Below are 496,387 nucleotides of genomic sequence, written 5' to 3'. Positions count from 1 at the left end.
AGGAGCCCTGCGTGTCAGGGACCGCGGGTCCAGGATCCCCACCCCTCCCTCTGACTCTCCGCCCACACCCCCGCTGCTCCCCGGCCGCTGACCCGGCGCTGACTCCCTGCTGAGCGCAGTGGCCCGGAGCCTCGTAGCTGCAGCGCGGCTGCGCGGAGGCGAGCACCCAGCACTTTTGGGGGTCGAGGATGTGCGGTCTGGGTGGTAAGGCAGTAGGACTAAAGTTGAGGGGATAGGGGACGCGTGCACCAAATCCCTGATAATTCCCTAACGGTTCCAAAGCACCTCCTTTGGCCACGGGATGGCAGGAGGGCCCAGCAGGCCCAGGCGCAGTCGCTGTCTGTGGCTGCCTGCGAAGGGCCCGCCACGGAGTTGCAGCAGGAGTGTGCCGAACCCACAGTCTCCGAGCCACCTCCTCTAGTCCCTCCCCTCCCCCTCGCTTCCACAGGGCTGTCCCCATCGCTGCCTGCCGGCGCCCTGCAGTCAGGGGCCTCCCGGTTGCCGACCGGGACGCTGTCACCTCCCGGAGCCTCAGCAGATCCCGGGGGCGGCTGCTGCGTTCCCCGAGGCCTGCTCAGGGAGCGCGCGCGGCCGGGCCGCGGGAGAGCCGGAGCAGAGAAAGGGAGCGTGGGGGAGCGACCCCGAATCACACCGGCACCGGCTTGGCGTGGGAGGATTCCCTCCTCGGTGGCCGCGTGGGCGCGGTGAATCCCGCGTCCCCCCCCTTCCCCACGCTGGGGAGTCGGGGTTGGGGGAACGTGCATTTCTCAGGGGGAGTGGGAGTGTTGACAAGGAGGAAGAGAGGATCCCCGGGCCTCACTCCGTGGGAGGGCCACGCGGGCCGGGGACGTGTGGGAGGAACTCCCGAGCTGCACATCGTGGTGGGGGTGGATGACAACCTCGCTCCCCTCCCCTCCGCGCGGCGGAGAACTGGGGGTGGGAGGGTCCGGCCTCCCCCGGATCTTCTCTGGTTCTTGGTAAAGGAGGGATTCCCGCCGCCCGCGAGCCCCCTCACCCCACCCCTGCTGCCGCTCCCGCCAGGCTCCCCACACCTATCCAGGGGAGGCGCTGCGCCCCCGGGCTCTCCTCCGCCCGCGCGGCGCGGGGAGGGAGCGCTCTGCAGCGGTCCCCGGCTCCGGCCGGAATCAGGGCATGCAGCGCCTCCCGCCCCCGGCTCCCTCCCTAGGGGGGCGAGCGGCCGGCCCGGGGGCGTGGGCGGCAGTGTGAGCCCGGCTGGGCGCGGGAGGGGCCCCGGCGGCTGCAGGGAGGGTCGCGGGGCGGCGGGCCAAGCCGGGAAGAGCCATACAAGGAGCGGATCCGGTGACGCGCCGGCCGCGCCCCTTCTCCTCGATTTGGCTGCCGATTCCGGTCCCCGGATTTGCATATTTTGGCATCCAGTGGAAAAGGAAAGAAGAACGGAACCCGCAGCCTTTAAAGGAACCGCACAGACTCTAGCGTCACCTAGGGAGGCGGTCTGGGGGGCGTGAAAAATTAGCCAGCGGCTCTGGCCTCTGGCCGCGGAGCGCCGCAGCCTGGGAGCAGCGGCGAGCGGCGGTGACTAGCGAGGCCCGCCCGCACCTGGCCCCTCCGCGGCGCTTCCTGCGGCGCGGGCACCCGGAGGCGGCGGGGGTCTCGGTGGGTTCCCGCCCGGGGCCAGGGGACGCCGCCGGGGCGGCGCGGCCTTGCGCGAGCGGCAGGCCACGGTAGTGACTGCAGTGGCCTTATTTCCCCGCGCGAGGCACAGCTCAGCCTTCGGGGGTAGCGGGAAGGAAGCGGGAGACCTCCGGGCGGCCCAGCTCCAGTCCGGAGGACCCTGCCGTGATGCACCCTCCTCCCCCTCGGCCCAGACCTCTCCCCAGAAGAGGAGAGTGCGGAGCTGGAAACCCCAGTCCTGTTATATAGGGGCCCGCGTTAGGAAAGGCAGAGGCAGTGGGAGAATTTGGGATCCTTGAAGGCTTCCAGGACCCCCAGAGACTGTGGAGGAGTGTAGCCCCTCCCGAGAGGGGTCCCCAAACACGTTTAGGCTAGCTGCACTTGTTGCATCGAAGAGAGGAGCAAGTAGCAGACCTCCGAGGCCTGCTCCACCGCCTGCTTACTTGTTGGTGAGACTGGATAAGAGGCTTTGGGGGCAAATTGCCTGCCACCTGCTTCCTCCTAGTTTTTGACAAAGAATGGGAGCCTTCAGTTCAATTAAATAAGCATTCATTAAAACTTCAGTGTGACCTGGGGCAAATTTCTGAATTTCTTTCTTAGCCTCAGTTTCCTTATTTGTAAATTGGGATAATGATAGTACTTATGCCTTAGGAAGCTTTAAATGAAATAATCCTCATAGAGTACTTATGCCAGCCCCCTTGAAGGTACCCCGTAAAGGGCAGTTAAATATTTATTTATTTTTTATGATAGTCACAGAGAGAGAGAGAGAAGCAGAGACACAGGCAGAGGGAGCCTGATGTGGGACTCGATCCCAGGTCTCCAGGATCATGCCCTGGACCAAAGGCAGGCGCCAAACCGCTGCACCACCCAGGGATCCCTAAAGGGCAGTTAATACTGGTCAACTATACTCTCCCCTACTCTACTGGGTATCTTAAGGGTGCGTATAAGTGATGCAGGGAGTACCGAGGGCCAGATATCCCCTATCCATGTGATCATATATACAAGAAGCATTGGGGTTTATTTTTTAGGGGAGAAAGAATGTCCTGTTCGTGCGCCAGGTACCTGCTGGGCACTGTGCCAAGGTTAAAGAAATGTCCTCACTCTGCAGGAGCACCAGCCCCCAGCGCTGGGGGTGACATAAGACAGGGTACAGAGAAGTTACTCGGTTGCACTTCAAGACGCTGGCACATCCTTCTAGACTTTTTGGAGGGTGGCTCTGGCTCCTGGGGTGAGGTGGGGGACTCATGCCTTTCCGTCCCTCCTCTGCCAGGGAAGGAGTCCTGCCATGGAAAGGCTGCCTCTGTAAGCAGGGGTCATTCTTGCCTGACTCCTCTTCAGGTAGGAGCCCCCACAGGTGTCCCCTGTTAGCCTGGATGATGGTGGCAGATGGAGGCCAGGGTTCTGTGGCAGGTGGGGACAAGCCTGGGTATGAAGTGGGTGTGGGGTGTTTGGAGTGACTGCTTATAGACTAATAGCCTTCTCCCTTCTGGTCGCCAAGCCTTGCATCCAGCAGAGAAAAAAATTTTTCCTCCTTTCCTCCCCCTTCTCTCCTCTCTCTCTCCTGAGCAGGGGCCGAGGGCAATTGTCTCAGGTTTATTGGCGGGCTCAGGTGAGAATGCCAAGGGCCTAATTACCTGAACTCCAAGCCCCGGACTTGTTGGGGAGCGAGTAGGCACTGGTTCAGGGCGTCCTGGGCCTGGAGATGGTGAAAGGCAGGCCCGGCCCCTCTGCACTAGGGCCAAGGCCTCCCAGCCCCTGGTTGCTCTCTCCCACCAAGCCCAGCTCCCTTGCCAGCTGCATTTGTGGGGACAGCTGCCACGTATGGGGGCAATAGGTACGTTTGTCTTGATGGAAGGCTGAAGGAAGGTGTCCATGTGGCCCTAGGAATTCAGCCCCAAGAGAGGCCAGGTGGTTGCTCTGTCTTGCTCCTTAGTTCTGCAGTCACCTCCAAACTTTAGCTCCCTTCTGCTAAACATATCCAGTCTTTCTCTGCAATCTTACAACAACCCCCTCCCCCCAATTAATTCAATCTGGGGTGTTAGCAATTATAGCACTGCTCTTCTCAGAGGCAATCTGCATTTTCAAAGAAAATGCTTAGAGAGGGTAGGAAATCACTCAAAGGAATGAAGCCCTGTGCTTAGCATGATCCCTGGAAATGGTAGGTGCTCATTAATACTGGTGGAATGAGGTGACTGTGGGTAGCAGGCCCAGGGACAAGCAGCGGAAGGGCCGGCCTTCAGAGAGTGGGCTCCTCACATCATTCCAGGCACCTGTGTGGGTACAGGGCCCACCCTGGCGGTATTGCTCTGGATTGACACTTGTCTCAATGTAGTTGCTTTCCATCTTGGGGTGCCCCACAGGATGTGCACAGGGGACAGACAGGTCACTGAGGGAATCTCCCTGGCCATCTCTTCCTGGTATTCTAGAGGTCATTGCTATTTGTTCAATGACAACAGCCAGCTGAGGCCAGGTGGGTTTGGCCTAGAAGCTTTTGGAGGGGAAATAGTGTTGGTACCCATGAAGACTTTTGAAGGGGGTGCTCCTCCTGAAGCCACAGAAGACGCGGCCATGGGAGCCCCGTGGCCGTACTTCATTGCTTCATTGTCCTCATTCTTCACAACAATCCAGTGAAAAAGTTTTTAGGGCTGCCCCCTTAACATTTTGCTTTTTCAAAAAATGGAAAGTGTCCGAATTGTTCATTGGAGGATACCCAGCCAGGAGGCGGCTGAGCTGCCATTTGAACTCAAGGCCTTGTGACTCCAAGCTACTGCTCTTCATCCCCACCTTTGTCTCCTCATGGCTGCCAGAGAAAGAAATAAGTGGCAGAGCTGGGTAATAGGACAGATAGGTATAGAACTTGTGGAGAAGGTGGTGGGTAGAAGAAACGTTCCTTGGAATGTTGCCTCCCAGCAGCTACTTGGACCCAGTGTGTGGTGGGGGAAGAGCCCCTGCCCAGGGGACAGTTGGAGGCTACCCACTCAGGGGGGTGGGGGTGGGTGGGCAGCGTTTTAGCAGGGCTCTCAGTAGGTGGAATGGTCACTGTGCCTCTGAGCTCAGGTCCCATGACCATGTCACATCAGCCATGTACTTCCATTTTATTTTATTTTATTTTATTTTATTTTATTTTATTTTATTTTATTTTATTTTATTTTATTATTTTATTTTTATTTTATTTTATTTTTTAAAAAAGATTTTATTTATTTATTCATGAGAGACACACAGAGAGAGAGGCAGAGACATAGGCAGAGCGAGAAGCAGGCTCCCCCCACAAGGAGCCCGATGTGGGATTTGATCCTGGATCCTGGGATCACGCCCTGAATGAAGACAGATGCTCAACCGCTGAGCCACCCAAGGGTCCCCCTTCTTCCATTTTAAACACCTGTTTGTGCCCCAATTCAAAGTAACTCTTTATAGTCATGTTGAATCGGGATCGTTTCTGATCACACTTCCAGCAATTTGGGGGCAGGTCTGGTGACCAAAAGGGAGAAAGTCTTGTTAAAAAGTGACATTTGCTGGGGAAGGGCCCCCAAGTGGTCCTGGAGCCCCCTCCTTAGACACAAGTCCAAGGCTGTAAGTAACTGCCATAGGGACAGAGAAGCTGAGAGTTTAGGGCCCGGCCAGGCTGGAGCAGGGAAGGAAGGCAGGTCTTGGGTTAGAAGGTGAGACTTGGAAAGAGGTTGCTGGTTGGGTAAGTGGAGAGTAGAATCAGGAGTTCTGCGTTCTACTGTGAATTATCTATAGGACTTTGAACCAGGCTCTCTTGTTCCTGGGCTTCTGGTAGGAACCAGACCAGACAATCCACCTCTAAGTTCTTCCCAGGCCTGTTAATCCACTGTTTCAGGATTCCACTGTAGAAAGGGTTAGGAGGAGACGCGTTAGTGTTCCCAATAGAGGTGGGTGTTCTGTAAAGCTTGGTCTGGGATCCTCGTGGAGAAGGAGGCATGGGTCAGGAGATGAGGCCTTACAATAGGAACTTTGCTGTGCTAGCTTAGGCGTTCATGGAAGGTAAGTAGAGTCATGTGCTCAGAAGGCCCATCATTGCCCCTGGGGGCCACTGTGGGACAGCCCCCTTCTCAACTGGGAGGGATAGTATATCTGCAGAAAGGACTCTTGGGGGATGGGGCTTTTTGAAAAGAGGAAATTTGTCATCTGAAATGAACCAGAAAATGTGTGTGAGGGGACAGTGGGGGAGGCACTCAGCAGGAACAAAAAGAGTGAGAGAGAGAGAAATGGAGAGAGAGATGGGAACTGGTTTTCCCTTGCTGCTCTCTGCACAGCCAGCCTCTTGCAGGGGTGCAGACTTCACCCATGGGATCTAAGGGGCTGGCAGATTCCTCTTCTCCCAGCCGTGTAAGAGACACCTGTGAGAAACCAGAGAGCTGTGGTTGAGATCCTTGTCCCTTACCAGTTCCTTGGCTCAGGACCCTTGTCAGCCTCAAACAAGGGGGCCCTTTGCCTCATTCATCAAGGTGAGGAGTTGGAGACAGACTTTTGTATTCTTTTTGGCTGTTCTGTGTGGTCAAAAATCTGGGATCTGGGGAAAAGCAGTTAATGACTCTTTGGGGCCTAAGACATGTTAGGATCCTCTTTCCCCAAGATGGCTTAGGTAGGGCTTCCTAACCTTTGTCATGCCTTAGCTCTCCTAGAAAATGAAACTCTATTTACAGCTCCTGAGGTAAAGGACGGACGCTGCCCCAGGACCTGTCCCATCACCCTGAGGGTTGGGGGAACTAGCTGGCTGGAACCCACTGGAAGTCTGCCCATCAGTTTTACTGCTGGCATGAGCCTCCCTGATAGGTCTTGGGGCACAATGTACAAAGGATAAAGGGCATGATATCTCTCTCTCAGTTACTGCAGAATTATTTGAGCTGTTCAGAATTGTTTACCCTAAGATCACCCAGAAAGTTACTGGAAGACAAGAGAATGGTGTCCAAGCTCCTGGAGGGGAGGCACTGAGTCTTATTCCTCTTTGTCTCCCAAGCACTAGCCCTGGGCCAGTCCCATTGGGTGCTCTCCTTGTTGGCCCAATTCAAGGGCCCACCTTGGTGATTCTGACCCGTGGTCTATTTGAGGAACAGCCTGACCCACTTGGATTTTTCTACCTGGTCCCTTCATTTCTACCTCCCAGCCATCCCACTGCAGGATGGGGTACCCCTTGTCTACCAAAATTCAATTTTATCAGGGGTACTTCTAGGTCTGGGACTTAGCCTCTCTTGCTTCAATATGGCAAACATCTAGGAAGCCCTTCCTGTGTACTCTGTGGAGGGAAGTGAACTTGAGACTGGGCTCCTGCTCTCTGTCGGGGAGCAGCCAGCTTACGGGGAATGTGGAATGAGGCTGTGTTAGGAGCAACCCTGCACAAGACATGCTATAGGTTTCGAGGGGGCACAGTTCAGAGGTGGAAGGACTGCCATAGGCTTGCAGGAGACACCTGTCCAGGAAGACGGGAAGGCCCCATTGGGAGGGAGGGCTTGATTAAGGCCCTGAGGAGGGCTGAGACCCATAGTGTGGGGTTGGGGGAGGGGGGACGACACAGACAGGAGGGGAGGGAGAGGGGAAGGGGATTCTGTGCCAAGAGCTATGATTTTCCCCCCTTATATTTAAAAATTTTGTTTATTTGAGAGAAAGAGAGAGAGAGAGAGAGAGAACACTAGCAGGATGAGGGACAGAGGAGAGGGAGAAGCAGACTCCCCACTGAGCAGGATGCCTGAAGCAGAATTCGATCCCAGGACCTTGAGATCATGACCTGAGCTGAAGGCAGACCCCTAACTGACTGAGCCACCCAGGTTCATTTTCATGTCAACTTTCTTTTTTTCATCTTTGGAATGGAACCCATTAGCATTGTCTTTCCGGGACTTCTCTCTCAAAATGCCCACTAGGCCTGATCATGGTTTGTTGTGTAGATGAATGAGGAACCCTAGAGGGGAGAGAAGGAACCAGTACTGAGCCTGGACATGCTGGATCCCATCAGACATGTGACACTGACTAGGATGTAAGCTCCAGAAAGGCAAAGGCTTGGGTCTGTGACCCTCACTGCTATATCCCTAGTGAGAACCTGGCTTATGGGGGTGCTCCATACCTATTCGTTGGAGAATGATGTGCCAGGATTCTTTTGGGCCATTCCGGATGTTATTAGCAGAAACAGGAAATGGGGCTAACTCCAGGCATGAAATCCAGGAGAAAGAAGGAGCTTGAGGAGTCCAAGGCAACATGGATCCCAGGTTGGGGGCGGGGTAGGATTAATCATACATAAACTCAAGTGGTAATAGCCCCGTTAATTGAGTCGTAATGATCCTTGGCATTTTTCATCTTCAAAGTCAGGAACAAACTGTAATTAATACTCCAGCCACCCGGGGGCAGGGTGGGGGGTGGCGTGGAGAATCTTGAGCTGCTGCTGCTACTCAGTCCAGGAAACTGAGGCACTGGTGGTGAAACGGGTTAGCAGAGTGGATACAAAGCCCATAATAAGGGCCCGGAATCTTCAGGGTGCCTTGAGCATATCGCAGGGTGGCCCTTCCCAAACCCAGGCAGCCGGGGAGCTGAGATCACAAATGGCGGGGGGGGGGGGGGGGGGGGGGCATTGGGAGACACCAGGGACAGAGAAAGGAGGCTTGGCCACTGGCCTGGCTAAGGGTGGCAGTATGGGGAGTCAGGAGTGCTGGTGGCCTGGCCCATGAGAGTGGGCCTGGGCCCAGGATGAGCCCAGAGGCGGCGCTGGAGTGGCGGGCAGAGCAGGAAGGGGACCCGGGAGTCTTTGGCGCCCAATGGCAGGCAGGCTCGGGGCGTATTCAGCGTGAGTCACCAGCAGCTTCGAAATGCCTCCCAGTTTCCTCATCGCAGTCTGGCCGCCCCGAGCCCGGAGGGAGTTTTTCATTAAGGTGATTACCCTGCTGTCATTAAAGGCCGGTAAATATCACCCAGGGACGGAGTTGCAGGCCGCCTCTGAACTGCAGCCCGGGTTCACAGCCCCCCTCCCTCCCCAGCCGGAGCCGCACCACTGGCCCTCTGCGGCCACCAGTTCGAATCCTCCTCCATATCCAGGGGCCAGGGTCCCGCGGCCTGTGAGTCCCCAGATGCCAAACCGCCATCCTGTTGGCCCAGCACCTTGCACCCACTGTGCTGTGGCATTTTCTCTTGGATTGCGATGTCTTTGAGGGACATCAGGTCAGTTCATCCTTTGGTTCAGCCCCTACTTACTCAGGAAAGCCTCTCCTATGATAGCCCCCTCCCAGGGGACCAGGGGATAAGCAGACACCACTTCTGCTGCCATCATCCCTCTTACCTTTTTACATTTATTTGTGGAATCCTTGGATACATGTCACCTCCCACCTTTCACATGTTTCAGAAGGGGCAGGAACCACTACTGATTTTGTATTGTTTACCTTTTGTGTCCTCCTCCCAGCCCACGTTCTTACCACCTGTCCCCAGGGTCTGGTGTCTAGCAGGCCTCTTCTGAATTAACAAGTCCCCATGAGGCAACAGAACTGTTTGATGGCTACGCCTCTGCCCAATTGTTGTCAACATAGGACAGTGATCTCTTGTGCACCTACTGTGTCAGGCATTGAGATTGGGGCAGGGATGAAAACTTGGAAGTCCTTGCTGTGGAGAGACGCAAGGCCTCGTGAGTGTTCAGGGTGGGGATGGGCAATCCGTAAATCTATAGGAGGTGGTGATGTGAAGAAAAAGAAAGAGAAGGGGAGAGTGTTGGAGAGTGCATGTTGAGATCCTGTTTTATGTAGTAATTCTTCCCTTCTTTGCATTTTGGAGCCAGTGCCACCGACATTAAAGTACGGAATCAGAATATGTGGGTCTGTGCTGTAGTCCAGCTCATTTATTGTCTGCTCTTTGAAAAGTTCTGTTTAGGCTCGATCTTAGTTTAAAGCAAATTACATCAGGGGTGCCTGGCTGGCTCAGTCGGAAGAGCACGTGACTCTTGATCTCAGGGTTGTGAGTTTGAGCCCCATGCCGGGTGTAGAGATGACTTAAATAAATAAATAAAGTTAAAAAAAATTACATCAAAGTCCACTAAGGAAGATGACGTCTCTGAAGGCAAAGTCACCTGTGACTGGTGTCAGCCCCTCTCCCCCGGGTCAGCTTTGCTGCCTGCCACCAGGTGGCCTGAGATAAAATTCTGATGGCTCAGGAGGACGCAGGTGGTTCAGAAGCCTCAAGGGGGAGGGATGGCAGTGGGCCAAGGGTGACTGTGGCTGTGGGTACCCTGGCCCTGAATCTCAGAGCTCCACTCCCCTCTCGCAGAGCCATCTCTCAGATTGGCGAGAGAGCTTCTTCTAGACCCCAAACGAAAGAAAAAGTCGCCGCAATGGAAACTCGAACTAACCCTCCCTTCTTGCCCCACTTCCCTCCCGCGGTCACACTTCCGGCAGTCACCACAAGGTATTTTAGGTTCGAAAACAAAGCGTCAGATCTATTTGAGCAACTTTTTTTCCATTGGAGTAGAAGCCCAGGGGCCTGTGGCCACCCTGGGCTCGGCCACTTCCCCAGGGAACTGACGCGTTTCCCCTTCTCTGCTGGGGACCAATTTAGCAGTTCAGGCTGGCCACTTTTAGCTTCTCCTTTCCTTGGCCTGGCAGCCAGCTAAGGGCCCAGAGGCAGGGCCACTGGGAGGATGGGTGTGTGTGTCTGGGTCCTTCTTTCTGGACTCCAGGGGAAGGCCTGTTCCCCTCCTCTGCCAGAACCTCCCTTTTACTCCCATCTGACCTCCCTAAGTATGCGTGGGCACATGTGCATGCATGTACACACACACACACACACACACACACACACACAGACAATGCTGATAGCTACTGCCCCAAATCTATTTGCTGCATCAGGAGACTGCAAAGTGAGATCAGGGCTAGGCCCTGTCTGGTTCTCACTCTACTCCAAGGGATGGTGTGTGTGTCTGTGTCACCGATGGGTTGGTGTGTATGTAGGTTGTGAACAAAGTGGGCATGCATATATGGAGACTGCATGTGCATGCAAATCCTATGTTCACAACTGTCCAGGCTGAACAATGCATGTACACACAGCTTGTATGGATGTCTAGAAAGAGCTTGGCAGAGTTGAAACCCTGGAGTGTCTAGCGGGTGCGTACACCATGTGATTTTGTGTGGGCTGGTGTATTTACAGTATGTGTGTGCAGGATGCGTATAGTAGAGGTGTGTGTAAGTGTGCGCACGCACGTTTGTATATGTGTGGATGGGCTGGTCTGGTTCTAAGGATGTAGGGGGAGGAAGACAGGAGAGCTCTGGACAATGGTGACCCGTATCCTCATGGGCAAATGCACACAAGGTCCATCTATGGACTGGGGTTTGAGGGTAGGTTAGTGACCTACAGGTGTGAGCATGTACCAGAGGGACAATGGCTAGGGACTGGCCGGTTTGTCTTCATGTGTGCCTTTCAGCTTTACTTCAGGACCCTCACAGGTCTATTGGGCCTCTCCATAGACCGCCTCATCTTCCCCTGGCTGCAGTGCACCCCCTACCCCCTGCTTCTCCTACTTGTTAGCCTATCTTCCTGCCTCCAGTGCTGAGAGCCTTAGGTCTCCTAGTCACACGGCTCCTGAGGGACACCTTCCGGAGGGCAAGGACTTGTTAGGTTTCTTTTGTAGTTTCTTCCATTCTTTGCATACAACAGAGACTCCATCAATGCTGGCTTCAGCCACAGTGTGTCTGTAAAGGATGCGCTTCTTTATGGTGACTTGAAAGTGCATGCTTAGCTTCCTTATGGACTTCAGGGCAAATTTCTCTCTCTCTCTGTGTGTGTGTGTGTGTGTGTGTGAGAGAGAGAGAGAGAGAGTGAGTGTGCAAGCATGTGAATATGTTCATGTGTATGCATGAAGGTAAGTATTGTGAGTATATATGTGAGTGAGAGTGTGTGAGCTTGTATGGGGGAGTGAAGGTGAGTAGTGTGAGTGAAGGTGTGGGAGCACGTGAGAGGGTGAATGTGTAGGGGTGTGGGTGTGGGTAGATGCTGTCTGGACTCCTGGATGTTTACCCTTGGGTCCAGGCCCTGGAGGAAGCCCACTCAGCCTGCCTTTCTGACAAGCTCAACCCCTTTCCAAGTGACTTCTGGCAGTGGGCCGAACTCCAGCTCAAGAGGAATCAAGGGGATGCTTTCAGGTCCTGCTCTCATTTGGGGCATGTTGAAAGGCTCTGCACTTCTACCCCCCCCCACCCCATCTGGGTGCAGACCCAGATGCTCCTCCACTAGGCTCCCTGAATGGCTTTCCTTTAGCCTGGATCTGGGGAGGATGAGCTCTGTTGCTGGTTGTTGCTTCAGGGAACAGTTTCTCCTGAAACCCCAAGGTCTGCTGTTCCCCACATCTGCAAACCTCTTAGTTTGGCTCTCCTGGTAGGGTTTTCTGCAGCCAAATGCACTTGGCTCCTTTTAATTCTCAATCCCAAGGTTCTACCCTGTTCTGGGGGCTTTTTTCTCCCCTATTCCCATCCCTACCCAGTCAAATGGACAGTGGTAGAGGCTTTCTCTACCATTTCCCAAAATAAGCACATAAAGTTGGAGAATATTCAAGTAGAGGGGTCCTCGGAGAACACCCATCTAGAGCTATTTTATAGAGGCTCAGAGAGGGCAGCTGACTCGTCGAGGCTCACACAGCAGTGAATGGCACTAGACTCAGTCCTCCCCTCCCGGCCAAGCAGTCCTCCTACTTACGTCAGACCAGATGGCCATCCCTTTTTTCCCTCTATTTCCTTCTTTCTCTGCCTCTTTCTCTTCCTTTCCTTTTTTGTTGAACTATTTCCTTTTTTCCCTTTGAAATGTTCTCTCTGTGCTAAGCAGGACGGCTGGCATTTGGTGACACCAAAGTGGCACTCGGAGCCAAGACCTCTGTCCTGGCACAGTTCTCCTTAGTCTTTTCCAAAGGCTTTTCTCTTTCCTGGTTCCTCTTCCCCCAGGATGCTCAGGGGGACCCCGTCTTCCCCTCTCCCTGAGCCAGCCTATTCAGCTCCTGTTTCTCCTTCCAAGTACTGAGGAGGCAGATGGGAACCCGTAAGGAACTGGCTCCTCTCTGTAACCTTAGTTTCCTGGTCTCGAAAATGGAGCGAGGGTCTCTGAGGGGGAAACGTGAGCATCTGTGTATGTGTGTGTGCATGCGGGCATGTGGTGTGTGTGTGTGTGTGTGTGTGTGTGTGCATGCATGCCTCATGTGTTCCCCGGCAGCTGGGGGGGGGGGGAGGCGGGGGAGAATGGGAAAGTTAATTAGCACCAGGATGAAAGGTGCCGTGGGATAATTACAGGTAATATCAAGATGGTCGGGAGGGTGGGGCAAAAGGCCCCTAGACCTCTGGTGGGGGTGGAGGGGATGGGGGGCAGCCCCTAGCCCCACTCCTGCAAAGTACATCAGACACCTGGAGAGGCGGGGTGGGAGGGGTGGGAAGGAGCATTCTGAGTGAAGGGTCTTTGTCTTTACAGGGAAATGCTTGTTAGTTGCTAAGGAACTGGGCTCTCTTCCCTGATCCAAGCCTCCCAATGTTTTGCTGAGCTTGGGAGGGGGATGCCGGGCTGGGGCTTGAGGATCCCTTGGCTGCCAGCCCTTTTCCTGGGGCCTCTGAGACTCTGATGGGGTTTTTGGGGAGGACTCTCATCCAGGGAGGGTGGCTCTTTCCTACTACCCGTAGCCACACTGCTTGCTCCAGCCCAGGGCCCAGGTGGGGAGCAAAGCAGGTGAGGTGGAGGCAGGGAAGGAGAGGAAAACATGCATTTACTGAACAGCCTGCATGCCAAGCACTGCGCCTGGGTGCCTTGTTTGCTCTCTCATCTAACTGGAGCAAGAGATCTTCAAGGAAGGCATTTATTTCCATGCTTTTCTTGTTATACGGTTTTTTTTTTTTTTTTTTTTTGCATTTGAAACACAAGTCCAGTACATTTGAGGAAGTTGCCTGAGGTCACAGGGCTATCTATGGTAGAGATTCTATGTGAATTTGGCTCTGCTCAGTAAGAAAAGTTGTGCTTTTTAAAACTACACCGCTTAATGCATCCACCAGGCTCGCTATCTAGCCCATGGCTGTTCAGCTGGAACCTGAACCCACTACCACCACCCCCACCATCACCATCGTCACCGTCATCAGGAAGTCTTCCCATATGGCTTTCTTTCCCTTCTCCTCCACTTCTCTTCCTTCCTTGAGAGCAGCTGTCACACAGGTGAGGTTCCTGGGGAAAGGGGTGATTCCACACATTGAGGGTGGTAAAGCATTGGGCAAGTGGGGTAGGGGGATGGGCCAGGCTGTTGCCGTGTGTGTCCAGGCGTTGGCCCTTCCCACAAATCACACTTGATCTAGAATAGCTGAAGCTAGGGGAAGGGCAGATGCTGGGTGAGACTCCCCTTAAATTCTTCTGGAACTTCCAGCCTTCCTTCTCAGCCCACCTGGCTTCTGAATAAATAGAAGTTCTGGCCTTTATTTTATGTAGCCCACAGGGAGGAAAATAAGAGTACTGTTTTCTCTCTGCATAGGGAGAGTGACAGGCCCAGGTTCACAGCAGACACCATCATTACTAGTTCTGGAGCAGGGAGTAGGTACCTTAACTTCTTGGGAATGACAGTTTCCTCATCTATACAGTGAGAATAGCAACACTGACATTATCAGGTTGTTGGGAGGGTGGAATGAGAGGATCTGCATGGAGGCCAGGAAGCTGGGCAGGAGTGGGTTACATGAGATACCACTTGTTAGGCGTCTGGCACGGCGCCTGGTGTGCAGAAAGTGCTCAACAAATATTATCTGATAACGATGATGATGATGATAGTGTCAGCTCTCCGATCCCTGCAAAGGGCTTGCTACATGTTTCCTATCTGCTTTGTTAGAGATTTCTCAGGGATCTACATGCTCATTTTGTTTCTCCCTGGAGGAGGCAGTCCAAAGAAAAGGGGCAAGAGGCCTAAAGTCTTGTGCGGACAGAGAGCAGAGTCCAGGGTGGGTTTCCCCAGGAGTCCCTGGCCCTCTTGGTTCCCTTTCCTGGCGCTGGACCTCCTTCTCTGTGGCTTTCAGGACCGTCTGGCAGGGCTGGCTTCAGCCTCAAGCCTGGGCCAGCTTTGTTCTTTTTTCACATTTTGGGGCCAGAAGGGTGGGGGTCTCTCCCGCAGCTGAACTCAAAGCCCAAAACACAAGGAGAAAAGAAAAGGGGGGGGGGGGAGGAAGGAAAGCAAGCCGATAATTTCCTCGAAGGATAAACATCCGATTTTTTTTCCTCACCCAAAATAAACATGCTAGCCACAAGGAATTAAAAGCAGAAGAGGGGAGGATGTGTCTCGATTTGGGGCTGCTCTAGTAAGCTGACCTGCTATTTATCCCGGCCTTGGGCACCAACCGGAGCTGCCAATTACACTCTGGGCCTGGTGGAGTGGGGGCTGCAGGGAGAAGAGCCTGGGAGTGTGAGGTTCGCACACACCCAGAATGCCCCTTCCGAGGCTGCCTTCCATGACACTGCAAATGGACACTTCCTTTTGGTTCTTCTTTTAGCCCTGCTGACAAGCTTGCCTGCTGGGGTACGAGAGGGTGAGGGAGTTCCTACTGCCTGGGCTGGCACCAAAGGCCCTTCTACAGAACCAGAATTTAGTGTCCATCACTTAGGTGGGGAGCTCAGTCAATGTTGGGGGGGAAGTGTTGTCCAATTCCCTTCCCAGACTCAGGCTCCCACCTCATGGCCTTCTTCAGATGGCTGGCACTCAAATCTTCCAACCAGTTAAGATATGTTCAGCTGGGCTGAGTGGTTGGCCAGGGCACCTCTGCCTTCCAGCTAGTGCAGGGCATGGCTCTGAGAAGGTAATAACCCTGTGCCCAGCTGCAGCCTGCCTCTTTCATCTGGGGATCTCAAGGCACTCTGTACACGTGAGTCACTGACATTGCTGTATTCTGGCCAAGTAGAGGGGGGTTATTAACTCTTGGAGGGAAACTGAGTTGGGGGGGGCGTGGTGAAGGGTTGGGGGGTGCTAAGAAGACTGGAGCTGGGCATAGGGGAGTCAAGGAACCAGAGTTCAGCCTGTGAGTGAGACCATGGCAAAAGAGGTACCTCCAAGGGGGCCTTGGGTGGAAGAGCCAAGCAACCTTCAGAGGGCATCCAGGGGAGTGAGGCACCGAAAATCCTTGCCTCGAAGACACCAAGGAGTTTCTTCATAGTTTTGCAAAAGCGTAAATCAGATTGCACCCCTACTTCCCCTCCAATCTAGTTATTATCCAGTGGTTTCCCATTGCTTTCAAGGTACAACCCCAAACTTCAGCATGGCTGCAAGACCAGGCATGTTCTGGTCTTTGCCCATCTGTCCAGGTGGCCATATTATTGGCCTGGAAGATGCCATGCAAGCCCTTCTGGAAGATGCTGGAGCTAAGAGGTGATGTTCCCTCTCTTTGGCATGGTCTCCCACCTCCATCCCCATTCACAGTTAACTCCTTCCACATTTTTCAGTCCTGAGTTAGACACCACTTCCTCTGAGACGCCTTGCCTGGGCCTTTACTGTGCACCCTGGCACGCAGAGCAGGCCCCCTTACACCCTCATAGCACGTACCACATTCGTTGCAATTTGCTTGTGGCCATCTGATGAACCTTTCCCTCCCAGCCTGGACTGTAAACTCCTGAAGCAAGCCCTAGGTTTTGTCTGCCCTGTTCACATATGGATCCCTAGCACCTAGCAGGTCAGGCACATGTGTACGAGGTGCCAACAACATCTGCTGGATGTCAGAGTTGGAAAGGACTGTGGTGATAAACCAACTACTCCAACTCTCCATCTTACCTTGGTTTCACAATCGAGGAAGCAGAACTTTAGGGAGGACATGTGATTTGCTCAAGGCCACACAGTGCCTCAGTGACAGTTGAGGCCTAGGGACCCCCACTTCCTGCCTCTCCATCTACCCCAGCACCCTGCCCACCCCCCACTCGCATTTATAGGAAAACCCCAGGGCTGGACATTGATTAATCTCTTCTCAGTTTTTGAAAGACGACAGGTTAGGAAAGAACACATCCAACCAGTCTGCCCTGGATGATTTTTTTTTTTTTTTAATTTGGAAGAGAAGGGGTTCCATACCCAGAGAAGGTTCTACGCTCAGACCGACTGGCAGGGCACAGTGGACACACACATCTGCAGCGCGAAGCCTGACGTCTGGCAGGCAGTTGTCTCTATTTGGGTTTGTCCCTGGGCTCCGAGCTTCCTGTTCCAGGCGTCTGGTAATTTGGCGAGTCCTGGTAATTTTGGGTCATGAATTGGGTGCTTGCTTCTGGTTCGCTCAGGTGGAAGCGGTTCAGGAATTTGTCCATTTTCCAAGAGGCTGGAAGGACAAACAGACCAGAGGAAGGCAGTGAGAGACAACCATGGACAGGGAGCTGGCAGGGTCTGAGAGGAAGGCCACCTCTGGGGAAGTGGAGGCAGCAAGTGAGGACATTGGCCCTAGGGCCCAGGTTGTCAGAGCGCCTGGGGGTGCCTTCTGGGTCCTAGCTGGATGTTAGCAGAGTGCCTGGGAAGCAGCGGGGACTGAGTCTGGACTAGGTCAAGCACTGCCTTTGGTTGCCATAACCCTGCCTCCTCACTCACATAGAAAGGAAGCGCCCGGTTGGGTGGGCTGTGCACTTCCTCTACCCACCCTTCTTTTTCCGCAGGCTCTCCTGACCCCATGATTGAGGCCTACATGCTTCTTTCCTTCACGCCTGATCACCCCAGCTGCTGGGGCTGAGACTGGCCCAAGCATCCGTGTCCTTCTTCCATTCTCCTCCCAGAAGCCCAGCTGTGGCAGAGGTGGAGGGGAAGGGCTCTCCTCACTCCTGAGCACCTGTATCCCGCGGGAGCAGAGCATGCATGAGAAGTCCCCAGCTGGTGCCCAGGTGCTCCGCAAGGGGAGAAAGCACAGGGGTGCAGGGGGAGGTGCCTCTCCTGGGGCGAGTGTGGACAGGCCCAGCAGCAGGGCAAGGAGGGCATAGCCCCGGGCACTGGGGAGAAGCTGCGGGAAGTGGTCAAAAGCGTATTCCCACGGTCCTGTTTCCCAAACCCTGGGCCTCAGGCACCCTCTGGGCACGATTGCCAACTACAATACAGGATGTCCAGCTTAACCTGAATCTGAGATAAACAACAAATAATTCATAAGCACGTCCCACATGGTGCATGAAGCATACTTAAAAACTCATTCCTTGTTTATCTGAAATTCACGTTTAACTGGGCATCCTGTTTTCTTTTTCTTTTTGGCTAAATCTACGAACCTTCTTTGGGTGGAGGGAGTGCTCAGGGAAGACCCTGCCCGGAGCAGAACGAGACAGTGACTGATATGCCCTGGTCCTCCTGGTCGGGGGGAGAAGAGTAATCTCGAACATGCACAGATAAAGCAGGGCAAGGGTGGCAGCTGAGCATTCCTCTCGGAGCTGCCATTTATCTGCCTGTGGTCCTCTGTCTGCACCCGCTACCCTTTTTAACAAGGAAGACAGCAAGTCCCTTGAAGTGCTGTTTTTCCACTTAACATCCTTCCTCCCCTACCCTGGGGCTATTTGTACTTCAAAAGTGTTTTCAAGGAAAACAAAAAAAAAATTTTTAATCCAAAGAAACAAGACAATAATAATGATAATGCAAATAATAATAATAGTAATAACACATCTATATTGTGCTTCCTATGCGCCAGGAACTCCATGCATATTCATACACTTAATCCTCACAAGGGGGGACTATTTTTATCCCCAGTGCACAGATGGGAGGATGGGGCACAAGATGGGGTTCCGGTGAGGATGCTTCTTAGGGGCAGGGATGCAGGGAAGGGCCTCTTCAGGTCCCCACAGGTCCCATCTGGTGACTGCATGCTCAGATTAGGGAGAGAGGCCCTGGGTCCTGGGAGACCCTCTCCTGGGGGAAGGCTGCTGCTGGGTGATGACAGGTGGGTGTTTGAGTGCTGTGGGGTCTTCCACTGGGAGGGGAGGCAGGGAGGCCCTGGCCTGGCATGGTCTTCACACCCAGAGAGCCTGGCTGGTTGGAAAAGAACTGGTGGTACTGTGATCCTGGGAAAGTGTGTGCATGTGTGTATTCGTGTGTGTGTGTGTGTGTGCAATTGCAAGCCAGGAAAAGTGCTCATGGGTGAACTGGTGTGTGACTGGCATGTGGACAAGTGGGCCTTCCCCACCGAATAGGGCAGGAAGAAACCTTGGTGGGCAGGAAGGAATTGAAACTCTCATCACGAGATCAGGGTGAGCGGTGGAAAGAAATCCCCTGTACCCTGAGGGAGACCTGGCTCCCCTCCCTCGGACCTTGCCCTTCTCTAGCTCAGAGGGCTTCTCTTGATTGAGCTTGGATTGCCCTAAGGGCCTCACAGCTCCTTCCTGGTCACAGTTCCGACAAGGCTGTGGTTCTTGGGCAGCTCCTCAAACCAGCCCGTGTCCCTCAGGAGAGCGAGGACAGCTTGCTAGCCTCCTACTGCCTCCTCCCCTGGCTGGGCCCTGACTCCTCACACCCCCATTTCCTGCCACAAAGGGCAAGAGGAACTGACCCTGTGCAAGTTCTAGAAGGAAGAGGGGTGAGTCAGGCCCTTAGGGGTGTGTGTGGGGAGAGATGGGGAGCTCAGAGGCTGTGGCTTCGTGGTCACCATGTGGAGGAAAGTCCCATCCTGTATGGCACTGCTCCATCTTGGAGCTGCAGAGGCTGCTACCCTGCAGGAAGAGGGTGGTGCTGCTGTCTTGGCACAGGCCACTCCCCTCGTACCCTCGGGCCCACCCAGGATGGGCTCTTCCTAGGCCCAGGGCAGGGGTAGTGAGTGAGGGAGAAAGGAGGAGGATGTCTGCTGCCCGTTTCCTGAGCAGCCCAGTGGCTGGAACACTGGGGCCTGGTCTCCTCAGGGTGGGGCTGCTGTGTAGGATGTGCCAGATGTTCTCTGCACAACCCTGGGGGCACCATTCCCATCCCGGGAAGCCTTATGCCTTGGCTGTGCCCAGAGGCCAGTCTCTCCCCTACTGGTTGGTGCTGATAGGGAAGACGTTGCCGATGAAGGATGCTGGATGTGAGAGATGTTCCAGAAATGGGCCAAGAGGAGAGCTGGGTGAGCTTACCTAAAGCCATCAGGGGTTTCTGAGCCACCACTGGGTGCCCAATCTCTCCTAGACAGTGACTTCAACAATTGGGAGAGGGCTCCAAGATTTCTGCTACTCATCCTCCCAGCTTGAGTCTCAGGAGCTGTGACGGCTAGAAAGTTCTGGAATCGCCCTGGGGCAGGTCTGATAGTCATTCTCTGCCCCCAGCTTCCCCAGGCTGTGGGGTTGGCTTAGCACTGTTTGGGAGTGGTTCATCACATGGGATTGGACAGCCCTCTTGGGCCTATCAGGGTTAAATAGGCATCTCAGGACTGAGAAATATTCTTCTGGTCTGGTTCCTCCCCCTTAGAGGACTTGTGGGAATGGGGTGGACAGCTCTTCTGCTAGAACGAGCAACCTCTGGGCTGAGGGCAATCTGACGGCCCAACTGATAGCTGCTTCCCGGTGTCTGCTGGGCATACAGTGGGTTTGCTTACGTCGAGGTCCTACTCCTTCCCTCAACAGGTTTATAATACAAGACAACGAACACTGGACTAGTAACAAGCTAGGCCTTGGCCAGTAGCACAACTTTGCAGCTCCTGGCAGATGGGGTCCCATTCTTAGCATCACACCTGGTCTCTTTAGCAGGCTCACTCTTAAGACTTCCCAGGGGACACAGGGCAGTGTTCCCTGTGTGTCCTCACTCTAGCCAAGGGACATCTCCCACCTGACTTGCCATTTGGTCCTCAGGGGGCCCTCAAGTGTCTCCCTCTCAGCCCAGGAAGTAGGGGTTGGGAAGCCCCCACTGGGACGGAGGCCTCCACTCAGGTGGGCTGCAGAACAAGTGGCAGGGTCCTGAGACTTGGGGTCTCCCTTCCCTGAGCTGTTTTGTGAGCTGAGCTGCTTGGGCCTCTATTGTGAGGAGCAGCTGCCCTGTCCTGCAAGGCAGGCGAGTTGTGTCTAACCAAGGCGGCCACCTCTTCCCTGTCTCCCCGCCACCTCACCCACCCCTTTCCCTAGGGACACCATTGCTTCTTGTCAGGGGATAGTAGCCCTGAAGAAAGAACAAAAATTGAACACGAGCCTAATAACCGCCCCATCGAGCGCCCGGCTCAGGTCTGTAATTTGTCTGGTTCTTCGCGGGGCTGGCTGCGTGATAGAAGCACTGATGCCTTTCTGCTGAGATTAATGATGTCCTGGCGGTGGTAGGCGGGAGGCCTGGGCCTCTTATTTTTTGTGCCATTAAATGACATCCGGAGACTTCCACTCAGGAGCTGAAAAGCCCTCGTTCCATCACATCCAATTACTCCTGGAGAATATTTGCTGAGTGGCTGATCCTGCTGGCTTGAGAGGCTTGGGGCAGAGGGGACCACTTTGACTTTGGTAGAAGTGAGGATAGGGATGCTGGGGGAGGGGGGAGGGGGGAGGGTCCAGAGGTGGGCAGGGGTTACCCGGCTCTTCTGGAGCGCTCGGAGGGCTGGAGAGTAGAAGTGCAATTCCTATTTACCCAGTAAATGGATCACCCATGCCTCCCTCTCTCTTGGGGTGGGGGGGTGAAGGGGGTCGGGTGGGGAAGGGGGTGGGAGAGAAGGCTCCGAGCTGTCAATTTCAGCTTCCGGTGATCAATTCCAGGATTTGCTGGGGGTAGCCGGCTGGAGTTCTGGCTGAAATTTGGGGATAGTCTGTGGTTTCCCGACGATCTGTTCAATACTGCCTTGGACGGGTGATGTTTGGCTTGACCGGGGCGTGCTTCCGACCGGCCCGTGGAGGGTGCAGGCAGTTCCCAGCCGGGGTGCCTGTCTGAGAGTTGCCCAGGATGGCCCCATCTGGGTTGCTGCCAGGCCCCCAGTCCTACCCGCTCTGCCAGGTGGGTGGGGCCCTTGGGAGGCAGAAGAGGGCTGCCTGACACAAGCCCACACAGTGACTCAGGGGCTGGGCCCCGGGGGGTTCTGGGGCCTGGCCAGGTGAACCACCATGGGAGGTCATGGCAGGGGGGAGGGGCTGTTTTGCAGTGGGCTGTGTGTGTTTGTGTGTGTCTCTGTGTGTGTTTGGGGCTGGTCTGCAGGCGGGGGCTCCCTTCCTTCCATCTTTGCCCACACCATGTACTTTTTCCTCGCTGCCACCAGACCTGGCAAGATTTTCTCCCAGCCTCTGTCCCTCCCCATCAATGCCTCCTATGTTGACACTGCTTGGAGTTCTGCTGCCTTCCTGCCCTTGGCCTGTGCTTTCAAACATTTCCCCTGCAAAGCCCATTGTCTCAGTCACCCATGGTGCCACCTCAGGCCTTTAGAGGCCACAGGCGAGACTTAAACCCTGCTGTGTGGCAAGTCTCAGCCCAGGAGTTGCTCAATTCAGGTGTGGGTGGTGCTGGGGAGTGGGTTATGGCATCTGGTCCAGAACCCAGGAAACCTCCTCTACCCCTCCCGTCCCGTTTTGCAAGGAACAGTCTCTCTGCAGGTCTCTGAGGCTGCCCCAGCAAGGCGGTGACGGAGGATGGTGTGGCCCGTTAGCTCCCCTGGCACCGTGGCACCATCCTGGGCTCACTGCCTCGGAGAGGCACATCATCTTGTGGGGCACGGAGGGGATTTCCCCAGATCCCTTGTGAGAGGAGCTTGAGGCCGTGAGGCTGGCTCGTGACACCTCCGGGCCAGGTGGCTGAGATGTGGCATGACGCAGACCACAGTTCCCCGGGAGTTCTAGTCTCCACACAGTGCTATAGCCTTCTCCGGGGAAGGGGCCCGGGAGCCCACAGCCTCAGGTGGCTGCTGCTGCTAGCCAAGGGCACCCAGGGCTTTAGGATGGACTTGCTTACTCTTTATCCCCACACTAGAGCTCAGATGTCTGGTGGTCTGGGTGAGGGGAGAGGGAATGTGGGTAAGTGGGCGGTAGGAGCAAAGAGCCTTACCCAGAAGTCAGAGATCTTTGCTATTAACTGTGGATCCCTAAGCCATCAGGGTTCTGGGCTTCAGTCTCCTCATTCACCCAGTGGGAGTGAATGAGTCTCCTCATTCACCCAGTGGCTATGGTCCTAGCACCCCACAGGGTCTGGCAGCTGAGTGAAGGGACAGCCAGGGAAAGGCAGGGCAGGCTGGTGGAGAGGCTAGGCACAAGGGGTCCTTCCCGCCTGCTTGTCGTTGGGACAGGGAGCATGTGGAGGCCAAAATTGTCAGTTGTGGTCATGGTGCTCACAGGGGTGGCAGTCTTTTCAGGTGTTAAAGGAAGTTGATGATGAATTGAATATGGGGGTGTGAGAATGTACAGCTGTGTGTGTGTGTGTGTGTGTGTGTGGCTTGTACATGTGCATACGTGGGTGTGTCCCCTACACAAACATCCTCATTGACTGCAAGTTCACAGTGGGCAGAGCACAGGGCCAGGTGGTTAAGAGGAAATATCCGGCAGAGGTGAGCTTTTCCCTCAAGGAATTTAAAGCCTCATGGTGGAAGTGGGACCTGTGCAAGTGAAAAATGATTGAGTAATACAAAAAAGATGAAAGTGGGTGAGTAAGGAGGCACAACACAGTGTCACTGAGCACGTGGAAGGAACACCAGCAGTGGTGGAGGGCAGGGTCAAGTTGAGATAAGACTGCCCTGTGGAGGGACAGCCCTGGTGGCACAGCGGTTTAGTGCTGCCTACAGCCCAGGGCGTGATCCTGGAGACCTGGGATCCGGTCCCACGTTGGGCTACGTGCATGGAGCCTGCTTCTCCCTCTGCCTGTATCTGCCTCTCTCTGTGTGTGTCTCTCATGAATAAATAAATAAAATATTAAAAAAAAAAGACCGCCCTGTGGAAAAGTATCATGGGGGGTGGGGAGGGCAGGGCTGGTGTTCTGCAGGTAGGCAGGGCCATCCGGCTCGGGGAATGGGAGAAATGGGGGAATGGGAGAAATGGTCTGCCCGGATCAGTGGGCTGAGGGGGAGCGTGGTGGGCTCCACCACGGACTTAGACAGCAGGAGTTAGTGGGTGTCTGGCAGCCTATGGTATAGATTGGGGCCCAGGATGGGGTGTGAACCAGTACTGTGTGTGCGGGCCCTTGTCGCACACGTCCCTTCAACTCATTCAGCTGGTTCCCCTACAAAGTAGTAGGAGCCTAGGTGCCGAATCCAAGGCGGCTGTGTGGAAGAAGATGCAGGGGTGAACCGTCAAGAGCCACAGATGAGCCCCAAGGCCAGATTCTGGGCTTTGGACATAGAAGGTGCAGGGGGGTGGGTATGAGAGCTGGGAGAGGTTGGAGGCAGAGGTGCAAGTCCAATGTGTTGCAGGCCCAAGTTTGGGAGGGTGAGGTGTTGCCTTTGGGATAAATGTCAGTGGAACTGGGCCAGCTCTGGTCAGAGGGCTCCCTTAGCTTCACTGTTGTTCACTGTTTGGGATGTGGTCATGCTCCAACTATCTGAGTCTCTCCCTCCACTGGCTCCGTGAGGTCTAATTATCCACAGAGCTACACCAGGTGAGAGCATACATCCATGGGAGCGGGCACCTGGTCCACACGGCTCACTTCTCTGCCCACAGCACCTACAACACTGCCTCACACACGCTCGACATCATCCCAACGAATGCAGAGGGCATTTGTGAATCATGCCCAGCATGCTGTGGGGAAACCAGCAGGGAGAGGAGGGAGCTGTGTAAAGGCAGGAGGGGTGGGAAGGCAGGGCTTCATAAACTTGAAGCAAGGTGTCTCCAAATCCCCTTCTAGGGCCCTCACTATGGTCCTGGCAGATCAGCGTCTGAGGGAGGGCTTCCACCCCGAAGTGTGTGGAGTTGGCTGGGCTAGGCAAGTCTGATCACTTGCTTGCTGCACTTGTCTCACAGCACTTGGGGGTAGTTGGGGGGACTTGGGAAGCTGGGAGCAAGTTTGTTAAGTGTCAATCAATGGTAGACCAGCTAGTCCAATCCCTTATCTTGATGATGTAGAAATTGAGGCCTAGAGATGTGAAGTGGCTTGTCCAAGGCCACACAATGGATATATCAGGGTATCCCATCTGCTGACCCCATATCTGTTGTCTTGAGGTCACAGAATAGCGAAAAACCTTGGAGAGGATTTCAGTCCCTGGCACTGAGCAATGTTCCCCAGCCCCCATGGTCATACAAGTTCAACTAGAATAATTTCACACTTGCTTCTCATCCTAAACTGTCATTCACACCTAAGTCCTAGGGAGGAAAGGACCCAATAGGATGGGCTCAAGTCAACTGTCCTTCAGGGATGCCTTTCTACCTGGCTCTTGCATACTGGCTTTCCCCTTCAATCTTGAAATCTGTCCCTGCCTTCCTTGTCCAGGAAACACAAGTGGCTGGTTCTATCATATGTAGCCTAGGACTCCCCTGTCTTTCCGAGGATACCTTCCCATGGGGAGAAAACTAGACCAAAGTAAGGCCCAGGGCCTGTGTTCCTTGGCTCCAGGTCCTGGGCTCCTGAGGGCTGGCCCAGCCTGGGGCTCCCTGCATCCACAAGCAGGGTGCAGGTGCTTCAGAGAGCGCCAGACCTTTGGAGTTCTAACGAAGTGCAAGGGCGGCTTCTGCTACTGCCATGGCCCCCCGGGTTCATCCAGGCACACATCTCCATGCCTCTGGCGGCCTCCTGTGCTGTTGCTCCCCTCAGTCCAGCCCACCGCTCCAGCTTAGTCAATTCTAAAGGGTGGCTTTTGTGTGTCGCCTCTCCTGTGGGCTATGTCTAACGGCACTTCACGGTACCTGCCCAGATCATGCCTCTGCTGGGCTTTCATGAAACTGCGCAAGCTTCCCCCTTTCTCCTTTCACGGCCTCATTGCCTCTCACGAGGGGTGCCCCTTCTCACTTTTAAAAAATTATCTTTGCATCTGTGGTTTCTCCAGCCCAGGGCTTCCTCTCTCTTTCACTGAAGAATTCAAATGTCCTGCTTCTCTGAGGCCCAGCCCAGGCCTCGCCTCTTCCACGTAGCCTCAGGGCCATCCAGACTTGTAGATCATCTAGGTCCAACCCCTCATTTTCTAGACGGGGAAACCGAGGCTCAGAGAGGATAGCTGATTTGCCCACACATCACATCACTAGCTGGAGACTGGCAGTACAGATCTCCTCACCCTGCAGTAAAATACCTTTGCACCCTTCCTGGCTAAAGAGGGTGTGTCTTCTTGGAGGGAAGGGGATCCTAGGAAGGTAGAGACAATCCCTAAATCTACTTAATCTCCAGTTGTCTTTAAAGCCAGAAACATGCAATTAAGTGCTTAATTATAAGCTGCTTTGCATTGTTATTTAAGTGTTTTCAAAGTAGACTGTAAGCCCCCTGAGGGCAGGGAACATTCCCTGTGCAGTGGAATCAGCATCCTATCCTAAGCACTGAAAGGTGTCATATGGTGGAATTGGAACCCTGGCCCGGCCAGAGAGCTCACCTGGGAGGATAATTTTTCCACCTCCATTTCTGGCAGCAAGCAAAATGGCACAGAAGTCAAGAGACTGCCAGATGCAAGCCCAGTTCCTAAGTTTTCACATAGATCAGAGGGGTGTGTGTGTGTGCACACACGTGCATGTGTGTACGTGTATGTGTGTTGAGGAGTGTGCATAACAAACTGTGGTTTGGGCAGAGACTGGGGGGACAATAAATGGGTGTCAGTCTAGATAGGTTTTGAGCCTCTTTGCTGCTGCCAGTGTCATGGGAGGGGCACACGAGCCACCGTGTTTTCTGGAGGACCAGCTAGGATCAAACCCGAGGACCGCAGCCATGGCAGGGCCAAGTGTCTGTGACATGCCCCTCCCTTCTTCCTTTGCCCCTTTCATGCTCCTCCTGGCTTCACAACCTACTGTTCTCTCCTTCCCCTGCCACCCCACCCCTCAGAAAACACTTGATTCTGCAGGGGTGGGGGTGGGGGGCTCTTTCAGGGGACAGCCTGAGCATTACCTCCCCTCCCCCAGGGTGTGGGCTTTGTGACCTCGATGTCTAACGTGGGTCTCAGAGGCACTGCCTTACTCTGTGGGGGAACATGGTGGGCTGAGGTGCTAGTTCCCAGCTCCCAGAAAGTGCAGTGCCTGGATTGGTGGAAGGGAGCTCACGATGTCTTCTGTGAGATAGATCCAGGGAACTGGAGAAATTCATCTTGGCTTGGGCAAGATACATTTTTCTTGTCTTTCTTTGTTTCCAGATTTGCAAGTGTGTCTCTGGGAAAGCAGTTTAAGCAGATTTACAGATTGGCAAGGTGCTGAGGGCACCTGGGGAGGGTTCACCAGTGGAAAGGTTGCACCAACTCTGCTTTCAGGGCAGCCCAGAGCCTTCTGTGATTGGTGGCTCCTGCTTAGCACACCTGAAGGCCTCCTTCGTTCAACCTCTGGGGCCTTGGGCAACAGCCTTGTAACAATACCTTCCCTGGCTTCCCAGTAGGTAGAAGTTGGTCAGGGTCACTGGGTGAGAGCAAATGGCTGATGACACTCACCCACCCACTCACCCTCCTGCCAGCCAGGGGGATGTGCTGTTTGTACTCTGGAGATGGCATCTGTACTTTCCACGTTATCTTCCCTTCCCCCCAAATGGGGAGATGATAGAGTGCACAGAGCATATTTTATTTCCCATTTTCCTGGAGAAAAATCCAAGGCTCAGAGGAAGGGCATGGCTCACACAGGGTCAGGTGAGTCGCCTGAGGCATTGCAGTGGCCAGATGTCCACAGGTCTTCCCGCTCCCCAGCTCTGGTGGCTACAGGGAGTGGATCCTCTCCAGGATACAGAAGGGCTGCTCAGAGAAGCTAGTGGAAGGCGCATGGCTGGGGAAGTTTTTGCTGCGCCATTGAGGTAGTACTGGGCAGACAGAGCAATTAACGACCAATGAAGACAGACTGGCAGGGTGGCATTCCAGGGCCTTCTTGCCCAGATCAGACTCAATTATAGGGTACAATTACCTGCAGAAGTGCTGCGAGGTAGCTGCCTGCACATGCCATTCAAGGCTGAGTTGGGGAAATGCTTCTCTCACTGGCTCCAGTTATTTCCTTTGGGACCCGGCCTTATAGACCTACCCACCCAACTAAAGCCACCATCTTGGTCTGTGGGACTTGACTTACGTCTTGGGGGAGATTCCATCCAATGCCAACACCTTCTTTAGGACACTCATTCCAGTCTACTGCCAAGAAAGGCCACCCTTTGACTCTGGCCTCCAAGGCTCATGGGTAGGGGTCAAGGTCCCAACTTCCCCGTTCATGCACAAGCAGCCACTTCCACCTCAGAATTCACACTGGCTTTGGCAGACGGGAAGGCCTTACCTCGAGTTTTATTCTCTTTGGAGTGGAGAGAGATGTTCTTTCCTTCCTGAAGATAGACGAAGAACTGGTAGCGGTGGAAGCCAGTTTGTGCTGGCGGGGAGGGAGGCTGGTAGGCTAGGGGCAGAAGAAGGACAGAGGGTAGGTCCCCAGTGCACAGTACCCAGGGGCTCCTGGCTGCCCTGGGCCAGAGGAAAAGAGAGTTCTCTGTGCCTTTCTTGGTCCCCCTCAACTCTCCTGGGGTCCCAGCTGGGAGCTTACCCATTGCTAACCTTTAGGATTTCTCTTTGGCAGGATCTCAGCCTCGGTAGCTTCTTTTAGGAAGCACCTTATCTTGGGCAGTGCAGGGAGAACGAGGTGTGGGCTGGTTGAGGATTTTGGGCGCTGGTGGGACTCCCGGGCCTTTCTTGGCCAGTGGGTGTTGGTGTTATCCCTTTGCTGCTTTAGTGTATCCTGATGGATTTCCTGCCTCAAGAGAAACCCATCTTCCTCTGTGCGAGTGTTTGGCAGTGGATTTTTATTTATCTTTTCAGCATTTCCTTATGAACTCAATTCCCAAAGAAGCCAATTTCTTGGCTGGATCCGGAGGATCTGGAAGTGGTTACGGGGGTGGGTGGGACTCGGTTCAAAGGTTTGATCATGGAAGTGTAGGATCTGGGTGCTCGGGGCACTGGAGCCCACTCAGGCTCTTCCGGAGGAGAAGGCCTATCAACCCTCCCTTTTGCCCTCAGTGCAGGAGATAGGTCTTTTTCTAGGGTAGAGGAGAGGTGGGCTGGGGGCACCTCTCCTTCTTTCCCAAATCTATGCAGGGGTTTTGTGGGCCAGACTTTTGTGGTTGGTTCCAGTTGGGCCTCCTTCCAATCTGTGTGCCTCTGCCTCCTCCCCTTCACTCTTCTCATCTCCCCTTTTAAAGAGCCAGGAATCTTCCTGGGGGTGGGTGGGGATGGAGTGTTCACAGTGAGGATGCTGGTGGGAGGAAGTGTCGGTGCTTTATGGCCACCTCCCTCTCCCGGTCATTAGACAAGAACCACTCGCTATTTGGAGCCTTTGGAAGTGTTCCTCATGGTGCACTTCCGGACACGGGGGCCTCCAGCATGTTCACGGCCAGGGGAATTCCTGCCTAGTCATCTCTCCCTGAGTTTCTGATTGCAGACTGATACAGGCGCACGTGTGTGCTCCGAGTCAGAACAGCACAAGGGGTGCCAGGAGCCATGTGAATTTGTATGACTTGGGGTCTATACTGGTGCAGGTGCAGGTGTTGCTAGAACTGGTGTGATGGTGTGTGGAGAAACAGAAGTGGCTGGGTCAGCTTTTGGCAAGGCTGGTGAATGCGTGGATTGCCAAGTGCACTTGAGGGTGGGCACACTCCACGCTGCCAAAGAGCTGGTGTCCGTGATTCTGTGTGCATGAGGCTGCAGTTGGAACTCACTGCTTCTATGCAGCTGGGAATTTGTCCTCAGGGGAGTGGAGACTGTACCCCTCTCACTAGGGCTTTCCTGAAGAATCATCCTCCTCAGAAGTAGAGATGAGGGGTCATGAGGAGGAAGGAAAGGGATACACACATGTTGAGCCACTTCTAGATGCCAGGCCCTGGCTACGTACCTTCCTCTGTGACATCTCCTTAATCCTCGCCACAACCTGGTAAGATGAGTGTTATCCCCATTTTCTGGATGAGGACGTGAGGCTCTGAGAGGTGAAATCAGGCCCATAGAAGTGGTGAAGCTGGGATTTGAACCCAGGCCTATCTGATGTCTGACCTCACATTGTGTCGTGGGACTATGGGGCTCATCTGTCTTTTTTGCTCGGTCCTTTTCAGAGGCCAGGTCCGCACCTGAGCATCCCCTTCAAGTTGAGTAGAGGGCATGGTCTTGCAGGGGGAGTCCGAGGGCGAATGGAACTGGGGATGAATAGGGATGGGAAGGGCAGGCATCCGAGAAAAGGGAGGTCTCTGGAGCCTCATGCCAGCGCATCATGGCACTGGGTGCAGGGGAACGCAGGGAGGCAGGCTAGGGAAGGGAATGACCCTGCCAATCCCTCCAGGAGAACAGTTACAGGGGCTCTCCCCGCAGACCCCTGCATCGAATGCTGGCCCCACCCATTACTCCTTGTGAGCCGTGGGTCATGTTTTGTTCCTGGGTTTCGTTCTCTTTAAAATGGAGATATTGGGATGCCTGGGTGGCTCAGTGGTTGAGGGTCTGCCTTTGGCTCAGGGTGTGATCCTGGGGTCCTGGGATTGAGTCCCATGTCGGGTTCCCGCAGGGAGCATGTTTCTCCCTCTGCCTATGTCTCTGCCTCTTTGTCTCTGTATCTCTCATGAATAAATAAATCTTTAAAAAATAAAATAAAATAAAATATAAAATAAAATAAGATAAAATAAAATAAAATAAATAAAATAAAATGGAGATGCTGGTGGAAGCAGCCTCCAAAGACCAATGTGACCATTAAATAGCAGTTAGTATGAGTAAACTCCTAGGTTGTGTGCACTTTTGCACCGCCAAGTCTCAACATTAAGTTGCATTATTATGGTTCTTGTGGTCATCACCGCTGCCCTTGCTGGGGCAAGGGATGTGGGAGGGTCGTACTCACGTGACAACTCCTGGCCCTGGAGCTTCCCTTTCTTTATATCAGTGCCCTGAAATGAGAGACAGGCATAGGTGTTGGTTCCCCCTGGGGCAGCAGCAGGCCACACCACCACCACATTTCAGTCCAAGTGGGTTTTGCTAACTTCTTTCTCTCCCCAAGGGAGTAAGATAGGAGAGTAGGAACATGTATGGCTGCTCCTGGGACATGTTGCCAGAACAGACTATGGGGTTTGAAATGGTGCCTCAGGGGGTCCAGGGAGAGAAGATAGACACGGGCATTGCTGAGGGTGGCCTGGGAGGAAGAGATGGATGCCATGACCACTGGAGAGAGCGAGAGGACATTTCTGGAAGGGCCGCTCCATTCCTATCACCTGTGCCCCTAGACTGGGCATGGAATACAGGTCTCTGCCCATGGGGTCTGGTCAGATCTAAGGCAGGGGTTGACAATCCTCCCAGAGGCCAACCCAGCCTCTCAGACTCTCTTTGGGGCCTTCAGAACATTAGGCTGATGGCTGCCTGAGTCCAGAAGGGCAGAGGCCACTGATTCTGAGGCAGCTTCTTCCCCAGCCTTGACTGGACTCAGCCCATAACCCTTGGGCAGATTGTTTGGCCTCAGTTTCCCTCTTCTTCCTTCCCTTCCCCTCTCCCCTCTGCTCCGCGTCTGTGGGATAATGAGGTGATCCCGGGGGCGGGTGCTAATTATTGTTTGTGCAGGACTGGGAGATGCTTAGATGAAAGGGACTGGAGCCGGGCCCCTGGGTCCGTGCCACAGCTCGGGGGCCCCTAGGTGTGGGGTTTTATGGCCTTAATGATGGTGATTAGCATGGCTTTTCATTGGTTCTGCCAACACCTAACAGTGCTCTGGCCACCTTTCCACCAAGCCCTCCTGGTGTAGCCTCTGCTACTTCCCCTCTCAGAGGTGCTCAGGATGAGGGTTTGGGAGTGGGGAGCTGTGAGATTTCCTCCCATTTCTCTGCAGAGACTCTCAGGGTCAGCTGGGGGACCCAACTCCTAGTTGGGTTTACCTGCTACACAGTCAAAGCCGCACCCCCCGCCCCCTTCTTGAAGCCTCCTGATGTCTTCCCCTTTGTGCTGTAGCTTGTCTACCAACTGTTCTTACTTTGGGCCTCCTTGGCTAGAACATCTCCTCCCCCAGGCTTGTCTCTGTCTAGGCTAGGAGATAGTTGGTTGGGACAATGGGTGGGAGACTGCAGAATGGGGCCCTCCACCCTGGGCCGCCTTCCTACTTGGTTTTCCTCACCCTGAGCAGGTGAGATCTCTGTCCTCCGGCACCCTTCCAGCAAGCCGCAACAACTCCCCCCCTTCCAGTCTTGTTTGCTTAGGAGCATCCAGGCCGACTTTAAATTTGGTCCCTGGAACAGCAGGGCTCATGCCAGCTCTGCCTTGGCCCACTTTCAGCAGTGTCAGGCCCTGTCTTACCCAGGGCTGGCATGGGGCCCAGCTGTGGCCAGCGGTTGAGAAGCCAGTGGGTACCAGGGCAGGGGAAAGGGGTTGGGGAATGGAGGCCTCTCTCCTTGATACCCATCTGGCTCAGGAGAGGATGTGAGGGCCCAGGCCCTAGCAGCCACTCTCCCAAAATAGCTGTCTGGCTCTCTGGCAGCTCTAGCATGATTGAGAGATGGGGGCTAAGCCCAGGGCGGCCCAGCCCAGCCTGCTCTGCGCTCCCAGCCACCCCCTCACTCCTCTCCAAGTCAGCCCAGCCAGCGGTTTGTTTAAACAAAACAATAGCAACCTAAGCAGGCTGTTTCTTTTTAATTCCCCACAGGCTTGGGTCCCACCCAGAGTGATAAACAGGCCTCTCTCCTCTGAGTGAGGGCAGGGAGGGCTGAGGGTGGGGGCTGGGGCCCGTAAGGTCAGGGAGTTTGTGCAGAGCAATGTGGAAAGTCTGATCTGTAGCCTTGATCAGTGTGGAAAGGCTGTCCTTCCCCTCTTTCACTCCGGGGAGTCTTTTCTCATCAACTGGGGCCAGCTTGGCAAAGACGTACACACACCCGCACACTTGTGGATTCATTGAGTAAAGCCAGCGGCCCTTCCTGCCCACCTTCTCTGGGGGAGCTGCCCTTGAGCTCAGCTGAGGCAGCTGTTGGGGTAGCTGAGAGGAGAGGGCATTGATGGCTTTAGAGTTCTTAGGGTCTCTCTGGAGCTTGCCCTATGGACAGGTGCTGGTCCTTGGAAGGATGAGCAGGGAAGGAAAGCTCTAAGGAAGGATCAGGCTGTAGAGACTGCACCCCGCCCCGCCCACCCCCGCCCCCCAACCCTTTGCAGAGCCTGTGGTCTGTGTGGCTGGTATTTACTCAAGCTGGGTTGAGGATTGGCTAAGTTTCCTTTGGCCATGAACCTCACTGGTCTCTCCTGCAGGGGGTTGGTGTGTGCTAAGCTTTCTACCATACAATTAATATGTGGCAGGGGTCTTAGGAAGCCATAGTCAAAGGGTGAGAATGTTGACTCTCCAAGGAGCTCAAACTGCTTGTCCAGAGCCACAGAGCTGTGAGTGGGAGAATCCCAGAACATTCCAGGAAGAAAGAGCCTTAGACCCTTTGACTTTTGAGACCCACTAGCTCAAGATCTCATGTCTTTTACCCATAGTGCCATCCTATGCTTTTTCTACAATGTGATGACAGTCCTGTCACTCCTCCAGGCAGCATGGTTTTTAGGAAGACTATTATTAAAACACAGATATTACTTGGGAGGCCTGGGGCCGCAGTGGAAGTGGTTACATGGTTCCCTACCCCCCACTCTCCAGCCCCCATATGAAATCATGAGCTCTCCTCAAGTGTCTCCATGGACTGGAGTACCTCATTTAACCTGAGATGACCTTAGAAAGCTGGAAATCTCTGGGGATGGATGAAATTCTGGAACCTTTCTGGCAAGGTGGGGGTAGGGTGGGGTAAATCTTTGATTCTGAGCACTTCCTAGAAAGGGCCCTGAGGGTGGGCACTGAACCCAGCATTTGAGGGACAGATCCCACACCTATCAAGTCTGAGACAGTTTTGGAAAGAGAGCGTGTAGCAGGGAAGGGGCTGCTGAAAGCTCCCCAACACCCTGGCCTCTTCACCTGGCGCCCACCTTCCTGGCCTTCCCCCCTCCCCTAGGTATCCTGCTCTTCTTTCAGATGGGCCCAGCCTAGACAAAACCGCCTTTCCCGTACTATAGCTAAGACAGATTGACATTTTCAAAATGAGCTTGTTGAAATGCTAAGGTTAAAAAAAGGAAATAATTATAGAAATTATAAACAGTGTAGAAATTGGCAGTGTAGAAATTTCTGATCCCTAAGAACGCTGGAAAGCCCAGAATGGCTTTTTCAGGGTATCAGTGCAGGAACACCCGAGGTGTTAGGGCAGTGTGCTTGGGAGGATGTCTGCAGTCCTTCTAAGTGTCAGAGACTAGATGACCTCTTTTCCTTATCAGCATCCTCTGTCAAGGGGAGGGCAGGAGGAAGGGGTTGGAAGATTGTTCAGTAGGACCCTGAAATGCGTAGGATATGAGTGGTCTCCTCTTTGAAAAAAAAAGTAGTCTCATCTTTCTCATACAAGTTGGCCCTCAGTGTGTGTGGGCACGCATGTGTGCATGGGTGTGTGTGCATGGAGGCTCTGTGCATGACTGTCTGTCATTGGAAGAGGCACATGTTATTATTCTAGTTGCAAAGAAGAAGCTTGACTCTGGACACACTGGAGGAATTTCTGGGTTTATAGATGTGAAATTTCCTTTCCAACTCTCTCATGCCTCAGAACCCATGGCTTCTCTGTCAAGTTAGTTTGGAAATGGCATGTGAGATGCTTCAGAGAAAAACTCCACTGAGAGTCACAGCGACCCTGTTCTTGGTCCAGGGCAGATACAGACTATCTTCCCAGACTTGCTCTGACCAAGTGGTTTCTGGTCAAGTAGAGAGCACGGTGCTGGAAGCTGGGGTCTGCTCCCGCTACTGTTATCTGACATTCGTAATGAGCTTCCAGCATGTCTTCTCTAGGGTTCTAACCGATGGATCCATCTCACAGCAGCCCTTGCTTGGGAAGGGTAGAGATCAGTCTCCCATTTCACTGGAAGAAACCCAGAGAAGCTATAGCCTCTCAAGGGCAGGGACAGCATCCTTCCCATCTTTGTAGCCCTTGAGATGCTTTGCATAGAGCAGGATCAGGGGACGTTGCCAGTGCCCGGCTCATTCCCTACCTCGGTGCTCTCCAACTCTACTTCCAATCTGCTTCCCCTGGTCCCAGGGCCACCTCTGGCCTCCAGAGCCTGCTTCACCACCTGCACAGTAGGGCAGATGTGTAGGGGTATTAACATCCTCTGGCAACAGTTCCTAACCAATGGCTGATGGGAAATGGTGCACAAATACTCCAGCTTCTTGCCTCTTGGGGGGAATGACGGAGTAGCATATTTCATACTGGCTCTGAGTACCCACCGTGGAACTCGTTTGCTCCTAGCCTCCTGTCTTACCCAGTCCTTTACTGGTGCTTCCTCATGTCCCTTTGAAAATACACTACTTGCTTTAGACTCCTTGTCTCGGGCTCTGCTTTGGGAGAACCCAAGCTTAAATAGACATTTGTGGAAGGAGTAGAGAGATGAATGAAGCCTTTGTCTGTGGTGTCATAGGTAGCTGGCCTCAGTGCCAAGACTAGAAGCCTCTACTCCTGACTCCCTGTCCCAGTGTCTTTTGATGGGACCACACTGCTACTGTCTGGACCTGGATCCTTCTGCCCTCCCAGGCAGGGTCCCAGAGATCCCCGACACATTAAGCCTTTACAGTACCACAAAGAGGCGAGCCAATTAGATGAAAGACATCTCCATTCTTTGTTTCTTGTCCATGGGGACAGCCAGAGAGCTACATTTCCTGAGGCTCCAGGGTCCTGGGACACCCCTTCCCCAGCCCAGAGAAGCCTCAGGTGAAGGCTTCTTGAAGCACGGGGGCCAGATTTGGGTTGTGCAGCCTGATGAGTAGGGAAAGGCTCAGTGCTGGGCCCAGCAGGGAAGCCAGCACTGTGTCCTCATTCCCCTTCAATTACCTACAGGCAACTGTCCGCCCACCTGGGCATTTGTGGAGGCCCCAGGTACTCGGGCTCACTGACCCCCGGAGCAGAGGGTCAGCAGCACATTTCCTAGAGTCTGTGGGAGATGATTTAATCTCTTCCCCCACTTCTTCCCATCTAGATGGGAGGATTCAATCACTTCTCCTGCCTGGCTGCAAACCTCGGGCAGAGTGGGAAGTTTCACTTTTTGATCTGGGGGTGGGGGGTGTGGAGACAGGGCAGGGTGTGGGGGGGGCTGTCAGAAGAGTCCTTAACTTGAAAGGTGAGGTGCAGAAAGATGTGGGGATGAGGAAGAGCGAATGGAGACATAAAGGAAACAGATCTTGGTGGGGAAGGGGGGGGGGGGAAGGGGAAAAAAAAGGGAAACGGAAACAGAGTTCCAGGCTCTCTGACGCTGGCACCAAATGAAAAAGCTCCTTGCTGTTTTGCACAGCTGCCTGCAAGCTGCCAAGTGGCAAAGGATCCAGGAAAAGGCACAAGATTGGAAAGTGCTACCCAGCAATCTGTGTATTCTGCAATTAAGAAGGGGTAAGTGAGTGGAAGGTACTGACAGCTCCCGGGCTCCAAGGTCTCCAGGGGCTGCGGCTGCCAGGCCACCTCACACCAGCTTGGAGAGGACCCAGCTCTGGAGACTGGTGCCTGCTTCAAGGGAGAGGCTGTGATCAATTAATCCTGTGGCCTGCTTTTTTTTTGCCCCGAGGCCAGGGAAAGAAGGGCCGGCCACCGAGGTAGGTGAAATGGAGTCTGTGGGAAGTGGTGAGGAGGAGTCACGCACCTGAGCCCTCCTGGGAGCTGAGTGCTTCTAGACCCCGGGGTGTAGGATGGCCAATTATTTTGTGCACCAATCTCCCTCAAGAAGTATTAACATCGAAGGGCTGATAGGCCTCTTCCTGGCGCCTTCATGGGCAGTGGGGCTGGGTGGTGACAGTCTTTAGAATGTGCCAGTGGGTGGCCTGAAGATCTGGTATCTTGGCACTGACTGGCAACGGACCCCTGGGTTTTGACTCCTAGTCTGTCTTCGGATCTGGAGTCAGTTACCTCCCTGGGACTCCAGAGGCCAAAATGGGGAGAGGAGGGCTATAGCTGAGGGAGGGGGTGGAGATTATCTGCTTCTTATAACTAAGTAATTACCCAGATAAGAGAGAGGAGCTTCACTCAGGGCTTCACCATTCTTCATGACACTGGGTTAAGGGGCAAGATTTCCCAAGGCCAAGGTCAAGATTGTCTGTGGCTTATAAAGTACAGGCTGTCCAGGCCCTTTGTTCCGGGCAGTGTGGAAGTACATGTGGTTTCCAAATAAGTCACGCTGTCTTGCACCTGTGTGTATGTGATAACATCTAGTGTAGAGCTGGCCCTTAGGGATGATGGCTGGGGAGATGGGTAGATAAATGAGTCAATGAATGAGAAGCGCTGGGTTGGAGGCAGAAATATGAATGAGGCACACTTTATGTTGTTGAGGAACTCATGGTCTAGGGTGGTAGACAGATCAATGAAGAAAAAACAAACTCTATTATCGGCCTACATAATTGAAGTCTACAAGTAAGGGCTGGAGGAGTTCAGAGAATAGAAGTTGTAGCTGCCTGGGGGAAGTGATCAGGAAAAGCTATTGAAAGGAGGTAGGGGGCACCTGGGTGGCTCAGCGGTTGAGCACCTGCGTTTGGCTCAGGCCATGATCCTGGGGTCCCTGGATGGAGTCCCGCGTCGGGCTCCCTGCAAGGAGCCTGCTTCTCCCTCTGCCTGTGTCTCTGTCTCTCTCTGAGTCTCTCATGAATAAATAAATAAAATCTAAAAAAAAAAGAAAGAAAGAAAGAAAGAAAGAAAGAAAGGAGGCTATCCTATCTGGGCCTAAAGGATATGTAGGAGTTTTTCAGTTTTCTAGGAGACCAGATAGGGAAGGGGCAGCTGAATTAATTAATTGATTAATTAATTAATTAAGGGGAGCTGCATTAATAATGGATAGTTATGTAAACAAGATGTGAGGGGAGCAGGTGGGTCTGGAAGAAAGCTTAAGACAAGGGTGGAAATGTAACCTAGGGCTAGTTTTGAATGGCAGGCAATGCTTCTGAGAATCAAAACTTTGGGTCAACCTAAACTTTGGGTCCATAGACCCAAGGCAAGACTTTTTCCATGTGCTTAGTCGCTGTGTGCCCAGGAGAGTTATGGGGGGTGGGCAGTGGAGCTGCCTCTGGTCAAGAAATTACCTGGACAGGGCCAGGCCTTGGGGCACTGCCTATACGCAGGTCAGAGCTGCATGGAGCTGTACTCCATCGCCATGGCTTCATTCAGTGTGGGTGACTCTGGGGCCCCCAAACCCAAACACCTCCCTGTACAAATGATAACTTTGTTTCAGATCATGAAAGTACTATACCTCATTGCAGAAAAGCTTGAAAACACACACACATACAACAACTAGAAAGAAAAAGAATCCCCTTATCATTCTTTGTAGAGATAACTGCTCTGAGAACACCATGGCTCCCTTCCCTGCATTTGTCCCAAAGCTTCTTGTCCCACAGGTGCCAGCTTTGAGCCTCCGGTCCTCTCTGGGGCCTGCATTAACTGGACTCCCCTCTGACCTCCCGCTCAGATAATCCGCCCGAGCCGCTTTCAGTGTCTGAAGCTCACAGACTGGTTTGGACCTCAGGAGGTGGAGCCGCTACTCTTCGACCCTTGCCTGTCACAGGTCACCTATTCCCCGGATGCAGCTCCAGGGCAGGGTTAGAGAGTGGGAGTGGGAAGGAAAACAGGATCAAGAACACAACGTATAGTTTTCCTGAATCTGCTCCACTTAGAAATAGACAAGATCTATTAAGATAGCTCGAGAGCGGGATCCCTGGGTGGCGCAGCGGTTTGGCGCCTGCCTTTGGCCCAGGGCGCGATCCTGGAGACCCGGGATCGAATCCCACGTCGGGCTCCCGGTGCATGGAGCCTGCTTCTCCCTCTGCCTGTGTCTCTGCCTCTCTCTCTCTCTCTCTCTGTGACTATCATAAATAAATAAAAATTAAAAAAAAAAAGATAGCTCGAGAGCAAGTATCCTGAGTTGATAGCTAAGTATAATTATTGTGCGTCGATGTTAGTTGAGACTAGAGACTGCCATTTCTAGATACCTAGAACCAAAGCCGAGGCTTTCAGAATCAAAAGCGGGTCTCTGGAATGCCTCAATTATCTGGAAGCATGTAGAGAACTGGCTCTTCTTCGTAAGCACACGTCCCTGATCACTTGAATCTTAGACTTCCAGTGCCCGAACTCCTTTGATCTTAACTACTTTGGTTAGTGATCTTATTAAACACTAGTTCTTATCTTCTTACACACACACACACACACACACACTGGAACTACCTTACGTAATTTTAAACATCGCTGTGGTTGTCACAGTGAATAACCAATTCTGCACCCTGCTACAGCACCACTGTGATGCTGAAAAACAAATAAAAGGAATGGGCCATTTGGCCTTGTGCCTGCTCAAACCTCCTTAGGAGCCAATAATCTAATATTTGTGTGGTCGTGGTCACCACATGAAGAAAGGGAAACACCTCTTGCCGGGTGCCTCCAATGCCCAGGCATTCCGCCGGCGTCTTAATACAAGTTCGCTCCCTCTGGTCCCCGCCTTCCGGGACCTTTCCTGCTCAGGGGCAGTGACCCTCACGAGAGGCACCCCTGGGAGGCCAGAGGTCGCCTGCCCTGCTGAAGGAGTCGTGCTTCGTGGTCTCATTCTCGGCTGCCACAGAACTAGGGAAGGGGTGCCATCCAGTTAGAGGCAGCCCTGCTGCATGAGCGACTGAGCTGTTGGCGCGGCCGTCCGAAAGGGCAAACTGGGCTTCAGTCCAATGTCATTACCAATCAGCTACATGACTGTGAGCAAGACACTTACTTTCTCGGTGTCTCTGCTGCTCTACCTACCGAGCAGCAATGACGATGATGCCTGCCCCCCTGCTTTCCCCATGGGGCTGTCATCAAGATGAAATTAGGAAGAGAAATATTCTCCAGCCCCCCAGTGCCATCCTAGTGCAAGGGTCATCGTGGTTCCCCTTCCCCGGGCCACCCACTGGGGGAAGGGTGGGGAGGAGACCGGGAACCCATCCTGCCAGCCCCCTCGTGCTGCGGCAGACCCGAGAAGTCTCCTGGCAGGGTCAACCTCATGAGGCTAATGGCTGTGCCGTGGGCTTGGAGGTTACTCGGCTGTGAACGTGGGCCTGTCCTGCTGGGTCTGCACTCACCCGGGGTGCGCAGAGCGCGTGGCACATGATGTTTATTAATATGCCTTGATGAGGGGCATTAATATCTCTTAATGACACCATCTGAGCCCGGCCTCCTTCTTTCTCTCGCTCCTTGCTCCTCATTCCTGTCTCCCCCCCTCCGCCCCCCCCCACAGAGACACACACAGTCACAGAGCAAGTGAAGGACAGGAGAACGAGCTGTCAAGCTGTCGGGGAGGAAGGGCTCCGATGGGGGTCCAGCCACAGGGACAGACAGAAGATCCTGGGTGCGGGAGGCAGGAGGATGCTCGGGCTCTGCTGTTGGGTGGAAACTGGGCCAGAAACTGCTTGGCCATGGGAGCAAGGGAAACAAAACTGTGGCGAGACCTTTCCAAAACTGGTGGGGAGGAAGGGGAGTGGCAGGGGCTGAGCCAGGAGCCCAGGAGCCTCAGGAGCTGGGGAGGGGCTGGGTTCCTTCATGGGAGTGGGAAAGGGGAAAACAGTGAGTCACACACACTCACACATCTTCACACACTCATGTCCATTTGTGCACACCCATCACTCACATACATGCATGCTCAACATGCTCACATATACATGTCCACACACGACCTCCACATTCACATACTTAGGCACACATGCCACACATACCCCCTCACACCCACATGTATACATGTCCACAGCCACACACACATGCTCATATACAAACACAACGTGCTTACATGCACACACATTCACACATAGGTAGTTGTCATGCATACTTATGCATGCACCCATACACATGCATACACACGTCTACACAGTCACAGGCACATGCTCACACACATGCACACTCACATGTTCACACACATCTTGATACACAGCTCTCTGCACTTGTGCGCTTAAGCACACACATTCACATATACATATGTTCACACAATGTGCTTACATGTGCACTCACATGCATCTCACATATGCACACACACACAGACACAATATGCTCATACAATATGTACTCACACATACATACGCATGCTTATATATAGTCACATATTTACACATGATACGCTCATCAATGCAAACTCACAGTCCTACATACAGATGCACACACATGCACACACGTACTCACATTATACATAGTTGTACACAGTCACACATACATACTCACAAGGCACACATACACACATGCATACACGCTTTCACAAACACATGCTCACTATACTATCTCTCCCAGGCCGTCTTGCACTGGTGGGCATGTCAGGCGCTGAGTGTGATAGGAAGGCCAGGATGATGGGGCATTTGGAAGGGGCTGGTGTTGAGGCTAAAGCTTGGACTGTGGGATGAGGACCAGGGGGTGTGGGAATCTGCAGGCCCCTGGCAGGAGCCCAGGACAAAGAGATGACTGATTAGGACTGTTTGTGAGTAAGAACTGAGCTGTTCTGCTCCCCTGTGAGGGTCTATGGGGTGGGGATGGAGGAGGGGAGGGGAGCCCTGGTGGGAGAGGTGGCCCATGGAGTGGGGTCACCGGCCTTGCCCTCCCACCACTAGAGTGTGGAGCTGCGGGTTGACACGCTCCCCTGTCCATGCAGCACAGAGGCAGAACAAATGGGAAACGGGTGTAGCAGGGAATAAAGGGCTTGGGAAACTGCAACCTTCAGAGGGAGGGAGCTGCAGGGCTACCTCTGCAGGCCTGGTGCTTATCTATGGCTCCCATCTCTCATCTCTAGCATCCAGTCTTTCTGGCTGGGTGGCTGCAACCCCAGGAAGGGAGACCACGAGGTACTGGGGAGGGCCAATAAGCTGAGAGGTGCAAACCCAACCTGGGCCAGACCTTTGCTTCCCAGCTCCCGCTGGACAGAGGGGGCCCAGAAGCCCCCTAGCACCCACCTGGCCTGGGAAGGGTACCCCAGGGCTTGTGGATGATGGGTGGCACTGGTGTCTGGACTGCTCCAGGCTGTGAGAGCTTCTTGCCAACCCTCCCCCCACCCCAGGTTCTGGGGAGTGGGGATCACCTTTACCAACTGCTGGGAGGCTTTTTTACAGCGCCTGCTCCTGATTCTACTAGTCCCTCTGTCTCCCCTCTTTTTGTCACCCCTGACCTTGTCCTGTCCTGTTCTCCACAGTCAACCAGGAAATGGTCAGCTGCCTCTGGGCCACACTGCCCTCCCCACATTCCACCTAAGAGATGCTGGTAGTTCTAGCGAAGTGGGCCACAAGACCGGGGGGCTGGGGGCATGAGTGTGGTCGGAGGGGAGGCCTCCAGGGGGAAGGTGGGTGGCAGTGGTGGGAGTCAAGCTCCTGAGCTCTGTTCTCTGTTTTCTCTTCCTCCTCTGCCCTGCTTTAGGCTTCCATACTCAGCTCTAGTGGGAAGATGAAGCATAATCTGTACTTTGGGCCTTCTTTCTCCTTCCTTACCAGAGGGCCCAGGCCTGGGGCTACCTCGTGAGGAAGAAGGAAGGAGTAAAGGAAGGATGGAAGGAAGGAAGGTGGGTGGGAAGGAAGAGAGGGATAGACAGATAGGACTTCCTGGAAGAAAGATTGGGGATCAGGATTTTGTGACGAAAGAAGAAACGAAAAGATGCTGGTGAGACCTGGCGGTTCTGTGAAACCCTGTAGTCATTAGCAGATGTGACAATAAGTAGAAACAGTTAAAGCTCATTCAGATCACATCTTGCTCTTTTCACAGAAGCTGACAGTGAACTTGGCCCTGGTCCCCTAGCCCCTTGCTATTCAGAGCAGCAGCAGCAGCACCTGGGAGCTTGTCAGAAATGCAGACTCTCGGGCTCTTCCCCAGACCTGTGAATCAGAATCTCCCTTTTAACAAGAACTGGTGGTGATTCGGTGATTCGTCTACACACGAAAGTCTGAGAAGCCCTGGCCCAGAGTCCTGCCCTGAGACCTGCCTGCCCACCATTTTCCCTGGGCCCTCTGGCCTGGGCAGGGGACTCCCGGGTGGGAGCAGCAATGGGGAGGGAACCATCCAAGGTCTTGTCCCTGGCCGGTCTCTTTCAGGCTTCAGAGCCCTGGGAATCCCCCTTCCTGGGGAGGACTGACTGGTCCTGAAGTGGCCCCAGCTGTCAAGTCAGGTTATTTGACTGGTCAGGCTCCTGGGCAGTCAGAGGAGATGGGTGGCCTGGAGGGGCAGGGGGTTGGCCAGGACTGGGAGATGCCAGGCCCGTCTCCTCCCCTGCACACCTGCCTGGAGCCACAGAAGCAGCCCCAGATCAGTGACTCCCGGTGTCACTTGCTGTTCTGAGCTTTTGGGTTTTTGGGATTGGGCAGGGCAGGCCCTCCCAGTGGGACATTGGGTACAGTCTGATGGGTACTATGGGGGGTGCTGGATCCGCCCACTGGTGTTCCCTCCTGCCTGACCATACTGCTCACTCCTGGCCCTATTTTGGAGAGTTCATTCATTCATTTATTTGTTTATTCCCCAGGGACCTGCGGGGAGGAAGAAGCGAGAGAGCACTGCTCTTCCTTGTAGCCTGTAGAACAGAGAGGGGGGTGCGTGGGGCTGCCCAGGCTTGTGGGTCAGGGTCTGCTCTAGGGTGGGCCGTGGTCCTAGCAGGAGGCCTGCTGCTAGGCTTTCTCCCCTCAGAGATGCCCAAGTAAAGCTGTCATCCTTGGAAAGCTCCCAGTCTATCCTCCGCGGCCTGTGGTGGGCCTTTGCGCCCCTGCCCGCCTGGGTCAGGCCAGGCTCACTTGTCTCAGCCAAGAGAACAGTGACTGTGGCCCACTGGGGGCCTGCCAGGCCCAGGGTCTGCTCTCATTCTGTTGTGTCACCTTTGACGGTGCCCGGCAGGCAAATGCCAATCTGGGGAGCTTGGCAATTACCATGCAAAAACAACCGAGACTGAGCTCGGTAAACACCCTGACCTCACAGTTGGTCTGTCTCTGGAAAGCGTGGGGACTGACATGACCCCGGGGAGTGGAAGGGAGTCTGTGGCCCTCTCTGGCGAGGTCCCACGGAACCTGGGCCACCGCGTCACCCCCCCCCCCCCCCACGGGTGCTCATCTGCAGCTGGCCCCTCCGGAAGAGGGGTGGCCGGCTGAGTTTGGGGCCGATGCCATGCTTGGCTTCCCGCCCTGTGGGGATCATCACCAGTCTCCAGGTGTGTCGAAATGAGTTTTTGCACAACTCTGAGGAGGGCCCAGCAGTTCCAGGTGACAGTGCCCAGGGCCGTGAGGAGATGGGAGGAAAGGGGACGGGGTGACAGCAGAGAAGAACCTCAAAGAGGGTCAAGGGGCTTCCGCAGATGCTGACTCCCCAAGCTGCTGGATCTAGGGCTCGGGTGCCTCCTTCCAATCCCCCACCCATGCGGCTGGACCTCAGAGGCCTTCCACTCAAGGAGTCTGGGATTCCGGGCTGCCAGGCCAGTCCCCAGGCTGGGCCACAGGGTGCCGAGACCAACTTCTCCCCAGAACTTTTTTGTTGTGAGCAGTCAGTTGCCCTGGCATCCGAGGCTGCTGCGCACAAGGAAGGGGTCGTTAATGAACACAAATGACAGCTGATTAATCTGCCTCCTCTCTGTGGGGTCTGGCCACGCTCCATTCCGCCTCCGTGGCCTGCGCCAGCAGGGTGGGCTCCAACCTATTACCACTGCGCTTCCAGCCATAATGGGGAAGAGGGCAAGCCCCATCCCTCCCCTGCGCCAGTCCCCAGCCCGGGGTCCTGCCATGCATGAAGGGCTGGCCCTGCAGGAGCAGGAGAGGCCTCGGCCCTGCCGGACTCTCTCACTAGGTGCTCCCCTCTAGGAAGGGGGCAGACTGCAAGGAAAGATGCGAGCAGGTGCTCAGTGGGATTTGTGGAGAGGGGTTACACTTAGGAGGTAAGGGGGGGCACTGTCTAGACAATGGCAGATGGTTCGTTTTTCAGTTCCTTGCTGTGTCCTTAAGAAAGCAGCAGGTTCCTCAGATCTTTTGCACTGTGGGAAAAGGCAGAGGGAGAAGGATGGGGCTACAGAGAATCCCTCCTCCTCAGCCAGGTCACCTGCCCCGGCTCCTGGCTGATGTCAACGCAGTGCACATTTACTGAGCTCCTGCGAGGTGCCAAGTGCGGTGCAGGTGTGAGGGTGATTTAGAGTCTGGCAGGAATGCAGAGTGAAGGGGTAATTACAGATGGGATGCATGCGAAGAAGAGGACTTACAGAGGGCAGGGAGGGCTTCCTGGAAGAAGCAGATAGATTCTCCACCTGATAGTGGTGCTTGACAGGGAGAGGGGAGGGAGAACTATGTGCTGGGATGGAAAGGCCCCTATTTCCTGCACCCAGGCGTGGGATCTCTTAGGGCCTCCCCAGGTTAAGGGGATTGGTTGCTAGACCCTTCCTTTGAGGGATGGAGGAGCAGGAGAGGGAGTGAGTCAGGCCTGGAATGAAGGCTACTGACCTTCTCCCAGCAGGACCCCTTGGCTGAGAAGCAGAAGTAGAGTTCCCTTTGGGGGAGAAACCCCTCAGTTTTCACTGCAACAAAGAAGGGGCCCCAAGCTCTCTCCTGCCACAGCCTCTAATGATGGGGTTGGGGTGTAATGAATATCTGTGTACTCATAAAACAGGCTAATGACCGTCCTCATTTCATGGACCCCTTTCATCCTCACTCATTCCCAAACCAGAAGGGACCATCCTGAGGACCGAGGCCCAGAGCCTGGTGGCAGCCACAGATCCCAGCTGTTTGGGGTGGGGGCCAGCTGTCCTAAAGCTGAGGGCTCTCGGAGGCTGCCTTCTCCTCTTCCATCCTTTATCTGTTTGAAACAGCTTCAGGAATTTAGGTCGATGGCTGACCAACCATAGGAAGTGGGCAGGGGTTGGGGAGGGAGGAAGCATGAATGCCCTGATTCTTAAGAACAATGTCGACACCTGTAGCACATGGCTGCAGAGAAAGAGCATTTAGCACCCGTTGCCTGCACCACACCCCCTTCTGCCCAGGTACTGATAGGAGTTCTCAGAATCACCCAACACCTGAGAAGAGCTAGACCCGAGGAGGGAGGGGCTGGGCCTGCTGAATCACCAGCAACACCTGTGTTTTGCTTGGGAGGTCTCCCGCTCAGGGACTAGCCAAGCCTGACCCTGTTTGGCTTCCTGGAGCTTGGTGAGATCACAGCCCCGGGTGTTGTGGCTGCAGGCCAGTGTGACCTGCTATGCAGGGAGTATTTTTAAAGAGATACTTGCTCCTGTGTTCCCAGGATCAGCTCCACGAGAGACTCAAGTTGTTCTGAGTCCTCCACCTCTCCCAAATTTGCTTGTAGAAATGGGTCAGGGGAACATGAAATCCACAGGCCAATCCCCTTGCCGTGGACAAGCCCCCGGGGCGGGCTGGGGCGGTCCTCAGGGGCTCCTGGTGACTGGCAGCATTGGAGGGAGGTGGGATGCGCAAGTACCCTAGGACAGAGACAGCCCAATTTGCTTTCCCCAGAGCTGGGGGACTGTCTCACCATGGTCTTCTGAGCCTGCACAGAAGCCACAAGGCCACCATGACAGGGTCTGCCTGTGGCAAGACACTCATGGATGAGTCAGCCTGCAGCCTCAGTGTTCCCATCTGGGCGCTGGCCCAGCCCTGCCTCCAGGCCATCTGCAGATAATTGGGGTCAGTGGAGGGCAGAGGATCCCAAGAATGTAGATTCCTGTGCCCCTCGCCAGGATCCCATTTGCATGTTCCCTTCTATTGGAGACAATTGCCCCTTCACAGCCTAGGGCAGAAAGAGCACTGCCCCCAGGTCGCACTTAGCCTCTCAGCTGGGGGCACCACGGTAGAGAGGGGGCACACGGAGCCACAATCTCAAGTCCTCCCTCTCGGTCTGGGAGAGTAGGGACCTAACAGCTAAGGCGAGTCACCCGGAGGTGGTGGTAGAGTAACCACTACCATCCTGGACGTGTGTCAGGCGCTCTCCCCTCTAGAGGCGTTTCAGGCATTTCTTTCTTTCTTTCTTTCTTTCTTTCTTTCTTTCTTTCTTTCTTTCTTTCTTTCTTTCTTCTTTCTTTCTTTTTTTTTAAATGTATCCACAAGACACACACACACACACAGAGAGAGAGAGAGAGAGAGAGAGAGAGACAGAGACAGAGAGAGAGAAGTAGGCTCCATGCAGGGAGCCCGACGTGGGACTCGATCCCGAGGTCTCCAGGATCAAGCCCTGGGCCAAAGGCAGGTGCTGAACCACTGAGCCACGCGGCTGCCCAGTTTCAGGCATTTCTGAGCCACTGCACCGTCTCATCTCCCTTTCCAAGGAGGCAGAAGGGGCAGTGGGGATCACCCCCGATTTGCAGGGGGGAGGGGAACGCAAGCCCTTGAGAGGTTTGGTGGCCTGCCCGAGCTTACAGTCCCTACAGGCGGCAGATCTGGGAACGCGGTCCAGGTGTCCTGGCCCATGCTCTAACCCTCTTGACGCACAGTCCACTGTTTTTTTGCCGACACCTCCCAACAAGGGGGGCTGTGTTAAGGACATGGGCTGTGAAGAGATGACTTCTTTCCCTTTTGCTGGAATTTCTCAGGTGACCCCGGTTTCTCAGTCTCAGACGCCCTCCTCAGATTCTTTCTCTTTCCAGCCCAGTTCATACCTCGCCTTCCTCAACTGCATTTACCCCAGTGCTTCCTCCGTCACACTGGGCTTGGCTCTGTCAGGTACATTCCCCCAGCCTAGAGCTGCACCTGCTGGCTCTCCTGCCTCTCCTCTGGGCCGGAGCTCCGCCCGCGGATCTTGTCCTGTCCACCCTCTTCTGCTCTGGTGGCAGGGGGGAAGCACGGGCCCTAAGTCCCTGGGGCCACAGGGCCAGGATTGACACACAAGTGCCTGCCTTGTCCATGGGCTCCAGGCCCGTCAGATCACCGGCTGATCCCCAATGGCCCCGCTAAGCAGGAAACTGGGTCTGGGGGAGCGCAGCCACTTGTCCTGGTCATTAGGTGGCAGAATGGGAATTAAACCGAGGTATTTCTGAGTTCAGACCCGGACCCGGGCCCTGGCTTATGCAACACTTAGACTCTTAGCTTGAATGACTTGGACACTTGTGCACACATATGCATGCGCGTGCGCACACACACACATGCATAGATTGCGTAGGGAGGTGTGTGGAAGGAAGATAAATTAGCCTGATTTCAAAGCTCTTTGCCTGGCTCACTATTGTCTCTCAAATGTTCGCTTAGAGGAGGGTGTGAGAAAGTGACAAAATGGATCATCGATGGAATTGAATCAAAGTGTCGTCTCCGGGTTTGAAAATGCACTCGACTTGTGGCAGGAGAAGCATTTTTATCTCACTAGGTTCCCCTTCTTTCTTTTTTCCAAGAAACATTTCTGCTGCAGTGAACTGTTAAAGGGCCTCGAGGTGTGCCTTCCCAGCACTAGGGGCAGGGGCATCTGTCTCTCTGCCAGGCCAGGTGCTCAGGTGCAGAAGGCACCCTAGGGGGTGGAGAGAGTCCTGGGCACAAGGACTGATCGGTTTGGGGACAGGTTGGGCTCTTTAGGTCTGTCTGGAGAAACAGTCAGATGCCATATCTGTGCCCCTGGCTGTGGGGTCTGTGACTCTGTTCTCTGGTCCTTCTGGAGTAGGATCGGAGGAGTGTGTCTGCCCCCCGGACTAGGACAGTTGCTCAGATCTCAGCCATAGGGGCAGCCACAGGATTGCCCTTCCCTTCTTGCCCCTCCTCCCTATGCCAGCCTCTTCCTCCTCTTTTCTCTCTCCTCTCCATCATCTTTCTCTTGAGTCCTCTGTTCTGCCCTCTTCTCCTCCCTCCTCCTCTCCCTTCTCCTCTCCTTCTTTCCAAGGGGACCTCCGCCCTCCACCAGGAAACAGATTTCTTCAGACCATCTGGTCCCACAGTCTGCCTCCTCCTCCTCAGCACTGTCCATCCATTACAATTACAAATGTTCTAGATCTGCCCTGTCCTATGGAGTAGCTCTAGCCACGTGTGGCTCTTGGACACTTCCAATGTAGCTAGTACCGTGCAGAAGTTGTCTTTATAAGCGTTTTATTGACTTTTAATTAATTGTAATTTAAATAAGCACATGTGGCTGGTGGCTAGTGACCTGGACATCAGAGCTGTCAGTGATACCAAGTGCTCGACTCTCCAGAGGTCCCTGGGGGCACCGTCCACCCTTGTCCAGGCCCAGCCCCACCCCCAAGTGCCTCTGTGTGGACCCTGCTTCCCTCTCATGTTCAATTTCCTGACCTGTTAGAGACCCTGGAGGCCTGGGTCCTGGGCTTGGAGGTGGGTCAACACGGGCACTGGATCTGTGAGCCTCAGTGGCCTCTTCTGTAAAACGATGAGGATAATTTCTTGAGGAAGGTGCCCAAGGCTCAAGGTTCCCTTCCAGCTCTAAGTTCCATTCTGCTTTTGGGCAGGAGCCTCCCATCGCCAGATCTGGGTGAATCAGTGTGAGTAGCAGGGCAGGTGGTGTGTATGTGTCTGGTGTATGTGCAGGCATGCATGTGTGCATGCTGTGAGGGGCGGCAGTGAGACCCTGGGGAGCCTGCTTCTCAGGCTGACCCAGCCTGATCTAAAGGTCTGGGACTAGGAAAAGAGCTAAAGGTTCTATTATTAGGGGAAGTTTGCAGCCTGACTCCACTCCTGGCAGGCGTTTGCCCGAGCTGTTCCAGTGATGCCCCAGACTTCCTCTTCTGCCATAAAAGTCTCCCGGAAAGTCTTCCCACAGAGGCCCCAGGGGCTTTCTCAGGGAATGTGTGAGTGTGTGTGCACACAGGCACTGAGGAGCAGAAGCCCCAGGCCGCGTGCACGCTCGCCCACAGCGCTGTTGGCCCTGGCCATGGAGGGGATGTCTGTCCCGGCTTGGGTGGAGGGAGGAGGAGGGGCTTCGCCTGGACCGGGCCCTGGCTTATGCAACACTTAGGCTCTTAGCTTGAACTACTTGGACACTTGTGCACACGCGTGCGCACGCACACACACACACACACACACACACATGCAGAGACTGCGTAGGGAGGTGTGTGGAAGGAAGATAAATTACCCTTTGCTGCTTTGCCCTCCCTCCAAGCTTCTGCTGCAGGAGTTCTTACCACATCTGGAGAGAAGGGGGGTGGGAATCCCTCAAGACAGGGCTGTTCTCAGGCTCCCTGGGTGTGAGGGAGGCTCCTGGCCTATGGCTGAGGTTGGAGGGACCACTGAGAGGAGCCCTCTGAGGGCAGAGGAGAGAAGCCCTCCAGCCAGTATGTGATGGGACGTGGCCACAGTGTAAAGAGAAGACGATGCCTTCTCTTTTGCTCCAGAAGCGACGGGGATCCTGGGTCACAGAACCCGCGTGGTGGAGAGTTGCGTCAGAGCGAAACTTCGTGCTGGATGCCTTGGGGGAGAGGGCACTGAGGGCTTGTGATTCAATTTCCAACCTTTAGGTGCCTGGGGTCAAGTCCTTGGCCTCCACCAGCTCACCCCTCTCTGACCACTCGTCTGCACTAGATGGCACACGGATGGAGGTGGTCGCTGGGAGTGAGTGAAGAAACGGGGGGTTGAATCAGAGGTCACCAGGCTTTAATCAGCCCTGAGTCAGAGAGGTGGGTGGAAACAACTTCAGGTAGTCTTGGGGTTCCCTAGGAGCAGGAGCTTCCTGGGAAAAAGAGCCCTCCCTGCTGGGGCAGCTATGAGGCTCTGACTGCAGACCAGGCTTTTCTCTGGCGTTGCTGTACACTCTAGAACAGAGAGGCCACTACAAGTGAATGATTTAGAAGCAGATCTGCCTGAAGCCAGGGAACTGACCGGATGACCCACTGAGTCCCTTCTAACTCTGTAATTCCACACAGAGAACTCACCACATCAGTGCCTCTTGGCTCTGTGGTCCTACACTGGCCCACGGAGAGTTGGGGGGATGCCATCGTGGGGACTGGGGAGATGTCAGTCTGTGGTCAGGGAATTGAGAAAGGTATGCGTATAGTGCAAGAGGGATGGGCACAGAGTCCTGCTGGAATTTCTGAATTTGCTGCAGGGTTTTTACTTCTTGGAAATGGGAAAGAGAGTGAGGATGGTTGGAAAGATCTGCAAGTTGCTTTTTGGTTAATGCATGGTTTTGGCAAGAAAGCTGTGAGGTGTGTTCCTCCTTTATCATAGATGGCAGCCCAGATTTCCCACAATACGATGAGGTCTGGCTGGTTGGCACCACCACCACCCCTATATCTCTGTGGGCCTCTGTGTGGGTCTCCTTGCTTTAGGTCTGTGGACAAGAGGGCCCCTCTATGTAACGTCAGCCCTTTGGTGTATAGCTACCTTCCTCGGGCTCATGACCTCCACCTGTCCTGCTGGAGCTGGAAGCCATGCCCACCACAGCCACTGCTTTTATCCATCTCGTCCCTCCCTGGAGCGGGAATCACCATCCAGGGCATGGCCACCAAACATAGAATATGGATCAACTCTCTGAGACGGTCCCCATTTGCCCCTGTCTGAACATTGCCACTCTTTCCTTTCCTTTGAGCAGATACCCCATAGTGGGTAGCTGCAGTAGCTGTGGAAGCACAGATGAGCCATGGGTGAGTTCTAAAGGGGATCCTTCTAAAGGGAAATCCTTCAGTGAGGTCCCCCACTCTGCATTTTACTAAGTGATTGATTCAGGCTCCTTAGAGGCAGCGTGGGTCTGGAACCTAGTCCTCCAGATTCCCAGTGTGAGATGATTTATAACAAATTAATTCTTTCATTTTCCCAGGGGCCTGGATGTGTATGGGGCTAGAATTAGGAAAAATTTATCTGGGCAAAATATTCTCTTCTAAAATCTACTAGATGATTCTGGGCACATGACTGGTGTTTAAAAAAATGCTTGTTGACTGACCTGTGTCTCTGGGTGACTCCTCCCTCCTCTTCTGTAAGAAGGAGGGGCATTCCTTGTAGGGGCTTGGTTTACCCTTCACTGCTGTCACCCTTTAGATTTCCACTCCCCTTGGGCAGCCAGAAAGGAGGGTGCCCGATGGCCCAGCCTCCCCTCCCTGCCATCCCTTGCCGGGGTGCGCCTTGCTCTCTCTTAGCTTCCCTCAGTGCTAAGACCTGAGTAAAGGAGTCAGGAGCAGCCACCCTGACTAACTGTTAGAGAAATAAACAAGACGGTATTGTGCCAAGGGGGGAGAAGTTACATCAAAAATATCTCAGAAAGGAAGAAAGCCAAACTTTTATATGAGATGCATGGATAGGGGGAGAGTGGGGAAAAAAAAGAGCCTGGGTAATTAAGTTAATAGGTTTCTTAAAGAATGCCCTTGTGAGTGATGTTCAACACATTCAAGTGTTGACAAGAAGGTATTGAACTTGACACCCACGCAGCGGGCAGAAGCATGCTCTCAACTCCGACACACCTTCTTTGTCTGAAACTTGTAGTAAAACTCAGTGCTGGGTTGTGAAATCTGTCCCAGGGAATCTGTGCTGTAGGGGCTCCAGGGTCAAGCTGCTTATCTTCATAGGCTTCAGGTGGGCCAGGGTGATCACCCTGAACTAAGATCCCAAGATTAGGGGGGCAAAGGCTGGGGTTCCCAAGTCAGAAGCCTAGGGATGCTATTATGCCACGTGAGGCTTGGAGATCTCTGAGGACCCAGAGACAACTTGCAACTCCTGTAGGGTCGTCAGCCTGAAGCCCTCCCCTCCCTCTGAGCCCCAGCTGCCTTGGGGAACTTGGGTCTGAGACCCAGGAACATCTGTGCAATCCTAGGGCTTCCCTATCATGATGAACTAATGGAAGGATCCAGGTGAATATGGATTTCCTCTTTCTCTGAAATCTGTTTAGGGAGAGAGGCCCTAAATCATTGGTGGGCTGGTGGAAAGCAGGCTTGCCTTGGAAGAGAAGTGGTGTGTGTGTGTGTGTGTGTGTGTGTGTGTGTGTGTGTGCATATGTGTGTGTAGAGTTGTGCTTAAAGAAAACTTGGAGTTTCTCTTGTTTGAAACCACAGGAGCACAAATCACCATTCTTAAAACAAAGGAATGCCTCCTTTGACAGAGAGCTCACCTCAAAGGCCCTGGATAAGCATGGGGTTTCTGGCCTCTTTGCCTACCCTGGCTCTGCTGTCACCCATCCCTCCCATCATCAGCCATTTACTCGTTCCTCTTCTCTTTCTGTTACATTAGGTTCAGACTTCTTGAGTGATCGGAATTTTCAGGCTGGGACCTGAAACTCGGGGACTCCATCACAGTTATGGTGGCCAGATTTGTAAAGTGGAAAAAGGGTGACGTGGATTTCCTTGTGAGAGAAATGTTCTCTTTTCGGTATTTAGTAAAACACTCTGAAAATTGAGTAACCCATGTCTATGGTTGTCTGGTCACCCTGAGGCAACGCATCTTAGGGGAACAATTAAAAAGAACCCAGAATCAACACCTATGGCTCAGGGGTTTCCAGCCTGGCAGAAAGACCAGCACTGCCCCTCACCTAAAGTCATTTACATTGTCTGAGGATGTGGTGGGAAGAGTGAGTGAATTGGAATCTCCCCTTACTTAAAAATGGCTGTCAAGGAAGGTAATCGCCTCTTGTAACTGGGAAAGCTGGGTTAGCTCTGTGCTCTTGTTCTTGGCACCAGCTCTTGTTCTGGGGCTCATTTCTGCCTGGAGAAGCCAGTTGCCACTCAGGGCAATCCCATTGTTCAGGAGATGTAGAATTCTGGAGTTTGCACACAGCCCTAAGATATTTCTGTTTCCAGGAGAAGGGAGCAACTTATCAGGTTTCTGCCTAAATCCCAGAGCCAGGACCCAGTATTATGAAGGGAAGGCTCTGGGTTGTGTAGGGGATACCTGTTAATTTACACAGAAACTTCTCATTCTTCCAGCATCTCCCATCCCCATTCTCCATCATTGAGACATATCACTGCTATGTCTCTCCTTTCCCGGTTGCCCAAATTGAGTTTCCTAAGAGCAAACTGAAGAGGGTGAATCAGATTCCTTGTTGCCTGTTTGACACAGGCATGTGGTCAGGGAGTAGCCTGGCGGCCCAGGTCAGCGCACTCTTACTGAGTGACTCCATGCACAGAGCCAGGCTGGGGGCCACAGGGGCCCACGGACACCTGGAGCTGCCTGCACCATCACTGTAGTCCCAGAGAAAGACACGTCCTGCCCAGGAGGCGGGAGGGAGCTGTGAGCCTCCTGGAAACATGCAGGTTTCCAGAGAAGTCGCTTCCTCTAGCCATCTCCCACTTCCTTCCACCTCCTGGCATTGATACTAGGGGCACCCCAAAGACTTCAATGAAGAGTCAATGATTCAAGGACATTGGGATGGACTTTTAGCTGGGACATCTTTTTGCATCAAACTCTTTTGAAAATAATGTTTTCTTCCTTTGGAGACACCTGGCTAGAGCGAAGCAGACTTCTTAGTTTGAATGAAGTAATGATATGAGATCAGTGACAATGTTGGTGTGTTTAATGTGGACAAATGGTGCTACGAGAACTCAAGAGCCGGACAACTCCTGCAGCTGCCCAGAAGCTGAGGTTAAACTCCAAGGCAGAGCCCACCAGAGTGGCCACCTCGCTGAAGTCCCTCCTAGGCCGCCATTCCTTGCAGAGAAGGGCAGAGGGTAGAAGCCAGTGTCCTGGGCTATGGGCTCTGCTGTGCTGGCGGGCGGCCTGGCTTCAACATTGGCTTTTGGACCAGACTTCCCCGCCCCAGCGTGGGAGGTGTGAGGGGCTGGTGCGGGGAGGCAGGAAGTGAGCACAGATGGGCTGCCCAGACAGCTGTGTGGGGAACAGAGCACATCTGTCCAGGGTGAGTCTGGTGGGGCCCTGCCCCACAACCTCTATGCCATATTTACCTATTCACAGATAGGGTGTAAGCTGGGTTTGGGTCCCAAGTGGAGAGAATGATGGGAAAGGAAAATTGGGAGAAAGAGGCTGAGCTATCTAACGGTGGCTGATGGGGTATGTTCACATACAAAACAGAATGTCTCTGAACTCTGGGGGAAGAAGAGGGACAAAGGACAAAGTGAAAAATGAAAGCAAATGGATCAATTTGCATCTGCTCAGGATGGGCTTCTTTCTGGCTTTGCAGTGGCTCCTGAGTGCCCAGGGTCTGGTGCTTTCCTCCTCTGTGCAGCTGCCCCCAGCCGTTGCCTCCCCACTCCAGATGGTCTTCCCTCCTTGGGGCTCCCCAAGTGTCTTGCATTATATCGACTAAAGTCCCTGAAGTAGTTGCTCTTTTTCCTCACCTACCAGGCTGTGGGTGTATAAGAGCAGAGACCCTATCTCTTTCATCATGGAATCCTCATGGAGTAGACCCTGTAGAAGTTTGTTAAATGGGTGAATGGTTTTGTAGCCTAAACTGCACTTGATCTTAGCCAAAGGGCTGAGAAGCGATCGTTGTAGCCTAAACTGACACGAGGTTTCCTATTTAATCTCTTAATTTTCTCTAATTGGCTTCAAATATTGCTGGGAAAGCTTATCCCAAGTAGACACCCAGAGAGATCCTTGGGAGATAGCAGCTGGATCAGACTTCTTGTCAGGAATTTGCCTGTAGGCCTCAGGGTGGTTTACCCTTTTAGCGCTTTTTTAGGGAGCTGAGCAGAGAGGAAGGGATCCTTGTTCTAGAAACTGTACAGACTGACTTAGCATCATGGCCGTTTGCACGTCCTCCCTGGAGTAGCTGCTTCTCCCACTGTGCAAAGCTGTGAGCTGCCTGGTTTCGAGCCAGAGAGGCAGGAGTCATGGGTCACGTGGACCTCTGCAGTAGTTTCTCCATATCCACTCCCTCCATCACCTCTTTCTGTCTGTTTTTTTTTTGTTTTTGTTTTTGTTTTTTTCTGTCTGGTTTTTACAGGGTAATGAAGGAGATGGGTATTTGAGTCCCAGCTCTGCAGTGTGGCTGTGGGTGAGTCATTTCTCCTCTCTGGGCCTCAGTGTTCTCATCTGTACGATGGGAAGGCTGGACTAGATGATCTCTGGGATCTCTTCCGGCTCTTACTTGTCACAAATCTGGTAGAGTGATGAGGAGGGAACACGGCCCTTGGTGTTATGACTGTTCCCCAACAGCCAGGGCTGGGGACCATCCCCTAACTTTGACTGGGAGAAGGAGGAGAGGCCCCAACGTCCCTGTTGCACTCACTGGCTCCGTGTTCACCCCTTTGCTGCCATGGTGGATCAATCAGTTGAGTCCTTTTTGGAGTCAGAAGGTCTGTATGAATGATCTTAAATGTTTCTCAGCCTTCGACTCCTGCTTTCTATTACTAGTGAGTGGGACAGAAGTGCCCATGGGGAGGAAGGCAGGGCTTGGGCCCCAAAGAGGACATGCATATCCTACCAGTAGTCTCATCCTCCGCCTCTTCCTCGTCACTACCACCTATCACTGATACTGTTAAACATCTATTGTTCTTCACTCAGCCATGTGCCGTGGATGAGCAGAGCCGCAAGGAAATCGGGTTGCCCCAGCCTGCACTGTTCTCAGGCGTCGCTCAGGTCAAGGCAGGCTCCTCCCACCCTCACCTAGAGATTAAATGTGACCCTCAGCCTAGGAAAGGGGGCCGGCTGCTTGGTGTTTCTCTTGGTGAGAGTGCCCTCCTTCCCGGAGGAGAGGCATTCGAATCCCGAGCTGCGTCTGCTGCTGTACACGTGTGTCCTATTCATCTCTGTAGCCCCGACAGTGCCTTGAATGGGGCCACAACAAAAGGTGCCCCCTAAATGCTTGCTGATCATCATTAGTATAATGATGCCCTACAATACATTCAGTAGGGGAAGCGGGCCTTAGTGCCCAGAGGGCCTCCGAGCTGCCAGGGGCTGAGACACACACTTCACTCCTCGTCTGGGGCATTTTCTCTGCTACCGCCCCGAGTCCTAGGGTTGCAAGACTAGCGTGGGATTGTTTTGGAGGCAGGGTGGCGGAGGCTCGCCCGGGAGGTGAACAGCTGGCGCCTCCTTCTGGCCCTGCAGGGCTGGAGCAGGCCCGGGGAGGGCTCCTGAGGGAACCTTCGCCCCTGGGCTCCCCGAAACGGGACCCTCCTCGGCCCAGACCCTTCAGCCCACGGGGAGCCCAGCTCAGGAGAGCCAATGGAGGGTGAGGGAGCCTGTTATGTAACCGATTTAACTCCTTGTCAAAACTGGTGACTAATTCAGACTGTCTCGGCCAGATTGGCTCGGCAGCTTTGCTGTTAGCCGCATGAGGCCTGGGCCAGTTTGTGGCTGGTTCTCACACCCTCTGCTGGATGGATCTCGGCTCCCTGGCTGGCCTTGGCCTCGCCAATCTCGACCACGGCCCCATCACCACTGCCCTCGGTTTAGACCTTCTCCGTGTTTAGCCACTCTCCCCGCCTTTGTGTCCCTTCCTGCCCTGTGGAAACAGGCTAGGAAGGCTGTCCCCAAGAATCATTTCCATGGGGACTCACTGCTTTCCTTTACTTTATACCAGGGGAGAGAGAAGGGAGTTGGGGCCTGCTGCCCTTGGACAAGCTGGCCAGGCTGGGAGTTGTGGCTTTCACAGGTTGGGACCATCATGGGTTAAGAACTCCAGGGCCTCTCTGAGCCACTTCCCAAGGGGAGAGGGCTCCAGGGCACATCTGGCCTTACCCAGTCCCCTGGCCCTGTGGGTCATAGGCTGCTGGGGGATGCTGGGAAAGGCCTGTGCTCACGACCTGGGCTCTCCTTTTCCTTTCTCAAAGGAGGTGCTTGGTAAACTCAGCCCATCCCTGCCACAGAAGGCTGTCACGAGGGCACCTAGGTGGAGGGCCTCTGCACTGATTGGGAGGGAGCTGTGGGGACACAGAGAGGTGTCCTGATAAGGTCCAGAGCATTCAGAATAAAGAGCGCCAGAGATTATTTCATTTACTTCTCAACCCAGCAATCCTCTGTGGTTGGGATTATTCCCATTTTATAGGTGAGGAGACTGAGGCCCAAAGGGACAAGGATGTTGGCCAAAGCTGGTAAGTGGCTGAGTTGGGCTTTGAACTCACACCCCGGTGACTCGGAAGCCCAAGCTAGTTCTGACACACTGCCTTCCTATGGTGTTCCTGGGACTCGTTCCCGAGACCTTGAAATGCTTACACATCTTAGCAACTTCATGGCAACTGCCCAAGCAGACCCAGAAAATAATACTACCTTGTACTCCTGCTGCTTCCTTCCACCAAGCAGTACACAGACATGATCTCATTCACTCTCTCAGAGTCCCATGTGGGCTCAGGAGGGGGTGGGGATTGTTGACTCTACTTCCTGGGAAGGAAGGGGAGGCACAGAGAGGGATGTTGGCCTGTCCTAGATCACACAGCCGGCTGGTGGGACAGCTTGGGATGGGAAACCAGGCACTCTTGCCCTGTAGGGCACTTATTTGGCTTGATAGATGTGGGCTAGAATCACCCCCGAAATACAGCGGATTAGGGTGCTCTTCTGATGGGTGACTCAGTGGCTGAAACAGCTCCAAGATAGCTGGGCTTGTGTTGAGAGAGGAAATCTGAGATGCATGTGAATCTGATCTGTGCGAGGGAGGGAGGTGGCTGGAACCGACGGCCACTACAGTTGCTCTCCTTGTGGCCAGGCTCCTGCAGTCCTGCATGGTCTCTCTGCACCCCAACACCCCTTCCCGGATGCCCTGGGACCTGGGCGCGGCCATGGCATAATGGAAAGAAGACTGGCTTCGAGGTCATCGGGCCAGGGGAGAGTATTCACGAGGGGCCCCCTGAATTTAGTCATTTCACCGCTCAGCTTTTCCATTTTTCACACAAAAGGTGGGGATACTAACTATACGAAATAGACATCGTGTGTGAAATATTTCATCATAAATTACAAAGCCTGCCCTGAGAGGAACGACTGGTGTTCCCTTTAGCTCCATTTCACTTCTAGTAAGCACCTTTAAAAAAATGGTTTTGAAGTGGTGGCTCACCCAGCAGGACGGTCCTGGTCAAATGTCTCACTTAACCACTGTGGCCTTTTTTCACTTGGTATCTCTAGCTCCCTGTGTCTGGGACTGAATCGAAAGTCACCTGAGTGGCCCTGTGGGCTCTGGTGTGGGGTCAGCAAACTCTCTGCAAAGGCTCACGGAGTAGGGATTTGAAGGCGCCACGGGGTTTTGGTCAAATGATCTTTGCATTCCAACTCTTTAAAAATATAAGAGCCACCCTTGGCTCACAGGTCCTGCAGAAACAGGCCAATTTGGCCTGGAGAAGAAATTTGCTGCCCCTAGTCTAGTATAAAGGTAGGTGGAGGGGAGTTTGGAAATAGAAAAGCCTAGAACCCATTTAGCTGTGTGCCTTAGGACCACTCATTCAGCCTCCTCAGATTTCGTTTATCGCCTGCCTGTGGCTATACTGACACTAGGGCGCTGTCTACACAGTGTCTACCGTGTCGCGGGCACCCGCTACATGGAAGCTGACAGCATCCTTATTGTTCGGTGAGAGAGGGAAGGAACACACAACCCGAGCTGGCCTGCCCTGTCCTTGGTGTGGTCGGGGGCCAGGACTCTCCTGGTGCCTGGAATATTTTACAGGGCAGTGGAGGCCTTGCTCAGAAGAAGTGGCCCTGGGTTCCTTCCAGGGGCAGGAGCGGATCCAGGAGCCTGCCAGGCTTGGGCAAGGGATTCCACAAAGACCGAGCAAGGGCCGGGGAGACCCAGGACTTCATTGAGAGAACTCTGGGGACTACCTGGTCCTCTTGAGTCCAGGCTTCTTGTCAAGTAAAACACTAGGGGACGGCAGCTCTGAAACAAGTGTGGGGCCGAGCAAGGTCTTTCCATTAATGGTAAGAGCCACCATGGGCTGAGCGCCTTCTGCGTTCCAGATGCGCTGTTGGCAGCTGCACGTCCACCCTCCCAGCCTGGACCCTGCAGAAGGCTGTGGCTCTTGGCTGCAAGGATAGGAGTGGGGTGAGAACAGACTGGAGCCAGTGCTCCTGTTTCCTCTGATGTGATGTCCTAATTCTGTCTATGCATTCAGGCTTGGATTGGATACCAGGCCACGGGTGTTTGAGATCTTGGCTCTTTGTGAGAAATACAGGGAAAAGGGACAGGCTTCTCAGCTGTTGGAAGAACCCCACTGTCACCCAGCTATGGAACCCGGAGGACATGGGAGCCTGTGCCATCCTACGGCTGGTTCTGAAAGCCTCACCTGGGACAGGCCTCCCAGGCCGTCACTCAGCAGTATGACATGGAGTACAAGGTCTTGTCTTCCTATCCCCAACAGCCTGTGCCCCTTCTGCCTGTGATGCACATTCCTCTATCTAGAAAAAGCCCATTTATCACTTCTTTACCCGGTAAACCTCTACTGAGTCCTTTATTTTATTATTTTACATTTTTTTCAGGGGGGAGGGGCAGAGAGAGAATCTTTAGCAGGCTTAAGCCCAGCGCCCAACACAGAGCCCAGTGTGGGGCTCCATCTCACGACCCTGAGATCACGATCTGAGCTGAAATCAAGAATCAGATGCTTAACAGACTGAGCCACCCAGGTGCCCCTCTACTGAGTCCTTTAAAACAGCTCAAATGTCACCTTCTCTAGGAAGCCTTCCAAGACTACCTAGGCACAGGTAGTACCTCCCTTTTCTACCTTTAGGCATTTTGTGTTTCTGTTGTGCTATTTTGAGGGGCAAACATTAGTTGAACACTTCTTACAGCCTATGCCTTCCACTAGGTGCTTTATTGCAATATCTCATTTAATATTCACAAACTCATGAGGGGGCTGGTCTTATCCCCATCTTGCAGACAAGGAAACTGAGGCTCAGAGAAGCTCAATAACCCGCCCCAGGTAACCTAGCTGTTAAGTGGTAAAGTTGGGATGTGGATCCAGGCACTTGGACTCCAGCGCCCTCCCTCCTAACCACTAAATTATATTGTCTCCCTTACGTTACTTATAATTACCCCCAAACTGTAATGATAGGCTTCTGGGTCTGTAAATGCCTCCTGTGCCAAGACCTCATCTTTGTTGCCCTAGAATATAACACAGTGCAATGCACATTGTAGGTGCTCAGGGGGATGCTCCTGGAAGGAATGTTGAATAAAGAGTCTGTGGCGGGGCCTGGACTACGTGCCCTGTAGGTTTGCAACCTTGGTGGCATTCTGGGAGTCCTGGCTGATCGAGGACTTGCGTGTGCATGAGTTTCCGTGTGTTTGAGTCCCCTCCTGCACCACACAGCTCTGTTTGCAGCCCACTGGCTTCCCAGAGGAGGAGAGCCTTCAGGTGAGTGGGGATGTATGCATGAGGATGCCTGGCTCCTCTGTCTCCTCCTGGCCCTCTGCACCCACGGGAGGCGGGACCCAGCCTGGCCCCAAAGCCTGGAGGCTCCCAGCAAGCCCAAGTGGATCTGTGAGGTCATGCTTCCTGCCACACCTCGCAGGTGGCCCTGTCCCTGGGAGCCACAGGACCTCACGGGCAGGGGTGGCTGGGTGGTGCGTGGGGGAACCCCTTTAGCATTCGCAGTCCCCTCTGGGGGCCAGCTGTGCCCTGTGAAGCCAACTGGAAAGCTCTTTTCTCGCCCGGAAGAGGTCCAAAGCCGATGTGGCTGCTGACACACGGGGAGGCGGGGGTGTAGGGAGAGGCGGGGAGAGCCAGAAGACCCCCCTGCAAGCCGTGTTCATACAAAATGCATTTCCCAACGTATCCCTCTGGCCTGTCGGAGCCCCTTCTGCTCACTGCTCTGTTTATACATGATAGACAACTAATTAACATCCAAACCTCTTGAAAGGTCTTTTCAGAGGTAATGTTCTGACAGATTATGTCAGCAAGGAGCACTGATTTGTCTAAGCATGGATCACATTGTTTCAGATTGAATGAGGTGAATATTAAACTGCTTTAAATGTACTCTTCATAAAGTACTAATTACACACTCCCAAGGGAGAACAGCCAAGGAATACTAAACAGTAGAGAAGTCAACAGAAGGTTCTTTTTATAGTATGTTGCTGGGCTCTGTGTTTTTCTGTCTCCTTTCTCGCTCTCTCTCTTGCTCTCTCTCTCTCTCTCTTTTTTTACAGTAAAATCACAGCACGCTAAAGAATACACATTTATAGCACAATGCTTCTCATCTAATTATATGGCAATCATTAGTTTTAAGCTGGATGCATTATATTTTCTTTGATATATTATGCCTGAGGCATAACTCTGCATTTATTGCTGCTACTGGCAGATTCTAGTTCCCCCTGCCCCCTTCCCAAATCCCAACTCCACTCTAGTCCCCACCCTTTAACAAATTATTTAACTCCTACTGTTAGTTTGCTTATTGTCTCAAAAAAATAGCAAATTAAATAGGCAAAAATGGAGGAAACAACACACCCTTCATTACATTAATTTAAAGGAGAAAAAAAAAAAGGAAATCTCATGTGTTCTTGGGAGCTGGGCAATTTTTTATTAGGCAGGTGATGCCCTGAATATACAACTTCTGCTCCCCACCCCAGTGAAATTCCTTTGTAACAAATTCTACCGGATCACACTGAATTCCCACTTGGCTGAGCCTCATTGTCCCTCAGGGAAAGAGATATTTATATGTATATAAATATACATCTATAAAAGCAACACAGGGGTGGAAAACCATGTGGCAGGGATCATTCCAGCAAAAATGCAGGGTGGCCCTTCAAAATGCCTATCTCCAGATGAAGCCAGAATTCTCCTCCATCGGCTTTTCTGGGTATTTCTGACATCAGCCCTTGTCCATGGTTGAGAAAAAGCAAGATCAATTTTGAGATGCCCTAGATTGTCAGATTCTCAGTCCTAAAGGAAGGAAAAGGCTCGGTTCCATGGGGACACCTGGCCTGATATTGACCCAACTGGTGTCTTCTCGGTGGGGCCTCTAGTTATCAGGTCTTTAAAGAGAAAAGGGACTGCAGGGTCCCAGAGAGGTAGAGTTACTTCCATGTAAGTAGCAAAGTGGGGGCCACCTCTCTACTTTCTTCCTTTTCTTCCCCACACCAAATCAAGGATCTTGGGGCTGAAAGGATAGACATTTCCTATGCTCTTTGTTTTATAACTTTGTAATTTATCTAATATCACTGAGCTGCCTGCATTTGTGGCTGGAGCCTTGGGAGTCCTGACTCCCAAGTCAGCATTACCTCCCCTGCTGCCTTCCCCCTCCTGCCCAACCCTTCACACAGATTAACTCCAGGCAACACTTCCCTCCCAAGAATGACAAAGGGCAGAGAGTCAAGTGACCGAGTGCTATGGACTGAATGCATCCCTCTCAAATTTGCATGCTGAAATCCTACCCCCAGTGTAATGTTATTTGGAGGTAGGTCCTTTGGGAGTTGATTAGGTCATAAGGGTAGAGCCCTCACAATAGGATCAGTGTCCTTTTAAGAAGTGACATTCGAGCTAGTTTACTCTCTACTGTCTTGGTCCTGTGGACACAAGAAGAAAGTGGCTGTCACCAGACACTGGACCTGCCAACACCTTGACCTTGGACTTCCCAACCTCCAGGACTTTGAGGAATAAATGCTTAGGGATTTTGTTTTGTTTTTAAGCCAGTAAGTCTATGGCAGTTGGTATAGCAGCTGGGACAGACCGAGACACAGAGTTATCTTCTCTGAGACCTCCTAGAAGTCTGGAGAGTCATCCAGTTCCCTACCTTCAGGTACTGCTTGAATCCCCTTCCCAATGTCCCACCCCACCAAGGCTTATTCATTCTTGGCTCTGGCTCCTCCAGGGGTGAATGGGTAGGTGACCCCCTCCGGATCATCATCGTGCCTCTCTCGTGGTTAAAAGCAAGTGTTCAAGAGCAGTGCCCCCTGGAACAGGATTCAAATCCCATGCTGCCGCGCCCCAGCTATGGGACCGTGGGCAAGCCACTTAGCATTTCTTTGCTTCTGTTTCCTCCTCATGTGTAAAATGGCAATGAGTGCCCACCTTACGGGGTTTTGGGAGGAGGAGACGAGGCAGTGTCCAGCCTCCTAGGGCAACCAAGGTTAACCTCCTAATAAGTATAACCTCCTGAGTTACTTTTATTATTGCTAGGAAGTTCATCTATTTCCCCCTGGGGCCCCATGAGACAAGATTAATTTTTCTCCTACATGACTGCTATCAGCTATTTCATTCATTCATCGCGCTGTGTTCACTACGTGTCCCCCCCCGCCAGGTACACGGTGGTTGCCAGGAGAGGAGAGACACTCAGGGAGAGACCTGCTCCCTGGTCTCACAGAGTTCATATTCCAGAAGAACTAACAATTTGTCTTCAGTGCTCCCCTTTCCAGGGGAAATGCTCATCAGTGTCTCTGTGCATTCCCTGCTTGACTTCTTTTTTCGGGCCTATTCTCCTTATGTGAAATCATTCAAAGAAATATACCAGGAATGAATTAAACATGGCAGCGAAGCTGAGCTTCAGTCCAGGGCACACGTGTGTCCAGCCCCCAGAACACCCTGTGCTTGTTGCATGAGATGGGGATTCCACTGGGTGGAGGGGACCCAGGTATGAATTTTTTTTAAAGCTCCCCGTTCTTTTTTTTTTTTTAAGATTTTATTTATTTATTCATGAGAGACAGAGAGAGATAGAGAGAGAGAGAGAGAGAGAGAGGCAGAGACACAGGCAGAGGGAGAAGCAGGCTCTATGCAAGGAGCCTGACGTGGGACTCGATCCTGGGACCCCAGGATCTCGCCCTGGGCCAGAGGCAGGTGCTAAACCGCTGAGCCACGCGGGCTGCCCAAGCTCTTCATTCTTGAATCTAATTCATGTGCGTGCACACATGCACATCTCTGCATGTGTATGCGTGTGCACGTGCACCCCACCCCCCAAAACAGCTACACACCCGCGGCCCCTCCACCTGGGCAAATTGAGAAGGCTGCCTTTGTATCTATCTGTCCGCTTCTCTGGGACACACTTTTTCCTCTCGAGCCGACCCCACCTTCTACAGTGGTCTCTCTTCAAGTCCAGGTCACTCCCTGCTGAGATATGCTAGGGTGCTAGCTGATGATCTGAGAATCTTCCAGAATACACTGTTAGTTGCCAGGCCTACTGTCCCTCCATATGTCCACCCCTCCCATCACTGATGCTGAAGTTAGCACAATAGAGCATGACTTCGACGTTGTCACTGTCCTGCAGAGACCTCTTCCGCAAGATCCCCCATCATCTTAGGATCCTGTACAAGCCCCCTAGGGTGTGTGCATATAAGTATGTAAATATCTCACCAATGCTCCATGCCAGGCACCGTTCTAAGTGCCTCCTCAATGTTAGCCCCAAACCCAGGGTGGGCTCTCTCCATGGCCCGAGGCAATTATGGGCTTTGCACTTCTTCTCTGGACCCCAAGGACAACACTGCATTACATCCATGCCTGACACAGAGTGGGTTTGGTGAACTGTGCAGCCAGGCCCCTCAACATGTAAGACCCAAAGGAGTAAACATATAATGGTGGAATTATGACTGGTGCAGGGTCATTTTTGAGAAAGAGCTCTTGCCTCACACTAATACCTATAATAAGCAACTAGCTCTTTGGCTTAACTGAAACACAACCCCCCCCCTTCCTTCTAAAGCTTCTGTCTCCTTCCCCAGAGTGCCTTCCCCAGAGTATAGGCCCTGTCTTGTTGCAGTGAGGCCACCTGTGATGAGGACATACTCTTCAGGGGCATGCAGACCTGGTCATACACCTCCGAGTGACCGACAGGTAGTAGCACACCCAGTGTGTGCCACGTTCGTAGTAGACACTTGGCAATAGGTGACATCGAGTAGGGATATGACCTCTGCCCTCACAGAGCTTGCAGACTCGTGGCGATTTGCTGAACTCCCGAGCATTTGCCTTCTCATTTACAAAAGGGGCCTTGGAATACCCACCCATTCCACAGAGTTGCTACAGAGATTGAACGAATGCATTTAGGGTGGTTAGCGTGGAGGGAACGCTCTATAAAGTAAACAGGCATTCTTCTGCACCTCAAGAGTGCATGAAGAAACTGACCCTTTAGAGATAGGAACATCTGTGCACATGTCCGTGGGGATGTGACCTGGTGCCTGTGACATATACCCGCTCCTGGCCTTGGTCACCAAGAACAGAGGAAGTGTTGCTATCGATGGTGGGCAGACTGCCCTGATGGTTACACGTGCTCCTGGTTCTAGGGTGGCAGTGCCTGGGGGAATTTGAATCCAATACCAGGTACTCTGTTTTTCGTTAACACTCGATTTATGGCCCGGGTGTCACTTTTCTCCTTAGCACAGAGCCTTGCCCTTCTCCTTTCTATGCCTTTCTCTCTCCTTGCTCACAAATGCCCAATACTTCTGGCTGGGTCTCAACAGGGGCTCCAGAGGAGATGCAACTGGGTCTGAATGATTGCTTATGCAGCCTAATAGCTGTGTGGCCTTAGGCAAGTTCTTTAATCTCTTCATGCCTCAGTTTCCTTATTTGCAAAATGAGGATGATAATACCATCCTCCTGAACTCACTGTGGGGATGAAGTGTAGGAAAAGTGTCCCACACAGTGCAAGGCATACAGTCAGCCCTCAGCACATGTGAGTTCCCCTGCAAGTCACACTGAGATTTTGTGGGTTTAATGGATTCTCTCCCCTCAGGAGTTCTTGCATTTTAAAAGAGGACACTGGGGATGCTTGATAAAGCACAATAAATTGACTGGGGCGAAGACTTCTGGGGAAGCAGTGGGGTAGAGGAAAGAGATATTTTGGGGGCAGGAAATGGCCTTCCTTTACTTCTGAAATCACACCACTAAGACTAGCAGTTCTCAGCCTAAAAGCTGTGACACGCTGGTGTGGTACCAGCAGTTGTGAGATGTATCACAAACAAATGTTACTAATAATAAAGTGCTGCAGTTTTCGAATAATCCCCCCAGCTTGTTTTGTAAAGTAGAGGGAATTCAAGGTTATCCCCATAACACCATCATACCCATTCACATTGCTATGTGATTTCTTGAATAGGATAGGAAAGAGTGCATCCTGGAATCGATGGCCTGAGTGTGCCTGGCCGTGGGTGTCCACAGTGGCGTGTGGCCTGGTGGTTGTCACAGCAGCCAGCCACTGACTGGGAGAAGAACATAAATGTGGAAGGCTTTGAGAAATTTGGAAACACCAGGCACACCGCATAGTGGAAGGAAAGAGTGAACCACTGCCTTCTACGCTGATAGGGTTGCCTCTCACGATAGAATATTGCACAAGCAACCAGATACAAAGAAGCGCTCACTCTGTGGTTCCATTTATGTGAAGCTCAACAACTGGCTTAATTGATGGGGGCAGCAGTCAGAATAATGTTGGCTTAGGACTGGGGAGAAGCTTGTAGGAACCTTTGGGGGTACTGGAAATATTCCATATCTTGGTAGTGGTTACATGGTGTTGTGGAGTGAATGTCTGTGTCCCTCAGAATGCATATGTTGAGGTGTGTCTGGGTGGCTCAGTCGGCTAAGTGTCTGCCTTCAGCTCAGGTTATGATCCCTGTTCCGTGGGGAGTCTGCTTCTCCCTCTGCCCCCGCCTCTGCTCGTGCTCTCTCTCTCAAATAAATAAATAAAATCTTCTAAAAAATGTGTATATTGAAACCCTACTCTCCAATGTATGAGGAGGTGGGGCCTTGGGAGGTAATTCGGATTAGATGAGGTCATGAGGATGCGACCCCCATGAGTGGGATTAGTGCCCTTAGAGAAGGCACGAGAGAGCTTGCTTCCCTCCCAACTTGCTCTCTTCCTTGTGAGTACAGTTCGAGATGTTGGTTGTTCACAACCCGGAGGGCCCGTACCAGAACCTGGCCACGCTGTACCTGGATATCAGACTTCCAGCCTCCAGGACCGTGAGAAATAAATGTCTATTGTTTACAAGCCACCCATCTCTGGTATTTTGTTAGAGCAGCCGAGGTGGACTAAGACAATGGGTTTTTAAAAAAACCCACTGAAGTTTTATACCTAAGATCTGTGTATTTGATATATGTATTTATAACTTAATAAAAAATTTTTTGAGAAGCACTTTGGAATCTAAGGCGCACACCTGTCAGGGTTTTCCTAGCAGCGCCTGCTGGAAGTCTCCCAAATGTTCCAGGTCTCTGGGTACAGACGGTTAGTGTAGGAGCCCCGGGAGTGTGGGGGTCACATCAGGTCAGTTCCAGTCGGCAATGACTGGCCACAGGCTCTCCTCGGTGACTCTGTGCCCTTCAGAGCTAGCACCTGGCTGATGACTTTTTGGGGCTGAAATCTCAGCTTCATTAGCGCCCAGTACATGCAGAGGCAGGACCCTTACCAGATAATCTCGTTCTCCTGGCAAGACAGCTCGGTGCAGAGTGAGAGCATGCACGCCGCTGCTGAGTGCTGTCAGGTGCTCCCGGCCTGGGCTTTGGTGAGAGCCCCTCAGAGCAACCTCAGTGGAAGGGGCTGGGCACTCCACCCCGATCTGTGGCCCCATGATGCTGAGGTGACTCTCCCGGCCACCCATGTGGAGCTCATTTTGTTTGCTTTGTGTGTTACTTTTCACCCACCCCTTTGGTTGCCAAGGAAACAGTGACGCAGCCTCGGGTGGGGCCTCAGGCTCAGTCAATGCAGAGTCTTTTAAGGCAATGGTGGTTCAGTGCATCGCTGGTGCTGGAGGGCTGGGAGACTGGCAAAGGGGGGCAGGGGACAGGGCCGCATGGGGAGAGGGAGATGGGTGACTCGAATGGAAGAGGTGGTGGCGTTGCTGCTAGCCCATTGGACGAAGCTAGTCAAGATGCAACTTTTCACTCAGAGCCTGTAGGAGACCCACCCTTGGCCGTGTCACCAGCAGATACAAGGCAGATGGTCCTGGAGGCCAAAGGGGAACAGCCTTTCCCCATGCTGGGTGTGTGTGTGTGTAGCCTGGGACAGTTGGTCTCTGAGGCTCCAGCAGGTCCAGGACTTGCAGACCAGTCAAGTCAGGAGCAAGCAGAATGGGTTTCTGGGCACTGATAATGCATGGATGTGGATAGCTGGCTGGGGACTCTGACTCAGGTGGACCCCTCTCATTGTGAGAAATGGCTTCTGTTCCTCCAGAGAGGACTTTCCTCACTCTCCATCCCTACATCACTATCACCAATGACACTCTAACCCTTGGGACTTTGTAGCCAGCGAGTCCTGTCTTCAGCTGCCTCAGCCTGCAGGGCCTCAGGCCCAACAGCTTCCATTCCTGGCCAGGCTCTCTGTCATGCGTTAAGCCCATCCTGGCCTCTCCCAGGCTCAGGTTCCTCATACGACCAAGTGGCCCAGTTCCAAGGCCAAGAAGGCGGGCTGATGCGCAGGGCGGGCTACCCAGGGTCTTATCTGGGGGGCCTCTCTCTTCTCAAGGCCCTGCCTACAGGCAGGCCTACCACTCTGGACTGAGCATCTGGTGAGGCTCTGCTGAGTTCTGTTCCTGCCCCCAGGGCTGCCCTGCAGCCTGGTGAGTACGGCCCCTCCCCTCTGTGCCTCAGTTCTCCTTCCTGTGCGGGTGGCTCTGGCTCTCCTGCTGCAGGAATACCTCCCATGTCTCCTTGGCAGCTGGGGCGTCAACCGCCTGAAACTGAGCCGGTCATTTCCCTGCTTCGTAACTCCCCCACCTAGCTCCCTTTTCTCTGCCAGCTTCCCCGCCACCCAGTCTCAAAGCCTCCAAGTTATTTCTGGTTCATCTTTCTCCTTTATCACCTTTATCTAGTCACTTATCAAATGCTGTCAGTTTTTCCTTCAAAATGTCTCTAGCATATGTCCCTTCCTTCTTTAAAAATAAGTTTCATTGTTTTTTGGTATAAAAGAGAAATATGCTTGGTGTAGAAAATTTAGAAAATACGGATAACCAAGAAGAACACTAGAATTACCCATAACTCCTCCAGCCAAGGCAGCCGATCATTATTTTGATACGTACACAGTGGGTCTCTTGCCCACACCCACATATCTACAACCCTTCTCTCTCTCTCTCCCCGGGACTCCCACTCCCACCGTCCCTCGGTGTCTCTGACTCCCCTCTCCTCCACCCAGCCTCCTTGGGTGAGACTAACCTTCTCAGATGCTGCCTCTGAAACACGTCAAATCCAGGGCAGCCTCTAGTCCACAGGAAACACAGTCCCTCTGGGTAGAAGCCCACAGCTTGGCAAGCATATGGTGGACGCCTTTGTGTGATTAGAAGGAAGGCTCCCCTTTCGTCAGGGTGGAGGAAGCTCCCAGACTGGGCAAGTGGCTGGTGGGCAGAGTGCAGGCCGCGTGGCAGCCCCTGCCTGCCCCTTCTGCTGGAGCAGTCAGTGACTGCAGGAGGTGGCCCTGGGCAAAGCTGCCCTTGGCTGCGTGCTGGCCAGCCTTCCTGGCCTGCTGAACCGCAGCCCCTCCCTTCCCCAGCACTTCTCTCCAGAGCAGCCACACGAATCTATTCCCTGCTTCTAGAACACTGTATGTTCCGCCCCTCCTCGGGTCTTTGCCGAAGCTACACCCTCTCTACATCCGCTACACCCTCCTCCCCTTCCCTGCACTCATGCTCCTGCTCATCCTTGCAGGCCCGGCCCAGGGGTCACCCCTGTTGTGCTCACAGGGTCCCGGGAGGTCCCCTGTGTGTGTGAGGGGGTGGGGTCTGTGAGGGTGGGACGTGACCTGGGTTGTCAGATCTTCACCCAGATTATTAAAGGCAATTCTCCAAGTTTTCAACGTCAGTACTCAATGTAATGTGTTAAGACGCCTTGCCTGGGTGGGGCAAAGTCGTCCAGCTCTGCTACTGGCTGTCTCTCTTCTGAGATTACTGTCTCTGCCCCACCTCGCCTTGATCAGCCTTGCTCCTCATGTAGGAGTATGAGATACCTGTTGGCAGTTCGGGCTTCTAAGGTTTCGTTGGAAGTGCACTTATTCATCCAATCAACAGGCATTTAGCGAGTGCCTACGCAGGCTTCGTAGTAAAGAGCCCAGGCTTGGGTTCTCTTGCTCTTTTGAGCAAGTCACTTAAATTCTCTAGGCTTCATTGTCCACCTGTAAAATGGGGACTTCGGTAATTCTCAACCCACTCAATTGTGACAAGGCATTGAAATCACATGTAAAAGGCCTTTTGTAAACTGTGAAGCTCCATGAAATGCCATTATTATCCTATCTCCTGCTGTTCAGGGTGTGCTGGACTTCAACCTCTCTAAGTGGTATGAGCGGGGCTCTCTATAGGAGTGAGTACCGATCGGCCATTCGATAAATCCTTGTGGGTGAGTTAGTGAAACGTATCACATCTACCTCTTTTGGTAGAGGATTTGGATAGATGACGACAAAACCATATGCGGAACAGTAATATTACAATACTGGGAACGATATCGGAGCCCCTGCTCCCTGCCTGCTGCTGGGATAAGAGGTTTCACGATCCTCATCTCCTGATCTCTATCAGGAAGGTACTATATCACCCCCATTACACAGAAGAGAAAACTGAGGCCCTAGTGAAATTGATAATGTCTCCTGAGTCATACAGCTGGCGAGAGGTACGGGCAGAAGAGGAAACATGGACATAAAACTGGCACAGTGAGTCAGCCCATGGCTTTGGAGGGTTGGCAATAATGACATACGAGGTCATCTAGAAGAGCTCCACGTGGACTGTAAGCACACAACAGCTCACACCTATTATTATTGGGTTCTAGGCCCGTTGTGTACGTTATTTGATTCAGTCCTTACAAACAATCCTGTGAAGTATCATCCTATCCATTTTGCAAATGGGGAAACTGGCATCCGGAGAGGTTTGGAGTCTCTCTCTACCCAGACCAGACAGCTGGAGACTGAGAAGCTGGCCTGGGACCCAGAGCCCCCTGCCCCCTTTACCCTGAGGTCAGTTGTTTGGGGCTCCCAAATCCTTCCCTGAGCAAACAGGAAATGCTGTGCTTCCTCTAACACTGCTAGTGGTGTTCTGTGAGCCTGCTGGCTGGAGGGTCCTTGTGGAGGCCTTCAAAGTGGCCTCCACCAGAGCCCACCTGTCTCTCAGAAATACCTGTACAGTCGGGATGCTGAGGCCTGGGATCCAGAGCTAATGTGGGCCCTCCCTTTAAACTTCAGGGAACAAAGACTTACAGAACCTATGTTGGCCTTCCCCACCCCCTACCCAATTTTTTTCCCAAAGAAAAATGAAAGAATCTGATAATTACTTCTATCTACCACCCAACTGTACTAATTACCAACCTATTTCTTCACAGTGTGACAGACACCAGCTCTGGAAAACACATAGAGATAAATTAGCACTAATTGGTTTTCCTCTGGCTGTTTGAATTAGTATTTAAAGCTCCAATTACAAAGCAGAATAATTGCTATTAATGTCCTATCGCAGTACAAAAGGCAGTTCTCTCGAGAACCAGCCCAGGTGTATTATTACTTTGATTACAGCATATTTAACCTGGCTCGTTAAGAGGGAGACACGGGGGACAGTTTCAAGATGGCGGACAGACCACTTCCTGCAGGGTGGAAAGCTTGAAGACAGAGCTGTGACTCGAGGGAAGAAAAAGGCGGGAACAGAAGAAGGGACAGGATGGACGCAGGAACCGCTGGGCCCGAAAGTCTGTAGGGCTTCTTGGCAGGGCTCTTGGGAGCGCTGCTTCCTAGTCTGTCTCCCTGGGGACCTTCCTGGGCGCAGCCTACCCTACTCCATCCAGAACCAGCTCTGCCTCACGTTCCCCCGAGGCCAGCAAAGGCCTCTGCAGGCTTTCCTGGCTCCTGTGTGGATGCCTGGGGAGTGAGGCTGCCAACAGAAGGACCTACGGGATGTTCCGGATGTGGGCCTCAGACTTTTACTAGTGAGTGAGTTGGGGCTCTGCCCTCCACATTCACATCTCTCCACGCCAAGTCCCAGCCGGGGGTTTTAGGACACAAGGTGGGGTGTGCTTATGGCTCGCACTGTGGAGCGCCCTGCGTCATACCCTCTGTCCCCCTCCTAGCACTGTTTTCATTCTTGTTCCTCCAGTGGGACCTTTCTTGTTGAGGCCAGAGAACCGTGGGTGAGCTGGAGAGACGGTGAGCGTGGTGGACACCTCAACAGGCTTCTGTACAGAGGTCACACCGAGTCCTGGCTCTCGGCTCACTGGCTAGATGGCAAGTCCTCCTGACTCCCAAGAGCTTCAGTCTCTTCAGTTGTACAATGGGCACAACATCCTCGCTCTTTCTGGCTTCACAGAGCGAGGAGGATCAGAGGATGTGATCATGCTTTTGTAACCCAGAGTGCAGGACCTTAAAAAGGGGTTCTTTGGTTTGCTGTGGACCAGCGATGGCTTGTGGAAGGCGGCCCTCGGGGCAGCTTCCTGCTGCTCCCTTCTTTGCTCTCCTCTTCCTTTTCAGTAGCTTCCTTCCTCCTGGCTGCTTCTCTACCTCACTCCTTCTCTCCTCTCGGCCCCCTAGATCCCATCTACATTCCCATTCACACTCGGGTGTTAAGACTCAATGAGTTACCCTTTCCTAGAGCAGCTGCGTTTCAAAAGGGAGGGCTATGTTTAACCCAAAGAAATGAGTCACTAATGGTGAACTTTCAGGCAAACTGAGATGATATTTTGTGGGGGAGAATGAGGATGTCACAGTGCTCCTCAGAGCCCCATAGGCAGCTGTCTACTCACTGACACACAGGTTTGGTGTGGCCCTGTGCCAGGCTCAATGCGACGGGAAGCATTTTGCCAGAGAGGCAAGAGGCAAGAGAAAAATCACTGATGGGGGACCGAGGCCCCGGAAACCCAGCCGAGGCTGCTGATCCTGAACGCTGAGGTCACAACATGAGGAGCGGGTGTGTGGGGGGGTTCCTATTCTGGACATGCTAGCAGTGAGCTTCTCTGGCCTGTCTGTCCCCAGGAGGACGGCCGCCTGTGGTTCCTGGGCAGAGCTCGAATTGGGCGTCCCCTAGGCTGTCCTAAGGAATGCAGCCTCCCCAGGCTGGCCACCACGTTTCACTTTTGTTGCCCTGTCTCGTCCCCCCAGACCTCTTTCTCTTTTGCCCTACGAGAAATAAACCCAGCTGACTTCCCCCAGTAAGGACACCTTGACGTGTCTAACCCCTTCTTGGCCCTCTGCTTTCTGTGGTGCGAGTCTCTCCCAGGAGCCCATCTCTCTCTGTCCTGGCAGCCTCTGCGCCCCCCCCCCCCCCCCGGCCCCAGCCTTGGGGACAGATGCCGCAGGGTATGGGGCAAAGCGGGTCCTTGGAACCAGGAACCAGGTTCGGCCCAGCACTGCCATAAACTAGCTGTGTGATGGGTTTTCCCACCCGTACCATGAGAAGGGGCTCCCAGGTCTCTTCCGGGGAAATGTTCTAGGGTTTCATGGCTCCCCTCTCCTTCCTTCTCCATCTCACCCGATCTCTGATATCCAAGCAACCGGCGCCTCTCCGTCCCCTTCAAGGACCCTGGGGGCGCCAAGAGCTTCGGCCACGGGGTGGGACACGAGAAGGCAGTCAGGGCCCATCTGCCAGGGAGAAGGCTCTGGGTGGTCTCTGCGGGGTGGGCCCAGCTGTTACAGCCCAGGAAAGGAGCGTCACTGCCAACGAATCCCTCCTTTACAACCACACTGGGAGGGACGTGCAAGGGCCCGTGGGTGGGTGTTCACGTATGGGGGGGGGATTTCTTTTTAAGAGACAAGGTGGGTGGAATGGGGGAAGCCAGCTGGCTGTGGGCTCTATTTCTACTGACAAGGCTTTACCCTGTAGGTGTGAGGAATTCCAATTAAATATGCAGCCTATTTGTCTGTGTGTGGGAGACGGTTTGCTGGGAAGGAGGGGAACGGAGGCAGCGTCTCTGCGGCATACCAGCAAACCAGAAATTAGCTCCGTTCATCACAGGCACACGGGGCTTCCCTCAGCCCTCCTGTGCACTCACAGGAGTCGCGAGGAGACAGACAGAGGAAGTGAGAGAGAGGTTGGGGAGGCGGGTTCTCCAGACTTGAAGGGCTTCCGGAATCTCTGAGTGGGCAGGAAGGATTGCCCGACTCCTTGGCTCTTGGGGGGTTTCCCGTTCTGGAGGCGCTGGCAGGGAGCTTCTCTGGCCCATCTGGCCCTCCCGGGCCGGCTGGGGTCGTCTGGGCTCACCTCTGAGACAGCAGGGTTCCGTGTGCACACGCAGGGGCATCTCCACCTGGGGAGGTAGGTGGGTCTGTGCGCAGGGCTGCCCAGGGGCAGGCACCCCGACCTCTGCGGGGGCCCCCGGGGCCACTCAGACCCTCTCCTTCTTCACCCTCCTGCCAGACCAGCACTTGGAAAGCCTCAGTTTGGGGCAGCAGTCTCTCTGAAGGACAGGATATGGCCATGCTGATGCTGGGGCTCCTGTGGTGGGTGGAGGAGTGACGGCAAGGCGATTTGGGGATCCGTGGGCTTCCAGAAGCCACTGCAGGCCTTTGGCCATCCCTTCATCCCTTTTTTTACTCATAGATGGGGCTTGGTAGAAAAACATGAAGGTTCCCCAAGGTATAAGGAAGAATCCATGTTGGAGCTGGCCGATGCAGTCGCACATTGTGTGGTTTGGAGGGCTCTCTATGGGCACCCAGCCCGGGAGACCTCATGAACAGCAGCCAGGCTCCTGTAGGGTGCACTGACCTTCCTGGTGGGCCAGCTGCCTCACCCTTAGCCTTCAGACCACTGGGCTTTCATCAAGGTGGCCCCTCCACCCTCTCCTACCGTGGTCTACCCCCGCTTCCCCCCCTGGGGCCAGTCCTCCCTGTGTTTTCACTGGTCTCTTCTTGGTGCTCTTTCTCTTCCTATCTGCAAACTCTGACTCCTTCCTGACCCTGGTTCCCCCATCTGCCTCCCGATTGCTTAAAACACAATCACTTGTTGATGTAAGAAGCTTAGTAACAGTTATGAACAGGAGCCCGAGAAGGGCTTGCAGGGCATTTTTCTGATCCAGACACCCAAGGTGGCTGAGTAGCTCTAGCCAGCGAACTCCTCCCATCACCGGGACTGCAGGGCCGGGAGGTGACTGGCCCATGGCCTCTGGCCTGCAGCCAGGCCTATCCGAAGGGTGGCACGCAGGCAAGGGTTGGGTGGTAGAGGGAAGCCTGGATGACTGTGATGGGTCCCAGGGAGGGCATGCTTGGGTGGAGAGACAAGGAAGGAGGCTGGGGGAGCAGGCCAGGGGTGGCACCAGCTGAGGTCTGGAGGGGAGGGGGCTGCATGGAAGGCGATCTTGCAGACAAGCAGCATGGGCCAGAAAACACACAAGAAAGGCTGGGAGAGAGGTTCACTAGGGCAGGCGTGTCCCCTTCTTCATGCTCACTCATTTTCTTCATTCCTCTGGCTTCCCCTTTGGCCACCTGTCCTTCCTTTTCCACCCTCCCTACTTCCCCCAGCTATATTAGCTCACTTCTAGAATGGAGGGAGGATGTGGCCACTCTGGAAGAGCTTCCTGGCAGGTTGGAGGAGACAAGGCCTGTTGCCCTAGGCCTGAAGAAGCTCTTTCAGAATTCCACATGTGACATCAGAACAACAAGGGTTGTAGAGGAAGCAAGGTGGTCTTCCTCGCTAGCTACAGCATCCCCGTGGCCCTCTCTCCTGCATCCCCTCCCTCTACAGAGACTGGAACAGACATAGAGTGGCTCAGCAGAAAGGGCTAGAGGTAGCAGGAGGGAGGCAGGGAGGTGAGAGGGTCAGGGGAAGAGGGAAAGGGGAGAGACTGGGGGGCAGGGAGAGGGATTATCTGTGTTGGGAATGTTGCAGTGGTAAAGTCAGGCATATGTAAGTGTTCATTTACTTGTTTGTTTTTTACAATATCTCCTTAAAATAGGTATAGGGCAAGGAGAGTGAAGACCAGGGTGTGTGGCAAACCTGGTCCAGAGGGCAACTTGAGTGATCATGGGATAAAGCAAATCTTTTGATGGTGGATGGAACCCTGGAAGCACTTAAGGTGAGCACCTTGCCAGAGTCATGCAGCCCATTGGTGGCAGTGCTGGGACAGAGGAGTGCAGTATGGCTTTGGCAGTAGCCAGCACCTTCACCGGACCCTTTACTCAGGCCTGTGAGCCTTTTCTCTGGGACCGCAGATGATGTTTTCAGAAAACATTTGTGTCTGCTCCCTGATAGGTCCAAAAGGCCATCTGGGATTGGTGGAGAGATAGCACCAGGCCATATTCGGGGACAGGCAAGTGTGACCAGAGGTTTGGCTGAGGCTGGTTGTCCTTCGTGGATGCCAGCGACACTGTGCAGACCAGGAAGGGCAGTGCCATAGTGCCGTTGTCACCCCACTTCCCTTTGTTGAGCACCTGTGATTTGTGATGCCGTGTATTGATGCCCTCCAGGAACTCACAGATCAGAGAAAACGCCTCTTGGGAGGAAGAAGTTCTTCATATTTATCGTCTCCCTGAATCATGGGTTAGGCTGGCCCTTTGGTCAGAAGTTTGGGCCTTCGGTCTAGAACCAATCACTAAAGTGTTTCCCTGAGCCCAGCCCCATGAGGGATCTGAGAGAGGTGCAGGGCATGGCCCTGTCCTCAGGGGAACTCTCTGGCTGCAGAGCCACCCGCAGCAGCTGGGGAACCATAGGTGCTGAGGACAGCTGTGGTCATGCTTTGTGGGTTCTGGGAGAAGGGAGCCCTAAGAGACAGGTGTGGGGTTCCTTCTGGGTTGGGGAGGATGAGACAATGGCATCTGTGAGAGCTGTCTGAGCCAGGGCCCAGCTGGGCTTGGCCTGGAATGTAAGAGAGCTGGGAGGAGGATCAGGGCATAGCTCCAGGACCCGCAGGGGACAGGCAGGGCCCTGAAGGAGATAGGCAGGCTTCAGCAGAGACTATGTCCAGCAGGGTCTCCAGGTAGTAGCCAGAAGAGGGCTGGGAAGCTCACTCTCTGGCTCCCAGCCTGCCTCTTCCTGCTCTGTGGTTGTCAGACTCCTCTCCTCACTCACCCTGTGTGGCACTCCTGTCACCCCCAGAGCTGGGGGCGGTGACTGGGGCGCCGGGAAATGTTGTGAATGGCAGAGCTGCTCCACGTCCCAGCCTTCCTCCTAAGGGGGGAGAGCATCCAACCATAAGGCATTTTCCCGGCGCTAAGGATAACCTCGTAGGAGGCAGAGGGAATCCAATTAGATGGGCAAGGCTGGGAAGGCTGAGGGCATATGTGGGAGGTTTCTTTTCACTTTCTGGCTTCCCCAGGACCTAGAAGAGAAATTATAGCCAGCTTCCTCATTCCAACCCCCAGTTCCCCTTCCTGGGGCCACTATCACACCCTGATTCCTCTTGTCATTCATCCCCTTCTCACTCAAGGGTGACAGAGTCCCACCGAGGTGGACCTTTTAGACAGGGCTTACCCAGGGCAGTGGCCACCACTGTTTCCTTCCTCTTGCTCATTGCCTCCTGCCTCTGGAATGGGGCGGGGGGAGGGGGTACAACCTCTTGCATCCCTGGAGCTGGATCCCCTTCTGCACCTGGGTTCTTCTGAGCTCCGTAGTGATTGTCCTCCTTCCCCAACTCTGCTCTAGTTCAGCACTGATAAAGTGACCAATGACCTCACTCCCTCGACCCACCAACCCCAATGGCCTGGGGGCAGCCAAATCCATGAGCCTGGGTCCTCCTGCCTCGAAGATGCCTCTCTCAGTCTTTTTTCAGAGGTAGTTATGGGGGCACATAAAAGTGTGTGTGTAGGAGGGTGGATGTGGCATGGATGTGGGCAGATCCCTTGGCCTCCTCTGGCCTTTTCCAGTGCCCCACACATAGTAGGAGTGGCTCTACCCAAGGGACTTCTCCCTGCCTCCTGTTGTCCCCATTTCCCTTGCCTGTGTTTCTGGGAGGGTAAAGGGGCCACTCTTTCTATGAGATGAAGAGGCCTTCCCAGCAAGCCTCCTAGGAGAAGGTTCTGGAAGTTCTGTCCTGTTGGGTGCTAGGCACGGAGACAGATTCTCAGCCTTTTCTCTCTCTCTGCTGGGTGCCATCTGAAGGGTGCCTTTTTGGGTAAAGCACAGTCCTCAGTCCGTTGTTAGTACCCTCCCTCAGTCGGGGCCTGCCAAGGGGCTCTGAGTCTTGTCATCTTGTCAGAAGCTGTCCTCGGAGGTGTGAGGAACTCCAATTAAGCATTCAGCCAGTCTGCCTGTGTGGGGGGCCTGGGCTGTGGGGGAGGCAGCCTTGTGCTGGCGCGGTGACTAATCTTTGCAATACCAATTATGAGCCTCTGAGAAGGTGGTGGGAAGGTGGGAGAGGGAGGTGAGGGAGGCGGGGGAGGCAGGGGAGGTGAAGGCCGGGGATTCCTCATCCCGTCAACTGCCTGGCTCTCCGTGCAGGCCATGTGGGCCAGAGGAGAGTCAGAGATCCTGAGAGAGAGGAAACCCTCGAGGACCCAGACTACCCCCAGGAGAACCCTGCATCCCTGTAGGGTCCCAGGTGCCTTGTATTTGGGCTCATCTAACATGTTCAGACACCCTGGCTATCCCAGGCTTTCTCCCTACACCTCTGAGGTCACTGGGATAGGCCTCAAGGTACAGAGAGAGAATCTGAGGCATAGAGAAGTGACTGGTCAGAGGTCAGCCAGCTAAGAGGTGACCAAGTTAGATGCATAGATGGCTCTGACTCAGGACCAATAAGGTTTTTATGGTGTTGCATATGAACTCTTACATCATCTAGGGCACAGGCCACAAGTACCCCCATCCCCCATTATATAGGGGCACTGAAAAGCCCAGGGGGCAAGGCCTGGGGCTGGCTCCCTGGCCCCCCGACCACCTCCTCACAGAATGAGTCTTCCTTCAGGAAGCTGAGCAGCGTCTCCACTGGGCATGTTCATTCCCCTGGCAGATGCCTATCCATTACCTACTGCAGGCCTGGCATGGTGCTTAGCATGGAGACTGGGAAAGGCCAGTCTCTAAGATGAGAGAGTCTGCCGGAAATCAGTAGCGAAAAGAAGAGGCACTGAGGATCCCAGGAAAAAAAACCCTACAGTCTGCCTCGCAGGAGGCCTGGGTGGGACAGAGATGGATTTTCACCTGAGTCTAGGACGTGGGGGAGAGTGGAACAGGATCTGCCAGTGGGCAGCGGAGAGGCAGGGCAGTAACAGGGCCGAGAACAGAGGCTCTTCTCCTTGGGCCTCTGTGGCACAGTCAGCCCAGCTGCTCCAGAGGCATGGCAGGTCTGTCCCCTTGACCCAGGGGACACTTTTCAGGGCCCAGCCAAGAGAAGCGTGGGAACAGCACTTAAATAGGAATGAAGGCCTTTCCCAATCCCTCAGACTTCCAGGAAAATGTTAGGTTTCAGGCCTTAATCTCTAAATGTAGTTCTTTGTATTTGGAGCTTATGAAGTATCAGCATACAGAAGGTGACTAGCTATTTCTATTGTTCAAGGAGCACAAATGCGAGGAAATGGGGCTTCAACTCCAACCTGGGGGGTTTGGACTGGCCTCGTAAATCCTCCTGAGAGCGAGGATGGCACAGTGGTCTGGTGGGTGTAGTTAAAAGTGGGGTTGCTTCCCAGGCATCTTGTAGTAGGTGACAGATGACAGTTTCCTTTCTCACCAAGGCCTGGTCACCTTCCCTGGTGACAGAGGTCTTTGTTCCCCAGACCCTTTCTACAGTTTTTTGAGGCTCAGAGTAGCTAATGCCTTGAAATCTGTTTCTCCAGAGCAACCAGTCCTCTTCCTCCCTGGAAGATGATACAGGGCAGGGAGGAATCTCAATTCCTCCAGAGACCCACAGACAGGGGTTATGGGGGTGACAACATCTCGTTGATGTTTTGAGGTTCCCCTGTTCTCCTGGGCGCTCTCAAGAAGATGCTTTTCAGATCCTGACAATTACCTGGGGTGGGAATTATGAGGCCCGGAGGCAGATACAAGTGGCCAGGTCAGCAGTCCTTCATCCACTGGACAAATGTGGACAAGGCACCAAAGTGATGGTTAGATGGACTCCTTGGATCCCAAGTGAGCCTAATGATCAGCCTCAGATTCTCCTTTCCAGAAAAGGACCAGAGGATCTCTCTGGTTCCTGGCTAAGGGGAAACGAAACAGACACATGATGAGTGCCTACATGCATCTGCCCCGTGCCTGGAACTGCACAGCCTTGTGGCGTAGACGGCATCTTCCATCTACAGCTGTGCAAATGGCCTCAAAGAGGCTCTGTACTTGCCTAAGCTAACTATTAGCAGCCAGCCGTGCTGGGGGGCACATCTGGAACTCTTGTCTTTGGAGTGGAACAAGGCCCTGAGTGGGGATGACAGATGACCCTTTGCCTCCTGTTGGGCTGATCCTGGGTGCCCTGTACTGAGCAGAGGTCTTCGAGCTGACACAACAGGTCCCCTTTGGGACTGTGGAGGCATCCCCTCTTCGGTGCCCTGCCCACCACGTCGGTTGCATTTGGCAGTGAGAGCCTTGTGGAGGAGTAGGGAGTCCGGGAGAAGGGGGAGGGGAAGGGGCTGCTGGAAACTCCCCGAGGCAGAGGAACCGGGCTGGGAGTGGGGAGGAGGGACACGGGGGTGGGTTCCAGGCTTTTCCCCACACTTCCTCAGGGATCGCTTTACATAACCAGGGCTGCTTAGTCACCGCTTTTTACTTTTTTTTTGGAAACAATTTTCTCAGCATCACAGCTCCCGTCTCCATCCCTTACTAGTCACCGGTGCTAGGGAAGTCCCTTTTCTTCCGTTCCCTAGGCAACCCAGCACATTTGCCTTTCAAATGATCCAAGGCCTGGGCGGGGGTAGGAGTTCCCTCCCCCTGTACCCGGCCTCCCACACAGCCACTCCCCACCTCAGTTGGCGATGTCATGTGGCCCAGTCACCAGGAGAAATCTGGAAGACCAAGCGCCCTGCCTGGCATCAGCCCCTATTCTAGACCCTCACATTTTTAGGCCTGAAGTTTGGCTCAGACTCAGAGCTCCCAGCTCCTGTCTGGAGGCACCCATGTTGGACTTCAGACATGGCAGGCTCTCCTCACTCCTCTCTTGGTGGGGGAAATGGCAGAGCTGGGCCTGTTTTCAGCAAGGCCCAGGAAACCTGGAACGGGAACCACCCACCCTGCCACCCCAGCTTGTGAACAGGGCCTGCGGGCCTTGGTCCCCTCCTCGCTCCCAATATCTTCCCGTGGGGCTAGGATTTGGAGGTCTTCTCAGTCCCTGTCTGGCTCCCTTTGCTATGGCCTGTGTCAGCCTTGACGGGATGGAGATGCCCAATTGCTTGGGAAACAGACTTGATGTAGGGGTGGGGGTGAGTGCGGGAGTTCTCACGGTGGATGCCAGAGTCATTGAGTAGAGGGCCCAGAAGTCCAGACCTGGCATGCCGTCCCACACTCCCCGCTTCAGAGGCCCTGATGGCTGTCCTGATATGACTGACACAAGGTGCCTGACCAGGGGGTTCAATACAACAAATTAAAGGTGACTGGATGAGCTATAAAAATGGCATGGCACAAAATCACAGAGCATGCAGGAACCCTCCACTCATTCATTCAAAACAAATCTGCACAGAATCTACTACATAAATTGCACAAGTCCTCGAAAACCTACTGGATCCAGACCCTTGCCTTCAGGGCTCGAAAGTGCCCAAACCATCCATCAGAGTTTTATAGCACTTCACTTTTTACACAGGGTCCATATATAGAAAATTTCATAGGGGCACACGGGGTTCTCCTTAGGAGAAGAGTCTCTTAGAATGTCTTCTGCAGGCAGAGGTTCTTAACCTAAGATCCGTGAGCAGGCTTCAAGGGGTTTATGAATGGCCAGAAATTGCCTGATCGTATATATCCGTGTGTGCCTATGCAACAGACCCATCTCCTTCCTGAGATGGGGGTCGGTGACCTTCAGGGGTTAAGGACCCTTCCAGATGTTAGAGGCTGGCCCAGCTTTGGAAGTAGCAGGTCTTCAGATAGTCCTGGGAGAAAGCCCATACGTGCAACACGCCTCGGGGTGGGGGGGGGGGAGGGTTTGAGTGCTCATAACCTAGTGATCAACTTCCCAGAGTCACAGGGAAGACCCTCTGGGCCCCCAGCCCTCCTGCTTAGACCCCAGGCTTCATCTCAGCCAGAGGATATGGGACAGGCGTGACAGGCAGACTGGGCCTCTCCACTGAGCTAGGCTCACTGAGGCTTGGGTCCAGAGGCACGGGCTAGGGCTCCTCGGGGCTCTGTCTCCCCTATTCCAACCTCATTTTGACTTCCTTTCTATATTTAGGTCTTTTCTCAGTCCTTTCTTGAGCATAAGGAATGATGCCTAGCCATTCTCTCAGTGCTTTCAATGCTCTTTCCCTCTGAGGAGAGGTGTGGACGCCATCCAAACAGGAAGGGTGAGAGTCTGCAAAAGCCTGCCTCCTGGGATTTCGGCATGGCCCACTCCCTCTGCCCCACCTTGGCTTCTTCAGTAGCCTGTGGTGCTGGGGCTGCTCTGGAGAGACTCACAAGGGGCCAGGCTCTCCAAGAGTAGCTGACTTGGTGCTCCCAGGGGGCTCTCGGCTGTTTTTTTGAGGTTGCTGGTCAGGTGCTCAGGCTCTGGTGGAATCAGGGTCCCGGATTCAACCAGCATTCAACTAGGGTCATTGTGCTCCACGAGATCTCAGAGACAAGATCATGACCATGGCAGGAAAGAGCAGAACTCACTTAACACGCCTGGTGATCAAGTGCTTCTTGCACACCGAGAGTGGAGACTGCACAGGCCCCAGAGCCAGGCCAGAGGGTGAGGCCCAGAGTCACTCACTGCCAATGAACTTGGGAAGGCTATGTAACCTCTCCGGGCCCAGGAGGCCAAGGGCATCTCTGTGATAGCCGGTGGTGGAGATTACAGAGATAGATCATGTCCAGTGCCCGCCTGGACCCCGGCATACAGCAGGTACTCCATCTCTGTTAGTTTTCTTCTGTCCCCATCGTCGGCACCCACACTGCCAAAACTGAGTGCCTAGTGCTATGAAAGGGAAGACGGGTGCCAGAAAGGGCTGAAGGAACAGATGAAGGAAGGCTCAGGGGAAGAGGTGGGACCAAGGAGAATAGCAACAAGAATAAACATAAACAACACATTTGGAGGGGAGGATGGGCTCGGGACTCCAAGGCAGGAAAGAGGACCAGGCTAGGCAGGAAGAGACGGACTGCGGCTATCTTGCAGTTCTTAGACTTGTCACTGATACTTTGTTTTTAAGGAAACTGAGGCATTGGGGTGACTGGGATGAGCCTCCTGGCCTTGAATTCTGGCCCTTTTGCCAGCCACTGGACGTGACCCTGCAGCCAACCTCCCATCCTGGGAGATGTGCCAGGCTTGGGTGCTGCCAGCCGGGTGCCTGATTTAGCACACGCCTTGTTAAGAGAAGCTAATTAACAAACCTGCATTTAAATAAGCAGCCGCCCGGGTGTTTGTAACCACCGCCTTATTGAATTGTGACAAGTTATTAGCCCTTGCATGTTAAATGAAACAGAAGCATCCAGGAAAAACCCCTAAATCCAGTCTGCATAAAGCAGATTCCTGCTGAGAAAGTGACAGCAAAAACGGATTCAGGATTCACTCGAAGCTTTGGGGAGAACTCCAGGCCTCCCTTCCTTGAAGGTTACATAATCCTCCGTCAACAGTGATGACACCAGGAGAAAGGCAAGAGCAGGAAGGGAGGGCCATCCGAGATGCTCTGAGCTCCATCTGGGTCTCTGCCACCTTTTGGAGGTGCTGGAGACACAGTGGGAACCAGGGGGTTGAGGGGGGCCACACAGCACCAACCCACGGCCACAAACACGCGCTGCGGGCTGTGAGCTCCAGCTGCCTGCTTCCTCGGGGCCCCAGTGTGCCTAGACACTATGTCACCCCGTTCGGCTCTGCTTTTGGACAACAGAACAACCTAGCACAGACCCATGGGGGTCCGACCTCTCCATGGCATTGACTTTACTCAGGGAATGTCTCTCTGAGCGCCCACCAACAAGGACACCAGGCCTTATGCAGTGGAGTTGGAAGCGGTCACTTCCTCAAGTTATATTCCCCGACCATCTGGGGCACCTGCGGGAACCTGGCCCAGACATCGCCTCGGTGCCTCCTACCCAGAAACTCAGAGCAGAGCTATGGCCGTATCGAGATCCTCCAATGTGGATCCTGAGCAATCTTCAATGTGGAGGAGACCACATCTCCGGGATGGGGTAAGATGATAAAGGCAGGGACACGGGTTGCCTTGAAGAATGTCAAGGTAAGTCTGATTTGGGACAAGCCTGGTGTGATGCCCCACCACCGGCGCTGCTCCTATTATCAGGGAGAGGCGCTGGAAAGGGAAGCCTAGCTAGGGAGGCAGGGCTGGTCTGGGTTGCTGGGAGTCTGATGGGGTCACGCCACTGATGAGTGGTGTGACCCGGAAAGCTACAAAACCTCTCTGAGACTGCTTCTTGATTTAAAATGGGAACAACTGGGACGTCTGGGTGGCTCAGCGGTTGAATGTCTGCCTTTGGCCCAGGGCGTGATCCTGGGGTCCTGGGATCGAGTCCCATGTTGGGCTCCTTGCATGGAGCCTGCTTCTACCCCTCATGAATAAATAAATAAAATCTTAAAAAAAATGCTAAGAGAAACCAAATATATATATATATATATATATATATATATATATATATATATAAAGGAAACAATTGGAGTGCCTGGGTGGTTCAGTCAGTTGAGCATCTGACTCTTGGTTTCAGCTCAGGTCGTGATCTCAGGGTCATGGGATCAAGTTCCGAGTTGGGCTCCATGCTAAGCATGGAGTCTGCTTGGGTTTCTCCCTTTCCCTCTGCCCCAGGCTTGTTCTCTCTCTCTCTCATAAATAAGTAAATCTTAAAATATATATATATATACACGAACAAGAGCTATCACACAGAGTCCTCTGAGGAGTCAATGAGAGAATGTCTACAAACGGTGTCTGGCATCCAGTAAGCCCTTAATGAACGCTAATTAAGGAGGCAGTGACAGGACCGGCCGGCAAATGGAGTGCAGTTCCCTGGAATCACTGCTGCTCAAAGTTGAGCCTAGAGCTGAGTTTAAATTTTGGCTCTGCTCCTTACTAGCTACATGACCCTGGATAAGGTCCTGAATCCCCTGCACCTGGTCTCCTTCTCTATCAGAGAGCATTCGTGTTATCTCACAGCACCATGGTGAGAATGGAATGATTTAATGCAAGTGTGGGAAGTGCCCAGCACAGAGCAGAGATGGACAACATGCTGGCTTTCCTTTCCCTTCTCCCCGCTACCCACTTCGTCCACCCTCCTTTTGTCTCTCAGCAAAAGAATTGCTAAGCTGTCCATCATGGACAGTTCTGAGCTAGTGACACCAGGGGAAGAGTACTCCGATACATCATGGTATTTTGAGTGTGTTTTCTTTAGAATTAGGATGGGACCTATGGAAAGAGGTTGGACATACTTCCGGACTTTGAAAACCCATCTCTTGGTGGCTTTTAAAAAGTTGCCATGGCAGTTTGAGGGTGCACAGAAGAAACAATCTCTTTCTGTTCAGTTCCTCCAACAGTCTGCTTTCAACCAACTGATCAAAGGATATTTATCCTTTGATAAAGCACACACTTCCTGCAAAGCTCTATGTCTGTGGGCAAGGGAGCTCCTAGGCAAAGCAGATGATCAGTGCCTGGGAATCACACCAAGGGAAGAGGGCTGGCCCCCTCGAATTCAGGGGCGGGTTCCTCCAGGAACAACTCCCAGATGCCTATCTTGGAATGAGGGAAGGATGTGCACAGGTGAGCAGAGGGGCAGTATTCCAGAAGAATGAAACAGTGAGTGAAGTTAAAGAGTTGCTGTCTGTTTCGAGACATGTCAGTTAAGCTAGGGTGAAGAGTTTGTACAGGGCACATGGTCAGAAAGGCAAGAATTACACGGGTCTTAAAATCTCAAACTGATCTTGCCTGGCAGACATTCTCCAGGTCTGGGAATTGACCAAAGTGGAAGAAGGGGGGACACCAGCCTTTTGTCAGGTCAGTTTTATTTCCATAGTACTCCTTTCCTCTCCTTGTGGTCAAAAGTTATTCTTTGTACAGATTCCCAGTTGGCTGATGATGGCAAAGAGAAAAGAGGCATTAACTAGTAATGGTAACCTTCACTCTTCTCTACCACTGCCCTTCGATGAACAAGCATGCAAGATAAGAAGGATTAAATGTGGCTTCTACTCTCAAGTATTTGAGTCTAGTTGGGGAGTCAGAGAAATAAACTACTACTAGCACTACTACTACCAGTACTGTTGCTAGTACCTACACTTCTGTGCTCAGTTCCCTAATGGAGGAGTGTATGAGCCACGGTGGTGGTTTCCTAGGGGCGAGGTGGCTTAATGCTGCCTAAAGGAGGGGAGGCCAGAGAAAACCTTGTGAAGGGTGAGAGGTCTAAGCTTAGTCTTAAAAGATGATGGAGGCAGACAAGCAGGGTAGGGAAGAGCTTAACTGACCACATGCCAAGAAGGAGCCCAGGAAGTTACTGTTGGGGTGGGAATGGGGGGCCCTGTGGGGGGCTGGTGAGGAGGCCATGGAGACATGAGGCCAGTGAAGAGGCCCAGCCGGTCAGGGAGGGCCCTATGTGCCACATCAAGGTGTGCAGCTTTAACCCTATGTGAGAAGCAGTCAGGGGGTTAAGTATGGGAGCAATCTGTTGAGGGCAGCCACTCTCAGGGAGATTCTCCAGGGATGGGCTGGAGGACAGGCTGAGGAACACAGAGACTAGAAGCAGGTGACCAGTTGGGCAGTGACTGCCTTGCTCCAGACTAGAGCTGGGGGAGGGCCTGCAAAAGACAGTGTGGGCTTCAGAGACTCAGGAGGCACAAGGCAGTGACTGGATGGGAGAATGGGAGAAGCAGGGAGAAGGGAGGCTCCAGGGCGAGCCACAGGTTTTCTGCCTGGGGTGGTGGTGATGCTGTGGAGGAGGAGGGGTCAGAGGCAGGGCTGCAGAGTAGAGGGGGAGGAGATAACCCATTTCACTTTCAGTGCGTTGAGAATGGGCTTGCAGAGCAACTAGAGAGACAGATGAGCAATGGGCACCCAGGTCTGGAGCTCAGGAAGAGGCAAGATGGGGTGTGCTGCGAGCTGTGGGAATGCATGAGCCCATCCTGGGTAAGTCTGATGGGAAAAGGATACCAGGAGAACCTGGGAGCAACAGGCACTGGAAATCAGGTAGAGGGAAGCTGGGGGGAACATCATGGTCGCCTGGGAGAAGCATGTTTCAAAATCGGAGCTGATGCCTACTGGTCACAGAGATACCACTGGACGAGGATGACAAGTCTCCATCAAATGTGGTAGGGAGGGATCCCTGGGTGGCGCAGCGGTTTAGTGCCTGCCTTTGGCCCAGGGCACGATCCTGGAGACCTGGGATCGAATCCCACGTCGGGCTCCCGGTGCATGGAGCCTGCTTCTCCCTCTGCCTGTGTCTCTGCCTCTCTCTCTCTCTGTGTGACTATCATAAATAAATAAAAATTAAAAAAAAAAAAAAGAAAAAAAATGTGGGAGAGGGCCAAAGAAGGAATGGTGTCAGTGTGGGAGAGATGGACCGGAAGTGAAGAGGGAGACACTGCTCCTGCCACCTGCTCTGGGAAGCAGCCTGGCTGGGAAAGACAGCTAAGGGAGGGGTGGTGGTGGCTGTGGCTAGATGGGGTGAAGAGTTGGAGTAGGGGGGTGGGGGTGGGGAGTGTGCCCTGAGGCTGGCAGGGTCTGGTGGTGGTACCAACAGTGGCTGGCACTTCCCAGCTCTGTTCAAAGTCTCACACACACACTTGTGGCGAGTGCCCAGGGTCCCTACATCATCCCACCCCCTCCTGGGCCTCAGTGTCCTCACCTAGGAGAGAGGAAGGGGGCTGCCCCACCGCACGGGGATGTCTTCTTTCCACTCTAAAGTTAGATTGTCCTGATGCTTACTCACATGCTACTGATAGGAATTTCTAAATTCTGGAGGGCATTTTAGGAATACCTACCAAAAAGCCTTCGAATGTGTGACACCTTGGACCTCTGGGAACTTATCCTAAGGAAGTCACTACAGAGGTGAATGAAGAGCGTGTATTCACAACTTTGTTCATTGTAGCATTGGTAATAATATAAAAAAAATAGATACAACCTAATGTCCAATAGTAAGGGATTGGCTGAGTAAATTATAGTACATCCATATGGTAAACTACTTCTGCACTAAAAATCATGGTTTAGAAGAATATGTGTTGACATGGGAAAATGTTAATGATATATTGCTAAGTAAAAAAGCAGGCTACATTACAGAATGTACAGTATGATACATTCATTTTTAAAATTTTTGATTAGGACACAGACCAAATCTTTAATTAATGTCATTTTTTTCCTTCTCTTGGCAAGCAAGTGGAGTATTATCTGGAATAATGTAACTAAAAACTAAACAGACAGAGCTATACACTAAGTGTGTTCATGTAAATTTTTAAGTCATTAGAAAAATCAAAAGTAGGCCATCATTGAGTCAAGGAAGTAGAGAAATTCTGAAATTTAGAAGTGGGATTTGCCCTAGAGAACGTGAGGCCCGCCCTCCTCACTTTTTCTGATGAAGAAATCCCAGCTTGGCAGGAAGTCTAGCAGAGTTACAGGCCGAGGACCATGCTGGGGAGCCGGGCCTAGAACCGGGACCTCCAGTTTGTGCCAGGAGGCTGCACCCCCCTCCCCCACTCCAGCAGAGAGCACCTGCTGATACTTATAAGGTGACTGCATTTCCGAGTGCTGTGAGGTGGGTCATTGGGCTCCTCCCCTCCTTTCAAGCCCAGGAGGCCTGTGTAGCTTAAGGCTGCTCCAGGGCTGCCAGACTGTTCCTGGGCTGACTGCCTCACTTCATTTTTGCTAAGCTGAACTTTGGGGAGATGGCTGCAAGTGTCCTGTTGTGCATGCTCATGCACTATTGCTGCCGTCCTCCTCTGAATGCAGGAGAGAGGGTGCTGGGCCTGGCCCCTTCTGTGGCCCTATGGCCATCTGACCACTATGGCCATGTTATCCTCTCTTGCCTGGAGGACTGCAATGGCCTTCTGACAGGTCTCCCTGCTATCGGAAGCAGCCAGGGCGGTCCTCTTAAAACCCAAGGAAAACATGCCCCTCTTCTGCTCACATGCCCTGACAGGGCCTCCTCATACACACACACAGCCAACCTGAGCCCTCACCAGGCTCTGCTTCATCTGCTCCCTCATCTCCTGGACCTCCTCTTGCACAAGGCCTCACTTGTCCCCTACGCCCCCTGCAGCCACATGGGCCTCCCAGCAATTCCTGAGACATGGCAGCACCTGCCCTGCATCCTTTGCATTGGCTGGTTCCTCTCCGGGGGTGGGGTGGGAGGCTCTCCCCCCAGATCCCTGCTGGCCTTGCTCCCTGACCTCTCCCAAGTCTTCACTTCAATCTCATGCTCTCAATGAGCACCTCCCTGAGCACTCTGGCTCTAGAGTCCCTCTGCATTTCCCCCAAGTAGCTAATAAGCCTTCTAACAGCTCCAGGTTCCCTATATGTTATGCTTATTGTTGTGTGTTTGTCTCCCTCTTCTAGGAAGTAAGCTCCGTGCGGGGAGGGAAGTTTGTGTTGTGCACTGGGGCATCCAAAGTACCTAGAATAGAGGGGTGGGGGGCAGAGGGCAGCCACTCAAAACATAGTTGTTGAATGAAAGCAAAACACAAGGAAAAGTTCCAAGCTTGGAAAGCACACAGGGGAAACCTGAGACAGTGCTCCAGGGAGAGGCTCCTCGGTGTGTAGGAGCAAGAATGATAGTTTAAGTCTAACTGGAAGTCTACCTGCCTCTCACCCCCATCTCTAACCCTGAGCCCCCAGCCGCAGTCTTCCTTACACTGAAGCCCCCTTGCGTTAACCTCCGACCCAGCTTTCCAACTGTGCAGGCTGTTTGATGCTTCATTCAGGTGTTCACTCATTCTCTCATTCATTTATTCACCTGCGCAGGAGGACAGAGCAGATGCAGTTCTGCTCCTAGGGAGGTCACAGTGCAGGCGGGGAGCAGACCCCACAGGTCGGACTGGCCTAGGAAGCACCAGGAAGCACCTCCTCTGGGGCAGTATGCTAGGGAGCCTCACAGGAGGAGGGGGTGCATATGAGGGTGCCTTGAAGTATGAATGGGGTAAGAGAGGGAAGAGGAAGGAAGACATCCTGGCAGGCGTACATGGCAAAGGCTTAGCGGTGGGAAAAACACCAGGAGTATTTCGGGGTTGCTGCAGCTTGGCTGGAATGATGGGCTCGTGTGGGGTGGAGGGGGGCCTAGAAAAGCTGGGCTACGGCCTGACCTTGAAGGGTCTGGAGGCTTCCTTTTGTAGTTCTGAATTTGTACATTTTACAGGCTTCTGGAGAATCGGAGAGTTGGCTCCTTTCTCAGCAAACAGACGGGGTTTAATTGCTGTTACTGTCAGTGTAGTTGCAAATATCATATAAAAAGGGCTTTTTGGCTAATTGTTTTTAGAATAAAAATTCAAGAACTATGTATAGATATTATGCATCCAGGGTACTTTAAAGATCAAACTGTTTATATTACCCTTAAATACAGTCTTTAGCATGAGGCGCTGGGATCTGTGAGTGGCTGGGACAAGCAAAGATCCCCCAGGGCTTAAGATGTTGGAACAATATGACAGCAGTAACTTTTTTACTGGGGGGACCTGTGGGGGAGGCTGCAGCCAGCGCCCTTTGATTGGCCGGTGGCCCAGGAGAATAAATAGCTAAACTGAGTAACTTCACAGGCACCATCAATCTAAATGCTGCCTTCATGCAGACCGCCCCACCCCCCCTCCAAGAGAAAACTGAATTCCATGGGCTTTCTGGGGTGGGCTGGGGGTGGAAGAGGAAGGAGAGGAGGCTGTACAGGTGATCCTCAGCCTTTCCCTTCTTGTCCCCTTGCCTCAACCAAATGTTACTGGGAGGATTTCTGAGCCACACAAATAAAGCAAATTCATATCTAGTCATTGCCATCCTGTCTTCATGCTCAAGCCTTTTTCAAATTTTAACTTGGGAGCTTTTAGAAAGGCAAATTTATCTGTGACACCATCCAAATTCTATTTTATTGGAATCCTATTCTCAAAGGATGCAACTGACTCCTCAGAAAGCTGTGGGCTCATCCTTTTGATATTTTCCCAAACTGCGTGTGTGTGTGTGTGTGTGCATGCTCATGCACGCACACGCATGCACATTTGTTTTAGGGTTCTCTACTTATGTACAAACACATAATGCATATTCACAAGGCAGTCACAGAAGTATATATATATATATATATATATATATATATTCATCACATATATGTGTAATACAGCACAGACTCCTGTAAGCCAATATTTAAGTTATCATATTTAATTTATTCAACAAACATTTAATTAGCACTTCCTATTCATTAAACACTGTCCTGGGTCTTGGCAGTAAAGCAAGGAACAAGTCAGATAAAGCTCCTGCCTTAGGGGGGCTAACACTGAAATCCACTGGAGTCCTAGCACAAGGTTTCCAACAAATGTGCAGAAATCTTTATTGACAGCCATCAAGTGAGCTAGTAGGATATGTCAACAGATCAGTGTTTCCTTAATACAGGAGAGACAGCCCATTTGGGTGAAAGAGTGGCGAGTTTAGGGTTCCCTGCATAGGCCTCCTCTCAGTGCTCAGGGCAGAGTCCTTCTGGGTGCTTTTAAGATGGAAATGAAAGAGCTGGGGGGCTGGGATGGGTGGGACCGCATATCCTAGTCAGGCTTCCAGGAGATTTTCAACACCTCCCTTCTCCATGAAGCCTTCCCTGTCCACCCCAATCACAAACAATGTCTCTCCCTGTGTTTATCCTACTGCCTGGGCAACTTCTGCGGGCACTTAACCTTATGTTGGGAGCTATAATTTTTGTTTTAGGCTTAGTTTGCTCTGATAACCAACACTCAGGGAATTTCTGCTCGGTGCCTGGCCCTGCATTCTGGGGGACACAGATAAGGGGCATTGGCTTCTGCTCCTAAGGAACTTGCAGCCCAGTAGGGGGTAAGGCAAGCAAACCTGTACTGACTAGTGCCAGAGGTACCACAGAGGTGTGCATGGGTGGTGTGGGGGGTAAGGCAGCGGGCGCAAGGGGTGTGAGGTCCAGTGGTTCTCAGGGCTCTGCAGCAGAATGATGTTTAAATGCTCCCAAAAGAAACCAGACTCCTGGGAATAGTGACCTTGCCTGATTCTCTTTACATTCCCCATAGTTGTGATAATCATATTTTCTTTCTCTACAATTTAATTTTTAGAATAGCATTTTAAATGTAAAATTCTGGTTATAAAACAATACAGATTATAGGAAATTTGGAAAAATAGCTAAGGCCCCCAAAGAATATAATCCTAATCCAGCAACTCAGACCTAACTACTAGGATTGTTTCGGTGCATATACTCCCCAGTTTCTTTTCCCCATGCCTATTTTCCCATGCAACAAAAATGGGTCACACTCTATATAATTATTTTTAATTTGCTTTTTCTTTTCTCATAACAATTTGGCACAAGTATTTTATTGCTGGCCTCACCTATTCATCTTCCGTCATTTTAATGGCTGCATAATATTCTGCAGGCCATAATTTATTTGCTAATCGTCTCTTATTGGACAGATAAGCTGTTTCTGGTTTTTCATCATTATAAGCAACACTGTGATGAATAGCATCGTAGATGAACTGCTGCTCATATTCACTATGATTCCCTTACTATAAATTTCTAGGAGTTTGTTGGGTCAAAGGCTATATGCATTTTAAAGGCATTTGAAGTTTGATACATACCACCAAATAACCCTGCATCAGTGTTTTCTACAATTTACATGCCCATCAGCATTATATGAGGGGACACTGGATGCTGTTATTATTACTTTTTAAAGACACAAACCCCAAACATTGCCAATTTAATGGTAATAGTTGGTGTGGGGAATGGAGAGGTAGCAATGATGTCTTGTGTTCATTTGGACTTTTGTACCTTTTCATTTTTCATGTGTTTATACTGTGTTTCTTTTTAAAGGACTCCCTATTACTGTCTTTTGCTCATTTTTCTATTTATTAAAAAATAAAGTAACAACTAACATTTATTGAGTACCTTCTGTATATTAGACATTGCCCTAAGCACTTTATATACTGCTTTATTTCCTTTACTCCTCCCAATAACCTTATATATGGAAGGTAATAACTCTCTGTCCTATATTTCACATTTCTTTAAATGTGTTGATTGACTTTTGATTTTGTCTATGGTGGTTTTGACCTGCAGAAGTTTGAAGGTTTTAAAGGTCAAATCGATCAATCATTTCACTTCTGCCTTTGCAAATACAGGTTATAAAGGATCATTTCCTATCTTTAGATTAGAGGAATATTAAGCTATATTTTCTTTTGGGTCTTTTATGGTCTAATTTTTAACATTTAAATATTTAATCTGGTTAGAATTTATTTTGTTCATGGTATGAGAAAGAGCTCCAACATTATTTTTCCCCCCAAATGATTAGCCAATCATCCCCAAACCATTTATGAAATAATCAACCCTTTCTCTTTGATTTTGAGATGACTCCTTTATCAGATGCTGTTTTAATTTGTTTCCTATCCTTTTCTTCAATCTCAGTGATGTCTGTGTATTCACTCACCAGTACCATATGTTTTAATAATTATAGTTTTATAGCCTGTATTAATATCTTAAAGTAACTTTAAGTTCCAATAAAAATCATTTTGTCAAGTTCTAGTAAAAATCCCTTGCTTATCAACGAAGAGCACATATAAAAATTAATTTGGAAAATATTGATTTGGAAACTTATCTTTCCATATATTAGAGTCTTTCATATTCTCCATGGAAGTTTTTTTTATTGAAATTATTTACATTTATTGGGTAGTTTATTTGTCAATATTTTCGACTGTTTATTCATATAAAATATAAATGGATTTATCATGTTTTCTGAACCCCAAATCAACACATATGTTGAAAATATTTCTGTGGTCCTTCCAAGTATCAAAGGCACTTTAAGAGGTAGAGTTTGTATGCTGAAATGTGGACTTTCTGAGCATTTCTATGGTTAAGAGGACAGGGTAGCGATATTTAAAATTGGAAGGATATTGGCTAAATTCCAAAGGTGGGATTGGTCTCCAGAGCCAACGTGCCTGGGGTAGTTAGTGCCTGCACCATGGTGGACACTCCATCTTTATGGATCGCTTTACACTGGCATATTGTCAGATACTTTGAGTTGAGTGCTGGCAAACCCAAAGTAAAGATTAAAAGCAGTGACTCAAGTTGGCTCTTTAACCTATAGATTCACCCGATTCCCCTGGCAATTTTCACATGGTATATAGGTGTGTGTGTGTGTGTGTGTGTGTGTGTGTGTGTATAACTCATTTCCCTACTGAGTTTGAGTTCCTTGAGGGCAGGAATTTAATTCTACCCTTTTAGAGCCCCCACAATGCCCAGCAGAGCGCTGAATCAGAAGGGGTGCTCGGTAAATTGTATTTGAGTTGAAAGCCATTGTCTCTTGCTATCATAACTAGGCTATATGGTCAATAATAAGCAGCTGTGGAGGCTTCCTCTGGGCAGCACGCTGCATTGGCTCTGTGGAGAGGCTCTTTTTACGCCAAGCATAAAAGCCCTATTCTTTCCCTATATGCTGCCTAAGAAGAAATACTTGCCACATACCAAGGAATCGTTCTATAGAGAATGTCGGCAGATGGTTAGAACTGAAAGGGGATGAGGGGACCATGCAGGCCAGCTCTTCATTTCCCCTGGGAGAGCATCCAGAAGGATGAACGATCCCACTCCAAGTCAGTGAACTGCTCAACAGGAGTTCAGTGTGATTTGGAAGGGCATGTGGTGGGCTTTAAGCTGAGTTTGGAAATGTAGTGGACATGGATTTGGGCGGGAAGAGAGGTGTGGACATTTTAGGTAAGGGAATGGCAGAAGGAGAGGTTTGTAGGTGGGAGTAAGTCACCAGTGGGGAGCAGAAGTGGCGTCCAGTGGTAGGTGCTCAGTTGATGGAGGGTGTCTGTTTGCTGGAAGAGGCTGCTGGCAGACTGTTGCAGAGTTCGTGTGGTCAGAGGAGTGGGAAAAAAGAGCCTTGCTGTTATCTGTGGGTGGGACGATGCAGTGTATTGTGACAGCCTGGCCAGGAGATGCATGAAAGGGGAGGTGGCCAGGGTGAGTACCCAGGCTGGGATGGTGGCCGGGAAGGGCTAATGGCAACGACGATGGCTCTGTTCCGGATAGAGGGCCAGATGTGTGCCAGGGCAGGAGGAGGGGAGCAGAGTCTTCCCACGGGGCTGGGAAACTAGGGCAAGTGCCCTGGGACAACTAGGAAACAAGACAGCGTGGAATCCAGTGCTAAATTGTGCGGCACAGACTAAGTGCTAAGTAGGAGGCCAGACGAGGGGAGGGGGCTTAGAGTCTTAAGGAGGCTGGAGTTTTGAGCAAAACTTTTAAAAAGAGCTTCTCTCCAGAAGTGGGCTCTGGGTGTATTAATCAGGTTTTTTTCACTTTCTGTATTTAATGATGCTCTGGTATCCCAAGGGTTTGCTAATCCTGGAGAGACTGTCCTTCTCGGGGCTAGCTAATTCCTAGAAATAGCAAACAACTCACTATGCAGATCAACCAATGCAAAGCCCACACTGCCAACCACATCCTACATCGAACACACCAAGCCAATATTCCCCTGTCCTAAGCACCCGGGGGCCAGGTACCAGGTGACTAGAGACTCCATCATAGCCCAGAGCCCATCGAGATGATACAAACTCTCAGTCCTAAAACTGCTCAAACTTGCCTCCCCTGCCTCGCCCATGCCAAATCTTTCCAGTAGAAGTCACAGATAAAAGACTCTGGGCCACGCTTGCCTCTTGCTCCTTCTGCCTCTTGACTGGACATTTGCCCATGCGGCCCTCTGTGGCGTGGCATGTATGGTGTGTCCCGTCCTCTTTTGAGGAATGAGGAATGAGGATTATAAGGAATAAAACTCCTTCCAATGGCATTGATTATTGCATCATCTCCCATGGGAAGGGGAGCAGCCATCATATTTTCGGGCAGCTGGTATAGGAGAAACTTCTTGGGAGACAGACCTAGATTCAGATCCTCCTCCTTTACCTCGACTCTTCCCCACTGCTCCTCCTCCCCCGTGTCTCACTTTGCTTCACTGCCCAGTGGCCTTCTGCTCTGGTTTGCTCTGAGTGGCCCAGCCAAGACTCCGGCATTGTTTATGGCCTCTTCGGGTTTGGAGCCTAAACCTATCCATGACCTCTCCCCTAGTAAGCAGCCTTTCCAGCCTTGTCTTCAGTTGTGGCCCAGTGCTCTCCCTGCCATTAAGGAATTTTAAGCATCTCTAAAGCCAGCAGGGAGAGAGTTTGGGAGACAGGGGTAGGTGGACTGGGAAGAACTTTCCCAGGACCTGTATAATCCCAGTCCGTGGCTGGCGCCAGGTGAAGCTCATGACAGGCCACATTTTGATTTGGAGATGGGGAGGAGGTGAGACCCGAACAGCCCAGGGAAGAGGTCCCTTTCTCTGGGGACCCAGTCAGTTACCCAGCAGGTGCCCCGGGCCCACAGGGCACATGCCTGTCAGTGGCTTCTCTTGTTCAGCAAGCTTGGGGCAGTGAAAGGAAAGAGCCAGAGGACTCAATTCTGGTCCACGCCCTGCACCATGAGCTCAGATGACCTTGGGACTCAGGTTTCTTCATCTGTAAAATGGAGGATTAGGACCTTCCAACTCTAGAGATCTAGAATCTACGAGGGAGGGACTGGTCTGTCAGCCACGATGCCAAGCCCCTCCCAGCTTTAGGCACGTTTTGGGACCCTTTATGCCTCATGGCAAAGGAAAATAAAGGTGCCCCAGCGCTGTGCCCTCCCAGGCCAGGCTGGTCCCATCTTTTCTCCTGGGGAAAACAGGCTGTAGGGGTTCATAGCAGGGCCTCATAGGACTAGTCCTCAGGGCCCCTGGGATGGCAGTTCAAGTTTATTTCCCAGAATTGGAGCCAGACTGGGAGGGTTGACTGTCCTGCCCAAGGCGGTGCTGCAGAGGGCAGCAGACTTACTTCTTGGAGCCAAGATGCAAGACTCCCAGAGTCTGTGGGAGAGCGCCAGCTCATTGTTTACCCTTCACAATGTGGGAGCAGCCCAGAATTTGGCTGACTTTGCCTCAAGAGATGAATATATGCCCCCCTTTCTTGGCCATCTCCTCCTGCCCACCCCAGCCCCACCTGGCTGTCAGAGCCCTGGCCACCTCTCTTCCCTGCCCTCTCCCTGCCCACTCCCTTTGAGCTGCTGTCTACCTGATTCCATACTTCCTGATGGTGGTCCTTAGTTTTTAAGTCTTTCTCCTGCCCCCAAATGGTGATAACCCCTTCAGGGCAGGCTCTTCGTCCTCCCCCATGACCTAGCACAGCAACTACGAGTGGAGACCTGTAAGATGGAATAATGCTGGGGAAAGACACCTTGGTTTGGAAAATCTATGTGAGGTCACAGCTGTGCTTGAGAGAAAAGACCCCCCACACACACTGCCTTCCTCACAGGGGGAGGACTATGGGACACTCCACCCATGTATCCTTCGTCTCATCTGAGCCTCACCTAAGCCCTGTGTTTCTGCCTTTTACAGATTGGGGCTCACGGAGGCAGGTGACTGGTTCAGAATCACAGAGCAGCCATAGGGACCCAGGTCCTCCTGATGTCAATATTCTTGCTTCTACCCTCGTGCCACACGGCCTCCTGGAGCAGAGGTCCCTGCTAACTGGTGGCCAGGTCCTCAGGGAAGGCACCTGTTTCCGACATGCAGGAGATGCAGAGACTAGAAACAGCATTGGGAGAAAGCATTAGGGGTGGAGGCTGGGCTCTTGACCTCTGCTACCTGGAGGCCAGTTCCCAAGCAGATCAAAGTTTCTTTGGGGGATGTGTGTATTTCTTAGGGAAAAGGCAGCAGCATGAGCTCACTCCCTGCCAAATGGTTTTACAAAAGCACATGCAGACATGCATCTACACACATGCATGCACATGTACACACACACGCACTCACATCCACACCCAGAGCCATCGCAGCACGGCTCCCCAGCACCGTGGCCCTCCCCCAACCAAACCCAGCTCTCCTCCTACCCTATATGTGCAATCTTGTGAAAACTCCACCACTCTTAAGGTTAATAAGGCTCATTTGCTTAAGATAGCACCTGTTTCTATGGTGACTCCTGCCACCCAGAATCTGTTCATCAACTAAGACAAGAAAACAGTGACTTCCACCCTCTTTGAAAGGAAAAAGCTAATTCTTAGCCAAGGGCTTGACAGGGCAGAAGCCCAAGAAGCTCTGGGGTCTGTCCTTTCACCCTATTTAAGTCCTTCCCTGCAGCCCCCCCCCCCTCCCTGTAGCCATACCCAAGCGGAGTCCTCAATTCTTCCAGAGTGTTCTGGACTGTGGTTTCCTCCTCCTCATTTTTCTGGGAAGCAACACAGCCCACTGCTTGGGGGGAGTAAGTGGCGGGGGGGGGGGTGGATGGCGGTAGGGGCGATGGTAGTGGTGGTGTGGGGGTGGGGGGTGGGAGCAGTGGTGGGTTGCTCTCTCCTGCCCCTCGGTCTCTGATCTCCCCAAGCTGACTCCACCACATCTTCTGGGCTGAGGCTGGCAGGAGAGCACGAGGAACTCCAGGACCTCCCCCTGCCCATCCCCATCCTATTGCCCACTACTCAAGGCCTATTGCTCACCATGCCATGACTGGATCCCTAGAGCCGCCCCCACCAGGCCTCCTGCCACAGACTTGTCTTCCTCCAGTTGATGTGGCAGGCTGCACCTACCTTCCTCCCAAACCAGAGCTGTGCAGGCCTCACCCTGCTCGCTGGCCCACTCTGGTCCTCTAAGGTCTGCAAGCTGAGGTTTGCAGCACTGTCTTGACACTGGTTCCAGCTGGGGGTTGAAAATCACTAGGGAAGTATGTTCCAAGGCAGGCGTTGCTAATAATAAAGCTGCAGCAAATGATTTACCTTTAACAATAAATTGGAGCAGCTTCCACGACCTCCCCTCAATGCCACTCTCTCTGGCACACTGAAGCACTGTTGACTGGGAGGGCAAGCACCCAGGGAGCTGCAAGGAACTTGGAGCTTGCTTTACGTGCTCAGAGACCCAGGGGTTGTGTGTTGTGCACATGAGCAACGTTTGGCAGAAAAGTCGAAGTCTGCTGATTAGAGGATCAAGGATGGAACTAGACTCTTCAGAGCTGGATGTGATGACCCAAATCTACCTAACCTGCTCATTTGTAGGCAAGATAACAGAAATCCATGGAGGGGCAGACCTGGAACAGTGTCATCCAGGTAGCAAGTGGCCCAGCACATGGGGCTCCGTGTCCCAAGCTTCTTTCAAAGAGTCACACAACTTCCTGCTAAATAGAACCAACTTCTCATGGCCTCCAAGGCCCCTCCACAGCTCTGGCCTCGCTGCCTCTCTGCACTCGCCTCCTAACACGGTGCTCTGCAGGCTGGTGTCAGGCTCTCTTATAAAATCCCAGCAGCTCAGAGCTGGAAGAAGCAGCCTAGAGCCAATTTGCCCAACCTTTTGCCCAATCCCTGGCCTATGGCTTCTTGAACATCTCCAAAGACGACTTACTCATCCCCCTCCTCAAGAGACAGCTTCAAAAGGCCCTATGGTTATAAGCAGCCCCGATGTCTCCCAAAGTTGAGCCTCCTCTCCCAGGGTCTCCCCTGACTTCCAGCCTCATTTCAGTCTCCTACTTGAAATCTCCAGTGGAGATCTAAAGAGCATTTCGGAATTAAGTGTCTGAGACAGAACTTCAGATCCTACTCGCCCCCCCACCCACCTTGCCCTCTAAACTGCTCACCTTCTAGTGTTTCCCATCTCAGTAAATGGAATTGCTGTTTGCTCAGACTCCAAATCTAGGTGCCATCCTTGGACCATCCTTCACCCACCATGTCTAATCCACTGACAAGTCCAATAGGCTCTAAACCTCAGATAGATCCCAAAGCTGTCCTCTCCATGCCCACTGCTGTCAACTTGGTGCAAACCACCCTCATCCCTCCCAAAGGAGTGAAATGGCCTCTTATGGCACCCTGCTGCCACCTGACACAGCAGTCAGACCTATCTTTTAAAGACACAAAGCAGGAATGCCTGGCTGGCTCAGTTGGAGGAGTCTGCAACTCTTGATCTCAGGGTTATGGGTTTGAATCCCATGTTGGGTGTAGAAATTACTTAAATAAGTAAGAATTAAAAAGAAAAAAAGCTGTTTTCATCCTCTTTTTAAAGCCCACCAGTAGTCATGTGCCAAACTCCCTGCCCATGCCTGGACAATAATTCTCAATCCCAGTGGCCCATTGTTTTTCCTTCAATTTTCTTTTCTTTTCTTTCTTTCTTTCTTTTTCTTTCTTTTTTCCTTCCTTCTTTCTTTCTTTCTTCTTTCTTTCTTTCTTTCTTTTTCTTTCTTTCTTCTTCCTTTTATTTTAAATTGTGTTTGGAAAACTCAACATGAGATTTACTCTCTTTTTTATTTTTATTTATATTTATTTATTTATTTTTTATAATCTGAATTTTATTTTTTTTATTTTTTATGACAGTCACACAGAGAGAGAGAGAGAGGCAGAGACACAGGCAGAGGGAGAACAGGCTCCATGCACTGGGAGCCCAACGTGGGATTCGATCCCAGGTCTCCAGGATCGCGCCCCGGGCCAAAGGCAGGCGCCAAACCGCTGTGCCTCCCAGGGATCCCTATTTTTATTTTTTAGATTTACCCTCTTAACAAATTTTTCAGTGTACAGTATTAATCTCTAGAACTTACTCATTTTGTGTAACTGAAACTTTATACTCTTTGACTAGCGACTCTCATCCCCTCCACCCCCCAGATGCCCATCTGTATCACCTGGGAAATGACAGAAATGGTGCCTAGGCTCTGTTCCAGGGGTTCTGATTTAGCTGGTCTAGAGCACAGCCTCCCCGGTGATTCTAGCCAGGGACTGGTCAAGGTTAAGACTGGCGGTCCTTCATAGCCTCCCTCACTGCTCATCTCCTGTACACGTCTCTGATCGTTTTGCTCCTGCTGCACTGGCCTTCTTTCTGTTCCTGGAACCCACCTAGCCTGTTCCTGTCCAGGACCTTTGGTCTTGCTACTGCCTCTGTCTATGTGCCCTTTTCTCACTGTGCACCTGCCGAATTTCTACTCTGCTAGAAGGTCACCTCCTCTGTGGAGCCCACCCCCTCTCCTCCCAGCTTTCTGGCACTTAACTCCTCCCTGACACTCCCACTCTGTACTGTGTGCAGTCATTGATTTACTCCTCTGCTCCTTTCACCAGGCAGGTTGCTCTCCCCCGGAAGGGATTTGACTTTATAAGCTTTTGATCTGCAGCACCTGAATGAAAACTATTGCCTAACTTGTGCTGAACACATGCTGATAGATGAATGAGTGAATGAATGAATGAGTGAACAGAGGTGGTCTAACTGCTGCAGAAAAAGGGAAATTATAATCTTCAATCATCTAAAAGCCTTTACTTCCATCGATGTGATCTAAGATTATATTCACTTTCTTAATTCCTGCATTATGGTTTGACATTCTATTATTAGCTTAAGATTAGCTTAAAAATTAACTAACACTCCTTTGATCTCTTTTCCTCATGAACTCCTGCTATGCCTGATCTTCCACATTTTGTACTTGTGTAGTTGATTTAGAACCTAAATATAGAACTTTAGATTAACCCCTATTGAACTTAAATCTTTCAACACAGGCCCATCCTTCCAATTTGCTAAAATTAACTGTCTTGTGTCAGTCATCGTACCAGCAATTAGTTGAAACTTTGTGTGATCTACAAATCTGGGGAGCATGCTATCTATAAAGATATCAAACAAGGTGGGGCCCATGTAAGTGTTCCGTGGTGTGTCACCAGGGACCACCCTGGCGGTTGACATTAATTAGTCAACACTCTTCAGGTACTCTTAATAAGCCACAAACCCACCTAACACAATAGTCATTGAAGCCCTATTTCTCTTCTTTGCCAACAGGGTTACCAAGATTGACTTGGTCTAATACCTTGGTCACTCAAACTGTATGGTGGACCTCCTCCTGGTCCACTAGATCAGTGCTTTTTATCAACAAAGAACTCTGAGTGAGGAGGTGTGACTTGTTTTTAGTGAACCTATGCTGACTCCCAATGTTCACTGTTTTCTATGTTGCCTCACACCATCTGTTTATCAAATTCTTATTGAATTCTGATGTGGATTGATAGCACACCAGCCTAAATTCAGGAATTTACATTTTCCTATCCTGTTTCTGGAAATGACTTTGTGATCTTAAATCTAAGTTCTTTCTGGACTTTGAAGGTCTTTACTCATGAGATATCAACTCATGCAGGACAAATGTTTGCAGATTGCAGCAAGGCTTCCTAGGGAGAGAGGACAGAGCAAGCATAGTCCCTAGAGGCTGGAGACACCGAGAAGGTGTGAGATTCCACAATCAGGTCAGCAGGAACACCATGCGGTGAGGGGTGGGGTAGGGGTGGGTAAGGCAGGCAGGGGCCAGAGTCTCAGAGGCCTTGAATAACACACCGACCAGATAAGACTCTGTCCTGAGATACTGAAGAGTTCACTGAACACTTCAACTAGGGAAGTAACATGATCATATTTTGATTTTAGAAAAATAGATACTTTTGGAGGGGTTGGGGTTGTAGGAGGGGGATCAGTTAGTAGACTTTTGCAATAATAATCTAGGGAGGAGTGATAAGGGCTTTAATTAACTCAGCCATTTTAGCTTTTATGTTTATGTTTATAATTTTTCTTTATTCCTACCCCAATTCAAACGTCTGAGCATTTAGTTATCCCCAGAATGCAGTCTCTGGTATCCTCTGACTTTTCCAGGCCTGCTCATAATTCAAAGCCCAGCTCAACTTCTGTCTCCATTGTGAAATTATCATATCCATCCTCCTCCTACCCAACTACTATCCATCCATCCAGTCTTCCTTGCTTCATTCTCTTATTCACTCCTTCATGTCTCCATTAATTGATTGAACCAACATTTACTAAGGGTCTGCTATGTTCAGGGCACCATGCTAAGTGCTGGGGATATAATAAGATATAATTCTATTCTCTAGGAACTCATGGTCTAGTCAGGAAAAGAGACCCATAAATAATAACAAAGCAAAGAAGGACAAAGCTGAAAGCATCACGAGCTGAGCTTTGAAGGAGGAGTGGCTGCCTCACTGCAAGGGAGAAAGTCTGCACTTGCATAGCCACCTGAGTCTCAAGAGCCCAGTTAAAGTTGACACTATACCCCTTAAGTACTCCTATTTCCTATATGTTAGCCTTGTCCTTCCAACTGAGTAGCTGAAAAAAAAAATCACATTTTAAATTCTTCCAACACTTATTTATCAAAAACCTATGTCTCTCTGTGAATCAATTATTAATATTATTTAACAGCCACAGTGCTGAGTACAGTGCGGGTTAAGTAGCTGGTTCCAACACTTCACTGTTAAATCCTATGCCTGCATTGCCATTTACCCTTAAGTTCTTTTTAAACTGGTAACCATGCAGATAGCTCATTCTTGCCCTACCTCTTGGGAGTGACGTCCACCTCTGACTTTCTGAGCTTCCTGCGGAGGACTTAGGGTGCTAGTATGTGTGAGCAGGAGAGAGCCAGCCCATAAACAGCACCTACTAGGTGGCCGATGTTGTGTTGCCAGTGTGCTACATATTTTATCTCACTGAGTCTTCACAGTGTACCTGCAAGGTTGACACGAGTGTCCTCTTTTACAGATGAGGGGACAGACTCAGGCATGTAAATAATTTGCTTCATGTTAAGTGAGAAGATCTACCTCCTAGGTGTGTGCTGCACTCCAAGGCCAGGGCTGTGCTCAGGCTGAGACGGGTGTGGCCAAGGGTAGAGGGCCAGGAACCTCAAACCGTACCACTCACACCGAGGCCCTTAGCAGCCACACCTGGCACTCATGTAAGCTGTCGCATGGGCCAGGCCTGATAGTGGGTGTAGCGCCTACCTCAACTCTGGAGAGGCAATCTGGTATCATGATCACATGTCTAGGCTCTGGATTCAAATCCCAATCAGCCACTTGGTATCTGTGAGGCCTTCTTTTTCTTGTCTTTGTTACCTTCCTCTTAGGGCTTTTGTGAAGACTTAATGAGATATTTATGTAAAGCACAATGCCCAAAACCACATGCTAAGTGAGCAAGTGTTCTTATTTTCTTTTCTCCTCTCCTCTTTTCTTTTTTTCTTTCTATTCTTCTTTCTTTATGTTTTTTTGTTGAGTGAGAGAAAGCGTGAGCTGCAGGGGTGCAGGTGGAGGGTGGGGGCAGAGGGAGAAGGTGAGCGAGATTCTTAAGCAGGCTCCCTACCCAGCACAAAGCCCGACACGGGGCTCAATCTCACGACCCTAAGATCATGACCTGAGCAGAAACCCAGAGCTGGAGGCTTAAACTGCCTGAGCCACCCAGGCACCCCCCCTTCCTTCTTTAATTATTACTGCTATTGTTATATGTTACATGAATGTGAGCCATAAGAAGAGTGTTTCTAGCCAGGAGAGGACATACGCAGGTGGCAACACCTAACAAGTCACCTGCTCATTCTGGCCTTCCATGCCTGGCGGGGAGAGGGGCGGATTCCCTGGGTCACCCATGAATAGGTACTTCCAGTGATGAGAAGCTCCCTCCTCTGTGGAGTATACGCTTAGTTCTTAGGCAGTTCAAATTCTTAGAAAATTCTTTCCTCTAATGGAGCCAAAATTTACTTCTATGTAAATGTCACCCATTGGTTCTAACTTTGCCCAGCGGAGCCCAGCAGGATTACCCTTGTTTTCCAATTAGATTTCTTCAAAAAAATTTTTAAAGATTTTATTTATTTATTCATGAGAGACACAGACAGAGAAAAAGAGAGAGAGAGGCAGAGACACAGGCAGAGGGAGAAGCAGGCTCCACGCAGGGAGCCCAATGCGGGACTCGATCCCAGGTCTCTAGGATCACACCCTGGATTGTAGGCGGCACTAAACCGCTGAGCCACTGGGGCTGCCCGATTTCTTCAGATCTTTAATAAAATCGTCAAGGAATGTTTAAAGGCCGTCTTATGTCTCCCTTTCCTCCCAGCAGGCTAACCATCCCTACCTCTCTCAGTCCCTGTCCACCTGATGTCGCTTCTGCACAGCCTCGCCCTTCTGGTGGCTCTCCTCATGCTGCTCACTGGCTTTCTTAAAATACTGCAGCCAGAGCAGAAGACACTCTTTGAGGTGTGGTATGAACAGTGCGCACTAATAGAACCTTCCCGAAATCGAGGAGGGGTCCCTCGAATATGCCGCTACCCATCCCTCTTTGTCTCTTCCTAAGGGCTTGTGCTCAGGACCAAGGCCCGTGGATAGTGACAAGTGCAGGGTCCTCACGCCGGGCCAGGGTGTCTGTCTCAGTGCGACCCATGTTACAGCGTGGCCGTGAAGGGGAGTCATCCTGTGTCCCCATCAGAGCCCGGTTCAGAATTGGGTGGGCAAAACTATGCTGTCCCTTTTTGGGGGGGGGGGCATCCACGGGTTTGTGTAAGGGAAGTATATGTGTGAGTGCCTGCGTGTGTGAGTGTGTGTGTGACAGGGTTGGAGGGGAGGCGGGGGGGGGGGGAGAAAGAGAGAGAGAGAGAGAGAGAGAGAGAATTTTCTTTCTGATCCAGGAATTCTCCTGGATGGCAGAAATGGTTTCCATAACGACTTTCTGATATAAACATATTTGATAAAAATAAGTTAACAGTGGAGCTGTGGTGGAGCACAGACTCTCGGAGTGCTGAGAGAGAGGGAGAGAGAGAGGGAGAGAGAGAGCGCGCACGAGCTCTTCGAAGAACAGCACTTTCCTTTTTTTCCCCACCCTCCCGGTCAGCCTCTCTATACATAGTTTCCATAAACCAAGTAAAAGGCTTTGTTGACCATATTCCCGTAGAGACTGGGCCCTTTCCTGCTTGTACACATTATATTCATTCTCTCTCTCTCTCTCTCTCTCTCTCTCTCCCTCTCCTTAGTTACCTGAAGCACTACAGCATGTATGGGATAATATGATAAATTCATTTCCAATTCACTGCATTATCCCTTGAATATTTTAATGACTCATTGAATGGAGTAAAAAAAGCTATTTCAAATGAACAATTATGCTGCATTAGTCTGAGGGCTGATTATATTTAAACACTGCTCACATGGATAACAGGACACAGCGACCTCAGCATACGAGAGCTAATTTGGCTCTTATCTCCAAATAATTTTACACCGCAAATTACCATGAAAACCTAAAGGGCTTTAAAAACATTCATCAAAAGATAATATTCCACTTTGTAGCAACATTTTATTTAAATTATTTTGAATGGGAACGAAGGCATCTCTGGGGTAGGACAATGACAGCAAGGTGGGGACTGTGAATGATAAGGAAATGGCGAGCGGGTGCTGGCTTGTGTTAAAAAATACAGATGGAAAGTGTCTGGGAAGATGTGCAGTCCTGGATGGGGGGGGGGGAGGCACACTGCAGGCCTGATCGGCACTGGCGGCCCTGGCTGTGGTCTGCTCCAAGCATGCACAGGGCAATTCCCAAAGGCTCAATGAGGGGGACCCCCCCCCCCGACCACCCTGCCCCAACTACTACTACCTCCAGGAAAGCAGGTCCTGGTCAGGTCAGGTCCTCCAAGCTAGGCCTCAACCCACCTGGACTCGAAAGGCAAAAGGATGAGCTCTTTTTACTGCAAGGTTTGTGTCATTGTCTAGGATTCTTACTTTGCAAAGCATGAGTCCAAGAGCTAATTGAAGTTGCTCAATTCTAAGTGGCTGCTCCAAGTTGGGGGTCGTATGGGAGAGAATCACATTTACCAAGTCCCTACTATTCTGTTCAATGTCGGGCACCTTAATGTCCCTGAATGCTGGGAAAGAGATATTCTTACCATGCCCATTTTCATGATGAAGAAACAGAGGCTCAGGAATTCCCATCTGGAAGTGCCAGAGCCTGGAGCCATCCCAGGTTCACCTGACCCGAAAGTACAGGCCTGGTCCCTGCCCTTTCAGGGTATCTTTGTACAAGTCTGCTTTATAACCAGGGCCCCCCTGCATTGTCCCCATCACCAGATGTTCTTTGTGGTTTGTAGATATTTAGGGAGCATAAGCCAGGCCTTGCTGGTGTTCACTACTTAAATTGATGGACCCTCACAGTACAGGGCAAAGCATGCAAGGACAAGTGGACAAATAGCAGAAAAAAACTAAAAATACAGGTCTAAATAAAGAAATTAATTAATTAATCCCATTTCCTTGGTTTGATCTCTTCTTCTGAACTTAAGGTCCTGATAAAGACTGTTAATTCTTCCGTTTATTATCATTAGCATGCTACTGAGCATAGATGTTGGAATTGGAATATATATATATATATTGCATAATATATGCAATATCAGGATATATATAATATTCCAGTACTGCACACACACACATATACACACACACAGTGTATTTAAATTTCTACAGGATCTGCTGCTCAATTGGTTAGGAACACGATAAATTTGCCAGTTTTCTAAAGAGCCTCTCTCTAGAAAGGTTTTCCCTCTTTGCATATGTAATTTCCTTTTCCTGTCACAACCCTGAAGTGGAAAGATTTGTGTCAGTTTTACAGACAAGAAGCCACAGTCTCAGAGAGGTCAAGTAACTTTCCTGAGATCGCTCAGCAGTGGGACCACTTACTCAAGCAGAAGTGTCCTGACGTGTGCTAATTGCGTAATTGAAAAGTAAAGAGCTAAAATCCTTGCCCGTTTATTTGGTTTCCCATTTATTTACCTAACACACTTAGGGGTCCTTTAAAAAAACAGCCTCTCGTTATGGAAAAATTCAATCCTTATAGAAAAGTCGACAGAATAATGGACTCTTAGAGATCCTTTTAATTCCACCTAGAATCGGTTGCACTTACAGCTGCCAAAGGTTGAGGGCACTGAATGAAAGGGAAACATGAACTTGCCATTTCGCTTTTCTTTCTTAAAACAAAAAAGATATTCAGGGCAAATTTTAGAATCATTGACGGTTTCTAGGAAGATTTTCTTTTTTGGAAGAAAAAAGGTACTCTTGTCTCCTTAATTGTTCTCAGTGTTCTTTGTCACCAGTCATGATATTCTTTGTGGAAGGTATTAATATACCATCTTCCTGTGTTCAATATTCCCATTAACAATAAAAAGTCTAATGAAAATATCTGCATGAAAAGCTCTGAGCACTAATTTCAGAGACAAATAGAGGATGAACCAATAAGCTTTTCTTCTGAAATGAATGATGCAGATTAATTGATAGCTTAATTAGGCTTTAGCACAAAGATTATTAGTTAGATTGAATCAGAACTGAAAAACATCTTCAAGAAAAAGCTGGGGACATGGCCCTGAGAGGAGAGAGATGTTAGGTGTCACTGCTCTGTTCAAAATCTCTTTTGTTCAGTGAGAGAGTTCTCAAAGAGGGGGTGGAGGACAGCATGCTTTCTAGCAGCCCCTGCCTGTGGTGGTCTGGCCAGCCTTGGGGACCCACACCTGGTGCTGCCTCTGAGCTGATGGGAACCCATCGCTGTGGGAAGTTCTATCCTGCTAGAGCCCCTGGTGCCCCTGTAACCTCCTCCCTGTGCTGTAGCCTCCTTCCTCTGCTTCACTAGAGCAGAAGCCCATGGAAGGCAAGGACTTGCCCTGCTATGCGCGCATCTGTAACTGCAGGCCAGGGTCACGCCTGACTTCGGAACAAAAAAGATAATGTTACGGCAAAATAATGTTATACAAGCTTCCTGTGTGCTCTGGGTACTGTCCTAAGCACTTTACTTAAAAGAGCTCATTTGAACTTGATGACAACGGTGTGAGGCAGGGACTACAGATAGGCCCACTTTTCAAGTGAGCATATCGGGACGTGGGGTGAGTTTCTTGCCCCTCAAGATCACATAGTGATACTGGTGGATTCAGATTTGAACCCAGTAGGTTGGCTCCAGAGTTCTTGTGTTTATGTTTGCAAACAATGATCAATCCATATTAGTTGAATTCAGTGAACAAAGGTAGCATGAATGCCCGGTTCCTACTGAGGGACTTCTCTCCTGTTTTTGTACAGCGGCCCAGAGATCTAGAGCTTTATCCCACTCTACAGTAGACTCTTGTCAGCCTCTCTTTGGGGTCAGGGGGATGCAGATGTTCCCTGTATTCCTAAGAACTGATTGCTGTTTCAACCTGAGCAGATGGCCCCCAGATTGTCCTTACTGAGGGGCTCCCACGGTCGCAGCCCCACCCACCACCCAATTAGGCCTGGGTCCCTAACATCAAGACCAGTCTGGCTTCCACCTGGTCATTGTGAATCACAGGGAATCTTTACTCTACATTTGCTGTGCCTTACTGCTGAGGCCATTTACTGCTGAGGGTAATGATACTATGTAGGGTTTACTTTTAACCTAACGTATTAAGTGTTAAAATTACTGGAGGGTTCAAAATGCCTACCAGGTGTATTTGACTTCCCAAGGTAGCATTCCCCGAGCAGGTTCCCTGGAAGCATCTATCCATAGGAGGGAATCAGAAAGAGAGCCCTGGAATGGCAGGGGAACCACAGAGATTGTTTCCCATCTTACAGAGAGGGCACAGTGGGATGCCTCTTGTCACCGTGGAGTTGCTGGGAGAAATGTGGTGTGAACCAGACCATGTGGCATGGCAGGAAGGGTGTGTGGTTTGGAGCTGGGGGGCTGGAAATGAAGCCCCAACCTCTAGGACCCACTAGATGAGAGATTGCATCACCCAATTTCTCCAGACTTGCTTTCCCACCTACAAAATGGGGATAATGCCTAGTTCACCAAGCGATTGTGGGGATCCAAAGGAAGTGTCAGAAGTGACTGTCACTTGAAAACTGCTCCACAGATGCGTGATGACAGTAGCAACCAAGGCATTCTGACTCTGAGCTCCGTGGTCTTCCTTCAATTGGCTCACCTCCCTTCTCTCCACACTGACGGAAGTGGTGCCTGGGAATCTGCATTTTAACACGTTTACCAGCAGATTGGAACGTGCTCTACTGTCTGAGACCCGCTCAGCCACGGCTAACGCCAACACAAAGGAAGTGCCTCTGGTTTGATGAAAGCCTCCCCTTTTTTGGCCTGAGACCTAAATGAGCCTGGTTTTTATACTGGCCATGCAGCTGGAGGGATCTGGGGGCTGGCGGGCAGGCTGAGTGGATATAGCTGAGGAGAGCTGCTGCTTCCTGCTGGACCCCTGGATCAGAGAAAGTGGGTGAAAATGTGTCTGAAACCCAAGCCTCCTCCGGTCTGAGCGGGAAGGCTGAGGGCCACAGCCGGGCAGGTGGCCCTGGTAAGCTCTGCGGCTTAGCAGTCTTGCCGGACAGCTGCCACCTGCCACCTGCTCTGTCCAGCTGGGCTGCTGAGAACCCATGACTGGGTCACCATGCGTCTATAACAGAACTGTCCTGAGTGCATCCTGGGGTGAGGGGAGTGCGGCGGGGCGGGAGGGGAGAGGGGACTTCAGGCTTGGAAGAGAGGCAGCCTCATTGCCCCCAAGGTGCCCTTGATGCTGAAATTACTCCATCCACCACAGGTCCTGAAATCTGCCTCAGAACTGCCCCGTAGAACGCTCTTCCGGACAGCCTGGCGTGTGAGGCCGTGCCCTATCCCTGCACTATCCCTGCACTATTCACTACACAGGTGCACTACACAGGGAGCGATACTCCTTTCTTGAGAGCTTCGTCCCCTTGTGACTGCCAGGGAATGCCAAGCACAGGAAACGGCAAGGCTCTAGACTGGGGCAGGAGCCAGTACCTTTCCTTTTCGTGCCCTCGCTCCCTGCCCTAATGGCATGAAAATCCCCCAGCTCTGCCCCTCTGCATGTTGCTGGTATTTTCGAGGCTCTTTACCAGGCCAAGGGCTGCTTGGTCAGGGGAGTGTGTTGAAGCAACGCTCTTGCTCTCCCTCGGGCACTGTCCAAGAAGCCACTGCTGGAAGCCTCCCTGGAAGAGGCCCCTTCCAAGCTCAGCACTGCCTCTGAGGATGGGGTGTCGACCTGAGCATCCTGTGAAGGGCCTGTGGTCGCAGGGCAGGGGCTGGATGACAGGATAGCTTCCTCCCCAAGACCTCCACTCTAGGGGAGCTGTGAGAGCCCCTGCCTTGCTCAGGAGAATCAGTGGCTGGTTCACACTATATCCCTCCCTCTGGCCCATAGTGGTAGAAGGAAAAACACAAACCCCTTACATTTGCAGCACTATGTTTTCCAAAGTCCTCTCAGGATGCTCTCTCATCCTTGGATTATCATGACAACTACATAGAGGAGGTGACACGGTTCCTATCTTATAGATAAACATGAAACGCCCAGAGGGACTCCAAGGGACTTAATGGTGATCATTGATTTGGGAACCAGCCAAACCTAGATCCAGACTTAGTCTTTCTAGTTCTGGATTCCCACTGTCTCACGGCTTGAGGCCTTTGCACACTATGAGAAGGCCATCCGCAAGCTCTCTAGGCACAGATGCATGGATGGCTGAAGCTAGCAAGCATGGATTTTCCCAAAGTGTGCGGCCAGGCACTCGTGAACAAAAGATTAAAGAGTCACATGAGGTTGGAAAATAAATGCATATTATATAGTGCACATTAGAATATTAAAAGCTCTAAAACACACCTCGTTGAGGAATGGGATTGATACGGTGCAACCTGAGGTCTCCAAAACTTGTTTGGGAATAGAACCTTTTTCCTTCCCCTACATAATGCCTGTTAACACGGCACACCAGATTTCTGTTCCTCAGACCTGCTCCAGAAGGGATGAGCCAGGCTCCTTCACAATTATGCGATGGTAAAGGAACACAGATGAGGGGAGGCCACTTGTTTCTGTACAAAGGAAAGGAAATTTCCATGCCTCCCAATGCCCCTTGGCCCATCAGGAAGAGGAGCTCCTGCAGGACTCCTTCTGGTCAGGTCTGTGACCTGGACTGCACAGAATCACCCTCATGCTTCCAAATCTAAGCCTCTAATTATGGAATGCTGGAGCCAATTGTTAAATTTCCAGAAAATTTGTGAGTTAATTGTTAAAATATCAGGAACTCGAAACTGGCCATGGTGGAAGTATTTACACTACAGAAATCAGCAAACATGACAAATTGGGGCTCTCCCCATCTGGTTAATCCCCAGAGCCCGTTTACCTGTGCACAACTGATCTGGATGTTTTTCGAAATTGTTAGAAAACTTGGAAAGGGCTGTGACACCTGGCGGGGGTTGGGAGGTGCGCCGCAACCTGACATAGAAGTCCTTGCTCTTCAGAATCCCCAGCCCTCCTGCCTGGGAGCCGAGAACTGCATGGAACGGTAATCTCCCAGCTATAACCCCAAATGAATCAGAAAGTGCCTTCTGGCCTTTTTACCTTGATATCAGTTACCAGCCAGTGTCTCCAGAATTGAGCTTTGGGAGAAGACCTGCTTGGGGCATCTGGATCCACCATCACCAGGATGTAGGTTGCGCCCTGTAACACATTCACCAAAAAGAAATGTAGCATTGGAGTTCAAATTCTGACAGGAAAACTGCAGGGTGCTGGGTCTCCTTTTTTTCTCTATTGCAGCTGAGAGTGGCTGACCAACCTTTATGGCTTTCTACCCAAGTCTATCTTTGTTCTGGTGACATTCCTCTTGTGTCATGTGTTTACTCTCAGAGAAATGAAGTTTATTAAGTAGACAGCTGAAAAGCTTGGCTTTCCCTTTATGAAGAAGAATAAATTAGGGGCACCTGGGTGACTTAGTTGTTGAGCACCTGCCTTCAGCTCAGGTCATTATCCCGAGGTCCTAAGATCAAGTCCTGCAACAGGCTCCTCACAGGGGCCCTGTTTCTCCCTCTATGTCTCTGCCTATATCTCTGTATCTCTTATGAATAAGTAAATAAAATCTAAAAAAAGAATAAATCAAACAAGTATATTTACTAAGCATCATGCTAGGTGCTCTGATGGAAACAAAGAAATTTAAAACAGGGCTTCTGCTCACAAGAAGTTCACACTAAGTTGGAGCAACTTATCTGTTAATTTGGCAAACAGAGGAGAACTTAGTCTGTGTCAGGAACTCTACCAGTTGCAAGGAATACCAGGATTCATTCATCCCTTCTGCAAGCATTTACTGAACACCTACTATGTGCCAGAAATCGTTCTATAGGCTAGGCATCCAACAGAGAACAAGACAGTGTGAGCCTTACTTTCAGGAAGTTTTTTATTCAAGGGAGGAGACAGAGTTTAAAAAAAAAACAACAACCCAACCATAAGGAAATGTCCAATTGTGACTAGCACTGTGATTAAAACAAAATAGGGTTGTGCAGGCGGGAGCAAACAATATGAGAGGAGGAAACAGCCAGTACAGAGGCCTTCAGGTGGGAAGGAGTGAGGGTTGGGAACAGAAAGAATATCATGTGACTAGGGGTGAGCAAGGGGGAGGATGGACAAGGCAGGGTCAGAGATCTGGGTGGGAGCCAGGCCACAGAAGGCTTTGTGGTGGGCCTTGGTAGGGTCAGGTGGAGGGTTTTATTTTTTCTGTTCCTCCAACCCTCACTCCTTCCCACCTGAAGGCCTCTGTACTGGCTGTTTCCTCCTCTCATATTGTTTGCTGCCTCCTGAACAAGGAGGTGAGGGGAACACCTAAAGAACAGGTATCATGAAAGCCAAGCCAGAAAGTGTTTTGAAAAGGAGGAGGTGGGTCAACTATGTTGAATTCTGGTGAACGGTAGAGTGAGAGGAGGACACAGATGTGACAGTGTGATTGGACAACTTGAGGACACTGTTAACTTGGCAAGACCAGTTTCAGTGGAGTAGAAAGGACTGAGGTTTGTTTGGAATAGGTGGAGATAAGACAGGAGATGAGGAATTGGAGATATTTTGTAAAGATGATAAAAGAAATTTTAGTGTGGCAGTCAGCTGAGACATGGAGTGGCTGTTACTAGATGGGGAGGAAGAGTCAAGAGATCTTTAAACAATTTTTTTATTATACTTTTAAGAGATAGGTGACAGTCAGTCATATCTGCAGGCCAGTGGAAATGATCCGGTAGAAAGGGAGATATAAGTGACAGAGAGGAGAAAGGGGACGTGGCAAGAGCCAAGACTCTGAAAAAAGGATGGAGACAGGATCCAGACCAAAAGTGGAGGGACCAGTCTCTGGTGGATGCAGAGGATACAGGTTCAGATGCACGGAATTGGAGAATGTGATGATGAGGAATGAGGAAACTCCTATTTTCTCAGCGAATTAGAGGCAAGGTCATTAAGGGAAGACGGGTTATAGGAAGTTTGGGGACCAAGAAAAAGATGTGAAATAGTCATTTTGGAAAGTGAGAAATTGAATATACCACAGGTTTGTAGTAAGGTTCCTAGGTAATACTACATTCCACATTTGTGTGCTTTTAACTTTTCAGATGCAATCGTGAAATACATGGTAGCTGGGTTTCACTTGGATAGGGACTCAAGCTGGTCAGTATGCTGGATGAGAAAGAGTGGGAGAGTACGATATGAATAAGGTAAGTAGAGAAGAGACTGGGCTCCTCTTCATCTGAAGGAGATGTAGCTGTGGAACAATGTGCGAGGGCCTGAATGTTTACCAAGTGCTAAAGGGACACAGAGAATGAGCCTATACCTCTCTATCTTAGGAATCCAGGCAGCCTTCACAGCGTTGTCTTTTGAACTTGATCTTGAAGAATGAGCAGGGTCAGGAAAACAACTCTGTAGGCAAAGGGAAGTGTCTGTGCAAAGGAATGGGGCTCTTTGGGGAATGGCAAGAATCTTGGTGTGCTGGGACAAGGGGCGTCTGTCTAGATGAAGCTGAAAGGGACTTGATAATAGAGAGCATTTCATGCTCTCTAATTCTAAACAAATTTGTTTTGCCACAGGACCCACTGAGATTGTTTCAATAGACAACTGACATGATTAAGTCTGTGCTTTGGGAAGGCATACAATAACATTGAGTAAAAAACTAAAAGAAGAGCAAAAAAGAAAAAAAAAAAGACAACTGGAGATATCCTGAAGAGAGATCACAGAGCTTGAAAGCGCAAGTAGTAATAATGAAGACAAATAGGCATTTGTACTGTGTAATGCACAGCATGAAGTGACTGGATAGGGCCGCTGCAGGAGAGGGAGATGTCTCGGATGCCCCTGATAGTCTATCTTGGGCAAGTAGGTGGACGACGGTGCCAGGAATACCACGAGTAACAAATTTGGGAGACTGTGAGTTTGGTGTTAAAAAATGTAGGAAGGGGTGCCTGGGTGGCTCAGTTAAGTGTCTAACTCTTAATTCTGACTCAGGTCATAAACTCTGAGATCGAACCCTGAGTTGGGCTCCGTGCTCTACGGGGAGTCTGCTTGGGATTCTCTCTTCCTCTGTCCCCCTCCACTTGTGCTCTCTCTCAAATAAATAAATAAAATCTTAACAAACAAACAAACAAACAAACGTGCAGGGAGAGATATCCCTTAAATGGAGCTGTGAGGCTGGAGCTCTCTCAAGACTTACTATGTGAGTAGTGGGCATGAGGATGGATGAGACTGTTGGGGAGAAACAGTACAGTGAGAACAGAGTGGCTAGGCTGGAAGTGGGGAACTCCAAGGGGTAGGGTGAGTTGGGAGGAGAACCAGGGGCCATAATGTCATGGATGCCAAGACCGTGACCGCCAAAAGAGCAGTCAAAGAAGGAGTGGGGTGGGGTCAGTATACTAGAGCCATCAAGAGAGAGGACCACATGCAGCATTTGCTCTGACAATTGAGGAATCACTGGCAACTTGCCAAAGAGATAAAAATACTGTTGAATGTTAAAAACCCCCAAAAGTCACTGAACCACATAATGCTATAGGAAATTAAATAGAGAATCTGAAGATAAAGTCAAAGGAAATCTCTAAGAACTCTGAAGAAAAGGATAATCAGATGAAATACTAAGGGGAGAGGCGCCTGGGTGGCTCAGTTGGTTAAGCATCTGACTTCAGCTCAGGTCATGATCTCGGGGTCCTGGAATCCAGCCCTGTATCAGAATCGCTGCTGAGTGGAGAGTCGGCTGTCTCCCTCTCACTCTGCCCCTCCCCTGACTTATGAGCATGCATCAACTCTCTGTTAAATAAATAAAATCTTAAAAAAAGAAAATATTAGGGGGAAGGAAGGATCATATCCCAAAGAGCCCGTGTGCACGTGTGTGTGTGTAATTCCCACATGTTATGTTATTCCCACATGTTATTCCTTACATGTTATTTAAGATATGATCTCATTGTCTTTGGTAACCAGCAGAGTAGAAGACCAAAAACATCTATCATACACATGTATGTCGCCTATCCATGGAAAGAGAACCAAGAAAACTGAAACTGAAATGTTGACTACCTCTAAGTGATAGGATCATGAATAAAATCCCAGAAGCAAAAACTGTATAATTGATGCTCCCAAGAATAGGTTCTAGCCAAAGTGATAAGCAAACAAAAAGAAACAAAGTGTAAATACTGTAAAAGAAATAAAACCATCTATCTCTTTCTTTGAGTTAAACTTTTTTTTAAAGATTTTATTTATTTATTCAGAGAGAGAGAGAGAGAGAGAGGCAGAGAGAGAAGCAGGCTCCATGCAGGGAGCCCAACATGGGACTCGATCTCGGGTCTCCAGGATCAGGCCCTGGGCTGAAGGCGGCGCGAAACCGCTGAGCCACCCGGGCTGCCCTAAACTTTTTTTTTTTTTTTTGCAAGTGACATGACTGCCTACATGAGAAATCCAAAAGACTCAGTTGGAAACATCTAAACTTAATATTTAGTACAATGAGTTGTTATGTAATACACACAAAATCAGTACTTATTCATAATGGTCAGAAAATACATTTTTAAAATCCCATTTACGATTGTAATAAAAAACATAAAATATCTAGAAATAAACTTGATGAAAAATCCAAGACTCAGACAAAGAAGCCAAAACACTACTGATGTGCATAAAAAGAAAACTTGAATTAGATGTGGAGACACGCTATGCTTTTATTTATTTATTTATTACATGCTATGCTTTTAAATTGAAAGAATCATTTACAAATGTGTAATATCCTTTAATTAATTAACTAATTTAACATAAATCTAATCAAAATCCTAAAAAGATGTTTTGGGAACTTCATGGAATAATTCTAAAGCTCAGAATAGAAGACAAAAATAATTAACCAAAGCAATATTGGAAAACAGGGAAATGGTATTGATTTTGTAGATATTAAAATATATCATAAAGCTATAATAATTCAAACAACATGGTATTGATTAAAGAACAAGTAACTAGAGGAAACAAAGTAGAAAATCTAGAGATAAACCCATGTCCTTAATATATGTGTGCCTAATAAATGATCAAGTTCTCCTTGAATATATGGTATTTCATATATGACAACATTATTTCAAACAAGTAGGGAAAGGATAGATTATTTTTTAAGTGCTACTGAGACAACTGGCTCACCATGTGGAATAAACTTTAGTCTCTATTTCTTTCATATGCCAAAACATTTCCAGATTTAAATGTGAAAATGAAAAAAATCTTTAAAAAGTGATTTAATGCAATTTAGTAAATTCATGTAATGGAATACTCTGTTAGAATTAGATCTTTATATTTTAATATGGAAAAATATCTAAAATATACTAGTGAGTGAAATAAGCTGCTAAATAGTGTGAATGGTATCATTTAAAATGTGCAGGAAAACTTCATATATCTAACTATATATATATTTATAGATATATTTGCATATGCATAGAAAATGTCTGGAAAAGTACACACCAAACTGTTAACAGTAAATGGCATGAAGGAAAAGATTGATATATTTAACTAGATATAATTTTGAAACTTTTATATGACAAAAAAAAAAGCCAAAATAAAATTCGAAGATAATGCTGGGAGAAAATATTTACAAGACCTATGATAAAGGGTTAATAATATCCTTAATATATAAAGTACCTTTTAAATCAATAAGAAAAAGAGTAATAACCCAATAGAAAAATAGATAAGCAACATGAATAGGCATAAATTCATTAAATAATAAGTACAAATGATCAACAAGCATATGAACAAATGTTCAATTTCATTAGTAATCAAATATATGCAAATTTTATAAAATAAAATCCCATTTTGCCCAAGAAATTGACATATATATTTTTTTATGTTTATTCCCAGAGTTTTTAGGTTATGTTGAAATAAGGGGTAGGTTATAAAATGTTATGTAAGATATGACCTCATCGTCTTTGTTAACCAGCAGAGCAGAAGACCATAGACGTCTATCATACACATGTATGCCCTTCTGTGGAAAGACGACCAAGAAAACTGGAATTGAAATGTTGACTACCTCTAAGTGATAGGATCATGATGTACTATATTCTTCTTCGTGCTTTTCTGCATTTTCCAAAGTTTGTGCAAAAAAATGCACTGCTTTTACACATAGAAAAAAAAGATTTGTACTTAAAAAAAGCTACTGTAAGAAGTCCCCAAACTCTCATTTTTCTCCTGGTCAGACAACGCATAGAGGAATTCTTCTCTATGGCAGGCTTCTCTTTCTTCTCAATCCCACTTGCCACAGCGCCTCCTGGCCCCGACCTGCAGCTCTCCCACACTGGTGTCTGCTTCTTTAGGTGTTTGTGGGTGAATCCCTGTTGCATAGTGCTCTCTGAGGTGGCTACATCCTGAGGTTTACCCTAGATCCTCTCCCTGCTAAGTAACCTCACAGCAGACCTCTTCTAACACTCAGCAGCAAAGGCTTCTGTGGTGCTGGTCTTTTGCCTTCTCTCTCAATGCAATCAGGGAGCCGGTTTTTAGCCCTTTCAAAGACCCCAATTGCCAACAGAAGTTCCCTAGCAAATATTTAGCAGAAGTGGGTTGATGTTCAGCATGTGAACTGGGAAACAGGCTATTCAAGAGCCTGGCTCATAGCTAAACTCCTTGAAATCTGACCCAAGCACCCAATTTTTTCTCTGCTGGTCCTTGGAGCGGATAGGCTGGCATAAAGTGGGGTGAAGGAGATGAGCCAGTCTCCTGGCACATGACACTAATGCCTGACCATGGTGAGCCATCCTCTAGGCACAGCCCAAGGAGAACGTGCAATCGGTACTTTCAACAATGGCTTTGTCTCCAGAGATTTTTGTACTTGCCACATGTCTTCTTGCCTGAAACTATTCTGTACTTCTTGGGGGGCGGGGGCGGGTATTGCATAGACCTAGTAAATGCCAGGCATGCAGGAGGTACTCATGAATTTTTTAAAATTTTTATTTATTTATTCAGAGAGAGAGAGAGAGAGAGGCAGAGACACAGGCAGAGGGAGAAGCAGGCTCCATGCAGGGAGCCCGACGTGGGACTCAATCCCGGGTCTCCAGGATCATGCCCTGGACTGAAGGCGGTGCTAAACCCCTGAGCCACCCGGGCTGCCCCAGTACTCATGAATTATTGTTGCACTGTGGGCTGGAGATCTTGGCCAAGTCTTTCTCCTCTCTGGTTTATTCCTAGAAAATGAGGGGACAGATAGATGGTCTACTTACCTTCAGATTCTAACATTTATTCAGTGGCTTCTGAGGTGTCTAGATATCAGGTGAAACTGATCCTGCTAAATGAGACAACAGTCTCTCTTCAGGGTATTTATCCAAAAGAATTGAAATCGGGACCTCAAAGAGATGTCTGCACTTCTATGTTCATCACAGCATTATTATAACCAAGATGTGAAAAAAAAAAAAACCCTCCATGTCCATCAGTGGATGAATGGCTAGAGACACAACGTAATCTATATCTATCTATCTATCTATCTATCTATCTATCTATCTATCTATCTATCTGTCATCTATAGTGGAGTATTATTTAGCCTTAAAAAAGCCTCTGTAACAAAGGGGATGAACCAGGAGGAAGTTGTGCTAACTGAAATAAGACAGTCACGTGAAGATCAGTACTGTATGATTCAATTTATATGAGGTACCTAAAATTGCCAAACTCATAAAAGGAGAGAACAGTGGTTGCCAGGGTTGTGGGGAAGGGGAAGTGGGGAGCAGCTGCTTAATGGGTAAGAGCTTGCGTTATGCAAGATGAATACGTTCTAAAGATCGGAACAACATTGTGCCTGTACTTAATAATATCATATTGTACACTTCAAAATCTGGTAAAGGGTAGATCTCACATCCTTACCACAATAAAATAGAGTTTAAAAATGAAAAATAGAAAAAGTAAGTAATTCTACTTGAAGAAAGCAGGATGGAATCAATGTGCTTGTCAAACATTCTGCAAATCTCAGCATCTGATAGTATGCTTTGCTGGTGAGGCTGTGGAGAAGCTTCCTGCATGACTGTGGGGAAGTGAAGTGGGGGCAATTTTACCTGTAGGCTCAGTGATCCCACTTCTGTGATTTTTTTCCCTCTAAAGATATCTGCACATTTATGAGACAATTTGTATGTAAGGTATTCACTTCAGTTCTAGACAAAGCTGAATAATAATAACAAAAGTCGGAAATAACTCAAGTGTCCATCAGTTGGGGATTGGTTGATAAACACTGGTACTCGCAATGGAATACTTTATAGGTGTTAAAAACCATGAAGCTCTCTAAGATTGGATAGGAAAAGCTCTCCAAGATAAATTAAGTGAAAAAATGCAGAACAGTGTAGATTATCTAGGAGCTCACTTTTACAGAAGAAAGAGAAAATAAAATAAGATATTTCTTTACAGTGGCTTGTATTTACATAAACAAACTCTGGGAGGATACTTAAAAAACCTAATAGAGAATGCCAGTAGGGGATCCCTGGGTGGCACAGTGGTTTAGCGCCTGCCTTTGGCCCAGGGCGCGATCCTGGAGACCCGGGATCGAATCCCACGTCGGGCTCCCGGTGCATGGAGCCTGCTTCTCCCTCTGCCTGTGTCTCTGCCTCTCTCTCTCTCTGTGTGTGACTATCATAAATAAATAAAAATTAAAAAAAAACTAATAGAGAATGCCAGTGGTAGTAGTAGTGGGGGTAAATGGGATGGACCTCTCTTATCTACGCCTGTTCTACCATCTTGTTTTTTGAGCCATGTGAACATACAGTTGGCCTTTGAAAAAACCTGGGGTGGGCTGGTGAAAATCCATGTGTAACTTTTGACTCCCCCAAAACTTAGCAGCCTCCTGTTGAACAGAAACCTCACCGCTAACATAAACAGCCAATGGACATGTATTTTATATGTCATACATGTTACATACTATATTCTTACAATAATGCAAGCTAGAAGGAAGAAAATGGAATACAGAAAATCACGAAAGAAAATATATTTACGGTAGTGTAGAGTATTGATCGAAAAAAATCTGTGGATCAGCGGACCTGCACAGTTCAAACTCCTATGGTTCAAGAGTCAACTGGATAACCTGCTAAAAATAGACTGAAGTTGTAAAATAAAGAGAAATGTATAGTAATCACATGGTATTATCTTGAGACGTCAGCCTCTAGTCTCTCCCTCACCAGCTGAGAGGTAAAGAGGGATGACCTTGTCCCTTTGCTGCAAGCAGAGCTCCGAGAATCCTCATGCTATTTGTGGAGGGCACCAAGGTGAAGGGCAACCCATGGACGAGGGCCATGGACTCCATGGTGCAGGGCCTGAGCAAGGTGCAGGAACTCACATTAACAAATCACGATGCTTCCAGACGATGGAGACGGCACAGAAGCAGAGTTAAAGTTAGATCTGGATTTGTCCAGGTACATTTTTTAAAGCAGCTACATCGAAGTATAATTTCCATACTACAAACTTCACTCCTTTTAAGCATACATTTCAACAATTTCTAGTAAATTAACAGAGCTGTGCAGCCATCACCACAATTTAAATTTAGAACATTTTTATCACCCCAAAAAGAAACCCTTTGCCATTTACAGTTACTCCCTGTTCTCTCCAACCAGCTCCAGGCAACCACTAATCTACTTTCTGCCTTTTCTGAACATTTCATGTAAATGGAGTCATATAATACGTGGTCTTTCGTGCCTGGCTTCTTTCAGTCGGCAAAATGTTTTTTTTTTTTTTTTTTTTTTTTTTTTTTCGGCAAAATGTTTTTGAGGTTCAACTATGTTGTTGGCACGTGTCAGTGCTTTATCCCTTTTTATCGCCAAATAGTATTCCACTGTATGGGTCTCGGTATGCATTGCATTTATCCAGTTGATGGACATTTGGGTTGCTTCTACTTTTTGGCAATTATGAAGTGTGCAGCTATGGACAAGTGTGGATATATGTTTTCAATTCTTTGGGGAAAATATCTGAAGTGGAATTGGAAGGTCGTACAGGAAACTTATGTTTAATGCTTTTTAAAACTACCAAACTGTTTTCTAAACTTGTCGCACCATTTTGCAACCCCACCGGCAGTGCATGAGGGTTCCAATTTCTCCACATCTTCACCAACACTTGGTACCATCTGATTTTTGGATTGAGGTCATTTTAGCAAGTATCAAGAGGCACCTCACCATGTTTTTAATTTACATTTCCCTAATGACCAGTGATATGGAGCATCTTTACAGGTTCTTATTGACTATTCATGTATCTTTGGTGAGGTGTCTGTATGAATCTTTGTCTCTTTTAAATTTTTCTTTTTATTGTTCCAGAAGGAATTTCAATAGGTGTGTCCCATCTGGAGGTTAGGGGAAACGGGAACAGTAGAGTGGAAATGAAGGAGGGAAAGTGGGAAGAAGAGGCCATTGACTTTGAACTCTGATCTGAACAGTTGTCAGAATCAGATATGCCTCATCCTTGAACATCTGGCTTCCGTCCTCAACCACCATCTGTACGTGGGGTTGTCTACTTACTGCAGCTCACCACGACACTGATTCTTCCTGCAGGGAAACGTCAGCCTCACAGGTAGCCACCACAGTCCAGGTGAGCAGAAAGCACCCAATGACACTGACTCCTCCCATGCCTAGTGAGCTAAGTCTTCTGTCCTCTGCCCCACTGGCCACCCTCAGAGACACCGTTGAGCCCCAATCTCCCCTGCTTTCCATCCTGGTTTTTTTCAGCCAGAGCCTCTTCCGCTGACCTCTTGCTCAGCCATTGGTCCTCCACCACACCATCATTCCCCAAATACTCTTTTCTTCTTTGCCTCAGAGCCAGTCCTCATTTCTCCTCCACCTCCAGACTCGGCCACTCTGCCCTGCAGAAATGCCACTGAGGAATACACGTCTCCCCTCTGTCCTCTGTCTCTCCATGAATTGCTCTACTTCCTTGCTTTTGCCTGGATCTCCCCTAAAGGGCCCCTTCCCCTGGGCACTCTCAAGGGCTGGTGTATGTTCTCTCGTGCCCCACAAACCCTGGGGTCAGGAGGCCATTGTTCCCTGTCGCCACGTCCTTCTTTGCGGCTTAGGCCATTCAACCATACATCTTCTTTCTGTCCTGTTGGCTGTTACTATGATCTCATGGTTGCTCCTGCTCATTCATCGAAGACACTGGCACCTGCTTAGTCTTCTTTTCTTCCCTTCATCCTGCTGTCATCCCAATGACTTCACACACATGTGGAATACCTGTCTGTCCAGCCCCATGGATGCTCTGGGTCCTGCACCTCCACATCTCAGACAATCTTCTCTTTCTCTATCTCAACCATCAACAGTCGTTCCCTGAAACTCGTCATCCCAAACTGTTCCATCTTCAAAATTCACACTAATTCTGGCCTCAACTTCCTCTCTGTTCAGCTTGCTTCTTCAACTCTGCTTACCAGAATTAGTCTTTGACTTCAAGGGGCCTCCTGACCACTGGCAACTGTCCCTCCTCCCTGTCCATCAGTTCCCTCTGTGCTCGCCTGCTCTCCACTTCATAGGCAAACCATACAGAAGAACTCTCAACACATACTGTCTCCTTTCCTTACTTCCTGTTTACTTTTTTAAAAAAAATTATTGCAGTATAGTTGACAGACAGCACTGTATAAGCTTCAGGTGTACAACATTGTGATTCAACAGTTCTAATGGGGAGCTGGATGGATGTGCAAGTAATCCAGGATCCCTTGTGCTCTAACCAGGGGCACACTGCTAGTGCTGCAGGAGCCAACCTGAGGAGGTAACTAACTCTGCCTGGGGTGACCAAATAAAGCCTCCCAAGAGGATGCTGCCTCTGAGCAGGGTTCTGGTGAATGGAAGTTTGCCCAGGAGGGAAGCCATGCTGGGCAAAGCAGCAGCATACACAGAGCCACAGAGATGTGAACGGGAGACACGAGTTGTTCTGTGTCTGGAGCCCAGAGTCCCCAAGGCCCAGGGGCTGAGGCCTGGAGAGGCAGCAGAGGCAGCCAGCATAGGTGATGAGGAAGATGGCAAGTTTGTACATGCCAAGGAGGTTTGTAAATGGGGGTGCATGGGGTCATACGGCCAGACACAAGTGTTAGACATGGAATTCCTACAGGTGGTGGAGGGGTGGATCTGAATAGGCACAGTGACAGCTGATCATGTAAGGGATGGGTCACGTGGCTCAAGAGTGGTCATTCCCAGAGTAGACCAGTGAGCCACACTCTCTGTAGCTCAGAGGTTCCGCGCAGGGTAAGGGACTGATGCGGGGGTGCACCCTTGAGTCTCAAGGCCCTCTCCCTCCACCTTGCCCTTCAAGGAGTATGTGTGCCTGCCTTTCTCAGACAGGAGAAACAAAAAGTATTCGGACAGAATATGACAAGATTTTGGTAGACAGTCCCGAGTCCTAGAAGTACTGAGAAGACGGGGCTTGTGTTAGTCCTGTCTTTTATTTTCTCATGCTTTAACATCTGAAGCTTTGCTGATCCTGGAGGGGCTGCCAATTCCTAGACAGCAAACACTCACCTGAGAGCACACTCTTCAAATGCAAGCCTATGAGTCCACAGTTTATACCCTTCACCACTATCTCCTTTATTGAGCTGAGCCACTACTCATCCCATGACCAGGGACCAGACAACCAGGGGCAGCTCCTATGCCCCAGAGCCCACTGGAATTATTCTACTTAGCCAATCCTAACCCTGTCTACCCTGATTATCCTCCCTTGCCCATTTTCCCGCCCCCCCACCCCGCCCATGAAAATCACAGTAAAGACTCTTGCCCATGCTTTCTCCTCACTCCTGCCTCCTGGCAGACCCTGGTGCTTCCCCACATGGCCCTGAGGCGGGGGGGTGTCCTGACTCCTGTCTAGAGATCTGTGAGTACGAATGCTTTCCTTCATGACCATCATTTCCATCTGCATGTCTTACCTTACCTGATTAAAACAAATCCCAGGCACATTTTAGGACAGGGCCCTTGACTCCTTGACTCGGATATCCAGCAAGCCCACTGGAGACTACTGCAAACTGGGGGGTCCAGCATTGCATCTCTCTTGTTTTCAGATAGGACTAGGGATGTGGCTTGTTGCCTACAGTGCTCACTTGTCCTTGAATGGGAGATTGACTGGATATGATTAAGTTTCACAGTCAAGTTGAGTGGAGAGCCATGTTTTCCAAGGCAGTAGTTCTTACCAGAGTGAATATTAGAATCATGAGGGGAGCTTTTCAAAGCTACCAAGGCTGGACCCTTGACTTAAGGGGTCTGGAGTGGGGCCAAGGCACTGGTGTCCATTTGGAGACCAATCCTAAAGTCTGGTTTCCCAGATCCCTGACCCAATCTGCACTAAAATCCTGGCTTCTTTCCTCTTACTTAAGGCACTCTCAGAGAAGAGTGTGTGCCCTCTACCTAAAGAGGACAGGCCTCCCCTGACCTGCTGGAGTCCCTTGTGCCTGGGGCCCTACAGATTAAGGGGCTCAAGCACCAAATCGAGAAGCTGAAGTCACAAACACCAGTCACCCTCCGCTCCCACTAGTCATTATGATGTTGGTTGGAATACAAATTTAGCCCCTGGTGGGTTGATTGTGTTTGAACCTCCCCCACAAAGTTCTGTATGGGAAATCTAGTTAAGAGCCTTCTTCCTGGGGGAGGTTGAGTGTAACAGCTGTTCCTCCCCAGGGCTGATGGTCCCGCCAGGATGCAGTCTGGGTGTTGCCCCTTGAGCCCAAAGCCTTTCATCCCCAGGGACTGCCTCACATTTCACGCTGGCATCCAGAGGGACAGCTGACATCACTGCCGACAAAGACATTTCCTGAGCTATGTGCATAGACGCACCTCGGCCTGGGAATTGGGGCTCCTTTCATGCTTTGACACCATGTGGAAAAGATGTTGTGCAGTCACTATGGCTTAGCTATACCTCCTTGCCTTCCTCTGCTGTAGATGCTGGAAAGCTGCATGACTTGATTTCCCAGTGTTTCTTTCACCAAGAGGGGGCCATGTTCTGACCAGGATGGTGTTGGAGAAAGTCCCTGGGAAGGGATATCTTCCTGAATAAAAGGCACAGGCTCACTAGGAGAAAACCCTTGTCACCTTTTGTCTTCAGCCATTCCCCTTCTTCCCTGCCTAGAATGTGGATGTGACTTTGGATGTGTAGCAGCCACCCGTGTGACAGAGTGGGGGGACAAGCATGAGGCCGAAGGCCTATGTGGTAAGGGTGGTGAAACAGAAAGATGGAAAGAATCTGGGTCCTTGAGCTGCCTGGGATTGCCAGCCCCTCAACGTGTTGCATGCAACAAACAAACCTGCTAAGTTCCCGTGGTAGGGAATCTTCTTCCTTGGACCCCAAACACATCCCTAACCTCACACACGCATCAGTTTTTGGTGCTGGTTTTCAAAGTGAGTGTCAGAGGCTGATCTTCGGAAAGGAATCCTGATGCTGTGCAAGATGATTCTAGGAATTGATGGAGGACCTGGATGCTAGCTGTTCCAAGGATGTGTTTGGGAATAAGCTATTTACTCAGGTGTAATCTATCGACCCTTGAAACGACAATAATGTGTGTCTCACACAATGGGGGCATTCTAAAAATAAAGGGAGTTAAAAGTGTGAAAGTATTTCTAAGACTGGGAAGCAAGGTCCCTGGGTCAAGTTTTGTTATTGTGAACAAATGGCCTCTGAGTTCCTTCCCCACGGTCCCTGGAGCAGCAGTTACCTCAGGAGGTAGAAGACTTCCTCCAAACAGCCCACCTCTGGCTGCCTGGAACCAGAGCTCCTTGGCATGTCTAGTCCAGTCTGGGGATACTGGGACACGCACAGGCACAGACCTCCTTCTCTCTAAATCTCACTCTGTCCATGGCCCCGGAGAGACTGAGTTTGCCTGGAAATGGGAATGATTACAGAACCCCAATATATTGGGAGGATTTAAATAGGGGCAGAGGTTCCTTTGCAGCAACCCTGGCCAGCAAACATCCAGCATGTCCCTGGTGCTATGAGTGATGGGTGTCCCTCACTCCTTAAGGACATGACTCATTCAAGTAGCTCTCACTGTTAGAGAGGGCTATGTCTCGTGGAGCCCCAAAACTGCCCCATAAAACTCCCGCTTGATCGTGTTCTTTCTTCAAGAACAGCATAGAACAGTGAGAACAGCAAGTCCTGTCCTTGCACATGGCAGCATTTCAGACATTCGAAGGCAGTTATCACAGCTCCACAAATACCTTTTGTTCAGGCTAAAGGTCCTTTCCTTCAACTGGTTCGGCTACCTGGGACAACATCCTACACTGTCTGTACAAACACGCCCTTGAATGGTTCACAAACTGAAAAGGAGACAGCCATGTAAACAACTACAGTGCAACGTGACACGCTGGCTATGGGAACATAGGTGAAGCACCAAATGCTTCCACACAGAATGGGGCCAGGGTGGCGGTAAGGCTTCCTGCTGGGGGTAGGAGTCAAGGAGGAGGAGTAGAGGCCGATTTGGCAAGGGCTGAGTGCTAGAGTCGGGGTCTCAGGGGACTTGGGTTGCAGTCAGCGAAGACCATAATTTGATGTGACCGGAGTCACATCACTGGAAACAGGGGGCCACTGCAGGTGAAATGACTCTAGACAGATTATCATGCTGAGTGCACCACTGGAAAAAAAACCTAAGCCTCAGAAGGATTCAGGGATCTGTCTGAGGCAACACACTTTAGCGATGTGAATCCTACTCAAGTCACTGTTTGACCTTGGGTGTGCATTGCCTAAACTCTCTGGGCCTCCGGTTCATTATCTATAAAATAGAAATGATAATAAATAATCGTGGGATGCCTGGGTGGCTCAGTGGTTGAGTGTCTGCCTTCGGCCCAGGGCGTGATCCCGGGGTCCTGGGATCGAGTCCCACATCGGGCTCCTTGCAGGGATCCTGCTCCTCCCTCTGCCTCTGTCTCTGCCTCTCTCTGTGTGTGTCCTCTCGTCAATAAATAAATAAAATTTATTTAAAAAAATAATAATCGTGCTTTTCTCTTGGATTGTCACACACGTTGAATGAGCTAATAAATGGCTCAGGAGAGTTCCCTGCACGTGTTAAGTATGAGCAAATGCCAGTCTATTGTGAACAAGCGAATGGCTTCTCTGGGATTGAAAACCACGTCCCTGGTCCCCCAAACCCACCCTCTCCTCCCTTCACAGAAGGGCAGGCACATGTCAGAAGGTGGAGGGACGGATTTTAGGTTGACATCTATTTACTACAATACGGTATTTATTTGCGTGTTGCAGAGTCCTCCACACCTAGGTCTCTGGACACTTGTGCAATCTAAAACATACATACGACAAAGATGGACTTGTTGGCAACATGTTCCAGCGTCTCTGAATCAAGTGCCTTCTGCCACTGCGCTGCCCAGTCCTCGGGGGATGACGGTCCCCCCACAGCATCTGTGCTCAAGATGGCTGGGGGAGGGAGGTTGGTCTGGCTCGCAGGATCCTGGCCGAGTGCCAAGGGGGCGCAGGTGGCCGAGAGGTGAGTTCGAGTCCTGGTAAGTTCACTGTACTCTCCACACTCCCCCAAGCCCGAGCTCTGACCTACTGCAACTTCTCTGTCTTAATAAAGCCGAGGGACTTATTTAAATCTCAAAGGCACGTACGCAGCCAAGCAGGCACAGAAATCACAGCATCATCGAGTGATGAATTGAGATATGATCCGCACGGCATGGGAGGGAGGAGAGGGGACTGAGGAAGGGAATGGGAAAGGAGAACTCAAAAAGCAAAGCCGAGTGTGGAGTGTGGATCGTATCTTCCAGATCGTATCTTCCATCTAATTAGATACCCGGTGGACAAGCTCCACCTCCAAAGCTACATTCTCATCTACTCCGCTCACCAGCTCCTCCTCTGACATAACCTATTTCTGTGAATGGCCTGGCCATTTTGGCAGCCACCAAATTCAAAACATGAATCATCTTTAGGCTCTTCCCACTCCAACCGTGCCCAGTTCTTCTTGATTTCCAAGTTTAGGGTCTCTCTAGACCACACTCTCCCTCTCCCCTCATTCTCTCTGGCACCTGTGGGTGAGTCTGGACTAGCTCTTGCCTCTAATATTTTACTAGTCCCCTCACTGGCCTTCTGACCCCTCTACTTATTCGCTGCTGACTTGGTAAACCAGTCGTCTGGAAAACAAACCAACGAAAACAAAGGCTGATTGGCAATGCTTCCACATTTCCGTGGGTAGATAGTCACACCACAGTCCATCCAAGTTACCAACGTGAGGTCACAGAATGTGAAGTTGGAAACAGCAGCACGGAATTGGGCCTTGCAAGCACACAACTGCCCGATAATCTAAGAAACAGCCTGCCACAGATTTGTGACTGAAATATAAAGTGTGTAATCTGGCATTTGAGGCCTCCTATAGTTTGCTCTGGCCAATCCCACCACGGCACTACACGTGCCCATGAAGGCTGGGGATGCTTCTGATTGAAGGTGTCGTTCTTGCTTCCCAGCTTTGGTGGCTTTATTTATACTGGTCTCTCTGCCCATCAGAAAATCCTTCGCATTCTTCAAGACACTTCTCAAGTGCTACCCATCTCCTCTATGAAGATTTCTTCTGAGCCGCTGAACCATACAAGATGTCCTTGGCATCTGAACTCTGATAACGTTGTTTATACCTCTGTGTGGGGGGGTACTTATCATGGTCTGCTCTGTATCTGACTACATGTGGGCTTCTCTTGGTCCCCCTTATTAGATTATGATTTTTTCAAAGGTAGGGACTCGTGTGCTTTGCATATTTTCTTGCACAGAGTAGGTAGTTAAGAAAGATTTGTTGAAATAAATGTACCCAAGTCCTATGCCAGGATGGGACACTGTTTATTTTTCATGTTGTAGAAGAATGAAAAGATTTCTGATCTAAGGGCTACACAAGCCCTTGGTACTGCTGGCCTTGACACTGTGTTGTTTCCTGTGGAGGCTTTGCCTTTCTTTGTCTCCCGGCCTCAGCCTGGGGAAGCCGAAGCCTCTTGTTTCTGAACGAGGCGTCTCACTCACCTGTGCCTCCAGGGCCTAAAATTAGCTCAGCCAGACCTAACACTTCTTTCCAAGAGCTGGTTCGACTGACCCCTGGCTAGGGTCAGCAAATGCAACCTGCCTAAATGCCAGGCCTCGGCCTTAGCTGACCTAGGAAGCCTTGGCAGTGAAACAGAGCTGGGGCCATTCTACTAGGCCTGGTCCCGAGCTGTGGCTTGGCCTCCTCTGCTCTGGGCCTAAGCAGTCGCCAAGGCCCCTAGTGTGAAGGAATTTGAGTTCTAACTTTAGGTGGCTACGTGGCTGATGGCTGTGTTTGTGAATATCTCATTCCTACTTTGGTTGCCCAGCTGGTGGGAACAGAACGGGTAGTCATGGGACTGTCATCATGTGCTGTCCAGGTTAACATGTAGCATTTCTATTACTATTAACAGACTTTCTGCTCCTCACTCCATCTGTTCTCTGAAATAATTGCAGTTGTACAGACCATGCCTTCGCTACAGGCAAGCTCTGGGGAAGAGGATAGTGCTTTTATGAGAAAAAAAAAAAGTGTTAAAAAATAACAGCAAACATGAGAAGAGAGTGGGAATGAAGCTAACAGCAGGTTTCCAATTTCTTTCGGATTCCGGCCTGCAAAGGTGGCGTTTTCACACTTGTTTGGGGTGACCAAGCCCAGCCAGATGGGGGTGAGTGGCTGGGCTGGTGGCTCAGCCTTTTGGAGGTGGTGTTGGTCACCAGGGCAATCCCCTGGTCGGGCTACCCAATGAGGGGGTGTTGGGAAGGAGTAGGGTCCTGAGGAAGAGACCGGGGCATTGTAGATGGCCTGGCACGTCCTGTTCCAGGGAGTGAGATGGGGTCTAGGCCTGGAAAAAAATGCTGGAGAATCACGAAGGGCTGGTGGGAAGTGAAGGTTGTGAGGCGAGCCACTGGGTTTGTTTGGGCCTCTCTCCACACGCAGAACAGGAGATCATCTCAATGACCTCTGCTTCATAGGGTGGTTAGGAGAATGAAGGGGTCCTACAAAATACTAGGAATTCTTCTAGTGGAGGATTAGGAGAAGTGTCAAGGGTGATTAAGATGTGGTGTGTGAAACGCAGGCACCATTCAAAGCCCCCAAACAAATACTTGTGGATTCTAAGCACTCCGATTTATAAGCATAGTGTGTGGGGGTTCCATCTCTTTGTGGGGGTGCTAAACAAGGCATAACTATGAGTACAATAGCCTGATGGGTCTTTGTTCTGGTGCCTGCCTTCCCACCACCCGGCTTGTCGTCTATATGAGGTTTAGCACCAAGTGTCCAATTTCATCCTCTTAAGCTAAGAATAGTGGTCTTACCCCCCTTGCCTGAGCGCCCCATTGGAATGGCCAAGGAGGAAGGTACTGTTGAGTTTTTAGAAGCAAATTTGATGGAGAAACAAGGAAATGAATTAAGGGAACACAGCCATGTGATTTCTAGGGCTTCTTCCAATTTCAAGGAAGTGTTTTGATTTGAAAGAAACCCACAGAAGGGGACTGGTCAGCTGCAAAGAAGACATTTGTTGGGGAAAACTCTGTGTGTGTGTGTGTGTGTGTGTGTGTGTGCTCTATCCTTTTCTTGAAATCCATAACACGATTTTTCAAAGATCCTAGAAAAGCTCAGGTGGAGAATCTGCTGATCATGATCACAGTGCAGAACAATTCTCAGGTACTGAGTAGATTTTCCCTGCCTTTCCCACATCAAATTGCCCTCTAAACTGATCAGGAAATTCTAGATCTACTTTAAAACCAGATTCAGTGAATCATAGAAACTGACAGGCCTTTATCTAAGAAATTTTGAAATACATAAGTGTGAATGAAAACATGGCACTGTTGATTGGCAGGGGAGGTCCCCCCAAAACCTGGGTTCTCCTATTAAGAAATCGGAAAGGGGAGGCTTGTGAACTATTCCTGACTATTCAGAAAATTCCAGAGTTATCTTGGGAAAATCCACATTTTCTCCTTTGGCTAAAGACTTGATGGGAGAGAATATGAATCAATTCCTTGAGAGAATGTCTGTGTTAAAGATGAATGAAATTATATTGATTTTTGGTACGTTTGCTTCCACTACCTTCTCAGGAGCTCCTCCAGGTCAGGGGCTGGTGGAGGGCTCTTAGTGTCCTCTAGATACATGGAGTGTACAATAACTATGTCTCCTGAATGCATGAGTGAAATACATAGTGTTGCTAATATAATAGCCAAGGACTTGAGTAAATACCTGACCATAAAAAAGTGAACCCTAGATGCAATTAGTAATCAAAGATTTACAAGCAAATAACAGCGACCATTAATTAAGCCTTATTATATGCCAACCATTTCAAATCCCTTGCCTCATTTAATTCCAGAGTGAACATGAAAGGTCAGCATTATTATTTCCATTTTAAAGATGAAAACACTGAGACTGAGGGTAATTGACTAATTTGCCCCAGGACATGCTATTAGTAAATGGTGACAGCAAAAATCAAACCCAGTTCTGATTCCAAAACCCAGGCTCTTATCTTCAGTGCTTTGTTAATTTGTTTTAGTTTTTTGAAGAGCTAAAAAAAAAAAAAAAAAAAAAAATTGGCGGGAAAGGAAATTATATTTAGTCTTTCAAAAGCTTTTGGCAAGTTAACTTTCAAATTTAAGAACCTTTGGTGCCAAATATTTTGTCATTGATAGGGAACAGCTTAGAGACAGCAACAAACAAACAACAAAAGGATCTTTTTCTCCATTCACTTACAGATTAAATTCTTTTGGGGCTCAATTCTAGAACTTCTATTCTACACCTTTATGAACATTGAGTGGGAGAGGAAGTTTACAATAAACCCCCCAGGTGAATCCTTTGGCAGGTGAAAATACCACTGGATGGGGATAAATCCAGGCTGGCCCTGAGAGGCTGTGGGAGGGCAGAGGTGTGGGCAGATGAGCTCCTGGGCAGGCTGGAGCTAGGCTGGGCCCTGGCAGAAAGAATCCTGGCTACTTCTGGGAGGACAACTCAGAAAAGGGTATCACAGTCACTAGAGATGCATTTCCTAAAGACACTAAGGGGCTGCTGTGACCTGGAAAGACAACAAAAGGTCAGACTCAACTGGAAAGAAACAGGCATAAATTTACGCATGCATTTGCTTAGAGCCCTCCTGTTTGCTTGGAGGCCGCGTCCTCACCTTCCCAGTGCTGCAGAAAGGCGCCACTAAAATAGTCAAATATAAGGGATGGGATGAAGGCAGGAGAAGGAGATAAGGAATGATCAAAGTATTTCACATCACTAAGAGTACAAATGTTCAAACAGGTCTTGGTCATCAAATCCTGGAAGGCAGAATTAGAGGGAACTTGTGTGTGTGTGTGTGTGTGTGTGTGTGTGTGTGTGAGAGAGAGAGAGAGAGAGAGACAGAGAGAGACAGAGAGACAGAGAGAGAGAGAGAGAGCACACATGGGGAAGGGTGGGGGAAGGACACAGGGAGAGGGAGAGGGAGAACCTTAAGCAGGCCCCTCACCCAGTGCAATGTGGGAGCTCTTTCAAAAGCTTGATCACTACGATCCTGCTATCATGACCTGAGCTGAAATCAAGAGTTGGACACTTAACCAACTGAGCCACTCAGGTGCTCCAAGAGGGGACTCTTGATACTTGAAAGAGCAACAGTTAGTATAGATAAGAGGAAGTGCTAATCTATGCAGTGAGGGGTAAACTCATCTACTTCATTACCCAAGAGGTGAAACAGGTTAAAAATATGAATTGCTCTTTAAAAGTTTTGGGCAAACCAGTGGGCTGTTGATTTAAAATAGCTTCTTGGGTAGACAGTGACTTTTAGGAAGAGATCCTTAAGGCTTGATAGCAGAGAGGAGAACAGGGACATTAACTGTCTTTAGATGCAGTGGCCAGAGTGGCTGGCATTTACATCTGTGCAGACACTGGTTCATTTTGACCCAAGCTGCCAATTCTGATGTTCTTTTTGGGCTGAAGGAGGTAAGAAATACTATGCATATATTCTGAGAAGAGTGAAAATGGTTAACAAAAAGTAATTTCCTGCGCCTGGGTGGCTCAGCGGTTGAGCATCTGCCTTTGGCTCAGGGCGTGATCCCAGAGTCTCAGGATTGAGTCCCACGTCGGGCTCCCTGCGTGGAGCCTGCTTCTCTCTCTATGTCTCTGCCTCTCTGTGTGTCTCTCATGAATAAATAAATAAAATCTTAAAAAAAAAAAAAGTAATTTCCTGGTTCCTACAATTATGAGCCCTGCCCTTTGGGGGCCCACAGGGGGAAGCTTAAAAATCTCAGGGTGAAAAAAAAAAAAAAAATCTCAGGGTGGAGCACATGCAGCTTTGGAAAGCTATGATGATTGAGTAGAAAGAGCTTGTCTCTGTCACTGGCCAGGATCCCAACAGCACTCAGAGCCACAGCAAGTGGATGCAGAGCCTAGAATTTGTGCAGCCCTTAGAAGGGCGGTCCTTGGTTTAATGCTCTATGGTTGCCATCTTGAAATTCTCAGTGACTTTTCATCTAGAGGTCTTGCAATTTCTTTCTGCACTGGGCCCCACAAATTACATAGCCAGTCCTTGTTAGGATCTACTCAGTTGGCATAATAATAGTGGGGGAGTGGGTCAAAGGAGGACCAAGGGAGAAGGCCAATCGAGGCAGCTGGATCCAAATGATGCCAGAAAGGGGAACATGTGTAGAATGGACAGTTTCCTAGGCAACTAGTGGCCCCATCTAAGTGTCATGCACATGCTTTGCTAAAAACGTTTCTTAATGGCAGGGAATAAAACAAGAGAAATAAGGCGTAGGGGAGCCTGGGGCACACCTGAGTTGCTCAGTGACCTGCTGTACGGCCAATCCATGAACAGAACCATCTGGAAAAGAGAGGAAAAAAAATAGGCCTTGATGGGCCTGAACTCATGCGAATGTTTTGTGCCTGAATGGCAGTCTTCCTCTTTCTCTAGCTTCACCCTCAGACATATGTGTTTATCAGAAACATTCTTAAGTAATGACCTGAGCTTATGACAAGGGCCACTCCTGGGTTGGCTGGGAAGTCTGAAGAGCCTGGATGCTGAATCAAGGATGAGGATGATATTGTGAGGGAAAAAGAAAAGACACTCATAGGAGCCCTAGCCTGGGCTGTGCCTCTGTTCCTCTCATCTTTCCCAGGGCCACTTTGAAGTAACATTTCTGGCAACCACTTCACTCTCAGGCCTCGGCCTCTCCATCTTCACAACAAGTTATCTTAAATCCTCCACAGAAATCAGCACAAAGGTGCTGATTCTTGGCAGAGTTCTTACAGAGGTGGGTAGGAAAGGACAAACAATACTACAGAAATCATTAATTCTAGTGCTCATATCATCCGAGAAATGATAGAAGGAAAACCAAGATGAGGCCCCAGAAACACTCCACAGATACTTACACTGTATATAAATTGGCATTTTTCAGATTAGAAAAAGGATGTTACTGTAAACTATGATGAGGCCATGCCACAAGGAAATCTCAAATCACAAGGCTCTGTCTAGTCAGGGAATTTCAAGTATCCCCCTAAAGTTCCACATGCTTTTTTCTCCTTTTTCACTTAACCGCATTCTATCTTCTTTACTCTTTTCAATTTAGAGAATTAGCTCTGATGGGGGATGATGCTTGCTCTGAGTGTTCAGAGAGGGAGAAGTCCTTTCTGGTTAAGGGGGTTCATGGGTGTGCCCTAACCCACTGGCAAATCTGCTGTCTTGCCCACAGCAGGAGGCTGGCATATCTGAAACCTGACCTTGATTCCTTCTCTGCTCTCCACCCTTGTCCTTGATTGGGGCATGGTGGGCGCTTGGCCTGGGCAAACAGTTCGTAAACCAGCTAGTGTCTGCCCAGCACAAGAAAAGCTAGGCTGGGCCAATCCTATTTGACCTCAGCACTCTGAACCAGGATCTTTAGCAGGGACAGTAGAAGTCTGGAATGACCAGTGTCCAGGGATGAGGACAGCAGTGGAGGGTGGGGTGGGGTGCAGATTCCAATCCTGGGACTACCTGGGGCCTGCCTGTCACACATCCCTTGTCCGGTCCTCACCAATTCTGTACATAAGCCTTCTCTTTCTTGAAGGGTAGAAGCAGGCTTCTTGGTGGAAGGGTTGGAGGGACAGTTTTCAACTGGGCTCAAATGTGGACATTTTAAGAGTGAGAGCAGAGCAGACACAGATGGGCTGCTTGGGGGTAAGGGTAGGGTGGGAGAGAAGAGTAAGTTCATCATCACATGGTGGGGGTGCTGTAGGGGAAACTGTAGGGCTTCTTCCGGTGCTGCCATTCTATGAGTCTACATGTGTTAGAGGGCTGGGCCCTTCTGTATCTAGCTCTGTACCCTGCTGGGGGGGATATGCTTTGCTAAACTTAAGGTTGAGAATCCATCTTAAATATTATTCCACCCAGATTTATTCTGCCCTTGTGCCCCATAAGGCACTACTCACTGCCCCCACCCTACTCTAGACATCATTTCTTTAGGAATCTGTCTTCTGACCAAACCATGTGCTCCTCTAGGCAAGATGCTCAGTTATCCCCAGGACCTGGCACAATGTCTGGCTGGGCATGGAATGAATATACAAATCAACACATGAATGAATGACGTGGTAGGTAAGATCTGGAACACACTGGCTTGATTATAGAGGCTGGGATAGAACATATCCAAAAGGGCTAGAAACACCAGGAGGAATGCCCTTTATGTTGGACTCAATGCCCTTTTCCTAAGCAGACCTCCATCCTTAGGTGCATACAAGGGGCCCACTTCTCTCTATGTCTTCAGAATGTCACCCTTCCATGGCTGTCAGGGACAGAGACAGAGGAAGAGGCCACATACACAGAAGGCGGATTGGTTTAGCAAGAGGACAACAGCTTGGGAGGTGCTGGGACCTAGAATTCTGATGCCACGTGACGTAGGCCAATCCTTCCTCCATGTGCCTCTTTTTCCAGGGTGGATAAGATGAAATGGAGCTCTGAGAATTTAGGGGCCCCTGCTTTTAAAAACGTGGAACTCTAGATTAGAAGAAGACCTGGTAACCTTAGTTAATTAAGCCAACATGGGCATCCTTGTCACCCCATCCTGAGAGATCTTGTCCTGCTCCCCCACCCCACACCAGACCCCCTCATTTGGCTGTAACCCAGAGGTAATAGAAGTTACCTCACTGTGATTCTCAGCCCTCTTTCTTGAAGAGGAAGAGGCTAGAGTGGCAGAGAGCCTAGGTCTACACCCACCAAAGCCAGATATGAGACGTGGCACCAATTCCAGAATATCCCAACTCTACTCCTTCCTGAGAGGGAGCACGCCAGGCCTGGGTACTCCTCTTCCCTGTCTGTATCTACCATGACCCACGAGTGGCCAACACTGGGCAGCTGCAGAAAGGGGATTTAAGGGCACCTGGGTGGCTCAGGGGTTGAGCGGCTGCCTTTGGCTCAGGTCGTGATCCCGGCCAGGGTCCTGGGATCGAGTCCTCCATCGGGCTCCCCGCAGGGAGCCTGCTTCTCCCTCTGCCTGTGTCTCTGCCTCTCTCTGTGTCTCTCATGAAGAAGTAAAGTCTTTTTTTAAAAAAAGAAAGAAAAGGGATTTGATACAAACAACACATAGGACAGATAATGTTTGCTAAGCCCTTGCCTTGGGCTCAGACGGAGTACAGACTGCATGTGCTGGTGATAAGATAGTTGCAAAAGCCACGTAAAGAAGGGAATTTTGGGGAACCAGTCCCCAAGATAGGAAGAAGTACATTGCTTCTATCCCTGTGAGTGGTGTTCATCCCTGCCCTATCCCCCAAACCACTTATTTTCCCTTATGATGTGCTGTGACTACAGGGAAGGCGTGTTGACCCACCCCTCTGGGGCAGCGAGAAGGGAAGTGGGGATATGACGAAGTCTGTTCTAGGCTCAGTCAACAGGCAGGACTCAGAGCCAGAAGATGGGTTGTGTAGTCCTATACTCTCATACTCTGACACACAAGACTTTAAGGGGCTCTTTTACTTTGGGGCTTGATCTTAAAAGTATGTCCTTGAGAAAGAGCCCCCCACTCCATCTCTCTGGCCCCTTTAAATGCTCACTATCTTCAAAGTTTTATAGAGTCTGCCTGGTAGGAGCAAAAAGCAGTGCTGTGTGGTGAGAGGGAGACCTGGGCTTGGTTCAGGTTTGGTCACGAACTAGCTGGATAACTTTGGGTCTCCTCATTGGTGAAAGGAAGGGTGGGATGGGTTGATAGGCTAGGTCTTCTGCTTATCTCAGGCTTTATTTCAAGTAAATGCAAAAGCAGAGGCACCAGCCCCAGACAGCATATCTGTGGGTGGAAGCAATCCCAGCCCTGTCCCCTTCCCTATGGGGGGCAGCGGCCACCCACTCCACTACTGTTCTTCCTAACATGTGGTGCCCCAGAACAGCATCAAGGAACACTGTAAGTGCGGGAAACCAGGGGAAGGCCTGCGTTCCATGTGGAGAAAGTTGGGGCCCCCAGGAGCAGCCGGCTTGGCACCCCCCCCCAGACCCTGCAATATGCCAGGAGGGATGCCTGGGTCTGAGGTGGCTGCCGGAGAACACTTGGGTTCTGAGCCTTCTACTCTCAGCGGGGGTAATTGCTGAACACTGTGAGCCAAACACCTCGAAAGAGCTAAAATGACTTTAAATGCCTAAACATTTTAAAACAAACCTTACAACACAAGGCTTTTAATTTTTTTTTTTATCCCAGTGCTAAAGCTCTTTCTCTCTCTCTCTGTGTCGCTTTCTCTTTTGGGGGGAATTCAAAAGCCGTTTTATGCCTCATTACCTGCACACTGTGAGTGATGTCTGTCGGTCCATGTGCTGTAAATACCTTAAATCATGCTTCATTAAGAATATCTATGGTGCTATTAAAGAGCTATAATAGACAACGAGTTAACAGATGATTAAAGATGAATTCCATTTGTGTCAGTCACCAGCCAGAGAGAGACGAGGGGCTGTAAGTTCTCAACTCATTATCCAAGGGAGTGCAGCTCTCCGTCCTGGATTTGTGAGGAGTGGGAAGGCGAGGGAGGGCTGTCTGCTTGCCAGGAGTGCAGAAGGGCCGCGTGATGGTGAGGTAGGCTGGACCAGGGGAGGAAGAGCAGGTGGGACCAGCCAGAGGGAATGTAAAGGGGGAATCCTGCGGGGGCTCAGAGAAAGAGGGGTGTGCGTGTGTGTGCATGCGTGTGTGTGCGTGTGCGCTCGCATGCACTCATTCCCAGGCACGTATGTCAGGGGCTGTGCTCACTGTCTGACAGCACTGTCAGCTCTGCCTGGCTGTTTCCATGCACATAGTCAAATTCCACTTGGAGCCATAAGAAACAGATCAATCTTGAATGCCTGGTAGCCAGAGGAAAAATAGGCAAGAAGGGAGGAGAGGGAGTCCCAAAAGTGGAGACACTGGATTTTTGGTGGTAGCAATGGCAGGTAGGAAGGAGGGAGAAGATTCCTCTCCTCAGTTGTGTTTTGGAGAAGATGAGTGTCACCAAGAAAACAAGGATTTGGCAAAAAAAAAAAACGACGGGACTGCCGGCGGCGTGGTGTATAGAATAGTTTCCCATAGAAGAACTGTCCCTTGAAAAAAGAGGTGCACTGTCTCGCTCGTCTCTGATCTCTTCGTAGAAGCACTGCCACTGCCACTCCAGAGTCAGAGTATCTCACTCCCCTTCGCCTGTTGCAGTCCACCAGCAGAGATCTGGAGAGCACAGGGTAGTTTAATTCCCAGCCAGTGCTTGGGACAACACTGTCTTCGGGCAGGGATGGATGGGCAAGCTCCTACTCAGAAAGGAAGATGAAGGCAGTTCTAACAGATGGCTTCAACATTCTCCATGGATAGTGCATATCTTGTTGTCCATCCTTTTAGAAGAAGATTGGAATTATCTTCCCATTTGATAAGTGGAGAAGTTGAGGCACTGAGTAAAAACAGATTAGGGCTATTGATTGAGTAATAGATATTCTGCGCCTCCTATCTGGCAAGACGTATTTCTGGCCTGGTGGAGACCACAGGCATTGAGGACACGGTTCTTGCTCCCAAGAGGCTTTACAGTGTAGGTGTGAAGGTGGGAATCCCACCACATGCGCGGGAGGAAAGAGAAGCTTCCAACCTGAGGTCAATTAGAGGGCCATGAGATGGGATGAGAAGACGCACAAGTCGGTATTAGCAGGCTTGGTTGAATCTTGTGCTGCCTGAGTTAATGATAACGCACTAGCTCCTCTTGGCGTCTTCTGACCCAGACGGTCTTTCCATGCCCACTGCCAAGTTATACTGGCTTTGCCAGCAACGCTGATGTGCAGCATTATGCTGTTCACGTCCCCAGTGCTGCTGTCATGCTCTCTGACATCCTGTGTGTCACCTGCCATGCTGTCTTGAACATGTACTTGGCCCGGGGTGTTACTACAACTCTTCACTCTTCGTATCTACTTTTTATGCAAAAAAAAAAAAAAAAAAAAAGATGTCAAAATCCAGTGCTTCTGATTTCTTTCCCATGGAGCCATGCTGAAACGTTCATGTGTCCATGGCTTAGGCTGTCTTCTGTTGAGGTGGAATGCGACCAGCTTGCAGGTGGGGCTGGGCCAAAGGTCCTGAGCATGTTCTGGGAAACAGATGGCATGTGCGGCCATTTGATAAACACTGGGAGAAAGGTAACAGAGAGTGGATTTGGGGGAGTGGGTACCACTACCCAGAGGGACTTGGTCTGACTGGGTGCTTTAGGGTTCACCAAGGGACACCTACACATATTGACTCACAGGGTCTCCAGAAACCCTGTGAGAGAAGAAGGTATTGTTATTATCATCCCCCTATTAAGACAAAGAGGTCTGTGGCTCAGCAAGGAGAAGTGGTGGGCATAGGACATGGGCCAGTGCGGGACAGAACCTCCCCTGTTTTAGGGTCGGGGTAGACGGGGTGATCGTAGATGGGAAGGAGAGGCTGGTACCCAGTGGCCAGCCTTTCAAACTAGAGGAACAAGACAGGAGGAATGGCCTGGAGGTAGGAAGGGACAAAAGTGGATCTGGGGGAGAATAAAGCCATGGCCTCCTCACAGCAACGCACCAGTCTGCTGGGAGAGCTGGGAAACCAGTGAAGAAAGTCGTGTACAAATAGCCAGAAGATAAGCAATGGTGAATCCAAAGCTATGATCTGGTCCAGGGGTTGGGGCTGCTTTTTTAACAAAGTGACTCAACACTGTGCCACCTAGGAGGGGGTTCTCCTTGGTGTGAAAAAGAGCATTATCTTCAGAGTGTGTGCACATGCATGTGCGTGTGTGTGATGTTAGAAAGAATAAGGTCTGTGGGCCTCTGTCTGACTGTGGAGTCTGCCATTTACTACGTTTTGTCTTGTTCTTCATTTGAATGATAGAGGTACCGACACCTTTGTGGTTTGAAAATGACACGAAGCACTGATACATGGAGCCATGTGTAGCTCATGCAACACGAAGGCTGCGGCATGCCCACGGTGCTTACTAAGAGCCACAGCCTCCGGGACCCTTGGGCAGGGGTAGGAGGAAGGGGCCTCTGCTGGGTTCCCAAACCCTCTCATTGCAGTGGGATCCAAGTTTAGAAAGGAGTTGGAATAGACTTGGGTTCAGATTCCACCGGCTCCATGCCATGTCCCACTTCCAGGAAAAGAAACGGGCTTGTTGGAAAAAGAAAACAGACTCAGAAGGCATCTTGGGCATCCAACAGTTCTTAGGAAACAGCATTTGGGCAAACATCACTGAATCAGCAACACTTGGATCCGGTTTCCATTGACAGCTTCACAAACTGAAGATCGAGAGGCTGGGGACCTGGGAAGGCAACTTTCTGGGGAAAATGCCAAGCACATCTTGCCCTGGGTGATAGTCTCTACTTCCTCCCTCCCAGCCACGTCTGGATGCAAGGTGCTCTAGTAAGTTCTAACATGGAGAGCTCTATGGAGTCCTCTGGGCTTCCTGAGAAAGGGGATGCAGAAGATCCTGGGCTGGAAGCTCAAACATCTGGCTTGAGTTCCAGCCACACCAATTACTGGGTTACCCCATGCCCATTATTCATGACTTTGTATTCCAGTTTCTTCTGAATTAGTTGTTGAGACTGTACACGTTCCTATCAAGGAAGTACTTTCGGATCCTCAGTGAAGTGTAGTAAGATAAACCCCTTGGGATTTTATAACTCGAGATCATCTGGTATACCTTTATTATTGTACAAAGGAGGAAACTGAGGCTCCGGAAGAGTTCGTGACTTGTCCAAGGCCACAAAGCTAGAACACTCCAGTGCTCTTCCACGGCGCCACCTACTGCACATCAGAGTTAGTTCTCAAGCTGACCGTGAGCAGAAAAACCCTTGCTTGCTTGCTTGCTGGAATCCCATCACCCATAGCTGCCAGGAAAGAGGAGGCGACACAGCTCCCCAGAAAGCGCAGGCGAAGACTAGGGGGAAGGGGAACGCACGTCGGCCCTGATAATTGAATCTCGGTGCGCAGAGACAGCCAGGTGCACAGCAATTGAGTTAAGGGGAAAATGCCATTTCCGTATTGTTAGAGGCCTTCTCAGCCCAAGGCCCCGATCATTTACTCCAAGCACCTGGTGGTCTCGTGCATCTGACCCCAGCTCCCAGCTGAGCCACAGGCCAGCTCCCAGCTGAGCCACAGGCCAGTGTGGGGCAGGGAAAGAAATTAATTTTCAATCCCCAGGGACCGCAGTTGGTAGCTCAGCAGCCAAGGACTATACAGACCTGTAGAGAATAGAGCACAGTCCCTCTGGGGGAGTTATTGAACTCCCAAATGCCACTGGTGGGATGATGCGAGGGAATGGGGGGGGGGTGGCGGGTGGCGGTGCTGCTGAAACAGACTTTATTGGCAATCCTATCACTGTGACTTAATGGACATCTCTTGACTGGAGATCTTGCCTCTTGCTGATTTCTCTTCCGAATATTTAATTTCAAACTCCTGCCCTCCACCTCCAAAGCATCAACCCTTAGAAAGTAGAAGAGCTGAGTTTCTCTCTTCTTTTTCCCCCTACCTGTTGTTTTGAGGCAAGAAATTGCTTTTGTGAAATGAATGGCCTTGCTCTGATTACACGAACGAATCTTGTGGCTCCTACTCCTCACTTTCAACCACTTTCAGAGGAGCACAGACCTCCCAGTTTCTTTCTGAACCCACGTAAAAAGGAAAAAGCCTTGGTCTACTTTCCCTCTGAGCCCACCTTTTCTAGTAGTTAGTAAATGAACAGCAGTTAAAAACACACCACAACAACGCCCAACCAGAAAGAGCCTGGAAAAATCTGTTTCCCAACACAAACTTGGTTCCAGCAGAGTCTTTTGTGAGTGTGAAGAAAATATGAATTATGGTTCCTGGCCGTGCAAAGTCCTCACTGAAAAGAAAAAAATATAAGAAAGAAAGAAAATGCTACATCTGTTTCCATTTCACTTACTCACATGTTGAAATACATGGATGAGGCATCCCTCTAAATTTACCAGGTCCTAAGAAATTAACAATTAAAAAAAAAAAGACTAAAACATGATGGCAATGTTTTTGAAAAATGCAAAATGCTAAGATGCACGTGTTAATGTGTTCATTTCCACTGTGCTGCATTCCTTTGCAATCTTGGTGCTACAGGAAAAGTGGAGTGAGGCCTCAAAAAAGGAACAGGGCATCATTAGCACAGTGAGATCCCTATCTCAGCCCGCAGCAATTACCATCCCGAAAAGCCTGCAGGCTGCCAGGCGCTTTCATTACCAGGGGAGTAACGGGTCACTCACCTCTAGCCCCCATCTGGGGCTAAAACAAGCATTTTCCGCACTAACGATTCCAGCTTCATTTGAATCTGTAATTGCTTTGATTTCACAATGCATGAAATATGGAGACTTCATGACTAAGAATTATATTAGTCAATAAGTTTGTGACTTTTATGAATCATTAGTCCTCCATTCAGTCCTTTCCCACACTGGTCTGAACCAGTGTAACAGATTTCTTTTTTCCACCTGTGGGGATCAGTGCAATTTCCCTTCAAGACCACCTGTTCCAGGGATAATTACTTTCTCCGGGTCACAGAGGTGGGATGAAGTCGGTGAACGCAAACAAGAGTGTTATTCTTGCTTCCATACTAAAGGCAGTCAGTGCTGGGCACCAGAAGGAGTTTCCTGAAAATTCCTTACGTTTATTGAAAGCTTTTAACTTCTCAAACTCTTTAACATCTATTAGCTCAAGGCCCCTGAAGTAGGTAGGCAGGTGCCCTTCTCCCAAGAGAGAGGGTCACAAACCTCTAGTCCTGTGTTCTTTCAATTCTATAACATGCCCCACCGAAAGTTCCTTCCACTGAGGTGAGTCATTGTTATGTCACTTTGGGGATTTGGAGCCCAAATCCTGGAGACCCAACACTCCTTCTCTGGGCTAACTACATGATGGTCTGAATCCATGGATGGTTCTTATCGTGTCAGGGCAAAAGTAAAGAAACACTTCCTCCAGACCTTAGGAAGGGACTGGACAGATTGCAGGAGATACATCTTTTTTTTTTTTAAGATTTTATTTATTTATTCATGAGAGAGAGAGGGGCAGAGACATAGAGAAGAAGCAGGCTCCATGCAGGGAGCCTGATGTGGGACTCGATCCTGGGACTCCAGGATCAAGCCCCCGGCTGAAGGCAGGCGCTAAACCGCTGAGCCACCTAGGGATCCCGCAGGAGATACATCTTGATAGGGACAACAATTATGCCCATTGCTGGTGGTTTCTGATAAACCGGTCCTACTTAGCAAGAACAATAATCCCCTACCCTCACCCCCTCTCCAACACCAGAATCCAGAGATGACGAGACAATGAAAAATATTCATATGAGAAGAAAACTATCCATCCAGCATAATTAACGCATGCAATGCTATATACAGGTAGGTGACATTAGAGCCTCACCATGAAAAACTCAACGCTTGATTCCAGGTGCTAGGGAGTAGGACATGGTCCCCTCCCTTTAGGAGTTTACGGAATTAAAGGAGTTAAAAAAGTGGCTTAGAGATTAAGGATAGGCTATGGGGAAAGGGCACCACTTCTGTGATATTCATCCTCACTGCTGTTTCTGTCCATAAGTCTCCAATTTCCACAGGAGATAAATCCTGACCAGCACTTTCTCTGGATTTTCCCCACGTCTGCCAGGACAATTCCCTTCGCTTAAGGTACCAAACACACCTTCACTCCCTACCTGCTTCTGAGGCTCTCTCAGGACCTGGCACCCACTCCTCCTACACAATCAGCATACACAGCAGTGCTGTAGAGGAAACTATAATAAAAATAAGTGGTGTTGTTGTAGGGACCAGCCTCGGGAACATCGCTAGTGGAAATGAATGTAATTGTCCCTTGATGACACCTAGGGACATAAAGAACCTCCAAAACTGCCAGGAAGAGACAGAGGAATAATCAGGAGCTGGGGCAATCAGGAAGCGGAAGAGTTAATGTCTTTTCTCCCTGTCTTCACTTGGGGAATTTGAATTCTTGATCAAGCGATTTGTCAGGATTGTTGTGTATTTACTGTAATTATAGAACATCAAATGTGCATTGACGTAATTACCATAAATATGTGTAAAGACATTATAACATGTAATTATGTCATATAATTCTTTAATAAAGCATGCAGAAGAAAAATTACTCTGCACATGCTCAGTGCACATCTTTTTCTTACTATTTCTCCTGAAGGTTTTATTTGCTCCACCCTTCCTCCCCCTCTTCAAAATTACAGGGGCACTTTTTCCCACTTAGGATTAACTAGCAGAAAATGTGTGTGCAGGCGTGTGCAAGTGAGCATATACATGTGTGCTTACATACATGTACACACGCTTGGGGGAAAAAAGGCATTTTTACACCCCCGCAGAGGTGTCATGGCCCTGGTGTGAACAGCACATGGCCTTGCAGTGTTCTCATTGCTGATGTGGAGCACCAAAGTCATCACGGCTGGGAGGCCAGCCCATTTCCCCTCCCTCTCCCCATGCACAGGGTGGGCATGTCAGGGCACAGTCCACATGGTTTAGTGGCACAGACAGCCCCGAAGAGAGAGATGCATGGGAAGATGTTGACACTATCCTGAACCCAGGAAACTTTTCTTAAAGATGTGAGCAGGAAGCAAAATCCCAGGGTGAAATGTTCAAGCAGAATCTGGACTTGTCAGATTGTCACTGGAAGACTAGAACACGTTTAAATTCCTTTCCCAGCTCTCAGAGAGTCGATGAGATGTGGAGTTTGTGTTCAGATCTACACCCTCCATATTTCTCCCTTCTACCCTGTGGGTCTTTTGGAGGCAGTGTCTCCCTAAAGTGCAGGGTTCTGGAGATAAAATAGTTTGAAGTATTATATTTCTAGAATTCAGAGTCAAATTAAATGGGAAGACAATGCTTTAATAGATGGAGAAGGTCTTCCCAACAATGATTTCAAAATAGATATCATAAAGGAAAAAGACTGATAGATTTGACTCTGCCAAAATGTACAATCCCTCTACATCAACCACCCCAAAACAACAATAACAAAAGCACCGTAAATATAGCAAAAAGCAGACAAAAGACCAAGGAAGTATTTGCAACATATTTGATGGAGGGGACAATATCATTAATGTACTGGGCACCTGGGTGGTTCAGTCAGTTAAGCATCTGCCTTCAGCTCAGGTCATGATCCCAGGGTTCTGGGATGGAGCCCCCGAGGCAGGCTCCCTGCTCAGCTGAGTCCACTTCTCCCCTTCCCTCTGCCCCTCCCCCTGCTCATGCTCTTTCTCCTTCAAACAAATAAATAAAATCTAAGAAAAAGAAAAGAAAAACATCTGAGTAGGAAAAAATGGGCAACAATGGACAGAAAAAAATCACAAAATAAATATAAATGACCAAAAAGCATATGAAAAAAAAAGTGACCTAACTTGTAATCAAAGAGGGAGAGACTATTTTTCACTTATCAACTGGTAATTATTTTAACAATTATGATATTCAGTGTTAGTAAGGGTTGAAGGTATGGGAACAGAAATTGGTTTAACTTTCTTTTTTTTTTTTTTTGGTTTAACTTTCTTGGGGCTGATTTGGCACTGAGTATCAAAAACCTTGAAAAGGAGCATACCCTTTGACCTATTAATTCTTCTTGTAGGATTTTACCCTAAGGACTTAAAAATATAGTCAAAGATTTAGGTCAAAGTTTCCTGGCACCAAATTGTTTAAAATGTGAGGGGGGAAAAATTTGTGGAAATAACTGAATGTCCAACAAAGGGGAACTAGTGAAATGAAGTCTGATAGAGTCATAATCCCCTGTAACACCATTCAGTCATTAAAAATGAAAGATGAGCGTGGGATGACATGGATACAAAATTATGTGAAAGATTAAGTTATAAACGAGTATAGAAAAATACAATTTATAGATACATAAGTTTTGGAGGAATTTACACAAGATATTATTACTACCAGTCATCTTTTAGTGTTATAGTAAGTGTATTTAATTATTTCCTTCCTTCCTTCTTTCTCTCCTTCCTTTTAAAAAAATCAGAATAGGGGTGCCTGGGTGACTTAGTTGGTTAAGCATCTGCCTTCAGCTCAGATCATGATCCCAGGGTCCTGGGATGGAGCCCCGCATCGGGCTTCCTGCTCAGAGGGGGAGCCTACTCCTCCCTCCTGCTTGCACTGCCACTATCTATCTCAGATAAATAAATAAAATCTTTAAAAAAATAAATAACAAAAACCAAATAAATAAATAATCAGAATAGTCCAAAATCTTAAACATTTGGGTTACTTTTAAAGGACACTAAGTGGTGTAAGCCCATGTGCGAGCTAGGGTGCATGAGTGCGCACACACACACACAAACACACTCTAGTTTAATGCCCTGATATGGCCATTTATATCACATGGAGCTGCCACTACTTACCAAAAGCTACACTCTTTTCTCTGCCTCTGACTCCCAATTACTCATCTCAGAAACACTCATGGCCAGGGCCAAGTTCTCAAAGAATCACCAGGAATGGAAGGGTAGATGCCCAGTGTATTTCGGTCTATGTGCAGTGAAAAAGATTCAGACCAAGTAAATACCAGAACCAGAATTAGAAGCCAAGATGGTAGATCAGTAGTGAGCCTGCTTGGTAGGATCTTTGAACTCACAACTCATGTGATAAATCTTTCATCTGAAGCCACAGGAAAACTCTAAATTGGGGGAACTTAGGCTAGATTCTCATGGGATACAGAGTCCAGAACCAAAGAGGGAGGTGGAAGTGAGTCACTAAACTGAAAAGCTAACTGAGGTCAAATGCTGAAGTATTCCCAGTGAGCCTCTCTCACAGTCTGCTTCATTTTGTACACATGTAGGACAGTTTATTGAGTTGGGGGGCAGGGAGCCATGCTGATGATCAGGAAACACTATTCAAGAGGAGGGTTCTCTGTGAGAACTTCCTGAGATAGGGGTTGTCCATGGCTTGACTTTGAGATGCCTCATGGTACCTGGTCCCTGGGGCACAGTCCACATTTAATGGACTAAGGATGGGGCCAGCTCTTTGTTGTTATCCCAACCATCTCTGGCACCATTTTCTAGAGCCTGGGGCCCATGTGGGAAAATCCTTTGAGATGACCAGGGTTGAGGCATTTTTGTTCTTGCTGCCGTTATAAGTAAGGAGAGGTCCTCTCCAGTGAAAAGGTGTACCAACAATGCAGTTGGTCAAAGCAGGATGGTGTGAGTGTAGAAATGGTAAAAGGAACAGTCAAGATTCCCACATGTCTTCTTGTCAAGTTCCTTTCTCAGAGGTCGGACAGCAAAATAGCTAAGACATCAAGAGTCTGTTTTTAGCGCTGTTGGCCAAGAAGAGAATGAGCCAGGCTGTAATGAATGATCACTCAGTTTAAGGCCAATCATCAATCTCAGAACAAGAATTTTCTTCTTCTGTTCTCATTTTGGTAAATGTAGTGATAAAGGGTACAAAACACACCTGCACAGACAAATGTTTACATCTAGCATCCTTGGAGAATGCACAGTATTAAGTTAACATTCAATAACATCCATCCTGTTATTCAGATTTCAAAGTTTGTCACCAACTCTACTCCATTCATCATCTTGATATCCTTAGAAAGCAAGAAAGAAACTATTACACTCATTTTAGATGTGAAAAATGGAGACACAGAGAAGATAACCGGAGCCTTAAAATTTCCTATTAAATAAATAACAGAGCTATGCGAAGAGGTCTGTTGTTGGCCATCTGGTTCACAACTCCATCTAGAAGTCAGCATTGCATGGGTGTCTGCATGACACCCAAATACTTAAAAATGTCATAGGCCAACTCATTTTTACTTTCAACAAATAATCCTTTTGTCTTACACTGAGAAAAGCCCAGCCTATGAAGCAAAATAAGGCAGCACCTACCAAGGAACCCTATCACTGGGCCATCACACACCCTCCTGGAGACTGCACCCTAATGTGAAGCCAGAGGCAGGAAATCCGAGTAGTTTCTGATGTGGAGCCAGTAATTTGCCAAGCATTGAGTTTGGAGCACTGAGGTTGCCTACGAATATTCAATTTGAAAGGAGTCAGGCTAATTAGGCTGAGATCTCATTAGTTTTCATTAGTGCAGCTGGAGCTGAAACACTCCGTGGGGGATCTGATCAAACCAAAGGCAGCTGAGGAAGCACCCAGAGGTGCCCAGGTGCAATGGGCCCTCACCATCCCAGGTGAGGTGAACCTTGGGGTCTGCTTTGCAGAAGAGGTTGGGTTAGAAGAGAACTGGAATAAACAGCTTGGCTCACTGGCCCAGAGAGTATGTATGACAATTGTATAGTAGCCAAGGTTGAAGAGACTATTAGAAGACCCACCTCACCCATATATGAAACCAAAGACAAAATGTTAAATTCCACTCTTTTTTGGCATGGCATTCAAGGCTCATTTGGCCTCCATTTGGTCTTAGCTCCTACCATGTCCCTCCCTCCCTGTACTTTAAGTTCTGACTCTATTGGTTAAGCATCCTTTCCTTGAACACATCCTACACTCTGCGTCTTTACCTTCCTTAACTCCTTTGTTCTTGCAGCTTCCTTCCCCATCTTTTTTTAAAAATTGTGCTAGAATACTCATTACATAAAAATGTGCTATCTTAACCATTTTTAAGAGTACAGTTCTGTATGAAGTACATTCACATTGACATGCAACTGATCTCTAGAACTTTTTTCATCTTGTGGAAGCTGAAACTCTATACGCACTAACCAACTCTCTGTTCCTCCCAGCCCCTGGCAACCACCTTTCTACTACCTGTCTCTAAGGATCTGACTACTTCAGGTGCCTTGTATTGGTGGAATCACACATTATTTGTCATTTTGTGACTGGCATAGTGTCCCTAAGGTTCATCCATGTTGAAATATGGGTAAAAATCCCTCCCTTTCCATGCTGAACAATATTCCATCGTAGGTATATATGGCATTTTGTTTATCCATTTCTCTCTTTTTGCCCTCTCAAAATCTGACTGTCTACAAAGCTTAAAACCCAGGGTACCATAAATAAAATATTTTTTAAAAGGGGGCACTAGAGTGGCTCAGTGGTAGAGCATCTGCCTTTGGCTCGGGTCGTGATCCCGGGGTCCTGGGGTCCTGGGATCAAGTCCCACATCGGGCTCCCCGCAGGGAGCCTGCTTCTCCCTCCGCCCATGTTTCTGCCTCTCTCTGTGTCTCTCATGAATAAATAAATAAAATCTTAAAAAAAACAACAACAACCCAGAATACCTACTTGATGAAACTTGATCTTCAAGACCCTCAGTTATAGCTAGCTAGTCATTCACACAAATCTTTTGAGCATCTGCTCTGCACCAGGCACTGTAGTGGCAATAAGAACACAGGGGTGTCTCCCCTCTTAGTCTGTTAAAGTTCAGCTTCCTGGCATATTGTTCAAGAAGGACTCCAAGACAGCCCTCACTGGCCGTGTTCACGACACACCATGCTGCCTTGAGGACTACTGGATAGTTTTCACACAAGCCATCTGCCTCAGAACCTCCTGAGGACCTGGGCCACCTCTTCTCTCAGCATCCCCAGTACTCAGCACCACAGATCCAACATGAGAAATAATCCATAAATATTTGTTCTCAAAGAGTTAAATTTGGAATGCAAGGCTTCTTGACTTCTAAGTGCCCAATGAGTGACACAACTAGTTAGAAGGCAGTGCTTGCCTCATTGCCAGAGCTGTTTCCTGATCTGAGTGTCCAGCCACCGGCTGAGATTCCAAGCCCCTGATGGTGGAGTGGAGGGCTTTATAAAAGTATCTTGCCTTAGCCTGCTGATGTCAGCATGTGCAGAAGGAGACATTTGATTAGCCCTGTAACAGCTAATAATTGCAGGAGCTAAGGTGTGTTGAGCTCTTTCCATGTACCAGACTTTCTAAGTGCTTTCTACAGACTAACTGAATCCTCACAACAAACCCAAGAGCTGGGTTTTATCTGGGATAAATATCTATTATTATCCCCACTTTACAAATGATGAAACCGAAGCACAGAGAGGCTAAACACCTTACCCCCACATCCATAAAATAAATTAAGTGATAGCAGATTTGCCAGAAACTGGCCTGCAAACCCAGGCTGGCCAACTCTTCATGCTCTGCTATTCTGGTAACAAACATCTTGTTTTGGCAAGATTTGATGTAGATCACATTTAGCAGAACCCAAGGGAAAATCTCATTAAAATATTGAAAGAGGGCCCCTCCGACATCAGGGACCCATTTTATGTTCAGACTCCTTCAGGGCTGTGCAGCCCACCTGGATTCGGAATTTTCTTAGGTCCAAGGGATGCCAACCTGATTAAAAAGAGATGGCAGGAACTAGGAACTTCTCTCGCCAGAACGGTTGGGGTAGAGATGGTGGGCAGGGGCAATGGAAAGAGATGGAGAGAAGATTGTTTCAGTTGTCATTTATAATAACCTAGACCCAATCTTTCAGTTCGGTAAGAAGGTCTTAGGACCAATGTGTTAGGATTTGACCAGCATACTGGCTGGTTTGGAGAAGGAGGGGCACTAACAGTGATTCTCTCCCCTTCTCCCACCCATCCTGAGCTCATCTCTGGTTTGGCTAAGCAGCAAGTGAGCAAGACAGAGAAAGGGTGCCTGGGGCTCAAGAGGGATAGAATTCAAGGTGTGCAGGAACCAAAGGGATCAGCCTTGGAGGGAGGGGTGGGGCTTGGGCAGAGAAGTGACTGCAGGCGGGAAAGCCACAGAGGTGGGTATTGTTCAGAGACCAAGGAGACTGGTTTGATTAGAACGGAGAGTTTAAGTGGGAGATACAGTTGGCAAGCTAGGCTTCCTCTTATAACCATGGACCACTGCGGAAAACTGAAATGGAGGGCAAAACAGAGTTTTTGGAAGGTGAATACAGCAGGTGTCTGTCAGACAGGCTGGAGGGAGGACAGAGAGGAAGACCACAAGGAGACAGCAGTGGTTGGTTTTGTGTCTCTGGTAAGGCTTGGCTCCAGAATCCAGTTATTCCCACTGGTGTGGCCCCGAAGGTGTTCTGTAGCTGGAATGACTTTGAGAAAAGGAGATCACCGCACATGATCCGAGTGGGTATGATTCAAACAGTTGGATTTTCCTGGAAGAAAAAGTTCCACCTGTGGACTGCAGGATCAGTCCCTGCCCAAAAGTTTCTGGCCTGCCCTTCCCGAGGGCCTGTCCTTCTCGACAGCCTGCGGTTCCTGACGGCCTGCACTGTGGATTGTGGCTTTCCCTAGCTGGCCACTGCAATTTCGTGAGCCAGCCCCTTGCAGTAATAAATGCCCTACCATGTATCTCCTACTGTGTCTGTCTCTCCCGTCAAACCCTGGCACAGCGACAGACCACTGGTATGGTTTTGGACTAGCCAGGGGAGACTTGCCCCGACTTGAAATGGGGAACAGGACTTGGAGTGGCCCATAGGTACGGGGTGAGCAAAGCCCCTGGGGAGGTCCAACAGTGGTGACCAAGGGACACAGGGAGTAGATCTGGGTTCCTCCCCTCCATCTTCTGCTAGTCACGCAAGAAATCCAATCACTCTGGGTCTCTGAAAAATGCCAGCTTGAAATCGTACCTCCAAGATATCTTCTAGCTCTAACATTCTAGCTGTAACTCTATCAATTCTCTACAAGAAGATCTCATCTTTGATCAAAAATGAGATTTTCTTCTAAATGAAGTGTATTTTCTTGCCCCCAGAAGAACATTTCAGAGGATTATAGGGCTTGTCATGGTTGTCTTCCTAAGTATCCAAGACTTCATTGGAACCCCAAACGGCAACATCGGTTGATCAGATGGTAGTGGCACTGGAAACACAGCCATACCAAATACAGGATAGAGGACTCTGTCAATGTTCATAACAATATTTATTGAGGGCTTACCATGTACTAGATGCTGTTCTAATTGCCTAAATAGGCATTGACTCTTCTAAATTTCATAACTCTGGTATATACCCAATCTACAGATGAGAAACTGAGGTTTCAAAAGGCAGAATGAGTCACTTAACTTCTCTGAGGTCCCACAGCCGGTAGGAGTTGAGGAGATGGGAATCTGAACCTAGACCAGAGCCCACCCTCTTACCTAGCATGCTGACCTTCTAGTGCCCTGGCAGATCTACTAGAATTTAGTATTGGGATGATGACCAGAGGAAGCTATTTTGCAGCAGTGGGGGATCTCCTGACATGACACAGACAACATGGAGAATTAAATAAGCAAAGGCCTATCCTCAAATCCCTGCCACCCTAATATATAAAACTGCCAGATGGGGGTCCCTCCCTCCATGCCACCCTCCTCTCTGTGCACCCCAAGGGCCATCACACACACCCATCTTCTGCACAGTCTGCTCCGACTGGAACACATTTCAGGTGTTCCAAAAATGGCTCCATGATTTTTTGGTTGGAAAGTAGGGCCCTGAAACTGGTAAGGAGGCTTCCTACAGCTTCTGAAGCTGCATTTGCCGCAGTTGGCAGCAATTTCTGACTCACAGTGAAAGCCGCACAGGGAGGGTTGGCTTCCCCTTGAAGTGTTCATGGGGCTTTAACTTGAGGAGGATGAGCCGTGGTAAGGGTCCCAGATGCCTACATCCGCCTACCTGAGTATATCCCATCCTTTTTTATGACTTTAGGTGATCAGAGCAACGTTCATTCTGCCAACATTCAGAAACAACGACTGTGGGCTTTGCTGCCGGTTGCCAAAGCAGAGATAGAGGGTAGGCCCTGTCCCCTAAGGAGTTCTGGGCCTCCAGCTCAAAAGGGAAGAGGGCCACCAGCATAATGATATCTAGTTGAAGTCCTAGGGAGATGTTTGCCCTGCGAGTCCAACAGTGGGCCACAGGGGGGAGAAAAAGATTGTGTCGCCTTGGATTTCCAGTTAAGTAACCGTCATACGTTGTTCCAATACACCCCGTCCTCCTCCTCGTGGCACCTCTCCCTGGCACCTGATCCAGGCCTTGATCATCTCTAATTGGTCTCTCGGCTTCAACTCTCATCCCATCAACCTCTTCCTCCTGGCCACCAGAAGGATGCATTTAAGACCCCCACCTGACTAGGTCCTCTCCCTGCTTACACAAAGATCCTCTCCAGCCTCACCCCCCACCTCGGCACCTCTAGCAACTCCAAACTGCTTCTTTCTCCATCCTGTGTTTTGGTCACAGAATGCCCCCTGCCTTTTGCTTGATTAACTTGAAATCTCAATGATAGGCTCAGCTCAGGTGTCATCTCCTCCAGGAAGCCTTACCTGATTATCAAATAGGACACTAACAGCACTAACCCCTCTCCTCCCCTCCCTCTCTGGCTGGGTGAGACTTCTGTGCTCCTGTAACCTTCTCTGCAGAAACAGCCCTGTGGGGCCACCTGTTTGTTTCGTGTAATGATCCGACTGCTACTGCTCCCCTCTCTCACCAGACCTCAGCTCGCTGAGGACCCTGACCCTCTGACCTCTGAACTCAGTCCCTGGAGCTAGCACTGTGAGGTAAGGGGAGGCAGATGCAGGCACTGGCAAAGCAGCACCACCCACAGGCACTGGGAAGCTTGGGGTTCTGACACTGCCTCGGTCACCTTTCCATGCCTTGATCCCGTGCCTCAGTTTCCCCACCGGGAAAGTGTGTCGGGGGCCCGGGGAGAGGGAGCAAGATGAATCCGAGTTACTCTGGAGGCAGCAGCTTCCATTCATTAGCATTTGTAAAGGGCTCTGAGTGCTGCAGATGGAGCTGCTCAGGCAGGCAGCTTGTTAGAACTAAAAATAGAGTTGTGTAGCACCTTCTCGGCAGAGAGCTCAGGAAAGGGTGGAAGGGGTGAGAAAATAGGTAGCCAGAGGTGGGCGAGGCTGACCAGGCCCCTGAGGGAAGTCCACTTCGCAGCCGGCGGCCGTGGGAGACACGGTGGCCACCCCCAGCGCCCCTCCCCACCTGACCCCCAGCGCGCACCATCTGCTGGCGAAGGTCAGGGGCAGGTGGCCCGCGGTGCCTGGAGGCCGCGGACAGACTGGCCTTCGCGCGGTCTGAGGACGCGGCCACTGTCCCCAGACGAGCTGTCGTCGGGGCCGGGGCGGGCGGGCCGGTACCGTGGCGCCCCAGGCAGGCCGGCAGGGCCCCCCCCCTCCCGCCCCGCGCGGTGGCCGAGGCCCCGCAGGGACCCACGGCGGGGCTGGGGGTGCGACCGGGAAGAACCGCGGGGGGACGGGGAGGGGGCCCACGTCCTCCGGTGACTCAGATCTGACTCAATGCCATTTCTGAAACAGCCTGGGGGGCGGGGGAAGGTGGTTTTTTTTTTTTTTTTCTTTTTTTTTTTTTTTTCCAAAATGACAAAACAGCTCCTTGCTCAGGGCGGCCCTGGAAGAGCTGCGGGCGGACGGGAATCACCCCGGGTCTCCCTCCAGCGAGGCTCTCGGCTGCCCACCCACGGGCGGCGGCGGCGGCGGCGGGGGACCCTGGCCCCGCGCCCCGTCCACCTGCCGCGGCCCGGGCGCCCGGCGGGGCGCGGGGGACCGTCTCCACAGCGCGAGGTGGAGCGCGCCGCCACCCCCGGCCGCGCCGGCAAGGAGCCTCGGGGAAGAGCTAAAAAAAGGGAAGGCGCTGCTGCGGGTGCCGCCGCCCGCCGGGGAAGGAATTCCCTCCGCCCGGGCGCACACGCGGCCCCCCGCCCCCGCCCCATCCTGCTCAGAAAAGATCGGATTTTGCCGGAGAGTAGGAGGCAAAGGAAGCCTCGATTCTAGCCACCGCCACCTTCCCCTCCCCGCCCGGATCCCCGAGAAAAGGGGATCGGATTCCCCCACCCCACCCCACCCCAACACCGGATCTGGTGGGCGCAGCATCGGCCCGGGGGGAGGAGGAGGGGGAGGAGGAGGAGGAGGAGGAAGAGGAGGAGGGGGAGGAGGAGGCTGATAACGGGGACACGGGCGGTGACGGCGCCCAAGGGGCCTCCGGGGCTCGGAGCCCGGCGGGGACCCGGGGCAGGGGGGCGCACCCCACCCCTGACTCCCCCCGCGCGCCCGCGGAGCCCCGAGCCGCCGCCGACAACCGCTGCCCTCAGGCTAGATTCCCTCCCGATCCGAGGGCGGAGGCTGGGCACCTGCAGCCGCTGAGCGCCGGGGAGGCGCCCCGGGAAATCAGGAAATAGTAACTTCACTCGCAAAGTTCTGCAGTCTGCAGAGCAGGGCCGCGAGCCGTCGTCGTCTTGCTTGTCTCACGCTCACGCTGGTGAGTCTCCATTTGACGAATGCGGAAAACACAATTTATGGTCCAGCTCTAGCTAATCCGGGTAAGAAACCAGGCCTCTGACACACGACTTTTGATCTTGTGTGGGGAGCTTTCCACTGATTCCTGGGGCCACTCACTAGGCCTCAGTCCTTGGGGCCTTCTGTGCATTTCACATGTTGGGGATGCTGATCACCAATGACCAGCAAGGTATTGAGGACAAAATGGTGAACAAGAGTCACTCCATGACCTCAAGGAACTCACAGTTGAGGGAGAAAAAGGAGAAAACAAAATTATAGATTAAAATTCGGTGTAAACCACACTGTTCTAAACACGGAAACAATTTCCGGTAACTTGTTCAGGTGTCAGGACTGCGGTGGCCCCGCCGGGATTTGAATCCAGACAGTCTGACTCCAGAGCCCACCTACACAAACCACTATGCTGGACTGCCCCCTTTTTCCTTAACTATATAGCATTAAGTGGGGGGAGAAAAGCAGATCACAAAGCAGTGTTATGGTATGCTCCCAATTATAATACAGATAAATGCACAGGGAAAAAAAAGAGAGAGAGAGACCAGGAGAATACTTGTCAAAATGATGGGTGATTTTTGTTTTCTTCATTTTTTTTATATATAAGCTCCAAATTTCCTGCACTGAACATGAATTTTATAATAAGAAGAAAAGCAATACATATTATTAAAGTACAGCTTGAATGCAAAGCTTCTAAAAGATCATGTGGCTTGAGTTTTCCCTAATGGAAGAGGAGTTGTTAATCAAGTGGGAAGGCTGGGCAAGGCATCCCGGGGGGTAGAGAGCTGGGCACCCCAAGGCTGCAAAGGCGTGGCAGGAGGCCAGAGGCCAGCAGAAGAAACTGCAAGGAAGTCTGTGACAGGAGCGAGGAGGGGAAAGAGTAGGAGATGAGGCCTCAATCACATTTCTTGGGAAGCCCCTTGAATAGAGAATTACAAACCCTGAATATTGCCCTAGAACCTTCCCTGAGGAGTCAGTTTCCTTGGGGATCTAAGGCAGCAGTCCAGGAGTGGGCTGAAATTCCTGAAGGTTATTATTGTGTTATAAATCTTTTTCTGTCTTTGCCTGTGAAAAGGCTGGATGTAGGACATTAGACTCTGTCAACATATTTGGGTCAGAAAGTGCCCAAGTGCTGGGTGGAAATCGTTGAGGATGGGCTGTTCCCATGCACATTTTCATTAATCTGACCTTCATGTCATAACTCAGTTTTACTTTTGCTCACATCTTAGCTTGCAAAGACATTGCATCAATAACCCCCCACTTGCGCCATGCTGCCCATCTCTCTGAGGTCCCTGGGTGCACCAGTTCCAATATCAGCCTCAGCTTATTAAAGCACTAGATTTTCAGGTTGTATGGCAGGTCTTGTCCTCCATATCCAGCCCAGGCCTCCCAAAGTGCCCTGGTCCCCCTTTCTCTGCTGGACGACCCCAGACAAAGGCCAGTTCACTGCTCTTCGCCCACCTGGCCCCAGCTCTCAGACACATCCTGACCCCAAGAGCCACAGCACACAGTGCACAGTATGCAGAGATGCAGCTTTTCCACAGATTCCAAGTTCCAGGCTGGAAATAGAGGGGCCTCTGCTCACGTCATTGCATGAAATTCACCATCTGCCACTTGAACAAGAGAGACTCAGGGATGTTTAATGTGAAAACACAGCTCTTCCTTGGGCAACTGACTGTACTTCAGAGCGAGGACCACAGCTGGCAATGCTAATCCTGGGACGTGGGTTACCGATATGAAGGATTCCACCCAATATTGGTCTCGAATGTGGTGGATTGATAGTAATAGCTCTCCTCTCTTTAAACAGCTAGCCTTGTGCACACAGGGACCAGAGAGCAGGACCCAGCCCCGCCTGGCCCCACCTGGGGTTGATCTGGCTGCTTGACAGATGTGGGGACACAGCCAATGGAGCAGGGAGAGCTGGAGTGACTGTCCCTGCAGCCAGGGGGCCCTGTCACCTTCCCTCTCTTCCTTGACCTGCCTCACAGGTGATGGGGAGGCAAACGGACTGTGAGGAGCCCTTGCGAGAGTCTTCAAAACTCTGAAGTGTCTATCTGACTGTTGCTGGGGAAAGGAAAACTACTCTGGTTTCCCTTTCTTGCTGACTTCTTATTAATGAGCAGTCAAGGTTTTCAGGGGTGGTCTTTCATCTGGTTGTCTCCTTCGTGAAATCTTTGGTAGCTTGCATTTCTTCACCTGCCTTCAGGCCTCAAGGGAGGCTGGAAGGAGCTGCCTTCTGGTGGGGGAGCCTGTTTTATGTGCTGCCCTCCCGGGGCCCCTGGGCAGAGGTAGGGGTGGAGGGATGGTTTTATTCTCCCCCCTATATCCTACAGCACTCAGCCCAGAGTCATACACAAACTCCCCTGAACTCCAAACCCCTCTGTCCTACAGCCTACCTGACATCACCACCAAGGTGTCTAATAGTGCTAACTCTCTACGTGGCCAAAAAACACCTCCCCTCTGCCTTCACCCACCCCCACCTGGAAACCTCCTCTTCCCTGTCTCAATTAATGACATCCTTCCAGTGGCTCAGGTAAAAAATCCTGGTGTCATTTATGATGCTCCCTTCTCTCACCCCCACATCGAATCCATCAGGAAATCTCCCAAAGCTCCCTCTACTCCACTCCAGCCACTTCGGCCTCCTTGCAGATCCTTGAACACACCATGCACACTCCTGCCTCATTGCCTTTGCACTGACCGGTCCCTCTGCCTGGTTTCTGTGCCCTTTTAGCATCCTCTTTGCTTAAACCTCCCTTTCTCAATGAAGCCCAGCCTGCTACTTTATTTAGATGGCAAACCTCTCCCATGCCAGCACCTCCAATCTCCCTTGTTCTGCTCAGTTTTTTTCATGTTGGACTTCCTTCTAGAAAGCTATATGAGATGTTTATGTAGATTTTTCAGTATATGTCTCTATGTTTATTTTTTAGTATATGTCTTCTCTACCAGAAAGTAAGCTCTACAAGATTCAGAGTTTTGTCTGTTTTGTTCACTGATGCATCCCCAGGACTTAAAAAAATGTAAGTGTTTAAGGAATAAAGAAACATGTATTGGTTTGAAGTGAAGTGTGGCCACAGGCCTACCCATTTCCCTAGGAAGCCATGCCCCTCCACAGCTAGTCTGGCTTCTTTGCAGCTCTTGCAGGGAGATAAGGAGCCATGGGTTTGCTGGATATACAGGAAGAGGACACGGAATTGAATGGGGTCAAGAGAATGAGAAGACAAGTCACAGGCTGGGAGAAAATCTTTGCAAAAGATGTAGCTGATAAAGGATACAAAGAACTCTTAAAATTCAACCGTAAGAAAACAAACAACCCAATTTAAAAATGTGCGATAGACCTGAACAGACACCTCACCAAAAAAGATATACATGTGGCAAAAAAAAAAGTATATGAAAAAATGCTCAACATTATATCATTATAAAATTGCTAGATACCACCACACACCTATTACAATGGCCAAAATATAGAAACACCAACAACATCAAATGCTAGTAGGAAGGTGGAGCAACAAGAACTCAACAGTTCACTGCTGGTGGGAATTACAGCCACTTGGGAAGACAGTTTGACGGTTTCTTATAAAACTAAACATACCTTTTCCATACACTCCAATAATCGTGCTCATTGATATTTACCCAAAGAAGTTGAAAATTTATGTCCACACAGAAACCTGTACACAGATACTTACAGCAGCAGTATTCATGACTGCCAAAACTTGGAAGCAGCCAAGATGTCCTTCAGTAGGTGAATATGTAAATAAACTGTGGTACATCCAGACAATGGGATATTGTTCAGGGCTAAAAAGAAACAAGCTATCAAGTCATGAAAAGACACAGAGGAACCTCAAGTGCCTATTACTGAGTGAAAGAAGCCAATATGAAAAAGCTACACATATTGTATGAATCCCAACAATATGACGTTCTGGAAAAGGCCAAAAAAAAACCCCAGAGATGGCTAAAAAGATGAGTGGTTGCCAAGGACTGGGGGAGGGAGAAATGAATAGGTGGAGCTTGGAGGATATTTAGGGCAGTCAAACTTCTGTACGATATTGTAATGATGGCTATGTGTCATCATAAATCTGCCCAAACCCAGATTGTACAATACCAAAAATGAATCCAAATGTAAACAATGGACTCTGGGTGGTCATTATGATTCAGCATAGATTCACTGATTATACTAAATGTAACACCCTGGTCCAGGATGTTGATAGTGGGGGACCGAGTATAGGGGAACTTTCTCTCCACTCATTTTTGCTGTGAATCTAGAACTTTCTAAAAAAAAAAAAAAAAAGTCAGGGGAAAAAAACTGAATGGGCCACAGGTCTTTCCAACCAGTAGATTATCAGGCTCTGAAGAGCGACTTCTCACCTATCCAAAGAAGCCCCTGGTCACTGCCAAAGAAGGAACTTTGTTCTGGAACAACCCACATCTCAAAATCTCAGCATCAAGGATGGCCCTAGATGTGGGGTTGTTGAGGAGGGAGGGGTGGATACCCGGAAAGATGCTCTGTAGATGCCCTGCACTGGTTCCTTTCCTGCTTCACTGGAGAATGAGGACAGGGACATAAAAGGAAGATTTTTCTGCTGCTGATTGCACACCCCCAGTCACAAAGTCCCAGGAGAAGCAAGTCCCTTTAATCCCCAGAAATGCTGCTGGTCCCTGCAGGTAAGGAGTAGAGAACTGGAGAAGCCTGAATAGCCAGGACAGATGCCCCCAGATGCAGGAATGGGAGTCCAGCCTTTGTCTGGAAGCTGAGGTCACACAAGCCACTGGATTTCCCTCCTTTCTTGACCCTCCCAGTAGTTAGCAGATCAGATCCTATAGTCCTGTACTTCTGTCCAGAGGACGATTCACATCCAGGCTTGGGCCCATGTGCTGTCACCCCCATTCCTGTTACAGGAAATGTATTTTCACTCCTGCCTCTTACGGATACTGAAGGAGCAAAAAAGGCCTCTCCGGAGTAATAATAGGCACCACGGATTTAGCTCTAAGAGATTTGCATATATTATCTCATTTAGTCTTTGCAAGGTTCTTATAATATAGGTACTATTGTGTATAAAATCAAACTACTTGCCAAAGGTAACACAGCTAGAAGGTGGCGGGGTCAGGATTTGAACCTAAGTCTTTCTAACTCAAACACTTCTATCTCTGGGGCTCCAGAGTGGCTCAGTTGGTTAAGCATCTGCTTCTGGCTTGGGTCATGATCTTGGGCTCCCTGCTCAGGGGTGAATGTGCTTTTCTCTCTCCCTCTGCCCTTCCCTCCGCTCCTGTTCTTTCTCTCAAATAAATAAATAAAATCTTAAAGATAAGAAAAGAAAAAAAGCTACTATCTCCTGCCAGTAGAGCTAAGCAATGCATGCACTGCACAAAGCCCCCCCCCCCCCCCCCAGGCAAGGAACTGACTGGGGACTGAAATCCAGACCCTGCTCCCCTTGCCAAACCACACGCCTCCTGGACTAGGGAGGAATCAGTTCAGAAGATAGGTGTCCCCTCTGTAGTTCACACAAAGATGCTGAGTATGCGGGCCACAGCCTGCATACTCCCTGGCAAGGAGCGGGTGAAGCATACTCCCTCTGGACAGGCCAGGGTCACGTGTGAGTTTTCCATTAGGACAGGTAAAGGGAAAGAAGTCAAAAGCCCTTTTCTAAGTACCTTGGAAAACAAAAAGGAAGGCATTGCCTCCAAATACTTTCAGTCTGACCATTTACCTGATAGCTCCTTTAATTTCCTGGTCCAGACCAGTTCCAAATCCTGATTCCTGGCTTCCATATTCTTTTTACTAGATTAGGAAAGATTAGACACAGAAAGGGGAGAATTTCTACAGCCAAAGTTAAACTGTAGCTTAAACTGAGCAAGTTTTTGCCAAAATCATCCTTCCTTGGGTGGGTATGAAGAGAAAGGGCCAGGACAATCTTCCAAAGCTGGTATTGTTCTCAGAGAGGCTGTACTTTGATTGTTCTTCTTAAACCTTTTACATTCCTATAGTTTTTTAATTTCTCGTCACTGTCAGCCATGGAGGAAAGGATGAAGAGGAAAGAATGTCGTAGGGCACATCTTCACAATTTCCCATACGAATTCATTTCACCTATATAACATTTAAAGTAACCCTGCATCCAGAGTTGCAAATTTAAGTACATTATACCCAATGCAACATCATCCCTGTCCACGTTACCCCCTCTCAAATTTTATTCTTGAGAAAGTAATGCTGTCCTTAGCACACTGATACTCATTTTACTTCTAGGGATGAGTTCACTGGCAGCCTGAGGGATGCACATGGAATGGAGAGGGTCAGTCCCATATCTTGACCTTGGGGATGTTGGAGATTTAGGGATCTGACTAGGTGTGTGATTCAGGATTTGTAGGGTTGGGACCCTGCCTTTGCACCTCTTTGTGCTCCTCCCAGCTTCCTGGTTATCACATTTGTCCCTCCCTAGGGACAGCTCAGTTTGCTAAGCAAATGGAGGTGAAAAGCCAAACCCAACCATGAATTCTAGGTCCTGATGTCTCAGGCCCCCTAATTAACCCTGTGGTCTGTTGGGGAGGTTCCATCCTGTGGCTGCAACTAGTAAGGCGGGTGGGCAGGAGGGAAGCATGTGGCCACGGGAACACAGATGCCAGAAGGACGGGCTCTATCTCAACAGCTGAAGGCATTTCAGTTAAAAGAAAATAAGGTCAGGGCAGGTGAAAGGGAAAGAAGTCAAAAGCCCCTTTTTTTAAGTACCTGGGAAAATGAAGAGGCAAAAAATTATTATTTCAATTACTATGAAAATGTATTTTATTAGAAGATGGGGATTCATCATTGACACTCAAAAGCCCGAAAAGCAATATCCAGCACTATAATACCCCTGTCTCCATGCAGGGAGAATGAGTTATTAAATCGGAAGATGAATGTTTTGCAGTTCAGTTAACTGCCTCTGTTAAAAAAGAAATAGTTATAAACTTGCTCTGGGTCTCCAACCCCTCCCCATGAAAGCTGCCTCTTGCCAGCCCCAACCCTCTGTATCTGCAAGGATCTTGACCCCTCCCCCTTTCCCATTTCTATGGCATATGAAAATTCAAGAGTTAGAAAGGAGAAAAAAAATCAGCAAATTAAATGCAAACCAGAGTTTTTTTTATTATTATTAAAAAAAAACCAGTTGCATATAGTTCAATTGTTGCAAAGTGCGACAATGTAAATGCGGTGCATTCTTATGTATAACAGCTTTTCCTTCCGCTCCCATGGCAGCCTCAATAACGCTGCGCTTCTGTTCTGCATGAATAAATATGTATAAAATGTAACGCGGCAAAGAAATAAAATCCGATAACTGAAAGATACCATTTCTTAGGTTCTGGGAGCAACATGAGGCACCAGCTTTTCTGATTCTTTGGTATTTATGTGAGGAACTATTGAAATGATAATGTGGAATTTATTATTTTTTTTCCAGGGGCAAGTAATTTTCACTTGTTCATCAGGGCTTTGAGAAATGGAGGGTTTGGTGGTCCACCTCCTCATTTTGTTTTCTAGGTGGGGGTCTCTGGCTGCTTCCCTGCTTCCCCCGCCGGGCCATATACCCACAGCCTCTAAATCTTTACCCTTCAACACATTGGGAGGCAATCTTGTTAGTGAAATAATGAATTTATCCCTTGGAGCCAGCTGTGCGCAGCCTTTTCACCAGTGAGACTCACGAGCAAGATGATTCTCCAGCTCTCTCGAGCTGGGAGCCAGGGCACTGGCTGTTAGGCATCACTCCCTGCCCGCAAAAGATAACTCCACCTGTCTCTCTCTCCCTAGTCCAGAGATCATATAGGATATTATTTTAGTATAATCTTAAATACAAGCCCTTTTTAAACAAGGAAATTGTTCAAAAACTCCAGCTGTTTCTTGACTATAGCACAACGCTTAGAACCTTGCTCATGGTCAGAGTTGACTTGCCGCTCTGAGAGCCCGGAGGCTGGCCATGGTGAGGGGCCAGGGTGTCCAGTGCCAGCTGCCGCAGCCTGTCTCCATTCACCCTGTCCTGAACCCGGCCACAGCTGCATGCTCTGCTTCAAAACACACCCCAGCCTTTCCAGATCTTCTTGTTCCACTCACTCTTCCCTCCACCTGACATGCTCCTTTCCAATCTCTCTGGATGTGATCTTCCTGGCTTTCAATACTCAGCTCAGGGACACCTGGGTGGCTCAGTGGTTGAGTGTCTGCCTTTGGCTCAGGGCATGACCCTGGAGTCCAGGGATCGAGTCCCACACTGGGCTCCCTGCATGGAGCCTGCTTCTCCCTCTGCCTGTGTCTCTGCCTCTCTCTCTCTCTATGCCTTTCATGAATAAATAAAATATTTAAAAAAATACTCAGCTCAAATGTTCTCTCCTCCGTGACCACTGTTATTTTTATGCAGCTCCTACGCATCCTGTGCGTTCTATAGTAATGTGTCTACTGACTCTACCAAGTTCGTCCAGGGCAGAGCCGGTGTCTTAATGGCTTTCTGCATCATCGGTACGTAGTGTCCATACTGAAGTTCAGCCAGTGTTTGTTGAAGGAGTGAATGAATGAATTACTCAGAACAGACGGTATCCAGCTCATTCCTCAGCTTCTCAGGATTTGTCTTTAGGCCCCCTTCCAGGAAAGGATTTACATGAGATTACTTGGGAGCACTTGAGAAGCCAGAAACTCAGGAGGGAGGTCACTTTCCAAGGATGCAGTGGTGACACGTCTCATCTCTACCTTAGCTCAAGGGGCATCAACAAACACGCTTCACTAATGAGAGTGTATGCTTACAATACTTAGACTGGGTGAGTAAGCAGTGCATAAAGTATATCCATTAGAAGGTAGAGAATGAGCTAGGAATTCCTCCACTACTTAAACATGATGTCTCAGGTGAGGCATCAGCTCCCAGGGAGCAAAGCCAACACCTGGTTTGGCTGGCAAAAAGAGGTAAGCAAATTGCTGTGATGTTAAGGTAGAAAGGAAGGCTTCAAGTTTCAGTGGATCCTCTCCTTCAGTTACTGTGGGACCCTGGGCCAGTTACTTCATCTCTCTTATCTTTTTTTTTTCTCTTATCTTTAAAATGGAGAGACTAGTGGCACCTCCTTCATACTGTCTTTGTGAGGATCTAAATGTAAATTACTTGGCATGTGTCTGGATAGAGAAGCCCCTCCCATCCCATGAACATTACCTATTTTAATTATGGCTTGGGTTTCGGGGATTCTATTCTGACCTCATACATATGCTAAATGCCAAATGGACATCATGTTTTGGAACCCCCCCTTCCTCCCCAAGGCAGGATCTTCTAACAGAAAAGGGCTGAGAAGTGATACGGTTCAGTAATACCTCCTCTCTGCTGGTTGGGAATCCTTAAACGGAGCCTCTCAGCCCCAGGGATAAGTTCGTGAGCTATTTCAACTGTGGCTCAAAGACTTTTGCTGCCTTCCTACGATGTACACACTGATGAGATCAGAGGACTCTGGAATAAAGGGACCATTAGTGTATAGCAAGCATATAATTAAAGAGTCCCTTTCCTGACTAAGATTCAAACCTGAGGGACAATATGTAATTCATGTGAGCCTGCTGGGTTGGATGGTAATCCTTGCAAGATTTGTGCCTTCAAGATTTGTGCCTTCAAGAGGTTGGGTTTCTCTGTCTTTAAATAACCCACCACCACTCAGGTACTGCGATCCTGTGCAGGGCCAGCCAGAGCTGGGAGGCGCTTACTACAGTCTCCACAGCCAAACCACCAGGAAGCCAGATGGGAAGAGAGAAGAGGGCTGCAGATTCCAGACGCAGTGCCTGGGAAGCCTGAGACTCCCCAGCCCAGTCCAGCCCAGGGTGCTCAAGTTCAGGGAGCCCACCAACCCCACCTCGCTGTCCTGTTAGGAAACCTGCTGGGGACAACCACACATATGGGCAGCCGGGGGCTTTCCTCAGATTGACAACATCTTCTTGATGTAACTCGTAGAACAGGAGCTGCTTACATAAACACTGTCTCAGAGACACCTGCAGTGTGGGATGCTCAGTGGGGGAGAGGCAGAAAGACACAGGGTGAGAGGACAGCTCCCCCACCCCCCTACAGAGGGGGACATTTACCCATCTGTCCATCCATCCATCTGTCCAGCCAGCCAGCCACTGTACATGGCCCAGTAGTAACAGGGAGGAGGGGAAGAAGGCAGTGCAATCAAAGGGCGTTTGCTCAACCTTTGTCCCTAGCACCTCATCTTCTCCTAAACTCCCCTCTGAGTGAGACTTGGCCGGGAAGGAGACTCTCGGGGTCTCCACTGCACCTGCAGGCTGGTGAGGCCATCACAGGCACAGGAAGCTGACAGCACCAGCAAGTCCAGGAGGGGTGGAGCAGGGGTGAGTGCGGCAAGGGACAAAGGGACTCAAGTCTCCAGAATGGAAAGTTAGAGAATACAGTAGTAGGGGGGGCTGATCTGATCTGGGGGCTTCTGCTTAAAACCTACACAGCAGGTGAAATGTGTCCGGAAACCGTTTGGGAGGGGCTGGAGGCCAGTGGATGTTCAGAGGGCCCTGAGAAGGGATGAAACTGGGTGGTACCGTGGGAGGCACCCATCTCTGGGGCACACTTGCTCACTTTTCTGCTCAATTTACCTGACACACCACATTAGTGAGATCACTAACAGTGGAGGCCCTAAGTCCTCTGGTTGCTCTATTCTGATCATGAAATAGACAGGAGGCCACTTGGTGCTCCCAGAGGCAGAGCCAGCTGGGAAGAGGGTCTCCTGCCTCCCTCCTCTGGGCTGCTCCTGAGTGAAGGGCAAGAACTAACAGGGGTGTATTCCCTGGCTTCACTATAGGAAACTCAGAGCTTCTGGAACAGAGCAGCAAAGTGATTGCCCAGGCCGTGCTGGAAGCCCAGAGGAAAATATCTCTCCTTCTCGGAGTATTCTTGCTCTTTCACTAGAGTCATCATGGTCAAGCCACCATGGGCAGACCCTAGAGGCTGTAAGAGGCCATTTAGAATGATACTGGTCTGACTTCTTAACAGAGAACAATGGGTAAGAGCAAATGTGACAAATGATGGCTCTTGTTCCCAACACAGTGTGCCTATGGGCCCATCCATGGTATCTCCTCTGTGTACCTGATTTCCTGGGCAGAAGGAGAGGATGGGCCCTTCCCCATGGGAAAGGAGTTGCGGCTAATGCTCCCTCGTGGTCTCATTACGGCTGATCCTGTGGAAAGACAGACAGCCCACACAACGAGAGTTTATATCTCTGGAAAGGCACTCAACACATTTTCTTCTGATATGTCCACTCCTGGACTGTCAGGCCCACCAGACTGGAAGCTCCCAGAGGTAGGACTTGACCTTAGACATCTCTGTGCTTCCAAGCCTCACCCTGGGCCTGGCCCACACATAAAACGCATGAGTCCTTGACACATGAATCAGAGACGACCAGCTCTCAAAGAGGAATGTCAACAACATGAAGCATCAAAAGACGTGGAGAAAACTGAGATGATCAAGGTCAAACACTTCAGTTTAGGAAGGAAAAACTGAGGTCCAGACAGGTTAAGCCACATACTCAATCCCACACTGCTAATTTGGGGGCCGGCCCAGGACCACCGACCACGGGTTCTTGTACAGCCCTATGCAGGTCGGGGAGGATGGTGAGGGCAGTGCGGGCGGTGCGGGGGTGCTTCTTGCTGGGGGGGAGATGTGATTCTGGGCCCTGGGATACACACACACTTAAAAACAAAACCGCATGATTCAACGCACATCTGCAGCAGCAATGCAATTATCTCCGAGATCTAAGCATTGATCGATGGAAGTTTTAATTACCAAAATCTCTTCATCCTCCCCCACAGAAGAAAAGAAAAAAATATCTTCTGGTATGTTTATTTCATAAAATATGGTAACATTCTACATCACACGGAGAGACATGCTGCATTTGCATAAAAGGGGGTGCTAAACACCATTTTTTGTCTCTGCAGCTGAAAATATTGTTCAGATTGCTGCATGCACTTAAGTTTGGCTGCAAAATGGGACTGCTGCACCCACACTTGGGCCTGAGAAAGGCGCTGAGGAGGAGAGCGTGGCCGGCTGGTTGCAGGGCTGCATTCCACCCTCTGGAGCTCTGGGGCATGGGGCCAGAAGACAACAGATAATGGGGGGGGGTGGAGGGCAAATGATGGAGCAAGGAGTGAGGCATGGGGGGCCTGTAGGAAGACTCAGTTAAGGAGACAGAAGCCCCAGTCTGGCTCCACCTGTCAGTGAGCATCGATGTCGCCTTGGCCACTTGTTCATGGTCTCTGTCCATCTACTCTGCAGGGTTTTTGTGACAGTCAAATGACACATGAGCTTATTTTGAGAGGCTCAAATGGCCACATCAATGTGAGGTGTTATTATTCTGTAAGAAACATGCTGATAGGAGCTATGTATAGCCACCTTGGAATTTAAAAGGAAAAACTGTTCAAACTGCTCCTAAGTCTGCTGTATTCTGTTTTACACTTGGACCAACCTGTCTTTCACCAGCTATGGGAGCATTGCTTTGTTCCTGATACTACCTGAGGCCCCTTAGGAGCGGAGTCTGCGCCCCTTCACCGAGCAGGTGCCTGCCAATTCTAGGGGACATCTCAGGATGGACTGTGCCCTTGCCTCCACCTCCAGGGGGCTCTCCTCGTGTCTCAGGGAGACGCGGGCTGGGAGAGAGGCCTTTTCCTCCATTCTGCAGTCTTCGGCGGGCATCACAGAGTTGGGGTGCAGAGTGACCAAGGTGGAGCCGTGAGAGAGGGCATAAGCTCAATGGGACTCTGGTGGGGAGGAGCCCCAGCCCCACGCTCTGCTTAGAGCAAGTGGTTCCCATGACCCACCAAGTGATTTTGTAGGACCAGTTGTGTCCCACAGAGAAGGGAGAGAGGGAAAGCATGGGGCCTGGGGCTGTTTGGTCCCGCTGGGTCACTGAGAGTCACTGGCAGATTATAAGGCAAGAGGAAGGAGAAGCCAGGATACTGCTACCCCTCCTTTTGGCTCCAGACAGTGTCTCTGGCCTTGGCTGGGTCTGCTAAGCCCTATGGGGCTCTGGCTTCCTCAGAGACACCCCCAACCCTGGTCTGGTAAGGTGCAGCCTCCATTGTCCCTCATCCTGGGTCGCTGGGGGATTCCTGGTGTGGTTTCCCAGACCTCCATCACCTGCATAATCAATTCCCTGCATTACATCCCCTCTGTTTTCATGAAGAGTGGTTTCCTGCTGACCTGATGGTGCAACACAATGGGTGGCTCCCTGAGTCCTGAGGGCCTGGCCTGGCATGGAAGGCAGTGGCAGGATGGAGGATTTGAGGTTTCTCTGGTGTCCAGCATTTTCCAACTTCCCTGGAAGGCCAGAGCCTGTCAGACTGGTGCTCTCTACAGTGATTGTGTATTTGCTCACTTTGCTCCTATCTGTTCCCTTCCACCAGGCTGAGAGGGTCCCCGAGGGCTGGGGCATTCATGTCTGGGTGTCCTTACTGCCTAGAGCCATGCTAGACAGCTGAAGGACACAAAATATTTGCGGAAAGAAAGAATACGGGAAACCTCTTTAGTTCCAAGCAGAGTCCTTCCCAGGGGGCAGTGCCTTTCCTTTGGGATTCATTCTTCCTCTTTGGGGTCACCCCTCCCAGAAGTATGATTTATTGCTGCTTGGGACACACTCCATCAAATCCTCTTGGGATAATCCTGCCCATGGGAGAGGGAGGCAGCAAACAGTAACTAGGAATGTGACTTTGGGCTTGAGACCTGGCTCTGTCACTTATTGCCTGTGTGGCCAAGAGCAAGTGACTTCAGCTGTCTGAATCCAGAGCTGCTGGCTCCCCCATCGTAGGGTGGTAACAGCCAAACAAGGTAATATTTTGGAAGGCTGGTCACCCCACAGGTGCTGAATTCCTGTCATCACCACCACCACCATCACCATCATCACCATCACTGGGAGAGTCTCAGCCCCAAAGGATGGATGGAGGAAGGAGGATCTGGAAGACTTGGCCAGCTGCTCTGGTTTTGTGGATGTCACTGGTTTTATGGGAGGATTAGGCTCCCTACCCCCATCTCCTGAGCTTTTCTGCTGCTTCTATCTTTTCCCTCAATTTTTTACGGAAATGAAGCATTTAAAACTATGATCAAGCCTGCTTCTTTGAAGGGCAGGAGACTGAAGCCCAGAAATGTGAAGCAGCCTCGCCAACACCACACAGCCTGTTACTGGTGGAATCAAGAGGACTTCTGAGTCAGCCCCTGAGACGTGGCTGGTGCCATCCACACCCAGGCAGCCCCCGAGTGACGAGAGACCAGGAGAAACCTGGCAAGAGCTCACTGGTTGAAGCATAATGGAGAGTCTCTTCTTCCTGGCCTCGCAGATCCAGGGTTGGGGTGGTGTTGGGGAATATACCATGGTTTTTCTTAGGTGCGAATGGCGATGTCACCATGCCCTGCTTTTCCTCAGGTGTCTGGAGCAAGGGACAGGACGAGGAAATGGCAGCTGATGGTGTAGGGCTATGAAAGTATAACAGTCATATCCTTTTACTCTATATTCTGATGCTTTGACATCTCGAGGTCTCAGCGACCCTGGGGGGACTTCCCTCCCAGGGCTAGCTCATTCCTGAGAGCCCAGCATCTCTTTCATATGCTAACCAACCAAACTAGAATCCTTACCCCTAAACTGCTTCTTTATCACACCCTGGGCCACTATCCCCTACCCTATCTCCCCAGGGCCAGGGCCAGATGGCTGAGGTTGGCCCCTCTGCCCCAGAGTCTGCAAAGATCATTCAAACTAGTGAGTCTTAAACCTGTTCACTCCTCCAAGCCCTACCTTCCTGTGGAAGCCTCAGTAATAGCTTCTTGTCCACACGTCCCCCTCCCTCCCCTTTGCCTCCTGACCGACTCTGGTGCTTTCCTGTGTGGCCCTGTGTGGCCTGCCATGCCTTCTGTCTCTAGGGATGCGTAAGTATAAAAACTTCTTCCTTCATGACAGTCATTTCTATGTCTGTGTCCTACTACACCTGCTAAAATCAAATCCCAGGGCACCCCGGGTGGCTCAGCGGTTTAGCGCCGCCTTCAGCCCAGAGCATGATCCTGTAGACCCAGGATGGAGTCCCGCGTCGAGCTCCCTGCATGGAGCCTGCTTCTCCCTCTGCCTGTGTCTCTGCCTCTCTCTATCTCTCTCTGTGTGTATCTCATGAATAAATAAATAAAATCTTTAAAAAAATAAAAAATAAAAAAATCAAATCAAATCCCAGGCACCCTTAAGACAATGAGAACATCCATACAAAGCAGGGATTAAGATGCTTATTTAGAGGTTCAGAAATTCAAGATGTGGAAAGATCCTTATCACACCTAAATGATACCCTTGATCCAAATCCTTTCTGGTGTGGTATCAGCCCCTGAGAGTCCCTTCACTCTTTCATGTTGAAATCCCTCCGAATAATGTGTGTCCTCCTCACCGCTGTCTGCTCCAGGCACACACCCCCGAACACACCCAGATTACTCATCCAATACTGGCCACTCAAAAGCTGACACCAGCAACCTCACTGTGCCCTATGAGCTACGACCAGATCTCACATTCCCACCCCTGCATTTCTCTCCAGGGAAGGTTGTATCTGCAGACTTAAAAAAAAAAAAAGTTGAGCCGAAGATGGCACAAAATTAGTTCCTTCGACAGACAAATTTGCTCCTGAAACACTCTGCCAACCTGCTAATGAGTCGTCTTGAACCTTGCGCGGTGTTACCTCTAATTTTGCAGCCTGCTAGGATTTGAGTTCTGTGGACAGCCTCACATTTGGTTTGGAATTATAGGCTGAATTGCTGCTCACTCCTATTATTGTGCTGTCAATCTTGTATTAGCACATTATAATATGGTACACTGCATGCATCTGTTCTGTATATCACGGGCCCTCGTTGTCATTTGTTGAATCATTTTGTCTTATATGATTGTTAAGCAATTATTTCATCTCGGGTGGCTTAAATTTTGATTCCTGTATACTATTTACGGGGAACACAGAAAGAGGGGGAACACTCCACCATCGGCCGATTTCACCAGTTCTCAGCTCTGGTGTTCATGCATGTTTATGTTGGAGTGCAAAGACTCCCTGACACCTGGACATATGCCCTTGAATCTGAGAAGGGAGCTGGGGAAGGGGATTGAGTAGACGTATCTTGGCTCAAGGGCTGAAGAGACAGCAAGTTGGAGGCAACGGAAGAGGCCTGTGGAAAACATCCATGTTTCCCATCAATGGCAGTCCTTCTTGCTCCCGCACTGCAGAAGAGAGAGCTCACACACAGATCTTAAGCGCAAGGGCCTCTCTAAAATGCATATGGAATGCACCTGGTTCTACCGCTTAGTTAAGAGTGCTTATGAAGGTTGAAGAGCTGCTGAGATTCATAGCCCAAATCTGTGAGATAGGCCCTCCTAATTAACAAGACAAGGAAGACTAGAAAGTTGCTAAAGCTACCTGGCAGGGCTTGGAGCCCGCTGTCACCACCACGGATGATAGCATTTCCTTCTCTGCAAAGCCTATTATAATGTCAGGACGTGCATTCCAGTGGGATGGGCGAGTGCACTGGCTATTAAGGGGAAGCAAGTGCAAATCATGGCCAAGGCTCCAGCAGGGAGGTTAATCAAGGAAGAGCCAACTGATGACATTCACTCAGTTAACAACTCTTAACAACATTAGGAGAAGGAAGAGGGAGAGGTCAACATCCATTCCAAGGGTAGCAATCTGTCCCCTTGACTTGGACATCCCCCCAAATGCCCAAGTGCTTTCTGACTTCCTTTTTACTCTTTTGAGCATGTTTCCCAGTGTCCCCAGCCTTCACATAACCAGTTCAAATCCACACCACTCCCATATTCTCCAGATGCCCTCTCCTTAATTTTGCTGCATCCTCCAATGTGGATTTTTGCCTCCATGTCTTGCCTCATCTTTTCCTTCCCCCACCCCATGCCTGAAAATCCTTCCCCTTTCCTCTCGGCTCATGCAAATTCTACTCATCCTTCAAAGCATAGCTAGGTTTACCTATTCCAGAAAGCCCTGTCCCACAGTGCTAAGTCTATCCTGAGTCACAGCAACATTTACTGTTAGATAATTTTCAGGTTGTATCAAACAGAGTTCACCGTACTCTTCCAAATAAAGCAGACACTTCTTCCCTTCTATAATGGAATATTATATGCCTTTGCACGTGGTGTGCATTGGGCAATGCGAGTAAAGATTGAGATAACAGTGAAACCAGATACTACCTGCCCCTGGGTTATCTGTGTCATCTTGTTTGATGCTAATCAGTAAGACAGAGCTCGAGGATTGAGACCTTGTGAAAGTGGAATATCATTTAACTTCCCAAAAATCCTGTAAAGCAATTTCTCTTATTTATTTTTCCCTTCTACAGACAAGGGAATCGAGGCTTAGTGAGTTGAGGTGACTTGCTCAGGGTCCACAGAGGTACAGGATTGAACTAGAATTCAAACTTGGGTCTGGCTGACTCCAGCACCCTCCCTTTTCCTTTGAGATCAAGCACAGAAATCAGACTGTGACTGGTCTTGTCCACCAGAGCAGCACTGAGCTCATTTACTCTAGCTGCCAGTCCCTGGTGGCCCACCTCCCCAGCTCTAGACACAGGACACAACTGTGACTCCTCTCTACTCTTCCAGGAAGCTTTTTTCACTGAAACAAACTCTTCACTGAAGCCAAAGTCTTTAAGTCTTATGGTTAAACAAACAAACAAATAACAACTCTAAAGATGCCTCTCCTGGAAGGCCACAGAGGCAGGCCATGGGATTACCAGCACTCGCTGGCTTCTGCAGTCTGCTGCTTTCAGAACTGTTCTAGCAAAGGTTACTGGGACTTTCTGAATGAAGTCAGGACTCACACAGTCGAATGAATACTCCTGTGTGGTGTTCATCTGGGGGTCCTCAGGAGAAGCCAGCCCTGTGTCCCAGGTACATGACCGGGACACAAGAGTGTGGGAACACCTGTGTTTGGGAATTGCTTTTTGTGCCAGTTTATGGGTCACTCCAAGAATCTACCTCATTACTTCCTAGTCATGAATTACGTAAGGACCTGATTTATTGTCCCTTCTTAAGAGTCAGACTTGCTTCTCTTCTGTGATCTTTAAGCATCATTAACATGGAATTACAGGATAAGAAGGGAAGTTATGTTTATTTGTGGATCCACTCACTCATCCACTCATCTGTCAATCGTTTCTTCAGTAACAAAGCCCTTACTAGATAAATACAGACTGTATTGTAAATGGACTCTGGGTCAGGTGCCAGCACTGTGTACTTCTGCACTTTACAGATAGACATGTAGACCTGATCAGAAACAGCACCACCCCCACCTCCACCCTCAACATGGGCTTCAACACAGCACCTGGCCACTTGGGTGTGAGGCATCAAGGGTTCTTGATCACTGATCTGGCTACGTTTCCCCCTTCTCTGAGTGCAAGTTGCCACATTTCTGGAATAGGCAAAAGACAACTCCTATATCCAGGCTGGTTATCAAGAGGCCACTTAATGTACCCCATAGCTATTTGAATTTGGCCCTCAATTTCATAGCATCTGATCACTCTATTGGTTGGTAGCTGGGGATCTTGAGGGACTCTTAAAATTTCCTGACCCCAGACTTTCTCATCATGGAATTGTAAGGGTTAAATGGAAATCACATGTACAAATTCAGCCCATCTAAAGTCTGGGGTCTCAGGTCAAGGCCAAGATACAGGGGCAGGAAGAATGTGACCCCTTTCCATTCTGAGCCATATAGGACCCTAATGGTTGGCAGGTCTTGGGCAAGGCTGCAGCCCCCAAACAGCGCACCTGGCCCAGAACCATGGCCAGGTAGAGCACTGACCAGTCTGCTCTAGTGGTCCAACACCCCCACCCACCCCCCCTCACCCGACAGCAACAGGAACAGTGGCAGCGATCTGAGATGGGAGCAGTGGGTGTTGTACCTGTCTAAGAACTTGGGGAAAAGGGAGGCTCATCTTCCAGCTTCAAAAGTGATTTGATTTGACTTAGGAGTCCCCCACGATCTGAGTTTGACTTCTTTGGGTGTGTTTGCATACTATGCAGTGGGAATGATATTCATTCCTACCTCTCAGAAGGATTGCAATTAGGGCTTTAGGGGAGAGTAGTGCCTTTTTCAGAGGGAGGAGGGAGAGCAAAGAAGGATCCATCCGAGTAAGAAACAGAAGGAGGAAGAGGCTGGACCATCAGAACCCATGGAAGCCCCCTCAAACTCCAGAATAATAGTAAAGAAGCTAAGGGTAGAAGGGTGGGCTTTGGGGAGAGACTCCAGCCTCCACCAAGAGAAGATGCTGTTCCTTTCTCCCTCCTGCTCTAAGGCCCTGGGGAGCTTGGAGTTTAGGGAGATGATAAGTGGGAGAGAAAATTAAAGGCAAGAAAAGTCTAAGAAAGTCGTCAAAGCACAGCCAGGCGAATAGAACCCTGCAAAAAGGAGGTAAAAGGTAATGCCGTAAATTATAGCTTAAAAGCCTCGTTTTGGGCAAATTGCTTTTTAACAAGCAGACAAGCTCTATCAATAGCATCTACCGTATGTTTTTATAAAGTGCAGAAATATGTTTTTAAAAGGCCAGTAAATAAAGTTCCTATCGATTTGAACTCAAGTGTAATCTGTTTTTCTGTCTGCCACCAACACTGGTAATAAAGCAGAATCATGTAATACGGTATTTCAGGTAATGTGACTATACATCACTGCAGGGACGCTCTGCTCTGCAGCGATCTATCATTTTCTATTGGTATTGCTTAGCTGCAGAATTTATAAACTTGCTTCAAATTGATGCAATGTTCAATTTTCTTTTCCAATTTATTTTTGGTTGAGCCAAGCAATATTGAGGTCTCTGAGCAAGCCACTGAGCACTACCAGATGTTACCTGGAAGACCTCACACTCCTTGGGAGGAGTGAGGAGATGTAAGCCAGCACTCATCACCCATCCCAGACAGGGAGATAGAATGCCATGAACTTGATGCACATGGAGAAGAGGCCTCCTGGCCTTGGGGACCAAGCAATAGCTGTGCTCTAGAGTATCCAGGGGCTGAAGGGCAGAGGGTAAGGGGACATTTAGCAGAGAAACTGCAGCATTGAGTGCTCTCGAGTCTGAGAATTTTGCTAAGATGTAGATGCTGATTTAGTAGGTCTGCATGAGGCCTGAGACTGCATTTCTAACCAGTCATTGGAGGTTGCCAGTGTGGCTAGTCATGGCCACACTTTGGGTAGCAATACTCCAGACCAGGAGCATCCTTGAGACATAGAGTCATAAATCTCAGAACTGGGAAAGATCCCCAGACAAAGACCCAAGAAGTAGTCTGGTCGATTCCCCGATCTTCACATGGGGACAATATCATTAGCTCTATCTTTCCAACTTCCTGCTTCCCTTCTCTGCACTTTGATCCACTGTAGCACCCTTGTATTTCCACTCACCACCTCACATTGAATGCCTAGTGTGTGAGAGTGTCTAGAGACCTCACGTTTGAAGACTACTGGGCAGATGCCAGGAAGTGGTGCAGTATGGTGGAAAGGGCAAGTGTGGCATTAGATAAGATGGGTTTGAATTCCAATTCCACCATTTGCTGGAATGAATGAAGCAAGTTTCATCTTAGGCCAGTGACTTTATCCCCTGGAGCCCCAGCCTCTTTATCAGTGACTTGGGACTAACATTCTTTCCTCAAAGTCTACCCACTTATTAAATGTGATAATATATACAGAGAGCTTGATATCATCAGATGTTTAAGAAAGACCAGCTCCCTTTGTATTTATTCAGGATGCACTTGTCAGATAGATGAGTGAATGACTACTTCTGAGGCAGCTGAGACAAACAAAGTATAAGTGGCTCATACTAGATCATATAGTAGAAAGAAGCCAGGGCAAAAGGCTGAGTAGGAGGGATGCAGCCTGGCTCCTCTTGCTTTCTAGGATACCCCACCTGTTGGCTCCCATATCCTCACCTCCTTCCAATGAAACTCAAGTCATAAATGCATGAAATACTCATGTTGGCCTCTTGGTCTGGTATAAATTGTTGACCACCCAGAGGGTAATGTTGTTTGGGGAATGAGGAGTTAGGGTGTGGGGGCAACAATATGGATAGGTGTGGTACTGCCTCTAGCACACCACACCGGATGTTCCTTATGCAGAGTTCAGAGTTATGGAGGCAAGTGTTGGAATTATTTGGAGAGCACTCTCAGATAACTAAGGCCCTAATAAAGTCCAGTTCAGTGGACCTGCCTCACAGGGCTGAAAAGAGATGAGGCTGGGATTACAATTAGGTCTTTTGCCCCCAATCCACCATCTTTCTATCATACATCATAGGATCTTTCATATCTTAAGAAATCAAGAAAGGAGAAAGTAGAGGGACTAAGGGTCATACTTAATTAAACCAATGAGAAATGAAAATTTAGTAGTTAGCCTATTTAGTGCTAAAATATATGAAATAACTTTCTAAGTAACATCTCTTACTTGGTTATGTTTTTTTTAATTATGGTAAATGCATCTAACATAAAATTTATCATCTTAATGGGTTTTTTTAGAAAGAGAGAGAGAGCACCTGAGAACACTTGTGAGGGGTGGGGCACGGTGGAGGAGCAGAGGGAGAGGGAGAGAGAAAATCTCAAGCAGGATCCATACTCAGCACAGAGCCCCATATGGGGCTTGATCTCATGATCCTGAGATCATGACCTGAGCAGAAATCAAGAGTTCGACTCTTAACTGACTGAGCCACCCAAGCATCCTTATCATCTTAACTCTTTTTAAGTATACAGTTCAGTAGTGCTAGTACATATACATTGTTGTGCAACCAATCTCCAGAACTCTTCATTTTGCTAAATGGGAACTCCATACTCATTAAGTAACCACTGCCTGTTCTTCCCTCACCCAGTCTCTGGCAACTACCATTCTACTTCCTGTCTCTATGAATTGGACTACTCCAAGTACCTCATATGAGCGGACTCACAAGGTATTTGTCTTTTTTATCTGGCTTATTTCACTTAGTATAATGTACCTTGAGGTTCATCTATGTTGTAGCATGTGTCAGACTTTCCTTCCTTTTTAGGGCTGAATAAGACCGCATTGTATGTATACACCACATTTTCTTCATCCATTCAGCTATCAATGGACACTTGAGTCTTTTCTATCTCTTGGCTGTCATAAATATTACTGTTCACATTGGGTATATAAATATCCCTTCAAGGGCAGCCTGGGTGGCTCAGCGGTTTAGTGCCTGCCTTCCGCCCAGGTTGTGATCCTGGAGACCCAGGATCGAGTCCCACATCGGGCTCCCTACATGGAGCCTGCTTCTCCCTCTAAGAATAAATACATAAAATCTTTAAAAATATATCCCTTCAATATCTTGCTTTCAATTCTTTTGGATACATATTCAGAAGTGGAATTGCTGGGGCAAATAGTAATTTTATTTTCAAGTTTTTGAGGAACTCACCATACTGTTTTCCATAGCAGCAGTACCATTTTACATTACCACCAACAATGTACAAAAGTTCCTATTTTTCCACATCTTTGTCAACACTTGTTCTTTTCTTTCCTTTTTTATAGTAGTCATTCTAGTGGGTTTGTGGTGGCATCACATTATGGGTTTTTTTAAATTATTTTTTATTGGAGTTCAATTTGCCAACATACAGCATATCACCCAGTGTTCATCCCATCAAGTGCCCTCCTCAGTGCCTGTCACCCAGTCACCCCCTCCCCCCTCCCCCCAACCTCCCCTTCCACTACCCCTTGTTTGTTTACATTATGGTTTTGATTTGCATTTACCTAATGATTAGTAATGTTGAGTATCTTTTCATGTGCTTATTGGTCATTTGCATACCTTTGAGAAAATGTTTATTTAAGTCCTTTTTCCATATATTTTTTTTTTACGATTTTATTTATTTATTCCGGAGAGATGCAGAGAGAGAGGAAGAGATACAGGCAGAGGGAGAAGCAGGCTCCTTGCAGGGCGCCTGATGTGGGATAATACCTGGACCTAAGATCACGCCCTGAGCCAAAGGCAGATGCTCAACCACTGAGCCACCCAGACATCCTCCTTTTTTCCATTTTTAAAATTGGATTATTTTTTGTTACTCTTGAGCTATAGGAGTTCTTTATATATTCTGGATATTAATCCCTTATCAGATATACAATTTGCAAATATTTACTCATTCTGTAGGTTCCCTTCCTTCTCTGCTGAATGTGATACTTTGACATAATTAGATTTTTTTGATAAAGTTGAATTTGTGCATTTTTTCTTTTGTTGCCTGTGCTATTTGTGTCATATTCAAGAAATCATCACCAAATCCAAAAATCCAATGTTATGAAATTTCACATGTTTATTTCTATGAGTTTTGTAGCTCTAATGTTTAGGTCTTTGGTCCATTTTGAGTTAATTTTTATATATGGTTTGAGGACAGGGTCCTAGGTTACATTTTAATGCAGATTTTTTTCTTATTACCATGACTATAGTAACAAAATAGCAACCTTAAATTCCAAAATTTAGGAGGGAACATTTTGCCAGAGCAGCAGGAACATTAACGAGAACAAAATAGGTACATGAAGCTAGGTCTACATTTCCTAGATTAAATTTCCAAAGTTTTATATGTTTTTTTTTCCCTCCATTACAGGTAGGTTTTTTGTTTATTTTTATTATGACTCACAAGTATAACCACCTTGGATCAGCCACTTACTTCTCAGCATCAGTTTCCTAAGAAATAAACTGTAGAGAATATCTCAGCCTCCTAGAACTGTGGTGACTAGATGAGATTCAGGTATAGAGTATGTGCTCAAATAATGCTGGTTTCTGATAACTCTTCAACACCTGAGCTTTGCTCAGCTTGGAACATTCTGCCCTTTCTAATTCATGACAATACCAAGTAAACATCAAGTGGCTTAAGGCTCTTCTCTTCCACAAATGCTTTAGACTTTTCATTGAGTTAGGCTATTCATTCTAGGCTTCCCTTCCTTTGTGGGTCTTTGGCACATAGGGTGACCCTTTTGTATTCCCTGACTTAAAATAAACTAAACCAAAAGAGAAAGCCTGTGTTCTGCTTCTAAAACTTGATCAAGTGGGTGGGTGATCAAACTAGAGTATGCTGGCAGGCACCTCAATGGGCTAAGTGAAGGCTGAGGAGCCCAGAAGATTCCAGGCTGAGTGATGGCTAGTCAGTTTAATTTGGAATTAAAGCGAATTCAAATTTCTTGGGCTCCTATTTTCATAGCTTGAAAATGAGCATGATAATAATACACCATTGTGACATTAATGAAAGGATAGTCTCAAAAACTACTGGGACCATTTGCTTTGCAGAGGCTAATAATAATAATAATTAATTTAAAATGGTGATCACCTCAGGAATTCTTAACTTTTTAGAATCATAGAGCCCTAAAGAGAATGAAAAAAAGAAGAATGGACTTCAGAAAATACTTTGCAGAAGTAAGTTTGTAAATAATTTAGGGGGTTTATGGCTTCCCTAAAGCCTAGGGTCTCCAGACTGTAGACAAACACCCAGGTAAGGGCTCTGCTCTGTACAACTGAGCATGACAACAATAAAATACTCGCTATGTGTTCCTCCTGCCTTAAGGTTTGCTTTTTTTCCTTCCCAACCCCTATTTAGTCAAGCTTGGTACTTACATCAGGTTGCTGATTCCCATTGTCACTGTTTGAAGATGGGACTAGGAAATTATCAATTAAATTGTCACCCTGATGGATATGGCTGTATATGATGGTCGCCAGCTCAGGCAGGACATGGGGATCACCCATGGTGATCCTCTGGGGCACATAGACCTCCTCTGTCTCTGGGACACCTCCTCCATAGCATTACTCTCTAGTCATCCAGGGAGCTCCATTCCCCAAAAGGAGACTATTAACAGGACACAAAGTAAAAAAAAAAAAAAAAAAAAAAAGGAATCCAGCTTTGTTCTGATAAATCATGGTTGATAAATTATTTTGATCCAACTTCTGACATCCATCCCATTCTTGAATCAGGGTCTTCTTTACCAAATGCTGATTACTGCTTGGCATTCTCTTCAGCCTCCTGTAAGTGTACCATCCTGACCTGCAAGGCTGGAAGCTAAAAATTGCATTTCTCAGACTCCATCATGGTTTGGGTTCTGGATGGAAATTCGAATTCACCAATAAGATGCACTCCATATGACAAGGGAGGCAGAAGCTTATGTCCTGGAGCCCAGGCCTACTTCCCAGGCTGATGCAGAGACTGGGAAGGCTTTGGAGCCTTCCAATTGTGGAGACTTTGGGGCTTCTTGGCAGCAAAATTCCAGCGTTTGGGGGCAGCTTCATAAGTCTTGGGAGAGAGATGTAGTGACAGAGACAGTCAGACTCACCATTTTCAAGTCTAGTCACTGATTCATGGGAGCTGAGAGACTCCTGAGAGGTGATGGCAGCTTTCTGATCACTGGGGGTAGTAGCTGTGGTATGCTTTTGAAGCCAACAGCTAGGTCTAGGGGCGGCTTCCTGATTACCCAGCTTCCTCAGTGGGGCAGAAAAAGCAGCTCCTCTGGTAGACCAGTTGGGTGGTTTTATTCCCGGGAGAGTCATTCCTGGAGGCCCAAACTAGAGCCTACTCTTCTAGCCCAGCTAATAATTTTGTAAGTAGTGAATTCTCTGTATTAAGTACTTTTCTGCTTAAAATAGCTAGAGTGTAGTTCTGATTTTTTTTTCAACTAAACTCTGACCAACTGTTTTGGAATGGAAGAGGTTGCAGGCAGTAGACCCTCATAGTTGGGGTTGGTTACTGTCTTGTCCAGTTTGAAGACAGGTAAAAGTTACCTGCTTCTAGCCAAGATAGAGTAACAGGAGCAGATTTACCTTACCACCAGAGACAACTAAACAACTGAACAAAGCATGTGACTAAGTGGTTTTCAGACTTTGGACATTGGGCAGTGCAAGGCAGTGATCAGTGAGAGAGAGGAAACAAATGAGGGGAATCTACAGTGTACCGCCATTACTGCCTAGACTGAGTTTCCAGGCTGCAGTGCAGGGAGAGGACCAGGTGGAGCCTGACAGTCTCTCTGAGCTGAGAGCCTGAGCTGGAGGTCCAAGGAGATCAAGTTGTCTGGAATTTAGAGGGAAGAGAGAGAGAGAGAGCTGTGCAGAGAGAAACCTCTAGAAATTGCAGAGCATCCTCCTTGATCAATTGGGTACTGATCAGCACATGCATGTGAAGAAATGACCTGAGACCACAGAGGGAACTCCCAAGAGGAACAGAGGGAAACATTTTCGAGGATCACATAGAGCTAAGAACAGTTCGTATTTCTTCCAGCTACAGTAAACAACACCCCCCCCTTCAAAAATAATCTTGTAACTCATAAGACAGCAGGTAGGACACTTAGGAGTGGGGCAAATTAGTTCTAGGAAAACGCTCCTCTGGTTCCACCTAACAAAGCTTAAAAACAAGCCTTAGAAGGATCAGACTGTTTTCAATGACTCTAACTATATCCCAGAACAAAGCTCAAGAATGTTTATAAGAATATGAAATATCTCACGTGCAACAAAGTAAAAATTCACAATGTCTGGCAACTAAAAAAAAGTTACCAGGTATGCAAAGAAGCAAAAAATAGAAACCATAATGAGGACAAGAATCAATCAATAGAAACAGATCCAGAAATGACACAGATGATAGAAGTAGTAGACAAAGACATTAAAGCAGTTAATTCTAACTATATTCCATATGTTCAAGAAGGTAGGAATGCTTAAATATCCCGAGAGAGATAGAATCTATTTTCTTAAAAAATTCCAATTGAATTCGAAGAGCTAAAAATGTGTAATGTCTGAGACGAAAAATACATTTGATGAGGTCAACAGTAGATTATTGCACAGAATAACATATTAGTGAACTGGAAGATATAACAACAGAAACCATCTAAAATGAGACACAGAGAAGGAGACTGGGGAAAACCCCAGAATGGCACATCAGTGAGTGTGGGATATCTTTAAGTAGCTAAATATAGGGGTAACTAGAGTCCTTGGAAGGGAACGGAGGAGGCAGAAAAAATATTAGAAGAAATCATGGTTGAAAATATCCAAATTTGGGACGCCTGGGTGGTTCAGCGGTTGAGCATCTGCCTTTGGCTCAAGGTGTGATCCCGGGGTCTGGATCGGGTCCCACATCGAAGCTCCGCCATGCTTCTCCCTCTGCCTATGTCTCTGCCTCTCTCTGTGTGTCTGTCATGAATAAATAAATAAAATCTTTTAAAAAAAGAAAATGTCCAAATTTGATGTGAACTACAAACCCACAGATCCAGTAGGCCCAACAGAAGAAATGCCAAGCAGAAGAAAAATGAGAGAAACTACACCAAAGCACATCATATCAAATTGCTTAAAATCAGTGATAGAGATGGGGAACAGGCTACATACACTATCAAATGTGACACTGGTGATCCATGACCTTAAGTAGCAGAAGATTCTTAATGATCAAACGTGGTTGCCTAGAATGAAGTTACTATTAAAGATAAGAGTCTGGGGCAGCCCCGGTGGCTCAGCGGTTTAGTGCTGCCTTCAGCCCAGGGTGTGATCCTGGATACCCGGGATTGAGTCCCACGTCGGGCTCCCTGCATGGAGCCTGCTTCTCCCTCTGCCTGTGTCTCTGCCTCTCTTTCTCTCCTCTCTGTGTTTCTCGTGAATAAATAAAATCTTTAAAAAAAATAAAAATAAAACCTAAAGATAAGAGTCTGATTGGCAGAGTTGAATGATAGCTGATTATGTTGGGAAGAATGAACACAAAGAGTGGAATAAGATGGCTTCTTCTGCCTGAAGTGGAAAGATTAAAAAACAGCAAACAAATTTAGGGCTTAAATTCTTGACTCAAGGCAGAATCAGAAGACCAGGGTACAATTATGACTTCCTAGAAAGAACCTGTGGGAAAAAAACCAAAACAGAATGGTATAACAGAGGGCTGTGGGAAATCTTTAGGCAGCCTGTAGCTTCAGTGCCCACAAAACAAATCAGACATGAGCTCTGATTCTGAAGGTTGCTGAGTTACAACCTAAATTAAGTTCATAGGCCCATCAGGTCTCTTCAGGGATAGACCCTTGTTGAGGAAAATTTGGGACCCCATGATTTGGGATGCATGATTCAGATGGCTGAAGCTTAGATCCAACTGAGCCTCAGTTTCCAGAAGCTGCCCCTTCTCTTGTGTCTGATAAGGCTGATCTTACCTTGCAAGAGAAGACCTGATCTTGATGCCCGCACTGAGCCCCCCTCATTACTCCAGACCTGTCCTAGAGTCAGATTTCAGCGTATCCTACAGAGACAAGTATAAAGTCTGATCCCCAAACAGCAGACTTGCACATCAAAATAATTGACATTTGTTTTCTTATATTTATTGGCAGAGATCTGAAAATTTATGTTATCTCAGAAATCTGAGAAATCTACTGTATATACTAAGGTAAGGTACTAGATCAGAGGAAAGAAGATAATCTGAGATTGGACCAGCTTGATCAATATGGATTCTAGATCCAAAGTGCTAGCTAGATCATCTGGGTGTGGGTCTGTTGGCTCAGGGCATTCCCTGACGACAGCTGAATTCAATGGTGTCCTATACTAACTAAAATTGAGGTGATGAAAATTCCCTGATATAACATACAGGGAAGAACTCAAATACCTAAAGAACTATAGAAATGTTGGGGTAGGCTAACACACTGGCCCCGTCTGTGTTCTCTGGCCCCCTCTATGTCCTGAGAACATATTTCCTTCATTAGTATTTAGGAATACTTTGGTGAGGGGTTGCCAGCATTATTCTTTGGTTTGGTCATCTTCAGAGTTTCTCTTTACTCTTGGTTTTCAACAGTTTCATCGTGATACCTCTAGGTGTTGCCTTGTTGCTGTTGTTTTAGGTCCTGATTATAGCTCTCTGAGCTTCTTGGATCTATTAGTTTTAAAAAAATTCTTGGCTATCATCTCTTAAAATATTTCTTCTGCTCTGTTACTTCTGTATTTTATTTCTGGGACTCCAAGTTATGTAGTTGAAACCATTTTCTATTGTCCCACACTTCTTGGATGCTCTGTTGTGTCCATTGCCCTTCTTTTCTCTCTTTATTGTGCTTAGATAATTTCTATCTATCCATCTTCAAGTTCACTTAATCTTTTACCAATTATGTCCAATTTGTGGATAAACTCATCCTAAGTGCCATTTTATAAACCTATCTAGTTTTCCTTGACAGAGGTTCTGCTTTTTTTGTGAGATTGCCTCCTAGGGCATAAGACCTAGCCCTGAGCCCAACCTAGGAGGCACAAGCCCTGCTCCCCAAGAATAGAGTTCCTCATGCCAGTCTGTTTGCCTAAGCCCCCCGTTGCTGCCAATTGAGTACTCCTTCCGCCCTGGGTAGGTCTGATGTGTGATATGAGACAGCTGCCTTAGAATTTCTGGTAATGTAGTTGGGGAGATAAACATGTTTGCAAAACACCACATCCTGCCATAGACTGAGATCAATACCTTCAGAATGCAGAGTAATGCGGGAACTTAGAGGGGAAGATGTGTTAATCTGGGGGAAAAGACATGGAGTTAAGTTTTAGAAAACCATGGTCATAGCCCAAGTGTGGTATAAAGAAGGTCTGAATTAGTGCAGAGCACAGGTCAGAGCTGACATGCATTAACGGAATTTTGCCCCTGCTTGCCTGTCGATTCTTACCCAATGGCTTAATTACCTGATGGCTGCAATGTCAGTGGGCATGTTATCAGGGTTCCATCCTGCCTGCTGAGAGTGCCTTCAGTCTAAGTTGAATCTTCTCTGATCTCCCTCCATCATCCAAATGATCAGTGTCCTTCCACCCCTCCCACCAGGGGTTTCTTGGAGCTGACTCAGGTGCACTCCTCCACTAACTTCCCTGACATTTTGTCCAGTGAGATTTTTCTAGCTCTGGATACTGAAGAACTACATCATCCATTTCACGCCTGTCCTTGGCCTCTATTCTCGTTCAAGCTGAGGCTCAGAAATTAATAAGACCCTCCCAACATACTGTGTTCTTTGGTAGGACCACTGTTACTCAGAGGCTAGGAAGTGACAATTTATGATGGGGCAGTATTTCAGAGATGCAAAATGCCTCAACCATCTTGCCATCAGATATATGAAGTCCCCAAATTCACAATTAGTGTCCCTTTTCTTTAGCATAGTAGCATAGTAGCTCTGAACTTAAATTGATGCATAGTATATGATTATATGATGGTTCTTTCTCTTGTCTCTCTACATACATACACATATATACATGTATGTGTGTAAACACATGTATACACACATATACATGTATACTTGTACATATATGGGTACAAATATGTGTACATGATGTGTATGTATATATGTACATATAGTATATGATGGTTTCTGTCTCTTTTTCTCTATATACACACACATATACACGTATGTATATGTGTGTGCATGCATGTGTGTTTACACACGTGTGTACATATATGCATACATTCTGTGCATGTATATGTGTGCAGTTTCATGTATATGTAAAATTATATTTAGAGATATCTGTATAGATAGAAATATATACATAACTAAATCAAATATCCCAATGTCCTAATGTACTAAATATACTAATATATTTTTATATATAAGTACACATATTAAATACACTAAAGCTTAAAGTAGACATTGATATAGAAAGGAAATGATTTAAGAAAGATTTAAAGAAAATATAGGAAAAAATTTAAAACTGAGTAAATCCTACAATTTTTCTGCAAATTGAAAAAATATAGCTTTCTTTCCTTCTTCCTCTTCCTTCTTCTTCCCTTTTCTTTCTCCTTCTTTTAATTTAAGACTGTTCAGTCTCTTAGCATGCAAAGTCCCTTGGGGCAGATAACATTTCAAGCTGCTATCAGTCACCACACTGGGATGTGATGTGTTTGAGAAGAACAGACATAGCTGGGAGTAGGAGTGGGGGTGGGGGTGGGGACAGAGAAGGAAGAGGAAGCTGCATGTTCAAGGAGAAAAAGAACATGGGAAAGGACATGGTATGTGGTGGGTTGAGATACCAAAGACAAGCTGTCAATGCCATCATTTTAGACAGGCATATCTTGGCCACTTAACTGTCAAGAATTAGCTCTCTAGTTTTAATATGCAAAAAAATCACCAAGTATTTTGTTTTTCCTTGTTCAAACCTCCCAACAACCCTACGAGATGGGTGTTATTAATCTTGTTGTATAGTTGAGAAGACTGTGGCTTGAGAGGTAGACTTTCAGATCCACTTCCATCTCCAGCCTAGGTCTCTGCCTTGAACATCAAACTCTTATATATGAACATTCACTCAACACCTCTCCCTGGAGGTCTGATAACACCTCAAACTCAGCATGCCCAGATCAGATTGCCTGAGTTCTTGCATGCACCCCTCAAACTGACTCTTCCCTCAGTCTTTGCCATCTGCTTATGGACTGAATGCTTGTATTCCCCACCACTCATTCATGTGTTGAAGCCCTGACCCCTAATGTGATAGTATTTGGAGACAGGGCCTTTAGGAATTAATACAGTTTAGGTAAGGATGGAATTAGTGCCCTTATGAAAAGAGACACCAGGGAGCCCTCTCTCTCTGTCTCTCTCTTCCACATGAAAATACAGAGAAAAGGCAGCTGTCTGCAAGAGAAGACAAGAGAACCCTCAATTGAAACTGACTTGACCAGCACCTTGACCCTGGATTTCTACTCTCCAGAACTGTGAGAATAAATTTCTGTTGGTAAAGTCACCCAGTCTATGGTATTTTGTTATGGCGGCCTGAGTAGAAAATGGTAACTCTATCCTTTCAGCTATCAAATAGCTCAATCTACTATGAAGGTTCTCAAACAAAGCACTCTAACCTTTGGTTTAGGGTATGTGAAAGACAACCATGTTTTTTTTTTTTCCCCCAAAGGAATGAAGTGTTTCCCTCATGCTCCACTTTCCCAGGAGGATGCTAGAATTGGCTCCTGGGATGTCTGCTAGTTCCTACTGTCCTCTTTCTTTCTGTTCTGCAGTTACTAAATGTTTCTCGAGGTCTGGTATACATGAGACCCTTCTCATCAGAGAAAATTTGTGGTTGAAATATGCCAGCCAAAATGCAGGGCAGGACAGGCCTAGGTAGATCTGTGGGGGTAACAAAGAGGTGACTTTTGAGGGGCTGGGCACTGAGGAGGCTCCCTTACTCCCCAGAGGGGAAGAGCTCAGGAAGGCAAGAAGGGATGGGCCTCAAACTGACTAGACAGGGAAATTGACCCCAAGATGCCTTTTGCTAGTCCCTACTATGGATGTTTCCAAGGAAATGTGGCTTGATGAATTAAAGTCCATTGTTCTGGACAAGCAACATAGCATGGCGGTCAATATCCGGCCACCAGAGCCAGATCACCTGGGTTTGAAGGCTAGCTCCAAAGCTCACTAGCTGGGGCAAGCCACACACCTGTTTCCTCATCTGGAAAATGGGGATAATAACAGCACCTACTACATAGCACTGTTGTGCAGATGAAATGTTGACAGTACATAAAGAGCTGAAGACAGTGCCTGACCCATAGAGTGAACTTTTACCATGCTATGCTCTCTGGAGGTGGGAAAGCTGCCCTAAGCAGGCTGGACCCTGACCCAGGGAGCCTAGGGCTGCTGGGTATTTGGGCCTCATTCCTCCTTCCTTGTTGTTCCCCAACCTGAGACTGCTTTGGAAGCCCTGGCACTGGAGTGGCAGGGAGATTGGGAAGACTGTTTCTCTGTCTGAACAGCCTCAAGTGCTTATAGGAAGCAGCTGAGGGCCTTCCAAATTATTCACTCTGAAAAGCCAGAGCATGGATGAGGAAGTGGTAAATATATATATATTTATATAACATATAAATAACATTATATATATATATATTTGTTAGCTTTCCATTCTGGAAGGTTCTTTGTACCCACCCTGCAGGTCAGGGCCTGATGGGGAGCTCCTGGCACCTGCGACTCCCCCTGTTACTATGGTGTCTGCTGAACAGCCTCTGGGAAAAGCAGCTCTGGTCCTGGTTCCTTTTTACCTAGGAAGGCTGGGGATGAAGGCAGGAGGAGTGTCAGACATCTCATCTACCTAGTATTACTAGAAAGGGATTAAAACATTGCAGAAAAATGGCAAAATTCGTATCTGTACCGCTCTTCATTTTTCCAATAGCTCTCATGGGTTTTATGTTTCTTGAACTATCTAACAACCCTGGGACAGCCAGGATGGCACATAAGGGAATCCAGAACGTGAGGAGAGGTTAGCCTTCTCACCTATGGTTACCAGGTGAGTGGCAACAGAAGTGTGGCACAAGGAAAGCAGGAAACCTGGTGGGCTCTATCGCCACCTGCCTGTGTGACCTTGGACAAGATCCCTAACTTCTCTTCGCTTTAGCTTTCTCATCTGCAGAGTGAGGGTCACGATCCCAACTGAGACAAGGATGAGGGATCTGAAACATATAACAGGCTCTCTGACTGTGAGAGCCAATAGACATGACTGATCTGGAGGTCACTTGCCCTAGCCCCAGTGTCCAGGACACAGCTGAGCATCAGAGAGGGTAGGAGGGAAGATGAGAACTGACATTTAGTGAGCACCTACTGTGGCAAAAGCTCTCTTGCACCCAGGCTGGTTGCTTTGAGTACACTTTCCCCTTTAAGCCTCTCAATGCAGATATTGTTACCCACATTCAAGAGGAGGGAAGGGAGGCTAAGAAGGCTGAGAAACCTGCTAGTCAGATACAGAACTGGAATCTGAACACAAATCTGTCTTTTTAGCCCTCCACGGCTCATGCTATGACTCTTCTATGCTGCTTTTCAGATCCCCACATCTGAAAACTACACACAAGGGCATCTTATACACCACAGGGCTCATAGGCTAAAACACAGGCACTTGACTCACATCCCCCTTTTCAGCCTATTTACTCTTAGTTTAGAAATAATTCTGACATACTTGATTATCAGTTTTCCCATATTACCACAGATCAGAAGGGACATATGGATACTAATCATCTTTAACAGTAGTAAAAAATAACAGATAACAAGAGCGAAATAAATTTTTAAAATAATTTTAGCAGTGTTGGGCGGTTTTGTGCAGAAGCAAATAACCCTATAAATTTCTCTGATCCCTCAGATATCACTCGTGAGGGATCCAAAAAAAAAAAAATTCTGCCTTCCCTATGAAAATAAAACGTGTATTCCCAAGGTGGACATTGTTCCAGAAAAAGAATCTCCACACTAGATGTGGCATTTGGACCTCCAGCAGCTCTGACTCCTGTCCCCCAAGATCTGTTCACCCCTTTCTGAGTCCTGTCGGGGGCACTGTTCCACCTTTCTAGCCAGGGCAGAGCACAGACATAGATAAACCCAGGTGCTCATCCTTAGCACCACTGTGAAATGAGAGATGCATCACGTATTCACGGAAGACTCCAAAACAAGCTGATGAAGAGAATAACACGAAACCAGGTGCAAAATAGCCATTTGCTCATCATTTGCATAATCAATAAATATTGATCTGGCACCTGCCATGTGGCAGCACAGTTCCAGGACCAGGGCTTTCAGTTGTGAGGTGTCCAGCCTGCCTTCATGTGGCTGAAGTCATCTGCAATAGCACCCACCCGCTCTCTGCACTGTCCAACAGGACTGTGGCGTAGTGAGAGATGAGTATTTGATCTTTGTCCTCAGTTCCTGGCACACAGCTCCTCGGACTCTTGGAATCCAGAGTGTTATGTGTCTTTTGTGTGCTAATGAGATGACTGGTAGTGGGGGACCCTCTAGAGAGCTTTAAGATGGGAGCTGGTCCTGGAAAGACCAAGGCCTGATTAGGAGGTTGGAAATTTCAGCCCCACCCGCAGACCTTCAGCGGGGCTGGAGATTGAATTAATCACCAGCGGCCAATGATTTTAATCAATCATGCCTTTGTAAATGAAACCTCTGTGAAAACCCCCAAATGATGGGTCTGGAGAGCTTCCCTGGTGGTGAACATATCTAGGTGTTACTAACAGGGTGGTGCTCCCAGAAAGGGCACGGAAGCTCCGTGCAACCCTCCTCATGATTTGCCCTGTGCATCTCTTCCATTTGGCTGGTCTTTGAGTTGTATCCTTTATAATAAACTGGTCATTGTAAGTCAACTGTTTTCCTGAGTTCTGTGAGCTGTCCTAGCAAATCATGGAAACTGAAAGTGGGGGGTGGCGGTGTAGTGAGGACACCCAATTACGCAGCTAAAGCAGAGAGAAGCATGAGCACTCTGGGCACCCAATACTTGTGAACTGTGTCTGAAGTGGGGGATGGTCTTTGAGACTGAGCCCTTCGCCGGTGGAGTCTGATACTAAGTCTAGGGAGTCAGTGTGAGAATTGAATTGAAATGCAGGGTGCCACGTTGGCGGATGGAGAGCTGAAGAACTGGCTGTTGGTGTGGAAAAAACCCACACGTTTGGTGTCAGAAGTATTGTGGGGAGAAAACACTGCGGAGTGACTGACACAGCCACCGGACTTCTAATTCCCTATCCTAGATGATTGATAACGGGGGTGTGGGGGGGAGCCTCCCCTGCAGGGCTAGGCCCCACCTGGCCACCTGGCCTTCGCCATGTAGGAGTGCACTGATAGGCCCCCGCTAGAACACTCAACAGCTCCTGCTGCCACGGAGAGGAAATGCTTGTGCATAGCAAGGGCACTCTCTGTGACAGGTGTTTGCGACGATGACATGGAGTCACTTAACAGAGGTTAAATTATGTTCACTAGACTGTTTAGAAAGGCAGGGTCATATGTAACCAATTTTAGAAAGACTGCCACACAAAACATGATTAAAATAAGAAGTCTGAGTTTGTAAAGGAGCAAGGTGTGATTGTCTGGAAGACGAGCTTAGAAAGAACAGCTCCCTCTCACGGGTGCTATTATTGTTTGCCATTTTTATCAAAAACCTACTTCCAGACTCCAAGCCCTACGTCCTTCCTTAATAGACCATTACAAGTTCCCTGCCCACTCCCCCCACCCCCGAAACCGCACGGCAGGAGGCAGTGTCCCCTGTGCACTTGTGATTCTGGTGAGGATGACCAACCTCATGCGGTTTTGTTTAGGGTCTGATGCCTTATTAGCTTCTCCCGAGGCTACAGTCTCTCCCCACATGCCCTGGGCACATTGGATACCCCACTGTGTCTGCAGCTCTGGTCCCTAGCCCCAAGCCCTGGTGAGTGCCGGGCTTGGGCCTCTGTCCAGATCCTGCCTCTGTAGCAAGGGGCCAGAGAACCATGCTGATTTCCCTGGGGTAAGGAATAGCTTCTGCCTGGGAAGCGTTAGGGTTCCAATGTTCCCAAAGGTTCAAAGAACCTTGTGGGTTCTGCTCCATAAAGGGGAAAGAGGGTTTGCTGAAGGCTGACCCCAGGGCCCCTGCTGGAGGGAAGCTGCATGTGACACAAAGCTTTTCCTGTAGAAGACTGGATTCGCACTCAGGGCCCCCCCAGCTTCCACCCAGTAGTAGATAGCACTGGGTTTGCACATGCCATAGGTGAAGTGGAGATAGCCCTTGAACCCTGAACTTTCCTGCTTACATTGCACAGACCTTATAAATAGAGGTCTTGCAGCCTGACATGCCTGAAGGAATAGGCATGGTAGCAGGTCAGACAAACACAGGACGGCAGTGATATTTCAGGCACAAACCCCTGGGACTTGTATTCCATCCCACTCTGGTCCCTTATGCTCCCATAGCTTAAGTGGGGAGAATCACCCCAAGACCTCTGAACGGTTAAGAACAGGATTCCTTTACCTGCTGTCTGAGAGGCAGCCATGAGTTTGTCATTAAACACACAAATTTGAGAACCAAACAGCTGGTCAAATCCTGCCCCCATCACCAACCGACTGTGTGACTCTTGGGCAAGTTGCTTAACCGATCTGTGCCTCAGTTTACCTATCTGTAAGACCGGGATAATCGTGGTTGTGAAGAGTAAATGGGTTAATATTTCTAAAGTGCTTAAAACAGTGCCTGGCACTCGCCAGTGAATGCTAAATAAAACAAAATGGTCCGGCAGAGACAGGGGATTGAAGAGATGAGGCATTTTCAATAAATATCACTGAGGCTCACGTATACAGATTCTCCCTCTGTGGCTGACTCCTGGCCTCAAAGGCTGTGCCTCCCAAAAGGGGCTGTAGGGGAGGGAGTGCATGAAGGGTTAAACCCCCAAGTGAACAGAAAAACAAGTTCCATCTGGTCCCTGGGACAAAGCGACAGCCTGCAAAGCCCCCAGCCCGGGCTCCTGCTCAAAGGACACATTGCTTTTTAAAATTCCAACTTGTGGCTGCCTCGATCTATAAATCAACCAGTTCTCCACACCCTAGAGCTCGGAACAGGATTCACAAATGGCAGCGAGACATTCATTCCGAGAATAGGCATATGAAAGTGACTTTGCACTCAGGGTACCCAGCCTCTCAGCTTCCTGAAAGGCCCTGGGGGTACTGCTTCATCCCAGTCCCCCCTTCAGTGCAGGAAGTGCTCTCCAGGTGGCAAAGAGAAGGAAGGCAAGATAGCAAGTGGTCAAGGCTCAAGCTGGGATTTGGGGTTTTCTTTAGAGGCTCCGCTTAGGACAAATGTCCCTGGGACTTGGTTGCACCCCCATCTTTACCATCGACACAAAAAGCCACTTGCCCTATCTCCTCACATCTAAAGATGCTGGGACCCCATCCTTAGATACCAAGCTGGGAGTGGGGCAAGGCTGATTCACCAGAGCCACCAAATACTCCACAGAGGCACTGGGGAACCGGATGCGGAGAAGCACATGGGTTTCTGCTGCCTCCCCAGACCGTGTGCACACAGGGCAGCTTGTGCCCCAGCATCCCCTGCAGGTACCTCGAAGGGAAGAGGGATCTAGAATGAAACCCAGGACTCTCCTTGAGGACCTTTGCCTGAGGCAGGGCCCTTCCATTTTTACCATCCCCCTGGACACATGCCCATACCCGGGGAACGCTGAATCCAGCCCTAGCACTAACCCTGCAGAGCAGGGAAGTAATTCACAAAAAGTTGGGCAATTCAAAGTTACGGTTTCCACAGCAACCAGCACTCAGACCATTTGGGTAGCTGAAGCTTTTCCTCTTAGCATTCACTCTTTTTCTCCCCAAATAGCATTTTTTTTCCTTATTATTAAAGTAATACATGTTCATTGGAGAACATATGGAAATTGCAGACAAGTGTAAAGGAGAAAATAAAAATCACCCTTAATCCCACCACTTGAGGTGATCCAATGTCAACATTTTGATGTATTCTCCATTCGTCTAGGGTTTTTTTTTTTCCATGCATAAAAAGATATAATTTTTGAAAATTGAGACTGTAGTGAAATTACTGTTTTATCATTTGGTTTTTTCCACTTAAAAATATATTGTAAGACTTCCGAATAGCCTTAAATATTCTTCGAGAACATGATTTTTAATGGATACATGGTACTTTTTCATATGGATAGAACATATTCTATTTAACCAATCTATTGTTGAACATTTATGTGCTTTTCCTTTTTTCTTTTGCTATTTTAAATAATACTACAATGAACAGCCTTTTACATAAATTTGTGTGTATGTATCTGATTAAGTAATCAGATTAGAATAAATTCGTAGAACTAAAATTACTGTTCAAACACAATGAACATGCTAATGATTTTAACACACATTATCAAATCACCCTCTGGAAAGGTTGAAGATTTGTACTTTTACCTGTAATGTATACTCTTCTTTAAAAAAGAAAAATAAAAAAACCACCCCAAACTGAAATTTGGTTGGTTTTAAATAAAGTCCGTACTACTTATAAAAAGTACATCTCCTTTAATTGAAGCATTCCCCTGCCATATTTTTAATAAATTTTCTTATTTCCATAATCACCTACTAACATCCTTTCCCCTCTGTTTCTATGGGGTATTCATCTTTTCCTTATTGATTTATAAGAGCTCCTTATGCATAAAGATAATAATCCTTTGCCATATTTGTGGCACATATGTTCTCTCAGTTTGTCATTGGATTTTTATTTTGTTTACGGCATTTTTAAAGTGTAGAAGTTTCAAATATTGTTGTAACTCACATCCATCCTTCTTTTCCTTTCTGATTTTGTCCTCTGATTTTTATGCTTAGACCTTCTCCACCCTGAGATCAGAGAAATAGTCACCTGTATGTTGCTTTTCCAGTTATTTTATGGCTGTGTGGTTTGGGATTTACATCGACTGCTCTAAACTCCCTATGGATTCCACGTAGAGGTGGGGTTCTGAATTTGCTTGTCTAATGGTCCTAAGGCTGGAGTCGGGTCAGAGATGGTTGCCGGGCGATGCAGGAACTGACCTGTTGCTTCTGCCTTCCAGGAGCGCTCAGCCTGGCAGGCAGCTTTCCACGGGGCCCCAGGTTTTTACGAGTGAATGGAAGCAATGAATAACTGCTCTGCGACTACACACTGGAAAAGGTGCACCTCACGTGGCTCTGTTTCCCATCTGAGATGGGAGAGGTGGAGGACGGGGATCAACAGATGTAGGGGGAGAGCTGGTGAGCCTCTCCAGTCTTACCATGTTAAAAATCCAGGGACTGGGGATCCCTGGGTGGCTCAGCGGTTTAGAGCCTGCCTTTGTTTGGCCCAGGGCGTGATCCTGGAGACTCAGGATCAAGTCCCATGTCGGGCGCCCTGCATGGAGCCTGCTTCTTCCTCTGCCTGTGTCTCTGCCTCTCTCTCTCTCTGTGTGTCTCTTGTGAATAAATAAATAAAATCTTATCTTAAAATAAAATAAAAAATCCAGGGACTGGATTCCAGACCTGAAATCAACCATCACTCTATTTGCAGGATGAAGAGCTAGAGGCAGTTCTGCTGGCATTGGGCCTCATCAGGTACCAAGTTCTCATGAAGAGGCACTGAGGGAAGGAGGAGCCTGGGACATCAGCTCCCCAGAGATGTGGACTGTCTCTTTCATCCAGCCTCCCTCCAAGGGCCTGAGAGGCAGTAGGTACCAGGTGGGAGGGTGGCATCCTGAGCACAGGGTGGTTAGCTCTGTCCAGCATCCAGGAAGATGCCGCTGCAGGTGCCCCCTCTGTCCAGCCTCAGGGGACTAGTGCCTCTGTCATCCCTATTTCAACCCAGCCCCCAAAACTTTTTACTGAGGGGTTTTGCTCAGTTTCCAAAGTCAACTCTGCAGGTACTAACAAGGCAAGAGGTTTGTTCATTCACTCCACATGTTTACTGAGTGTCCACTCTCTGCATAGCCCTGTGTCCAGCCTTGTAGATCTATTCTTTTTCAACCAGGCATAAAATATTTCCCTTTTATCTGCCCTTCTCCATTTTCTCTCCTTAAACCCTTAAAGCACACACACACACACACACACACACACACACACACTTACAACCCTCTATCTTGAATACCCTGTCCTCCAGCCATCACCCTACCTCGGCTGTTGTGTTACAGGCTGCACTAGTCACCTGGGCATCAGAGAAGATTATAACCACCACCACCATTTATCCAATGCTCCCTGTGTTGGCACTGAAGTCTCTAAATACATGATCTCTCATAATCTTTACCCAATAACTTTCGCTCAGCAAATGTGATGTGCCTACCATGTGACAGAGACTCTTCTAGCGTGTGGAATACACCCGTAAATAAACCAAAGATTCCTGCCTTCATGAAACTTACATCCTAGCTATGGAGTAGGGGTAGGAATAGACGAAACAAATGAACAAACATAATAAATGAAGAAAGTATATGTGCTTTAGAAGGTGTAAACATGATAGAAGTGGGGAGGGACTAGGGGGCTCAGGAGGAGCAGGGCTGGGAGATGGGAAGGCCTCCCTGAGAAGATGACCTTGAAGCAGAGATCTGAAGGAGGCGAGGATGTGCACCATGGAGATATGAGGGGAAAGAGCCTAAGGCATGCCTAGTGTGGTCAAGACACAAAAAGGAGGCCAAGTGAAAAAGGCAAAAAATGGTAGGAACTGAGGTCAGAAAAATGACAGTGAGCCAGGGTCTAGGGTTCTGTAAGCCATTGTGAGTTGAGCACCATGCTCTTACTCAGGTGAATTGGGGGGAAATGGAAGGATTTCGAGCAGAGGAGGAACCTGATGTGACCTGCAGATTTAAAGGCTCATCTTGGCCACTGTATTGAGAATACACTGGGGGTTTAGAGCAGGCATGGTGCCCGGGAGACCAGTTAGGTGGTTATTGTAATAACCCAGGTAGAGAGGGTGGTGGCCCTGGCCAAGGTGTTATCAGTGGAGGAAAAGAGAAGTGGTCAGCTTTTGGTTATATTCTGAAGGCAAAGCCAACAGGGTTTCCTGGTGGATGGGATGTATAATGGGATGACTCCAAGATGTTTAAGCAACACAGCTAGAGGGCTGGGGTTGCTCTTTGCTGAGATGGCAGAGACAGCATTTGGAGCAGGTTTGGGGGGAGGGGAGAGAACGGGCACCTCGGGCTGGACATGTTGCATTTGAGGGGTTTGTGAGATACCCTAGTGGCCATGTGACTAGGGCATCATAGAGATGACATTTGAAGTCATGATCTTGGATGAGACCACAAGGGAGAAAGTATAGAAAATGATGAGAAGATCAAACACTGATGCCTGGGATATCCTACAGCAAGAGGCTGGGGAGAGAGGACCAGCAGCCAGCAAAGGAGATTGGGAAGTGAAGAACCGTAAAGGGTGAAATCCAGAGAGTGTGGGTCCCAGCGGCAGGGTCGCAGGGATATCTAGGAGGAGGAAGTGACCAGCTGGGTCAAATGCTACTGGGGAGACCAGAAGGATTAGAATAGAGATTGGTCACTGGGTCTTACCCAGAAATGGATATTATACCCATTTTAAGGCAAGGGAAAGGAGTAAAGAGAAGAGCAAAGGTCAGAGTTATGAGCAACAGAGCTAAGATACAAGACAAGGTCTGGGCAAAACGCAGCCTGGCTGCGTCTCCTACTAACCCCCCAGTCTGGGTGCACTCAAAACCCAGGGAGTAGCTCTGACACCCAGCGATTCTCATTCCCACCGGACTATTCATGCTCAGGAAGTGGAACAGTCTCTGCAAGTCAGGGAAGACTGGGGATGAGCAGAGGCACGGCTGTAAACATTTTTTAATGCCGGGTGGGATGTGGGGGGGTTCTCAGAGCAAGCGGGTCTCCCTGGCTCTGCTTTCCGTCCAACTGTTCATTTCTTCCCCCTAATTAGGGCCTGGGCCCTGAGGGCATTTCCAGTTGGTGGCCCCTGGCTCAACGAGTTCCAGTCCAGGGGTATTTGTATTTGAGTAGAAGGGCATTTCCACAACCAACCGGCAAAGGGAGAGTCGGGATGAGGGGTCTGGCAGAGAGGCGTGCACGCCCAGCCCAAATCCAGAACCCTCCTTAGCTCCATCGCGGGCTCCAGTCTCCACTGTCTGGGGGCCCTGGGCAGTGCCTTCCCTGCTGGCGTGCGGGCTCGCCTCGCCCGGGGCAGGATGACAGTCGCCTGTCTCCCTCTGGTGTTGGCTCTTGGAATTGCAACCCCAGGGGACCGCAAGAGGCTCTCTATGCCTTCCCACACCCCGGGCCTGGAGAGCCACGCCTAGGAGCCAGGCCCGGCCCTCTTCCCTTCTCGGCCCCTCTAGGCCTTGTCTGCCTCTGCCCAGGACAGGTCTAGCCCTCCAGGCCATGGGCATGGGCCCTCTGCATTCCTAACTGCGACAGAAAGAACTCAGACACGGAAATTAGGATGTCTGATGGCTTACCCTGCCTCTCCCTTAGGTTAGCAGTGCAGACCTATAGATGGGGAAGAAACCAAGGGTCTCTGACTTGTGCGTTCCTGCACGCCCCCATGTCCCACCCCTAAGTTATTTGATATTGTGAGACCCATCTGAAAAGGGAGGGGCTGGCTTCTTCCCTGGACCTGGAGCTGGGTGGCTGAGGTGGCTGTTGGGAAATAGCTCAGGCCATTTGGGGGCACACTGCAGGTTGCCTTCTACTCTCAGGAGGAGGAGACCGTACAGACCTGGGTTCAAATCCTAACTTTGTCACTCATGAGCTCTGGAATCTTTCTGTGCCTCGGTTTCCTGGCTTGGGAAATGAAGGTGATCATACCTCACGGGGCACTTAGCACAGAGCCTGACTGTGTGGAAAACAGTCAGTAGATGTGGTCATGTGGTAAATGCTTGGGGATGACAGGGATGCAAGGAAAGAAGAGCACAGTACAGGAGCCAAGGGTTCGAGCCCGAGCTTCATCATTCCACTTAACACATCTGTGCGTTAGGGCACGCTAATGTCCACAAGGCTGTGAGGAGGCCCAAGTGGTGTGTGAGGCAACAAGTAGATGAGCGCTGCGCTCTGAGGCTGCACATCTACCTTCTCCGGCCATCCCTGGACCAAGGATCCTTGGTGTAGACAGAGACACCTGCCTGGCCCACCTCTTGGGACTGATTGGAGATAAGAACTGTCATGACAAGGGAAAGTGCTTTGAAAACCGGAACGCTTATCCTCTTGTCACCAAGAGATACCCGCCCCTCCCCTGCCAGCATCCTGCACTTAGCTCCAAATCACAGCACAGATTTCACTACACAAAAGCTTTCTATCTCCTGCTGTCTTCAAACATATAAAGGTCTCTGCCCTCAGGGGGTTTACATTCTAGGTGCCGAGATAGATGGGAAACCATATGGTGGCAACACCCCAGTTGACAGCAGGTGCAGGAGTGAGTAGATCCTGCCCACTCCAAAGTCTCAGTAGAAACATCCAGTTGAGGGAAGCCCAATTCCCAAAAAGGGAAGCTAAGCCACAGGACGACTGGTCACTGGTTTGGGCAAAGATGGGCAGTGTTACCAAACCTCTGTGTGGTAAAGAAGGTGCCGGCACTGGAGTCAGGAGGCCTGGGTGGTAGTCTTGGCGCTCTGTTAATCCAAAAAGGCTATATACAGTAGGATTCCAACTATAACATTCTGGAAAAGGCAAAAACTATGTAGAGAGCAGAAACTCTGTAGTTGCCAGGGGTCGGGGGATGCGTAGGCGGGGCACAGAGGATTTTTAGAACAGTGGAACTACTCTGATACTATAATGATGGATACGTGTCATGTCCATCTGTCCAAACCTCTACAATGTACAGCAGCAAGAGGGAACCCGCATGGAAACTATGCACTTTGGGTGAGAACAACGTGCCAGTGTAGGATCATCAGTTGCAACAAATGCACCACTCCGGTGGGGGGTGTTAATAGTGGGGGATGCCTGGGCGGGGGGATGTCAAGGAGCATCTAGGAAATCTCTGTACTTGCCACTCAAGTTTTCTGTAAACCTAAAACTTCTCTAAAACATGAAGTCTGTTAAAAACGAAATAGATGATTTCCCATGAGCTGCTGTTTCCTCATCTGTTAAACAGTCTCTGCCCTGCCTGGCCCACATAGCTGTGGTTAGGGCCAGATGGGCCAAAACCAATGCTGTCCAGCATCGAGGATGCACTGGTAAGAGAGTGAGATACCTCAAAGTCCAGATGGGGTGGCGACCAGCCCTGTCGGCCCCCGGCCCCAGCCTCAGGTCTGTGCCCACTGGGAGGGGACCTTGTCCCGGCAGCTGCTCCCCACAGGGAAGGATTTTCCATCTCCCCCACACCCCCACCCCAAGACTGCAAGTGTTAACAAATAACATCCTCCCTCATTCAAAAATCCTCAAAACCCTTCTCTGAACTCCTCTTTAGGCCACCGTCTTTTCTCTCCAATGAGAACAGACAACAAGCCACTGTACATTCAAAATTTGAGTATTCGTCTCTCCAAATGGCTCCCACAAGGGCCCAGCAGCTATTTTAAAATCCAGGAAGCCTCTGCTCACACCCCCAACGGTCAGCTCTGAACAGATCCCACACACTCAAAGTGCCCCACACAGACACTTGCTGAATGACCTTTTTTTTAAAACCAGGATGCAAACCCAGTGAACTCTCCTTTCAGATCCCACATGCCCCCTTCAAGGAGCGGCGGCCCACACAGTTTTTTTTTTTTTTTCCAAAGAAACATTATTTGATCTGAGAAACATCTGGAACCCGTTTCCCCACACTTGACTGGAAGCTTTCAGCCGACATCAGCTGCCCAACCACCGAGCAAACACCCTGTTTGCCTGTGCTTGGAGGAGCACTACTGGGACTGGGGGAGGGTTGGGGCGGGGGACAGGCGGCTTGATTAAAAAGCTCCGGGAAGGTCAGGCTCAGGTCTGGCCAGAAGTTTTGCAAACCCTGGAGCAGTGAGCATAACGACAGGAAAGGTGGTGGGGGATAAAGAGGACTGGAAATAACGATCAAGGCCAAGAAGCTTCCTATTGAAGCCGCCCAGGAGCAAAACAGCCACACAAGCACTCCCGTGTTCTTTTTTTTTCTTTTTCTTTTTCTTTTTTTCTTTTCTTTTCTTTTCTTTTTTTTTTTTTTTTTTTGCAATGACAATCATTCACATGCTTACCTCCCCCAGGTCCTGCTGGTCCTGGGCAGGGCTGGGGTTCATTTTTGCTCGAGTCTCTGGTGTCCAGTGGAGGAGCAGACAGGAGGCCTCCACCAGGACCTACCCCAGCCAGCAGATGCACTAGTGGCACCCCGAGTCCAGCGCAGACACGAGGGAGCATCCCTACTGCAAACACCTTTGCATTAAGTAATTGGCCCTAAAGCAATCGTGCCATAAAAGTTGAAAAGTAACCAACTGAAAGTTTGGTTTCACTGCTCCATCTTACCCCATATAGTCTAAACCCTCCTAGGGCATCTCTACAGTGATGCAGAGTTTTTCAAACCACCTTTGTTGTAGAACTTGGGAATGTCGACCAGCAGACACGGGACCAGGTGCCATAAACAAACAACGGTCTAGAAGCTGTCACCACACCATACAGAGCTCGGCTGCCTGTGCGCATCCTCATATTTGGCAACTAATAACCTCTCTCAATGAAGGAAGAAATTTTAGTGGAAAAAAAAAAAGGAAAAGAAAAGAGAAAAAGTGTGGTGCTAAAGAAGGAGACGAGTCAACAAGGGAAAAAAATGTAAGATACCATGAAGGGAAGGCTTTGAAAACAAGTACCTAGGTACGATCTGCAAAATCAATTATTTGTGTAGAGATGCCACGAAGCTGCACTGCATATTCTTAATATGCTCAAATATTTTGTATTTCACAATAAAGTCTTTTTAATTTTGTTATTAGTTTTTAATGGATGTCCCTCTTTTATTTTTCATGACTTTACTTCTGCAGCAAAGCTGCCTTGTAATTAATTGTGCAGTAAAAACGTTGGTGGCAAAAATGCCTACGCATGAAACAACCTGGAACCTCATATGTTTTAAAGTAACGAGGGCAAAAAAAAATAAAGTAACGAGGATGGAATCAAGAGGCAAAATGATGTAGCTGAAAGACAGTGGACTGGAAGGGATCTAAGGCTGAATTTTTCTACTTTCCAGCTTTGGGAAGTGTGATCTTGGGAGGGCCCTTTATCTGCAATTACAGGGGCTAATCCCTACTCGTCCAGCTCCCAACCTTGTTGGGGGGATCCTGTGACAAGTTTCTCTGCAACTGCAAATTCTGCAAGGGTTAGAAGTGGCGGTTAGCGTTGCCCTTCTTTCCCTGGGCCCTGTCGTGGCCAGAGAGAACACCTCAGCAGAGGGCTGAGCGGCCTCAGGGATTTCAGCAGACTGTGACCAGGGACAAAGGATGAAGTGACACATGAGCAGGTTCTCCTTGCACATCCTCGCTGGGGCACTGGGCGCTCTCCTCGCCTGTCTTCCCAGGCCTGGCTCCACCCGTCAGCACCCCTCCCTGACTCTGAGCCTCAAACTCCCACGGGCCTCCCAGAGCCTCCAGAAGCCCAAACCCTTCTGAGCCTTGTACTCTCCAGACTACAGGCCTGTCTCTCACAATGACAACTGACGCAAGTTACTAAGCTTGTGTCACACATCAGGCCCTGGGTTAGGGTTGCAGGTCATGAGTTCCCCCTACCACTTGGTGAATCGGTGAACCCCCCGCCCCCACCCTGGCCTGGATTTGCCATCTGCTCCCAGGTCCCTGCTCTGGAACTCCTCTGTCCATCCTCAAGAGCAGTGCCGGGGAATTTGCCAAATCTGAGCACCTCCCTCTGGGTGCCTCTGGCCGTGCAGCTGCTTCCCCCAGAATCTGAGCCGGGCGGCCACCTCGTCCATTCCTGCCCCTCTGGCCCTGCACCTTCCTGAGCTGTGTCTGGAATGCCCACAAAGTGTACTTTCTCACGTACACGCCCAAAGCCCTTCCAGCCTCCAGATGGCATCTCATCCCTGTGTGAGGGGCTCTGCTGCCTGTGCTCCAACTGGGAGACCCCTCACCCCTCCTGGGGCTGCCACTGGCATGGTAAGCACACCGGCCTCCCCTCCTCTCATGTCTGCTCACCCCCGTGCCCGGACCTGGGGTCTCTGAAGCGTCTTCTGTGGTTCCCACCCTTGACCTGTGAGGAACTCGGAAATCTGCTCTTTGTTGACCTCCACCATCCCGTGGTTCTTCTCAGATGCAAACCTCTCCAGTGGGCCCATTATCTCGGATTTCTGCTGTATGCAGCCTTGTCCTTTCCACTGGCTCTTTCCTGCTAGCATTTAAATAGCTCAGGTGGCCCTGGGCTCCTTGCAAACTTCTGGTGTGTGGGGCCCACCCTGCCATGGCCTCTTCTAGCTCACTCCTCCGTCCTTGGGCTTGCCAATAGCTGGCTGGGTTAGGCCAGATACACTTTTTCCCTTACCTGTCTGATCTCTGCAGGCCGGCTGCAGGTGACCACTCCGTATGCTCCCCCCAGTGAGTCCCGCCACCTCGAAGCTTCCACTTTCCACACCCTGACACTGGGGACTCCAAATCTAGACCTCCAGCCTTGCCTTCTCTTCTCAGCGGGCTCATCGGGCACCTGCCTCTGGGTGCACACAGGGTTCTCAAATTCAGCGTCTGCAGAGTCGCTGCCACTGGCCTCTGTCCCTGTAGATCTAGTTCTCTTGTGTCCCTTGCTGGAAGCCATAATCATGGCACAGTGCCCTATCACCCCTGTCATTCTGATAACTATCGACCACACGTCCCTTCATTCTCTGAAGAGTCTTATTTTGGAGGACAAGTCGTATGCTCAGCCTCACCCTTACACCTGCCAGACTGTCGCAGAGACCCCAAGGTCATACCAGCCCTCCCTCCACCACTACCCCCCTTCCTGCACAGTCACCACGCCCTATGGATTTGACTTCTTTCTACCTCTCCGATCCATGCCACGGTCCACGCTCTCACCTACACTGAGTGCTGCAGCGGGGTGCTCTTTCTGCTTTCAACCTCATCTTTCTTCCATTTTTCCACCTGCACAGCCACAGTCACCCTCCCCAATTGCCAATCCGATCAGGTTCCTCAGCCCCTCCCCAGCCTGGCTTCAAGATCAAATCGGGGCAGCCTGGGTGGCTCAGCAGTTTAGCGCTGACTTCAGCCCAGGGCGTGATGCTGGAGACCTGGGATGGAGTCGGGCTCCCTGCATGGAGCCTGCTTCTCCCTCTGCCTGTGTCTCTGCCTCTCTCTTTCTCTCTGTGTCTCTCATGAATAAATAAATAAATAATTTTTTAAAAAATCAAATCCGGCTCCACTCCAGGGCAAGCGGCTTGTGTGGCCGGTTCCACTGTGGCCCTTTCCTCTCCTGAGCCTCATCCCTCACCAGCCAGCTGGGGGCCCCTCTTTGTGCCTTGCCTATTCGCTGTCCGCAGGTCACCCCTGTCACCTCCTCCTGGAGGCCTCCCCTGACTCCCATGCAGCTTGGCTCCCCTGCCTGGTCCTGGCGGTACCTGCAGCTCCTCTATCACAGCATTGACCACACACGACCCTGCACGTGCCAGCCACCCACCCATCTGTCTCCCCATCTAGACTGGGAGCTCCGTGGTGGCGCCTTTTGTTTTTGACTTCGAGGCACCAACATGGTGTCTGTGTGTTCAATAAGTATTTGTTAAGTGAATCACTTCCTACCCCTAACACTAAATTGTGCCCGGCTGCCACCCCAGGAGCAAATGCGCCTGGCTGCCCCCTGCATGTAGGCACCTTCCTCCTCTGCCCCTTCTTTCCCCAAATGAGAGAATGTGCCCCATCCATCAGGGGCTGCTCTAACCAGCACTACTGTGGGCATCAGGAGCCCTGTGTCCCGCCTCCGCTAATCATTTTGTAGCCACAGCAGCTCCTATTTTCCTGCTCTGTGTGTAAAGAGAAAAAGAGAAGGATGGGGGGGCAGGCTAGTTAGCTCTGAGGTCTCTTTCAGCAGAGAGAGTCTGTGACGCTCCCACATGTGTCCAGCGTTGTGGCTCTACTTCGGGCCCATTAGGGCAAGGAGGTGGCCCCCAGGAGGCAGCAACACAGACACCGCAGGCCAGGGTAGCTGGGGATATTCCTGCCCCACCCAGTGGGAGGACACTCAGAGTCACCTGTTTTCTGGGAAGGAGAAAGGCGCTGAGCCTGCCTGGAAACCTGAGGGACAGCAGGACTCCTTGTTCCTTCTCTCTAATGTAATGCACATTCCCCACTTAAAGGCAATTTCTTCACTTCAAAAGGATTCCAGCTGGTTAAATTCAAGGTGAAGAATGAGTCTCAGTCAAGAAGCTTCTCAGGGGCCTTTCAGTTTGCATCGTCTTGAAAAGGGATGCATTTTAAGACATTTGCCTCTTAATGTTTGTCAAAGCACCAGGGGAGAAAGCTTCTTCTTATTTCGACACCTCTCTCAGCTCTCGGGGCACAAGGACCTGCACCACTTTGTCTTTTGGGAAACCCACTGGACTTGTGTCCTGGCTTCCCCCTTCCCAGCCCTGAGCCCACACCCACCCTGGACGGAGGAGAGACCAGCTCTGGCCCCAGGGTCCACCAGACTCGCCAAGGCACCCAGCAGTTTAAAAGGCAGGCAGGCCATGGGACTCACACATCACATGGTTCACACTCCAGGAGGTGTCCTTCCACCTGCCATTAGTTCATTCTCTCACTCACTCACCTAGTCGGCTGACGTGCAGTCTGCCGCGCTGGTAGGGTCTGTGGGTCGTCTTACTTTCCTACAGCTTATAAACCGGCCAAGGCTATGCGTGATAGAAATAAGCAACCACAATACAAGACAGAAGGAAGTAAATGCCAGGTCTCATGGGTAGGGGACATTTAAAAACCTCAGAGAAAGAAGAGACCAGCCAGGGAATGAGGAGAGGACCAAGAGGGAGGCAGTCAGGGAAGGCTTCTTAGAAGAAGAAGCATTTTGGTGCTGGCAGGGTATCCTCAAGAATGGGAAGTGGCCTGAGCAAAGGTGTGCAGGCAGGAAGAGCTCTGGTAGGCACAGAGGCACTGTCCCAGGCCAATGCACACCTCCTTCCAGGGCCTCACCCCTTGCTTAGTGGCCGTGGTGGTTGGGGGGGCTCCCAGGGCATGGCATGCCTGCTGGCAGCTGCTGCTTTGGTGGTGTTGCTTTAATCACCTTTGAAAAAAAGCACTGTGGGCACCTGGGTGGCTCAGTGGTGGAGCATCTGCCTTTGGCTCAAGTTGTGATCCTGGGGTCCTGGGATCGAGTCCCACACTGGGCTCCCTGCAGGGAGCCTACTTTTCCCTCTGCCAGTGTCTCTCTCTCTGTGTCTCTCATGAATAAATAAATAAAATCTTTTTTGTTAAAAAAGAAAAGAACAAGGCACTGTCCCTATATAGCCAGTCACTACCTACTTGCCCTTTCTCATTAGTCCCTGGGCTCAAAGGAAATGCTTTCGATCCTCTTCTCTGTCACTAAGGACTCAGGCTCCCCTGCCCACACTTCTGAGATTCCCAGATAACATTCACTTGCTCCCCAACTTTTTCAGTCACTCTCTAGAGGTGTTTGCTCCCTCTACCCCTTCAGGGAGGCTTTGCCCATCATCTCCTTTCTCATTGTCCCTGGCCTGTCTTCCCTTTCACCAGCCCCCCCCCCCCCCCCCCCCCGCCCTTAGCAACCACTGCTGTCTATCCCAGGAAACCCATTCAGCAAGCCAGTCCCCAACGGTACCAGCACTCTGATGTCTCCCCTGGGAGCTATTGCCAGTAGTCCGGTCGGTGGTCAAGCATTTGGAGTTGGGCAAACCCGGGTTTAAACCCTGGCTCTGCCACTTTCCAGCTCTGCACTTGCTCTGATGAATTTCTTCCATAGGATCTTCTCTTGTTTTTCTGACTCAATATTCTCCTTTGGAGGAACCATTCTCTTCTGCTCTCAGCCTCTGAGATTTAATGGGGCTACCTAGGGTCATTGGCTCAGGGATAGGCATATGATCTAAGGAGGACAAATCCTGGGATTTTTAATGGTTGATAGTATCAATCTATTCCTACTGTGATTGATAAACTAGGAACACAAATCTGAAGCTGATGGGATTGTCTTTGCCACCACAAGGAAGGAATCTATTTACACATAGAACCAGCATAAGAAAAAGTAGAGAAAAGGGAAAAATCAATTTCTGGTGACATTGTTTGAGCACCTGGATCCAGCCATGCCTGATGCTATCCCTGGAATTTTCAGTTTGTGAACCAACAATTTCTTCCCTCTTTGGCAAAAGCCAGTTAGAGTTGGCTTTTGTCACTTGCCGCTAACAGTCTCAACTGAAGAAATACTTCACTTGCAGACTTTGCTGAAAAGTTAAGTGAAATGATACATGAATAGTATCCAGCAATCCAGCATAAAGTGGGTACCACTCAATTAACGGTGTTTTTTTTTTTTTTTCTCAGAAACTCTAACTGAATCTGCCAGTTACATTTCTGAGAAGAAACTCGAGTTCTGTGGCAGTAGAATATTACTTTTTCTTCCTTTGTTTCCATGACTTTGACCAATCTTTTCCTTGCGAAATCTCTCCTCGGCTTTCTTAACCACAGCTCTGTGTCCTTCATAATTCTCCAGGTTTTCTCCCCCAACCCCGCCTCTGGACTGAGACAGGGTGGGAGATTTCATGACCTGGAAGGGGTGAGGTCTTCTCTGCATTCTATGCCTACACCCGGAGGGACAGTCGGCAAAGAACAAGCTGAATCCAATGCAGACTTCTGAGCTTGCAGGGAACCAAGCACACCAGGCAGTCGGCAAAGTCTGCACTGCCATCTAGTGGACATCTGCTCTAAGATCACGCAGCGTGGAGCCCTTGGAGAACCCCCCCAACCCCCACGGGAGACAGTCACTGGGCTGCCAGAAAGTATTCCATTCGACCATGTTACTCTTTCAGTGGCAAAGCCAAGGACAAGTGAATCAACGGCCAAGTCAAGCATCTTATCCCAGGAGGAGCATTATACTCTCCCCTACAGGACTGGGTTTCTGCTCGGCTTCTGCAAGCTCTCCCCCATCCTGATCCAACTTAGAATCATAGTGGCCTATGTTTTCTCGGCTTCTCTCACACGTCCACCCGTGTGACCCAGGCCGAAGGCCTCCAGGGAGGAGAGCTGACAGGTGCACGTGTGCTCGTGCGTGTGCATGCATCTTCACTTGCGTGAGGCCTGGAGGGGTTGAGGGAGAGGAGACTGGGAAGGCCTCCTCATTACCTGCGTGCTTAGCCTCCTGGAGGAAAGGATGTTTGCAAACACAATAGCGGGCCAAAGCTTCATGTTTTCAAGCTCATAAGTTGTGGGACACATCACAGTCTATTGATTCCCTGCTAGTGAAAACAGTTCAAGAAAGCAAGAAAAATCTACCCTCTGCATCTGAGTAACCTGTGCTCCCCCCACCCCAGAACTTGCTATTTTGTTGTGTTTGTCATGACCGCTGTCAGACCTGATGAACAGCAGCATTGATTGTCCCCAGGCTGGCTCGGCAGAGGGGAAGAGCCAGCAGTGGCCTCTCCCTCCCGCAGTGCACAGAGGGGACCAGAGGGCTGTGCACGTGATGTGCATGTGGTCACATCCCTGTGGCCCTTCTGTCTCCACCCATTTGTGACCTGATTCCTGGACACATCACAGGCATCGTGTGTAGGTTGGCATTGGCACCTCCTACTAAAACACAGCAGATGAAGCGAGAGTCACCCTCCAGTACTGACACTTTGGGGACTCGGTGTGACCCAGGAATCAAGGAAGAAACAAACAGCCCCAGAGCAGCGCCACCAGGACATGGCCTGGCCACTGGAAGCCCCAGCCACAGTCCCACTTCCCTGGGCTTACTACACCCCCTAACTAAGGGAAGCATCCAGAACAAGACAGTACTCGTCATTTCCTAGTAAAAAGAATAGTTATTTCCAATTCCTAAAAATGTTTGGTGTGTTTCATGTCACAAAGACGGAGTCAAGATGCACAGCTCCGCTTGCTTAGCCTCCGCAAGGAGCACTGCCCATTACCAACTAGCTCCTCCCCATTTAAAGATCATTCTGAAAGCCCCACCACTTCGCACCTTGGGAAAAGACTCTCTCTTTTCCTTGTCTCTGCCGACTTCAAAGCACACACCAGCCGGTCTGTACCAGGAACCGGGACAGGCCTCGATGGAGCAGTCCCAGAGTTCCACTCACACTCCCAGTCTGCAGCCCTCCTCCCCACCCCAACCTCCTCCAAGGCCATGGGAATGCTCTAAGGAAGGCATGTGCTTATGACATCAGCCTTCTGAGAACATGAGACCCAACCCAGACGGCCCTGCACAAGGCTTCAAGTCACCCAGAAGAGCGGGCTCAGATGGAAACAAAGACCCATGGTCCTCCTCCTCCTCTTCCTCCTTCCTCCTCACTCACCTCCAAAGCCCCGGGGAACTTGACTATGGGCTCAGCCCAGTGGGTGATCTTCTGTCGGTAGTTGTTGCAGTCAGGAACAAACATGCAGCCAATGTTCCCCAGCTCTGGGTAGAAAACTTCAAGGCCCCTACCGAGAGAGGGAGGTGGTCAGCGCATGTAGTTCTGGGGGAGCCTGCAGGGTTCACAGGCTTCAGGACAGCACCATTGGGAATGGAGGGTCAAGTAGGATCGAATCCCAGGCCTGCTACTAACTAGCATGACCTGTGTGGTGTGTGGTTTAGGATCTACTTGACCTCTTGGTGGCTCAGTTTGTTCACCTGTAAAAAGTGGACACTGACAGTACCTACTTAGAGCGTTGACGTGAGGAGTAAAGGTGACCAATGTTTACAACAGAGCCAGCGTGTCATCAGTGGTCAGACGTGTTACCTATCATCATTTACTTCCCAAAAGGATGCACATCCTTAGGCATCCTTAGGCAAACTGGGTCATTGTCTTTAAAGTAAGATTGGGTTTATAAGAGCAATATTTCAACATTGCTTTCCAGGAATGTTCTCTTTACGTGAAGAAAGGTTCAGCAAGTGAGCACAGCCTTCTTCACGGGTACAGGCATCTGTCAACCTTTAACAATCCAGTTCCTCTTCATGTCTGCTGTCTTCACCAGTACTTCCATAATCCACATCTCTGGGTCAAGTATCACCCAGTAACCTACCTACCATTCCTTGTGCTTTTTTTTTTTTTAAAGGTTTCATTTAGGGATCCCTGGGTGGCGCAGCGGTTTGGCGCCTGCCTTTGGCCCAGGGCGCGATCCTGGAGACCCGGGATCGAATCCCACGTCGGGCTCCCGGTGCATGGAGCCTGCTTCTCCCTCTGCCTGTGTCTCTGCCTCTCTCTCTCTCTCTGTGACTATCATAAGTAAATAAATAAAAATTAAAAAAAAATAAAGGTTTCATTTATTTATTCATGAGAGATACACAGAGAGAGAGAGAGGCAAAGACATGGGCAGAGGGAGAAGCAAGCTCCATGCAGGGAGCCGGATGTGGGATCCTGTAGGCCCTGGGCTGAAGACGGTGCTAAACCACTGAGCCACCCGGGCTGCCCTCCCTGTGCTTTTGAAATGCAAATGTCTCCTGGGGGTAAACCATCTGAACACTAAGACAGTAGTATGAATCCATTTGTCTGCTTTTTCCCTGTGAAGGCCTGAATAGCACGAATGCTCTGAGAATCCGGTTCACTGGGAGGGCTCTTGCCATAACTCCACCAAGGTTAGCCTGAAGGGCTCACCTATAACCAAAACTCAGGGATAGAAGCCAGGCTGTCAAATAGATACTTTAAAAAAAAAAAATCTTTGTGCCAACCTTTTTTTTTTTTTTACTTGCCCTTCCTCTCTGTCCCCCTGTCATTTCTTATCACCAAGACCCAGGGTCTCTATAGGGTGCATTTGGTTAAGCTGATTCCCCCCGCCCCCCCGCCCCCTCAGAGAAGGGGGGCAGGGTTTCAGCTTTGCTGAAAAGCTGAGGCAGCTCCACAGCCTGCCAGCAGTCACCCAGAGCTGGCCATGATTCTCTTGCTGGGGGTAATGCCTGGAGGAGACCCAGCAAGGATATAATGAGGGAATCCATCTGGAAGGGGAGCTCTTGAGTTCTGGATCTGGGGGAAAGGCAAGGACAGCCTCCTGGTGGGGAACCCCACATTCCCTGCCCATCCCCATCCTTCCTGAGGTCCCATCTTGGGCCTTGGCTGCTGGAGGCTGCAACACCCAGCAGACACAGGATGTTTCCATGGGCCAGCACCCCTGAGGAGCCTCTGGCCAGTTAGCTGAACTTCTGGTTTGCTCAGCTCATTTGTTTCTTTTACCTCTTGGCAAGGTTAAAGTAATACCTTCTGGATCGTTTTGATCACTTTTGAACAAGTCGTAGGGACAGGTTTTCGTTTTTCTTCACAGCAGCGTTGCAATTGGTTTTTGGTTTTTTTGTTGTTTTTTTTGTTTTTGTTTTTGTTTTTGTTTTTGTTTGAGAGACAGAGAGAGCACGAGTGGTGGGAGGGGTAGAGAGAGAGGGAGACAGAGAATCCTAAGCTGGCTCCGCCCTCAGCGTGGAGCCCAGCATGGGGCTCCATCTCACAGCCCTGAGATAATGACCTGAGCTGAAACCGAGAACCTGACACTTAACTGCCTGAGCCACCCAGGCGCCCCAACAGCAACATTTTAAAGACTGTTCTGTTTGTTTCTGCCACGACTCCCTGCCGCTGCAGCTAGCAAGGTCCGAGGCCGATAGAGGGGCCCCTTCCCTGGCAGAGAGATGGAGGGTCAGCAGCACATAGGCCAGCACCGGGAAAGGCCAAGGGGCAGGGAGGAGGGGAATGGAGACCCAGAGGGGCCTCCCCCAGGAAACAAATGGGTCTCCTCTTTGTATCCTGGTGGAATTGCTGCAAATCTTAAAACAGTTAAGCAAAATCAGCAAGTTGATGTTGGGTGAGTGGGCCTCGAGCCACAGAGTGGGCCCTGGGAGGGTGGGTGCTGGGAGGCCAGGGATAAGGTCCGTGCCCCCCCGCCCTGGTCACACCTTGGGGTGCTGCCAGCCCAGTGTCTGGAAACCACAAGCTGCCCCACACAGCAGGCAGCACCAAGGCACCATGCAGGCCTCTGTCCTGTTCGGCGGTTTTGCCAAAGCCTTGCATCAGGGCACAGAAGGCAAATTTATTCGATTTGTGAGCGGCACAAAGCTGATTAATAGCAATGATCAAATTGTTCATTGATTAAAACTAACAGATGACCAAATCAGCCTGGAAAAGGATCTGGACAAGCCTGAGATAAATAAATCGAAAATTGAATTTAGTAAGAACACACTTTAGAACCGTGCCCTCTTCTTGCAGTGCCCTTCCTGCTCATGGGGTGCCTCCCCTGGGGCACGTTCTGTCTCCATCCTCAGGGTTGGGGCATTTCCCGGTCAACCTCGCAAGACCTGAGGGCACAGAGCGGAGGGGCAGGCGGCTCTGCACGGAGTAGGGAGCCCGATGTGGGGCTCAATCCCCTGACCCTGAGATCATGACCTGAACTGAAATTGAGAGTCATACACTTACTGACTGAGCCATCCAGGCACCACCGAAACCTAGGTTCTGATCTCTGTTTTTGTCAATCTACTCAGGCTTATCTCAGGGGTAGGTAAGGTATTACTCTGGAAGAGCTTTTCTCTTAACTGTGTTTTCCTACTGCTTGTCCCTAGACATAGAATTCCTCTTTTCTAGATTAATAATGCCAGGTATTAAAGCCCGACTTTAAAAATTCCCTTTCAGGGGGATCTCTGGTGGTTTAGCACCTGCCTTCGGCCCATGGCATGATCCTGGAGTTCTGGGATCGAGTCCTGCATTGGAGTCCTTGCATGGAGCCTGCTTCTCCCTCTGCTTGTGTCTCTGCCTCTCTCTCTCTCTCTCTCTCTCTGTCTCTTGTGAATAAATAAAATCTTTTTTAAAAATTAAAATTAAAAAATAAATAAATAAAAATTCCCTTTTAGACTCTATACATCCATGAGACGAGTGGCTTGTCTGGGGGCACTCTTGGTGAAGTGAAAAGCCTGAGCTAAACAGCATTTTTGGGGAGGGGAGCCCTAGAATAAGAGTTACTGACCCCTCCTCGGGGCTCTGGTGTGTCCATAACGTGTTCTCAGTTGGTGATGATCTTTTACCAATGGCAATCTTCAGCAGTAATAAAGATAAATCTCCCCTTTTATGCGGTGATGGTTTACAATCAGACATTTCCTACCAAATAACCTTAGTGTGGCGAGTTCGTGTTTCTCATACTGGGGGTCTGCTGGTGTATTCTAGGAAGTCCCGAGAATGGCTGGGCCAAAGACCAAATTGCAGCTGCCCCTCCCCACAAGTTCATAGGCCAACTCTCAGCCCCCAGAGTGATGGCATTATGAAGTGGGGCCTCCAGGAGGTGCCTTCCACTATGCCCGAGCTAGCAAGAAGACGGCCATCTATGCATCAGGAAGTAGGTTCTTACCAGACATGGAAGTGGTGGACACCTCCAGAAGGATGAGCTATAAATTTCTGCTGTTTATGAGGTGCCCTGCACTGGCATTTTGTTAGAACAGCCCAAGTGGACTAAGATAGCCCCCCCTTTGCTGGAGTTTGAGAGGCTTCTAGCCCCTGGAGGAAGATCAGCAGTCAGAGGTGGGTGGGGAAAGAGTGTTGGGTGTGGAGTCAGATAAGGGGGTGCTGAACCCTGGCTTTGCCACTCGTAAGGTGTGTAAGCACAGTGGACAGGTTGTTTAACCTCTGGGGACTCCTCATAAGCAATATGAGGATGATAATACACACCTCAGAGCTCTCTCCCAGAGCTCTCAGGGGGCTCATGGTACACAGGCCACCAGGCCACCAGTGTGCAGAGGTCAGCAGGGCAGAGCCTAGGGCAGCTGGGGCCCAGGCCGGTCCCACCACCAGTGACCATACACATATGTCACTAAGTGTCCCTCAGTGAACGGTGGGAAGCACAGAGAGCCTCTGTAATGGGGCCTTATCATGGCCTGGCCCAGCTGGCCTCCCCACCTCCCGGGGACTTGATCTTTTGCCGACCAGAGTAAAATGGCAGCCCACCCTCTGGAAGGTTCCACTCAGCCCAGTGCCTAGAGGATTGGAGCCCACATGTGAGCAGCAGCCACGTTCCCTCCTTCTCCCACACAAAACTTCACCCCGAATTATTTCACCAGAGTTTCAAAAATGTACCAATAGGAACAAAATGTGTATTATCTTTTTTGGCGGGAAAGTGCTTCAACTACCTAACTTTTCAAGGGAAAACATGTATTTATCTTTCTAAAAGAACATTGGTAAGAATTCATACGTACACAGGGAGACAGAGTGAGAGAGATCTTCCCTCCTCTCTCACTTCTGATGGCTTCAGCAGGATGCCAGCCTCCGTGGCCACCAAACAGGCAGAGGGGGTTGGCAGCCATGTGGCCCCGGTGGCCCTCGGGAGGAGCCCTGAGTCCAGGACAGTCAGGCCTGGCTTTTCTAACTGACAGTTGCTGAGGAGAGAGCTGAACTCTGAGGCAGGCAGGGAGGAGCTCATGTCCTCAGAAGGGAAAAAACCCGCCCCTGATGCCCAGCCTCTTCTCTAGACAACACCCAGGGGCCACACTCCCTAAAAGGCCCACCTGCCCCACACTCCTGGGGCCTCGTTGCTGGAAAGCAAACAACCACCCCTCACACAGGGGGCGTCCAGTCCCACATCCCCTGTCAACTGCCGCTGTTCTTTAAAATGCCACTTTGCTGAGGGTAGGGAGCAGTCGGGGCTGTGGGGAGGGATGGTCCCTCAGAGGCCTGGCAGGGTACAAGCAGGAGCTGACCACGTCCATATACCGTCTGGGCCTGGGAAAGCACTATCTGGAAGGCAGGAGCCCACCTCAGGGTCTTTCCTTAGCGCCCTAGACCATCTTTCCATCTAGGGGGTCTCCAAAGCTCGCTCCCTTTCTGCCTGTCCACAGAGGCTCCCTGGCTCTGCAGACACCCCAACCTGAGACCTCAACCCCTTTTGGACCTTACTTGCAGAGGACAGCATCGGTGTCAGACAGGGCCTCGTACAAACACATGTCGCCTTCGTCCTCGTCTCTGGTGACCACCATCGTGAGACCCAGAAACAGGGCTGCCGTGGCCAGCTTCATTGTCCAGTCCATGGACACCTGCAACAGAAGGACGGTTAGAGCTGCCGGGCCCTCTGCAGGGGGCGCCCTCCTCGCCCTGCGCGTGCCCACCCCAGGGCCCCACCAGGAGGAACGGAGACCTCTCGTAAGCAGAGGGAGGACGGCGGGCAGCTGCCTGGGCCCCAGCAGCCAATCTGCCACCCGGACACAGATACCTTGGGAGGATCTGGGCCTGCTCCAAGCCGGACTCAGTTTGCAGTCCTGGCCGAGGCCCCTCCTCCGTCGGAGCAGGGCTTTGCCGGCCACTAATCCCCGCTGAGAAGCAGGAGGACTTATATAAGCCTCCCGCCCGGCTCCTCATCCTGTCCCTGCCACTTGCCCCGTGTGTGGCCAGCTGGCCATGGGCCAACCTGCTCTTTGGCTTCAAGGCAAGCCCTGGGAAGCTGGTGACCCCAGGCTTTGGGCTGGGTGGGGGTGGGGGGGCGGGTTCTGGGGTGCTTGCAAGAGCAAGACCTTGGTCGCCCTCCTAGGAGCAGAGGTTTGGCTGGGCTGTGCCCCTCAGACAGCTCTGCATCTCCTGCCCACAATTCCTGAGCCACCTGCCTTGACAGCCTTGGGGCTGACGGATGGTAGGTAGGTGGTTGGACGCAGTGACCCTGTGGAGGAGAGGCTGCTGCACTTAGGGCGCCCCAGCCCCGAGGCCAGCTCCAAAGGGCCAGCTGAGGACAGAAGGGCTCCTCTGACTGCACCTTGCCGCAGTGCTGAACTCAGCACTCTCCCAAAATAATAGTCTCTGGAGAAGACACCAGCAGGGCTGCTGGGGAACGGGGCAGCTTGTGCGGTGCTGGGTGCCGGGTGCAGGTGCTGGCTGGGAGGAAGGGGGGTAGCAGCCTGCAGGAAGTTGTGTGTGGGACTCTGACTGGAACAGGAGAGGGCAGGAGAAGATCAGAGGCACTTCTCCCACGGCCTTTCCACTTGATCTGCGCTCCGTCTTCTCTGAGATGGGGTGTGGGGGTGTGCTGGGGGACGTTCCACCAGCCGGGAACCGAGGACTCCTGGCTTCTGCTCTGAGCCACTCCAGGCTGCTGGGGGTGGGGGGGTTGGTTGGTGGAGGGGGGGTGGCGATGCCCCACCAGGACGCACCACTTCTCGCCTTCAAAAACAAGTAAAATGCCCCCGTCACTCTTGTGCCTTGCTGAGGAAGATGAGATCATAGCCATAAAGTATATGCAGCTCGAGCTTTAGAGAAACTATTTCCAGCATAGCTTGCTTTTCAGCTGAATTCCTGCTTCCAGGATCCCGACTTCAAGCAAAAAGCCCTTCTTTGGGGCTACAAATTAAACACACTTCTCAATAATTAGAGTCCCTGTATGATGAGCCTACCCCCCCCCCCCCGCCTCCCCAGAGGACTCATTCCTAAGATCATTCCCCTTTTGGAAGTGCCTCCTGGTAGCCTCCTCACAAGATGGCTGTGAGAATGGAACCAAACAAACTATATAAGGTCTTCAGTGCACAAATGGCCCTCCTCTAGGGATTGCTCAGTCATGTGGAGTACTCTTCCACAGGTCCATCCATTTTTTCATTCATTCATTCATTCATTCATTCATTTGCACTCCATCTTGCCACTGGGTACTGAGCACCTCCCATGTGCCAGGCCCTGGGCCCGCTCCGTCATATAGGGTCAGCATGGTCCCTGTTCTTGCAGAGCTCACTGGATAGCCAGAGCCACAAAGACAACGCTGCCAGCATTGGTATTGGCGTTGGTATTCCAAGGCCAAGAGACTCTTGTTTTCAAACTGGCAGCCACTAGAGAACCAAAACTTTCTGAATGCCAACAGCTCTTAGCACCGAAAAATGGCTGTCTAGACAGTCTCCGGCATAGGGTGGCTCTTGCTGAGCCCACTCATTCAGCAATTCTTCTTTACTCAGGATGAGCCAAGCTTTTATTATTGAATCCTCTTGCTATGATCCTCTGACGTAAGTAAGTACTATTATGATCCCATTTTACAGAGGAGGAAACTGAGGTACACGGAGGTTTGCTAACCTGGACCCTGGTCACATGGATTGTAAGTGGCCAACCTGGGATTTGAACCCATGCCATCTGCCTCCAGACTCTGCTCCTTGACCACTCTCTTCTATTGCCCCCTCTTGGAGCTTTGCTGCACCCTGTCTTCCCCCCTCTATTCCCTTTGTTCTTGGAAGGAAGCCCAGAATCTCCCACTTGGCCCATAATGTCTGCATGATCTGGCTCTTCCTGCTTCTCGAGCTGTGACTCTCTACTCTTCGCTGCTGCTGCTCAAGGTTGAACTCCAGCTCAAGCCTCAAGCTCCTTCCTGCTGCAGGGCCTTTGCCTTCCTATGCACCGCCCTCACTTCCCACCCCTTTTTGGTGGGTAGCTGAAATGTCATTTCTTCAGAGAAACGTCCTGACCCCCAGGTTCCATTAGATTCCTGTTAGACAGAATCATAGCTCCTTAGTCTTTTCCTTGTTCTTATATGCTTGTAATGCATTATTTTGTAACTATTTGCTCAGATATTAGCTATAGTTCCCCCACCCCCATTCTACAAGTTCCTTGTCCTGTAGGCTGTACGGCATCTGTGTCCAGCATCCCAAGCACAGTTCCTGGCGTGTCTAGATGCTTAATAAACTACCCTGTGAATGCCTGACAAACCTGCCACCTCTGTTTCTGATAGTCCTATTTTCACGTAATAGCTCCTAACTCCATAAGCATCAGCAGGAAGTAACCACTCAGGTTGGCCCCTGGCCCTGGGTCCCTTTTGCTTATTTATCTAACCTTCTCTGGCTTGTTTTCGTACAGAGAGATCTGACACAGAGTGCAGTGGTTCTTGGCATTTTCGAATCTGATCTTTCTCTTGGGGATTCACAGGACTTCACTTCATACGCAGAGTCCAAGATCTGGGAACCACATTCAAGCCCAGGAGGGCACAGCATCCCCTTCCCATTACCAGCCTCTTTTACTCGATTGCCTTATTTCTGGAAACTCCTATCTCTAGATCCTGAGGTAGCCACCCTGGGAGCCCCCTTCTTTTCCTCTGATCATCTGGGCTGTGACCACATCCCAGTACGATCAGGTAGGCTGAGCCTGTTGGTTTCCTGAGATGCTTCAGTCCCTCCAAAACCCAGGATCTGTTGGGCCAGGGCTCCTGGAACTCTTGACTTCTCTTCTATCCCTCCAGACCTCTGTGCCTGACACCTGCCCCATCACTACCGAGGTGTCACCTTTCTTTATCCAGACAGATGCTCATGCTTTCCCTCCCTCCTAAACCTTTTCACCACGTATGCCTCTGGAATCTGAATTTATGGCGACCACGTTCCCCCTCACTCTTTTCCTTTACTCTACATTTAAAAAATTGAGACTTACACACCATAAAAGTCACCCTTTTAACATGTACAATTCAGTGATTTTTTAGTATTGAAATCACTAAAGGTTATGCAACCCTCACAAAGTTATGCAACCATCATCACTGACTAATTCCAGAACATTTTAATCACCCCCAAAGAAGCCCCAAAGCAGAACTCATTAACAGTTACTCCCCATTCCTACCTCTCCCAGTCCTTAGGAGCCACTAATCTACTCTCTATCTTTGTAGATTTGGCTATTCTGGGTGTTTCATATAAATGGAATCATACTGCAGTTGACCCTTGAACAACATGGAGGTTAAGGATATCAATCCCCTGTGCAGTTGAAAATCTGTGCGTAACTTTTAAATCCTCCCAGATTTAACTACTAATAACCTACTGTTGCCTGGTATCATGACCTGAGCCCAAGGCAGGTGCTTAATTGACTGAGCCACCCAGGCACCCCAGTCTTTTTATTTTCTTGATGGTGTGGTTTGATGCACAAAAGGTTAACTTCAATGGACTCCATAGAACTTCAATGAAGTCCAATTTATCTATTTCTTCTTTTGTTGTCTATGTTTTTGGTGTCATATTCAAGAAATTATTGCCAAATCCAATGACATGAAGCTTTTCCTCTATGTTTCCTTTTCCTCTATGTTTCCTCTATGTTTCCAATCTTATATATATATCATTGATCCATTGTGGGTTAACTTTTTTGAAGATTTATTTATTTATTTTAGAGAAGGAGAGAAAGAGAGAGAAAGAGATCACAAGCAGGGGGAGGGGCTGGGGGAGAGAATCTCCAAGCAGACTCGCCAGAGTGGAGACCCTGACACGGGGCTCAATCTCACAACCCATGAGATCATGACCTGAGCAGAAACCAAAAGTCAGAGGCTTAATCAACTCAGCTACCCAGGCGCCCCCATTGTGAGTTAATTTTTATAAGTTGTGTTAGGCAAGGATCCATTTTTATTCTTTTTCATGTAACTATCCAGTTGTTCCAACATCATTTGGTGAAAAGATTGCTTTCCCCATTGATACCACTTCACCTCTACCTCTTGCCATAACCAGAATCTCCCTGACTCTTGAGAAGCTGCTTCTCCTGAAGTTCTTCAAAGTGTGAATGCTCAGTCTCCCACCCCCAACATGATTCAGGGTTGGGAGGTAAGGTTGACTAGCACCCCATTCCCCATTGCTGCTTCTCTACCATGACTCCTCAGCCCTCTTGTCAAAATCTACATTTCATGAGGCTTACTCCATCTATCACTCCTTGCTCACTGAAGACATTGGTACTTGGCATGGAAACTTTCCCTTGTTCTAAGTCTTGACATCAACCCAGGGGTAAATCCATATGCATGGAGACGCTGCTTCCAACACTTCTCCTCCTTCCTCTCTAGCCTCTTTTCTTTTATTTTTTTAAAAGATTTTATTTATTTATTCATGAGAAACACACAGAGAGGCAGAGACATAGGCAGGGGAGAAGCAGGCCTTCCATTTGGAGCTTGATATAGGACTAGATCCCAGGACCCTATGATCACGACCTGAGCCAAAGGCAGAGGCTCAAGCAGTGAGCCAGGTGCCCCTCTAGCCTCTTTTCTGATGGCAACTTCTTGGACACTGTCATCACTAAAAACCATTCCATTCCTGAAATCTTACATTTAAATCTTTAAGCAGCTATTCTCTTAACCTCTCCTTCCTTTGCTCTCACTTCATTACTCCCACTGCATCTCATTCTGAACTCCAATCCCGTGACCACTGTCTTTTCTCCTTACCTATTCTGATTTCCTTCTCTCTGATGCCTAGTTTCCTATGGATCTTTACTTCCACTCTTCACTTGCCACCATCCTCAATTCCTTCCTCCTTATCCTCATGTTGTGGCTGTTGGGCATAAGTCCAATTTTGAAGCACTCTCCCTGCTCCACTGTGTACACTTGCTGCTCTCCCCTCCCACTTATCTTCCCCTGAGAAGCAAGGGATGGGGAAAGTTATTGTGCTAAGTCAAAGAAGCCTGTCACAAAAGACCATATAGTATGATTCCTTTTATATGAAACGTCCAGAATAGGAAAATATATAGGGACATAAAATTGATTCATGGTCACTGAGGGCTGGGGGGTGGGTGGATGAGTGAACAGGGCAGATGGGGGTGATCACTAAAAGGTATGGGGTTTCTTTTGGAGGTGATGAAAATGTTTTAACATTGTGGTGATGGTTGTACATATCTGTAATTATACTTAAAAACACTGAATTTTATACTTTAAAGGCCATCAAATTGTGCATATTTCAATTATGCCATCCAATGTGGTGAACTGTGTGGTATGTGAAACATATCTCAAAGCTGTTTAAAAAAAAAAAAAAAAACAGTCCAGGTAACATCAGGAAAATGATGGACTGGGAGGCTCATGCACTCTAAACCCAACCCAAACCAAACAACCAACAAAACAAACAAACAAAAACCCTTCACAGCTGGCTGAGTTAGGAGCTCTGGATAATAGTGAAGGATTGAGCTCAACCAAGTGAATGCTAACTCAAGAAAAAGTTGCCTTCAAATTGGTAAGAAATTTCTTGGCATTTTCACGTGTCTCTCACCCCACACCCTCCCAAGCATAGTTAAGTCTTGGTTTAGAGGAAACTGAAGCCCAGTTACTGGTTTCCTCTCTCAAATCAGAGGGAGCCAAGTAGACCGTATTACAGTATTCCAATCTGTCTAGGAGTTGTCTGAAGGACTGGTCTCTATTTTGTCTAACTCAGGTCTCAGGGAAAATAAGGAGTAGGTTGCTTATGAGAGCTGCAGGGAGACTACAGACCTGCAGATACTTGGGGCAAGAATTTATGGATAGAGACAGATAAAAGATAATATAGGATCCAAAGAGAAGCTAGGGTGAGATTCTTGGGGAAATTCAGACATCTAAAAGAAGTTGTGTAAATGAGGGAATTGAGAAAGCTACATTCAGGTCCAGGAAACATGCTTAGAAAAGACCAGAGAAGATCTTAAGTTCTGATCTTGTGCTGATCTTTGGGCCCAGGGCATGCTCAGCTAATTAGTAAATGTCTTCTTTGGCACACAGCCAGTCTGCAAAAACTAGGAAAGGTGGTTGTTTCTTTCAAATACTCAATTTTCAGCAACAACAAAAAATCACAAATAATAAAAAAAAACATAGCCATTCAAAGGAATAAAATAAGTTGACATAAACTGTCCCTGAGGATGTTCACACATCAGATTTGTTAAAGACCTTAAGATAACTGTCTTCAATATATTCAAAGAGCTAAAGGAAAACATGAGTGAAGAGCTAAAGAAAATCTTGGGGCACCTGGGTGGCTCAATTGGTTAAGTGTCTGCCTTTAGCTTAGGTCATGATCCTAAGGTCCTGGGATTGAGCCCTCAATGGGGCTTCCTGCTCAGCAGGGAACCTGCTTCTCTCTCTCTCTGTCTCTGTCTCTCTCTCTTTCTCTCCAATAAATAAATAAATAATCGAAAAAAAAGAACTAAGGAAAACACTATATGACCAAATCAGAATATCAACAAAGTATAAAAATTATGAAAAGGAGCAAAATAAATTCTAGAGCTCAAAAATGAAATAACTGCAATGATAAATTTACTAAAGGGATTCAATAGCACATTTGAGCAAGGAGAAAAAAAAGAATTGATGAATTTGAAGATAGGAACATTGAGATTATTGAATCTAGGAGCAGAAGCAAAAAGAAAAAAGATGAAAAAAAATGAACAGAGCTTAAGAGATCCATAGGATGCCATCAAGTAGACCAATATATGCATTATGAGAGTTTGAGAAGGTAAAACAGAGCCGGGGGCAGAAAGAACATTTGAAAAAATAATGGCCAAAAACGTCCCAAATTTGATGAAATACATGGATCTGCAAATGCAAAAAGCTCAAGAAATGCCAAGTAGAATAAACTTAAAGACACTTATACCAGGATCCCTGGGTGGCTCAGCGGTTTGGCGCCTGCCTTCAGCCCAGGGCCTGATCCTGGAGACCTGGGATCGAGTCCCACATCGGGTTCCCTGCATGGAGCCTGCTTCTTCCTCTGCCTGTGTCTCTGCCTCTCTCTCTGTGTGTCTCTCATGAATAAATAAATACAATCTTAAAAAAAAAAAAAGGCACTCATACGAAGACACATAATGGAACTGTTGAAAGACAAAAAAATGGAATCTTGAAAGCAGCAAGAGAAAAGGGACTTGACATATACAAGATATCCTCTGTAAGACAGCTGATTTTTTTAAATGATATTTTAGTGTTTTTTAAAAAGATTTTATTTATTTATTTGAGAGAGAGAGAAAGAGAGAGAATGAGCTGGGGGGGAAGGGCAGAGGGAGAGGGAGAAGCAGACTACTCGCTGATTGCAAAGCCGGATGTAGGGCTGGGTCCCAGGACTCTGAGATCATGACCTGAGCCAAAGGCAGCCACTTAACCAACTGAGCCATCCAGTCGCCCCCTGACAGTCGAGTTACAGAAGAAACTTTGGAGCCTGGTGCATTGGGAAAATATATAGTTGACCTTCAAACAGCAGGGAGGTTAGGTGCAGTGACTCCCATGCAGTAAAAAATTTGCATATAAATACTTTGACTTCCCCAAAACTTATGTACTAATAACCTACTGTCGACTGGAACCCTTACTGATAACATAAACAATTGGTTAATGAATATTTTGTACATTATCTATATTACATATTGTATTCTTACAATAAAGTAAGCTAGAGAAAAGAAAATATTATTTTTATTTTTTTTTAAAGATTTTACTTATTTCTTCATAGAGACAGACAGAGAGAGGCAGAGACATGGGGAGAGGAAGAAGCAGGGACCCTAATGCAGGACTCTATCCCAAGACCCTGGGATCACAACCTGAGCCAAAGGCAGACGCTCAACCGCTGAGCCACCCAGGTGCCCCCCGCCCCCAAAATCATAAAGAAGAGAAAAAAAATCAACAAATAAGTAGATCAAATCTATGTTGTTCAAGGGTTAACTGTATTTAAAATTTTTAAAGAAAAAACTGTCTATATCCAGCAAAACTGTCCTTCAAGAATGAGGGAGATATTAAGACATTCCCAGACAAACAAAAACTGAGTGAGAGTTCATTGCCACTAGAGATTTCCTGCAAGAAAGTCTTTCAGGTTGAAATGAAAGGACAGCAGACAGTAACCTGATGTTAGATGAAGATATAAAGATCTCAGGTAGAGGTAAATATATAGGTAAACATAAAAGCCAGTATTACTACAATTTTTCTTTGAAACTCCACTTTTTTTTAAAAGTAGGATTTAAAAGTAATTCCAAATCTTTGCTAGTGTACAGATATATAAAGATATAATTTGTGACATCAATTACATAAAGTAGGGGAGTGTAGCTATATAGGAGTAGAGTTCTTACATGCAATTGAAATTAAGTTGGTATCAATTCAAATTAGATCATAGTACTTTTAGGATGTTTTATGTGATGCTCATGATACCCACAAAATATACCTACATAACATACACAAAAAGAAGTTAGAAGGGAGTAAAAACATGTTGCTACAAACTCTTTCAAAAGGTTAAAGTGGAGGGAACACTTCCTAAGTCATTTTGTGAGGCTAACATTACCCTGATACCAAAACTAGAGAAAGACACTATAAAAAAGGAAAATTAAAGACCAATACTCTTCATGAATATTGATGTAAAAATCCTGGCAAACCACATCCAGAAGCATATTAACAGGATTATATAACATGACCAAGTAAGATTTATTCCTAGAACATAAGAATGGTTCAACATAAGAACATCAACAAATATAATACACCACATTGACAGAATGAAGGGAAAAAACCCACATGATTATCTCCCTCGATGCAGAAAAAGCATTTGACAAAACTTAACAACTTTATTGATGAAAAAACACTCAACAAACTAGGAAGAGAAGGAAACATCCTCAATATGATAAAGGCCATGTATGAAATACTCATAGCTAATATCATACACAAAAACTTTCCTCAAACACCAAGAACAAGACAAATGTATTAGTTTGCCAGGGCTGTCATAGAAAACACCACAGACTGGTGGCTTAAGCAACAGGAACTTGCTTTTCTCACAATGAGGAGTTACTACTTAATGGTTACAGATTTTATGTTGGGGTAATACATGTCTTGAAATACATAGAATGATAAATGCTCAACATTGTGACTGTAATGCCACTGAATTGTACTCTTAAAAGAGTTAAAATGGTAAATTTTATGCATATTTTAGCACTCACACATACCCCATGCCCATCCAAGGAACTAGTGGTCTATAGAGCCCACTTTGGAAACACTGACCTCATCCATTCTCCTCACTGTATAGACCACTTGATCAGCCTGTGTAGACTACTTTCCATACTCTCAACTGGCTCTGCTTTCTCCCACCCTAAGGCCTTTGTACAAGCTGTTCTCTCTGCAAAGAGAGCCATTCTCTCTTGTCTCATGACACATATGGCTAACTTTTGCTTATCCTTCAGATGTTGCTTAAATCACCGATTTTCCTTCAGTGAACCTTCTTAGCTATCCTCTCCTATCCACATACAGTTTCTGCAATGCTACCACCATGTTAGTATGTATCGGGCCATTTTTATTTGCCATTTACTTGTGCTTATCTAACACTAGACTGTTTCCTTTATGAGAAGAACCACATGTGTCCTGTGAATTGCTGTGTCTGGCACCTAACACAGTGGCTGAGAAACAGCAGATGCTCAATTACCACTTAAAGAAGGAAGGAAATAAGGGAGGGAAGGGTGGACATTGATCGCCTAAAGATCACATCTCCACCTCCACTTTAATCTGTGCCTCACTTGAGTTCCAGGGACAGTGTTTGCTCCTCCTTCAATAGCATTTGCCAGTATCTTTCTTCTGTTTTAGTTTTCTGTGCACATATTTCATCCTGTGAGGGTCCCAGTTGTTTCTGCATCCCCCACAGTACTTTGAATATAGTAGACACTTAACTAAATAAGCACATACATTAAAAATAGCATGTTGTAAATGGAATATTCTGACTTTATGTTTTCTTTCATATGTAAAGAGTAAGGGAAGAACCACAAAGTCTCCCAAAATGCACTTGAGCCATCCTTTAGTTCTCAACTAAAAGATGTTGCTTTTATCCTCCTTTCATTTCAGATAACCAATTTGGAAATTGTCTTGGAATGTAAAAGTATCAGAATATAATTTCTTTTGTTATTTTAGGAAATGCTTCCTTTCCTTCTGTCACGTTTTGAATTGTAGATGTTTAACTTATCAAACAGAAGATGCCAGAACTGGTGGTGTTGACAGGGGGTGGGGCAAGGAGGCAGTGGCAGAGAGAGCTCCAGAGCTGAATTTTCTAGCAGTTACATTTCCTAAGAGTCAGTGACTGGAAGACTGTCCAGCCCTGGCCCCTAAGCCAACCACTCATTTTACCCAAAGGTTCTGCTAGACCTCCAGCCAGAAGCTGGGGGCTTGGTCCACTTTACTCCAAGGACAACAAAGTCTTCTTTCTGGGAGCCCCAGCTTGTTGGTCTCAACAACCAACTGTTGACCTAATAAGCCCACTGCTTCAGCCATATGTTGTATGTATTGACTCACTTCATCCACAGTATGGAAAGGTCCAGATAAGCTATGAAATAGTGGCATTTGCCAGGTTCCTTTGGTGCCATGTTATCCTCAGAAGGTTGAACATTCTGTATGTCATCATGGAAGTGAGCACTGTATGTAGAGCCCATGAGAGCTGCACTACCCATGCACTGCCCATGAGAGCTGCTACTGCTACTGGTTCTGCCCACATATCTACACATGGGAGGAAATAGGAATTCTTCTGCAGAGGGGGAATCAGGACCCCACAAAGGAAAGAAACTTCCTAAGTTTGTTAGATGGCCTGTCTGAACTGAAATCAGTAATGCTAATCCCAGTCCAGGACTCTAGTAGTGAGAAATGTGCCAAGGAGCCCTTTCTGGGGAAGTTAGAGAAATGTTTGATGCTCAGACACAAGCACGTAGAAACGCCACGAGTCATGGCCTCAAATCATATGAAGGTAAAAAAATCAGAAATATGTCCTACACACCAATTCTCTTAAATTCTCCAGGGCCCAGTTCTTATCTCTGAGAACTGCTCATTCTCTGTCTGTCTGTCTGTCTGGTCCTTATGGAAAGTCCCTGCCTCCCATCAACCAGGGAGAAGAGCCCCGATCACTTACCCAGAGCAGTGTGGGAGCCATTGGGTGGTGGCTGTAGGGAGGTGAGAAATCTTGGCAGGTTTCTGGGGGCTGGACAAGGTGAGGAGCAAGTTACCTCCAGGATGCCCCACAGTTTGGGCCCTTAAGGCAACCAGGGTCTGCCAGTATTGAGAGTATGGGAGTTTTAGGGGAGGTTCCTGGAGTGCCAGGAGAGGAGGCAGCAGTTGGCCGTTGGGGAGGCAGTTGGGGAAGTTCCAAGAAGTTCCAGGGAGGAGCTAACATGCAGGGTGGGTAAGAATAGGAAAAAGAAGAATGAAAAAAAAAAAAGAAGAAGAAGAAGAAGAAGAATGGGTGGGTTTTCTGGCATTCCCTCTTCCAAGGATTCTAAGGTAAAGGCAGAAATCAGAGATGGTTCTCTTACCATTTCCATTTCTCTCCTACCTTTTAAGATATGCTGTAAGACAGGGAGAAGAGACACCAGGGATGCACAGAGAAAGTTGTGGAAGAATAAAGAGAGAAACCATTGGGCCTAGAGTCCCAGAAAGAGACAAAGTAGCAAGCAAAACTCACATAGATACTGAGAGGAGAGAGGTGGGATTGGGAACTTTGGGGTGAAGGAAGAGCCCCTTCTCTAATGAGGGTAGCCTGGAGCCTCAGAAGAATGCAGAGGAACAACACTTGTTCAAGCCCAGGATCTGCCAAGACTGCAGAGACCACTTTCAGCAGGTAATATTCTACCAATATGGCCAGTGCATCGGATGCTCCTGTAAAAGGTGATCAAGCCCAGGGCAAGTCCCTGGCTTTCAGGACTTGGGTTTCCTGCTGTTTTAAATGACCACATCTGGGACCAGAACCTTGATTTCCTTCTGGAAAATTCTTCCCAGGAAATTCAAGGAGTCAGTGGAAATCCAAACATCCTAGATGACTTAAGTCAGAATCACTGAAGGTAAGCTCTAGGCATCAGTACTTTTTTAATGAATTAATTGGTCAGTTAATTAATTTGAAGTAGACTCCATGCCCAGTGTTGTGCCCAATGTGGAGCCTGAACTTACGACCCTGAGATCAGACCTGAGCTGAGATCAAGAGTCTGATACCCAACCGACTGAGCCACTTAGGGGCCCTGACATCAGTATTTTAAAAGTGCTTCTCATGGGTTTCTAATAAGCAGCTAGGCCTGAGAAACTCTGATTTTTTTTCTTAAATATTTGATTTATTTATTCATGAGAGACGCAGAGAGAGGCAGAGACATAGGCAGAGGGAGAAGCAGGCTCCCTGCAGGGAACTCAAAGAGAGACTCAATCCCAGGACCATGACCTAAATTGAAGGCAGACACTCAGCCACTGAGCCACCCAAGGGCCCTGAAATTCTCTGCTTTAAACATAGATTGGTGACAGACATTTGCCAGATGCTGAAGGTACAATCATGAACAAGATTCAGACCCTGATTCTGATGAGCTCTCAGCTGAGCAATAAACATACATCAAAACAAACCACAATGACAAAATCACCAACAGTGTGCTGAGCTCAGCCATGGAACCATCCCTTAGGCAAAGAGGAAGGTGTATTAATTATGTGTTTTATTTTATACATTTTATGATGGTTTGACGTCTTGAGGGTCTTGCTGGTTGAGGAGAGATGGTCCCTTGCTTCCTGGGCACAGGAATTCTTTTTTTTTTTTTAAGATTGATTGATTGATTGATTGATTGATTTATGATAGACATAGAGAGAGAGAGAGAGAAGCAGAGACACAGGAGGAGGGAGAAGCAGGATCCATGCTGGGAGCCCGACGTGGGACTCGATCCTGGGACTCCAGGATCGTGTACTGGGCCAAAGGCTGGCGCTAAACCGCTGAGCCACCCAGGGATCCCTGGGCTAGGTGATTCTTAGAGATAGTGAACTCACCTTGGAACATATCTTTCTTATGCAAAGCAACGATCTTGGGTCCATACCCCAAAACAACCTCTTTTATCCAGCTGTCACCCACTGAGCCTATATCCCTCTGCCCAACACCATTCCAAGGCCAGGCACCAGGCACTGGACACCACCCACCTACCTCAGAGGACACTGGCATTATTCAAACTAGCTGACCCTAAGCTGTTTTCCCTGCTTCATCCCTTCCTTCCCATGGAAAACATCATAAAGGCTCTGGGACAGGCATTTCCCTCATCCCTCTGCCTCCTAATTGACCTTGGCACTTTCCCAGGTGGCATGATATGCCCCTTTTCTCTTGGAAATGGTAAGTAATACATTCTTTCAATGGCATTGACCTTTCTGTGTCATCACTTGGTCACCTATAAAGTAAAACCTCATGGTGCAATCAAGACAGAGGCTATCTCACAGGAGTGACAACCAGGAAAGGCTTCAAGAGAATAACAGAAGAGTATCCCACAAGCAAAGGCACTGAGGCATAGAAGGGCCCAGTCGACAGTGAACTAGAGCAGGATGGAATCACTGAGCACAAGTGACCAAATAGGGTGGGGGTGAGGATATGCTGGGAAACCAGGGAAAATTTCAGGGGAAACCAGGGCATGCTGGGAAGTTTATACTTGCTTAAATAACAGGTGATTTGTGCACGTATCTGCTCTCCAGCAGGCCCCACTAACCCATTTCTCAGTTTGGGCTTCTGTGAGATTAACAAAGTCATGGTAGAGATCTGTCACACTGGCACCAACATTCCTGGCCCAAAGAGACTATGGAAGGAGAGAATGGATTGTAGAGCCAGATAGAGAGGGCTCCTCTTCCTGAGGTAGAGCATGGGCTTTGAGCCTGAATTGTGAATTTACCACCTTGGTCAAGCTTAATCTCTCAGCCCGTTTCATTAGAGTGGACGCACTAATACGTGTGTCATGGTTGTCTTGCAGATGAGGAGGGAAGGCAGAGCACAGTTCTTGACTCTTAGTATATTTGTGTGCATCGTTTCCTCCTTCAACCCGAAAACATTCTAAATCTGATAAGAACCAAAAGAAACACATTCCATCAGAACTGCAAGATAGCAGCTCATGAGATGCCAATCAGTAACAGTTCAGTAAGAGTGTCTCTTCCAAACAGTCTCCATAAGCCAGTCCTTAAAGGTCTACAGAGGGGCCATGAGATCTGTTGGCTTAGCCAGTGTCAGCCTCCATCATCTTGCTATTCTAAATTGAAGCTTTGGAGCTTTCTGGGTTCCATGTCGCAGGAAAACCTTAAGAGGAAGCTGCAGGGCAAACAGACGTTGTAAAATGCCACATGAGTTCAGATGGCCCTGCTGTCTCCTGCACCTCTCTGCAGAAAGGAAGGACTGAAGATCGATGGTCTTTTCCACCTCTGCTCTCTGCCTCTAGGTGCCCTGTACCCTTGGATGCCTTGGGCCACTGCGCCTATTCAGATGACGTTGACTAAGCGCTGACCATGCATCAAGCAGTGTATGAGCATGTAACCAGAACTATCTCATTTAATCCTCCCCATGGCCCTATGATGTGGGCACTACTATGCCCACTTTACAGCTGAAGCTTGGTATCACATAGTAAGTGGAAAAGCCAGATCCCAACCCAAATCCATCTGAATCCAAATCCTGTGTTCTTATTATCCTCACTAGGATCTCCTGGGCCATTTACATCTCTCAATCTCAGTCCAAAGGCCTGTTGATGCAAACACCCTGTGCTACAATAAGCTCTATCTCTGATTCTCGGTTCACACAAACTGTAGCAGCCACAGGACATTTTGAGTCTTCCTTCTTCAACACTTTTCTCCATATGTCATCCCATTCACTAAGCCCTTCAGTTGTTAGACCTTCACTGGGTCCTTTCTGTGTCAGGTACCACATATCTCTGAGGATACATCATCCTTGCCGCTCTATTAGTGTGCAATTAGAGGAGATAAAGTGGTATACATTGGGTTTGGAGGCAACTTTAGTTGGTCCTTTGTGGGAAAGGTGACTGGAATAGCTGCCAGTTCAATGTCAACATTCACTGGTCCCAGCCATGTTCAAAAAGTGTTCAAGATTTGGGGGTTTCCTCTAGGATAGATACAACACAATGTTTACCTCCACAGTTTAATGAGAAAGATAGGTATTTACTTAATCAACAGTGAAACCAGGCAGTGATAAGAGCTATAAGAAAATAATCCAGGGGATCCCTGGGTGGCTCAGCAGTTTAGTGCCTGCCTTTGGCCCAGGGCGTGCTTCTAGAGTCCCGGGATCAAGTCCCGCATGAGGGACCCTGCATGGAGCCTGCTTCTCCCTCTGTCTGTGTCTCTGCCTCTCTCTCTCTCTCTCTCTCTCTCATGAATAAATAAAATCTTAAAAAAAAAAAAAAAAGAAAAGAAAAGAATCCAAATAGTAGGGACACTGGAAGGAAATAAGGTCAGAATTAAGGCAGACCTCACAGTGGAGAGTGCAATGAGTCTCAAGGGCTGCTTCCTCAGCTCATCATTTTTTTTCCTTGAGGGGGACTGGAGTTCATGCATCATGTCCTTCCAGCCTGCCTGAGCCCCAAGCTCTGACACCTGATTGTTTCCCTGTAGAGTCTCGTTAGATCAGCCTCCCTACGTGCCTTACACCTGCCCCTGGCTCAGTGTTCATGGCTGGGGCCCTCAAAGCATCTCTCCAGTAAGCCCTTGCACCAATCAATCACTTCTGAGCATCAGATTGGTTGGAAGGTTGAATGCTATAGTACTGCCCCGTGGAGAAGTGAAGGCAGCCAAGTCATTAAGCCCAAAATTTCTGATAGCAAGTGAGTACAGAGAGCTGCCAGAGGCCTGGTCTGCATGTCAGTGTTCACAGACATCAGCCAAGGAATAAAGAGCGGGCCTGGAACAAGGCCAGGCTCTAGGTTTTCACTGGGCAAGTCATTTGAGACCTCAAAGATAAAATCCCGGTAGCCTTCCTGGGCCTTACCTTCCTCTTCTCCTGGGTCTTGTCCGGGATGCTTATCTGAGGAAGAGGCTTTGTAAAGAAAGTACATGCTAAGATTAAGGTGGATCTTTTAGGAACTCAGGTGGACAGCTTTATTTTATATGTGGCACTTATGGGTGTAATTATTTCCCAAAGCAATCCCAAATGGATTCAGGTAGAAGGGTTAGGGGAAGCCTTATCATCTGTGGCTCTGGAGGGGAGATGGGTCAAGCCACCCAGACACAGGTTTCTAGCCTATGGCTCCCAAAGATGGGATGACCGGGCCCCTACTGGGCCACCTGGAAAACCATAGGGACCCCATCAGCAAAATGCTTAGTCCCCTTGATGTCCTGACAGGGCCTTCTCAGGACAAGGATGGATTTGGATCAGCGGTTTTTAACCTGTGCTCTTTGGAGGTCCTCAGGGACTTTCAGGGGAGGGGGGCAGGGGTGGTGGGGTAGGGGTGGCAGGGAGCTCCAACCAGGAACATTGATTTTCTACATTAGGACTCTGCTTAGGATACATAAAAATCACAGGAACATATGAGCATGTCTCTATCTATCTATCTATCTATCTATCTATCTATCTATCTATCATCTTTTAACTGATTCTGCTAGTAAATATTCAATATCTCACAGGTTAATTGATTAACTTACTTCGGCTGAGCCTTCACTGTCTGTTCTTCTACCTTCTCTACACGTTACCCCTTTTTATCCTCACAGGTATTTCATGAGGTATGGAGTGATAGCCCCATTTTTCAGAGAAGGAAACTGAGGCACAGAGAATATCAGACCCTTGCCCAAGGTACACAGCTAGTAAATGGTGAGTGGGATTTGAAATCAGCCATGTTGATGTTAAACCTCTGCTCTTACCCTCCACATTTTCCTGATCCATCCTCTCCAACTCTGAGGACTAGGTTTGGTGTTGCTGTATGTCTGTCAGAACCCTTGACAGCATTGTGAATATGGCTGACTTCCCTCTGCCAAGCCTTGTGTGCCACTTTCAATGTTCCCTCCGGGCCTCCAGGGACCTCCCCAGTCCACCCTGTGGGAGAGTAGTCTGATGGGAGGAAATGGACCTTCTTGAAAGGCCGCTTGTGGTCCACCCCATTTGCACATACAGCCTGGGTATTTTTTGATAGGTGTGAGAAGGAAAGTCTCCCCAAATTAGGAGTTTTAGGGGGGATATCCTGGTTGGCCAACGAAGGAGCATTGCTCACATGGGGGCCCAATTCTGACTACCCCTTCTAGGAAGAGAGCACCACTGTGGGGGGCTTCTTTCCAGATCTTAATCATGCTTGAGAAATAACACTCCCTTACAATCAGGCTCTCCCTACTGCCTGCCTCTGGGACTCCTATGGCTTACTCTCCATGCTGTTCTAGCTCTCCAATCTACCCTGCTTTGGGAATTCCAACTTACTTTGCCTTGCTTCCAAATCTGACCTTTCTTCAATGCCCACCTCATTCTCATTTCCTTCTTCAAGTTTTCCATAAGTGATCCTTTGGACCTACAACACTTGCCCTAACATGCCATTATTTGACTTTCTAGCTATACAAGTCTTTTCTTCTCAGTTAGGTTACAAATTTCTTGATAGCAGCTGCTATGTCTTTGTATTGGCAGAGGTCCTTGGGAGAACCTCCTTTTGAGTGGCTTGGGGTCCCCAGGTAAATGCCACTTGGTAATGATAGTCTTCTTTTGGTTACCGGGTTGCCTACTCAATAAATAGAGCCTATAGTCCTTGGATTATAAACAGATGACACTATGCCCTCCTCCAATGGCCCTTGAAGGAGGTTCTTCTCTGGAGGACAACCAGTCAGCAACATTCACCAGAGCCCTCACGATGACTGCCTCAAGAGTGAGAGCATAGGGTGGCTTTTGGGTCAAGACAGAGACGGCATCACATCTATGTTTTGACCTGTTCATTTCTAATGAAAATACCATATTTTTCACATCATATCATTTCACAGTATTTTATCATATCATATATCTCATGGAGATCCCATGGAAGGCCCATAGGGTTAGTTCCATCTCTGGAGTTAGGTGATTAGTTTCAACTAAATCAAAGAGACTTTTATTTCTTTATTTATTGCATTTTAGCACTGAGTGCTACACTTTGTAAACATTTGTTGAAGAATCAACGGAGATGTGGGAGCTTCTGGAGAGCTCATGTCTCTTGCTTTGCTGAGTCAGGGGCCTTTATTCCAGATGCTCAGTGTTGATTATACCATCATTATAGTATTGGAAAGTTTCCTTGCACTACTGAGGATACATATCCAATTATGTGTTCTGTTTGGTTTTCCCCTGGCCAGCCAGAGCACTGTCACGTGCCCTAGTGTACCTCTGTACTCAGGGCTATGTTCCTGGAAAAAAGGTCTAAACACTTGTGAATTGGAGCCCACTGTAACTGTTCATGCTCGTGTGGGAGGAGCTTATGTAAGTGGATAATTGCTACCCAGTAATCACTTTCCTTTAGGTTTGCTTAAAGCTGTAAGTCCTTGGTATGTGACTGCTAAGGGATAAATTTCAAATAAGGTAAAATAATCACTCTCATCAGATGTAAAGTAAGCACATTTTAAAATTTTTATTGAACTCTTCATTAATGAGGGAACTGGTAAGACCTTATGACCAGTTCAAAGGGCAATCCAAAGAATTGATCAGATATAGATCAGGAATATTGACATGAACATACAAATGGCAGCGAAACTTGCTCCTTCCACAGAGGGAGAAGGTAGTCAGTTGAACCTTCACCACACCGACCTTATTCACTTGTCTGTAGACAAGAATTATTCTGCATTGTTTGTAGTTATCTACAATTTATGGAGTTGTAAAATAGTTCAGGTCAGTGAAAGAGGCAGAATAGTGGAAAACCTGGAAGAGTATGCTCTAAGCAAGTTTCCATCGCAGCCACTCAGTAATCTCATTTGTTTACACAAAGTTCTTTACAAGACAGAAGTGACATTTGATGTCAATGAAGAAAGGACAGGCTATCTAATAAATGATGCCAGGGGCATTGAATTTCTATGTGTAAAAATAAAATGAGATATGACACCCTACTTTACAGGGAACAAATTTCAGGAGAATTAAAAAATGAAATAAATGAGATATTAAAGTAGAGATTTTTAAACCTTTGGAAGAAAATATAAGAGAGTAACTTCATGACCTTAAGGTAGGGAAGGAAGTATAACAGAAGAGACACAAAGTATATGAAAAAAGTGATAGATTGACTACGTTTTAAACAAAAAATCTTTTTTTCATCAAAAGACCCCAGATACATAAAATCTTGCATTCCAATAGCCAATAAAGGCTCAGCATGCAAAATTCATAAAGAGTTCCTACAAATCAAATCAGAAAAAGACCAAAAAGCCAGTAAAAGCAGGGAGGGGGGGGTGCGGATACCTATCACAGGAAGAAACTGGGAGTACAAATTTCTCGAGACTTGCACTTCGGTTACCCTTCCAATGCCCTTCAGATGATCACAAGCACCTCAAACCATTTAAAGGAGCTCAGAGAGAGAGAGAGCACAACCTGGAGATTTACTGCAAACCAGCTGTATGCTCATCTAGCTCCTTGCCCTGATTCCTCAGGACGCTGGACTGGCTAGAGATGTTAACAATCGCAGTTACTCTAAAGATTCTCACAGTGGAGGCCAATTCTGTTTCCATTATGGAAGCCAGGATCTCGTTCATTCATACTCAACAAACCTTTGAGTACCTACTTTGTGTCAGGAACTGAAAATATGGGAGAATGCTGCCTCCTGGAGCTTTGTCCTCCAGGGCTAATGGAGGAGTCAAACCCTAATCACCAATGACTGTGCCCTCCCAGATGGAGACAAACACCAAGGAAAAGCTCTGGGATCCTGCTGTTCAACCTACTCCTGTGAATCTGTAGATTTTTGTTTGTTTGTTTCTAGTTAATTTTATACTTACAGAGAAGTCACAAAAATAGCACAGAGAATATCCTGTACTTCAGCTTCACCTAATGTAGACTAATGCCTAGCCTGGCCAAAGAACAATTATCAAAACTAGGAAATCAGCCTTCATACTGTACTATTAATTAAACTATAGAGTTTATGTGGATCTCATGAATTTTCTTTTTCTCTTCTTGGATCCAATCCAGAATCCCACACTGTATTTAGTTGTCATGTCTCCTTAGTTAGCACCAGTCTGTTAGAGTTCTTTGGTGCTGCTATAGACTGAATATTTGTCCCTTCCCAAAATTCATGTGTTGAAGCCTAATCTACAATGTATTTGGAGCTGGGGCTTTGGGGAGATGTTTAGGTCATGGCGGTGGAACCCTCACAAATGAAATTAGTGTTCCTATGAGAGGCCCTGGAGAGCTTTGCCACCCCTTCCACCATGTGAACACACAGAGAGATAGGGTCCATTATGAACCAGAAAGTGGCTCTCACCAGACACCTAATCTGCTGGTAACTTGATTTCAGACTTCCTAGCCTCCAGGACTGTGAGAAACCCATGTCTGTTGTTTATAAGCCACCCAGTCGTATCATTCCATTATAGCAGACACTCACTCTTTGACATTTTTGAAACAGATTCATCAGATATTTGGAGAATGCTTTCTCATGATTTGATCAAGGTCACACATTATCAGGAAGGAGACCGCAGAGGTGGCCTGCTCTTCTCAGGGCATCAGATCAGAGGGTACATGATGCTGATCTATTACTACTGGTGATAATGACCTTGGTCACTTGGTTAAGGTGGTATCCTCCAGGATTCTCCACCGTAGACTCACTATTTTCCTCTTTGTAATTACAAAGTGTTTGGGAGGAAATACTTTGAGATTTTGCAAATACACTGCTCATGCTTAAGTTTCACTGTGGTTGTTTTTTAAACTTATCCTTGCATTGGGCTTCATGAGACTGATTACCCCTGACAGTCAGCACCAGCCCTGCTGGGCTCCTCAGCTGAGAAAGTACACTCAATGCTCTTTCCTTTTGTCCACTGCCCATACGCACAAACAAGCCATGCTGTTCCCACCTGGGGCATTGTGTGGGGGTTTGCTACTCACCAAAGACATGAAGGCCTAGAAAAAAAGGCAGCTGGAAATATAATATACGAACTGTGATAAGGACTTGGAGAGAACTTTAAATATGAAGACAGGCTGGAGGCATCTGGCTGGCTCAGTTGCTGGAGCATATGACTCTTGATCTCAGGCTTATGAGTTTGAGCCCCACATTAGGTGTACAGATTACTTTTTAAAATGCATTAAAATAGAAAAATAAATAAATAAATAAATAAATAAATAAATAAATAAGCCTAGTAGAGTACTGTATTTTAAAAAAATGAGGGTACCTCGGTGGCTTAGTCAGTTAAGCATCTGACTTTTGATTTTGGCTCAGGTCATGATCTCAGGGTCACGGGATCAAGACCCAAGTCAGGTTCTATGTTCAGCAAGGTGTCTGAGATTCTCTCTCTCCCCATGTCCTTTTGCCCCTCCCCCTGTTTGAGCTCACTCTCACTGTCTCTTTTTCTCTCTCAAATAAATAAATAAATCTTTTGAAAAAAATGAAGACAGGAAGAAGAAATTAACTTTCTTTCACAACCCGGACAGGTGCAGGCTGGGAGGAAGAAAGCATGATAGGGTAAACATGAACTAATTTGTTTCCTTAAAAATCTGGGGAACTGAGGCACAATGTGGGGTAAGGGCAGCTTGAAGCACAAGAAGTTCATTTTAAGAATGAAAGCAAGGAAGCTTGACTCTATACCATGGAATCTTTTTTTTTTATAAATTTATTTTTTATTGGTGTTCAATTTGCCAACATATAGAATAACACCCAGTGCTCATCCCATCAAGTGCCCCCTCAGTGCCCATCACCCAGTCACCCCCCCCACCTCCCTTTCTACCACCCCTAGTTCATTTCCCAGAGTTAGGAGTCTCTCATGTTCTGTCTCCCTTTCTGATATTATACCATGGAATCTTACACAAGAGGCTACAAGTTTGAAATGCGTAAGTGCTGAGGCTAAGGATGCATTTCTGGGTAAGCCCCAGAGCAAAGGGAAGCAAGCATCACACACACCTCATAGTCACATTGTCCACCAGCTAGAGGGACATGGTAACCTGTGTGTGTGGCTTGAATGGATGGTCCAAGCCAAGCCTGCAGTCCTCAGATTTCCATATGAAGATGATTAGGATCCTGCCAGTCTTCCAGGCTTAGGAACTCACTGTTCACTCTCTTTGAACTACTTGGGGTGGAGGGGTGGAGGTGGGAGAGAGGGTATCCAGACCACTAACACATGCTTCCGTTTTCTCCTGTTTGCATCCTGCCTTAACAAATTCTCCCTCCACCTCCCACTCTAGGCAGAGCTTCATCCAATTGTATCCTGGGACCGTACATCATCTTTCTAGAGCAGAATTAAATCAAGGATCTCCTGCTAAGAAAATAATTTGATCTCAGGATCAGATTAGTCCAGAATTCTGGTTATTAGATACTGACTGCCCTTGACTCTTCAGGTCTTAAGTACTTGCCTGCAGTGGCCACCAAGCGTGGGTGACACATCCCAACTCTGTTCTGACCCATGTAACCTCACACCTGGAAGATGATGTCAGGTCTTGGTCCTCTGCCTTTTGGCCTGTTTGTGGCTATGGAGACCATGGACTCAATGATTTTATTTTTGTCTTTCCTCATGGGGTTTTGTGAGATGTCATTGAGATGATTCTTACAAACTTCTAAAAGCTGGCATGTAGGAGAATGGGGGACATGGTAGGGATTCCCTAAGTTGCACATGTGCCTTTGGAAGTCGCCTTTGAGAGTTCAACCTTAAGTCTGCTTCTTCAGTCTCTCCAGTGATTCTGTAAGTTATTTTCCACATTGACACAGTTTTCTTTTTGGTTACTCCTGTGAGAAGGACTGTATTTCTGCAACTGAATGGTGACAGATGCAGGTCAAAGAGAGAAAGGACCAAAAATGGAAGGAAAAGTAGGTCTCCACACTGGGCTTGGAGTCTGCTTAAGATTCTCTCTCTCCCTCTCCCTCTGCCCCCTACCCACCCCACATGCACATTCTCTTTTTTTTCTCCCTCCCTCTCTAAAAAATAAAATGTAAGGAAAGGGACATAATCATAGATATTAAGGTATTTTTATCATGAGACCATGTATAACACTATGCTAATCAATTGAAAACACTGATAAAACTGATAGCTTTTCAGAATACATAAAGGTATTCAAATTTACAAAAGATAAAAAAAAAACACAAAGAAACAAATAATAATGGAAAACTGAAAATGTTATTAAAGAATTACCTTCTGGACACACACTAGACCCAGCTGATTTTATGAGAAAATGATTTCTAAAACAGCAAGATATTTTATTTAACATCAATTGAGGAAATTTTTTTTTTATTGAAAGTAACTCCTGTTTCTCCTACTTTCGCAGAGCTCATCATCCATCCTTATTCAAAGGCATTCACTGCTTTATGGATAAGGCAAGGAGGATGGAACAAGAAAGTGGTTGCTCAGCTTTGAGTTTCAAGGCACGTATTGCCTTATTGGAGAGACAGAGCCTGAATGCCAAAAATACTTGATTTTCAAGAGCCAGATTTTTTAGAAAGAAGTTATTTTTATTTTGTTTTTTATTTTAAAAAACTTGACTTTACAAGTCAATGGCTATAGATGAAATCACCGAGGGCACAGCGTTTAGGATCACAAGAGGACAGATTTCTTACTGGAGATTTGTAGGTGGTTTCACAGACACCAAATAAAGAGTCTCTGAAGAGTGCTCAGCATCGTGGCTTTCTCCTGGTTGAAACTGTGGGGGGCAGAGTAAGAGAAATCCTGAATAGTTTGAAAGGAGTACAAGAGCAAAGAGGTCCACAGGCTGGCTTTCCATGGCCCAACAAGCTTTGGAGGACACAGAATAAACATGGTAAGATCAAAATTGTTGAGAGAGTCATCTGGCTGATTGGCAGGTGGGGATTTGTGCCCTAGACCCTGGACAGTTGAGGGAAAGCAGACAAGCCCTAGGGACCCATGGAAGCAGTGAATGAGCAGGTAAAAAAGACTGAAGAGTTGTGTCAGGACAAGGGAGATGCAGCGTTGGTGGGCTCACTGCCAAGAGATGCTAGACCTGAGCTGAGTACCTATGGCAGCAGGAACCAAAGACAGAAGAAGGTGGCGCCAGCACCAAATATCTCATGCTAGAAAGATAAGTAAGCCTCCTAGAATTCAGATCACAATGGGGAAGGGAAATGATGGGGGTGGGGATTAGATTTCAATTTATACTCTAAATTGACATGTTTCCATACAAAAGTGGCTAAAAATGGGGCATCTGGGTGGTTGGTTAAGCATCCAACTCTTGGTTTCCACTCTAGTTGTGATCTCAGGGTGCTGAGATCAAGCACTGAGTCAGACCCTGTGCTCAGTGCAGAGTCTGCTTGAGATTCTCTCTCCCGACTCCTAACTCTGGGAAACAAACAAGGGATAGTGGAAGCGGAGGTGGGCAGGGGGATGGGGTGACTGGGTGACGGGCACTGAGGGGGACACTTAACGGGATGAGCACTGGGTATTATACTCTATGTTGGCAAATTGAACTTCAATAAAAAATATTAAAGAGAGAGAGAGAGAGATTCTCTCTCCCTTTCCCGCTGCCTCCCCCTATGCTCCTCCCACTTGTGCTCTCTCTCTCTCTCTCAAATAAATTAATAAATCTTTTTTAAAAACCAAAAACAAAGTAGTTAAAATTTATGAGTAAGTTTTCTCTCATCAGCAGAAATGGAGTGTCTTCAACTAAGTATCTATATTGAGAAATGACAGTTATATATCTGTATCTTGGAACCTGTGTGAAATTTGTAACTGCTATAAAAATGTAATGACTACAGCTATTTCCCTAGTCAAAAAAGTGTTCACCATTAGAGAAATATATAGGAAGTCTCCCAATACATTTTATAAAACTAGCATAAGTGTGACAGTAAAATCCAACAAAGTCCAAAAGAGAGTAATTACCAATCTTTCTTGTGAATAGAAAAACAAAAATGCCAAACATACTAGCAAGTTAAATCCAGTACTACAAAGACTAGTTGACCATAACCAGGTTGGCTTCATCCTGGAAATGCAGAATGATTGAATATTAATACATCTATTAATGGAATGATCCCTTTAAAAATTATCATCTCAATTCCAAAAAAAAATTTGAAAATTTCCACTGTCCATTCTTAATATTGAAAACATATCTTAATGGAATGATACCCCTTGTTCATGAATTGGAAGACTTAATATTGCTAAGATGACTTCTTAGAAATTAAAAAACTTTTGTGCAGTGTGGCTCAGTGGTTGAGCGTCCGTCTGCCTTTGGCTCAGGGCGTGATCCTGAGTCCGGGGATCGGGTCCCGCATTAGGCTCCCTGTGAGGAGCCTGCTTCTCTCTCTGCCTGTGTCTCTGCCTCTCTCTCTCTCTCTCATGAATAAATAAATAAATCTTAAAAAAATAAATAAAAACTTTTGTGCATCCAAGGAACTATCAACAGAATAAAAAACACTCATAAAATGGGATAAACTCTTTGCAAATCACATATCTGATAAGGGATTAGTATCCAGAACTCATAAGACTCAACAACAAAAACCAAACAGCCCAATGAAAAAATGGGCAAAGGATTTGAATAGACATTTCTGTAGATATATAAATGTAAAGATGCTCAACATCACTATTTCGTTAGAGACATTCAGATCAAAACCACGGTGAGATACTATCTCACATCCGTTAGGAGGATTCTTCCAAAAAAGCAGGAAGTAACAAGGTGGTGAGGATGTGGAGGGATTGGAACCCCTGTGCACTGCTGGTTGGAGTGTAAAATAGTGTAGCCACTATGGGAGACAGAGTGGAGAGTCTTCAAAAAATTAAAAATAAAACTATCATACGAGCCAACAATTCCACTTCTGGATATGTATCTGTCTGAGGAGGGTATCAAGAAGACATGACCGGGTGTGGGATGGGTTACATAGGGGATGAGGATTAAGGAGTGTACTTGTCATGATGAGCAACAGGTAATGTATGGAATTATTGAATCACTATACTGTACACCTGAAACTAATATAATACTGTATGTTTTTAAAAAGAGAGAGAGAGGGATGCCTGGGTGGCTCAGGGGTTGAGTGTCTGCCTTTGGCTCAGGTTGTGATCCTGGAGTCCTGGGATCAAGTCCTGTATCAGGCTCCCTGCAGGGGAGTCTCTGCTTGTGTCTCTGCCTCTGTATGTGTGTGTCTCATGAATAAATAAATGAAATCTTTTTTAAAATATAAAAATAAAAAGAGAGAGAGAGAGAGAGAGAGAGAGAAGACGTGATTGCCAATTGATCTGTAAGCTGGATCCAAGCTCTCATCCTCCTCTCCTGTCCTTGGAATATGTGTTCCACTTGCCTTCTCTGCTGCCAGAAACTGCCCCAAGGATACAACCTCAAGATAGAAATGTGTTGAGACTATCTGGACTGGGTACATGACTAAACCCAGTTAAATCCTCTATATAAACATTTAAAATTCTAGCAGGCAGGTGTAGAGATCTGTTCATTTTGCAACTGCCCAAGACAAGCCTCATACCTAAGTTCCTTTGCTTATCAAACCTGCCACCTACCAAACTAGAGTGCTCTGCCTCTTTCTTCAGACTCCCTTTGCCCTCCCTGTACTAGAGCTAGTTTCATATTATACCCAGAAAGCTCCTGAGGATGTTGCAAACCAACAATACTCAAAAGAGTTGAAAGCAGGACCTTGAAGAGATGTTTGCACACCCATGTTCAACAGTAGCATTATTCACAACAGTCCCAAAGTAGAAGCAACCCAAGTGCCCATCAACAGAGGAATGAATGGACAAAATATGATACATATGATATATTATATATCTATGGTGGAATATTATTCAGCCTTTAAAAAAGAAAGAAATTCTGACACATGCTATAAAATGAATGAACTGTGAAGACATTATGTTAAGAGAAAGAAGCCAGTCACCAAAGGATAAATACTTTATGATTCCACTCATATGAGGCACTTAGAATAAGTACTCAAATTCATTGAGACAGAAAGTAGAACAGTGGTTGCCAGGGGCTGAGGCAATGGAAGGACAATTAGTGCTTAATGGGTATGGAGTTGTGTTTTACAAGAAGAAAAATGTTCTGAAGTGGGTGATGGTGAATGTACTTAATGCCACAGGGCTATCTATTTCAAAGTGATTTAAGTGGTAAACTTTATGATATGTGTATTTTACCATAATTTAAATACATATTTTTAAAAAATTACAAACCAGTAATATCTATATAAACGGCAACTATATCTAGGTCAATCTTCAATCGGAAGTTCTTTCTAAACACAGTAAAATAACCAACATCATATAAATATAAACAATTATAAGAGAATATTGTAAAAAAATTATATGCCAACAAACTGGGCAATCTGGAAGAAATGGACAAATTCCTAGAAACATACAAACTATCAAAGCTGAGACAGGAAGAAATAGAAAATGTGAACAGACCTATAAGCAGTAAAGACTTACCAAACTCAACAGCCAAAAAACAAATACTACAGTTAAGAAATGGGCAGAAGGCATGAATAGACATTTTTCCAAAGAAGACATCCAGATGGCTAACAGACACATGAAAAGATGCTCAACATCACTCATCATCAGGGAAATACAAATAAAAACCATGATGAGATACCAGCTAGTACCTGTCAGAATGGCTAAAACTAACAACACAAGAAACAACAGGCATTGGCAAGGGTAAGGAGAAAGGGGAACCCTTGTGCACTATTGGTGGGAATGCAAGCTGGTGCAGGCACTGTGGAAAATAGTGTGGAGTTTCCTCAAAAAAGTTATAAATAGAACTACCCTATGATCCAGTAATTGCACTACTAGGTATTTACCCAAAGGATACAAAAATACAGATTCGAAAGGGTACATACACCCAGATATTTACAGCAGCATTATTAACAATAGCCAAACTATGTGGAGCACCCAAATGTCCATCAACTGAAGAATGGATAAAGAAGTGGTATACATAAAAATATATACATTATATATTTTATATGTTTATTTATATATTATATTAAATATTAATTTAAATAATATAAAATATATTTATAATATATATGATGGTATATTACTCAGCCATCAAAAAGAATGAAATCTTGCCAATTACAATGATGTGGTTGGAACTAAGTGTGTATTATATGGTATGTAATATGTCAAAGTGTATTATGCTAAGCTAAATAAGTCAGAGAAAGACATGTACCATATGATTTCACTCATGTGGAATTTTAGAGACAAAACAGGTGAACAAATAGGGTGGAGAGGAAAAGCGCAAAACAAACCATAAGAGGCTCTTAATGATAGAGAACAAACTAAGGGTTGATGGAGGAAGGTGGATGGGGGAAGGGCTGGATGGGTGATGGGTATCAAGGAGCGCTCTTGTTGTGATGAGCACTGAGTATTGTATGTAAGTGATGAATCACTAATTCTATCCCTGAAACCAATATTGTACTGTATGTTAATTAACTAGAATTTAAATAAGATCTACATTAAATCAACACATATTTGAAGAAAATTATAAAAATTTAATATGAAAGAAGTTTAGATTTTTTAAAGTAAATTGAATCAACTGAGAGATAGCTATATATCTCATTGAAATAGTTTAATATTTTAAAAATATTGATAATCTTTAAATGAATTTATAGGTATAAAGTAATTCCAATAAAATTTTGTGTTTTTAGTGCAAGTTTAGAAAATAAGTTAAATTTCTTTTGGGAAAAAAAATTTCTTTTGGAAAAAATCAGTATAGCAGAATTGTCAAAAATTATTTGAAAAAGAAAGTTAAGGGAGTATGAAGGGGAGAAGATCATGTCTTATTTATTTTTTTCCTGTAAAGCTATAACAATTAAAACATTATGGTTCTGTCACAAGAATAAATAGCTCCATGAGACAGCACTGAAAGTCTAGGAGCAAACCTAAGTAGGAGTGGTTATTTAATATATAATAAAAATGAGATTTAAATTAGGGAAGTACAGAAGCTAGGACAATCGACTATTCAGAAAAACATTAATTTCAGTTGAAATAGTTCAACATGAAATACAAAACTATAAAAATGTGAGAAAAATAATACAAAACATTTATATAATATTGGGGAGGGAAGTCTTTCTAAGATTAGAAGCAAAGAAAAAAAAAAAAACAAAAGCAAGAAGTGGATATCTCTAAAGAGAGAAAATTGAAATTTTTGTATGCCCGTACACAAGCATTAAATTATGAGATGCCAATAAACAAGATGGAAGTCAAGCAACAAACTGGGAAATAATATTTATAACAAATGACAAAAGATTAATATTCTTAATACATAAAGAGCCATTATAAACCAATAGGAAGAATGTATCATTGCCCTGAAAAATAAGTAAAGCTCACAAACAATTCAAAAAGGATGAACACATGACTGAAACCATGTTCCTGCCTATTCACAACAAAGAACGCAAGTTGAAACCAGGTACATCTTAATACATAATAAATGTAAAAAAAAAAAAAAAAAACCAAAAATACATAATAAATATCAAAAGCCATAAAAATTTTTATACAGTTTAACCCAGGAATTCTAGTAGGAATTAACCCAAGGAAATGCCCATGTATTTGCAGCATTATTTGTAATAGCAATAGTTTGGAAACCATAGAATTCTAACAGGAGGGAATGAGATTTTTTTTTAACTGATTGTATTTCAGGTAGGAAATAAAACATTAGAAATAATGTAAAAAAAATTAGTAAGTGTGGGGCACCTGGGTGGCTCAGGAGGTTAAGCGTCTGCCTTAACCTCCTGATCAGCTCAGGTCATGATCTCAGAGTCCTGGGATTGAGCCCTGCATCGGGTTTCCTGCTAATTAGGGAGCCTGCTTCTCCCTCTCCCTCTCCCCCCCGCCCCGCCCCACTCTGTTCCTGTGTGCGCTCTCTCTCTCAAATAAATAAACAAAAATCTTTTTTTTTTAATGACTAAGTGCTATGGAAAGATGCACACAGCTATAGCAGGGTTCCAAGAGGAACTTGATGCACACTCAAATTGGGATAAATCAAGGAGCAATTAATAAAAGGGCTACTTACAAAGATGAGGCCAGAAAATAGGGGGACACCTGAAGGTGGTGAAGTAACTGAGAGCTAGTAACAACAAACTGTCACTAGACCTCGAGGGCTTTGGGGAGGAAGTGCGGGACCACAGCAAGCTCAATGAGGCACTTAGGATGCAGGATTTGAGGACACATTCACCCTCAGGGTTGAGCAAGTCACAGTGAGTGCCTCCTTACATGTTTGCGCCAGAGGCACCTGCCTCACCCCATGCTAGTCCTGGCCCTGGGGGACAGAGCTATTAAAGGCACCTAGAAGGAAGATCCTGCAGAAATGTCTGTGAGGAGAGGAATGGTAACCTTTCACAGGGGGCCAGAGGCAGCAGACTCACCCGGAAGCGAGAGGGCAAGGCTGCTTTATAGTCAGCCTCTGGGACAGACCACAGGACAGACCACAGGACAGAGAAAAAGTGGATCCAAGGGTCACAGAGACTTCCCTAGAATGACACAAACTTAAGCAAAACAGGCAGGTTCCAAAGCACTATCTAAAATCCGATGCCTATTTTTACATCAATTTTATTTAGTCCTATACCTGGGGTGTAACATTACATTATGGTTGATTTTTAAATAGTTTTCGCTTTTATATGTATTCGCTAAATCTAGTGGAATGAATGTCATACAAAGAAAAAGAGAGAAACAATTCCAAAAATCATATGTAGGTTATGGCCTGAAGAAGATGAAGTAAAAAGCGTGGATGAAAAAAAGTCAAAATATTTATAGGGGTTGCTTTTGGGCCATGAGCATTTACAGAGTTATGCGTGCTTATTTCTTGGGGGGCAAGCGTTGTAGTTTTGTTTTTGTGTGTGCATCTTAGCCATTTTCTTTCTTGAAAGTGTCCTAAAGTGAAGGTGTGTCTTGCTATCATAAGTCCAGAAGCTATTCAATAAGTAGATTGGAGAGAGGCCAAGAGAGGGGTGCAAGAAGGAGAGGAGAGAGGAAAGCATCTCCGTAAATGGCCCCCTGTCCTCCCTGTGAGCTGACACCCCGAGCTCAATTATATTTATCTAATGTGTACAATTATATGATTTCTTGGGCTCCTTTTGCTCCAAAATTCCTTTTATTTTATTTTATTTTTCCAAAATTCCTTTTAAAGAAGAAACACAACTCTCATTTGGCAGTCCTGGTAACCTGTGGTAATGGTCATGAGACAAGGCTGACCAAGACACGGCCTAAGTAAGTAGAGTACGGACACGGAGCAGGAGCTGGGAGCGCCACCTCCCTGCAGGCCTGAGCATTGCAGCTGAGCGCTAAGAGCCCATTTCCAGGCTCCAGGACGTGCTGCCCTCTGCATGCCCCCTTGCAGGCGCCAGGTGCTGACCCCCTCTTCCTTCCCTGGCCAAATTCCAGTTCACTGTGTTTCTAGAGTCTCTGTCTTCACAACGCTTGCCCCCCCCAGAAATAACTGCTCATGACTCTGTAAGCACTCATCACCTAAAAGCAACCCTGTAAATTTTTTGGACTTTTCCTCCAGGCTTTTTACTTCATCTTTTTCAGGCCATAACCTACATATGATTTTTGGAACGTTTCTCTCTTTTTTTTCTCTCTCTCTCTTTTTATGACATTTATTCTATTAAATTTAACGAATATGTAAAAGCAAAAATTTGGGTCTTGACCTCCTCGAGGTGAATTCAGCATTCACAAGTATGAGCCATCCAACACTATGGCTTCCTGGGTCCCGGACTGCCTCACTTTCAAGAGCTTAGCTTCTATTCTATCTCCACCACCCACTCCCCAGGGCACACTTGGAAGCTCCTTTGTGCCTAGAACCATTGCACTTCTGCAGCTTGCACCCTCACATCCCTGTTCAGCCCATTCTTGCAGCTCTCCCACTCAGCCACTGCTTCCCACTGCAGCTGTCTCCTGGCCTCATCCAATCCATCTGTCTTGTGCATTGCTTGTTTTCTGCTATCATTGTGTCCCTCTTTCCAGCCCAGGCTCCTCAAACTGCAACCATCAGCTCAGTGCCATCTTTTTTTAAGATTTATTTATTTATTGGAGACAGAGAGAGAGAGGGCAAGCAGGGGGAGAGAAACCTAAGCAGACTCCTGCTGAGCACAGAGCCCACCACGGGGCTTGATCTCCCCACCCTGAGATCACAACCTGGGCCAAAACCAAGATTCAGTGGCTTAACTGACTGCGCCACCCAGCACCCCTCAGCACCATCTTTTACCTTCTCCTGGATGTCTAACCTAGGAAGTTCCAGACAGAACTCCAGCCCTGGAGGAATCTGACTTCTTGCCTTATCTCTCTGTAACCCAGGCTGTTGATGAGAAAGCACACAACTCAACAGATGGTTGCCACTAAAATGGGGTGGTCCATTGGGTCCTCAATGTTGCACTGTTTGTGATTTTCTAGTCCCTTCTTTCCCTCCCATTGGCCCTGGTAATAATTTCAAACCTTTCAACCCTCAGCAAATATCCCTACCTCTCTTTCTTAGTTCTTTTTTACTGGGAAAAAATAGGATTTATGAAACAAGAACTACCCGAATTCTCTACCTTCCTCCCAAAATAATGGGAAGGTATCTCTCCCTAGGTCCAATGCTTATCCCTCTTCCTGTACTTCAGTCCTGGCCCTGACATGCTAAGTTGACCCCTCCATTTTTTCTCTCCTTTCCTGTATCTAATCCCTCCCTTTCAACTTGCCAGCACGTAAACATTTTTTAAATTATATATAGAGAGATAAAGTGAGCAGGGGGAGGGGCAGAGGGAGAGAAAGAGAATCTCCGGCAGACTCCACAATGAGCACAGAGCCTGACACAGGGGCCGGATCCCAGGACCCTGAGATCATGACCTGAGCCAAAACCAAGAATTGGGCACTTAACCAACTGAGCCACCCAGACGCCCTAGCATTTAAACATTCTCAAGTCTCTTCCAACTATAAAAGATCTCTCTGCAGTGGATGCCCTGATGCATAACCCAGATGCCCCCTCTGGACTGAGGCATTCAATCTCCCAGCTGCTGGAAGTGTGGCCACTGGCTGCTCACACCTGAGGCCCCCCCTGAGGATTGCCAAGGAGAGTTGCTTGGTCTCAGGTAACCCCCGTTCCCCAAGGTGGGTAGTTAACTGACTGGTGCTAGAGTATTTGAAGGGTACTCTGGATTTGTTTTAAGCAGATAAGGAAAGACATACAGGCATGCAGATGACTGTCGTGAAGAAAGAAGTTTATACACACAGATCCCTAGAAATAGAAGGCAAGGCACACCATGCAGGGCCATGTGAAGAAGTGCACATTTCTATCAGGAGACAGAGGAGCAAGGAGAAAGAGAGGAAGATGTGGGCAATAACTTTTATTATGGCTTCCATGGGAAAAGTGATGCAAGGCAGCATAAGTAGGTTTAAGATCGGCTAGTTTGAATAATTTTATGGACTCTAGGATATAAGAGCTGTCCCTCGTCATCTAATGTCTGACCTGAAGTAACTAGTGCGGGGGTTAGTGGCCCTGAGTGTAAGAATCCTTTAAGAGTCCCATAAAGAAAAAATAATAATAATAATAATAATAAAAAGAGTCCCATAAAGGTGACGGTTGAGGGTCTGAACTCTTGATTGGTTGTGAAAGTTATGCTCACAAGGGAGTCATTTGCTACCTCTAAGAATTAGCTAGCCATACCAGGGGCAGTCTCTCTGGGATCAGCAAGATATTAAAATGTGAGAAAAATACAGAAAATAAAAAGGCATGAATAATAAAGGGGGTGAAGTCTCAATCCTGCCTGTCCTGATTCTGGGTCAACTCTGAAGGCCACCCTAGCTCCACAGCTCCCAGAGCGCTCTGCTCAGGCCTGTGTCACCACAAGCCACACTCCAGTTCCACCTCTGCTCCTCGTGCTGCATCACCCCATGGACTGCCACCAGCAAACCTGCATCTCAGCACCTGCCTCCCAGGGAACCCACCCAAGATGGTCTCTCTCACTGCCAGACCCCCAACCTCCCCCCATCTTTCCTTCCCAGCCAAACTTGGGGGCACCACCTCTGCTCACTGTCTCCACCTCTACAAATCCACAGCCACACTTTCTTCTCAGTGGTTCTCAAACTTCAGTGTGAATCGGAGTCACAGGGAGGGCTTGTTAATGCAAAGATTGCACAACAGGACCTCCAGAGTGTCTTGACGGAGTAGACCTGAGGTGCGGCCCACAATCTGCCCTTCTAACAGGCTGCCACATTGGAGAAGCCCCTGCCACACCAGTTCCCCACGTCTGTCAAGAGGAAGTCCACACTTCTGAGGCTCTTCAGGTGGCTGGCTGACAGGTGGTCAGCCTCACCTCTTGCCAGGCCTCTCTGTCATCCAGTCATTGCCATACTTGTGCTTTCTCCTAGAGAGATGCTTGCCCTTGTGCCTCTGGGCCTTTGCACGTGTCTTGTTTGCTCTGGCAGGTGCTTCCTCAACCCCCCTGACTTCTTTCCCCTGCCTGGCTCCCTCCTTGTCAGCTTCTTGTCTCTTTTCCAGTCACTTCTTCAGGGAAGTCTTGATCCTCTAAAGGGAGGCAGCCCTCACTAAATTATCACCAAGTGAGTGGAAAACGAATAATGGTGGAGGTGCTGCTCTTTCATTATAGAAACCCCCTCCTCTGGGCTGAGGCAAAGATGGAAAAGACAAAGGAAGAATACGGTGGGGAGTGCTGGGCCACACTGGAGGCTCCCCGGGGGACAGCAGGGAAGAAGTGGCACCTGCAGGAGGAGGGGCACATAGCAGGTGTTCTCTTGCTTAAAGCTCCTCTAGCCTTAAACAAAGACATGCCTGTCCTGCTCTGCTAGGCCCCCTCAGCCCACCACCCGGGGCAGATGAAACTCATCCCCTTGGGACACCTGGGTGGCTCAGTGGTTGGGCATCTGCCTTCAGCCCAGGGCGTGATCCTCGAGTTCCAAGATCAAGTCCCATATCGGGCTCCCTGCATGGAGCCTGCTTCTCCCTCTGCCTATGTCTCCTATGTCTCTGCCTCTGTGTGTGTGTGTCTCTCATGAATAAATAAATAAAATCTTAAAGAAAGAAAGAAAGAAAGAAAGAAAGAAAGAAAGAAAGAAAGAAAAGAAACTCATCCCCTGCACCAGCTCTCCTGGGGGAGCCACCCCCTCCCCCAATCTGGGGCCTCCAGCCAGTTCTGGTGAGAGTCATGTGATCACTTGGGCGTGCATGACAAGCTCCCCAGAGTGATGCTTTGAGGGGTGACCTTGTTGTCTGGGACAGAGCCCTCTCCTTGCACACTTGCCGCTGTCTGTAAGGGCTGGGCTACTTCCCGGGCCTGGGGTGGGGGTGGGCAGGGGCGGGGGCAGGACCCCACTAGCTCTTCCTCCCCAGATATTTGGCCCCAATTTCCAGGTCCAGGTTACGTAACACCTGAGGAGAACTACACTCCCCTGTCACCCACACCTCTTCCCTTTCGTGGAGCATTTCACAGACGCAGCTGCTTCTCAGAGAAGGTCTATTTTGGGAGCTGTTTTCATTTGACCTATATTAAGCACAGTCACAAGGCAGAGGCAAGTTGCAGGGTGCAGGGTGGCCTGCTTGCTCTTTGTGCTTTTTTAGTGTGACGGGTGAGAAAACCAGCCAAGCTGGTGCCCACAGCTCTGGAGCTGAGACTGGAGTGGCCCAGGGAGCTCGCCGTGGCATCAGGCTACAGAAAGCTCTAGGTGCAGGCGGTTTACCTGTAATGGTGTAGGCCCGGGCTGCCTCCCCTTCCACAAGTCTGGTTTGTGTCCCCCGAGGCCCCGCCAGAAGATAATACTTTGTTCACTGCAGCACAGGTCAGGGAGAAATGTAGGTTCCCTGCAGGCCCAGAATATACCAGGCCGGGAAGAGTCTGGGCCTGTGAAGTGCAGCTCGCAGAGTTTTAATGGGCCGTGGAGCCCCCTCCATGGGGAATTGCCTTTCCTGGGTTAATAATTAAATCACATGACCAGCAGGGGGAGAGAACGGGCTGCTGGGAGCCATCTGGCCCAGGTACTGTGCACAAACAGGTACTGCTTAGAGTCCACATCACTTTGAGGGCCTGTGGGGAAAATGAGAACAGAAAGGATTCATCCACTAAGCGTCCTGTTTGCCCCTGCACCACTGTTTTCTTTTCTTTTCTTTTTTTTTTTTTTTTAAGATTTTATCTGTTTATTCATGAGAGACACAGAGGCAGAGACATAGGCAGGGGGAAAAGCAGGCTCCCCACGAGGAGCCTGATGTGGGACTCGATCCCAGGACCCTGGGATCCTACTCCTGAGTCAAAGGCAGATGCTCAACCACTGAGCCACCCAGGTGCCCCTCTCCACTGTTTTCTCCCTTGGCCTCTTCTTGTCTCCCTAGAAACAGAGGCCCAACCCCAGAATCTCAAGCTCTGCTCCACACTGCTGACCCCAAGAGCTATATCTCTGGCACCTCGTCTCCCCTGAGGGTCAGGCCCACATCTCCAAACAGTTGTTCCACTGTCCATCACATTCAAAAATTCAAACTGCATGCCTCCTCCATACTCAGATCAGCCCCGACTGAGGACGCTGCTGTTGGCCTGGTCTCCCATGTGCCCCTGCTCTGTCTGCCCTTGAAGGGCTGGAGTGGACACTGATGAGGACTTCCCAGGCCAGCTGGGGAGGTACTCATGTCGCATCCCCTCAGAAGTGCTGGAAAAGAATCCTAGCTTGTCCTGTGCAGCAGACAGTGGGGCTTGTGCTCGCACCCATTGCAATCTGATTAGTGAATGGCTCTCCTGGAGATGCTTGAGTGGGTCACACACACCAAAGTGACCCACATGATTCCCACCAGAGTGGCTGGGAGCAGCTAAAGAAGTGGGGAAGCCACTGTCCTGGGAGAGTTGGTGGATGGCACTGGGGAAGAGGGAGAGAGACAAGAGAGGCCACAGCAGCTGAGCTTAGCGGGGTGTGAACTAAGGGCAGAAAGGAAAGGAAATTTTTAAACTTGAGTCTTTGGCCTGGAGGGACTGAGGCTGACAGAGAGAATGGGTAGCACATTTGAGGCAGGGACACAGGCCTGAGAAGGAACAGAGATAGGGTAAGGCAAAGTACATCCCGCACACGGGGCACATGGGATGCTCTGAGAACACAGCAAAGGGGGATAGGAGAAGAGGGGAACCAGCTTGAGGAGGCTTGAGTTCAAAGATGTCTTTCCAGCTGGGTGGCTCCTTTCCTTCCTCCGAAATCTCTTCCCATTCCCCAGGGCATGACAAGTCCTGGTCACCCCATCACCCCAGGGGGCTCCTGGGTGGGAGTGTGGAAGCAGTAAGACCCTTTCTGCAGCCTGAGGCAGAGACAGTGGCAGACAGAGGACTGCAGACCACCCAATGGGTCTCCCAGGGCAAGGCCTCCTCTCACCAAGGGCAGGAAAGCTTGGCGCTGGAGGAGGGCGAGCGGGGGGCCGAAGGACCAAAGGAAAGGACCCTGAAAGCATCGCCAAATAGAAGCAATGGAGGGATTTGAGAAGACATATCCATTTTGCTTCATTAAGGAATAAAGAAAAGGCAATATTATTCTCTACTCGAAGAAATACCAAAAAGAAGACTAATGGGGTAGGAGGGGAGGGAGAAACCCCAAGAGGGGATATTGGCATTTTCAGTTGGGGTAGATGCCGGAAGCAAGCATTGTTTCTGTTGATACTGGATCATCGGTAAAATACATCTTTTTCCAAAGATAAAATACACATCAAGATGCAAGCTCTCATGATTTGACTGCGTTTCCCCTTCTTCTGCTAATTTGGAAATGTCCCAGTGAAGACAGAAAAGCTTCTTGTGCGCTGAACACATGCTACTCAAAGGCAGGAAAATGACTTTCACCCCGACATTCCAGTGCTCAGCACTTCACTCAATAAATACTTGGTGAAAGACCAAATTTGTGAAGAAAGAGGCTCCCTGACAATTACAGCTCACCTCTAGAGGAGCTGGCTAATTCCAGCATGGTATCATCCATTGATGGTAACATTAGGCAGCTGTTAAAAAGGTACAGGAAAGGAATGCTTGGGTGGCTCAGTGGTTGAGCATCTGCCTTCAGCTCAGGTAATGATCCCGGGGTCCTGGGATCAAGTCCCGCATCGGGCTCCCTGCATGGAGCCTGCTTCTCCCTCCACCCATGTCTCTGCCTCTCTCTGTGTGTCTGTAATGAATGAATAAATTAAACTTAAAAAAAAAAAGGTACAGACAAACAAGTAGCTGTAAATATATTTGGGGACAATTCAGGGAACTGTGAGTACCAACTGGGTAGAAGATGATATCAGAGAATTTCATGTCAGTTTACTTCAGGATGATGATGGTTCTGTGTTTACTTATGCTGGACAATGTCCTTTTGGAGGGCACACGTGTTGAAGTGTTTCGGAGTAAGTGTCATAATATCTGTGTAGGGGCCAGAGACAGCCACTCCAAGATGGGGTGCTTCAGCATGAAGATTATTTTGAGTTAAAAGCAATCAAAAAGCAGCAGATTCAAGAAAAGCTCTTCGCCTCCCCCTCAACTGCCTAAAAAGAGTGTAGGTGGAGGACTTGCTCCGGGAACAGAGCTGTCACCACAGATCACTACGTTATGATCTGAACTAGGTGTGGCAGACAGGGAGGAACCTAGTCAGGCCTGATCCAACTCCTGTATGTCCCATTGTTTCTGGGGGCCCAGCAGACACTTGTTTGCCTGACTCTTTTTCACCTTCCTGTGAATTCAATGCCTTCCCTTTGAAGTCCCAGACCCCGACCCCTTCTTCTAAGGTGACATCTGTTCCTCATTTTATCTACCTATCTTTGGAATTCATGTCTGTGTGGATTAATATGTATATGAAATCAAATTTGATTTTTCTCTTGTTAGCGTGTCTCAAATCAATTTGACTTTTTTTTTTTTTTTTGAGAGAGATTGAGAGAGAGAGCATGCCCTCAGGTGAGGTGAGAGAGAGGCTGAGGGAGAGGGAGAATCTTAAGTAGATTCCACACCCAACACAGAGCCTGAGGGGAGGCAGGCCTTCCTGCGGGGCTTGATCTCAAGACCTTGAGATCATGACCCTGAGATCCTGACCTGAGCTGAAATCGAGAAGGACGCTTAACTGACTGAGCCACCCAGGCGCTGCATCAAGTTGATTCTCAGTCCAGCTAGAAGGACCTTGAAGATGTTGCTCCTCAACATCTACAAATTGTTTTGAAAAAAATTTGGCCAAAAAAGAGCATGAAAAATGTTAACAAATTGTTAAGTCTAGGTAATGGGAATGAGTATTTATTGGATTATTTCTTTTCAATTGTTCGATATGTTTGGGAATACATATGGTAAAAAATTTTTAAATATGATTTTAAAATATAAAATGTGTCTACTACACAACATGAGGCTAGAATCAAGAAAAAAATCTAAGATCGAGGGATCCCTGGGTGGCGCAGCGGTGTGGCGCCTGCCTTTGGCCCAGGACGTGATCCTGGAGATCCGGGATCGAATCCCACGTCGGCTCCCAGTGCATGGAGCCTGCTTCTCCCTCTGCCTGTGTCTCTGCCTCTCTCTCTCACTGTGTGCCTATCATAAATAAATAAAAATTTTAAAAAAATCTAAGATCGATAAATAAACAAAAAAATGTATAAAAAACATATAACATGGAGATAATAGAACTGAAAGGAATTGCCACTCTGCTGTTGAAATTATGGAAGATATCTTTTACTTACCTACCTGTTATGTTTTGTTATCCTTGAAAAGCATGTTTGCTTATTTGCAATAAGCAAATCACTGCCTAACTTCCTATATCCTTTATATATTGTCATGATATTTTTGCATGTATATATACCTACTTTATTAATCTTTTATGCACCAAGTTATTTAACATACCAAGTTGCAACTCTATGTTTGCTTTTATCACTGACCTATGGGATGCAATAAAGCAATTAAAACAGTTTGTACCTTAAGAAAAAAAACCTACCCACATTTATTGCTTTAGTGACATTTTACAATTGAAGGAAAAGCTAGCAAAATGTTTCCTTCTTTCTGTACTATCTTTCTTCCCTCAACATTAATTAATTTGTTTATTATTTTGGTCAATAATAATTTTTTTGTAGCGCATCTTGGTGGTTCAGTTAGATCCCAACTACTGAAGTGTTTCTGGGCTGCTTTGTAGCACGTGAGAGAGATCTCAGTACCCAGCATCACTGGACTGTCGCATCAAAATCTCTGCTTATGAAACAAAAGGAATTGAAATAGCTTTATTCCAAAGGGCCCCAGTCTTATTGTGCCTGGGATCCTTTTCATTGAACATCACATTAAGAAGCACTAAGATCAATGAGTGCCTAGGTGGCTCAGTTGGTTAAATTTTTGCCTTCAGCTCAGGTTGTGATCCCAGGGTCCTGGAATTGGGTCCCATATCAGGCTTTCCCCAGGGAGCCTGCTTCTCCCTCTGCCTATGTCTCTGTCTCACTTCCTGTGTCTCTCATGAATAAATCAATAAAATCTTAAAATAAAATAAAATAAAATAAATACTCTTTATACCAACTCTGGGGCTCTGAGTGGGTCCTCACATATACCATCTGATTGTTTGTCAGAAATGTACTAATTTATACTTCCATCAAGCAGAGGGAGTTGAGTATCATCATTTCAAAAAATTCTTACTGATTCAACAGATTAAAAATTGATCTAATTTTCACTTTTTAAAAATAACCGAGGTTAAGCCTTTTAAAAAAGTTTCCATATTTATTGCCTTTTAAAAAATGAATTATATTTGCATGTTCTTTGCCTATTTTATTTGCTAATGCAACTTACTGGTAAATTAAAATCCTTCAGGTTTTATATGTTTAATTGTTACATTAGAATATTTATTAGGGGGATCCCTGGGTGGCTAGTGGTTTAGCACCTGCCTTCAGCCAACGGCGTGATCCTGGAGTCCCGGAATCGAGTCCCGATTGGACTCCTTGCATGGAGCCTGCTTCTCCCTCTGCCTATGTTTCTGCCTCTCTCTCTCTCTCTCTCTCTGTGTCTCTCATGAATAAATAAATAAATAAAATCTTAAAAAAAAAGAATATTTATGAGGACAGTGAAAAAAATGTGTATTTATCTTACCAGTGTGAAGAGAAATGAGAATTCATTTAATCGTCAAATTCCTTAATAATTCTGAAAAACAGAAGGGTCAGTTCATTTCATGGGGACAATTTTGATTGTTATCCTAGCTATCTTCAAAGTGAAAGTCTGAACTAATGTCCAATACCAAGTTTTTTTAAAAAACAAACTCTGTGGATATTTAAACTTAGAGCTCCAAATTCCAAGGAATCCAATCTTCTAACAGCTTCATGTGACATCCCAAATACTTTCAAAATCCCAAATTACAACTTTGTGTTTCTACTTGATTGCACGAAATGCATCTCATCCCGTAGCTATGACCCCAAAACAACACCTAACATTCGTTCAAGTCTCCCTTTTTAAACTTTCCCTTTTAGCCATAGATAATACAAAGAAAACACTAAATTGCTCTAAGCTGCTCCTTCTTTCATGTCATACTTTATCTACAGAGATTTAAGCAAAAAAAAAATTTGTCCACAACTTTTTCGATTTTAAACTGCCTACTGGTTTTCCTCTGAGATTTACAAATGTATTTATTCAGAACTCAACTGCAGTATATATAAAAGGACTGCTTGTGAGAATGTATTTTTTCCTTCCGATCTCATTTCCTATTGTAAAAGCCAGTTGTCAGTGCCTGGCACGGTGCCTGCCATAACTAGTTCAATAAATGATGATTGGAGCTGATTTGAGCACTGATAAAAGCGAACCATTTTTTAAACTCTGCTTGTGCTGACAGAAAGAAAGAAAGAAAGAAAGAAAGAAAGAAAGAAAGAAAGAAAGAAAAAGAAAGAAAGAAAGAAAGATCTCATTCCCCAGGGGGAGCCTCCGGAGCTGCAGTGACCTCCCCATCCCCACCCTCTTTGCTTCCATGCAGCCTGGAGATGCTCTCACTAGGGCAGGCCCTTCGAGATTGAGATTGTTCTGAGTAGGCTGGTTTTGAGAGCTGAGTCTTTTGCCAACCAAATTTCATTTGAATTAGCCGCTGTCCCTGCCAGGAATTCACCGCTGGAGCTGGTGCAGGCTACTCCTGGGGAAGGGGCAGGAAGGGGGGAAGGAGAGAGAGGGTCAATAGGGACAAAAGTTAGGTACCATCTGTGTAGCCCTGGTCTCCTCCTACCTGCCTCTGAAGCAGCTCTCCTCTGCTCTCCAGGGGTTGCAGAATGAGCAGTAGGCATACTCTGGCTGGCATGCTCTTACAGGAAAGTGCCAGGTTCTCCAGAGGAGTTTATGGCCTAAGCTTGGCCCTGAGCCCTGTCAGCTGAGCTCCAGCTGCAGCAGCACCACGCTCCCCCCAGGCAGCCCAAGATCTGGACCATGTCGGGCTCAGGTACAGCTGGCCCTGCTGCACGCTCTCCCCACCTCAGTCCTGTCCCCTGGACTCTCAAAGGCCCCAGTCTCTACATGGTGATGTCTGTCATTGGAGAGGCTAAGCACTGGAGCCCACGTAGGCATTTGTGCAGCAGAACCAGAAAAGAGAAGACTTTCGTTACTCCCAAGGTTCTCAGCCTCTGTCCTCTCATCATTTCACCTAACTCAGGTGCAGGAAAACTTAGAGGCTACTGGTCTGGGGCTCCTACCTCTGCTTCCATCATGCAGGCCAAGGGAGGCCATGGGCAAGATGGCAATGCCTGTTTTGGAACCTCTCCCCAGCCTCCTGGCCTTTCTACCTGTTGGTGGAAGGCTCTGCTCCAGTATCTCCTTTCCAGCTGCCCACTGCCCCTTCCCGCACTCCCTCATTCTCAAGTTTTTTTGATGTACCAGCGTGAAACTACCTCACAAATTAGACTTTCGATTTTATAAAAACTCCAATCCATTGGTACAGGCACCATATTTCTTATGGATAGTGAGTCATCTTCTGGTCTTGGTTTAGAAATAGTGAGTACCATGATTAGCTCTTTGGATTAGCTAGGTTAATTAGCTCTCCTTGTGGTATGTAGACACCACATAGACATGTTTGTACCAATGTGCAGACCACTTTTATACCAAGCCAGTGAAATAGAGTTCAGACAGTTTCTCTAGAAAGGGCTGAAACTCTGAGATTGATAATTTTGCCATAATAAGGCATAAGTAAAATGTGGGGGGGGAAATACTTGGTTTGGGCAATATTGATCATAACCTATATTTTTATTTTCTACCTTAAGGAAAAAAAGTAGTATCTTAGTAAATATTGGTAGAGACATGACTTATATATCATTTAAATAATTCATTTTCAAGACGCTTGAGTGTCTCAGTGGTTGAGCCTTTGGCTCAGGGCATGATCCCAGAGTGCTTGGATCAAGTCCCACATCCAGCTCCCTGCATGGAACCTGCTTCTCCCTCTGCCTATGTCTCTGCCTCTCTCTTTCAGTGTCTCTCATGAATACATAAATAAAACCTTTAAAAAATAATAAATAACTCATCTCACAATTTTTTTTTCTGGAATTTGAGTGGGCCCATTTGGAATTTTGTTGGGTTGTTAAGGCCCCCCTCATGATATGCTTATTCGGCGGTTATACATGAGTCTCTTCCTGACCAAAGATACACCTGAAGAATTTGCGTGGGCAGGGTGATGGCCATGATCTTCAGTAGAGAACTCTGCTCCTGAATAACCAGTTTGAGTGTTTGGGAGGCACATGGAACAATTTCAGAGTAGTGTGAAACACACACTCGTTTTTCTTTCTTTTCTACCTCTAAATGTTCTACTATGAACCTATAAAATCAGAGAAAAAGACATAAAAAAGAATATAGTGCTATATGCATGATATTATATACCAGTTATGTATTTTAGACATCTATATTGATTTGGTAGTAAAAATTTTAGTTGTTCTTAATTTTTCATATTTTCTGTAATTATCAATATTTATTAATGAACTTTTCTTCATTATAGAACCAGAGAAATAGTTTTATAATAAAGTACTAGGGCTTTTTTCTTAGCCAGAACCCCAATTAATAAATATCAATTACAGACAAAGACATAAACAGGAAAGGCAAGTTTCACATTTTGGAGAAAAAATATAGAAAACTATATTTATCTCCTCAGAATAAGAAGGGTTTCTTAAACCACAAAATATACTATCCGTGAAAGAAAACTTGATAAATCAAACTGCAATATAGTTAAGAATGCATGTTCATCGAAAGCCACCATAAAGAAAGTCATATAACAAGCCACTTTCCTGGAGAAAATATCTCTCACACATTGAGCTGAAAAGTTAGAAATTCTTTTGTATATTAAAATACATTAATATTTTAAAATATATAATATTATATAATATATAAATTTAATATTAATTAAATATTGTAATATTTATAACATCTATTATATGTAATATTTTTCACATAACTGAAAAATATTCGTTCCAGAATATATAAATAATTCATACAAATCACTGATGATAAGAAAATGATGGTGTCCAGAAAATGGGCAAAGGACATGAACAGGCACTTTGAAGAAAAAGAAAAACAAATGTACCAAAACGTATGAAGATACCCACTTGACCTTGTTAGTAATCAGAGAAACACAGAATGTTGCTGCTGAGATGCCATTATGCACCCAGCAGAGAAGTGGATGTTTAAATCTGAAAAATCAGGTGGAGATGAGAATCAAGAGCAGTTGGAACCCTTCTACGCTGTGGGTGTTCTAGCCACTTCGGAAAACACTTCAGTACAATCTTGTCAACTTGAGAGCAAGCACTCACCCCATAACCCAACAATTCCATTTACCCAATGACAAATGTTTGAGCATGTGCACTTGGACAAGCACAAGAATATTCAAAGGAGCAATTTTCATAATAGCCAAAGACTGGACAGCAGATAATATGTTGTTGCCCTGGGAATTACACTGCCCTGCAAATGAAGGCACTGCGGCTACACACAACAGGTTGCCAGATCTTAGTAACATAAAGCCTAGAAAAGACAAATCCAACAAGATGATGCACACACAGTGTAATATCATTTCTCAAAGCTTAAAAATGAGCAAACCTGAACAGTATGTGATTCAGAGATGCCCACACCATAGGATAGAAAATATTCCAAATCTTCAGGGAAATGACAAATGCCAGATGCAGAGTAGGGGTCCCTGTGTTGAGAGGTGAGGGGTGGGAACGAAGAATCACACTCCCGTGGTCTCAACGTTGCAATGTGCTGGTTGTGTTACGCTTTTTACATCGAGTAAGGGGTTCACACTTGTGTGGGTCTTTTTGTGTGTGTGTGTGTGGGGGGGTCTTTATTATGTTTTATGACTTGGATGTGTGTCATATTTTACTGTGCCATATATTGTATCACTTAAAAATATTGAAGACTACAGAAGGAAATATATAGGATATCCTAAACCTTTAAGTGGAATTCCTTTGATTTGAGCTCAGTTTGACTCGGGATTCCAAACCCTTTATTTTATTTTTAAAGATTTTATTCATTTATTCACAGAGAGAAGCAGAAACATTGGCAGAGGGAGAAGCAGGCTCCTCATGGGGACCCCGATGCAGGGCTCAATCCCAGGACCCTGGGATCACCACCTGAGCTGAAGGCAGACACTCAACCACTGAGTTACCCAGGTGCCCTGGATTCCAAACTCTTAAACCTATCTGATCATGATGTATTATCTTATTAACAGTGCTTTTAACTTGAAAAAAAAATCCTGATTGTAATCATTGGCATGCGTATCAAGGCACAGATTCATTTCCTTAACCCTACCTACCCTTTACTTCTCTACATCTTCCCAAATGATCATGGTCCCCCCAGTGTGGCTAAGAAGGAGAAGGTGAGGAGTGCCCAAAGTGTGCTTCTCTAGCGCCCCCTACAGACCAGATTTACCTTAGCAGTGATTAGGGCGACCACCAGATCCCAGGTGAGGGGCAATATCTTCACTGACAGGCCAACTCCCCCAAAACTGGCTCATGGTTCCGTTCACTGCAGCCATTCTTTGGGGCTAGACAATGGGGTGAGGACTTTGTTTCCTGAATACACTGAGGGTGTCCCCCAACCCTCCTCCCATGCATGAACCTACAGGGGTCAGCTGATCAGTCTGGCATAGAGCTCTCTACTTAGCAGAGGAGCTGGAAGGGGCAGGGTGGGACTGTGAATCCTTGGGCCTTGGGCAGCTGGGGAAGATAAGAGGTGGAGAACAGTCTGGGGAGAAAATGGGAAAAGCAACCAGCTTCTGGAGGAGTGAAGACAGCACACGAACCCAGGGCTCCACTGTGTGCTACCAAAGTATGCACCAGGGTCCCAGGGGAGGTAAGTGCTTTGAAGGCCATGGGGAGCCTCTGCCTTCTCAGCTGAGGCATCTGATGGGGACAAGTCGGTGTGATGGCAGGATGAATTCCAGCCCAGTGCAGGGTCATGTCAAGTCCCCCTTCCCCTCTCCACAATCCCAGGCAGCACCAGTCCCTCATAGCACATTCAAAATGCAGAAATAACAGAGCCCAGGCCATTGTGAGGGATATGTAAGCTCCATCAACTGAGTACAAGGCCATTGTTCTTAGCATTCAAAATGAGGGACTAGCAAACCTTTAACACTCACAAAAGGGTAAACTGAGGTCCAGAAATCCATTCCAAGAAGCACAATATATGTAGGTTTTGAACTCAGTTGCTCAACCTTCTTGAGTATCCTGGCTGGCCAGGACTACAGGCTAATAGCTTTCGCGTTGTTTTCTACCTGAGTGCAAATGAGCAGAAGCAGGAAGAAAGGCTTCCTGTCCAGCAACACCCCCCCAACTCCCATCTTGCTTCTCCAGCCTTGCTTCCCTCTATATAGCCTCCAGCTCGGGTTGCCAAAATTAATCACCGGTGGGGTTGAAGCAACAGCCCTGTTCCCTGGCTCCAGGCCAGGCTCCCAGGATGTGCGTCAGAAAGAGCCAGTGAGTGAAATTCCAAAGCAATGTGAGTCACCAGGGAGGAGGAGAGGCCAGGACAGAAGTCAGAATGAGAGCCTCAAGGCAGACCAAAAAAAGGCCCTGAGGGGGTCAGGGGCTGGGCCCAGATAACATGAATGCTCACCTGTACGAAGTTGGGAGGGGGGCCTCCTGGCCAAGTGGCTTATCTCTGGGCTCTGCACAGACCTGGATTGGGAGGGAAGTGACCAGGAGGCCAGCCTACTAGTCCCACCCCTGGATACAGTAACCATGACCCTTACCTGGCTCCCCATAGGCTGGGCTTTGGATCCCAGCCCTTAAAATCCGAGTATTGTTTCCACAAGCATTCCCTCCCCCCTGGCCCAGCCCAGGACATTGCTTACGGACAGGGAACGGTGATAGGCCAGCTGGGCCCCAGAGGAAAGGCAGCAGGTAAGTCCACAATCTGTGCCCTGCCATCCCAAGACCACCCCTGGACCCTTCTTCTGTGCCCGGGGTAAAGAGAGGAGCTCCAGCTCTGGCTGCTTCACCTGTCCTCACCAGGTTCCTTCCAGAACTCAGTACAACGAGCAGGTCTCAGAATGTGATCTCCGAAAGAGAGAGATGTGAAGGCAGGGGGAAGGTGGGCTAAAAAATCAATCAGGTGTCTTACCCATCAGGGTGCAGCAGCCTGTTGACTCTGGACCAGTGACCCAAGGCAGCAGAGCCCAAGGCAGAAAGTGTGTGTGTGTGTGTGTGTGTGTGTGTGTGTGTGTGTGTGTGAAGGGGTTACAGTTCCACATACAGTGGGAGTCTCCAGGGGCAGTGTCTACAGGAGCCAGGGCAGGCCTCCATTCCACTCTCCTTGGAACCAAGCCAGGAGGGAAGGGGAAGCAGGGGTCTCTCCTCCTCCAACAGCCCTTCTCATCCTACTCAATCAAAGTGGCCTGTGGCCAGGATGGGGCACTGCAACCACCTGTGTTTCTGGGGCCCCCTCAGCCCTTACACCCTTCTCCAGCCTGGGTGGCTCCTGCCAGTACCAGGGATGCCTCTGCTCTGCTGGGTTTCTTGCACCTGGCTTTTCCTCACCGCTCACCTCAAGACCCTGTGCAGCCTCTGGATATCCTTCCCCAGTCCTGGAGCTGCTGGATCCTCCTGGCAGTAGGATCCATTTCTCCGAAAAGAAATTTTTTTTTTTTCTCCGAAAAGAAATTGAACAGCATCCCTAACTCTAATCCTCACCCTCTCTTGGGCCCCTCACCCCACCCCACTCAATCTGACTCCTCTCTCTAGGCACACCTGGCCCAGAACGCAGGGCAGCCAAGAACCCCCACCCCCACCCCACCACCCCAGCCGGCCTCCTGGCAAAGCAGTCGCTGAGTGAGAGAGCTCCTTTTGCTTTAGGAAGGGACGAGACTTAGACTTGAGGCTTCCTGGGGCCTGAGGATGCCCTGGTAGGTAACTCAGACAGGGAGCCGATGCAGAAAGCTGGGTGGCCATGGGCCCTAGCCAAGGTGAAGGCCACTGCGCAGGAAGTCAGACCCACTGAGGGGCTGTGTGAAGTGACTGTTTAAGGCTCCAGCTGCCCCTGTTTATAGGTGACCTTGGCTCCGGGCTCTAAATTCTGTGTCCTCCTTGTGTTTCCACTTCTAGGGCATATTTATCTCCAGCAGTTAAGACCTGTCAGCTTCTCTGATATATATATATATATAGGAATATATGGAATATATATATATATTGCATCAACTGAGTTAAAAGCCCATACCTGGAGGCATGAAAACATTTCCACATTCTTGACTTCCTCTGGGACTGGGGTTGCAGGGTGAGTGGGGGCCCGGGAGGGCTCTGAGGCAAGCTGATCCATTCTCAGCGACCCTCCCTGATGGCAGAAAACATGTCACAAGATAACCTCACACAGTCAGGATTTCAAAACCGGTGGGGATCATCCACCAGAACCACCCGGTCTCACGCAAGAGTAAACTGAAGCCCACAGAGATCAAGTCTGGGGAAAGGACCCCAGCACCAGGCCCCACATGGCCTCAAACTCCCTGTGTGACTTGGCACATACTGTGTTCAGCTCTAGCTCAGTTTGCTCAGATAAAGATAGTCATTTTCATATGAATTAAGAACAACACGTTAATGCTCTAAAATGAGGGCACGAGGTTGGAGGGGGCTCCGGGGCTGTGCCATCTCCCCTGGGAGGCTCTGGGCCTGCCTGCATTGTGACAGTAGCGAGTCGCGTGGCTTCCTGAAGTTTCGGCTTCCCCATCTACCAAGTAGGGATAATCGTACCTCCTCAGAGGATTGTTTTGAAGCGTAAATGAAGGAGTACAGTTAGCCCAGTACTGGGCATAGAACAGACTTGTGATAAATGATGATGATTATGATTAAGCTTAAGCTTCTTGGTGATCAGATGGCATCATCATTTTATAATCATCACCATCTCTAGCAGTGTCTGGCACTGGTAGGAGTTTAGCATGCATGTGATATGCAAAACAAGATAAATGAATAAAAGAGCAAACAAGCCTCATTTTTCTCAGTCTTAGGGTAAGTAAGTGATGTGACTGGGGTTGCAAGGACAGGTCACATACCTTTGGCCTGGCTTGGTTATTAGGGGCCCAGGCCACATCTGCCTCCAGCAGGGCCACGGGACAGGTCCCAGAGAGGTGCAGCGTGGTCAGCACTCCGAGTCCCCTAGCACCAGGGCTCCGCAGTCTCAGCTCCGCATGGATAAGATAGTGGTGGGAGCTGCTATAAGCCAAGGTCTGCTGAAGCCACATTGCCTCCCCAAGGCTTTCCTGTTGGGTGTGGAGATGGGTCTCCTCTTGGGGCTAGTTCCAGCCCCAGGATTCCGCCCCCAGCTCAAGCTTCCAGACAGCTCTCAGCATGGGGCCCCTAGGAGAAAGATGAGGATGGGTTGGGGGAAAGGTAGGGTGAGCAAGAGTGAGCCCCAAGCTACCAGACAAAGCTGAGGCATGCATTCAATGGCCTTTGAGGTGCCCAGACTGTGTTTCCAAGGGGCAGCATAACAGCACCCTGCCACCCCTGCCACTCTGTCCGGGGACCAGGGCCACAAGCTATGTCTCTAAAGGACCCACATGGGCAGCCCAGGTGGCTCAGCAGTTTAGCGCCGCCTTCAGCCCAGGGCGTGATCCTGGAGACCCGGGATTGAGTCCCGCGTCGGGCTCCCTTCATGGAGCCTGCTTCTCCCTCTGCCTGTGTCTCTGCCTCTCTCTCACTCTCTCTCTTTCTCATAAATAAATAAATAATTTTAAAAATCTTAAAAAAAATAAATAAATAAAGGACCTACATGTTCTGGAGGAAGCTTCCAAACCTGAGCACCTGCTCCTACTCTCTGTCTCTGTGTCAGTCCCTACACCCCACCTCACTTTGTGCCTTGCCCTGGGGGTCCAAAACTCTGGGAATGGTCACACCCTGCAGAGCAATGCTTTGGCTGAGACCCGGGGCCCTGGACTCTGCACGCTGCACCCTGACCCTGAGAGCAGCTGCAGTTTCCCAGGGTAGCTGGCTACTGACTCTGGTTGCTTGGAGCCTGAGAGAGGACTTCCAGGTCCAGAGAGGTCCAGAGACAATGCAGTTGCCCTGTTGGTCCCTCACCACTCCAGGAAAGTTCTGCCCAGCATTCCCCAGCTGTCTGCTCTGGAGGACCATCCAGGGTTGAATAATGCCCACGACTGTCCCTAGTTGTCCTGCTTGTTCGCCAACCAACCGTCCTCCTCTCTTTGACCAAACCAGAGCCAGGTGCAGATGTTTTTTCTAGAAATTTCTGCCCAGGAGGTGGGGAAAGGGAGAGGGAAGAATAGGAGTGGGGGCAAAGGAAAGGGAGAACAAGACGGAAGAAGGAAAGAAGAGAAGAAAAAGGGGCCTTCATGGGGGCTGGAGCAGATCCTTGATGGATCCCAGACTTTGTGGAGGATGTGGAGCTTTAGAAGTTGGGGGATTCTCTTCCTCTGGTTATAAAAAGTCAGGGCCAGAGGCTCCTTAGATGTCTTCCAGGTCAACTCCCTAATTTTGCTGAGAACCCTGAGGGGATGGGAACCCCCTTCCAGAGTCCACTCCAGCGACTTTTACACCCTTCCTTCCTCATGTTGTTGGAGCCCAAGTACCAAGATGGCTCCAGGACTCAGGCAAAGGGTGCAGAGGGCGGTGCTCTGCAAGCTCTGGCCTGGAGCCCTGCAAGGGGAACCCAGAGTGCAGGTGAGGGCCAGCTCCCTTCCTGGGAAGCCGCACACAATCCTTTCATCTGCGTCAAAAGCAGCTACAGCCCCAGATTGAGGTCTGGTTACTGACAGGCAGCAATGCCCAAGGCAGGGTCCAGATTCAGGCTAAGCTGACCTTGACAGGAACACTGAGCCCTCCAAGGGTTTACTAAACAAACTCTGTCTTCTTCTCAGAAAGATTCTCTGTTCCATGCCATGCATTCCTTTATCTGGAAGCGGTAAACAATAACACACACTCGCAGTGGACCATCTCTGAGGGCCAACAAAAATCTTTCCCATCCCTAACGTGGATTATTATCCCTGTGAGCTCCAGCAATACCAGCGCCCAAGGGAGAGGTGGGTCAGAAGTAAGGAGACTGGGGGGCCCCTGGACACACATCTCCACTGGCCTCCCCCCCAGCCCCCTCCCTGCCCCCCTCTAGAACACCGCAGCCACATGGAAACCCATGGGGAACAGTTGGGGCTTTTTATAATCTTTATTTGTTAACAGTTCAGGCTATTTTTTTTCCATGCTTGCAAGAGATGCCAATGCCTCATGAAAAAGTTGTGAAAAAAAACAAGTCTATTTTGGGGTGATCAGCCTCCTCAGAGCTTCTCACTTGCAGCTCTGCAGGGCTCCAGGAACAAGCCTGTCCTCTCTCGGAAGGTCTGGAGCCTGCTTGAAGTGAAGGATCTTGGTCCTTGAACGCGCTGGCTAGGGGAGTGCATTTTTGCCCACTCCCCTTCGTAACTTTTCTGTCTACGAAGTGCAGCAGAAGTAACACCATGTCGCTTCTTTCTGCTGGAGGCCTGCCTAGTGGTTTCTAGCGTAGTGTCCTGAGAAATAACATCCCAGGAGCCTTGGGGTGGCTCTTGCATTTCCCCTGTGGTATTAGTGGTGGTGGTGCTTGCAGCTCTTAAAGAGAGAAGCCAACCGGTGCCCCAGTCTCTCCTCTAAGCAAAGAGCTGCTTCAGAGCTACAGATCCACTGCTTGGAGGCTTCAGCCAGCTGTGGCTCCCTAGGAGGCAGGGCCAGAGTGGAGGGGCTTGGGTGAGTGGGCAGAGGGGTCTGCACGCTCAGATCTCTGCCAGCTGGGGCCGGCTGCAGCCTGGCCAGGCCAGACTGGGAGTGGATTCTTCAGCTCCTGCTTTGAGCAGCGCCTCCAGCCCCACAGTGTGGTGGAGGGGAGGCTGCAAGGGGCCAGTTGGGCTTTGAAAATCCCAGGCAGAAATTTTGTTTGTGTTCCTTTCATTGCCTCACCTGCTTGTTCATTTTCTCCAGGGAACCCCTGGGCACCAGGGCCAAGGTGGGCATGGGATTTTCCAACCCTGGTAGGTGAGACTGCCAGACTTCTACACCCTCTGTGCTGCCTGCTGGCCACAGGCAGTGTAGGCAGCTGAGGCACAAATGGGAGATAGGTCCCCCTTCGCACAGGGATACTGAGCACAAATCCATGAGGGGGGAGAGGGCAGAAATGAAGGAGGAGTTAGAGGGAACACACAGTCTCTGATCTCAGCCCTGGAAGGGGCCAAGAGAGGATCATCTAGCGCTCCCCCCCCCGCCCCCCGCCATCTTCAGGCAAGTAATATTATTATCCCAACAGAAGACCAGAGAGGTTAGGTTCCTTGCCCAAAGTCACACAGCCAGTTCCTGGCAGAGGGGAAACTAGAGCCGAAGCTGGCACCAGTTACTGCAGTGGTTGCTCTTCTGCTTTAGTTTCTTTTTACTCAGGGCTCTTGGGGCTCCTACTGTCTACAACCCTACCCACATTGGGCTTGGGGGACTTCTTTTTTTTTAATATTTTATTTATTTATGATAGAGAGAGAGAGAGAGAGGCAGAGACACAGGCAGAGGGAGAAGGAGGCTCCATGCACCGGGATCCCGACGTGGGATTCGATCCCGGGTCTCCAGGATCACGCTCTGGGCCAAAGGCAGGTGCCAAACCGCTGCGCCACCCAGGGATCCTGGGGGACTTCTTACCTTAGCTTTCTTCTGCTTTGTGGTCCCCTGTCCCTGGAGGGTTGTCACAGAGATGCCCCTCTATGACCCTTTAACGACACAGTACCAGCTACTTCCAGAGGTATCCAGCTGGCTTCGCTGAGCCCTTCCTTAATCATTCCCTATCTCTCCTCAAATTCCAGAATTTTCTTTTTTTATTATTTTTTTTAAGATTATTTATTTATTTATTCATGAGAGACACAGAGAGAGGCAGAGACATAGGCAGAGAGAGAAGCAGGCTCCCTGTGGAGAACCCAATGCGGGACTTGATTCCAGAACCCTGGGATCACAACCTGAGACAAAGCCAGATACTCAACCACTGAGCCACCCAGGTATCCCCCAGAATTTTCTTTGGCTGAACCTGTTGCAAGATTGTGACTGACCATTTAAGGAAGCTGAAGGTGGAGATCTCTGCCTCTCTTACTATGTTTCTGATCCCTCCCCACTTTGTCCCCCAAATACTTCCTTCTTCCATTCTCAGCCTTGGTGGCCATCAGCTGATATTCTGCTGAGCCTAATTTGGGTCAGGAGCTTCTTCAGTGAAAAGGATGGCTGATAAAATATAGGCCTTCCATGCTAGGAGCCCATAATAAATATCAGTGTTGGATAAACTGACCCGACCCTTACACATGAGAAAACAGGCCCAGGGAGGAGAGAGACTTGCCCACTATCACCCAGCTGCATGACGATGGAATCCAGGCCTCCTGAAGGACAACAGAGTGTCCTTTCCAAATTGCCAAACCAGTTCAGAGGGTGCAAGTGCCTGCAGCATGGGATGGACCCTCAGCCCTGTTCATGGCCCTCAAGGAGCTCCTTGATTTCCCAGGTGACCTCTGGGTCAGCCCAATGAGCCTGGACAGCAGGAGCCATGCTCTTGCCCTGAGTAGACCCTCTGTATGGGCTGACCAACCTGGTGGTGCCTCTGCAGGTAGCTCACAGTGTGTTTATTCCTTCTCTCACTGTCTTCCCCTGCCCTGCCCCATTCATTTCTGTCCAGCATAGCCAGGAGCCTGGAGGGTACCCAGAGCAATGGCGACCCAAAGACAAGGCCGGTACAGCCTGTGGAAGACCTCCCTGGACAGCATGTGAGTAACCACTGGTGGGGTTGACTCCTGCGTTCTCACATTCCCCACCCAGACATTCATTCACCCATCAAGCATTTATTGAGCTCCTGTTGAGTACTGGTAGCCATACCAGCAAGAAGGAAACTCTCAAATAAACATGGTCCCTTCCCTGAACAGTTCTCAGTACAGGGAGGAAGAGAGAGACCCAATGACAGAGCAGTGGGATTGGTATTATTCGGGGAGCACAGAAGAAGGGCAGGGAACTTTGCCAGCTTTGTAGAGGGTATTCATGGTGGGCTTTCTGGAAGAAGTGATATCTAAGCTGAGACTTGAAGGATGAGTGAGCATTATCCAGGTGAAGGGATGAGAAGAAGTATTCAGGCTGAGAGAACTGTTCGAGCAAAGGCCCGGGAGGGTTCTGTCTCTTTTTTTTTTTTTTTTTTTTGGTTCTGTCTCTTATGACAACCTGGTGGTGCCCCCTGAGTCCTGGGCAAGGAGGCTGAGAGACTCTGGACTTTCCAGATTTGGCTGTCCTTCCCCCTGACAAGGCTCTGCATGTTGAGATGCCTCTGTTTTTGCTCTCAGCTGATACCAAGCACAGAGTGCCAATGCCATGTGCCCCAGACTGCACGCTGCTGGGGAGAGGGGCAGGCTTTCATGTCAGACCTGTGGGGTGGGCTTTGTTCAAGTGTTCCAGGAGAGGGCCGAAAGAAGAGAGATCAGTAGCCTGCCAACGGTAGAAAGGCTGGAACTGTGTGCGACACAAATGGAACGTGCAGGTTGGAGGAGGCCACACGGAGAGAGGAGTCTGCAAAGCTTGGGCAGGCACTGGGGAGGAGCCTCTGGAGCCTCAGGCAGAGGAGGACTTGTGGCACTGGCTGAGAGCCTGCCGAGAAGGTGCCCTCCTGAGAACCACGATGGAGAGTTTTCTCCCCAGACGGGGCTTCTCGCTCACAGGCTTCCAGAAAATGGCAGCTCATGATGTCCTTGAGGAGAGTGGCTATGGGCGTAGCTGGATGGGATGCCTGTTGGGGACAGGCTCAAGGGGCCTATATCATGGGACAGAGGAGTCACCAGAGGGCTTTGTTCAGGGCAGAGATGTTGGAGGAGGCTCTGACTGGGAATGCCTGAGAGGTGCTGCAATCAGAAAGAACTCTGATTTGAAGAAAAGCTGAAAAAGAGGATTGTGCGCCAAAAGCAGAACTAGAAATTAAGGTCGTGTCCCCCAGCGGAGCACCTGTCTCTGCCTGCAACAGTTTACCCAATGTGAGCAGGGTGGGGGGTGCAATTTCCTTTGGCCAACCTTACACCTTTGAACCCCAACAGCGCAACCTGTTGGGCAGTGAGGTCTCCAGGCTGAGCTGGCTCTTTCTCTGAAGGAGGAAAGGGCATTGGCCCCATAGAGGCAGACCTGGGAGCCCCTCCATTTGGGGCAGAGGGCAATTCTGTTTTTCTGCTCTGTACTACCCTGGGGCTGTCTCTGCTGCTGGGATGTGTGAAAGGTGACGCCAACAGGCTGGCACTCTGGAGCTGGGTGGGGGCAACAGGGTATCAGCAGGGGAGGCCTTGGCCCCTTGGTGCTCCCGTGCAGAGATGTCATGCTATGCTTTTCTTTGAGGCAGGGACATCTAGCACACAGAGGATGGGCTGAGGCTCTTCATCGCCAAACATGTGGGAAGAACACGCCTGCGCATGGCTTTCTTTCCTATGCATGTATTCAAACCAATACGTTCTGTTCTTATGGAGACAGAATCCTAACCAGAAGGGTGAAGCGGCACACCTAGTCATCGCTAACCTCTTCTTCAGCTCTGGGGAGGTTCAGAAGAAGGTGGGGGAAGCATCCTCCACCAATCAGGCACTAACTGAACATGGACCAGGCCAGAAAGCACATTTATCACAAACTCCTTAATGAGCAACTTCCAATTATAAGCGTTCATAGATGGAAAGCATACTTCAGAGAATACAAGATTCATTTTTATTTGGCTTTTTTTTTTTGGCAATGGATTTCTCTTCCTAATCATATTTTTGCATAAACTAATATTAAACTGGATTTGCATTCTCAGAGCACAAGCTGGAGCCAGTGAGGTGGGAGGCATGTCAGTCTGGACTTAAAAAATTGCCCGCAGGTAATTGACAAAACAGATAAAATCAGACTGAGCTGGGTACTATGATTACCAGTAGTCAGGATCATCAGAATCCAACTGGCCTTGGACATGGAAACTTCCTTTGAGGACTGCCTAATATTTACAGAAGTCATCCTTTATAACCTCTTTGTTTTACAGAGGAGTAAACTAAGAGAGTCCAAAGGTGTCTTAGGCTAGTATCCTCATGGCATTTCTTTTAAGGGGTCAGGAGATAGTAAACTATCTAGTTTACTATCTAGTAAACTCCAGGTGGCAATAGGATGGAGGTGGGCTGGAAGCACAGACTGCTGACAAGGGAGGGAGGAGGAGAAGGCCTAGATGGGAAAAGGTGCAGGTGATAGTGACTAAAAGTCCTGGGGCCCTGCAGGAGTCGGAGGCACAGGCTGTAGCTGCACGGCTAGTGATCAAGGAAGGAAGGCCCCCAGGTGCCAGGAAGAAGCTCAAGCCAAAGGAGGGCCTGTATGGAAACGCTGTGTTCCTCTCCCCCTGGGCCGGGGGCGGAGGCCTGGGCTTAAGGGGCAGTGAAAATATGCCAAGTTCCCCTCCCCTAACTCGCATCCCTTCCAGGGCTAAGATGCGTCTCCCAGTTCTTCCTCAGCCTCCCGGAGGAAAGGGGGAAACCCCGTGGGCGTCCGGCGAGATCTTGCACCTTGCCAGGTGGAGGGAAGCGCCCCGCCCCCAGTGGTGGGCCGAGACCCTCCCAGGCTCGTCCCTCCAGGCGGGGGCAGGGAGGGAGGGCGGAGGGGTGGGCGGAGCCTGGAGCGGGGGCGGGGCCGCCGGCCGCCCAATCCCCTTCTAGCCCCGCCTCGCCCCGCCCCCAGCTCCCGTTCCACCAATGGCGCTCCGCGGTGGGCGGAGCCTGTCCCGGCCGCCGGCCTGGGTGCGCTGTTTTCCCCCCCCTGGTTCTTCCTCCCTTTCTTTCTTTCTTTTTTTTTTTTTCCCCTCTCCCTTTTTTGTGAATGAAAAAAGGAGGTCGCGAGCGGGCCGCGGGACTGCAGCGCCCGGCGTCTTGGCGGCCGCGCCCCTGCCCTCCTGCGCTGCGCGTCGCCTGCAGCCTCCGCAGCCCGAGGACCCGCGGCGGCGGCGCGGCCCAGGCGCCCGAGGTCGGGGCGGCCGCGCGCAGCCCCCTCCAGCGCGCCTCCATGACCCGGGGCGCCCGGGGCGCGGGGAGATGCTGATCCGGAAGAGGCGGTGGCTGCAGTGGCGCGCGCGCGGCCGCCCCCGGCCCGCCGTCCGGCCTGGGCGGCTCAGCCTGAGTTTCCGATCCCGCGCGACCCGGGCCCGGAGCCTGTAGCGGCGGCGGCGGCGGCGGCGGCGGCAGCGCGGCGGCCCCGCATCGTCCTAACTTGCACGCGCGGAGTGACCCCAGACATTCACTAAAATGAGCGTGCTTAGCAGGAAGAGATGTGTTCCTTACACTAGAAATTACCCCGTCACATGTAGTGGTGTAAGTAAATGATTAATTTCTATTATGGCCGGGTTGCAAGCTGCCTGGAAACGCGCCGCCTCGCCCTCCCGTGCCCTCCCCGGCCCTACCTGCGCCCCTTCTGCAGACTCCCCTCCCTCTACCCCCACCCCCACCCCTCACCCCTGCGGGTCCCTCTCCCCTTGGCTAGAGCTTTGGCTGCTGGGGTCTCAGGGGGCGGGGGACTAACCTTTTCCGGGTTTTTCTAGGGAAAGGAAGATGACTTGATTGCCTCGGCGTGTGGTGGCCTTCCCCTCTACCCGTTTTTAAACATTTTATTTCTGTTTCGTGTGCGTGTGTGTGTGTGTGTGTATGTGCAGAGCAGCGTGTCAGGAATCAAGGTCCAGAGTGGTGGAAATGTTTCTGTTTAAAAACCAATGGCATTTGGATGTTTTGCTCGCCGATCCGGAGATCTTTCTTTCAACCCAACTCCATTGCAGTCTGTGCATCAGAGTTCTGGCAAACTATGGGAGAGAGGCTTAGCGTTGCTTGTTGATGTTTGAGAAGGTTTGTGTGTGTGTGTTCAGGTTTGCAGTTTTTGTTCATGCCATCATTCAAGATCCCTTTGAGCCTTGCTGTCCATTGAATCTGCAGGAGGGACTCATCTCATCTCTCCGCCTTCCCCAATGCTACAGTGTCAGCAACCCCGGTGAAAAGCCACCCTCTCTGGTCTTCTCTTCCCGATTTTCCCTTCCTCCCCATCCTCCTCGATTTTTACCTTCATTTTGAGGATATTCCTCCCTTTTGCATTTTGTAAGATGCAGGATGTGGGATATTGGTTGCTAGGAGACAAACCAGGCTCCCAGGGAGATTCTGTTGTTTCCTTGACAACCAGACTAGGACAGCCACAGATGAACAAGCCTCCTATCAGCTGTGGGAGGGAAAGGGGGGCTTTTCTGGGCTCTGCAAAGAGTGTGTGTAGGGGTGTGGGGGTGGGACTGAGCCGGTGAGGGTTGTAGCTAATCTGAGCACACCCTGCTTTTTGGCCTGGCTTGAGTACAAGGAGCTCAGAGAGCAGTGGGCAGGAGGCCGATTGTGGAGAGGGGGACAGGGATCGTGGGACAGGGTGGGAAGGGAGCATCTATGTGACTCTGTGATCACTGAGGGAGAGGAATGAATTGGAGGTGGTGGTACCCCAGGCAGGATGGCAAGGAAGCCATAGTTTATGGAGGTTTGTCTAGAGGCTCAGAAGGAATGACAATGAGGCAATTGTGCGGAAAAGTCTAGAGTCATTGAAGGAGAGCGTGCCAGAAGGGAAGGGGAACTTGAGAAGCTCATTGAGTGGGTTGTATCATCATACATCACCAATGATACAGTAAAGTAGCAATATTCTAGAGCAAAAATTATATTACTGGTGGTTTTGGCACACTGTCTCCAGTACAGAATCCCTGTTTAAGACAGGCCTGATTCGACTAAAGAGTTTTGCCTGCTGGCTTAATTGGGCCAGTCTGTATCTTAAAGAGAGATAGAATTATATATATAGATATGTAATCTAGCATTATATAATACCAGATTACATAAGAAGACAAATACCTCCTTTCCGCCCAGGCTCTCTTGGCGTGAATTCACCAAGATTTGGGAAACTTTCTTCCAGAGCCCTCATACCCATTCTTCAGAACGGCAGACTGATGCCCAGAGAAGCCAAGTGATTTGCCCTTTCCTAGATCAGAAGCTTCCTAGATTTGAAGTCAGGCAGTTGGGACAGGGGTGGAGTGGGTGAGAATGATAAAAATAGGGAGGAAGTCCAAGGACAAGCAGGGGAAGGCTGCAGGAGCAGCTGAAGAATGGATGGGGAGGGGCTGTGCAGCCGAGCAGCACCCAGCAGGTCTGCTGTCAAAACTCGGCAGTGTTTGTTGCCGTCCTACTTGTTGGTTGGCTGTCCCTTACTTAACTCTAGAGGTGTTTGAGGTGTGCAGGGGTATTTTAATAATAAATTCTCTGATTTTGAACCAGCATTGCTCTACTGGTGTTCTGGCATCCTCCTCACCATCCAGGTGCTCCTGGATTTAAGAACTGCTGCCCCTCCTCTGTGCCTCCTCATTCCTCCTCCTGCTTCCACACCCACAAGGCCATTAGAATCTAAATTTGAGAAAGAAGTTCTGTTGGTGAGTGGGTTATAGTCTCTCTCCTCCAGCCATACATATTTGTGTTTGGGAGTCTGTCTGTTTTGTCCTTCAATATATAGAACAGAAACTACAGCCCAGGTCATTCCTTCCCAGTTGCCTGACTTGAGATCAGGAACCATCAAAGTGGGGTTCCTGGTCTTGAGCTCGGGAGAGAGCAGGGAGGAGGCAAGATGGTGGTTAGGATAAGGGCTGCCCACTAGGGAGGGTGAGGAGGGTGGAGGGGGCAGGAGGAATCATGCAGCCAATTGCTCTGGAGATTGAGGAGGGGCTGCGTGGAGACCCCTTGTTTGGAGTTCAGATCCTGTAAAATTCCAAGGAGGAGGAGGCGCTTGTCTCATTGAAAAGTCCTTGCTGCACTTTCTGCTTAGGTTGCTGAGATGTATCTACTCACGCAAATCCCAGTTGCCATCGTTACTTGGATATTTCAGTTCTGCATTCCTGCATGCTGGCATCCAGTTACAGCCCGGCAGGAATGGAGCTGCTCTGTTGCTGCTGGTGGCCTGGCTCTCTGGCCGGATGGCTCAGCGGTGAGGGTGCCTGGATTGCCTCCAGGACTCCTAGGAGTTCAGCCTTCCTTGGCCTAGGAAGGAATCCTCCAGGTGGCTCCAGCCCCCAGCTGACTTCGTGCACACAGGGAATGTGAGCAGGAGCAGGCCAGTGACCTAGGTGAAAAACCAAGTTCCCTAACAACGTCTGCCTTGCACCTGCCTCTGCCTCCTCCCCTCAACCCCTTCAGGAGAGTAGATGCCACTGGGAGCCTGCCATCCGAAGTCCCTTCACCCCCAAGCTGAGGGTCCTTTTTGGGTGACAGCGTTTTAAACACTTACATGACATTTTGACTACAGAAGGCCTTTCTGTTTGTTAATTTGAGCCATCCCCCTCTGTGGGTGCACAAGGCACTTCCCCTCTGCTCAGCACAGGAGGAAACTGAGGCAAACATTTGCCCAGAAATTCAAGCCCAAGTTTCTGACCCCCCTGCTTTCCCCAGCAACCCCATTACCCATGCAGCCAATTGAGTGAGCGTCCTTCCAGCAGTGCCAGGTGTCTGGGGGCTTCCAGCCTGAGAATCCTTCTCCCTAGGAATGGAAAGTATGGAAGGGGACCCATCTCATTCTCCCTCAGGCTGCATGCAGGATGATTAGAGGGCATGCCTGAGTAGGGGTGGGGAGGCCCGCTGGACACAGACTGAATGGTCACAGGCCCATGTTTATACTCCACTGCCATCTCAAAACTGGGCCTGCAGCTGAATGAGCCAACATGACAGGCTCAGAGGAGAGGAGGGGAGGCCCATGGGCTGCTCAGGCATCTCCCTGAAGGAGGCTGGGGGCTAGCATTGGAGGGTAGCCATAGGCAAGCCAGGGCTTGAAAATCCACCACCAGGGAGGGAGGCAAACAAAGGTGGAGGACAGGAGAGCTGCCACCCAGCTCTGACAAGTCCATTAAATTTTAAAGTGGCCCTGCCCTCAGGCATGCTGGGAAGGGGTGGGGACCTGGCCTGGACTCTGCTTTTCTCAGCTGTTTGTTGTTCTGCCCAGAGGAGGAGAGTGTGGATGATGAGTGAGCTTCCCAGGTAGACTCTCCTCTTCCTGGGAGCGTGGGGATGGGCCCCAGGGCAGGGTCTGCCTGGGGATCTCTCACCGGCCTCCCCCAGCCAGAAGCCCAGTGGGAGGATGGTGGCAACAGGAGGCAAACGAGTAGATCGTGCGGTAGAACTGCTCCTCTCAGCCTGAATGGGCCCCCCGCTTCCCAGGCCCCGCAGAACTATCGTCCAGAAAGCTACCCACTCCCTTCGCCCCCTCTCCACTCAAAAGCTGGCAGACGGGCCAGCCTGACAGAGGAGAGCCGCTGGCCCTGGGCCTCGGGCCTCGGGCGCGGAGCCGTCTTGACCGCTGCGTTCTTCTCCCTCAGGTCCCAATTAATGGATTCTGACATGGATTATGAAAGGCCAAACGTAGAGACCATCAAGTGCGTTGTGGTGGGAGACAACGCGGTGGGCAAGACCAGGCTCATCTGTGCCCGGGCCTGCAATGCCACCCTCACCCAGTACCAGCTGCTCGCCACCCATGTGCCCACGGTTTGGGCCATCGACCAGTATCGGGTGTGCCAGGAGGTAAGTCTACAAGGCCGCTCGGCTGGGGGTCTGCCCTGTGTATCTGGGCTTCTTTCCAAGCCATAGCTCAGTGTCTCCAAACAGGACCCAGCCCATGGAGGCCCCTGGGGATGGAGGGGGGGGCAGCAGCTGAAGAGGAAGGAGCCCCTGGAGAGAGGGCTGAAATGAGCCCACCCCCAGGGGAGGGATCTTTAACCATTTGTGTTTTGCATGGCTGGGCTGGTGCCGGAGACCCAAACTTTGCCGGGAGCACAGCGTCTTGTGCAGTCACAGCCCCCAGTAATAGGGAGCACTATGGGGAAGAGGGTGGTGTGTTGGAGAGCAGAGAGGAAGGAAAAAGCTGTTGGCTAATACCAAAATCAGAAGCTTGTGATTTGCAGATGAAGCTGGGAACAGGGCAGGCTCCCTGACAGTCTTCCCTCTTAGAGGCTCTTCCCTTCTGACCAGCTTAGAGGCCACTCTTGCTGTTGAGTCTGCAGAGATGGCACCTGGCTAAAGTGCTATGCACGGCACGTGGACACAGAGGGGGTGGCTAGCTCTGTCCCTCCACCCCCATGCTGTCCAAGACCCTCAGGGATGAGTTGGCGTCACCCTGAGCTAACATGTGGAAACCCCTAGAACCATTGCTCATGATTCCCACTCCTCTCCCTCACCGCTGCCACATCCCACAGGTGCTGGAACGCTCCAGAGATGTGGTAGATGATGTCAGCGTCTCCCTCCGCCTCTGGGACACCTTTGGAGACCACCACAAAGACCGTCGCTTTGCTTATGGGAGGTAGGTAAGGCCTCTGGTTGCCTGCAGGGAGCCAGGTGGGGCAGGCTTTCCCTGCTTTCAAAGTGAGCAGCACTGTGACATTTCAGCTGGGACGTGGGAGCAGGGCATACAGCATTGGCAGACCCTCACGGGGGAGGCAGCCTGGGACACTGGAAGGAGCCGGGTTTGGCCTCAGGAAGCCAGGTTGGACTCTCAGCCCTGCTACCTATCAGCTCTGTGACTATGTGCAAATAGAACCTCTTCTGAAATGATTTTCCTAACCTGTGAATTGTAAAATGGTAATTTCTAACCCATAAGACAGCTGTGAGGTCAAAATGAGGGTTTTCGAAGGCTCTGAAATGCTAAATTAGAGGCTCATAAGTTAGAAGTCCTCTTATGATCCATCTGTGTAAGGTCACGTGAGTAGATGCATGACAGATGTGGGATGTAGTGTAGGGTGGGGTGGGTATGTGTGTTCTCCTGTGTTCCAGGGGCCGATCACCTACCGCTAGCTTTCCCGGCCCGTAACCTCATTCTCCCACCCCCAGATCCGATGTGGTGGTTCTGTGCTTCTCCATTGCCAACCCTAATTCCCTGCACCATGTCAAGACCATGTGGTACCCAGAAATCAAGCACTTCTGCCCCCGAGCACCTGTCATCTTGGTGGGCTGCCAGCTGGACCTGCGCTATGCTGACCTGGAGGCTGTCAATAGGGCCAGGCGACCCTTGGCTAGGTAGGGGGTGCTGGTGCCTAAGGAGGGGCAAGGTGGCAGACAGAGGGAGGGGGTGCATCTCCATGGATCCTGTTCAGCCCTGAGGGAATCCACTTGGCCTCATGTCTTACCTTCCATTTGAAGCAAGCCATGCGGGGGAGTGGGAGAGGGGGCAAAGAGAGTGCCCATTATGGTTCATTTGTTCATCCATCCCTGTATCCATCCATCCATGCATGTATTATAGTCTGTGAGGGCAATCCTGGGGTGAGCACCATGGGACAGGATAAAAGGAGGTGGTCTTTGCATGAAAGGGGCTTATGATCACGGTGGGAGGTGAACTCCATATATGGCCATGTTAAAAACCAGCATGGAATATTGCATGGTAAGTGCCAGAGAGGTAGTGCTACCTCGTTTGGAGCTGGGGAGGGTGGGGAGCTGGCATAAATACAGAAGGCTTCCTGTAAGAAGAGGGGATTGGAAGCGGGCTTGAAGTACTGGTAAGATTTGACTAGACAGAGGAGAAAGAGCAGGAGTGAGGCAGAGACAGATCCTGAACAGAGCCCTCCACCCCCACCCCACCCTTCAGTCCCCTGAAGAACAGGCAGGCTCTGGAGAGCTGCCTCTGCCCTCCTCTCCCTTTCCCTCTTCCCCCACCGACATCTTTGGTTTTCCTTCTTGAACCTACCAGGCCCATCAAGCCCAATGAGATCCTTCCCCCAGAGAAGGGTCGGGAGGTGGCGAAGGAGCTGGGCATCCCCTACTACGAGACCAGTGTGGTGGCCCAGTTTGGCATCAAGGACGTCTTTGACAATGCCATCCGCGCTGCGCTCATCTCCCGGCGGCACCTGCAGTTCTGGAAATCCCATCTCCGCAATGTGCAGCGGCCTCTGCTGCAGGCGCCCTTCTTGCCTCCCAAGCCGCCCCCCCCCATCATTGTGGTGCCCGATCCCCCGTCCAGCAGCGAGGAGTGCCCCGCCCACCTCCTGGAGGACCCGCTGTGTGCGGATGTCATACTGGTGCTGCAGGAGCGGGTGCGCATCTTTGCCCACAAGATCTACCTCTCCACCTCGTCCTCCAAGTTCTACGACCTGTTCCTCATGGACCTGAGTGAGGGGGAGCTGGGGGGCCCCTCGGGGCCAGGGGGCCCTCGCCCAGAGGACCACCGGGGTCACCCTGATCACCACCACCACCATCACCACCACCACCACCACGGCCGGGACTTCCTGCTGCGCGCGGCCAGCTTTGACGTTTGCGAGAGCGTGGAGGAGGGTGGGGGCTCTGGTCCTGCTGGGCTCCGTGCCTCCACCAGCGACGGGATCTTACGGGGCAATGGAACAGGGTATCTGCCTGGGAGGGGTCGAGTACTGTCTTCCTGGAGCCGAGCTTTTGTGAGCATCCAGGAAGAAATGGCAGAGGATCCTCTCACCTACAAATCCCGGCTGATGGTGGTGGTAAAAATGGACAACTCCATCCAGCCGGGGCCCTTCCGGGCTGTTCTCAAGTACCTGTACACCGGAGAGCTGGACGAGAACGAGCGGGACCTCATGCACATCGCCCACATTGCTGAACTGCTAGAGGTCTTTGATCTGCGCATGATGGTGGCCAACATTCTCAACAACGAGGCCTTCATGAACCAAGAGATCACTAAGGCCTTCCATGTCCGCCGGACCAACCGGGTTAAAGAGTGCTTGGCAAAAGGCACTTTCTCAGGTATGGATTGTGCTTAGGAGGGTAGGGGAAACTAACCTCCTGTTAGTCTTCGGAAGAGTCCGGGTTGGTCCGATTAGCCTTTTGAGTCATCTCAGCTGCTGATGTCCTGGAGGTATGATGACTCTGCCCCTGAAGCCTAGCACCCAAGCCCGAGAGCTTGGTCACGTAGCACTCTACGGCTGTGGCTTCAGAAGGAAGTGGGTTGTCTCGGCACAAGGTCGAGCTTTGGGGTCGGTGGTCCCACATTCTTTTACCACATCCTCACGAGATCCTCTTCTCCTCCTGGACAGATGTGACCTTCATCCTGGACGACGGCACCATCAGTGCCCATAAGCCCCTGTTGATTTCTAGCTGTGACTGGATGGCCGCCATGTTTGGGGGACCATTTGTAGAGAGTTCTACCCGAGAGGTAAGGCTGGGAGGGGAATGGTTGGGAAGGAGAGAGAGACCTACACGCTTCGCACCTGAAGCATCTGCCATTTACTGGTACTTCCCTCAGCACTGCCTAGGTGCTTGCTCTCCACCGAGTGACAGGCTCACGACAATTTGATGAGATGGGTCCCATAGCCAAGGATCTTACGATATATCAAGACAGGATTATAGTGATATCTTCACTTTATGGTGTAGAAAGCACTTCTGATACATTAGCTCATATCAGCTCACACACAACTCCTATACATGGTGTCCTGTTCCCACTTTACAAGTAGAGTGAGGCCCCAGGAAGTTAAGTGTCTGGTGCAAAGTTATGTAAGTAGAAAGGAGAGGTTCGGACTTGAACTCAAGACTTCCCATTCCTTGGCTCTATATGTTGTACCCTGCTTTCTCCCTAACACAAGTGAGCCAACTGGAAAAAATTTGGTGTGTGCCAACATGAATCCATCGCTGTTTTAAATGTCAGTCTTACTGAGGTACAATGAAGCCCACAGATCAGGAGAAGATTGCCCTTGAACAAAGAGATATTTATACTCACAGTTGTCAGTAGGCGGGGGCACGCACGGCGTAGGAGACCATACAGGAAGCAGCAGGGTCAGCCTGGAGGCAGAGGGAGTGAGCGAGGGGTGGCAGGACACGAGCCTTCACTGTAGTTCCTATGGGAAGGAACGAGGTGAGGCAGGGGGATCAGGCTCAGGATTGGCTAGTCTGAATGATTTCAGCAGGTTTTGGGGCTGTCCCAAGTCATCTGGTACCTGGCCTTGGGGTGATGAGGGCAGGGGACAGTGGCAGAGAGAGTGAGCCTGATAAAGGAGGTGGTTGGGGTGTGGACTCTGGGTTGGTTAGTTTGCACGTAAGAGGCAGGCCGACTGCCTCCTTTACTAACTTGAGGATTAACTAACATTGGGAGGGACAGCCCTGTCTAGGGTCAGCAAGGCCCCAGAGGTCAGGGCAGCAGAACATAGACAATAAAAAAATGCTTCGTATAATCCCCCCTCCCTCTAATCAGGCTGCTCCGACCCGACCATTCCGTCACCTATATGGCCACTTTCTCAGGCACTGAGACGGTAAAGGGGCCTGTCAGTGCGTCCTTAAGAAGTATTCTCTTAGGTCTGTCCTCTCTTCTCCCTTCTCGCAGCCAAGCAAAGCTGCCAGGGCGAGGAGCTGCATGTTCTCTATTTTCCTTGACCCCCTGTACCCTTACTTGTCCATCGCCCAGCCTCATGGGTAACGAGGCCCAGCTTGGTGCACCTGCTTCAGGTTCTCAGGGTCCACACACTGTTTTCTCGACTGGTCTGGGATTTCTTTCGAGTGTGGGGACTAGGGGACTAGGTCTTTTACTTCTGCTGAGTCGTCCCCGCCCCCCCTTAGCCCACGCTGGTCCCTTAGTAAGAGCTTGAGGGAAAGACAGGATAGCATTCTGTGACACAGAAGAGCAGTTTCTTAAGATTTCTGGGAATAAAGTTCTTCCAGAAGGCTAAGTGGAAGGTCTGAGACATGATTTGGGCTCTGATCCTTGAAGCATGAGCGGCCTTGGCTTCTGTAAGTGTGAGACTTGGCGCTCCCCAGTGCCCCAGGGGCTGGCCAGCCCTAGGTACTTCTTAGTACCATAGAAGCAGCTTTAAAGCTCTAGACAATTCCCAGGCAGCCTAGAGAGACTTGTGTCTGATGAGAAAGCAGTTTTTGTTGTAGCACTGCTCAGAAGAGATCCCAGGGGCCTGGAGCAGCAGCTTCAAGCAGCCAGAGAGAAGGCAGCTGGTGTCGGCTTTGTCCCTTGTACCCCACTTGCACCACCCTCTGTAAGGCCAGGAGGGGCCAGGGTGTAGGTTCAGGTGGCAGGAAGGACTCCCTCAAACATCTTGCAAGCCAGCATGGCTTTGGAAGCATGCCACTGAGAATCCAGGTCCATTCATTCATTCATTTATGATTGACTTAGTTATTTTAGAGAGGTGGGGGGGAGTACACACCTATGCAAATGTGGAGAAGGGCAGAGGGAAAGGGTGGGGGAGAGAATCTCCAGTGGACTCCCTACTGAGCGTAGGGCCCAACATGGGGCTTGATCTCAAGACTCAGATCGGAGTCTGACGGCTCAACAGACTGAGCCACCCAGGCGCCCTGAACCCAGGTCCATTTAAGAGTCTTTTGAGTTTCCCCAAACTGAGCTCCTTCTTCCCTGAGGCCATCTGTCTTCCTTCCCCCCTCACAGGTGGTGTTTCCTTACACGAGCAAGAGCTGCATGAGGGCAGTGCTAGAGTACCTCTACACGGGCATGTTCACCTCCAGTCCCGACCTGGACGACATGAAGCTTATCATCCTGGCCAACCGCCTCTGCCTGCCACACCTGGTTGCCCTCACAGGTACACAGGGACCACCATAGGGATAGGGAGAAGCTAGGGAAAGTCCGAGAAGTCCTGTTGTCTTCTCTCACCTGTCTCCCCCCAGGGGATCAGCTGTGAGCACTAAGGAAAGCGGTTATATAAAGTGAAGTATGTTGATGCGTATTAGGGTTTGGGTGAGGACATAGATGTAAAGAAGTGCATGTGACAGGCATGCTCAATGGTGTCACATTCTAGGCTCTCTGTAAAGGGTTTGGGGTTCAACCAAGCTACCTCCAATAGATGACAGCACCTGGTATTCCATCAGCTTCGCCTCAGTAGGACAAGCTTAAGTCAAAAGATGTAGAACACAATTCCTCACTGCTCCCCTTTGGTTCTTCTCCTCCTCCTCTGCCTTCTTTCATTCTTTCTTCTCTTCCTTCTTGTCTTCCTCCTCCTTCTCTTCCACGTTCACTTTCTCTTTTCTTCCAGAAGCAGGCAATAAACATTGACCTGCCACCCCTAGTTCCCTGAAAAGACCAGGAGAACTGGAACTCAGCTTTTAGAATGGGCCAACCGCTGAGGCCCTCGGGGTGGAGCAGGGCTAGTTAGATATTATGTTCAGATTCAGAGAAGGATCTAACATCAGAGCTGCTGGGGCACTGGACAGATGACCAAGACAGGGACTCACATAGGAGAAAAAGAGCAATACCATGATGAGAAATCAGTTATAAGGTGGGCCTCTGTTATAGGAAGAAGGAAGAAATTGTTGATCAGAATTTGAATGTTAGGAGCTGAGCCTACAGAGAGAGTCCAGGGTCCCCAGTTGGAGACACAGAGGGCTTTAGGGTGGGGAGCAAGAGAGAGGCTTCCAAAGATCACAACTGGAGCCGTATGATGCCATAGCCGCCTGTGAAAAGTGGTGCGGTCTTCACAGAGCACAGACAGTGTCCAAATAATTTAACTGTTGAAAGACTATCTCCAAAGAAATGACCCAAATGCAAAGTATGTATAAATATGCTTCTTTTAAATTTGCTTCATCATGGCGGGCGATCAGAAACAAGTCAGCCACTACAAATGTTAAACTGCGCTGCTGCGTGGAGAGGCTTATAGAAAATGCCACCGAGTGACTTTTCTTGGGGAACGGCCCATACGTACTACCAAGCGTACAGATGTGTGTTGTACATGTGCCTTGTCAAGGGTCAGCCGAAAATGTCAAGCAGGGTACAATCGGTGATGCTCTATGTTTGGGGAGATATGCTTTCTATGAAGGTATTAACTCAAGCCTAAAACTTTTTCATTGTTCAGTAGAGCACAAATGCATGAAATATGTGTTGAGCTTCATGAATTATCATAGAGTCAAATGACCCATATTGGGAGCTAGCACCTTGCTGTCCATAGTAGAAGCCCTCTGCCTGTACCCCCCACCCCCCACCCCAGTCATGAGCACTTCCCCATCCTCAGAAGTAATGCTTTGCCTATTACTCTTTTATAGGGTATTTTTTATGGCCTCACTCCCTTACTCTTCATGGTTTTATCTTCCAAGTGTACATCCTTAAACACTGTAGCATAGTCTTTTTTTCTATATGCCTTTTAAATTTCTTCTAATCTAAAGGTTCCTTGTCCATTAAAAATTTTTTTTCCTTTGCAATTTATCTACTGGAAAAAAAAAAAACCACTGATGTAGAAAATCTAGAGTTTTCAGATTGGCCATTGGATCTGGAGCTAGATCAGATTCATACTCAATTTTCTTTTGCTGAACTAATCCATAGATTATTCCTGTTTTTTTTTTAAGATTTTATTTTTAAGTCATCTCTCCACCCGATGTGGGGGTCAAACTCTCAACCCCAAGATCAAGGGTCGCATGCTCCACTGAGTCGGCCAGGTAGCCCATTGCTGTTTTTTGTCAAGAAGCTTTGTTTCTTTTTGTGATCTTTTTGTGATGTTAGCAGCCACTGAGTATCATTGCCTGGATTGATTGATTTATTAGGTGTTGTGAAATGGTAATATTCCAATTCACTCATTCCTCCTTTATCGGTTGGAATACTTCTCAAAAGAGAGTAACCTCCCCCTCACCTATCCTCTTTTTATCCAGGAGAGCGTCCATATGGGGAAGGCAAATGAACGCTTGACTGAACCCTTTTATTTACTGGTTTTCAAGAAAAATCTGTTTCCCATCACCCTTTGAGAGTGCCTGATTAGTTTTTATTTTTAAGTATTATTCTGAACATTGAGATTTGCACATACTCAATAGGTTTCAAATAAGTACAGTTATCCTTATGGAAGCTGAAATACTGCACTGCATCTTTTGCCAGCAGGAGTCTCTTCAGGTTGGCACCAGAGTGAGCTTTCTGGTTATGTGCAGTGACAAGATGTTCCAGGTGAATCTCCTGCCCCAGACCTGGCATCAGCCGTTTCCCTAAGAAATCTGTTTCTTATAGTTGGACATGGTATGTCAAGGCTATAATCTGTGCACTAGTGATGCACGTTACTACTGTATTGTTTCTAGCTGTTGTTTTTAGGTCTCTTCCATGGACTGAGCTGGGAAATATATTTTAAAGTGTATTTATTTATTTATTAGAGAGAGGGAGAGAGAGCGCACCCACATGTGAGTGGGGTTGAGGGAGAAGCAGAGGGAGAGAGGGGGAGAGAGGGAATTTCAAGCAGGCTCCACGCCTAGTGTGGAGCCTGACACAGAGCTCAATCTCCGGACCCTGAGATCATGACCTGAGCCAAAACCAAGACGTTTAACCAACTGAGCCACCCAGGTGCCCCCATAAAGATGAAATACCTCATGAGTTTATACTGGTACAGTTAAACCTCAGGATCAAGAATGTTCTTCAGGGGATCCCTGGGTGGCTCAGTGGTTTAGCACCTGCCTTTGGCCCAGGGCACAATCCTGGAGTCCCGGGATCGAGTCCCACGTCAGGCTCCTGGCATGGAGCCTGCTTCTCCCTCCTCCTGTGTCTCTGCCTCTCTCTCTCTATGTCTATCATAAATAAATAAATCTTAAAAAAAAAAGAAAAGAATGTTCTTCAGTATAAATATTCTAACATAGAATGTAAGGTTTGTTCATAATTTGTTGTAAAATTTCAATTAATACAAACAACTAGGTCCAGTCCATAGTTGGGATTCGTAGTCCACAGCAAACCTGAGATTTCTCACTGTCTCCCATCAGTATCAATGGCTGGTTCTGGGGGCTTGCACCCTACATATACCAGACCACTGGGTGCTACAAAGGCAGTTTGACCAGTTCTCCTACGTGATTGTAACTAATATCCACCTTCACTTCCCACCCCCACTCCACTCAGAGAGTCCTGCTGTAATCTCAATTTCCTTCCTGGTAGGAGCAGACTTCAATCACCTGTGGCCTTTCCTGGCCTGTTGGGACTTGCCTCTGGCCCTCATCTCTCTCTGCCCTGCAGTGGGCCCCTGCCAGGGGTAAAAGTAAGTGCGTGTCCCTTCATGTGGTTCTTCTGCTGATTCCTGACTGTGTGTGTCACAGAGCAGTACACAGTGACCGGGCTAATGGAAGCAACTCAGATGATGGTGGACATTGATGGGGACGTCCTCGTGTTCCTAGAACTGGCTCAGGTATGATGGCAGGGGAAGTCGGCTCTCTAAGCCTGGTCGTCCACGCGGCAGTGCAGGCTTTGGCCCCTGGTGGGAGGAAGAGGGCATCCTGGGGTGGGATCTAAGGAGAACAGTAGGAAGGCCCCACACACAGCTGTGGATTTCTGTGGATGCTGGAGGCCGTGCAGAGGTGACATGCTGGTGGCAGCAGTGGTGCCAAGGAGCCAATTTAATGTTTTCTCACAGTTTTGTGTGGGTTTGCCTCTCGAGATGGGCTCTTTACAACTGTAGGGCCTTTGCCCATCTGCACCAAAGCTTTGGCTCTGGGTGTCTGTGCAGACCAGCCCTAGGCTCCAACACTGATGCTCTTCTGTTTGTCTCCAGTTCCACTGCGCGTACCAGTTGGCCGACTGGTGTCTTCACCACATTTGCACCAACTACAACAATGTGTGCCGCAAGTTCCCTCGAGACATGAAGGCCATGTCCCCAGGTGAGCATCTCCTGCAGGCCCCATGCCCCTTCCACGTGCTCAAGGGGCTCAGCTCGGGTCCAGATCTCTGCCTCAGGCGCCCAGAAGCTGCCGGAGATCCTTGGGCTGAGCTTGAGTTTGTGAGTGGGGAGCAGCTTGCAGAGACGTATATCCAGCCAAACAGAGGGGAGCCCAAGGAAAGAGCAGGGCCGCTGGAGACCTCAGGCAGTTTGCTTTATATCTCTGGGCTTTATATCCAAAGTGTTGGACTTTTGGTATTTAAGACTTGGTATTTTTCAGACAGGATTCCACAATAAGAAATCTATTTTATGTTGTGAGCCAGCGCACATATAAAAAACTATGTAAATTGTTTTTAATGCTGCTCATGACCCATCACATTGATTTTACAACCTAGAAATGGGCACAGCTTGGGCCACATGGGTCCAGATATCCTCCGAGGTCCTCCCAGTTCCACCTCTGCTTAATTAACCTCCCAAGTCCTAGGAACTGGCATGGGCTCCAGGGAGAGGTGTTGTGGCCACTCGGAGTTCTTAAGGCCTTCACTGGGCACCCTGCACTCTGTGGTGCCCCTCCTCCCTGCTGCCAGGTGATCCTCCCTGCTGCTGGGTGGGCCTCCTGCTGATCGGTCATCCTCCCTACTGCCGGGTGGTCCTCTCTGCCTCCAGGTCATCCTCCCTGCTGACCTGTCATCCTCTGTGCCACCAGGTGGCCCTCCCTGCTGACCTGTCATCCTCTGTGCCACCGGGTGGCCCTCCCTGTTGTCCTGTCATCCTCCCTGCCGCCAGGTGGTCCTCCCTGCTGTCCTGTCATCCTCCCTGCTGCTGGGTGGCCCTCCCTGCTGTTCTGTCATCCTCCCTGCCATTGGGTGGCCCTCCCTACTGTCCTGTCATCCTCCCTGCCACCGGGTGGTCCTCCCTGCTGTCCTGTCATCCTCCCTGCTGCCGGGTGGCCCTCCCTGCTGTCCTGTCATCCTCCCTGCTACCAGGTAGGTGGTCTTCCCTGCTGCTGGGTGGCCCTCCCTGCCGTCCTGTCATCCTCCCTGCCGCCGGGTGGCCCTCCCTGCTGTCCTGTCACCCTCCCTGCCACTGGGTGGCCCTCCCTGCTGTCCTCTCATCCTCCCTGCCGCTGAGTGGTCCTCCCTGCTGCCCTGTCATCCTCCCTGCTGTCCTGTCATCCTCCCTGCTGCCGGGTGGCCCTCCCTGCTGTCCTATCATCCTCCCTGCCGCCGGGTCGTCCTCCCTGCTGTCCTGTCATCCTCCCTGCTGCTGGGTGGCCCTCCCTGCTGTTCTGTCATCCTCCCTGCCATTGGGTGGCCCTCCCTGCTGTCCTGTCATCCTCCCTGCTGCTGGGGGTGGCCCTCCCTGCTGTCCTGTCATCCTCCCTGCCACCGGGTGGTCCTCCCTGCTGTCCTGTCATCCTCCCTGCTGCCGGGTGGCCCTCCCTGCTGTCCTGTCACCCTCCCTGCCACTGGGTGGCCCTCCCTGCTGTCCTCTCATCCTCCCTGCCGCTGAGTGGTCCTCCCTGCTGCCCTGTCATCCTCCCTGCTGTCCTGTCATCCTCCCTGCTGCCGGGTGGCCCTCCCTGCTGTCCTGTCATCCTCCCTGCCGCCGGGTCGTCCTCCCTGCTGTCCTGTCATCCTCCCTGCCTCCGGGTGGTCCCCCCTGCTGTCCTACCATCCTCCCTGCTGCCCAGTTGTCCTCCCTGCTGGCCACACACCCTGCCATTCTCCCACGGAGCTTTCTCCTTTGCACCCTTGGGGCATTTTCTTTCAAAACCACATCCCTGCCCTCCGAACCTTCCAGCCTGCCCGCCTTCAGGATCAGTCTAGCCCCTGAGCTGAGCCTCCCTCCAGGCTACCGGCCTCTGTCCTCCTGCAGCACCCCCTCCCCCAGCTACCTGTGCAGTCACCTGGCCACGCACCTCGCTGCCCTCCCTCCTCACGCTCCATCCCAGACTGGCCCATCCAGCATGCACGGGAGGCCACGAGGCTGTCTGTCCCTCTGTCCCTCCATCGTGGAGGCGCCTCTGCCCAGCACTGGCACCACCCTTTAGGAGGCTCTGCAGCTACGCCGAGGGCAGTGGAGGCAGGGCTGAACCCCGGCCCCGGGACTGGGGGCGCCCCTCTGGCCACTTCTGCTGCCCACTCGCTAACTGAGCCCCACTGCCTTCTGCTCCAGAAAACCAGGAGTATTTTGAGAAGCACCGGTGGCCGCCTGTCTGGTACCTGAAGGAAGAAGATCACTACCAGCGGGCACGGAAGGAGCGTGAGAAGGAGGACTACCTGCACCTGAAGCGGCAGCCCAAGCGGCGGTGGCTGTTCTGGAACAGCCCCTCCTCGCCGTCCTCTTCTGCGGCCTCGTCATCATCCCCATCTTCCTCCTCGGCTGTGGTCTGAGATGCCACCGCCCTCTTCTGACCCTGCTGCTGATCTGTCCACTCGCCTTTGCTCCTCTGCTCTTCTGCATCGCCCCCTCCACCCTCCAGGGACAAGGGAACCCCCGGAACCAGGACCCTGAGGGCAGAGCTGTTCTCACCAGCCCACGTAGCTCAACAAGGGGGGGGGCCTTGTGGATCAGAACGGGGACCTCCCCTGCAGGGGATCCCAGTTCCAAAGCAGGGCAGGAGGCAGATGACTGCTGGGAGGTGGGCGGCAAGGGAGGGTTGAGAGCTCTGGCATCTGACTCTGGGGTGGAGAGCGCTGGCGTCCAAGGGAAACCCTCCCAACCGTGAGGCTGCGCAGAGGCAGCCCCCTCCCGGGAGCCGCTGTGCACAGGGAGGGTCCTGTGTCTCTTGGCCATGTTTTTCCATCAATGGACCTGAGGGCTGCAGATGTTTTGTGGGCATTTCCACACAGCGCCTACTCAGATCCCCACTGGAGAAGTCAGGGTAATTAAGCCTTCAGACCCAACTTGAGGCTTCCGCATCCTGGGGTGCAGCTGCCAAGGCCAAGGGGGGTAAGGCTTGCACTTGGCAGGCATCCCTCCCTCCCAAGGCGGTAGGTGTCCAGGCCTAATAAAGGGTGGTGGAGCCTGTTCAGAGCTTCGGGCCTAGGAGCAGTGGCTCTTGGTACAGTGACAGACTCCTCCCTCCCCGTCCTTCACCTCTCAGATCCAGAGACGGGAACCAAAGGAGACCGCTGGAACAGGGGAGAGGAGAAAGTGAGTGGTGGGGTCTGGGCGCAGCAACCCCATGCTCTTCTGGGCTCCTCCCCCTGCCAGCACGGTCAGCAGGGCTTCTTAGCACTGTGGGGCAAAATTAGCAAAAAAATCAAAAACAAAAAAAGATCCCAAACAACAGCAAAATCACCACCAACAAAGACACTAGCCCCTATCCCCTCAAAGGAAAAAAAAAAACACAGAAAAGACCCTGTATAGCTTACAAACAGGGGCCTTCCTATTGATAAGACAAAAGCTTAGGTTTGTAGGACTGATTCCAGTGCCTGTCAGGAAAGGACCTGTCACCTGCTGGCTCTGAGGACAGCATGCTGGGATTGAGGCTTCGGGGGCAGGGGCAGGGTGGTCTCAGGGCTTGGACATGGCATTGGACTCCTGCTTTGCCCACTGCGATGCATTATCCTCCTTGACTCCAGAGAGTGACTTCACAGGATGTGAATGTGTTGGGGGTCAAAGGTCAGGGAAAGGGTACCTGGAGAATAGGAGTCTCTGTAAATGACAGGTCAGAAGACATGACCTCCATTAGTGCTGGTTCGGGCAGGAAAAGGGAAGAAGTGAGCAGGAGCAAAGCAAAGTCAGTCCCATGTAGAGTGGGACCAGGCTGGAGGATTGTGGCGGCTAAGGCAGCAGTTGGCAGCCCCACAGGGAAAAGCTGGGCCACATTTAACCCTTCCCCATTTTGTGATCCTGACCCATATTTCATCCCCCACACCGTATGTAGACGTAAAGGTCCCACTGATGACCTATGGAACCCTGGAGTGGGCTCCACCAGCAGGACCCTGGCTTTAGATCCGGGGTCAAGCAAACCAGAAACCGAGGGAAAGTCTGCAACAGTTTTGTGGTACTGGGACCTAGGGATCTGATGGTAAGTCCTCGGTAAGAGCAGGAGCAGGAGGTGGCAGGTCTAGGGTGGCTGCACCCCCTGCTGTCTGAGCTGCACATTTCTCCGAGCCTGCAGCTGCCTCTTCTCCAGGGTGGCTGGCTGGCCATGCTCCTGCCTGCTGAGTCCTCGTCCTTGGCTTCGTGGCCAGGCTGAGGAGGCAACAGGCTGGGGCAGGAGGCAGCTCACAGGGGGTGCAGCCCTGCACCCAGCACCTTTGCTCTGGGTTGTTCTGGAAACTCTTGGTGAGGAGGAGAGAATGCTAAAGTCTAGTGGGAGAGGGAGTGGGTGTCTGAGCTTGTGGGGCTAAGTGGTGTGGCCCGCTGAGGATGCAGACAGATCATGGAGAAAGAAAGGGTGGCCCATGGGAGAGGGAGCCACAGGACCACCCCAACCACCAGGGTGGGCTCACCCCTCAAGGTCCCACTGCTCCTTCCAAGCTGTACTAAGGGGGCCCGGTGGGCCTAGGTGTGAGCCAGAGACCACCTGAGGGAGCCAGTCCAGGGCTAGTGTTCCACATAGGAGAGGGAGGGAAGAGGGAATGAATTCCAGGCCCCCAAGAACGTGGCATTTGGAAATCCAGGTAGACAGGAAGGACAAGCCCCAAGAACACACACCCCTGTACTCGTGTCACTCAAAGCTGCTTCCGAGGAGAGTGGGAGGGTGGGGGAGAAAAAACACACACACCTCTTTTTATATAAGGTTTCATATTTAATTTGGTCATGAATTCATAAATACATGAGTATTTTGTACCTAATGGCCTTCCTTGTATTGTTTGATATGTCCAACAACCTCCTCAAAGGTGGCCCTCCCACTGGAGAGAAGCATGAAAGGACACCGATCGCCAATGAAACACTTAAGTGCCTGTTGAGGGCCACATGCCATTTGGACTGGATCCGCCCCGTGCCCTGATGCAGCTTACCTTAAATGAGTAAGCGTGACAAACACTGATAAGGCTAATACCGTGGCTGGGCACTCAAGGACTCTGACAAAGGGACTGCAGGTGAGCTGAACGCTGACTGGCAAAAATTCACGGCCCCTTCTACAGATGCAAGCGCTCCACATAGAAGGGACAGCAGAGGCAGGAAACCCCAAGTCTCCCAGGAAAGGGAAGGGGCAGGCGGGCACCTCTGGAAGGAAGCAGGAGGGAGGTGAGCAGCAAGGCCGTGAGGGTTGTGCCCCCACTTGAGCACCAGTACCCTGACTGCCTGAGTGTTCAGGCAACTCCATTTGGGCCCAGCCAATGGATCCAGTCTGGGCACCCCCAGACCTTTGAGATGAGAAAGCTGGAGAACCCTGAGAATAACTTCTATAACATCATCCCGCCATGACTGGAATACAGGTAGGGTGGAAAGGGGGCTGAAGATGAAGATGGGGCTGAGGGTCCACTCATGTGATCTGCAATGACACGTGACATAGAACCTATTTGCCACCTCAGAGCTAACCCGTCTCCCAACCTGCCCACATCTATAGGCAAGGACGAGGCCCTCACGTTCCTGCCCAGGGCACCCAGACACAGGGCTGCACGAGGACACTGTTTCTCCTCACTCTCCTTACTTGGAAACATCAGCTTATGAGTAATATACATATTCATACGCCCACGTAATTATCATGTTGAAAAGAGTGAGCACTTCAGGAGTTTCTGGTCATCTGATTCTGGAAAAGGGCATATGAAGGAGAATTGGAACCTGCCATCCCCATCCCCAGAGGTGGGCTGTTTCACCTTCTCCCTTTGTATGCGAACTCATTTTATGATTGGCTGCTCCCATTAAGGTAATCCATGTAATCAAACTAATAAGTACATTTCAAAAAGTTCTACGCACTCATATAAACATATACAAAAATAGGAAGATGCACATCCTCTATTAATAGTTAGATATAAGTAAATGCACACATGCCAACATGATTGCATCTTACGATATAACAAATACAAGTAGCAAGTGCAATTCTATTAGGATGAAGAAGGCCCATGAATCAAAAAGAAAGACACACTAAAACAACTTGCAGGCCACACATGAGCATATTCAGGCACACCTCGGAGACACTGCAAGTTTGCTTCCAGAGAAACCCAATAAAGCAAGTATCACAATAAAGTGGGTCAAATGAATTCTTTGGTTTCCAAGTGCATTCAAAAGTTGTGTCTGCACTATACTGTAGTCTATTAAATGTGCAATAGCCTTATGTTTTAAAAAGCCATGTATTAAATTAAAAAACACTTTATTGCTAAAAAAAATGCTAACCATCATCTGAGCTCTCAGCGAGTTGTAATCTTTTTGCTGGCGGAGGCGCTTGCCTCGATGTTGGTGGCTGCTGACTGATCAGGGTGGTGGCTGCTGAAGGTGGGAATGGCTGTGGCAATTTCTTAAAATAAGACACCGATGGAGTTGGCTGTGTTGATTGACTCTTCCAATTTCTCTGTAGCACGCGATGCTGTCTGATAGCATTTTACTCACAACAGAACTTCTAACAAAATTGGAGTCGGTCCTGTCTAACCTGCCGCTGTTCTATCGACTGAGTTTACTCAACGCTCTAAATCTTTTGTTGTCATCTCAACAATCTTCCCAAAGTCTTCTCAGGAGTAGATTCCATCTCAAGAAACCACTTTCTTTACTCATCCACAAGCAGCAACTCCTCATCTGATCATGAGATGGCAGCCATTCGGTTCCATCTTCAGGCTCTACCTCCAGTTCTACTCCTCTTGCTCTTTCCCCCACACTTCCTCCTCTGAAGTCTTGAACCCATCAAAGTCATCCATGCAGGTTGTAATCAAATTCTTCCAAACCCCTGTTCATGTTGATATTTTGACTTCTTCCCATGAATCACAAATATTCTTAATGGCACCCACTTAGAATGGTGAATCCTTGCCAGAAGGTTTTCAATTGATTTTGCCCAAATCCTTCAGAAGAATCGCTATGTATGGCAGCAACAGCCTTACAGAATGTATTTCTTAAATAATAAGACTTGAAAGTCTAATGACTCCTTGATCTCTAAGCTGCAGAATGGATGCTATGTGAGCAGAAAACAACATTCATCTCGTTATACGTCTCCATCAGAGTTCACGTGTGACCAGATGCATTGTTAATAAGCAGTCGTATTTTGAAAAGAATATTTTTTTTCTGAGCGGTAGATCTCAACAATGGACTTAAAATATTCAATAAACCATGTTGTGATCCGAAATGCCATCATCCAGGGTTTGTTGCTCCGTTCACAGAGCACAGGGCAGAGTGGACTTAGCATAATTCTTCGGGACCCTGGGATTTTCAGAATGATCAATGAGCCCTGGCTTCAACGTCAAGGCACCCGCAGCATTAGCCCCTAAGGAGGGGTTCGGGCTGTTCCTTGAGGCTTTGAATCCAGGCACTGACTTCTCCTCTCTCTAGCTATGAAAGTCCTAGCTGGCATCTTCTCCTGATAGAGACCATTTTTTCTACATTGGAAATGTGTTGTTCAGTGTAGCCTCCTTCATCACTTATCCTGGCTGGATCTCCTGGAGAATGTGCTGCAGTGTCTACACCAGCACTGGCTGCTTCACCTTGCACTGGGTTGTGGTAGAGACAGCTTCTGGCCTTAAACCTCATGAACCCACCTCTGGCAGCTTCCACCTATTCTCCTGCAGCTTCCTCACTGCTCTCAACCTTCACAGAACTGAGGAGAGTCAGGGCCTTGCTCAGGATAGGCTTTGGCTTAACAGAATGTCCTGGCTGGTTTCATCTATGCAGACCACTCAGACTTTCTCCACATCAGCAATAAGGCTGTTTGGCTTTCTTATCATTCATGTGTTCACTGGAAGGCACTTTTAATTTCCTTAAACAACTTTTCCTTTGCATTCACAACCTGGCTATTTGTTGTGTGGCCTAGCTTTTGGCCTATCTCAGCTTTCAACGTGCCTTGCTCACTAAGCTTAAGCATTCTAGCTGAACTGATTTAGAGTGAGAGACATGTGACTCTTCCTTTCACTTGAACACTTAGAGGCCATTTTAGGGTTAGCTGGTAGACCAGTCAGAAAACACATATGATTTATCAATTAAATTCACAATCTTATATGGGCACAATTCACGGCACCTTGAAACAATTACAATCAAACATCACTGATCAAACAATAACATAATATAATAATAATAAATAGGTTTGAAACATTGCAAGAATTATCAAAATATGCTTCAGAGATTCGAAGTCAGCAAATGTTGGAAAAATGACACCAACAGACTTGCTCAACTCAGGGTTTCCACAAACCTTTACACATCTTTGATGTGCAATAAAATGAAACACAATAAAATAGCTGTAACTATAATCCACATAGAATTTTTCCACAATTCATTTATCACACCCAACATTTCATAAAAATTATTCCAAGTGCATTAAAAAAAGTTCTAGAACATTCCAAGAGCTGTATGTTTTTAATTACAATTTCTCCAAGTATTTGTCAAGAATCTACTCTTTCTTCCAGGCTGGTGTCTATTCATGCTTCCCCTTCAAGAAGAAAGGTAAACCAGGGAAGCTCAGATTCCTAAAAAGATTCTTTCCACTCAGGATACAGCAGAGCTGTCCCATCTTCTTCATAGATGCACTTTCCAGAGCCCACCAGGTGCTCCTGAATTCTCTCCTTCGCATATCTTTTCCCTAACGTTTCCGAGGCATCCAGTGGGATGTTGACTGAGGCACCTTGCCCCATTTTGTTGAGCCACGTCATCAGCATTTCATACACGGCATCCTGTATGCCCGAAGCACGAGCTCTGGCCACAGGGATACCTCATTGTCCATGAGGCCCATCTGACACATAAGTAGGTTCTAGGAATGAAAGAACACAATGTTTGGAAAATAATCAAAGACCAGCCTCAGCCCAGGTTGAGAGAAAGCCACAGAGATAGTGAGTTGGGACACACTTCAGAAAGGGCATAGAGGGCTGATTCAGGCCTAGACCTAAGAGTAGAACCTGATGAGCTCCCCCTGCTGGTGAACATGCTGCTCTGCATCCTTATCAGCTTCCCATTAGCTGAAAATCAGGCCACACTGCTGGGGCTTCCCCTGAAGCGAAGGCATTCTGGGGAGTCAAGGTCAGCCTAAGGCAGGGCTGATAGCCCATCTGGGAGGATAGAGGAATTATGGAAGGAGAAGGCATTATGAGGTAGGAGACACAGGGTGGGACAGACTGTGGGAGCAACAGATCCTCCAAGAGGGAAAACTGTACCAATCATGAGAGGGAAGTCCTAGGGTTGCCATACCTGCACCTGTGCACAGAGCAGGGGCCTGGAGGTAGCAGGGCCTCGCTTAACTCCCAGTTCAGCCTCCCTCACCCACACTCTGGCAGTGCCAGATGGGAGCAATCGGACTCTGAGCAAGAATTTAACCTGTAAGACAGAGCAAATCATCATCAAATTCCTGGCACCATACTGAAATTAAATAAGATGTATGAGAAATGCACTGCACACTGCCATCCACAGATATATAAGGTGAGCATTGAATAAAAGTATATACTTTCTGGTAGTTTCTTGAAAAAAAAAACAGGTGATATTAACTTTTTTTTTTTTGAGAGAGAGAGAGCTTGTGTGAGTAGGAGGAGCTGCTAGAGGATGGGCAGAGGGAGCGAGAGAGAGAATCTTAAGCAGGCTCCACACCCAGTGCAAAGCCCAACATGGAGGGGACAGGGCTCGATCTCACAACCCTGAGATCATGACCCAAGCCAAAGTCAGATGTTTAACTGACTGAGTCACCCAGACCCTCCCCTCTTCCCTGATATTAACTCTAATAGTATGTGGTGGACAACCTGGAAGAAATGGATAAATTCTTAGAAACACATAAACTACCAAGACTGAAACAGGAAAAAAAAAAAAGAAAAGAAAACCTGAACAGACCAATAAATAGCAAAGAAATTGAATTAGTATTCAAAAACCCAAAAAACAAAAGCCCGGGGCTAGATGGCTTCACAGGCAAATTCTAACAAATGTTGAAAGAAGAGTTAATACCTGTTATATTCAAACTATTCCAAAAAAATAGAAAGGGAAGGAGAACTTCCAAATTCATACCAAGAAGTCAGCATTACCCTGATCCCAAAACCAGATAAAGACACTAAAAAGAGAGAGAAACAGTCTAATATCTCTGATGAACATAGATGCAAAAATCCTTAACAAAATACTAGCAAACTGAATCCAACAATATATTTAAAAAATCATTCATTATGATCAAGAGGGATTTATTCCTGGGTTGCAAGCATGGTTCAATATTCACAAATCAATGTGATATATCAGTAAGAGAAAGGATAAGAACTATATGATCATTTCAATAGATACAGAAAAATTATTTGACAAAGTACAACATGCATTCATAGAAAAACCCTCAACAACATATATTTACAGGGAACATACCTCAATATAATAAAGGTTGTATTTTAAAAACTCACAGCTAACATCAGCCTCAATGGAGAAAAACTAAAAGCTTTTCCTCTATAGTCAGGAAGACAAAGATGTCCACTCTCACCACTTCTATTCGACATAGTACTGGACTGTACTAGCCACAGTACTCAGACAACTAAAAGAAACAAAATACATCCAAATCAGTAAGGAAGAAGTAAAACTCTCACTATTTGTGGATGACATACTATATATAGAAAACTCGAAAGACTCTGTACCTGGGTGGCTCAGTTAAGTGCCTCACTCTTGGTTTCAGCTCAGCTCATGATCTCAGGGTCCTGTGATAGAGCTCTAAGTTGAGCTCTGAGCTCAGCGTGAAGTTGGCTTGTCCTTGTCCTCTTCCTCCTCCTCTTTCTCCCTCACCCGTCTCTCTGGAATAAATAAACAAAATCTTAAAAAAAAAAAAAAAAAGAAAAAGACTCCACCGAAAAACTGCTAGAACTGATAAATTCAGAAAAGTCTCAGGATACAAAAATCAATGTACAGAAATCTCTTGCATTTCTATACACTAATAATGAAGCAGCAGAAAGAGAAACTAAGAAAACAATTCCATTTACAATTGCACCAAAAAAAAAAAAAAAAAAAAAGGTATCTAGGAGTAAACCTAACCAAAGAGGTAAAAGACCTGTACTCTGTAAACTATAAAACACTGATGAAAGAAATTGAAGATGACAAAGAAATGGAAAGACACTCCATGCTCATGGATTGGAAGAACAAATATTGTTAACATGTCTATACTACCCAAAGCAGTCTACACATTTAATGCAATCCCTATCAAAATACCAACAACACTTTTCACAAAGCTAGAACAAACAATCCCAAAATTTTTATGGAACTGCAAAATACCCCAAATAGTCAAAGCAATCTTGAAAAAGAAAAGCAAAGCTGGAGGAAGCAAAGGTCTGGACTTCAAGTTATACTACAAAGTTGTAGTCATTGAAAGAGTAAGGTACTAGCACAAAAATAGATACATAGATGAATAGAACAGAAAAGAAAACCCAGAAACAAACTCTCAATTATATGGCCAACTGATCTTTGACAAAACAGGAAAGAATATGCCATGGGAATAAGACAATCTTTTCAACAAATGGTGTTGGAAAAACTGGACAGCAACATGCAGAAAAATGAAACTGGACCACTTTCTTACACCACCCACAAAAATAAATTCAAAATGGATGAAAGAAAAAAATAAATTAAAAAAATGTATGAAAGCCCTCAATGTGAGACCTGAAACCATGAACATTCTAGAAGAGAGCATAAGCTGTAATTTCTGACATCGGCCATAATAACTTCTTGCCAAATAGGTCTTCTGGGTCAAGGGAAACAATAGCAAAAATAAACTAGCAGGACTATATAAAAATAAAAAACTTCTGCACAGCAAAGGAAACAAACAAAACTAAAAGGAAACCTATGGAATAGGAAAACATAGTTACCAATGACATATCTTATGAAGGGATGGTATCAAAATATACAAAGAACTTATATAACTCAACACCCAAAAGCAAATAATCCAATTAAAAATGAACTTACATTTTTCCAAAGAAGACATCCAGATGGCTAACAGATACATGAAAAGATGCCCAGTATCACTCATCCTCAGGGAAACACAAGTCAAAACTACAATGTAATATCACCTCATACCTGTCAGAATGGCTAAAATCAAGAACACAAGAAACAACAGATGTTGGTGAAGATGTGGAGAAAAAGGAACTGTGCACTGTTGGTGGGAATGCAAACTGGTGCAGGCACTGTGGAAAACAGTATGGTGGTTTCTTAAAAAGTTAAAAATAGACCTAACCTATGATCCAGGAATCACCCTCCTGGGGTATTTACCTAAAGAATATAAAAACATTAATTCAAAGGAATACATGCACCCCTATGCTTATAACAGCATTATTTATAAAGCCAAGATATGGATGCAGCCCAAGTGTCCATAAAGAAGATGTGATATATATATATCACATACACACATATATATATAATGGAATATTACTCAGCCATAAAAAGGAATGAAATCTTGCCATTTGCAATGACATTGATGGAACCCTCTCTGCCTCACCTCCCTCCATAAGGATGATGTGGGAGCAGGGCATGAGCTGGGGGCTCAGACACTGAACAAAATGCCCCAGGGCCTGGCGAAAGGGAGAGGGTCATTCCAACTCTGGGGAACCCTTAGGGAGGGGGTACAGAAGGGGGAAAAATGAAGTAAAAATAAACATCTAATCTCTGTTGGGTTCTTCTCTGACCAAAGCCGTATAACTCCCTTACCCTCTCCTCCTGAGTCTTGTCACTCATTTGAGATGGCCATTGCCTCTCTGTCCCAGCTGGGGGCTCTGAAGCCCTGAAGAACTGGCCTGCTGTCCTGGATGTGGTCAGGGAGATAAGGTGACTTACCTTATATAACTTATATAATTTATATAACCTATATAACTCAACACCCAAAAACAAATAATCCAATTAAAAATGGGAAGAATGGCAACCATAGAAGTGGTCTACTGTGCCCAGTGGAAAACTCAACGTGGCCAGGAGGGAAAGGTGCCCAGGTGTGGGGAGGGGCCGCCATGGGGGGCAGTGGGGGACATGCGGACAGAAGGTGAGGGGTCACTGTGGGCTCAGAAGACCCCACGGGCCCAGGAAAATGCTAACAGAATGACAGGGCTGTGTGAAAGCAGGACAGAGAAAGGAGTATAAGGAAACTTGGGTTTTCTGTAGGTTAGGAGCCCCCCCGACTCCAATGTCTCAGTAGGGTACTTCTGGCAGAACTCAGGAGAATCTTTTCTAGGACAGTACCAGGTTTGCATCCTGACACTCCCTGTCTCTGATCCTAATGCATGGACTTACCTCCTCATTTGGAGACAAAGGATAAAGATTTGGTGATGTTTCCTTCATGATCCTCAATCCTTCTTCACCATTCAAACACCTTTCCACTAGCTGAACTCAGTTGGCCAAGGAATTTGGGGACCACTTTCTGCTACAACATACATGGGGCACACACAAAGGACAGCCACCATTCACTTGTCACTAACAGATGGATGAAAAGGATGACTATTCATTATTTACTACATCAGGATTGAAAGGAAGTATCAATTAGATCACAGGGTCAGTAGCAAGAGGTGGGGTTTAACCGGAGAGACCCAGATGGAGAGGAGCCCTTGAGTGCCTTCCCCAAACCCAGCACTGCTACAGTGACACTGGACTCTGGGCTGTGAAGGCTGAGAGAGCCCGGCACCTGCCAAGAGCACAGGGCCCAGTGCTAAGTGGGGCCTGGCCCAGGCCTAGACCTACCTCACAGCTCAAACCTAGCACTTTTCTACTCAGCCAGGCTTCTTCCATGCTGTACCTGTACAGGTCCCCACAATGATAGACAGATTTTTTACCCTTCTTCTAATGGATAGAAGATTTCCCTACCAGGTGACATGCATTATAAAAGCAATTCCTGTTTTTGTTTTATTTTATTTTATTGACTTAATACATAATTGTATGACAGGGTGTAAGAAAGACCAAGCTGGTCTGAAATGCAGGTTTCAGATTGTACATTGGCCATGACCACCATGTAATTATCACCTTGAACCCACCTCTGAGCAGGGCCTCCACAGGTTCTGTACGTGAGTGACATATTGTGCAGAGTATGCAGAAAAGGGGGTGTTTGAATGATTGGTGAAATCCATTCCTTATGTGCATGGCTTGTAACCTCTCTTCAACTCTGATGCACAGGTTCCTGGGAAGAGGGTAGAAAGCTGATGAGTGAATGCTCACAGGACTCCCAGAGGCTGGCAGTGGTGGCTGGACACTCAGCTTTAAGCTGCCAGTGGAATCTAAACAGAATCTAAATCTAATCCTCTATCCAACCTTGATCTTTTCAATCCTGCAATTGCCAGGTACATTAGACTGCAGCACTGCCAATGGAAAATTATATTACAAGCCACACATGGGGGCGCCTGGATGGTTCAGTTGGTTAAGTGTCTGCCTTTGGCTCAAGTCATGAATCCATGGTCTTGGGATCGAGTCCTGCATTGGGCTCCCTGCCTAGTGGAGAGTCTGCTTCTCCCTCTCCCTCAGACCCTCCCCCAGCTCATGCTCTCTCTGTCTCTCTCTCTCTCAAATAAATAAGTAAAATCTTAAAAAAAAAAAAAAAAGCCACACATGAAATTTGAATTCATGGTTACCACCTTAAAAGATAACAAAGAGGTCAAATTAATTTGAACAATATATATATTTTTTTAAGATTTTATTTATTTATTTATTTATGAGAGACACACACACATACAGAGAAAGAGAGAGAGAGAGAGAGAGAGAGAGGCAGAGACACAGGCAGAGGGAGAAGCAGGCTCCATGCAGGGAGCCCGACACGGGACTCCATCCCGGGTGTCCAGGACCACACCCTGGGCTGAAGGCGGCGCTAAACCGCTGAGTCACCCGGGCTGCCCTGAACAATATATTTTTTAACCTAAAATAACCAACACATCATTTTCATGTATAATCACTAAAAGACAGTGAGATATTTCACTTTCTGTAACACTTCACTCAAAGGATAAAACCCATGTTCCCTCCACAGTTCCTGGGTGTGTGATTTGCCCTCACTTATCCCCTTGACTTCTTCACCCTCCAGTCACCCCAGCTGTATCCTAGCTTTGCTCAGAGAAGCCCAATCCCTGTCCCTCCCTGGAGCAATAGTGTCTCAGGGATGGGGTGGGGGGGTCTCCCAGAACTTCTGCTTGGCCCCTTGCACCAGAGACAGTGGCTCTTTGCGTCAAAGTCACCATTCCCAGGCAGCCCGGGTGGCCCAGCGGTTTAGCGCCTGCCTTCGGTCCAGGGCGTGATCCTGGAGTCCCAGGATTGAGTCCCACGTTGGGCTCCCTGCATGGAGCCTGCTTCTCCCTCTGCCTGTGTCTCTGTCTCTGTCTTTCTCTCTCTGTGTCTGTCATGAATAAATAAATAAAATCTTTAAAAAAAAAAAAGTCACCATTCCCAGGAGACCTCAGCAATCTGTTTCTGTCCCACTTGTCACCCAATTGTCCTTGAGGCTCTTACTATATGTCTCTGACTGACTGACATGTTCATCTGTCTGTCTGGATGCCATTCCAGAAGGAGAACTTCAGGAGGCAGGGGCCCCATGATGTCCACTAACACCATGCCTGGCACACAGAAGACATTCAATAAACACATGTGAAATAAGGGACCAGGAACCGTAGGAATCAGAAGACTGGAAGGACATGCAGACACCGGTCGGGTAAGAGCTGGAGATCAGTCTTTCTTTTTTTTTTTTTTTTTTTTTAATTTTTTTTTTTTTTGAGATCAGTCTTTCAAATGTACCTGCTGGACACAACCCATCTCAGGCCCTGGGCTCTCAGCTAACTTCTGCTGAACGCTGTCTTGCCTGGAGGCCTGTTGTGGCTGAGGAAGTTAGGACCTGTAGGGACAAAGGGAAGGCAGGCATGAGTGGCAGCCAGATCCTCCTCCCTCACCAGGCTGCCTCTCACATTGTCTCCAGTCCAGCCTAAAAAAAGCAAACAGGCTGAGACCTTCCCTCTAGCTCTATACTCTCTTTTGCATTCATGTTTGTCTGTTGTCCTTTGGTACTAGCAAGTGACTTACACCAGAAAAACCTCAGTATTCTTTTCTCTTGTAATACAATAAAACGTATTTGTCCCACAAAATATGGGCAAGGAAAGTTTCTTTTTCTTTCTTTTTAAGATTTTATTTATTTTGGGCAGCCCGGGTGGCTCAGCAGTTTAGCACTGCCTTTGGCCCAGGGTGTGATCCTGGAGACCCGGGATCGAGTCCCGCATCGGGCTCCCGGTGCATGCAGCCTGCTTCTCCCTCTGCCTGTGTCTCTGCCTCTCTCTCTCTCTGTGTGTCTCTCAAAAAAGATTTTATTTATTTTATTCATGAGAGACGAGAGAGAGAGAGAGAGAGAGAGAGAGAAGCAGAGACTTAGGCAGAACGAGAAGCAGGCTCCCCATAGGGATCCCAAATGCGGGACTCAATCCCAGGACCCCAGGATCACAACCTGAGCCAAAGGCAGATGCTCAACCACTGAGCCACCCTGGTGCCCAAGGAAAGCTTTTATAAGAATATAAAACCACATGTGAAGTCCTCAATTAGAGACAGCATTCATTATTTTCTTCCTTTTAGTTGTTTTATTTGACCGTATGTGTGAACTCATTTTCTCTCTCTCTTGCACATGCACACACACACACACACACACACACACTTTTAACAAATGAAGGTTATATTATGAGCACACTTTTTAAAAAGCAGGATATGGAGGGGCACTTGGCTGGCTCAGTTGGTAAAGTATGTGACTCTTGACCTCAGGGTCATGAGTTCAAGCCCTACATTGGGCATGGAGCCTACCTAAAAAAATTAAGTTAAAAAATAAATGAAAACCAATTTTTGGAAAGCTGTAACTGGAAATCTAATTTTTTTCAATAAAGTGCTCATCTCTGAGAATGAATAAATGAATGAATAAATAAAAACCAGGATATGGGATGACATGTTAAGTAATGAACTTCTAACTTTAACCTAACCACCTCATCCCAAAATGAGCTTGTCAGTATCTCACAAAATACCAAAAGGAGGAAATGGCAATACAGAAATTGGGCCAGGGTCTCTATGCTCAAAATGACATGAGGACAGCCAAAGAAATGTGATAGGATTAGCTAGTAGTACTGCATCACTGTTCAAGGTCTCATTTTGAAAGTTGTGTTGTGGTTACAAGAGAGAATGTCTTCATTTTTGAAAACATACACTAAAGCATTCAGGTATCCATCAGCTCTTTTTCAAACAGTTCAGAAAAAGGGGTTTTGAAGAGTTTTTGCAACTTTTCTTTAACATGGGAGTATTTTACGTTAGAAAGTTAAATTAAGAAAGAAACAAAGAAAAAGAAAGAAGGAAAAGTTAAAATAAAAACAGCTTATTTGGAGCCCAGTTCAATTGACTATATCTAAACAAGATAAAATGTAGCCCTCTCCCACAGAAAACCTGCCAAGCATCTGGTGACAGCTAAGCTTCCGCATGTTCCAGGCTGGGCCTCCCTGAGTCCAGGCAATGCGGGGTCTCCTTTCTCTTCTCCCATATGCTCTTCCCTCCTGTCTTCCCTGCTTCTCTTCCTCAGATTCTTTCCCTCAATATTTTATTATGAACATTTTCAAGCATTCAGTAATATATATATATAACATATTCGCTGCCTGGATTCTATATATAACTAAGAGTTTGCTATATCTGTTCTATTCCAGGTTTCTTTCTATATCCATCCCTCTGTGATGAAATTCAGGTGTAGGTATCAGTACATTTCTCTTAATACTTTAGCATGTATTTCAATAACTAGAGTTCAATATTTGTTGACAGTTTTTTTAAATTTCACTTTCTTTTTTAATTTATTTTTTTAGGTTTAAATTCAATTAACATAATGTGTTATTGGTTTCAGAGGTAGAGATCAGTGTGATTCATTGGTCTTTTAAAAAAATATTTTATTTATTCATTTTTTAAAAAGATGTAATTTTTTTATTTATTCATGGGAGACACAGAAAGTGACAGAGACATAGGCAGAGGGAGAAGCAGGCTCCCTGCAGGGAACCCGATGCAGGACTCGATCCCAAGACCCTAGGATCACTACCTGAGCCGAAGACAGATGCTCAACCACTGAGCCACCCAGGTGCCCCAATTTTATTTATTTATTTGAGAGAGAGAGCACAAGAGAAAGCACAAGTGGGTGAGCAGGGGGTGGGGAACAGAGGGAGAAGCAGGCCCTCTGCTGAGCAGGGAGCTTGATCCCAGAACCCCGAGACCATGACCTGAGCCGAAGGCAGACACTTAACTGACTGAGCCACCCAGGCGCCCCTCATCAGTCTTATATAATACCCAATGTTCATTTCATCACATGCCCTCCTTAATGTCCATCACCTAGCTACCCCATCCCCTATCCCTTTCCCCTCCAGCAATCCTCAGTTTGTTTCCTATGATTAAGAGTTTCATATGGCTTCTCTCCCTCTCTGATTTCATCTTTTTTCCTCTTTCCCTATGAATCTTAAATTCATGTTTCTTAAATTCCACGTATGAGTGAGATCATATAATTGTCTTTCTCTGATTGACTTTTGTTTAGCATTATTACCCTCTAGCTGCATACACGTCATTGCAAATGGCAATGTTCCTGAAACAGAACTCCTGGAACTCTTTTAATTTCCTCAGTGATGAGGGTGATAGGAGTGTCTTTTGTTCTAATAGGCCACATTAGATTAGGTGGGCTGCAGGGTAGCTTCTGGGTGAGGGCTAGTCACTGAAAGACCAAGCCATGAGAAGAAGTTTGAAATTTTCAACCTTACCCCCTATCCCCTGGGAAAGTGAACAATGTAGAGATTGAGATAATAATTGACCATGCATCATGTGGGGAAACCTCCATAAAATCCCTAAATGGGGTTTCAGAGAGCTTCCGGGTTGATGAACACATCCACCTGTTGGGAGGGTTGTATACACCAACTCCACAGGGACAGAAGCTCCCGCTCTCTGGATTTTTCTGGACCTCACCCAATATACTTCTGGCTATTCATTTGCATCTTTATAATAAATCAATAAACATGTTTCCCTGAGTTCTGTGAGCTGTTATAGGGCATTATTGAACCTGAGGAGAGGGTCATGGGAACCAAGTCAGACAAAAGTGTGGGTCACGTGGGAGCCTATTTGTAATTGACAACTGAAGTTGGGGTGATTATGTGGGACTGAGCCCTCAAAGGTGGAGTCTGCACCAACTCCTAGTAATCAGTGTCAGAGTACTTTGTTTCTCTCATTTCTATGTTTCCTTTTTACTTCATTTGGTTTAATTTTTTTTTTTTTGAGAGAAAGAGAGTGTGTCCTCTAGAGCAGGATTGGGGGTGGTGAGGTGCAGAGGGACAGGGAGACAGAACATCTTAAGCAGGCTTCACACCCAGCAGGGAGCCCGAGGTGGAGCTCGATCTCACAACCTTGAGATCATGACCTGAGCCAAAATCAAGAATTGGTCATTTAACCGACTGCACCATCCAGGTGCCCCAAATTTATACTTATTTCTATGGCTGATTAATGTTGATCTTCAGGTCACAGATTTTATATATTCCTCCTTCTCAACAGCTTAAGTGAGATACAATTCACAAGATTAATAATTATGCTGCTTTATATAAATCATTCATTTAAAGTATATATTTCAGGATGCCTGGGTGGCTCATTGGTTGAGTGTCTGTTTTTGGCTCAGGATGTGATCCCAGGGTCCTGAGATCAAGTCCCACATCAAGTTTCCTGCTGGGAGTCTGCTTCTCCCTCTGCCTGTCTCTGTGTCTCTCATGAATAAATAATATCTTTTTTTAAAGTACATGCATATTGAGTGTTATATTATCCTGATGAATCAACAATTTTATCATTATATATCCCTCTTTTTCTTTGCTAATAAGCCCTAATTGAAGCTTACTTTGACATTAAGAGAGCTACACCAAGCTTTCTTATGCTTACCAGTTGCGTTGTATATCTTTTCCCATCTTTTGCTTTTAGTCTATCTAGGACTTTGTATTTAAAGTGTATGTTTTATACAGCTTATAATTTCAGCTTGCTTTTTTCCCCCCAGAAAAACCTCAGTCTTGTATTTAGAGTGTTTATTCTAGTTACATTTATTGTTGTGGCCATATGTGGAAAACACAATCTGCCACAATTTCATTTTGCCTTTTCCTTAAAGGATATTTTTCCTGGACATGAATGAATAATGGGGCAATAGGTTTTTTTTCACCACTTCGAAGATTCTGGGCTTCAATTTTTTTTAGTCAGTTTTCACTCACTGTTCTTTTGAGTGCAAAAATTTTTTCACTCACAAATTTTTTCTTCATCATTAACTATGACGTGCACAGGTGGTATTTTTTTATGTTTATCTTTCTTTGGAGTTTACTGAGATTTCTGAATATGTAAGTTGATGTTTTGCACTGCATTTGATAAAATTCTTTTTCTCATTTCCTCAGCCATTTCTTCTGAGTCTCCAACTTCACATATATTGCATGATACTACTCCACAGGTCACTGAGACTCTGATCCTTATTTTTTCTTAAAGATTTTATTTATTTATTCATGAGACACACACACACACACAGATGCATAGACACAGGCAGAGGGAGAAGCAGGCTCCATGCAGGGAGCCCGACGCGGGACTCGATCCCAGGTCTCCAGGATCACACTTCAGGCCGCAGGTGGCGCCAAACCAGTGCGCAACCGGGGCTGCCCGACTCTGATCCTTATTATTTTTCAATTCTTTTTGCCTCTGTTGTTCGGAATGAATGGTTTCTATTGATCTCTTCAAGTTCAGTCATTCTTTCTTCTGCAATGTTCAAAATGTTAATAATATTCAAGAGAATTTTTTATTTCAGATAATGGAATTTTCAGTTCTAAAATTTCCTTTTGATTGTTTTATAGTTATCATTCCTATAGTGAGATATTCTATTTTCTAATCATTTTGACAATCTTCTCTACAGACCTAATGCATATTTTAAAATCTCTCCTTAAAAGAGATTCTATTATGAATCAGAGTTAAGAAACGCTGAATTCAACCTTGAAGGAAGAGATATATAATGGGGAGTATCAGCAGGCAATGTTAAAATAGTTATTGAATGCATTAAAATGCATATAATTTTATAAATACTTATTGAGCATTGATTATGTAACAGGCATAATATATGCAAAGATGAAAATATTCAGTTCCTGTTTCAAGTGACTTGCAACCTAGTAGGAGATACTAAAACAACTATAATAAAATGTGGTATTAATGTGACATATTAAAAATGCTCATACCACCAAGGACTTTTACTTTCTTTGGAGGAAAAAACAGTAGGATAATCAGGAAAAAGAATGTAGGAAAGGAGAAGGGAAGAAAAATGAACAGAGGAATGTCTCGTACTTTATAAAGAAGTCTTAAGGGAAACCCAAAGACAACAGAGGATAGAAAGATAAGGACAAGAGAGGAAATTTTAGCCTCTGACACCAAAATCGATAGCAAACAGGAAACACATTCTAACTCCAAGCCAGATAAAAGTAAAATTTCACACTAATGGCCTATTTATCTCAGTTCCTTTTACCAGTACATCGTGTCCAGTTTTCAACAACAAAAAAAAAAGATGGCATACTAAAAGACAAAAAATACCCACATGTTTGAAGAGAGGGCTAGCACCACAGTAAGAGACCAATATGGCAGAGATGTTGGAATTACCACAACAGGAATTTAAAACAACTATGGATAATATACTAATGATTCTAGGAGAAAAAGGACAAACTGAAAGAACAGATGGGAAATGTAAGCAGGGAAATGGAAACTTTAAGAAAAAAAATCAAAAGGAAATGCTAGAAATAAAAAATGCTATTACAGAAATAAAAAAATGTCTTTCATAGGCTCATCAATAGCTCAGACACGACCAAGGGAAAAATCAGTAAGCTTGAAGAAATGTCAATGGAAACTTATAAAACCAAAGCAAAAAGAGGGGGGAAAAAAAGGAATGAAAAAGGTAGAACAGAATATTCAAGAATTGTGAGACAATTAGAGTAACATACACATAATGGAAACAGAAGTAGAAGAAAAAGAGAAGGAACAGAAGAAATATTTGAAACAATAATAACTGCAAATTTCCCCAAATCAATGATAGACAACAAACCACATATCTAGGAAAGTCAGAGAACACCAAGCAGGATTTTTTAAAAAAAAATCCATGCTTAGGCATATCATACTCAAGCTGCAGAATATGAAAGAAAAACTATTTAAAGAAGCCTGAGAGGGAAATTGCCTAACCTATAGAGGAGGAAGGATAAAAATTAAAATGAGCTTTTCTTCAGTAACCATGCAAGCAAAAGAAAGTGGAGTATAATATTTAAAGTGTGAAAGAAAAAAAAAAAACCACCAACCTCGAATTCTGTGGCCAGCAAAATTATCCTTTAAAAGAAAAGAGAAATGAAGACTTTTTCAGGTAAACAAAAGCAGAGAACTTGTTGCCAGTAGCCTTGGCTTGCAAGATATGTTTTTAAAAATTCTTCAGAAAGAAGGAAAATGATTTAGGTCAGAAATTCAGATCTGTATTAAAGAAAGGAAGAGTATTAAAGAAGGAATAAATGAAGCTAAATTAAAATGTTTTATTTTACTTATTCCTACTTGATCAAAAAGATAGTTTGTTTAAAATAACAATAGCGGGCGGCCTGGGTGGCTCAGCAGTTTAGCACCGCCTTCAGCCCAGGGCCTGATCCTGGGGACCCGGGATGGAGTCCCAGGTTGGGTTCCCTGCATGGAGCCTGCTTCTCCCTCTGCCTGTGTCTCTGCCTCTCTCTCTCTCTCTCTCTCTCTCTCTCTGTCTCTCGTGAATAAATAAATAAAATCTTAAAAAATAAAAATAAAATAACAATAGCAACAAAGTATTCAGTGATGATAACTTTTTGAAGAGTGAAATAAATGAAGGCAATGTTATATGGGATAGAAGGGAGGAAATGGTACTACACTACTGTAATGTAGTTACACTACCTGTGAAGTGACAGTACTATTAGAAAAAGGACACGGGGCTGGTTTTAAGTGAATATTATAAACTCAAGTGCAACTACTAAAGAAAGTAAAAAAAAATAAAGCATATGCTACCAGAGAATAAAAAATGGAATCACATAAAATGCCCAGTTAAATTCATAGAAGCCAGAAAAAGAGAAGTCAAAAACAAGAAACAAAGGCAATGAATAGAGACAGTAATAAATATGGTAAGTATTAAATCCAACTATATGAACAATAATTTAAAACATCAATGGTCTGAATACACCAACTAAAAGAGACTGTTATAGTGGGTAAAAACAAACAACATCCACTATATGATGTCTTCAAGAGAGAGATAGAGGGGCAATTTAGACACAGGTAGAAAAAAGTAAAGGCATAGAGAAAAACACAACATGCTAATACTAACACTAGAAAAGTGGAATATTTATATTAATTTCAGATAAAACAGAATCCAGGGTAAGGAAAATTATGAGTTACAAAGGGGCAATATATGATAAAAAAAAAACCAACAACAGTCAATTCTCCAAGAAGACAACAATCCTTAATGTACATGCACCTAACAACAGTATCATAATACATGTGAGGAAATTCTAGGAGAAAGAGATGAATCCACAATTACAGCTGAATTCTTCATTGGGACTTCTCTCACTAAGGGATAGATCCATTAGGCAAAAATCAGTAAGGACATACTTGAACTCAACAACTGCATCAATAAACTGCATCTAACTGATATCTATAGATTACTTGATCCAAACAGCAGAATACACATTTTTATCAAGCTCTCATGGAACATTCACCATGATAGACCACATTCTGAGCAATAAAACATCCCTTAGCAAATTTGTTTTTAAAGATTTTATTTGTTTATTCATGAGAGATACAGAGGACAGGCAGAGATACAGGCAGAGGGAGAAGCAGGCTCCCTGCAGGGAGCCCAATGCGGGGACTCAATCCCACGCACCCCCCGCCCCATGACCTGAGCCAAAGGCAGACACTCAACCACTGAGCCACCCAGGTGTCCCAGGATTGCTATTATTTAAACAAATGAACAAACAAAATGAAATAACAACATGGGCAAACGTGGAGAAACTGGAACACTTGTGCAGTGCTAGTGTGAATGTAAAATGGTTGCACCATTACAGAAAATCATGTGGCAGTTCCTGAAAAAAAATTTAAAATAGAACTATCATAGGACACAGCAATTCCATTTATGAATATATACCTGGAAGAAATAAGAGCAGGGACTTGAACAGGTATTAGTAAACCCATGTCCACAGTATTACTCACATAAGCAAAAATTTGGAAGTGTTTCAAATGTCCACAAACAAAAGAATGTATAAACAAAATTTGGTATATATAGACATAGGATGTTATTTAGCTTTAAAAGGGAATAAATTCTGACACACACTACAACATGGAAGAAGCTTGAAGACATTATGCTAAATTAATAAACCTCTCACAGAAAGACAAATACTGTAAGGATTCCACTTATATAACTAGGACAGTCAAATTCATAGAGATAGATAGTAGAACATAGGGATGCCTGGGTGGCTCAGTCAGTTGAGTGTCTGCCTTTGGCTCAGGTCATGATCCAGGGGTCATGGGATCGGACCCCACATTAGGCTCTCTGCTCAGTGGGGAGCCTGCTTCTCCCTCTTCCTCTGCCTGCCATTCCACCTGCTTTTGCTCTCTCTGTCAAATAAATAAATAAAATATTTCAAAAAAGAAAGTAGAACATTGGTCATCCAGGATAGGGAGGGAAAAATAGGTAGTCACTGTTAAACACATATAAAGCTTCAGTATGTGAGAGTGAAAAAAATTCTAAAGATCAATGATAGTGCTGGTTGCACAATAATGTAAATGTACTTATACCACTGAAATGTACGTTTTAAAATGGTTAAAATGTCAAACTTTATGTACATTTTACCACAATTTTTAAAAAGATGAGCTCATAGTAGAATAGGGTGGGCTTCTAATCCAATATAACCACTGTCCTTATAAGAAGCCATCCCTATGAAGATACAGAATATAGGGAGAATGTCAAGTATTGCAAGCCTAGGAACACCTGGGGCCACCAGAAGCTGGACAAGGCAAGGAAGGATCATCTCCTAGAGGCTTCAGAGGGAGCCTTGCCCTACTAACACCCCAATTTCAGACTTCTAGCCCCCTAAACTATGAAAGAATAAAATTCTGTTGTCTTAAGGAAAAAAAAATGTATTTCCACAAGAGTCAGTAAATACTGTATATAAATATGTAAGGCTTCTTATCTTGCCAGTAAAGTTATGGACTGGATGTTTATGTCCCTCCCAAATTTATTTGTTGAACCCCCTAACCCACAATTAGGAGGTGGGGCCTTTTGGAGGTGATTAGGTTTAGATAAGGTCATGAGGGTAGAGCCCCCATAATGTTATTAGCGTCCTTATACAAAGTGGAAGGGACACCAAAGCTCCCTCTCTATTTGCACACACCAAGGAAAAGCCATGTGAGCACAGAGTGAGATGGCAGCTGTCCATAAGCCGGAAAGAGGGCCCTCCCCAAGAACCAAATCTGTCAGTACTTTGATCTTGGAATTCCTAACCTCCAGCAGAGTTAAGAAATAAATGTTTGCTGTTGAAGCCACACACCCACCCAGTGATATTTTGTTATAGCAGACTAAGACAATGTCTTCTTGTTAGAGTAGACTAAGACAATGTCCACTTTAGAAAAAGCCACATCATGAATCAAGCAAATTGCTGGCATTGCACCAGGTGTATTTGTTTTAGTTTGCCAAAATTAAAAAAATAGAATACAAAAAATAAATAGTACATATATACTGTGTCTAAAAGATAAAAGCAAAGTAAAGTATGAAGATAAGCTGCAGGATTGTAAGGAGTCACACCTGGACCTGGACCCATTCCTTAGAGGACTGATGTACAAACTATTAGTGATTTAGACTGAGACACAAGGACCCAACTTTTCAAAATATGGAAAAATGTTCCCAGTCATGAAACATATGATGATAACTAGGACTTCAGTTTTTATGTTGGAGAATACTTCTCTTTTCTCTCCCCCACCCCATTCCATTCCTTGCTACTTAAAGGTTAATTTTCTCACTTCTCAAGGGATTAATGTGGTTCAAATGGAGAGAACTCATAAGCAATTTCAGGTTTGAGGCGTACAAATACATCAGTGTTCATGTGTTGGGTGGGTGTCTGTTGCTGGGTGATTGTTTTTGGTAATGTTGCCTAAATGTGGTTCAAGACTTCTTCAGAAATATTTACTTTTCCTGTTTATATTCTACTAGTCTGTGTCCTGCATGAGGAGGTGATTTTAATGTTTGTAATTCCACATAGCAATGAGTCATACTGAATGTTTTTAGCCAAGAAAATTATTGCAGGAAACTTCTGTTCATTTTCCTGAGCATTGAATTACAAGAAATAAATTATTTCTCCTGGAACAGAACAGTTTTAAGTACACAACAAAATTGAGTAAAGATACAGAGTTCCCATATACCTCCTGACCTCCTATACACATAGCTATCAACATCCTACACCAGAGTAGTACAACTTGTTACACTCAATGACCCTACATTAACACATTGTTATCAACCAAAGTTCATAATTTGCATGAAGGTTCACTCTTGGTGTTGTACCTTCTATGCGTTCTGGCACACGTATAATGACATGTATTCACCGTAACAGTACCAAACAGAATAATTGCACTGCCCTAAAATTCCTGTTTCCTATTCATTCCTCCTTCCTTCCCAACTATTGGCAACTACTGATCTTTTTACTATCTCCCTAGCATTGCCTTTTCCAAAATGTCACATAGTTGGACTCATACATTATGCAGCCTTTTCAGATTGGCTTCTTTCACTTAGTAATATGCCATTTAAATTTCTTTTAATTTAAGATTAAAATTAAATCTTAAATTAACCCAGTGCCTGGCTGGGTCAATCAGTAAAGCATGCAACTCTTGATCTCAGGGTTGTGATTTTAAGCCCTATGATGGGTGTAAGCTTACTTAAAATTTTTTTCTCCATGTCTTTTTTTTTTTTTTTAAGATTTTATCTACTTGAGAGAGCACAAGCAAGGGAAGAGGCAGATGCAGAGGGAGAACAGACTCCCCACTGAGTAGGGAGCCTGACACAGGGTTTGACCTCAGGACCTGAGATCATGACCTGAGCCAAAGGCAGATGCTTAACCGACTGCTTAACCGACTGAGCTCAAGCTATCAGTCAGTGCCCCTCTTCTTGTTTTTCATGGCTTGATAGCTCATTTTTTTCATATTGCTGAATGATCTTCCATTGTCTGGGTGTACCACGGTTTATTTATCTGTTCACCTACTGAAGGACATTTTGGTTGCTTGCAAGCTTTGGCTATTATATACAAGGCTGCTTGCTATAAACAACCATGTGCAGGTTACGTTTTCAACTCATTTGGGTGAATGCCAAGAAGTGCAATTGCTGGATTGTGTGGTAAGAGAATGTTTAGTTTTGTATGAAACTGTCAAACTGTCTTCCATTTTTTGTGTTCCCATCACCAATGAATGATAGTTCCTGTGGTTGCACATCCTCACCAGCATTTGGTGTTGCTGGTGTTTTGGACATTCACCATTTTAACAGATATGTAGTGAAATCTCATTGTTATTTTAATGTGAAACTTTAGTGACATGATATTGAATATCTTTCCATATACTTATCATCTATATATCTCCTTTGGTAAGGTGTCTGTTCAGATATATTACCCATGTTTTAGCTGTATTGTTTATGTTCTTATTGTTGAGTTTAAGAATTTTTTGTATATCTTAAGAGTCCTTTATCAGATGTGTCTTTAAAAATACTTTCTCCTAGTCTGTGGCCTATCATCTCATTTTTTTGATAATGTCTTTTATGGATCAATTTTTATTTTACTTTTTTTAAAATTTTTATTTATTTGTGATAGTCACAGAGAGAGAGAATGAGGCAGAGACACAGGCAGAGGGAGAAGCAGGCTCCATGCACCGGGAGCCCGACGTGGGATTCGATCCCGGGTCTCCAGGATCGCGCCCTGGGCCAAAGGCAGGCGCCAAACCGCTGCGCCACCCAGGGATCCCAACAATTTTTATTTTAATGATATCCAGCTTATTATTGTTTTTTCATGGATTGGTGTTGTATCTAAAAAGTCATCACATTCCTAAGGTTAGCTAGGTGCTGGATCCCATCAAATGCTTTTTCTGGATCATTTGATAGAATCCTATGTTTTTTTTCTTTAGCATGTTGGTATGGTGGATTACGTTGAGTAATTTTCAAATATTGAACTGGCCTTCTGTTCCTGGGATAAATCCCACTTGGTCATGGTATATGATATTTTTTTATGTATTATTTGATTATATTTGCTAATGTTGTGGGGGGAGTGCATCTTCCAAGAGATGTTGGCCTATAGTTGTCCTTTCTTATCTTTGTTTGGTCTTGATATTAGAATAATGCTGACCTCATAGACTGAGTTAGGAAGTATTTGTTCTATTTCTATCTTTTGCAAGAGATTGTAGAGAATTGGTAGATTTTTCTTTAAATGTTTGATAGAATTTACCAGTGAATCCATCTGGGGCTGGTGCTTTATGTTTTTCAAAGTAATCAATTATTGATTCAATTTTAAAAATGGATCTAGGTCTATTTAGATTGTCTATTTATTCTCCTGTGAGTTTTGATGGGTTGTTTCTTTCAAGAAATTGGACCATTTTATCTAAATTATCCAATTTATGAACATACTGTTTTTCATAGCAGTCACTTATTATCCTTGTGACATCCATGGGATCCGTAGTTTTGTCTTTTATTTCTGATATTACTAGTTCATGTCTTCCATTTTTCTCAATTTGGCTTGAGGCTTATTGATTGCATTTATCTTTTAAAAGAACAAGCTTTTGGTTTTATTGATGTTCTCCATTGATATCTTGTTTTCAAATTCATTGATTTCCACTCTAATTTTTTTTTTACTTCTGCTTACTTTGGATTGAATTTGCTCTTTTTATAGTTTCTAAGATAAAATCTCAGAAAATTAATTTTAGATTTATCTTCTTCTCTAATATTTGAATTTCATAGTATAAATTTCCCTCCATGCTTGGCTTTTACTCCATCCCACAAACTTGGTTGTTTTTTCATTTTCTTTTTTTGATATTTTATTCACTTGTGTGAGAGAGAGAGCACAAGAGAGCGAGCAAGCACAAGTGGGGAGAAAAGCAGAGGGAGAGGGAGAAGCAGGCTGTTTATGTCTGCCCATTACAGATATTCAGTTCAGTGATGGTGGTGTTGACTTCAACTATGTCCTTACTTATTTTCTGCCTAATGGATCAGTCCATTACTGATATAGAGGGCTGTTGATGTGTTCAGCTATAATAGTGCATTTCTATTTTCTTGCATTTCTATCAGTCTTTACTTCACATGTGTTGACACTCTGTTGTTAGGTGCAAAAACATTACATATTGTTATTTTCAAGAATCAACCCCTTTGTCATTATCTGATGCCCCTTATTCCTGATAACTTTTCTTGCTCTGAAGTCTGCTGTCTGAAATATTGCCGCTCCCATTTTCATATTAATGTTAACATTAATATTTTTTAAATCTATATGTGTTCTTATATTTAAAGTTGGCTTCCTGTAGACAACAAATAGTTGGGTCTTGCACTTGAATTCACTATGACAGTCTCTATCTTTTAATTAGTGTATTTAGACTATCAATGTTTATTGATACAGTTAGATTAATACCAATCATATTTGTTACTGTTTTCTATTTGTTGCCAGTGTTGTTTCTATTTTTTGTCTTTCATTTTTTTCTGCAATTTATGATTTTAATTATTTTAAAATTATTCCATTTATTCTCTTTTCTTAGTAAATCCACTTTCAAATAACACTATATCATTTTGGAGGTACTGAAAGTAACTTAAAATAACAGTATTTCTAATTCCTTAATCCTGTCCCTTGTGTTATTTCTATCATTCACTTATACCTAGAAGGTAATCACTGAATTTGTTATTTTGAACAAACTGTTATCTGCTGAATAGTTAAGAATAAGAAAAATAAAGGGCCCCTGGGTGGCCCAGTCAGTTAAGCACCCAACTCTTGATTCCTATTCAGGCTATAATCTCAGAGTTGTGAGACTGACCCCTGCATTAGGCTCCATGCTTAGCTTGCCCTCCTCCTCGCCCTCCCTCTAAAAAATTTTAGAAAAATAATATTTTTTATTTTATCTTCACTTATTCCTTCTCTAATGCTCTTCCTTTTTAAATGCAGGTCTAAGTTTTTGACCTATATCATTTTCCTCCTTTCTGAATAACTTCTTTTAACATTTTTTAAAAAGATTTTATTTATTTATTCATAAAAGACACAGACAGAGGCAGAGACACAGGCAGAGGGAGAAGAAGCAGGCTCCTCACAGGGACTCAATCCCAGGACCCTGGGATCATGCCCTGAACTGAAGGCATATATTCAACCACTGAGCCACCCAGGTGTTTCCAACTTTTAACATTTTTTGCAAGGCAGGACCACTGCCAACAAATTCTTTCAGTTTCTGTTTGCCTGAGAAAGATTTATTTTCCTTCACTTTTGAAAGATAATTTTCCTGGATATAAAATTCTAGGTTGGTAGTTTTTTTCTCTCAAAATGTGCAATATTTTATTCTACTTTCTTTTTCCTTGAATGCTTTCTGAGGAGAAATCAGATGTAATTCTTATCTTTGTTCCTCTAGAGGCAAGATTTTTTTCTTCATCTTTGTCTTTCCACAGTTTGAATATGATATGCCTAGGTGTAGTCTTACTTTGGCATTTATCCTGCTTAGTGTTCTCTGAGACTCTTTGATCTGTGGTTTGCTATCTAACATTAATTTTGGGAAACTCAGTCACTATTACTTTTTTTTTTTTAAGATTTTATTTTTTATAAAGATTTTATTTTTTATTTTTAAATATTTTATTTATTTATTTTAAATATTTTATTTATTTTTTATTTTATTTATTTATTTTATCTTTATATAAAGATCACGCCCTCAGCCGAAAGCAGGCCTAAATCACTGAGCCACCCAGGGATCCCCAGTCATTATTACTTTAAATATTTCTATTGCTTTCTCCCTTTCTTCCACTTCTGATATTCCCATTGTATGTATATTACACCTTTTGTAGTTGTCTGATGGTTCTTGGATCTTTCTTTTCTCTTTGCTTTTCAGTTTTGGAAGTCTCTACTGACATATCCTCAAACTCGTGTTCTTTCCTCAGCCATATCTGGTGTATTAATAAGGTTATCAAGACATTCTTCATTTATGTTAACAGTATTTTTGGTCTCTAACATTTCTTTTTTATTCTTTCTTTTAATTTCCATTTATTTCTTATATTATCTACATGTTTTTGCATGTTGTCTGTTTTTTTCTACTAAAATTCTTAGTTATCTTAAATTGCTGGTTTGATAATTCCAACATCACTTCTATACCTGACTCTGATACTTGCACTGTCTTTTTAAACTGTGCTTTTTATATTGGGATTTTGTTCTGTTGCCTTCTAGTATGCCTTATAATTTTTTGTTTAGGGATCCCTGTGTGGCTCAGTGTTTTAGCACCTGCCTTCAGCTCAGGGCGTGATCCTGGAGTCCCGGGATCGAGTCCCATGTCGGGCTCCCTGCATGGAGCCTGCTTCTCCCTCTGCCCGTGTCTCTGCCTCTCTGTGTGTCTCTCATGAATATATAAATAAAATCTAAAATATATTTGTTTTCAATAATCAGAATTTAAAAAAAATTTTTTTGCTTAAAGCAGGACATGATTTGCTTTGTGCTAGGTAAAAGAAAGTGTGGTAAATAAGCCTTAGCTATGTGGGTGGTAAGGTGTCAGGGGAGAGGAAACTGTTCTATAGACCTATGATTAGGTCTCAGTCTTATAGTGAACCTGTGCCCCTGAGTCATAAACTTCACAAGTGCTTCTCAGTAGCACCCTCCCCAAACTTGAGTGGGACAGGATGGCTAGAGGGAGCAGAAGTTGGGTATTTTCCTTCCCCATGTTAGATTCTAATAATACCCCCAAAAGATTAGGTTCTGGGAAAATATTTTCTCTAACTTGTGGCGGTTTTGGGGTATTGACAGTTTGAGGAGATCCAAAAATGTGCAGGAAGGAAGGGGTAGGGTCAGGGGCCAGAGCACAGGGTATGCTCTGAGTAGGGTTAAGGGCTCTGTCCAATTTTCCATGACTAGGGCCATGCCTATCCTGGGTCTCATGCTGTATCTAATGCATTTCTGGGGTTAGAGCACTCCACTGCCTCTAATTTTAATTTTCAGCTGTTAGTAACCTGTAATCCTATGTTTTGAGTATTATCCTGGAGTCTACAGGAATCATGACACTAAAAAAAAAAAATCCGGAAAGGACGTAAAATTTTTCATGATATAAGGCAACAAATATAGCCCAAAACCTAGAGGTTTGTAAAATCAATTAATTTTTCCCACTGTTAGACAAGGAGCTTAAATCTCAGGAACAGAAGTTCTGTATTATTAATATTACCTTGACCATTTTGTTTTCCATCATGATGGACATAAACAAAGCAGGAGACTTTCTTTACCAATGGACTATATAAGATACACTGCAAGGTTCTTCTGTTCACCATGACTTCTGATATTCAGGTATAAGTACTGGAGAGGTGTGCCACAGGACAGGCATTTATCAAAGGAATTAATTCCCTAAAACCCTCTTTTCCCTCAAAAGAAGAATAATCTTTCTTTGGAGGGAATTCAGAAGAAATCAGAACCAAAAATAAAAGAAGAAGGAGAATACAAGGAGGGGAAGGAGAGGGGAAAAAAAAGAAAGATAGGTAGATTAAGCTTCAGAAGAAAAATGCAAGTCCCATGAAGGTGAAGCCTTGAAGCAGGTTTCTGAAGGGGAGAGATGAGAAAGAAGTACTTCAGAAAGCAATAGAAGGGAACAAAACTTCAAATGTCCTACCCTGATACTGGTTCCGAAGGAAATATTTGCTTGTAGGTCTCTGCTCCACTAAGCTGTGATTCTTTTTCTGCCTGTTCATCTCTCCTAACTTTGTGGTAGCAATTTGTCCTTTGATCTCAATTCTCTGGTAGACCTAAGGATTGTTGATTGTTCAGCTTTTTACTTGTTTTTAGGATACAGTGATGACTTCCAAGCTACTTTTAGGCTGACTGAAAATACAGAGCCATTTAAAAGGGAAGAGTGAGGAGGGGAGGAAGGTGTTGGGGTAGGAGGATCCTAGGTTTGCCTCATTCTATGAATAAAACTAGATAATTATCACATCATCTGAAATACCCTGGAAACTGACCTGAAGACTGGCAGAAAAAACTCCACAACTAAAGGCAGAGAAGAGGGCATCCCGGGTGGCTCAGCAGTTTAGTGCCGCCTTCAGCCCAGGGACTGATCCTGGAGACCTGGGATCAAGTCCCATGTCGGGCTCCCTGCATGGAGCCTGCTTCTCCCTGTGCCTGTGCCTCTGCCTCTGTGTCTCTCATGAACAAATAAATAAAATCTTTTTAAAAAATAAATAAAGGTAGAGAATAGGTCCTATCAAAGGAGGTAGGAAGCAGGGTGCCTGGGTGGCTCAGCTGGTTAAGCATCTGCCTTCAGCTCAGGTCATGATCCCAGGGTTCTGGGATCGAATCCTGAATTATTCTCCCTGCTCAGCAGAGAGTCTGTTTCTCCATCTCCCTCTGCTCATGCTCTCTCTCAAATAAATATGTAAAAAAATGTTTTAAAAGGTAGGAAGCACAATTGGGGAGAGAAAGGGATCATGGCTTCCATGGTGAGGAGGGAGCCACAGTCATTAGAGAAGGGAGAGAGATGGACTAGCAAACACAGGAGTGCACAAATCACCAGAGCAGTTGGCTTAGAAGGTGGGAGGGGCCAAATTTCATGACTTCTTGAAACCAGTGGGGCTTAAAGCCTGGAATTTTAAAGGTTGATAGGCTTGGCTTTGATAGAGTCTGGGAGGCATTGGGACTGCTCTTGAGGAAGGCAGGGAGAAAAGCTTGCAGACATATAGTACAGAAACAGCAAACTGAAGAGCACCTGGGGCATACAGTGGGGAAGCAAATCTCAAAGAGGCAGCATTCACAGAGAAACCCCTCCAGGAACAAAGGAACTGGTAGGTACTATTTCCTTCACCTGTCCCTTAGCATAAGCTCAGGGCCACCTGTGGGACCCCGTGCAGACCACTCGCTACTTAACTTGCCTACACCAAGGCTCTACCTCCCTGTGCTCCATTGGAACCATGCTTCCCAGTTATGTTTGCCTCAGTCCCATCAGGTCTTTTGCTCCAAAGACTGACCCAAATCTCTGCCACAATGCATCTCCCAACCCAGAGGTTTTGGAGGGCTTCCATTCCGGTGACAGTGGCAACAGATCTCATTTCACAAGTAGACCAGAGCACACATAATCTTAAAACTTGCCACATTCAGGCCAGAAACCAAACAGTATCCACAACAGGTAGAGAGAGTTTCAGATGTCTAGCCTCAAGGATAAAACAGCCAGGACAGCAGCAGAGCACATTCAGCATACATTAGAGACACTCTCTGAAGCACCAAGCCCTAGGAAAGAGGGCTCACTACACAGAATGGCACTACAAGGCTCTCTTCATCATAAGGCCATCACCCTCAAGAACAGGAGACTTTCTGACACAGAGAAACAGGCACAGAAACTTAGACAAAATGAGAAGACAGAGAAGTTAGTTCCAAATGAAAGAACAGGACAAAGTCATGGCCAGAATCTAAGTGAAATAGATATAAGTAACATGCTTGATGGAGTATTTAAAGCAATGATCATAAGGATACTCATGACTTGAGAAAAGAGTGGAAGACATCAGTGAGATCCTTAACACAGAGATTAAAAAACCAATCAGAGATGGAGAGTGCAATAAACAAAATTAGAAAAACACTTGGTGCAACAGACAGCAAGCTTGAAGAAGCAGAGGAATGAATGAATGATCTAGAAGACAGAGTAATGGAAAATAATCAAGCTGAATGAAAGAGAAAAATGCAAAATAAGAATAGACTTAGGGTGACTCAGTGACTCTATTAAATGTAGTAACACTGGTATTACAGGACTCCCAAAAGAAGAGAGAGAAAAGGGGGCAGAAAATTTATTTGAAGAAATAATAACTGACAACTTCCCACATCTAGGGAAGGAAATAGATATCCAGATCTGGGAAACTCCAACAAAATCAACAAAAGCAGATCCACACCAAGACATATTGTAATTAAATTGGCAAAATACAATGAATACAAGAAAAAAATTAAAAGCAGCAAGACAAAAGAAGACAGTAACACACAAGGAAAACTTGATAAGCCTATCAGGGTTTTTTCAGCAGAAACATTCCAAGCCAGTAGGAAGCGGCATGATATATTAAAAGTGCTGAATGGGAAAAATCTTCAGCCAAGAGTACACTATCTAGAAACGCCATTATTCAAAACAGAAGGAAAGATAAAGAGTTTCCTAGACAAACAAAAACTAAAGGAGTTCATGACCACTAAACCAACCCTGCAAGAAATGTTAAGGGAGACTCTGAGTGGAAAGACTCAAATGACAGTATCATGCTAAGAAACACAAAAGGAGTAAAAATGAATATTTCTGTGAAAAAAATCAGTCAAGGAACTCACAAAATAAAACAATGTAAAATATGACACCATATATCTAAAATGTGATGGAGGAGTCAAGAATGGTTTCAAACTTAAATGACTACTGGGATCCCTGGGTGGCGCAGCGGTTTGGCGCCTGCCTTTGGCCCAGGGCGCGATCCTGGAGACCCGGGATCGAATCCCACGTCAGGCTCCCGGTGCATGGAGCCTGCTTCTCCCTCTGCCTGTGTCTCTGCCTCTCTCTCTCTCTCTCTGTGTGACTATCATAAATAAATAAAAAATTAAAAAAAAAACTTAAATGACTACTAACTTAATCTAGACTGCTATTTACAGAAGATGTTATATATACACCTAATGGTAACCCCAAGTCAGAAACACTAATAAATATGTGAAGAATAAAGAGAAAGAAATATGAATGTATCATTGAAGAAAAATGGTGACCATGAAAGAGAGAAAGACAAGAAAGGATTGGAGAAAATCTTCAGAAACAATAAAAAAAGAAGTAAATGGCACTAAATACATATCTATCAATAATTACTTTGAATGTAAATGAACTAAACACTCCAATCAAAAGGCATAGGATGATAGAATGACAGAATGGATTAAAAAAAACAAGACCCATCTGTATGCTGCCTGTAAGAGACTCATTTTAGAACTAAGAACACCTACAGATTGAAACTGAGGGGATGGAGAAATATCTATCATGCAAATAGATGTCAAAAGAAAGCTGGAGAAGCAATACTTTATATTTGACAAAACAGACTTTAAAACAAAGAGACAAAAAATAAAAAATAAAAAAAAATAAAATAAAACAAAGAGACAAAAAGGACACTATCTAGGGGGACACTATGACAATCCAAAAAGAACACATAACAATCATAAGTATTTATGCACTCAACATGGGAGCATTCACTTACATAAAACAAAGGATAACAAACATAAAGGAACTAATTGAAAATGAAACAATAATAGTAGGGGACTTTAATATCCCACTTATATCAGTGGACAGATCATCTAAACAGAAAAATCAACAAGGAAACAATGGCTTTAAATGACACACTAGACTAGATGGAATTAACAGATATATCAAGAACAAAATAGCAGAATATACATTCTTTTCAAGTGCACATGGAACATTCTCCAGAACAGATCACATATGAGGCCACAAACAAGCCTCAACAAATTCAAAATCAAAGTCATACCATACATCTTCTCTGACCACAATGCTTTGAAACTAAGAGTCAGCCATAAGAAAAAAAATCTGGAAAGACCACAAATACACGGAGGTTAAATAGCATGCTGCTAAACAATGAAGGGGTCGACCAGGAAATAAAAGAAGAAATTTAAAAAGTATATGGAAACAAATGAAAATGAAAACACAATGGCCCAAAACCTTTGGGGTGCAGCAAAGGTGGTTCTAAGAGGGAAGCTTATAGCAATACAGGCCTACCTCAAGAAGCAAGAAAAATCGCAAGTAAACAACCTAACCTTATACCTAAAAGAGGTACAAAAAAAAAAAAAAACAAAACCTAAAACCAGTAGAAAGACAGAAATAATAAAGCTCAGAGCACAAATAAATGATATACAAACTAAAAACAACAACAACAAAAAAACAATTGAACAGATCAATGAAACCAGGAGCTGATTCTTTGAAAAGAATCAATAAATTCAAAAGACCTCTAGCCAGACTTATCAAGAAAAAAACAGAAAGTACTCAAAATAAATAAAGTCACAAATGACAGAAGAAAAAAATTAAAAAAACAGAAATACAAGCAATTATCAGAGAATATTATGAAAAACTACATGCAACAAACTGGACAGCCTAGACGTGAGTAAATTCCTAGAAACATAAACTACCAAAACCGAAACGGGAAGGAACAGAAAATTTGAACAGACCAACAAACAGCAAGGAAACTGAATCAGTAATCAAAAAACTGCCAACAAACAAAAGTCCAGGACCAGATGGATTCACAGGTAAATTCTAGCATTGATAGAAGAGTTAATACCTATTCTTCCAAACTATTCCAAAAAATAGAAAAGGAAGGAAAACTCCCAAATTCATTCAATGAGACTAGCATTACCCTGATACCAAAACCAGATGAAAACCTACAAAAAGGGGATCCCAGGTGGCTCAGCAGTTGAGCATCTGCCTCCAGCTCAGGGTGTGATCCCAGAGTCCTGGGATCAAGTCCCACATCGGGATCCCTGCAGGGAGCCTGCTTCTCCCTCTGCCTGTGTCTCTGCCTCTCTCTCTCTCTCTGTGTCTCTCATGAATAAATAACATCTTAAAAAAATAAAAAAGAAAACCCTGCAAAAAAAAAAAAAAAAAAAAGAGCGAACTACAGGCCAATATCTCTGATGAACATAGATGCAAAAATTCTCAACAAAATACTAGCAAACTGAATCCAACAATTCATTAAAAAAAAAAATCATTCACCACGATCAGGTGGGATTTATTCATGGATGGCAAGGATGATTCGATATTCATAAATCAATCATCATGATTTATCACAACAATAAGAGAAAGGATAAAAACCTTATGATCACTTCAACAGACACAGAAAAAGCATTTGACAAGGTACAACATCCATTCATGATAAAAAACCCTCAACAAAGTGGGTTTAGAGAGAACATACCTCATCATAATAAAGGTCATATATGAAAAATCCACAGCTAACATCCTCCTCCATGAGGAAAAACTGAGAGCTTTTCCTTTACAGTCAGGAACAAGAAAAAGATGTCCACTTTCACCACTGGTATTCAACGTAGTACTGGAAGTCCTAGCTACAATGATCAGATAATAAAAAGAAACAAAAGGCATCCAAATCAGTAAGAAAGGAGTAAAACCCTTACTATTGGCAGATGACATGATATTATATACAGAAAACCTGAATGACTTTACCAAAAAAACTGCTAGAACTGATAAACAAATTCAGAAAAGTTGCAAGATACAAAATCAATGCACAGAAATCTTTTGTTGCATTTCTTTTTTTTTGTTGCATTTCTATACACCAATAATGAAGCAGCAGAAAGAGAAACTACAAAAACAATTCCATTTACAATTGCACCAAAAATAAGATACCTAGGAATAAACATAATCAAAAAGATTAAAGACCTATACTCTGAAAAGTATAAAACACTGATGAAATAAATTGAAGATGACACAAAGAAATGGAAAGACACTCCATGCTCATGGATTGGAAGAACAAATATTGTTAAAATGTCTATACTACCCAAAGCAGTCTACACATTTAATGGAATCCCTATCAAAATGTCAACAGCATTTTTCACAGAACCAGAACAAAAAAATCCTAAAATTTGTATGGAACCACAAAAGATACCAAATAGTCAAAGCAATCTTTAAAAAGAAGAGCAAAGCTGGAGGCATCACAGTTCTGAACTTCAAGTTATATTACAAACTGTAGTAATCAAAAGAGTAAGGTACTAGCACAAAGACAGATTAATATAATAGAATCAAAAATTGAAAAATAGAGGCACCTGGATGGCTCACTCAGTTAAAAGTCCAACTCTTAGAGTCAGCTCATGTCATGATCCCATGGGTCATTGGATCGAGCCCTGTGACTGGCTCCATGCTCAACCGGGAGTCTGCTTGAAGATTGTCTCCCTCTGCCCAATGCCCTCAAATACATAAATAAATCTTAAAAAAAGAAAGCAAGCCCTAAAATAAACCTATAATTATATGATTAATTTATTTTTGACAAAGCAGGAAAGAAGATGCAATGGGGAAAAAGTCTCTTCCAACAAATGGCGCTGGGAAAACTGGACAGCAACATGCAGAAGAATGAAACCTTCTTACATAACACACAAAAATAATTTCAAAATGGATTAAAGACCTCAATATGAGACTGAAACCATAAAATTCCTAGAAGAGAGCACAAGCAGTAACTTCTGTGACATTGGCCATACCAACTTTTTCTAGATATGTCTCCTGAGGCAAGGAAAACAGAAGGTCAAACGAACTACTGGAACTACATCAAAATAAAAAGCTTCTGCGGGGATCCCTGGGTGGCACAGCGGTTTGGCGCCTGCCTTTGGCCCAGGGCGCGATCCTGGAGACCCAGGATCGAATCCCACATCAGGCTCCCGGTGCATGGAGCCTGCTTCTCCCTCTGCCTGTGTCTCTGCCTCTCTCTCTCTCTCTCTATCTGTGACTATCATAAATAAATTAAAAATTAAAAAAAATAAAAATAAAAAGCTTCTGCAAAGGAAACAATGAACAAAACTAAAAGGCAACCTAAGGAATAGGAAAACATAGTTACCAATGACACATCTTATAAAGGGATAGTATCAAAATACACAAAGAATTTATATAACTCGACACCCAAAAACAAATAATCCAATTAAAAAGGGTCAGAAGACATGAACAAACATCTCTCTGAGGAAGATATACAGATGGCCAACAGACACGTGAAAAGATGCCCAATATAACTCATCATCAGGGAAATACAAATCAAAACTACAATGAGATATAATCTCACACCTGTCAGAATGGTTAAAATCAACAACACAAAAAACAACAAATGCTGCCAAGGATGGGGAAAAAAAGGAACTCTCATGTACTGTTGGTGGGAATGCAAACTGGTGTAGTGACTATGGAAAACAGTATGGAGTTTTCTCAAAAAGTTAAAAATAGAATTACCTTATGATCCAGCAATCACCCTAATGAGTATTGATCCAAAGAATACAGAAACATTAATTCAAAGGAATACATGCATGCCTATGTTTATAACAGCATTATTCATATGATAGCCAAGATACGGAAGCAGACCAGGTGTCATCAGCTGATGAATAGATAGACGTGTGGATAACAAAGTATTACTCAGCCATAAAAAAGAATGAAATCTTGCTATTTGCAATGACATGAATGGAACTAGACAGTTTAATGCTAAGCAAAATAAGTCAGAGAAAAATACCATATGATTTCACTCGTGTAATTTAAGAAACAAAACAAGTGAGCAAAGGGAAAAAGGACAGAGAGAAAGAGACAAACCAAGAAACAGACTCTTAACTATAGAGAACTGAAGGGAGAGGGGAGAGGGGTGGGTGAACTAGGTGGTGGGGATTAAGGAGTGTGCTTATAATGAGCACTGGGTATTGTATGAAGTGTTGAATCATTATATTGTACACCTGAAGCTAATATAACACTGTATGTTAATTGGAATTAAAATGAAAAACTTTAAATTTTTAAAAATTTAAATAAATAAATAAAAGGGAAGAGTAAAAGACAATGAGCTTATAAAGGGATAAATTATTTGGAGTGAAATTGAACAGCTTCGTAAATGGTCACTGAGGCATTCTAGATCATTATGAATGGGTAGATAGCAACAACCTCCTGTGATTTGCATTCTTTGAAGAGAGACGCTAGGGGAGTTCCCACAGCTGTAATTGCTTTAACTGCTCTGAGTATGTAAATTTAGTATATTAAATTTAGAAGCATTTCAGCTCAAACCAGGTAAGAAACATTAAGTCATTCAAATAAATAAAAGATTTAATTATTCTACTTATATATTTGGGTAAATGTTTTTATGATCTAAAGGATAGGCCTTGATGACTTTGTTTCTTCAAACTCATGGTTTGATTAAATTCATTCATTTATTCATTCAACAAACTCCTTATAGGTGTGCACACACTGTGCTAGAAACAAACAAAATTAAGAACATCACCCTTGCCAGCAGGGCACTTAACCTAGTTAGAGAGATAGGCCATAAATGGAAACTCAGAAAACAATGTGGGACATGAAATGATAGAGAGGTATACAGATATAGAAAGAGAAGAAAAGACACCCAATCCAGCATGGAGAGGGAAGGAAGGAAGGAAGGAAGGAAGGAAGGAAGGAAGGAAGGAAGGGAGGGAGGGAGGGAGGGAGGGAGGGAGGAAGGAAGGGAAGGAGGGAGGGAGGGAGGAAGGGAGGGAGGGAGGGAGGGAGGAAGGAAGGAAGAAAGGAAGGAAAGAAGGAAAGAAGGAAGGAAGGAAGGAGGGAAGGAAGAAGAAAGAGATCAAGAAAGGCTTCTAGAACATAGTGGTACCTGAACAGAATATTAACAAGCCTGGCTTCTCTTCCTATAAACCTCATAGATAATAAATAATGTATTCTTTTATTTCTCCTTTAGCCAAGTCCTAAAGGCTGTGAATTCAAGAGATAAGAACTAGAAATAACTGGATAATGTAAGAGGGCATGCACATTTCTACAAAAATAATAAGGCATCCCCAAACAAGCAGGAGAGGTGACATGGAGCACTGTGCAGTTTAATAGAGGTGATGCAGTGTTTGAAGCCTCTGTGATCTGTGCACATTATCGCAGGAGTGAGGCTGCTAAAGCGTCTGATCAAAAACATATTGGGGCATCAGTAAATAAATATCATTGCCATAAAATGATATGGTGATAGGTAGCATTTTATTCTTCAGACTCCCCAGGACTAAAGAGCTTCTGCAATCACTCACACATCTACAGCAGATACTACCTTCAGAATCAGGAAATGGACACTAGAATAAAAACCATAAGACCATAGTGTAAAATGTTTAATTGACAGAGAAGGAAATCTCAGAGGGAAACCTGTTTGCCTGAGGTCATGCTATTTACTGAAATGAAACCAGGATGCAGATCTCCATCATTTATTTATTCATTTAAAAATCAGGGATCCCTGGGTGGCTCAGCAGTTTAGCGCTTGCCTTCAGCGCAGGGCATGATCCTGGAGACCCGGGATCGAGTCCTACATCAGGCTCCCTGGATGGAGCCTGCTTCTCCCTCTGTGTCTCTGCCTCTCTGTCTCTCTGTGTGTGTGTCTCTCATGAATAAATAAATAAAATCTTTTAAAAAAATTAAATGATACCTAAGTCCCTGGCTATGTGCTGGGTACAGAGTATGAAATTTAGACTCAGTGATATGTCCCTACTCTCTCCCACCCAACCTCCTGCCACATATTTCATATGGTTTCACTCATAAATACTTTAGATGTATCTTCAAAATATAAATACCTTCAATAAATCACACCCTGTATTATTTCATTCAAAATAATTTGCTGAATATCTCAAATATCCAGTTAATATTGAAAGTATCTAGTTACCACTGATGAGTTTATATGATTTTTCATGCAAATTGGATCCGTGTTAGATCAATAACAATGTACAATAAAAGCATCTCTGTACCATTATTTGTTGAAGAAACAAGGTCATTAACTAGAATTCCCCAGTCTGGATTTTGCTGATTGCAACCTCAGTTTTCATTTAATATGTACCTCCACCTTCTGAATTTTTTAACTTCCACAAACTAGTTTCTAGATCTAGTAACTTGATCACATTCAGGTTCCGTTTTTTGGATAAAAATACTTCATGGTAGCTCTGTGTACTTGCTATCACATTACTTCAGGAGATATGCAATGTCTGGTTATCTTTCTATGACGTTCAGGTGAATCAGCAGATGTCATCAAACTGATCCATCCGTTCTAAAAAGAGTGCTATGTTACATAGGATGTCTAGAGAGGGCCTTTAGCTGTGACCTAAAAGATGAAAAGGAGCCAGTGGTGCAGAGTAGAGGAAGAGTGTAGCAGATGGAGGCCCTGGGATGAGAAAGAGCCTATCATAAACCCAGCTGTCCCTCTCAGGATCAGTGGAGTTTTTATTTCTATTCTCCACTACTCCCAGTAGCTCCCCCAATTTCCAAAAGCTACAAGTGAAGAACCCTCTGCTTAGAGGTTTCAGGAACCTAGTGGCACTTCCAGGTGCAAGTGGCCATAAGTACATAACTTTGCTCTCCTGAAAATGCTTAGGAGCAAGACTACTTTGACTTAGAGACCTAGCTGAGAAGACAACCTGGTCTCTCTCATGACACAAAGCAACCAGCCATTTTATTGAGTATGATTGCATGGCAGAAACGTGCTTCTTAAGGTACAAGGGTGCCCGTTAAAGTGGTAAGGATAGATTTTAATCAGTAATATACTATTCCAATAGGGAAAGCTGCCAGTGCAAATTTAACTCAACTTCTTTATACAGAGGTGACTAGGCTTTTCAAAGAAATAAGGGAATAGGCAGGAGAGTGAGGGGGGTCTCAGTAGAATCAGGGCAGTGATAAATTACAAAAAGCTGTAAGGAGAGATGGTCCCTGTGAAACCCATCTGAGTTTGCAAACTGACTTGTAGAAATTAGTCTCCCTCTTCCACGGAGGCTGGAAGACAGGAGCCCCATCTTCAGGTGTTGGCTGGAACAGACAGTAAAATTTTTTGACAACCTTGAGTTTTCTGGGGCAGCTCTTTGACGGAGACTAGGGTCATCCTAGGGATGTGATCTTGAGCGGTTAAAAACTATGGTAGCGGGATCCCTGGGTGGCTCAGCAGTTTGGCGCATACCTTCGGCCCAGGGCGTGATCCTAGAGTCCCGGGCGTATCAGGCTTCCTTCATGGAGCCTGCTTCTCCCTCTGCCTGTGTCTCTGCCTCTCTCTGTCTCTCATGAATAAATAAATAAATACGTCTTTAAAAAAAAAAAAACTATGGTAGTGTTTGTTCAGGTCTTTATAGGTCAAGGTTGACAGGTCTCGTCAAGAAGAGGGTTCAGAGAAACTAGAGTGTGGTCAAGGAGAGATTTTTTTTTTTTTTTTGTCAGTTGCTGTAAGTTATCAAACGGGATATTGACCTGAAAATGCTTGAAGGAATGTAAGACAACAGTATCAGATGACACGTTCATTCATATAACCAATCATATCCCTTCCCCTCCTTCAAAATGCTTATTAAGATTCTTCATTGCAACTGAGTTCCAACTACTAAACATTCTGCCATTCAGGGATAATGATGTGGGAAGCAAAGGCAGAAGAAGAACAATTATTAAATTTCCTTACTACTTACAGCCCATTGACAAGTCCTTGAAACAGGCAGAGTGACATTCCTCTAGGGACTCAACTGCCTCGATGCTGACACTTTGCTAAGGGCAAAAGGCAATCGTAGCCCGACCCCCAGGACCCTGTAGGTCTTCTGTAACCTATAAAAATGCCTTTGGAAGCTCCCTTTATCTCTAACCCTCCCCCCAAGATATAGGTTAGGAATCATCCTCCAAGCATATGACCCAATGATAGACATCAGAAGGGTCTCATGACTGATGGTTTACTAAACAATAATAAGCGACCTTTCCTAACAAAAGCTAGACCCCTCAGGGTCCTAGAAACCTTGTTTCCAAAATACCTTAGAGGTTCCTTCTGTTCCTAACTCCCTCAGAACTTGCAAGCATATAATGGGTCACTCTTCATGACCCCAGTGCAGTTCCTTCTGCCCATGGGTCCTGTCCCCTTGCTTTAATAAAACCGCTTTTTTGCACCAAAGATGCCTCAAGAATTCTTTCGTGGCCCTCAGCTTCAAACCCTATCTTTCCTATATCATTAACACTATACTACGTGCCCGGTATTTTACATACAAAACATTTCCTTTAAGCAGATTAGGGGACCTGCGGGTGGCTCAGCTGTTGAGCATCTGCCTTTGGCTCAGGCTGTGATCCCGGGTCCTGGGATCGAGTCCCACATTGGCCTCCCCTCATGGGGCCTGCTTCTCCCTCTACCTGTATCTCTGCCTCTCTCTCTGTGTCTCTCTCATGAATAAGTAAATAAAATCTTAAAAAAAAATAAAAAATAAACAGAAGATTAGATACTTGACCAAGGTCATACAGCCAGTGGGCGGAAGAGGCCAGACTCATACCCAACTCTGGTTGAGCTGGTGACCCAGTTCCATTAAACATGAAACGCCTTTCATCTTTTAAATCATTCAACTAAAAAAGAAAAAAGAAAAACCAATTTATTCTTCACACACTGGACAGGTTCACGGCTCGGAAGACTTTCCGTAACAATCTTACATACGTGAGCTCTCAGTCATCCTAACAAGATTCTAAGTTACTGGAGGGGCAAGGGTCAAGCTGTGCACCTTTCAGTTGACAAACTATTTCTTCGGCATCAAATTTAAGCCGCTGCACCTGCCCTGAGGGCACCAGGGAACAGGATGCAGACTAGCAAACGCTGACTGTGCAGCCCAGGGAAGGGGTCAACGGTGAGTCACGGTAACTGGAGAAGCTTTCGACGGAGATTAGATGGGAGTTCCGAGCAGCCCGGGTGGCCCAGCGGTTTAGCGCCACCTGCAGTCCAGGGCGTGACCCTGGAGACCCGGGGTCGAGTCCCACGTGGGGCTCCCTGCACGGAGCCTGCTCCTCCCTCTGCCTGTGTGTCTGCCTCTCTCTCTCTCTGTGTCTCTCATGAATAAATAAAATCTTAAAAAAAAAAAAAGTGTGCACACTGTCACTCAGAACTTGAGTGACCCACACTTGTTTATCCGCTGACATTACCTTAAAAGGAAGCTACCCTGAAGTTTAAGTGTCTGAAGTCGAGGCCGGTGCTGGAGCGGCACAGCGATTCCGTGCGACCCCGTTGCCTCCGGCGCCCCTCAGCGGGACGCCACGGTCCCACTCCCTGCAGCCTCCACAGTTTAGGAGCCGAAGCGTCAGCCTCTCTAAGACTAAGACGCGTCGTCAAACTCTATGATCCGCGAGGGGGCGGGACGCTTCCCTACCCGCCGCGCACGCGCGAAGCCCTTCTCGCCGCACAAAGACGGCGGGAGGAGGGGCCGACGCATGCGCTTTGAGCCCGTCCGAAAATAGGGTCATCGCCCCGCCTCCCGGCGCAGAGAGGGCAGAGAGAAGCATGCGCTTAAGGAGGCGCGGGACTTATTTCGCGCGGGGGGTGGCGATGACGTAATGACAGAGGAGGAGGCGGTCAAGGAACGGAAGCCGGGAGGGAACTAGGGCGGAAGGGGGGACCAGGGCCGGGGTTGTGTTCGGAGCCTTGGCGGGGCTGGGGTTCCGATGTGGTCCCCGGAGCGGGAGGCCGAGGCCCCGGCCGGGGGAGACTCGGCGGGCCTACTGCCCCCCGAGTGGGAGGAGGACGAGGAACGCATGTCTTTCCTGTTCTCCGCCTTCAAAAGGAGTCGCGAGGTGAACAGCACCGACTGGGACAGCAAGATGGGCTTCTGGGCACCGTTGGTGCTGAGCCACAGCCGCCGCCAGGGGGTGGTGCGCCTGCGTCTGCGGGACTTGCAGGAGGCCTTCCAGCGCAAGGGCAGTGTCCCGCTGGGGCTGGCCACCGTGCTGCAGGACCTACTACGGTGAGGGCGGGCCGGGCCGGGTCGGGGGCCGGGGGCCGGGGGCCGGGGCCCGGGGGGCGGGGGAGGCTCCCGGAGGGGACCGCGCCCAGCCCCGGGTCTGGCCCGCAGGAGCGCATCTGTGTGTGCTGGGCAGGCAGAGGAGGACAAGGAGGAGGCTGGCTTAGGGGTGTGGACGGGGCAGGAGACGGGGCATCGGGCAAATTATGGGGCCGCAATAGGCCGATGAATTCCACTGAGACGGTAGGAGGAGAAACCCGCCTGGCACAGGTGACAATGACTTGTCTTGCCTGCAATCCCGTTGTGTAGTTGTTTCGTAGGGCTTCCAAATTTGGATTACCCTGGAACGGCAGATCTGTGACATAGGATTTATTGAACTGAGGGAGGTCAGAACTAAGAAGAGAGCAGTCGTGGGGAAGAGGCCCGTGGGGATCTTGCCAACAGCCCCGGGCTCATGTGTCTGGTTTGGCTTGTCCTTGGCACAGGCTGTTTGAAGCAGAGGACGTGAAGCAGGTTAGGGGCTTTACTGGGTACCTTGGTGCTCTGAAAAGGTTCTGTACGTGTGCAGGGTTTTGGAGGCACCTGAGGCCACAGCATGGATATCTAAGAGATGTGCCGCACTTAATAGAATGCGAATACTTTACATGCACCATTCACTTGACCTCAGCAATCCTGTGGGCGAGATGATAGAATTATCCTCAGCAGACAGAAGAAGGGACAGGGGCAGAGAGAAGCAACTTACTCGAGGTCACACAGTGAGTGAGAGGTAATGCCAGGACAGGACCCCTGGTCTCCTGATTCTAAATCGTTTGCACATCACATTGTAGACAGACTGAGAGCGGCCTAGCTGGCATACTACCTCCTTCAGTGAAGGAAGAAAGTCAACTTTGATATGTTGCTTGGAGTTCGCTGCTCGTCCTGATTCAGAGGCCTTCTTTCTCCCCAGTACCTTTGCATTGGCTGACATGGATGGGATAACCCATTTCTGAAACTTATTGTTTCTGAGAAAGCGTACTGTGCCAAGTTTTAGTTCCTGCCTGAGGTGGGGTACAGAGGAAACCATAGTTCAAGCCAAGGAGGAACAAGAACAGTCTGGGCTTCCTATTGCAGTAGGACCGTTCTCTACCTCTTCCAATCCAGAGACCTTTAAGACCTTGGTTTCTTCTCCCCTGACTGCTGGCACTCTACTGTTGCTTCCTGGTGCCTGATGGGGTCTGGCACCCGGAGAATTTTTCAGAGAGATAATCCTCCATGGAAACAGCATAGGATAGTAGTTAACAGCTTTGCTTGAGGGCCAAATGGTCTGCGCTCAAATCCTGGCTCTGCCACTCGCTACGTTATGTGCCCCTCTTTAAGCTTCAGTTTGACCAAGTATACAATGATGATGATGAGAATTGTAGTTAGGTTTGTTGTGAGGATTTGAAAACACATTCCTAACGTAGCCCTTAGCAGAGGGAGTGGTCCGTGATAAGCATTCAGTAAATAGAGCTGCTTATTATCAGTACCGTAATGTACTTATGTCCTAACTCCACCCTAGCTCAGGAATAGCAGGAAACCTTTTCTCTGAACATCTTTGTATATTTCTTTAGGTCTTGCATTAACAGTAACCCATTTTTTGTGATTCTCATTTTATCACATTGAGCTTCATTCGTTAAAAGAAGTCTCAAAGTAGGCTCTGCAGCCTTGTGGAGAGCTTGCATTTTGAAGCCAAGTTATAATTTAGATTTGGCCCCTCTCGCCTCATTCCCTCAATTTTCTCAGTAACTAAAATGCCAACAACATCTATCTCACAGAATGAGGCTTTCAGCTGGAGCTGAAACACTGCTGCTCATAATAGCTGGCACAGAGTAGGTACCTAATAAATGGTGTTTATGGCGATGATGATCAAATTTGTCTCTGGGGGAGAAGGTGGGGACTGGAATGGGACATTGCACTAAGCCACCGTATGCCCTTTTCTTTCTTTGCCTGCAGTCGAGGGGAGCTGCAGCGGGAGTCAGACTTCATGGCCAGTGTAGACAGCAGCTGGATCTCCTGGGGGGTTGGAGTCTTCCTGCTGAAGCCCCTCAAGTGGACTCTTTCCAACATGCTGGGGGATAATAAAGTTCCTGCTGAGGAGGTGCTGGTAGCCGTGGAGCTGCTTAAGGTGGGTGCTCAGAAGGGAGAGGTGTGGATGTCATCCATGGCAATGACAGGATCCTCCACGTTCCTATGTGTGTCCTTAGAAAAAGAACATCTTTTTACACAGTGACAGTTGATAGCTGGGTTTATCTGACCTTTTGTAGCATTATTTAGTTGTTAGTTGCCCTGTACATTTCAAAGGTGTTCCTCTGTCTAGGAACTGTCTGTTACATATAGTTGATTGCTTTCTGTGTTTGTAGAAATTAGTTATAAGCTAAAGTTAAGAAAACTCTTTGCTTTCTGTAGTTTACTGGTAAGGATTTCCCAGGATTTCTGAGGACCCTGTGACTTCAGCTTTGCCTTCCCTTAAATCAGCAAAATGGGTTCAGATTTCCTCTTCTGTGACTGTGATCCTTCCCTTCCCAGCTTACTGATGGTCTTAGTTCCACTGAAGAGGCCACTAGGCCCTTGGTCCCTCCATGCTCTTCTGGTCGGTCAGCTTCCTCCAGGCTGGCTTTCCCCACACAGCTTAGAGCATGCACGTAACTTCTTCACAGCTCTCTTGGGCCACTCGAGACACTAGCACATCCACTGCCCTAGGCCAACCCCACAGTCTGCCATCCCTGTAGAGAATACCACCCTGTCACCAAGACCAGGGTCCCTTTCACAGAGGAGACCCCCGCAGCCATCCCTCAGCCCAGTTTTTTGCCCTTTCCCAGCCCCCTCACACTTGCCTTTTGTATGTCACCCCAAGACTCTGCTGACATTTCACTGAGAAGATGGAATCTCCTAAGCCAGGCCTTCAGTTTTCTGTCCTTCTACATCCAGTTGAACATCTTCTGAGCCTTAATTTCTCCCCAGGCTCAAAGGATGAGGCATCCATGTGCTCTTGAGTCTGTCTCTACCCTGCTATCCTCCTCATCCCATCAATTAGCTTCTTGATCTGTATATTCTATCTCCCTCTCTTGGTGCTTTCCTTCCTCAGCCTCTAAACCACTCAAGTTTTTCCCATCACAGCATGACTCCTTTGTGGGACCCAGCCACTGTCTCATTAGTGCTCTGTTTCTCTCCTTCTTGACCAAGCTTTATCTCCACCACTTCTTCACCTTTCACACACTCTTTAACCCAGCACACACCCGCTTCAGCCCCACACTCCACCAAAACTGCTCTGTGTGTACGTGTTTATAGAATTGACTGAACACCTGATAGCAAAAGTATACCGTAGACAGTACTTATTTTTGAAACTCACAGACCAAGCCCAACCCCAGGACCTTTGCATAGTCCCAGAGGCTTCACACAGTTGGAGCCAGCTCAGCATCTTTATCCCTTACTCCAAAAGAAACTCCAGTTTCTCTTCACCTTGACAGACCCCAACCCTCTCAACCCTCAGCTTGAGGTGGAGGTCTCCAAAATCTACCACCTCTCCTCGCAGACCCTCAAAGTTTGACTGAACAGCATGCATTTGCTTCAAGGGAAGGGCTCTTTCCCTTTCCCTATCCACATGGGTATCTTCCCACACAGCGCCCTGAGCTCCTTGGGACTTAGCCAAGGCCATCCAAAAACTACAGGATGGTTTACATGGTTCTGTGCCTAACCCATTCTTCTTTGCAGTCTCTTAGCTCAGGTGTTTTCCAACCTGGAGCAAAGGGAGGTAGACTCCTTTATCCCCACAGATGTGGTTTTGGTTTCATAGTCTTTTGAGAGCAATGGCAGAGATGGGGGTGGGAGTGGAATTAATAACATAGATCTTCCAAGAACCAACAGTAGTTTTTAACCACGGTGTAGTTTAATCTTATTTAAGTAGAAAAATAAATCTCACTCTGCAGCGCCTTGGTACTGTTAAATCTATACCCAGTTTACATCACTAAACAGAGCTCCCAACATTTAAGCTCATCCCATGAAATCTGCTTTCAAATATATGGTGACTGCACTGTGTTCTCCTGGAATGGAACTTTGTTTCTCTGTGTAAAACTGAAAAGTCTTACATTGATATTTTTTAAAACAAAACCTACTTCTGAGGTAAATTGATTTTCCCAAGTCTAGACACTGAAAGCCAGTAACTTTTTATTTTATTTGAAAAAATACAAAAAAATAAAAATTGCCCATACATCTTGCTATTTGAAATAATTATACAAAGAAATGAACATTTCCTTTCTATTCATCCCATTTCCATCTCTTTGGGTGCATTCCTCTCTGCTAAGGTGTGTGCACACACGTATGCTTGTGTGTTCACATGTTTTCTTACTGGTGTTGTGCAACACCGTTGTATTACTTTCTGTTTTATTTTGTTGTTAGCACTTAATGCTTCCTGAAAATATTATTTACTTGTTTACTTACTTGTAATCTGTCTCTCCTACCAGAAGGGAGAAGTTCTATTGGCACCAGGGCTCTGGGAACAGTGCCTGCTATATAATAGAGTCAATAAACATTTGTTGAATAAATACATGAATATACACATGCATACAAAAATATGCATGCACACACATTCCTTTTTTTCCAGAAATAGAATCTTATTTTATTTATTGGTCTGCAACCTGCCTTTTTTTCTTTACACTTTAATATGTTATGAGCATCTTTTCAGGTCCCTACATAACATAGATCTATTTCATTCTTTCAGATGGCTACATAATAATCTATAGATATGCCACAATTTACGCAATAGTTACCACCCAGTTGGACATTTAAGTCATTCCAAATCTCTCTTGTTACCAAAAAATACTTCTTTGACAGCCTTGTGTATTTATCTTATGCACTTGTATTTCTATTTTTATGGAGTAGATTTCTAGAAATGTATCTGTACAGAAATTGCCAAATTACTTTTTAAAAGTTTGTACTAATTTACACTTTCATTAAAGTGTTCAGGATCCTCACATCCTTGCTAGCCCTGGGTAACATGAGTCTTTTAAACTTGCAAATATGACAAACAAAAAATAATGCTTCCTATTTGGGGTTTGAGCAAGTTTTCCACTATCTGCTGGCCATTTACAGATCCTCTTCTTTGCATTGCCTATTTATATATTTTGTTTGTTTTTATATTGGATTATTTGTTCTTTATAATTATGAGGGTTTTTTTTGTATGTATTAGGGGTAGTTATATATAATATATTTTTAGTGTTAGAGATATAAATATTGTGTTCTGGTCTCTTTTGCTCTTCATTTTTATTTATGATATCTTTTACCATATAGAAGTTTCCATGTTTCTATAGTCAGATCTCTAACATTTTCCTTTATGGCTACTGAATTTCCGGTCTTACTTACAAAAGCATCCTCTACTTCAAAGTTAATTCAATTTTTAAAATGTTTTCTCAGAGGTGCCTCTGATGTTGACCCAAGTCATCATCTCAGAGTCATGACATCCAGCCCTGTGTCAGGCTCTGCACGCAGTGGGGAATCTGCTTGAGATTCTCTCTTTCCCTCTGCCTCTCCCCCCACTTTCTCTTTTTTATCCCTCAAATAAATAAATAAATAAAATCTTTTTCTAAAAACATGGTAACAAATATTTTCTCAATTTAGATTTCAGTAATTTGGCATTTGTTTTTGTATATCTGGTAAGGAAAAAAAATTTTTTTCCAAACAGATAGCCAGATGTCTTAACGTCATTTTTTTTTAAGATTTATTTATTTATTTGAGAGAGAGAGAGAGCATGCACGAGCAGCTGGAGGGGCAGAGGGAGAGAAGCTCAGACAGATTGCTTGCTGAGCACAGAGCCTGATGTGCTGGACCTCAGAATCCTGAGATCATGACCTGAGCAGAAATCAAGAATCGGACACTCAACCGACTGAGCCACCAAAGTGCCCCAACATCATTTGTTAATGTTGTTCACCATTCATCTGTTGGTGTGGACACCACACTATTCTTACTACAGTAGCTTTATAGTAAGTATTATTATCTGACAAAGCAGGTAAATCAAATGAAAACTTTAGTCTCTATCTTATTAGGCTCTTCTGCTGCTTTTGACACTGTTAAATACTCACTTATTAAAATTTTCCATTTCTTTAATTTTGTTGTTATAACACTCTGGATTCTTCTTGGCTCTCCCTAAGTGGTGCTCTGGATTTCTTTTGTGAGTTCCTTCGTCTCTTAGATATTGGTCTTCCTTCAGTTTATTACTTTGTTCTCTTAATTTCCTTGGGTATCTCATTTACACTTGGGATTTGAATTACCTTCTATATGCTTAAGGATTTTTACAGTTATATAAACTGCCCTGGTGTCTCCTTTGAGCATCAGATTTGGATATCCAGTTATCTGCTGTATGGATCTTCTTGGATGTAGTTAGGCATCCCAGACAACATGTACAAAATGGTATGTTTTGTCTTTCCTATAGAATACGCTTTTCCTTCTGTGTTCTTGCTATTAATTAATAGCATCACATCCTCCTGGTCACTCAAGCCAGAACCCAAGATCATCCTGGACTCCTCTTTCTCCTTCAACCGTATGCCCAGTTACTATGGACTGCCTGTTTTATCTTCTGAATTTTTCTTGAACCCATCCCTTCTCTGTCCCTCTTACCACTACCCTGTTCAGTTGCTCTTAGTCTCTTGCATAAATGGTCTCTGTTCCTCGAAGCCTAGCTCCTACAATCCATCCTTTCCCTCTTGTCAGCTAGATATCTGTTAATCCAGCCTTGTCATTTCCCTTCCACAACTACCCACCATCTGCAGAGAAAGGACAGCAAATAAGATATTGTAGCTTGTATAAGAGAGGAGTGCTGGACACCTGGGTGGCTCAGTGGTTGAGCATGTGCCTTTGGCTTTGTTTGTGATCTTGGGGTTCTGTGGGGAGCCTGCTTCTCCCTCTTCCTATGTCTCTGCCTCTCTGTGTCTCCCTCATGAAAAAATAAATAAAATATTTTTTTAAAAATAGAAGTGCTTCTGCTCACTCTCTTTCCTTCCTGACTACATCCATAAACACCAAATTGATTCATACTCCATGCCGTTGCTCATGACCATCCATCTTCCTGAAATACCCTTTACCTAGGAACTTACTGTTTGTAATTCGGCTCAGCAACCATTTTCCCCCTAAGCAATCTCTGAACTCCTGGGTGTTCCTTCCTTAGATTTTCATAGCATTCTGTGCATACCTTAATAAGTATTTCTTACTTATGGAAGACTAAGAGGGTAATTTCCATGTGGGAGGAATACAGTGGCATTGTTTCTTGAAACTTATATTTCTTAGGCTCCTCAAAAAAAAAAAAAAAAAAAACCTGTCTCACCTCATTGTAACACACTTCACTCTTTTTTTTAATAAAATAATTTTTATTGGTGTTCAATTTACCAACATACAGAATAACACCCAGTGCTCATCCCGTCAAGTGTCCCCCTCAGTGCCCGTCACCCACTCACCACCACCCCCCGCCCTCCTCCCTTTCCACCACCCCTAGTTCGTTTCCCAGAGTTAGGAGTCTTTATGTTCTGTCTCCCTTTCTGATATTTCCCACACATTTCTTCTCCCTTCCCTTATATTCCCTTTCACTATTATTTATATTCCCCAAATGAATGAGAACATACACTGTTTGTCCTTCTCTAATTGACTTACTTCACTCAGCATAATACCCTCCAGGTCCATCCACATTGAAGCAAATGGTGGGTATTTGTCATTTCTAATGGCTGAGGAATATTCCATTGTATACATAAACCACATCTTCTTTATCCATTCATCTTTCGATGGACACCGAGGCTCCTTCCACAGTTTGGCTATTGTGGACATTGCTGCTATAAACATTGGGGTGCAGGTGTCCCGGCGTTTCATTGCATCTGTATCTTTGGGGTAAATCCCCAGCAGTGCAATTGCTCGGTCGTAGGGCAGGTCTATTTTTGACTCTTTGAGGAACCTCCACACAGTTTTCCAGAGTGGCTGCACCAGTTCACATTCCCACCAACAGTGTAAGAGGGTTCCCTTTTCTCCGCATCCTCTCCAACATTTGTGGTTTTCTGCCTTGTTACTTTTCCCCATTCTCACTGGTGTGAGGTGGGATCTCATTGTGGTTTTGATTTGTATTTCCCTGATGGCCAGTGATGCAGAGCATTTTCTCATGTGCATGTTGGCCATGTCTATGTCTTCTTTTGTGAGAATTCTCTTCATGTCTTTTGCCCATTTCATGATTGGATTGTTTGTTTCTTTGCTGTTGAGTTTAAGAAGTTCTTTATAGATCTTGGAAACTAGCCCTTTATCTGATACGTCATTTGCAAATATCTTCTCCCATTCTGTGGGTTGTCTTTTAGTTTTGTTGACTGTATCCTTTGCTGTGCAAAAGCTTCTTATCTTGATGAAGTCCCAATAGTTCATTTTTGCTTTTGTTTCTTTTGCCTTCGTGGATGTATTTTGCAAGAAGTTACTGTGGCCAAGTTCAAAAAGGGTGTTGCCTGTGTTCTCCTCTAGGATTTTGATGGAATCTTGTCTCACATTTAGATCTTTCATCCATTTTGAGTTTATCTTTGTGTATGGTGCAAGAGAGTGGTCTAGTTTCATTCTTCTGCATGTGGATGTCCAATTTTTCCAGCACCATTTATTGAAGAGACTGTCTTTCTTCCAATTGATAGTCTTTCCTCTTTTATCGAATATTAGTTGGCCATAAAGTTCAGGGTCCACTTCTGGGTTCTCTATTCTGTTCCATTGATCTATGTGTCTGTTTTTCACACACTTCACTCTTGAGACTCTATAGATTCAGTGATGCTCTTGTTTGCATTATTGCCAGTTGGCATAAAAATGGAGAGACCTGGGACACCTGGGTGGCTCAGTGATTGAGCGTCTGCTTTGGCTCAGGGTGTGATCCTGGAGTCCCAGGGTCGAGTCCCACATTGGGCTACCTGCATGGAGCCTGCTTCTCCCTCTGCCTGTGTCTCTGCCCCTTTCTCTGTGTCTGTCATGAATAAATAAATAAAATCTTTAAAAAAATAATGGAGAGACCGACATTGGAAGGGAATTTGAATGTCATCTCCTCTACCTTCTTCAATTTGTGAGAGGGATGCTGAGGACCAGTGAGAGGACTGGTCTGGGGCCACATAAGCAGGGCTCAGCTCTCAGTCATGGCTATGCCACAACACCTCAGACTCCTCCTCCTTCCCTCAGTGCTGGGAGACACAGAAACATAAAGTCCCAAATGGATATGCAAGCACAGAGCTGGCTCCCAGTACATACCATGTACCTTATTTCATCTGCATACATCAGACTTCCCTCCAAGGTTTAAAGAAACTGAAACTCTTTCCTTTTCCAAAGCTACTACTTTAGGGAAGGCAGGGCCAGTGCTCCCTGCTCTCGTCTTGCGGATCATGGTTTGGAGACACAGGGTCAGGGCTCACTGGGCGCCATGGGTGGTGGCCAGGCATGTAAGCAATACTTGCCTTTCTGCAGGAGAAGGCTGAGGAGGTGTATCGTCTGTATCAGAACTCCCCTCTCTCCTCCCACCCCGTCGTGGCCCTGTCAGAGCTGAGCACCCTCTGTGTGGGCTCCTGTCCGGATGAGAGGACCTTCTACTTGGTGTTGCTGCAGCTGCAGAAAGAGAAGAGAGTCACAGTCCTCGAACAGAATGGGGAAAAGGTACGGAAGTCGAACTGTTCATGCACTGACTCACCAATGGCTTATTAAGTACATACTGACATGCCCGCCAGCATTCCCGCCTGGGGATTTCTCAGCATTTGTGGTAGGGGCCCCAGTAATTTGTCCCTGTCCCTCAGATTGTGAAGTTTGCCCGAGGGCCACATGCCAAGGTCTCTCCTGTCAACGACGTAGATGTTGGGGTATACCAGCTGATGCAGAGTGAACAGCTGCTCTCGCGCAAAGTGGAGTCCTTATCCCAGGAAGCAGAGAGGTAACTACCCCTGAGCTGAGCACCCTCCCACCCCCGCCCTGGCTGGCCCTCAGAGCCAGCAAAGCATTAGTGTCTTTAAAAAAAATTTTTTTTTCGTTTTACTAATTACAAAGTACTAACTGCTCAGTGCAGCAATCATGCAAAACACAGACTTTCACAAAGGAGAAAAAATGAATTTTAATTCTTCCCCCCAAGATTACATCTGTTAGCATTATGTTTATGCTCTTCCATGCCAGTATCCTTTTAACCAGTGTTTGTCGCACCAGACCTTGCCTTAGGGACTTAGGAATTACAGTAGTGAACAAGGCTAGTCTCTGCCTTCCAGGATCTTTCTGAGGGGTTCCTGCTTTTCTGCCTAGATGGGGAAGGCAGCCCTGCTAAAGGCACATGGATACTTCTCTAAAACATTGCTATGTAGACATTGAATTAAAATGCTCACTTCTAAAAATAATAATAATAATAATGCTCACTCCTTCTTCCAGTGGGAGAAACCCAGTATTGTGGGAAAGCCAGGGAATATGTCCAAGGTCATTGTCAGTGTTAAGAATTGATCCCTTATCTCCTGGCTCCCAAAATGGGAATCTATTGTTAAGGTGCCCTGTTGGCATGTTCTCCTTCCCTGGGGGCTGAAACAGCTTATCCTTAGTGGGTTTGCCTTTCTCGCATGCCTATGTTCAAGCTCATGTCTCAGCCTGCTGCGGGAGTTTGCCAATGTGCTCTTGGGTATCGTTCTTCTGGCCATTGGGTGGAATCAATTTGATTTTCAGATTGGAAAGCACCTTAATTGAGTGGGATGCTCGGGGACTATTCAAGACACTGCCACCCCCATTCTATACCATAGTCATCTCAATCTGTCCCCTGTGTTTCATAGGTGTAAAGAAGAAGCCCGCCGGGCATGCCGAGCAGGAAAGAAGCAACTGGTGAGTTTGCTTGTTTCCCTTCAGTTGTGTACCTGTGCCTTGGGCTGGCAGTGTGTGGTGGGTGTCCCAGCAGTTCCGAGAGGACCGTGGGGCAGGAGGGGAAGAATCTGCAGATGGTCCAGGTACCACAACTTGTTTTACAAATGAGAGAAGAGGAGATCTGAGATGATCTTATCATCTGAGAAAGCCTTGCTTCCTCTTTGGCCTGCCTCGCTTACCCTAACCAAGTCTCCATGCCCCCCCCCCACCCAGGCACTGAGGTCTCTCAAGGCCAAGCAACGGACAGAGAAGCGTATCGAGGCCCTGCATGCCAAGCTGGACACTGTTCAAGGCATCCTGGACCGGATCTATGCCTCCCAGACAGATCAGATGGTAGTCACCGCCTCTCTGCTCCATCTTGAGCATACTCCTCATTCCCTCCACCATTCCTGTGCTGTTTGGAGAAGGCCTGGGTTTTTTCAGGATATGGTTGGGATTGTGCTTCTCCTATTGGGAAGTTTTGGCCTTCGTGAATATGGGATGAATCAAGTGTGGGTGGCTAAACCAAACCAAACCAAAGAAACCACAAAGCTGTCATTTGGAGATGTAGGTATTTTGCCCAGTGTTCTTCATTCACAGTGATAACTTTGCTTTCTCTTTAGGTTTTCAATGCCTATCAGGCTGGGGTAGGAGCACTAAAACTCTCCATGAAGGATGTCACAGTAGAGAAGGCAGAGAGCCTTGTGGATCAGATCCAAGAGGTACAGGAAGGGCCTGGGAGGAACACCCACAGGAGGAGGTTCTGAGGGCAGGTGTGACTTTGCTGCCCTTCCTCTTTTCCCAAACTGGACTCTTTACCTTGTGGACTTGAGGAAGATTTTCTCTGATGGGGCCACATTACTTTGTAACCCTGAACACGGAGCCCAAAACACTAAGACCCCTAGAGATGCCACTCTGCATTCAAGGCCTGTGCTTTTCTCTTACAGCTGTGTGACACCCAGGATGAAGTTTCTCAGACTCTGGCTGGTGGGGTGACCAATGGCTTAGGTAAGTTGACAAGGCAGTTCTTTTCTTCTTGCTTTCTAAGAGGCCTTCACTTCCTTGTGCTGGGATGGGTTGGGTCATAGATCTACTTTTCCTGGTGCAGGCAGGGCTCTCCTCGCTGGGGCTCACCCGCAGCAGCAGTTAGAAGGAACTGTCATTTCCTCGTTGGTAGACAGTACTGTTACTCTCTGGGCCACAGAGATCTTAACTCACTAGAGTTCCGACTGGAAGATCCTCCTTCGAGGGCAGAGGGAAGCAGGGTCAGTTCTGTGGTATTAGTAAAATATATCCCCTTGATGACTTAGCTCTGAGTGGGAAAAGAGTATTTGCTTGGAGGTGCCCTCTGCCTCCAGACTTACATGACCTACAAGAAGGCCTGGACATCTTTTGTAAAGCTGAGCTGAGTTTTGCCATCCTCAGTCCTTGCACCCTAGACTTTATGTGTCCTCAAGTCCTCTTTTCTTTCCAGATTTTGACAGTGAGGAACTAGAGAAAGAATTGGACATCCTTCTTCAGGATACCACCAAAGAACCTTTGGATCTGCCTGACAACCCCCCTGAGACATTTTATACCAACAGTGTGCCTAACCCTAGGATCTCGGACGCTGAACTTGAAGCTGAACTTGAGAAACTGTCCTTATCAGAGGGAGGTATGGAGCTGTATTCGCAGGGTTGCTGGTGGGCCTGGGGCCTTCTAGGCGATAGTAGCCAGGCACAGGGGTGGTGAGTCCCAGCTTCGTTACTCAATTTGCCGGGTACCAAACCCCGTGAGGGAATTACAAGCTCATTATTTATATTAAGATTCAATCCCGTAAACACTGGGATGCTTTCATCCTAAAGACTGCCCGGTGTAGAATTCAGTCTTTCTTCTCATTACAGATTTGGTCCCAAGCAGTAAATCTCCAAAAAGGCAATTGGAACCGACTCTCTAAAGCCATTCTAGGACCCTCAAGTGAAGGACCCTCGTATAAAAGAGAGACCAAGCTTGTGTGTGTGTACATAGTTATTTAAATGAGAAACTCTCAGAATTTGTTGGGAAGAGGAGGAAGGAGAACTACTCTGATTTATCTGGATGCTACCACTTACTACAGGACAGATGTAATTTCTGGAAGCGTGCTCGCGAGGCGTGCTCCCAGCTGGTGTCATGGACCTGCCTTCTATCTTTCTAGTGCCACAATTTATACAGTTCTGTGTGTGACCTGTCGTCTCTCATAGCCTGCAGTTCTTGCCATTGGCTCCGTTAGGTTTGTCTTCACCCGCCAGCTTCGTTCCAGCCAATGAAGGCGAAAGAGTTGCAGCTTTGCCAAATCAAAATCAATCCCTTCTCCCCACCCACCCCACTGTTGTTTCCAGGACTTTATTCTGTCTGTAAGGTCAGGTAAACAACTTGTTCCGGGCCTGCTCTGTTTTCATTGGTAATGAGAGGAAGCAAAATCAAACAGCTGCCACTTTATGGAGAAACACAGTGTGAAAGGTTGTTCTATGGGGTCACTGGCCAAATTTTCCAAGTGTTCAGAGAAAGAGGTCACCCCTGAGTGTCAGAGCCACGACAACTGGTGAGGGGGCTTGTGTAGTTGGGGGATGCTACTGCCTCTTCCATCATACGCAGAAGATCTGCGGACTGGAGAGTTATTTTTAGTCTTTTGAACTTGAGGGGGAGAAGCCCAGGTGACTACAGGGCCCCAGGTGTCCAAACTCCATATATTTTTTTAATGAGGCAGAATTTTTGCCTCGCCCCCATCCTGGACTAACTTAAGTATAACTTAAATATGTGTATCAGAACAAGCCACACAACCACACAACCTCCCCTTCTTGAGCCTGGCACCTGACAACAGATTCGTGGTTTGAACTTCAGAAGCATTTCACTTTGTAGCCCATTGCTCAGGGCAGGGGATCTCAGCCAGGATGTGCAATAGAAGCAGAAGACTGTGGCCTTCCGCCATGTGTGCTGTGTGATCCCCCGGTCCTGCGCTACACCTGTCCTGCCTCCTGAAGTCCTGTCTTCCTCCTTGCTTTGATGGACTGGGGAGGATGGTACGGGGTGGGGCAAACAGGAGGGTGTGAATGTTCTGGCAACAGGGAGAAGCAAGGAGGACAGCCGCACTGCCACTCTGCTGCCACACTACAGTATTTCTGCCTGGAGCCCTTTGCCCTGTCCCTCCTCCTCCGGGAGGTGCTGTAGAGCCGAGGGAAAGAATTTGCTCCAGGCCAGGAGCATGAATTACTACTGTTCAATTTCTCTCCTACTTGACCTTGGTAAACTGAAATGTTGGGGGTGAAGAGAAACAATCACTATTTTTTCTTTTTTATCTGGTAAATAATTAAAAGAAAAAACCCGAGTGCTTGTCCTTGTCTCTTTTTAGGTTGTATAAAGTTTCTTGTGCCATCATGCCTCCCTGCCTGCACCTGCAGCGTAGACACCCTCCGGGTCTTTGGCTGAAAGCCACAGGAGAAGGGAGTAGCTGTGGAGTGTGAGGGCTGAGCTGGGCCGCGACATCTGCTTGCTCTCACACTGACCCCGTTGCTGTTCTGGGAGAGGAGGCATTCTTTGAAAGGCCTCAGTTCACAGAGTGTGCCATCATCTTTATTATTTTCTGTGGCCTGTTCTCTTTCCAAGACCTAATCCCTCTGCCTGTGTGATTGTACCATATTTTAATCTGGCCCAGTATCATCCAACACCTGCTACGTGCCTGGTGTTTACCTCGGCTCAGGGCGGGGGAGATGGGCTTTGAGGCTGAGTGCGGAGCTAGGAACAGGCTAGAAGGTCTACTGCATCAGTGGGTTCACAGCTCTAGGGGAGTCAACAAGCCCAGAGCAGAAACAGCTTAGAGAACACCATGAAACAGGCCAAGTTCTCTGAGGGAGGCATGTCATAGTCCCCAGACTGACCTGGACTTTGTGCGTCTCTTCTTACCTGGTCTCATATTACTCTCTTTTTCTCTCACTGACCTGACCTGCTGAGGAGTCCTTGTTTAAATGTTTTAGCCTTTAGCTCCCTTGCTGTGCTGGGAGAAACAAGATGTTGAGTCTGGGTGGGCTGAGAGAGAACCAGGAGCCACTGGCTGGCAGTGGGCTGTGTTTTCTGCACGTGACCCCCACAGGGGCCTGAGTCTTGCATCAGGATTCTCTCCCCTTGAAGAACTGGACTTGATTTATTAAGGCAACTAAAGAACTTTCTTATATGTGGAGCTGTACTGGGCCCAGATGAATCAGGCTCACATAGTGCCCTGTAGAAAGTGCTCAGGGTACAGATAAAGAGCTAAGGAAGTGACCAGAATAAATACTTCAAGTTGGTGGACTCAGGGAGGGCTTCACTGAAGATATGACAAACCAGCTTTCCTTTCTGTGGAGTATTTTCTTGGGTGTTCAAAATCTTGTAAAGCAATCTAAGTGTTAAAACAACTATCTGTTGAGATCAAGTAGGGAGTGAAAATATAAATCAGGTAGTGACTGGTCCTGACTGAGAATCAGGAAACCTCGCTCCAGTTCTTGCCTCAGCTACTATTTGTATGGCTTTGGGTACACAAGCCTCTCATTTCTCACCCATAAAGTGAAGCAGACAGATGACTCTCGAAATTCTGACTTAGTTTCCCTGCATATGGTCTGCTGCTCCTTTCTGATCACCTGCTGCCTTGTGATGAGTCAGAGCAGGGCCACAGCGATGCCAAGCCCGAAAAAGTGGCCGGAACCTCTGCAGTCACTGCCTGCTGGGGGCCAGTATTGCAGTGCACAGGGGGAGAGCAGGTGTGGGGAGACGAAAGAGTACCTATTTGGGGAGGTGGAGGAAGGGGGGCAGACAAGGCCTCAGTGTCTCTTGGGCCTCCCTGAAAGGGGCTCTTAGCCTGCGCCCCAGGTTAGACACCACTCCCAGGTTAGACACCCACTGTGAGAGGGATGGTTTCTCACTGCCCACCTGAAGGGTTGAGAGCCCGAGGTTGAGCAACTACCCCCATCCCATGCCCCCAGAAGACATCACGATATTCTGCTTGCATCTGCTGGAAATGTCATCAAGGCCATCTAAAAAGAGAAAGAGCAACACAGTTGTAAGAAAGATGAGGCAACTGGGAAATCTGTTGACTCAAGAGGAATCCAACCAAAGCTTGGCTTTGAGGTTTGTGGGTGAGTGCAATAACCTTCTTTCTTCTTGAGGGATTTCGTGTTCCCCACCAACGCCTCATTTCCCCACCGACATCTCATTTTTATTCAAGTTACAGCCACTCTTTGGGGAGTATGGTTCCTTTCCTCCTCGTGCAGAGAAACAATACATAGTCACAGACATCTGGAACAGGAGAGCTGGAGGAGCCTCAGCAAGTGGAGGCAAGTGAGTGCCTGGGTGGTTCAGTCAAGGTTAAGTGGTTAAGCGGCTGCCTTTGGCTTAAGTCATGATCTCAGGGTCCTGGGATCGAGCCTCATGTTGAGCCCCATGCCATAAGGCTCCTAGCTCAGCACAGAGTCTGCTTCTCCCTCTTCTTCTGCCCCTCCCCACTGCTTGTGTACTTGTGTGCTCTCTCTCAAATAAATAAATAAAATATCAAAAAAAAACAAACAGGCTACTCTTAAAGCAGAGTTTGAAAAACCCACAAATACTTCCTGTGGTTGGTGGGTGGTGCATGTTAGTGCATTGGGTTGGCAGATGAGCTCCCACCAGTTCTGAGTGCTACAATTACACGGACTTTTATGGATCGAAAATCCCCTTTTAAGAGATACCAGCTGGCCAGTGTCCAATTTTTAGGGAAATCTAGGGCAGTCTTCACATTGTTCTTTTGCTGATATCAATTATGAAGGTAAACTCTTTTGACTTATATTTTGTATCAAGCACATCAACTGTACAGAAAAATCCCAGCCATGGGCTGCATAGCCCTTTCTAAAGGAACCAGACTTAGAATCCTTGCAAGATAACCAATGGTGTGTAGATGACTTGGTCCCCCAAAAGCACACTGTGAGCTGTAGTGTGGATCAAACCTCAGCTAGTGGATGTCTAGCTAGCCCTATGAACAGCATAATGAATGTAGGCTGGCTGCCTGGGTTATCATGTAATGAGGTAGCCTAGAAACTTCTTTATACATGTTGGAAGAGTAAAATTTAGCTATTCAAAAATATCACGCTGAAGTCCTTAACTCAGGAAAGTTAAGAATTCATCACCAGATTCATACAGTGTGCCTTTGAGGTGTAAGCTAACAAATCAGTGGAGGGAAAGAAGGAAGTTTTAAATAGGTTCTATGTCCTGCAGGTACTTACAGAAGAGTATCTTAGTACAGGTACAGAGGAAGACTGTCTTAGTTCAGAGTGCTAAAACAACATACCACAGACCCATGGCTTAGAAACAACAAAAATTATCTTGCACTTCCAGAAGCTAGAAGACCAAGATCAGAGTGCCAGAGTGGTCTGGTTCTGCAGATGGCTGCAGATGGTCACCTTCTTATATCCTCACTTGTGGAAAGAGGGCAAGGGAGCTGTCTGGTGTCTCTTTTATAAGGGCACTAATCCCGTTCATGAGAGCTCTACCTTTACGACCCGATTACTTGCCAAAGGCACCACCTTGTAGTACCAGTATATCGGGGGTTAGGATTCCAACATATGAATTTTGGGAAGGACACAAACATTCAGTCCATAACAAAGGCTAATTCCACAATATTAGTATAATGAAGGATGATTCCTACAGCACTAGGCTGTGCTGTGCAGGGGTTGGATGACTTAGGAATAGAATGTCTAATGTTAGACTTTAGCTCCTATCATAATGCAACAACAATAACAAAAACCAACGGTAACATTTATTGGGTACTTACTCTCTTCCAAACACTGTGTTGCAGACTGGGTTCTCCAGAAGCAGACCTAGAGACAAAGCTTGGGGTATCAGGGCTCACCACCTTTGAAGGAAAAAGGGAAGAAGAAGATTGGAGAGAGGAAGAAGTCAATCCATGATGCAGGCCCCTAAAGCCTTGGCCACTCTGGCAGGAAATTCTAGAATGAGTTTGCCTATTACTGTCAGAAATGAAATGGCCAGGTCTCTATCCATGGCCACCTCTCACCCTCAGTTACCAGATTCCCCTGGAAAGGGGGTGACCCCAGCTGCAGTAACTTTCTGCAGCTGGGGCAGGCCCTGAAGGAGCCAAAAGCTGGCTGGCTGGTGGCTGACCACAATCCCTGCAGCTGGGCAGCAAATCCTTGAAGACAGGCTGGGACAGCACATCTCCATGACTACCATGCTATGTTAAGCTCTTAATCTTCCAATGAGATGGGAACCATCATTTCACAAATGAGTTATTTTTTTTTTAAGATTTTATTTATTTATGAGAGACACAGAGAGAGAGGCAAAGACACAGGCAGAGGGAGAAGTAGGCTGCATACAGGGAGCCCTATGCAGGACTCCAACCTGGGTCTCCAGGGTCATGCCCTGGGCTGAAGGCAGACGCTTAACCGCTGAGCCACCCAGGCATCCCTTCACAAATGAGCTAAATGGAGGCTTAGAAATGGTAAATAATTTGTCCGACATTACCGGTGGATGATTGTGATACTGTGATTTATAAGAAGACATATATAGTTGGTCTTCATCCTGTTTTTGGTACAGAGATCTAAAACCCTCGAAATGTTCCTAAGTGATGCGAGTAGCAAAAGAGCGTTGATATCCTTAACCAGCCCCTTTCAACCACACCTGAGTTTATGTTAATGAGATGACTTTTGGAAAACACCTAAGGATAGGGGCTGGATGTGAGAGGAACCAAACCTTGTGATTAGAGGGTTGAAACTTTCTGTTCCTACACCTTCACCTCCCAGCCTCTAGAGAAGGGAACAGACCTGAGGACTGAGCGCAGTCACCAATGCCTAATGATTCAATCAATCATGCCTAAGTAATAAAGTCACCATAAAAGCCCAAAGGGATAGGGTTTAGAGAGCTTGCAGGCTAGGGAGCCAGAATGCTTCCACATGTCACCCTGCTGGGTCATAACACCACGAGGCTAGAAGCTCCTTTGTTCAGGATCTTGCCCTACGTATCTCTTCATCTGACTGTTGATTTGTATCCTTTAATATCCTTTGGAATAAACCAATAATGTAGTGAGCAAAAGGGTTTTCTGGGTTCTGTGAGCTGCCCTAGCAAAGTAATCAAATCCAAGATGGGTATCATGGAAACCGCTGATTTAGAAGCACAGGTGCCAACCTGGGACTTGTGATTGCATCTGGAGCAGGGGGGTGCATGGGAAGGGAGGTCACACTTGATGGATTGAGCTTTTAACCTATGTAATTTGATGTTGCCTCCAGTGAGGTAGAGTCAGAATTGAGGTGAAATGTAAGACACCCAGCTGGTGGCCAAGAATGGCTTGATGGTGTGAGGAACCCTCTCCCAACCACCATGTAGTGGAATTGGGTGTAGAACCCCTTTTATTTATTTTTAGAAGATTTTATTTATGTATTCATGAGAGACACAGAAAGGCAAAGACATAGATAGGCAGAGGGAGATGCAGGCTCCCAGTGGGGCGCCTGATGCAGAACTGGATCCCAGGACCCGGGGATCACGACCTGAGCCAAAGGCAGATGCTCAACCACTGAGCCACCCAAGTGCCCCTGTAGAACCCCTTTTAATGATGGAAAGAGGTTTCAGCTAGGTAAATCCATTTTTGCCTTTCTCTTTCACTTGTCTTCGCTTTTTCTGTTCTTATCCCAACCAGTGTATAAAGGTCGCCTCTCACCCTGACCATCTTTACTGATAAGTGAAACTCAAATACATACAGTTTTGATTCTTGAAAACTGATTGCAGCTTTCCCTCAGGTTGGAATAAGTCCCTTTGATTATGAGAGCAGTGGAAGAGAAACTTCCAGACCAGAACTTAATTTGTCTTTGTTTTCTTTTTTTTTCTTTCTCTTTTTCTTTTCTTTGTTTTCTATTTACCATAAGCACTTACTAGATCTTGGAGTGTGTGTGGAGGGGGGAGGGGGCGCCTTTTTAAGATGCATCCAAATCTAGACCGTCTTTGCCAGTTTCCAGGATCGAAGTGAGGGCCAGGCATCATCCTGGCCACTAATGAGAAGACCATAAGGAGCTGAGGTGAGAGTCCTTCTTGCATAGTTCTCTCTGCCACTAACACTCCAGACAGGGCTCTCTCGGCAGACCCCGCAGATGCCCCCGTCATCTCAAAAATACCGCTATAGCAAGAGTGCATTTCTTCTGATCCTTCCGAGTCCAACGAGGGGCTGCCGAGGGAAAGGAAACCCTTCTAAGAAGGAAAGGCTCCAGAGATGCAGTTCGGAGACCTTGTTGATCTTCGGGGCTGCGGGCCCCAGCTGGCTCTGTAGCACGTGGGGCTCGGAAGGGGCGTGGTCCGGGGGCGTGGCCCGAGGGACAGGAGGCGGGGCTAGGGCGGGTGTCGGGGGCGGAGCCTGAGGGGCGGGTGTCGGGGGCGGGGCCTGAAGGACGGGGTCGGGGAGGGGCGGGTCTCGGGCGGCGAGGGGCCGAGGAGCGGCGGGTCTCGGGGGCGGGGCCGAAGGGGGCGTGGCCTGAGTGGCGGGAGGCGGGGGCTAGGGCGTGTCTCGGGGCGGGGCCGGAGGGTTGGGGGCGGGGCCGGAGGGTTGGGGGCGGGGCCGGAGGGACGGGGCGGGGCCGGAGGGGCGGGGGCGGGTCTCGGGGGCGGGGCCGGAGGGGCGGGGCGCGGGCTCGCCGTGAGTTGCAGGGCGCGCAGCTGGCTCTCGGGGAGAACCAAGTCGGTTCAAGCCCTTACTGGCGCTTTTCCTAGAACTGTCTCGACGCAGGCAGGAAGCGGAGCTCGGGACTCTAGGAGCAAAGGGTCGGCGCCCCCGGGGGACGGAGGTGAGAGGGGCCGCGGCGCTCCGGGAAGGCCGGCGGCTGGACGCCCGGCGCAGGGCTTTGGAGCCGGGAGCGCCGAGAGCCGTCGGGCGAGAAAGTCCCGGGAGAACGCCAAGTCAGCCCGCTCTGGGCTCTCGGTCCCTGCCTCGGTGCGTCCCAGATAACGCTCTCCTCTCCAGACGGCTCCTTGCGTCCCGATCCCTGTCGGTTCACCAGCACAGACGCTGGGCCACCCTTAGTCACTCTCTGTGGCCTGTCGCCCTCTTCCGACGCTGGGAGGAGCCCGGGAGCCACTGACCGAAACCTACCCGCTCCCTTCACCGGATAAAATCCGGGACATCCAATCTTCGCCCTCCGCGCGGACCCGGCCCCTCTTCCAATGGTGGGATCCTGCCCTGGGCGCCTCTTCAGCGCAGGGAGAAAGACCCCACCCCCACCCCCCGCAGGAAGCCAGTGTATTTGGCTGATTTTAGGTAGAAGGCTGGTGCGGCTGTCCTGGCCTCACCACTTGACCCTCATCTCAGCCCTGTTCCAAAGTCTGTAGAACTCCCCGCAATTAAGTCTTCTGGTGGTGTCAGAGGTAACTGAGGTCCCGGCCCAGCAGAGGACAGGGGCAGGGGTGAGGCAGGGGGCTGAGGAGGACGCCCATGGGCCCTCATTGCTTGCATTTTGTTGAGGAATATTCCTTATGTGTGCTGCCACCCTGAACTCTGTGCCACCCCTGTTCCGAGATCACCAGAGTTCTCATTTTCTTTCTGGTCATCTTGGACCATCTGGTGGCATTGCTGGTGATGCATGGGAAAGTGGTAGCCCAGGCAGTATAGCCCTTTTGGGGGCTTCCGTGGCATCTGGGTGGTCTTTGACATCATGTGTTTCACTGCCTCCATCCTGCATCAGCCTGAAGCACTATCTGGCCATGGCTGGTGCCTTCTACCACCAGCAGCATCAGACCCCCAGGGCTTCTCTAGTGGCCACTGCATTAGCCTGGCTTCGGTCAGTTCTTACCTCCTTCATCCCTATCCAGCTGTACTCCAGCATCAGCAGATGGGGCAGGTTGTACCATGTGGGCCTCTCCCATCTGTGCAGAGCCCCCTATGGGCATTGAAAGATGCAGCCCCAGCCTCAGATGCATCTATGTGGTGGCCTCCTCGCTGGCCAGCTTCTGTATCCCTGTGCTAGTTATACAGGTCACCTATAATCACATTTACTACCTCACTGGTTGCTCTGTACTACAGCTGTCGAATGCACCTGCTCTCACCAATGGGTCTCAATGGGGACTTTATCAGCACCTGTCCTGTCTATCCCAGAACATTTACTGTAAGGAGACCAGGGTGCTAAAGACCTTGGTTATCACCTTGGAGTCTTTTTTTTTTTTTTTTTAAAGATCTTTATTCATTTATTCATGAGAGACAGAGAGAGGCAGAGACACAGGCAGAAGGAGAAGCAGGCTCCATGCAGGGAGCCCAATGGGGGACTCAATCCCAGGACCCCAGGATCACACCCTGAGCCAAAGGCAGATGCTCAACCACTGAGCCACCCAGGCGTCCCTCACCTTGGAGTCTTTGTGTGCTGCTGGCTTGCCTTCTTCATTCTCAGCTGCCTGATGTCCTGCCCTGCTTGTTGGGGAGACTCCTTCAGCATCTTTGGGTAGTGTGGCTGGGCTAACTCAGCCCTCTCCTGTGGTGTATGTGTTTAACAGGGAGTTCTGCTAGCCTTTTGTCTCACCCCTGGGCTGCTGCTGCTGCCCCAGGTCCTCTCAGCTGTGGTGGAGATGGTCATCTTCAGCGATGAGCCTGTGTCCCACTGCAGAGACATACCCTACCTGAAGGAGAGGGCTACTGCTCCCCCAGTGGAGGCCCCCATTCTGTAACCAGCTCCCCTGGTCCTAGGGGATGAGATGGCAGTGAGCCTGGTCCTCAGTTAAGAGAGCATTGGAAAAAAAAAAAAGAGAGAGAGAGAGAGAGCATTGATACTGGAGAAATTCACCTTCTGCTCTCCCGTATGCTCTGAACAAATGGCTGAAGCAGGATCTCCTAAGGTGAGCAGGGGAGTAACGTGGAGTCTGGGAGGCCAGAAGCTGAGGAACCGAGAGTCTAAATTATGGTCACATTGTCTGTCACTGTGAGATCTGTCACCTGTGAGGTCTACAGGGGATTTTGATACCATCTTTCTGGACTCTAAATCATCAGAATATCTCTGGGTTTTCCCTTTCATTGCTGTAACTAATTTTCATTACATGGCATCAAGGCAGTCCTCATCCCAAAGTCTTGCTGGACAAGGCATATAGCCCTTGATCAAAAATCTTTTCTAATTCCGCAGATCCCTGAAGTGAGTCAGAGTCTTTTATGCCACAGCTAAAGTGTAAACTTTGTATGCAAATATTTTTTGGAGAGGCAACACACTGTGTTATATTTACACTACAGGGTAAATGACTGAAGACAGAGAAGGTGGACAGGATGACCTGAAGTGGGGAGGGTCTGGGTGTGTAAGGCGAATGGGTGGAGAAGCAGGTGACTTGAAGCATTGATAGAAAACTCTGTCCTTTGGCCAGGAGCTGGCTCTGCCTAACAGCCTCTTTCCTTCATTGCTGCTGGAATGTAGTCTGCAAATTGAGTTTAGCACTGGAGATGCGTGGTGGTGATAAAGTTGGTAGTGGGTGATGGTGGTAGTGATGGTGCTGATAGTATTGGTGGTGATTAGTAGTAGTTGTAGTGGTGTTGGTGGTGACTGGTGATGGTAGTAACGATGGTGATAGTGGTAGTTGTGGTAGGGGTGGTGATAATGGTGGTTGTAGTGTAGTGGTGGCGATGGTGGTGGTTTTAGTAATAGTGGTGGTGGTTGTGATAGCAGTATGCTTGTAATGATGGTGGTGGTGATAGTGGTGATGGTGATAATGATGGCAGTGGTGATTGGGTGGACACAGGGGTAAAACCACCAGAAGGTGGGCTTGGGAGTCAGAACTTTAAAGCCAATTGACTTTATAGTCCAAGAGTTCCAAGATGAGGCTCAGAAGGGGAGTCACTTTACTGAGGTCACCCTGTGAGTGAGAGATCAAGAATAAACCAGGAAGCTGGTGCTGTGACTCATCCTCATATTGGGGGCATCTGGACTAAAGGCCGCCTCAATGCCCTAAGGTCTATCCCTGGCCATGGGCATGGTTCCCATGTGACTGCTGGCATCTGCCCCCATAGGCATGGAGCTGCAGAAGCTAGTCTTGAAGCATAGTTGGCTAAACCATAATTCCTGATTTGCTCATTGCATACAGTTTAGTTGGGCAGCTAGTCCCTGGGGGAATTTGAGTAAATGAATCAATAAGCAGTTAGATTTTGAGGTGAGAGAAGAGGACCATGGTACATGGAGATGTTAGGCAGGAGGTCTTAGAGTGCTGGTAGGCTAAGATGACTTGAGAGGTGGGTGGAAGTCACATTTTTTAAAAAAAATTATTTATTCATGAGAGACACACACAGAGAAAGACAGAGGGAGAAGCAGTCTCCCTGTGGGGAGCCCTATGTGGGACTGGATCCCAGGACGCCGGGATCACGACCTGAGCTGAAGGCAGAGGCTCAACCATTGAGCCACTCAGGCGTCTTGGAAGTCACATTTCTGAGGTAGCTCTGAATGTGGATGAACTTTTCCCAATGCCGAGTGGGGAGCAAGCTGAGGGCCCCAGAGCCAGGTTCTGTGGGGGACAGCTCATTCCCATGTTTAGCTAGTACCCATGGCTACTAAGTTAACATTGTGACATCCTTCCCTTCCCTCATAGGGTAGAGATTGGGCAGGCAGGTTGGAATGCCTGGCCCATTTTACTTTTGTCTAGAAACTGTTTTAGATGGTGGAGAAAAGATGGCAAGATGGCAAGACCTGGGGATGGCAGCCAGACCTATGACTTTGTGGCCTTGGACCCTGAGTCCATAGCCAGAAGAGGTCAGGAAAACCTTTGATTTGGCTTTTTCGGAGCTGGAGCACTAGAGTGCCTCATCTGCACATCAGAGAGCTACATTGGGGTGGGGGTGAGGGTAGGGTGGGTGGCACTGGGGGAGGGGTGTCTCATCTTGACTAGTCTTTATGTGCTACAAACTGTGCTAGATGCTTTATGTGGGTTACCTCATTATTCAGTGTGAGTTATTCACTGAGGTCCAAAGTATTATTATCCCCATTTCACAGATACAGAAACTATGAAATAGAGAGTTGGCTAAGCCATTTGCCCAAGATCACACAGCTGACAAGTAAGTAGCTGTACCAGTATAATGTGATCCCAATTTATGTCCTTGTAACTACTCTGCTGGGATAATGGGATAAAGGGGAGTTTGGGGATAGAATGTCTATTTTAAAAAATATTTCATTTATTTATTCATGAGAGGCACAGAGAGAGAGAGAGAGAGAGGCAGAGACACAGGCAGAGGGAGAAGCAGGCTCCATGCAGGGAGCGGACGTGGGACTCGAACCCGGGTCTCCAGGATCACACCCCGGGCTGAAGGTGGCGCTAAACCGCTGAGTCACCGGAGCTGCCCTAGAATGTCTATATATATTTTTTGCTATTATAATAAATTACTTAGGACCTGGTTCCCTCTTATGTTTATCTAGGGATTTCCACTTTCTGTGCAGAATACAAACCTGTGTGTCCTCATCCTGGCTCTTCTGTTGTTCTACCGGCAGAGATGCATGTTCGTTGCCACTGGGATGGATGGGTGCTTGGAACTACTCTCATTCTCACTTGGGGGCGGCTGTGAGCTGTCTTCCCATGTGTACAGGGATGGGCCACGATGGCCCAATGCAGTCAGGAGACAAGGCACCTGAGCTCTGTCTCCATCATTACCTATGCCTTTGCAGAATCTTTCTCTTTGTGAAGAAAAGACCCAAGGGAATAATTATTTCTGCTTAGCCTACCTTAAAAGGAAGGCACTGGTGACAGTAAAGAAATGGGAAGTGTTTTAAAGCTATTTGAAAGTACCAAGTGCTACACACAGGAAAGATATTTCCTGCGTGTATTTCCTCTGGAAATCAGGGGTATTTTCCCCGAGTGGTCATGTCATTGTTGTGAACCACAGATCAGGCCTCCTGGCCCTGAGCAGGCGTCTGCTCTGTTGTGTGGCCTGCCCCCTTCCCTACTTGGGTCTCTGAACTATAGGGGATGGGGACCAGTTGACCCAGGGACTGGGGGAAGCAGCTCATAGTGAGAATAGGTCAAGGTTGCTCGTGGAAATACTCCAACCACTTGAGTTTCTGGGGCTTCTTGAGTGTGCTTTATCATTCTCTTATCCTAAGCTTGTTGCTTCTATTCAGAAAGCACTAGAAAGATTGGTTTGAAAGCATGGTGGGGGCCAGGCTAGGTGCCAGAAACTAGAAAGATGGCTGTAGAGCTGCTGGCATAGGCTTGACAGAGTTCCAGAAGCCCCTGAGCCCTTGGAGCAGCCACAGGTATCTTTTGTTCCCACTCTCTTGCCTCCTGTCCTTTCCAGGGGAGTTAATCTGGGGCTTCTGGGGTAAGAGACCATGGGGTCTGAGTGCTGGTTCTGCCATTTATTAGCTGTGTGACCTTGGGCAAATCATTTAACTTCTCTGCATTTTAATGTTTACATCTATAAAATGGGAATGGTGACAGTACTACCATCTAACATTGTTGTTAGGATTGAGTGAGTTGAATTATGTGAAGGTCATAGGGAGTGCCGGGCACAGAGTCAGCCGGTTTCACATGTGTAAGCAAGCTTTTGTGAAAGCCTCGTTGCCTCCAGGTCTGTCCTGGGACCTTGTGTTTTCGTTGTTCATTTGTGGAATTCTTTCCTGCTGGTAGGTGATTATGGTGGATGTCCTAACAGTTATGTAGAGTTTGCATTTTGCTTTTTTTTTTTTTTTTTTTTAGGATTTATTTATGAGAGAGAGAGAGAGCAGGGGGAAGAGCAGAGCCAGAGGGAGAGGAAAAGAATCTCAAGCAGACTGCACTGAGTAGATCCCAATACAGTACCAGCATGGGGCCCACCTGGGGCTGATGCAGGGCCTGATCCCACGATCCTGAGATCATGACCTGAGCTGAAACCAGGAGTCAAATGCTTAACTAACTGAGCCACCCAGGCGCCCCATGGTTTGTTTTAAATAGTGCTTGAATGGGCTTGAACTGTCACATGTTTTTCTTGACCTCTTTGTCTCTGTGTCCCACTTCAGTGTTTTGCTGATAGACTTCAGATTAAAAATAAATATTAAGTTCTTCATAGTCAAATATTGACTAACAAAGAACATAAATACATTTTAAAGAATTAAGTAAATGAGAGTCTAGATTTTCATTAAAAATTCATAATTTTCGAGTAGTTCTTAGACAAACATCTGTAGTTTGTTGCAAATTCACTTCCAGGGTTGGGCTGGGCTGGATCATGTGATAATCTTTATTTTTTAATTATTATACATTTTTTTCCTGCCTTTTCTTTTTCCTTTGTGTTTTGCTTCATATCTGGAATAAAGCCAATGAGATGCAATTTTCCATTTGCCATCCTTTACTGATTTTTTTTCATTTGTGCTCTATGTCAGATAAAGTTCTTATATCATTTTTTTCTGTGATGATTCAGAAACTATCGATTATATTTCTGTCCTTTCAATGGGTACCCTCAAATTTTTAGCATATTGACTTAACTATATACTTTTTTCCTAAAAAATTATAAAATTCTTTCTTATTTCTGTCTTTTTCCATTCAAGAACTTAAAGGTGGTCTAGCTACAAAGTGAATGCCACCCTTGCCCATCTTTGCCTTGTTTTCAATAACTTTCATTTGGCTTAGAGAAATCAACTTCTTTTTTTTTTTTTTTTTTTTTTTTGAGAAATCAACTTATTATTGTGGAAAGTTTCAACTATATGTAATATTAGGGAAAATATTGTACCCATCACCCAGTTTCAGTAATGACTGGCACTTTGTCAGTCTTGTTTCATCTATAATTTCTTACTTATCTTCTTCCCAACATATTTAAAGACCCTAAGGCATCATACCATTTTCTCCACATACATTTTAGTATGGATCATTACCAGATGAAAAAGCATAAACACCGGGTTAAAAAAGAAAATTCAACCGAGTACATTCGAAGATCTAATTGGCTTTATTAAATGATTCATGAATCAGGCGTCATCCCATCTAGCAAGTAGGGAGGAATTCTGCTGAGCAAAACAAAGGAAAGGTTTTTAAAGGCTGAAAGAGGGGCGTCTGGCTGGCTCAGTCGGTAGAGCATGTGACTCTTGATCTTGGGGTCCTAAGTTTGAGCTCCGCGTTGTGCACAGAGTTTATTTATAAAATAAATAAATAAAGGCAGAAAGAGGGCATAAAAAAAAGAAGAAAGGAATTTATTAGCAAGGAATGCATTGGATAGACAGAGTTGCCCTCCTTAAGTGGAAGTGGATGGGATCTGGCAATAAATTCCCTAATATTGACCAGGAAATTCCATGTTAACTGGTTAAAGGTTACATTCCTGGGGGGGTTAAAACTACAGTTAGGTTAGGTATTAAGTCTTGGTTTACTGACCTGGACCTTAACCTAAACCGTGCCACTTTGGGTATATGGTTTTTTATTTGTTTTTTTTTTATTTTTATTTATTTTTGTATTTTTTTTTTATTTTTAAGATTTTATTTATTTATTCATGAGAGACACAGAGAGAGAGAGGCGGAGACACAGGCAGAGCTAGAAGCAGGCCCCATGCAGGGAGCCTGACATGGGACTTGATCCCTGGTCTCCGGGATCATACCCTGCCTGGGCTGAAGGCGGCGCTAAACCTCTGAGCCAGCCAGGCTGCCCTTGTTTGTTTTTTTAAATATTTTATGTATTTATTCATGAGAGACATTGGGGGAGGGGGGGAGAGGCAGAGACACAGGCAGAGGGAGAAACAGGCTTCCTAAGAAGCCTGGCGTGGGACTGGATCCCGGATCCCAAGATCACACCCTGAGCCGAAGGCAGATGCCCAACTGCTGAGCCACCCAGGTGTCCTCCCTTTTGATCAGACTTTCAGCTTAACTGAGAGATAGGATCAAAATTTAAGGCATTGGCACCACTCTCAGCTACTGCTTTAAAGTTCTCACAGCTTTTGTTGTTCCTTTGTGTGGTGCCCACAGGTCATGATGCATTTGTTTTATCTCTGTGATATCTATACGTTATGACTTGAGGTATACATTCTTCAGGTCAGCCATTGCTTTGTTCCTTTTCTGACTTAGGGAGTCCCATTCTTAGGGGGATCATTTGCTTGGTGGTTAGTGGCTATGAACATGCATATAAAGCTTTTGAGAGAATACAACACACCAGGGAGATTGTTGTGATTACCATAAGCAGGCTAATTACCAATATTTGGAGTGCACTTTGAAGCCATGGTCCCCAAGACCCAAAAGCAATCAAAGTCAAATAAGTCAAGAAAGACCCCAAGGAAGGAGTCATCTTTTAAGCCAAGTGGCTTGTTTTGTGATATTATGTAATTGAGTTTCAATTTCCCCAGAAGTATTTTTTAAAAATATTTCATTTATTTATTCATGAGAGACACACACACAGAGAGGCAGAGACATAGGCAGAGGGAGAAGCAGGCTCCATGCAGGGAGCCCGACATGGGACTCAATCCTGGGACCCCAGGACCAGGCCCTGGGCCGAAGGCAGGCACCAAACCGCTGAGCCACCCAGGGATCCCTCCCCAGAAGTATTAATTCAGGTCCAGCAAATGGTATTGGCCACAGCATAGACACCTCCCTGCTCAGCTAAAAGGTAGCCAAGAGCTTAGCCTATCATCCAGAGCAACTTAGGCCAGAGAATCTAAGGATCTTTGCTGGGTAGCTATTGCTTTAGCAGAAGATTCTGCAGTAATTTTTAAGAATTAAGAAGTTAGCCTCCTTCATATGTATCCTTAACCAGGGAAGTAAGGACCTGCCAAAAAGAGTGAATCCTGAATCATGAAGGCCTCCTGCTAGTCCTTTCTAAATTCCAAGGTGTTGACCAATGAGACGTCTTATTTTGCTCGTAAGAAGTTGAGACATAGTTAGATTTTCTTTTAGCCTGAAATAAAAGATTATTTTAAATCCCTTAGTAGTGGTCTGGGAGCTAGAGATGAGGGTGTGACCTTTCCAGGCCAATGCCAAAGAAAAGGAAACCAAAAATAAGGGTTTCATGTTTAAAGTATGAAGTGTGATCTGTCATGTTGGGTGGAAGCCGTATTCCTTGACGTCAGCTACGCCAACTTGATTTAGAGGTCTTCCAGCATCTGTACAAGACTAGGTGTAGAATGTAACTTCTTTAGCTGTGTGACTTATACCGAAGGCTTAATACTTTTAGCTTTATGGCAGTGTTGAGGAGAAAAAAGGCAAGAGAAATGTAGCTAAAATTGTATCTCCTTACAACTTGCAAATAAATCCCTGAGACAGACAGATTGTAACACTCCTACAGCTCGCTCAAGGACTTCCTGTAATGTTTTACCACTGTAGCTTTGCTCTTGTTAGTGTTGGTTTTCTCTGATAATCATATCACCTCCCCCAACCCTAAGATAGACGTTAGCAATCATCTTTCAAACATATGGCCCACTGACCTACATCTGAAGGGTCTCGAGACTGTTTTACTAGACAGTAGTAAATAATCTTATCTGAACAAAGCTGGCCCCTCAAGATCCTGAGGACCTTGCTTCCAAATTCCTTAGAGACTTACACCATCCCTAAACCCCACTAACTAAAGTATATAATCAGTTGCACCTCACAATCCCAGGGCAGCTCTTTTTGCCCACCAGTGCTGTCCCCGTGCTATAATAAAAGCACCTTTTTGCACTCAAAACATCTCAATAATTATTATTATTTTTTGAGATTGTATTTATTTAGGAGTACCTAGGTGGCTCAGTGGTTGAGCATCTGCCTTTGGCTCAGGTCGTGATCCCGGGGTCCTGGGATCGAGTCCCACATTGGGCTCCCCTCAGGGAACCTGCTTCTCCCTCTGCCTGTGTCTCTCCTCTTTCTGTGACTCTCATGAATAAATAAATAAAATCTTAAAAAGAAAAAAAAAGATTTTACTTATTTATTTATTTATTTGAGAGAGAGAGGGAGAAAGAGAACACAAGCAGGAGAGAGGGACAGATGGAGAGAAGCAGACTCCTCACTGAACAGGGAGCCCCATGTGGGGTTTGATCCCAGGGTCTTGAGATCATGACCTGAGCTGAAGGCAGATGCTTAACTGACTGAACCACCCAGGCACTCTAGTAATTCTTTCTTGACCATTCACTTTGGCCCCACATCAGCAGTGTTAGTGGTCAGGAGTCCTTGCTTGGTAAAGTCATTTCCAATAGGGCCCAAGGGCAGTTTTCTTCTGATGACATTTTCAGAACACCCGCACACCAGGCTCTAAAGTACGGCCAGAAGTATCCTTGGAACTTGTTGATGGGCTTGATCATAAAACATTAGAGACTTTCAGTAGCAGGTCATACTAGCATGAGACAACAGGGGATTCGTGGAGGGTTGAATGCTGATAGAATTTCAAGAAGTTTGCAGAGGCTTTTTGTTGGTTTGTTTTGTTTTTTTTTAAAGGTTTTGTTTATTTATTCATGAGAGACACAGAGAGAGGCAGAGACATAGGCAGAGGGAGAAGCAGGCTCCCTGTGGGGAGCCCAATGTGGGATTCGATCCCAGGACTCCAGGATCATGACCTGAGCCGAAGGCAGACAGCCACTGAGTCACCCTTGCACCCTGAAGTTTGCAAAATTTTTGTTGAAGTTCATACAATTTGTCCAGTGAAATGGGTGCCTTAGTCACTGGAAATCATGGGGGTATCCCCCAGATGGGAAATACACATTTCAATGTTTTTTTGCTATTGTGGGGGCATTGGCCTTATAGCAGGGGAAAGCTTTAACCCATCTAGAAAACACACAGTAGTAACAAGAACATACTAATAATGTAGCTGGGTTGCAAGGGTACAGGAACACCAAGCTCTGGGGTCCCATACAGGCTAGGTTTGGCCCCTCATATTGACAAAGTCCAAAGGCAAGGAGATGAATGGTGGCAAAATAAGGGAGTGATTTATTTCAGTGAGGCCAACACTGAGAAGACGGGGGACTAGCACCCCAAAGACTGCCTCCGAAGTGCTGAAAATACTTCCAGGTTTCTATTAGGAAAATGTGGGAGAAAGGTCGGAGGATACATGTAGGTGGGCCGTGGATCAAGTCAGTCGTTCTCTTGGGGTCAGTCGCACGGGGTCTTCTTGGCTCAGGGCAGCCCTTATTGCTTGAGGGGGTAGTTATGGTTTCTATCAGAGGATCCTTTGCCTTCAAACTCTTTCACCTGAATTAAGAGATAAGCTGGACAGAAGAACTTAATCAATTAGAAAGTTCAAGGTGAATATGGAGATATTCAGACTCCTCTTTGAATAATCTATACCCAGGGTGCCTAAGTGGCTCAGTCAGTTGAACATCTGACTCTTGATTTCTGCTCAGGTCATGATCTCAGGGTCATGAGATGGAGCCCTGTGTAGGGCTCTAGGTGTGGAATCTGCTTAGGATTCTCTCTCTCCCTCTACTCATCTGCCCCACCCACCCCTCTGCCAGTTAAATGTGTGTACTCTCTCTCGATTAACAGCCACCAAGTGGCTGTTGAGTGAAGTCCAGCTGTAGGTGTTTAAAGGGTTCAGAGGGAGGAGGTCTGAGGCCTCTGGGAATAAAAACAGTTTTTTTTCCAGGATTATGTACCTGATTAGTGCCTATTTTATAGAAGTCTCCTCACAAATATCGACTCATAATTTGGATCATTTTAAATGCCCTATGGAAAGTGAAGGAATGCAAAAACCGAAAAATGGAGATTGTCAGGGAGGCAGGAAGAACCAAGTGGCTTTCTTGGATTCTCATACACCGGACTGTCTGTTTAATTTATAGCCACTGTATACTCACCTCAATTTCTCTGACTCGGGAGCAGACTGTTCCCATGTTACAAGGACATCAGGATGGCAAAGGTCTGGCTATGGAGGGCCATTTTTGCAGAAGCAGAATGGACTTTTCTTTATATGCCATAATCTTCATAGATCCTGCTGCTGCCTTTGCATAAAAGCCAATGACATGCTGGTTTCTTTCCAAAGACTCTTTTTTCCACAAACCTTCTTTTTTTTTTTTTTTTAAAGATTTTATTTATTCATGTGAGAGACACAGAGAGACAGGCAGAGACATAGGCAGAGGAAGAAGCTGGCTCTTTATGGGGAACCTGATGTGGGACTCGATCCCAGGACCCCAGGATCACGACTTGAGCCCAAGGCAGACACTCAACCACTGAAGCCACCCAGGCATCCCTCCACAAACCTTCTACAACTTTTTTTTTTTTTTTTTAACATTTAGATTTTGTCTTAAGTTTTTCCTCTTTAAATAATTAGCCTCACTCACTTTAGGATCAGATTACTTTCTTTTCCCTCCACAAGAATGTGTTTTTATTCCTCATATTTCTTCTTATCAAAAACACATGTCCTACTTTCCTTGCATACAGTTGTTTCCTTTATTATTTCCAGTAGTCTTAAATATACTTACTGAAATGCTTAACTCTTAGAAATCTTAATTTTTAGTGATAATTAAGTAGTAACTAATTATGAACTGTTATACCAGCATTTTTTAGATTTGTAAATTTGTAAATATATTCTATAATTTCTAGAAGCATATACCTTTTAAAATTTTCCAACAGAGCATTAACATTCAGATATTTTTTAGTTTTCTTTCTTTTTTTAAAAAAGATTTTATTTATTTACTTGTGAGAGACAGAGAGAGAGGCAGAGACATAGGCAGAGGGAAAAGCAAGACTCAATCCCAGGACCCCAGGATCATGACCTGAGCCAAAGGCAGATGCGCAACCACTGAGCCACCCAGGCACCCATTTTTTAGTTTTCTATAATGAGAAGCCAAAGATAGATAAACCTTAATGTGGGAAACAAAGGCGAAAGAAAAATTAAATTTCCATAGTTCTTACAGTTATTCACAAGTTCTTGGAAACAGGTGGAATGACATTCCCCTAGGAACTCAGCTGCCTTGATATTAATATTTTGCTAAGGGCAAAAGGCAATCTGAACATTATCCTGACACCCCCCTGTAAGTCTACTTTAACGTTTAAAAATTTCATTGGAAACTTCTTTTATCTTTACTCCCCAAGATATATGTTGGCCATCTTCCCGCTAGCATATGATCCACCAATATACATCTGAAGGTCTTATGATGAAGGTTTTATTAGACAAAAGTAAATGACCTTATCCTAACAATAGCTAGCCCCCTCAGGATCCTGGAAATCTTTCTCCTAAAATTCCACAGAGACTTATACTATCCCTAACCCCCTCTCAACTTGAAAGTATATAATAGGCCACTCCTCACAACCCAGTGTAGCTCTTTCTGCCCATGAGTCCTGTCCCTGTGCTTTAAGAAAACCACCTTTTTTGTACCAAAGACATCTCAAGAATTCTTGGCCATTGGCTTAGAACCCCAGCATCTTTCTTACATCAAACCTACGTTCACTATTTAATACTTTAGTATTTGGTCTTATTTGGAAATGATCTAGATATGTAATGAATTTAACTTAACTCATCATTTAACTTCACTTAGCAAAACCCTAAGGCTTTAGGTTACCAAAAAAGATTTGGGAAAACAATTTAAGTAAATCTAAGTATTGCTGAAAAGCTTAAATAAACTTTTATATTGTTTACATCTATTTAATTTTCTTGTTCTTAATAACTCTTTTAGATTACTTCCATGGACTTCATTAAACATTAGCCAAAGTCAGCCATTATACTAAGCTCTTATTTTTTTGTTGATAGATCTTATAAGAGATAACACGAATTTATTTGGCTGGTAGAATTAAAGTCTTATATTTGATGTTGATAACTCTAAAGATGTCTATTTTAATTAAACCATCAACCTTAAAGTAGCTTTTATATGAACTATTTTCCCAGATCCTGTAAACTGGAAAGCCATTTGGCTTAGTTTCTTTCTTTCTGAGAGTTTCAGAATGCCCAATCTTACAAGCGATTGCCTTCAAACCAACTAAACAGAGCTCTGTTACAAATTAATTTTAGCAATACCATCTGGAGGTAGAAAAATATCTCACATTTACAACATATATATGGACATACAAACACACAGATGCAAAGGATCTCATAGTTTCTAATATTTGTGGAGAAGATTTTTAAGATTTGTATTTTGTTCCTGGACTTAAAGGAGGTTGTGCTAGACTTTGGACATGGGAGCCCTTTTAGCAGTTTGTATTTTAACTGTTTGTACCTTCCTTCCCCCTAAGTCTCAGGTGATTGTTGGCTGTATTTACATTTCAAAAGAATGGGAAGATGTACAACTTTTAAGGGACAGAGAAAGAATGTAACTAAGGTCAATAATTTACAAGTCCTTTGAGATAAACAAGGGAACTTTGGGGATTGGTAAAGAATAGGTGAATTTTGCATTGCCTTTAAAACTCACCTCCCCTCTTCATACCTCTCCCCATAAAAAGATTTGTAAGATCAGGATAATTGTTCTCAATTCCTCAGAGAATTGGGTTGTAGCTTGAATGTCATCATAGGTTGATCCAACATATCCAACTACATTATCCTCAATTTGCTTCTTTTCTTCTAGGTACATAATTTTAATTTTAAATATTTCTGGCAGTATTGAATACTGCCCCTCTCCTTGGGTGTGAGATGGGTCCCCAAAGAGGGTGCAAAGGATATTACTTTCCCTGAATCCAGAGTCACTCCCAAAGATAGCCAAAAGAAAGAGCCAACAACCTGCTTGTCTCAGGTAGGCAGAAAACCAGGCTTTCAGTTATCCAAAATGAGACAGCAAGAAGGCATAGCTAGCCCTGGGAGAGAAGGGATCAGTAAACAATGGGTTTGGATCTGGAAAGGAGACAAAGGGAAACTGGTTTTCTCTCTCACCTGGGCACTACAGACAGATTCAGAACTGAATCTGGGGGCTTTTCACCCTTCACTAGCTTCTACCAGCTGTTCCAGGATCCTCTCTGCAGGCTCTGGAATCTATCAGAGGTTCCCCTTGGCTGATAAAGGGAATGATGTAGCAGGTTATCAGAAAATGCCTCAGTTTTATCAACTCTGGCAGGGGCCCATATGAGGGCCCTCTTTGCAAGGTAGGTATGGGAGTCTGTAAGGCCATTAACTTGGCAGATTTTTTTTATGGATATGTGTCTTTTTAGAGTGGAAAATGAATCAGGATGAGTAAAATGAGTTCTCAAAGGAGGAAAGAGGGGAGCAGTAAGAATTATGTCATTGTATAGTCTTGTTTTAGGCACCACTCAAATTGATTTTCTTTAGGCTTTTGCAATGCATCTTTCAATGAAACTATTTTGGAATTTTGAAAATTTTTTGGAAGTTTCTGCTTGCCAGCTAAAACAGCTTACTTTGGGAACCCTTGTTTTCATCAAGTCCACTTTTTAAAATTAAAAAAAAAAGATTTTATTTATTTATGAGAAACACAGAGAGAGGCAGAGACATAGGCAGAGGGAGAAGCAGGCTCCTCACAGGGAGCCCAAGCCCAATGTGGGACTCCATCCTGGAACTCCAGGATCATGCCCTGAGCTGAAGGCAGACGCTCAACTGCTTCAACTGCTGAGCAACCCCAGGCATACCTTAAGTGCACTTCTTTTTTTTTTTTTCCGTTTTTTAAAGATTTTATTTCTTTATCAGAGACACAGAGAGAGAAAGAGAGAGAGAGAGAGAGGCAGAGACACAGGCAAAGGGAGAAGCAGGCTCCATGCAGGGAGCCCGACATGAGACTAGATCCCAGGTCTGCAGGATCACGCCCCGGGCGGAAGGTGGCACCAAACCGCTAAGCTACCGGGGCTGCCCTTAAGTGCACTTCTTAAATGATCTTATCTAAGTGGAATATTCCCCATGATGGCCATTATATTTCTAGGTTGTTTTTAGTAAAATCTTGCTGTTTCTGTAGATAGTCACAGCTCCTGACACCAGTTTTTAGGCATAAAATAAGCAAGTGTGCTGGAAGGTGCTGCACTTGAATTCTTTGGATTTTAAGGATCCCAGTAGCTAAGGCTTTATTTACATAAAACAAGACAAACAAATGTGTACTTTAGCACACCAGCAATAACCAAAAGATGTCCTTATGGCCTGGTCGAGAGAAGCCATGGGTACCACCAGTAAAGCCCCACAGGGACTAAGCCAGCAGACTCCATTATGGAGACTGAGGACTGGAAATGGGGAAAGGACTAAACCAGCAAACTGCAGGTAGGAACTGGGGATTTCAATGTGGAATTGGGGGCTGAACCAAGGGCTTAGTGATGGGATTTGATGTGAGGTAAGGCCTGTGAGGAAACGGTCAAGAAAGAATTCTTGTGAGACATTTTTGGTGCAAAAATAGTGGAGTTATTAAAGCATGGGAACCTGTGGACAGAAAGAGCCACCCTAAGATTGTGAGGAACAATTGATTATATGCTTTTAAGTTGGGAAGGGTAGAGATAAAGGAAGTCTCCAAAAGGACTTTCATTTCTTTTCTTCTTCTTTTATTTTTAAGATTTATTTATTTATTTGGGAGAAAGAATGTGCATGCATGTACTTGCACAAGTGGGGGAAGGGGCAGAGGAGAGAGAATCTCAAGCAAACTCCCCGCTGAGCTTGGAACCCAACACAGGGCTCAGGGCTTAGATCCCATGTCCCTGAGATCATACCTGAGCTGAAATCAAGAGTTGAGCTGAAATCAAGAGTCAGACACTTAATCGACTGAACTACCTGGGCCTCCTCCAAAAGGATTTTCATATATTAAAGAAGACTTACAGAATCTTGGAGGCCTGGCTATTGTCAAGCTACGGTTGTTTTTGCCTCTAGCAAAGCATTAACATTAAGACAGTTGAGAGTTCCTGGAGGAATGTCATACTCTGTCTCAAATATTTATTGATGGGCTGCAAGTTGTAAGGAAATTTAATTTTATCTACATTTCCTTTTGCCTTTGTTCTCCACATCATAAGGTCCAGTGTTTGGTTAGATCTTGTCAGTATATACTAACCTGTTAATCCTGGAATGGAAAGCCAATTATGTTGGTAGGATTCAACAAGGGCACTGAGACCAAGAACTCAGAAGAGCTGCAGGGCACCACACCTGTTACTCATTGTCCCTGAATGACATCAGATGTACACTTTGGATCCTGACAGTGCCACCAAATCTGTTAAAAAATAAAATTCAAAAAAAAATAAAAAAAAAAAATAAAATTCATCCGAGTAAATTTGAAGATCTAATTTGGCTATATTAAACGATTCATGAATTGGGGAACATCCCATCTAGCAAGTAAAGGGGAGCTGTGCTGAGCTAAACAAAAAGAAGGTTTTCAAAGGCAGAGGGAGAGTAGGGCACCTGCATGGCTCAGTTGGTTAGCGTCTGCCTTGGGCTCAGGTCCTGATTCCCCACATCAGGCTCTCTGCTCCTCAACAGGGAGTCTGCTTCTCCCTCTCCCTCTGCCCATTCCCCTGCTTGTATGTACTCTCTCTCTCTCAAATAAATAAATAAAATCTTTTTTAAAAAAGTAAAGGCAGAGAGAAAGCATTAAAAAAGAAGAAAATAATCTATGAGCAAGGAATGCATTATTTAGGCATTTTGCCCTCCTAAGGGAAACTGAAGGGAAGTATAAACCCTGGATATTGGCTCATATAATTATGGAGGTTGAGATGTCCCCAGATTGCCATCTGCAAGCTGGAGACTCAGGAAGACCTGAGGGTTGGAGAGCCAATGATGTAGATGCCAGTCTGAGTCTGAAAGCCTGAGAAATAGGAGCACTGAGGTCAAGAAAAGACTGATGTGCCAGGACTAAGCAAACAGAGCAAATTCCACTTTTTTGTTCTATGCAGGCTCTCAATGGATTGGATGATGCCCACCCACATTGGAAAGGGCAATCTGCATAACTTAGTCCACCGATTCAAATATTCACTAATTTCTTTCAGAAACACTTTCACAGACACAGCCAGAAATATTGTTTAACCAGGTATCTGGGGATTCCATGACCCAGTCAAACTGACACATAAAATTAATCATCAAGAGCCTACAAGCAATGGTATCCGAGCAATGAACACATATAAAGTCTGATCTTAATTTTAAAATATCATTTCCCAGTGGAAGAACCAGGGATCCTTGGATAAATGAGTCTGAGGGCAGGATCAGGGAAAGTTTAAGGTGAACCTAGACTATCATGTTAGTCCAGAAAGTAAGTGTTCAAAAAACAGTGGGAACACATGAGCCAGCTTGAAGGAACTCAATCAGAGAATCAAAATAAATAATGAGAGGAATGGTTTTTAACACACCATATTTAAAAATTAATGAGTTTATTTTGATACTAACTTCAATGATAATGACTGAGCCAGTGGAGGGGTGAAGTAGGAAAAAAAGGCTGTCCTTGGGATAGGGAGATAATATGGAAGTGTATCTATCTCAGCTTGGACTTAGAAGGAAAAAAGTATCACCTGAGAAATTAGACCTACAGGTCTGCTCACACTGGTTGGGGTTTAATTTTTTCACTTCTAATGTGATATAACAACTATCAAGATGAGATATAAAAAGTGGTCCTGTATATGTATTTTAGCACAATTAAAAAATATGGTCCTAGACCACTGACTCCCTGAACACTTGAAAGAGGCAAAGGCAAGACAACTTTTAAGGCTGTATAGAATCTGCACAGACAAAACTGCTGAAGATAGGCTCATAGCTCTCAGTTATAGAATACACAAGGAAACAATCCAGCATGAATGAGAGCTAACCTAGAGGATAGCAGGGTTAGATCCCAGAATTCAGCTAAAGTGATTCACAGTTTATGAATATAAAAACGAAAATATACTAAATAATTTAAAGCATAAAAAGGAATCAAATTATGAAAATGACTAGGCAGATATTTAAAAAAAATATAATTTCTAAACATAAAAGTATATTTGTTCATTTATTCACCAAATCTCAATGAATGGGTTAAATAGCAGATTGATATATCTTAAAAAAGAATAACTATAAATGGAACTGAGAAAATTACCCAAATGCAAGATAGAAGGGTGAAAAGCCGAGGGAAACAGTAGGTGAAGGGTGGAAGGAGGAGGAGAGAGAGAAAACAGTGAAAAGATGGGACGCCTGGGTGGCTCAGCGGTTGAGCATCTGCCTTCAGCTCAGGACATGATCCTGGGGTTCTGGGATCGAGTTCTGCATTGGGCTCCTGCATGGAGCCTGCTTCTCCTCCCTCTGCCTGTGTCTCTCATGAATAAATAAATAAAATCTTAAAAAAAAAAAGAGAGAGAAAAGGTCGAAAAGATCTACCATGTATGTAACTAGATGTCCAGAAGGAAAGTTTAAAAATAGAAGAAACACAATATTCAAAGAGAAATCTGAGTGTTTTCCAGAATTGATGAGATATATGAGTTCTCAAACTCAGGAAATATATTCCAAACAGATTAAATAAAATATAATTCATACCTAGATCTAGATCCTATAGACATCACAAAGTTAGTACAAGTATTATGAACAATACAATATACTAAAGTTGTGGGGTACCACCACAGCAGTGCTTAGCCTTAAATGCATATACCAGAAACAAAGGAAAATTGGAAAACCAGCAGTCTAAGCTTCCATCTCAAGAATCTAGGCAAAAATAACAAACTTAAGAAATTAGAAGAAGGAAATAAACATAACAGATATTAATGAAATAGAAAACAAATGTACAATGAAGAAATTTATCAAACCCCAAATTTGGTTCTTTAGCAAAATGAATAATGTTGAGAAATCTCTAGCAAAACTGATCAAGAAAAAAAGAAAAGGAGACAATGTTACTGAACCCAGGTTTGGCTTGCCTGTCACTTGAAAGGCCATTACTCAAGAGACAAGTATTTGATTGGAAAGAAATTTGAGCTTTATTCAGGAATCCAGCAACCCAGGAAGAAGGCAGACTCTTGACCAAAAGCCAACCTAGGTTTCTGCCTGGCTCCTGGGTTTTTTAAGGAGTTTATGGTAGTTAATCAGCAAAAGGAGTGCAATGGCCTACAACATTTCTTGATTTCATGCAGACTTGGTGATGTGAGCTACAAATGTTATCTCAGTGCTTCAAGGTTGTGCAAGGGGGTCTCGTTCTTGTTTCATGATATGCAGGAATACTCTGTTCTTTCTGCAGAGGAGGGCAAAGTCTATATAGATTCAGAAAGGGAGGTCAGTAAAATCATTTTTGTGACCTAGAAAAAAAATATTTTGCTAAGAAATTGCTGGGCTAGTCTGAAAGCTAAGGCATCTTCAGACCTGCTGGCCTCTGTGGCCTGGGAAAGTTTGGTCCTTCCCTCCTCAAGGCAGATCTCAAAGAATAAATTAGTTCTGTTACTGATCAAAGGCCTTAGGTCAGCAAGTAAGGAGTCTGTTAACTTGAAGCAAGTCAACCTTTAAGACTGGTTGGAGTGCTGTTAAAAGTACATCATTACAGATCATACAGTTATGCTCCAGATGTTAGGAATAACTGTATGCTTTTAAAACACAGCTTACCCTACTGACAGGACAAGAAAAAGAAAAGCTGAATAGTTTGATATCTATTGAAAAGATGATTCTATTGTTAAAAGCCTCACAAAGAAAACCCCAGGCCAAAATAGCTTCACTGGCAAAATTTTCCAACCATTTAAATAAATAGCAGTTTTGCACAAACTCCTACTGAGGAATAGAAAAATAGGGAATACTCACCAACTCATTTTATAAGGTCAGCACATTCTAGTCACAAAAGTCCAACAAGTATATTACAAAAAAGAAAAATTACTGCATCAAGATTAAGGGCAGTTTATTCCAAAAATACAAGAGAAGTTTAATAATTGAAAATCAACCAGTTCACCACAAAAAAAGGGAGAAACAAGAAGAAAAAACATAATTATCTTGACAAATTGGAAAAGACACTTGATAAAATTCAACACTGGGGCACCTGGGTAGCTCAATCGCTTCAGCATCTGCCTTCGGCTTAGGTCATGATCTCAGGGTCCTGGGATTGAGCCTCATGTTGGGCTCCCTGCCCAGTGGTGAGCCTGCTTCTCCTTCTGCCTCTGCCTGCTACTCCTCCTGCTTGTGCTCTCTTTGTGTCAAATAAATAAATAAAAACTTTTTTAAAAATTCAAACCTATTCATGATTAAAGGGAGAAAAAATTCTTTAGCAAGCTAAGAATGGAGGATAATTTTGAAAAATATGATAATTATCAACTATAATATCTGCCAAGAACATCATATGTAGTGGTGAAAAATGCTGAAAGCTTTCCTGTAGATATTACACTTATTCAACATAGTACTGGAACTTCTAGCCAGTTTGGTAGGGCAAGGAAAAAGAAAAAGTATAAGACTGAGAAAAATGAAATAAAGCTGTATTTATTCACAGGTGGTATAATTGTGTATACAGCAAATCCAAGGAATCTATAGGTAAATTACCTGAAAGGTTAATTTTAGCAAAATCACTGGACACGAGTTCAATATTTGAAAAGTCAATTGTATTTGTGTGTATTAGCAACAAATTTAAATAAAAGAACTTGAAGATATTATATGCAAAAGCCTGAAAAATATCAAATTACTGGAGAAAAAAATCTAGCAAGAGAAGTATAATACCACTTCAGAGTGCTATTGACACTTTGGAATGGATAAATATTTGTTGTAGAGGTCAATTAGTTTGGACTGCTATTTTAAAAAGTGTGCAAAACTATCTCTAATTAAGAACGACTGTTTTACAGTGAAAACTATGATATAGAGAAAAAAATTTAAAACCCTTAATAAATGAAAAATATGCATGCACGTTCTTTGATGAGAAGATTTAATAGTGTAAAAATGTCTGTCCATTCTTCAGTGAAAACCTAATCAAAATCTCAACAGAATGTGTGCATGTGTGTATATGCACATGCATGTGTATGTGCATACATGTGAAAATTATGAAGCAAAATCCAAACTTGATACAGAAATACAAAAGTTCAAGAGTAGCTAAGGCGATCTTGGAGATGAATAAACTTGAAGAATACATATTTCTATGTAAGTGTTGTAACTCAGTATTTTAAAAGTAGATAACTACTAAAAAAAATAGATATTGAATGACTAACTTTTTTTTTTAAGATTTTATTTTTAAGTAATCTCTACACCCAATGTGAGGTTTGAACTCACAGCACCAAGATTAAGAGTCTCAAGCCACCTACTGAGCCAGCCTGGTGCTCTGAATGAATAACTTTTAAACCACTAGAATATAAAAGGGTAATAGGAAAAACCCAGTGGGAGATAGGAAAAAATAAAAACCGAAGCACAAAAAGTCTTGGTTAATAGAGAGTATGAAATTAGATGATAAAAAAACAATGAAAAGATGTCAGTAATCATAAGTGAATTGAACCTGTCAGATAAAAGACACTGTTCAATTTTTTCAAATAATAAGAGCTATTTCTGAGCTGTTTGCAAGAGATGACTTAAAAAATGATACACAAAAATTTTATATTAATGGAACACCTGGGTGGCTCTGTGGTTGGGCGGCTGCCTTCAGCTCAGGTTGTGATCCTGGAATCCGGGATCGAGTCTTGTATCAGGCTCCTACAAGGAGCCTGCTTCTCCCTCTGTCTATGTCTCTGCCTCTCTCTCTGTGTCTCTCACAAATAAATAAATAAATATTTCTTAAAATTGTATTAAAAGAGAAGTTGGGGCACCTGGGTGGCTTAGTCAGTTAAGCATCTGTCTTCAGGTCTGGTCATGATCCCACTGGGGTCCAGGGATGGAGTTCCAAGGCAGGCTCCCTGCTCGACGGGGAGTCTGCTTCTCCCTCTCCCCCTGCTCATACTCTTTCTTTCTCAGATAGATAGATTGATAATAAAATATTTTTTAAAAAGAAAAAGAAAATATAGAGAAGTTGGTATTATCTACTCTAATACCAAACAAAATAGACTTTAGGGAAAAAACATTTTAGGGTTCAAATGTGGAGGATAGTCATAATTCAATAATAATAATAACAATTTACCAGGAAGATATATCTTTTCTACATTTATATACACCCAATAATATAGTTTCAGAGCATGTGAGTTGAAGATGAACTTAAAAAGAGAAATTGCCAAATCAAATTTTGGTGGTCAATTTTAATACATTTCATTCTGATAGAGTGAGGTGAACTCATATATCAAGTAGACCAAAAATTAAGAGGATGTGGAAGATTTGAAACACACAGCATGCTTGATCTAAAGGAGTATCTTCAACTCTGTATACAATGTTTAGAATCTATTCATTTTTTTAAAGTTTTATTTATTTAAGTAATCTTTACACCCTGTGGGGGACTTGGACTCATGATCCTGAGATCAGGAGTCATGCATTCCTGTGACAGAGCCAGTCAGGCACCCTGAAACGATTCATTTTTTTTTTAAGTTTTTATTTATTTATTCATGAGAGACAGAGAGAGAGAGAGAGAGAGAGCAGAGAGAGAGGCAGAGACACAGGCAGAGGGAGAAGCAGGCTCTATGCAAGGAGCCCGAGGTGGGACTCGATTCCGGGACTCCAGGATCACGCCCTGGGCTGAAGACAGGCGCTAAACCACTGAGCCACCCAGGGATCCCCCTAGACGATTCATTTTTTAAGTTTACATAGAATATTTACAAAAGTTGGCCATCCACTAGGACACAAAACAAGTCACAAAAAAGACCCAAGAGATCAGAATCATATTTATATTCTCTGATCATGATACCATTAAGCTAGATACCTATTTCTGTAGGTCTAAATGGTCATAATTTAAACAAAACATACATTTGGGCATTATGAAATATTCCTAAATAACTCATGTCTCAGACAGTAAATTATATTCGAAAATAGAAAATTAGCCACATAGACCTCCTCACTGACCCTGAACCTGCCAGAAATACACCCACATCACTGTCTTTGTCCATGCTGTTTTTCTACATATTAAGAGTCACGTAATGGGGCTAAAGAGATACTTAGGGGAAAATTTATACCTGTACATGCTAGTATTGAAAAATGAAGAGAAAAAAAAATCAAGCCATTAAAAATCATAGCAAACCTACTAGCAAAATATCTTTAAAAAAAATTCCTGCATTACCAATTTGGCTTTATCCTCATTTTTCAAGGGTGATTTAATATTAGAAAATCTAACATCATTTACCACCAGGTCACCAGACATGGTCATGTACATTGTCACAGAGCTGCCAGATGTCAATTAAGACTAGGAGCCAAACTAGAAATAACAGGGAGGCCTTTATTTACTTAGTGTAAGCAAGAGGCTACATATGAAAGGACATTGGCTTCCCAAAGTTCTCTTTTCTCTCCATGAAACAGCACTGAGTGAAAGGTTAGCTGAATCAGTGAAGTGGGGAAGCCCTGTCCAGGGAGCCCAGGGAAAAAACACTCTTGCTGTTTGATGGAATGGGAACCAGGGTGAGGGTAGTGGGAAGGGCTAGATGCAGAGGCATCTAAGCAGTGTCTCAGCTGACCCCCTTCCTCCTCCAGGGAAGACTCTTAGGCTAGGAATGTAGATATTGCAGGTATATGTAAGAGCATGGCTGGGAGGAGGCTAGGGAGCTGAGTCCCTGGCTGGCACTGCACAGGCTGTGCATCAAGTTTTTTGGGAAGGCAGCTTCTCTACTCCCACCCCCATCCCATGAGGGCTGCCAGGCAAAGCCTTTATAGTTGCCTGCAGTCAGACCTGAACCATCATACATAGGATTTGGCCTGGAGCCAGACTTCTTACAGGTTATAAGCTATATGTGGGCATCTTGCTGAAGAGTTGAAGGTGGCTGAAATTCAGCTGAAGCTTTGCCTCCAAGCTCTGGGGCCTGGCATGAGGCTGTGTCCCCCTGGAGGAAGGAGCACCTTCTCATTCACCATACAGGCTATTGACAGCCCTGCCCACACAAACAGATTAAAGTATATCTTACAAAGTCTTCAGTAGATGGAAAAGGCATATGATAAAATTCAATACATTTTTTAAAAGATTTTATTATTTATTCATGAAAGAGAGAGAGGCAGAGACAGGCAGAGGGAGAAGCAGGCTCCATGCAGGGAGCTCAATGTAGGACTCAATCCCGGGACTTCAGGATCACTCCCTGGGCTGAAGGCAGGTGCTCAACTACTGAGCCACCCAGGCCTCCCAAAATTCAACACATTTATAACTTAATAAATGAATAAACCACGGACTAGGAAGGGAAGGAAATAAACCAGGGAAGGAAATTTCCTTAACCTAGTAAAATGTGTGTCTGTGTCCAACTTTCCTCTTCTGAGGGCACCAGCATGTTGGATTAGGGTCTACCCTACTGATGTTAATAATCGCATTTTTAAAAGCCCTGTCTCCAAATGCAGTTACAGACTTCAACATGGTATTTGGAGGGATACAGCACAAGAGGGTAGATGCTGCTCTATTTACTGAGATGGTGAAACCAGGAGAGGAATAAACTTGAAGCTTGACCCACAGCAGAGCCCTGAGGCATTCTAGCTTCTAGAGACTGACTAGAAGTAGAGCCCAGAAGAGTGGCCAGTGGGAAAGAGGAAGCCAGAAACCTATAGTATCTTGGAAAGTGAGAGAGAAGAGGCAGCAAATTGTGTTGATTCTATCCTTCCATGTCTCTTAAACTCCTGGTTTATACTCTCAAATTGACCTCCACCCTGATTCCACCAGCAGAATCTGAGCCCTTTCTTCCAAGTGTGGGCCCAAGGGGATGCATTTTCTACAGATACTATCAAACCAATAAAACCCAGTCTGCTTTTTCTTATCACCATGTGCTGGCAATTCTAAACCATGTGGGTAATAAATGCTTTTCTGAAAAAACAATTTATCGGTCTTAGTTCAAAATAATGGCTGTGGTTATGTAAGCTTCAAATGGAACATATTTATTACCATCTTTAGTAAACCTTATACTTGGAAGCTAATTCAGGGAATTCACAGTGATACAGTGGGCTGCCACACATGTGTTTTGAAAGTAAGTTCTTGGGGTGCCTCGGTAGCTCAGTCAGTTGAGTGCCGGACTCTTGATTTTGGCTTTGGTCATGACCTCAGGGTCCTGAAATTGAGCCCAGAGTTGGCCTCTGTCACTCAGCAGGGAGTCTGCTTGGACTTTTCTCCCTCTGCCCCTCCCCTTGTGGGTGCACAATCTCTCTCTAGAATAAATCTTTTTTAAAAAAAGAAAATAAGTTCTTAATAGTTTGGGATCTTTAAAGCTCATTTTAGGCACAGTTCGTGTCTTCAACCATTATGATCATACATATTCCTGTATTTATTTTTTAATTTTATTTTAAGATTTTATTAATTTATTCATGAAAGATACAAAGAGAGAGGCAGAGATATAGGCAGAGGGAGAAGCAGGCTCCCTGTGAGGAGGGATGTAGGGCTCAATCCCAGGACCCTGGAATCACTACCTGAGCCAAAGGCAGACTTTCAACTACTGTGCCACCCAGGTGCCCCTATTCTTGTGTTTAAACAGTAGATTCATTTCCCAGAGTTAGGAGTCTCTCATGTTCTGTCTCCCTTGGTGGAAAGGGAGGTGGGCGGGGGTGGGGGTGACTGGGTAATAGGCACTGAGGGGGCACTTGATGGGATGAGCACTGGGTGTTATGCTATATGTTGGCAAATTGAACTCCAATAGAAAGAAAGAAAGAAAGAAAGAAAGAAAGAAAGAAAGAAAGAAGAAAGAAAGAAAGAAAGAAAGAAAGAAAGAAAGAAAGAAAGAAAGAAAGAAAGAAAGAAAGAAAGAAAGAAAGAAAGAAAGAAAGAAAGAAAGAAAGAAAGAAAGAAAGAAAGAAAGATTAGGCTTACCATAGGGAAAAGATAAATAAACAGTAGATTCAAAATCTACCAGGATAGCATAGCAATTGTAAATACAAAAGAAATAGCACGAGTTACAGTAATCATGTCATTGTAATTATGACCACTTGGAGTTTTACTTGTGTTTAAAATTTAAAATACTGAAAGAATACAAAGTATTTGATATATTTTTGTTTGGGAAGTGCATATTTTAGTTCATGCATGAAATATTTTACTGAATTTGAAGATCCTTAAATTGAAATTTATTCTTTTTTTTAAATGTTAATCCTTGCTAAAGAACAAATTAAGACAATAATGCTTATTACTGATTACCATGTTATTGTTAACAAAAATAATTTTGTTTTCTAGAGGAGGAAGATGTCTAAAAATGATCCATTCCCTGAGTATCCAATATGCTTACTATCCAAAATACTTAACATTTCATTTTTGAATATACATATATAAGGACAAAGCTTACTACCTCCTAGAATGCTTTCTATCCTTGCAATTTGAGAACTGGATGAGGAAAAAATAATCCGGTTTTTCTGGCCAGTGTGGAAGGACACTGAGGAATATCAGATAAAATGTGGTAGTCTTCATAGGAAATCACCTGATGGAGCCATCTATATTTTCACAGAAATGCCTCACATGTGGAGTTTTAATTTACTGAGTTTCTTTGAATATTTTCTTTTTTTTAAGATAATAAAAAGTAGTGATTTCCTAATTATTCTTCCTTGAACCCATAAAGTGATATTAAGAAGTGAATGCAGAGTTGGGATCCCAGCCTCCCAGCCCCACTTGAGCCCAAACAGGTCACATCTATGTGTTAAAGTCCAGATGTTACCTGCTGAATTGTGTTCATTCAGAATTCATATGTTGAAGGCCTAAGTAACCATTAGTACCTTAGAATGTGACTATATTTGGATATAGGCCCTTTAAAGTAGTGATTAGGGGCATCTGAGTGGCTCAGTCAGTAAACATTAGACACGTGATTTTAACTCAGAGCATGATCTCATGGGTCATGGGACTGAGCTCTGCATCAGGCTCCACACTCAGCACAGAGTCTGCTTGTTCCTCTCCCTCTGCTCCTTCCCCCTCCATTCAAATAAATAAAATCTTAAAAAAAGAATAAAGTGATGATTAAATGAAAATGACGCTCTTAGGGGAAGCCTTAATCCAGTATGGGTGACGTCTTTATAAGACGAGATCTGGACACACAAAGAGACACCAAGGGCCCACATGCACAAAGGGACAACCACATGAAGAAGCAAGTGGCCAGCCATCTGCCAGCCAAAGAGAAACGTCTCAGAGGACACCAACCCTGCTAGTACCTTGATCTTAACTTCTGGACTGTGGGGGGAAAAAGTTGTATGTTATATATAGCCATCCAGTCTGAAGTATTTTATGAAGGCAGCCCTAGCAAACTAATAGATCAGGTGGCATTTGTTTGAACTGAGGGTTCCACAGCTAGAAAGTATTAGGAAATTACTAGAATAGGGGACAGAGTACAGACTTTGAGACCATTCCCCTGGGTTTGAATCCCAGCTTTGCTTTCTAGTAGCAAATCAATGGTGGGCCATTTATTGAATGCAGGGAGTCCAATTTTATGTCTGCCAAGTGGGGGATTTCATTGGGGATGACATGGGGTAATGTATGGAAAATGCCAGGCCCACAGTAGGAGCCCAATAAATGAGGATACTAAACGAAAGCATTCCCCACTGCCTCAGCTCATGTAAGTTAGATTCTGTCCAAGCTGGCTACACTGGGGAGAACTGGAAATCTGTGGGTTTTGCAATTAAGGGAGGGTCATTTAAAAAATGTTTGGTTGGTTAAGTTTTAAAAATTCTGCTAAATTTGCATGTAGTGTTACCCGAGTGGTTGAGAAGATTGAAAAACAAGTGTCTTTTTTATGCTTATAAAAATAGCATATGTTTATCCATATATTATGGAAATACACATATTCTATAGATGTATTTTAGAAAATTTGCATGAAAGGTGCAGGAGTCTAGAAAAGAAAACAACTCATAATAAAATCATTCACAGGCAACCACTGCCCACATTTTAGTATGTTTTCTTTCAATTTTTTTTCTGTTGTCTTTTTTTAAATCAAGGACATCAATTTTGTGCCATGTTTTCTCATTGAATTTTTATCCAGTCTGGTACCCGTCTTTTGGTGGGATCATCTAGCCCATTCACATTCAGAGTAACTATTGAAAGATACGAATTTAGTGTCATCGTATTACCTTTACAGTCCCTGTTTTTGTGGATTGTTTCTTTGGGCTCCTTCTTTCTTTTACAGGGTTTCTCACTGAACTTTTAAGCATGGGCACTTCCTGTGCCATTACAACATCTTAACATTCATTTCTCCCTTCTGTCCTGTAAGTCCCACTGTGGCCATAGGATCTGATGTGACTTGGCACTTAAATTGGGGAAAACAGATCTGGGTTTGGGTGGGTGTGCAAACACCAGCAGTCACTCCTCATCAAGAGTCCTGGCAGGAGCTTGGAGGCTGAGATGTGACTTGCCTGTGCCCCGCAGCCTACCAGTGAGACACCCCCACCCCCACCCCTATTCCCCATCTGGGTTCCTGATACTCTGGCCCTTTAAGAACAGAGCTAGAACTCGGGCAAGCCTGACAAGTGGTCTCCTAGGAGCTGAAGGACAACACAGAGCTTCAGAGATTAGGTCTGAGGTGGGGACCCTCCACAACAGGGAATGGCCACGCAGAGGCCAATCAGGTAGAGCAGGGTCTGGGAGTGGATTTCTCCTTCCTTTCTTCCTCTGGCCCCTTCACCTTTAGCCAGTCCTCTCTTCTCTACACTTTCCTTTCTAGCCCAGCCCTTTCCAGCTTCCCCACCCCTGCCTTTCTCTGTCCTTCTGTTAGCATTCCCACTTTCTCAGCTACAGATGGTCTTCATTTCTGGAGACAGTTCTTGCTTATTAAGAGTTTCTTGGTTGATCTTGAAATTTTATGTGAAAAAAAAAAAAGATTCTGCAGACAATGACAATTTGATCTCATCAAATTTCCAACCTTTCCTGTCCTTTCCGGTTTTCTTTCTTTTGTCGAATTGCTTTTACTAGTACCTCTAGAAAAAAAAAAAAAAAGACAAAAAGGTGAAGGGTGCCTGGCTGGCTCAGTATGTAGAGCATGGAACTCTTGATCTGGGAGTTGTGAGTTTACCCCATGTTGGGTGTAGAGATTACTTAAATAATGAATAGAATCTTAAAAAAAAAAAAAAAAGGCATCGATGAATATCCCTGGCTTGCTCTGAAATTAATGTGGTATCTCTACTGTTTGCCCAGTAAGCTCCATGTGGTGTTTTGACTATTTTGTTGAGATCCATAAATGAATTTCATAGGGTTGTCCTAGGTGTGAGTTTGGTAAAGAATATAGAATGATATGTTGCTCTTTGAATCAATTTTAATGTGTATAATATAATTGAATATATATATATATATATCCCATATATGGTTTTGCTACAAAGGCTTTATTTAATGTTATTTCCATCACCTCTTTTTAATCCATTTTTAAGCTCTCTGCCCCTCCTTGTATTATATTTTTGACCATATTTTGCTATAAGGTTAAGTTTTCTTATTAACTAATGTAACTAGCAGAGCTAGTTACTTGGAAAAAATATTACTTATTGACTACCTCAGTTATATGCCCTTCTTCCTTCCTTCACACTCTAGAATGCATTTTGGGGTTCCTGTCCTAATCTATTGTGATAAAAAATGCTTTTTTTCTACTTATATTCTGTAGCTCTTCCTTCAAGAATTATAATATTTGTATACCATTTTCTTGCTGTTATTTTTTTAAGATTTTATTTATTTATTCATGAGAGACAGAGAGGGAGAGGCAGAGACAGAGGAAGAAGCAGGCACCCCACAGAGCATGGAGCCCTATGTGGGATTTGATCTCAGGACCCTGGGATCACAACCTGAGCTGAAGGCAGATGCTTAACCAACTGAGTCACCCAGGCAACCTTGCTGTGATTATTTCATTGAACTAAGTATTTAAGCAAATTAAATGTTCATCATGAAGTGTTTTCTCTCATGACATTCCAGTTTGTAAGTCATTTATTTTTATTCATCCCTTGGTGGTCTGGATTATGTCTTTTAGTAGCTTCCTAGGAAGGATAATGAATGTCCAAGCAAAGAAACATTTAGTGAGTTGTTAACTAACTCACAAGTACACCAAGAACAGCATTAGATTCTTATCAGTTAACAAAGACAGAAAAAAAAAAAGAAGAAATGAAAACAAAACAAAAAAAAAAGGACTTTTGTAAGAAAAGGAAGAAAGCAAGGATGTGGGGGGAAGGTGCTAGTCCATAAAGAATGAATTTTGTTTTTCTAATTAAGGTCATTAGTTGGCAGCTATCAAAGAGATTGGTTGGGCAAGCAGTTCTGGAATAGACTGATTAGGTCATTAGAGAAAACAATTTCAGTTGTTTGTGGATTTTCCAAAATTCTTGAGACTTAAACTATGCAGGACAAGGACCGGCTGTCTATAAACGGTGTCTGCCAATGTCCTGCCTGGCATCTCCACCTTAGGCCAGGACCACTCCATTTCCTCAGCAGAATTTCTATGAGAGACAGGCTTATAAGTCATTGCAAGTTTGAAAACATCTTCCAGTTGCCATCACAGTTTATAGATTTTTCTGGTCTTAACATTTTCCCTAAATATTGTTCCATTTTCTTCTGGTTATGAGTTGCTAGGGAAATCTTTAGCCACTTGGTTTTTACCCTTTGTATTCTGTCTAAATAATGATATCTGTCTTTTTTTTTTAATGCCCAGAGAAAAGAGTTTTGCCATGATCTCTATCAGCCATTAGTTGGTCTATCTATCTACTTATCTATCATCTATCTATTTATCTATCTATCTTTATCTATCTATCTATCTATCTATCTATCTATCTATCTATCTATCTATCATCATTATCTATCTTTTTATTTCTGGAACATGGTAAGGCCACTTTAATCTATACCTTTATGTTTTCCTTTGTTTCAACAAAATATTGCAATTTTAGTTTTTTTTTCTGTTCCAGTACCTTTGTTTTTTTCCTCAGGTATACTCATTATCCATATGTTGGATCTACAATGCAGGCCTCTGTATTCATATTTTCCCCAATTGCTTTAATCTTCTTTTGCTTTTTCTTTGAAGTCCATGTAGTTTTAGGGAGTTTCTCATGAGACTGGCTTTTTATTCACAAAATATTCCTTATAGTTATTTAGCTTTTAAGTTATACTAGCTTATGAAAGTAACACATTTAAATATCTAGTTTTCATTGTTTTAAATTTCAAGTTATAACTATTATAATTTTATATATCTAATATATTTTACAGAAAATGAGAACAACTTTGGTAAATTTGAAATAACTAAACAAATTTATTTCTCTTGAACATTTGGTCCTGGGATCTTGGGTGGCTCAGCAGTTGAGTGTCTACCTTTGGCCCAGGGCATGATCCCAGGATCTGGGATCGGGTCCCACATTGGGCTCCTTGCAGGGAGCCTGCTTCTCCCTCAGTCTGTGTCTCTGCCTCTCTCTCTCTCTCTCTCTCTGTGTCTCTCATGAATAAATAAAATCTTTTTTAAAAAAGCATTTGCTCCTGGGTTTACTCATATTTATGAAGTTATTAAACACTTAACTTGCATTTATAAATTTAATATACTTAAATCTTTCTTTTAAATCTTTCTTTAAATCTTTCTTTTTTATTAATTGGAAATTTTTATTAAGGAATTGGTAGAGTTACATACAGTTGTATGAAATAATACACAGAGATCCTGTGTACCCTTTATCCAGTTTTCCCCAGTAGCAACATCTTGGGAGCTATAGTACAATATCACAACCAGGAAGTTAACCTTCATACAATCCACTAGTCTTATTCAGATTTTCTCAGTTTTGCTTGTGCTTATTTGTGTTTGTGAGCATGTGTATTTTGTTCTACATAACTTTATTACATGTGTAGGTTCTTGTACCCACCACCACAGTTAAGATATAGAACACAAAGATTCTTCCTTTTGCTTTTTAAAGATTTTATTTATTTATTCATGAGAGACAGACAGAGAGAGAGAGAGAGAGAGAGGCAGAGACATAGGCAGAGGGAGAAGCAGGCTCCATACAAGAAGCCTGATATGAGACTTGATCCTGGATCCCAGGATCATACCCTGAGCCGAAGGCAGAGGCTCAACTACTGAGCCATTCAGTGGTCCCACAAGGATTCTTCCTGTAGCTCTTTTAGTTACACCCACTTCCTCTCCCCTCCATCAGCTATCCCCCATATCTCCTGTTTCTAACCCCTTCAACCACAAATCTATTCTCCATTTAAAAATTTGTCTTTCCAAAAAGGTTATATAAGTGGAATACACTAAGTGGCCTTTTAGGAGTAGGTCTTTTCACTAAATTGTTAAATGTATGTGTGTAAAGTTGTTTATTATAGTTCCTTATACTTTTGATGTCTGTAGGGTCTGTAGTGATATCTCCTGTTTCATTCCTGATATTGGTAATTTGTGTGTTCTTTCTTTCGTGTCATTTTCTTGATTTTTTTCAAAGAACCAGCTCTTTGGGTTATTGATTTTTTTCTATTGTTTTCCTATTTTTAATTTCATTGATTTCTACTCATTTTATATTTTATTCCTTTCTATTTTCTTTTTTCTTTGGTTTATATTTTCTTCTCCCCCCGCTTTTAAAATTTTTATTTTTAAGTAATCTCTATAACCAGATTGGGGCTCAGCCTTACAACCCTGGGATCAAGAGTTGCATGCTCTATCAACTCAGCCAGCCATGTTGATTAGGTCCTGTTTATTAATGGTATTGTTGAATTATTCTATATTTTTGTTGATTTTCTGTCTCATTATCGATTGTTGAGAGATGTCAAAATCTCTAACTATCATTGTGGACTTTGTCATTTCTTCTTTCATTTCTGAGTCTTTGCTTTTTATATTTTGCAGTTCTTTTATTTTGCACTTACACATTTAGGATCCCCACGTGTCCTTGGTAAATTGACCCTTTTATCATTATGTAATGTCCCTCTCTGTCTCAAGTAATTTTCTTTGCTCTGAAGTCTACCTTAGCTGAAATTAGTATACACACCTATGTTCTTTTGATTAATGTTTGCATGATAGATCTTTTTCCATCCTTTTACTTTCAACCTGCTTATATTTTTATATTTCAAGTAAGCTTCTTGCAGATAGTAGATAGTTGAATCATGGTTTTTTTTTTAATTTTTATTTATTTATGATAGTCACACAGTCTCTCTCAGAGAGAGAGGCAGAGACACAGGCAGAGGGAGAAGCAGGCTCCATGCAGGGAGCCCGACGTGGGACTCGATCCGAGGTCTCCAGGATCACGCCCTGGGCCAAAGGCAGGCGCCAAACCACTGCGCCACCCAGGGATCCTTGAATCATGGTTTTAAATTGATTTTGACAATCTGTCTTAATTGGAGTATTTAGAATATTTACATTTAGCGTAACTAGTGATATTTTCCAGTCTAAGTCTGCTACTTTATTATGCTTTCTTTTTTTTTTTAATAAAGATTTTATTTATTTATTCATGTCTGACACACAGAGAGAGGCAGAGACCTAGGCAGTGGGAGAAGTGGGCTCCCTGGAGGGAGCCCAATGTGGGACGTGATCCCAGGACCCCAGGATCATGACCTGAGCCAAAGGCAGACATTCAACTGCTGAGCCACCCAAGCATCCCTTACTATGCTTTCTAGGTGTGTGTGTGTGTGTGTGTGTGTGTGTGTGTGTGTGTGTGTTGTGGAGTGGGGGGCAGAAGAAAAGGGAGAGAATGAATATTAAGCAGGCTTCATGCCCAGTGTGGAGCTCAATGTGGGGCTCAATCTAAGAACCCTGAGATCATGACCTGAGCCAAAATCAGGAGTCAGATGCTTAACTGAATGAGACACTTGGGCATCCTGCTTTCTTTGTTTTCCATTTCTGCTTTCTTTTTCCTGCCTTTCTGTGGGTTAGTTGTCAGGAGTCAGATGCTTAACTGAATGAGACACTTGGGCATCCTGCTTTCTTTGTTTTCCATTTCTGCTTTCTTTTTCCTGCCTTTCTGTGGGTTAGTTGAACATTTTTTAGAATTCCATTTTGACCTACCTATAGTATTTTTAAAATGTTTCTTAATATAGCTTATGTCACATAACTTACCACAATCTTCTGGTGTTCTTAGTTTACCAATTTGAATATAGAAACTTTACTCCCTTTATGTCCTTTTAACCTCCTCCATTTATAATACATTGTCTTAAATATTTCTTCTACATACATTTAGAACCAGTACATATAATTTTTGCTTTAACCGTCAAGCACAATTTGGAAGATTCAAGAAGAAAAAGCAAGTCTATTGTATTACTTATATTTTTGCTTACTGTGTTCTTTTCTCCATTCTAATGTTTTAAAATTCTTTTATTGTTTCCTTTTTGTTTAGAAAACTTCTTTTAGCTATTCTTTTTAGGCTAGATCTTCTGGCAACAAATTCTCTTACTCTTCCATTATCTGAGGTTGTCTTGATTTCTTCAGATTTAATTGCTATGTGTTCTTGGAAAATTGACCCTTTGCAAATTTCCAAGTAGATTTTTTCCCCAAATTTCAGAAGTCTTCAGCCATTGTTTTGATCACTTTTTCCACCTCACCCTCTTTCTCCTCCCTAGGACTCTAATAACATCTATGTAAAATCATTTTGTTAAAGTCTCACAGATCCCTTAGTCTCTGTTCATTTTTGTTTTCAGTCTGTTTACTCTTTGTTGTTCAGATTGGGTAATTTCTATTTCATCTTCTAGTTCATAGGTTCTTTCCTTTTCCTCTTCCATTCTGCTACTGAACTTTTTATTTTCATTATACTTTTCAGTTCTAAAATTTCCTTTTGGTTCTTCTTTTTACATGTTCTATGCCTTAGCTGAGACTTTTTTCTTTTTAATTTAGTTGAAGTGTGTTCACAATTGCTTGTAGAAGCATTTACTTTAAAATCTTTGTCGGATAATGTGAAATTTCTGGCATCTCAGTGTTTGTATCAATTGCCTTTTCTTCATGGAATCTGAAGTGTTTCTAGTATTTGTTATCCCCAGTTATTTATGATTGAATTCTGGACGTCTTGGGTGTTATGAGATTCTGGATCTTAATTATATCTCTGTTAGCTATCTCTTTCTGACACCATTCTGACAGGGAATGGGAGGCATTGCCATGTTGCTGCAGGTGGAATCTAAAATTCAGGTTTCCCACTCATATGCCATTGACAACTTAGGTGGAGTCATTACTGCTGGGTAGGAGTGGGAGTTCTGGCTTCCCAGCAGGCCTCCAGAGATACTTTCCTGGCTAGGAGAGGTAGAATTGCCTTGCTGCTCCCCACATGGCTTCCAGTGACGCCATGGGGATGATGTGGTCTCTTGATTTCTGGGTGGTATGAAAGTCCTCCTGTCCACTAGGCCTCCTATGCCACCACTCCAGTGGGGAGAGTGAGGAGGAGGGTGCTATTTTACTCCTGAGTAGGGGGTGGAAATTAGGTTCTCTAGTGGTCTCTACTGACACTGTAGGCAGGGACCAGGGCTCATTACTGCCTGGAGAGGATGAAAGGCCTGTTTCCCTACTGGGCCTTCTCTGACATTGTCTTCGGGGCACTTTATTACAAGGTGATGAAGGTTACAGTCTAGGACTCCTATATTATGTTTTGCGGGTTTGAGTGAGGACAACGTCTGGCTGGGGTAGTAGAACAGTAATTGTCTAAAAGTTTTCTTTCTTGCTCGCCTGCCTCTTTGGCAAGAGAGAAAAAAAAGGCATTTGTTAGGTTTTTGTTTTGATTTGTTTGTGTCTTTCGACGTTTCTGGGTTGTTGGCTTCATGCTCCAAGTCTGGGAATTTGAGGCATAAAGAAAACCCAAGAAATATACCACTTCATTTTCCCTTGAATCCTGAGTTCCCTAGCTCGTCAGCCTTTTTCTCTCCACCTTTCAGCCTCCTTCTGTTTGTTTTATATATAATGTCCAGGGTTTTTAGTTGCATTTAGTGGGAGGAATAGGGAAAAGTATGTTTATATTTCAGAAGTCCTCACTTTTTAAATGCATATCAAATGGATGACCTTGTGAGCTATAAAGCAAAAACATTTCTCTATGCTGTTAAACAACTCTTGTTGATCTTAAAATACTGTAAATCCAGCTCTCTTTAATATTATAATACTTTTTACCAACTTAGTCAAGTACTTTTAACTGATGTGATATGGGCCAGGAGTAAATAGTCAAGAAAGACTTGAGATGTTTTTGTTGCAAAAAAATGTCTTGATTAAAGCACCAGGCCCGGACTGGTGGGGAGAAAGAGCTGTACTGGGGTTGTGAGGAGCTATTGATTATATACTTAAAGTTTTAAAAGAAAGGAAGTTTCTAAAATGATTTTCAGGGAACCCTGGGTGGCGCAGTGGTTTGGCGCCTGCCTTTGGCCCAGGGCGCGATCCTGGAGACCCGGGATCGAATCCCACGTCGGGCTCCCGGTGTATGGAGCCTGCTTCTCCCTCTGCCTATGTCTCTGCCTCTCTCTCTCTCTGTGTGTGACTATCATAAATTAAAAAAAAAATTAAAATGATTTTCATATGCTAAAGAAAACTTAGAGGATCCAGGAGGCCCAAGCTATTGTCAAGCTAGGTTGATTTTTGCCTCTAGCAAAGCATTAACACTAAGACAGTTGTGAGCTACCAGAGGAATTTCTTATTCAGCTTCTCTCAAGTATTTGTCGACCTGCTGCAAGTTGTAAGGAAATTTAATTTTATCTACAATTCTTTTGCCTTTCTTTTGCCACATCATTACATCTGCCCATTTAAAATTGTAAGCCTGAGATCTATTTCACATTTTAAATTGGGATCACTGCCTAATGTGTTAGATTCTCTAATATGCCAAACTATGCGAACATTACAAGAACTTTCAATAACAATCATAAACTGGATATTCTTAAACTTCACCTTAAACACAAAGAAGACACTCTGGCAGCAGGGAACTCTTGGTCCATGTCATCAGATGGGACTATTTGTAACCCCATGTCCCCTGCATTCAATTCTTTCATAATCATACCTCCTCTTTTGAGTAAAAATCTATAGCACATACCAGTGTGCTTCTCCGGCTGATTGGATTCATCGAACTTATTTCATTCCTGATTTCTGAATCTGGCTCCTGGCCACCAAGACAATTCTAATGACATTCTGAAGATGGAGAATCTCAATCCTGTGGGGTTTCCGAGCATGGGTGTGGTAGTCAGGCTAAAGCTAGATTTGAGTGAGTTCCAACTCTGCACTTAGTAGTTGGGTGTCCTTGGCTAAACCTCAGTTTACTCTTGTACAGTAGGCTAACAATCTCCATCTGAAAGGGCTGCTGTGAGGATTTAATGAGTGCAGTTTAGATGGCAAGCTTTACGTAAATAGTCATCTTCTTTCCCACAAGCATTTACTCAGCAGTCCCTGCTTTGTTGGCTCTAGTTTTTGCTGCTTCTGTGATGAACATGATTGCCTCTTTTACATCTTCCCATGGTTCTGACAGTTCTCTTTCATCTCAATCTGTTGGTTTATCCGCTGTGACATGGAAATCAGGATTTCTTTGATTTCCTTGGGAATGTGAAGCAGTTATTAACTGAAATCTTATTCTCTTTTCTCAAGAGAATCTTCCAATATTCTGTTACCCTCTATTCTCTGCTCTGCTCATTTTCCTATGTGCTTTTCCTTTCTTCTTCTTCTGTAGAAATTGTACATATCCTTTGTGCTGCTTTTTGTTCTGTTTACTCACCTCTGGTTAATAGGGCCCATTTTATCCTTACCTAATATTGTCCCAAAATAGTGTGGGTAGAAACACTCTGACTCCCTCCCACATTTATCTAAGCATCCCTTCACTACCTCCACCCATGTGGAGGCCTGCCTGCTGACGCCTTTTTTTTCTATTTAGTCTCTGAGCCACCTGAAGAAAGTGTGGTAAAAGCGGTTCAGGGGCAGCCTTCCTCTATGAGCTTTATTTCTACCCTCTCTGAATGTGCTGTACATCTGTACTGCAGACCAGCTCTGAAGAGGTGAGGGCATGGCTTATTTTCTGTGTTTTTGATTTGTCCCTCTGTTTGGGGGAGAGACAACCACTTTGTTGAGAAAGTTGGGCCTTTATTTTCCTGAGTCACCGGGCATATTTCTCCCAGGTCAGATCTGGTCCATAGCTGTGGCTAAGTGGGCTTGCCTCCCAGCCACGTACCTCCCAGGCAAGGAAGCCTGGTCAGAGAAACAGTGCCATCATGTGGCCACTCAGCATTCTCTCCAGGCCTGCTCCCACTTCACTGAAGCCTCTAAGGCGTGTGGGTGGGGCTGGTGGGGTCAGAAGCCCAAAGGGTGTCTTTTGTTGTTCCTGTCACCCTCCCATCCTCTGCTCCCTCAGGGACTGCAAGCCCCTCCAGGATGAGGGCAGAGAATCTGTCAGGCCTTCAGAAGCTCCTCACAACCATGCCCAGAAAAGAGACTCGTGACTTGGCTCCCTTGAGTTCTCCCTGTATTGGATTTTGTCTTTATTCTAGGTCCTTTTTACTCTTCAAACTACCTAGAAAGATAGTCTTTGTAAATGTGATATAACACCACCATCTTCTTAAGAAATACTCTGGAAAAAATTGTGAGAAAGCAAAAATGCATCTTAATTTTTCTGTTTTCCTGTTCCCAGGCCTCTTCTCCTAGCCCACCTTTTGAGGTATGCTGTGCCCGTAACCTTTGCCAGTATCCTACTGCAGGGCACATTCAGACTGTCCCATCTCTCTTTTATTCTTCTTAAGATTTATTTTATTCATGAGAGACACACAGAGAGAGGCAGAGAGACATAAGCAGAGGGAGAAGCAAGCTCCCTGCGGGGACCCGATGCAGAACTTGATCCCAGGACCCCAGGATCATGACCTGAGCCGAAGGCAGACACTCAACCCCAGAGCAGGTGCCTCCAGTCTGTCCCATCTCTTAAATGTTGTTAGTTTGGGGCCTTGCTTTGCTCTGAGCTTCTGGATTCAGGACGATCAAGGGCTTACATTTCAGCGCCTCGTAGGATGCCTGAGGATTTCTACTCTGGTCTTCTAGATATTAATAGCCAGGAGCTGTTTGAGGGCAAGAATTTCAAGCCCCAATTAAGGTGGGTGCTGGAGTTACTTGTGGATGTAGCAGAGTAGTATAATTTGATGGCCTGCAGGTGGCTACCTCGCCCAGTTACCAACAAGGCTAGTGCATCTTGTCAGTGACCCCTTGGTGTCAAGCGGGACTTCTTTGCAGATTCCATCAATGAGGGCAGCAGAAGGGCAGTGATGCACAAGAGGTGCTGAAATATTTGGTGCCCACAAACCTCCTTGCTCCTTATTCCTCTGTTAGGTCCCTCGGGAGGGGTGCATTGGACCAGAAAATCTGGTACCCCACCACCTAGGACATAGGAGCCACTCAAAAGCGCTGAACTTGGTTAATCCTAGGAGATGGGGGATCCCTGGGTGGCTCAGCATTTTGGCGCCTGCCTTTGACCCAGGGTGTGATCCTGGAGACCCGGGATCGAGTCCCGCGTCGGGCTCCCTGCATGGAGCCTGCTTCTCCCTCTGCCTGTGTCTCTGCTTCTCTCTATCATGAATAAATAAATAAAATCTTAAAAAAAAAAAAAAATCCTAGGGGATGATGTGCTCTCAAGCGCGGGGGGCGGGGGGGAATTCCGGAACACGCCCCTCTGCCGTTTCGGCGATGCCTCCCCCGGGCCGCGCGGTGGCGCTGTGGCCCCGCGGAGGCCGGGTGGCGCCGGGGCGCGCCGGGGCGAGCGGGCTTCCGGGGACCCTCCGAGCGGCGGCGGCGGCGGCGGGGCGGCCGCGGTGAGTGCGGCGGGCGGCCTGGGGCGGGGCGCCACCCCCGGGGCTCTCGCTGGGGGCCAGCCCCGAGCAGGCGCCCTCGGCTGCCCCGCGGCTTCCCCCGGGAGGGCGAGGCGGCGCGGGGCTGGCGGTGCAGGCCCGGGAGCGCCCCCCACCCCCCCTCTGCCCCATCCCCCCCCCCGGAGCCCTGGGCGCATCCCTTCGCCGCCCCGGAGCCTGCTCCTCACTTGCGCGGGGAGGGGGAGGGGGGGTGGGGGTGGGGGGCCGGGTCTGTGCTCTGATCCCGCGGGGTCCGTCTGCCCCACAGGCTCTCCCACCCGCCACCCTGGCCCTCCTCTGCTTGGACGGCGTCTTCCTCTCCTCCGCCGAGAATGACTTTGTGCACCGCATCCAGGAGGAGCTGGACCGCTTTCTGCTGCAGAAGCAGCTGTCAAAGTGAGCTGGGCCGGGGAAGGGGGGGGGGGCTGCCCGTGCGGGAGGACAGGCTCGTGCCGAGCCCCCTGTGCCCCCTTCCCAAGCGGCTGGTTCCTCCCTGGCTCTGGTCCTGGCCTCTGGGTTTAGTGCCCTACTCGCTGGCGTCTCCCAGCCACATCTTTGCTGTGCGGTTCTGGGCATCACCCAGAGGCTGCAGGGCCCCAGCCCAGGAAGGGAATGGCTCAGCACCTGCACCAGGACCTCCGCGTGGTAACCTCTATGCCCGAGACCTTTGCAGCCGGCCAGGGACGCAGGGGGGCAGAGGGAGCAAACCGGGCATGGACCTGGTGGGGGTCAGGCCCTAGGCCCCTGCTCAGCGCTCATTCCCGTCCCTTCCCAGGGTACTTCTTTTCCCCCCACTCTCCAGTCGTCTCCGGTACCTGATCCACAGGACAGCAGAGAATTTTGATCTTCTGAGCAGCTTCTCTGTTGGGGAGGGCTGGAAGAGAAGGACAGTCATCTGCCACTTGGATATCAGGTGTGTATCTTGGTGCTCTGGGGGCCCTCAGTACCTCCTTGTGGGTTGGCAGGTGCGCTGGTCGGGAACCAGGACCGGCAGCCTCCAGGCTGCTTCCCAGGTCCCCACCGCAGCTGCCTAAAGTCGTCGCCTTCTGTTTCGGCAGTGCAGTCGGTGTGTACTGTATGTGGGACTCGCTCAGCAAACTCAGTTATGTGCTTGGGCCGAAAGACAGAAAGATAGAGCAGGTTAGGCAGTGAGAGTGTTTGCCCCAAGAGCCCATGGAATGTGGGAAGCACACTTGAACCTCACGCATCTCTGTTCCCGTGTGCATCTCATAAGATCTTACAGCGACTGTGATCCTGGTGTTTAAAGTTACTTCTTTTTCTTTTTTTTTTTTTTTTTTAAGATTTTTAAAAATTATTTACTCATGAGACACACACACACACACAGAGAGAGAGAGAGAGGCAGAGACACAGGCAGAGGGAGAAGCAGGAGGCTTCATGCAGGGAGCCCAATGAAGGACTCGATCCCGGGTCTCCAGGATCATGCCCTGGGCTGAAGGTGGTGCTAAACCACTGAGCCTCCTGGGGTGCCCTTTCTTTCTTTCTTTCTTTTTTTTTTTTTTTTTTTTAAATAAGAGAGAGTAGGGGCAGAGGGAGAGAGAAAAATCTTAAGCAGTCTCCATGCTTAACCCAGAGCCTGATGTGGGGCTTGATCCCAAAACCTTGAGGTCATGACCTGAGCAGAAATCAAGAGTTGGATGCTTAATCGACTGAGCCACCGGGCGCCCCCATTACATATTTTTCTAACAAAGTTACCGAAATGCAATTACTTCACTTCGTGTATAACTGAAGATTCAGCTGTCTCTAATTTATGACACCAGAGGGAGAGCTGGTTGCGTTGTGCTTCTTCAGAGTTGGCATTCAGCCTCCTTTATATTGCCTTCCTATTGTATTTTCAGGGGTCATCTTGGCTTTGGTTTTGGCCTAATGCTGACTTGAGAGCCTCATGCCTGAATGGCAGGTAGCTCCAGTAAACCATTGTCCTTGGGGCCCATGCACTGCTCTGATCACACCTCCTGTTCCTGCTCCAGGTCACCCAGTTCAGATGGACTCTCTGGCTCCTGCCACCCTCCTGCCTCTCAGCCTGGCAAATATCGAGGTCCTTGGCCCACCTCAAACCAAGCACCTGCTGGTCCTCGAGGGGCACGGGCTGGCCGGGGTCATCGTGGACGCAGACCGGACCAGGCTTTGTATGTGCCCCGAGTACTGCGCCAGCAAGAAGAAGGGGTACCATGCTCTACCCCAGGGCTCAAAGGAGACGCTCCAGCTGGTGACCTTCTGGAGGAGCCTGGGAATGTTGGTGCTGGGGACCTCAACTCTGTTCCGGACCCTCCTGTGTTGATGACTCAGGCACCTGTGGACCCAGAGGGCCCAGACCAACACTGTGACAGTGAGCAGCTACTGGACCCACTTGGCATTGAGTCCCCACGGCCTGAGAGCCACTCAGGGATGGGAGATGGGTTGGAGATGGCCACCCGGCTTGGATCCAGTCTGCGGCTGGACTTGGAAGAGGAGAGTGGGAATGAGGTGGAGAAGAGCCTGGCGGCAGAGGAGGAAAACGAAGAGTTGGAAGAGGAGGGGCCTGGCAGCTGCTCCAAGGTCGATTACAGTGAGCTGCTACAGGAGGTGATGAGGCTCTTAAGCCCAGAAAAGGGAGGGCGGAAGTGAGGTGGGTGTGCTCCTGGGTGGATGGGGGCACCAAGGGTCCTGGCAAGGAGGGGTGGGGGCTATGCTGGCTGAGCAGGGCTGGGTGTTGGGTGATAGGGGGCCCTTTGGAGACGTAGGGGAGGGGCAGTGGGACTTGCCTGAAGGAGCAGGGACTGACACAGTGGAGGGGACAAGGCTCAGGATGTGGGGTCAAAGGTGTGGATTTGGGTCCCTGTGCAGCCATGCAGGAGCTGTTTGACAAGCTCCTCTCTGGGCAGATCATTTGTTTTTCTGAATTGCTCTTTCCCCATGTGAGAAGCAGATAATAATACATTGTTTCACGAAGTAACAGATGGGGGGTATATGTGGAATTGCCTCCTAAGGACTACAGGCCTTGGTCATGAGAATGATTCTTCTGCCTGAAGTTTTGTGTTACAAATCTCATTTCCTTGGAACTGTGTATCTGCCTCTCAGAGTGGCTAGGGTGTTGGGTTGGGAGGGTGGGCATCTTTTATTACTATGTTGTACATGAGGAGTAGAGGCCAGATAGACTTGCTTAACATCCCATTGTTAGTAAAGGGAGGAAAGATCCTGGACTTGCCCAGTTCTGTCTCTTACTATGTATCTTTGGGGGAGTTACTTAGCTCTTTGATTTATAGTGCTCCTCTCTGCAGAGAGGGTGTATGGAGTATGGTTTTCAGGGTTCTATAAAACATAGTGCATGTAAATGCCAGTTACCCAGTGAGGACTCCATAAAAGTAAGTTACCTTCCCTAAAACTCCTGCCTCTCCACCTTCAAGCCCATCCTGCCATCATGCTGCCTTTCCCAGACTCTTGCCAAGTGTGGCTCCTGTGGAAACCCATGTGTGGTGCCCTCCTCTCTGCCGTGTGAGCCCTGCTTCTGCCTGCAGGCCTCTGGTTTTGAAGCAGATGTTTGGAGCCCTGTGTGTCAGAGCTCCCCTTGCTAAAGGGTGTGATCTCTCCCAGATAATAGACAACCTGACCAAGAAGGAGATTCAGGTAGAGAAGATCCATGTGGACACGTCCTTCTTCATGGAGGAGCTGCCTGGAGAGAAGGATTTTGCCCATGTGGTGGAGATCTACGACTTTGCGCCCACACTTAAGACTGAGGATCTGCTGGCAGCATTTTCCGAGTTCCAGTGAGTGCTCATGAGGCTTCTGGGAGGCAGGGGAGGTGGGTGCTCGCCCCTGGAGAGGAGCGAGGACATCGCTTTGTGGTTGGGGACACTTGCCTGCCCGTCCCACAGTATCAAGCTATCTGGAAAGAAGGGCAGAAAGTGGATGTGGTTGCTCCGGGCTACATATTCCCGCTGGCCACTACTGTACAGAAGGAAAGAGCTGGGTTTTTAGTGGTGGGCATGTGCAGCAGCCCTGGATCTGGTCCTCTGGCACTCAGCAGCAGCTCTCCATCCTGCCCCCTGCATACCCACATGTCTGCCAGGAGCCAGGCCCTCTGCTGGGATGCATGACCCAGGGAGCCCACTGCCTCCCCCCTTGCTCTATGTCCCGGCCACCCAGTCAGTCAGTCAGTCTACAGACTGAGGCCTCTTTCTGTGCAAGAACTGTTTGTGCAGTGAGCTGGAGCAGAGTCAGTGTGGAGATGGGCACCAGGAGAGTATGTTGCAAGCAAAGACTTCTGCTTCCTGAAATTTCTTGGATCTAACTCCAGTCTTTTCTCTGATTTTCTCTTTTTTTCTTTTCTTTCTGTTTTTCTTTTTTCTCTCATGCTCATTTTCCTTTCTCCAGCTTCCTTTCTCTTTTCCTGTTTAGTCTCTCTCTCTCTCTCTCTCTTTTTTTTTAAGTTTTAAGTCTCTGCATCCAACATGGGGCTCAAACCCACAACCCTGAAAGCAAGATCACATGCTCCACTGACAGCCAGGTGCCCCTCCTGCTTACTCTTTTAAAAATCCCTTTCTCGGGGTGTCTGCATGGTGTAGTTGATTAGGTGCCTGACTCTTGGTTTCAGCACAAGTCATGATCTTGGAGTGTTGAGATCAAGCCCCGAGTCAGGCTCTGCACTCAGTGTGGGGTCTGCTTGGGACTCTGTCTCCCTCTCCCTCTGCCCCTCCCGCTACTCTCTCATTCTCAAATAAGTAAAATAAAAATCCTTGAGGGGAAAAAAATAGAAATCCTTTTTTTCATGGCCTCGTTTTCAGACTGCTTCCCAAACTGCCCTCCCTTGCCTCTCTGAACCTGAGGAAGGCTGAAGGGGCAGCTTGGTGCAGCACACTCATCTGCTCTCACTCCCTAAAGGCATGGCCAAAGTGGGGCACCTGTGACTTCTTCAGCCGACGTGAGCAGTGCCCATAGAGAAACTGCTTCTGGCCTCTTATCAGCCCCAGACTCAGTGTGGCTTTCTTGAGCAGTAGAAGAAAGCTGATCAGAAGCAGTAGCACCGACCTCCTTATTTTAGGTTCTGCTCCCCTATCCCCAGTACATAAACCCTTTTATAGCCACCTTGGATGCCCTTGTCCTCACTGTGGTGGTAGCTGTGTGCAGCCTCCTTCACCCTTGGCACTGTGTTCTTCGAGCTCTTTTGAGTCCTGTCTTCCTCAGTTCTAGGAATCTGGTACCCACCTGATTAACAGGGGTGATACTTGCCTTTCTGAAGCTAACCGTCTTTGAGAAAGTTTGCTGCAAAGGGCTGTTTCCTTCCCAGGGGAGATAGGAGCTTGTCTTGGGCTCATAGTGTTGGAGGATTGAAGGTGGGAGGGGACTCCTTTCGCAGAAAGGGTTTCGCCCCTTGCTATTGTACTCACTCTGTCTCCTCTTCCCTGGCACAGAGAGAAGGGTCTCAAGATTCAATGGGTTGATGACACACACGCGCTCGGTGTCTTTCCCTGCCTGGCCTCAGGTATGCAGCTCACGGTGGGCTCGGCCCTTTCTCTGACTGCCATTGACAAGGGAAGGATCACCCGTGTCTAGGGTGCAGGCTCACCTGTGCAGGTGGACTGGTAGCTATGCCCAGCCTGCCCAGTCCAGAAATCAGAGGCAGCAGAGTGGGCGCTGGCCAGGCCAGCTCACACTCTTTCCTGTTCAGGTCAGAGGTTTCAGATTCAGGTGATGTTTACTGAGCACATGTCACAGGCTGAGCTCTGGGTGCTTCCACATGTTAAATGAAATCATATGAATGTGCTCTTTTTATAGGTAAAAGGCCTTTAAATACTGGCAATTTCATATGGTTTAAAAAAAAAAAAAAAAAGATATGTTTTTACCCAGCTTTCATAGCAGCCTCAGGAAGTAGGTCAGATAACTTCTATTTTACAGGTGGGGAGACTGAGGTTCCAAGAATGTAAGTGGTCTGTTCAAGGTGACGGAGCATCTCAGTATCGAGTCGGGGGACATCAGCCAGGCTGCTGGCAGTAACTGCAGTGCACCTTCCCCCTCTCAGCCACTTTCCCAAGCTGCCCTGCCTCCCCCTGCTGCTCACTTTGGGTGTGTTTTTCAAGACCCCCGACCCCTTTAGCTGGGCTTTTCACAACCACAAGCTTCTGAACACCAGAGCAGGGAGAGGCTGTAGCTGCTGTGAGCCCAGTTCTCAGGAGAGCCCGAGGTATTGAGGGAGCAGTACTGGGGCCTGGGGGCTGCTGCTGCCCCAAAGAAGTAACTGACTGTGGGCGGGCAGGGCGATGACCACAGGGTGCATCGAAACAGTGAGCACTGGGTGCGGCATGGCCGCGGCTGCCTCCTGGGCGCTCCCAAGCTGTGAGTGAAGAGCAGGTCCCGTCCGGCCTCAGCTTCCTTGTGTGTAAAGGGGTGGCTTGCACCTGCTGCTCTGGCGTGCCATGTCTGACGTGCTGTAGCCCAAGTCTTCTGTGGGCAGAGCGCAGCACGACTCTGGGCAGTGAGGGCATCCACCGGGAGGGTCTTGACTAGGGGAAGGGATAGAGTTTATCTGGAGCTCCTGGTCTTTTGAAGGTGGCAGCCTGCCTTCACTGATGCAGCCTTGCTGCTATGGCTCCTAACGGGCCCACAGTGGAGCACGGACGCCAGGCTCTGCACAGGCTTCTCATCTGAGAGCACAGGGGCCCTGTGCAGCTTGCGGGGGCTCTGGGGGCGGGTGAGGCCAACTGATGGCAGCGTTGTCAGGGCAGCCATGTCCCTGAGCTTTAAATGGGTACAAAAAAGGGGCTCTATCAGTTTGGGGTGATACATGCATTCCTTGGCCCTGACGGGGCACTTCACCAGGAGAGAAAGGGATGGCTCCAGATCTGTTTTCTTTCCGTAGCTGCTGAAGCCCTGACCAAGGAGTTTCCTATGCTCAAGATCCGGCCCCTCACGCAAGGAACCAAGCAGTCAAAGCTGAAAGCCTTGCAGAGGCCAAGTAAGGAAGCCACTTGTGTCCTGATGGGAAGGCTGTGAGTGGGCAAGTGTTTGGTTGGGCAGGGTGGGGCCTTCCCTCCAATTCATTCCTTGTCCTTCAGCTCTCTGTCTTAGGCCCACTGGGCACACCCCAGGAGCCGGGGGTGCCCAGGAAGAGGGGCCCCCTCAGGGAGAGCTGTTAGCCAGCTGCTCTGTTCTGGGCTTGCCCTCCTGTGCTTCCCTCTTCTGGCTGTTGCTCAGGGAAAAGCATGGTCTTTCCTGTAGGACCATGGAAACCATATTTTACAGTGGGGCAAGAAGAGCTTGGATCTTGGGGTCGGCCCTGATTGTGAGCCTGCTTCTGTCACTTATTTAAGTTCACCTTGAGGAAAAGGTCTGTCAGCCAGTTCCTTTCTCTGTAAAATAAACAGATTGTACAGGGTAAACTGGAGGGGTGACTAAAACAGCCCGGCAGACCTGCCTGGAGCAATGGGGGGGAGGGGGGGGGCATGTAGAAGATGCCAGGTAAATGAGAGCTCCTCCTTTTTCCTCTTCTCCCTCCTGAAAGCATGATGAGGGATTTTAGAGGCCAGTTTCTGTGGCTGCAAAGTGGCTGGCAAGACTGGCCCAGTAGAGGCCCGCTGGGGCCATCCACTGCTCCTGTGGCCCATGTAGCCTTTGCCTGGGCTTGAGGACAGTATCTGGTCAGTCCAGAAGCTTCAGGTGTCCCATCTTGACTTGATTTTCTCCCAGGTGGCCCAGGCAGGGAAGATGCAGAGGTGGCAGGATTAAGCAAGGACCCCACGGGCATGTGGCCATGCTGTGGGCCCAGCTGGGCCTTAGAGGTTGGCTCAGATGGCCTCTAGGCTGCTGTCGCCGGGAAGAGTGGTGGCCATAGCCTTGAACTCAGGTCCTCATCCATGGGGCTTTCTTTTAGAGCTCCTGCGTCTGGCGAAGGTGAGACCGCAGACCAATACAGCGGTGGCCAGGAGGCTGGTGGCCCGGGCCCTGGGGCTCCAACACAAGAAGAAAGAGCGACCTGCAGTTGAGTCTCCTACCTCCCTGAGGCCCTGAGGGGCCCAGCAAGCCTGGATTGGCACCCCCAAGGACTAGACTGGTGCCCCAACACCACTAGCCTTTCCTGACACTACAATAGCCCTGTACTGTTTGTTAGGGTGTCCCTGTGGGCCGTGGTGGGCTTCAGTTTGATCTAGTTCCAGAAGTTGAGAAAAAATAAAAATTTGAAAGTTGGTTCAAAATGAGATGGTCTGCCAGGGAACACTAGGGGGTGCTGTTGGTTTCCCATTTTAGACCTGGGGCTGCTGAAGAAAGGGGGGTCTAGATTGGCCTGGAGGATCCCAGCAGGGCCTCAAAGGCATTTTTGCCCAGTGTTTACCCAGTTGGGGCAGGGGAGGGGGGTTTGGCACCTGTTGTGTGACACCTGCTCAGTCTCCTCTAACAAGTCGGGCATCCTAACCTGTTGCCATGTGCCCAGTGCGGACGGCACCGACCCTTTGAACTGGTCCTAGCCTTCCTTGCTGGTGTGGGTCACAGAGGGCTTGTTGCACAGTTCTGTAACCATGAACAAAGCCATAGAGGCAAAACCTGAAGGGGGCGCTGAATTTGGCTCCCACACAGGACAAGGGCATCTGTGGGGACAGGGTCTAGGTCACTCCTGTTTGTGGTGTGGGAGGAACTGGTGCCAAGCCAGCCCTCTCTGGTGCTCTGGATCCTTCCAGTTTGCTGGGCGGCAGTATGCTCTTGATACGAGCGGGAGCTCCTGTGCCTGGGTAGAGTGGCTAGCCCTGGCTGCCTACCCTGACCGCGCTGGGAAGATCTGCCCCTGCGCTGCCTGGCTCGGGCACCGGCCTCGTGGGACCCTCCTAAGATGGGTTAAGTCTAGATGCTTCCACACAGCTGCTGTGCCCCCCCACCTGAAAACTCACTAAAAACAAGAGTTCAAGAAAGGTCAGGACTTGAATTTTTGTGATCTTAGACCGCTGCTGCCAGAGGGCAGGAGTTGGTGCTTTGTGGTGGGTCCTGAAGGTGGCCCAGAACCCCTCTCTGTGGCCGGAAGCTGAGAGTGGATGCCAAGGCTCCCTCCCGGCCAACCGTCCCTGGGAGCTCTGCTGCTCACGGCTGCGGGGGCCAAGGCCCAAATGAACGACAGATGCGTATCATAAACCTTTTATTTAAAGTTTCAAGTATGTGTAAGTGTCTGTGATGACACATGGCGCTCAGTGGGTGTCCTCATCACCCAGGACCCAGGTTTATAGCACCGTTACATCAGTTACCCACAGAATTGGAACAACAGAAAGATGATTCACTTACACAGGTGGGTTGGTTTTTCTTCTGAGCTATACTTTCAAAGGCCCAGATGCCCAATATTAAATGCCACTAAGTTACTTTGTGTTTCAAAGTCTGTGAAAATATAATAATGGTATCTTGTAAGAGAATTTCGGAGTGGGGGGTGGGGGAAGAAGCACCAACTCTGAGCTCGCTCACCTAATTAGAAAACATGTGGCAGCATTATTTGTATATGTGAATATAACAGAGGAGAGGCAGTCTTTAATTGGAAGAAGGGTCTAGATATTCAGGTTGGCTGGAAATGACTGAAGAGGAGGAAGATGGAATTCAGCCCAAACCCCTTGGGTGGACAGCTCACAACACCGATGGGGCCCCGTGTTACCTGGCGTGAGCTGGGTGGGGGGGTGTCCTACAAGGGGCAGACTGCGGGGTAGGTGGGACCGGCCGCTGCTAACCCGTGCTCCTGGGGTCCCAGGCTGGATGGCTCTTGGTGGCCACAACCCTGGTAGTCGTCCCAGGCTCCCGAGGTCAGGCGGCAGCCCCCAGCAAGTGACAGGCACACGCCTTCCTCCTGAGCCTCGGACGAGGCTGCAGGGGGTTGAGACGGCAGGCACAGGGCTGGACGAGGAGAGATTGTGGCCCTCGGACTGCAGCTGTTGGGGAAGGTGCGCCGGGGCCCCGAGACGGGCGGTGGTGACCTGGTGCTTTACCGTGCAGAGAGCTGGTTATTTATTAGTCCACTGAAGTGTTCAAACTTTTTTTCCGTCTCTTCACTGAAGGAACCGCCTGCAGGGTGGGCATTGGGGAGACAGAATTTGGCAAACCAGAGGTGCTGCCTGGCCCCGCACTGGAGCTGTTGGCCTGGGAAAAGGGGGGGCCCTGGAGCCACTGCCCTCCACCAGGTTGCCTGCTGGGGCCACCTCTCTGTGACGCCACCAGGGCAGCAGCAATGGCAACCAGGTGCCAGCCGTCCCTAGGGCCAGGCACAGGTCAGGGCCTCCGCCCAGGCTGAGCGAAGGAGTAACTCAATGAGCTTAGCTTTCGCCACCACAGAGCAGGGCCAGTGCTTTTCTTACGGAAGAGGAAGCTCTGCTTCCCCTTTGGTTCCCCCTGTGTGTATAATGCAAGGAAAAGTTTCTCTATTGGCGACCAGAAGCCACAGTGGTTGACTAGCCTCTAGTTCTCAACAGAGGGAAACGATACACAGAACCCACAAATTGCTGACGCCCACATATTTGAGGTCACGTGCGTAATGAGGAGATGGCCTCAGCTCCAGCCGGGGTCTGTGCCGCCCTCCTTCCTTGGCCAGAGCTGGCTGCGAAAACCCAGCCTCCGTCCAGGCCTTGTGTGTCTACAGCTTCCTTCCCGTGCGTGGAAATGGGAGGCTGGCTCCATTCCCCACGCTCTTTGCCCAAATTAGGAAGCTGCTTGGATTCCTCGACAAAGCAGGGCAGTCCTTGCCGGGCTCCCGGAGGGTGGGCCGCGGGGTGCAGGGCGTGCTGTGCTCCCCCACAGGTGCCCAGGGCGCTTACCTATGTGGCAGTTGTACATCCAGATGCGGTGGCCGTCGTAGCGGGTCCTGCACTTCATGATGTTGTTGGTGTAGTCCGACTCTGCTACCTCGTAGTTGGGGTTAATGACGACCTGGGGGCGAGGCACACCAGAGTGGGCTGCTGAGTCCCGCCTCGGCCACCCTCCACCCCGGGCCCAGACCCTGCCGAGACCAGGCCTGCCTCTAGAGCCAGGGTGACCTCATGGAAGGGAGCGGCCCGGGGCAGGATCGGCCAGTGATGAGGGGGCAAGGCCCGGATGAGGCAGAGTGTGCGCCCCTGGCTGCCTGCTTATGTGTGACTCTTCCACCTACTCCCTCCCACAAGTAGGCCTTCACAAAGGGGTTACCGTCTCCTGGGTACCCAGGAGGCTTGAGGTTAGTAGAGGCAGGAATTGGGGTGCACAGAATAGGCTGTTGATAGGGGAGTGGGATGTGCTGAGGTGGGGTGGGGACAAGGACCCATATGCTCCTGGCAGTGTGACTTCACACAAGTCCCTGCCTCTGAGCCTCCGCCTTGGGCCCATCTGTCCAGAAGGCCACATCCTCCTTGTCCGACTCCCTCCACCCTCCCTCCCAGCATTACTGATGTCTGTATTTAGGTCCGTGTGGGAATGGAGAGGGTCCATGAATCCCAGGCTCGGAATCTAATGCTCATTGTCTGTCCGAAGGGAAATTCTTTTCCATGAATCTGACCCACTAACATGCTCCTATTGAGTTAATTTGCTAATTGTGTAGTTCAGGGGTCAAGAACACAAATGTGATCTGGGTTTGCCTGGCTGTAAAACGAGAGTAGTAGTAAAGCCCTTTATTGGAGGATTACATGCGTTCACAGGGTCTAGGCATAGCCAGGCCTGGCCTCAGTCTTCAGTGAGCGTCGTTATTAAATAGATGGCACTTGTCAGACTACATGATGATACACATTCACCTGGCAAAGCGATAGCAAACCTCAAACATCTACCCCCCCCCCTGCACAGTGTACGTGCACAGAGACATGGATGTTCGTTTTTAATATAAAGAGCACTCTGCTCTTTGGTTGGGACTCTCCAAGTCTGCGGTTTTGGGTTTGTGGGTGGAAAAGTGCTTGGCTGTCTGATTTCCAGTCTCTTAAATTGCCCAGGAAGACTTTCAAAGCCCTTCTGTGGTCACCTCTGTGCAGGTGTTGATTCTTCCCAGGGCCGCCTACAGGGTGGGGACCACAGGCAGTCAGCCAGGCTTGGGGCTGGCTCAATGTCCCCTTGGGAAAGTTTTCAAGGAAAATGACACATTTCTGGTCACCCACTTGGCCACCCAGCGGGGCCAGCTCGAAAGCAAGATGGGTGGCTGTGTAGGAACGTGACAGGGCACAGGGGGGCTCCGCAGGCCAGGGCGCACCTGTGTTCCAGACACGGTGAGGTTGGGAACGCAGTGCCCCTGCTTCCATGCCAGTCAGGGCCCTGGCTGCGGCATGCCGCTCGTCTGCAGGGAGGCAGACAGTTGTCCCCTCTGCAGACCCTTTATGAAGGCAACTTTCCTGGGAGATGCAAGTCACAAACCCTTGCTAGCAAATGGCTCTTTATGAGATTGCCTCAGCCTCGCCAGCGCGGACAAGGCAGGGTGAGGGTGCTGGGAGAGGTGGGGTGGAGGGCAGAGTCTGTGTCAAAGGACAGCACAGGTGGGGGTGTCTGTGAGTCCGTGGGATAAACTCTTGACCTGAGGACCAGGTTTGGCTGCACATGTATTTTGATTTCCAAGTGCCAGGTGTTAACTGCATGCGGATGTCTCGGGCGGTTGGCAGTTCCCCACAGGCATGCATGCCTCGCATACTTAGGTCACCTGGTGGATTGTGATGTGCTGGCCCCCGAGTGTAGGACTCCTGCACTTTGGACAGCCTCTTGCACAAGTTCTGTGTTTGGACCCCAGCAGGAAGGGGGCTGCCTCCCCCGTCACCAAAGGCTCCTCCCCCCATCAGCAGGGGCTGGAACCCCCTCCTGCACCCCTCACCTGGAACAGGTAGTCTCCAGGGGGTACGTCAGTGATGTCGACCCACTGGCAGTCGATGTCATGGCGATACATGTCCCAGCAGCCCATGGTGATGCCCTGCTCACCGAAGTTGGCACACTCGTAACTCTTCTGGATGTCTACAGGCAGGGGCAGAGAGGAGCCCAGTCACCATGCACCCTGGCTGCACTGCCTGAAGTGCCTGTCCTCTGTGCCACCCTTCCCCCCAAAGTGCCCCAAGAGCCCTGCTGGGTGGGTGATATTCCCAGAGCCCACTCAGCAAATCTCTTCCTTCCCCCAAGCCCTCAAATCTCTGCTTCATCTGGGCTGGGCATCCCATCGCCACAGCAGGGGTTTCCAATCCATTCTCATGTCACTGGAAACCCTTTGATTCTCTCCCCACATCTCATCCATCCTTTTAGGGCCAGCCGAGTGCCCCCTCTGCCACAGAGCCCTCCCTGGCCACTCTGGCATTTCTATTAGCTTGGGAATGCAGGGAATGCTTATCTGGGAAAGCTCTGTTGTTTATTATTTAGCTTAACGTGGGGATCATCTTGCCATCCCCTGGAGAATTCAGCACTTGGATGTGGGCTCAGGTCTGGTTTGCATTATCTGACCCTTACTGGGTCAGTTGGTCGTCTGGCACATAGTAGGTGCACCAACAAACCCATTTGTTGGTGTGATTTCTTGGCATGGCATGTCCATGACTGACTAACGAACACACATTTATTGAGAGGCTACCATGTCTGGGCACTCTTCAGAGCATTGGGCCTGCAGAGAAGCAGCAATGGGTCTCCCTTGAGCTCCAGGCAGGTGGGGACACAGGTGTGCCCACCGGTGATCACAGTGCAGCTGGGCGGCATCCTGGCAGTGTGAGCAGAATGCTGCCTCTGTCTGGGGGAGTCAAGAGTCTGGAACCTCAGAGCAGCTCTTTTGGGCTTGGGCTTCAAAGGCATGAGGCTGTGGGCAGGGGCTTGGTGCTGGGACACAGGAGGGGGAGGGGACCACATGCCAGGTTTGGGCCTTACCCCGGGGACCATGCAGACCAACCGGTGCCCATTAGCATAACTCTGGGGGACCCCACACCTTCATAGCCAGGCCTTGCGCACGTGCCCCAGCTCCAAGCTGTAGCTGTGGAAGGCCCCGAGTGGAGAAACGTCATGGGGAGAGCCAGCTGTGGCCAGGGTGACAGAGTCCAGTATCAGGCCTGGGCCCCAGAACAGGTGGGAGCATTCGAGTCCCCCAGAAGCCACCCACACAAAGATACCTCCTTCACATTCTGTGTCCTCCAAGCAGAAGCTGGCTTTGTGGCCCTCTGCCACCTTGGTACCATTGAGGTTCAAGAGGTCATAGTGGGTGAACACTTCCATGCTGTGGTAGTGCCTGGAGCGAGAGAGAGGGCGCACAGGGTCAGTTTCTGCAGCCCCTGCCGCCTGCAAGCAGCTGCCTGGAGCAGAGTGGTCCAAAGGGGTGGCCTGTGGAAGAGGAGCGGGTGACAGGGCCTGAGGAGAGGGAGGGCCCCGGGCACCAACCGTGGGGCTCACTCGCAGGGGGCCTCTGGCCTGCCTAGGCCTCGCCTCTCTCACCAGCTTAATGGGAATAACAGCCCACGGAGTGCAGGAGGCCTCGTGGGGATGGGGGGGCACACGCGTGAGCAGAGGGCCTGGCAGGCTGACCCTCAGGAAGTGGAGATCTGCAGTAACCCCTTTATAGCCCTCCTGGGCGCTACAGTGGCTCTCCCAGCTCATTCCTGTTCGGTACAGGTACTGCAGACGGATAAAGGTGACTTTGTGATCTCTCTGGAAAACCTTCCGAAATGGGGATGTGGGGGGAGGGAGAGAACAGAAGGGGGGGCACGTGGAGTAAGGGGAAGGTGGGAAGAGCCGGCAAGGAACCAGACCCTCACACAGCCCGGGGCGGGCAAGGGATGGGATTCAGAGGCAGGGAGGCCCCAGCCCTCGGCCCAGCTGGGACGGGAGCGGTGGGAGTCTGTGCTCCTTGCCTGGGACACTCAAAAAGGGGCAAAGTGGGCCCTGGGGCCCTTGGGAAGGCACAGGGCGTGCAGGCGCGTCCCTGTGGGCCTTGGAGGGCAGAGGACGGAGAGCTTGCTCTTGCCTCCCTACGGTGTTTACATAAGTGTCCCATCCCTCGGCTTGGGGGGAATTGAGAACAGATGCGGATTCTTGGAAAGTGGTGCGTTGGGCTCAGAATAAACAAGGGGGCGGTGGCTGCTGAGTGCAGGGCCTACCGGGCGCTGGGCGGGGCCTCCAGGGTGCTGGGCGGGGCCTCCAGGGTGCTGGGCGGGGCTTCCCGGTGCTGGGCGGGGCCTCCCGGGTGCTGGGCGGGGCTTCCCGGTGCTGGGCGGGCCCTCCCGGGTGCTGGGCGGGGCCTCCCCGGTGCTGGGCGGGCCCTCCCGGGCGCTGGGCGGGGCTTCCCGGTGCTGGGCGGGCCCTCCCGGGTGCTGGGCGGGGCCTCCCCAGTGCTGGGCGGGCCCTCCCGGGTGCTGGGCGGGGCTTCCCGGTGCTGGGCGGAGCCAGCCCAGTCTGAGCTGCACCTTGCACAGCGCAGGTGCCTGCAACTAACTATTGGCACATGCTTGTCTCTGGCATCACAGGGACATCGGGCAGAGGGGAAATCCAGACAAGGCACCCAAGGCACGGGAAGCAAAACTGCTGGGTGTGTGTACACGCAACCTGAGCTGCTTCCTCAGTAAAGAGGTAATGGCCACAGGACCCACTCTCAGGGGTCCCGGGAGGACTGAATCTGAGAAACCACGGAAGGACCTCACAGGGGGCTTGTAGCACAGGGGCCCTCAGCACCTGTCAACCCTCTCACTGTTACTCCCGCTCCCGGTAGTACCAGGAGTGGTATTTCCGTTACCACAACCATCACGACTGTTCCCTCCACCATTCCCAACCTTCCTCACCCCCAGGCCTCACAGGGATGGCCTGGGGCTCCCTCTGCGGGACTCTGGGGAGTCAGGACAGAGGCCAAGCGGGGAATTCAAAGGATAGGTTTTCCGACAGGAAATTAGAGGCCCTTTCCCCCTTCCTCCTGTGTTTGCCTGTGCTAAAAATAATGTCAGGAGTTCCTAAATTGGGCTTTTCCCAGGTCGCTGGTGGGAGCGTTTCTGGGTAAAGCAATGCTGAGCCAGGGGCCCCCTGAGAACATTCACAAGGACACATTTTGTGCAAGTTGAAGTGATGACTGAACGAGTCTATTTTGGCTTCTCTGAGGAGCGGGATGAGACATGAGGTCTGACTCATTGCCTAAAACATGTCTGCATCTTTCAGAGAGGGGTTTATGTTACCATGTTTACCGGCTGGAAAGACTGAAGAGAAATGGGTTTATGTTCCGTTGTCTAAACAAAATTCAGACGGAGTCCACAGATGGACTGTTGTAAGGCTGACCTTCTCCCGCTCCTCCTGCTTCCTGCAGACTTGATTTAAGTCTTCCCTAGCTCTTCAGTTTTTCCTCTGTGAACATGAGGAGGGAAATAGCTGGTTTGGAGCCTCTCGATTCTAGCTCCCTGCAGTCCTGGGGCTCCTGTGCTTTACAGCTGGGACAGGTGTGGACATCACTCCCAGGGCATCCTCCCTGGGAGGAAGTCTCCCTCCCTGCTGGCTCGCTGTAGAGCCCAGGGCCCCCCTCCACCATGCACCCTAGGAAATACAGATGGTGCCACCAGGAAGGCAGGAGGCCATGTACTGGTGATGAGGGTATACCTCCTCATTCCAGGCTGAGGTGTCCTTTGGAAGTTTAAGAGGGGGCCAGACCTAAGGAAATTTCCAACTTGGAAAGAAATTCCAGAACCTAAAGAGAGAGAGAATAACCTGACACTCGGTGGAAGTCATTGTAATCTGGATAAAAGGAAGGATGGCAGTCTACCATAAGACTCCAGAGCTCAGTATTGCTAAGACGTAGTACTGGCAGAAGAAGGACATGATGAATACGTGGAAGATAGAACAAGCCAGTCCAGAGGAAGACAGCAGGTTTGGGCCTTTGTTATCCTAGGTTGTTGGGGGCTCAAATTAAACTGAGTCAGAGAGTCAGTGCACACTGTAGAGATGTTGTCACTCTTCATCCTGTCCCACCACAAGCCATGTGTCCTCTGGTACCTCCAGAATGGACAGTCCTGGCTGGTACTCAGCTGAAGCTAAGACAGTGCTCCTGTCCCCACTGCAGAGAATACTGGGGGTGTTCCAGTCTCAGGAGGTGCTATCATGAAGGGTGAGGGCCTTCCACTTGCCTCATCCTACCTTCCCCATGTGCTAGGAGCCCTCTGGCCAGAACAAAGCCCTACGGATGTGACAAGGGCCTAAAATCAGCTCACAGAGGCCACATAGCCTCTGTGTAGCTTTGATCCAACATGGGGCCTACTCTGCACATGGTGGAAGCAGGGCGGAGTAAATGAAAGTCTCCCTTTGTAGCAGGGTTGTTCCTGACTCGCTGAGCTGGCACTGGTGCTGGGCATCCACCTCCCTGCTCACCAGCTCTCAACGCCCCTCCTGGGGCTGCCTGAGGTGCGAGGGCTAGTCTCCAGGACACAGCAGGGGCAGAGCTGCTCTGGGGCCAGCTTTGTCTGGACCTCATTGAACCTGTGACATGATGTGCCGGTTAAACAGGTGTGGCCCCGCTACCTGGGGCACAGGCAGCAGCAGGAGGGCACCTCATCCAAGATCATCCCCCAAGGGCATGATGCATATGAGAGTGAACGACTCAGGGTATTTTTTGCTATGTCCAGTTGGCAAAAAAGGTGCTAAGGGGTCAGTCTTTATGTTTCATTTCAAGATTTTCAAAGAATATCGTTCTATTCTTCACTGTAGCAGTAATGGCATCGGGAGTGATAATTTTCCCCATTCGCACTAATTTGAGCCAGGGTTCTCAACTTTGGCTCCAGTCTGTAAATCTGCTGACATAGGATGTTAAATCTTCTAGAAATATTTTTTTTTTTTTTGAGTGGAGGAAGGGCTTGCTTTCTTCAGATTCCCAAAGGGATCCAAGAGAGGTTTGGGGCCAGAAGCCCTATTGAAAGGTCCTCCTACACAGCCTGGAGAGGTCCCCTGGATCTCTGGAGGCGGGGGGGGGGGGGGGGGGAAAGGGGAGGGTAGAGCAGGGATGTCCTCTTATGCTCCCTGAGATCTCATGGTCATAGGTTCTCAGTTATGGACCAGGAAGGGGTAGCCTGAAGGGACATATGCTTGGCCAGCATGTTTTTTCCATTCATTCCTCCCAACCACCAAGTGGAACATCTGTAAGCAAAGAAATGAAATAGGATGACAGGAAAAGCAGGGGGTGGGGCGGGGTAGAGATCAGAATGCCTGGTGCTCCAGATCAGAAGGGACACTTCCATGGTGTCGCCATGTGTATTCTTGGAGGACAGCTCATTGCTTGGAGAGCAAGCAGATGCCCCAAAGGACTCCCACCATGTAATGTCTGGGTGGACCGCCATGTGTGGGAGACAGAGATGCAATTATGTCCAACTTACAGTGGGCAGCGCCAGCCTCTGCAGGCCCAGAGCTCCTACCCATATGTTCTCTAAAGAAATCAGGCACCAATCTGGTCACGACTTTAATTTCACTCTATGACTTCCACCCTGCAGAGGGCCGACATGCTTCTCTATAAAGACCAAAAGCTCTTTGGCTAATTAGGACATTCAAAACATATGGACAATACTTATGAAGGGAAATCAGCACCCTAAGTTAGGATAGCCTAGTCTTTTCTTTTGAAACAGATTGAACAATTCTACCCCCAAACCAATGGAATGTGATTGGACCATGTGACATGGAAAAGCAGATGAGGACAGATTTCTGATGAAGATCTTTGGAGTCACACAGACACGAGTTGGGGATCCCCACCAGGCAACTTCTTATCCTGAACAAGTTGAGCCTCCATTTCCTTACCCTAGAAGATGAGTATCCCATGTGCCTGGGCACTTAGAAGGGAGTCAATAAATGTCAGTTCTTGTGCCCCTAACAGCGGTCACTACATTTTCCAGCTCGAAGGATGCCTAACTAGCTGTCAGCTGGGCTGGAGCTTCTCACACTTAGATGTGACATGCACCCAATCACCTGGTGATCCTGTGAAGATGCAGATTCTGATGCCAAGGTTTGCAGTGGGCAGACTCTGCCTGCAGAGGTGGAGGGCATACAGGAGGGCGCTCACTGCAGACCCCTCAGGGGTGGCTCCTTATTGCATGGCACAGCCTCCCCCCTTCATTTTCAAAAGTGTGCTCTCTTCTGCTCCCTCTACCTGTGCAATTCAGGTCCTGGCAGGACAATGTGAACAAGCTAGGGAAGCGGGTTCTGGAGTCGGGTAAGAAGGCAAAAGATAAAGAACAGACAAGGCAAGGAGATGAATGGGGTGGCTTCTGTTGGCTCCAGCTAGGGCTGGCTCTAGGATTTCACTCTGTTCTTGTGCAGGATTTATAGCCCGGGCCCAAGTACACAGACTGAGGGCTGGCAGGGACTTTGGAGGTCCTGGGTGATGTGGCCCAGATGGCCTGACATCACGCAGCTGGTTAGAGGCACGGCTGGATTGAGAGGTCTCGTGACTACTGGGCCTAGAGCTCTTGTCTCCACACCCAGTGGCCTCCTTGAGATACTTAAGGTATATTTATAAATGAACTCAAGAATCTAAAAATTGCAGAACCCTTAACCCCTGCAGACCATGAACTTGCTGGAGACGCACTTGAAAACTGTTGACTAAATGCATCGATGGAGAGGCATCAGCTACTCAAAACAAAGTTTGTTTCCTAACATTAGCCATTGGAGGTTAAGAAAGAGACCAGGCTCGGGGAAGGTGAGGCGGGCCAGTGAATGTGGAAGGCCTCTATGGCCACCCAACGCCCTCTAATATAGGAAGACCCTGCCTCCTGGATGTGTGGCCTCTCAGCTCTCTCAAAGGGACCCTGTGATTCTGAACCCTGTGCAGGCCGTGTGGCGTGCCGGGTCCGCGTCGCTTGCCAGAGATGAACAGGAGGGCTCACCTGTGGCAATCATGCCAGATCCACGCGTGGCGGCCATTCTTGGGTCGGAAGTCAGACTGTCCATTGTTGTGGATCTGGGAGGAGAAGCGCAGGAGCCGTCGGTAGCCAGTGGTGGGGTTGGTCTGGGCAGCCGAGGCCGAGAGGCAGTTCTCCTCCATGGCGCACTGGAGCATGAACATGGGACGGTCCTCCAGGTAGGTGCTCTGCTGGACAATCTCCGCATTGAGGACCAGGTCAGGGGCCGCTGGGGAGGGCAGACATGGTGTTCAAACAAGACAAGAGACCCCTGCCCCTCTAAAGTGTTTTGCTTCTGATTCCTAAGCTGGGACAAACCCCCATCCCTGCCTAGCACCACCATCTGGGACTGGCTCATGCTCTCCAAGGTCACCTTCCTCAAGGTCACCTTCCTTGAGGTACACTACCCCAAGTTCCTCTTCCCCATTCCTGAGAGTCCTCTTGAGCACCTCTGCAGCTATAAGGGCAAAATGTTGGCAGTTGTTTAATCTGGGTGATGGTACATGAGGGTTCATTATGTTGTTCTCTCTACTTTTGGGTGGCTGGAGATTTTCCATAATAAAAACAAACAATATCAATGTGCCTCCCTGAGAGAGAGCACCATTAATAAATACCTTGGTCTGATCCTTCTGGGAAGGATACACAAACAGCTTACAGCCTATGTAATACTGTATGTAGACTTACAGTCTGCTACTACTGTTTCCCTTAAAATATATCCTGACATAATTCCTTGTTAATAAATATCCATTACAGGCAGCCCAGGTAGCTCAGCGGTTTAGCGCCTGCCTTCAGCCCAGGGCATGATCCTGGAGACCCGGGATGGAGTCCTGCATTGGGCTCCCTGCGTGGAGCCTGCTTCTCCCTCTGCCTGTGTCTCTGCCTCTCTCTCCCTGTGTCTCATGAGTAAATAAATAAAATCTTTAAAACTAACTAAATAAATATCCGTTACAACATGCACTTCATGGCTACATATTTAACTTATAACTTTATCTCATATTTTTAGATACACTGGTTGCTTGAAATTTCTCACCATTAAAGAGAAAGCTATGATAAACATCCTGCAGTAAATCTGTGTATATAACTTACTTCTTTAGCATATTATTTTTATTAGTGAAATTGCTGAGAAGAAGGGCTGCATGTTTTCAAGGTTCTGATGCATGTTGCTAAATTACCTTCTTGACAGATTCTTCTAGTTTCTACTCACACTGTTGCTCTACATCACAGTGTCCCCCAGGTGTATCTTTTTTTTTTTTAAGATTTATTTTTTTTAAAAAAATTGTATTTACTTATTCCCAAGAGAACAGAGAGAGAGGCAGAGACATAGGCAGAGGGAGAAGCAGGCTCCCTACAGGGGACCCTGATGTGGGACTCAATCCAAGGACCCCAGGATCATGACCTGAGCCAAAGGCAGACGCTCAAGGTGTCCCAGACTTATGTATTTATTTTAGAGAGAGACTGCTAGCTCGGGGATGGGCAGAGAGAGAGAAGAGAGAAGCAGACTCCCTGCTGAGCACAGAGCCCAACACCTCGGAGCTCGATCCCAGGACCCCGAGATCATGACCTGAGCCGAAACAGAGTCCAATGCCTAACTGACTGTGCCATCCAGCCACCCCCAGGAGCATCTTTTAAAACAAAGCTTGATTTACTCAGTGAGCACACAGCAGGTGTGTTAAAAAAGTTACCAATAATTACCTATAGTAATTACCAAAAATTACCTACAGTGATTACCAAAAATTACCTATAGTCTATGTTTACTAAACAATCCTATTAGAAGGTTTAGCTTCTTTACAAAAGGATTAACTTTTTCCCTTTATTTTTTTTAAAGATTTTATTTATTCATGAGATACACACACAGAGAGAGGGGCAGAGACATAGGCAGAGGGAAAAGCAGGCTCTATGCAGGCAACCCAATGTGGGACTTGATCTTGGGTCTCCAGGGTCACGCCCTGGGCTAAAGGCGGTGCTGAACCACTGAGCCACCCAGGCTGCCCAACTGTTTCCCTTTAAAACTCATATTCCATTTACTACTTGTAGTACATTTTGATTCACAAAATTATTGTATATGAATTATTTGCAATAAGATCCATCCTTAATTTTCTGACAAGTTGCTTGTAAATTTCTGAAGTGCGTGTGTTTCTGAGTTTTGCTTCCCTCAAGTTCACCAGAGCCTGAAGCACTCCCCGTGGCCCCCAGGCTGCATGTGGAGCACAGCACATGTTCTCAAGCAAGACATGCTTGTACCCCATGGGGCTGGCAGTGTCTGAAGGGCAAGTCCACCCACAAGGTTTGGATGTGTATGTGAAGGGTATGCGATGAGATGTAGGGTAGGGAGTAGAAGACATAAATCGGGGGCCTCTCATTTGGTGAGAAATATTTCCTCTTGGAGAACACACACCAGGATGCAGCATTGCTAGTGCTGAGTGCTCTGGGCACACTTTTATTTGTAGGGTGTCATGAGTCTCTTATTCATTGTTTGTACCCTAGTGGTGCTTGATGGACAGCGCTTTCCTCTGAGCTGAGCAACTGGGTCTTCATTGCTCTCTCCTCTTTCTGAGAGGAGACCAGCTCTAGCTCCAGCTCTGGAGTCTGAACATAACATGGTCTGCAGTTAGCTGGTAGCCTGGGAGCTGGACTCTTAGCACCTGCCATGGAATTAGGCCTTAACCTCTCCAATATCCAAGATGTCCACCAGAAGCTCATCCAAAGCCTGCACTCATCCACCCATCAGCCAAGTATTACAGTGAACCCTGCACTAGGCTCTCTGGGCAGTGCTGAACAAGGCAGACCTGAAATTGTCACAGGAGAGAAGGCTGGAAGCCCATATTAATTACTTCATTACAGATGTGACCAGAGCTAGAAGGAGAAATATGAGGTGTGTTGAAAATTACAGGTGGGGGACCCGTCGGGGGGGAGGACATCAGTAAGGACTTCCTCAGAGGCAGGTATGTTTTAGTTGCTCCCTGGAGGATGAGCAGGGATTATAGGAAGTATCTCTACAAGGCTTAGTAGCATGTGCCAAGCCCCTGAGGTGTGAAGGAGCACCAAAGCCTGTGTGCTTGGGACACTGAGGAGGGGTGCGAGGTGGTAAGTAGCCCGAAGTGAGGCTGGAGTGCAAGTCCCTGCATAAGTCCCTGCATTCACCTAAGTGCTGTGGGAAAGACTGGATGGGTTTGAACAGGATGGAGGCATGAGAGGGAGACCAGCATTGATTCTGGCTTGGAGGGGGGGGCGATCGGAGGGGTGCATGTCACTGTGGGGATCCCACTCAGGAGCCTCTGCAGTAGTAATACAGTCTGGAAGAATGTCATCTGGGGATCCCTGGGTGGCTCAGCGGTTTGGCGCCTGCCTTTGGCCCAGGGCGCGATCCTGGAGTCCCGGGATCGAGTCCCACGTCGGGCTCCCGGCATGGAGCCTGCTTCTCTCTCTGCCTGTGTCTCTGCCTCTCTCTCTATGTCTATCATAAATAAATAAATAAATCTTAAAAAAAAAAAAAAAGAATGTCATCTGGATGATGGCTGAGACAGCCAGATGGAAGGAGGTAGAGGAAGTCGAGAAAACATGGAAAGGACGACTAAGATGTAAGATGGAGTGTACGTGGGCAGGGGTGGGGGTGCGGTGGTCAAGAGGAAGATAGAGGAAAAGAAAGACTTGCAGATACAGGGTGTAACTGACTGGATGAGAAAAAGTAATTACAAAGGGTGGCCTGAAGAATACACTTCATCTCTCTGGATACACTAACACGCATTAAACCAGATCCGCCAAGGGCTGTGTTCCTGGCCCAAATGGCCACTGCTCCCCTGTGGTCACTCTGAGTGATGCCTTCAGCCTAACTTGAGGGGATCTGGGAGCCCCACGAAACTCATTTTTCAGCTGCCACGAGGATGTCAAGGACACTATTTATCTCATAACTGTCCGTCTTCATGAGAAACGCCTTTCCACCTCAGAACCTAGAACAGTGGGCTTCTCTAATCTCAGGGTATGTTTCTGCCTCATGGACGCTGTGAATGACATTCATGTCCAGGTTTCCTTCTTTTCTTTGGCTCTTGGGAAGCTCATGGTGAATTTTATGACCTCCCAATAGTAAATGTATAGGACTCTATACCACATATTTTTTTAACCTCTCTCTCAGCTCCATTTTGAGCCACTACCTTTCCACCAAGCCCTGCTATTTCACATCTGCTTTTATCTTCTACTACCTTGAATTTTATTTAGGTTTATATTGTGCTAATTTCCTTTGAGAAATGGTGGTATATGACAAATATAAATAAAGAAGTGAAGTAAAGGCCCCTGACTGCTTCTCTCTGCTTGGGTGTTCCTTCCTGGGGAGGCTGGTAGAGGGTGATGATCAACTCCTCAGACAGGATGAAGAGCCTGTGCTGTCTGCCCAAAAAAGCTCATGCCAGGGTGGCCGGTCCTGCCTCACAAGGCTTAGGAAATGCTGGGTGAGTCTAAAGGGCTCCATGGGCGCATGAAGCTCCCTGGTTTAACTTTCCTAGCTCTCCACGATGGCTTAAGACAGAGCATCATCATCGGTTATTGTGCTTGTGTGCGTATTCACCGTCACATTTAATTTCCAGTGTCTAGGGAAATCAACTATAGATCATGGTGGCTAACCGCCTCGGACTGCCGAGATCAGCCACTAAATGGCAGGTGGGGTCTGGTCTCCAGTTGTCTGGCCAGATCCTGGGCCTCTTTCACCTCCCAGATTCACGAGGGAAGGGGCTAAGTAAGGCCAGGGGTGGGAGAGCCTGTGTGGGCCTCGGGAGAGCAGCATGCCCACCAGGCTGCTCAGCAAGTCCTCTCTCTCAGCACAGAAGGGAGGCTTCACGAGCTGGGCCATTCTGAATACTGGCTGGGGATCCCCTTCTATGTTTTCAACCTCTCTAGGACTCCCAGGGAATCACCGGGAAGCTATATTATCTCCAAGGTATGCAAACAGGAAACGCTCTCTGGAGCAGGGTGGGAGGAAGGAAGCTGACACACGCACTGAGCACCAAGTTTGTGCTTCGTCTGCTTTCCCGACCTCAGAAACACCCCCCCCCCCCCCAAGGAAGGTGCTGTCTTCCTCATTAACTGGTAAGAACAAGGGAGTTCTAGACAGAAAAACTGCAGGTCACTTGGTCAACCATGGCCCTGCCATTTGAACCCATGGCTCCCAGACTCCCAAGGCCCTCGCTGCTTCCCCTCCTGTCTTTCCACCATCAGAAGGCAAGGTGAGGGCTCTGGGGGGTGGGGGTGGGCAGTTCCTCTGGCCCCCAGGTCTTCTCACTTAAAATTAATCTCTGCTTTCCTCTTTGGTTCCACTCCTGGCAGAGGCCTCAGAGCCCTGCAAGGAATAACCAGTGAGAGAGACTCTCGTCCCCTCTTGGAGGCTGGCGGGGAGGGTGGGATGCGACAGGGATTCCCAGGGATTCTCACTTTCTGAGCAGGCCACTCCAGCCCCATACTGCACCGCGCCCTGGGGGCAGGCCACATCCTCCCCGTCGTGGCGGCAGTGCGCCAGGGACAGCTCCGTTCCCGAGCACTTCACTCCACTCATGACCACTTTGTTGGCGTACATATTTCCGTGCCAGTACCAGGTCTCCTGGATGAATCAAAAGAAACGGGAAGCGTGTCACCTTGTATTGTCACTTCTTGCATTCTGTCCATTGCAGCCTCTACAAACATCCCAAGGCTAAAGCTAGATGAACCCATTTTTTTTTTCGGGGGGAGATAGCGGAGGCACAGTCATGACCCCAAGTCATGCAGTTTGTTGGTGGTGGAGTAGGTGAGACCCTCACATTGGTCCCCGCGGGGAAATCACAGCTGAGGTTCTGGTTGTTGTGTGTCAGGAACATCAGGCACCTGTAACTCACGAGCCCAGGGCAGGCACGACTAGTGAATCACAGCACTCTCTCCTCTAAACCTGAATGCGCTCTCAGAATCCTCAACACGGTGCTCCCAACTGATGAGAATTGGCAGGAGAGAAGAAATCTATTCACAGGTGATAGCTCAACATTCAAACATCCTATTGGTTCCACTTGCCTAGAGAGCCCCTGGAGAGCCCCCCTCCTCATCCTCTGGAGAGAAAGCTGGGGCCTAGAGAAGGGACAGGGTGTGTCATCGGCGGCAGAGCCAGGCCCACTTCATGACCTGAGGAGGCCCAGGTGTCTTAGGAATGAGCTGGCCAGGAACAAAAATAGCTGGGCAGGTGCTCTGCTAAAGACCACTGTTGTTCCCTCTCTTTGGAGCCCCCGAGAGCACCTTGGCTTGTCAAAGCAGTATTAGCAGAGACACGTGGAGAAGCCAGGACCCCAGGGCACGATGGGCAGAGGGGTATCAGAGGCCTGTGCCTTCTGGGTGCTGGAATGAGGAGTCACGGGGGAGCCTCTGCTCAGGACTCAGCTCCCACCCTGGACCCAGCCAGCCTGTGGCGGGTGGTCAGGCTCAGCAAGGCTTTGGAGTTGACCCGGGTCCCTCCCTAAGAACTGTTCCGAGCGAGGGACGGGGCCACCCGGGCACAGGAGCCGAGTCAGGGTTAGCAAAATGAGACTGGGGCTCCAGCCAGTTTCCTCTTCTGTGAGAAAGTGTTTGGAGCCAAGAGAGTGAGGACTTTTCACTCCAGGTCACAGGGAGGAGAACTGCCGAGTGGAAGGGTGGTTGCTTTGCCCCAGATCATTATTAGCGGTTTTCCAGCCCATCAGGGAGAGAATGTGTGAGTACAGATGCCAGTTGGGAAACATGGTCTGGCTGGAGGGGCCTCCGAGGAACGGGTGGGGGACTGAGTTTCTTCCCTCTGCACAGGCCTCTCAGGACATCCCAGGATCAGCCCTCAGCCCAGGGCAAATCCCAGTGCCCTAAGCGGAGTGGACCCAGGAAACGAGAATCCAGCCCCATATTCTGTAGAGGGAAACAGAGGCCAGAGAGGAACATGACTCCCACCCCCCAAGGACTCAGGACTGTGAAGGGAGAGCTGAAGGCCAGGATGAGGTTCCTGCCCCCGACCCCCAGTCCAGGGCACTTTGCTGTCCACCTCCCGGGTAGCTGGGGAAGGTTGATGGCAGGCTTCTCACCTGGAAGGCGTTGCTGGCAAACCCCAGGCCCAGCTGCCGGCAGACCACCATGGCCTCCACAATGCCCCAGTTCTCGCCACACACCGTCCCCCATACGAGGGACCCGTTCCTCTCCACCAGCACCTCCACCCGGCCCTCGTAGGGGTTCCGGCCCCCGTTCAGGCGCAGCTGTGGACAGAAAGAAAGGCATGGTCACCAGGTGGGGACAGGAGAGCTGCCCCCCATATTGCCATTCATCTAAATTTCCCCAAGTCAGGGGGTCCTGCCTGGGGCACAGATTCAATTCAGGCATCCCTGAGAGTCCTATGAGCCCACATCGTACCCAGTATGGTCTTACGTGTTAGGTCCCCCCACAGGCATCCTGAGGCCTTAGCAGCCTGTGTGGCAGGAGAGGAGGCACTGCCCCCCCCGCCCCCACCTCTACTCCCTGCGGCCCTCCGTGAGGCTGTTGCTGCCCCGAGAATCAGATGCTGGGGAGGATGCGTCAAGGGGCCTTAAAATGTTAGAATTCCCCGAGACTCCTTCCTTTTGTCATAATCACAGCTTCGGCTGGGCTGGTTCCAGCTCCCGCTCTCATGCGGCCTGCCTCCCCTGTCCTCTCCACCAGGCCTCCCTTTTGAGACCCTGTAACCAACTGCCTATTTGACAGTTCCACTTGGCACTGTGGAGACCCCAAATCTGAACTTGGCATCTTTTCTGTCTCCACCTAAACCTGTGCTCTATCTTCCCCTTGTTCCCGATTTCAGCCAAAGGCACAACTGTCTACTCCAGAGGCAGCAAACTTTCTAGAAAGGGCCAGGTGGAATTTTAGGCTTCGTGGACTGTATGCTCCGTGTTGTAACCACTCGGCTCTGCTGCCACGGCTGATGTGTGAACGGCTGAGCGTGGCTGTGTTCCAGGAAAACCGTAATTACAAAAACAGAGGGATAGGTTTGGCCTGCAAGTTGTCCTTTGCTGACTCCCAATCTACTCTGTTACACAAGCCAGAAATCCAGGAGCCATTCTGGACCCCATCCTCTCCCTTCCCTCACCTCCTGTCAAAATCTCCTCCATGGATTTTATCTCCAAAGTCTCTTTCCAATCCATTGCTTCCCTTGGCTCCGTGCAGAGCCCCTTGTCCCAGGCACCATCCCCTCCTGCCTCAGCCAGACCTCTCCTCTCTCCCTGCCTCCACTCAGGACTTCATCAACTGATTGTCTGGTCAGAAGCCAGAGTCATCTTTGAAAAAAACACCTGCTTGTGTCGCTTCTCTGCTTAGAACATGGTAGCGGCTTCCGCTTGCTCCACGATTTCCTCTTGCATCCTGTTCTCCCACTTCAGTTTCCATGGCTACCTGACTCTATCGACCGAGTCACACAGTAAGTCATACATGTCACGCTGAAGCCCACTACATACAGATGCCCTTCTCACTCGATCGCCCTTCCAATTCCATACCCTACGACACTTCCCTCTCCCTGGGGTCAGGGCCCACATACACACTCCATTGCTCCCTACACATCTCTTTCTTAGCGTCTACAACAGTTAGAATGAGGCTGACTTACAGTCTGTTTAACGCCTGTCTCCTCTGCTAGAATATAAGCTCCCAAGGGCAGAGCTGTATTTGTGTCGTTTCCTGTGTGATCGATAACTAAGACAGTACTTCACAAATGTGAGGCTCTCTAACACTACTTTTGGAATGAATGGACGATCAGCCTTACGGAATATAAGCGTGGACCAATTTATGTGAGCTCAAGCAGAGAGATCTGGAGATTAGGGAGGGGTTCTAAAAACGCTACCCTTAGGACACCTGGTAAGCTCAGTAGGTTAAGCATCTGCCTTCAGGTCAGGGCATTATCCTGGGGTCCTGGGATTGAGGCCCACATCCAGCTCCCTGCTCAGTGGGGGAGCCTGCTTCTCCCTCTCCCTCTGCTACTGCTTATGCTCTCTCACTCTCAAATAAATTACTAAAATCTTAAAAAAAAAAAAATATTACCCTTAATCCAAACACCTTACCCTGTTTCCTTTATATGCCTAGCAATTCTATGCTTTGGGACAAGGAACCCTCCAGGGTCCTCCAGGAACCCTCAGCACGTTGGGCTATTGGCTTGCCAGTCTTTAGCAACAGCGTGACTCCTAGGGCACGGGCCTCAATTTTTATTATGGACTTAGGGGCTGCAAAGGTCAATGAGGTCAGCTGGCAAACAGACAAGCCAAGGGCAGTCATGATGCTAGGTCTGCCTCCCAGGATTGTTGAGTGGAAGAATTAAATGAGACAGTTCATGTAAAGTGCTCAGACAGGGCCTGGCACACAGGAAGTGCTCAAGAAATATTAGCATCATAGCAACGATCTTTATTAGGCTGGGAGTCTCATCAGAAATCAAAACCCTATGCAGAAGAGACAGATGGGATCAGAGCAGGCAAGAAGAAGGCTGGCCTTCGGGAAGTCAACATGTATCTTTCTGAGTGTTTCTGGGCCGAGAGCCCAGGGTGAAGGCAGGCACTGGACACTGTCTTAAATATGGATCGTACTTTACCTACAACTAACATATCTTTGGGTCTCTGCAAAAACACAGACAAAATAGGACACATGGGTGGCTCAGCGGTTGAGCATCTGCCTTTGGCTCAGGGCATGATCCCAGAGTTCCGGGATCGAGTCCCACATCAGGCTTCCTGCAAGAAGCCTGCTTCTCCCTCTGCCTGTGTCTCTCCCTCTCTCTCTCTCTCTCTCTGTGTGTCTCTCATGAATAAATAAAAAATTTTAAAAATCATAGACAAATAAGATGAGCAGAGCCATTGAGAAAATCCCAGAACGGCAGAAGGCAGGCTACCCAGCTTCAAAATCCCAAGAAACCAACCCTGGGTGTTGAAACCCAGCAGGACCATTTCTAGGCAACCACAGGCCATCCCCTCTGCTTACCTGTGACCTAATAAAGGCCTGGATATCACCATAAAGTTCCTTCACATGCTTACTAAACTCTGCCAATAATGCCAGCCTCTCCCCAGGGGTGAAATCGGTGATGCAAGGTTTCACCACATCCATTCGTCCATCCAATATTTATTGACCATGTGCTCTGTGGCAGGCGCTGTGCTCGGTGCAGGGAAGTTTACAGGCCGACTCTGGAGCGCTTCTGGTCTCCGTGGGCCACGCGAGTCTTTTCTATGGGTGTCAGTTCACTTCAGCTCTCACAACTACCCTACAAGGTCATCCCCATTCTACAAATGAGAAGGGACAGTCTCAGATAAGGGAGGCGTCTCTTAGCATCTGTGTGAAGCTTCCTTCTCCAGGGACGCTTTTGTTTCCAAGGTGGACGGCCAGAGGTGAAGGCCCAGGGTGTCGAGGGCCGGGTTGGCACTGAGGCTCCCAATGCCAGCAGGCAGCAAAGTTAAAGAACAGAATGACTGTAATCGGCTTTGTTACTGTTTTTGCATCCCCTGTGGGCTGTGCCCGGCCTTGTTGACGGTACCCGGGACAGACGGCTCCTCCTGCTGCCCCTTCACAGGCTACCGCCTCCTGAAAACTGACTTCCTTTTGTCATCTCAAGGTCAGTGAGCTATGAGGATGGGGGAGCCAACAGAACCCCTGTTCACACTTTGCCCTGCTACCAGAGAGCAGTGGGGCTCCCAAGTTGAGGTCTCGGTGTGAAGGTCCCTGTTTCCAGGGCTCTCTTTAGGAAGGTTCCAGAGGATTCTCTCCCTTATCCATCTCCGCCCGTGCAGCCCTCCCAAAGTTGGTTGGCCATGTGGCAACATCCCTGTCCTGCACCCTAAAGCCAAGGGAAGTCTCAGATGTTCTGGCTGAGGACCGTGGCTACATGTTGATTCTGAGACGAGGAAAGCACGTGGTCCCCAGTGGTGAGCTGGGGCGTCTCCTTGAAGCTGTTGCTGTGGTTCTCCAAGGCTGACTGGGCCTGGAGCAGCTTCTGTGACAGGGACCAGGGTTCCACTGCTCTGGAAGGAGTCCAGGCACTTCAAGATGCACTGGAGGCCTTTTCTCATTTTCTGGAGAAGACTAGAGGGAGCAAGAGGCCGAATGTGAAGCTCTCACATGGCCCAGGACATAGCTCTTTATGCTTAGGGCTCCACCCTTGGGCGTCAGCATTCTGGAAAGAGTCTGGTGAGCTAGCTACAGGTGCTCTGACAGCACCAGCATTGGTAGGACCCCACGGGGCTTGGGGTCAGCCAGCAGCTTCTGGCCCTCACCCTTCCACCTCGTCACCCAGTGAGGATGCCAGGGAAGGCCAATCCTCCTCAAAATTTCTGAAAAGAACCCTGGTATTTCCCTTGTTTTATTCCTCTGGTTCTCGATGGCAGCAGTCTGGGGTTTGAAGGAAGGCGTGAAGTGCAGGCAACTGCATTTTCCTGAGCATGAATAAGGAAAGCAAAATGCTTCCAGCCAGCGGAATATGGCAAAACCGCATCATGTTTTGATAAGGTTGTGGTTAACCAGTCCCATACCTATTTTGGGAGGTGAGGGGGTAAGAGGCGAGGTAACATGACCCAGATGTCAGCATGAAAGGAAGCATGGGCATTTTCCAACTCGCATTCCACACATGGGCTTGGTCCTGCTACCAGGCCTGGCCCGGCCTGCAGTTCAGAGGTGAACTAGAGGTCAGTAAGGGTGGCTGCCTGGTAAACCCACCTGCCATTCCCAGAGCTTGGGCTTGGCTCCTCCCTTCCAGCAGTGGGAGGGGTGAGGCTTTGCTGTGGCCACATGACCAAAGCCAGGCAGTTCCAAGTCTGTGGTCTTGAGTAGCATTTCAAGAGAAAAGTCAATTTCCTAATGAACGGGGGTTGGAAGGGAAGCCGGGGAAATCCTTTCTCTCACCATCTTATTTTCAGAGAAGTAAACTCAAGCCTCAAAGAAATTAAATAAGGACTCAGCCAGTGAGTGATGGTTATGAACTGACTTGTGTCCCTAGGAAATTCATGTGCTGAAGCCCTAACCCTTAATATGGCCATATGTGGAAAAAGGGTGTTTCAAGAGGTAATTAAGGTTAAATGAGGTCATAAGGGTGGGCCCTAGTCCAACACAACTGGTGTCCTTATAAGAAGAGGAAGAGACACCAGGGATGCATATGCAGAGGTCGTGTGAGGACACGCGAGAAGGCGGCCATCCCCAAGCCAAGGAGAGAGACCTCAGGAGAAACCAATCCTGCCAGCACTTTGATCTTAGATTTCTAGCCCCTAGAACTATGAGGACATATATTTCTACAGTTGAAGCCACCCAGCCTGTGGTGTTTTGTTATGGTGGCCCCGGCAAACTAACACAGTGAGGTCAGTAAGGGTGAAGGCTGACCTCCCAACTAAAGTCTTGGCGGTCCTGCCTGGTCAACACGTGACAGTCTGGCCCGCTGCGGTGGTGAGGCAACCCATACAGTCCTGTGGGACTTTCTTTCACAGGTGACCTTGCCCATTTCCTTCCTGGGGGGTGGCAAGCAGGTGGAAAACTCCCCCATGCTTCACGCCTGAACTTAGGGAGCACCTGCTGTAGCCTAGAGGGCTTGTGTGAGGGGGAGGCCATTGGTGCTGGGATTGTGGTGCCTCCACTAGCATCACCAAGCACATGGCCTGGCTCAGCCGTACCAACCACAAAACGCATCTGGAAAACATCACTTTCTTTGGCTTATGTCTTTCATTTGGGTTGAAAACCCCACTCCACCCAACTCCAATCAGCCTACAGTGAAGGCTGCCAGAACATTCCAGGACTCGTGGCACCTTTCATAGCTCTGCATGGCTCTCTCGCCATGCTGCCAGACAATCAGAGATGGCAAGCCTCTCCGCAGCTCTGGGCTTGTGGCCCATGCTCCTACTCACCCACGGGCAAATGCACAGCTTGGCTGAGTACTGCTGGGGTCCATCTTTGGCCCCATTGGGCAGTGAACTGCACAACACATATTGAGGCTGACCAATTCGGCATGCTGGTGCCAAGGTCAAGAATCATTGTCAAAGCAAGTACCCAACTGGGGAGCCATCCTGCATGCTGATGTGTCCGCATTTGATCATTTTTTAAATAAGCACTTAAGAAACTCTTCCAATGTGCCAGCCCTGTAGCAGATGGTTCATAGGACACAACCCAATTCATGGTATAATGAAGAGTAAGAAATAGGATGTACTGGGCCTTTCTGAGGACTGGATAGACCAAGAGGGATCATCTTGTTGGCTACCCCTATGGGACAGATCACAAAGCCAGGAGACACAATATAGGATTTTAGAGACTCCATCTTAATAGAGGAAGGGTGCGTCTCTGGTATAATACTGCTAAGGTTCCCCTTTATTTCCCTCTGGTTACTAAAATACAATCTTCTGTCCCAAAATATGGTCTATATTGTGTTTACACTTGTGTCATTTGTAGACCTGCTGTGATATAATTCCTCTGGGTCCTTGGTAGGGACCATGCTAAGGGTGTAACAGGTGCTACAGGTCTTGAATCCTTTATAGTAAAGGATTGGATTGTGATCATGCCACATGCCCAGTCCCTGCACAGGGTGTGGCATGCAGTGGATGCCCGACATCTGCCACTAAGGATGGCGTGCTTATACATATGCTTTCTCACTTGGCATACTTAATGAATGCTAGGTGACAATGTTGTTAATAGTGACAGCAGCGGAGCCTGGGCCCTTTCTGAGTTCATCATCCAAGCACTTGAATACCAGTTGGTAGAAACTCTGAGCGTGAGGCCACCTGGCCTACACTTTCTGGGGCTCAGTGACCAAAATAGAACATAGTCCCCTCACCTTCTTCTGGAAGCCCATGGCGGGGATGTTACATCTCACACCAGCATCTTCCTCGTGGTTGCAGCCCTGGGACTCAGCATTGAATTTACAGTCTATAATGGACTTCTCATTCCCAGTGCACTCGATTTCATTGAGGTGGATGGGTCCTATCCCTGGGAGAGGAAAACAAACATGTGCTATTGAGAGCTCCCAAAGGCAAGTTTCTGGAATGCACAAGAAAGTCCTAGACAGTAAGGACATGTTTTTCCCATCCTCAAAACTCTTCCAGCTGCATTGCATCATCAGCTCAAGGATCCAGGCCTCCTCTTGTTGGAGAGAATTGCTACTTGTCTCGAGATTGACTTCTCCCATAAAAGCAAATCAAATGTGCTAACTTCCTGTGTGACCTTGGCCAAACCACTCAGCCTCTCTGAATATTGGGGTTTTTTTCCTTGAATAAAGGAGTTGGATGATAAGATACCTAAGTTCCCTCTTCAACTTTAATACTCCATGCATTTGTGAACCTGAAAGGGTTGACTATCCCTATAGAATCAGAGTCTCTGGAGGAAAATGATGGCACAATCAAAATAGATGACTTGAACAGAGTTGGAGGGACTCCTGGGTGGCTCAGTGGTTGAGTTTCTGCCTTTGGCTCAGGGCAGGATCCCAGGTCCGGGGATCAAGTCTCACATCGGACTCCCTGTGAGGAGTCTGCTTCTCCCTCTGCATAGGTCTCTGCCTCTCTCTCTGTGTCTCTCATGAATAAATAAGAAAAATCTTTAAAAAATCATCGCAAGTCAATACAATGAGGAAACTGGCGGGGGGGGGGGGGGCTCAAAGATGAGGTAACTGGCCTGATGGAGGAGCCATATGTAAACCAGGAAGTGTGACCCCGCAGCGTGATCCTGCTGGGCTTCCAGAACCATCAGCACAGAAAATCCCATGTGCTGGTCAGGAGGAGAAGGCTACTCTGGGAAAGAGCTGAGTGTTTGGAAGCGCCCATGTTCTCTCTCTTACCTCCTGAACACCTTCTCCTTGTACTGACCTAGATAGAAGCCTCCCTCCAAGGACCATCTCAAGGCCTTCCTCCTGCACGGCTCCGTTTGACACCACCTCACCCCCTCCTGCAGCATTTTCTGTTTACAACTCTCCTTGGGAGTTGAGCGGGCAGCCAGCCTCAGACGGGAGTTGGCCTGCGTCTCCTTGGGAAGTGACGGGCATTTTCTGAGCAATAGTAAAAGGCAATAGTAACATCTATCTGGCAGGGTGGGGATGGTGAGGAATGAGTGACATGGAGGATGGCTAGTTACCAGGGGCTCAGGAAATGATAAATACTATCAGTATCACTTCTTATATCTCATCAGCCCTCTGAGTGCAGGTTATCTTTGATGGAGGTTATTTCTAATTCCGCTCCCCCGCCCCCCTGCCCTTGACACAGCTCCTGTGGAGCAGAAACCATTACTATAAATGTTTATGGAATAAATGAATTCTCCCCGGGACCTGGCCCAAGCAGTCCTCAATGAACACTTATGAATCACTGGCCTTATAGACCTGGCCAGGGGAGGAAAGGTTTATGCAAGAGCCTAACACGCTTTAGACTCCAACTAACAACTGGTTGTCTCCTTCCAGCCTTACTTAATGTGAATGTCCGTGGCTCTCCGAGACATCTGGGGAAGAGGCTGGCGATGAGGCCCTCCAAACGACGGAGCCCACGTTCCTGAAGCATAGACATTCGTGGCATACCAGAGGCAGAGTGCAGAGATGAGATCCAGTGTTTCTCACCCTCTTCCCTGTACCAACCAGTTCTGCAAGGTGCAAGGTGTCCCTGAAGAACCCTGGCCTGGGGGTACAGTTGAGCCTGCCTGGCAGTGTCTGTGGGCTCTTGGCTCCTTTTGTTGACCTGGGCTTGACCTGCATCCTGATTCCTAGCATTCACGTGCTCACCCCTGAATTACTCCTCCTCACGATGCCTTCCTTGTCTGCGCTTTGGCCCTGTTCTTCCTCCCACGTACAAGCCCTGTCATGGGGGACTTGGGAGAGGCCTAACCTCTTGGAGCAGTGTCATGGACTCCAGACCCACAATCAACTCTGCCCGTTACGATCACATTTTTAAGAGCACAGCAGAATACAACAGGACATATCATAGTGTTTTCCATGTCGTAGAGGTTAGCTTTGTTTCCGGAAAGTTGTGTCAGCTTTATGTGCATGGCATGTTCCGGCACATGGATTTCTGTTTGGGGATTTGAGGCAGATGCATTTTAAAGCCACTGCTCTAGGGCTGCCCTGACTAATGCAGCCACTGGCCACACTGAGCGCTTGGAATGTGGCCAGTCCAGGCTGACATGTGCTCTAAGTATAAAACACACCCAAGATTTTCAGAGACTTGGTGCACAAAACGTACATCATCTCCTTAACAACATTTATACTGATTACATGTTGTGTTCATAATATTTGGGATATGTTAGATTAAGGAAAATATATTATTAAAATTATTTTCACCTATTTCTTTTTATTTGTTTTTACATGGCTACCAGACAGTTTAAAATTACTTATTACGTGGCTCATGTTGTATTTCTATTGGACAGCTAAGGTGCAGAGTGCTGAAGTACCAAGTGTTCACTCTGCTGATCCTACTTTGGCAACTGGAACTCATTCATTCATTCTTCAGAAGATGAATATCCTGAAGCACTAGGAGTCGGGTCAGACTCAGCACTCAGGACACAGAGGCATAGGACACAGTCCCTCCTCTCAGGCAGCATGTGGAAACCAACAGCTGGAGTCCAGATGTGTGCAGGAGGTCCTGGGACACAAAGCATGGTGCCCGACTCTGACCTAGCATTCATCCTGGTGATAAGAGCTTGTCTCAGAGAACCATAGGAGGTGGGAGCCAGACAAACCATCAAATGGGACTCCAGTGTAGAATCTGAGGCTCAAAGTCATGGAGCAAGTAGGTGGCAGGCCCAGGACTAGGACTCAGACTGCTGGCCGCTTCATCCTTGCCTTTCACACCCAAACTATGGGTGTGGTCACTTGGTCCCCCAGCCAGGGCTGGGACAGAACTGATCTTGTCTGCTCTGTGACTTGACGCTGCCTATAGACCTTGCTCCTTCTGCCTACCAGGGTTGACCTGCCCAGAGTGGCGGAAGATAATAAATCATCCAGTGGTTCCTTCAAGGACAACACTGAAAATGCCAGCTGTCTCTTTTTTTTCCAGAATTCTGCAGGTCCTGGGAAACCTTCCGCTGCTCTGGGCAATGAAATAACTAGGTCAAATAGCACACGCCCATGATAAATGGAATGCTTATGTCATCCAGCGTTTATTTGTGCCTCAGAATGAGTGGGCTTTGTCCTGTAGGCCTTGGGAAAGCATAGACCAACATATCAGCCAATCAGGAAAATGGACTGTGGGAATATTCGAGATCCAAGGGAACTCCAGAGAGTTCACCATGACCGGGGAGGAAGAGGAGAGTCCTGTTGCATAACCAAGGCTTCCAGGTGGCACAATGCCAAACTAGAGTCCAGCCTAGACTCCTAACCTTCAGGGCATGCCCAGGAAGCCTGCAGGATTGCAGGTTGGGGGTAGACAGATATTCTGAATGTGAGCGGGACTGGGCCATGCTGGGCATACTGGAAGAAGCCCAAATCTGAGAGCTAAAGACTTGGGTTTCATATTTTCTCCACCACTAACTATGGAGGCAACCAGAAGCTTGTTCTCTTGCGCCTCCAGGCCTTAGCTGTCGGATCAGATGAACTAGGGTCCTCTCCAGCAAGACTATGATTCCAGGACTCTCTCTCCAGTCCACTGGGCTGTTACTTCCTTCAGGCTGTGGCCGATGACCTCATCGCATTCCTTTCTGGAGGGTGATGGCTCTATGTCTGGTGGTATGGAAACATCTTCGCCTCACAGGACACTCCAACCTCCTTGTCAGAAAGGGAAGCTATTGGCGTTGTTCTCATGTCATGTTTGCATCCATTCTCTCAATGGAATGACCCACTTAAAAGCCTCTTATACTTTTGTGCTCTGCTTAGATGAAAGATTTGTTCAGGACACTTAATAAAAACCAGGCCCCTTCTCAAGAGCATCACATGACATCCAGAGAAGGGCATCCTGTTCCCAGTGTCTGGTGGCAGGCAGAGAATGTTTGTGGTGCTACACCAGAGCAAAAAAGTAAGATGACATCTGAGATTCTTAGGTGCCTGGGGTGGGCCATAGCCTGAGGAATTCTGAGATCCTGTCCTAGAGGAAGGGCCTGAGAATTCCAGCTTTCTCAGTGGGACAGTGGGGAGCACTGACTTACAAGCTGGGAGCCTCCGTTAGAGTATGCACTGGCTGCTAATATGCTATCCCATCTTGGTTATTCACTTCTTTCTCTGGGCCTCAGCTTCAAAATTCATAAAATGGGGACTCAGTGTTCCCTGAGGCCCTTCCAGCTCTGACTGTTGCTGGTGAGGCTGGGGATTCTCTACCAGGATAGCAGCCTGGGAGGGAGGAGAAAATGCAAGAAGACCCTAAAAAGTCCAAAGCCAGCCCATCCTGGTAGGGCTCCCCATGCCATGCTCTCTGTGAAGATGCCACAGAACGCTTCCTCATTGCTTACCTTGCCCCAGCTGGGAGCCAGTGATGGCCTCTTTGGCACTCCCAAAGCCCAGCTCTCTGCAGACCACACTGGCAGACACCAGGTCCCACTTGTCGTCACAGATGGTCCCCCATTCTCCATTCTTGAGCACCTCCACTCGGCCCTCCCCGATGTTGGCACCGCCTCTCAACCGCACCAGGGGTTGCTGAAGAGACACGGGGTCCTGCTGAGTGCAAAAGCTGATGCACATTTGGCAGTCACTGACACCCCACTCCCTTCCTGGTCACCCCCCTCCACACTGGTGCCTAGGCTAGGAGCCAAACCTGTGCTGGATTTTGTGTGCTGGAGAGGCAGGGGGTGCACACAGGCTCACGCTATGCTGTGGGATCTGCTGCAAGCTCCCTCTGCAGCGCTCCCCGGGAGCTGCTGTCCTGGGCTACTGAGGAGCCCATTGGGACCCTCATTAATTTGTCACTCCAACCCAGGCTTGTCTCAGGGGCCTTACCACCAGCATTTGCCTCTACCCCCTCACTCCAGAACCTCAAGCTTTAGAGCTACAGAAAGCAGCTCCTACCCTCAAACTTGGCAGATTCCAGGACCATGATTCTACCTTGCTTAGAACAGAGAGCTATAGCCTAGCCCTGCAGGAGGCTTCAGGGCACTGAACAACCACACACCTGCGATTCTGCTCTGCAGGCAGGTGAGAAGCAGGAGGGGGGACACAGGGAGCCGAAGCGTGGGCCCAACCGAGAAGGCTGGAACTTAGACAATGGACACTGCTCAGGGGCGGGGGGCCTCATGCTGGTCAAACCTACCATGTGTCCCAGGACCGGGCTCCCGTGGGGCCACTACTCTTGTTACCGCTACCCCCGATTCCAGGCCCAAATCATCCTGACTCCTCGGAAGAGGCAGGCCCACCAGGTGTGCAGAGAGGGTGGGTGCTTCCCCTTATGAGGTTTATTTCATGGCACAGGTGTTAGGAGCCACCTTCCACCAGTGTTTTGATCCTACTGGATCCCATTTTACCAGGTAAAAGCTGGATCACATGACTCCATCTGCCCACACCCTGGTCTGCATCAACTTCATATGTGTGTGTACGTGTGTGCATGCATGCATGTGTGTGTGTATGTGGGTGTGTGCGTGTGCGCGTGCACCTGAGCATGTGTGTGCTGGGGTCGGGCTGAGGAGGCTTTGAGGCTCTGAGTTACTGTTGATGCCCATCGGATTCAACACACAGGGAACGGGGTGACTATGCAGCCGTTCTGTGTGTTGGAGCTGACCAGAGTCATTGGTCCACTCTGGCCTACTCGGTCCTCAGAAGGCCACACCCGCTGATGGCCCAGCCGCGGTGGCCTGGCTGCAGGTGGTGTTTATCAGCATTCGGGTCCACCAGCCACCTTGAGGGCCGAGGTGTCAGACCAGAACCTGTGTCTCCATCCTCCAGCAGAGGTTCCCACTAGGCCACATCACTCTCCCCCACTGACGGTGCCTCGTGGCTGCCGAGGCAGGGCAGGGCACAGCGACAGCACCCAGGCTTACAGACCTTGGGGACTCTCTGGACCGGGGACTAGGGAGAGAAGAAAAAAGGGACAGGAGTGTGTGCAAAACACTGGTTGGCTTGAGGACCCGTCTAGCTTTAGAAAACAAACCAAAGACACCTGCTGGCTGCAGCCCGTTTGCAGCAAAGCTCTGCCCTTGCCCTTTCCCTTCCCCCACCACCCTGCCCAAGCAGTCTGGTACCAGCAGCTGTGGCTTCCAGGTTCTGGAAACTGCTCACATGGGCTGGTGGCTAGGAAGAGCTCATGGGAAGAGGAGAGAGAGGGGTAGGAAAGGTAGCTGCTCATTTATTAGGGGTCAGACCATCCATGACCCAAGCTTAATGGAGGCAGAGTGACAAATAACCTCACCCCCTCTTGGCAGTGGCCAAGCTTAGTCAGCTGGCCCTGGAGGAAAGAAAGAAACCAAGGGAAAATGTGATGTAAGCCTCACTCCCTTTTTTAAAATTTTATTTTATTTTATTTTTTTAAAATTCCTTTGGTGTGAATTCAATTCCTTTGCTTTAAACCACACAGCAAGAGGAATTCCAAAACAGTAGGTCTGGTATTCTGGATGACACACGAGAAAAGCTCGGAGGCTGGGGTTGAGGCTGTAGGAAGGATGTGGCCATCAAATCATACAGCAGAGGGGACAAGTGAGGGTGTGCGGGGGCTGTGGGAGGGCCAGCCCCGTCTGGGGGCGCCTGTGTCTCCTGGCTGCACACATGCGCTGTGTGGTGGGCCTGGTGGAGGCCCCTCGGGGCGGAAGAGTCATGAAAGTGCTCCAAATAGTTTCCGTACCCCTCGTGGATGGATGGGCTCACAGCATTCATTTCACAACTTTTATTGAAGATTTTTTTCATTTGCCCAAATGCACCACCCCCAGCCTGGGAAGGGGCACCCAATCTGGCTCCTGCCTGGGTTTCCCCTTTCCTTTGGATGAGAGCTATCTATCGCCCAGGTCCTTAGATGTTCACAGGGAGGGGAGGCTGCAGAGGGCAGAGGGGAAAGATGGGAGAGACAGGGAGACCCAGATGAGGTTGCTTGAGCCCGGGGAGGGGCTGTTCCTCCTGCCCCAAGGCCTGGACCCGGCGGACACACCATCTGTCCCCATCATGACCTTTCTTCCTCTTCTTACCCTGACGTACTCAGAGCTGACCTGGAACTCACCCCTGCCCAGGTGAGTGTCGAGGTTTTATCTGGCACAGGGAATCATTTCCTAATAAATGAGCAGCTCCCTTTCCTACGCCTCCTTCTCCTCCTCCTGTGTGCCATTCCCACCCTCCAGCCCTGTGTAAGTAGTTTCCAGAACATGCAAACCACAGAGAGCCTTTGGGGAATATAGGAAAACGGAAGAGTAGGAAAAAGAAAAATGAATCTCCTCCTAACGATTTTCAAGGGAAGATAGAAAAGCGCAGCTTCTGTTTCAGAGGCTGCATCAAGCCTGCCATGGTCGGGAGAGTTCCCTCGTCCTAAGAAGTCAGACACTGGAAATGGGGACGTTATTTATGTGAGCAGATGTACACCAACATGTCTTGAGTGCCCTGACACGCACACACACGCACAGGCGCTGCTGACATACATGGAAGGGGACTGATGGGTACAGGTGACACAGACGTGGGAATGACAGGTTTCCATTCTCTGTGTCTTGGTGAAAGCTTTTGCAGTTTTATCCTTTTGGTTGTAGAACAAACCAAAATATGTTTGGAAACATTTGTAGCTGAGTTCATATGCTTTTGGGAATTATACTGAATTTCCGACAGTTCCAGAACACTCTTCTCCTCTGGGAATTAAGCAGGACTCCCTACCCTGGCCTTCTGCGCCAGGCCAGCAGCCAGCACACAGAACGAGTGATGGTGGATAATGAGGTGCTGTCCTCTCCTCGGTATGTGTCCTCCACAGAGGGGACTCTGGCCTCGGAGTGGAGCAGCAATGGGGGAAGGCCAGCTGGGGGTGCTGATGATTTGGGGCTCGGGCCCAGCTGCTTGTCACACTCTAGAGGTGGCATGTATGGGCGGGGCCGGCCCTACATTCCTTCCCTGTAGAAAAGTGGTCTGGGTTGGGGCCAGCTCTCCTTCTCTCCTGGGGGGATCCACGCCCACTCCCCGAAATGCCATCCTCCCCTCTCCCCAGCATGCCAAGGGGCCAGACCTCCGGCTGCGTCCTCACCTCTGGCTTGTAGGCTTTCCGGAATCTTGAGGGCCCGTCGGGGCTGAAGACCTGGCCAGGCACACAACTCACCACAGCCGGCAGCCCATTCTCACAGGTGACATTCTTCACGGGGTCCAGCGACACCTGAGTGCCAAGCTTGCAGCTGGAGATATGAGCCTCCGTGCCTGTGCAGTCCATGGAGTAGGGCCAGTAGCGCTGTTTCTTCCGGGCGGCGAACATCCTGCAAAGGGTGAGAGGGGACAGGTGACCAGGGCGTCGTGGCACCCATCCACCTCATTCCTTCCACAGCTGGGCATGGGGCACTGGGCCAGGAGCTGTGCTGGCTTCCGGGGATCTGGTGGTGGAAGGAAACGGGTATGGTCTATGCATCTGGAGCTGAGCCCAGCTGAGTTGGCAGGCCCTCGCGGAGCACCTCGGTCATGTGGGGCGCCACGCTGGGCTCTGGGGAGCAGGACCTCTTTTCCTCAGGCAGCTTGTATGCCAGGAGGGGAGGGGTTTAGGAGTGAGATTAACACTAAGGCCTATAAATGCAAAATGTAAAAAAGGATCTAAGACAGGTAAGACTCCTGGTCCCAGGAAACCCTCAGTTCCAAGCAAACCGGAATGGTTGCTCACCCCACCTCTTCACATAATTTCAACATGACCGGTTGTTTCTTGCTGGTGTCAACAAGCAGAACAAGCCAAACATTAAACTCTCTCCCAATGATATCCAAGGTCAAAGGTGTAAATCCAATGAGAAGCAACAAAAAGTCTTAAATCACCCCCTGGGCTGAATCAAAGTATAATATGCCCAGAAATTAAAATGCTCATGAAATTCGGCCACAGACAGTATCAGATCTTCCCCTGGGAGCCAATGAGGCTGATGGTGTCCCCAGAGCATAGCCTAGGGAAGCTCTCAGCCTGTATTACATGTAAAGTATTCCTGTTTATATGTTTTTGGAAGGCGGAATAAAGATCCAGGTGAGTCAAAGTGTTTTCTTGAACTGGTTAACAGAAAAGTTGCTGTGCCTCAGTTTCCCCATCTTCAAATTAGAAGTGCCAATGGGAACTCCTTTATAAGACAGGAAAGTGAAATGAGTTAACACTTGTGAAGCGATTAAAACTGCACACGGGAAGGGCTTTGTATGTGTTTGTACAAGAAATGACGATTATCTTAGTTACAGGAGAAACAAAGGGGCTGAGAGAAGGTGGGGCTCCCCAGGGTTGCCGCCACGAGATATGACCTGAGGAGGGTTGGGGCTGGAGCTAGGCTCGGAATGATGGTGGGATTTGCAAAGGACGAGGGCAGGGAGGACACCCTGTCCTCTCAGGCTGTCCCAGCTCTGTAAGGTCTGTGTGCTTGTCCCTGCTTGGCAGGACCAGTGAGATGCCACAGAGAGCCAGCCAGCCAGACAGCACCGCTGCCAGCTGCCCAGTGGAGGGGCATCCTGGGGCAGGCTGGCCCAGGATGGGGCAGCAGCAGGGTCCTGTTTCTGCTGGTAGGGCGGGCCTGGAAGTTTCTGTTTTGTCTCGGGGTGAACAGGATGTGAACACAGAGGAAGGTAAAACCCTACAGACACCGCCTTTATCTTTCCTCAACCAAAATTTTCGACTGGTAAGAATTCTACTGTACCTGTGCGCACAATGACACAGAATCTTCAGCAAAAGGACTATCCTGGGAAATTCAGGATGTGTGCTCAACATCCCTGTAGCCTACAGTGAAGAACTCTACAGGACGCTGTTAATAATTCCAAGAACCACTGCTCCTCCCCACTTCCTGGATACAAGGCCCCTGTTCTTGGAAACACAACCTCTGCTTGTTCCCCAGGACTCCCCCACCTCGGACTGGAGAACACATTTGGCGGGGGGTGGGTGGGGGTGCTTATAGCTTGTTCCTCATGACTCCTCCATGTTAGGCGAGAGAACACACTCGAAGGGTATCAGCTACATGAGGATTGGCCAGGCCTCGCTGGCTTGAAACATCCTCTTGCTTCCAGCATTCACTGAACACCACTCTCGCCCAGCAACAGATGTCCTGAGCTCTTAATATAGACTGATGCAGCCACAGCAAACACAGAACTGCTCCCGCCTTTCCCAGAACAGCCCTGCTTGCCTCTTACATCAGCTCACAGGAATGCACCGTGGCCCTCCACAGGCCTCCTTCGGCCTGCCCTCCCCCCACCCAGTGACTCATCAGGGCCAGGCTGGGGGTGCAGATACCAGGCGAGGCGCTGGGGAGGATGCGTGGACAGCCCCAGTGAGGCCTGGTGTTTGGAGAGCAATGGGAAGGAGAAGCAGCTTTGGGCCAAGGGGGAAGCCTGCTTGAGAAAGAGGTGCCTGGGCATAGCTGCGGCAGGGTAACAGGAAGAAGGTTCGGCGGGGCTGATGCATCTGAAAATGGAAAGGCCACCTGGTTCTTCCCCAGCCAGGGCAAAAGCCAGACTTCGCTAGGGGTTCTGCTAGCTACTGGGTACGTCTACTCCAATTATGAATTCCAGCATCAAGGAAAGATCCACAAGATCGTCTCAGGGACCCACTGGGCCTACTGTGAGATGGACCCAAGTTCAAACTCCATCAATCGCCTGGCCTCCGTGAGCCCCGACTCTGACTGGAGAACCGTAGTGACCCTTGAAGTCTCCTGGAATCAGGGTCGCTCAGAGCCTGTGTCCAGTCGTGCGTGCACAAAAGTTCTCATTATCTCCTCTTCCCCGAAGGACAACTTTTGTAAAAGGCCTTCCTTTGGGGAAGGCTGGGAAACTAACTAACATTGTAAATTTTTGGCAGTGTGTTGGGTCTTTCCTCAAGGGGACCCAGTCTCCCTTTCATTCAAAGGGTCCTGGGTCTGTAAGCTGGCTCAGGTCCCGGAACTGGTGGATGGGTGTGACTCTCTGTATTGGTGATTTTGGTTAGAGTTTGTTCTCTCCACCTAGACTTTCTGTTCACCTAGAAGGAGTGGGAATTCAGTAGGCTTCCAGTTCACTTCTAGGATGATCAAGCAGCCCATGTCATGGGTCTGCAGGAGTTAAGCTGTTCTGATCACTGCTCTGACTCTGCTGTCATCTGGGAACCATGCCCACCTGGCCTTGGGAGGCTGAGTGCTATCACCTGGGGCCCCCTCACCAGGGTCCAGTCACCCACACTGCAGTTAGGGTGACATATGGCCTGCAGAGAAGAGCTACTAGGGAGCTCTTAAGAATGCCCCAGTTTCCCTTACAAATGTATTCTTCAGTCACAAGGGAAGTGGACCCTCTCAGGGTGGGTGAGGTCTCAGATGACAAATCCACTCCAACATTCCAGTCTCCTCAAGCCTTTGAATTGCTTCCTCTACATGAAACCAAGGAGATCAGACAATTCCATTCCGCTCACGGTGGGCCACACTCTGGTCCATGTTTCAGCCAACCCACCAACTCTTGGTAACTCTTCCTAACTCCAACATTCGATGCAGAATCTCAGCTTAGTGAGCTCATATCAATTAATCAGTGTCAACACTGGGGTCCTGATTTAAGGAAAAAAATGGCCACAAAATGCTCCTGACCCCAAGAATGGGGCCCTGAAACTTGGGCTTCATTAGCTCCAAGGGGCATTTAGGGTTCCCTGGGCCAGAGTAGCAGTCAGCTCATGGCAAAGCAGCCCTTGGTGGGGAAAATGACTCCACTCTCGGCGACCCTGTTGGTGCGTGGAGTCCAAGGGACATGCAGGAACCACCTGGCGCGGGGAGGGTGGTAAGCAGAGAGGCTCTGATGAAGAGCTGTGGTCAAGGCCCCCCTGAGATAACCGAAGCCCCTGAGCGTGCCAGTTAGCAGACAGAGCAAGAGGGGAGAGGCCTCAGGTGCTGTCCAGGTGAACATCTAAGGTTGCGAAGTTCCTTTGGGCCTGGTAGCTACTTGGAGATGGCTAACCCCACCAGAGAGAGAATCACTTTGAAAACAATCTCCTTCCTAGGGTGAAGGGTCTCCCTGAGAGTGAGGGTTGTCAGCAACAGCAGGATCAGGCTGCAGGAAGGGCCGAAGGGAGCGAGGGAAAGATGCCACTAGAAGGTGCAGATTCAGGAACCATGCAGGGTGGCCCTCGCTCGGCTCCCACACCTCTGCCGTCCGGTGCCACTAAGCATGGCTGTCTGACCCCCGGTTCCCAGCCCTGCCCTTCCCCGGCTCCCAGACTTAACAGCCAGCCTGTGGTGGGGGCCACCCCATGCAGCCAGGCCCTGCCTCTGGGGCAGAGCAGAGCAGGAGCTGGGGCTGAACGTGGCAGCAGCAGAGTGGAGAACACACCTAGGTGGGCCCTGCGACCCCCGAGCCCCCTGCCCTGCAGGCCTGCATCTCCTTCTATGCAGACCAAGGGCTTGGACCAGGTGATGTCTGAGGCCGCCACGTGCCCTGGAAGTCCCAGCTCATCACTAACGGCTTCGTCCAGCCGGCTGCCATCACAGCCCCCAACAGCACCATGGAGGCAGAAACGTCCCCCAGCGTGCCTTTCTCTTTTGGGACCTAATTGTCAGCTGAGTCTCAGTGGCTAAGATAAAACCAGCCTACAAGGTTTACCGCCCGCCTTCCTGCCCCTCCATACCCTCTCCAGCTAGAGGTCAGGCCTCAGAGCTGGTTGCTGCAGCAGCAGTTAATCATCTCCCAACTTGGCTGAGAACACCATCCACCGCCGCTGCCTTGGATGCCTCCCAGCCCTTGGGGCCCTTTCCTGTCCCAGTTTGAAAAGGGAAGCCAGACACAGGGGCAGGGATGGAAGGAGCTTAGAGAGGATCGCCCGGGGAACAGCTGCCAAAACAGAGCTGAGACCCCTCCTTGAAAGCAGGATGAGGACTCAGGGCTGTCCTCAGTTGGGGAGATAGTTTTCAAATGCCATCTGAACAAGCCACGCGCTGCCTGGCCTTGGTCCGATGGCAGCCTTCCCACTTCTAGGACTCGGCTCAGATCTGTCACCAGGCTGGGGGCTGTGGTAGGGCCAGCCAGGGGTGGGGTTTGCTTTTCTTGGCTCCAATGGGTCTGAAAAGCTGAGAAGGTGTCCCCAGGGATGGAGCTGACCAGCTGGCGGGAGTTGTCCAAAGACTCAGAGGCCTGAGACCACTCCACCTCCCAGCTGCCCTGTGTAACCAGGAAGGTTTGGGCTGTGTCTGGGGCGGTGGAGGATGGGGGTGGGAATCGACACTGTGATTACCCCTAGGGGTGTTGTGAGCCTGCCCTGCTGCCAGTGCTCACCCCTGCAGTGGATTGGGAGCTCTAACCAAAAGTGGCCAGGACAAGCCCATGGAGGATCTGGAAGGAGAGCTAGGCTTGGTCCCCACTCCTCTCAAAGCTAGAGACCTGCGTTTGGATTCTAGTTCTAGCATGGCTCTCTGACTTTCTTTCTTTGACTCTGAAGCAGATCCCCTACTTCTGGTGCCATGAGAGTTCGATGACTAGGAGCCGAGCCTTCCACACAGTGAGCACTCAGAAACAGACGTCACTGCCATTAATAGGAAGAGAGAAGAAGAGGGGCCCCTGGGTGGCTCAGTGATTGAGCATCTGCCTTTCGCTCAGGTCATGATCCTGGAGTCCTGGGATTGAGTCCTGCATCAGGTTCCCTGCAGGGAGCCTGCTTCTCCCTGCCTATGTCTCTGCCTCTCTCACTGTGTCTCTCGTGAATAAATAAAATCTTTTTAAAAATTTTTTTAAAAATTAAAAAGAAGAGAGAAGAAGACCCCGCACCAACCAGAGTACACCAGCAGCCAGCCTGGCACAGGCCCAAATTCCTTCACTGGACACCCCTTGGGGCAGGTCACTCCAAGTCCCATTAGTATCTCCCTCCTTCCCCCCGGAGACACTAACTTTGGAAACCATAACGGGAACTGTAAGGTTTAACCGGGACGGGTGTGAGTCAAATCGAACCATTTTTCAATTTCCTGACAGTCGCTGAAAGGTTTCTCCGAATAATCATTTAGTGAGGAAAAGCAGACATGTCTTCTTAAATCGGGCCTGCCCTTGCCCTGCCTGGCCCGGCTATTACTATCCTTGTCCAGCCCCCGTGGTCATGAGCCTCTGCACTGGGACAGTGGGATTTTTCCAGGCTGGAGCACCTTGCACTTCATCTCTGCCCTAATAGTCCCCTCAGCCTCCCTTTGTCATGCTCTTGGGGTCTGTCTCCCACAGGAGCAGGAGTTTCTCAAGGGCAGGCTTGCTGGAGGGGGTCACTGGTGGGCCTGCCGCGACGTGGGACAGGAAGGACTCTGCTTTGCATGGGGCAGAGGCACTCCAGGAGGTGATGCTTAGCAAGGCAGGGCAAGAGCCCAGGAAGCCGGGGCTTGAGCAGTCCCCTTACTTGTACACTTTGGCGTTGTACGTCTTCTCCCCAGGGAAGCCAAACATGCCGCAGACCACGCGGGAATTCTTGGCTGTCCAATGCTTGTCACAGATCTGCTTCCAGGTCTTGCCATCCTTCACCTCTACATAGCCCTCTGTCACGGGAGTGCGCTTGCGGTAGGCGGACAGGATGGCTCGGATCCGGATGTCCTCCACCTGGATGTTCAAGTTCTGGGAAGCAGGAGGCACAGAAGGAGAGGGGTTACTTGCCTGGTCTGGCCATGGAGGGGCGCCCCACAGGCCAGACACTCTGCCCTCAGAGCCCGCAGAGCAGGGGTGCAGGGGGAGCAGGAGAGGCCAGGAGCCATCCGAGAGGGGCCTGAGGACCTCAGCAGCTTCACCGACATCCTACAGAGAGCCCGGAGAGCACAGTGCAGCAGCCTCCTTCTGTGGGTTTTCAAAATAAGTGCAGAAGAGAGGACATGCTCTTTAGATTTTCAAGTTCTATCTTAAAAATAATTTGGATTTCGAATTTTACTCCAAAGCATGTCTGTGTGCACACGTGTGCCTGTATGTGTTTGTCTCCCCCGAAGCTTTCAGGAAAATTGAAGTGTCAGGCGGATGAGCCTTGGCCATCCTAAGGCTGGTGGTGCCATCTTGGATGCTGCTTCATCCCCTGGCATTGGTGTTGGTGCTCGGCAATGAGAAAATCCCAGGAGAGAAGAGGTAGGGCTTGGAGAGGTTTGTGTAGGGACTCAAGGGGTAGGGATGGCCATGGTCACTGGGCTGTAGCAAGGAAAGGAAAGATTCCAAATGACCTGAGGCGCTTGGAAAGCCCTCTCCTCACCTCCACTCCCACCTCCACCCCCATCCATCTTTCCAAGGCAGTGACAAAAGAGTTAGGACCCCGACAGGTGGAAGTGGCTGGGCTTGGGGGGGGGACTCTTGCCGCAATGCATCATGGGCTCTCTTCCCCATACCTCTGACACTGAGTGGCAATGTCCTTGCCCCAGAGGCCCAGGGATTTGGCAGGAAGACAAGGGGCCTCGAGAGGCCAAGCTGGATGGGAGGAATGGGGGGGCACCTGGCGTTAGTCATATCTGTGCCCCCAGACACTATGGAAGCTCCCTCTGGAATCTCTCCTCCTCTTTCTGCACCTGCCCTATGGGACCACCACGAGCTCTTGCAAGGCTCCCTGGGTCCCTGCCTCCAACCCCTCTTCATCTATGAGCTACAGGGCCAGCCACTAGAGCTCTTCCTAAAACAGAGTGATCTTATCCCTTGACCATAAAATCATGCCCAAATTACTTAGTGAGGTGCCCATAGCCAGTCATAACTCATCATCCACAGCCCAAAATCTATACTCAGATATGGTTAACTGCAATATAACAGTAACAGCCTCCGTATGTGAGCCCCACAGGAGTGTTTTATGTGCATTCTCTTACTTAATCTTCAAATAACAGAGTGAGGTGGTTCAGAGCTATTGTCCTCCCATTTTTCCAGATAAGAAAACTGGCTGTTGACTCTGTTATAATCTCCCACGAACCACCTAGAAGCAGGGAGTGCAGTGTGAGCTCTCTGAGCCGGGCCAAGGGGGAGGAGGGTGGGGCCGGGCAGGGGTGCCTGCAGAGACGATCCTGGCAATCGAGTGCCTAAGCTCCTGTCCAGCCAGGATGCAAATGAACCACGAGGTTGAACAGAACCATTATTTGGGTGCCCGGGGATTCATGCCTCCTTACCCTGGCTTTAGGGTGCAAAGGCAGGCCCTGTTTCAGCAGCCTGGCAAGGCAGTGGAAAGTATGTGGGCCGGGAGTGATGGCATTTGGCCCTGGTTCCTTTCCACGCAGAGAGGAATGAAAGCGCCAGGGGCAAGACTGCGTTTGCCAGCAATCCGGGATTGCTTGACAGCCTCCATTCAGGCCACAGGACCTGTGCCATCAAGACACGTGGACAGGGGCAAGCCAAGAGAGGGCCTGAGCTCTGGACCAGCCTCTGGACCAGCCCCCTCCTGCCTCTTCCCACCTCGGGAGGCGGGGCTGGAATTCCAGCATGCAATGCACGAAGCCCAGAAGGAAAGTTACCCCAGAGGCACCAGCCCTGTGACTCCACAGGGCAGGCAGCCCAGGCGGACTTTGTTAAATTCACAGATCCTTCCCTACCCTACTCCCCTGCCCCCCGCTCCCCGCCCCCCCTCCCTGGGTCAGCAGCACAGGCTCACTATGTGGAGATGTAAAATGTGACCCTCAGCACCCCAGCTACCACAGTGGGAGACGGGACACAGTGGACTCCTGTACCCTTATCTTGATGCAAGGTGGCATCTCTTCTGCAGAAGTATGACAGTGAGGGGGAGCCAGGTGGGCTCGAGGATGTGGGAAATGAGGCTTGGAGAAGAGAAAGTGCTAGAGTGAGGCGTCCTTGTCCTTATTCTCCCACCAAATCACTGTGTGTGTGTGTGTGTGTGTGTGTGTGTGTGGTGTGTGTATGATGCTGTGTATCTCTGTGTGTGTCTGGAGCGTGAGTCTATTTGTGCACCTATGCGGTGCAGGAGAAGTCCAGAGGGCCTTGTTCTCTCCAAAGCCTTAGAAAAGTGGTCAGGGTTGTTCCCTCAAAATGGAATGTCTTCTTTTCTCCCTCATGCAACCAACTCCTTCTCATTCCATCAGGCTCAAATTCACTTCATTCATTCACTCAACAAAATACAGTCTCTGCCCTCGATGGACCAGGCTTCCTCTCTATGCCCCAACCACAGGACCCTGTCTCTTCCCTGAATAACAAAAACTTCAAGGGCTCTCACTTACCAAACACCAACCAACCAACTCATGACCACGTCAGGCTCTGTGGTCCCTCAATTCCCATGACAATCTAGGAGCAGGGCAATGGTACACTCATGTTCCAGGTGAAAAATGAGAGAACTTGGCAAGACTTCACAATTCTCCAAGTTCACACAGCCAATAAGTAGGTAAGCAAGGGTGAAGACCGAGTTTGGACTCTGGACTGGTGACCACTGGTCTCTGCCCTCCTACCCATGCCCTGTCCAGCACAAGGTACAGAGTAGACCCACACGGGGCAGAGCCAGGAGCTCAGCTTTCTGGGTGGTCCCTTTGGGGCCTACACGTCTAAAGTCCGTCCTGTGCTCCAGTGGGGAGGAGCCATGAGTCAGACCCGAACCTGCGTGAGAGAGGGGCTGCCTCCCAGCTGCGCCTGGACTCCGGCCAGAGGGCAGCAGGGAAACCCTTCGTGGCGCACATTCAAGGCTCACTGCTAGCTAACTAGCTCACATAGGCCTCTCAGAGACTTCTGTGCAGGAAAACACACACATACACACAGAACTTCCCTCCTTACTTCACCGCTGTGGAATCTCTTCCATCACCACAAGAGTTAGATTTTTTTTTCTCAGAAGTTCAACTCCAAAAGAGAAGAGAAGATGTGAACCACTAAAACACAGACACGTTTTTCTTTCCTAACAAAGGGCTCTCTTGACTTACCGGTTATATATTAAACCCTTTTGGGCCAGAAGCTTGTAATGCATCTGGCACATTTTCAAATTAAAATGAAAGTCTGAATGCTGTCTCTTGCCAGAGCTAAGAGTTTACCCAGGTCTCCAAAAAGGCCTCCCTCCAAGAAATTCAGAGAACCTTCTAAACTTGTGCTACTGAGAACTCATCTCATCCCCAGCAGGGCTCGAGCCTTGGGAGTGATGATCACCCACGTCCAAAAGGGAAAGTCAAGGTGCAGGGAGGTCAGGACCTGCCTTGCTTCAGCCAGTGAGCTGGTGGAAAGAAAGGCTGGTCAAGGAGCACCAGGGCAGGATTCCCAGTCTTGTGCCTGCAGGACATTTCACTTTTGCAGCATCTGTGAATGACTTGCAAAAATTCCACAATGTGACCATCTGGGGCTGTCGCCAAGGAGGAAAAATCACCGATTTTGAAAGTCGAGTTGAAGATTGCATCAGGTAAAGCTACAGTAGGGGGAGGCAAGGCAAGCCAGACGACAAGGATGTCCCTTCACAATTTGAAAACTCGGTACTAGGTGCAAAGTCTGTCAGCTGGGAGGTGTGTTCGTAAGGGCCCCATCTTAGCCCAATTATCTTCCTTCCCTCTGCTCGAGAAGCTGTTGTTGAATATCAGCCCAGGGCTCCCCACCTGAGAAGGCATCCCAGGAGAGGTGTCCAGGAGGAAGGATACGTGGTGGCGGGATACGCGAGGACGCAGTCCTCCCAATGAGAGTGCATGGCTGGTCAGTTCCACATAATTTCTGCTTGCTAAGCAAGCCTCATCCCTCTACTGTGAACACTTCCTGCATCTTGCTTTCTAGCTCTGAGCTGTCTTTATTCAGCTATTTCAAAAACTGGCCCTCCAGAACAGAGATCCATTTTCCCAACTACTAGCTTGGCACCTTCCTTAGCACCTCAAACCAAATACATCCAAGATACCCTCAACCTTTTCTCCGCTCACCAAGTCAGGCTTCCGCCATTCCAGCTTGCAGACCACAAGCCTCACCTGCCTTCTGCACCTGCCCCTCCTCACACCTACCGTCCAGCCACTCAGCAACACCTCGTCTAGCCTTCCATCACTGTCTCCTTCCCACCTCCATTTGCCAGTCAGATGGCAATGAGAACCGTGACGTGAAATGACTAGCTGGCATCTCACACGGGCTGAGTGTCTCCCCACTGTGGAGGAATTGCTGACCTGGTCCACCTCACACACCAGCGGCACAGTCATCCACCTTGCCCACTGCGTAGTCATGTCTTGCACCAAGCTTTCCCATGGCTCCCAGGCCTTAGGCATCCTGCTCTAATCCATAACACCCCTTCCCTTCCCTTTTTCCAGCCAGCGACCTTCTCTCACTGCCATGGATATCACTCCTGAAAGCCCAGCATTCAACCTCCCGGCAATTCTCTCTTCCTTCTCTCTGAGTCCCATTGACCTCAGGGACAATATCTCATTCATACATTTGAAAAATGTTTGTTGAGTGGTACTACAACCCAGGCACCGTGTGAGGCCCTGGGACACATGGGCCAACCAGACAGGCAAGTCTCTCTGTCATTCATGACAGAGGAGGAAAGACACAATACCATCTCTTTCACAAAGCCCCCTTCCCCAAATATCTGGTCCCCAGAGATCTGATCTCTTTATTCCCCTCGCATTTGCTTTCTGAGTCACTCAGTTAGTTAGTCCTTGACTTATCCTATCTTGTATTATTACTATTTTTCTTTCCCTGCGTTTTTGCCACCTCATTGATTCGTGAGTTCCTAAAGGCAGGATTGGGCCTTATTCATTTCTGTATTGCCCATGGCTCCCAGTGCCAGACATGACACATAGTGGGTCCTCAAATATTTTTGGAGTGAACCAATAGTAATTTTTAAAAATCCAATTACAGGAATTTATCTTAGCTGAACATTGAGCTCCCAAGCCAAAAATGTAATAAAGACTCCCTTTATTCTTTGTTTAATGCAAAATAAACGAGGCAGCACTTGCCTCTCTCTTCATAGCATAAGCACTACTTGTGTGACTTATGGATGGACGAGCAGAAGTCTACACTTTCTCCATGCGCTCCCTTGTCATCTAGGCTATTATCACCCTACCTTTCCTCTCACAATCTGATGCTAAGGCAGTTAATGAGCTGAACCAAAAGCTGATCTGACCCTCAGCACACATCTAGATGGTTGAGTTTAAGTGGGTATCATCTGTCAACACATGAGGTGAATTGTAGTAGAAGAATCTGGCCACACTGTAATTGTCTCCTTTTGATGATCAAATCAGGAATTCACAGAGTAAAGAGCTAAGTCAGAAGTAACATTCTCTATCCAGTGACTTCTACTGGGTCAGATGGATGAAGTAGAAGAGAAAAGGCATTGCGGTGATTTCTGCTCCTCCGCTCCATGTGATGGACAGCACTCGGGTGGGGGTGGTGTGGGGAGCTGAGATCATTCTGAGCCACCAGAGGAAAAAAACAGCAGTCTGTCTGGGCCCTCCTCCTATAAATCAAGAGCCTTACAAGGCTGCTGGAAAATCGAACGCTCTGTATTTCATTTTCCAACCAGAAAGCACTGGGGTAGGTAACAGAGACTGCTTCTTTGGAGAACAAGCAAGCTCTGCCGTCTGCAGGAAGCTGGCAGGACACCTGTTCCAGCAGGGGGGCTGAGGCCACAGACCAGCCAAGTCCTGGGCCAGCCTCCCAGCTGGGGTCCCTACTGCTTCTCAGGGTAAATTGTCACCATGGTAACGAAGTAACAATTTGTGGAACTGTCCTTTACTACTAGACTGGAATCTCCAGGAAGGCAAGGCTGTCCACCCCATCAATCTCTTTATTCCCACTGCCTGGCATAGTGTCTGGTGCTCTATTAAAATGTATCAAATGAACACATGGCCAGATACAGTCCAGCTACCTTAGCAACAGACTCCTGGGGATCCAGTGGGAGGGAGTCCTTGGCACTGACCCCTCCCGCATGGTTGAAGTGACTCATTTGAACTCCTCGGTGCACTGCAGCCCCACCCTACTCACACCACTGGGCCACTCTACAGAATGGATCCCCCAACCAGGGCAATGAGTCTTTCTCCTGCCCGCTTCTCCCATCTTGCCTCCTTTCCATATATAATCTCCCATATTCTCTGTTCTCTCCCTCTCCAAACTGCCACAGATGTCCCATCCGATTCATATGTTCGAACTCTGAGTACATGCTATCCATCCATTTATTTCATCCAAGATAAATTATAATGCTACTTATTTATTTCTTCTAACAGGTAAGTATGATGTTGTTTACTTACTTATTTCACCTCTCACACAATTATAATAATATTGATGCTTTTCAAAAAGTTGTGTGAGCCACACCCCAGCCAGGAATCAGGTTCCCAGATTTGTCAGGATGCACACAATTTCAAATATTTTGTTCTGTTACCTGCATAAATGCCCTTTTGCTTTTCAGATGCTCTGACCTATTTTTAGTCAGGAAAATAGGTCACCCTAGAACTATATTTATTTTTAATCTTCTTTTATTTTTTTTAAAAAGATCTTATTTATTTGACAGAGAGAGAGAGTGAGCGCTCACCAGAGAGCACGGGGCGGGGGGGAGCAGGGGGCAGGAGAAGCGGGCTCCCTGTGGAGCCCGATGAGGAGCCCATTGTGGGGCTCGATATGGGACTCGATCCCAGGACCCTGGGACTATGACCTGAGCCAAAGACAGATGCTCAATCGACTGAGCCACCCAGGTGTCCCCTTAGAATTTTTGTGTCCTTGTGGTGGCTGGCAAGTCCTGACCACATAGAGATTCAATAAATAGAATCATGGAATGTTAACACCAGACAGGATCTTATACATACATCCTTTTGCCCAAACTCCCTGTGAGCTACAGGACAAACCCAGGACAGCTAATGTGATGGCCCAGCTCAACAGGTCAGCAAGACGGGGGATTCAGAGGCTCTGGGCTTCCACCATAGCTCCTTACTCCCTGTGGGAGAGTCTGGCACGAACTGCCTACTTGCTACCATTTCTCCTCCTACCACAGAGGGAGCCCGTCCAGGCATCCTGCGACCATCAGGGAAGAAGCAGGACTACATTTAGGTTTGGAGGGACTCTCACCTTCAAAATTGCACCAAGATGAGAACAGACCCCTTTTCTTTCTGAAACTACCCAGTACAACCTGTTGCACCCGCTCTCTGGTGGCCGGGGCGGTGGGGAATGGGCAAGGGGTCAAACTTTTGGCTGGAAAGCTCTCAGACCTTCCTAGAGGCCCCAGATGCTGGTGAGATAAGACTGCTGCCGAGGGGGAAAACTTGAAGCATTCTGGCAGCTGACAAACCAGGACTCCTGGAATTTTAAGAATTCCCACCAGCCTCTGTTCCTGCGGTTAAGAGAAGAAAGAGCTTTCTTCAGGTCTCAGGGTCCTTCCAGAAGGATGTGAAAGTGTGGAGGGGAGGGGTACCAGATTCTCCCAGCAATGTCCTCTATGGCCCTCTGTTGGCCTCTGCAGATCTCGGGGCTGCCTGCTGTCACAAAGAGGAACTGAGGCTTGGAGGCCACTTAAGGGATGGGCCACACCTAAATCTCATGGCCTGGGGGTTTCCAATCAGTTCTGGTAACCTAACCACCTCGCAAAAGAGCCTTTAAAAAATGGGTACGTAAGAAGGTGGTGTGGGAAGGTGAAGAAAAGGAAAAGATCTGTATGTTCCCTGATCTCACAGCACACGGCTCCAGCCTTGAGCCCTTCTATGAGCACATGACTTAGCAATGTGCAAAACAGCCTGAGTAGAGAAGTTGACTCAGGAGGGCATCTGGATTTGTAATCTCTTCTTATCTAATGCTTTTTCCAACTTGTCCAGTGCCACAGACAGGAAACAAAGCCTCTCAAGTTAAGAGCCTCTGAAATCCTGGGAGGTTTAGTTGGGGCTCTGTTTCCTAGGTTTAAAAAAAAGATCCGTTTGCTTGGAAGCACGAGTATTTTGCATTTCAGAATTTGCTCCTGCTTGCCTCTTTTTGAGAAGGTTTTGAGGACTGGCCTCTGACTCATTGGCCTTATGAGAATGCTGTTTGACGGTGAGGTGTCCAGAGACCCAGGAAGGGTCAGGCACCCCGGACACACAGCTGCAAGTCTCAGACTCCACCAGACTGGAACTCAGGGGTCCTGCCTTCAACTCTGGGGGTCTGAAACGGGCTACACAGCTAGATGGGACAGTACAGTCTGTGTCACAGAGACTGGATCTGTGAGAGAGTTCTGGAGAACTGAGACTGCCTGAATTTTCTGGATGCCGTGAACCAAGGCTGGTGAATCTGCAGGGCTAACCTACTGTAGCACTTTATAGTCTGCTAAGCACTTTGACAGAAATCATCTGAATTCTTTCCTCTGCAGAATATTTAAAACTACCTAGTAAATGATGAGCACAAGCACATCTCCATTTTGATGGAGAAAACCACTGCCACTCTGGTTTACAGACTACCATAGTTGGAAGGGAGAGAAATCAACCAGCTTATCTTAATAAAGAAAGGACTTGGGCAGCCCGGGTGGCTCAGTGGTTTAGCGCCGCCTTCGGCCCAGGGTGTGATCCTAGAGACCCTGGATCGAGCCCCACGTTGGGCTCCCTGCATGGAGCCTGCTTCTCCCTCTGCCTGTGTCTCTGCCTCCTTCTCTCTCTGTGTCTCTCATGAATAAATAAAAGTTAAATCTTAAAAAAAAAGAAAAGAAAAGAAAATGGACTTGCCCCGTGTTTTGGCTGCTTGCCAACAGGTAGCCCAGGACCTAAACCTATGAACTTTCCCTTGGTGGGGTCATTCATATGCAGGAGATGTGCTTCCTCCCTTCTTTAGAAGGGAACTCATGAAGTGTCAAAGAGCCCCTGAGGATGCCCCAAGCAGACGCAGGAGTCCACTGGAAGCACAGTTAGCTCATTGAGTGAAATTCATCAGCCAGTCTCCAGGGCTTAGTGATTCATGCCTCGGGCATTCCAAAGTGGGATGAACTTGGTCTAGACTGATGCTCAGTTTTCTTCCACTCTCTGCTTGGAGAATTCCAATGTACTGTGGAGAAGGCACAAGCCTGTGAGAGTCATCTCTAATAGTCTGTGATCTGCCCCCAGTCTCCAGGAGTCAATGAGGATGGATGTTAGAGATCCAGGCCATACCCTTCAGAGTAGGGGTGGGATGAAATGGGACGGGGTGTGTGGGGGGGGGAGGTGTCCTCACCACATTCATTAGGTCAGTCATTTGCTCCTGGGATCATAAGACACAGAGAAAGCATTAGCTGGCATCTCCTTTTGACCAATACTCCACTCTTGGCCACTTTTGAATTTATGAACCCTGAACTGGGGAAGTCGAGGGAGGGCCTTAGTGCTCACACTTTGACGTGGAAGAGTGAAGGTAGAAAGTCTGCTACTGCTTTCAAGGCCAAGGTTGTGTTGGCCCAGAGAAGAGGCAGGGAGACAGCCAGAGCACACACACCAGCAGGCATCCCTTCCGTGCATGTGTGCGTGTGTGCGTGCATGTGAGAGAATGAGACAGAGAGAAAGAGAGAGATGCCCATTCACACAATGGTGTACACTGCCAAGAACCAGCTATGGGCACCCCCCTATGTGGGTTGAGTGTGTTTTCATAAATGAAGAGTAACAAGGGATCTTAGAACTTGGCAATCACCTCATCCTGCTTCCTTCCCAGTGCAGGAATCTGGCTGCAACATTCCTGGCAGGAGGCCATCCCCTTCCTGCTTGAATTACTCTAGTGACAGGGAGCTTGCTACTAACAGGCTAGCCCCATCCACCGTGGGGCAGCCCTAAGCGTTACAGAGTTTTCATGCCGAGCTGAAATCTATGTCCCTTTACCTTCTTACCCATCTTGGTTCTGGGTTAGAATAAATCATGCATCCTCTCCACGGTAACTTTTCAGTTATTTAAAGAGATGTCTCCTCTTCTCTCTATTTTGTCACTGTATCTTCATTTCCTTATACGATATGACTTCTAGATCTATCTCCACCTTGCTGGTCTGTCCTCTAGCTAAGAGATGGCCCCTGAACTGAACTCTGTACTCAGTTCTTGATCCAAAAAAACAAAGAATTTAGGGGATGAATTCTTCCATTTGTGCACATTCACTTTTTTTTTCCCCCACCATATCATAGCTTTGGCTTATACAGAGCTTTAGGTCAATCTCCTTCAGGGATTGATTGATTGATTGATTATTTATTTATTTAATTTTATTCACTCATCCATGAGAGACACAGAGAGAGAGGCAGAGACACAGGCAGAGGGAGAAGCAGGCTCCACGCAGGGAGTCTGATGTAGGACTTGATTCCGGGACCGCGGGATCACACCCTGAGCCAAAGGCAGATGCTCAACCGCTGAGCCACATAGGCGTCCCCCCTTCAGGGATTTTAAAGATATAATCAATGTTTTTCAGTCACTCTCCCTGGCTTTCATTCTGTAGCTGATTTTTTTTTCATGAACCTTTAATAGGACCTTCTATTCATCCCTAATATATTATAGTTTGGGCCTATTTATCTCAACTTACTGAGGTTTTTCTGAATCTCATTCAGTAATGTTATATCCCAGCAATCCCTTCTAGTTTTGTGTCCTCTACAACTTTTATCAGTGCACATTTTCACCTCCATGTAAATGTCTGCTGTTAAAGAGGCAGGAGCGGGACCCCAGGAACTACTGTTAGAGACCATCCACTGTGCTCATATTGATTAGCTTGCAGTTTTCCTAGGTACTATTAGTCACCGCACTGTGACCCCACCTAACTCCATGTCCACCAGCCTACATCTCTTCCTCTCATCCAAAAACATTTAATAGGGGACATTTCTTTAGCCAAGAGGAATGATTCCATGATTTCAGCCACTGACACAGGCTATTACATGAGGTATTTTGGAGAAACTTCTCAACATCCCACAAATATCCCTTGTAGTTGGTCTGGGCAGCTCCCTATCCATTAGGCCAGCCCTGACAGTAAGCATGAGCTTTAGCCACAAAGTCCTAGATGGAGTGGCAATTCTCGAAGTTTCTCCTTAGACATCTTGAGATGTGGGCCTTTTCCCGACCTCCACTGAGCTGACACCAAAGGGAAGAGGTTACAGGGGATTACTGCTCATTAGTTCAAAGTTTCCACAGTGTCTGGAGTTCCTTTTCCAGTCAGATGAGAAAGCTCCCAATGTGGCTCATGGTAACCAGCCTGACTGTACAATAGCAAGAGGGAAGCCTTCTGGGAAGATGCAAAGCGTGGAAGGCTGTGGGAGTCATCCCACTCTTCAACCAGTTATCCTCACCATAGCCCTCTCTGGGTTACTGTAAATTCACTTAGAGTCTAGGCTCTTTGCCTTGGAATGATCCTCCAGCTTTGCCAAGGCAAGCATCTTGTCTTCTCAGGTTATAAGGGCCATGTTTTCTTTCCCTAATGGTATTCCAGACCACGCTGTGTGTACAGCAGGTACCCAACAAAGGTCCAGAATAAAGACAGGTACTAAGCTTTTGTGGGGGACTCTTAGAACTTCCAGAATACAAAAGTACTTCTTACTATATTTTTGGGTGTCGTTTCTCCACCTAGTCTACCCAGTCAAGGTTCTGTTTTTTTCTAGGAGCCACATTCAATAAACACTTGAATGTTTGAATGTTGAAGTGCCATATCCAGAATCCTTTTTCCAGGATCATTTTTTTTCTAATGGCAGATGAGTCTTTTCATTCTCCCACTGATATTTTGGCCCACCTTTTTATTCAAACTACTAATTACTTTTTTATGATCGGAAGACTGGATCGTCACTTGATAATCCAATTGTATTATCCTGAGGTTCTAGGCTGAATAGAGGCCCATTGTAGATCTTACAAATAAGCTCATTTTTCTATTAAGCAGGGCAATGCAATGAAGGAATGATTTGCTTCTATGTGCTTCTTATCATTGTTTAATTTGATATTTGATCCTGGGAGGTTCTTCACCTATGGGGATAAGGATCTCTGGTATGTGTGTGTGTTTTTAAGAATGTATTTATTTATTCTTCACTGACACACACACACACACACACAGAGAGAGAGAGAGAGAGAGAGAGAGAGGCAAAGACACAGGCAGAGGGAGAAGCAGGCTCCATGCAGGGAGCCCGATATGGGATTCGATCCCAGAACTCCAGGATCACACCCTGAGCTGAAGGCAGACACTCAACCACTGAGCCACCCAGGCGTCCCTCTGGTATGTACTCTTAAGAAGAAAATTTAGGGGGCATCCCTGGGTGCCTCTGCCTGTGTCCCTGCCTCTCTCTGTCTCTCTCTATCTCTCTATCTCTCATGAATAAATGAATAAAATCTTTAAAAAAATAAATAAAAATAATCTTTAAAAAAAAAAGAAGAAAATTTACGGCTTGGAAACACCATTCCTACCAGGTACCTAATGCTATTTCTATTGGATCTAATGGTGAATTAGGTATACCCTATCCCCCAGGAGCTTCCAATCTCATTAGAAAGGGGGTGCTAATTATCCCATGTGAAGTCATAAGCAGTGGAGATGGGAAGTGTGAAACTGGGCTGGACAAGCCCACCTTCCAAATCACAGACTTTACAGTAAAGCAAACTTACTGTCGATAACTGGAACACTAAAGTACATTAGCTCTTTAACAATCTTGTCTACTACTCCCAGCTAAAATAGCAGCATTTGAAGAGTGTCAGCTAGAAGTGGTCTGACCTTGCCATTTGAGAGAAAGGTGGAAATCCTTTTCCATGCTATAATGCAGGTTTACACAAGTTCCTGGGCGTATGCAGTGTGCTCTAGGAACATATGAGAAAAAGAGTAGGATGGCTGTGAGTCATGAAAGGAAAATGTCTACCATAGTCTGGGTAGAACTTCCTTTGGAGCTCAAATAGGGCAATTTTAAGTTGCCTTTCTTCAGCTTTGGTTTTTAAATCACTCACTCTGGAGAAGGACAACTGCCATGTCTTAAGGACACTCAGGCAGCCTATAGAGAGGTCACGTGCAGAGGATCAGAGGGTTCCAGCTGACAGCGAGGAACCAAACCTGGCTAACAGCCACACGAGTCAGCTTGGGACAGGACCCCCAGCCCCAGGTGACCTCATGAGAAAATTTGATCAGAGTCAGTCAGCTAAGCCACTCCTGGATTCCCGACCCTCAGAAACTAAGTGAGATAATAAAGTATATTGTTTGAAGCTGCAAACTTTGGGGGATAATTTGTTACATGGCAATTAATAACCAGTACAGGGCAGCCCAGGTGGCTCATCAGTTTAGTGCCGCCTTCAGCCCAGGGCCTGATGCTGGAGACCGAGGATCAAGTCCTGCATCAGGCTCCATGCATGGAGCCTGCTTCTCCTTCTGCCTGTGTCTCTGCCTCTCTCTCTATCTCTGTGTCTCTCATGAATGAATAAATTTAAAAATCTTAAAAAAATAATAACCACTACATTTTCCCAACTGAAATGGCAAACTCCTAGGCAGAGCACAGAGGGGCTTTCATGTCTGCCTTTATAGCTTTATTTCATACTACTCCCACATTCACATTTTAGTCTTGGGCAGTACTGACCTACTTATCATCCCCCTTCATGCCTCAGGGCCTCGGGGCCTTCATCCAAGCCATTCTTTGTGTCTGGATGCCCTTTCCCCACTGGTGGTCTCCCTTACTCCAGAAACCCTCCCCTCCGATGTCCAGCATCAAGTCAGGCTGCCTTGGGTCCCTTCCTTAGCACTCACACGCTATTCTTGGAATGGGCAGGTGAGAAGTGAGTTACACGTAAGAAGGGAAATAGTCATGTGTGGGAATCATTAAGAACACAAAACTTGCCTCTATATGGTTGACCAATGAGTTGTCAAATTTGAAACCAGGAATCCTTTTGTCACTGCACACCACGCCCACGTCTTCTGTGTGCTTGCAGTCGGTGACACCCCAGCCATTGGAGGAGCAGGCGGCAAGGGTGGCCTCTCTGCCTGTGCAGTAGATATTGTCCAACCAGATGGGTCCTAAAGGAAGCAGAGAAGAGGGAGACCAAGAGCCGTTGAGTCTTTGGAGGGCACCAATGTCATAGAGGATTTTTCCCTAATTTTGATAATTACTGTGGTCATCAATTGATGTGTAGTATGTTTGAGATACCGGATATAGTTCTAGGGCATCTGGATTCCCTTTGCACAGTAGGCAGCTGACATGGTAGACTGAGTGTGATTTGGACAGAAACCAGATTTGAGCCCAGATGTCACATAATAGAGTAGACAGAGCCAAGATTTTGGATACTAAGCTGGGTTTCATTCTGGCAGGGTCACTGAGCTATACGACCTTGGTCAAGTCAGATACCTTGTCAGATGCCTCAACTGCGGCTGTGTATGGACCAGAGATAATACATGGCACATGCCTAGTTTATTTTTGGCTCACAGTTACTCAAACAAGGCAACAAGGATGACGATGGCTACTGTAGTTAGACTGGTTGTGGCACCAGTCAGACTCACCTTCCATCTACAGCAGAGGCTGAACTCTGACCTCTCAGTAAAAAGGTAAGCTAACCTGCACCTGAGGGTTTAGAGTTTTTAAGGAATTTCTATATGTATCACCTCCTCTGACTTCCCCATGCCTTAGGGATAGTCAGCCCACCTGACACACAGAGCTCTGGCTCAGAGGGTGGCTCATCCTGCAGGGCCACCCCGTGAGCCCAGAGCCTGGTCCATTCAGTGCTCTTCTCTCTCCCTGACATTTCCCCTGCTATACTAAAGCCACAGAGCTGCCCCATCACCTTCCAGAAGTCAGGTGAAGGCAGGGCTGGTGGGCCCTGTGCAATTCTGCTCACCTCACATGTCTATACCTGATTTGCACCAAGTAGAGATGTGCACTTCAGTGGGCCAAGTGCTAGAGGGTTTGTCACGAGATGCCACCTCACACCCATTAGAATGGCTACTGTCAAAAGGAGAGAAAATATCAAGGGTTGGCAAAGTTGTGGAGAAACGGGAACCCTTGTGCATGGGTGGTTGGCAGGAATACAAAATGGTGCAGCCACGCTGGAAAACAGTATGGCAGTTCCTCAAGAAATGAAAAATGGGAGATACAGGCTTCCAGTCATGGAGTGAGGAAATCACAGGGATGAAAGGCACAGCCCAGGGAATAGAGTCGATGGTACTGTCATAGCATTGTGTGGTGGCAGACGGGAGCTACGCTTGTGGGGAGCACGCACAGACTTTTCGAATCACTAGGCTGTGCGCCCGAAACTAATGTAATGCATGTTGACTATATTTCAATAAATAAATAAATACCTAAAAAATAAAAATGGGATTACCCTGAGCCCCAGCAACCCCCACTTCTGGGTCTATAGCCCAAAGAACTGAGAGCAGGGTGTCAAAGGGATATTTGCACACCCATGAGCATTACAGCATTATTCACAATAGCCAAAGGCTGGAAGCAACCCACGTGTCCACTGACAAACTGCAGTATACACACACCCTGGACTTACTCAGCCTCAAAAAGGAAGAGAATTCTAACACAGTATCCAACGCGGATGAACCTTCAGGGCCTTATACTCAGTGACATAACCGATCACAACATGACAAAAACTGTAGATTCCACCTAGATGAGGTACTTGGGGTAGTCTAGCTCCCAAAGACAAAGTAGAAAGGATGCTGCCGGGGGCTGGGGGAGGGGAGCATGAGAAGTGTTTGTTTAATGGGGATTGAGATTGAGCTTCAGCTTCAGGTCTGCAAGATAACATGTGTTCTACAGATCGGTGTGCAACAATATGAAGGTCCTAACACTCCCTAGTTGCACATTGAAAAATGGTGAAGACAGCATATTTTATGTTACGTGTCTTTCACCCCAACTCAAAATAATTTTTTCTCAAAGTGCTAAAGGGTGATGTTTGTAAGTGCTGCTACAAATTGAAAGGAAACAAAATCAAATGTCTTTTTCTTAGGGCTCCAGGCAGGACTTGACAGGTTAATGGAGGCAGATAACCAGGGATCAGACTCTCTCTGCCTCGGGCCTGGGCACCACATAACTTGGCCAGCTGCTTGACCAAGCCTGTTTCCCATTTCTAAAGTGAAAACAAAGATCCCCAACAAGCAGGTCACCATGGAGATTTGGTGAGATAATGTATGTGCCTAGTACATGTTCAAGCCCCTTTCCCTTCCTCCTTCCAGTAAATCAGAAAAACAGGGAATCCCATTGTTTCCGTGATGTAGGGAAAATGCAGATATGAATACTCCCATTGTAGAGATGAGAAAACCAAGGAGATTCTGAGATTCTTCGAGGTCAGGGAGGACACGGGGCTAGTCCCTGACTCCCTGGCCCTGCTGAGACGTGTGTGCTGTGACCGATGGCTGGTCAGGGCTCAAACCAGAGTGTCTCAGATGCATTGTGGGGAACAACAAGCTTATTGAAAACATCTGGGCTGAGGTTTTCCAACTGGTTTCTCAATTTGGCCTCGCTTCCCAGCTGTCAAGCTCCTTGGAAACATATGCTCCCTAATCAATTGCTGCTTGGACAACAAACCAATGTTTGTCTTGCTAAGTACTAGCAACGGAAAAGACCCTTTGCATTTGAAGCGGGGCCTCTTCTTTGGAACATTCTGTGGCAGAGCTGCTGAAGGAACAGAGATGATGAAAAGAATTAGGGCCCTTATTCCATCTGCAATGAGAAAAACCACCCTAGCTAAGGGGATGGGAAGCAGGACAGCGTGCAGCTAATGGAACCATCAGGAGCTGCAAAACAGACATGCTATGACCTGCTTCACACTTTGATAAGGAACATTTGATTTTTATTTCTTTAACAATTTTTACTTATTTATTTGAGAGAGAGAGAGAACACATGAGTGAGAGAGAGCAGAAGCAGGGGTAGAGGGAGAGGCAGGGCTTGATGCCAGGACCCCGGGATCACAACCTGAGCCAAAGGCAAATGCTTAATCAACTGAGCCACCCAGGCACCCCCTCACCAGGTATTTTTCTGTAGACGGTGGAAGTGTACTTTTCTACATAGCCCAGGATAGCATCACCAGGCACCATGTACTAATTTGACCTGATTCCATAACAATATTTTTCCCTGTATGCTTAATGCCTATCACCTAGACTGTTCTGATTCCACCTGCTGGGACGCAGGGTGGTCTGAGCACAGTTCGGTAGACACTATCTCAGAGCTGCTAGGAAAGTGGCACTTGGAGCGCAGATGGGGCTCTAACTTTGGACACAAAAAGCCATTCAATTAGAAGCCAAACTTCATTCTACTCTCTGTCCATTCATTCACTCGAAGAAATACTTCTCCTGGTGAAAGGAGAAGAGATATATAAACCAATCAACAAACCATTTGAAAGACAGAGATCACAAATCAAACCATTTGAATGCCAGAGTGTTCGCTGCTGTTGTCAGGACAAATGTTCAAGTTAGGACCTCTGGGGCCCCACTGTGGTCATCTGCTGGTTTTGTCGTTCTGATCTGAACAATGGGGGGATGGGGTGGTGTGGGGGTTTGAGGAGGTATCAGATCCGAGCTCGGGAAAACCACCACCGGACGCTGCTGTGAGACCCATCCAGAGGGTGAGAAATAGAACATCTGTCCCCCTTTAGAACCCTCTGAAAGGGTCCATGAGTTCCTTGAGCTCAGATACACTTTAGGGGAAAAGACCTCTTGACAATCCAGGCTGGAAAACCTGGGAGTACCTGGGTGATCTCCTCGGGCTTCATTCCTACTGCCTGAGGGGCAGAGGAGCAGGTGATAGCGAGCACTCCCAGAACACTGGTCTGGTTAAGTGCTCAGCTGTGGGGTTCCCAGTGTGCACACAGAGCCCGACTGCAGGTTAAACTCTTCCCATGGAGCACACCCCTGGCCACTGGTCACATTCACTGGTCCCTATGTCAAGGACTGCTGGTCAACTGTTTTTAGTATTCTCCTAAATCAAAATGAATTAATCAGCTAATATGTATTGAGTACCCAACTTGTACCCAGTTAAGGATCCTACCCTGATGCTGAAGAAATTCAAATACTTTTATATCTAAAAGACCTCTCAAGATGCAAAAGCCAAGTACCGCTTTTATATAGACAACATAATCCTCAAAGTCCAGGAGACATGACAGTTTACAATTTTTTTAGCATCTGTTTCTTTCCTTCCTCCTTGAGATTTCTCCTTTCCTAAGTCTTACTGGTTTCTTTCAATATCCACACAGATGACCCTTCCAGGATGCTTTGGCCTCTTGTTACTATAGCTTCTCTCTGCAGTGCCTTTCCCCTGCCCCCATCAGCCACTCTCCTGTGGTCATAGCTTAGACCTCATCATTACCAACAATGGCACCCCGCCCCAATGTCCATTTCAGCCCTTCTGCTGTGCATCTCCATCTACATCCATCCCAAAGATGTTTCTAGCTCACTCCTTCTTGTATTGCAATCTCCACCCTGACCCATGACCCCAGCAGCCTTCCAAACAAGTCTGCTATGTAGTACAGTCCTACTTACCCAGCCTGGACTCTAGGGACCATGGTTTCTTTTAAAGATTGTTATTTATTTATTTTAGAGAGAGAGAGAGAGAGAGAGAGAGAGAACAGGAGCAGGGGGGAGGGGCAGAGGGAGAGGAAGAAGCAGACTCCTCACTGAGCAGGGAGCTCAATGCAGGGCTCCATCCCAGGACCCTGGGATCATGACCTGAGCCAAAGGCAGATGCTTAACAAACTGGGCCACCCAGGCGCCCCAGGGACCATGGTTTCAATTGCTCCCTCACACACCCCCTCTGCTCCCTTGAACCCTTCTCCCTTCATCTTCCTTGGGTGGCAAAGTCTGAGCCAGGTTAACCCACCTCCCCAGCCACCACATGCCCACACTTGGCCAGGTGAACCTGGATGGGGAAAGACCACACCCATCTAACCTGATGACAGGTAAACTTTAAGTCTGAGTAGAAATAAAATAAAGTTGTCCCTGGAAAAACCCCACAGTCATTGGGAAGTATTTGTTACAAAATACCTAGGCTTTGAGAGCCTGGAATTAAAAACACAAACCTGATGTTACCCCTGGGTCACTCAGCCAGCAGAATATATGGAGACGTAGAAGTATGGAGACACGTCTGGAGGTTTCTGTTTTTCATTTTTAAGTCGGCTCCATGCTGGGCGTGGAGCTCAATGCAGGGTTTGAACTCACAACCTGAGATCAAGACCTGAGCTGAGATCAAGAGTCAGATGCTTCACTGATTAAGCCACCTGGGCATTCTGACATGGCCCAAGCTCTGTAAAGAAGACAGGAAGTGGGCTTAAAAAGCCCAGCATTTGCAGGGCGCCTGGGTGGCTCAGTTGGTTGAGCATCTGACTCTTGATTTCAGCTCAGGTTGTGATCTCGGCGTTGTGGGACAGAGACCCACGTTGGGCACCACACAGGGCTAGAACCTGCTTGGGGTTCTCCCTCTTCTCCTCCTCTCTCTTAAAACAAACAAACCCCCCAAAACCCACCATTTGCTAACTCATCTTTACTGCTTTCATCTCATCCCTGCTAGGGAATCTCAAGTCAGCTTCAGAGGACATTTTACTCTCAGTGTGGTCTCTTGGTCTGGTTATTCCAATAGAACATATTCAACTGCATAGAGGTAAGATACATATGAGGTGGGTACCCTTTTTCCTATAATTTCTAGAATAACAGAAAGCAAGGGTTGGAAGGGACCATAATAATGATCTATTTCAATGACCCCTAAACCTGGCTACATATACAATCACTAGAGAGGCTCCCAAACGTTAGTGTCCCAGACTCTAAGACCCTTAGCCCAGAATATCACAGGTTAGTACTGCGCCCCACCATCCCCCACAAGGACTGAGCTCGGGGTTCTCAGCTCCAACACCTGCCGTTCCCTCAAAGCTTTTACCAAAATATTTTTTCCCCAAAATATATGGATTTGAACTTGACAAGGGAAGAAAGAGTAGGCCAACCAGAGTGAAAATCCCAAAGCAACTCTGTTCCTATCATAGACGAGCCCAGAACAGCATATTAGTGTGAACACTGTGAACGCTACATGAGCAGCCCAATGGAGAGAGTCTCTGTGGGAAAGAGCAACCGGCACCCCTTCGAGGAGGGGACTGTAAGAAGAGCCACGTCCCCTGGCTCACGCGGCACCCAGGCGGGGCACATGAAGCCACGGGCACTGACTGACCCTTGCCCTTAGTGAGGGTCACCAACGGCTCTGCTTTGGCCGGGAGGAGGCATTTTCCAGGATGCCACACTTCCTGAGCTAAAACTAGGAAAGTCCCAGGCAGAGCAGGACAGTCACCGTAGCCCTTCCTGGCACCTGTCTGTTCCCACCTTCCTACAGATGCAGGAGGCTGTCCGGGTGAAGTATTACGGGGAATTCACACTTAACAGCAACCACAGCTTCCTTTGGCAGGTTGACTGCACGTGGGCCTGTTCCTGGGGTTTCCAGGGACACCAGCACTCAGCTCCCAGGCACAGAACACCTACCTTCCCCTTTGCCGTAGGAGGAGCTGGCGGTCCAGGCCTTGGCCTCCACGTATCCCAGCTCCCGGCAGACGACGTGGGCCGCGTGGATGGAGAAGTCATCGTCGCACACGGTGCCCCACTGGCCGTTGTAGTACACCTCCACCCGCCCCTCGCTGTGCTTCCTCTTCTGGCCCGCCAGGCGCAGCTGGATCTTGGCGACATCCGAGGGCACCTGAGGCCGGTGGTACTCGGGGGCCGGCTGCTGGAAGTATTCAGGGTAGTAGGGCCAGGCCTCGTACTGCGCCAGGCTCAGGGATGGGAGCAGCGAGAGCAAGGCCAGGCAGCCGCCCAGGCGCGGGCCTCCACGCCTCGCCATCCCGGTCTTCGTCCTCACCCTCGGGCCGGAGGGCCTGATCCAGTGACAGGCGGGACCGTCCTGGAAGTCAGGGAGGCAGGCAGGTTACAGGGGGCGACAAAACATCCGGGGAGTTCACACTCTTGCTTAGTAGTTAAAGCTCTTCACCTTCTGGACCTCCTCCTCCTCCCTCCTCCCCTCTCCTCCCACCTGACCCTCAGGCCCACGGGTCTGTGAATTCCTACCTCTGCCCACCGGCCTTCCCTGGTCTCTGATATGGTTTTTTAGGTTTTTTTTTTTTTCCCCCAATGGGGCTCCTCGCAGGGCCAAGAGCACATCCACACTTCACTTGTGTTCTTAAAAAGACCATCTACAGAGATGTGAGCAGGGTTCAGGGGAACTGGCAGCAGAGGAAATCTGTTCCCACTCCAGCCTGAGGGTCCAGGGAGGGAGTAGTTGCCAGAACCAGAGACAATGGCCAAGCTGAGAGGGTTTCCTATTTGGAGCTGTGGCTTCAGTGAAGGGTCTTAAAGCCAAACCGCAGCAACAGGAGCAGGAATGAATACCCGACCTCGCTCTCTTCTGGTCTCCTGCTCTCTCCAGTGTCTCCTATTGGGCAAGCCCACCCCACAGCCCGACGCCAAGCACATTGGTGCAGTCTGTATGGGTGGGACTCTTGGGGCCCAGGGGGTGGTGGGGAGAGAGGGCAGATGTGGAAAGGGCAAGCATCCAGCACATTCTTCCCCTTCCTCCCCACCTCTGCACAGCTGGTTCCCCAGGGCCCAGACCAGGTCCTGCCTCCTTCATGCAATATCCCTACTGAAGTGGCCTCCAGGGTCCTCTCCTTCCGAGGTGGGCTCATTATCTAGACATTCTCCTCAACCTTTCCAGACACTTCCATATCCCCAGGTAGGTTACAAAACTTCTCAAGGGCGAGACTTGTAGCTCATTCTTTGGCTCCTCCAGAATAAACATTACAGGTTTGTGGACATGTTTATTGAACGAGAAAGTGATTTGGTGTCAGGGACTGAGCTGCTGGTGGAGTGGGGAGCTTAAGGGTACCACACTGAAGGGGTCCTGTGTGCCCTCTCTGGGTGTCCCTGTGTGAGGGACCCTCTTTCTTTTGGGATGCTAGCTGATGTGGACAGAAAGGGCCTCTTCTAGGTGCAGAGAATAACACTGGGAGAAGCACCAGAATAACATGGGCTGTTGTTCTCTGCACACACCTGTGAACCCTCCTATGGCTCTGCTTCCTGGCTCCAGGGCTTCAGACACAGCAGCATGCTGCCCACCCACACCCCCAATCTCATTACACCTTACACTCTGGACCACAACACAGACGAGGCTGCTGAATGAGGAGGTCAGTAGCAAAGTCTCCTTTAAAAGCCCTCATGCAGAGTCTGTCCTTAGCTGAGCTGCGGTCTCTGCAAACAGCAGCCTCAGACAGTGGTCCTGATGCCAGTGATGTGCTGGTGACAGCTCCATCCCTTTTCATAGCTTCTGTCCCTGAGGGGTGCATGGGGCTAAGTACCAGTCCACTCTTAGCATAGAGGGAAAGCATAAAGCTCTCTGTGGCAGGGCGCCTGGGTGGCTCAGTCAGGTAAGCATCTGCCTTTGGCTCAAGTCATGATCCTAGGACCCTGGGATTGACACCCCCATTGGGTTCCCTGCTCAGTGGGGAGTCTGCTTCTCTCTCACTCTGTGCTCCCGCCTTGTGCTGTCTATCTTGCTCAAGCTCTCTCTCTCTCCCTCAAATCAATCAATAAAATAAATAAATAGAATCTTTAAAAAAATAAAGCTCTTTGTGGCAAGCAGGAGAGGGGCTGAGTGGCCAGTCATCAGACAAGGGAGGACTGGACAGCAGAGCACAGACTTCAGAGCCAGACAGTTTGGGTCTGAATCCTCATTCTGATACTTACTAGCTGTGCAACCTCAGACAAATACTTCTCTTTGCTTCTCTGTGTCTCCTACCTATAAAATGGGGATAATACTATCTAGCTCACAGAAGTGTCAGAAGATTGAATGAACAGCACATAGCAAGCACTACAAGAGCATTCGCTAAATAAAAAATTTAAATTCTCAAGACTGTGGTCACCATACCCAGATGGAGACTACCTCTAATAATCCCACAGTGAGGATTATAGCAAGAGATAAATACCTAGGTCATGTGTCCTGGTCGTTCCATAATCCAGAGAGGGGAATACTAGCTTAAAAGGACTGCAGCTGTTTCACAGGAGAGGAAGTAGGCTTGGGATGTGGGGCCCTAGGACCTACTGGTAGATGGAAGCTAAAACTATAATACTTTCTATTTTAACCAGGTACAAAGGATCAGGCTAATCTTAATCAGTTCACGGCACTTCACCATCAAGAAGGACTAGATAACAGGCCAGAGCTGTCCAGGAGGAATGATCTACCACGGAGAGAGGCAGGCCCATGTCTGTCCCAATGGTCCAGCAGTGCCCAGTCCCTTGTAATAGGTGTGGGGGCAAAGATGCCAGTGCTTGGAGGATGATCAGGACCAAGGACTGTGGAAGGCCCCCCCATTGCCATCCTGTGACTCGCAAACAAGCTCAGAAAGTCATGGGGGCTCCTGCAATAGCCCCCTTCAGACCACAGCCTGCACAATGAGCAGCGTGGCTCTGAAGGGAAGCATCCTCACCTGCCCTGCCTTGGCCCTGCTCCATCCCCATCAGAGCACCTTTGCATCCGCAGGCTCCCAGAGGCGTAGTCAGGGAGGCAAGGGTTCTGATTCTTCTACAAGGGAGAAACTCCAGAACTAGAGAGGATTTTTTTTTTTTTAAGATTTTATTGATTCGTGAGAAACACAGAGAGAGGCAGAGACATAGGCAGAGGGAGAAGCAAGTTCCCTGTGGGAAGCCCAATACAGGACTCGATCCCAGGACCCTGGGATCATGCCTTGAGCCAAAGGCAGACTCTTAACCACCGAGCCACCCAGGTCTCCCAGAGAATCAGAGAGGATTAAGGACTTCACCGGAGTTGCCCATTAGTGCAGGCACAGCCAGAACTAGAAATCCCAAGGTACCAAGGCATCAGCAGTCCACCAGCACATAGAAGAAATGCCCAAATTCTGGGGCAGAGACACCTCTACAGTTGGGCACGCAGCTACCTTCTTGGCTCCAGTCCCAGCTCCCCCCTTCTCTGCTCTTACTCTGGACCTTCATGTGTCACCTGTCCAATCACATCAGCCTCTACCTGGGTGAAGCTACACCTGGGGCAGGGTGTCCCTATCCCTTTCCTCTCCCGTCTCCTCCAAATGGCACATGTCCCAGGCCCTCCCATTCTTCAAGGAAACCTCCCCACATGTGCTCCTCTAGGGGCCAGAGACAGCCACTCCAAGACCCGCTGCTTTGGCATGAGGATTAGTTTGAGTTAAAAGCAATCAAAACCCAGCAGATTCAGGAAAAGCTCTTCACCTCCCCCTCAACTGCCTAAAAAGACTGTAGATAGAGGACCTGCTCTGGGAAGAGCTGTCACCACAGATCACTACGTTAGGATCTGAGCACTGGGTGTTATTCTGTATGTTGGCAAATTGAACACCAATAAAAAATAAATTTATTATTAAAAAAAAAAAAAGATCTGAACTAGGTGTGGCAGACAGGGAGGAACCATGCCAGGCCCATCTGATCCAAGTCCTGTGTGTCCCATTGTTTCTGCGTCCCTCCCCCCCACTGCCCCCCCCCCCCCCCCCGGCCTGTTTACCAAACATTTGGTCTTTATCATCTTCCTGTGAATTGTATTCCTTCCTTTGAAGTCCCAGACCTCTACCCCCTTTCTTTGTACCTCATTCTGCCTGCCGATCTTTGGAATTTCCATGTCTGTGTAGATTCCCTGTACATATGAAATGACATTTTTCTTCTGTTAATCCGTCTTGTGTCAATAAGGCTTTTGGCCCAGCTCGAAAGGGCCTGGAAGGGCAGAGGAAATTCTTCCTCTAATCAGAATGTCTTCTCTGATTTCCTTTAAAATAGCATTTTGTTTGTGCTTTACACAATTAACCTTCCCAGGGCTAGTTAATTCCTCAAGATGATAAAGAACACACTTACAAGTGTACTCTTCATATCCAAACCGACCGGTCCAGAGCCACGACCTCTCAACTACCTCCTTAGGAAATCTCATACTCTGGGCCACTATCCCTCTGCCCTCGTCACTCCAGGGCCAGGTACCAGACAACTAGAGAGCCCCTCCGGCCCAGAGTGAGCCAAAAAGATTTGACCAACCAATCCAGAACTGGATTCGCAGGGGACTGTCACGATAAAGGCTCTTGCCAGTGGTGTGACCAGCCCTGGATGCTTCCCCATGTGACCCCCCATCATGTGCCTTGCCTCCTGTTTCTAGGATTTGGGGAGTATAAACTTCTTCAAAATGGTCATTTCCACGTTTGCGTATCTCCCCCCCCCCCTTTTTACTAACTAAAGTTAGCCACCCAGGGATCCCAGTATATAACTTTTTAAACTAAGTGACTTTATTTTTTTTCTTCCAATTTTTATTTAAATTCTAGTTGGTTAACATTCATGTCTGTGTGTCTTACCATACCCCATTCAGACAAACATTTTATGTAAAATGTACCCATTTCTGGGTACATTTTAAAACACACTATTCTCAACATTCTACTGCTAACTCACTCGATGAGATAAACACCACTATGACCCACAGGAGGAAAAGGAAGCACAGAGAGTTGGGAAAGTTGCCCAAGGTTGCACAGATGCAAAAGATGCAAGCCAGGCCCTGCATCTGGGCGGCAGGCTGACCCGGGCTTTGTCCTCTGCCAGCAGGCTTTACTGCCCCTAGTAGCTCACCCCAGTCCAGGATTTGCCTGTCCTCCCTAGCCCCCCCACCCCAAGCTCCCCCTGACACAAGAGCTACAGATGCCTTCCTATCATCTCTTCACGTCTCAGAAAGAAAAAAAAATACTGGAATTTTTTTTTTTAAGATTTTATTTATTTATTCATAGAGACAGAGAGAGGGAGAGACACAGGCAGAGGAAGAAGCAGGCATCATACAGAGAGCCCGATGTGGGACTCGATCCAGGGTCTCCAGGATCACGCCCTGGTCTGCAGGCGGCGCTAAACCGCTGAGCCACTAGGGCTGCCCTGGAATTTTTTTTAATTTTTATTTATTTATGATAGTCACAGAGAGAGAGAGAGAGAGAATGAGAGGCAGAGACATAGGTAGAGGGAGAAGCAGGCTCCATGCACCGGGAGCCCGACGTGGGATTCGATCCCGGGTCTCCAGGATCGCGCCCTGGGCCAAAGGCAGGCGCCAAACCGCTGTGCCACCCAGGGATCCCAAATACTGGAATTTTTAAAAAGAAATCTGACTCTCTGGATGTGGATATCTACAAACTGTTCCACCCGTCTTCTTGGATTCTCCAATCTGTGGGAATGGCCAGTGTTCAACTCCTAAAGCTTTCCTAGAAAAGTGCTCCTGAATTTTTTGCTTCTTTTGTGGGGCCTTCTGCTTTCTACTCTGGGGGATTGTAAAGCATTAGACCCAGATGCTTCCCTCTTATTTCAAAAATAACTTTTTATCTTCTTTCTTCTGCAAACTAGTAATAAAAATCTGGATAATGCAAACAAGTAAAAGGAAGAAAATAATTCACAGTATCACTGTCAGAGGAAACCATTACCAACACTATGCTATGCACCCCTCCAGCCTTTTGTTCTTTTGGTACATACATAAATCCATTAAAAAGCTGGAATAATCTTCTACACATTTGCTTTGTAAACTGCTTTTCACCTTCATCAGTATACTGCCAATATTATGCCACCTTGACTATTCTCTTATGAGATTGTTATTTATCAATATACCATAAAATTGGATGATCTTATCATGATTTCTTTCTTTTTTTTTTTTTTTTTACTGCTATAAACATTGTTGAAATGAATAATCTTGTAGCTAAAACTTTGCACAGTCTTGGGATAAATTCCAAAAAGTAAAAATCGCTGGGTCAAAGAGCCTGGCCAAAAGTCAACATTTTGCAAAACTGTATTAACTGCCCTCCAGAAAGACTGTCAGCTTACACATCAGCCAGGAGCGGGTCGGTTCCCTCGCCAATTCCGAATTCTAGCTAGGACCATGTCTTCAATCCTTTCTCCATCTGATAAGCAGAAAAGCTTAACTAGCATTTTTCCTGCTACTGGTGAAGTTGAGCATCCTCCACACCCACCCATTCTCATCAGCCACCTGCATTTCTTTCTTTCTTTCTCTTCCCTTCCCTTTCCCTTCCCTCCCCCTCTCCCTTCCCTCTCCTCCTCCCTCTCCCTTCCCTCTCCTTTCCCTCTCCCTTCCCTCCCCTCTCCCTTCCCTCTCCCTTCCCTCCCCCTCTCCCTTCCCTCCCCCCTCTCCCTTCCCTCCCCCTCTCCCTTCCCTCTCCTTCCCTCTCCCTTCCCTCCCCCTCTCCCTTCCCTCTCCCTCTCCCTTCCCTCTCCTTCCCTCTCCCTTCCCTGTCCCTCTCTCTTCCCTCTCCCTCTCCCTTCCCTCTCCTCCTCCCTCTCCCTTCCCTCTCCTCCTCCCTCTCCCTTCCCTCTCCCTTCCCTCCCCCTCTCCCTTCCCTCCCCCTCTCCCTTCCCTCTCCCTCTCCCTTCCCTCTCCCTTTCCTCTCCTTCTCCTTTCCCTCTCCCTTCCCTCTCCTTTCCCTCTCCCTCTCCCTTCCCTCTCCCTTCCCTCCCCCTCTCCCTTCCTTCTCCCTTCCCTCCCCCTCTCCCTTCCCTCTCCCTCTCCACCTCCCTCTCCCTTCCCTCTCCCTCTCCTTTCCCTCTCCCTTCCTTCCCCCTCTCTTCTCCCTCTCCCTTCCCTCTTCCTTCCCTTCCCTCTCCTTTCTCTCTCCCTCTCCTCTCCCTCTCCCTTCCCTCTCCTTTGCCTTCCCTCTCCCTTCCCTTCCCCTTATTCGTTCTTTCTTCTTGGGAAATTCTCTCTCCATGCCTTTTCCCTAATAGCTTTGTAAAATTTATTTTTCTCTTTGGCATCCGATCAGCCCTCTGGAGGGATAAACTGCCAGGTGAAAACCATCATCCAAGCCGAGCTTGGGCGGGTGCAGAGCCCCGTGGTCCCCTCCCCACGCTGCCCCCCTTCAAGGGCGAGGCCTCGCCTGCTCCTCCCGGGCGCCCTGCACTGGAGTTGGGCTCAGTCCCTCGTGGGCCTGCGGCGACCCCCGCTGCCCGAGCAAGGCGGCCGGCGGGGAACCCGTCCAGGTGGTCCCCCTGCTTCTGGCCACCCCCGGGAGCCTGCGGCGCCCCGCGACCCCGACGCCCGCGAGGGACGGAGCCGGAGCGCGGCAGAGGGGCCGGCGGCGGGGGGTGCAGAGGGGCCGGCGGCGGGGGGTGCAGGGCCCAGCCCCGGAGGGCGCCCTGGCCTGCGGCGCCCCGCAATCGTGCCCCGGGGGCGGGCCGCCCCCCAGCCCCCCCAGCCCTCCTCCTCCTACCCGCCCCCGGGCCCGGGCCGCCCAGGTCCTCCGGGGCAGGCGGGGGCGCGGGGTCCGGGCGGGGGGAAGGGGGGGGCCGCGGCCTGACCCTGCGCCCTGGACTCCCCCGCGGCACCTGGCGCGGCCCCGCCGACCCAACCCGTCCTCGGCCGCCCTGGCTCCCCGAGAGGCCCGGGGGCGCGGCTCCAGCCGGGGAGCCCAGGGCGCCGGGTCCCCAGGCTTAGCACGGAGCCCGACACATGTCAGGCCCTTATTTTAGAAGGTCTGGATAATGACAGGGTGCAGCTGGCTCAGAGGGCGACATCCCCATTCCTGGAAGAGGGGAGAGGGAGGGCGGAGGAGACCAGGGCCCCGCAGGCCTCCCGGATGGGGGGTGACAGTCACAGTTTTCCTTATAAACGACAGACCTCACCAAGGGCCTGGAGCAGAGCAGCAGGCGCAAGTTCTGAGAGCACAGTTGGGTTGGCACAGCTCTGTTACCCCTAGAAAACCATTTCCCCTTCTTCAGTGTTTCTCTCTGTGAAATACATACATCGCTCTGACCTGTGATCAAACGCATTCAGCCAATGACAGCAGGGGCAAAAGCAGAGGAAAAACTCCATTACCTTTATCTTCCCCTTTCCCTGGGGAGGTAGGAGCCCCATGGTGGCCCAAGCAGCCTTCCCCAATCTCCGCTCTGTCACACGAAGAGGTTACTTTCATCTGCTTTAGGTGCCTCCTAGGAATTCCCAGTTGTGAGAACTCAGAGGAGAGGGGTGAGAATAGCAGTCAAACCTCAAACAAGAAGGACCTCCTCTGCTTTCTGCCATTACCTTTTTTTTATAAAGGTTTTATTTATTCATTCATGAGAGACACAGAAAGAGGCAGAGACATAGGCAGAGGGAGAAGCAGGCTCCCTGTGGGGAGCCTGATGGGGGACTCAATTCTGGGACCCAGGGATCATACCCTGAGCCAAAGGCAGATGCTCAGCCCCTGAGCCAACCAGGTGCCCCTTTCTGCTATTACCTTAAATAAGGTCTCCTATTGCACACATGCTTCTTCCAGAAAGGATCATTAGAGCAGGTGAAAAAGGCCTTTTTTTTTAATTGAACAACTGCAGGGCTTGGGACTGAATTTTGTTAGGGCCTGGGTATAGCTCCCTCTGTGGACTTTTCCTCTCAGAAGAGGCGACAAAAAAAAAAAAAAAAAGGGTCAGGGTGCAAAAAAACAGGCCCTCCCTTCTTTTCCTGCAAGAATGGAGGGACAGCCTGTGTGACCTCCTAACTTCTGTGCTCCATCTCCTTATTCAGCTTCTTTCAGTTCAGAGAATCTTTATAAATTGTGCTATGTAAATGAAAAGTAATATGCTTACACTTAATGAGTATTTAACTGAGCACCTATTATGTGCCCAGTATGGATCCAGCTGTTGCTGTGGGAGAGATATAAGAAATGCCAGGCGCTCACATCCTCATGGGGCTGGTTCTACCTCCCCATCTAGAATATAAATTTTGTCCTCATTTTTCTCCCATTGTCTCTTGGGCTGGTCCTATCTCTCTGGAATGGGGGAATTATAAGAAGAGAATTTATTCAAGTTTTGAATAGGTAGGACCAGACTATGGGGGCGTTAAGAGTAATGGGTGTAAGAGGTGAGTCAGAAGAAAATGAGAGGTTTTTGCCAGAAAGGAACATGCAGAGCCATTTGAAAGGGGAAGACCCAAAAGAATGAATGAATGAATGAATGAATGAATTTATTTTTAAAGAGGCGGGGCAGGGGGCATCCCTGAGTGGCTCAGGGGTTTAGGCCTAGCCCCGCCTTCAGCCCAGGGCATGATTCTGGAGACCAGGGATCGAGTCCCTCGTCGGGCTCCTGCATGGAGCCTGCTTCTCCCTCTGCCTGTGTCTCTACCTCTCTCTCTCTGTGTCTCTCATGAATGAATAAATAAAATCTTAAAAAAAAAAAAAAGAGAGAGAAAGAGAGAAAGGGTAAGGCCATGTCTGGGATCACTTGGCTAAGGGAGCAAGAGCAGGGAACAATTTGTAGCTCCTGCTTCCCAAATCCAGGACTCCTCCTACTTCAGTACAAAGGTCAGGAGAGGCTATGGGAAGATTAGGAAAAAGAAAATGGGGAGTAGTCAGCACTAGAGCAAACTAGGTGATTAAAGCAACAGGTGTGAAAACCAGCAATCCATGTAGGGACAGAGCAAGGTGGTGTTTAGAGCATAGTTTAGAAGGTGCTGGAAAAGAAGGATGGGAATTCAGAGCAAGTCCATCAAGTCAGCAAGTTCATTCTCATTTCACTTTATAGATAAAAGAAATGAGGACCAACGGTTTACTGGATTGGCCCATGGTCGATGGTTAGTAATTGGCAGAGCCTTTTCTTGACCTTGGGTATCTTGCCTTCCAGTTCTATCTCCTATACTAGGATGCCTTTGTCTGTCCCTGTCTGTCACCATTTTGTTTCTCAGCTAGGCTCTAAGTTTGGGCTAAGGCCAGCTTGCAGAGGACCTGGAAGCATCCTGCTGGATGCCAAAATGCAGCCAGGGACCATGACAAGAGCGCAGGCTCTCAGTGTCTTGTAGTCTGAGTCCCTGCCACCCCCAGCCTCCAGTCCCTCATCTGTGCCATGAAGAGGGTGTGCTAGCACAGGGAAGGCAAGCAGCTATCCATGTGACCTGCATGTCACGTTCACCCAGCTAGTGGTGGCTATCTAGGGTGCTGAGTGGTATCAAGACCTTAGAGGCAAGAGGGCTGGCATGGGTTTGTGATAACTGCCACAAAGCATGCCTGCTGGGCATTTGCCATCCTAGGCACTGGACGAACCATTGTGTCCCCTGCCTTGCTCTGGTCAGTCTTTCTAAGGGCTGATCCCCTCTTTCTCCGAACCTTGGTCCTGATTCCGCTGACCCCCTGGATCTCTCACTCTTGCCTGCTGATGCTCTGGTGCTGAGCCCACCCCAAACACATGCTTCACTAGCTCTCTGTGTGCACACCTACCCTGTTCCACGGCTCCATCCTCATCTGCTGATCTCATCAGCTGACCGGCTGATACTTGATGTGCCTCTCCATGGCTTGTTTTAAAATCAAGCTGTCTTCTATGATCATAGGTCAAAGCGCTATTCAAGTAAAGTGGATGGGAGGGACCTTTGGCTCCCTTTTCTTTCAAAGGGTCCTCTTGCCTCTCGGCAACCCTTCCTCTGGTTTCTGTTGGCACCACTGGTTCCCTGGAGAAGTCTGTTTGGCATCTTGGAATCAGAACACAAATGTCTGAAATCTGCCTTCACCACCGCCAAGCTCTATTGATTTGGGGACAATTTACTTTCAGAGCCTGAATTTCCTCTTTGGATTATGGAAATAACCTCCCGTGTGTGTGTGTGTGTGTGTGTGTGTGTGTGTGTGTATAGATTAAATTAAATAATGTAAAAATTCCTAGCACACAGCATAGACTCATTCACATTAGTTTTCTTTCAGTCCTGCCAACACAGAACCCCTGACTGTGGGTGCTCAGTAGAAACTCAGCAAATATTTATTGAGTGAATAAATAAAATTCCTATTTTCAGGAACTAAATAAAAAAAATGTATTTTTCTTATTCCTAAAAATTAGGAATAAAAAACATTCCTTTTTCTTCTGATCTAATTGCACTGGAAAGCAAGAAGATAAATTCATTCCATAAGAAATTATTGTATTTAGGAATTTAATACATTAAAGAATAATTACTCTTCTGAGGACAAGGTACTTTTACATTGTAACAGGAAGTCCTAGATATGAATTCCAATAGTTGAATTTCGCATCTTGTACAATGTTGGAAGCAAGCCAACGAGGTTTTTCATGAGTCGGTGGACCTTCCCCATGCCCTTCAGATCAGCCACCATAGGTACCTGCTTACTGCTGAAATTCACTGTGTAGTGAAGATGGTAGGCAGATGCTGTGGTGATTTATGGGAGATGAAGATCCCCTGGGATCATAAAATCTCACCCCACCAGATAATCCGTGCTGGATGGGCTGAAAGGTGGGATCAGGGGAGGCAGAGTAAGGTAAAATCCCAACTCATCACAGCTGATTTCCTGGGAAATGTGCCAACTCACTGTACATACCTGTTAGGCCTCAAAGGATGAGCCCCTGACCACATGCTGGACTTGACACCCTAAGGGTCTGCAAAAGACCTGAGGCAGTGAGCCACTCTGACACTCAGAGGGGAGAACAGAGCAGACCCACAGGGAGCATGACTCAACACACACCTGCTCTAAGATGCCTGCTCCAGCTACTTCTGCCTTCCTGGCTCACCTCCAACAACACCTTTAGCTATGCTCAGGGAGCTAGAAGGGGCTGGTATCATCTCTTGCTTTGAGTGTTCCAGGTAGGCCAAGCATGTTCCTTTCCCTCTCTGAAGGCCATTTCCAAATAGATGCCAGCCTCAGGAAGGAAGGCAGAAGGAAAGCTTCCAGGGCAGCCCAGCAGGCCTCCATCTTTCAGCATAACATTATATTAGAAGGTGCAGAGAGGTAGATCGGCTTCCCGTTAGGAGGTCTGCTCTGCTCCTCTGGCTGTGCAAAGACTGTGATGAAGAGTTCCACACTAATGCCCCCACTCAGCGACAGATAACATTTTATTTTATTTTTATTTATTTTTTTAAGGATTTATTTTTTTTTAAGATTTCATTTATTGATTCATGAGACAGAGAGAGAGAGAGAGAAAGGGAGAGAGAGAGAGAGAGAGAGGCACAGAGACACAGGCAGAGAGAGAAGCAGGCTCCATGCAGGGAGCCTGACGTGGGTTCGATCCTGGGTCTCCAGGATCAGGACCTGGGCTGAAGGCAGCGTTAAACTGCTGAGCCACCCAGGCTGCCCCAGATAACATTTTATTAGTCTCTGCCCGCTTTATGTATTCATTTGCTCTCCTCCCCACCCCCTTCTTCTAAGTATGAGCTCTGCTTTTATACAGAAACCTGGACACTATGTGGGCTGGTGTTGAAGGTGGGATTCTGTTAAAGAAAAAGCTGGATTTTTTTAAAAAAATAAGCAAACCCTGTATTTATTGATCACTCATTCTGTATCAATTACGGTGTGGAAAGTGCTTTACGGGTACGAACCAACTTAATTCTGTAGACCAGAGCTTCCCAAAAGAAACATAATATGAGCCACATATGTGATTTAAATTTTTATGGTAGGCACATTAAAAAGTAAAATCATATAGGTGAAATTAATGTTAATGGTATATATTATTTAATATATCCCAAATAGTATGATTCCTGTATGTAATCAATATAAAATTGTTAATGAGATACTTCACATTCTTTTCTTATACTAAGTCTTTGAAAGCTGGTGGGTACTTTAGATTTACAGCACATCTCAGTTCAATCGAGCAGATTTCAGATGCTCGGTGGCCACCAAAAATTGGATGGCACAGCTCCGGGAAGCCCTCTCAGAGAGTATTAGTAGCATCCCTACTTCCCCAAGGAAAACCCAAGGGACAGAGAGGCTACGTGATTTTTCTTAAGGTCACATAGCTAAAAGGTGCTCAAGCTGGGATTTCCATTCAGGCAGCCAGATACCAGAGCTGATTCGTTTATTCGTTAAACATTCTTATCTCTGTGGCTGAGACAAGCACACTCTGGTATACACAGCCTTGCCCAGGGACCAATTTGCTTAAGACTGTTATGGGTTACAGGGCTGGAGCTTCACTAAGAAACGAGCTAGGCTCCAAATGATGAAAAACAAAAGCAAAGGAAAACTTCAATTTTAATTTGCAGAAAACACACCGAAGAGCAATAGGTTTCTCACCTTTTCTGGTGCCTAATCATAAACAAATATGGTAAATTCTCCCTTTACCATTTTGGACATTTGATGACATTTGGATTGATGGAAGACATGTTTCCCTTCTTCACACCTACTCTATCAGTCCTGGTCAGAAATTTTATTCTGCTAAAGACATCCAATAAAAGAAAAAAATGGTGGAGACATCTGACCAATTATGGTATCTGCTACCATAATGATCTACCCGCAGCATTCACCTTTGAAGACTTCCCAGCATATTGACAGGCAGACGCACCACCACCACCCAACATGGAAATTCCAGGAGCATCTTCTACCCTGAACACAAGCCAACTGGGTCAGTGGAACATTTCTGTAGCTTGCTCACACATACCAAAAAGCAAGCTCAAGATGGTTTCAGGAACCCTCTCCAGGCATGCTGAGCAGAGTTCACAAGGCGGAAGCTCACCTTAGAGAGTATTCTGTTAAAACCTCATCCGACTCAAGTCTAGGAACTACTGCAGCAGATGGTCTTAATTATTCACACAGTTTGGCTCGGGAGTGGGCCAGCATCAGAGGGTTCAAGGCAAGATGCCCATGGACTGCAGTATGTGATTAACATGAATGAGAGCCAGTGTGTGCCAGAGAAAAGTTGGCTGTGGCCCTGGCTTATCGGAAAGTTGGTAAATTATATCTCCTAATATTTTCTCACTTGGCTCTTGGCTAGGCAGTTGAGGACATTCTTACATCCAATTCAATCCACTGGAGGATGCAATTTTCACACAATGGATACTAGTATCAGCTTGGCCAACAAGAGGCTCTATGCCCCCTGGGTGGGGGGATCCGGGGAGATAGGGAAAGCATTCCTTCACATCACTGGGATTGAAGGTCCCAGGCACTTCCGAAACACATCAGCTAGAATCAGCTCACCCTTACCAAGGGCCCTGAGCACCCCCTGCATGCAGTGCCTACTCAGCCTGCACGTTCTTCCCCCATGCAGAACGACACGCCGCTGCCTCTCTGTTGTCAGTAAGCAGCATGGAGTACTAGTTTAGAGGTGTGCAGAACAGGGTTCAAATGTCATTTCCACTTCCTAGCTCTGTGGCCTCAGGGACGCTTAGATTTTCCAAGCCTCTGTATTTCATCTGTAAAATGGAAGCGATGTGTACCTAAAAGCAACTTTTTAAAGGGGAAACAAGAAACACTGACTTTTCAGGATTGTTATAAAAATCAGAGATCGTGTATCTTAAGTTCCTGATCTATGGTATGTAGTCAAAAATACCAGGTAAAGTATTTTGGTTCAAACAGGTGCAGCCTGCTAGATTCGGGCCAGGCAATGTAAGTGCCAACTACAAGCTGCTAGGCTGCATGAGGGAAATGGGTTGTATTTAATTTTATCTTCAGATTTGGGGGAACTGGTGACCCCCAAGGATGAGCTTAGGTAGGTCCTCCTGGATCCAGCTCTTGGGACAACTCAATTGAAAACCAGAAATATACATTTGCTCCAAAGAACATATAATATTGGAGAAAAGCCTAATGACCTAAATCAACAGGCATCTTCATACGTGCTGTATAAGCTAGGTAGGTGCTACACTGTGTCAGGTCCAAGGGGAGGGTGGGCTCCAGGGAGTCTGCAGTGTCTGCAAATAAGACTTTTAAGTGGAGTCTAAGTCATCCAGTGCTTCTTGGTCTTGCTGGGGCTGAGGGCACAGTCAGAGGGAGAGAATTTCTAAGCCTGGATCTTATTCAAGTTTTTCATCTCATCATGAAATTGTCTGATAAATCTTCAATTGTCTGATAAACATCAGTCTTTGAGGACATCTTTAGGAGCTTTCTAGTACATTCTAGAAACACTGATTTCAAGGATTCCAAGAGTGGCATTGCCCTCATAAAGGATAAATATTTGAAAATCAGTTACTTAATTTTAACCCAACAGGGCTCCAAAAGGCAAAGTAGAAAATGTAAAAGTGAAATTTCCAGGGTCCTTTTCTTAGGCTACTATTTTGACATCTGAATCATTCTGCCTAGCAAAGAATATGAAAGGCCTACTCCAAGGAAATCTCCAGTCTCAAGTAGCCTTGGAGCTATTCAAATGTTTTTCTTCCCCCAGAAGCAACCCGTTTGAGTCCCTCCATCATCTACCTGAAAAGAGGAATCTGTGCTATAGAACTTGCTTGCTTCAAAATATTTTCTTAAAAGTCAAGTGGCTGTTGACTTCCTGGGAGCAGCCTTAAAGAATATGACAAACCATGGCCTCTTACCACTGACACCTCGCTTTGTGGCACCCAGTCAAAAAATGCCCCATGTGATCAACTGATTCCCAGTCAGTAACGAAAGCATGCCCAGATAAGGGTGGAGGGTGGGGGTGGGGGGAATGTACTGGAAGCATCATCCACTATTTATATGTAATGCATATAAATCCACTATGCAATATATGTAGTGCATATATTTATATCCACTATTTATATGTAGTGCATTTAGCAAAAAGCACTGCTGTCACACAAGCTGATCCTCTTCACCGTGACCCCTCTCTGCCTGCCCACCAACATGTGTGGTGGATGTTGGATGGGCTGGGGCCCACTGAAAGCAGGCCTCGCTCCAGTTTTGCGTGACTGGCCCTGTCGCTTCTAGGCCCTTCGGAGGCAGGGCAATGAATCATTCCTCCCAGCCCCTTGCTCCACATCTTGTGCTGTGCAGCTCCCAGGAATGGACCCTCCTGCTCCAAATGGGAAGCGTCACATAAACAAGGGACCCCCACCCCCACCCCAGCCAGGCGCAGGGGCCCACCATGCAAAGGCCACTTGCTTAATGTTCGCTAAACAGTGGGGCACAGAACTCAGCAGAATTCTTTCACTGAGACAGAATGCTCCGCTTAACATCTCTGCCAGATGTCAGCATTCAGATATGGGGTCGAGGGGTGGGGTGGGGGGCTGTCTCCTTCATCAGACCCTCACTGCTAGGGATTCCTGCTGGATCAGCAGGAGGGATGAATGGTCCTCATTCACAGCCCAGAGTGCACGGCGGGAGGCTACCCCAGCTGTGGTCCTGGTGCTGCCTCTGGCCCCACATGGAACACATTCCTTTGTGGAAGAAGGCTGCTTCTAGTGAATGGGGTGTGCTCAGAGAATGAGGGAAGCGGTGGGGGACGACGGGGCCTTTCTGAACCACCTCAGACAAGAATGCAGACTTTGACACCAGGCTTGGCCAGGGCTGGTCCATTTGGCCCCTGGCCAAAGATTCCACCTCAGTCCTGTCTATTTCTGGCCATGGAGCAGGAATGTTCAGGGCATAGGGAAATGGTGAGAAGGTAAGCATATAAATTATAGCCGAATTTTTTTCATCCTCCAGAAAGAGGCCTTTGTCAGGCGTAATTTGTTGTGATCAACTGGGGTTCCCCACAGTCCACTTCTGGCTCTGGGTGGAATCTCATTTTAACCAGGTTCTTTCTTGGGGAGGCTGAAGGTACAATTTTAAACTCTTAAAAGTGTACCTAATGGAGACTCTTGGACTGGATCAGAAAGGGAAAGTCAAACATATATAGCGTCTGTAAGAGATGCGTTTTATCTTTAGAGCACATAGCCCATAAACAGAGTCAAAGAAAATCCAAAGTCAGTGCTGCTGCTTGAAGGCAGTACTTTATAATGGCACTGGGAGCAGTGTGAGGCCAAGATGTCCCTCAGGTTCAAATTAGCCAGGCTCCCAATAAAATGAAGACTTAGTTTGAGTACAAGAGGACATCCAGTAATTGAAAGAACATGGTGTTGGTATCAGAGAGTGGTCTCAGATTCAGATCTGGCTTCTGCCGAGAAGGGCCTTACCATCTTAGTGAGTTGGATAGGAAGTATCATGGGCCTAGTACAGTGACTGGCCCGTGGCAATGCTCAGTGAGTGGTAACTATTATAATTATAAAATCAGCAAGAACCTGGAAAAAAATCCCAGAAAGGGTGTTGCTTCATCCATCAACCACTCTTTTTTTTTTTTTTAAGATTTATTTATTTATTTATTTATTTATTCATGATAGACATAGAGAAAGAGAAAGAGAGAGAGAGAGAGGCAGAGACACAGGCAGAGGGAGAAGCAGGCTCCATGCCAGGAGCCCAATGCGGGACTCAATCCCAGGACTCCAGGATCGCGCCCTGGGCCAAAGGCAGGCGCTAAACCGCTGAGCCACCCAGGGATCCCCTCATCAACCACTCTTAACATACCACTTGCATAACAGGTTTTAACCATCCTCCCACCTCCTCCCCTCTACACACACACTTTCCCAGAGCCAACAATCAGTCACCAAACTGGTCTGAGTTTCTGTCCCACTTTAGAAGGGGAGAAGAACAGAAGCCAGAACCAGGATAGTGTGCAGACTTGGTCAGCAATAGAATCACTGCAAACACTTGATGTCTCTGTGTTTTAGGGCAGGAAGTGATACCTGGGGATGGGACCCACCGCATGCAAATTCCTGGAGGGTTGATCCAAGCCCAGACAGGTAGGGTGGGGCTCGGTAGGGCCTGTAAGAGGAGTACACTGGGCAGGAGGTGGAGGGAGTTCTGGGCTGGAGGGAGGACACAAACCAGTTTTTCAAAGAGATGGCCCCTCAAAAATGGTCAAGGAGGACCCTCCTGCTTAGTTAGCTTTCCCTGTGCCTCCTGCAGGGTGGTCCTAGCAGGACTCACTCCTGGCTTTGTCCACTTTCTGTGTCTCCACTAGCTTCCAGGCCAAGCTCTCATCCAAGTGATGTAGCCTTGGCCAACAGTCAATTGTTCAGGCCTGAGCCCCTCAGATGAGAATTAGACCCAGTGGCCCCAGCAAAGGGAGAAGCAACTGGTACAGAGACCACAGCCACATCTTTGTCTCGTCTGGAAATGTCTGGCTATAAAGAGAAGGAGGTAGGAGTGCTGTTCACAAGTTTGTTAAGAGCCTGTGATCATGGGGATCCCTGGGTGGCTCAGCGGTTTAGTGCCTGTCTTCAGCCCAGGGAGTGATCCTGGAGTCCCGGGATCAAGTACCACGTCGGGCTCCCTGCAAGGAGCCTGCTTCTCCCTCTGCCTGTGTCTCTGCCTCTCTCTCTCTCTCTCTCTGTGTGTGTCTCTCACGAATAAATAAATAAGATCTTAAAAAAAAAAAAAAAGAGCCTGTGATCTGGGATTCTACTGTCCATCGAAGCACTGGCTCCCTTCCAGAAGCCCAGGGAGTAATAGCAACAGGCACTGACTGCCACATCACCAAAGCTGGCCAGGCTCAGCTCCACACTGCCAGCTGGTATTGTGTCACTGACGATCATTTCTGGAGATAATGGCATCTGCAGAGTAGTGGCATATACACACAGACCTGCAAGTTTTTGCCCTTACTAAGGAAGGCAGACTTTCTCAGCTATCTTTGAATCTGATAAGTGTCAGTGGTACTGATCACAAATCTTTTCTGGTCCTCTTTCTAGGAATGATTCTAATATTCTCACTGTATTTCCAAGCATGGCATGGCTCCCACTGGCAGCTACAAGATGCCTCCACTCTCTTTAGGGGGACACGCACCCACAACACTGAGCTCTTGGCACAATGACCTGAGGGCATGTGGTTACCAGAGACACCTGCTTCCACAATTCCCTGCCTTTGGACTTTCTATTCCCTGTTCTAGGACACTACATATATACCTCCTAAATACCTATGACCATTTGTTTAGGAATCAACCCACATGTATATATAAAAAAATCTTAAGGAATCTACTAAAAGAGTATAAGAACTGGTAAGATTTCAACAAGGTTACAAGATACAAGATTAATATATAAAAGTTAACTGTTTGTATTCGCTTACAAAGAATACTGCAAAAATGAAATCACAAAACTAATTCTATTTACAATAGCACCAAAAAGAATATTTAGAAATAAATTTAACAAAAGACATGCAAAACTTATCCTCAGAAAACTACAAAACATTGTTGAAAGAAATTCAAGATCCAAATAAATGTAAAAACATACCATGTTCATGGATTAGAAGACTTAATGTCTATCACTAAGATGAGAAAACAAATTGAGCTACAGATTCATCAAAATCCCTATTAGTATCCCAAATGGCTTTTTCATGGAATTTGAAAGGCTGATTCTAAAATATATATGGATTTTAAGGGACCCAGAAAGGCTGAGACAATTCTGAGAGGGGAGAAGAAAGTGGGAAGTCTCATACTTCCCAATTTCAAAAGCTAATACAAAGCAACAGTTATCAAGACAGTATGGCACTAGCATAAGGACAGTGGATCAATGGAATAGATCAATGGAATAGAACTGAGATCCAATAATAAATTCACTTATTTAATTATTTATTAAAGATTTTTATTTATTTATTCATGAAAGAGAGAGAGAGAGAGAGAGAGAGAGAGAGAAAGGCAGAGACACAGGCAGAGGGAGAAGCAGGCTCCATGCAGGGAGCCTGACATGGGACACGATCCCAGGTCCCCAGGATCACACCCTGGGCTGAAGGCGACGCTAAACCACTGAGCCACTCGGGCTGCCCATAAACTCACATATTTATGATTAATTCACTTAGACAAGGGTACCAAGCCCATTCAATGGGAGAAAGGATAGTTTTTGTAAAAACAATGGTGCTGGAATAACTGCCACATGGAAGAGAAAAAAGTTGGGGGGGGGGCACCTGGGTGACTCAGTCAGTTAAGGATCTGCCTTAGGCTCAGGTCATGATCCCAAGGTCCTGGAATCAAGTTGCATATCAGGTTCCCACAGGAAACCTACTTCTCCCTCTACCTGTGTCTCTGCCTCTCTCTGTCTGTCTCTCATGAATAAATAAATAAAATCTTAAAAAAATAAAAGAGAAACAAGTTGGATTCCTCCTTCACACTATTTACAAAAATTAATTCAAAATGGATCAAATACCTACATACAAAATCTAAACTATAAGACTAGTAGAAGAAAACGTAGGGGTAAATCTTCATGACTTTGGATTAAGCAATGGTTTTTTAAATAGGACACCAAAAGCACAGGAAACAAAGTAAAAATGTATATATTGTACTTCATCAAAATTTAAAACTTTTGTGCATCAATAGGTACTATTAAAATGTTTTATGAACCAGGATAGCAATAGCAGAACATACTGATCAAGGATTTGCTATACGGTCTGAATACCTGTCTCCCTTTCAAGACTGTGAACCTCCTAGGGGCACATAATTTCTGTATCTCCTGGGTTCATTATAGAATAAATGCTAAGTAAAAGTGATGTGAACTGAGAAAGAGACACTACCAAGAAAGTGAAAAAAACCACTCACAGAATGGGAGAAAATATTTATAAATCATGTATCTGAAAGGGCTCTAGTATCCAGAACATATGAAAACTCCTACAATTCAGGATGTCTGGGTGGCTCAGCAGTTAAAGAATCTGCCCCCGGCTCGAGGCATGAGCCTAGAGTCCTGGGATTGAGTCCCACGTCAGGCTCCCTGCATGGAGCCTGCTTCTCCCTCTGCCTATGTCTCTGCCTCTCTCTCTCTCTGTGTGTGTCTCTGAAGAATAAATAAATAAAATCTTACAAAAAATAAAAAATAAAAAGATAAAAAATAAAAACTCCTAAAATTCAATGAGAATAAGATAAGCAGACCAATTTAAAAATGGGCACAGGACTTAAACAGACATTTCCCCAAAGAAGATGTACAAATGCCCAATGACACCTGAAAAGATATTCAACATCATTAGTCACCAGGGAAAATGCAAATCAAAACCTGAATGAAATGCCACTTCACACACACTAGGATGGCTATGATTTTTTTTTTAATGGGAAAAAAATAAGTGTTGGTGAAGATGTGGGGAAATTGAAACCTCCATACATTGCTGAAATGTAAAATGATGTGGCCATTGTGGAGAGCAGGTTGGCAATTCCTCAAAAAGATAAACATAGAATTGCCACATGACCCAGAGATTCCATTCCTATTTATATAGCCAAGAGAACTGGAAACAGATGTCCAAACAAAAACTTGCATACACATGTTCATAGCAGCACTATTCATAATAGCCAAAAGGTGGAAACAACCCAAACATCCATCAACAGTGAATAAACAAAACGTGGTATATCCATATGATGGTATATTATTTGGCCGTAAAAAAAGGTATGAAGAAGTATGTGTACATGCCACAACATAATTAAGGCTTGGTGGGGATCCCTGGGTGGCTCAGCAGTTTGGCGCCTGCCTTTGGCCCAGGGCGCGATCCTGGAGTCCCGGGATCGAGTCCCGTGTCGGGCTCCTGGCATGGAGCCTGCTTCTCCCTCTGCCTGTGTCCCTGCCTCTCTCTCTCTTTCTCTATGTCTATCATGAATAAATAAATAAATACTTTAAAAAAATAAAAGAATTAAGGCTTGGAAACATTATGCGAAATAAAAAGAAGCCATATCTATGATTCCATTTATATGAATCCAGAATTGGCACATACAGGCCGAAAGCAGATTAGCAGGATTGGAGGTGCGGAGTGATAGGAGAAGCGAGTGATAGGTAAAGGGCACAGGTTTCTCTTTCTGGTAATGAAATGCTCTAAAATTGACTGTGGTGACCTTTGCACCTATCTGTGAATACACTAACATTCATTGGCTCGAACACTTTAAATGAGTGAAGTGTGTGGTACGTGAATTACATCTCGATTATGCTGTTAAAAGAAAATGGACTTAAATGACACCTCAGGTTAGCAGTATATATTTACGAAGCATCTGCTGCACAACACACACTGTCAGGCACTTGGAATTCAAAGATACATTTGACATGGGTGCTGCCTGCAAGAAGTTCACACTATACGTACAGTAACAGTGCAGCAATAGGTACAGAAATGAAACGGGGACACCTGGGTGGCTCAGTGGTTGAACGTCTGCCTTCGGCTCAGGGTGTGATGCCAGGGTCCTGGGATCAAGTCCCACACTGGGCTCCCTGCATGGAGCCTGCTTCTCCCTCTGCCTGTGTCTCTGCCTCTCTCTCTGTCTCTCTCATGAATAGATAAATAAAATATTTTTTTAAAAAATGAAACAGGGAGGCAGGGATCACACCTGCGGATGAGGAACAGGGAAAGCCTTAGACAGTTGACACTGAGCAGGTTTTGGAGGAAAATTTGAGTTTGACAAGGTTGGGGTGTGTGTGGGGGGGGTCATTCAAAGCAGCAGGGAGGGCAGGTCTGAAATAATGCAGGCTGTTTGGGGAGCTGCATGTGGTTCCATTTGCAGGATGAAAAGGAGAAGAGCTGTGGGGCGTGGATGTGGTGAGAGGTGGAAGAGGTGAGGGTGGAGGAGCAAGCAGAGGGCTGGCCCAGAGGAAACCTGAAAGTCATGCCCAAGTTTTCTTTTTGGGGATAAGGAGCCAATGAACAGTAAGCGGGAGGGTGATGGGAGCGGATTTGTGACCTAAGGCAGGAGTTGGCAAACAGCAGGCCCTGGGCCAAATCTATAAATACAGTTTTTGGAAATAAAATGTTATTGGAACCCGGCCATAATGATTTCTTGTGATCTGTGGCTGCTTTCCCATTCAAACAGCAGAGTTGACCAACAGCAACACAGCGCCTAAGGACTACAAAGTCTAAAATAGCTGTTATCTGTCCCTAGAGAAAAAGTTTACCACCTCCTGCTCTAGAAGGGCCACTGTGGCTATTGCATAAAAGGATGGTTTCTCATGGGTTAAGATCAAGGGAGAGGAGGCCCATGAGGAGACCAGCAACTCTCCTGGCGCTGGGTAATGTTATGATTTTGGTGTAACAGATGGTATAGGGGATGGGATGGAGTGGGGAGAGATACACATGGCTTCGTGAGCTGCGCGGAAGGAAAAACATCTGGAGAGAATCAATTCAAGAAAATCAAGAGTGCCTGGTTTCCGGAAAAGGGTTTGAGACCCCCACAGGTTTTCACCAATGTGTAAATTTTAGGGTTGTTTTCTTCATCATTAAAATATTCTCTAAACATCACTTTTAAAAAAGATTTTATTTATTTATTCATGAGAGACACTGAAAGAGAGAGGCAGAGACATAGGCAGTAGGAGAAGCGGCTCCCTGCAGGGAGAACGATGCAGGACTCGATCCCGGGACCCTGGGATCACGCCCTGAGCCAAAGGCAGATGCCCAACCACTGCAACCACCCAGGTGTCCCTCTAAACATCATTTTTAGCATGAATGCTCTCAAACAGAGTACCTGAATTCAAGGCAGCTTAAAAATATTTTATTTGACTTTTTTTAAAGTAATCTCTATGCCCAACATGGGGCTTGAACTCATGACCCTGATATCAAGTAAAAGCTCTACTGATTGAGCCAGCCAGGACCCCCAGCTTACTTTAAAAAATTATTCTGGGACGCCTGGGTGGCTCAGCAGTTGAGCATCTGCCTTCAGCTCAGGGTGTGATCCTGGAGACCCAGGATCGAGTCCCACATCGGGCCCCTGCAGGGAGCCTGCTTCTCCCTCTGCCTGTGTCTCTGCCTCTCTCTCTCTCTCTGCATCTCTCATGTATAGATAAATAAAATCTTTTATTTTATTTTTGTTTTGATAAATAAAACCTCAAAAAAAAACTTATTCTTACCCTTTGGTTATGGGCATGCTAGAGCAATTCTAGGTAACCCGATGGACAGTCTTCCTCTGTTTGTGTGCTGCAACAAGCCCCAACTCCACAAATTCTTTGGCAGTGCTCTAAGGCTGCTGTTGGCACTAGTGGGTACCAAGGGGCTGGCCGCCAGCCATCAGAATATTATTCTTGACCGATGATTTCATTTTAAATACACATGTCAAATATCATGCCTTATTCATTTCTGTGTCTCCTACAGTGAGTGGCAGAGTGTCTGGTACCTAGAAGGCCACTAATAAATCATTTCAGTTAAGAAGAGAGAGAGGAATGAGGAAGGAAGAGAAGGAAGAAAGGAAAGCAGGATATGGCCATACAATTTTCCCTTAAAGCTTAAAACTCATGTTCCAGCAGAAGCTGATAAAAGGGGAGTTCTCCAGGTGGATGTGAGCCCCCCCCCGCCCGCCCCCACACTTCCAGGGAGAGCCTGGGTGGACTTACTTAGTGGTCATGTGTTAACACAGCTGCAACTGCAAATCCCAAATATGTGGTACTATCTTCCCCTAAGGACAGACATTGCTTGAAATCTCACAGCTCATCTTGTGGCCTTTCACATTATAAATTGTGTTTTTCAAACATCTCTTCCAAACTGCCTCATGGTAGAGAAAATGAGCATCCAATCCCCAGTCCCTGGGGTGTGGCTGAAGGAGCCACATGCAGGCATGGCATGTCATTGACATCTCCTGCTTTCCCTGTAAATCTCTACACTCTGGGTGACATTCTATTCTTGATCTAGGTGGGAGTTTTATTTTTTTTTTAATTTTTAAAATTTTTTATTTTTTTAGGTGGGAGTTTTAAAGGCATGTTCGTTTTGTAAAACTTCATGCAGAACAGGTATTTATATGCCCAGTTCACAGCAGCATTATTCCCCATAACCAAAAGGTGGAAGCAGCTCAAGTGTCCATTGATGGATGAATGGATAAAAGAAAATGTGGTCTATCCATATCCAATGGAATAGTCCCTTAAAAAGGAAGGAAACTCTGACACATGCTACAACATGGATGAATCTTGAGGATACATAGGTCAAGTGAAATAAGCCAGTCACCAAAAGACAGAGTACCATAGGATTCCACTTACATGAGGTACCTAGAGTCATCAAAAGGTAGCCACAGAAAGTAGAACGGTGGTCTCCAGGGCCTGGGAGGTGTTTAATAGGGACAGAGACTTTCAGTTTGGAAAGATGAGAAAGTTGAATGTACTTAATGCAAATATACTTAATGCCACTGAACCCAAAAGTGATGCCACTCAAAAGTGATTAAAATGGTGAGTTTTGGGGGATTCCTGGGTGGTTCAGTGGTTTAGCGCCTGCTTTTGGCCCAGGGCATGACCCTGGAGTCCCGGGATCAAGTCCCACATTGGGCTCCCTGCACGGAGCCTGCTTCTCCCTCTGCCTCTCTCTCTCTCTCTGTGTCTCTCATGAAACAATAAATAAAATCTTTAATAAATAAATAAATAAATAAATAAATAAATAAATAAATAAATAAAATGGTAAGTTTTAAGTTATATACATTTTACCACAATAAAAGCAAAACCAAAAGTTTATAACATGTGTATGCTTAGGATTGAGGCCATTTTATCTATATATGTTATTCTTGGTGGGGAGGGAGTTGACTTTTAAAATGTACTCGATTTTATATTTGTATTTGATTTAGGAAGATACTTAGGAAAAGATATTTGTATTTGATTTAGAAAGATATTTAGGAAAAGATCTTGCTAGATCTTTGAGTCATGCTGGCATTCTGGAAAGCTGTGGTATATTTTACCCCATGACTGTAATGGTACAAGGCTGGTGGTGGGAGAGTTCATGGATCCAAGTTTGAGGACAGTGTAAAGAAACTGAGCAAAGTGAGCTGTTCACAAGTCATCGACGTAAGTTATGTTCCCATAAATCGTGCGCTTCATAGGCAAGCAGCATTATTTTCCCAGAAAATACTTTAAGCTCTGTGTTGGGGACGCATCAAGGAAGACATATGGTAGTTTGCACAAAACATCCATGGGGCCAGCTGTGTCTGCTTATGTTAACAGAGATTCTGACAATGAAAAAACTAAAAAAATATGTCATCATTCGCACATGATATTACAATACAAAGTTAAAGATACTCTCAATAAAGGGATCAAAAGCCTTGGGCAAGAAGAAACGGACTGTGATCCTAATTACATCCTCATTATCTGCTGAGTTCATTCTCACTCTACACCCCTCCTTGCCACGTGAAACTTGCCTGGGTGTGCTGTTTTTGCCAAGAGAAATACAAAAAAAAATTTTTTTTTGAACTCTGGACAGAAATCTCATCTGTCACCCTCATGCTTTATCACCCTTGGAAGGATGGTTCTGGTGCTTGAAGACTTCTCAGATACAGGCGGTTAGGGGAAGACCCGCCAGCACACCTGGCCAGGTGGTGTTCCCTGCCAAGCACACGCCATGCTGGACAGCAGGAGCACAGCTGGAATTACTCAACTAAGAAGGTGTGAAGACTCACTTCAAACCTGGACACGGCTGCAGAACAAGCTCAACAGCGCATTGCTGCGGATGCATGTCCCACTGGTTCTGTGGGCCTGGAGGAGGGCAGGCTGCGGCCACTTCATCTGAGGCCTCAAGGCACGCGCAGGGTCTGCAGTACAGGTGGGTCTGGGTGACACAGCCAGGCTGACTGGCCACGAAGACCCTTGCATGGAGGTAAATGAACAAAGGTAATTACAAGCCATCCTGAATCCAGGTAGCCCTGGGAGTGGGGGAACTATACCTCCTAATGCTCCCAAAGCTTAAAAGGAAGGAAGCAACTGGGGTATGTGGGTGGCTGAGTGGTTGAGCGTCTGTCTTCAGCTCAGGGTGTGATCCCGGGGTCCTGGGATCGAGTCCCGCATCAGGCTCACATCCACGCATCCGCATCCATCAGCATGGAGCCTGCTTCTCCCTCTGCCTATGTCTCTGCCTCTGTGTGTGTGTGTCTTATGAATAAGTAAATAAAATCTTTTTAAAAAATGTTAGGAATGAAGCAACTGCCACTGCTGACATGGACTCACCTAGAAATTCTACCCCCATGGAGACCGCCTATTAGCTAAGGGGGAAGAGAACTGGTGGCTGCCAGAAGACAGTGTGACCCTAGGTTAGCGCTGTGCCCTCTGGGTTCGTCCCCTGAATGATGGGATTGGAAGCAGCCTGTTTCTCTGTCCCTGGCTGCCTGTTTTAAGGAAGGTCTGTTCATTCAATGTATATTTCAGGGCAATGAACGTGAGAACAGAATGAACATGAGAACAGAGAATCTAGGAGTCAAGAAATAAGATTCCATTTTCCCACAGAGCCTGCCAAGGAAAGAGAATTCCAATTCACGAGTCCTACTAATAAGATGTAAAAATGATTTATCACCCCACTTCAGAGCAAATAAACACAAGTGATGAAAATGCTAAAAGTACAAAATTCTGGTGCTCTGTATCCTCATCAGACAGAAGCAGAGAAAACAAAGTTGTCCGTGTGTGAAGGACTTCAGAGGGAAGCCTCTTCTCTGTCATCAGATTTAGGAATCTCTGACTAGAGATCCCAGCTGCCAGGCACACCTGGGTGGCTCAGTGGTTGAGGGTCTGCCTTCCACTCAGGTCGTGATCCTGGGGTCCTGGAATCGAGTCCTACATGGGGCTCCACACAGGGAGCCTGCTTCTCCCTCTGCCTATGGCTCTGCCTCTCTCTGTGTCTCTCATGAATAAATAAATAAAATCTTAAAAAAAAAAAAATCCAGCTGCCAGAACAGTCAGGCAATGATCCAAGAAGGGCAATTGTTCTCAATGAGATTTCTTTCTGGGGCCTTGATCTTGTCCAGGAATTCCAGCTACAGTTGTCTCACTCACCCCACTCCCAGACCCAGGAGCCTGAGAATGGGGGGAAAAATTCTTCCTAGTTTAGAGAGGGCCACCCCGAGAGGGAAGCTGCTTTCATACAGTTTCACAATAAGCTGGGAAATAAATCCAGGCTTCCCGACTTTGCAGCTGATCTACCTCAAGTGCCAAATGACCAATTACTAAATATTTACACAGGGATTGCTGATAGCAGGTGTATAGGAAGTGATAAGCTCAGGATGAAGCCAGAGCCAAGATGAATGCTTTAGAGAACAGCTGATACAGCGCGGAGAAACAGGACCACCGTGGCCCAGGGACGAGGGGGCCTACGTCAGGTCCTGGTTCTGCCCTCTACCTGCTGTGCCATCTGGACAGCTTATCTGTCTGCTGGTTTACCCAGCTGCAAAATGAATTCAGAACCTATCTTACTCTCTAACAGGGCATTGTAACAACCAAATGACACAGTGGGTAGAACAGTAGTTTGAAAGGAATAACAAAAAAAAAAAAAAAGAAGAAGAAAGGAATAACATACTACATGAACATAGATTATAAAAGCCAACAGAACTCAGATCAGGTTCAGAAAGGCATTTTGGGGAAAACTGGGAGATGTTTGAATATGGGCTGAGTATCAGATGATAGTAAAGAATCATTGTTCGTTTTCTTAGATGGAATAATGGCATAATGATTATTTAATACTTTTCAAGATCACACTGAAATATACAGGGATGGAATGATTATGAAATCTGAAATTTGCCTTAAAATACTTCAATGAGAAAAGAAAAAGGCAAAGGGACAGTTAGAAGCAAGTGGGGCAAAATACTGATTACTTGAAGCTGGGTGAGTAGATATGGGGGGCCTTCTCTCTACTACTGTGCATTTTGAAATTTTTCAGAATATAAAATAAGTTTTAAATACACACTGCAGAATCGGGGGGGGGGGGGCATCACAAAGTTTTACTGATGGTCATCCCCAGAGCATAGAAAATCTGTTTCCATCCCAAGAAAGACCCTTCCACACTGGTCATCCAGAGGTCAGAGAGCAAGGACTTGGCAAAAGGCCAGGAACCCAGATGGAAAGGAGACAGGCGGAAGTCTCTTTGCAGAATTTTCCAGTCTGCCATGCATCAAAATGTCAGCCAACCTATAATGTCAAGTGCATACTTTGTCTTTGGACCTGAGTTTCATATTCACCTTAGACCAAGTCGACAAAGTAGCAGAGAGACAGACTGGTGCACACACATGTGCACACACACATACACCAGAGCCTGGATCTTCTTGGGCCCCAAGAGCCCCAGGGGCCCGCGGGAGCATGCACTTTGCCACAGGTTTGCTGCTCTTTCCGTGGGCAGATACTAGGGACCAGGAAGGAGAACAGGACAAAAGGGAGGGGGTGATGACTGATTTAGCCGAGTCGGGGTCCATCGAGTAAGTCATTCATCTGGGCACTGACCAGGGAAATGAACACCTGGCCTTCTCTTAAGCCCCATCTCGGAACACTTTTAAGTACAGAAAACATCATAAATAACGAAATAATTCCAGCCAAGGGGCACAAATGGGCTCTGGGGGTTCCCAAAGAGACAGGCTCAAGGTGGCATAAAGGGGGGTTTGAGGCCCCACATTCACCAATTCAGGGCCCTTGCTTGAGCTTCAGCGTTTTTCCTTCTCTTCAAAAAGAAACGACTGGACTGATTTTAAAGAACTCCACAGTTCAAAGATTTTAGGGGGAGAAATGTGGGCCATGTTTCTGGTTTTCGTGCGTGTCGTTCTTCTCACCTGGGCCTGAGGTCTCCTAGCACACGAGTAGTCCGCGCCCCCCCCCCTCCCCCAGCCGAGATCCGCCGCGTCCCCTCGTCCCGCCCGCGCTGGGGGGTTTCTGGTGGTCTTCGTTGGTTTCTTCCAATCATTTCTATTCCGGCGCGGATGGACGGCCACACCCCCAGCAGGCCGCTACTTTAGAAGGCTCCCAAATTTGGAGTTGGGGGGAGGGGGTGCAGAGCGCAGCGGCCAAAGCGCCTGCGTAAAAACCGCAGGCACCAAAGACCCGAGAGCCTCCGTGCCAGGGCGAGCCCTGCACTACCCCCGGGCCGACCCGGCTTGCACGATCCGCGGGGTAGCTGGCGCTGGTTCTTTCCTCCTCCGGGGCCTCTCGAGAGAGGTTCCCTGGTCCCCGGACGAGCCAGGGCGACGTGGGAGGGAATACCTGGCGTGCGGATCGCGCCTGCCCTCGCGCACGTCTCAGGGCGCCCGGGCGCCCAGCAGAGCCTTTCCAGCTCGCTGGGGAGAAAACCCAACTCCGAGGCCGTGGGCACTGGGGCACCCGGGCGCAGCCTCGGTGGCCCCCACCCACTCTGCCCCAGCCCCGTGCGCTCCGGATCCCCAAAGCCGCAGCAGCGGGGACGCTCCCGGGCGCCCCCTGTCCCCTGCGCGCGCTCCACACCCTCCAGAAGCCACAACTCCGAGCATCCCCGGCCCCCACGGCGCACCCTCCTAGGCACCCGGCGCGCCACAGCCTCGACTAGCTCGGGCCGGCCGGGTCGCGGGCGCCCCCAGCCAGCAAGGCACCGAGCGCCCCGCGCTCCCGCAACGCCCGCTCGGCTCAGGAGAGGCGGGGCCGGGCCGGGCCGCCCGCGTCGGGAAGGGCACCCCGTTAGGCTGCGGGTCCCAGCATCTCTCCGAGCAAGTAGCCTTCGCTCCGAGGGCGCCCCGCGCGGGGCCCGGGAACCCGGAGCGCGGCCGAGAGGCGGCTCCGCGGGGAGTGGAGCCTGGAGACCCCAGCGGGAGCTCCCGCTTCCCTGCCTCCCGCGGTGGGGACGGGGGCGCGGGGGGCGCAGGGGGCGCAGGGGGCGCTCTTACTTGGCAGCAGGGGCCCGCAGCGGCCAGGCTGGGGCCAGCTCTCCACGGTGGCCTCTCTGCGCGCCCGTCGCCGCTGAGCCCCTTGCCCGAGCCGCCGTCTCAGGCCGCTGGAGAAAGGAGGCTCCGAGTCCAGGAAGCCACCGGCTGGAGTGGACGCTTTACGCTTTCCCGGTACTTTTAACTCCAGTCGGGAGGTAAACCCCTCCCCGGCCCCACCCCCTTCCCGGGAGGCGGCTACCGCGGCAGGCCCGGCCTCCACCCCCTTTTGTGGAAAGAGGAGAGCGGGCGTGCGGGGGAGGTCGGGGGGGGGGCGGGGGGCGCCCTTCCCAGGCTCCCCGCGCCCAGGTTTCCGGAGCCGGGGAAGCCGGGGACGGGGCCCTGCCTCTGGGAGATTCCTCTCGCCGCCCCCCAGCCCGCCCTCACACCCCTGGAATTTAACCCTTCCATGCCCTTACCCACCAGCGTTAGGCGCCGTC

At 47.9% G+C, this 496,387-nt stretch overlaps 5 protein-coding genes and 4 long non-coding RNA genes across 29 annotated transcripts; 5 read left to right on the top strand and 4 right to left on the bottom strand.

Annotated features, from left to right (window-relative positions):
- Positions 1-16,676: 16,676 nt before the first annotated feature.
- PEBP4 (phosphatidylethanolamine binding protein 4) lies at positions 16,677-263,474 on the bottom strand. Of its 11 annotated transcripts, XM_072796274.1 has the most exons (8): positions 227,477-227,701; positions 220,118-220,170; positions 215,844-215,980; positions 210,306-210,432; positions 112,444-112,542; positions 30,427-30,472; positions 27,844-27,957; positions 16,677-16,925 (listed from the first exon to the last, which is right to left on the bottom strand). In XM_072796274.1, the coding sequence occupies exons 2-8, from the start codon at positions 220,157-220,159 to the stop codon at positions 16,777-16,779; spliced, it is 714 nt and encodes a 237-aa protein (XP_072652375.1). In that variant the 5' UTR covers positions 220,160-220,170; positions 227,477-227,701; the 3' UTR covers positions 16,677-16,776. The 11 variants fall into 11 exon arrangements, with proteins under 11 accessions (XP_072652375.1, XP_072652378.1, XP_072652374.1 ...); XM_072796277.1 differs by lacking the exons at positions 220,118-220,170; positions 227,477-227,701 and adding an exon at positions 263,364-263,474; XM_072796273.1 differs by lacking the exons at positions 220,118-220,170; positions 227,477-227,701 and adding an exon at positions 258,508-258,789.
- LOC140616021 (uncharacterized) lies at positions 19,272-38,467 on the top strand. 2 transcript variants are annotated; one of them, XR_012016530.1, is made up of 3 exons: positions 19,272-19,661; positions 35,904-35,998; positions 38,055-38,467. It is a non-coding gene; the product is annotated as an uncharacterized lncRNA (long non-coding RNA). The 2 variants fall into 2 exon arrangements; XR_012016531.1 differs by having other exon boundaries at positions 37,984-38,467.
- Positions 227,813-262,013, top strand: LOC140616020 (uncharacterized). The gene is made up of 3 exons (XR_012016529.1): positions 227,813-228,181; positions 239,714-240,202; positions 261,792-262,013. It is a non-coding gene; the product is annotated as an uncharacterized lncRNA (long non-coding RNA).
- A 110-nt stretch (positions 263,475-263,584) lies between the features above and the next one.
- RHOBTB2 (Rho related BTB domain containing 2) lies at positions 263,585-293,122 on the top strand. Of its 3 annotated transcripts, XM_072796266.1 has the most exons (12): positions 263,585-263,650; positions 270,414-270,501; positions 278,124-278,325; positions 278,997-279,100; positions 279,628-279,813; positions 280,481-281,502; positions 281,793-281,911; positions 284,141-284,291; positions 287,755-287,843; positions 288,207-288,312; positions 289,098-289,297; positions 290,490-293,122. In XM_072796266.1, the coding sequence occupies exons 2-12, from the start codon at positions 270,446-270,448 to the stop codon at positions 290,538-290,540; spliced, it is 2,286 nt and encodes a 761-aa protein (XP_072652367.1). In that variant the 5' UTR covers positions 263,585-263,650; positions 270,414-270,445; the 3' UTR covers positions 290,541-293,122. The 3 variants fall into 3 exon arrangements, with proteins under 3 accessions (XP_072652367.1, XP_072652368.1, XP_072652369.1); XM_072796267.1 differs by lacking the exon at positions 289,098-289,297 and having other exon boundaries at positions 263,587-263,650; XM_072796268.1 differs by lacking the exons at positions 263,585-263,650; positions 270,414-270,501 and adding an exon at positions 273,845-274,071.
- On the bottom strand, positions 291,110-334,510 carry LOC140616019 (uncharacterized). 3 transcript variants are annotated; one of them, XR_012016528.1, is made up of 9 exons: positions 334,206-334,510; positions 304,086-304,182; positions 302,348-302,490; positions 301,614-301,740; positions 300,303-300,425; positions 298,991-299,143; positions 298,763-298,890; positions 297,588-297,713; positions 291,110-297,153 (listed from the first exon to the last, which is right to left on the bottom strand). It is a non-coding gene; the product is annotated as an uncharacterized lncRNA (long non-coding RNA). The 3 variants fall into 3 exon arrangements; XR_012016526.1 differs by having other exon boundaries at positions 298,728-298,890; positions 334,206-334,508; XR_012016527.1 differs by lacking the exons at positions 300,303-300,425; positions 301,614-301,740 and having other exon boundaries at positions 298,728-298,890; positions 334,206-334,502.
- A 24-nt stretch (positions 334,511-334,534) lies between these two features.
- CHMP7 (charged multivesicular body protein 7) lies at positions 334,535-349,223 on the top strand. Its single transcript, XM_072796269.1, has 10 exons — positions 334,535-335,020; positions 336,989-337,160; positions 344,486-344,671; positions 344,809-344,942; positions 345,814-345,862; positions 346,115-346,234; positions 346,504-346,602; positions 346,828-346,888; positions 347,355-347,534; positions 347,764-349,223. Exons 1-10 carry the CDS (start codon positions 334,722-334,724, stop codon positions 347,814-347,816), a joined length of 1,353 nt encoding a protein of 450 aa, XP_072652370.1. The 5' UTR covers positions 334,535-334,721; the 3' UTR covers positions 347,817-349,223.
- Positions 349,224-366,223: 17,000 nt separating this feature from the next.
- Positions 366,224-384,924, bottom strand: LOC140616499 (uncharacterized). 2 transcript variants are annotated; one of them, XR_012016967.1, is made up of 3 exons: positions 384,620-384,924; positions 372,645-372,800; positions 366,224-366,959 (listed from the first exon to the last, which is right to left on the bottom strand). It is a non-coding gene; the product is annotated as an uncharacterized lncRNA (long non-coding RNA). The 2 variants fall into 2 exon arrangements; XR_012016968.1 differs by lacking the exon at positions 384,620-384,924 and adding an exon at positions 376,322-376,638.
- A 91-nt stretch (positions 384,925-385,015) lies between these two features.
- Positions 385,016-432,254, top strand: R3HCC1 (R3H domain and coiled-coil containing 1). 4 transcript variants are annotated; one of them, XM_072796265.1, is made up of 10 exons: positions 385,016-385,114; positions 394,292-394,412; positions 395,042-395,068; positions 396,511-396,638; positions 397,018-397,155; positions 398,231-398,825; positions 399,834-400,006; positions 401,651-401,721; positions 403,096-403,191; positions 431,382-432,254. In XM_072796265.1, exons 2-10 carry the CDS (start codon positions 394,374-394,376, stop codon positions 431,471-431,473), a joined length of 1,359 nt encoding a protein of 452 aa, XP_072652366.1. In that variant the 5' UTR covers positions 385,016-385,114; positions 394,292-394,373; the 3' UTR covers positions 431,474-432,254. The 4 variants fall into 4 exon arrangements, with proteins under 4 accessions (XP_072652366.1, XP_072652364.1, XP_072652362.1 ...); XM_072796263.1 differs by lacking the exon at positions 431,382-432,254 and adding an exon at positions 404,107-404,428; XM_072796261.1 differs by lacking the exon at positions 431,382-432,254 and adding an exon at positions 404,107-404,428 and having other exon boundaries at positions 403,096-403,225.
- On the bottom strand, positions 405,345-496,080 carry LOXL2 (lysyl oxidase like 2). 2 transcript variants are annotated; one of them, XM_072796259.1, is made up of 14 exons: positions 495,912-496,080; positions 465,162-465,576; positions 458,554-458,729; positions 444,325-444,536; positions 438,034-438,256; positions 434,351-434,552; positions 429,774-429,925; positions 423,061-423,228; positions 421,427-421,592; positions 415,994-416,237; positions 410,273-410,388; positions 409,009-409,145; positions 407,009-407,120; positions 405,345-406,262 (listed from the first exon to the last, which is right to left on the bottom strand). In XM_072796259.1, exons 2-14 carry the CDS (start codon positions 465,514-465,516, stop codon positions 406,183-406,185), a joined length of 2,343 nt encoding a protein of 780 aa, XP_072652360.1. In that variant the 5' UTR covers positions 465,517-465,576; positions 495,912-496,080; the 3' UTR covers positions 405,345-406,182. The 2 variants fall into 2 exon arrangements, with proteins under 2 accessions (XP_072652360.1, XP_072652361.1); XM_072796260.1 differs by having other exon boundaries at positions 434,351-434,534; positions 495,912-496,079.
- Between the last annotated feature and the right edge of the window lie 307 nt (positions 496,081-496,387).

The sequence above is a fragment of the Canis lupus genome, chromosome 24 (assembly GCF_048164855.1).
Source record: "Canis lupus baileyi chromosome 24, mCanLup2.hap1, whole genome shotgun sequence".
Taxonomy (NCBI): Eukaryota; Metazoa; Chordata; class Mammalia; order Carnivora; family Canidae; genus Canis; species Canis lupus.
Note: the sequence above shows the minus strand (reverse complement) of the source record. Positions and strands in the feature narration are given on the sequence as shown.

What these genes read in the sequence shown, in the direction of transcription:
- PEBP4 (XM_072796273.1), bottom strand. Translation starts at nt 258,579, where the DNA reads ATGCCAGCCAGAGTATGCCTACTGCTCATTCTGCAACCCCTGGAGAGC. An exon ending in ACCGATGCTGTCCTCTGCAA is followed by an intron (nt 210,433 to 215,843) that starts GTAAGGTCCAAA and finishes CTCTCTCGGTAG; the next exon opens with GGGCCTTGAAGTTTTCTACC. An exon ending in AGTTCCCCGGGGCTTTGGAG is followed by an intron (nt 112,543 to 210,305) that starts GTGAGTGAGGAG and finishes AATGTGTTACAG; the next exon opens with GGCGCAACCTACATCCTGGT.
- RHOBTB2 (XM_072796266.1), top strand. Translation starts at nt 270,446, where the DNA reads ATGGCGACCCAAAGACAAGGCCGGTACAGCCTGTGGAAGACCTCCCTG. An exon ending in AGTATCGGGTGTGCCAGGAG is followed by an intron (nt 278,326 to 278,996) that starts GTAAGTCTACAA and finishes CACATCCCACAG; the next exon opens with GTGCTGGAACGCTCCAGAGA. An exon ending in CGTCGCTTTGCTTATGGGAG is followed by an intron (nt 279,101 to 279,627) that starts GTAGGTAAGGCC and finishes TCCCACCCCCAG; the next exon opens with ATCCGATGTGGTGGTTCTGT.
- CHMP7 (XM_072796269.1), top strand. Translation starts at nt 334,722, where the DNA reads ATGTGGTCCCCGGAGCGGGAGGCCGAGGCCCCGGCCGGGGGAGACTCG. An exon ending in GTGCTGCAGGACCTACTACG is followed by an intron (nt 335,021 to 336,988) that starts GTGAGGGCGGGC and finishes CTTTGCCTGCAG; the next exon opens with TCGAGGGGAGCTGCAGCGGG. An exon ending in TCGAACAGAATGGGGAAAAG is followed by an intron (nt 344,672 to 344,808) that starts GTACGGAAGTCG and finishes CCTGTCCCTCAG; the next exon opens with ATTGTGAAGTTTGCCCGAGG.
- R3HCC1 (XM_072796261.1), top strand. Translation starts at nt 394,374, where the DNA reads ATGTGCTGTACATCTGTACTGCAGACCAGCTCTGAAGAG. An exon ending in CTCCTAGCCCACCTTTTGAG is followed by an intron (nt 395,069 to 396,510) that starts GTATGCTGTGCC and finishes TCTGCCCCACAG; the next exon opens with GCTCTCCCACCCGCCACCCT. An exon ending in CTGCAGAAGCAGCTGTCAAA is followed by an intron (nt 396,639 to 397,017) that starts GTGAGCTGGGCC and finishes GTCCCTTCCCAG; the next exon opens with GGTACTTCTTTTCCCCCCAC.
- LOXL2 (XM_072796259.1), bottom strand. Translation starts at nt 465,516, where the DNA reads ATGGCGAGGCGTGGAGGCCCGCGCCTGGGCGGCTGCCTGGCCTTGCTC. An exon ending in TTGCCAGCAACGCCTTCCAG is followed by an intron (nt 421,593 to 423,060) that starts GTGAGAAGCCTG and finishes TGATTCATCCAG; the next exon opens with GAGACCTGGTACTGGCACGG. An exon ending in CTGGAGACTACCTGTTCCAG is followed by an intron (nt 407,121 to 409,008) that starts GTGAGGGGTGCA and finishes CCTCGCCCCCAG; the next exon opens with GTCGTCATTAACCCCAACTA.